At 43.3% G+C, this 576,716-nt stretch overlaps 2 protein-coding genes across 2 annotated transcripts; one reads left to right on the forward strand and one right to left on the reverse strand.

Moving 5' to 3' along the window:
* Nucleotides 1-198,080: 198,080 nt before the first annotated feature.
* Nucleotides 198,081-244,552, forward strand: BFSP1 (beaded filament structural protein 1). The gene is made up of 8 exons (XM_090031547.1): nucleotides 198,081-198,451; nucleotides 213,997-214,057; nucleotides 228,693-228,788; nucleotides 232,574-232,666; nucleotides 234,023-234,130; nucleotides 239,401-239,621; nucleotides 240,997-241,082; nucleotides 243,612-244,552. Exons 1-8 carry the CDS (start codon nucleotides 198,081-198,083, stop codon nucleotides 244,550-244,552), a joined length of 1,977 nt encoding a protein of 658 aa, XP_089887673.1.
* Nucleotides 244,553-255,826: 11,274 nt separating this feature from the next.
* Nucleotides 255,827-442,206, reverse strand: PCSK2 (proprotein convertase subtilisin/kexin type 2). The gene is made up of 12 exons (XM_090051083.1): nucleotides 441,769-442,206; nucleotides 403,732-403,836; nucleotides 353,752-353,865; nucleotides 352,162-352,270; nucleotides 349,181-349,218; nucleotides 317,940-318,016; nucleotides 311,198-311,286; nucleotides 307,788-307,963; nucleotides 282,390-282,605; nucleotides 280,591-280,691; nucleotides 274,927-275,154; nucleotides 255,827-256,685 (listed from the first exon to the last, which is right to left on the reverse strand). Exons 1-12 carry the CDS (start codon nucleotides 441,940-441,942, stop codon nucleotides 256,199-256,201), a joined length of 1,914 nt encoding a protein of 637 aa, XP_089907209.1. The 5' UTR covers nucleotides 441,943-442,206; the 3' UTR covers nucleotides 255,827-256,198.
* Between the last annotated feature and the right edge of the window lie 134,510 nt (nucleotides 442,207-576,716).

The following is a 576,716-nucleotide window of genomic DNA, read 5'->3' on the forward strand; positions in this document are numbered from 1 at the left end:
GCAACAACCACCCCTATAACTAGAGTGACCACATGTCCTAGATTGGCTGGGACAGTCCTGGATTTCATAGGCTGTCTCAGTGTCCCAGCCATTGGAGAAAACTGGAGCAAAAGTCCCAGATTGGCGTAAATCTGCCTGCACATGTCCAGCTCCTGATTGACTTTACTGGGCAAGTGACTCCAGACTTACAGCCCAGCAGAGTTGGGACCAGGGAAGAGCTACCACTGCCACCACTCAGAGACCAGGTGAGGATGGGGCTTTCCTGGGGGTGGGGGCAGCTCAGACCCCTGCCCTTAAGGGTACAGGTTTCTTTCTCCCCTGCCCATCCACCTGGCTGCTGGGGACCCCTGTTTGGGGGACAGCTCCAGGCTCTGCCCTGGGACCGTGGCTCCAGCCAGGTATCAGCAGTGGGGTGAGGAGCCATGTGGCCATGCAGTGTGGGCTTGCGGAGCCCAGGGGGTGCCACGCGGGCTGCTCCTAGCTGGGTCCAGTCTTTGCATGTGAAGAATGGAGCTCAGCCATGTGCCTCTGCACTGTCTTGCCCAACCCCACTTCTGGGTCCCGCAATGTTGGGGGTGCATGCATGAATGCATGCGCGTGTGTGTTTGTGTGTCCTGCATTGGTCTTCCTGGTCCCACTCCTGGGAGCCATGGGGTCAGGGCTGTGTTTGGGTGTGTGCCACACTGTCCTGCCTGGCCCTGCTTCTTGGAGTTATGGGGTCAGGGTATTTGCATGCGCACACATGCGCTGTCATGCCCCAGTGGCCCCAGTTCCAGATTTCCTTACCCTGTCCTGGATTTCCCTAAAATTATTATGGTCACCATACCTATAACTCAGTGTTAGTTGATTCTTCCTTGGAGATTCCCAGATCTTTTTGTTATGTGTTTCATCTTTTCTGGTGAACTCTGTGGAGCAGGTACTTCTGTCATTTTGAGCTCTGGCACAGAGGAATGCGGGTTCCTGCTGACAAGGATAAAAAGAAAGACATCCAGAGCTCGTGACTGTGCCTTTTGCTCTTTCTCCAGGCACTTCCCTTTTCGTTGTGTTTGAGGTAAAAATCTATTGCAAAGACTAAACTGTTAAGCATATTGAAACATTGCTCAAAGTAGCTTTGAAGAGCTGTGTTTCATCTCTTGGCTATGTTTATAATGCTTTGCACATTTTGGCCTCGCAGGAAGATGGCTTTCTATACTAACTGTGTTTCACTGCACCTGATCTAGAGAGACTTTCTACTAATGGCGATGGATTGGGCCCCATTGTCTAGATTGGATGATGCATGTTGAAATCAAGGGCAGTACTTATGGCATAAAGCTGCTTGACATAAATAAAGGTAAGGGAATTGGGCCACCCTTGTGTTCCATTGAGTTCCACAGTCTAAAATAGTGTGAATGGGTGTTTCTTTTTTTCAGCTTTGAAGGATTCTGCTATCTGCCGTGTGCTGGGGACCCTGTTGTTGCCATCCTTTTCTTCATTTTCCTCCAGTAGCTGAGCTGAAAAATGGAATAAAAAATGTGTACAGGTTGAACTCAATTCAACATGTTTATGAAGGGGCAGAAGGATTCCCAATTTTTTTTTAAAGGATAATATTTGCTGTGTGAGAAGCTTTAAAAATCATGAGGCAATTGTATTATCTTTATTTTTTACTCTTAGATATAAAATACTTCAACTTCATGGGCAGATTGCAGTTGAGAATTTGGCAGCTTAAACCTGTCTCTAATCCACACACAATTTAGCAGCTATTGCTTCCTGACAGTCAAGTCTCTTCTCACCACCTCGAAAATGTCACTTCTGCAGCCTGAAGCATAAGGTTTTCCAGGTACCTCAGAATCATGAGGCCTGAGGCATCAAACTCTAAATATGAGTTAACTGAGTTAACAACTGAGTTAATTTTATTGGCCTGAGCCTTTGGTGATTCATGTACAAAGTGTCCTAGCTTCTGTTCCACAGCAGAGCTAGGTTTATTTACACGCAATGGAAAATATAGACCCGCAAGTCTATCTTTTCTCTTAGATTTCCTACCCGTCCTGCCACTCACTATAGCGCCCCTTTCTATTGATCTGTCTAAGGCACCTATATGCCTGAATCTATATGGTGTATCATCTTCAAAACACTTTAGTAGGCCAATGCTGTAACTGGACAACATTTTTTTGTCTCTTTGAAGTATTGAACCTGCTCTTCAGTTTCCCTTCACTCTTCTCTGTTTCATTTCCGTAGAGCTATTCTGTACTTGTCAACTTTAAAGCAGGTTTTCTTGTAATGTAATTTTTAAGATTTTAGGAAAATCTGCCAGATGTTTTTCAATAATATATTTTATTTCAAGCTGTGTAAAAGGAAGCTGAGCAGATGTCCAGAGCAGATACCATCTGTAAGGGTATAGGAATGGAACTGTTCATGGAGTTAGAAAGTGATCAAAACTTTTAGTTTAAATGCTCTGCAGAGCATCTTCCCACCATACAACAGTTAAGTTACTGAAATAAAGAAGCTTCCTTGACAAGGATTGACCTTCTATTAAATACTTCTCTACATAGTTCTTAGCAATTGAAGGTTGTTGGTAAACTGTGAAACAGAGGTGCTTTGCTGTCTAAAAGCAATATTTTGTGTTTAAAAAGCCCATGGCAAATTTTTCTTTCCATTATAAATATGTACATGGTATTTACCTCTCACTCATTTCCAAGCACTGTGACTTTTTTCAATACAAATGTATAGTCTGAAATGGGCTATTTTTAATCTAAAATGTTTTCATCTTCAACCTGTTATGAGGTATCATTAAAATGCAGGAAACAGAAAGAGCAACCTGCAGCAATGTGTTTCAAATAAAACAATGTGGCCTTTAAATCCTGTTTTTCTGTTTAGTGCCCAAAGGTTTGTCTATTGTCTGAATGCTATTGTAAGCAGCATGGCACCACTGCAATGAGACTAAACAGTGTAATGGAAATTGCATCAATTACCACTTTCTGTACAGCAGAACAAGAGAGGTTTTTGACCACCGCTACTGAGGCTCAAGGGCAAGACAGATAATTAAAATGTGGTGGCAAAGTGCTAGTTCCTTACCTTTTGTTGGAAACAAATCAGTCCTACAGAGCCTTATTCCTTTAGCCTGTTCCTGTTGGTGCTCTAGCCATTTCTTTTCATGTGCAGGAAATGCCAATTGGTGACCTCACTGCAGAGTTGTACAAAGCAAAGATCTTTAATGGCATGTAAACTCAGCTGAATGCTGCTGGCATGACATACTCTGTGAGTATTGAGGGGTAGGATTAGGTCCTGGTACTGGATACAATGGGATCTCCTGTAATGGGTCTTAAAGTATTCTGCATTTCTCACTCCTGGTATTAATTACACTACTTGGGGTAGGGGTCTCCTGTTTACCCTGCAGGACTCTAAAGCACAACAGTGGATATATGTGACTGTCTGTTTCATGTGGCAGTGCATGCAAGAAACAGGGACACGTGCTGGTAAAGGAGTAAATGTTTTGTTCATAATAACCTGGGGATAAAAACAGCAGTGGAATACACTATTTCTGGGGGCATCAAGTCCTCAGAGCTTCCCAGGCTATTACCCTTCTTTCAGCTTGAGAAATACCCTGGGCCTAATTTTCCAATGATAAAAAGATCCCTTTATACTGTTCCAGCATCACAAATTGACCTAAATGTAAGCTTAAATTGGGTTTACCTAAACTTTTGTCCTGTCAAAGGCCCTAACAAAATAATAGGCATTTCCTATTTTTATAAATTATCCTTATGTAGCACATTAATATTAAAAAAATAAAATAAAAAAGTGTGGCCAATGTTTCCAACTCCAACTGGAAGTCAGGATAGGGCACCTTCAGAGCCTCTTAAACAATATTTCGCCTCCTGCCCAGCTGGCTTTCTCGGTGCTTTGCAGAGGCGTAGCTGGGCAGCGCTGTTTACTGGGTAGCAGCAGCTCATGGGGCGGTGGCTGTGGCTCAAGTGTGGGTGGTAATAACGACAGCAACAGTGACTTGGAAGTAGCAACAGCTGCTATTTTTGTACCCCATAAATTGACTGCAAACTCTTGCTCAGAGACTTTGAATAGCATCCAGTTGATGAGCTAATTTTGTGATTTTCTGTAGATTTTAAAGGCCAGATGTGAGTGCCCTACTACAAAACCCCCCCAAATGTATTAGTCTCCCATAATTCAGTAAATTACCTGCCTGCCCACATGCACTCGGTTATCTTCTCACCTCATAAATCCATTAGCCCGATGTCTCATTATTGGAAGGAAGCAGGTGCACTGACGGAATAGCAGTGGAGTAACACCGCAAGACCTCTATCTTAATTTTCTTATATAGATAAGGCTATGTGTCAGCTTGAATACTTCTTCAGCAATCCCTTGCAGTTGAGTATGATTGTCTTCCATGACTGCCTTATCCGTGGGCTGACAAGGCCCCTGTTCCGGAAAGGGCATTTTCATGGAAGACGCCTGTGTGTGATTTCTTTTATCCTGGAGAAGCTGCTCTTGACAGAATGGGACCTTAATCCAATGGCAAGGAGGCCAAGACAATTGGAGATCTTGTTCTGCTGCAGCCTTCATCTGCCTTTGCAGTCATTGAGATTTTAACATTTTCAGCTTGCTCTGCCATTGAGGACTTGTAGACCCAGGCCTAGGCGTTGGGCACGTTTCTTATAGCAGAGACCTGTACTCATCACATCACAGCACCATCAGAGGATATATGTGGCTTTTCAGAAGGGAAAGCATTGCTAGCTGCTTCCCCCTTACATCCTGTGGTCCTGCCATTGCCTGGTTCACAGCTAATTCATCACAGTTATTTCACAGCTAACCTTCCCTGAAGGTCATTCCTCTATCTGTCATTTGTGAATGCACTGGATAGCAGCACAGCTCTGCCGCCAGCTTGTATAGACTCCAGTCAGCTCTTCTACATGTGAATTGGCTCTGTAGAAATGACCACAATCTACATTCTTGTCAAAATTTATGAAGATAAGGTTTGAATGTTGTAGCACAAGTTTGTACAGTCACAGGGAAGCAGCTGTGCAGTTGTCCTATTGACTTTAAGTGCATGGAGAGCTTTGTGGGACAAATAGGACCCTAACCACTCTGAAGTGTACTTTTCACTGGAAAAAAAAAAGGGAGCATCTAGGGGAAATGGAAACAGCATAATAAACTTTGCAATGCTTGGTTGCACTGTCCTACTGCTGGTATCATGAAGCTTATTTATGTACTGGAAGAGATGGGTAGAAGACAAGACAGCATTTCTGGATTTTTTGTATGTGTCCCTATGCAAAATGCATCTGGCAGAAATGCAGTCAGGAAGGAAAGGGAACTGTCCTGGTGGTATCTGTCTTGTTGGGGCTCTTGAAGTTGACAGATCGTGCATTCTGTGCTGATGTATTGCGGAGCACCGACTTTCACTAGCTGTTCCAAATGAGTTGAGGCAGCTCTTTCCTGACAGTGGAATAAATAATAATTTATGCAGCTTCTGGCATTCTACTGTCATGTACAATATTCCCTTGCAATGCTTTCTGCAGAAAATTTAATTTGTTGTTGTTGCTTAGCAAAGTGTCTGAATCAGTCTGGGATGCTATCTAAATATTTGGCTCTTCTGCAGCAGCAAAACTGTGTCTTAGCTGCGAACAATACTACTTTTATTGTGGCTAAGTATGATGGACTCATGGATGGATCTAGGATGTTAAAAAAGGGGTGCCAGTAGTGTCGCACAACATCACCTGATGCAGTGCATACTTTTTAACTGAAGCTTTACTAAGATGCTAGAGGCCCAGGGATATATTATTCAGTTTAAGAACCCAGGAAAACAAATATAACTGAGGTTGAGGAAGGGCAGGGCAGGGCAGGCCAGACACCTGGTGCCAAATGGGTACAGCTGTTAGTCCTGGCTTAGCCATGGACAGAACTGCTCCCTACACCCCACATGTGGTCCCCTAGACACTCCATCAGGGCCCCAAAGTGCCCATCACTGCCATTTATGCATTGCTCCTTCTCCCTCAAATGATACCTGGCTCAACTCCATCCCCTGTTATCCCCACACCCAGTTTCATCCCACCATGCCCCAACTCCCATCAGAGTCTAGCGTGCCCCTCCATCCTCATTAAGTCCTACCCAGCTCTCTCACTGCCCCAGTGAACCCACTGCACCTGCACAGACCCATTCCCATCATGCCCCATCTTCCCCAACCCCTCACATCCCATGGAGCCACTCCTTGCCCCTCTGAGCCTTTGAATTTCAGTGCAGTCCCTCAGAGCCCCTGGGGCTCCTCATCCACAATCTGGCTGCCTATGCCTAGCAGTTTGCTTTAATTTTGAGTGAAGCAGGAATCCAAGTTGGGGAAGAGGGGGGAAGGTCAGAAACTTTATTTATAGCTTATCTTCAAACAGGGTTTTTAGTTTAATCTCCAGCTCTGAAGATACTAAGTTTTGGGAAGACTGCAGATTGTTTGACAGCATATAGACCATATCTTGTGAGAGGTCAGATCTCCAGAATAGATGAGGAGTCAGCAGCTGCAAAACACAAAGGGGGTTCATTTTCTTAATGCTTGCAGTACATTTACAGCTAAGGCCATGTCTATTGCCAAGCCAATTTGTTAATTAAAAATCTGAGTTGAATTTAGTACTTATGGCAGAAGGTGGCTGATGGCACTGGCTTGATGTTAAAATTGCGCAATTTAAAGCTTCTCCTTTTTGGTTTTGCTAGTGCAGTTCAGTCTTTGCCCGCAACACCTCTCCTATAGTCTTAGTCTCATTTGGGTGAAGCCTGTCAGTTTTGCTAAGTGGTGCTGTACTTTACAAAGCTGACAGGGCTGATGCCACCAGACTCAATTTAATTGCTGGTCTCAAGGTAGGATTTTAATGCCAATCTATATGAGCAGTGGGCACCATGTACTTTATAGAACATGCTCAGGAAAATTTAATCAACAAAAGGGAACTTATCTGGCTATTAAGAAATAAATCAGTATTGCATTTATCTACATTATACTGTTTAGAAGCTTTTGATTTTAAATGTAGTCTGCAAGCATATGCAATGTTAAGCAATTCTTTTCCCCCAGAATACCAGGTGCACTAAATCAGAATAATTATCCTTGTTTCTGATACAAGAAATGCAGTCAGGCCTCTAAGGAATGATCTGATGGGAGTTCACAAAATGTAGTATCAAGATCCTGAATCTCATTTACAGTGGATGAGAGCCAGCCTTTAACATGCTTGAAGTAGAAAAAAGAATTCACAGCACATCAGGCAAAACAGCATATTCATTATTTCTGCTGGGGTCCCATATCATCAAAGAGCTTAATGGGGAAAGTGAATATGCCAATCAAGGGAAGGAAAAGGGAAACCTGTAAATTGTGTTGCACAACTTATGTACAAAAAAGAAAGATTAAACCTGTCAGATTTTTGCTTAGTTTACAGCTTCTCAGCCTGTAGTAGTGAGCAGTAGCATCATGTAGAGGGAGTGACACAGGACAAGCAAACAGGGGAGTTTGAGTGGGTGGGGATTCACTGGGCAGTTGGCCAGACATTTTCTTTCCTCACTGTAAGCTTTCTGAGTGAAAACATGTAAAGGAGGAAGAGGGGAGAGGAAAATTTTCAGGAGTACCAGCAGAAGAGGAAGAAACTGCTAGCTAGAGAATCAACAAGATAGTTGGAAGATGAAAAACTCCTGCCACTGCCACCCCTTCCTCTGCTTGCACCTGTGTGGGTTCAGTCCAGGCATGGCCACTGACCATCAAGGCTTCTGAACCAGATCTGGCCATGCCTAGACTGAACCCACACAGGTGCAAGCAGAGGAAGGGGTGGCAGTGGCAGGAGTTTTTCATCTTCCAACTATCTTGTTGATTCTCTAGCTAGCAGTTTCTTCCTCTTCTGCTGGTACTCCTGAAAATTTTCCTCTCCCCTCTTCCTCCTTTACATGTTTTCACTCAGAAAGCTTACAGTGAGGAAAGAAAATGTCTGGCCAACTGCCCAGTGAATCCCCACCCACTCAAACTCCCCTGTTTGCTTGTCCTGTGTCACTCCCTCTACATGATGCTACTGCTCACTACTACAGGCTGAGAAGCTGTAAACTAAGCAAAAATCTGACAGGTTTAATCTTTCTTTTTTGTACATAAGTTGTGCAACACAATTTACAGGTTTCCCTTTTCCTTCCCTTGATTGGCATATTCACTTTCCCCATTAAGCTCTTTGATGATATGGGACCCCAGCAGAAATAATGAATATGCTGTTTTGCCTGACTTTGTAAAGAATCACAGAGTCATAGAAAATTAGGGTTGGGAGGGACCTCAGGAAGTCATCTAATTCAACTCCCTGTTCAAAGCAGGACCATCTCCAACTACATGGTCCCACCCACGACTTTGTTTGCTGCTTGCATGTCCCTGTCAGGAACATCCAGGTAGGGAGTATTTTCAGTGTGAGAGGTGCCTCCTGGTGGATTCTCTCAGGAATCAGGTAAGAGAGCTGCAGGAGGAGGTGGATAGGCTTAGAAGCATCCATGAGCATGAGGCCTTCATTAACTAGATGCACAAAGAGATCTCTAGCATCATGGAAAAAAGGACAGTCAGAGAAGGTACTGGAAGACACAGAATATAGGCTCCCTGGAAGATGGAAGTCAGTAGCTTGTCATCTCTGGCAATACATAGCAGTCCTTTCTGACCCTGTGACTGTCCAGCTGGAGCATAGGTATGAAGCCATATTATCAGATGAGAAGGAACCCAGCTCAGTGGCAAGAGAGGCCAAACCATGCTCTCCTGGGGGGGCGGAAATCAAGACCTTTGTTGTTAAGACCTCTGCTGCAGCAGTGGTTGATGGTTCTCTCCTATGGGGTACAGAGGCGTTCATCTGCTGGCCTAATCTATTGGCCCAGGAGGTCTGCTGCCTGCCAGGAGCCTGCATCCAAGATGTCGCATATGTCATGGAAAGGTTGTCCAGACTAATCTGGCCATCTGACTACTATCTTATGCTGCTCAACCATGTGGGCACTAATGACACTGCTAGGGTGACCTTGAGCAGATCAAAAATAACTACAAGTCTCTGGGGCAAGAGTGAAGGGGAAAGGGACTCAGGTGGTGTTTTCATTGATCCTTCCAGTCAAGGGTAAATGCCTGACTAGGGGCAGACACACCTTGGAGATCAACACTTGGCTACATAGATGGTGTGACCAGCAGGGCCTTGGCCTCTTAAATCATGGAGCAGTGTTCTAAGAAGACGGACTACTGGGAAGAGATGGAGGTCCATCTGATGAAGAGAGGGAGGAGTGTCTTCACATCCAGGCTTGCTACCCATGTGAGGAGTACTTTAAGCTAGTTCACCAGGGGATAAAGACAAAAGCCCAGAGGTAAGTAAAGAACCAGGTAAGCTGGATAAACATCTAAGTAATGAAAAGCAATAGCAAAAACCTTTGCAGTGTTCTCATGGAAAAGATAGGGCAATCAGATGAATGTAACAATCTCTGTGTTTAAATGCTAATGCAACAAGCATAGGGAATAAATAGGAAGAATTGGAAGTCCTAATACACTCACAGAATTTTGATGCAGTTGGGGTTATGGATATGTGGTATAATAGTTCACATGACTTGAATATAGTCATGAATGGATATAGATTCTTTAGGAAGGATAGACAGGGAAAAATGGAGGAGGTATTGCCCTATATATAAAGTCGATACATGTGTTTGGAGGTGCAGTATAAAGTGAAAGATAGGTCTCTTGAAAGCTTCTGGATAAAGGGGGAGAGCATCAGGGCCCATGGTGCTGTCTGCTGCAGGCTACCAATCAAGAGGAGGAGGTGGATGAAGCCTTCTTTAAATGATGGAAGCTTTCAAATCACGGGACCTGGTCTAATGGGTGACTTTTGGTTACACAGTAAGCCTTTCAATGAGTTGAAACTTAAAAAAGGAAATCTATGAATATGAAGAGTGGAAAGTTGGTCATAGAATTAGAGAACAGTGTAAGAGTATCTCATGGATGTGCAGGGAGATTTTAGGAAAGCCAAGGCATGATTTCAGATACAGCTGGCAAGGGACATAAAGACAATAGAAAGGTATGCAGCAAGGATGTCAAAACTATGAGGAAGACCAAAGAAACCATACGTCTCTTATGGAATGCAGAAGGCATTGGATATTTTTCATGCAATTTCTGTACTCTGAGTATTGAGTGTCTGGGTTTTTACATTTAAGATGGGTAAATATCATTAGTATACTGAATCCTGCCATTCTACACGCCAACATCTAACTTCAGAAAGGATACTTTTTCTAGCTATGGAATTAAAATCTTTGTTTTAAAGTGTTTTTAAGTGGTATATCAATAATGTTTGCTTGGATCTGAATATTTATTTACGAGTTTCCATTATGGTCTCTGAATGGTAAGTTTGTTTTTTAAAAATAGTATTATGATGCTGCTGCTGCTGCTGCCTTTAAGTTGCCAAACCCCAGCATTCATGTGTGCAAGTTTTGCTCTAAAGTGACATTAATCAACTTTTCTAGTTGCAAATACTCAAATAGCAACTAATATATTGTCTTTAACAGATATGAGAGCTCTGTATACTGTTGACCTAATTTTCAAATTCATGTTTAAAAATAGATTTATCTGATGTTGACAGTGGTGTTTTGAGTAGGCCTAATGCTCAGAGTACATTTACTTATAAAACAGTTTGCAGTACTTTGGGGATAACTATGGAAGTGTTGGAAGAGATGGTATTTCTGGCTCCTAGTAGTAAAAAGCTCTCTGTGCTTAGTCTGTGAAATGGTAAATGGCTTCTAAAGAAGCCACTTTTGTCCTCTAATTCCCCAATTTTACAATGAACGCTGCATGGATGGAATATGGCCTAATGTCCCAATAAGCAAGAGTGCTCTAATATTAGTCTTAACAGAGCAAGAAACAAGGAATGAGTGATTAAACTGAAAAGGTCAGCACACAAGTACTCGTGAGCATCTGCCACTGTGCTCACAGGAGTATCGCTATTGGAGTCTTTCTACAAGTGACTCCACCCTCCTGTTATGGGCCAACCACTTGCTTACTCGTCTGCCATGCCTTGATCTTAACTGATTAATTAGTTGATGTAAATAGCAGGACGCTGCCCATTTTTATGCACCCCGGTGCCAGGGGGTGCTACCTGCAGCTCCTTTTCCTCCCCTATACTGCAGCCCAAGCCTCGCAGATGGTACTGACATGGTTTGACCTGGGCCCTGTTACACCTTGGCCCTCTCCTTTACCTCCTTGGAGCTCCTTGCTGCCCCCCCTTTGTTCTGGCGCTGGGGTCAATGCACCCCAAATGCTGCGCCTTCTCTGGCACCAGGGTCCCCACGCTACCGTGGCGCTCCTATGAGGCCTCCTCCAACCCCTAACAGCCTCACCCGGTCCTCTGGTCAAAACAGTAAACACAAGAACACAAAGCCCCTGGGCTACGACATAAAAGCTAGACCATCTGGTCAAACAAGATTCAGTCCCCACCAGAGAGAGCACTCCAATGCCAGCAGCGACCAGGGGATGCTCCTACCTTCACCTGTACTAGCCAAGCTCCTCCTCCCTCGGTCACCGGAGGGGGACTGGCCTCCTGCCCTGCCCTTCCCTGTCAGCTGATTTCACTGGTTGCCCTAGCAACCAGCACCTGTGCTGCCCTAGTGACTGGCAGCTGAGCCTCCCCCTTCTCACCACTAGGGGTCTCTCCTGAGCCGTTTCTGCTTTCAGGCTCAGGGCACCTAAGTGCTCTGACAGCCACTAAAAACCTGCTACCCTTTACACTTGGCAGTTTCAGACTGTTTCTTCAATTATTGGTATGTGAATTCAAATAATACCAAGATTGTTACTGGTGATCCAAAATGGAAAAAAAATGGAAAGTAACAGGATTATACCAAAGCACAGTGTAGGAATTTCCGAAGTGTCATTTTTTTCTTTTTTTTATCATTGTCTCTTATGGGACTAGAGCCAGTCCTATGACAGATGCTTAAGATAACCTTAGTCCAAATCCTTGAGAGATCAACTTAGGAAAGGATTAATTAATGTCTAAAAAGACCACTACCAAGAAGGCAGAGATGAATTAATTGGTTAGCAACTGATTTTAGTGAATGCTGTATAATCCACATGCTTATCCTGATAGTCCTAAATTGCTAAGTCTCATGAAGATCTGGTTAGATTTAGTTATCCTCATTTAAGGTTGAGTGAGAATATAATCCCTCCCCAAAAGGAATGACATGATAAACAGTTAGGGTTCTCATAAGTCTTTTGGAAGCACAACTGGTGTGGACACTATGGTGTGCTCATCCTCTCCAAATTCACATTTGAGGTGTAACAAGCAGGGTCTTCACCTTGAGAAGAAGTGGCAGCATGGGCTGGGCTACCAGTGGTGAAGGCTGCCATTCTTCACCCCTCGAAGTGGGTGCCTCCATCACCCACAGCTCACTATGTTACTGTTCTACACCGACTTCCCCTTTACGGATGCAAAGCTATTCCGGATAGTTTTGAACTGCAATGCGATTCAAGCCAAGATGAACGGCAGAAGGTCAGTTGGGCTTGTACAGCAAGGCAGGCCTCTGTTGTGAGCCCTGTCACATCAGAATAAGTGGGTAGCTCGCAGTGACCTTCTGTGAGCTCCAAGCCTGAGCGGAACCTCGAGACTGTTAAGTTTGTACTATAGTTCTGTTCATTTGAGCTTTCTGATTACATGTTCATATTAGTTATTTGCTGTTTATAGCCTGCAGGGGGGTAAGTATTGCCTTGCCAGAAAAGCCTTTTTGGTTTGAGAACAGACATTTCTGTGCGCTCTGAAATGCACAGGCATAGTCAGCTTTTACTTTAAGAGAGCTGTCAAACCTCATAGCAGGAAGATGAAACGCTCTAGCTGACAGCAGCATCAGGGTAACAGTATCATGCTAGGTTCTCTTCACCCATTCCCTCAACAATGGAATTGGGCATGACTAGAGAAAAGCAGATCGCTGCATCTCTCATCGGTGTTTGCATGTTCAAATGGGTAGCTTAGAAAAATCCATCCAAAATTGAGAACCTAATTCTAAGGAAGGCCAGTGCCAGGGTCACATTACCTATCAAACCAGTAATTTATGTTTGGCATAATAAATAACCTCAGGAAACAAATGTCAACTGCTTCCAATAATGTGCCTATGTGTGAAAACCTATGGTTCCTCTTGAATCAATTTCACCTTGCAAAATGCTGTAATTGTTTGGGAAAAGTAATTATTAATCCAAAGGAGATGTCATATACTAGAAAAAATAGCCTGTTAAAAACAGTCTAGACAACCTTCAAATGAAGGTTTTTCCCTACTCAAGGTGTGACCCAGATTGGGGTTGGGGAGGTAGGGTTGGGATCCAGGAGTAAGGGCACAAGCCTGGGAAGTCCAAAAGCTGGGGGTCACAGTACTAAGAATTCAAGATCCAAGAGCCAAATCTAGGATGAAGATTAGGCAAGGACTCAGGTAGAAGCAAGACAGAGGTAACAGGAAGTCAAGGATCAGGAACCTGGACTAGGAGCAAGGAATTGGGAGCAGTGGGGCTAGCCAGAAAAAGAACTTCTCTTGTTGGTTGCAAGTCCACAGAGCATTGCAAGGGCTGCTGCTTAGGGCCCTGTGATGCATTCAAATTAAAGCTGGATAGAAACTAACCACTGAGTTGTTTTACATTTTCAAGTGCTAAGTTTATAGGTGGTTGGCTCTTCTTATAGCTGGATGGACATTTTTATGGTGTGATACTTACTTTGCAGTGTGTTGGTATAAATTTATTGTGCAATTAACCAGTTAATTTGTGATAATTACCTTCAACATGTGACCAGTCTTATTTTGCAAGGTCTAAATTTATTGCACAATTAACGACTTAATTGCTTAATGTAGCATGTGGCATTGGCATTATATACAACAGTCACACTCAAGTACTGTAACAGGGCCCCTCACTCAGTGTCACCTAGGCTGTCAATGCCATCTAGAGCTGCTTGTCTACTTGCTTTTCAGCCTCCTGACTTCTGAGCAAGTGATACACTATGCTCAAGGCTGGGGTAGAGTTGGTGGTACAGACTGGGGTGATTTGATCAATACATAGCCCTCCTGTCCCTCTGCTGATTTTCAACACACTCCAAAATCCATAAGCCTAGTGAGGTTATCTTGACTACAGCTGTGCTGCAAATAGAGGTCTACTTCTTGGTGCAAATTTAGAGATGTTTGTTGAAAGGGATCCTAAGGGCTCCCCCGGTAAGGATTCTCATGGTCCCACCATCTCATTAATGCACTTCATTTATAACTTCACTGAACCTGGGTTAGCTGCTGAGAGACCAGCCTTATCCACTCACTCCTGCTTTGCCCCTGCTATGCTAGGCAATCAGGCAGAGTAAATGTTGTAAAGGGGACCTGAATGCTCATTTCAGTGCTGCTGTCTCAGAATAAGTCAGGGTAGATTTACACCTTATAAATTAACCAAAGTAGTTATATATACTTTGTATATAGGTAAATACAAAGTATCTATATATATCTATATACAAAGTTTGTGGATATATGTGTGTGTGTAGCAGCTAGTATGCATCATCAGGTGCTGTCATGGTGTCTCAGAATAAACTGACTAGGGTACTGGGACACTTGCTCAGGACTCCCCGAAGCTATCTCCTTTACCTAATTTCCTGGGCTTGGTTGGTCAGAGATCTGGAGCAAGTGGGCAGGGATTGTTTCTTGGTGGCAGTTCTAGGCTTAGCAGAGAGGTGGTGTGGGCATGATCTATGCACCTTGCAATTTGGGGCTGATATGACTCCATGTAGAATCAAATAGTGCTTCAAAGTCTCAAAATCCAGTACAGTTAATCCACCAAACCCTGTTTTGGTTTGCAGAGATAATATGATCTAGTGAGATGTCCTAAGGCTGTAAGCATAGAACCTGACTCAGAAAAGATGTACACAATGCTTTGATTTTTACAACAGCAAATCACCATAAAAGGGAGTAAATTATGAGTTAAGGGGCAATAGCAAACATTTGCATAGAATGCAAGAAGATGTAAGAGGATGATTATTTAAAAGAAAGACTTCTTTCTATAAAAACCTTCTGCAGAGACTTTTTAAAATACCTTTTATACCTTTATATATTTCATACCTTTCTTCTTTTGTATTTATTTTCTCCTACAAACCTCCCCTTCTCCCAAAAACTTGAACTAAATGAACTGACATCCAATTAACCTCCTGCTAATATTCTAAATATGGTCAGATCCAGAATTTTAAAAAAGGGGATTGTGGGAGCAGCAATCAATACTGGAGGGGTTGCTGTACTTCCCCCAGTCCCAGCCGGTCTTCCAAGATGGCAGCCCATGCCACGGGTGCAGCAACTGGGAACTTTTTAAAGTCCCTGATTCAGGTAAGAATCTTCTCTGCTCCCTGATCTACTCCTGGCACCCTTTATACTCAGTAGGACCTGCTGGGACATGAAGCTGCTGGGGACAGTGGTGATGGTGGTGGGTTGGCTTCCCCTCCCTGCATTTGCATCCAAGTTGGCAGGGAACACCTGGGGGGAAGAGGGGCAGGGACCCAGCAGAGATAAGGCATTCTCAGCCCCTGGCTGATCCCAGCTTCCAATGAAGGGCAGCTAGAGCAGGACAGAAGTGACTCTCGAGCCCCCAAACCCTGATTTAGCCAGGGACAATGGCAGCAGTGGGAGGGGGAGGGAAGAGGACATGATGCCCACTTCACTGAAGAGGGCATGGAAGGGAGTAGAGGATGCTAATAGCAAAAGGGTGAATATCTCACTTGGTCTAGGGACATAAAGTCCCTGGCTGCTGCTCCTGTGGGCTGTTAAAGGAGGGTGTGACTGCATCCCCTCTGGATCCACCTCTGACTACAGGGACCAGTTTAGCTTCATTAAGTTTAGCAGCTGTATATCAGGTCACCCTCACTGAAGGCTTGGCCTATTTTAGTTAACATCATCATTCCTATCACCTTTCAATTTAGCCCAGGCAGCCAAACAAGTAACACTCTTGCAACTGGATTATCTACTTCCTCAGTCCTGAGCTGAATTGTGAATAGCATGGTCAAGGATATTCAACTGATTTAAGGATATTTTAATGTGTTTGAGGAAACCTGTCAAAAGTTATTACTTCTGTAACATTTTCCCAGTTGTCTTTATTAAATAACACCATGCCCCCACACTCCTGGTATTTTTTCTTTTTCTGTGGAGAATAAATCAGAAGTTAATACACACCTGTGGTGTTGGTCTGTTATTCCTGGATCAGCCACCAGACAGCAATATTGCATGAAGCTGTTTGTAAGTTTCTGAATATATCTGTGTGAATGTAGATTACCAATGCCAACATTATCAAGGACACTGACCTTTAAAAGATGTATGACAATAAACTTCCGTAATTTTCCAAATTACAAAAAAAATCTGTGTGTGTGAGAGAGAGAGTGAGAGAGAGCGCTTTTTTCTCCCCAGGTGTTGTGTTTTATGAGTTCTCCTATCATAGGTATGTCCAGAAATGAAAAGTAGCTGAGAGCACCTTGCCAAAACCACAAAGAAAGGTATTGGACTGGTTAGCTCATCTAAGAATATGGCCAGCTACTTCGCACAAAGCCAATAACTGTTAATCTGTGTGAGGCTCCAGGGTAAGTCTTTCATAGATTAACATTCTCAAAAAAACCTAGGTTCCTTAGTCGTTATTTGCAGTTAAGGTATTTTGGGGTCTAAGGCTCTGTCTATTCAACCTCAGAAGTGAAACTATGAGAACCCACTCTGTGTTCATGGAGACTTGCAAACTATCCAATGCAAATTGCTCAGGAGCTGGCCTGAGCAGCTGGGGGAAGCCCCTGGGTTATGAACTTGTTTGCAGTTTTCTCGTTTGAACTTCTACTCAGTCAGTACTGCAGAGGCTATGACTTCTCTGCAGTGCACTAAGTTTGCAAATGCCGATGCTAATTAAACAACTTTAAAAGGAACACATGTTCCATGGGTTTTGCTCTGTTATTCATTGCAGGGCCAATGTGGTTCAACAGGATTTTTCTCTTTCCCAGTTTTGTGGCTAGTGCAGCAAGGCAACAATTATAAGCAAACTTAATTATTGGGAATCAAGAAACCCTATTTCTTAGTGTGAGTCTGCACTAGATTTCCCCTGTGACCTTAGACAAATTGTTTAGGACACATCTCTGTCGCCTCCAACACTGCTAGGGAGCACTGCTCTGAAAACACATCCCACCCACTTGCTCCCATGTTGTACGTCAGTGTGGAAAAATGTCATTATAGCTGCCAGCAGAGCAGCACTCAGCATACATGAATAAACATACCTGAGTCTGAAAGCAGCACTGAGTATATGCTAAACAGTGCTCTCTTTTATGGCCCTTGGCACACATGGCATATGAGTGAGTGGGGCATTATTTCATGACATTGCACCCTAGCATGACCAGAACCTCTGTAGATAGTTGGAGGTGGTATAGACGTGCTTCATGTCATCATGCCTCAGCACCCTATTTGTAGACTAAAGATACAAAACTTTCTCACCTGTTTTACAATTCAGGTGGTAAGCTCTTTGAGAAAGGAATGGACTCTGTGAAATCCTGTTTCACCTTTGCAAATGTAAGAGGCAGTTGAGGCATAGCTGAATTTTATTTCTACCTACGGTAAATAGGATTGCCCTGCACACATACTTGTCATAAATAAATTGGAGGAGGAGGTGGAAGTAAAGGTCAGTCCTCCTATCTTTTGTCCCAGAAGCTTAGTGATTATGACATGTACCAGGGACTAGGAGCCCTGGTGGCCTAGCTCACCACACCAAAGTACTTTCCAGCAAAGTGCCACTAGACCACATGTGATGCTTTGCTCATGAAGCTTTTATCAGGTTTGAACCTAATTATTTTGCATTCCTTTCAAGGGAATGTGAACATTTAGCCACCACTAAATTTTCTTCTTTCTGGTATTCATCTGCGTGTGTAGCTGGAAAAGGAATACTGGAAAGAAAACTTGCAGGCACATCTATATATACACTGATAACTTAATCAAAGTAGCTGTTATGGTGATGCGGCACAATTCTCTCACTGTAAGTGGATAAAGAGGTTGCTGATGAATGCAAGCCAGTACACTCTGTCTTATCGCATTCTTCTTATGATTCTTAGCGACTTCATATCTAAGCTTCACAAAGCATTGGCAAGGCATACAGCTTGGATTTAGTTTGAATAAGCATCCCCATATTTGCAGTTTCTCCATTCCCTTACTTGACTTGACTACCTGAACAAGCAAATGTGGGCCCTCTTCCTACAGACAGACCCCATCACCAGCAAAGGAGTTCTGCTGAAGTTAAACTATGAAAGTCAATGAAATTCTTGAAGGAATAACTTGAAGCTTTTGTAGGAGTAGGTTTCTTTGTGAGATCCTTAACATGTTACACTTAACTTCCTGCTTTTGGGTGGTATTTTCAAAAGCACCGTAAGTGCAAAAAGCTTTGAAAGCACATTAGCAACATAAATCCACAGAGGGGAATGATAGCCCAGTAGTTACTGTTTTATTGTAGCACTTGAATATATGGGTTCAAATTTTATTTGAGCCAGCTCTCTCACTGCATGTGATTTTTGTGGGGATTTTCATGTAAATAAATAGCAAAAAGCTATTTGGCACACTGCTTTGGAACCCAAGGATTGGAAAAACCCGGATTTCTAGGTTCTTGGCTTTTTCTTCTCCTTGTTTTTTTCTCTCTGTCCTTTCCCTTTAAAGTACTTCAGTTTCTAAAGGTCACTTGAGTATGTAAACTATTATTGATGGTGCAGAAATTCATGCATCACTATTTGAGAAAGCAGTGTTTTAAATTCATTGTGGGTGATGATTCCACTTGGCCAATAATGTACAAAGAGTCAGGTGCTATCTGAAGCGTTCCTTATTTATTTTTCATCATATGCTGAAAGCCACCACAGCAGGCAAGCAAACTAAGTGCACATGTATGAGCTGAAATGTATTTTCACAATGTGAAAGAAATGGTGTTGTTCCAACTTCAGCATTGAGCTACTGGAATATGTGTGTGTATGTGTATATTTAATCAGGAAAGGCATCATTTCTTCTGAAATGACAACAGCTTTTACTAGCTTGCTTAAGTGACGTGGCCAGCAAGGGGAATGTGAAATTGTTCTGGTACTTTTTGCTAATGAAGGAACCATGTTATTACATGGCTAACTTGCACCCACATAATTCATTTCTGCTTATACAGTTCCCTACTTCCCCTACCCCCTCAGAATCACAAGGAGCTTTATTTCTGACCTCAGCTGAAGCACCAGTGTGGATGTACTCCTTCCAGTCCAGGTCTAGAGGTGGACAATTTCTTTGCTAAAAGATTTTCCATTGAAAAATGTTTGCTGAAATTGGAATCACCATTTTTTAAGATGCTGACTGAACAATTCTGAAAATTATGAGAGATTCTTTTCAGGACCTGATTGTAAAATGGTATACATGACCATTGTAATTAAGTGGAAACCTAAATAAGCCATTATTTAGTTAAAAAAAAAGTATTAACAGTGCATCTTTCTCAGGAAATCGGGTGTTATGAAGGCTTTTGTATGAAAGAGGTGGGGGGAAGGGACATATCTCACCAGTTCTTTGAAACATAGTTGTCTTTAACATGGTATTTCTCAACAAATTTGTTCCTCCTATGTTATTATTCACTCTTAGATGTAAGTGTTTACCAGGTTTTCTTATTAGCAGTACAGAGACTGTCATTAGGGAGAGTTATTGGACTGATAGCTCACCCTTTGAAGTATGAAGAGAACTCTATGAGTTCAGACAGTTACACAAGAGCAAATGGTGCACCCGTCTTGCTGAGGGCAGAATCTAAAGATAAAGACAGTTTGTGATTATGGGCCTAATTTCACCTGCAGAACAGGGAAAAGAAATAGGGAACAGCGAGCTTTGCTTATGAACAGGGGTCTTGGAGTTCCACCATGATCTCAGCTTGCTTTCTTCATTTTACTTTAGTCAGTCTCTATATTTTGTGGTTGTAAAGAAAACCTTAGAAAAAGCAATGGCTGAATGTAACCAAAGCAACATTGTCTGCCTGAGTCTGCAGAAAACCTAAAACAATAGCTCTTGAAGGCGTGATCTACCATATTTGTTGCAATGGAATGATAACATCAAGATCTGCTGTCAAGGGGTCTTGGACCTGACAGCGTGGTACCTGCCAATAACATCTCGGGAACTCTGTGTGGGGTAGGAGAAGAGAGTAAGTTACACCTAACTGAGCAGTTACTTCACTAATCAGACTAAAAAAATACAGTATGATCACCCTGTGGCCACCTCTGCTTTTCTGGTGGGGTCTGAGTGGAGGACAACTACTGATGCCCATACTACTTCCAAAGGGATAGGTAACTGCTGCTGCTACACTGCCTCTTAAGAAGGCTTGGTAGATCTTCTGCCATTACCACTGCAAGGGGTAGCGCAGGTTGTGGCATCCCCACTCACAATTAATTTAAAACTGCTGCCTCAAATAACAATGTATGGATTTCTGTACCATTAGTTATGGTTTATGCACCCATCTGATCTACAAGAAAATGTAGTATTTTGAAGAGAAAGGACAGAGAGAAAAATCAAGGAGAAGAAAAAGCCAAGAGTTTTGGAATCTATTTCTAATCAACCCTTTGGTTCCAAATGCAGTGTGCCAAATAACTCTTTGCTATTCATTTACACACAAATTTCCACAAAATCAGTGTAGTGAGGGAGCTGACTCAGATAAAATTTGAACCTAGATACCCAAATGTTAAGTTAAGACTGTAACCACTGGGCCATTCTTCACCTCTGGCTATTTATGTTGCTAATGTACTTTGAAAACTATTGCACTTTTGATGCTTTTGAAAATACCACCCGAAAGTAAAGTATAATGTATTAGAAATAACTCAGCCTATCTTCATCCAACACTGTAAGGAACCTGTAATAGGTTCATGCCAATGTCTCAGATTTCAGACTGGGCAGTGAAGAAACCATTCTGTTATACTCACAAACTTGAGACTGTTTGCTTTCGAGATCTCTGAAATGTCATAGCATCATAGGAAAGTAGGGCTGGTGAAGACCTCACATCATCATCTAGTCCAGCCTCCTGATCAAAGCGTGATCATCGTGAGTAAACCATCTCAGCTAAGTGTCTGTCTAACCTGCTCTTGAAAACTTCCCAAATGGAGGTTCCACATATTCTCAGCATATCCTTTTCCAATGCTTGATCACCCTTATAGGCTAGGTACAGCCATTACACTTTTACTGATATAAATGGTCAGAAACTGGTTTGTCCCCATAAATGAAGTTTGTCACACATTGGCTGGTTTAAAAATGGTGGAACCCGGTCTAAGATTTGTTCTCCCACCAAAGGGTGAATGTGTGTTTGCTACTGATCTATACTATACAGCTTAGAGGAAAACATGCAACTTAGATCAAGTCCACCTTAAACTGTTTGAATGCCTGTACTTAGCCATAGTCAGAAAGGTCTTTTTTATCTCCAGCCTAAATTTCCTCTGCTACAGCTTGAGGTGATTGCTCCTAGTCCTGTCCCCTACAGGCACAGAGAAAAGTCCATCTCCATCCTGTTTGTAATTGCCTTTCAGGTATTTGATGACTGTTATCAAATTCCTTCTATCATCTCTTCTCCACATTACATAACCTTATTTCTTTCAGCCTTTCCTCAAAAGTCACGCTTCTCAAGCCCCTAATCATGTTTGTTGCTCTGCACTGCACTCTTTCCAACCTATCCACATGCTTCTTTAAGCATGGGGCCAAAAACTGGACATGATATTCCAGGTGAGGTCTCATTAGTGCTGAAGAGAGTGGAAAAATCACTTCTTCTGATTTGCAAGAGACACTCCAGTGTATTGTTGCTTTTTTTGGAAAAAGAGCACACTTAGTTCATATTCAGCTTCTGATAAACTATGACTAGCGTGACTATATTATTTTGAATCAAATCTGGGACAGCATAAAGAAATCCAGGATGGGGGTTGCCATACACACACACGTGCACTCCCATGCACATACACACCAGTGCTGTGCAAAACAGCAGCGTTCTTTATCAACATCCATTATGACGTTTCAATGGAACAGTTTCATTTCAAGTTTTGTTTTGATTTGAAAACACTGTTTCATTTTGATTTGTTGAAATGGATTTGCTGTTTTGACGCTGTTTTGATGTTTTGATCAGGCTGGGGAAAGGAACTCTGCCCAGCTGAATTCCCCTCCCCAGCGCTAGGATCGGCTGAATTCCCTCCCCCAGCTGAATCCTAGAGTTGGGGAGGGGAACTTAGCTGGTCTGCTTCAAAACTCAAAACATTTAGGAACTTTCAAAACATTTTGACTACCCTCATTTTGTTTCGAGGTTGTTTTGAAGCCCTTTGTTTCATTTTGCTTTAGTTCTTTTGAGCTCAAAATGAGTTGAAACAGTGTCAAAACAAAACGGCCGGCAAAATTTTGCACAGCCCTAATACACACTTGCCTGCACCCTACCCCACAGTGTGGAGATCCATGGCTGGGCAGAGGCTGAATCCAGCTGGGAGTGGCCCTTCTGTGATGCCCTCCCAGGTTCTGCCAGGCTGCACTACATGGTGCCTCCCCTATATCACCTAGCAGCCTTCTGGGGCTGCCACACTTTGCCCAGACCTTGGCAGCAGCCACAGCAGCAGTGCATGAGGTGCTGGTAGCAGCTAACCATGCTGGCTTGCCTAGCACAGGTGCCCAAGCCCCAGCCCTGGCCCCCTCCCCACCCTGCCCTGGCTGATCCCCACCCCAGGCAGGAGGAGTGGTGAATAGCCCAGTCCACCCTCCCAGCCTCCAGCTGCTGTTCAAGAGGAGCCAGGCTGGACATGTGTTGTCAGGGTAATGCTGCACCACCTATCTGGGACTTTTGCTTCAATTTTTGCCCATGAACCAGGACTCAAGGATGGCCTATGAAATCCAGGACTGTCCTGACCAAATCAGGAAGTATGGTCACCCTAATTATAGCCTCCAGGGCTAGGAACAGACATTAAAAAAGCTACTAAGTTCACCTGTCCAGGCTGCACCTGTTTGTAACAGGACAAACATTCCCTCTAGACTGAGGCACTATGGGCACATGCTTGCAGTTGCTCAGGCCAGGAGCCGGGGGGTGCTGCTAGAGTGTGCCCTCAGTGGTAGGGAAGATTTGCTGGGAGGGTGTGGCCAGTCTGGGCTGAACTGGCAATGGAGGGGTTTAATTCCCCCCTCTCTGTCCCATTGGCAGGGATCCAAGCCAGGTCTGCCAGACACTTCTGTCACTGCTGCAGCAGTGGGGCACCATGGTCCCTGAAGCAGACTGGGGGAGGGAGGAGGCTTGGTTTTCCCTCTGCCTCCACTGGCAGCTGGGTCTGCCCACTGTCACTGCCTCTCAGTCCATGTAGTGGAAAAAGCCCCCTGCTGTCCCCTCCACCAGATGCCAGAGGGAGGGGGAATCACCCCCATGCCTGCCCACCCCAAGGGCCCCTGCCAGCTGGCATCTAGCCGTGCCCCCACTCCATTGCTGCAACAGGAGTGGGGAGGGTCCTTGATGGGGGCAGCAACCCTGTCATAATGTCAGGGAGTGTGAGCCCCTTCCTGGTAGGAGCACTGTGCTGCAGAGCAGGCAGAGCTTCAGCAGGCTATGCGCAGCAGCACTGGGGTTTAGAAGGTGCCAGAGCCCTCCAAGCCCCCTGCAGTGCTGCCGTGCTCCACAGCAGCTCTGCCCACTCTGCAGCATGGCCCCCTGCTGGGAAGAGGCTCGCACTTGGGGAAAGCCATGACAGGGGCTGCTGTCCCCATTATGATCACTTCCCCCTTGCTGCTACAGTGGCCGTGTAGGGGTGGTGGGTGGGACCAGAGACCACTGGCAGGGCACCTGGGGGGGTTGGGGGCAGGGACCAGGGTTATTCCCTGGGGCACTGCAGCCAGGTTTGCCCAGCTTGGCCACAGCTACCATTCGGTCTGTGCTTGGGGCTAGCCAGCCCCCTCCCAGCAGTAGGGGCCTTATTCCACTGGACCCTGCCCTGAGCACAGACAGAGTGGTGAGGGAAGGAGCAGGGCAGAGGCAGGGGCAGACACTGCACAGCTGGGCTCATCCAGGGAGCATGAATGGCTCAACCAGGCAGCATGGGGAGGCAGCTCCCACTACTATGTGCACCCTGGGAGGGCATGGGGACATGTGCCCCCAGATCTGCACATGGGATAAGGGTGGGCTGCTGCTGGGCCCTCACTCTTCCTCCCACTCCATGCCCCTTCCCCACCCCTTGCCCTTTCCCCCACAACAGACTTACCAGCCAAACGCTGCTCTCCATGCTGCCCGGTTGCATATTGGCAATTGGATTGTTACGGCTGATATGACTTGTTAAAAATCAGCCATCAGTATCAGAGCAAACAATCTCTATCAGTGCACCATAATCTTAAGGGTGCCTGACAACCAGCTCCCGAAGAAAGGACCTGTACACCCAACTCGCCAATGGTCACTGCTCTAGAGGTCGGAAAAAGCAAAGATCCAAAAGAGCACCTTAAAGGCCAACCTGAAGAAATGTGATATTAACATCATACCCAAAAGACTCGAGTACTGAATCATTTTCAATGGCACCATGAAGTACAAGAGGCATCAACTGTTTTAAGTAAACTTGCCTTGCTATGGAGGCAAATGGATGAGTGAAACAAAGGGAAAGAGCTGTGACCTGATACCACCAGGATCCTGTCCTTCCTTCTGGAATTGTATGCCATGTGCAGTTGAAAATGCAGATCTCAGATTGACCTCTTCAGTCATCTTCAAACTCTGTGTACTGCAAGACTGTCATCCTCCTACTGAAGGACTGTTAAAGACAATGATGACTGTTCAGCATGGTTTGGATGATGGGATTCAATGCACATTTAGCAAATTTGTGGATGACACCAAGTTGGTTGGATTTGCAGACATTCTGGAGGGCAGAGCTAGTATCCAGAATGAACTGGATAGACTGGAAAAATGTTCACAATAAATTGAATAAGATTAATCAAGGACAAGTGCAAAGTTCTGCACTTGGGATGGAATAATTGTATGAACAAATATGGACTGGGGAATGATTGGTTGAATGTAGTAACAGACTTAACTGTTTGGCTCAAACAGGTTTATGCAATGTCTGTCCCAGACCCCTTCCTGGTTTAACTTAAACCAGAGTCCCCCAGCATCCCAGCATGCTTTCTGGGCTGGGCTCTCTGCTCCAGCCCAGCTGGATTGGCCCCATCTCTCTGCTCCCCAGCCTGAGTCACCACAGGAAGAGGCAGGGGTTTGGCCAGGAGTGAGATGAGGCTGGGGGTAGCACTGGGCTCTTCCCAGCAGGGGGTTGGGCTGCCACCCCCTCCCCACACCCCCTTCCCCCCAGACAAGCTGCTTGTGGCTCCATCCTGCACGTTGCCCCTGTCCCAGCCCCATTCCCTCGCTCACTGCTGGGGCCTCGATCTACTAATCCCCCGTGCCCCTTCCCTCACAACAGACTTACCAGCTAGACCTGGCTGCTCCCCATTCTGCTGGGCAATGCTCCTGGCCACCTGTGTGCTGTGCTGAGGCTGCATGCATGCATAGGGCATTTATCAGCGACATTATTGGCCACATTAGGAAAAAAAAAGCTGATTACAAATTCTGTTAGTTTTCATCATATTGGTGCTGATTTGATATGGGACTGATGTATCAGTGCACCTCTACTTAAAACACATCTTATCCAATCCAGGATGGGGGATGCCATGCACACGTGTGTATGTGGACACATACACACTCCCATGAACATACACACACACATACATATGCACCCAACCCTGCAGTGTGGAGGTCTGTGGCTGGGCAGAGGCTGGATCCAGCTGAGAGTGGCCTCTTTGTGATGCCCCCCACCAGGCTCTGCCAACTTGCACTGCATGGCTGCATGGTGCCTCCCATATACTACCAGCAGCCTTCTGGGGCTGCCACATACTGCCCCGGCCTTGGCAGCAGCCACAGCAGCACTGCATGAGGCTGCTGGTAGCAGGTGCTGTATAAATATGGAGCAGGTGCGGTGCAGGAGCTACATAAAAATGGCTTCAATGCTGATGGTGATTGCTTGAACCAGAATGATAGCATTTGTTCTTCTGTCTTTCCAGTTGATATGGAAGGTTTTCCAAAGACATCACTGATGGTAACATTCCAAGGCTTTCAGGTGTTTCTGATACGTTGTCCGGATTTCACACTCATATACAAGGTAGGAATGACAACAACCTGGTAGACAAGAAGTTTGGTTTGGGTCCTGATGCCATGAATATCAAAGCACAGTTGTGGAGACCTCCAAAGGCAGCATTAGCAGATTTTATTTGGTGTTGAATATCATCTTCTATGTTAACTTTTTGGGAAAGATGACTATCTAGGTAGAGGAAATGCTCAACAATCTCCAAGGCCTGTCCTCTAATTATAATATGTGGGCTAGGTCAGTAAAGTATCCTGGTTTTTTGTCAAGTACACAGTGGGTGCAGCTACACAAGATGCTAACTGCGCAGTAGGCTAATAACACTGTGCAGTAACATGCCAGGCAAAGCCCATGCTAATATACTACTGTGCAGTAGTATTCAGCTACTGTACAGTTAGCATCCCCAAAAACCTGCATGCTGGTGCTACTGCACAGTAGTGCAAGTTACTGTGCATTGATTTAGTACTTGATTATCCAACTACTAAACTTAATGTGCAGTAATTATGGCACATTAATGAATGTGTAGATGCACCCGGTGAGTCCAAGAATTTCATATACTTCACAGAAGCAATCAAGAATGACATGGGACTCTTCAGTTGAGTAGGCACACATGACACAATTGTCAGCATACTGAATATCAGTAATGGAGGTTTTGGTTATCTTGAATTTGGAACATAACTAGTTGATGTTAAAGAGATTCCTGTCCAGGAGATATCAGATCGTGACTCCAGATAGAAGTCAGTCAGCACTGAGATGTGGAACAGCAGTGATATAGATAGAAAAAGTATCAATGGAATCAGACATCTTTGCTTGACTCCAATTTTAAATGTGAAGAGATTCATTTCTGAGTCATTGCTTAGTTTGGTTGTTATGTCATCATGAAGAAGTCTAATCATGGTAACAAATTTTTGTGGACATCCAAATCTCAGTAGGATCTTCCATGGAGTATCTCTGTGCCGGACCCAAGACATACCTCTGGGGAACCCCACTTGATACCTCCTCCTTATTATACATTGAGCTGTTGATGGCTTCTTTTGAGCACAATGATCCAGCTAGTTATGTATCCACCTTACAGTACTTTCCTGATACCCACTTCTCTCCCCACTTTCCACAGAGCCTTTATCATAGAAGAAAATCAGGTTGGTCAAGCATGGCTTGCCCTTGCTGACTCTGGGCTGGCTGTTCCTGATCACCTTGTTCTCCTCTAGTAATTCACAACAGATTCTCTGCTGACCTGCTCCATGATCTTTCCAGCTATCAAGGTGAGGCTGACTGATCTGTATTTCCCCACATCCTCTTTCTTCCCTTTCTTAAAGACAGGCACTATATTTGCTCTTTCCCAGTCAGCTGGATCTCATCCAAACTCCACAGATTTTCAATGGGGTTAGCTAATGGCTCTAAAATTACCTCAGCCAATTCTTTCAGTATCCGAGAGCACATCCCCATCTCACCCTGATGATTTGAAAGCATTTACCTTGTCTAAGGCAGACAAGGTTCTTGGGTGAATCTGGTATCTTTTATTAGATCAACTTTAATAAAAGATATCAGATTCACCCAAAAAACCTTGCCTATGTCCTTAGACCAACATGGCTACAACCTACACCCTCTATCTTGTCTAAGTAATTTTTAACCTGTGCTGCCATTACTCTAGGCTATTTGTCTCCTTTCCTATCTTTGCTGCCAACTGCACTTGTTATATGGTAGCTGCCCATGTTTGTGATCACTGAAACAAAAAAAGTCATTAAATACTTTAGCCTTCTTTGCATCTTCCATAACTAGATTGCTGTTTGCATTCCGTAAGGGACCTATGATTTCTTTGGTTTTCCTCTTACTTTTTATAAACTTGTGGCATCCCTTTCTATTGCCTTTATGTTCCTTGCCAGTTGCATCTCAAATTGTGCCTTAATTTTCCTGATTTTTCTCTCTGTATGCCCATGCAATACTCTTATACTATTCCCTAGTTCTGTGACCAAGCTTCAACTTTTTATAAGTTCCCTTTTTGAATTTCTACTTTTGGAAGAGATTTTCTGCCTACCCAGGCTAGCACTTCCATTTTTCTGTCACATCTCCAGAAGAATGGGACTCTATCTTCTGTCCCTTCTACACCTTTAAAAGGGATCCATGTAGTATACAGACAGATTCACTCCTTTTGCCTAACCTCAGACTTGCTTCCCAGGGGGGCCTGACCACACGTTCCCCAAGTTTGCTGACGTTGACATTTCCTTGACATTCTCAAGATAAACTCACTTCCCAAATCATAATCCCACTTTAAGCACTGGTCATCTTCTCTGTGGAAGAAGCTGAGTTTGTCAAACAGGCTTCTTGTAATGTTGCAGTAAATGACTACTGATTATAATTAGGTCTGTTTCAGAGTCATTTTTAGTTGATAGATTGTATTTCCGTTTTTAAAATAAGTGCTTTCCCCTTATTTATTGTAAAGATCATCTATCATTGAAATCCTATTAAACACATTGTCCCTTCTGAAAATCAAAAAGGAAGAGGGTTTATTTGGAGAACAGTTGCTGTATTAGCCTCTATTTTAGCTAATACTTGCCATAGCTTAGACTGGGAAGTGGCAGTCCTGTGTCACACAGTTTTTTGCTTCAAAAAAAATTTGTCTGGGAATGTCTTTCCTTTCTCTTCCAACTGTTTTTACTATGCTGTGCTAGCTTCTGTTGCTCAGCCCTGATGAAGAATGTCTAGTCTAACTCTTTCCTGATTTCCCTAAGAAATCTCTGCTTCTCAACGCCCCCTCCAACAATTCAATATAAAAAACCCCTGTTGAGGACGACCAAAATATTTTGTTCTGTGTATTCTAAAGCATCTTGTTTTGATTTTAACCTTCTTTTATTTTTAAGAGGTTTGATTCCAATTCATTTAAATGTCAAAACCAAAAAAGGAATTTCAGGTCAGAAAACCAGATTTTGTTTTTTGTTGAAAAGTAGCAAAATAAAACATCTTGACAATTTCAAAACTCATGTTAAAACATGTTTAGAAAAAAAGATTTTTTTTAAATTGCCTCTTTCGTGCCAATAGTTTTGGATTTGAAGGGTTTGCATTTTTTCATTAAAAATGTTTTGTGAACTTTCCACAGCAACTGTAATGCTTTACCATAAATGTGCATACTATTTTTTTACTTTCGTGCAACTGCTTACATACCAACAGCCAAGGACAAGCTCTGCAGCTTGCTTCATCATGGTCTTACTTTGTTTCAAGGCATTTCATCTGTGTGGTTTGTTCTGAACAATATGTGGCAATGAGAAAGGAGACAGTCAGAAAACAGAAACCTGGAGAAAATGTTGGAGAAATGAGGTAAAGGAACTGAGTTCTGTAGTCCTTACTGAGCGTGTCTACACATTGCCCTACAGCGAATGTTGTTACTGCACCATGCTTTAGTACTTCCTTTTGGAAATACTAAAACACAGTGCCGTAACAGCCCATACTGTGCTGTACATGCAGCAAACAGTTATTTTTAGCAGCTACTTCGTAGTAAGAGTGCGCTATAATGGGGCAGTGTGCCACTATGGCAAAATAGCTGCTGTAGACATCTGTGGATGCTACATCATCATATCGTGTTGCTACAGTGATGTAGCGTCACATGTAGATGCACTCAGTATGAAGAAAGCTCCAATTAGCTTCAATAGGACTTTGATACAAGTAAAGGTAAGAGAACTGGGCCCAAAGTAACCAGAATCAGAGTGACTGAATTCTGATTGTTTTCAATGTATCTATTGAGATTTTTATGCCCTTTGTACCTAACAACAACCTGTTTCCATAAACCATGGTATTGAGGTCACTAAGCCTACATGCTGCAGAGCACTGTACAGTGAAGGTAACATTAACCAAGTCCTTCCTGAATAAAAACTTTCTGAATAAAAACTGAATAAAAAAAAGCCTTTGAAGACTTCAGGCAGTACTCTTATTAGACATAAAGGGCATTTGTACACATGTTTGTGCCACAGCGCCGGGTGCTTTTAAAATACCCAGTGCTGCAGCGCATGCATTTGTATAAATTCGCATGCAAAATGTGAGTCAGCACTAAGAAAAGGTTGATGGTGTGCTTTTGAACTAAAACACATTGAGGGTGTTTTAGTTCCAAAGTGCATTGCTGCTATTTTCTCAGTGCTGATGTGCATTTTGTTGTTTATGCAAATGAATACGACACAGAGCTGGGCACGTCAGGTTGATCGAGTCTGCACACTGGATCTCCAGTACACTGGAGCAGACAGATGTATGTGTATAAATGCCTCAAACCTCTAAGGTGCAGTGGTGAGAGTGCTGCTGTGTTAAGCAGAGTGCACACAGCCAGATTAAGAGATGTGAGCAATATGCTTGATACCAGGTACGTCTACACATTGATTAATGTACTTTTCCTACTGAGCATTAAATTTAATACCTCTAATGTGAGGTAATTACTACATGTGCATTAGGCTTCTCTAATGTGCAGTAGTGAAAGTGCACACTTTTTTAGTGATTCTTAATGTACAGTAGCTTATTTTTAATGTGCATTAATGTATTAGTGTGGCTTTTGTTCTGCAACACTAATGTGCAGTAAAATAGGCTGCTGTGCATTAAAACGTACAAATAGATGTGCTAACTGAGTAGTTTATAAACTCTGACTGGATAAATCCCATGTAACCACAGTGTCTTAGGTCACAGATCCAGTTAAATGCTTATAAAAAGGAAATGACTGCAGCTATCAGAGTGAAACTGCACGTGGCCACACTAAATTTAACTGAGAGAAGAGCACAACAGGTCATCACATAAAAAGCAGCTTAAATTTCCAGTGCACTGTGCAAACCTGAATTATCCAATCTTATCCGATATGGTAATTTCCATTAAAAAAATACGGGCATTTCACAAGAGCTTCTGCACAGCTATTGTTGCAGTTGCTCCTTTTTTAAACTTAGAGGTATCCATTACAATTAGGCACTTTCCCCAAACATCATCCATTTATCATGAATCCAGATATAGAGTGGGATCTTCAAATGCATTTAAGTTCTGCCAACATCAAGCACTTTTGAAAATGTATCCAGCTCAATGTGAGAGACTAAGTGGGTATGCTAGCTAGACACATAAAAGGTTAGAAACTAGGAGAAAAACAGAACAGAAAGGCAAACGCAAAGAGCATTGCTAATTCTCAACATTTTGTAATAAGAGCAAAGTAAAAGGTAAGTGTCTTGACCATTTGGCTTCACAGAAAAATATAAACATTACATATTTAGTGTTTTTTGGCCAGTCATATGGTTTGTTTGGGGGGTTTTTTGGGTGGGGAATGGTAAAGAATGCATTGTAACACTACTCTTTATAAAATATTCATCAGCCTTAAAAACATAATATGGTACCTAATCTAAAGAAATCACTATGCATAACACAACTTGGCTACTATCTATGCTTTTAAATACAGTTTCGTTTATTTAAAGTTGTTTATTTTCTCACAAAACAAGAAACCTGTAGGGACACTTATTGTATTATCTAGAAATGAAGCTATACCACCAAGGCAGCTCTGATCATGTACAACACAGCAGCTTTCCTAGCCAGTCTCTACCTAAAGTACCCTATGTGCCATCTACAGAATTGCATCAACTCATATATATTCTGACACTTCGTATATAAACATTGTGAATGCAGCAATGATAAGATTTGTCATTGTTTTAACCCTTTTATTTGCATATACACAGGTATTAGACTTTTTAATGTAGGTATCTAGGTATTGTCACCTGCAGAGTATAAGTCCCATGTGCCTGTGTGTGCATGTGAATATGCAAAGTTGTATTTGCAGAAATAGAGGCTTATCAGAGGAAACTCTGAAAATTAGTCTCTTCCTCACATTTGAAGGCTCCATCACTGCATGACACAGTCTTCCCTTGGGTCCAGTTTGTAGCATAAGGAGGGTCTGTTTTGGTAGGTGTGAGGGAGCGGCAACTAGGGGCGGCCGTGAGCTCCCTAGCGCCGCCTACCGTCACGTTAGGGTGACGTAGCACCCTCAGAATCTCGCCCGCCACGACTTTGATGTTAAGATATATGATGTGGAGGCTGCCAGTTTCCCTAATGGACGGTCTTGTTAGTCGTCCCTATTCCCAGACGGGGATTCGATAAGCGTCCTGCCTTAAGGGCAATGCGTGCCTCCAAGCCTCCCCCTTAGCACGCCCCAAGCCTCGCAGCTATTCCGGGGGACGCTTGTATGGTCCCTCGCCCCTCGGGTGCCCTTGTTCGCACTCTCGGGCACCGGGGCTCTTCGCCCACCTGGCGCCTCCTTGGGTCGGGCCCCAATCTCTGGCCCGTTCCCCACGCCCTGGGCCTATCACGCTGGCGCCCAGCCACTTGCTGGCGCCTCCTGTGTCGGCTCCACCAGCGCCGCTCACTACCGGCCCCCCCTGGGCCGGGTTCTAGCCGGCGCCTGGCTAATCGCCGGCTCGGTCTGAGTCTGGAGCACTCTCGCCGCCCTAGCCTCGGCGCCCTTGGGCCGGCACGCTCCCTCTCCCGGATCTCGGCTCTATCGCCGCCCTAGCCTCGGCGCCTTCGGGCCGGCTCACTCTCGCCGCCCTAGCTTCGGCGCCTTCGGGCCGGGTTCTAGCCTTAGCTCTATCACCGCCCTAATCTCGGCGCCCTCGGGCCGGCTCTCTCTCGCCGCCCTAGTCTCGGCACTCTCGGGCCGGCTCTCTCTCGCCTGGCGCGCTTGCCTTAGCTCTATCGCCGCCCTAGCCTCGGCGCCCTTGGGCCGGCGCTATCGCCGCCCTAGTCTCGGCGCCCTCGGGTGGCTAGCTAGGCCTGGCTATTCGGCCCCTCTCTGGGGCCGCGCCCCTCAGGGCCGCTACCGCGCTCCCTGCGCGTTGCCCCTTTGGGCTTCCCCCCTCCGGGGCCGACACGCCACGCGCCCCGCGCCCTGTCTCTGCCCCGCTCTCGGGCCTTGCCCTCTCGGGCTGACTCCGCGCCCCCGGCGCCCTGTCTCTGCCCCGCTCCGGGGCCTTGCCCTCTCGGGGCTGACTTCCGCGCCTCTGGCGCCCTGTCTCTGCCCCGCTCCGGGGCCTTGCCCTCTCGGGGCTGACTTCCGCGCCTCTGGCGCCCTGGCCTTGCCCCGCTCCGGGGCTAAACACCGCCCTTATGGGCTGGGGTCTATAACCCCGCACACTGCACCTCCCTGGCGCAATGTAATGCCCAGCCGCACCGACACTAGTGCCCCTGGCACTGTGCCTCAACTGGGCATTGGGAACCCCCAAGCTGTGGGGGAGCTCCCGTGAGGCCTCCTCGCTCCCCTACAGCCTCACCCGGTCCTCCGGAAGTAAACTATAACTTAACACTCAAGCCATCTGGCTATAACATAAGCAAAGGCTCCACACGCCTAATAACTCCAAGCCCCACCAGGGCTCTCAATCCTACCTCCAGTTAGGGCGATCCTGTTCCCTGCATCATTGCAGCCGGTTAGCGCGATGAAGTAGTAGCCACTAACCCCGGCCGCTCAGCTCAGCCGCAGAGCTCCTGCTCCTGCGGCAGCCAGAAGAGAACTGTGATTCAGGCTCTGGCCTGAGCTGGTTTTAAAGGCCTGGCCCTGCCCCCTTCCGGTCATGTGACCGCCTGGTTGCCCTGGTAACCCGGCACCTGAGCTGCCTGGGTGATTGGCAGCCCTGCCAATCACCCTCACAATCACGGAGCCCTTCTGTGACTCCGTGACAGTAGGTCTTGGACTGAGATTGTTCGCAATCCATTCTACATACTGGCCAGTCAGACACTAGGAAGTACCTGTTCAGTAACTACTGACCTGTCTTATCAGTATAAAAGCTAGCAACCAAGAGGTGAATGGTTCCCTAATCACTCACCAGAACCATCTAGTCCTTTTGGTGTATCTTCACCATCTCAGGAAACAAAGCAGGGATCAGGATTTCCAGAAAATAATAAATCCTTTATCTCTGAAAGCAATCTTCTCTGCTAATTCATTGTTCCTTTCCTTTTGGCCCTGTATCCTGCAACATACTTCATATTTTTGTTTGTTGGGCTGGGAGCTAACACATTACTTAAAGGGGTTCATTTTTCCGTACTGCAGACATAGATATCATTATGTGCAGTATAGCTTTAAGCACTGTATCTAATATGAGAAAATTTCTGCTGCTTAAGCTTATTTTTTTTGTTTGATTTCTGGTTTCTGTGGTTACCAGTCAGTAATGGAAAAACTCTATAGGAATAGGAAGCATGACATAAAGTGACATTAGGAAAATCATAGACAGGGATCATATGTATTTCATGCACTGTATGTGCATGAAAATATATCAAAGTTGTACTGTTTTTCAAACACAGTAATTAATCTTAGGAAATGATAATTGGTTTGTTTCTTCTCTGCATGTAAGCACACCATAATTTGACCATCCTATTGAGTGATACAATCATAAATATGAAACATATAAGGTTTAGTTTCTGTTGCCATTCGTTAAGATGCCTGTTAATTTTGTTTGTGTTCAACTTAGCTACAGCAGTATGTAAGGAGGCCATGCAATCTTGTCACAGACCACTGGAACTGGTAAGAGACCATGATTCTCTCCCTGGATCTACCTGTGACTTCAGGTAAGTCATCTTCCTTTTATTTTGGGCCCCAGTGTCCCCATTTACAGAAGGGGAATAACAATACTGATGTCTTTTGTAAAGCACTTGGAAACCTGTCAAAGGAAAGCACTAAGTTGGAGATAGATAGCAGCATTGTTTCTGTCATAACAATATTGATGATGGATCCTCTTGTGATTAGCTTGGTTGACTTTAAGGGGAGGAGGAACAGGTGGCTGCCTACACTGTAGAGAGGTTAGCATAGCAAACGAGCAAAAGAGATTTTTTATTCCCCAGCAATTATTGTTTCTGATAAAATTGGCAAAATGTCAATCCTGAGGAACTTGCTGGTAGGCAATGGCAGAGCATGCATGCCAAGTATAGAGATGATCAGTTTGTGTCAAGAAACTAGACCCAGTTCTAAATGATAGCTGTTGTGAAAAAACAGGATGTCTAAAGCCAACATCAAAGGATAGCCTGTACTTACTGGCTGGCATTGTACCACCTAATATCAGAAGAAAGGTTGCAAGCCAAAAATAAAGACCATGGCAGATGGAAATTTAGCCTGGGGAGAGTAATTTTTCTACTGTTGGTGTTTGGTCATCATCTTTGATGTTGGCAGGCATGAATAACAAGATTAATAAATGTCAATATCTTGGTACCTGTGAAACTAATTTTGATTTTATAAATGACTTTAAATAGGTAATATAATAACTTAGAAACTTCCTTTGTTTTTTGATGAGTAATGGCCCATTGTTTGGTAGCTCTACGCCTTTAAATGCAAAACTCATCAATATTGACCACTTCTTCAGCAACTCAATAACAGTCCTGTTATCCAGTTCAACTAGTAAGTGCTGGCAGGGGCCATTCCAGATCATATGCTGGGTTAGTCTGGTAGATTATGAAGTATTACAGCTGAGACATCAGAGGGACAGGCAGATATTTCATTTAACCTGTTAAAGTTGTGGCAGGAACCTGAGGGATTGTTTGCCACTCCTAGTCCACAGAAAGAGGAGTTTGGAAGGGAGTTGGGAGATGTGGGGGCAGACTGGTTCAACTTCGAGGCAATAGCTACAGGATCTAGCTTGATGGAGAGGCAGCTAAGATAGCTAAACCAAGTACTAGAGAAATTTGCGGATGTATTCAGTGAAGTTCCAGGAAGAACAAGGGATGCAGTGCATGGAATCAAAACACCAGAAGGCGCTATCATGCAGGAAAGATGGAGAAGGATACCACACCACCATTACCAGGCAGTAAAGGATGAGGTAGGAAAAATGCTTCAACGGGAATAATTAAGCCTTCCAGAAGTCCATGGAGAAGCCCTATAGTAACCATCCCCAAAAAGGATTGGTCACTTTGCTTGTGTATAGATTTTCATAAGCTTAATGCCATCACCCAGTTTGACACATTTCCCATGCCACGGGTTGGGGAGCTGCTGGAAAGAATAGAGGAGTCTGAATTTATCTCCACCTTTGATCTAGCCAAAGGTTATTGGCAGATTCTGGTAAAACCAGAAGATCAGGCTAAAACAGCATTCAGAATGCCATGGGTACTCTATGAGTTCTGTAGAATGCCTTTTGGCTTAAATGGTACAGCTGTAACATTTCAAAGGCTGATGGACTGGTTACTAGCCCCTCATTATGAATATGCTGCTGCATATATTGATGATATAGTTGTATATACCTAGACCTGGGAGCAACATCTAACAGCTGTCCAGGCAGTTTTTTCAGGATTTAAAGTGATTGGGATTGAGGGTGAATCCTAGGAAATGTGCATTAAGACAGTGCAAAATGGATTATTTGGGTTTCTCTGTGGGGCAAGGATGGATCAAGCCATTAGTGGATAAGATTGAGGTAATTAAAAGTTATCCGGTCCCTTGAACCAAGAGACAAATGAGAGGTTCTCTCAGTTTAGCAGGATATTATCGAAGATTTATGCTAAAATTTGCGGTATTAGCAGCCCCACTTACTAACATGATCAAGGGTAAGGGGAATGGCCCCATATGGTGGACAGAGGTACAACAATAAGCCTTTAAGGTAGTTAAGCAGGCTTTATGTAAGGATGTTATACTACACACCCTGAATTTTCCACTGCCCTTCATCCTTCAGGTAGATGTGTTGGGACAGGTGTTAGAGGCTGTGCTTTTCCAAAGGATTGAGGGACAAGAAAGATCAATAGCCTACACCAGTAGGAGATTAAATGACCATGAAAGAAGGTACAATGCAGTAGAAAGGGAGAGTTTAGCGATAAAGGGGTGTGAAGTATTTTCGGTACTACCTGTTGGGGTGAGAATTCAGTTATAACAGATCATGCACCACTGAAATGGCTGAAATACACCAAGACAGACAATGCCTGTATAACAAGGTGGGTCTTGGCTTTGCAGCCGTTTCAGTTTAGAGTTGAATATCAACCAGGCAAAGACAATGTGGTGGCTAATTTCCTTTCTCATTGCCACTAAACGGACTCTCTTGAAACACAGCAAGCATCAGGAGAGTAGGTGACAGTCCAGGAAGAAAATTCCCCTTATGAACAAAGAAGAGCACCTGATAGCATCTTAAGGGGCAGGGTATGTGAAGGAGTGAGACAAAACTCACAGTATGGAGGGCCGGCAGAGCTGCAGCTGGAGACTGGAAGGGAAGAAAAATACTCACCACACTTCCAGAGCAGCATCTCACTCAGGGTTGGAGGAGAGAGGCTGCCCATAGGTATCTCTCGCCCCAGAGAGGGGTAGAGAGGTGTCACAGGGAGAGGGGAGCCACAGGGAGAGAGGAGCAGCTGAGCGTCTCAACAGGCAAGGGCTGCAGAACTTGTCTGAGAAACGCTGTGGGAGTGACCCTGAGCAGGAGGCAGGCGGAGGCCTGCACACAGGGGCTGGTGATAATCTCCAGAGTAGAGCCATAACTGAGGATGCAGAGAGAGGGAATCCACAAGGCCTGTGATGATCTCTGGAGCAGAGTTTCAACAGAGGATCTTGAGGATGGGCCTGAGCGAGACTACAGTTACAGGTAGAGCCTTCCTGCACATGGGGGAGATGCCAAGGAGACTGTGAATGTTCATAGGGGTGCAGGGAAGGCTGGCGCGTAACGAAGACTGGACTAAGGGATTTTCTTGATCGTTGTGGTTGGGATTTTGAGAATCTGATCCTGGGTAAAAGGGGACATGGACTGAGCCCGACAAGGAGGCTGAGAGCAGCCGGAGTTTTTCTTGGGGTTTTTTTGCATTTTCTTTTGAGATTTGAGCATGGATCAAGACCAGCCCTGGAAGCGTTTACCTAATCAAGACCAAAAGGTCACCCTGGGGATAGAGCGTTAAACAATACTACAACAGGCAGCACTGCAATCTGGCTGCAGAAGAATTTTGTGAGTACCATCTGGAGAGGCTAGGCTGGGGTGAAGGGGAGGTTTGGAGCCCCACAGAAGAAACAGGGATCGAGACCAGGTGGGCAGTGCCTCCTGGGCAGGGATCACCACGGGCAGTGCCTCGTGGGAATACATTTCATTGAAGTCATGGCAGGAGAGAAAACATAAGACCAACTTCCTGGCAGACCAGGTGATCCAAAGCCAAGGTCCACCCTGTCGCCATCTGTAGGCAGACAAGCTCAGAGCAGTGGTACCAAGCCCTACAACACATACAGCTGTCACACTCATACGAATGTTCATTTTCATTGTTTAGATGCAATTTCTCTCCATCTGGCAGTCTGCGTTTAGAAAATTATGGGAGTGACAAATTACGTGCTCACCTGCAACCATGAGGATTGGAGGTTAGTTCTGAGGGAATACTGGTGCACTGGTTAATCACTGTGGCAGGAGTCTCATTTTTGGAGACTCTCCGTGCGTGCAACTCCGGACTCCTGCAATGGGTCCACCACCCGCCTATTCTTGCCTGCCACGACTTGATCTTGTTTATAAGTAACGAATAATGAAACTTAGCGGGAAGCTGCCCATTTGTACGTGCCCTGATGGCAGGGGGTGCTGTCTGCGGCTCCTGTACCTCCCCTGCACTGCAGCCCAAGCCTCGCCGATGGTGCTGGAATACTCTCACTAGGGCCATGATACTAGGTCCCAGCCCTTTGTGTGTTCTCAGGGCTCCTCAGCACCCCTTCCTACTCCCGGGGTCTCTCACGGCCCCCGCACTCAGCCCCTTCTGGGCCTTGCCTGTAACCGTGCCACACCTCAGCCCATTGCCCCACTCTGGGGCCTACCGCCCACCCCTGGGCTCCCCCGTCCCTCTCGGGGCTTCTGCCATGCTCCTAGCGCCTCTCGCCCCTCTCAGGGTCTCTGCCGTGCTCTCCGCGGCTGTTGCCCCCTTCTGGGCCTACGCCGCGCTCTTCGCATGCGCTCGCCCCCCTCTCTGGGGCCTTGCCCTCCCTGGGGCCTATGCCACGCTCTCCGTGACCGTTGCCCCCCTTCTGGGCCTATACCGCGCTCCTCGCGCTTGGGGCTCAGGTGGCCGCAGCCGTGCCTGGCCCCTTGACCCTTCTCTGGGTCCTTTGCCCCACTGGGCAAAACACCGCCCTTACGGGCTGGGGTCCGAAACCCCGCACACCACGCCTCTCCAGCGCAATACCACGCCTCTCCAGCGCAAACAGTTGTGCCTCACTGGCACTGTGCCCCTGCTGGGCACCAGGAACCCCCAAGCTGCTGGGGAGCTCCCATGAGGCCTCCTCACACCCCTACAGCCTCACCCGGTCCTCCGGTTTAACTGTAACCGAAACGCAGTTTCACTTCCATCTTTGGAATGGTCTTTGAAAAGATTATGAAGGATCATATCTGTGGGAGTCCAGTGGGAAAAATAATGCAGAAGACCAACCAGCATGGATTTGTAGCAGGCAGATCATGCCTGACCAATCTGGTTTTGCTCTATGATAGGGTCACAAAATGCTTAGACATGGGAGTAGAGGTGGATGTCCTTTTCTTGGATTTTAGCAAGGCCTTTGATATGGTATCGCAGCCCATTCTGGTAAATAAATTAAGAGGCTGTGACTTAGATGATTACACAGTCCAATGGGTCAAATTGGCTTAGCAGTCACACGCAGAGAGTGGTAGTAGATGGATCAGTATTGACCTGGAAGGATGTGGGTAGTGGGGTCCCGCAGGGTTCGGTTCTTGGACCTGTACTCTTCAGTATCTTCATCAGTGACTTGGATGTGGGTGTGAAGTGTACTGTATCCAAGTTTCTGGATGATACTAAATTGGGTGGTGAAGTGTACACTCCGGAGGGTAGGGAACAATTGCAGGCAGACATGGACAGGTTAGAAAAGCGGGCAATACACAATATAATTCAGTACAAGAAGGACAAGTGCAGAGTGCTGCACCTAGGGTGTAAAAATATCCAACACACCGACTGGCTGAGAAATGACCGTCTCAGCAGCACAGAAGTGGAAAGGGATCTTAGAGTCATAGTGGACTCCAAGATGAACATGAATCATCAGTGTGATGAAATCATCAGCAAAGCTAACCACACTTTATCATGCATCAGCAGATGCATGACAGATAGACTTGAAGAAGTGATACTTCCCCTCTATGCGGCATTGGTCAGACTACAGTTGGAGTACTGTGTCCAGTTTTGGGTGTCATACTTCAAGAAGGATGTTGATAGACTAGAGAGAGTCCAGAGGAGGGCCAGTCATCCTGTAAGCCTTTAACCATACAAGCCCTATGAGGAGAAACTGAGGGACCTAGACTCTTCAGCCTCCACAGGAGAAGGCTGAGAGGTGATCTCGTGGTCACCTACAAATTCATTAGGGAGGTGCAGCAAGGGATCAGAGATGCTCTGTTCACCAGGGTGCCTATTGGGGTAACAAGGAACAATGGTCATAAACTGACAGAGAGTAATTTTAGGCTAGATATCAGGAAAAACTTCTTCATGGTAAGAGTGGCCAAAATATGGAATGGGCTTCCAAGAGAGATGCTGCTCTCCCCTATCTTGGGGGTCTTCAAGAGAAGGCTGGATAGGCATCTGACCCCAGCATTCTTTCCTGCCTAGGCAGGGGGTTGGACTCGATGATCTGTTGAGGTCTGCCATGGGATGGGGTGCCCAAGAATGGCCATGATACCTCTAGGTCTCCTTGACTGTGTGAATCCTGCCCAATGGGCACCCTCTTTCTTTCCTGCCACATCTTGGTGTAACTATAATAAATAGAGGGGCTGCCCTCAAGTTTGTTTGGACATAGTCCTGATGGACTCACACTGTGAGTTCACAGATCTCTTTTGGGTCCTGCTCCAAAATGGATGTCTCTCAGGACACCCTCAGCCTTATGGGCTGGATGTGTGGCTCCAAACCGTCCCTTTGTCATCTGGGAGGCTTGGGGTGTGGTATTCTCACAGTGTCCCTCCGAGGCCTTAACTTCACTTGGCCTCTGGTCATCACTGGGCTCTCCACAGCCCTGTCTCTCTCTCTCTGTGCCCACACTAGCACTGGGTTCTGTGCTTCCTGAATACTGGGCCCACACTGGCTCTGGGGTCTGTGCTCCCCAAATACTGTGCCCACACTGGCACTGGGGTCCCCTCACTGTAATGGGCCCCCCACAATGAGATGTCCTCCTTCCCCAATAGCTTCAGCCCAATCCACCAGAGTTATAAGACAGCAACCAAAATATGAGCTCCTGGGCTATACCATAACACAAAAAGTTCAGGGTATGCTCTGCCCCTTTAAAAGAGTCAAACTTCTTCCCTGGCACTAAGTGCCTAGTAGTCAAGGGTACCTGGTGAGCTCCTGGATCCCCATTAGCCCTAAGTGCTGCATACCAGGCAGCTGCAGCATCTCTGGGCAATTCTTCCCTGGAGGCTCCTTCCCCTTTGGCTGCTGGCAGGGAACTGACCCTCTGGTCCCAGGGCCTGGTGTTTATGTATGTCCCAAGCCCTGCCTCTTCCAGTCAGCTGACTGCCTGCAGGTGTGGGCTAATTCCCTCATTCCTGCTGCCCTGGTAACTTGCAGCTGAGGGGTTCCTGACTGATTGCTAGGGCTCTCTGGCTAGGCAGTTTCACCCCTTAAGGGAGCAGGAACCTTAGCGCCCTGTGACAAGGTCCCTTCTAACCCTAGCATCTATAAATCTATGAATCTGTGAGGGATGAGCCTCTACAAACTAGTAACAGAAGGTTTACTGAATATATTAATCCATAGATATCTCCAGGAGATTCCTCAAGCAATTGACCACTTGAAACAGTTGGTAGGTGTAATTACAGAAAATGGACATGATGAATTCTTCGTGTCAACTGCTTTTCAGGAATTGGTAGTTTTAATGTTTGAAGAATTGCTCAGTTGTGAATCAGATATGGCCAAGTATTTTCTGTCTTACATCATGGATGTTGAAATCCTCTTTCAATATTACCATTGTCTGAGGAGTGGAACGAATTTTGAAGAGTACTTATTGACCTGCCATACAATGCTTCCGCTGTTAGCAGTTTATTTAAGATACCTGTTCTTGTATTACTGGTGAGTGATTGGGAGTGAACATTGGGAGAAGATGAAAATGTGCATATGGCTACAATGTTTTCATTTTTATTGACTAGAAAGAATTACAGCAAACTACCTCCAAACCAGGTCATTGAAATGACCGTGAACAAAGAATCCAAGAACAGAAGAACTGGTGGCTGGATTAGATTTTCTGAGAATCTATCCATGGTTGCAGTCAACATACTCAGTAGCCAGTTATTATGTAGTTAAGGGAACAACTAAAACAGGTGGTTCTTTTCAAGCAGCCCTTGTATCATTATCCAGAACTGGGTCCATCAAGAATGGAGAAGGACTGCAAGGCTGTTCATGCAGTGAAGACAGCTCTGGAAAATGGGGCACAATCTCATGGGATTGAAATCAACCAACTCTTTGTTCCCTTTTCTCTGGAGAGCCATCAACAGAAGAGGTAAGGAAGAGTCTCCACACAGCCTATGGTGAGGGTAATGTCATGGTAGAAAACCATTCTAGAGTGACTTTCTTCCTGAACTCAGTCAATACATAACACTATCACCTCAAGGAAAAGCAAGACCTTTGCAAAAAAGACAACTGCAACCAAGAGCAAGCAAGAGTGTAGGAAAATGGTTGATAATACTGCAATGAAACAAGTCATTGACTTTTTAACCAGTGGAAAAGAGACTACCATGACTTTAGAAGAAATCATGCAATACAGAATTACTTCTGTGAGCCTTTCACTCTTCACAGCAGATGGGACATTCCACAAACCTGTCAAATTAAAGTTTGTAACACTGATGGATATCCAGTTGATCTCACTGCCATCACATTATCATGCATTAACAGATGCTGGAATGATATGGACTAAAGTCCCACCAAGTAAGATGTGGTCTGAATATGTCTTCAGAGTCCTCAAGTTTGTTGCTGGCCAATACCCACAAGCAATGGCATTACACTTTATTAATGATATTCATGATGAAAAACTGTTGAAAACTAGTACAAAACAGCATGAGCAGCAGCTTTGCTCAAAGTCATTCAGGTTTGTTCCTAATGTCAACCCTGCTACTGACCAGCAAATGCCTACTGGACCATTCTGGCACTTATTTCTATCAAAGCATTCTAACAAAATGAGACTATGTTTCCTCTTGAGTGAATGGCTTCCTTACTTCCACTGTGATGGCCTGTAGTTCACAATGAATCTTGTCTGCTATGTCTTAAAATATGGAGAACATGATGAGCGCTTTGTAGTATATTCTCTATGTAAGACTGACACAAGGATATTCTTCCATGCAGCTCAAATGGATAATTCCTGCACCACATTTTGATTTTGAAGATACTGATGCTTGGGTTATTGCTTCCTACATCCGTCACATGACTGATCAAGATATGTACATGTATAAGAATAAACCAGGAGACATACCATCATACTACTGCTGTTGTTCATTATTTCCATAGCATGATGTAGCATATGCTGCTCTTGGAGTTTATGGACTCACTGGGGTAGACACAGGAAGTTTCTTTTGCCATGGTAAAGTGAAGTGAATCTTACAATCAAAAGATTTGTACATGGAGACTATGCAAAAACTTGGAAAAAATGAAGAGGCTACTGAAGATCTGTTCAAAAAACTGACTTTATTCACTGTCAGAATACTTTATAATGATCCTATAAGCCAGCGTCTCTCACCTGGTGTGCTGTGGCACACTGGTGTACCGTGAGGCATATCCAGGTGTGCAGGAGCATTTTGGGCTGGAGCCACACCCCCTGCCTGCTGCTGCTGTGGACACAGACAGATGGGGAGCGTGGCTCCAGCTAGGCAGGGGGCATTGCTCCAGCCCAAAATGCCATCCAGCTGGCTGCATGCCATTCCCCCTTTCGGTGTCCAGCTGGCCACTTGCCACCCTCTCTGTCCTCCCACCCCCCTCTGCATCCGGTGTGCTGCTGTGCTTTTTTATTTAGGTAAGTGTGCTGTGGGGTGAAAAAGGTTGGGAAACATTGCTGTAAGCGACAGACAGTTTATCCACTACTCATGCACATAAATAGTGGCAAATGTCAAACTACGATGCTGCAAGTCTTCCTCTGGACTATGACTCTTTCAAATAGCACTGCCTTCAAGCACACTTGAAAGTCTATGAATGGAGAAATTCACAACATGCACAAACTCTTTATCCAACAAATTTTGGGTGGACGTCAGTGCAGGCTGTGTTGAAACTTGTCATTCATATTAAAATTGGACTGCCAGATGGAGTGAAACTGTCTCTAAACAATTAAAATTCAGATGAGCCAATTAAAGCTACTGTTCTACAGTCATCTGAAGAAGATAGTGATACAGAAGAATACCTAGATTAAGAATAACCAGTGTACGCCATGTCACAGACTTGATTTCAAATTTGAGTTGAAGCATTTTATTTTACTTAAATGTGTTCCACAATTATTTTTACCTTTGTTATTAATACTATTAAATGTGACTTGAAGAAATAAATGGTAAAACATTTCCACTTGAAAGAAATACTCTTATTGTATTGACAAAAATGGTCAGTATCGTTGTTTTTTTGCATTTAATGACTTAGAGCTACCAAACAATGGGCAATTACTGAAAAAACAAAGAAAGTTTGTAGGTTATTGCAATGTTTATTTGAAGTCATTTAGAAAATCAAAATTGGCCTTATAGGTACCGAGACATTTATTCATCTTGTTAGTCATGGCTACCATTTTAAAGATGCCAGCCCAGTACCAATATTAAAAAAGTGATCCCCAGGCCTCTAAATTTCATCCTAAGCAACTCAGAAATTATTTGAAAAATGATTTGAAGATTTTGACCTTCCAGTTTGCATATACAAACTGGAAGATCAAAAACAAACCTATGTGAAGGAGTACCTAGCTGCAGCAATGGAAACAGTCATCACTTTTGAATGATTCTGAAAAAAACATATAATTTATGAGAAGTGCACAAGAAACAGTGACAGATGATACATGGCACTTTCTGTTTGGATGTAAGTTGTTCTGAAGCTGAAAATTAGCTTGTTTATGTGCATTTATTATTAGTCTTCAGAAGTGGTGTAAATCGTCATGGCAGATCTAAAAGAGACAGTGACTGTCTTTTATGAAAATTGAATTATTTTTTGGCAGTTGAATATCATGAAAGACAAGCCAATCAGGTGAAACAAAGTAAAGGTCTTTGGAGTGATATTTTAGCCATGATGGTCTGGGGAATATGCAAGAGGAAAGGATTTTTGTGGGCGATATCTCTTATTAGACCAACTACTTGGTTGCCATAGTTGTAGACAAGCTTTCAAATTCAGGGCATCCTTTTTCAGAAAGCTTGTCTAAAACTAACCCAACCATGTAGTTTTCCAACAAAAGATATCACCCACAAATGTCTTGCTTCTTATCGAGTAGTTTCCATTTTCTGAAAACATCTATTTAGCTTCCAGTCATTGCACTGGTTTATTCTATTTACAAATGTTTGTCCAATCAATGCTTCTGAAAATAACAGGCTTAATATATTGAGTTTTGTTTCCTCTGATAGTTTTAAGAGGTCTGAGAGCAAGAAAATGTGAGGAAAATGTCATCGGTAAGAAACCTCTGTCTCTGGATATGGATATGTTTGAGCAATAAAAACTCGATGCAAGTGCACAATTACTCAAGGCATTGGGAGGTTATGTACAGAAGAGGAAATGCTAAGAACTGAGATTCTCAAAGATTCTGCCAAATAGATAACAATCAATGGGAAAGTTTGTCTTTTGCTTGTGAATTCTATGCCAGTGCAAACAAAGGTACAAGGATTTTTTTTTGGCTAAGAAGAAAATTCTCAGTGCTCCATCTTTCATGTTGTTACAAATGTAGAACATGGAAAGCAAGATTAACTTCTTTATTTTATGTCAGCAGCTCCTGTTCTGTTGCAGCATGTTTAACTCCACAGGTTTTGTTTTAACCAGGAATGGTATTTAAGAGTGAGAAAAACATATTGAATATCCTGTCAAAACACGAACAATGAACAGTTATCAAAGGCTTAAGAGTTAGCCTGAAACAAGATTATATAATAGATAAATAAAACCATCGTGAATCAATTCTCCAACAAAACATATAGCAATCTGTTTTGGAAAAGTTTTTTCATTTAACCAGGCTGCTTGAAATGGAAAACCATTACAACATGGTCACATTTAACAAATGGAGTCTGTATACCCGAAAATGCATATTTTCTTCAATTCGTGGAGTTTGTTGAGAAATGAGACCTTCTTACTGAAGAACATGTTCAATAAATTACCTCAAAGGAAGTTTATGATCATCACCTGGACAAAAATACAGATTTCCTAATTTTTTGGGAGCATGATCAAGAAGGAAACTATATCTGCCCTAAAAATTGCCAAGTATTGTTTTATTATTGTTGACACTAGCCAAGACATTATCAAACACGAATGAAGGCAATATCTGCCAGATGTATTGAAGCAGGAATTGAGGCAAGAGAACACACCATTATAATCATAAAAGATCTGCTTGGATTTTTGAATCAAACAAATTATTCTGGTGGCAAAAGCACTCTTTGGACAGTTACAAGAACTTGGAATTGTACTGGTGATTTGGGAGGTCAAGGCTACAACTAAAGGGGTCAATATGCAAACACAGTGGAGTTCAGGGCCTTAATAAGAGAGGCTTTTATTTTTTATCCCATGAAATTTGCATTCGCCCAATCTTAGAATCAGGGATGCAATATGATATTGCCCTGAAGCTGAGAGAGTTTTTGAGGCAACTCAGAATATTCATACTTTCTTTGCAGCCTCACTGCTGCCCTTGACTGTAATGCACCAACATGTGACCAGTCTGTTTCCAGAACCCTTATGTGAAATGAGGTGGGAAAGGCAAATTTGATTGATCACGTGCGTTTTTGCAGCAAGCTTCAGAAGTCTACAACGCTGTTTCTGTAACTGCCAAAGATTCAACCTTGAAGGAACCCAAAAGAAATTTTGAAGCAATATTAGATTGCTGACTCACAAATCTGCAACTCCACAAACTTGTTCTGTGTGGTACTTTGGCAAGATATATATTAAGCTGCGAGTAAAATGCTTTAGGAGTTGGAAGTGTCTATTGAACAAACTGTGCATCAGACAACCCTTTAAGGATTTCTTTGTACGCTATTATTTTGAGAAGTAATTCACAAGCATCCTGACTGATAATAAGGAACTTGCCGATGAACTGGCACTCCATGTTGTTTTTCTTATGGAAAACTCAATTTAAGTCCAACACAAAGATCACCTCCATATGTGGTGCAGCGCTGCTACTTGTCCCAGGGAACACCTGTGCTTTGGTGCATGGAAAGTTACCCTGGGTGGGGTAGGAGAGGCTGGGGCCAGCATTGGGCTGGCTCCAGCAGCATTATGTGGGGTCCTGGTGGCCTCCTGGGGATGCCACAGCAGCAATTCTGCCATGTGGAGCCTAGTTGGCAGCTGCAGCACAGCTCTGGGCAGCCCAGCTCCTTTTTGGAGCAGCATGCACTGCCTGTGCCTGCACTGCTCCACTTTTATTTTCTGCAGGTCTTTTTGACTTGGATATCCAGGGCTCAAAAAATCTCATGGAAAAAAAATGGAGCAGTGCATGCAGAGGCAGCACTCCCTTGCAGCGTGGAGAACACCTGAATGTGTGGTGTGTGGCACTGCAGATATATTTTCAGTGTCATGTACTGCATGACTGTGTTCATCTGGAGGTGGACAAAGTGTATTTTGACTATGAAGCTCAAGATGTATTGTCTATATCCATCCTCTTTATAATTACCATTCAGGTATTTAAAGATTGTGATCAAATCCCCCCTTCAATCCTTTCTTCTCCAGACTAAATAATCCTAGATCTTTCAGTGAGATTTCAGTATTCTCCTTCCTTTCCTTTGAAGATGTTTTATTGTATGTGGATAAATTAAAGACCAAAAGGGCCAAAGCCTTCTAGTGATAGTTTCACTAATAGCCCTCCACTTCTGGAGACTACCTTGACCACCAGGCAATAGGGTATTCCAGAAAGAGTCTGTCTTAGTCCTTCCTATTGAAATAGTTTTTGCCAGTAGACTAAGTGGATCTGAAGGCACAAGAATGACTCTGTAGCCTAATGCTTAAGATACACATGTAGGGCAACCAAGGGTGTTCTACTTCCTGCTTGAATAGATCTGTAAGTGTGCATGCTTAGTGTTAACCCTTTAGCAAGAGAGATGAACTGTGCAATCCTCCATGGGAAATGAGAGATCTTGGCTTAAGTTCCATAGGCAGAAAGAGGGATTAAATGTGGGTTTCCATCTTCCTGGTGAGGGATTTAAGCCCCCTTTGAGGGTAACTCCTCATCCTGGCTCTCCTTGCTCCTGCAGGATGTTCATGGATGATGATTTTGATAGCTGAAGCAACTTCCTTCTAGGCTATTGGACAAATATCAATCTGTCACTGTCATTTTTAAAATGTAGCATTAAATGTTTTTGGATTCCCATTCCTTGCCAAACATTTGAGCAGGATACAACCCAAACTAGTGAAGCCCAGTACTCTTGAATATTTCACCAGTGCAGAATTTCTGCAATTTGAGTACCCATTCAGCTTTTGTTACAGTGAGATAACTTGTCATAAGCAGAAATTTAGGAATTGATTATGATGGAAGGAAAAGGGAAACTTCTCTCCACTTGATGTGGAGCAGGGTACTGAAAGAGGCCATCAGTAGCTCAGGCAGCAGTTAGTCTTCTCTGTCCCAATGGAAAGAGATGATTTTATTCCCATAACCCATGTGGAAGGGTCAACCTTGAGGAGTGCTCCTCCTACATTTATCAACTCCATACTGCCTCATGTGCAGAGTTCTGGCTTAAATGTCCCTGTTTTGTATGCAGTAGAGCACTGTAGATACTTCCACTGTAGACACTTTTTGAAGATCATAGTTTCATATTTTCATAGTTGGTAGGGTCAAAAGGGACCCGAGCAGATCATCTAGTCCGACCCCCTGCCATGGCAGGAAAGAGTACTGGAGTCAAACAACCCCAGCAAGGTGTTCGTCTAGGCTCCTCTTAAAGACCCCCAGGGTAGCAGCCAGCACCACTTCTCTTAGAAGTTGGTTCCAGATCCTAGCCGCCCTGACAGTGAAGAAGCACCTCCTGATATCTAGCCTAAATCTACCCTCTGCCAGCTTGTGACCGTTATTTCTAGTCACTTCTGGTAGTGCTCGGGGGAACAGGGACTTCCCCAATGCCTGCTGATCCCCCCTGACTAGTTTGTAACAGGCCACCAGATCCCCCCTGTAGCAGCACACTAAGGTGCCTGCTACTCTCAGAGCAGAGGCACAGGTGTACGTTGCTAGGGCAGCCACTGCGGAGTCAGCTGACAGGAGGGGGCAGGGCCTGGCACACAAACCCCAAGACTGAGGCCAGAAGGGCAGTTCTCCACTAGCAGCCAAGGGAGAAGGAGCTGTGCCGGAGCAAGCAGAGTAGAGAAGCCAGACGGCCTGAGCAGCTTCTGTTTGCAGATACGGGGTGGAGAATTCCCTGGTAGGGATTTGAATGATGGTTAGCCAGATGGCTTAGATTTTATGTTATAGCCCAGCGGCTTGAGTTTTCTGTTTGTAGTTTTATAACACCGGAGGACTGGGTGAGGCTATTAGAGGTTGGAGGGGGCCTCATAGGGGCTCCATGGTAGCAGGGGGACCCTGGCACCAGAGAGGGTACAGCATTTTGGGGTGCACTGGCCCAAGCCCCAGAGAGAGGGGTCAGCGAGAAGCCCCAGAGCGAGGGGGCATGTGTAGATGCATGACAAGGTACAGTTGGCTTTCCTGACCACGTCCATACACTGTCGGCCCATGTTCATTTTGGCATCTGTGATGACTCCAAGATCACCAGGGTGGATGACTGTACCACCTCTGGGTGGAGCCTGTTACAAACCTTCAGCACTCAACTTGTAAAGAAGTTTTTCCTTAGAAAAAACAAATATAACAGGCCTTCATTGTGCATATGTTTCTACTGAGCAGCAGTGATTAAAGAAAGGTTGTAGAAGGGAAATTATTGATGTTTGTGTTTTGTTTATGGAAGGAAAGTGAAATAAATTCAATACTGTCTAGTCTTGAGGGCTGTTCAGACATGACACACTGAAACTCCATATTGTGTGAAAAAAGTCCCAGAGAAGCCAACAGGAGTTTTACCATGACTTCTGTGGGGTCAAGATTTCTCTCTTGAGTTTGGGTTTGGGATTTAGTGCCCTATGCATTTAAGATGCTATGGTCAGAGAATTCTAATTCCATTTATACTGGAAAATGATAAGTTATATCACTACTTATTGGGTACATCTACATGTGATGCTATATTGCTGTAGCGACACACTACATTGCCGTAGCCTCTGTGGGCAAAACCTGTGATGCCACAGCTGTGTAACTGTAGTGATGCGCTCCCCAGTTATAGCACATTACTATGGCACCAGAGTGCCTAAAAATAACCATGCGCAGTGCACATGGTGCAGTACTGGCTGTTACTGCGCTGTCTTTTAGTATTTCCAAAAGGAAGAACTAAATGATGGCACAGTAACAATGGCACCTTGCAGCACATGTAGATGTGCCCATTGTAATTTCAAAATATAATGTGCTACCGTGTCAGGGGCAAAGTTCTGTCAAAAATATGAACAGTCATACAGAGGGAACGAGAAGCTAGTATCTGAGAGATGAAAAATACAATGCATTTAAATTTCTGGGTTTTTTTTCCTTTTTCTCATTCCTAGTCCCTTGATTCTTTAGTTTCTTGTCCTTAGGAGAGAAAAATATTTATCTTTAGTATTTTTGTCACATATAATCATAACTGAATATATAGATTCTCAATTACAATTGCCTCATATATTGCCAGGAAACAGGAAGTAATGAGGTATCAATAGAGAAAGAATGTCCAGGGAGCAATTAGGCCATTTAAGATAGATACATGAGAAATAAATGAAAAGAAATGGCTGGAAGTAAAGAAGCCATTTATCAAAATCTCAAGGAACATGCCAGCAATTAATCATTTCTACACAAAGAGTCCTGGGTAAGATAAAGGAAGTGAGAGTTAATAATCCTGAGCATATTGTAGTTTCACCTTTTGGTCTCTGATGGTAAATATATATAAAATATATAATACTGTCAGGAAAGAATAAAAAGTGAAATTACATTTACTATCATTTTAAGCAAAGCTGGTATAATTTATTGAAAGCAATATTTTCAGCACCATAGAGGCTCATTTTATAATGAGATCCATCAGTTTGTGCAAGGTTGGTTATTTATCAATGCATGAGTGTGCAGAGAGGCATTTTTTTTCCTGGTAATTTAATTTATATTGATTTTCTGTTTTGTTTGTGATCATTGGTAATTAGCTCTTCCAGTAAATCGCCGCCGTAAGTCTGCTATGCAAAACAATGATCCAAAAGCATATAACAGGTTTGCCACAGTTCAGTTTGTTAGTATTCTGTCATGCCTCAAAAGTATCAAAGGCTTTGTAGGTGCCTGACATTTTGATTGCCCACCTATCTGTTTTGGGTGTTGTTTATTTTCTGTTATGATGAACAACACTTTACAACATAATTGCATCCTAATGTTGCATCAATGAATCCACAGCAGCAGCATGGTCTAGGGAGCATGCTGCTGAGCACTTTGCCAACCTGGGTTTGCTGATATACTTCAGAGCTAGAAGTTTTACAGGGAGCCTGTTTTAGCCTGGACCCAGTGGGATGAGCTCAGAGCCACCTCACTGGTGAACTTCTGGGTTTAGAGTGTATCAGTGGATTCTAATAGGCAAGGCATGGTTATGGAGTACTCTCTTCTATTGTCCCTGGGACTGGTTACCATAATAGTATAGACAAGTCTTCAGAGAGAAGATACTGAGAGACTCTTTATTCAAATCCTGCTGAAGTCAATGGTAGTCTCCTTAGTGGACACTGGAACAAGCCTTTAGTGGCCTGTTGGTCTAATTTGGCTTCTTAATTTCTATTTACCTATATAACCCTACAGAAACTATGGTGAAATCCTGGTCCTGTTGAAATCAGTGAAAGTTTTAACTGCACCATTTTTTATTTGGGAACAAGTGGAGATAAAGCAGTGTAGCCAGTCTGACTGCATGGCTTCCTGACTCAGTAAGATTCTTGATATGCCATGAGTCTATGCTTCTTTTGGGCTGAAGGAAGTCAAAACATATAGCTGTGCATCATCCCTGTTTATATGTGCATGTGAGGGCAGCTACTCCATGCATCCGTGTAAAGGCAGGGCACAATCTAATCCCTATCGTCCTCTCAAGTGAGGGTCATACTGTTTAGGCAGAGAGCCCTTCCGGGCATGGATTGTCTTGCCATGTTTATATGTTGCCCAGCAAAATGTCCTTTAGTCGCCACCGGTAATATTTTAAAATAATCTGCCCTGCAAATTGTCAAGGAGAGTCACAGTTACAGGGTTAGGGGAACCTCTAACCAAGGCCTATGAGAGAGGTGGAATGGGGGAATAGTTGTTTTAAGCCCCTTCAAATCAGATCTCTCCCCATTTCCTGTTCCCAGAATGGGAAGTGGGACCTCCCCATTTCCTGTTCCCAGAATGGGAAGTGGGACCTCCCCACCTGCTTTCCCTACCCAATCAGGATATGCTAGTTCCTGAAATTTCTCTTTGAGGCCCTGACTCTCACTCCTCCTGTCATTTCTCTTGAGTGCACCCTTCCCAAGTGAGAGGTCTCAGGCTTCACTTCTCACACAATATAGTAATTCAATTCTTCCATTCTTGAACCAAGCCTCAGGTCTTAACCTACAATACTCACAGAACTCAAGGCACTTGGGTACCTGAGGGTCCTCTCCTAGGAGCTTGTGACTAGTGGCTAATACAGATGACCCAAATACTTTCTTAAACCTAAATGTTGGTTAATTTTCGTAATAAGAACAAATTATGGAAGACAATGGTTCTAAAACAGTAAAAGGATTCACATATACTGTGGCGGGCCAGCAGGGGGTGCTCCTGTGTTGAGCCACCCTCCTCACTGTGCCCAACCACCTTCCAGGCTCCGAGTGCCTCCCTGGGGGGCGCCTCACATCTGGCCGACCCCCTTCCTGGAGCATACCCGTTAGCCTGGGGGTAACACTGCCACCACCCAGGGATGGGCTTGATTCTGGCTTTGCATACCCTGGGAAACATAGCCCTTGAGGGTACTTGATTCACTTCAAGAACTTGGGATGCTTCCCTCAGGCAGAAGCATAAGTAGTGATCTCCCTTAGTCAGCCAAAACAAAGGAACCCCAAGACATAATTTAGACTAATTGCCAATAAGTCTCCCACACTAGGTACAAAGGAGAACTTTATTGGTTACAAGGGGTAGCATTGGAATAGGGTACAGGGTAGAGCAATATCAGAGAAATCCCATGGAGCAAAATGACATGGCTGGTCATGCATCTGAGTTACTGCAAGCTATATAGCTAGTTAGATCTTAAGTAGCTTACTCACAGGTATCATCCAGAGGCTAGTGAAGATTCCCTCTGGAGGCAGGAAGTTCCTTGATCACAAGTTTTGAGACAGAGAGCAAGTTTCAGATGGTCCAGCTCTTCTCTCTCTCTGAGTCTTCCTCATGGCTGCTGCCCCCACCTCCTGGGCAGTCCTTAACTTATATAGCCCTTATGACCTCATTTACCTGGACCGATGGAGGCCAGCACCTGTTGGCTGTCAGCCAACCAATTTGAAATGCATTACTAGTTGCTGGGCAGACTAGCAGTTCCTAGCTCCCCAGGGAGCTCAAGCCCCTCACCCAGGTATGTGATGCCAATCACGTAGGCAGAGGGAGCAGGTTTCCCCCATCCCTCAGGAATGTATCCAGCTCAGGTTACCTAAAGAGATAGGGTAAGGTGTGTACCCTCTGCAGGGCCCATCTTAACCAAATTGTCACAGATCAGAGTGTGTGGGGAGAAACAGAGGTGGCCTTCTGCTACATGTGCCTTACCACCCCTTTGGAAACTTAAAAAGGCCCAACTTCAGACTCCTAGGTGGATATCCGCAGGTGTGCTCATCTGTCCCCATAGGCAGCTTCCTCACAACTGATCCTATCTCTGGACAGAATATGAGCTTTTAACCTTTTACAAACCTTTTGAACTGTTTGTTCCAAATCTAGGCAGCATAGATTATCCCAATAAACAGATTACATAAAGGATTCATGAATTATTGTAGCTCATTTCTTCATAAGGAGTAAGCCCCAGACTCCTTGACAGTGACCAGTGGGATGCAGAAGTGGCCGGAGAAAATATTATTTGAGGGGACTGATTTGCAGGGTTGGCATGCGCTGGTGCTGTAGGTGGCAGCAGAGGAGTACATGGCGGGGGCGCTGGGCATGGCGCTATGACAGAGGGACATGGCAGTGGTGCTGGAGTAGTGAGTTGCTTGGTACCAGGTGCTACTGCTGTCACCAGCCTCTGCAAAACTAGTTTGGGGGGGATAAGCCCCATTAACCCTGGCGCTCTGCTGCCTATGGTGGGATGGATCATAGCAACACAGAGACTGTGTATCCTCTAAGAGGTGTGTCACTGAGTGGTCTCCCCAGATTCAGGGCTATTAAGGCACAATCCAAAATAGTCCATGGAAATACATGAATTTGATATGATATAAATCTGATTTAAGACTCAAGTGGTTAGGGGTGGTAGGGGTCCCAGCCATAGAGTTAAAATATGGCATGAGAAGTTTCTCTTTGCTATAGTTGGGGTTGCGGTAGCTAGGATTTCCCAGTTTGGTTTAAGGATGTCATTTGGGTGCTCTTCAAACTGTTACTTATGGACTGGGTTGGGAGGTGCTGAAGCCAGAATAGGTATAGGTTGAGGAGGCAAAAGGAACTAAGGCCCAGGAGGGGCAGAAGCCAAACTAGGGGCAAAAGTCCAGGAAAAGGGAAGAGCCTTGCCAGAACCACGGGCCTGGCAGGCTGAGTAAAGTGTGTGAGGGATAGGGCCATAGGGCCCAATGAATGAAACTGAAGAAACACCTGCAAAACATGGGGTTGGCAGGAGGCTATGATTACTGCCCATAAGACAGATCATGTCCTGAGTCATGGGTAGGACCAGGACGGCCATGATATAGTGCTTGAGGGACAAGGTCGGTGCCTGCCAGGTAAAAGAAGTACTAGCTAGCTGAGGTGACCTGAAGTTCAATCTCAGACCCTGGAACAGCCTCCCTAAATCCTATAATATCCATCAAACTGTGGCAGGCAAGGTAGAACAGGGAGGGTACCTTGAGGAGCTGGAGTGGGGTAGGAGTAGCCTGGCTACTAGGGACATCACTGCCACCTTTGGGGCTGGTCCTGCTCCATTTACCATCCCTCTGGAACCTTAAAAAGCATTAGGGTTAAAGGCAGGGTTTCAGACTGTGCTTAAAGATCTCAACAGGCTTATGGTAAGTGGGGTGCATTCTGGGGCTAGGTGGAGTTAGGATGGGAGGAGGGCTCTCAGTGTGAGGGTTAAGTTCAGGGATGGTAACACCTTGTAACGGTGAAGGTTGCTGTGCTTAGGCATCTCCCAAGAACATTCAGGCAAGGCCATGGTGGGCACTCCATGTCTGCAGACTGGGACTAGGATAGAGGTTCCTGGAGCACCCCAGTTTAAGGTTAAGGTTGGATTTATGGGGCTCCTATACATGTGCAGGGAGCCTGCTCCGCTGCACTATAAATACAGCATGTTGGAACAGACTTGATTAATCAAGTCTCCTGAAGCATGGTAATTACTGTGCTCCAGCAGACTCCAGCATCACATGTATCAGCATCCCTGCACTGAAAAGATGGTTACGGGGCACTTTAAACTAAAGCTCATTTTAGTTCAAAACACCCTGCCGCCATGGTTCAGCTCAGGGATGCTGATGCATGTGATGCTCTGGGTACTTTAATTAGTGTGGCTCTCAGAGCTGCGTTAATTAAAGACCCTCCCTGCTCCCGCCTCCCAGAGCAGGTCTATAAATGCCCATGATTATGATTAGAGATTGAGCAAGGTTTTGGGATATGTTTATGTTTAGGACTGGGACATATCGCAAAGCTAAATTTAGGGCACAGATTCATAGGGCTCTGCAGATTAGTGGCAGACACAGTGGCTCCTGGGGCATATAGAATATGCACTGCAGGCAACCAAGCAAAAGCATTTATTTTTATTTTATGCAAAATGCAAATTTAATTTGAAAAAAAAGTATCTGGAAATGTGTGTGTAATGTATCAAATTCCATTGGCCAAAAAATGAGGAACAAAACTTTTGAAAAACTCTGAATAACATTAAATGGTGTTAGAAATTTTCCTGAAGTATTTTTTTATAAAGTAAAATTATCCAGAAAATTAATGTGCTCTGTGCATATGTGTATGTGTTGGGGGCGGGGGTGGAGGGGGTGGAGGGAAGAAAGGGAGTGTTTTAAGCTTTTTCATGTTATTGCACAAAGCAAAATTATCAGACTGGAAAAAATATTTCCCCCCACAATCTAGTGTTAAAACAGGGTATTTTCTAGCTTGCCCCAGCTACCCGAGCCCTGACAAGTTCCATATATTTGGAATGGCATTGACTCAGTGGTCAGTGTGCTTCAAATGGAGGAGATATTGCTAGTCTATGGCTTAGGTACATATCCCTTCCTGTAAATGAGGACTTCCTTCCACCAGGAGCCTTCTGCCTTCACTTATATCAGAGGCTGTAAAATAATTCCATGAACCTGAAATGGCTTTGAATTTTGCTGTCTATAAAAAAATAAAATATATACAAATGTGAATAAAACAGCATATATTTTTTTCCCACTGGAAAAAGAATTAAAAATGCTGTAAATATAAAATTTTAAGGAGGTTTAATTTAGTGTCCTTAATGTTGCAAATGGAGAAAGTTCTTTTAACAAATAAATGTGATAGAATTTCACATTTAGTCAAAAAGTCCCCACCAGTTTCCCTACTTGTATGCCTTTCATTTGGTATTGAAGATTGGATAGTTATAAATGAGAGCAAAATAAATTTACTTACTATCTTTGGGTCTTATTTCTACTACAAAATACATGTGTGCATTGATGCATATAATATGAAACTTACTTCTCTGTTATCAACCTTGAAAATGTTTTTTTTTACCAGAGTTTAGCATAGGAAACAGATTTGACTTTACAGGAGAAAGAAGCCCCTTTACTGATGCACAAAATAGGCACTTCACAAACATCAGTGGAGCCAGTCTTTTGCCAGTAGGTCTCAGCCCTGTTCTGCAGTCTTAAAAGTTACTACATAGATATGCCTAATACTGCATGTAAAGTTCTTGACCTTTTTGCTGTAATTGCTAGTTAAAGGTACATTTATGATGGTGACTTTTATAATCTGTCATATAGCAACTAGTCTGATTCTGGCAAATAATTCCATCCAGGATGACCTGTAGCTAGCTTTCTACCACACAAAGATGGGAAGCTCAGTAACTTGTAAGTAGTCCCCTTACATCCAAGTGTCCAGGGTTTTTTAGTCAACCTTACAATGTATGAACTGGCAAAGTACCAGTCAGATCCGAGAGTCCTATCATCGCTATTAATGGCAAGATCCAAATCCATTCTGTTAGCAAGACTTCTCATTTCCTCCAGACCCCTTTTATATGAAACTAAAAGTATCACGTGTTAACTTGCAGCACTTAAGTAGGTTTCTAACAGACCTTCTCCTCATACATACACACTGTCAAAAAAAAGTGTTGTTTGGGCAGTCACAGCACTACGGACAAAACATGAATGATCCACACAAAATGAACTTAATGACAAGGGCTCAGACTAGATTATCATAGTCTCTTATGTCCTTAAAATGTAATGTCCTGTAGCACACCCTTCTGTTGAATATTTAGAGCTACATTTTTACTGCCTTTTTGTCTCAGAATTAATGCAACAGAGCGCATGTCTACACATGCTACTAATTTGCATTAGGCTTACTGCACAGGAAAATATTGTGGAATAAGTCTTCCTGGGAGCACATCTACATTTGCATCCTATTGGGAACAGATTTGCTTCCAAAAGGCTTGGTACAGGGATTCGTCCACCCTGCAGCAGCTGTCTCCTGGCACCATGCCCATTGGGGGAGGCAGTTGCCAGTAAGGCCCCTGCTGGATGGGGCTTCTTTGCCTGGCAGTGGTTCACTGGGAGCTCTCCCAGATGTGAGGCAGCTGCCAGTAACAGTTGTGCTGGGCAGGAAGCATGGGGCTTACTGGCAGCTGCCTTGCTTGGCCCAGACCTGGCTGCTCTGGGGGAGGAGAGCCTGGGAACCCAACCCCCACCCCCACTCTAGAGCAGCTCTGCTTGGCTTCGAGCTGGCTGCTCTGCATGGTGCAGAGCCCCCACCCACTGCCCCAGTGTGCCAAACAGAGCTTTTCCAGGGGACAGGTGGGAACTGGGTTCCTAGTCCCTGCTCATGCTCTGGGGCACCCAACTGTGCTCTGGGAGCTGGGAGAGGGAGCAGAGAGCTCCCCAGTCCCAGCACTGATTGGCTTCTGACTTCTGGATCCTGGGGGGGTCTGGGAGGTGAGCAGTGCCAGGACCAGGAACAGAGAGCTGCCTGTCCCCTGTGGCCCCTTGTTGCCTAGGTTGACCAGGGGCAAATTTTCTCCCCATCGAAGTCTATACAACTGCTACTGTGCAGTAACTATTGCTGTGTTTACAGGTACTAGCTAACTGCATAGTAGCCTACATTACTGCTCAGTAAATGCTCTAATTATGTCGACAATGATACTTTACTGCAGGGTAGATTAGTCTACTGCACAGCTAAGCATTTTGTGTAGGTATGCCCAGAATGTAGCATTTTGCTCTTTCCCCGCTTGTCCCTGAAGTTATTTGAGAAAGATCCAGAGGAATTACTTATTTAATATATGCTGAAAAATGCTACCCATGGTGACCAGGGAGGGCAGTGAATGAAATTATAATAATCACCAAGGCCCCAGTTCTGCTTTAAGAGTTTTACTTGTGCCATTTGTGATATGAGATTCAAGGGGGTAACATTAATCAAGCAGAAATGCATTGTTTCCAATCTGTATCTTTAACTCCTTTATTGTTGGCATTTGCAAGTAATTACCTTTATTTTGGTGTTTGAATCGGTTACATGAATAAGACAATGTGTTTGAATTGCAGACTGTCACTATATCCTTAATAATCTATGTAGTGTATTTGCTTTTGCAGTTATGCAGTTCATTGTTACCTAACAAAACTAAGAAACAGATTTGGTACACTTTGTGCTTTTTCCTGCTTTCTTACACAGCTTCACAGTCATATCTTAAAATTAAATTGAAAAAATAGCTATCACTCAAACAGTCTTATTTCTTACACTAGCCAGATGTCACCTACTTCTGTTACATTATATAAATTGCCTCTCCCAGAATATTTCTTGACTTTCTTGAATTCACATTTTTTTGTATTAAGCTGTTAGCTTCAATAAATGACCATTCACTTCATACTTTGATTTTTTATTATATATTCCTAAATTTCAGATTTTCCAGCTGTTCCCCTCTCAATTTTCATTACTGTTGACATTCTACAATATCATGTTAGGTATTTCTTATCTGAATCTGCATAACGTTCAACATTGTCCATCAGTATAACCAATCTTGAGGTCAAGTACCTTCATTTTTCTGCTGACTGCCGCTTATCAAACGGAACTCAGCAACTTTATCATTCTAGCTTATTAATAAGTCCATCTTCAATATTTTTCCCTCAAATTCCAAGTGAGAGGACTGATTATTGTTCCAAACTTTACCCTTTTATGTGACATAAGGACATACAAGGTTCTTTCCTTCAGTCATTGCTGGACTGTTTAACTTATTCACTTATGGGTAGGGCAGGGTGGTGTGTTAGGGCCTTTTTGCATATTACGTGCCTTAGGATGTTTTAACTGCTTTTAAAATGATAGGGTACAAGTGTTCAAGCAGTAAAAACATGTGCTAAGTGCCATCACAGCAGAACAAAGTTAAGACTTTTCGGGTGAGGAGTATCTCCAGGTTTTATTGCCTAACATGTTGAGCTAACGTCTGACTGCTGCATGAAGGCAATATAATCAGAAGACTCTGGAGTCAGGAAGGGACTGGGATTCAAAAATAGCTGTTTGTTGCTTCTAGACTCCATATTGCACCAGAGCCTTGAACCAGCTCCATTGCAGTGACAGGGCTGGGACTGAAAAACATGTAGGGCTGACAGCTGTTTGACTGTTCTAGCCTCCTCACCTCAATAGGGTCTTGAACCTCCTCCCATGCAATATGAGGCCTGGGATGACACCAGAGTCTCGAACTGGTTCCCATGCAGTGCAGACTAACAAACAGCTGTGTGTCACTCCTAGCTCCCAAACTATACCAGAGCCTTAAACTGGCCAGTGTTGGGACTGGGAACAAAAAGCAGCTTTTTGTCTCTCCAAAGCTGCTGCAACACACCAGAGTCTTCAACTGCTCCTATGTTTAAGATGTGCTTTATTTAGATTGTAGTAAGCATAACCTTGCAACTGCTCAGAAAACTTTCTAACTTGTAAAGGTTACTATGATCTAAATAAAACGTGTCCTAAGTGTAATGTGTGACAAAGCCTTTGGAGACAAACTGGTTCAGAGAAGCAGGAACTTTCATGGGCAACAACCTACTTCATCAGATGCTATGTCAGGTGGAAAACTATAGAAGAGAAAGGTACAAGGTCAGAGACATAATGGGCAGGCAGGGGGAGAGGGATTACTAGTTTACTAGCTTCTCCTTGTACCTTTCCCTTATATAAAGATTTTTTTTCTGCCAGTCGATTCATAGTATCTAATGAAGTGGGTTGTTGCCCATCAAAGCTCATGCCTTTCTGAACTAGTTAGTCTCTAAGGAGGACTACAGTAGCAAATCACTGCAGGTAGTGACCTATTAATGTTTATATGTGTTAGGAGATCCTTGCCTTAACAAAACAAATTTGCAGTGCCGCAAGGGCATTTAACATGCGCTAAACTACTTGAACATGTTAGCATGTTACAAGGTGTCTGCTCACATTTTATTTGTACTTAGTAAGTGTTAAGATGAACATGTGACACCATTCTAAGGTGCCACCCAACCCTGCCTTTTGTCTGTCTTCAGATTAACATGGCTAACTACCTCTGTACTTATTTGCTTACATACTGTTGTAAATCCCTGGTGTGCCAAGTAGAGTTGCCTTAGCTACCTCATATACCAGAAATACGAGTATAGTTATATTGGAGCAGTGCCCTGCCCAGGATAATATATGCCATTCTAACATGGCTAGATTGCTTATAGTACCTGACTTGGCTAGCTCAAGTATCTCTAGATAGAATGGCATTGTGCTGTGTTGACCTGCCCAATATCACACAAGGACCATACATGGAACCTCTGGTGGAGTAGGAAGTCTAACTTGTCACTCCTGTGTTAAGGTAAATGTCTACTGCAGTGAGGGACAGCCTTTTTGGCAGGCTTGCCACACGTTAAACCCCACTCCTCCTGGACTGCCACTCTGATTCCCATGCTACAAAGACCTAACTGATAGTCTGTGTGCTGGGTACCAAAATGGAGGTGGGGGATAGGGGTCAAGCACCAGGCTGCAGCCAGCTGGAGCAGGGGCAGGATGTTGAGTGAAGAGTCAAAGCCCTAAATTTGGTGGTGACTGCAGGACCAAGGAAGAGTTAACTTACCTTTTGGTGGTGATGTATTAGGAGAAGGCTCTTGCCACAAGATCCTGCACCTGCTCTGCTCCACAGAGTGTTACACTCCCCACTTCCTTTATAGCCCCTCTCTTTACTGACTGCCCAGGAATTGTATACCACACACAGCAGTTGCCTGTGCCATAGGGTGGCCACCTCTGGATTGCAGCTTCTATAACAAGGTATCTTCCAACTGCTGAAACATGATATGCTAATTCTATATACTCTGTAGAGTTACATTTGCGCTAGTTATTCACATGACTACTTTTCTGTTAGTTCTTTTCCTTTGCCTCTCCTCCTGAGTCCTGGGATGTGTTTATCAAATGTGTTTTCGGTTAAGTGGATACAATCTAACACCACATAGCACAGTTGAAACTTCTGACTGTAGGTTTGGTCCCTGTAGTTCAAAATTAATCAAAAGAAGCCAATGATTAATATGCAGGCATCTTCTGCGGTGCAATGCTGGCAGAGTGCCAAAACCACCTCCTTCATTGTGCACATAGGGAAAGAAGTTGTGTATCAAGAGAAAGGTAGTGGAGAAAAGTTAGGGGAATGTTATGTAGGCGGTGCCAGTTAGAACTCCCTCCACCAACCCCCAGTACTTTAAGTTATATCAGTGGAACAGCTCTGACACCTCCTTAACAGCCTTGTCTCTCCACTGTACCTAAGAGGATGAAGTACACAGTACATGTACATCATGCTGCCAAAACATTTAATAGGAAATAAGTCATCATAGCCTTGCTTCCTTAGCACTAGGCATTGAACATTATACAGCAAATAATTTAAATCTCTCTCTCTGTCTGTCCAAAGCAATAACATTGCATTATGACAGAACTAAAGGAAACAGCAATTCCTGTGAATCAAAGAAATGCTAAAAGTTGTCCACACAGATCAGTTGTTATACCCAAGACAGCATTTTGGTAAAATATCTGCAATAGTTGTTAATGAGAAAACAGCCTCCTACTACTAGTAAAAGTTGAAGGCACTGTGGGAGATGTATCTGCCTGAACTCAGAAGCTCAGCCATGTCACCATTTGCAAGAGAAAATATCTTTACACTTCCACAGATGAAACAGTACTGTTTTACACAGATCTAAGAATCTAAAAATTGAACAATAACCCCCCCACACACACTTTTTAAGAGGCTGTGATCTATTCTAAATGGAATAACCTGTCTGAGTGAAGAAGGAATTACAGTGATATTGAGTGTATAGCTAACCATAGCAACAAGCTTATCTCAGCACGGACTCTCCCAGGCTGTCCAACCCTAATTACATGTTCCAGACTGCTCTGAAACACATTGAAGACTGGTGTTTCAAATATGACAGCAGCTGAATGCCCAGAAGTGTCCTCTCCAGTGCATTTCCAGATGTGAAGCACACAAATAGGAGCATGCTTTGGGGTCTCCAGGATAGGATATACTGCCACTGCAGTGGAGACATGTTCTAAGGGCGTGTCATGTAAGCATACCCATAGAATACCACATACTCTTACATGAATGATTTTCAAGGATTTATGTTTATATTGGAAGAATTCTAGTACCTTGATCTCAAATCATTTCTAAAACAAAATTAATGATAACATATTTAGAAGAGTCCTACTTCGTAGCTACGAGGAGGAATGTAGAGAAAGATTAATGTTCCTTTCTAGGATTTTATATTCTGACACCTGCCAAAGAATCTCACACAATAATTTCTACATCAAGGATGTGTGAGTGACACCTTACTGTTCTGCTAAATTAAGAGTCTGTTGTCTTACAGGTTGGCTGATCTCCTACGTGGGGCTCTAAACTAGCTTTGTCAGGGGATGGAGATGTTCATGGATGAGGCTGGGAACAAGGAACCATGAGCCAGGTCCTGGAACAATTCAGGTAAGTACCAAAGGCCCCACTAAGTGGGTAAAATAATGCTAAGGGGCAACCAGCATGGGTTCATAGCAAGCAAATCCTGCCTGACCTGGTTTCTTTTTACAACCGGGTCACAAAATGCTTGGATGAAGCAATAGAGATAGATGTTATTTACTTAGATTTTAAAAAGGCCTTTGACACAGTGTCTCACCCAATTTTTATAAATAAACTAAACAGTTGCAATATAGATTATTACACAGTCTGGTGGAGCAGCGGAGTCCCCCAAGGCTCTGTCCTGGGACCGGTACTGTTCAATATCTTCATTAGTGACTTGGACGAGGTGTAGAAAGCACTCTGTCCAAGTTAGCAGATGACACCAAAATTTCAGATGAGGTAAACAAACTAGAGGGCAGGGAGCGAACCCAGGTGGATTTGGACAGGCTGGGGAAGTGGGTGGAACAGAATTGGATGCATTTTAACAAAGATAAGTGCCATGTGTTGCACCTAGAGAAGAATCATCAACACACCTATAGCCTGGAAGGTACCACTCTAAGTAGCACAACTGTGGAAAGGGAACTTGGAGTCACAGTTGACTCGAAGTTGAACATAAGTTGCCAATGTGATGAAATAATAAGTAAAGCTAACTGCACTCTTTCTTGCCTAAGTAGGTGCATCACAAACAGGTCTAGGGAGGTGATACTTCCACTCTCTGCAGCATTGGTCAGGCCGCAGCTGGAATACTGCATCCACTTTTGGGTGCTACACTTCAGGCGGGATGTAGATAACCTGGAAAGGGTTCAGAGGAGGACTGCCTGTCTGGTGAAAGGCCTACAGGAAAAAGCTTCCAAGGACCAATTGAAGAACCTGAATCACTTCAGCCTATGCAAAAGAAGGCTGAGAGGTGATCTTGTGGCCATCTACAAACTCATCGTGGGGGACAGCAGGAAACAGGGGATACAATGTTTCCCAGGGCACCCATTGGGGTAACTAGAAACAATGGCTACAAACTGAAGGAGAGCAAATTTATATTGGACAGAATTTCAAATATATTGGAAAAAATTCTTTACTGTGAGGGTTTCCAAAATATAGAATACACTTCCAAGGGAGGTGGTGCTATCCCCTTCCTTGGAGGTTTTTAAGCGGAGATTGGATACACAACTGGCTGGGGTCATTTGACCCCGGCACTCTTTCCTGCCCAGGGCACCGGGTCGGATTTGATGATCTAATAGGTCTCTTCCGAACCTAAAATCTATGAATTTATTAATTAAAGAGCTGCCTACTATCAGCTTTCTGTTCACTATGGAGATACTTGTAGACAATATCCTTAAAGGGAAACTTTGACTGGTCTTGATATAGCAGCTGAGGGTATTGTCCCAGATAAAAACTGAATTATTTTAATTAAACTGGAGGGGCGGGGGGAGGTTAGGATTTCAATATTACTAGCTTTGTTACAGCTAGCAATGTACCTGCAGTTTCAGGGAACTTACTATCTGCTGGAAAACACATCTAAGAAGTCAATTTGGAGCCACTCCAAGCTCCATGGTTCCATGGCTATACAGGTAGGTTAAGCTAGTACAGCGATTGCACCATAGTAGCAGTCATTATAGTGGAGAGCAGGTTAAAAATAAGTTGTTTATCAAGTTAGTAATGACACACCTTCAATACCAGTAGTGGTATTCATCTACTTAATAATCAAGTTATATTTAACCTTCTCTTCAGTACTATAAATAGATTGAATTTCTCCTGTCCCACATGATAAAGACATGTTTTTGAAATGTGAATAATTTTTATAGCCCTTTTATAAAGTTCTTTCCAATTTTTGAACAACCTTGCTGTGTGGATACCAAAACTGGACATAGTTTTTCATTAAGGGTCTGATTAATTCTATATGCTTATTCATTAATCTTACTTTGTCTCCCCATTTCTGCTTCATCCCTCTCCTTATACAAAATGACTAAGGGGGGGAGCAGGCAAAGAGGGCATAGAAAAAGGGAAATGAAAGAATAAGATTTTAAAGTATTTCATAATGGATGAAAATAGCCAAACTCCAAAAAAATTCAGGTTCTATTTCTCAATGAAAAATCAAGAATCTTTTTAAGAAAGACTTAAAAAAAAATTAATGTATTAAAAAAACCCAGTTCTCCCTCAAAAAATCTTTGACATGTAGGTGGAAGGTGAAAGGCAGGTACTGGGTATGTCTTCATTAAGTCCATAAGACTCTCAGGGCTGGAAGGCTTTTCAGCCCATCTATACCCACTCATATGCACCAGTCACAGAAAAATAAAAATGATGCAGCTTCTCTCAAGAGCAGCTGTAAGGGATACCCTGGAACAGCAACATCTGTACTATTAGATTTGATGCATATGGGTGGAAGACTCGTGCTCAGGAACAGCCTTCTTGGAACATGGCAGCAGCATTGTGTAGGTATATCCATAAAGTGCCATGAAAATACTAAGTAGTTTGAAATTTCAGGTCTCGGCTGTGGCACCCCATATTAATGTTATAAATGTACAGAACAAATCAAGAGGAAATGAATTATCCTCTGGGCATTGTTAAGGATAGAAGGGAAACTGCCCAGATTGCTGGAGTCTTCTCTATTAGAGGCCCCAGAAATGCTAGGTGCTACCCCAAGAATGTAGCCAACATTTGCTGCAGCACTTCACTGAAAAGAAAGGAACACATTTAGATAAATGTAATTAAAACACTCTCTCACAATTGAATTTCTGTTGTTAATTAGTTTACTTTATTTAGCTGCCCTGGACTAAAAGTATGCTGGTCAAGGTTATACTTGCTTCAGCATTATGATTCTTCAACTGGGGCTAAGAAATTCATGTAAGGAATGGAGAATAAGACTTAGGAATTAAAAAATAATCTCTTTATCTGTCTTCCTTTGAGACACGTGCTAGTTATAAATGACATTAGAAGCAGAATAGGATGGATGCAGAATATTTGCATTTAGTCTCTAATTAATACAAAAGCAAGGCATCCATATGTGAGCCTTAAAAATGACTGTCTAAATGCACAGTCCCTTTATTTAGATAGCCAAGTCTATATATTGAATGGTGGTGACAAAGGACTCTGTTTTCTAATTAACTTTTTTTAAACTTAACCACTGACTTAACTGACTACAGTAATTAAAGCTCCATTTACTTGGGCACTGGGAAAATAAGTGTAAATAATATTTAATTTCATGATTTTCTTATGCCAAACAGCTAATGAACTACTGATATATCAACAATTACCAGGGTACCGTGGTTAAGAGATACTCTTTGGCATCTTCATTGTTCCATGTGACCTATAGATTTAAATACTGATTGTGAAACTGTTTTATGGATGATAAATTATAATAAGAAAGACATCAGGAGGGTTTGTATAATTTTTTTTGTTTGAATACTTCCCATACCATCAAATGCTGCATTGGACATATAGAAGACTATTTCAACGTAGTCTAGGTAGGGGTGGGGGAGCAGGTCACTGACCCACCTATAAGGGGCACCAGAATTGTCCCACACCCTGTTGGCTTCTTCACCCCACTAGCAATCCCATGGCATTGCTTGGCAATAGCAGCCAAGTGCACTGATACCCTGCTGTTACTGTAAGAACATCTTGGGCCTGGCAGTCTCATGCATGCTCACCACTTCCTGGCCCCTGGAAGCTCCTGCTGCTCCTCAGGATGCCCCCACCTGGGCCCAGTCAGAAGTTCTTCCCTACCTTCTGCCTGCAGGAGCCTCTGGCCTGGCCCTTGCCCCAGGTCCACAACCACCCACCTGGCCCTGGGCCCACCACTCACCCTGGCTCCATGTGGGTGCAAAGCTGGAGCAGCCTGGAGAGGCACCAGGACTTGATATAGACACTGGCTGGCCTGGACTCTGCCAGTGGGAGCTGTACCTCCTAGGTGCCCCCACTCCATGCTCCTCCGCTCTGAAACCACAAACTCTGTACATAGTTTTCAAACCGGGAAGAGGGTTTTTTATTGTTGGTGGGTGGTGAGGGTGGTGGAGGGGCTCTGTTTATTGGGGAGGTATGTGGGGGAGCCCGGTGGGGTGAGACAGCCATGGGCCAGGCAATGGTTAGTGTAGTGGGCCAGCAGGGTTGCTGAGGTGGCCACTAGGTTGGACCCTGTTCCTCACTGCCAGGGACTGGGACAGGATAGTGCAGGGAGGCACAGTGGGAACTAACACAGCTGCTGTATGCTGCCTCTGTGCATGCTGCACTGCTCCTCTGAGCATAGATGCTGGCTGCCCAGAGAGCACAGAGCGGGGCTGGGTTTTAAAGATGGCTGCCAGGTGCTGGCAACTGAGGCCGGTGCTTGGAGTTCTCTCCAGTGGCCATAGGGGTGCCTAGCAGGGCTGGAGTGACCTGGCAGCAAATTTTCTGCCAGGTTCCTGCACATGTAGACACCTAGGCTAGGGACAGAAGTTGCACATAAACCAGTTTCATAGATTTCATAGACATAAGGCCTGGAAAGGACCTCGGAAGATCATTGAGCCCAGCCCCCTGCCCAGGGGCAGGAAGTCATCTGGGGTCATAGGATCCCAGCAAGATAACATCCAGATTTCTCTTGAAGGCATTCAAAGTGGGTACTTGAACCACCTCCAATGTCAGGCTATTCCAGACCTTGGGGGCTCGGACAGTAAAGAGGTTCTTCCTTATGTCCAGCTTGAAATGGTCATGGAGGAGTTTATAACCATTCGACCTTGTCATCCCTTAGGGTGCTCTGGTGAAGAAACATTCCCACAGATCCTGGTGATCACCCCGATAAACTTATAGGTGGCCATCAGATCACCCCTGAGCCTGCACTTTTTCCAGGATGAAGAGTCCCATAGCTCTCAGCCTGTTGTCATAAGGTCTGTTTTCCTGACCTCTGATCATGTATGTGGCTCTCCTCTTCACTCTCTCAAGTTCTCCATATCCTTTTTGAATCGTGGAGCACAAAACTGGATGCAGTACTTCAGCTGTGGCCTCACTAAGTGGGAGAATGATGTCCTGGGATTTGCTTGAGAAGCATCTATGGATGCAAGCCAGCGTTTTGCTCGCTTTACTAGCAGCTGCATCACATTGAAGGCTTATGTTCATCTTGTGGTCAATGATGACCCCCAAGTCCCTTTCATCCATAGTGCTAGCCAGCGTAGCACTGCTGAGCCTCTAAGGATGTTGCAGGTTTTTCTTCCCAAGGTGGAGAACCTTGCATTTTTCGGTATTAAACACCATCGTTTTCTCATCCGCCCATTTGCTGAGCCTGTCCAGGTCAGCCTGGATCACCCGCCTGTCCTCAGGTGTGGATGCTCTACCCCAAAGTTTGGTATCATCGGCGAACTTGGCCAGTCTGTTTCTGATACCAATGTCTACATTGTTAATAAAGATGTTGAACAAAATAGGTCCAAGGACAGAGCCTTGAGGGACCCCACTAGTTACAGGGCACCATGATGATTGACACCCATCAAGCACCACCCTCTGGGTCCAGCCATGGAGCCAATTCCTCAGCCAGCAGATCATGGTGGACCCGAGGCCACAGTTAGCCGGTGTACATGGGATACGAGATGGAAGGCTTTTTTAAAGTCAAGATATATGACATCAGTCTCTTCCCTCTTGTCCAGGTGATGGGTCACCTGGTCGTAAAAGAAAATAAGATTGGTCAAGCAAGACCTACCTGCAACAAACTTGTGCTGGCTATCCCTCAGGATGTTGCCATCAGACAGTCTGTTAAGAATGGCCATTTTGATAATTTTTTCTAAAACCTTCCCCGGGATAGAGGTCAGGCTGATGGACCTGTAGTTTGCCAGATCCACGTTCCTCCCTTTCTTGAAGATAGGCACCATGCTGGCCTTCTTCCAATCTTCAGGCACTTCACCAGAGCGCCAGAAGTTCTCAAAGATCTGTCCCAGGGGATGAGCTATGATGCTAACCAGCTCCTTGAGTACCCTGGGGTGTAGACTATCAGGGCCAGCAGACTTGAAGGTGTCCAGCCTCTCAAGGTGTTCCTTCATGAGGTCAACATTGATGGAGGGCAAGGAATCTCCCTCACTTCGGTCTCCCTGTCCTATAATGGGCAGGGACCTCCCATGGGACTTGTGAAAGACCAACGCAAAGTACCCGTTTAGTAGGTTGGCTCTTTCCTGGGTGTCGGTTATCAGTTCTCCCATCTGGTTTAGCAGGGGTCCAATGTTGCCTTTGCTTTTCCTCTGGCTCCCCACATATCTAAAAAAGGACTTTTTATTTTCCTTGATACTTGTAGCTAGTTGGAGTTCCATCACAGGCTTGGCTTGCCTGGTTTGCTCCCTGCAGGTCCAGACCAGGCAGAGTATTCCTCCTTGGAGGTGGATCCAGTCCTCCATCCTTTGTAGGTCTTTCTTTTTAGATGCAAGAGGTCTTCTAGTTCCCTGGGGAGCCAAGGGGGCTGCTGTGCCCTTTTGCTGCCTTTCCTCCGAGACTTTGCTTGTGCATCCAGGATCACTCCTTTGAAGAGCAAACACTCATCCTGAACTCCCCTCCCCTTTGGGTTGTGGTCCCTTAGGGCCTCACCTACAAGCCTCCTGAGCCTGTCAAAGTCAGCTTTCCTGAAGTCAACAACTTCTGTATTGCTGATTGACTTTCATAGATTTCATAGACATCAGGGCTGGAAGGGACCTCAGGAGATCATCGAGTCCAGCCCCCTGCCCAAAGGGCAGGAAGTCAGCTGGGGTCATAGGATCCCAGCAAGATAAGCATCCAATTTACTCTTGAAGGTGTTCAATGTAGGTGCTTGAACCACCTCTGATGGCAGGCTGTTCCAGACCTTGGGGCTTAGACAGTAAAGAAATTCTTCCTTATGTCCAGCCTGAAACGGTCTTGCAGGAGTTTGTGACCGTTCGACCTAGTCATCCCTTGGGGCACTCCGGTGAACAAACATTCCCCCAGATCCTGGTGGTCACCCCTGATAAACTTATAGGTGGCCATCAGATCACCCCTGAGCCTCCTACGCTTTTCCAGGCTAAAGAATCCCATGTCTCTCAGCCTATCATTGTAAGATCTGTTTTCCTGACCTCTGATCATGCGCGTGGCTCTCCTCTGGACTCTGCCTCAATCTTCAGAGCTTGATATAAAAACCATTCAACATTGTTTTTTTTTTTCCTCTTCTCCCTGTCAGTTCAGCTTCTTTGGTGATTTTGTTTTCAGTATGTCCTGTTTTTGCACAGCTTCTTATTGCTTTACCCTTAATTTATATAGAAGTTTGTACCTGGTTGTTGTAGAATGTTCCCTTTTGCTCTCCATCTTTCAGGATCTTTTCTGAATCCTGTTTTGTAAACCTAAAATTCCGGGGTTAAGGCATCTGATTCCCCCTTTGTCATGGCAAGTGGGACATTCTTACACATTTTATCTTTCCTTTTAAAGCATAACTTGAAATTCATAAAGTTTAAAGAGTATTACCCTAAACATGACACATGTATTCCATATCCTTTCCTTTGAAACTATCCAACACTATACTCTACATGCAGTGAAACAGTTTTTGAGTTAACAGAAATGAATCCTGTCCCATCTGAAGGAATCTGGCAAATTTTGAAGGGAGATAATTTGGTCAGCAACAAAGCAGAGATAGAAAAGAAAATGAAATCTGTCACAGGCTGGCTAGGCACTGTGAGGGTATCAGCTGTGAGGATGCTGGGTTCAGGATTGAGGAGGTGAGTCGGGAGTGAAGTAAAGGCAAATTTACCTATAGCTTAGCATAGAACAGTTAACAGAAAGGTTAATGCGACAAACAGATAATGCAGTAATAAAGAGCCAACAGTGAATGATAACAACAGATAGACAGAATAACAAAGAGTTCCCACATGGGGTTGGCAACTTATTGGCAGTCCCTCTATGCCAGGTGTGCGCCAAGTTGTTCCAGCGAAGTCAGGCATCCCCAGTCAATGCTGTCTGAGGGGTCACTGGGAAGGTCCCTTGGTTAGGATCCGGTCCTTGCTCGCACTGGGAATCCAAGGTCCAGGCTTGGTACAGTGATGGTCCTTCTGTCCTGTCCTTCATGCTGGTCACCTGACATACGTGCTTCTTTAAACCTTATCTTATGCTAATCTGTTGGCTTTAGAGCCAGTCACAATCTTGCCCTATAGCTGTTACCCTATGGGATCAAAAGGTGTTAGAAATTATCATGAAAGGTTACCGCCCGAACTCAGGTTCACCCAATAAGCAAATTACACCACATTACTTTGAAGTTTGAAATTAGCATTACCCTGCCCTTAGTTTCTTATTCCTGAATTCCTTCGAATTTGCTGATTATATTAGGTGATCAGATCTTGTTATGGCTTGAACTTTAAAAAACCTGTTAAATCAGCTAATCTTGTAGCTGTTTTTGGGGCTCAGTCAGTCCCATGTTCAGTGCAAACAGTTAGATTCAACACTTTGGTTAAATTGTGATAGACAAATTCCACTTACAGGTTGCAAACTTACAAGTTTTGCATTAGCTAATCATAACTGCTTAGACCATTGCCTGAATGCCTCCAGGAGCATATATTTATTGCTCATAATAGTAACCCATCTGGTTCTGGCTACCACAGAAATCTAGAAAGTAGCAAAGACTGAGATGATCAACAAATTCAACACTTAGACAAAGATATAGCAAACATGTTCAGATTATAAGAAAATAGCCATGGTACATGGGATAAAAATCTCTGTATGTGCTCTTGATTGTGCAGTATTCATTAAGCCTTCTCTATTATCTTTGACTTTGTTGTGAGTTTTGGTTTTCTGTTTATTTTATGATTGAGCAAAATATAAAGAAAATCCACTGGCTTAATACTTCTTAAATTACATTTTTATTCACAGTCTCATTTAGTTTATGTTGAAGCATATGATCAAGGAATGAAAGTACTTGTGCACATCCCCAAACCAGTACATCTTTTCATAGAATCATAGAAAGTTAGGATTGGGAGGGACCTCAGGAGGTCATCTAGTCCAACCCCCTGCTCAAAGCAGGACTGTCCCCAACTAGATCATCTCAGTCAAAGCTCTGTGTAGCTCGGTTTTAAAAAGCATCCAACAATGGAGCTTCAACCACCACTCTGGGTAACCTGTTCCAGTGTTTTACTACCCTGCTAGTGAGAAAATTCTTCCTAATACCTAATCTAAACTTCCCTTGCTGCAACTTGAGACCATTGCTCCTTGTCCTGTCAGTATGACTGCTACCGGTAAGTTTGTGTGGAGTTTTGTTGTGGGTAGAAGAGTAGAAACAAGCTTCCTTCAGGATCCAAACAGGATTTGGTCCATGAAGTCCAAAATGTATCCTAGTTTACATCATATCCAACTTTATTCAATATATGGAGGCTATGATAGTCTCATGGGTATAATCAACATTCAACCTGGGGTAATTCTGTTGGCTTTAGTAGAGTTGTTCCAGGCTAGTATCTGTATATTTGAGAAAAGCATATCCTTCAATTTTGGAAAAAAAAATCAGTCTTAAGTGGTGGGTGGGGGGTATTTTCTTAAGTGACTTTGAACCTAGGGGTTTCTGTATGTTGCAAAAATACTTACTATTAGCTACCGTCGGCCTTAAGGAAGGAAATGGGCCAGGAATGGGGCCCTTTGTCCTGAGTTTTGGAGGCATCCAAAATCAGGCCATGAACCTTGATTAGAATGTTGTGTTTTGTGATCCATCTGCATTAGGTGCACAAATAAGGTATCTATAATATTTCCTCACATATTTTAAAAGGTTATATTCATTAGTCTCTCTCAAAATATTACTCCATGGGCACATCTACATTAGATGCTACAGCACAGTAGTAACAAGCTACTGTAGTGTAGCTCATTGCTATCATGCAGTAGAGTTGCTGGGCACTAACTGTGTGGCAACGATACTGTGTAGTAATGACCTACTATGCAGTAGCTCATGTCAGGAGCCCTGTTACTTGGAGGAACACCTGGGGGCTGTTACTGGGACACCCAGCGAGGTGGGGGATAATTCCCCACCTAACTCAAGATTGGCCAACAGATTAACTACCAGGGATAAAATCAGAGAGAGGACCCAGAGAGAATGTCTTCAGGCATGCGAAGGATGGCAGGATGGCATGGGTCTGACACTCACCCAAGGACGTAACTGCGGCGGTGAGTTCACAGGGGCCGAGGCTCCTCATCAAGATCCGGGGGAATCCGGTGATAATAAGAAGAACCCCAGCTTGGGAGAAACCAGGCTTGGCTGCAAGCAACAGCCAGGGATACTCCCATCCCTCCATGCCTGAGGAGGGAATCGAGAAGCAGGGATAACAAGCGCAGCCACGAAACCAATTAATTACTGGAAGGGAGTAGTGACGCAGGGAAAGAAGAAGAGAAAACTGGGGAAAGTCTCGGTAACACGAGGGAGGCTAAGCACAGGCTATACTGCCCTGCCCCAGCCAAATCTGGAAGGGTAACTAAGAAGAAAGGTCGCCCGGGGTTTTACACTGGTGAGAGGGTCAAGAGACAGTAACTGCACTTGCTGATAAGTGCAGCAAGAATAAGCACCACGGAACACCAGTGGGGACTTACCTTGAGATTCCTTAAGGCCAGGATCCTCTCCAGAGTGGACGAGTGGTTTGGGAAGAAAGTTGAGGGGAATGCTGCCTGCAACCCAGGCTGCTGTAAAAGAAAAAGAGAATAAAAATACATGGAGTGACTTAACATGTCATGGGAAGTTATTCTGTGAATACCAGTTAACATCATACCAATCTCTTTCCTCCACTCATAAGATCAAAGTCGTGGCAGGCGAGTACCAGAGGAAATGGGTGGTATTGCGCAATCCCAATAACAAAGTGGTGCATTGGCTGGGAACTGTCAACTCCAAAAAAAATTAAAAAATGGAAACTATGGATACACAGGTTCCTACAGACTGGCAGGAAGCCCACAACCTTATGTTGAGACTCTTCCAACACCAGCAGGCACAGTTATAAGAGATGGTATGAATGCGGACCCAAGAGGCAGAGGCTCGAATACAGTTGTTTTCTCATCAGCAGGATCTATGCAAGAAAATCGAGTCACAAAAGATGCTACTCAGGAGAGAAGGCGGAGGCACTGGGCTACCCCACATGTCCTCTGAAGATGACATAAAAGCCTATCTGAATGCTTTTGAAAGTGGTGATGGCCACTATGTGGGACCCAGGATGCTGGGCAGCTAGGTTGGGACTACGCCTTATCGGACCAGCGCAAGCTGCCTACTAAGCCCTCAGTAGGGTGGAGGCCTGGGAGTATAAGAAGGTTAAGGAAGCAATTTTTATCATTTGGAGATCTCCCTGGAGACCTATTGACACAAGTTTAGAGCTTGGAAAGGCCCCGAAGGAACATAGCCCTGATTACTAGCTCAGATGCTGCGGGATTTGGCGGAACGTTGGTTGCAGCTGGAGATGCATACCCTCCAGGAAATAATAGACCTGATCATCATAGAGCAGTTCCTGACAGACCTCAGTGGGAGCTCTCAATGATGGGTTCAGTGCCATCAGCCTAAAAACATGGAGGAAGTGCTGTGGCTAGCAGAAAATTATGCCTCGGCAGAAGGAAAAGGGGAAGTCCCTAGACAAGACTGGGCAGGAGGCCCAATTCCAAGGGCCCAGCAGACCAACCCCATCCAGTTGCAGTGGAGCAAGAATGTGCAGAGGGAGGGGTGTGTATGGAACTTTTGAGAGCTAACATACTATTGGTGTGGAGAAAAGGGGCATATGTCTCGGTTTTGCCACAGAATTAACCCCCGTGGATAATTCACATGATGAAAAGATGGACTGTGATTTTGGATGACATAAAGGACAAGGTCAAAAAGCCAAGCCTGTAGTAGGGCTGAAGATAGGCGACACAATTATACCAGCTGTCATAGACACAGGCTGCTTGCAATCGATGATATGCAAGGATCTTTCCCCTCCCCCCCCAACTTGGGGAGTCCCAAAAGCCTGTGCATGATCTGCATGCATGGCACAGCCTGTACCTATGACCAGAAAAGAGTCAAACTCTCAGTACTTGAGCATACCAAAGAAATACCCATGGGTTTAGCCAAAACACTGCCCTGTCCTATGCTGTTGGGTATATATTGGCCACATCTAGAGGAGGTTACCCGACAACTGGTCATGAAGACGAGTGACGGAGGGGAAAGGGGTCTCTGGGCCACCTGTTTTGGAGACCCAGAGGAGGACTTAGATATAGACCAACTCATAGAAAAGGGGTACTTCCAGGAGAAGCAAGAGCAGGAACCTTTATTCCAGAATATGGCAATTCCAACTTGCTAGAGAAGGAGAAGAGACTGTAGATCCCCAGAGAGCTGAACAGAACCCAGGTAAGAAAAGGTATACTTTTTTGCCCAGAGAATCAAGAAGAGAGGTGAGACCCCAGATCTTGGTCCTCTGAAAGTATTGGGAGGCCTTGTTGTGGGTGGCCCACACTTTGCCCATGGGAGGGTATCTAGGACAGGACAAGATGGAAGCAAGATTAAAACGGAGGGTCTTCTAGCTGGGCATATACAGAATGGTAGAGAAATTCTGTGTGGAGTGCCCTGAGTGTCAAAAAACCAGGGGGGTAAGGCCAGGGAAGGCCCCTTTGATACCAATGCCCCTAATTGGGCGTCCTTTTGATAGTATTGCACTAGATATAGCTGGGCCCTTTCCATGTAGCAGGGCAAGATACCAATTCATTCTAGTAATCATCGACTACACCACCCGGTTCCCCGAAGCTGTGCCTTTGAAGTTAGTGACAGCAACAGCCATAAAGTGGGGCTCTTCTGAGAAGGATTGCCTGGGTAGGCATCCCCTGTGAAATTCTGACTGACCAAGGAAAGAATTTTATGTTGAAAATTTTAAAAGAGGTCTGCCAGGTTCTGAGAATTAAACAGTCATGCACCTCCATCTACTCCCCGCAAACTGATGGTTTAGTAGTATGTTTTAACCGCACCCTGAAAGGGATGATCTGAGGATGCATTCAGGGAGACCCCTGGGAATGCCATGTTACCCCTGCTACTCTTCTCCATAAGGGAAGTCCCACAAGCTTCGACCAGATACTCCCCGTTTGAGCTGATCTGTGGTCATAGCCCATGAGGGTTGTTGGACCTGATATGTGAGGAATGGCTACAGGAAGGAATTGACCCATCACAACCACAGGTAGTAGCGGAGTTTTGGGAGCAACTACAGAAAGCCCAAGAGATAGCACAGAGAAATCTGAGCCAATGCCAAGAGAGGCAAAAGCAGCAGTATAATACTCAATCCACCAAAAGGGAGCTCAAGGTGGGAGATTGGGTAGTAGTATTACTCCCAGACAACACCCATAAGATCTTGTCCCAGTGGCAAGGACCCTTCTGAGTGACCAAACGCATGGGGCCAGTTAATTATGAGGTTTTGTGAATGACACCTACGTAAAGGAAACAAATATACCATATTAATCTACTGCAGAAGTGGCACCAGGGAAACGGGTGGTTAATGAAACCGTGAAGGAAGATGGAACAGTCATCCGAGATCTGGCAGGGACCTGGGGAATAAAAATACACGATCGCTTGTACAGCTGGGCCAAGGGCACAGCAATGACCCCTGCCAGCTCTCTCAACACCCATGGGTGGAGGGCATCACGACCCGCAGATTTGAAAACATCCAGCCCTTCCAGAAGATCCCTAACTACATCTGGGCAGACCCGAGGCCTGGCAGTGCTATCCCTAAGATTGCCCCTACCTGTGGTGGGAGAGCTGTCCTGGTCCCCATCCAAGAAAACAGAGGCAAAGAACTTGTTAACATTTTTGGCTTTCTCGTCTGGCGTAGCCACAAGATTACCATTTGAGTCTAGCAGGGGCCCTACATTACCCGGTGCCCTTTTCTTACTCCCCATGTATTTGAAGAAGAACTTTTTGTTGTCCTTAATCCTGGTCACTAGCCTGAACTCCATCCCCGCCTTGGACTTCTTAATATCCCTCCTACACTCGCAGGCCAAGGAGGAGTATTCCTCCTTGGTGATAGTTCCACCCTTCCTTTTGGCCCTCAGGCATTCTCAAATGCCTTTGCTGACTCATGGGGGTTTCAGAGCACTCTTACCCCACTTCTTTCTCTCGGGTACTGTTACACTCTGAGCCTGGAGGATCGTCCCCTTAAAGTATGGCCATCCCTCATGGACTCCAAGGGCCTGCAGCAAGACAGTAGCCCTAGACTTTAGGAGGGCCAACTTCAACAAGTTGAGGAAACTAGTGGGTGAGGCGCTGGGGTCCTTGAGGGCAGGGGAACTCAGTGTCCAGGACAAGTGGTCATTCCTTAAGGAAATGATACTCAGGGCGCAAGGGGAGTCCATCCCAACAAGATTCAAGGGGGGCAAGAGTGCCCTGGCTCACCAAGGGCGTCCGGGAATGCCTGCTTGCCAAAAAGGTGGCGTACACCCGGTGGAAGGAGGGTGCTATCTCCGAAGAGGAGTATACCTCCTCTGCTCGGGCCTGTAGGGGGGATGTTAGGAAAGCTAAGGTAGACATAGAGCTAGGACTAGTGTCCAAGATCAGGGGTAATAAAAAGTCCTTTTTCAAATACATAGGGAGGATGAAGAAGGCACCAGGTAATGTGGGGCCCCTGCAAAGTACACTGGGCAATCTGGTGGTTGTGCCAGCGGAGAAAACGGAACTCTTTAACCAATTCTTCATGTCTGTTTTCTTGTGCAGGGACCGGGACTTCCCCGCTGTGATGCCAGATGGACTCGAGGGGAATGCCTCCAGATCTCAGTACCCTACTTCTATGATCCTCTCTACCTTTTGGGCCCTCAGTGCCTCTCCCACTAATTTCCTAAGTTCATTGAAGTTGGCCCTTCTGAAATCAGGGGCTTTAGTCAGAAACCAGAACCTTACTATTCTGGTTTTATATACATACCATGTCTATTAGCTGTCTACTTAGCAGACAGCTCCATGTATATTACATACTGTGGCAGAAATACATTAAATAATAGGCTCAGTGTAAAATATTCATACAGTATCAGTGAGCACTTCCAGAGGGTATCTATTATAGACACAGGTTCTAGTTCATATTTTGTTCATATACTTAGTTTATTGCCTTGTATGGGTCCTTAGGATACAAACAGGATCTCTTCATTCAGATCTGTTTTTCCTCACTGGTGCTTCAAGTAAGCAAATTTGCCTGTTGGAATTGCTATATTAAATTACCCTGAATGATTTTTTTTTCTTTAACTATTCTATAGATGTTTTCCTGTTTCCCCCCCAAAAATTGACCTTGCACTTTAGTTATGCAGCAAAGGTTTTAAAATTAAAGCAGCAAATAGAATTATTTCAGACAAATGAGTCTTCTAGGCAATAGAGTAACTAAGAGAGGGGAAACCAAGCCAGAAACCCAAGGCTTCCACTGTGGGGGCACAATGCAAAAATAGCAGATGAGGCATTTGCTGGGCATAGAGCTGCTCTATTATGCCTTTGCTTCTGTTCGGTTAGGGGCAGGACAAAACACTCAGTAGTTGGAAATTGTGAAAAATTAGCTCCCAGGGAAAATTTTCTCCTAACACCCCACAAGAGATTAGTTTATGCCTCAAGGCAGGAGAATTTCTCTCTCTTCCTTGGGCATCCCACTAATCCCTTCTTTTTTCAGACTGTTAACTGTTTGCAGCTTACTGGCTGTCTACCACAGCTGGCCCAGACGCTGGGCATCTGCAGCAGGCAACAGGCAGGCTCTGTGCCAGCACTGACTGAAAGCACACACACCATGGGGCACAGGGCAGGGAAGAGATTAGGGCTATACAGTGCTGGCCCCTCCCCTTCACCCCCTGTCCACCCAGAGGTGCACATGTAGCTACTGCCAACCATGAAGATTGAGGCCTGTGGTGGAATGCCAAGCTAGCGGTTCCGGCACCGCTTGGGGAGCCGCGGGCTTTGCGGAGTGGGCGAGCGCGCGGCTTGTGGGGCGGGATTGGAGGTAGCTTTATAACTGTCTTCGAGGTTCACTGAGCTGGCACAAGTAGACGACTTAGAGTAAGTTGTTAGGGTTTTGTAATAAGTCTATAGGATGTCTGTTGGTTCACGGGGTTCCGGAGCCAGCCCTTGCTTTCCACCACTGGAACTAGTCCAATGATAGGTGCGGCTGCCGGCTCTTTAAGTCCCAGAACTGGTCAACAGCTCATTGAGATGGGATGTTAGTAGTAGAAGTTATTACAGAGTAGATATAAGGTGAAGTAAAAGTTTGTTTTATTCACTCACCTGGCCTCACCCTCTTACAAATAAGAGGGGAGGCCGGCTGGAATGAAGTTGCAGTAAATATAAGTATAGAGAGCGTAGATATGCTGTCTAAGCTATGAAGAGAGGCAGTCGAGAAGCGGAGTCTCCGATGGTTCTTCAGTTACACTATGTCAGATACAAAGGGGGTCTGTTGGTTCACGGGGTTCTGGAGCTAGCCCTTGCTTTCCACCACTGGAATTAGTCCAATGATAGGTGCGGCTGCCGGCTCCTTAAGTCCCAGAACTGGTCAACAGCTCACAAATGGGATGTTGAATACAAAACTGTAACACGGTGAGTCGTTGTCGATTGTCAGGTTTTCGAGGCCTTGGTTTTCGCTGGGATACGCCCAGGCGGGAAGGCTGAAAACTGGCTGCAGTGTGATCAGGCCTACAGGGTTGTCCAGTTGTCGTCTCTGCTGTTTCCTGCTTCTTTGCCTCTTTATAGATGTTGGTTGGACTGCCTCTATGACACTAACTATGATATAAGCTAAGTATACAGGGATAGGATAGTTTCTTTTACACAGTAGTTTCTTAGGCAGATTTTCTACATAAGTTTCATTTCTGCAGAAATGACACTTACAGATAAGAAATGAAATTTACAGAATGCACATGTGCAGCTTGATACAAGTGTAGAAAAGTACAAAGCTTTCATTTTGATTAACAGCCAAGACTTCAAGGTTACATAAATGTGAGAGTGCCGCGCGGCAGTTGTACAGAAATGAAATACGATTTTTACAGGGCCCTCGTGGGTCCCCCACTGTCTGCCTTTGCCACATTAAGTTGAGGCAGGGTTGGGTTGTTTTTGGCTGTTTTTGCTGACCCCTGGTTTATAAGGTGCCATGCTGCCCTGTTTTCTACCTAACTCAGACCATGGCCAACTTTCCTGAACCTAGGTAGTTAACCCAGGGACAAACACTCCCCCAGTAAAATGAAACAATGTTATTGTGAACCAGAGAGCAGTTGATGAGGCATGCTGCTAGGGCAAGATTATTATCTTACCCAAGGGTGAAAACAGTATCTAGATGTCCTACTACAAAACTGTGTATAGCAAAAGAAGCTCACATTGAGCCACCCAAAGTATTCACCACAAGACCTCCAGGCCTGAACTCAGTCCACTTAGCCTTTTGTTCCCAGAACCATATCAACATCCTACTCCCCTCAGCACAATTGCAGATATAGTTTAAGCGACCAGTTTATAACATCTATTAGGCTAGGGACAGACATTCAAAAAGCCTGAGCCTGAATTGATTCAGCCTTTGCAGGTTAGTCTAACCTGGCTAGGCTGAACTGGTTTCTAGCCATACAGACAATCCCTCTGGATTAAGGAAATTCAGGCACATGCCTGTAGTGGCTCAGACTGAAATCTGGGGGATGCTAGAGCAGCCCTCCCTTCCCTTGCAGAGCTGAGCTGAGGGGAATATGGCCAGGTCCCAGCAGGAGGCTCTGATTAGGGAGGGGTGTAAACCCCCAGCCTGCCTACAGTCCTAGGCTTTTCCCAGCTCATTGCTTAGGGGAGTGTTCCCAGCCTCCAGCTAGCACTGAGGCAAAGGGTGTGTGTCCAGTGCATGCATCTGTTGCTGATACAGAGCTTTTGAATCTCTCTCCCTGCTTCTGTATACTGTCTGCAGCAAACTGACAGGTAAGCAAGCTGGGGGTTGGGGGCTGATAACAGTGTTATCCCTGTCTCAGTGTTTATTGCCCCATCAAGAAAACAGGGACATTACCAGATACCTGTTGATTCTGCCTGTTGTTTCAGCATGGACCCAGCATGTGGCCTGCTAGCTAATACACAGATAACTTCTCTGCAAGTCAGAGGGGAGCGGGGAATTCCTGCTTAGCAGAGAGTGGTGAGGGGGTGGGTGGAGCAAACAGCTTTTCCAAGGAAGGACATTAAGCTACTTGTTGACTAGCTCTAAAAAGTCTGTCTGCCTCTGTTGTCTCCCACAGCAGGGACTGTAGCCAGCATGTGGTCTACTAGCTAATGTTGAGGTGTCTGTGGGGGATGGGGGAATGCCTGCTTAGCACAGAGTGGGGAGCAGAGAGGGGGAGCAGAAGCCAGGAAGATGCCTGCAGAGACTGCCGAGCTCCAGAGGAGAGGAGCCAGCCCTGCTGTGGAGAGAAAGCCCCGCCCAGCCATGGAGCATGCCTAGATGCTGGAGGAGTCTGATTTTTTTTAAACCAGCAAGGGGCCTGGGACAGACATTGAATAAACTAGTTTGAGCCAAATCAGTTAAATCTGATACTACATTCAGCCAGTTTTATCTCAAACTGGTTTCATGCATTTTCAAACTGGTTTATGTGGACTGAACATCTGTTCCGTTACAGGTTTAATTAGTATGCTAATTAGTATTCATCAGAGCAAAATCAATTAATCGAGTCTGCTGGAGCATGCTAATTAGCTCACTCCAGCAGCCTTCATATCATGTGTATTCAGCATGCCCCCATTTCAAAATGGTGGTGGGGGCACTTTAAAGTTCATTGAATGAGCTTTAGTTAAAGGGCCCCCTGCTGCCATTTTGAAGCATGGGACACTGAATACATGTGGTGCAGTAGAGCTGCTCTAATTAAAGCATGCCCCTCCCCCCCGCCCTCCACCCCAGAGCCCGTGTATATACTCCCTATGTGTAATTCTGTTGAAATCTAAATACTTGCAAAATCAAATACATTTTGCTACACTTTCATTTGGGAAGAAAAGCTAAGAAACAAACCTCCAAGAATGTTGCAGTGTCCCATTCTATGAAGTACTGTTATTTTTTGCTCTGAAATGACTTTGTTATATATCTTTGATTTGTCATGATATATATGGCATAAGAAAAAAATCATGAAAAATTACTGATACAAAACAGAATAAAAACATTTTAAATGTCACCACATAGCCCTCTTTCCCATTCATCCTGAATTTAACTTTGGGGAGAATGAAAAGGTTTTCAGTTATTGTTCTGCTTTGGAATAAAAACAAATTTTAAAGTCCTGCATGAAACAGAACTGCTATGTTCTGTGTAACTCTACTAAAAATAAACTTTTTTAAATCTACAAAAGGTAGGACAGTGGATCAAAAGATTAGAACAAGCAGAAAATAGCTCTTTGGGTGAGACAAACTGGCATATTCAAGAACTTTCCATGGGTCCATACTTAAGGGAAACATTCAGGGATCGTGGACTGAAAGGAAGCTCCTTCACCCACCACTGCTAACAACCAGCAGGATTTACTGTGCTATAGAATAGCAAAGAGGACAACTTCTAGAAATAAAGCTTTAAGGACTTAAATGATTAAATGTGTCCAGGAAAAGGAAACAAGATAAGGAGCTAGTTTAAATTCAGCCCAATTTGGTACTGTCACGGTGCGGGGACCCAGGAGCGGCCGTGATCTCTCCTGGCGCCCCAATCGTGCCAAGTTGCCTGTCTGGCACCCTCATTCTCGCCCGCCACGACTTTGATGGTTCTATAATATTAAAGGGAGGCTGCCTTTACTTGACCCCTTGGACCCGGTGCTCTTACCCTTCTGGTCCCTGCTCTACACAAATAGATTCTGGTGTCCCAACCCTATGGGCGTCGCGCGGCTCCTTCCACCCCAATACCACGCCCCAAGCCTCTCAGGTGTTCCGGATGTTATTGTGTCTATACCCTTCCTTAGTGACCTTCCCTGAGGCCCCTGACCATATGCTCACCCTCACCGGGCTCCTTATTCCCGTACTCGCCCTCACCGGGCTATAGTTGTACGCTCGCCCTCCCCTGGGGCCTCTCACTAAGCTCACCCCCTTATATATAGCTTTGGGTTTTCTGTCCAGTTGTTTGTGTAATACCGGAGGACCGGGTGAGGCTTTAGGGTTGGAGGCCCCTTTCTGCGGCCTCTCCCGCACAGACAGTGCCCCCACTGGGGCCTATCTCCCCACACTCTCGCCCGCACTGGGGCCTGTCTCTCCACGCTTCCCGCGCTCTCCTGCACTCATGAAATAAGCCTCCTGGCTATAACCTAAATTCTGCGCCACCCTGGCTCTCCATCATACCTCCCTGTCAGGGTTCTCTTCACCCCGTACCAACACGCAGACACTCAGGTTGCTTTGCTTTGCTTTGCTTTGCTTTGCTTTGCTCTGCTCTGCTCTGCTCTGCTCTGCTCTGCTCTGCTCAGGCTGCCAGAGGGGGACTACCTGCTGGCCTCAGCCTGACTGCTTATAAAGGCCAGGCCCTGCCCCTTTCTGGTCATCTGACCAGACTGGTTGCCCCAGCAACCCACACCTGTGCTGCCCTGAAGATTGGCAGCTGGGCCCTTATTACTATTACCAGTAGCGAGCACCCTAGTGCTCTGCTACAGGTACCATCAGAGTTATCCAATGGGTGCCTATTTCCCAGTGGATGGGTCTTCAAAGTACAATAGTCAGAAGACCAATACTTTGTTCTCAGTCTAAGGTGGCAAATGCTGAAGGAACCTGTAGACTGAAATTCTTTTATGATAAAACTGGAGGAAATGCAGAGTAATGGGGGAAGATAATATTACATATGGCTGCGTTTTCTCTACCTGCTCTCTGGCTCAGTCTCTTGGTCTGACAATCCAGCACTAAAATCCACGGAGGAATTATAAATGCATATCTTTAGCCGATTGAAGGAATTGCTTACTGACTCCATGTCATGAAATATGACTGAAAAGTCACACTCATGACTTACAGAATTGAATCTCTTAGTGCTTGAAATTCATAGTATCAGTTATACTATCTGCTTTTACCCAGAAAGTGGTAGCGATTAGTGGCCTGATTTATTGATCAGTGGAGCCCAGGAAACAAAAGAAAGTATTTTTCTCCCTCCATTTCACAGGAGTAAAATAACCTTAGAAAAACTAACAGTATCTTTTTCCAATTTCCCAGGCTTGACATAGCAGTAAGATTAAGTATGCCTGATGATATCAGCTAGTTTAACATAGCTGGAAAACATGCCACTGAGTAACAGGGCATAGCAAAGCTCAGCAAAACAACCACAACAGCTTTGAGGAGAAATAGATTTTATACCTCATATTTTTTAAAGGAAAATAAAATGTTCTTGATTATATTTCTACAGCAGAGAGCACTAGCTATTTTTTCCTTTTCTCTAGGTAAAAAAGAAAGTTCAATTGCAGGAGCCAACTCCAGTCTATAAAACGGGATAATCCTTCAAGCCATAATAGATGTATTACTATCATTTTTATTAAGGTAGCCAACAAGGCTAGGTTTTGTATATAAATATATGCATATGAAGAAACAGCCCCTGTCCTGAAGAGCTGATTATTTAAATAGGCAAGACAGATGGGGACTCAAAAATGAAATGTTATCATTGTTTTACAACTAGGGAGTTGAGGTGTAAGAGAGATTTAACAGTTAAACTTGCTGAACTCAAGGGCCAAATTTTAAAAGACAGACATGTAGGATTACATTAGCAAAGACCCATACAGATGCAAAAAAGCACTTAGTGAGAATTTCAAATGCTTCCAAGCAATTTAGGCACCTATTTCCCATTGAAATAAATAGGTGCTTTTGAAAATCACACTAGATGCATATCTGCATCCTAAACACCAAAACAATTTGGCATGAAGGCCACAATTCAAATTTGTTTCCTCAAGGACAGAACCTAGGTTGTGTTCACTTGCTGAATTTTCAAACACATATTCAAATTAGCCATGAGCCAATAGGGTCAAACAATACTCAGTGTGTAAAATCTTTAGACACCTCTATTTTGGACTGTGACATTCTGTACTTGGCCCCACTGGGTCTATTGACCAAGCTGGGGTTTCTTTTCACCTTTTGACTAATAGCCTAATGCTTAGACCACTCTGATGGATTTGGACTCACATCTTTCATGTTTTCTGTTGAAACTGGTCCACCTTTTGGAAAGGCATACAAGTTTCACAGGCTCAAGAGAACAGCAAGTCCAGTTCTGGACTCTAGCTCCCCTGGGACAGAGTGGGCACGTCCACACATGCAAGTACATGCAGTTGCAGCAGCTCAAATAGAAACGATGCAAATATGAGCCAGGGCTCTTTGCCTCAGCGCGTGTGCTCAGACACGCACTTTGGTGTGAAGCAAATTGTGCCACTTGGAGCAAAATTGGCCTGCCTGGCTCTTCCCGCATCTGCAGTCAGGGGGAGCTAGATCCCGGGGCCAGCACCTGTGCTGTCCCCAGCAGTACAAAAAGCTGCCATGTCCTGGCCTCATCAGTATTAAAAGCTGCCCTGGCAAGTAGCTCAGGGCTACTAGCTCTCAGAAGCTTCCGGGGCCCAGCCAACTGGTACCTGGGGACACTACCCCTTGTGCCAGCTGGACTGCTGAAGCAGCCCTGAGAGTTCCCTGCACCCTCTACCCACTGTAGCAGTCTGGCAGCGGGGGCTGCTGCCTGGCTGTGACCTGCTGTGCATCTGCAAGACCTGGATGGGGACTGCACAGGGATCTGTCCCTCTGGGTCAGCGGCCAGTGGACTGTGGTTGCAGGGTTGGCCTCTGTGTAGCACTACTGCCATGTGTGCCCCCTGCCTGGCCATCTGGGCAGCTATTGCCCAGAAGATGTTCTGGGTGTGGTGGCCTGCTTTGAACTGTCAGAGCATGTCCTCCTGGACCCATTTGGCCAGGAGGTCAGCCACATCCAGCTGGGTCCAAGTTGCCAGCTCTGAGCAAGCAGGGTCCTGTGCTGGCCTCCCTAGCAGGAATTCTAGTGTTCCCTATTGGAAAACTGAATAATCCCTGATAAAAAAAAATCCTAAAGTCACTCTGTAAAATACCCCCAAATCCATGTTCCTCCACAAGTAAAACAAAAGACCAATATAAAGAGACAGAGTGAGACAGAGACAATGATCAGTTGGACAATATTTTATTGATATATCTACAGTGTTAAATCAAGTCTCATCGTAATAATAAAGTGAACTCTAAATACACGTTTCATGAATTCATGAATATATATTGGGCTGCCCTCCCACAGGGGTTATGGCCCCCACAAAGGGGTTGCATAGATTCATAGTTTATAGGGTCAGAAGGGTCCTGAACAGATCATCGAGTCCGACCTCCTGCCATGGCAGGAAAGACTATTGGGGTCAAACGACCCCAACAAGGTGTTTGTCTAGCCTTGTCTTAAAGACCCCCAAGGTAGGAGCCAGCACCACTTCTCTTGGAAGTTGGTTCCAGATCCTAGCCACCCTGACAGTGAAGTAGCACCTCCTGAAGTCTAATCTGAATTTACCCTCTGCCAGCTTGTGACTGTTACTTCTAGTCACTCCTAGTAGTGCTCGGGGGAACAGGGACTCCCCCAGTGCCTGCTGGTCCCCTCTGACTAGTTTGTAACAGGCCACTAGATCCCCCCTCAGCTTTCTCTTGTGGAGGCTGAACAGGTTCAGGTCCCTGAGCCTCTCCCTATAGGGCCTGTCCTGCTGCCCTCGACCATGCGAGTGGCCCTCCTCTGGACCCTCTCCATGTCCTCCACATATCTCCTGAAGTGCAGCACCCAGAACCGGACACAGTACTCCAGCTGTGGCCTGACCAGTGCCGCATAGAGGGGGCGTATCACCTCCTCGGACCTGCTGGAGATGCATCTGTAGATGCATGACAAGGTACGGTTGGCCTTCCTGACTGCATCCCCCCACTGCTGGCCCATGTTCATCTTGGCATCAATGATGACTCCAAGATCCTTTTCTGCCTCTGCACTGTTGAGAAGGGAGTTCCCCAACCTGTAGGTATGGTGCTGGTTCTTCCTTCCCAGGTGCAACACCTTGCACTTGTCAGTGTTGAAACCCATCCTGTTCTCATCCGCCCACCCCTGTAACCTGTCTAGGTCTGATTGCAGCCCATTCCTCCCTTCTAGCATGCCCACATCCCCCCACATCTTAGTGTCATCAGCAAATTTGAACAGGTGCTTTTTACCCCCTCACCCCAGTCATTGATGAAGATATTGAATAGTGCGGACCCAAGGACGGAGCCCTGGGGGACCCCACTGCCCACATCCCTCCAGGTTGAAACGGACCTATCCACCACCACTCTCTGGGTGTGGCCCTCCAGCCAGTTAGTGACCCATCTGACAATGAAGGTGTCGACACCACAGTCCCCTAGTTTTTTAATGAGAATGGGATGAGAGACAGTGTCGAAGGCCTTCCTAAAGTCCAGAAAGACTACGTCCACTGCTACCCCTGCATCTAAGAATTCTTTGACCTGGTCGTAGAAGGCCACCAGGTTTGTCTGACAGGACCCGCCTCTGATGAACCCATGTTGGTTACCCCTAAGTATAACCTCCCCTGCTGGGCCCTCATGGACATGTGCCAGGATAATTTTCTGATAAAGCTTACCCAGGACCTAACTGGCCTATAGTTTCCTGGGTCCTCCTTCCTCCCTTTTTTGAAGATGGGAACCACGTTGGCCCTCTTCCAGTCCTCTGGCACCACACCAGAGCACCACGAGTGCTCGTAAAGCCATGCCAGGGGTCCTGCAATGACCTCAGCTAATTCCTTCAGCACTCTGGGGTAGAGATTGTCAGGACCAGCTGATTTAAATACATCCAGTCCCTCCAGAAGTTCCCTGACTAGATCCTCACTGACCCTTGGCCTAGATGTGCCTCCCCTGGGATCTGAGGGTGACCTGGTAGGTGGGCTGATCTGGTCCCTGCTCAGGAAAATGGAGGCAAAGAAGTCATTAAATAGCTTGGCTTTGTTGTCTGGTGTGAAAACCAGTTTTCCTAGCGTGTCTTGCAGGGGCTCCACATTACGCAACAGGGGGTTTGGCCCCCACACTAGGGCTACAGCCCCCAAACAGGTCTACAGCCCCCACACAAGGGGTATGGTTCCCCAACAGGGGCCAAATGGCCTCTGTAGGGGCTACCATGTCCCCTGCAAGGCCTACATGCCCCACCCCACCAGGCATCATCACTTTAAAAGGAAAAACAGAACCCCCCCAGAAAATAAATGGAACAAAAGCCTTTGCTTACCTTAGAAGCAGGGGTAGTGGGGCTCCAGGGCCTTCTGGCGGAGCCTCTCGGGTAGCATAGGGCAGTGGGGGGGTCTCAGGTTGGGCCCCAAGCAGCCAGATGGCAGCTCCAACTACTGGTAAGTGCTGGGTTTTTTTTTTAAACTATGGGGAACATTTTTTTGCTCTTGCATGTGCCTGTTGCCCCACCTCAAAAGGGTTTGAGACGGGGCAAGAGGCACATGCGTGCTCATCTGGACATGCCCAGTGGATGCATCTACACATGCCCATACTACACCATTGTTATTGGTGTGGAAGTACTAAATGACGGTTCAATAACAGCCATACTGCACCATCTGTGTGGCACATAGTTATTTTTAGTCACTAGTTTGCCATAGTGATGTGCTATACAGAGGGAGCATGTTGCTATGGTGATGTAGCTGCAGCATCACAGTTTTTGCCTGTCAACGCTGCATCACCATAGCATGTTGCTACAGCCAAGTAGCATCACATGTAGATGTGCCCAATGAGGGTATAAATCCTGGGGTCCAATCCCAGCTGCAAATCCAGCTGTATCCATTTTGTTCAATGTCTAATTAATGCACAATATATAAGCAGTTCCAGGTCTTCCCACTCCTCACTAGAATACAGAACCAGGCTGTCTCTATCTTCCTCTCATTCTGGTCTCATGAATTAGCATTTCTCTCCCCATTGTAGGCCAGCTTTGTCAGGTAGAGAATGCCATCTTACTCCAGTGTAAATCCCAGAAACTGTCATTGGAAGTGGAAGATGTGAGTTCAGATCTCCTCAGAGTGAGGAGGGACTACAACCCTGGTCTTCCATTTCCTGGGCATGTGTACCAATCTCTCAGCTACTGGGCAGAAGATGGGTTCCTTCTCCACTCTTTTGGAAGTCTAGGTTTCAGGCTTTGAATCCCAGATTCACTGAGATACCTACCTACCTGCTTTCCTGATTCACGTGACTAAGCCTGGGAAAGAAGTGGGATTCCAGACACATTGTCTTTCTTTTGTGCCTTGCATTGGCTAGAATAGGTGCCCTCCAGCTTAGCTTAGGAGCTACTTCTGCTGTCACCCTTACTGATGATTGAACTATGATTAGAGGACAAATCTCAGATGTGGATCAAATCCCTTCTTTACCTAGTTTGAAGTTGGGATTTGAACACAGATCTCTCATGGAAGTGCTGTACCAGGTGAGCTAGGGAGTCTTTTGATATGGATATCTTTCAGTCTCTCCATTTGAAGTTGTTCCACATTTTATGAAATACTGCAATTCTCACAGAGGAAGGACTGGAATTGAAGTCTCTCTGGTGGGTTTCCTAATCAGCTGGCTACAGAGTAATTCGTATTTTGTTGCTCTAGCCAGTGATTGTCACTTAGGGTATCAGTGCACCTGGGGGTGCCATCAAATCATTTGAGAGGTGCCACATGTTATGAGGAGATAAATGACAAGTAAGGAGGTAAGCAAGTAAATGCAGGCACAGGCCTGTCTCTGCTTGACCAATCCCCCATCCTCACTGCCTGACCTCTGTGCAACTGACTCTGAGCACTGGATGGCTGTATATAAGCAGAAGTAAAACCGCTGCTGCCTTAGGATTTGGGTGGACTTATGTGCATACTACATAGCAGAAATTTATGTAGTAACTTTACCTGAAGACTTTGGCAGTAGGTGGCAAACAGGGGTTTAGAGGATTGAGATGTTGAACTTAAGCAACTAACTTGACAATTCAGTGCCTAATACCCTTTGTGGATCTAGTCTTTACTGGCTGACCTGCCCAAGGTCACATAGGAAGACTGCCAGAACTCAAAACCATTGAAAGACCTCTGTGTCCAAGTTCATAGCCTAAAAAAGGGATGGACAACCTGTGGCACACAAGCGACATGCACAACCTCTATGTGTGGCATGCAACAGATCAGGGAGGTGGACAGATAGCACAACAGCAATTAGAGCAGGAAGCAGAAAGCAGAGCAGCAGATATGGTAGGGAACAGAAAGCAGAGGAGCAGACCAGACAGCAGAAAGGCATCAGAGTGACACTGATTTGTGGTGTGCCTGGCAAAAAGGTTGCCCCTCCCCCACTGACACCTTTAATTAGCAAAAATCAAAATGTTAGCCATATACAACATTGAATTTGGGAGCATTGAATGTGCAAGTTAAATGCATAATACCTAGCAGCTGATCAAAATGTTAGGACGTGCCTTCAGTACAGTACTTCGATTTGTTATCGAGGATTAACAAGCATTTGCAGTCCTCAGAGCTGTATTTTACACATAACAAAATCTGTCTGTTTTAGCTTGCTCTGATGCTACTGAGAACCATTCTAACCACGTTTTTATGTAAGGTTTCACTATTACAAAGGCCAGGTACAGACATTATACATTAACCAGTTTAAGTGATCGGAAATTGATCTAAACCTGTAATTGTACAGTTCAGTGCCCACAGGCTGATCTAAAAATCATGGACTCTGGTCTAAGATAGACCTGATTTGATGTGCACTCAAATCTAATCAATTTAGGTTAGATTGATGAATTAAACTTTTGTACCTGATCCCCTATTGATTCAAGTTAGCTTTCTGTCCTCTGGCATCCGAGTCTTCTTTGCAGTCCCCTGCAACCCCCGCTTACAGGGCGTCAAACTCCTAGCAGTCCCTACCCCTGAGCTCTCCCAGAGCCAAACCAGCACAGCTCCTCTCTTCAGCCCCATATCCTACCTCTGGCCATATGTCAACCGCAGGCAGGCAGCAGGGAAAAGGGAGGCATCTTTGTCCCCGGCATGAGCCCTGGGACATGGGCATCTGAGTCTGCAGGCCATACCCCCACACCCCATGAGGAAGTGGATACACACACCTGACACTGAGTCCAGGAGAACCCCCACACATAGGCACAGCCCCACAGAGCCTGATTCTGGCTCCTGCACATCACATCTCAGAGGCCAGAGACAGGTGCCCTGCCACCCAGACCTCAGCTTGCCTACCCACCCCCCTGAGCAGGCACCACTGTGGGTGTCTCGGTGGATCAGGCTGGCAGGGGGCAGTACATCAGGACCTGGTGTGCACTGAATCAACCCTGTGACCTCCATGGTTTGGCTACTGCTGGCAGGTGTCCAGACCGTGGGTAACCGGGGTGCTGCAAGCCTTTTTTAGCCTGCAGCTGCAGGGTCTCAGAGTACTAAGATAGGAGGATGGGAGAGGGGGGTGTTGAGACACGCTTGCCCATGCCCAGCAGCCAATCCAAGATGGCTCTGGTGCTTGGCTGCACTTGGCACTCTCCAGCAGCCCAGGAAGCCCACAGGGCATACTGGAAGGTATGCAGAAACACACCCAACTTGCAGGCCTCAGCCAGTGCGGGCACCCTGTGTGGCCCCTGCCCACACCAAACAGCAAACATGTATGCTGTTTACTATCAAACTAACCTAGGCTACTTATAAAAAACTACATAATTTACATTGATTCTGCCTCCGGCTTTTTCAACATCTGTACTTAGCCAAAGACATTGGCTATTAGCTGCAACAAAGTTTGCAGTCAAATGACTTAACTGTAAGAAAAGGGGAAAAGTAAAACTAGGATTTATTCCTTGGTCTTGCATTTCAGTATCATAGTGTCTTTCATTGTAGTTTTACTGAGCAAAACTGCCTCTAAGGATTTCGTATCTCTGGGCAAAGTAGAAAGTGCACTCACTTTAAACAGAACATTTGGCTAGCTGTTCGGTGATGCAAGGTTTTTCCACAAAGCCCCGAGGGAAGAAAAGGTTTATTTTCAAGGTTCAGCTCTGATTTCTTAGAGGATAGGTGGCTAGCTGTCAGCAGCCTGATGATGGCTGGTTCTTGCATGGATGTGTAAGGGAAGGGGAAGAAGGATCGTTCATCTCCTGTGCAGTGGGCAACTTCATCTGTAGTCTATAATATACACTTCCTTGGCCACAAGGAACTACTTCCTGTTATAACATGGGCAATTCCACCACTCAGATGAGGAAAGGCAGGAGCAGGGCTATTTTTCCTCTCCCCTAACTGTTCAGCCAGGGATCATCCAGAATTCAAAGAAAAAATAGCAGGCACAGAAGTACACTTGTCTATTTCTATTTATTATGCCAAGAGCAAGCAAATGGCCTGTTACAGTTTCTCCCTACCAGATAATAACATTCTGCCTGTTGTCAAAATGCAAGCAGGGCAATATTGTATCACAGCAACAGCATCTTATGTTGAAGCAGATGTAGAAAGTGGCTGTTTGGAACACAATGTCTTTACCACTGAAAAGGCCTTGCAGTCTGGGACACTGAGTGCCTTGTGGGATGTGCTGAATGCCCTCATCTCCCACTGCCTTTTCAACAGAATTCAAGAGCAGCCACATCTTAAGAGCAAAGGGGTTCAAGGGCCTTGAACTCCTTTGCACTAGACAAAGTAGAAGCTTATTCTTGACCTAAATCAGATGAAATGTAGCCCAAGGTTTGTTTGATAGTCACTTTTTCAGTTTCTTTTTGTGTAAACATCCAAAAGTCTGGATGCCAAATCAGAGGTGCTAAGACTGAAATGCTTGAAATGTGGTTGGAACAGATCTCCCCTACCAATACCATCACGCATCCAACAGGATTATTATTGTTTCCTTTTCTGCTCACAGCCTGAAATGCCACAAGAACAGTTTTTCTTCTAGAAATTCAAGCTCAACTAAGAAAGAGAATTGAAACGAAAAGATATTTTTGATTCTTTTTTATAACAGGTTGAGAGTTCAACTGTTTTTTTAAATGAATACTGCAAGATTGGATAAAGTTTTCTCCCTGTTTAATGAATTCCCTGTAGAATGTCTGTCTAATAACTACAAGCCAGATTCTTTAAACACTTGTATTAAATTTGTTTTGATAGTTTCATAGATGTTAGGGGCTAGAAGGGACCTTACAGATCATCAGGTCCAGCCCCCCTGTACTTGGACAGGAAAGACTGCTGAAAGAATCCTTAAATTTGCTCAAGATGCTTCGGTGGATGCATGCCAATGTTTGATTAGCTCTGCCAGCTATGGCATCGCATTGGTGGCTCATGTTTATTTTGCAGTCTGTTACAACACCCAGGTCTCATTCAGTTGTGGTGCTGGCAAGTGTAGCACTGCCAAGCCTGTAAGTGTGTTGCGGGTTATTTCTCCCCAGATGGAGCACTTTACATTTTTCTGTATTAAACATCACCAGGTTGAGGTCTGCTCACCTCACAAGCCTATCCAAGTCGGCCTGTATTGCCAGCCCGCCTTAGAGTATGACCACTCTCCCTTATATTTTAGTGTTGTCTACAAACTTCACTTTTAATACCCACATCCAAATGGTTGAGGAACGTTTCACTTGATCTTTTCACTGATTCTAAAGGGGCTGCTCGTGCAATAGTTGGTAGGGCTGTGCAAAATTTCACCCAGCATTTTGTTTTGAAGCTGTTTTCAGCTCAAAACAGTGAAATTGAAATGGAACAAAAGCCTTTGAAATAGCTTCAAAATGAAACAAGGGAACTGAAAACATTTTGAAAGTTTCAAAATGTTTTGAGTTTCAAAGCCAGGCTTCCTGGCTTCAGTGCCAGTCCCAGCTGGCACCACCTGCCTCCTGTCATCCAGCAGGCAGATCAAGGGCTCCCTGCACCCCCCAGGAGAGCTGCCAGGCCTGGACAAGATCAGCTGGTGCAGGGACCCTCCCCTGCCCCGGGATCGCTGCAGCAGGTCTCTGCATGACCTGATCTGCCCCGCCCCCTACTGAAGCCAGCCCTAGGTGGGGGTCCGGGGCAGATCAGTTGGTGTGGGGCCCCTCCTCGCCCCAGGATTGGGGCAGCAGGTCCCTGCACAAGCTGATCTGCTCCAGCCCTGTACCAGAGCTGGCTCCAGGTGGATGCTGGTCCCAGGTGGCAGCACCCAGCTTCTCTCACCTGGCAGGCAGATCGGGGGCTCACATCTCTGGGAGGACTCCAGCACAGCCCCGGCAGCCCTCCAGGGGGTGCAGGCAAGTCCCTGATCTGCCTGCCTGCTGCATTTTATGTTTCCCCATAATAACCTATGGCTGAAACATGGAAATTGCATCAAAACAGCAAAACAGTTTTGATGAAATGAAATGGAACAGTGCTTTCAAAATTAAACAAAACTCAAAATGAAACACTGTTCTGTTGAATCATTGAAATGGAAGTCGAATTGGAATGATGCTATTTTGCACAGCCCTAGTAGTTGGCCCTTGCCTAAATGCTGATATGATCAAGTTGTAAAGCTGTCATCTAAATTAGAAATGATTCAGACTAAAATGGGACATTGCCCTACCTTACAGTTATTCAGCAATATTTTTTTTTAATATTCAGAAGCAGAAATGAAACTGTTTTTTATCATATCATGTAAATGATCTACCATGATTTTTTAGTAACCAGGGAAATTTACAATAAGGATTCACTATCATAGTAAAAAAGGGTAATGTCGAAGAGGATCTCCTAAGTAAAATTATGAGATTAAAAAACTGCTATTAACCAAGACTTAGCAAATAAAGAATATCCAAATGCCCATTTAGAACATGATTAGATGTTGATCTAATTGTTGCAATGACTACTAGCTTCTCTGTCTTTTCTCCTTCCCATCATATCCCCCATCCTTTTTTTACAATCATAGATTTGAGAGATATGTCTATACATGCTGTCCTGCCAAGAAGACTGTCACTAATAAAAATAAAAAGCTCAATTAGTTTTCTTTCTTCTTAGTGCAGAGTTGGTTACATTGATTTTTAGCTAGTATATTTCGTCTCCCCAGGAAAGTTCAAATGGATAGTGTATCATAGATGCATTTGGTTTTTTTCTGTGCTAGCAAACTGGTACCATCTTTTTCTGTAAGATTAAAGTCTGAGCAAGAAAATAGGTTTTCTTTGTGACAAGCCTATTGGCTTTGATGGAGAAATAGGTTCACCTCAAAGTTTTAAGTTTGTCTGATCTAGCTTTCTGCAGGTTTATAGGAAGTTAATCTGTGTTTACGATGGCATAAACTGTGATCAAAGTTTTGACTCATGTTTTGACGCTTTCTTTCATTTACCTCATTCAGCAGAATATAAAGAGATTGTTTCATTTGGCTGTTTTCTTACTTGAAACTACTTGCCTGTGTGAGATAATATATTGGTTTATTTTCTAACAACATTCTGGTTAGGGAAATACACGGAGAATTTTTCATCCCTTTGTGTTTAATTAGAAAGTGCGATTATCAAGTTAGGCAGACAAGGTTCATTGGGTAAATGTGATATCTTTTTTAGACCAACAAAATAGTTAGAAAAATTGTTCTTTGCAAGCTTTTGGGTAAAAACACCCTTCTTCAGGCAGAGGGAGAGCATACAGTTGTATTGTGCTCTCCTAGTTAGGATAGAAGCTAGTATGCAGGAATGCAGATCACTGAAAATGCACATATGTGGCAATAAGAAACCAGAGGGGGTGAGAGACAATACGTAAGAGATAGTGGGGTGGGGAGGAGAAATGGTGACCTGGTGATGGAATGTAGCTGGTAAATTGTAGAGAGGTTACCTGCAGTTTTCTGGTATGGAGGTACCAGAATGCACACCAAAATCTATCAAAGACAAAAATACCCAGTTACCTGTGGGTGCCCACTTCTCACAAGACAACCACTCTCTCTTCAGTCTCTCAGTTCTAATCCTCAAAGGGAATTTACAAAACACCTTTTGTAGATGAGCCTACAGACTTCACTTCATCAACCTACTGGATACAAAAATCACGCACTAAATATAGAATTGGATTCCATGGCACATTATAACCTGTCTACCATCTGATAACCCCAGGTAACCACTCTACAGCTTACCAGCTATATTCTGTCACCAGGTCACCATTACCCCTCCTCACCCCAACCCATTTCTCACCCCTCTGATTCCTCACTGCCACGCATTTGCATTTTCAGAGACCTGCATTCCTGCATACTGGTTTCTATCCTAACTAGGAGATCACAATACAACTGTAGACTCCCTCTCCACCTGAAGAAGGGTGTTTGTACCCAAAAGCTTGCAAAGAAAAATTTTTCTGATTATTTAGTTGGTCTAATAAAAGATATCACATTTTCCCCAAGAATCTTGTCTGCTGATGTCCTTAGACCAACATGGCTACAACCAACACCCCTGAAATTATCAAGTAAAAAACTTTCAATAACTGTGTACTCCTTACTTCTGTTTATTATTATTACTTTTCTTTAATTATTACATTAGCCACTAATGATATACTAGTTCATTGAGAGGTTGCAAATTTATATCAGAGGTAGGAAAGGTTTTGTTTTAGCCTGTTAACAGGGAAGTTTCCAGAACCTGAGGAATAATTTCTAAGGGCCACATTCTGATATCTATACTTAGTTGAATTCATCCTGTTCCACAGATAGGTTGAATTAGTTCAGTTGACTTCATACCTATATCTGGGATAATCTGCTTTTACTCAGTGTGAATAAAAACATTGGAATCTGGTCTTGAACAGCTTCCCTAGGGCATTAATTGTTCATGAAAACGTCATAAAAACTCAAAACTTTTGAAAATACTTGAGGCTTTATTTCAATGAATCCCAAGGAACATTTAAAAAATTGAATTTGCTTCTAGCACCTCATTTTAATATGTTTTTATGGGTGCCCTTGGAAAATGAGAGGTTGCATTTATTGTACAATATTGTGATAATGAATTGCATTAATTGTTAATGCTCACTTAAGAATTGTCTTATGGAATATATTTTTAAATCCTTCTAGTAGAATCTAATCAGCTGGTGCTACACACAGGAAGGAACAAACTGCCACAGAAAAAGTGTGAGCATTTGTTTTAGACACTCATGCTAGGTACTGACATTCAAAAAGCCTGAGGCAGAATTGATCTAAATTACACTGTTTTCTGTAATGAGTATAGTTTAGATTTGTAGTGAACAGGACACACATTTGCCCTTTGCTGGGGGCTGGGAGTGAGCAAATCTTAGACTGGGTTCTGCCATTTTGAAACTAGGCTGTGGGCTTGTCTACGAGATGCTAACTGCGTGCTAGCCTAATAATACTGTACAGTAGTGTGTCATGGCACAGTGCTAATACACTATTGCACAGTATTATTAGATTCCTGTGCAGTAGCAGCACTAAAAAGGTGTTTGTTGGCACTACTGCACATTAATGATAGTTATTTCACATTTATTTATTACTTGATTTTACAAGTACTAAATGCACAATAACCACTGCGCATCAATGGACATGTAGTTACTCCCTATGCATGTCAAACTTCTGTATGGGTATAGACCAGTTTCTGATGACTTAAACTGGTTAAAGCAGGGGCAGGAAGAGGTGGCAACCTCTGAGCCCAGGCTGGCTATGTGCCAGAATTCCTGGGGTGATGGTGCTGCTGTTGGAAGGGCCAAAGGAGAGAGGAGCCTCTGCACAGCACAGATGAACCACAGACCGACTGCACATGATCCCTGACATACAGATGTGCACAGAGTGACTCTGGACTAAAGGCTGGTTCTTGGGAACACCTTTGGAGATGGGCAGGGGACCCTACATGCTGAATGTATGTACCCCAGTGGTACTGATCATTACCTGTTTACTTGCTCTCTAAGTGCATGTTGTTATACTGTAATTGCCTATTTACCTGTATTTGTTCTTTCCCATTGGCCTGTTGGCCTGTAACCCTAACCCCTAGGATACTCAATATAAAGTAAATCCCTCATTGGCTGTAGTGATTGTGCCTGACACTTCAGTGGTTTGCTATGCAAGCCATTGTTGACCACCGTGGCGCCTTCACCAACATGAGTGCTGGCTGGGTGGGCAGGGCCCATGATTCCCGCATCTTCCGCAACCCTTCCCTGCCATCCCTTGTGGAGAGGAGGTGCTTCATGCCAGGTGTGTGAGACTGCCAGCTGGGCATGGTTGTGGTCCCACCCCTCCTCAGGGACCTTGTGTACCCACTCCTCCCCTGGCTTATGCGGCCCAACATAAGTCAGCTTTTTCCCTGCCAGGCACACTTTAACTGGTGCCTGGGCTGGACCCGCATGCTGGTGGAGCATGCCTTCAACTACCTGAAGAGTTGCTGATGCACTCTCACTGCCCACCTTGAGGTCGCCAAGGCCAACATCCCCTGAGTCATCATCATAGCCTGTGTGTTGCATACCATCTGTGAGGCCCAAAGGGAGCTCTTCCATGAGACCTGGGTGGAGGAAGTACATCCCAGGACACCACCGGGAGCTGCACATCCTAGTCACCAGTGGGGATGGACTTGGGCCACTAGGCACACCTACTACAATCACACAATAAGCCCAGCATGGGGCGATGGTGGTGTCATGGCTGGGCTGGGCTGGCCTCCTGGGCATGGTTACACACCTGGGGCCAGTGGAGCAGGTTCTGGCCCATACTGCTGGTGCTGCTCAACAAGTCAAGGGGCAGGGACCACAGTGGGTTGGGTTCCTGGCTCCTCCAGGGGCCCTGCCCTGCTGATGCCTTGTTGTGCCTGCTAGGCCACAGTGGAGGCTTGGGCAGGCCACCCCGTTCTGGAGTTTACTGCACAGCTCCAGCCAGGGTCCTGGGGCACAGGCATGTAGTCCAGCTGCTGCATAAAGGGCATGGACTTGTGGGCAGCCCCTGACTGGCTGTTGTGGTTGGTGACATTGATCCACTGTGACCACAGTGGCTACAAAGGCTTTGACCTTTATATGGCACTGGCATGCTGACTGCTTGTTCCCATATTTCCTCATACACCTGCACATTGGAATGCCAGGTGCAACAGTCCAGGTGCTGCCAGGCCTGGGTAGATGCCCAGTGTAGGGATACAATGGACAACAAGCAGGCATGTGGCAATGCTGTGCCAGGTACCAGTGCCAGGGTCCATGCAAGCTGCCATAGCTGTCTGAGAGCCTCTGTTGCATGACCCAATGGCCAGAGGTTGGCTGCAGGTGGCCTGGGGCCCCAATCATCATGGTGTCCTGTGACCAGTGGAGTCCCCCAAGGCTCTGTCTTTGGACCCATATTGTTCAACATCTTCATTAATGATGTAGACATCGGAGTCAGAAGCGGACTGGCCAAGTTTGCCGATGACACCAAACTTTGGGGCAAAGCATCCACACCAGAAGACAGGAGGGCGATCCAGGCTGACCTGGACAGGCTCAGCAAATGGGCAGACGAGAACCTGATGGTGTTTAACACCGAAAAATGCAAGGTTCTCCACCTTGGGAGGAAAAACCTGCAGCACCCTTATAGGCTTGGCAGTGCTACACTGGCTAGCACTACAGAAGGAAGAGACTTGGGGGTCATCATTGACCACAAGATGAACATGAGCCTGCAATGCGATGCTGTGGCTAGTAAAGTAACCAAAACACTGGCTTGCATCCATAGATGCTTCTCAAGCAAATCCTGGGACGTCATTCTCCCTTGTACTCGGCCTTGGTAAGGCCGCAGCTGAAGTACTGCATCCAGTTTTGGGCCCCACAATTCAAAAAGGATGTGGAGAAGTTTGAGAGAGTCCAGAGAAGAGCCACACATATGATCAGGAAAACAGACCTTACGATGACTGGCTGAGAGCCATGGGGCTCTTTAGCCTAGAAAAGTGCAGGCTTAGGGGTAATCTGATAGCCACCTACAAGTTTATTGGGGTGACCACCAGGATCTGGGGGAACGTTTGTTCACCAGAGCGCCCCAAGGGATGACGAGGTTGAATGGTCATAAACTCCTGCAAGACCGTTTCAGGATGGACATAAGGAAAAATTTCTTTACTGCCTGAGCCCCCAAAGTCTGGAACAGCCTGCCATCGGAGGTGGTTCAAGCACCTACATTGAACACCTTCAAGAGTAAATTGGATGCTTATCTTGCTGGGAACCCCAGCTGACTTCCTGCCCTTTGGGCAGGGGGCTGGACTCGATGATCTCCCGAGGTCCCTTCCAGCCCTGATGTCTATGAAATCTATGAAATCCCTGAAGCCTTTTAAGAGCCTGGGACAAGAGAAGCTCCTAGCTGCGTGGGCCTGGGGCTAGCCTGAGGGTAGCCCCCGGGTGATGGGGCTTACCAGGAGCAAATTTGCTCCCTGTCAGCATCTACATATGAATTATTGTATAGTAACTACTCCACAGTTAATTTGCAAATTAACCACAGAGTAGACCAAATTACTAGGGCTGTGCAAAATTTCACTGGCAGTTTCATTCTGATGCTTTTTCGACTCGTTTCAAGCTCAAAACAGCCAAATCAAAATGAAACAGAGAGCTTCGAAATGAAAGGAGGCAAGTCGAAACATTTCAAAAATTTCAAAACGTTTAAAGTTTCAAAGCTCAAGCTGGGCTTGCCTGCAGGGAAACAGAAACTAATATAAGAAGTGGGACAGGGAAGGACTGCTCTAATATTGACTGTGTAGCTGGCCAGTGACTGTCATCCTTTCCTGAGGTCCCTTCCAATTCCAGTGCTCTGCGGCAGGGATGGGAAAACTGCGTAAAAGGCAGCATTGTTTGAACTTCCCTGCTTTCTGCCTAGGTGTCAGTTGAATGAGGGCGCATCTTAACATACACACAGTGTCACCCACCCATGTCACGAGTTTTGCCTGTCAGCAGTCAGAGGTGCAGGGCCCCAGAACCCAAAAGCCCCTGCACCTATCTCCTTGACAGCTGGCAGGCTTCATGGCCTCAGCAAGGGCTAGCAATCCTGAAGCTTTCACCCTGCTGCGCCTTAACACACACACAGTGTCACCCACGTCATGAGTTTTGCTTGTCAGCAGCTTGAGGTGCAGTTTCCCCAAAACCTCTGCATCTGCCTCCTTGAAAGCTGGCAGGCTTTATAGCCTCAGCAGGGGCTAGCATGCCTGCAGTTTTGGCCCCGCTGTGGCTTAACACATACACATGACATGAGTGTTGCTTTCAAGACTCTGAGGTGGAGTTTCCCTGAAATCCCTGCACCTATCTCCCTGGAACTTGGCAGGTTTCATGCCCTCAGAAGGGGCTACCATTCCTGCAAGTTTAATCCAGATTAGGCTAGAAATGACAAAGTTGTAGGCTGTTTCAAGCTTTCCCGTTATAGCCTATGGGCAAAATGTTGAAAAAGCAAAGCTGTTTCGACGAAACAAAATGGAACATCAGGTTTGAACTGAAATGGAGTTTGAAATGAAACACTGTTCCGTTGAAACACAAACTGAAATGGAGTAGTGCCGTTTCACACAGCCCTACAAATTACAGCTGAGTAAGCATGTCCACATGTAGATGGTGAAATTTACTGCACAGTAATTTCATCCACTGCTCAGTAAAGCATCTCTTGTAGATTGTAAAGTTGTAAATCTGATTCCAGGTTATGATTGTCTTCCCTTCAAGGAGTTCTAATATATGATAGCTTTATTGCGTCAAGGTCTGCACAGTCAACTCATCTTTGTTGTAATCTTTTCCCTTTCCTGAGAAAATCCTACCATAAGAATGTGCAATGCAACCTTGGAGCTCAAAAACAATTGTGTGAAAATAAAAAAAGTAATCATACAGATTAGGATTTGGAAGATCTAGGTTTAATTTTGAAGGTTAAATGAAATCTTTAGAAGTCGCTCCATTGTGCTGTGCCTCACCTTCCCTCTGTAAAATGCGAATAATACTTCTTACCATAGAGGTGTGCTGTGCAGCTAAATCCTTCAGTATTTCACTGATACTCAGATGGGGCTTCATCCATCTGAATGAGCAATCCTTACCCCTCTGAGTAGTTCTTTAAAGTGGTATCTCCTTTACCTTTACATGAGTGATTTTACCCTTTTAAGCTTAGCAGGGAAGTAGTACTAATGAGTTAGGAGTATGACTAAAAAAGCCCAAATAAAATTGGGTTCTAAGTCAAAATCAAACCAGCTATAAAAGACGAGATGTTGTCTTGCAGTGGTGCTGAACCACCTTAAGATATTTTAAGCAACTTTTTTAAAGCAGTGCGGGTAACTTGCCAAAAATATTTTGCCGAGCTTATAGTAAGATCCCGTTTGTACTGATCTTGAACGTATTCATTAGGTTGGCCATGAAATACAAGCCTGAGGAAAACACTAACGTGAATGTCTGAGGTTTTCAAAAGCAAGACCTCATGTGGACTGTGAACATCATCTAGAAGAATTCAGCACCATAAATCTAAGCTTAATGATTTATGAGGGGAGGGAAGCCTGTATCTCTGGGAAAGAAGAAACAGAAAAAGAAGGGAAAGGAAAGGAGCTTGCAGCTTGCAACTGACAGCATGAAGAAAGATCCATAAAAGCATCAAGCATCAAAGCCCAACATGCTAAATGCTTGCCAAGCTAATGCAAAACCCTGACTGAAGCATATTACCCTTGCCTTTACACAAATCAAGGGTAATTGGACCCCTTTAAGATTGGCAGGATGTGGTATTAATAGGTAAGGAGGAAGTATGAATGAAGATGCCCCAACAGCATTTTGCAGCTTTATTTCTAACTGGTGTGTGATAAGGAAAGAAACTGGAACAAAAATGACACATAAAGAATGGCTCAGTTCCTTCTCCTGCCTACCAGAGTGCCCTTAATCACTAGGCTACGGGGTATTTTGCGGTAGGGTTCTCTTACTACCTCCAGTAAAGCTGTTCCACATAGCATATTGACAGGAAAGGGAGGAAGACTGAATGAGTGTGCATATATGCAGGGTCATAGGACTCCATAAACTAGCGGTAGGACATGCACTGGAAAACAGGAAGGCATAAGGTACAAACCTTGGTCTGATTAATACTAAATTTTAAATAATCTTGAATCCCTTATGGAAGGGTCCTAAAGCCAGGCCTCCATCCTCTCTGGTGAGCATTCTGACCACTAAGTTGTAGAGCAGTGATTCTCAACCACTGTACTACAAGATCCTTTTAAGCGTATCGTCATGTGGTATGCAATATTAGCACTGTTAAGTGTACCAACATCTACACAAGTCCCAAGATAAACCCAGAGGGCATATCCAGATGAGTGCTCATGTGCTGTTTGCAGCACTGCAGACCACTCTGAGGCACTGCACACTGCACACACCTCACATACAGGCGTTTCCCTTGCTGCTAATTTGCAGTGCAGCAGGGTTTTTTTGACACCGGGAAATCCCAGTGTCTAAAAAACCTATGGCAGAAAAGAGTTGGGTAGTGCATGTGGTGGTAAAAGAGCTGGGCAGTGCATGTGGTGGTAGCATGTGCTGCCCAGAACTGGAGCCTGGCCAAGCTCCAGCTGCCAGCCAGGCTCTGCACACCTGGATTGCCACTGCTGGAGCCCTGGGAGGCCCCCAGGACCCCAGGGAAAGCTGTCAGGGTGGAGATTTCAAATAGGAATTTGCAGCACCAAAACTATTCTGACCTGTTGTGGTCTTTTTGAGGTCTTTGCAACAGAAGAATTACTCTAATATTTTTTCTTTATTCAAAAATTGAGTGAAAGCTAAGCACAGGTATTTTCTGAGAGGTGCCTGGAGTCTAAAGAAGTTGAGAACTGCTGGTATAGTAGAATTCATTCCTCAGTGGAGACTGAGAGCACCTACTAACAAGGTTAGAGCACTCTTGTGGAAACTGTGGGTTTAAATGTCTTCAGTAAGAGGTAAGAATTGATTCATATCCCTGATGAGTGCTCTCCCCACAAAACTTTTGGAAAAAAAGGAAAGCAGCACTATGACCAAGAGTTTTCTGGCTCTGTGTTGTGTGGGGCCAGTTTTGGAAGATTTCTTAGGGCACACCTAGTGCACATTAGCACCCCTTGCCCTCTATCCTCCCCCACTCCAAATCTGATAGAGAAATGACTACATTGTGAACCTGATAGGTCTTATATATGAGACGACCTGCTCGGCAGTACCGATACAAAGACACCTCAGAGCATGCCCAGAAGCAGACCTTTAGCCACCTAGAGAATGTAATGTTGAAAATTTGGGCACCTAGGGAATGCTGGAAACATATGTACTTGTAAACTTTAGGATAGGCAGGATCTGAATGAGGGTTTTGAAGCTCTATTTTTGGTGATAAGCACCTAAAGCAATACAAAGGCTCATAAGTCCTTATGTGTATCTGGCTCCTTAAAAACTCAAGTCACTTTATTAATCCTGAGTAAAGAATTAATTAAGATTAATGGAGGTATCTTTTCTTGGGGTAACTCTACGGTTTGGAGAGGTGTTACACAGGCTTTTGGGAATAACATGCTGTTTCTCCAGTCTGGAAAAGCAAACACAGCTTGAGTTAAATAATTAGGCTGGTTACAGTGTGCCAAGTTGCTTTGGTTCCATCAACTATCACTCTCTAAATCATGGTTTTTAGTCCACTAAGATTGTGAATTTTTGTTTCCAGGTCCATTTTCTGAAGGTGTGTTGCAGATTTCTCTTGAGTGTGAAGACTGTGGCATCATAAAGAAAGTGTTGGTTCTATGAAAAGTGTTCTCTTACCAGTGTTTGGAGTCTTGGGGATGTGTTGACTGCCACCACCGTCAGCACCCGCCCCATCAACATCAGCATCCATAGATCCTACATATCTGTTGTATCTCATCCAAAGCACCAAAAGCGCTCATGGGGGGTGACACAAAACAAAGATTATACCCTAGAATGAACTCCCACAGAAGAAAGATAAATGACAGAAATACACAGTAGTAAAACACTTTTTACAGAACAAATTTATTGATCCTGCTCTTTTATCAACTTGGTAGTGGGAAAAAATCCAGAACTGGCTCTTCACACAGGCAGTCAGCCATCCATCCAAGGAGTTCCATCTTTAACCATTTGATTATTCCTAACTTCTTTATTAATTCTTGTTGTTTTAATGGGCCAACCAGTTGCTATAGTCATTACCTGCTTCCCAAGTGTGTGTACTTGAGCCCAGACATTTAACTAAACCCTAAAGGAAAAAGAGAGGGAAACAAACAGCCTAACAAAAATCCAAGCAGCCTCCTATGGCAGTTGATTATATTGGCATTGTAATATTGGAACTGTAAAATAAGTTTAATAATTTGTACCCCTCAAAGTTCATAGTTTTTATTTTTGACTGTAGCCAATGCGACATTGATAAGCTTCTGATTAAAGAAAGCTCCAAATATAATCCAATGCAAATCGCTCTGGTTTAGATATCATCTTTATTTTATTTGGTGGGTTCACCTCCCATGAACAGATAGCGTCCAAAGCCAAACAAGTACTGCAGAATGTAATACTATGTATCCTCGTTAAGTGACAAGTATATCACTTTCTTAATTGATGCATTCTGCTTCCTAGATGGTATGTCACAGTTGAAAAGCAAGCTTGCAGAATGCCTTCTGTTTTGCAAAGAGGAGAGTGGCACCTGTCTTGAAATGCTCTAAAAGTCTTGCTCTAAGAGAATCTAGCATGTGTTACACTTTATCATAGTGTCTGTCTGCTGCTGGCATGGAAACCATGCTGCTGCTATTGCAATGGCTAGCCTGCATGCTCCTGGCTACTCAATACAAGCCCTGTGTATCCAGCCAGCACATCACAATGGGCACATATACATGTCGCCCTATGGCAACATTATTACTGTACCATACTTTACTATTTCTTTTTGGTACTGTGCAGTACATGCGCCCCACAGTTATTTTTAGCGGCTACTTTGCTGTAGCGGCACACTAAAATGGGGGAGCGTGCCATTATGGCGAAGTAGCTGCTGGTGACATGTAGACACCCATGATTGCTACGTCACTGTAGTGCATTGCTACAGCAATTTAGTGCAACATTTAGACAGGCCCATTGGCTGGAAGATCTTTCTAGAGAGTAGAGGAGAGAGAAGCAGATTTATACAAGTGGTATAAAAAGAAAGTGATGGGAAAATTCTGGCTTCAGGCTGCTGTCAAATTTGAACTTTGAGCCAGGCGATATTTTGATGCATGATTTATTTGCTGAAAAAGATGTTTTTTGGGGTGACATGAATTCAGATCAATTATAGAGAGATGATGCGATCACTACAGCAGCACTATATCATCCAGGGTCAGAGTGCTGACTGGGAACTAAACACTTCTACCAGTCAGAGCCAAAAAAAGAAATAGTGTCTGAGGTGAGGGGAGCAGTGAGGATGAGGGACTACACAGGCCAGCTATGATAGCAGGGCTCCAGAGGGTGCCACAGAGCAGACTCAGATTTCCAGGGAGCTAACAGAGTACTTTCCTAACCTAGGTATAGCTTTACAGGGCTGCTGTGACTTAAAGCCTACGGGTTCTGCGATGCCCCAACAAGCTGGAAATTAGATCAAAACCTAAACATTTTAAAGAATTAATTGACATATGAAAAGGAATCAGGTGCTGAACACAATGTCCCTTGTGCTGTTGGATGGGGTATTACATTTATTTCCTTATGGACTGTGTCTGTATTTTCAATGTGTTTTGGAATTTTGTATTGAAAATACATTGAGGCACCACGGAAGGAATATGGAGCCCTTGGATGCTAAATAGGAAAGAGAGAGAGAGAGAAAGAGAGAGAGAGAGAGGAAGCTTTCAGCACTTTGTGGGGCAGAGGCCTATGAGCTGAGGCTAATTGGAGGTTTCCATTAAATTGATTGGTATTTAGCACAGTATGAGTCCTCCACTAGGCTGCTCTTTGATTTGTTCACTTTTGAAAATAAAATTAGGCTAAATACTTTCTTTGCATATTAATGCTACTTTTTCCAGACATTCAGAAACTACAAAGGGCCTTATGCTGCTTGCATTTGCCTTATGTGACTTGGCCAGATTTAGAGGGAGATCTGGGCACCTGGGGAATGTCAACACCAGCTCTGCAGTCTGCCTGGGACCACCAAGAAGAGGCATGCCTTGTCCAGGCCCTGCTCTCATATACCAGCTCTCAGAAAGGAGGCAGCATCCCTTTACAGTGGCACTGAGGCTGTCCAAGGAGTAAGCCTGAGATGCAGAGCTTGAGAGTGGCACTGGGGCATGTGCTCAGCACCACTCTTAGCCACTGCTCAGGGTTCCTTGTGCATGCTGAATATGTGGGTAATGCTTCTTGGCTGTGGTGCCTGGCACAGCATGGAGGTGGTTTAGACACAGTGATAGTATAGATAAGCCCTCTCTTATTCAGAGCCTTTCAGCCTAGGAGGTACAAATGTCTTCTCCTGCCAAGGCCAGCATGAGAGGTCCCAGACAATATTGGTAAATAGGCACCTAGGTTTGTTTGGAAACCCCACATTTATAAATCTGGCATGTGGACACTAAGAGACCCATGGATTTCAAATAGAGAATTAGGTTGGATACTCAGCTGAGGATGATGTAAATTTCCTGAGGAATTGGCTTGTTATCAGCTAAGAAAATCAGCTATTACAAAATGAGTTTGAACATTAGACACAGTGTTAATTATGTAGATCTAGTAAACCATGTAACATTAACTACATACAGCTATATGCATTATAACCTCCAGTTAATGTGAATGTGCTGGATAGCTTGTGAAGGAGCTACTTGATAGAATCTACCAACGGGTTCTTTATTATATATAGCAAGGCTACTACTGACTATTTTGTGTATATATAATATATATTAGTGTTTCGGACAGATTGAAACACTTTCTAACTATCAAGGGGAAGGTTTTCTCCTGTCTCATCATACTGCTTTTAGTTTAATTTTTCTTATAAAATGCAGATGTTTCAATTCTCTTTAAATGCTACTAAACTTGAGTCTATAATGCTCTTTCTATTACCTTTTTAATTGCTCTGCAAGTTTTTAGTCACTTGGTTCAAAACAGCTGAGGCTATCTCTGTATGCAGCACTTTGTTTATAGTGAACATGCAATAATCAAGTCACCCTGTCAGAATATAACTGGGGTGGAATTACATTTGCCCATAAAGAATTCACAGGTCATAGAAAATTTGCATCTTGAATCTTTCAAAGCAATTCCTTGTAACTTCTCATTATTAGGAAATTTATTCTAGATGACTAAGGACTAATAATGAGGATTAATTTATATACTGTAATGATCATTCAGTTTTGAAGACATCTGGCTAGCTGAGGCTGAAGGGTACAAGTGATAAGGGTAGGACTTTTTTTACCTCTTGCTAGTATCAGTTTTTCTATGTAGGAGCTAAATACACTAGTGGACAGAAAGCTTATTCTTTTGAATTCTGTGCATGTGCAGTGCAGGGATACTGGAGACAGTGAGCCCACCACTGATGTTAGGGGCACCAGTACCACACAGCAGCAGGGAGTCTGGGTCTCTGAAGCCCTGGCTGACTGCCTTCTCATCCTTGGGGACTGGGAGCTCTCTGTGGATGAGCAGGGCAGAGGGCTTTGAGTGTCTATGCTCTGGCATCAGGCAATGGATGTCCTACCCCAGGCTCTTCTGGTCTCGCATCCTAGACAGTGATGCCCACAGCCTTGGCTGCTTGGACACCATCCCCCATTCTCCCCCAATCCCTTGACGGGCACACACCAGGATGTGGGGAAATCTGGTGCAAGGAAGAGACATGCCTCAGTTTACAAAGTTGCAGTTTCCAAATTTTCCTTGTTTTTAATAAAGAAACCCTGTTGAATGTTGCCATGTCTCAACCCGGTCCCTCTTTCCATCGATGCAAACCAGCAAACCTTTGAAGGGGGAGGAGAAGGTTTCTGAAAGGGGCAAAATAACCTGGAGGGGCAGTTAGGGTAGGGAACAGGGAAGGGGTTGGTGGAAATGCTGCAGGGTCAGAAACTTGGAGAGGAGGCACAGGGCTTTTAGACCTGGCACACTACTACCTAGACCTGGGAGTGAAGACCAGGGACTTCTTCATGTAGGAGCTGGACAGGTTGGTGATCCCAGCCCCACTGTCTGCCTGAGAAGGCTGTAGGGAGGGAGCAGGAGGTGGCTCTAGTGCCAGAGGAAGGAGGCTGTGGGGTGGGAAGCAGCAGGGGTTGTGGAGCTCCTGTGCTCCCCTTTTGCCCACCCCCAGGGCCCGATTTCCCTCTCCAAGGATTCCAACCCTGCAACCCTCAGCCACACCTGGGACCCACCACATGTCATGTGGCAAGCCCAAGCCTGTGGGCTGCACATTCCTGCCATGGCTGGGGCAGTCCCACACAGCAGGACCAGAAGAGGGGTTGCAGGGAGTAGACTAGATCCCCTGAGCCCTTCCACCTGGTGAGCGGATGAGCTAGGGCAGATGTGCTCTAATGCCAGCCACACCCAGCGACAGCCTGGCCTAGTGGTCTGTTCTCTCCCCCCATTTATGAGCACCCCTCCATTCTTGCTAGACTGTCCTGGAATTGCTTGGGGGGTCTGGGCAACCACCAGAGCTAGAAGCATCAGGGCCCAGGCACTCTGGTCCCACTCCCTTCACCCACTGCTGTTTGCCAGAGCAGTCCCCACCAGGGGCCTGCATACTTTTCTGGATTATGGGTCACTGGCTGTCTCATACCACTCCTCCCATCTTGGGTCTGCCTCCTACTCTGGTAGCTCCCAGTCAGGGCATGGTGGGGACCATTCCCCCACAAATATAAGGGTCCATCTTATAGGACTCCCCTTTCCCCCCTCGCACAGCTGGTGTTTCTGCAGTTTGACAGGGGAGACACAGAGCCTTTGAGTGAATTTACAACTTTTGCAGATAAAATGAAGTATAAGGGCAGCCATCTCAGACCCTCCCAGCGCTTGCCTGGGCACTCATGCAGAGACAGCAAAGTGGCTATGGTAAGTCCCATAGGTGATGCATAGGGGAGGGTACAGGGGGCACATGCCCCTCCCTGAGAGCACTGGTGTCCCTACTGACAGTGAGTGCTCTGGATGGTAGGAGGGCACAGAGAGCGCTTATGCCCCACACTAAAATTGACTCCACTGGTGGAACATCGACAGCAGAAGTGCTGCATGCGGAAGTGCTGGCACTTCCGCTGCTGCCATGCTGCTGGTGCACTCTGTCACCCCCCTTCCCATCTGGCTGGCACCAGTCACCCATGGTAAGTCCTCTGTCTGGATCTTTCCCCCACCTGGGGTTGGAAGCTGTGCTGCTGTTCTCCACTTGGCACAGCAGAGATCAGGGTCTCAGGCATGCCATGGGTGGACAGCTGGCCCTGCAGTTGTGCTGAGACAGGTTGCTGGGGAGGAAGGGGATTTGCACCTCTCCAAGAACTGTCACGCACCTACTCCACTCCCTCTGAGGGTCCAGGGACCTAGGGTCCTGAAGGGACTTGGACCATCCCCAGAGCAGGCAGGAACTGACCAGTCCAGGGAATGCTGGTAGAGCTCTTACACCACCAGCTATTCCCACCCTTTCCTTATGAGAGGATTTTCAGCACTGTCTCTGTGTAGGAGCAGTACTTAACTCCCAACATTTCTCTGTTGAAAGTCAGCCAGGCCCAGAGGGATGAGCTTTACTACTACTCTTGGGGAAACACCAGTCAATATGCCCTGCTTCTGTTGTAAGCCATGTTCCCCTGGGAGATGCTCAGCAGCCAGAGGGGGGTTGTCTGCTTTGAAGGTACATAGGGGAAGCATAGGTTGTCATTCAATGTGGGAATCCACCTTGCATGCTCTGATGAGCTGACACTACTGGATGAGTTTGCAATCACAACTATTAACATAGTGCTGAATCCAGGACCTGACCCAGAGAAAAGTTCCTTACACCCCAGTTCCTTAAGAAGAGTCCTGCCATATGCTGCCCTTGACTTTCCTTGGTTATTTTTCTGCTTTGAATGGAGGGGGTGAGGGTTGCTTCTTTTTCATGGATTGAAAAGGGGTGGGACGCTGTCTGGAACCAGGATGAGAGCTGCACTTGTGGGACCGGGTGTGGGGGTTGCTTGAGGGGTCAGTACAGTGACTGCCTACTCTGTGAGACTCAGGGTCTCCTGGCATCCACAGGCTTGCCCCAGGGATCAGATCAGATTGGGGGTGACATGCTAGAATGCCATTTGCAAGCCTCTCCAGATGCATGACTTAGAAGTCAAGCTGGCAGCAGGACCAAATCAGTTGAGATAATGGTTTCCATATAGGACTCCTGCCATCACATCTGTGCCTTTCTTCATCTGGAAGGAGGGAGGAAGCAGGGTTCTTTAGTAAGGGAGGATTTTTCTCATTCCTGCTGTACTGCAACTCTAGTGGTTCTCATAGGTAGCTGCATGTTATCTCCTGTTTCTGACCTTGGTCTCCTCTGCCACCTAGCCCCATGGTGCTACCAACTGGGGCAAGTTGCCAGGTACTGGAACTTGTACCTGTTTCTTACGCTTTGCTGGCAGAGCTCAATAAACTCTTTTAGTGCCTTTCCATGACAGCAAAGTATTTGGAGGTGGGCGGGATGCTGTTTCAGCACCAGTGCTTTGGGCAGGGTAGGAGGCTTAGCTTTTCCCAGTAGCTGAGTATGGCCCTGAGATAAGGCAGGGAGCTATGAATGAGGAAGATTTATATTCCCACAGAATGAAAGAAATGAGAGATGGGATGTGAACTGCTCAAAACCAGGGTGGGAGTGGAAATAGGCACTTTGGCTGTGCTCCAAGAAGGGAGAGAGGGAAGGGGAGGGAAGTGAGTGACTTCCACCCAGTGCTGAAAGTCCAAAATCTCGAGCAATTAGCAGCCTTGGACCTTGCATTTTGAGCAGTCAGGGTGGAGAGATTTATCGTCTCCCCCAACACTTGTCCAACCCCGCACTGGGCCTGTCCCAAGACTTCTCAGTCACAACAGCCTGGGACAGCGCTGTGACCAAAGGGATGGCCTGTAGTGGCTTCAGGTCCCTTGGGGACTGGGCAAGGTTGGAGGGGGAAGGCCAGTGGAGTGGCTCCAGCAACCGCCTTCTGGAGACAGGCTTGCACTAAGGGCTTCGGGCTCAGGTAGCTGGCATCATTGTGCCACTACCTGCCTGCCTCAAAGGCTGTGGGCACAACCCATCCACTCCCCTTCTCCCCCCATCTTCTCTCCCTGGTGCCTGGGTCCCCATCATGGCCACATGAAGTGAGGTAGAGCCATACCATCTCAGGCAGCACAGCATCCTCAACTCAATCAGTGACTGAGTTACTGTACTGGTTGTGGAAGCCTGGGAGGTACTCTGCATGTCTGGAAGGGAGGAAGTAAGGAGGTGTCAGGGGAGTGGGAGTGGAACACCAATGGCAACTGTGTCAGGAACAGTGTCCAGGGGACTGTGTGTTCAGCCACAGTCCATGTGGTCAAGGATCAGGGTGTGGGCTCCTGCAAGGTGGAGGGCACAGGCTGGGGCTCCAGGTCCTGGGTCTTGACTTCTGTGGTCTTGGAGCATTATTCCCACTCCTGCACACTGTGCTCCCTGCTCTCAACAATGCCCAGGAAGTTATCAAGGGAGCTTAGGTCCATCCACATCTGCATCTGTAGCTGTAACTCTGGATCTGTGCTGATTCAGGGACCAGCACCAATGGGCCAGAGTCTTTCGGGGCTGTCAGCAGACCTTGTGCCCTATGGTCCCCAGGAACCTGCTCCTGGGTACCCAGTTGTTCCATTGTCCTGGGGCCTCCCTGCTCTTTCTCCTGTGGTGGGGGTCCTGCCAGTGACTCCTGCCCCCTGCTGGTGCTATAGGTGTCCAAGGTGACAACGGCCCTCTCTGTAACAAGAAAAAAGGACAGCTCTTTGTAGAAGGGCCTGCTCTTTCTCCTGGCCCCAGACTTTTTGTTGGCATCATGCATGTACTTGTACTGGATCTTCATCCATTTTGTCTTGGCCTGGCACTACAGCCAGTCCCTGTTGTGGCCTCACACTTGCTTCTATTGGACAGTGTACTTGAATACATCTCTATTGTGATGTCCCTTGTGGAGGTGGTGTGAGGTGTCCTCTTCACCCCAGATGTCAACAAGATCTTGCATCACCAGTAGTACCAGCTGTATAACCAGGGTTAGGTAGAGGAGGAGGACAAGAAATATTCTTCCATGGTCCATAACAGTTCCTTGGGGGGGTGGGGTCTCGATGTCTGTGGCTGTATGAGAGTCCAGCTGCAGGGGGAAGGATGGATGGATGGAAGCAAGCGTGGATGGATGGAGGAAGTGGTGGGTGCACATAGGTGTGGGTCCTTGTACATTGCTCTCCCTCTCGCTGCATCTGGGTGCAACCACTTCTCCAGAGTGACCAGGAATCCACTGGCCTGACCACCTCCAAGAATCTGAATTTTCCAGGGACTTCCATGATGCTGGAAATGCCCCATGTCCCAGCCTGGAAATTTCCAGTGTCCTCTACCTGCAACCTCAGGCAGTTAGCCATGTCCCACCTGGTCCTGAAGTTTCCAGGGGAATCCAGCTGCTTGCTCCAGCTTGGATGCTCACTACCCCATCCTTCTCTCACCCTAGTATTTCAGGACCCTGTAGCTGCAGGTCAGAAAAGCCTTATAGCACCCCAAAGGTAAGCCCAGTGTAGATACCAACCCACCAACAGTTTGAGCTGACCTAGTAAAGGGGCACCTGGAGGGGTTGAATGTATTTAAGTCAACAGGTCCTGATGATCTCCATCCTAGGGTACTTAGGGAATTAGCTGGAGTCATAGTGGAGCCACTGGCATAACTGTTTGAGCACTCATGGCACTCAGGACAGGTCCCAGAGGATTGGAAAAGGGCAATTGTGGTCCCTATTTTCAAGACGGTGCGGAAGAAGGAACCAGGTAACTATAGGCCACTTAATCTCACCTCTATACTTGGCAAGACCTTTGAGAAAATTGTTAAGGATCACATTTGTGGGGGACCAGCACGTAAAATGATGCTAAGGGGCAATCAGCATGGGTTTATATCAGGCAGATCCTGCCTAACTAACCTGGTTTCATTTTATGACTGGATCACAAAATGCTTGGTTGAAGGAATAGAAGTTAATGTTATTTACTTAAATTTTAAAAAGGCCTTTGACACATTGTCACACCCAATTCTTATAAATAAACTAAACAGTTGCAATGTAGATTATTATACAGTCTGGTGGGTGGAAAATTGGCTTATGGGATGCACCCAGAGAGTGGTGGTAGATCGGTCAGTTTCTACCTGGAGAAATGTAGGCAGCAGAGTCCCCCAAGGCTCTGTCCTGGGACAGGTATTGTTCAATATCTTCATTAGTGACTTGGACAAGGGAGCAGAAAGCACTCTGTCCAAGTTTGCTGAAGACACCAAACTAAGGGGGAGGTATACAAACTAGATGGCAGGGAGTGAATCCAGGCTGATTTGGATAGGCTGGGGAAATGGGCCAAACAGAATAGGATGCATTTTAACAAGGATAAGTGTCATGTGTTGCACCTGGAGAGGAAGAATCATCAACACTCCTACAGCCTGGGAGGTACCACTCTAAGTAGCGCAACTGCAGAAAGGGATCTTGGAGTCATAGTCGACTCCAAAATGAACATGAGTCACCAGTGTGATGAGGTAATAAGTAAATCACCTTTCTTGCATAAGTAGGTCTAGGGAGGTAATACTTCCCCTCTATGCGGCATTGGTTAGGCCGCAGCTGGAGTACTGCATCCAGTTTTGTGTCCTGCACTTTGGGAGGGATGTGGATGGCCTGGAGGAGGGCCCCTCATCTGGTTAACAGCCTACAGAAAAAACCCTATGTGGACTGATTGGGAGACCTGAACCTCTTCAGCCTCCGCAAAAGGAGGCTGAGAGGTGATCTCATGGCCACCTACAAACTCATCGGGGGCGGGGGGAGCAGCAAGAAATAGGCAATACAATGTTTACAATGTTTACCAGGGCACCTGTTTGGGTAACTAGAAATAATGGCCACAAACTGGCAGAAAGCAAATTCAGATTAGACATCAGGAAAAAATTCTTTACAGTGAGGGTTGCCAAAATATGGAATAAGGTTCCAAGGGAGGTAGTGCTGTCCCCTTCCTTGGAGGTGTTTAAAAGGAGATTGGACAGACATCTGGCTGGGGTCATCTGACCCCAGCACTCATTCCTGCCCGGGGCAGGGGGTCAGACTCGATGATCTAATAGGTCCCTTCTGAACCTAACATCTATGAAACCATGAAATGTGTATGGGCCAGGTACCTGCTGGCAGTGGCCAAGCCACAAAGGTCACAGTATCATCTCTATGCAAGCCCAGTCACAATGTTCTTCCTCTGTTCTTCCCTGACCTACCAGAGGTGAGCTGCCCACACTGGCTCCTGCTCTGGACTGGGAGCAGTCTATGCTGGGCAGGATGCCTGGCTCTGGCCTATTGCTGTGATGGCCTGGCTTTCACCTCTGAGATGTGCAGGTGCCAGGGTTGTGGGAGTCTTTAGCTGGGTATGCAGGTGTCAGAGTCCATAGGGCTGTGCCCAACTGCAGTGTTAAGGTCTGTGTATACAATAGGGCAGCAGTACAGAAGTTCAGTACACTAGTCTAACCTAAATCAACCTGAATTGAGTATACCTCACACTAGGTCCATCTTAGACTGCTTGTGCCAATCTTAGACCAGTCTATGTTCACAGAACTTCTGTGAGGTTACAGGTCTAGATCAATTTCTGTTCAGTTACAACAATAAAAGTGTAATGTGTTTATGTGCTTTTGGAACACAGATGTCTGATGGTGCAGTTTACGTTTTCATAAAAAAATGAGACTTCTCGTTGTGAAATACTGAAAACCAAAACATTTTAGCCAAAATCATTCTATGCAGGGGGAGGGGAGACTGTTACCTCATAGGAATTGGTTGCCTCATGCAACCATTCTCTTTTATGGCCTTTTTTGCCAAATCACATCTCCCATAATCTGCCAGAGTCCTACATGGTAATGCATCATTGGAACCCCTGGTAACAGTGCATTATGAGACATTCAGTTTGTCTGAGGAGACAGCCTAGGGGTATAAGCCAACCAAATCCTATTCCTCTCATTTAGGGCACATCTATACAAGATGCGGTAATGTGCATTAGCCAAATTTCATCTGTATCAAGGACAGGTGTTTACACATGCCAAGGAGCCCTGGTGGCTGGGCAGACTTGGCACTGAAGTTAATGTTGAGTTGCATCTATACGTGCATTAATGTGCCTTGACTAATTGTGCCTAAATTTGATACCTGCATTTGCGATTAGCCATTTTTAAAGTGCATTAAGAGCATGCACCTCCCTGGTTGCTGCACCCATCGGCAGATCAGGGAGCCCTGGTCAGTGGCTGCCTCACCTGCTCTGCACCCTTAGCCCCCACCACAAGGAGCAGCTGGCCACCACCAGTTCCAGTCCTTCCTGGGGTGGGGGGGCTGGCTGGGCACCAGCCCACCACATACCGAAGGGAGGCCGACAGTGAGCCGCCAGCCTTGCCAGTCCCAGACATGAGGTAAGTCCCATATGGGCGGGGGGGGAAGGGGCTCTTGCAGTCCCTACCTTGCCTCTGTCACTAGTCCTTGCCCCTGGCCCTGGCCCCAACCCCTGCCTTCACTCTTGCCCCTCTTCCCTGGCCGGCCTGCCCTCCCATCCCTGGCCCTGGATTTTCCCCACCCCACCCCTCCACAGCACTCAAATAGGGGGGACACAGTTCAGAACTTTATTCAGAAGTCTGTGTCCCCACAGCTGGGTAGGCATGGGCTTCTTACATGCTGAAGAAGTTGTCAATGCTATAAGTGACGTCCTTAGCAGCGAGGGGCAGAGATATGTAGCACTGCCACAGGTAACCCTCCAGGCAGCAACAGAGGTGCGGGGAGACCAGGCTTGCCCTTTGCACCATCATAGATCAGGGTCCTGAACCAGGAGTGCAAGTATGCCTGGGGCACCAGGAGGATATGCATAGTGGCATAGTGGTTTCGGCATCCCTCCACCTTCACAAACAGCTCATTGTGCACTGCCCAGGGAACATCCAGAACGGGCATTCTCGGGATGCAGTAGTGGTGTGGTAGGGGCCAGCCCTGGGCCACCTCCCTGGAAAGAGCCCCTGTGGGGAGGGCAAGAGTGCAGGCAGCCCTTCACCCTGGCTGTCCAGGAGCCCCATGCACCCCAAGCCTGGGTGCTGTAGGCTGCACAGCAGAACAGTTGGGCTGCAGGAAGAGAGTGGGAAGTGTGGTCTGGAGCTGCAGCAGCAGGTGCTGCCAGCAGCCTGGCCTGTCATGCCCTGGGAAGGGGGAGGGGGATGCAGGCCTCCTGTGGCCAGAACCCAGCAGGCTGCCAGGCCCAGGAGATGGGGGAGTCAGAGGTAGTAGTTACCTGGGTCCAGCCCTGCCCAGCCAGCTTACCATGGTCCCTCACACCCATTCACGGCTGACCTCTGATCTGAGGCTGAGCAGTGCATGGCCCCTGGTGAGGAACATTTAATCTCTGAAATGGTGCAAACTCTCAAAAAAGCCTTCTGTCACTTCTCTCTGCAGGGCCAACATCTGGACACAGGGGAGAGCCCTCCAGCCCCAGCATTGATGCCATCTCAGGGTTACTGCCACACAGCACTGGAGTCCTTTGCATGTGCCACCTGCATTAGCAACGGATGAAGGACTGGACACTTCTGCTCCAGTGGCTGGTGGTGGTGGCATGGGAGCACACATGGGAGATGTGGGAGCAGGTGCAGGAGAGGGCCTGAAAGGTGCAGAAGCAGGCTTGGTGGGCAGAGGACATCACCTGGGCAGAGGTGTGGGACTGGGTGCTGCAGGAGCCCTGGGTGTGCATGGAGGCCCTGGAGTAGCAGTGGCTGAAGCACATCTGGCTGCAGGGGATGCCAACCACCAGGCTGTCAACACCCTCCTGGCCATGTCCATGTCTACCACTGTGGCCCTGGAGTCAACCCCCACCCACCCCTAGGAGGAGGCCCTCCAGTGCCTCTTGGCTGCTGCAGCCCCTGGCCCAGCCCCCACCCCAGGTCCCCCAGCACCTGCCTGGGCCCAGCCCTACCACTTTCCTCAAGACCATTCACCTGCCAGATGAAGAGGTGCCAGACACAGCACCACAAGGACATGCTGGCCGTGGACTGGGGAGCCACTCACCACTGAGGATTGCTGTCTGGCATTGCCAACAGATGAGCCTGCCACCCACTGTGGTCGCTGCAGCCCCCAGATCCATGGGGAACTGGACAAGGCCAGCATGCTGGGTGCCTGTGTCCGGGCCCTGCCCCTTGGGTGCCCCCACCCCATGACCCTCCATTCCAGGACTGAGATAAAAACTGTTATAAGTAGTTTTCACTTTGGTAAGAGGTTTTTTTACAGTTGGTGGGTGAGCGGTGGAGGGGCACTGTGTGTTGGGGAGGGAGGGGATAGGGATTGGGGTGGGTGTTGTGAGGGTAATAAATGTGTTTTGTTTCAACCACGTGTGTGTACTGAAAGTGGTGCTGGTGGTGGGAAGGGAGTGGGGGGGTGTGGGCAACAGGGCAGGTGTGCTGGAACAGGGGGTGCAGGAGGAGGCAATCAGCTAGTGCCTCCCACAGTCAGTGCTCTGGCCCCTGCTGGTGGGTATGTGGCTTCTGGGGGGAGGGCTTCTGGGGCCAGCAGGGCCAGAACCATGGCCAGCAGCAGCATGGGGTGCTGACCACCATTGGCAGGGACCAGGCTGGACCACCGGGGCGCTGAGCACTGCTGGCAGGGGCAGCCCTGGCACAGGGGAGTCTGGTTGGCAAGGAGGGAGCTGGCACATAGTGCCCCTGTGCTGAGCCTTCAGCTCTTGGGCAGGGAAGGGGCTTGCAAGGGATCAGAGTGTTGCATAAAGGCGGTTCGTTTGTCTGGAGGCCACAAAAATCACAGACACATACTCATTAGATGGCACAAAAGGTGTATTTGCAAATAGGGTCAGAGCAGAGTCAAGAACTCAGATTACTCTGAACCAACAAAGGAATTTTGCAGGGAATATTTATCTTCTCCCTCCTGGGCACGTGTGTAGAAACAGGAACTCTTACAGCTCACTTCCGTTTCATACAAGCATACATGTGGTTACATCACTACATACATCTCATGTATAGTATAATTAACTACTTAAGTATGCAGGGCGGAGAGGTAAATATGCATTAGTTAATTAAGCATGCTCAGAAACTACAGCAGGTTGCCAAGAGTTTAAATCCCCCCCTTTTTCAAGGACACAGTCAGTTGAATTTCAGCTTCTGTAATCTGTATGAGAAAGGCTAGGGAGAAGCTGGGGGAAAGTCTGCAATTTAGCATAAGAAAGGCTGTGGCAAGGCTGGGAAAGAAAAAAAAGTCCTTGGCAGTATTTCTTTCTTATCAGGTGCAAGATGCAAGCTGTGCATTTCTAACAATATTCCATTTCTAACAAGAGCTTCCAATATGGCTGCTGGGTCCTAGCAGCTGGGTCTGGCTCCAACATGGCTGCCAAGTGTTGACAGCCATGTGGCTGGAGGCTGGAGCTCCACCCAGTGGCTACAGGGGCACATGGCAGGGCTAGAGGGGTTTAGGACTAACTTTAGTCCCAAATCTCAGTAAACGTAGATATCTGCCAAAATCACTCCATGAGCATTTGCTTAATTAAATTAAAGCATGCTTATTTGCAGGTGTGGATGCACCCTTAGAGAAGGTTCTGAGTGGAAAATTGGGTTGGTTTTCAGCTGAAAACTTTTCAGTTTGTGTGTATTAGGTTTTCTGAAAAAAAGCCTGTATTTTCCATGAAAAGTTGGTTGGAATCCCAATTATTTGTTGAAAAACAATTTCTACAGACATCAGTAGCAAAAATTGTTGACCTCAAATTAAAACCAGTACTATCAAATGTCATTACCTGAAATGCATTACCTAAATTTGCCATTACTTGACTAGATTTTCAAAAACAATTTAAGAAGCAGACTATCTTCCAGGATTACAAGATACTCAGTAGATGGAGGAAGGGGTAAAGAAAGTCAGCAAGCAATTTTGTAAATAGTAATTACAATTCTCATTTGGGCCCAGTTCTTCAATTGGTATGAGTCCTCCTAATACCATTTAAATAACAAGATCTAAGGACCTGCCCTATAGGATTTACAAATCCTCATACTAGCATTCTTACCTATATAGCATGGTGGATTTGCAGATTGTAATATGAATCCATTTGAAAATTCAGTCAGTTGTACCTGCATGTTTCTCTCTTAATCCAACTGCAAAACAAAGCATACTGCTGAGTTCCTGGATAATTTTCTTATTGCTGTTTATTGAAATCACTCCCAACTTTCTCCTTAATAACATATTATATATACACACTAATATAAGTCTACCTTTTCTTTCTTCTGAACAAAGTATAAAAATGGTCCACTCATATGGATCATAACAATAGGCCACAGGGTCTACCTGTAATGAAACCTTCTATAGTCTCAATTTTTGTATTTGTAGTCTTTTTATGCATACAAGAAAAATACCAAGTCACAAATATTTTCAGTGAAGATTTTAGTGCAATCATTTAACTGTGTTTCATCCTTTAGCTCTTTCCCTTGCTTATTTGATTCCCCTGAAGTCAAATTACATGCAGAACAATGTGATAGGTTTCAGTTGAGCTCATGGTAATGTTTGCAGATAGCAGAGTAAGACTTTGGACTGTTACAGGAGAACCGCTACCCTGTTAAGCTAGCTATGATTTTGAAAAATACAAAGCTGGCAAGAAAGCATTTACTTCTGCTACATTCACTCATGGCCAAGTATTTTGTATGGCTTTAGTTGCAAATCCAAATAGTCTCCTGATCTTAAAGCCTACTGAGACCAAAAGGCTGAGTCCAGGAGACAAATCCATTACTCTCAACAGCAGGTATTTCTTGATCTCTTTCCCCACTTTTTAATTGGTTTCAGCAGGCTTCTGCCCCTGATTAAAGGTGGCAAGCATTATATACACTTGGCTGCAAATCCATCTTCAAATGTTTTCATGCTTTTCTCAGGAACTGCTAGCAACCTGTTACTCTACTGATTTCCCAGGATGTTGCTGTTTAGCAAAAGGTAGGCTGAAAATCACTCCTACATTACTGATAACATCTTACTGAATGACCTGCTCCTGTTAACACTCAGAGTAACAAATTCACTCTAACAGGGAAAATTGCTGAAGGATAAATTGCCTTTGGGGGTCTGTGAAGGACAATCTGAACCTTCATTTAAATCATGACTTTTCTAAACTTGTTTCCTAGCACAGACAGCCTTGACTGAGAACCAATTCAAACTATGTAACAATATAAAACAATATAAGTAAAAGATGACAGAAACAAGCTGGGCTCCATTTCTGAGGCAGGAACTTGAGGGAGTACCCTAAAGAGCCTTTTTTCCATCCCAGTTTACATAAAGTAGATTAATTAATTGTGTATTGTATCAGACAAAAATATATTTCTAGCCCTCCCTAAAAACTTTATAAGCCAGATTTGCAGAGGCATTTAGGTTTCTATAGACAGACAGTGGGATATATTAAAGCATGTATGCATGTTAGGTGTCTAATCAGGGTGGAAATCAATAGGAGATAGGAACCTGATTCACAGCAGTTTTGTAAATCCCATTGGTACCAACATATATATCCTTGGCAGTGTTAGCCATGATGGTCTAGCAATTATGTAAGAAGTAAGGATTTTTTGGGAGGTGATATGCTTTTTTTAGCTTAGCTGCACAGTTGGGTTAAAGTTAGTATAGCAGAGCACCTTTAGTGCCTGCTATCAGGTGCAGGCCAGCCCTGATGGCCAATCCTAGTCATTTTAATGCTAGGCCACAGGGCAGAGGCAGCAATCTGCTGCTGGCAGCACCTGGCTGAGCTGCTGCTTGGAACATCTTGGAGGTAAGGGCAGGATCTACGGGGATGGCAGGAAACTCCTGGTTCTGGGTATGAATGAAAACTTCACCCTGCTAAGGATGGGTGGCCTGGTGGGGCTGTTTGTGGCAGAACAGTCCACCTGAAATGCCAGGCTAGTTACCTCTGCAGTGAAAGGCAGGTAAGGGTGCCTTGTAACCCTAACCCCCCCTACTCCTCAGTGGGTAATTATGAGGTAAAGAGGCCAGGCCTGTGTATAATGGTACCTGAGCTCCATGAAGGGGGAATGTTTGACCTCAGAGGCCCCAGAGAGGGTGTGAGTGTTGCGTGAAGTGGCTTAGAGGGAGTTGTGAGTAAAAGAGGCAAGTAATTGGCCCTAATTAGGTAACCTGTGGGTTGAGTTACCCTATGAGGGGCCAGGGCAAAGTCAGCCCACTGTTTGGTGAATTGCCCAACCACCATGCAGATAAGGGTCACAGGAGAGGCCAAAAAGGCTGCACTAGGGCCAGCCAAGGAGTGAAGAGAGAAGCTTGAAGGCCTACATAGTCACTCAAGGGAGCAGGGTGGTATGAAAGAGGCATGATAGAGGGCAAGAGTATGAGAGGCCTGATGGGGGTAGGCAGAGTGGTAGAGACCCCAGTGAGGGGGGGCTGTATGTGTGAGCCCCAGAACAGGGCAGTGTGAGAGAGGCCTAATAGTGGGTCCAAGCGCTGGGGGGGCATGCTCCAGGGTCCCAGCATCCACAGCTGCAGGACTCTGGGACCTGGCAGCTTCAGGGTTCTGCTGAGTGGGCACCTGTTGAGGCTGAGTCCCCTCAGGTGTGGATCTCCTAGCCCCAGCTGCTCATGGTGCACCCCTGTGGTTGGGAGCCCCAGCTGATGGGGCTTCCAGTTGCAGGGGAGAATCTACTACATGTGCAAGTCAAGACTTGATAGCAAATGGCTATAAAGTTAGTACATTTTCAAGATCTAACCTTTATAGAATGGAGCTTTTGTACTATAGCTACTTTGCATGTGTAGCTGGTGTCAAGGTCATTCCATAAGTAATTAACCAGTTAATTGTGCGATACCTGTAACGTGTAGCAGGGCCACTGACTAGTCTACTACCATCCTCTTTATAAGTATCCTCAAAGTTAAGCAGTTGCACATGACTTAATGGAAACAGCTACTAAAATGTTTATTAGGTAGTATTTGTATTTTCATAGTGCCCAGAAGCCCAAATAGAAACCCAGGGAAAAAAAATAAAATGGTTCTTCTCCTAAAAATAGTTCTTCTTCCTGTTGTGTAAGATGAGAGATGATAGACAGGAACCACAAGGAAACCATAGATTCATATATTGTAAGGGGCTGGAAGGGACCTTGCAAGATCATCCAGTCCAGCCCCCTGCAGTAGGCAGGAAAGACAACTGGGGTCAGGTGACCTAATGAGGTGACTGTCCAATCTCCTTCTGAAAATTTCCAGGGCAGGTGATTGCACCACCTGTGGAAGGAGTTTATTCTGCATTCTGCACACCCTAACTGGGAAGAAGTTTTTGCTAGTGTTAAATCTGAAACAGTTTTCTAGGAGTTTGTGGCCATTACTCCTGGTTTTCCCCAAGGGTGCCCTGGTGAACAGTTGTTCACCAAGCCTTTGATGTATTCCTCTGATATAGTGGTAAGCTGCTACTGGGTCCCCTCTCAGTCTTCTCTTTTTTAGGTTTATGAGACCGTCCCTCAGCCTTTCCTCATATGGCTTGCCTTGCAAGGCTCTAATCATGTGGATGGCTCTTTTCTGGACTCTCTCAAGCTTTTTCACGTTCTTGTTGAAGTGCAGTGCCTGGAACTGAACACAGTACTACCGCTGCGGTCCCACCAATGCTGAGTAAAGTGGAAGAATCACTTCCTAGGTTTTGCTTGAGATGCATCAGTTGATGCATGCCAGAGTATTGTTTGCCCTGCTGGCTACAGCATCGCATTGGCAGCTAATGTTCATACTATTCATTATACTATTCAAAATTAAGTTAATGAAGAGAATACTATTACACCATTTGACTGGATTACTAAACTAGAAGTTGGAAAATATGGATATATTAGATATACTATTCATACATGGTCTATTATTACCTCTAGGTCCATTTCAGTTGTGGTGCTAGTCAGTTTGGTACCACTGAGCCTGTAATTATGTTCATCCCCAGTTGGAGCACTTTACACTTCTCAATGTTGAAATTCATCTGGTTCCGGTCTGCCCAATGTGCCAGCCTGTTTAGGTCCATCTGTATCTGCAACCTATTTTCAAGCGTAACCACACTCCCCCATAACTTGGTGTTGTCCTCAAACTTTGCCAGTGAGCTCTTCACCCCCACATCCAAATCATTGATAAAGATGTTGAGAAGCACTGGAGCAAGCACTGAGCCCTGAGGGACACCACTGGCCACTTCTTGCCAAGTTGACACAGACCCATTCGTTAGAACTCTCTGGGTCCTACCCTGCAGCCAGCTTCCTACCTACATAACTATCGAGCAGTTAAATCCACAATCCTCTAATTTTCCTGTGAGAACATCATGGAATACCAAGATCAAAGGCCTTTTGGAAGTCTAGGTATACAATGTCAACCTCCTCTCTCTTATCCAGGTGGCGAGTTACCCGATCACAGAAGGGGATGAGATTGGTAAGACAAGACCTACCCACGACAAAGCCATGCTGGCTGTCATTCAGAATGCTACTTCTGCAAGCGTATTGCACACAGACGCCTTGATGAATTTTTCCAGAATTTCTCTGGGATAGAAGTTAGGCTAATTGGCCTATAGTTGTCCAGGTCCTCTCTCCTCCCCTTCTTGAAGATGGGCATAACATTGGCCCTCTTGCAGTCTTCAGGGACCTCCCCTGAGCGCCACAAGTTTTGGAAGAGTTTTGCCAGAGGTCCCACAATGGCTTTGATGAGTTCCTTCAGTACTCTTGGAGGAAGTTCATCCAGTCCTGCTGACTTATAAATGTCTAACTTTTCTAACTGATCATACAGCAGCTCAGCATCAACAGTAGGAAGGCAGTCATTCCCACCATGCCCATTCTGAATCTTATCTAGTATGATTTTCCCCTTAGTCCAGTGAAATACTGAAGCAAAGTAGTCATGCAGGAGTTCAGTTTTCTCTTGAGTGTCAGTAGCCAGCTGTCCTGAGTTGTTAAGCAATGGCCCCATGCTTCCATTTGTTTTCCTCCTGTATCCTACATACCTAACGAAGGACTTCTTATTGTTGTTGATTTTTGTTGCTAGATTAAATTCAGACTAGCCTTTCTAGTCTGCTCCCTACATGTGCGAGCTGTTGTTGTATAGTCTTCCTTGGAGACTGTCCCAAGCTTCCATTGTTTGTTTGCCTCTTTTTCAAGAGGACTATGATATCCCTATTATGCAATGCTGCTAAATCTGGACAGATGTCATGGACCAGCACCTTGAATTTCTTTCTGAAGCATCTTGTAAATGTTACATTGTCAATCTAAAGCCATATCATTACTGATCTACTTATTCATTTGCAACAAAAATGTTAATGTCTCCTGATACGTGATTTAAAACTTTAGCTCTTTTGTGCACCTGCATATTAACACATGAAAGGCTGGACTGAGTAAGCATTCCAAAGAAACGCTTCATCCTACCATTTTTCATTCCTGGTCATTATGCTTTATGTCTGTTTTGAGCTTTAAATGCTACTGTCAGAATATTTGTAAAAAGAACAGTGATGAGAATATTTGTAAAAAGAACAGTGATGTTACCTCAATGACCACGTGGGAAATGCTTTGTAAGGGTATAGTCATTCAGAGTCTAATTGACAGGCACTTTCAACTTTTCTAAAGCTGAGTGAGATTCACTCCACAGTGACAATAATTGCGCACGTGGTATAGAACTGAAGATTTCAAAGGAAACATTCGTGACAAAGACAAACAACCCAGCAAAATAAAATCCCAGCTGGTGGTTCCTCCCTCGTGGCCAACCTTTCATTTAAATTAAAAAGGTCTTTCTATTTAGGTAGCCTGCTTATCTGCTCTAATTTGACAGTATATGAAAGTGAAACTTAAGCTGTGCAAAATCATATTTAATTGCCATGACACTTAAATCTCACTACTACCTCCTAAATCTTTTCAAGACTTTTCTACTGGCTCCGCTCTTAAACAGATACTGCACATTCCCTAAGTAAAACAAATCACTTAAATAGCTTCAGCTTCAGAAAGTGGCTACTTTTAGTAGGAACCACAAGATCAGCAATCACACTCCAAGGTGATGGAAAATGTAGCACACAAGCTACAGCTGTCTTATTTGGGGTTTGCAGTTCTTTCATGCTGCAGGTGAGTATCTCCCTCTCTGACTTGTCCATATCAAGTAAAAGATTCAGAGCAGCATTAAGGGGATCTAAAGTTCTGTATTTGCTCATGGAAGGATTTTCCTAGTAGAGACAGCCAAAGGACTAGCACCCAAAATACCCTCTCACAATTCTCAGTGTTCAAAGGGTGAGGAGCTAGAGGAAGGACTGGTGTGTAAGGGAGACCACAGTGGACAGACTCTAAGCTGCAGCCTATAGGTTAATCCTTGGCTAGTTCACAGGCAGGAATTGTCTAATGATGTCAGTGCCTTTTCAGTCCCCTAAAGAGCATATGCCCAGATGTGTGCAAAAATGTTTTGAGTCCCTTTGTGGAGCTATGGCACAGAACCTTGCGCCCAGTTTCATGCCAATATGTGGAGCAGCAAGGTGACCACCCATCCCTAACTGGGCGGGATTGTCCTGGAATGGAAACCACAAGTCCCAGTCCTGGGCTGCATGACTCTGGGACAGCATTTGTCCCAGATTTGCAGCAGCATGCAGGGATTGGGAAACTCAGGGTTTCCCCTTGCAGGCTAGCAGTGTTCCAACCTGCAAAGGACTGCTTGGGGCTGCTGTGAATGGGACGCAGGGGTGCCACATGCATGTGTGTGTTCACACAGATGTATGTGGCCAGGAATACAGCCTGGCAGCATGGAGTGCAGCTCCCTGCAGGTAAGGCGATGTGGGGGAGGGAAAGCAAGGCAGATTGAGGTTCTCACAGGGAGGGAGGGAGTGAGGCAGGGGCTGGGGGCACTGCCTCACCAGGGCAGTGCATGGGGCCAGGGCGTGAAGTGAGATGGAGCCATGGGAAGCTTGTCCAGGGGTTGTGGGGCATGGGGGGGCTTCCCACTGCTGCATGCACCCTTCCAGGTGAGGAATGGGGGACACAGCCCCCAGATTTGCATGTGGGGTTGGGGTGGATGCAGGCTGCCCACTGTGGGCTCGGGGCTCCCCACCCTGCTGTCCTTTGCCCGGAGCCCTGTGCTGCCATTGTGATGTGCCCTTTGTCCACCTAGCAGGAGTGGGGGCAGTGTGGAGTTGTATCCCCTGCTGCTGGGACTCCTGGGGGAAGGGCAGGATGGCAGGGAGCCCAGAGCATGCAGCCTACATCTGCTCATACTCTGCTTGGCTCTGCTCTGGGTGTACCACCACTGGAGGTGGGGAGGAGGAAGTGGGGAAGGCAGACATGTGTCCTGCCTTTACATTTTAAAAGATGGTCCATGTATGGAGCAGATCCTTGGCTTGTCTAATTCAGCACAACTCCATTACCATTGATGATGCTGTGTTGATTTATACAAGCTGAGGAACTGGCCTTTTATGTTCAATATGATAGATGTTGAATCAGACTGTGTCTGATACTGATTCTGGCAGGGTTTTTCCCATGAGACCATTTTCCATATCTAAATATATTGTCTGCCATCAAGCAACTGTTTTTATTTTCCCTCTATCCATTTTCTTTTTCTAATCAGCCCATATGCCTTTCATATTATATTTGCAGCTTTATTAAGGTAGTATATCAAGGGCCTGGTCCAAGGCCCTTTGAAATCAGTGATAGGCTTGCTGTTAGCTTTAATAAATTTTTGTTCAGGCCAAAAATGCTTCTTGCTGGACTCAGAATGTATTATAGCTAACACTTGTTTTCACCCTACTATTCTAATAGAGCTAAATTATCCAAAGTGCTTGGCATCCATAACTGGCACCAGATTTTCAAAAGTCCTAATCTCCCAAATAGCTGGCTGAATGATATGACAGAGATGAGCGGCTAGCTGCTCCTGTCCTCTCCATAGAACGTATTAAGTGCTGACATACTTCATGAAATTGAAACACTTTGTTTACAAGCTATTGGATGACAGTGCTTGGAAACCCCAGCCCATAATACTTAAGTTAGAAAAGAAATCAGCTTTGGCGAGGCTTTGATTAGCTGTTATACTGTCATGGACAGTATAAAGGCATGGACAGTATTGATTAGGGTATGAAATATTCTCTGAAGCTCAGAATAAAATAACTAGGAGTGTGTTACTATGAGCAATGTGGATGTGTGAGTCTAGCAGAACCTACCTCAGAGGGCAGCCACAATGCCTGCTGGTTACCAAACTGATCCTTCTCTGTCTTCCCTAGTCTCCCAAGGCTTCTACCACCTCTTTCTTTCCTGCCACATTTCTTTAGAGGTCCTGTGTAATGTGGAAAGTTGTCCCTTGGAGACTCAGTGTAAGCTCTGGGTGTCAGGAACTGATCAGGCAGGCCAAGTTGGGCTTAGTACCTCAGCAGCCACCCTGAAGTTCACCTCAGCTAATGAACTCTGCCCCAGTTTAGGAACAACAAGCATCTTGATTGGATGTTAGGAGTGCCACTTGTCCTCTGAGCCAGCCCTAGGCCTCTGCTTTCACTCAGTGGCCTAGCCACTAGGCCAGATTGCCTGAACCCCAGTCCCTTACACTGGGTGCTCCCCTCTGATTGGCATCAATCACTTATTCCTAAACCCTGTTTTTCCTATCTCAGTTGGCCTACAGGCCTTACTTGTGCCTTAGGGATATTAACTGTGGCCTCTAGCTGCACCTATAGCCATGCCCATGCCTTGCAGGAATCACTCAATCATTCTTCACTGGACCCTCTGGTCCTGTATTGACTTCAGCCCTTCTTGGACTCCCACGCATCTTTCCAGGCTTTTGCTTCTTAGCTTCTATTCCATTATTCCCTAGACCCTGGGGTCTTGTCACGGCTTCAGCCCTTCTTGGGCTTCAGCCCATCCCAGACTTTAGCCCATCTCAAGACCCCTGGCCCTGTCATGACTTCAGCCCCCGCAGGCTTCAGCCTCTCTGCCTGGGCTCCAATCTTGTTGGTTATAATCTCCCCAGAACTCCTACCCTGTTCAGGGCCTAGAGTGCTGCAGGCACCCTGCTGCCCACCTCCTAGCCACCTGTACAGCCACAACCCAAACCTCTGGTCAAATAAAACACAAACATAGACCCACTGGTCTCTAACCTAAAGTCCAATCCACCCTTGAGTGTCCATACCTCAGCTAGGCCCTCATCCCCTTAGCTGTTGCCTTCGCCAGATACTAGGGTACCGCCCCTGTTCTGCAACTTGCTTTCTCTCCCACCTTCGGCTAATGGGAACTCCATTCCTTCCTGAGGTTCAGGCTAAACTGACTGTTCCATGCTATTGTCTTACCACTGGCTTCCAAATATCTACGTTGCAGCCCCATAGCCCCTATCTTTTAGCTTCTTATTCTCCTGCAGCTATTTCTACCTCAGTTGCCTACACCAAATCACAGCTTTCTAATGCTGCCTTTCTATTGATTAAGTAGAAAGGATTGTGGGACACTGCTACAATGAGGTGTTTGTATTTATGAAATACATAAAGGGAAGGAGAGAACAGCACAGATCTGGTAATTTCCCTCACCTTTCTTATGTCTGTAGAAATGTGTACATTGAACTGAATTTAGGAAATAAAAGAAAATGGTAAGTGCAGGAGCAGAGAAGGGAGAAAGTATACTTCAAGCAGTGGGTGGAGAGTGACAGACCTAAAGCAGAAATTTCTGAAGACATACCAATAGGGGTTACTACTTCTGTCTGCATGAGTGAAAATGAAGGTCATTCAATTGATTCACAAACTATAACTTCCTATCCTCTTTGCCTTTTTTCCCCCCTCACATTTCTTAATAACCTTGGCAGGGACTGGTGTGGATGTCAGCTAAGGGTTTTTATTTTTTTCTATTCCTAATACAAGTGCATGCAAGAAGAAATTCATTTTCCAGAAGCCATAAGCTCATTACTCTCCATAGTTTTTTTTTTTTCTCTCTCTCTCTCTGGAGTGGCTTTGTTCCAGTAGCTGGTCTCTCTCCATCAGCTTCTCTCTTTCTCCTGTGCAGTAAAGGTCTAGTAGCTGATCTTCTCCACCTTGTGATGATGGGAACCCCTGCTCTGCTTCTTGGGTAGAGGTATTCCACACATCAGCTCTGTCTGTAACTGAACTGGCTAGTGAGCTGGATAAACATTTAACTTATGGTATGAACTGGCCTTTTCCCACCCAATGGGTGCATCTACATGAGATGCTTACTGCAGTTGCCTAATTAGCTCTGCAGTAAAATATCTGCATTTACATGTGCAGAGCTATTAAGCCAGAGTAAACTAATTAACTCTGGCATAGGTTGGTACTGCTCAATACAAGTATTACCCAGTGGTGTGTTTATTTACTCTGCCACAACATATGTTTGGATGGTGACTCAGGGTAACCATGGCATGAGGGTGCTACACGGAAGGGCTGCATGCTGCCTTGCCCTGTACTGTAGCACACTCGTGCCCAGCCAGTCCCTCAGCTGTTCGTTGAACCAGGACAGAGCAGCTCTGGAATGGCAGGCTGACCCCTAGGGACTGCCTTTAAGGGTGAAGTCTCAGCTTGCATCACTCCGGAGGGAGAACTGGAGGCACTTTGTTTGGCCCTGGTAAACCAGACAAAGCATATTCCTTCAAGAAGTACAGAGTGGTCTCCTTGCTATAGTCACCTACAGTGAGGAAGCAGCCCAGTTTCAGGCACAGTGTTCCACAGTAGAGTTTCTTAGTAACAGCTTGCATGATTGATGGACAGTTAGATAAGATGCCCCTTATCTCTTGATTTAGACCAAGAACTATAGGTGGTATAAGGACGCTGGCCCTTTCAGAGCCTTGTACTCTGAATCAACTGGTCAGCAACACCTGTTCTGTGCAGTCATGCCTCTTATGGAATACCTGTGTGCAAGTGAAAAAGGCCACAGATTAGTATAAAGAAGCGAGTTTGTGAATAAATCTGGGCAAATAGGGGTTTACATTGGCTGCTGAAGTAACAAAAAAAAAATTGGCTTGGGTTAAATGAAACAGAAAAGTTTCAGTTCCAACCCCTGCTCCCCTCCAAAATAAAAAAGTAAGTCATTCAGGTCAACCCTAAATATTGCATCCAGCACAAAACAAAATATTACATTTAATTTTTATTTAACTCTTACAATATCATGCAACTCTATGCACATAGAGTTGCATATAATGAGAGTTGCATATCACGGTGCTATGCATAATACCATGGAACTCTAAGCATAATATGCAACTCATCATCATCATTACTATTATTATGGCCATTGTGAAACAAGGCTTTCTGAAATAAAAATTGCAAGCGTTTCATTTTTCAAAGTCCAAACAAAACATTTCTGAAATGAAAACATGCATCTGAGAAGTGACAACATGAACTTTTTTGACATTTTAAGTGTTCTCTTAGTTCAGCAAAAAAAAAAAAAAATTTTCAGAATCTGTAAATTTTCTAGTTAGCAAAAAAGGGAAAAAATAATTTGGAATCATAGAGGAATAGAAATCCCACAGAAAAAAGTGAGACAAAATCTATATCCTGATATAAAAGCAAAATGGAAAATTCAGTTTCTGAGAAGAATCTGGCTATTGCTTCTAGCTATCCTCCACTTATAGGGTTTGCTGCAATATATTTTCTACCCTAAACTACTCTAAAATCTCTAGAAAGTCATGCCATGGTAGAGAGCATAGTAAAAAAAGTTTCCATCTGCCATTGCTACTACCACTTTTTTTACTCACTTAAAGTAAGAGAAGGGGGCAAAGAAGTTAGGATCAAGCTAAAGAAGCTGTTAGCTTTGCTATGGCAATGTATTCCTGTCACAGCCTAAATGGGGTGGGCGGATTATCTGTACACAGTTGTAGAGAGCAAATTTTTAATAATTTGATATGAGTCTCAAAGATAGAGTATAAAAAACAACTGTTAAAAACATAAGCCATTTCTGGCATGCAGCCAGCACCATCCTCCAGCAGAAAAGAGCAAAAGATAAGAAGCACACATTAGGATTCAGATGTCCAAAATCTTGTCTGTGAGTGCAAAGGCATCGATTTAAATCTGTGACTCAGAGACAGGAAAATTTTGCATGAACCAAGAGCAAATCAACCCTCAGTGCAGCTAATGTAATGGTTTACTGACTATCAGAGAAAAACATTAACACTAATGATAATCAGAGAATTGACTTCATCACACTACATGTTACCTACCTTCCACTATCTGCTAGCATGGGTATTTATGCAAGTGGGTCCATCATTAGTTACGTAAGTTAAGATGCCTATCCAATTCTCTAGATGCCCTACAAAATTATACAATTAGCACAATTAAATCTCAGCAGCATAAAATCATCAGTTCCAAAAAAAAGTAATTCAGCTAACCTGTCAGGTATCTCCTTTATCGTTTAGGATTTAAATCTCTCTCAAATCTCTCTAGAAAGCTGCTTATCCAAGGCCAGTTTAGAACAATGGATGGAGTAAATTCCAGAGTTCTGTAGCCTTCACAGAGAAAGTCTTGTCAGCTGTACTTTTTTATAACAAGGGAAATCCAGCTGGTGTGCACCTACTGATTTGTGGCAAGATAGCACAGGGAGAGATCTGATTCCTCAGGTGGACCAGTTGCAAATTATTTAGGACTTTGGGCACATCTACACCTGCAATTAATGCTATATGGGTTTACTGTGCAGTAATTTACTGTGCAGTAAACCAGTCTGGCCAGGCATCTACATGTGCAGCCATTTGGGAGCAGATTTTCTGCTTATGGAAGTAGCCTGCTCCAGGCCTACTCTGCCCCCCTGAATCAGCCAGGGGGACCTGGAAGCTGTGGTCACAGCTGCCCGGGGCACTCTTTAGAAGGCAGCCCTGCATTTCTGGCCTGGAGCAGTCTGCATCATGCTGGCAACAGCCCTCTGTGACTGTTGCCAGAGCCTGTGTCCACCATGCGACGACTGCTCCACCCCTATGCCCTGGGAGTAGCAACCCATGTCCCAGGCTTCTGCTTGCCATCTGCTTGCTGTGCTTCACCACTGTGGTGACCACCACCTGGCCCTGGGCAGTCTAAGCCTTGTCTGCCTCCCTGTGCTGTGCGGCTACATGGCCAGGCTCAATGCTGCTCTGAGACCCCCTGCCCCTGTGCTGATGGCAACCAGCCCGTGGCCCATCACCTGGACCCTGGCAGGGACTCTGATGGCATGCATGTGGACATTGCCATTGTTTCCATCCATGAGCTCCTCAGGCTCTAGCCTCATCATCTGTTGTCCCCCCCAGCCAGCCAGAACTGATGGCTGCACATTGTCCAGAGCACCTGGGTTGACAGGCAGTGGCTGGACTCATTCTAGATGACCTGGGTTACCTTTCAGGAGCTCCTGTACCAGCTCTGCCCACACCTTGAGTGGAAGGCCACCACTATGCAGCTTCCCATTCCTGTACAGTCCTGACTGGCCATCACTGTACTCAAGTTGGCCATGCCTGCCAGCCTATACTATGGCCGGCTTTGAGGTCACAGAGGCCAACAACTCCTGAGTTAACACTGCAGCCTGTTTGCTGCATAACATCTGCAAGGCCTGGTGGGAGCTCTTGCACGAGGCTTGGGTGGAGGAGACTCAGTGGGTACAGTATTCCTGGCAGCAGAAGTGCCAGCTGTGGTGGCAGCAACAGTAATACTCCTCCCCTTCCCCCCTCCCCCAAAGGCCCCAGGCAAGCAGGGGCCAGGGCACCAGGTGTGAGAGGATGACCTGCTCCTGCATGGCTGGCCAAGGACCCCAGTCCCACCTTGAACCCCCAGCACCATGCTCACTGCAAACAGGCTGAGACAGCCCCCAAATCAGGAGTTGTATGCACAGGAACTATGGCAAGTCAGCTGGGCAGGTTCTTGCACAGGTGGCCAGCAGTTGAGCCAGCCATCCCTGCTTGCTCTGCAGGGATAGGTGAACCGCTTGGTGCTTGCCAGAGGCAGCATGCCTTCCCCCACCCCTTCCCAGGCTGGAACAGGCATTGCTCCTGGAAGCACATACAGCTATGGCTCCAGACACACTCCCCCACTTCTCCTGCAGGTCAGGCTGAATTCTTCCTTACTACCAGGCCCACAGTGCCCAAGCTCAGGGGGCAAGGGGCTCCCAGATAACTGGGATGCTCACTACATTGTCCCCTTTGCCCAGAACCAAGCCTAGGAGTGCCCTGCCCCTGGTTGGCTTGTAGACTTCCTGTGCTAGATAGAGATCCTCAGTGCAGTTGAGGAAGCTTTGTGAGTGACCAGATGTTGGAGTAGTTGAAGTCATTCATGACAACCATGCTCCAGCCATTTTCCAGGCAGCTCTGGGAGGGGAATAGAAATAGCAAATCAAACCGTAGTTCTGAAAGCCATTTTTGTTATAATCAGTAGAGTTGAAATATATAAAGAATGTCTCAAACTTTGCCAGTGATTCAGTAGAACCAAACTAAAGCTGACTCTTTCTACTAATTTGAATACCATCCAAAGGAGATGATGACCTTCACAATATTTTTTTAGTAAAAATACAGTACTGCTGTTTTTAGTGGGCAAGAATCACAGCACTTAGTTAAGCATCTAAATCAAAAGACCAAAGATTCAAATGTATTCAGCCCTCAATGCCTCCCACTGAGGCTTGAAAATCTGGCTTCTATTAGGCCTGTGTGAAGCGGCTAGTATTTGTGTCAGATTTGGATTTGGCTGATTTGGGGGACAGTGATTCAATCTCTGAATCAGCCAGGCCAGACCCATCCCTTGCCCGCTGTACCAGCCCAGCAATGGTTGCTCCACCCACCTCACCTTCCAGCTCTTTGGGGGAAAAAAAGCGCCGACTCAGTGGGTGCTGCTGGGTGGGGGATGATCCCCACTGCCCCCCACTGGCCCATGCTGCATGCGCAGCTCTGCATGAGGCCCCTGACACCCCTCACTCCCCCAGCTCCCCCACGGGTGCCCCTCCTGGGCCAGCTCCAGCCCTCTGGGATTTTTTTTTAAAGGGCTGGAGCTAGCCCAGGAAGGGCACCCATGGCAGGGCTGGGGGATTGGTGGTGGGGGGGGGGGGTCAGAGACCTTGTGCATAGCCCCGTATGCAGTGTGGGCCAGTGGTGAGCAGCAGAGATCACCCCCCTGCCCGGCAGCACCTGGTGAGCACTGGGGCTTTTCTTTAAAGGTCCAGGAGCTGGGGCAGGTGGGGCACCCATGGGGGACTAGGGTAGCAGGGGGAGTTGGGGAGCTGGAAGGGATCCCCCCATGGTCCCTTCCCCCCCCCCCAGCACCCCCTCCCTCACCCCTAGTACTTACCAGCTCGGAGTGGCTGCAGCTCCCTGCTGCAGGCACCTGGGACTGCCCGAATCATCAAAGCTCTCCTAATTTTTGCTGAAGATTCAGAGTTTTGAATCAATTTGGATCTTTGAATTGGTCCCCTGATTTGATTTGGATTCAGAGGTTCAGCCACCAAATCTGGCTGAATCTCCTCCTAATCGAATTATCACCCAAAGCTTTGCACAGCCCTAGCCTCTATCATAGATGAAGTGACCTTTTGAATAAAATTCTCGTCATGCTTTATGTACCCACATATTCCTAGAAAGGAGAAGTGTGGCAGCTCTCTCTAGACCAAAGTGATAAGGTTAAGGTACTACTGTAACTTGTGTATAGACAAACAGGAGATTTTCAGAGAGACAAAAGCATGATTCAACATTGCACCAACGGAGTATTCTTACATTTTTGCAAATAATCCTAACAACCTTATGAGATGTGGGGGTGGTAGGAACCTTTATCATATCTAGAATCAGCCTAACAGAATGAAAGGTGACACCCACATTTATAGCATTTATCTAGTCTTTGTTTGCAAGCTGAGATGGTGTCACTCAATAGAAGACAGCAGAAGAAAAGGTTTTGAAAGTCTTATTCGAAGGAATTTTATTTTATCTGCACTTATGCAAAGAAAGAAGTTACCTTGCAGACATATTTTTATATCTAGCTGATGACAGGAGAGAGAGCCGTGTTGAAAGTTACTACAAACAATAACAGATCAGAATATAGTCCCTTGGAGATCCCACGCAAAGAGGAGTAGGACCAGTGCAACCAAGGAACTGAAAATCTTCTAATACAAACTGACATTTACCAAGTGAAAAAAAAAAAAGCGGTTTCTTTTTCTGCTAACCAACCTTGCCATTTGAGCATTAACTCAGCAAGATGCTATGATCTGCTGCATCAAAAAGGGCTGAAATCCAGAAGAATTAAACAAAAGAAAACAAATCAACTCAGTATCAGTAAATCATTAAAAACATGAGTAAAGTAGTATCAGTCCTTGCAATGCCTCATTAAAATTGTTCTTGTGTGAACATGATACTGCTAGGAAAATAACATTCATAAACATTAGGGGCTGGAAGGGACCTCATGAGATCATCAAGTCCAGCCCCCCTGCCATAGGCAGGAAGTCTGCTGGGGTCAAATGATCCCAGCAAGAGAAGCATTCAAATGCATTTTGAAAGAGTCCAGAGTGCTTGCACCACTGCTGGGGGGGATCTGTTCCAGACCCTGGACACTTGGACTGTAAATAAGTTTTTCCTTATGTCCAGTCTAAATCAGCCTTTCAGAAGTTTGTGGCCATTGGACCTTGTTATCCCTTGGGGAGCCCTGGTGAACAACTGTGCTCCCAGATCCTGATATACTCCCCTTATATACTTACAGGCTGCCACCAAGTCTCCCCTGAGCCTTCTATTCTCCAGGATGAAGAGTCCCACATCCCTCAGCCTCACCTTGTATGGCTTGCTCTCTTGCTCTTTGATCATGTGGGTGGCTTTCCTTTGGACTTTCTCAAGCTTATCCATGTCCCTCCTGAAGTGTGTGTGTGTGTGTGGGGGGGGCTGTGCAAAACTGGACTCAGTACTCCAACGGTGGCCTCACTAAGGCTGAGTAAAGTGGGAGGATAATGTCCTTGGTTTTGCTTGAGATGCATCAATGGATGCATGCCAGAGTTTGGTTTGTCTTGCCAGCTATGGCATCGCATTGGTGGCTCATGCTCATCTGGTGGTGAATCAAGACCCCCAAGTCTCTTTTGATCATGGTGGTGTTAGCAAGCATAGCATTGCCAAGCCTATAAGTATGCTGCTGGTTTTTCCTTCCCAAGGTGGAGCAACCTGCACTTTACTACATTGAATGCCATCAGATTTTGGTATATCCACCTTGCAAGTGTGTCCAGGTCAGCCAGTATTCCGAGCCTGTCCTCCAGTGTGACTGCCTTCCTTCAAAGCTTAGTGTCATCCACAAACATTGTCAGTCTGCATCTGACACCCAAATCCAGATGATTAATGAAGATGTTGAAGAGTACTCAGCCCTAAGGGACTCCACTGGTCACCTTGTGCCATGTTGATTTGCTCCCATCAACTAATATTATTTGGGTCTGACCCCAGAGCCAGTTCCCCAGCCATTGGACCATGAGATGATCGAGGCTACAGTTCCCCAAATTAACCATGAGGACATCAGGGGGGACCAAGTCAAAGGCTTTCTTGAAACCCAGATATATCAACCTCATCTCCCTTGTCCAGGCAATGCATCACCTTGTCATAGAAGGAGACAAAGTTGGTCAGGCAAGACCTTCCAGCCGCAAAGCCATGTTGGCTGGCATTCAGAAGGTAAAGCTTCCATTAGCCTGTTGCTGATGGATCCCTTGATGATTTTCTCCAGGATCTTTCCAGGGATGGATGTCAGACTGATTAGCCTGTAATTCCCTGGATCTTCCTTCCTTCCTTCCTTTCTTGAAGATAGGGACCATGTTGGCTCTTTCCCAGTCTTTTGGTACCTCTCCTGAATGCCACGAGTTCTCAAATATCTTTGCCATAGAGTATGCTATGGTGTCCACCCTTAGTACTCAGCTCCTTCAAGACTCTTGGGGGTATTCCATCCAGGCCTGCAGACTCATGGATGTTTAGCCTCTCGAGGTATTCCCTCACTTGATCTACATCAATTGTGGGCCCATCTCCCACTCCCTGGATTTTTTGTGTCCTGTCCAACAGGGTGACTGCCTTGGGCAGGTGGAAGATTGATGTAAAGTAATCATTTAGGAGACTGGCCTATTCTTGAGGTCAGACATCAGCTGCCCTGAAGATCTAGCAGGGATCCAGTATTGCCTTTGTTCTTTCTCTGCCTTCCTGTATATCTGAAAAAAGACTTTTTGTTATCTTTGATTCTGGTGGCTGGCCTGAGTTCGGTTTCTGCCTTGGCTTTTCTGGACCATTTTCTACAGGTGCAGATTAGAGCTATGTGATCCTCCTTGGTGATGATTCCCATTTTCCATCTTGTATAGGCTTCTCTTTTAAGTTTCATGAGGTCCAAAAGTTTCCTATTTACCCAAGAAGGTTTCCCAGCCTTCTGACTGCATTTTCTGCAGGATGGGATGGATTTTCCTTGTGCTTTGAGTATTGAACAACCATTCCTTGTGGACTCCCCTTTCTATGGGGCCATGGTCTCTTAGTGCCTGACTGATCAGTCTTCTGAGTTTCTGAAAGTCAGACTTCCCAAAGTTGAAAATTTCTGTTTTACTAGAGGATTTGCCCACCCTGCATTGAACAGAGAAAATGATCAGTTTATAGTTGCTGTCACCAAGCTTCCCCTCAATCCTCAGATCACTCACCAGATCATCCCCTTTGGCCAGAACCAGATCCAGCAGTGCCTCTCTCCTAGTTGGCCCACAGACCTCTTGCATTATGTAGAGGTATCAATGCAAGCGAGAAAGCTATGCAACTGGTCAGATTTGGGCGTGTGCTCTTCCCACAAGATGTTGGGGAGGTTGAAGTCCCCCATGATGACCATGCATCAGGAACATGCAGCCTCACCCAGTTCCCTATTGAATTCATGATCCAGCTTCTTCTTGGTTGGGAGGTGCACTTTTGGGTTTCTGCCACTTTAAGGGGTGGAGGCAGACAGCCGACAAGTTAAGGCAGCTATTTTCAAACTAAGGTAAAACAGGCAGAGGCAGCAGTTGGGTGCCAGCTGCCATGGCAGTAACATCAGCTGGCCGAGCTACTGCTCCAATAACTTGGAGGTAAGGGCAGGAGTTATGGGGATGCTTGGAGGCTCCTGGTCCTAGGCATGACCTAAAACTGCACTCTGCTGGGGAACGGGGGTCTGGCAGGACTGTCTGTGGTGGGACAGCCACCAAGAAATACCAGACTGATTACTCCCCCTGGTGAAAGGCAGGTTGGGGGTGCCTTAATCCCATCCCCTGCCATCTGGTGGGTGAGTGAGAGTGAGAAGGGTCAGGCATGCCTGGAGAGGCACCTGAGCTCTGCAGGGGTGTGAGACCCTAGAGGTCCCAGAGCAGGCAGTGGTGATATGGGGGCCTGCTCAAAGTAGGGCACAATGAGAGGTACCTGAAGGACTGAGCATGTGGGGTGCACAGTAGGGCTGCTGAGGGTGGCCTGAAGTGCTGCGCCAGGGGTGTACTGAGTAGAGCTGCAAGAGTGGGTTGAAGGGCAGTATATGGGCCAATCCCAAATGTGAGAACAGGAGCAAGATGCTCGGTGAAGGGCCAGAGGTAGAATCAGGCCAGTATCTGGCGCAACGTGACACCACGTAGAGTAGGGGAGCATGATCGAACCAAAGTTTCTGCGTGGGCTGTGCCAGAGAGTTAGTAGGCAAACCTGACAGCCAGGAGGCTGCTCAAGGGCCCAGCATCAGGTTGTGTGTGGCCCAGCAAGGGGTGGTGTGCAAGAGGCCCCTAAGAGAGTGGGGTGGACTGAGTGTGAGTGTGGAACAGGCCCAACAATGGACTGAGTCAGTCAGGCCTGCCATGAAGCCAGGAAGCAATAATAATATTCTGGATGTCATCTGCTAGGCATGGGCCATGGTATAGGGAAGGTTTAGAGCCATGGATAGTGCCTCCTGGCATTGAGGTAGTGAATGGGAAGCCTCCAACTTAATATACTATGGAACCATTCAAATCATGGCAGGCAAGATAGGGAAGAATGACCTAGACAGGTGGGTGGGCCAACATGAGACTTGGCCCTGAGACAGCCCCCTGTCACAAGAGGTCTGTAATAGACTCCTACAATTATATCCCCTTCCCCATCTTCTCCCCATATTTTAACCCAGAGGGTCTCAGGATGCCCTTGTTGGTTACTGAACTTGGTTTGAAGGGAAGTGTACTACTCCTCCACATAAATACCTGCATACAATTCACCATATATATATATAATGCTCATGCTATATCCTCATTCGGTAGAAGGGCAGTTACTCTTGCTTTTTTTCCCAAACTCCTGGCATTTGTGTATAGGCAGCTGAGCCTGCCATGGGAAGCCCTGGGCTTCCCTGTGTGCTGGGATGTGATCTTTCCTTGGGCTGTCATTGAAGTAGGTTCCCTTGGGCTACCTAACCTGTTAATAGTGTGGTTGACATGACCTGGGCTAGAACTATTAATTGACTGCCCATCCGCCAGTGATCCTAGTTTAAAGCCCTGTCAAGAAGGTCAGCCATTCTGGCCGAGAAGAGCTTCTTCCCTTTCCAGGTGAGGTGGAGGCCATCCCTTCCCAACAAACCACTGCCTCTCTCACTGAAGTGCAGGCTGTTGTCAGAGAAGCTGAACTCCTTACAATGGCGCCATCACCAGAGTCTTCGGTTAACCTCTCCAATGCACTTTTCCCTCTGAGGCCCATGACCCGTGACTGGGAGGATTGAGGAAAAATCTATTTGTACCTCCAGACCCTTGAGCCGTGTAGTCATGCATGACTCAGCCGGGATTGTTCTGAGCCATATCACTCATGCCCATATGAATGAGTAGCACAGGATGGTGGTCAGAGGGCCAGATGAGTTTGGGGATCCTCTCAGTCACATCTTGTACACAAGCCCCTGGGAGGCAGAATGGGCTAAGGGGTCAGGGTGACAGATCTCACCCTTTGTCCCCCTCGGGGGAGTCACCCACCATGATTACTCTGTGCCTTCTCCTGGGAGTGGTTGCTGGTGGTCCTCCATCCTCCAATGCTGGAGCTGGCAGCTTGGCTGGCTCTGCTCATGTAAGGGGTTTGAATAGGTTGCGCAGCTCCAAGGGGGTGGTCATCCTGGTGCAGTGCCTCCTTGGGCCAAAAACCACCTTTGTCCAGGCAGGCCATGGCTGGATTTCATGGCAGTTCCTCATTTCTGCCATGGCATTGCCAGCTGTCCTTACTCCTTCCACTTCATTCTTCTGGTAGAAAGCCTGGAAGTAGGCGTCCAGTTCCTGCTCTGCATCTCTAATAGTGTATAGCCACTGCACTGTTGCCTGGAGTTCCCTTATGTGGCACTCCAGGGCCTCCACCATTGAGCACACCCCACTGCTCCTAAACCCAACTGCCTGCATCCCTGCCAGGCAGCCTCCACAGGAAGCCAGGGGCTCTGCTGGGTGGAGGCTGGAGCCATAGGTTCTGCCCAGGTGTGGGCAGGGACCACAGGCTCTGTTTGGGTACCAGAGGAGAGGGGTCCAGTCACAGTGGGAATCTTTGGGGTGGAGCACCCCCCTGCTATTATGGTCCACATAGAAGCCCAGGCTACTACTGTGATGACTCTTCTCTTCAGGCTCACTGTCTAGAGCCTTGAGCCCCTCCTGCTCATCCTCCTGTGCAAACTCCCATACGAACTCATGCACCGGGCCTGGAAGTGTGCCTGTTTGTGTGTTCTGTTTATGCGGCTGCTGTTGCATGGCTCCCTGGGGAGCTGGGCCAAGTAGGAGCCAGCTGGGGGCATGACCCTCCTTGGCTCCTTTCAGCTGCCTCCTGCTGCTGGCTACTCCCCTCCCACTGTGGGCCCCACTTACCTCCCAGCTGTACTGGGAGTCAAGTCTGGGGTCTGCTGTATGTTATGGGGGTTGTTCTGGGCGTGCGGGGGCATGATAGGATTCCTCCTGTGCTTCTCTTGCCGTTCCCAGAGCGGCAATTTATGATAAGATTGGTCCTGGAACTGCATAAAATGTTACTGTGAAATGTATTCTTTCCATACCTGTGATAGTCACAGCAATGACTCACCATTAATCTTCCATACAGTTATAACCATATAACTTAAGGACCTTAAGGCCAAACCTTGTTCACTGAAGTCAATATGAGCCTGTTGTTATTTCTAAATTCAAGCCTATCATCCTCAAGTTGAACATCTGATGAATTTGGGCCTGATCCAAAATCCATTAAAGCTGGTGCTTTTTTATTGAGTTCAATGGGCTTTGGATTAGACTTTGGGGGCAGTTTTACATGTGTTCTGGGGGAGTCATGGGCTGCAATTTAATTAGAGCAGCTTTAAGAGCCGCTGTAATTAAAGCATTGTAGCATCTCATGTATCATGTCTGCACGCTTCAAAATGGCAGCAGGGGTGCTTGAACTAAAGCTTGTTGAATGAGCTTTGGTTCAAACATCCCCACTGCCTTTTTGAAGTGAAGGGATGCTGATACACGAGACATGGGAGACTGCTGGGGTCACCATCCTTGCAGCTTTCACCCCACTGTGCCTTAACACACACAGTGTCACCCATGTGACAAGTTTTGCTTGTCCGCAGATTGAGGTGCAGTTCCCCACAAACCCCTGCACCAATCTTCTTGAAAATTGGCAGACTTCATGCTCTCTGCAGCATAGTCTATCACCTCTGCAATTTTTTTCCAAATCAGACAAAAAACAAAGTTCTAGATATTTCATTGATTCCCCATTATACCCTATGGCTGGATCTCTGAGGCGGCTCCAAAGCTTCAGAGCCGTTTCAGCCAGATCGAAGCAGAAACCCAGTCCAGAGATTTGGATTGGATCCCTGGCATTCGAAGTGGCCAGATCCAAAGCCAGATCGGATCACTGCTGACTCACACAGGCCTATCAGGGAAGGCTAATAGCAGAATAAGGAAGTGCTGACTGCTGAGATTCTTATTAAAATGGATTATTTGTTCAATAGAGCATTATGGCACACACCAGTGGTTCTTAATTGGTTTAGACTCAACTCCTCCACCCCCCACATTAAGTTCAAAGGCCCCCTTATTAGATTTAAACTTGGAAAATGCCAGCTGTTAGCTTTCATTCATTTTTTTGACTACAGAAAAAATTATAGAGTAATTCTTCTGTTGCAAAGAACTCAGACCACAAAAGGGTATAATATTTTTGATACTCTGGATTCCTATTTGAAATCCCTCCGTTTATCTTTTGAATTGTATGTAGGTCTTTGGACACCTAGCAGTGCTAATAAGGAGTGGTACCTTGTAGCACTGTTCAAAGGATGTTGTGGCACCCCAGGGTGCTGCAGCACCTTAGTTAAACATCACTGGAATACACGATATTTTGGAAAGACATAAAGGGGCAAAGGTCAAACTTTTCAACAACTAGCACCTAAACTTGGGCTTCTGAATCTCCAGTTAAGTTTGGGTGCCTTCAGAAGTGCTGAACATTCAACAGTTCCAGCTGACTTCTATTGGAGGGGCTGGAAGTTCAGCACTTTGAACATCAGGCCATTTATGTTCAGCACTTAGACATGGATTTAGAAGCTTATTGGTGGGCAATAATCTTCTAATGTCAAAAGACCATATCAAGATGCTTTAGTCATTTCTCTTGGAAGCTCAATCTGTGTATAATCATAGGTTCAATGAGTTTTAATACTAAAGTTATGTTTGCTTGTACTGTCCTTTTTCCTTGTGCAGGCATGGATCATTAATACAATATGGATATACTCCATAAAACAATGTGGATATACTCTTGAACAATCCTTGAGTGATCCTTCCATCCAAGTTCAGTCTCAGTTCAACCATTTTTTATTCACGAGACCTCATTATGAAAAATAGCATAGCTACAGAATTCATCGTAGAGTCCCATAATGACTTAAGATAGATGAAACACTTAGTCTAATGGAGTTGTATGTTTTCATCCAAGCCAGTTATAAACTTTGCATTGGATTTGTTCAGAGAAAGAGAAATATTTTTGCAGTGATCCCTTTCAGGCTACTTATAACCTTCCATGAATACTTGCAGAAGCTTCATTCTTTTTTGAGCTATTATTACCAGTTACATTTATGATTACATTTACAAAGAATTTACAAAGATACAAATGTCCTGTGCAGAGTAGACATCTCAAAACAATTTTCCTTGCTACTTTACATCTGCATTCCTTCACTGAATAGTCAAAAAATGAGCAAGAACATCAGCCCCAGAGATGAACAGATAAGCATGGCCTAGACATTTGAAGTTAGAATTAAAATTCAAGTTAAAAATCTAGACAGTAGCATTTCTAATTTCAAAACACTCCCTTCTTAGCTTGCCTTAAAGCCAAAGTGGCCATCTAGTAGCCTATTGAATGACTGGCCTTTGAAACCTTAACCACTGGGAGGTCCACTGGTAAAGAGTGCTATATAAGAGCTAGGTATTATTAAAGATATAAAAAAAAATCTGTTATTTCCGACTGGCTCTTTTATGATGTTGATGCATGCCTACATGAGCTAATTTGAAACTATCATTTATTTTGCATTGACCTCCAAAAATAACGTGCTATTAAGTACTTTTGTCCCATGACATCCTTAAGTAAGTTGGATAAGTAGTCTAAACTGTCCCATTACTAATCATTTAAAGAGATTCACTGTTTTCCCACTCAATTAACTTTTTGATTGTGTAATATATCATAGGAAAAATGTCTCATCTGCATTTGTACAGCTGAGCATTTTTGTGAATGTAGGCATGCTACATTGTGTCCATGTTAAAAATACTGTCTAGACATTCTTATATGTTGTATTACGAGATGTTTTATTTTCATCTTGGTCTTGCATGTCAACTGATGTAATAACACCTTCAGGATCAAATATTTGTGAAAGATTGCTTTTAGTTCTTTTGAAGGACACTCTCTTTTTCAATTATCAGAAAAATCTCCATGAGGTATTTTTAAATTACAAAATAAAATATTCAACTCTCACAGAATATTACAGCAAAAATGACTTTAAAGGAACTATATACAAAAGAAGATATTCTTAAATCACTCAGTACTGGAAGCTCCTGATGCCAGGTTCCAGTAGATTAAAGACTAGGACACTGAAATTTATCTGTATATGTTATCTTCTTACTACATACATCTAACACAGGACATTTTTGATTTGTGAATACATAAAAGAAAAAGGCTGTTGCCTGAAGTCAAATATTTTTTTCATCACTGCATGCTTATATGTACACATTTATGAAGAATAAAAGCGATGTGAAGTTTCCTTTCAATCCCCAAAATGCCTCAAAATGAACTTTAGCTAGAATTTGTGGGAAGTGAAGTAGTGAATCTAAGTCTGTATGAACAAGGTAGAGTAGAAAGTTAGCTCTTACTGAAAAAGATCACTGAGCCTGGGTGTCTCAGTTTATGGGTGTTCAGCTTAACATTGCCATTGAAGACATACATGGAAGCTGTTTAACTTCTACCAGCCTTGGAATAGCTCTATCTCCCTCAGGGATTGGTAAAGAGTGTGACTGTTCTTGGACATGAACTGAGACACTGGTGAGCGAAGTGCAGGCCCTTAAGTCTTATGCAGCAGGACACTTAAGCCTGCATTTAACTTTAATTTTTTATTACTGCTTAGCAATTCCTATATTATTTGTGGCATGATCACCTATAATACTGACCACAGGTAAAATTTGATTGAAGGTTATTTTCCAATAGCGTTCAAATTGTGGCTTTGGTCACATGCAATCTCATTACTACTGCTACTAAGCTGGGGAAGGAAAGCTGGTGCAACATCTCAACTACTTCAGATTCTACAGCTGATGCTTAGTTTACAATAAAGTTTACAATGTACAAGCCAGAACAGAGTCTAAGCTTATTTTCTCATAGCTGTGTTGGCTTTGAAACATGACAAGACTAAGAGTCAAAATTTATTTAAGGCTAAGATTTTCAAGGGATGAAAAATGACTTAGGCCAGGGATTGGCAAACTGTGGGCTGGATCCATCCCACAGAGCCTTTGGTCCATGCAGCCTTTGGATCTGGCCTGTAGAGGTGTGGCTTTGGCAACATTTGGCATTGGGGAACTCTCCTTGTCCTGTGCTGTGGTTATCTGTTTGGGGCTCTGTCCATGCTGTGCTAATCCAGTAAGCAATAACAGTTGTGAGGAGATGAAGGAAGTGCATTCATTTCACGTGAGTGGTACATACATAGTTTTGCAGTTGGCAACTGTGAAGTGCTGAAGCATGCTCAGTGTAGGTCAAATCTTTGGCGTGCCTGTGCTGCCAAACGCTAACAAGTGTCTTTTGAGCATGTGTAAACTGACTCCTGAAATGCTTATAGACGTGGAATTTGAAGATACCTCTAACACCAACATGACTCCCCAGCCAATTTTCACATCCATGCTTTGAGGTGAAGTTTTCCAGAAACCCCTGCACCTATCTCCTTGAAACTTATCAGCCTTTGTGGCCTCAGCAAGATCTACCATCTCTTCAGTTTTCACCCCACTGTGGCTTAATACATACACATGACATGAGTTTTGCTTTCAAGAATTTTGGGTGCAGTTTCCCAGAAACCCCTGAACTTATCACTTTGAAACTTGGCACGTGCCATGCTCTCAGAAGAGGCTACCATCCCTACAAGTTTCATCTGAATCAGCCAAAAGACAACAAAGTTATAGATATTTAATTGATTTCCCATTGTACTCTATGGCCAAATCTCCAAATCGGCTCCAAATCTTCCGAAACAATTTGGCCAAATCAAATTGGAAAAATGATTTGGATCTCTGAATCGAATCTCTGGCATCTGAATTGGCAAAATCTGAATCTGAATTGAATAGTTCCCTATTTGCACAGGCCTACTTCAAAGCTATGGTTGTGCAGAGACTCTCAAAGAAAAGGTCACCTGAATAGAATTTTTCAACTTGGACAAAAACACCAATTTTCCCTACTCTTATGGCCAGAAAGTGCTGAGTCCCAACACTTACTATTGCAGCTCAAACGGTTAGCATTTGTCAAATGTTAAAAACAACTGAAAACAAAGTCTTACGATGGGACTTTTCAGGCAACTTAAACTATAGGCATTTCTATCTGTACCACTTATAACTGAATTTTTGTGAATCATTATGTTGAAATAGCTCACAAAGCACTCGTGTTTGGTTCACATGAGAATATCACATATGCTCACAACTGGTTGAAACTGTTAACAAAGGATAACAAATTGCTAAATACTTCATTGAGAGTTTCCAGTGGGACAGTACAGGAATTGGTATTACTCTGTTCATATTTCATCTCTCTGAGTTATCTGGAATCAGAAGTTAACAGAATGCTAATGAAATTGTTAGGGGAAGGCACAAAATATAGCCCCAAAGGAGATAAAGATGGACAGAAAGTCAAATGAGATTCAATTTGGAAACATGTAAGACAGCTGGGGGGAAAATGCTTTTACTTACAGATAAGGAGAAAGCAGGAGTGCTAGAAGGCAGTTGAGATACAAGTGTGTAGAGTTAATTATCGCTGTATAACTATGGTTCTAAAATAGTTCAAGGGACATCTAAAGCAAGAGATGGCTGTTCTTTTTTTTCTGAATATTTGTTTAAAGCAAATAAATCAATGAACATATAAAATAAAAATGCCAGGTGGGAGCAAAAAAGAAATGCAAGGCTGATGAAACAGTAGCTTTGTGTCATGGAGCAAGGACTGACAAAATCTGTATCTGTATAACTTTAATGAAGTTGTCTGTGGGATAAAGCACAAGCTTCTGGATAGGTGACTGCCAAACAGCACTAGCAAAATGGAGGATGTTCTGAGAAATAAATATATTTGGGACAATGATGGGAACTGGAAAAGACTTGTTTTTGAGGCAGGATTAAAAATAGCTTCTTTGTCACTGGTGGTGTCTACACGAGACACTACAGCACAGTAGCAGTGAGTTGCTGCACCACAGCTAATTGTTACGGAGCCGTAACATTGCTGGGCATGAAACTGGATGGCAATGCTACTGCACAGTAGTAACGAGATACTGCACAGTAGCTTCTAAAAATAACCATGCGGGAATGGGACTGCATGGTAATGCTGGTTACTGCATAGTCATTTAGTACTTGCTTAACCAACTAAATGACTGTGCTGTAACAACTACAGAGTTGGCTGCTCATGTAGACATGGTCCGTGGCTCCTGCAGCTCTGCCTTCTGCCTAACTTCAGAGTCATGTAGTTAACTGCATCTTACTACCTCTCTGGAGAACAATGGTCACCAATTGGGCAATGGAGTGATGGGTCACTGTATCTCCTGGAATTAATTACTGCCAGAATGAACTGTATAAAAGTAATTTTTAAGGGAAAAAATTCAAGGGAAAAATTGATTTTTTTTTCAACTGTCTCGCCAAAATGTTCTGTTGTAGTGAATAAACCTTTTGTACCCTCTTAAGGCCAAACTTACCCTTGTCTGTCTGTTTACAAACAGAGCCAGAGAAAAGAAGAAGGCCTGGTGAGATCTATTAGGTTGAGATGTGCTAGAAGTTACATCATCTTATTCATTTAAAATGTAGGCTTAATTTAACCAAAGGGAATGTATGCAACAGTTTGAAATGGCAGAAGAGTCAGCTGCCTCCCTCAATGTGCATTTGCCATCGGTAATGTCTCTGATTCTTTAGTAAGGTCATAGTTTCATAGTTCATAGTTGGTAGAGTTGGAAAGGACCTGAGCAGATCATCGAATCCGACCCCCTGCCATGGCAGGAAAGAGTATTGGGGTCAAACGGCCCCAGCAAGATGTTCATCCAGCCTCCTTTTAAAGACCCCCAGGGTAGGAGCCAGCACCACTTCGCTTGGAAGTTGGTTCCAGATCTAGCTGCCCTGACAGTGAAGTAGTGCCTCCTGATATTTAGTCTGAATTTACCCTCTGCCAGATTGTGACGGTTATTTCTTGTTACTCCTGGTAGTGCTCAGGAGAACAGGAACTCTCCCAAAGCCTGCTGGTCCACCCTGACTAATTTGTAAACAGCCACTAGATTCCCCCTCAGCCTTCTCTTGTGGAGGTTGAATAGGTTCAGGTCCCATAGCCTCTCCTCATAGGGCCTGCCCTGGTGCCCCCACTCATGCAGGTGGCCCTCCTCTGGACCCTCTCCATGCTGTCCACATCCCTCCTGAAGTGCGGCGCCCAGAACTGGACACAGTACTCTAGCTGCGGCCTGACCAGTGTCGCATAGAGGGGGAGGATCACCTCCTTGGACTTGCCTGAGATGCATCTGTGGAAGCATGACAAGGTGCGGTTGGCCTTCCTGACCATGTCTGCGCACTGTCAGCCCATGTTCATTTTGGCATCAATAATGACTCCAAGATCCTTTTCTGCCTCTGCACTGACGAGAAGGGAGTTCCCCAACCTGTAGGTATGGTGCTGGTTCTTCCTCCCCAGGTGCATCACCTTGCACTTGTCAGTGTTGAAACCCATCCTGTTCTCATTCGCCCACCCCTGTAACCTGTCTAGGTCTGATTGCAGCCTATTCCTCCCTTCTACCGTGCCCACATCCCCCCACATCTTAGTGTCATCAGCGAATTTGAACAAGGTGCTTTTTACACCACTGTCCAAGTCACTGATGAAAGTGTTGAACGGTGCAGGCCCAAGGACCGAGCCCTGGGGAACCCCACTGTCCACATCCCTCCAGGTTGAATAAGACTCATCTACCACCACTCTCTGGCTGCAGCCTTCTAGCCAACTAGTGACCCATTTGACTGTGTAGGTTTCAACACCACAGTCTGCTAGTTTTTTAATGAGAATGGGGTGGGAGACAGTGTTGAAGGCCTTCCTAAAGTCCAGGAAGACTACATCCATTGGTACACCTGCATCTACGGATTTTGTGATCTGGTCATAGAAGGCAACCAGGTTGGTCTGACAGGATCTGCCTCTAATGAACCCATGTTGGTTGCCCCTAAGCATAACCTCCCCTGCTGGCCCCTCGTGGACATGCGCCAGGATAATTCTCTCAAAAAGCTTACCCAAGATGAAGGTAAGACTGACTGGCCTATAGTTTCCTGGGTCCTCCTTCCTCCCTTTTTTGAAAATGGGAATGACATTGGCCCTTTTCCAGTCCTCTGTCGCCATGCCAGAGCACCATGAGTGCTCGTAAAGCTGTGCCTGGGGTCCCACAATGACCTCGCTAATTCCCTCAGCACTCTGGGGTGGAGATCATCAGGATCTGCTGATCCAGAAGTTCCCTGACTAGGTCCTCACTGACCCTAGGCCTGGGTGTGCCTCCCCTGGGTCCTATGGGGGTCCTGATGGGTGGGGGAGACCCGGTCCCTGCTCAGAAAAATTGAGGCAAAGAAATTGTTAAATAGGTTAGCTTTGCTGTCTGGTGTGACGAGCAGATTTTCTAGTGTGTCCTGCAGAGGCCTCACATTACCCGGTACCTTCTTTTTACCCACTATATATTTAAAAAAGGACTCCTTGTTGTCCTTGATCCAGGTACCTAGTCCTAGTTCCATCTCCGCCTTGGCCTTCTTGACTGCCCCCCTACAGCCCTGAGCAACCGAGGTATAGTTCTCCCTGGTGATGGCCCCTCCCTTCCATTGGGTGTACGCTTCCTTTTTAGGTAGGAGACGTTCCCGTATGCTTTTGGTGAGCCATGGCAGCTTTTGCACCCTCTTGCCCCCTTTGAACCGTGTTGGGATTACCTCCCTTTGGGCTTGGAGGATTATCTCCTTAAGGAATGACCACTCTTCTTGGACACCTGACTCCCCTCCCCTCTGGGACCTCAGTGTATCCCTGACTATTCTTCTTACCTCATTGAAATCCACCCTCCTGAAGTCCAGGGCTGCTGCCTTGCTGCAGGCCTTTACCACCTTGCTCTGGATGGTGAATTCCAGCAGGCGATGATCACTGTTGCCCAGGTGGTCAAGCACCTGCAGACCCCTCACCAGGTTGTTGCCCGTGGCAAGGACCTGATCCAACAAGGCATCTCCCCTGGTGGGGCTGTGCACCTCCTGGGTTAGATGGAGGTCCTGTATCTCGGCTAGGAACCTACATGAGTGGTCAGACCTGGCTGACTGCTCTTCCCAGCAGATGTCTGGAAAGTTCAGGTCAGCCATGATGACCATGTCCTTTGACCTAACTACCTCCGTGGGCTGACTTAAGAATTCCCAGTCTAGCTCTTCCCTTTGGTTGGGTTGTCTGTAGTAGACTGCCACTCTTAAGACCCTTTCCCCTTGACTTCATTGTATTATAACCCAGAACACTTCATTGTGCCCCTCCTCTCACCCAGTGCTACTCATTGAGCATGTGTATTTCTCCTTGACATAGAGCGCCACACCCACACCTTTCCTCCCTGTCCTATCCTTCCTGTACAGCATATAGCCCTTGATATTCACCGCCTATTTATGTGCTGGGTCCCATCACATTTCGGTGATCCCCACTATGTCTGGGTTGGTGTTGTCATGGCAGCTATGACACAAATTAATCTTATCAACTACATATGATTTTCTTGTTTTATGGTTTGAAAATAAAATGAAGTAACCATTTAAAGACCATTAAATCCCAAGTTTGACAAATAATCCCTGCATAAGTGATGGCACCCCCTTTAAATCCAACTGTCATTCTCTTCGCAGTGTTTTGTGAACCTTTTTCACAACCTGATAAATGCTTTCCTTTGGACTTCATCATCACAGACACTTTGTATTTTGTGCTTTTGAAATTACCTCCAAAGGTACAAAATAAGGTATGGTTTTATCACACAAGGGCATGTTGCAGTTTTTTCACCAAAATCAAGCATTTTTATTTCCTGTTTCAATATGACTATGAGATTAACATTTTCAACTAAATATCAAAACTTTTCTAATGCAGCAGTTCCTGCCAAGTTTTTCTATTCCGACTTATTTTTTTCCCTCATCATCTAGATTTTTGCTCTTCAGAAATGTGTTCATTAAGTGTTCTTTCAAGTTTCACATGATTAGAATGAGTAGTGTACTTTATTTGGATCTTACTTTATCATGCTCTTACAGCACCTTAGGCATAAAAAGGAATAAAACAGGTAACACTGTGAGTGTTTCAAGAGGAAAAGAACATGCCTTTTGTTGCATAATATTTAGAGTACCCGAAGAGGAATCATGTAGTGATTATTAAGCACCCATAGGGGAAAGCATTAAGTTTTCTTACCTGGGCACTTACGTACTTCAGGCCTTTTTACCTTTATTATGTGCCAGCTCTTGATGAAAGTATTAATTAGTGAGAGGCACACAGAAGCCACATTCCATGGTATCATAGTGGCCAGATCTTCCTTGAAAGGAGCTAAATAATAAGACAATTCTGGATGCCTTTAATGGGTACCAGAACTGGTTGAGCAGAGGTGCCATTGTCACATAAATGGATCAGCAGAAGCAGCCTTTTCTGCCCTGCTAGCAGCAGTCACCTTCTGCTTTCTTTGGTGCTGCTGCTAGCAGGGCAGGTTGGCTGTCAGAAGTTGGATCTGATTCTCCTCTCGACCAGTAAGAAGCAAGAACAATTGCACTTCAGCAGTTACATATGTGTAAAATCAGCATGAGTGAGTGGAAAATCAGTTTGTAAGCTTACTTTGAATTTGCTTAGAAAATAACCACCCTGTATATAGAACAGGATTACAAGCAATGCTTCTGACACATTCTTTTTTGAGGTATTCAGTGTTCCAAGTGAAATTGTTCATTCTGGGTATGTCTACACAAGACACTTTACTGTGCAGAAGACTAATTTACTGCACATTAAAGCATCACCATCTACATGTGCAGGCTCTTATTGCACAGTAAATTAATCAACTGTGCGGTTAGTTTACTACTTGCAAATTCAGGTAGTAAATTAACAATGCAGTAATTACTGCACATTAGCGGATGTGTAGGCATTAACTGGGAGAAAGTTTGCTCCCAGTTAGCCCCACCACTGGGGGCCCACCCTTGGGTTTGCCTCCAGCAGCTAGGTCTCCCTGCCCCTGCACCTCCCTTGGGTCCCCCAGCAGCCGGGCCCCCTGCATGTGCTCTCCCAAGCCTCCTGCTCACCCAAGCTCCATTAAGTCCCTGTGCAGGACCTGTCTGGACCAGGGTCAGCAATGCACATGGGCCCTGCTGGTCCATGCCCCATACTGGAGAAGGGGCAGTGAGCTCATAGTCATATTGAAACAGGAAATAAAAATGCTTGATTTTGGTGAAAAAACTGCAACATGCCCTTAAGTGATAAAACCATACCTTGTTTTGTACCTTTGGAGGTAATTTCAAAAGTACAAAATACAAAGTGTCTGTGATGATGAAGTCCAAAGGAAAGCATTTATCAGGTTGTGAAAAAGGTTCACAAAACACTGCGAAGAGAATGACAGTTGGATTTAAAGGGGGTGCCATCACTTATGCAGGGATTAAATTTGTATAATGCATGGCAGGAAGCATGACTGTGGGATCGGGCATCAGATCCCATCATGCCATATTGCTCGCACAGATGGCAAATCACCTATTTAAAATTATAGTTTCATAGTTTCTAGGGTCGGAAGGGACCTGAGTAGATCAAGTCTTAGAGTGCTTATGTAGGTAGCATGAAATGAAAATAACATGCACTACTTAGCTGGATTGCTGCTGGGTCAAGGTTAAAGATAAATTTAAAAATGGAGTCCATTTATTTATTAATTTATTCCAGCTCAGATTAGGCGCCTGCAAGGAACCTTTACTATATTGTTGTTGTGCAGTGTGACACTGAAAGTTTCCGCCTTTGCTATTGGCTGCTTTAAACTTTCATTTGTTAACATCTACCTGGGATGACATACAAAATTAATTATTGGAGAAACATATTTCCATTAATCAAATATACTTGGCATGGCTTTCACTGAAATAAACTTAGCACATGTAAGCTCTTAGAGGCCAATGTAAGTTCTTCAGTACATTCTTGTGATTTATTATCATATGCATGTAACCTATACTCAGAGGAAAACCTGACCTTATGGCACCAGGTTTACTGTTTGTGTGGCTGAGTGGGTGAGGAGAATTACGAACTAAAAATAGCAAAAAATCTTGTTTAAATTTTCCAGATGTATTCAAGTCTGGATGTACACTAAGTGGCCAAATCTACATCTGCAATTAATGATATTTGTGTTCATAGCATAGTAATTTGCTGCTCAGTAAACCAGCCCTGGGCAGGCATCTACATGTGCAGCCATTATGGAGCAGATTTGCTGCTTATGGAAGTAGCCTGTTCCAGACCTTCTCCTGCCCTGCTCCGTCCCCCTGCACCAGCCATGGGGAACTGGAGGCTCTGGCCACAGCTGTCTAGGTGACAGGGGCACTCTTTAGTTGGTAGCCCCACATGGTGCTCCATAGCCACCTGCTTTTCTGGCCTGGAACAGTCTGCAGCATGCTGGCACCACCCACTATCACACTGCATACAGAGTTTGTGCCCACCATGCGATGGCTACTGGACCTCCAGGCCCTCGCAGTGATGACCCATGCTGTGGATTATGTTTGCCACTGTGCTCATTGCACTTTATCACTGCAGTGATCACCATTTGGTCCAGGTCAGTCTCAACCCTGTCTGCCCCCTTGTCCTGTGCAGGCACATGGCCAAGCTCACTGCTTCGCCTGTGGCCCACTGCTCCCTGGCTAATGCTGGCCAGCCCCTGGGTCACCACCCAGAATCCAGCAGGGATGCTAATGACATGCACTTGGATGCATATGGACCCCATGGTGAGACCAGTGGATGGGGGTGCTCACCCAGGAGCGAGCATAGCTGTGCTCTCTCTGCACTGGCAATCTTTGTTCCTATGCCTGGGAGCCTTGTCAATATTTAGAGGGGTGTGAAGTTTTTTGCCTTTCTCTGTAGCGGTGGCTGGGGGAGGTGGTTGGGGAAGCATGTGCTGCAGAATCTGGGAGCCCTGACTGCTCATTCAATTAATGATTTAATAGTATCATTAATTGATTAAACATGTGGCCAGGTCACTACTTGAGATATAATTAATAAGTTCATCACATTTTCAGTGTAATGTGTCAGGGGTCTTAGTAACCATGAGATCTAATTGTCTAACTAGGAGAGTTTCATTTGCTTTGTTTATCTTTTGTAACAGGAATTATTTTCTGATGGGGAATATTTCCACAGGGTATCTGCAGGGTTGAATTGCCACATGGAATTAGTGCTTTATAGGACCAAATACAATGGAGAAAAATTTGAAAAATCCACTTTATTGATGAGAAGTAGGAAGCAAAGTGCCAGAGGTGTCTGCAGAATAATCAGAGTAGAGGATCAAATTTAGCCTTGGTTTAGGTTGATAAATGCATTACTCATATTGCCTCACTTACAAACAAGCAGTCCATTCTGCTTATCTCTACTAGATCAGATTACAGCTCAGAGATTTGTACATTGCTAACATGAGTTTTGATAACATTCATGGCATTCTGGAAGATATGTGGCAGTTTTATTAAAATACACATTGGTGTTTGTTACAGTTTGTTTGTAAGTTATTAATTTGATGTAACTAAATATTGTCTCAACCAAGCCTTCCTTTTAAATGTGGGCTGCCCCACCTTACCTTTAATATTCAGTGGATAGAATACCAATACCGTTGCTGCTGCCCCACTCAAGGCTGTGTGCAGAGGCACAGGCTTAAAACTAAGCCTCCTCCCACTCAGGGAAACTTTCATATCACTGCCACACTACCTCTCACCAGCTTCACTCCTGCAGGCCCTACATATCTTTCCTTCCCAGCTGACCAATGAGCCAGTTTCCAGGGGAGGCCAAGAGGGTTTTCCAGGCAACTTCTAGTGAATATAGTACTTTACTGGAAGCAGAAGATAGAGGCTCAGCCTGCCATTGGCTCTGCCGTCCTGTTCTTTTGCTCCCTAGTAAGTGACCTAGGCACTAAGTTATGTGCCTAAGATAAAAGGTGTGAAAACACTTTTTCCTATGGCATCAAATACCCACTGGTTGTGGCTTTTTGGCAACTAATCACTCGGGACTTAAACAACATTACTTGTATGTCAGAATTAATCCCTGTCTGGGGCAACTACAGAACATGCTCAGCAGGGAAGCACAGAGCAAGTTAATGGAATCCACACTGTACAAAGGGCAAAAAACTGCAGTTACACAGATACATATGTGCTAATTAATATGTACATAAAAAAGTCCAGAGGGAACAGACATACATTTTCCCCACAAGATTTTTGTGAAGATTTGCATTGTCTATTTTAAACTTACCTTTAAGTTTGCTTTAGCGTGGCCAACCCATGGCATATGTGCCACAAGTGGCACAGGCAGCCACTGCATGCATATGGCAGATTGGAGAGGGAGCAGAGAACACAGTAGTGGATGGGACAGGAGCAGAAAGCAAAGCAGTAGATTAGGCATGGAGCAGAATGTAGAGCAGCAGGTCAGACAGGAAAAAAGGCAAAAAAAATTGGCCTACACTCTTATAGTACTGTGGAATGGTGATGGAAAAAAATATCCTCTTTCTGGAGATCTGGGAGTTGTGAGCTATACTATAACTTTAAATAGGTGATTTGCCTATTTAAGGTAATATTGTAAGGCCTTTGGCTAAATAAAAACAGAAAGGGGTAGTATATTGTTTGTTCTTCATTTTGTATCCTCTGCCTCTCCTATCCCCCAGTAAAATTTGAGCATCTGAGGATATGTCTACACCATTTCTATGGCAACCTTAAATTTGTTGCCAAGAAACCCTGCCGTCTTATTCTTGGCTGGCATGTGCCACATGCTAGGGTAAGAAAAGGTGCTTCCAGCACCACTATCAAGAACATGCCAAAGACCATCAGCACAGGCAGCAATCCCATGCAGTCAAGGATCACTGTCTTCCATGATTGATACCCTAAACTAATAGCATCCCTGAGAATACTCCATAATGCAATGGTCTCCAACCTTTTTAAGTAGATCACCTTTGGCATTTAAAAGCAACCAAAGATCTACTATGCATCACTGCCATGCCCTCATCTAGCAGGTAAGTCTGTGGGGAGGGAAGGGGGTGGGGGAAGATCAAGGCAGAGGGAGAAAAAATTATTTGGGGGCACACCTCCCCAGCAGGTAAGTCTCACCCGGCCAGGGCCCCGCTCAGCCTACCCCTGCTTCTGCCTCTGTGGCACTGTCCCTCACTGTAGGGGCCTCAATCTAGCCCCTGCCCTTTCCCTCCCCTATGAACTGACCTTCTGAGCTGGGGCATGTGCATGCATGCACAAGGGCACTCAGCCCCCCACTCCAGCCTCAGACTGACTCCAAGAGGCTCCAAGATCTACTGCAAGAGGCTCTGAGAACTACTGGTGGATCGAGATCCTATGGTTGGTGACCACTGCCGTAACAGATAAATGTGACATTTTTTCAGTTATTCAGAAATAGGTAGGTAGGGCTGGTTTCTTGGCAGAAGTCTTGATATTGCTACAAAGGCAGACTCCAAATGATAATATTTACAAGTCATGACTCACCTCACGACTTGTAGATGTCTTGCCTCACCTCATCCCCATTACAGCTGATGTAGCCTAGTGTCAGATGAGTAATACCCAGGAAAGAGAGAAGATGGACTCTTATAGGAAAGAGGTGCATACATTTGGGAAGATTAGGGTGAGGTTAGAGCATGTTAAGAATGGCCATTTAGTTTGCACAGGTGCAGACATTACACTTAGATCCCTAGTTAGGTTGACCTAAGTATGAACTGCATAGAAGTTCCAGGAAGGTTAGATCAGTCTAAAATATGGTCAGCCTGATCTAAGTTAATCCTACCTCTGAGGATGTCTAATTTAGACTGGGTTGGCCATTTTTAGGCTAAACTGTCCTGAATGTCTGTACAGTTCCCAGTGCAGCCCCAGGGCTAGGAAAGCCCAGACACTGGCCCCAGCTCTAGGGCTTCACTTTTCCTACCCACCCCCATGGCATTGGCCTATTTTTGCGCCCCCCCAGCACTTTGCCACACTCCCGAATGGACAAGACCCCTACATGCACCAGCCAATCCACCCCACAGAACCAACCTGCTTCACCAACCCCCCGATCCCCCTACGTACCCCCGATCCCCCTGCAGACCCCCCCAGTCCCCCCTCCCAGGGCCTACTTACATCCCCAATCCCTACAACCCTTTCACTACCCCCCCATCCTGAATCACATTAAATTGGGTGATCATTTTTCACTCAGTCTAACCTCCCTAAATGTCTGTATGCAACCAGAGAGACTGACACAAAAGGAAAACTCAAAATACTGAAAGTGTGTGTGTGTGTTTGGGGGGGAGTATGTGTGGGGGTGTGTGGAAGGGGAGGAGGGTTTATTCATAAAGGTTCAGGAAGCCCCTTCCAATTCTGTGTTCCTAAAAAGAACCAAAAAAATTTGCCAAAATACATTTAACCCACTCCCCCACAAAAAACCTTCAGGTCACTCATACTGAAGAGGAACATAGTGGCAGAAATTAATTTATCAAAAGAAAATACAAAGAAATACAAGTCAGAATCTGCAGCAGCTGACAGAGTGGAGCTGCCATTATGGATGGCAAAGCACAGAAGGTCATTCTGCTTTTAGTTTATAGGGTCTCATACACAAACGAGATTCTCAAAGGTTTAAAATTGTAAAAAAAAAAACCAGCTTATTTTTCTCCCTAGTCACTCTTCTTCACTTTTATTTAGCAACATGCTTCCCTCTTCTTTGCCTTTGTCACCAAATGGGCCATACAAGCCTTCTAATTTATTATTTGTTTGACTTGCCTGAATTACAATGTACCTCATTCCATGTTAAAGGCAATATGTATATTCAGACCCATTTGGGCCCTCTCATTGTGAACGTTGCATGCCTCCTGAGGCTGGGGGGGCACAGTGACTGCCCACAGGCACAGGTGGTGGCAGTGGTGTCATCGGCGGAGGCATGGCAGCAGTGAGCACAGTGGCCACAGTGGTGTTGGCAGCAGAGGGGGGGGTAGTGGTGAGCAATGACCACCCACAGGCACTGCTGGCAGTGTCAGCAGTGGCCAATCTCAGGGGATGCACTGTCCATCTCAAGGGGTGCACAAGCACCCACATGCACGCCCTACGCATCGCCAGTGCCTCTCATTATTCAGTTCAGGCCATATTTCCTTTTCATGTAATTTTGGGAGTTGAACATTTATGCAAGGACTGAATTTGGCTCCATCTCTCAATGTGGATAACAGCTCCAGGCAAAGTAATTGCTAAGAACTGAAATGCAGGATAAACATGGCCTTTTAATGTATGTGCCATATGTTTCAAATATATCAGGCTGTGGACTGAGGTTTAGGGGATGTAGAAATGGGACCATAAATATCTGAAAGAAACTAGACTGTTAATTAGACTGCCATTGTGATGAATTGCATGCTGGAGATCAGGAGGCTGAGTTGATATCGGGATATAAAAATTACCAGATTAAATCAGATCACACCCCCTCTCCCCCATGCTCCTGTGGGATGCTCCATCCACCCCACCATCACAGCATTCACAAGCCATGCCTGGTACCTCGAGCTATGTAGAAAAAACATTTAAAGTTGTCTCTATGGCCGAATCGCTGATTCTCCAAATCAACACCAAATCTTCAGATTTAGATTTGGCTAAATGAAATCGAGACAGTGATCCAAATCAATTAATTGAATCACTGCCCCCCGAATCAGGCTAAATCTGAATCTGAATCGAATACGGCCTGCCTTAGACACCCCTACAGAATATGTACTGTGCATGGATATACTATCACAAATGTAATAATTGTACTGATATCACAGCTGAACCTTCATCTGATCATTTCAGGTTTTTGCCAGAACTGTTTCAACAATAGCTGGAACCAGAACTCACTTTATTTCATCTTCTGCAGATTTAATGGGCAAGACTCATGCTGTTGCAAAAAAGTTATGCGCTACAACTCCCTGCACTAGGAAGACCCTTCACAGTGAAATCAAGTGATTTCATGGGATTTCGATCCTGTGGAAATTTAGATGAAGTTTTCGGGTTTTCTGTTTAAAAAAATTGAAAAGCGAAATTTTTAATTTTCTTTGTTTACAGAGAAGCAAATTATTTAGTTACTGGATTTGTAAAAAAACCAAAGAGTTGATGAAAATTAACACTTCCCATTTCTTTGCAAATTGAAAAAAAACTTTGCCCCTTTATAAATGAGACATTTAAGGCAGCTGTGGGTGCTAATATTGCTGTACTTCCTTTATGGGTTGGGATCTCTTCTCAAGACTTCCTGACAGAAGGGTGTTCTGAAGGCCCTAATTCAGAGTTCTCTGAACTCAATGAAAAAATTACCATTGACTTCTGTAGGCTTAAGATCAACTCTTGATTCAACCTGTTCTGGTAGACTACCAGACTCTACTCCCCAGATTTCCATCCTGTGCAGCTGAGGCTGTAATTACTTTTCCTCACTGTAATATTTCCTCTTTAGAAGTCTAGATTTAAGCCTGAAGTTGATGCTGGCATTTCACTTTGTTCAATGAAATTGCCATATAATAACATTCTATCTTTGCTACCTCCTCCTTTTCTCTGTTCAAAACCGACATATTGAAAATTGAACTACAACTAACCATCTGAATATTATTTATTCATTCAGGGTGAGGTTGTATTCATTCAGGGTCAGATGACCCCACAGGGCATGAGTGCAATGAAAAATAACCTCTGGGACCCTGGTATGGCTATGGCTCAGCTGGGAGAGCAGCCCTGGGGGTTAGCTACTTCCCTTCCTGAGTAGATGGAGGGGAGTAGGCTATAAGTCTTCCCCCTACAATACGTTATAGTATCTCTGTGACTTCAGACAGAGGGAGAAATCCCCTCTGCCCATTAAGGTGCTATGGCATTTTACTTCCTCCCAAAGGCTCTCCCAGGGAGAACCAGAAATCAAACTACTCAAACATAATCACAATTCAGCTCTTGGTCTGCTTCTTCCTGCTGCCCATGACTGATGGCTACTGGTAGCATACATCTTAACTTCACCTGAGAATATAGACTGAGATAATGTACATCAAACCAAACATATATGTTCAAGCATATGGCTGCATTATAAGTTAATGTTGCATTTAGCCAGACCTAAGTTGACAGTTAAATATAGCTTTGGGCAGTTTTCCTTTTGCATGTATATATAGACATAGTCAATACTTCCTTTCATTATTTTGCTGAATGTCAAACTATGTAAATATTTTAACATTTTTTAAACAATTTAAATGAAGAAGAAAGTTAAATGGCCTCAATATGCCATTTAGAATAATTGTGATGTGTAGTCCTGTAGTGCAATTTATTAGAACAGGAAACAGTTACAGCTAAAGCCTGCATTTAATAGCTTCAAGAAACAACACAAAAATCATCACTTCATTTCCTGCTTTCAGATTCACATAGCTAACCCCAGCATAATTTTGCCTTAATTTAGTTTTAGCATTGGACACTGTACTCAAGAGCTTTGAATGGAGGGAAAAAAACCTGTCAATTAAATATGATAATACAAGTTCATTTCCTAAGATGCTTTGATGCTACTTATTTAAAAGATGATTTATGAGCAGGAATTGACCTAAAACAAGTAGCCTCCAAGTTACCTTCTTCATTCTTATATTATTAAATGATCATATTGTTCTGAAAAATGGTCCTGAATATGTTCAGTGTGGTTGGAAATTAGTAATTAGAAATGATGTGTATTGAAAACTGGTTTACATTCTTATTTTTTAATGCTATGTAAGTCATACTTCCATTTATTCATTTAAAATGTCCAAAATAATTAATTGTTACATTTTGCAAATCATAGAGAAAAATTAAAACCATTTGGTAGAACATTTAATTAACTACTCTCTTGAGCCATGTCGGAAAGTACTTTGGGTCTAAATCTCAGGGACTATTTATTCTATCCTTTCCATCTCTCACCTTAACTCTGTCTCTGTCTTCACTGAGAGCACTGACAAGAGTCCAGGAAACAGGATTTGACTCACCTATCTTGTAATATTATGTGAAAAACTGTACTTATCTCATCATGTTCTTTTAGACTCAGGGTCTTTCATAAAACAATTTTCAATAATACAAATTGTAAAACAGGAACACTGGGCAATTGTACACCTGATGAAGGGTATTTGTACACATGTCCAAACTTTGCCCAGCAACAATTGGGTGGGAGGGGGGTGAACTTCCCTTGGCCCTGTCACCTCAAGACTGCACAGCTCCCTGGGGATCCCCTGACTGATCTGAGATGACTGATGTTCAGGGAAGAATAAGACAGAACAGAGTGTGTAGGTCTAGGTCCAACTGGATCTTGACCAAAACAAAGAGCCTGGTGTGGATGCTGGGGGACCCTGACGTCATGCACCAGTTTCTTTTTGGCCCACAGGCCACCTGGCACATCTACCTTGATGTTGTCAGGAGAATGGGTGAGTGGAGGCACAACAGGACAGCAGTCCAGTGCCATGTCAAAGCAAAGATGCTGTGGACTGTTTTCCACAAGGGTGTTGCCAAAGCACAGCAGCGGGGCACCTCACTGCATGACATGGCCCATTACAGATGGGCCAGCTGCTAATAGAGATACTGGGTCACCATGAACACAAAGGGACAGAGGGCTCCAGGGCATCCTCACTTGCTAAGACATTGCCAACCACTGCTGCAATTCACGGGAGCTTCAGTGGAGAAGATAGCAGCAGGATCCCAATCCCATCACCTGCTGCTTCCTTTGAGGAGGGTAGACCATGGAGTTTGACCTCCAGCCCTGGGGACCCTTTAAGTCACCTGTTGCCTGAACTGACAGCTGCAATTAGGTTGTGGGGTAAAAGGGGGAGGGGGACAGCATAGGACAGTAGATTAAAACTCGGAGAGCTAGTGGGCAGTACAGAGATGTACAGGACAATGCACGGTAGGGAGGCACATTGGTGACCAAAGCAGAAGGGCACTTGTTTGCAGCCACTCAGGGCCTGCTTTCACCCATGGCCAGGCACCCCTTCTTAGTCATTTTGGGCTGACTGCTTCTTATCCACTTGCAAAATTCACTGAGCCTGTCTTTTTAGAGCAGCAAGCATCCTTAATTCACTCTTTTTCCTGCATTTCTTGATTTTTCAGCTCCACTTGCAACACCACCTCCAAGGTCATGCAGGCTAGTCAGGCAGATTGCTGCCACTGCATGCACAGACAGGATTGTGAATGCCCTCAGGGATTGTGAGCATTGGCTATGGGAGATGGTCAGATGGATCTGCCTGGCAGATTCATGGCTGTCCAACACAGCAGGAATTGCTCCAAGACCAGGAGGCGTTCCCAGACCCAGGCAAATAATGCCTGGGCTCCTTGCAATTTTATGCCTGTTGGTCGTCAGCCCTGCGCCTGCCTGGGAGTGGGACAGGTTGGTATGGATCCATATTCCACTATCCAACAGTTCACAGAAAAGCTCAGAAAGTCCACCTTAGAGCCCAGGTCTTTTAGTTAGAAAGTATTATTGCTTAGATGGATTTTTTTCATAACTTGTTGCGCTTAAAAGCGGGTTTTTAAACATAGTGCTTTAAGAATTGACACAACACTCAGTTAATAAATAGCAGAAAGGCTTGCTATAATAACTACCAAAAAGCTATAAAACTAAATGACAGAAAAAGGCTCTTTCCCAATATAAAATAAGCTATTACAGAAAGTCCTAGTACATATTTAGCTGCCAGAGTGCTTTCTCACCAGTGGAGGAAGCTGATCTAGTCTTGCAGCTTTTATAGAGCGTGGGTCCTTCATTTGTGGGCTAGGTACAAAATGGCTTCTTGATCTTTTCTGGACTGCACACCTTGCTGTCTTGCTTTTTATACTGTTTTAATTGTATAGCTTCAAAGCATTTTTCCTTGACGGTTGGTCAATTAAAGTCTGAACAAAACAGGGAGTAAAAGGAGGACCATTACATTGCAATTGTTAAACTGCCTGGCTTCTGTTTATGGATTTGTCCAGGTGTGAAGACATGTGTTTCCTACAGCCACTGACTAGCTCAGCAATTACATGTAATGGGTTTTGAGAGGATGCCTAGAGGCATTGGTTACCAGACCTGTCTTTGGGTATTTGTTTAACAATGAGGTAACTTTGCAATAGCTTGTACTGGTGATGGTTTATTTACAAAACTCCAGACAGACAATGAATGATTGAGACATTTGTAACACCTTATAGTTTGGATGCCTGGTTTGAGAAACATGAGGATGTGTAGAAGGGTGCGGGGAGGGAATTTGTTGGTTTTTAGGGTGAGGGGCTTGCATGACCTACTGATGGGCACTCCTGTCTTTCAATAGTGGCAGCTAGCAGTTAGTCAAGCCTACCTGCCTAGTTTTGAATTTGCTTTGTTCTCCTCCACTATCAATCACCACCTGAACTCCTGATCCCTGAGAAGCTGCATGCGCTCAGAGGAAATATTATGGGAACTGTGCAGCACTCCTGATTACTGCTCACCACTATACCACATAGTACCCACATTCCGGGCAAACATCTACTCCGCCTCAGGGCAGAAGTGTGTGTGTCCTCATTCATTAGAGCCATGTGTCTGAAACAAGCCTGGTTTTCTTTGGTTAGGCTTACCTCCCCCCAGAAATCACACCTCTACCGCCCTTCCCATTACAGCAGACAGACACGGATGAAAATTCATTTTAATTTTGCCAAAGTATTTGTTTTATTGTTAGTAACTGAAACAGAACTGAAAAAGTGCAGGAACACAATGCCCATTAGGGGTGTGAAAAACAGGCCATATTCAATTCAGATTAGGATTTGGTATGAATTGGGGACAGTGATTTGATTCATTGATTCGGATCACTGTCCCTGATTTGATTTGGCCGAATCCCAATCTGAAGATTTGATGCTGATTCAGAGAATCAACGATTCTGCCACAGACACAGCTTTAAATGTTTTTTTACGTACCTCGAGGTACCAGGCATGGCTCATGAACACTCCAGTGGTGGGGTGGACAAAGTGTCCTACAGGAGCACGGGGGGTGGGGGGAAGTGTTTGGTGGCAAACCCGGAAGTGGACCAGAACTACTTCTGGTCCACTTCCGGGTTTGCCGCCAAGCACACTGACCCCCCCCCCCCCCCCCAGCACCCTCTTGGCTTAGTAATTGGCTCTGGGGAGATCCTGAGTACCCCCAGACCCAGGAGGCACCAGTTGCTGAGCTGGGAAGGCACAGGGTGCTCCCCGACAGAATTGGAAGTGGACTGGAAATAATTCTGGTCCACTTCTGGGTCTGCTGCCAAGCATGCCGGGGACCTCCCCATGCCCCTGTGGGGTGCTCCATCTGCCCCACATTCTCGTGTTCATGAGCTGCCTGGTACCTTGAGGTATGTAGAAAAAACGTTTAAAGCTGTGTCTATGTCTGAATCATCAAATGTTTCCAAATTTCTCTGAATTGATTCAGAGGGTTCCAATTTGATTTGGATAGATTAAAGGGTCTTCTGATTTGATTCAGATTCAGAGATTCAGCCACTGAATCAGGCCAAATCTCCATTGAACTGAATCAACGACTGAAGCTTCACACAGCCCTAATGCCCACTCTCCAATTTCCTACAGAAGCAACAGCACTAATGACAAAAAACCCATCACCTGTTATAGGTTCTTCTTCCCCCCTCAGTTTCCCCTGTCTCACACTCCCCTTCATACCTAAAGCATAGTGACACTCTCATTGGCCTGCTAGATTAGGGGCACCCTTCACTTGCAGGCACAGTGGCTGTCACTGAGGATGTCACTATGGGGAGCAAAGCATGGATGGGTTCTCTATGAGGGTCAAGTCACAGATAGAGGCAAGCACAGTGGATGTCACAGGGGTGATTGGGTGGTGCTGGGGTGGGGTGGAATGCAGCTCATGAATGGGGCTGAGGTCATGCATATAAAGAGATCCTCTCTAAACATGCCCTCCATTTGCCAGCTCTCCACAATATCCTGATGGCACTGCCTGGCCAGGTCAAGGAATTCCTTTGTGCTGGCCATGATGTCCTGGTGAGCTGCTGTCTCTCACTCTTCAACTTTTCTATATGCCTGCCAGAATTCATCCCACCATTCATTCATGGACCATACTCACGATTCCGAGGCTGCCACCAAAGCCTATATTATGCTTTCTCTTGACCATTGCTGCCTATGGCAGTGTTCACACATTTGCTCAGCTCTGGTTCATGCTGGTGTCCATGCTTCAGGTACATGTCCCCACCTTCCAGTGGATGCAGTAGCTGGTAACAGGAATGGCAGGGTGGGGAGGGTGGGAAATGATGTTCATGGTCAAAGATCTCATCCCTAGTTCCTGTAGCATCCCTGCTACTTCATGAATTAATGCAGCCACCTGCAAAGAATGATTATGCAGGAACCCAGATGTCTCCCCAGTAAACTAAGGAATTCATTGTATGTCTCTCAGCAGCACAAATTCCTGCTGCTAAATGAATTCATGCTTCTCCCCACAATCAACTTAAAAAAGGCGCAACATGTCCACCCCCATATAAGTGAAATATTGCATGACTGCAAGCAGCGAATATATTTGCTGTATAAAGTTAACACCTTGCTGTGCTTGGCCTTGGTGCACAAGTGGAGCTAGTTCCATGTAAACCCTAGTCACCCAATTTGATCTGATTCCCCTTCCCTGTAATTGACCAGTCCCCAGGCATGGATTCTCAGGCATCTCCAGCACTTACACTTTGAGTCTCTGGAATTTCTGGTGTATCTCACAATTCTGGAGACAGTACCATCAGGGAATCCAGTGTGTCCTTCTCCTCTGGATTATGTGGGCAAGGCATCAAGGATAGTGGGGTCATGGTCAAGACAACTTTGTCTCAGCTGTCCTCCAGCTACTGTGAACACTCGCCCCCTGCCTCTGATTGCTTGCCTGAAGGCTGTACAATGCATATCTCACTGCCTGATGCAGTGGCAGGACAGTCTGTGGACTCTTGTGGCCTAGGAGATGCTGTGGCCTCCTGCATCTCCATTGTCCCAAAGGATCGGAGGCAAGCTTTGCCTATATCCTTCACGATAATGCAGGACAACTGCTCATAGAATGGGGCTATTGTGTGTCCTGCCCCTGAACAAGAATTCTGGTCCTTGGCCCAATGGAAAGTATATTTCATAGCCTTCATCTTGCTGTGGCACTTTGCCCAGTCCTGGTTCTGGCCATACATCTTCATTTCCTGGGCAATGGCTTCATAGACTGGCTTATTTCCTCAATTTTCCAGCTTCTCCAGAACCCTTTTACCCCCCCAAACATCAATCAAATCTGCTAATTGTTCCTAGGCCCAGTTGGGACCATGGCTTAGGGATGTATCCAATCCAGCTCCTGCTTCAAGCCCAGCAGACATGGCTTGTTCTTCGCCACCTCCAGTGAGTATATTTTCAGGGCCCAAATGAGTCACTGAGAGAGGGGTTGCTATGTCCTGACCAGAGTCACAAGATGCATTCTGCCCCCAGCTGACAGCAGTTATATAGGCAGGTGTAGGGAACGTTTTTGTGCAGGTCTGAGTTTCCACATATGCATAACTATGCAGGTGTGAACTGTGTCTCAGTACTGGCACTCATGGAAACCTGCTCATGTGATTTTTCCTAATGGAATACCTGTGATATCCATAGCCTACCCCAAATTGTCCCCCATATCCCCCATTGTCCAGAAGGATAGTTATTAATGGCTTGCCACTGCACACATGGAGAATTTAAGCACCCTGTTCAGAGAGGGGCCAGGTGATAATGAAGAGGCTCTCTCTTTCTGTCTTTGGGGGTAGAGGGGTGGTTGTTATGGCCAGTCAGAAGGCCAGGGTCTCTTGTCAGCCTGTGGGGGGGAGGTTGGATGGTTGGTCTGTGGATTTGAATTTGGTGGGTGGAGCATGTGGGGCAGCTCAAGGAAACCAGGACTTGGGGGGCTATGGGAACAGAGACCTGAACAAAGATGTGGCATGCAGTGTCTGGAGATGGAAGGGAAACATTGAACAAAACAGTGACCCCCAACAGTGCAGGAATGTGAATGCAGGAACGCGGGTTCAGTAAGCGGGGTTTCAGGCATCTTCCAGCATTGGGACCCCTTGTGGGACAATGCAGGGAGCTCATTATCAGAGTTCCAATTAGCGTAACATAAGACTCAAATATGCACACGAAGATATAGCTAAGAAATTCACAGGGTGCAGACTTGTGCGCATATTATAAGTACTCAGAGAATTCCAGGACCCTGTTTATAGGGGTGGTTGTTTAAGTTAAATAAAAAAGTGGATTTACACACAAAATAAAGTTTCCTTGATGACATAGAAATAGGAAAATAAGAAATAAGACTAAAAATAAAGGTAGAAATCAAAATAATAAGAATAAAATAAGAATATAAAAATTAAAATATATTGGTGTAAAAAAGTTCAAAAAATTAAGAAATATGAGTAAAAATAGGTGTAAAATTAATTCAATTAATTAAATGACAATTAAATGAATTAAATTAATGGAAATTGAACCACTTTTGGTCATCTATACATACCAGCGAGCTGCAAGCTATAGACATCACCAGTGTGTAGTGGGGATTAGCAGTGTGCGGAGCCCCCTGCTGTAATTCAGTACGAAGAGATCAGCAGGGTGGATTGTTATGCAATTTCCCCTGCAATAACTTGCTGTGAATAGCACACTAAGCATTTCATGAGATTTAAGACGGGTGAGTGATGGAAAAAATAAAACCCACTGTTTCAATTTAGGGGGCATAGAATTCAACCCTGAAGGACTAAACCCACATCACATATACAAGGGCTTGGTTGTCCAGTTCAGGTGAGACCCATTAGCTTTTGGATCAGTGCAAGTTTTAGTCAAGGCAGGCAAGAAATTAATTAAATTTAGCACTGGGAGAAGAGCTACCTGGCATGTTATCCTGAGCTGTTAACAATAAAATCAGTAAAATATAACAACTACCTCTGTTGCAATTTAAAGGCCACAGTCTTACATAGATGACTTACCGTAGGAGAAAGATTGTGAAAAGATGGGAACATTTGCTACCCAACATATGGCTGCAAACATGGAGTTCTAATCCTGATTTGACAACTGACCTGCTGAGTAGCCTTGGTGTAGAAACTGATATATAGTATCTTAGTTCTCCCATCTGTAAAATGGAGACAATATTTTCTTTATCTCAACAGACAGTTGTAAGGGTACTTTGGCAAGCTCAGTGAAGACAATATACTTCTATGTGTGTTGCCATGATGAAAATGGGAAAGCAATGGGGTTACATATCTTTAACCATGAGTATACTTTTGTTCTAGAGACTCTTTTACTGTGAGGAAGATACATGAGAAGAAACAGCTCATCCTTGCTTCTGGGGCCCAGGCTGAGTTTGCACAGCTGACAGGTAGACCGTAAGAAGCAAAATACTGAATCAGATAACATGTCCATCTAGTCCAATTCCCTATATATCACAGTGGCTGAGAGAGGATACTAAGGAGAATAATATTAATACAGGGCCTGTCCAAACTAATTTGTCTCCTGTCCTTTGTTCCTACCCGCTTCCAGCATTCAAAGACCTTTGAATTCCTTGTTTGAAGTACTAATTTTAAATTGTTATGTTAGTGTCTGATGAGGAGGACTGCCAAGGCACTTGCAAACTATCAAAATTCCCAAGGGAATCCTGACTTGGGTACTTGCATATATGGACCCTGCTCCTTCCACTAAATTTAAGGGCCTACTCCCTTCTAAATTTCATATCCCTGTGCTAGAACTTCTTAGCTAAACATAAGGATTTTTTAACTTGGAAAAAATAATTAATATTTTCTAACCTTATTCTGGTTAGAAAACCTTATTCTGGTAATAGTTAACCATGAGTTAAAGCCACTTTTGCTAAAAAATTTCCAAAAACAGACACTGAGCACAGGAAGTTTCATCTTAAATAGACAAAGTTTGGCAAAATTATAAGTGATTGAACATAAGGTCTCCTCCTGGAAAATTTTAGGCAACCTTAACTGGAGGTGCTTCTCCCCTTTTATAAATCAAAGGCAATAATTTAACTGTGTTTATTTCCAGCAGGTAGGCATAAGGGTCTTAATAAAATTAAGATAGTATGTAACTTTTTGTTGAAACTGAGAGGTACAGAGCTTAATACCCCTTTATGTTCTATGAGGAGCCAAAGAAATGGAGTCTGAGATAAGACTGAGTGGCTGTCCATTTATTTCTCTGGAGGGGTGTGGAAGCAGAAGTGGGAAAGGGTAAAAATGCACAGTACAGGAAACTGAGTTCAACACTTGTTGCCTGTAGCAGACCTGCAAAGGGCATTGTCAAATGGAAGACTCTATGCTAATATCGCAGAATACAGGGCAGAAATATATAGATGTATCTTGGCCTTTCATGTTGTATTGTGTTAGTCAATGCAGTTATTTACACTAGTTGTGTGTGAAGCAGGCCATATTCAATTCAGATTCAGATATGGCCTGATTCAGGTGACAGTGATTTGATTCTCCTATTCGATTCAGCTGAATCCGAATCTGAAGATTCAGTGCTAATTTGGAGAATCACTGATTCGGCCATAGATACAGCTTTAAATGTTTTTTCTACATACCTGAAGATATCAGGCATGGCTCGTGAATACTGAGATGGTGGGGCAGATGGAGCATTCCACAGGAGCCACTTGCTTGGCGGTGGATCCCCCCTGCACTCCTCTGGCTTGTTGATTGACCACGGGGGGACTCTGGATGCCCTCCCAGACCCAGGAGGCACCAGTCAGTCACCGAGCCAGGGGGTGGGGTCACCCGCATGCATTGTGGTGGACCTGGAAGTGGACCAGAAGTGTTACTGGTCCACTTCTGGATTTACTGCTGAGCATGCTGGGGACGTCCTCACACCCCGGTGGGACACTCCATCTTCCCCACCATCTCAGCATTCATGAGCCACCTGGTACCTTGAGGTATGTAGAAAAAACATTTAAAGCTGTGTCTATGTCTGGCACTTTACCATCTGGAATCTCTATTAACTGGCATCTGTCATAGACTGTTCAGGACGAAGCTGACTGGTGTCGCTAGCAGCAGTCTCATCCACCATCTGCCATTGTGATCACGTTGTGATCGGATTGAGCTCGTGCCTGTGCTTTTGATCATATTGTGATCGCATCAATCTTGCGCTTGTGCTTTTAATCACATTGTGATCATGCTGAGCTTGTGCCTGTGCTTTTGCTGTGACTTTGCTGAATATTGCTGAATATCTCACCCATCCTGCAGCTATGGCTACCAATACTCCATCAACAAGCAGGGAACAGAAGCAAAAGTGTGTTGTTTTGATGATTATGCAGAAATTGGACATAATTAAGCTCCTGGAAAAAGGAGAAAACAGGAACAGTTCGATGCAGGAATTCAATGGCTCAGCTACAATCTATGACATCAAGGCACAGAGGGCAGAGTTACTCCAGTTTGTGACAAATTCTGAGACAAGTAAAGCAACTGAGCAATGCCGTATTCTGCACAAACCAAAAGTGGAACAATTAGACAAGATGTTGTCTGAATGCTTTGCCTTAAAACATTCAGAGAGCGCTCCAATTTTTGGCTCAATGCTGATTGAAAAAGCAAAGGACTTTTATCAACAAATGAGAATGACCGAGGCCTGTGTTTTTTCAGATGGATGGTTCTCTTGCTTCAAACTTTGCCATAGTATGAGATGCTTTGATGTATCTGGAGAAAAAAAATCTTCTGGTCATGAGGCTGCTGAAAAATATTGTGGATTTTTCCAGAAATTGGTTGTGGGGCATGGCATAACCCCAGAGCAGATCTACAATGCTGATGAAACTGGCCTTTTTTGTCATTGTTTGCCAACTTCTGCCCTGGCTGGTGCAGGTGAGGTTGCTGCAGCTGGTTTTAAGTAGAGCAAGGACTGCTTGACTGTATGTACATGTGCAAATGCAGCGGGAGCACAGAATCAAATTGCTAGTGGTGGGAAAATTCAGGCAACCAAGAGCATTCAAGGGTGTCATTCATCTACCTGTTGAGTACAAGGCACAACCTAATGCATGGATGGTCAAGGAAATATTTTTGTACTTATTTCACCATGTCTTTGTACCACCATGTCTTTGTACCCACAGTTAAAGAGCATCTGAAGAAACCTGGAAAAACAGAAGACACAAAAGTTATTCTGAGTTTAGATAACTGTTGAGCTCACACTCCTGAAGCAGAGTTAGTGTCTGGAAATATTTTTAGCATCTTCCTGCCTGCAAATGTCACCTCACTCATACAGCCTATGGATCAGGGAATTATCAAAAACCTAAAATCCATCTACAGAAGGGATTTTATGAGAAAGTTACTCAACACTGAAGGCAGTCTCCAAGAATTTCAGTTGCAGTCTACCATTAAGGATGCAATTTTCAATGTGGCATGTACCTGGTGTGCTGTGAGCAGTACAACTTTAAGGAAGACTTGAAGAAAATTGTGCGCAGCAGTGATGTTTGCAGAGGGATCTTCTAATGAAGGAGAATTTTCAGGTTTCAATGTGAGACATAAAAAAGAATCATTAAAAGAGATTCTTGATGTCCTTCAAAATGCTGACCCCACTAACCCACTCACTAAACTCAAAGATATTGAACTTGATGGGTGGGTGAACATTGATCAAGACCTTGCTGTTGCACAAACCCTTAATGATGCTGAAATTATAGAAAAGGTTGTGCTTCCTGACAGATCACTGTGCCTGAACAAGACTCAGAAGAAGACCACAGTGAAGAAAGTAAAGTGGCTCAGGCTACTGCTGCACAATGTCTGGAAACATTCTTGAAATTTGCTGAGCAGCAGTCATCTTATTCTGCTCAGGAAGTGATGCAACTTCATGTTGTTCACAACAATTTCCTGAAAAAAAGGCAACTGACTTGCAGGCAGGCAGACATCTGCAGGTTGCTTCATAGATCTTCTACAAAGATCTTCTTGTGTCAAGGATCAGATATTGATGTTGATGATCCTCAAGAAGAGGCACACTCCAAAGCAGAGACACGTTCTGAGGCAACCTCTGATCTCAAGGTGCCTTCAGAAGCAGTTGAGAGGCAGTAATAGTACAGTATACTATTTACTTTATTATTCCTTATATCATAGTCAAAATATTTAAAGTAAAAGTAGTTAAAATATTAAAAGTTATTATATCACAGTTAAAATGAAGGCTTAGTTTCTTTCTTGAAAAAAACCGTAAGTATAACTCTCAGGTAACCAGCATATTTGATTAACTGTCCCCCCTATTCCCTATGGGTGCCAGTTAACAGAGCTTTTACTGTATGTAGAAAAAACATTTAAAGCTGTGTCTATATCTGAATCATCGAATCTTTCCATAATGATTCAGAGGGTTCCGATTCGATTCAGAGAGATTAAAGGCTCTCCTGATTTCATTCAGATTTGGAGATTTGGCTGCCGAATCGAGCTGAATCTCTGCCAAAGCAAATCAGTGACTGAAACTTTACACAGCCCTAATTTACACCTAGCATGCCATTGTGGCACCTTCATGTTACACTTGCTATATAAAAAGCAAGGGCTACAATAGTGATTAGGGTGAAAAGAAAAGAATAATTCTGGAAATATACAATCTATAAATAGGATTAGCAAATGATGACATTACCAAATTGAGATGGGCAGATTGTAGATTGTTAAAAACAAAAGTTGGTCAAAAAACAGGATGAATTTTTCACATTTTTATGAAAACAATATCCACAGCTTCCCAATTTCAGTTTCCACCTCAACTCAAAACAGTGCACAGGTTAATACATTCAACCTTGAATGGCTTCAAAATGGTAAGACAGACTCAAGTAAGCACAGAAACAACAAGAAAAATCTCATGTACACAGAATTAGGAAAACTTTTTGTAAAGCTCCAACCCAATAGTTAAGTCCTGAATTGTAGAAATATCTTATGTTTTGCTAACTTTATAAATGCAGATAATAAGCAATGTTTATTATTTGTTTATGTGTTCAGCTTGGATTATTTGTTATGACAAGAATAGCTTGCGTTGTAACATTATGGACATATTTTTGCATTTTTTAAGACTTTGAGCTTCATGTAGCTATACAGCAGCTTTGTCTGTAATTCTGTTTGTCTAATTAGAAAGGGTATATGTAATTATTTTACTCAGCAAGAAAAGCTGCTTGGATGTATTTTTTTACTGCTACTATGACACACTCTATATAGGCAAGCCTAATTAGGTAGTCAAGTATTATTAAGTGTCTGACATCAGAGGAAAGGGCAGACCTATTTTTTTATCACTTAAAGTAAAAATATTAAAGGCTCTTCCTCCTTTGGGCCTATTAACTAGATACACAATTTAATAAAAAGGGAGAAGCCAGTGCAGAATTATAATTAAACAGCAACCCATCTCAACTCTCAGCATGCCCACTCTCTGCACTAATCACTACTGCTCACGTCAACGTTGGAGAAGAGGTATGATAAGATGGCTGTCCAACAGTGCTCAACATCTGGCCTGAGGCCAGAGCATTTTGCCTGTGGAGCTTCTCACAGGTTGGGAAATATGGGGGTGGGATAACAGTGGCCATTTATAAGGCCACCCTCCCCCAGCCAAATTCCCAAATCCCAAGTCCTGTGCAGCTGGTTGGAGCTAGGCCATGCCCCTCACCCCATGTCTGGATCAGGGCCAGCCCATACCCCCTCCCCCACAAGGCTATGTCGGGGCTAAGTCATGCCCCCTTCCACTTCCTCTCCACACCCCTCTGCACAGCAGGATGGTGCCTGCCATGCCCATCCTGGATGCTGGATTGGTGCCACTGGTGGGATCCAGGCTACAGAAGAACAAGGTACTGCCCTTCCAGTCCCCAGGGAAAAAAGGTTGAGCACCACTGCAGCAGATCAACGCATAATTTTTTGTTAGATATGCAAAACAATTTTATTTCTGGTGGTGATAAGAATAGGCTGAGTTGATAAATTAGTAACTACTTTGCATCCCTGTGCTTTGTTTTCAAGAGTCCAGCAACTTACAGGATCAAGATATAAAAGGGCTCTAATAATCTTCCTAACACTTCCTTTTATAATGTCCCCAGAAACATATAAAGTAAGATCTACTTTTTTAATTGAGGGACTATATCTTATGAGACATATCCTCAGTGAATAGACAAAGTAGAAAATCTTCAAGATCAGATGGGAAAGGATTATGTTGGCATGTAAAGCAAATAACTCTGTAATGGGTAGGCCTGCAGAGGCCTCCACATGAGTGTCAGTATGCTGGGAGCAGGTCTGGGGTCAGGAAAGGAGTCCTTGTAATGGTATGGCCACAAGGTTTCTGAATCTTGAAACAGAATACAAATAAAGGGGTCCCTTTTCCTTTTCCTCTTGCTTGAAACAAAAAAAACAGAACGTTATAGTGTATGTTAAAGTTAATCAATAAGGGTCGTACTAAAGAGTCTAGAAAAAAATCTGGTGCTGACAGAAAATCTGAGGATTAGGGAAATTTGGTAAAGGTGTTGATGTTTGTTTTGTAAATGCCTAACAAAAACAGAACTGTTCACTTCCTGTGTAAGAAAGAGCCTGGACATATTTGAAACTTGTCCTAGGTTCTCTCTATTTAATTCTGCTTGTTCTTTGCTACAGTTTGTTCCCTCTGGATTTTGTATCTCCTTCTGCTGCTCCAATCTCAGGCTCCCCAAAGTAAGTTTAGAGGTGTAAGTTGTAATCAAAATTAAGCAAAAATAAGTTCACCCACACTTACATGGCCAATCGTGTTAGGGGACTTTAAACAATAAAACAATATGTGCTTGCAAATTACCAAGAATGCATGCAGAATGTGAAGCTGACCTTGCAAGCAAAGGAGCTCAGCTCTGCTCTTCACTTTCTACAGAAAAATTGCTAGATTTTGGAACTCTTTAGGAGTCAGCAGGACTTGGTCCATTATTTGTCACTTTTTCACTTCCAACTTCAAAAAAACCTTTCCATTTGTCATAACAGCTATAGATTGAATGTGGAGAGAAAGCATTTATTTGGATTTACCCGTAATCAAAGCAGGGTATATTGATTCTGTGCGGTATCATGAACTGCTAGTAAATATCCTCAGTGCTCTTTCCTCATTATTGCTTCATGGCATCTGATAAAGTAAATCAGTCTCTTGGCTTGATGAGAAATGATTAGGTTTGTATAGATTGTTACATGATGCTTCAAGTTTCTCATGATGGTTAATTGCCTTTACCTCTACATAAAACACTTCAATCTTCTAATCCCTTTTCCATTTATTCTTGGAAAATTAAATGACACTCTGTCCAAAGTAACCCACCAACTTCCAGTTCCCACATATGCATGTCCAACTGCATCTTGCTTTCAGATTACAAACCAGAGATATTGCTGTTTTATTTTTCCATAGGAAATTTTCCATTTTTAACAATTCATTGTTTCATAAAAAGCATTAGTAACAATGAATGGATGTTGATACAATATTAAGCAAGCACTTTCAAAGGTTTGGCAGTTTCAAAGTTGTAATTAATGTGAGAGAGTACATATATGTTTTGTTGATTTGTAAACGGGAGGGTAAATACACTCATATAATAATCCAAACTGAAAAACAAGTTAGGAATTCACCTAATTGGCTGTGCAGGTTAAATCAAAACTGAAGCTAAAATTCTTATTTAATCTCAGGCTGAAAGTGAAAACAAAACCAAAATTAAAATTGTGATTAATTTTTGTTTCACTTTCAGTTCAGCAAACACACAGAGCAGTGTCTCATTTCTGTTCTTGAGTTGGGGAAATTAGGAAGTGTTTGCATAAGATCTGTTATTTTTTTAGTGATTTTGGTTTGAAGCAGTCCTCATAATGCCTAATTAGAAAAAAACTAGTGTGTGGCATCATTATAGTGAAGATCAAGCCACTAAAAGAAGGAAGAAAATTGGTAGATATAAATATTGCAGGCAGGAATATGCTAACAACATAACAAGAATGAAGAAGCATTTAATAACATGTAGAAACTGTCCTGAAAGAGTACAAGCCATATACAGAAAGCTAATACAAGCAAGTGGTGGAACAACATCATCTGAGAAAAGTCTACTTCAGGAATCCTATGTAAGTAACCAAATTAATATGTTAAACAAAAGTTGTTAATGTAACTCTGGACTATCTTTCTTTTCTGCTTGCACTAAGCACCTAAAGTGGCTTAGGCTTAACAATATATATTTTTTAAATTCCATAATAGATAAATAGTTAACTATTTCAACCCAGTAGAGGCCAGACTATACTTCCCTTTGGCTCTGCAGTCCCAGGGCAACTGAGCAGCAAGTTGAGCAGCAGAGCAGTCTTTCTGGCAGGGAGCGGGGTAGCAAGCTCTCTGCCACTTGTCCTTCTCCTTCTGATGGATGAGACTAGTATAGGCTAAAATAAAAATCATTTCCTCCTTTTCTTGCAGGAACTCGGTAGCTCAAGTGAAATAGCAGCTTTGCAAAAAATGGAAAATGAAAATGTTGAGCTGCCAGTAGGATCCTCACTTTCAAGATCACTGTCACCAGACATGTGATTCACCATGAGTAGTTGTTCAAGACAGTCACACTTTTTATCAGGCTTTGTGGACAAAATGTCAAAAGAAGATAAAGAAAAAGCAGATGAGACATTAACTCAAGCTATATTTGCAAGTGGTACACCTGTTTCCATAACTGAAAACCAATACTGGAGAAAACATTACAAACTAATTTGCCCATCATATAAATTATCGTCACATTATCATTTATCACATTCTCTCTTAGAGCATAGAGTTCAAACAATGGTTATTCAAAGGATAGGTCAAGCAGAATCACTGACTGATGTCAGATGGATGGACTGATATACAAGGAAATCCTTTATTGCACATTATTTTAGCAACATCTGAACCAATATTCCTGAACTGCTACCAAATCTTTGTGTCATACAGATGGATACATAGCCAAATTACTGAGTGAACAGATTGGAAGTGCAGGTCCCTCCAGGGTACAAGCCCTTGTAACTGATAATGTGAGTAACATAAAAACTGCATGGTAAATATTAAAGGCAGAGTATGCTCATTTAGTAGTATTTGGCTGTCTTGCTCATGGGTTGAATCTTCTGGCAAAGGACACTGTAAGTGTAACTACAATGAAGACAGTATTGGCAAACTGCAAAGCGACTGTGAAGGTATTCAACAATCACCATGTTGCTAATCAGACTTTGAAGAAACTACAGAAAGAGAAACGGGGAAGGAAAGTGCATTTTTATTGCCAGGAGAAACTAGATGGAGCTCGACTACAAAGTGTTTACATAGTTTGCTGCACACAAAGAACTGTTTGCAGCACGCTTCAGTGGATGACATAGTATTCCAGATTATTCCCATCAACATTCAGAAGCAGATTCTTGACAACGATGTGTTCTCGGTTCGAGTTCAAGGAGTGTTCAATTTGCTACTACGAGTTTCAGTGGCAATCAAGAAACTTGAAGGATATACACCAAGCATTTCAAATATTCCTGAGATATTCAGACAACAATGAAAATCTAACTGAGCTTTTGCCTCCTTCACCGCTATCCAAAAAAGAAGAAGTAAAACAAATGTGTACTAAGAGATCTGAGTTTTGCTCCCATCCAGTTCATCTGGCAGCAAACCTTTTGGATCCTCAACACAGAGACCAAGAACGTCCCCAACACTGATGAAATAGCCATGATGACAGACATTGCTGAGTACCACACAAAAGAAAAACTTTGGAGCAAAGACATCATTTGGCAGGCAGCTGAAAATATGTCTCCTCCTACATGGTGGACCGGACGCTGCAACACCAGACTGTTGTCCAGGATTGCTTTAAGGATCCTAAGCATGCCACCAACAGCAGCTTCTTGTGAATGGACCTGGAAGGCTTTCAGCTCAATCAAGACAAAAAAGAGGAATAGACTAACAAATGAATGCTCCACTAAGCTTGTTTCTATTTCTCCATATAGCTTAGCAAATATAGCTTGTTTCTGGAGAATCAGTAAGAAGCACAATTAGTGAAGAAGATGCAGTGTGATGATAAGTTGCCCTTGCCCATATACTCATTGGTAAAACCATCCTTTAGTGAAAGACAGTGTGGTCCAGGTAGTTCTGAATCAGATTTGCCTCAATCTGGTTGAAGGTGCACTAAAATTAGTGTGTCAGCAGTTTTCAGTGCCCTCGTTTTCTTCTTAAATTTAAACAAACAATGTAAGGGAAGTAAATGCTATTGTGTATTGTCTTTACATTTTTACAAGTATTCCAATAAAAATAATTTCTTTCCACATTAAAGTTTTGAGTTTGTTTGAATATAACATTTAAACCATATTAAGTGTACTGTATTTATTTTTTTTTCCTGATAAAATATTTCATTTCAAATATTTGTGGCTATTGGGACATAAAATTAACATGGGGGTACTTTTAAAATTTAGTTTACTAAATATAAGTCAAATAAAAATGCTAAATCAGATTACGCTCTATTTATGGCATTAGAAAACTTTCTGGAAATTTTCCAATTCAAAATTATCTGGAAAACCCACATCTCTGTTACAAACTGTTTAGGAATAGAGTTTTATTTTGTACTTTCTGTTCAACACTGTGAAGAACATTTTTGGCATTTTAAAGTCTGAATTGACTAAATTCAACATATTTCCAATGGCACAAAGTTTTATCAAAACAGGTGCATCTTGGCAATTTTTATGGGTGCATTAAACAGTTTTGGACACCTCCCCACATGTGGGGGCATGCATTTGCCACAGCAAAAACAACAGCAGCACAAATTTGTGCTGCTGCTTTTTGCCACTGAGCATACCCCTGCATATGGGGTTTTGTGCAGGGCAAAATGCCCCACTTTGAGGAAATGGCTGTTTCTCCACTCCTCCCACCTCCCAGCATGCTGGAGGAGCCAGGGGATACCCAAAGCAGTGGAGACACTCTGGCCTTCAGCCAGAGCATCTTCCTGGAGGACCCAGCTTCCACTTACCCCAACAGTTGCACATAGACTGCATGCAGTTTATGGTGCCTCAGACAGGTCTATGGTGCTGCACACTGCACATGAACACTCATCTGGATGTGCCCAAAGGGCGCGCACATGCCTCTTGCCCCGTCTCAAACCCCTTTGAGATGGGGCAAGAGGCACGCACAGGAAGAAAAAAATGTTCCCCATGCTGCAAGTTTGCAGCATGGGGAGAAAATTGGACTGGATATCCAGGGGTCTAAAAAAACTGAAGTTTAAAAAAGCATGGCAGGCAACCAGAGCCAACCAGAGGCTGGGTCCTCCATGGAGATGCTGTGGCTGCCAGAGCATCTCTATGGTTGGCCCCTCCCCCTTGTGCTGAACCATGTGGCCTGTCAGACAGTGCAGCACCAGGGCTCCAAAGCCGTAAATAAGGGGTCGGTGGGGTTGAAGGAAGGGGGAGAGGACTATGCAGGGGACCCCCGCTGCCTCTGCCCACTCCCTCAGACCCCCCAGCCCTGCTCTGCCTGGCCCCACCCCCTGTCTGCCCCCCAAGTCCCCCTGACCCCTGCTCTTCCTGGCCCTACCACCTAGTCCCCCAAGCCCCCCTGATCCCTGCCTCCCCACCCCAGCATCCCCATACCAAGAAAACCCATCCTCTCTCTGGCACTTACCAGCAGTTCAGCTGCCGTCTTTATAGCTAGGGCTCCGCACACACAACACGGGCAGAGGGACAGCCCCATCAGCCCCAGCTGGGGCCCTCCTGCTCCCCGCTGCCTTGTGCTGCCTGGGGGACTCTCCCCCAACCCCTGCTTCTAGTAGAAGTTTGTTTTTTTTCCCATTTCTTTTCTTTTCTTTTAAAGTGATGGTCCCTGGGATTGAGTCAGGCAGCCATGGGAACCTGGGGGGTGCAAGTGGGGGCTGGGGCTGGACAGGGCAGCCATTGGGGGGAGCTGCAGCAGCTGGTGGGGGATGGGGCCAGATGGGGCAGCAATCGGGGGGCTGAGGTGGGGCATGTTGGGCTTGCAGGGGGGGTAGCTCCTGTGGGGGGCCATTTGGCCCCTGTTGAGGGACTGTAATCCCTGTTGGGGGTCTGTAACCCCTACTGGGGGGCCCTAGCCCTTGTGTGGGGGCTGTAGACTAATAGTGCACATCTTGCTGTGCAGCTAGTGGTGCATGCCTGGATCATTGTGCCTAAAGGGCCCTGGGGTGGCCAACAGCCAATGTGGACCAGTGCATGTGGGTATGCCATACTTATGAGAAGTGAGTGGCAGGGAATCAATGGCTGGTTGAGCTGTGTGGGTGGATCCACACATGCAGTCATGTGCACTTGCAGCAGCTTAAATAGAAGCAGTGCAAATTTGAGACAGGGCTTTTTGCCTCAGTGCACATGCTTGGATATTCACTTTGTTGTGGAGCAAATTATGCCAAATGGGGCAAAATAACCCTGCCTGGCTCCGCCAGATCTTCAGCCGGGGGAGCTAGAGTGAGTATGTGGTCGGTAAGGATGCACCAATGTGAGGATGTGGTCAGTAAGGCCAACTGCAACTTGTCATGTATCCACAGATGCATCACAACACCTTGTCATGCATCCACAGATGCATCACAAGGAGGGCCAAGGAGGTGATACTCCCCCTCTATACGACACTGGTCAGGCCACAGCTGGAGTACTATGTTCAGTTCTGGGTGCCACACTTTAGGAGGGATGTGGCCAGCATCAAAAGGGTCCAGAGGAGAGCCACTCATATGATCTGGGGACAGCAGGGCAGACCCTATGAGGAGGGGCTACCGGACCTGAACCTGTTCAGCCTCCACAAGAGAAGGCTGAGGGGGGACCTAGTGGCTGTCTATAAACTTACCAGGGGGGACCAGCGGGGAATGGGAGAAACCGTGTTCGCCCAAGCACCTCCCACAGTAACAAGGAATAACAGCCATAAGTTGTTTGAGAGTAGGTTCAGGCTGGACATTAGAAGACACTACTTCACAGTCAGGCTGTCTAGGATCTGGAACCAACTTCCAAGGGAAGTGGTGCCGGCTCCTACCTTGGGGGTCTTTAGTAGGAGACTTGAAAGTTACCTAGCTGGGGTCATATGAGCCCAGTATTCTCTCCTGCCCAGGGGGCAGGGGGAGAGACTTGAAGATCTACTTAGGTGCCTTCCAACCCTACATCTATGAATCTATAATTTATTGTGATTTAGCAATAAAAAAATCTGGCAATCGAAAATCTGTGAAGCAAAATTTGTGAATCAAAACTATCTATACAATACCCACACAACTGTACAATACCTATATACCCATACAATAACTATACATTATTAATATCTATTGATATTGATACAATATCTATTGTATAGAAAGGCACTACACTTCTCATTTCTTTGGCAGGTTCAGGATCCACTTTCTTTCCTTCATTGCTAATTTCTTTATCTTTGTCCTGTTTTAGATTAAAAAAAGGAGCTGTTCTGCATTTTATTTCATGGTGCAGTGCTTGTTTTGTTTGGCAGAGTAAGAGCTACACTCCTGGCCTTGTTTCTCCAAGACACTGATACCTTCATGCTTTGTGATAGCAAAGCAACCTCAGCAGGTTAAGTGTTTGAAAACATACCAACAGACATACATACGTACATACATTCATACATACATGCATGCACACATACTCACACTACATTCATGCTTGACCACTTGATTACCAATGGCAGTCAGCACATGTCTCAGCAAATGAACGAGCCCTCCACATTGTAAGATTTGCTCCAATGCATGAAAAAACGGATCCTGGCTTCCCCACTCACTGCATGGTTGGCCTTCCAACCCTCCCTAATGAGAGTTCAATCTATTGTTATTTTCCAATAAAAATAACTGGCACCAACCTTTCATTTCAATCTATTGTGATTTTCCTATGAAAATAGCATTTGAGTTTATTGTGACACCAAGGACTTGGTGCTTGGTGTCAGAGCCAGGGCCTGGGCCTGCCTTCTTATTAGAGTTCAGGTGAGGGAGGTCCCACCTTTTCTCATATACATACATGCATGAATAGCATTCTAATTTATTGTGATTCACCAATCAAAAAAATCTGTCAGGGCCTGGCCCTGAATGAATAACATTTCAAATTATGGTGATTTACCAATGGAAAGAGCATTGCAATTTATTGTGATTCACCAATCTGAATAGCATTTCAATTGATTTCAACTATTTTTGCTGCATTTGCAAAAGTATTCACTGGATACGGTCATTTAATGAAAATTTTATTGACTTGTTCATATTCCCTTCCCCCAGTGTGCCCATGCCCAGGGCAGATGCACTCCACCCTGCTTTATTCTTTGTCTCTGCCTTGCAGAGGTGGGTGGGTGTCTTGGTTCTCACTGTGAATACTCTGAAATGCACTGTGAATGGACTGTGAATTTTCACACTAGCTCCTGGTTTTACTAATGAAAAGGAAAATAAATGGGTCAGTGAAAACATTAAAGGATTGTATGTAAAAGAGAATGAATCATCTCACTCACTTCTGTCTTTAGTGAAACTATTAGCAAAGCTTGAGCAAGGAGGAGCTTTTTGCAGAGTGGCACCAGCATTGTTGTCTCTGTGGTGCTGACATGGAATAATATTAATTGTGTACTGGGGATCCCACCCAGTGGGGACTCCGAGGGCACTGTTCCACCTACACTGCATGTTAGCATTGGGGACCCCCATGTTGTGGGGGAGGGCGTTTTGGACATAATGCAAAAACAAAAGCCAAACATTACATAGAAACAGTTGCTAATTGTCCTCATCCAAGGCCTTAAGGAAGGCTCTCCCATGCCTGGCCTAATATTACCACGTGTTGCTTTTTCTTCTGGTCTGTCGGGTTCTGGGGTAGATGGCTGTACATTGGAATTGGGCTAAAAAAAGCACTGGACCTCCCATAACAGTCTACACTCAACTCTTTCCAGTACTGCCATTACTCCATAAATGCCCCCAAGCAAAGGATCCCCATGCTGAGGTGGGAGGCAGGAGGTGGGGGCGCAGTCATCACATTGTCTCCCAACCCACCCACCCACAAACCACATGGACTGGCATGTATGCCAATGTGCCTATGAAAGAAAGTGTGCCACACATATAGGTGCAATTTCAAATGTTTATTGCAAAAATGTGGTGCACTTAAATGATGTTTTTAATTAAAAAGGAATAAATAAAAAAAAGATTTAAATAATAAAGAAATAAAATTTTAAAATGGGAAAATAGACAAAAAGTAAAATAAATTGGGATTTTCCTCTGCAGTGACTATACAGCATTGTTTATTTAAAATACCTAGGGCTGTGCAAAGCTTCGGATCATAGTTTCACAGTTTCTAGGGTTGGAAGGGACCTGAGCAGATCATCTAGTCTGACCCCCTGCCATGGCAGAAAATAATACTGGGGTCACATGACCCCAGCAAGATGTTCATCCAACCTCCTCTTAAAAACTCCCGGGGTAGGAGCCTGCACCACTTCTCTTGGAAGCTGGTTCCAGACCCTAGCCGCCCTGACCGTGAAGTAGAGCTTCCTGATATCTAGCCTAAACCTGCCCTCTGCCTGCTTGTGACCGTTATTCCTGGTCACTTCTGGCAGTGCACGGGGGAATAGTGACTCCCCCAATGCCTGCTGATCCCCCCTGACTAGCTTATAACAGGCGACTAGATCCCCCCTCAGCCTTCTCTTGTAGAGGCTGAACAGGTTCAGGTCCCGTAGCCTCTCCTCATAGGGCCTGCCCTGCTGTCCCTTGATCAGGCGAGTGCCCCTCCTCTGGACCCTCTCCATGCTGTCCACATCCCTCTTGAAGTGCGGCGCCCAGAACTGGACGCAGTACTCCAACTGTGGCCTGACCAGTGCCGCATAGAGGGGGAGGATCACCTCCTTGGACCTGCTGGAGATGCATCTGTGGATGCATGACAAGGTACGGTTGGCCTTCCTGACTGCCTCCCCACACTGCCGGCCCATGTTCATCTTGGAGTCAATTATGACTCCAACATCCTTTTCTACCTCTGTGCTGACAAGAGGGGAGTCCCCCAATCTGTAGGTATGGTGCCGGTTTTTCCTCCCCAGGTGCATCACCTTGCACTTGTCTGTGTTGAATCCCATCCTATTCACATCCGCCCACCCTTGTAGCCTGTCTAGGACTGATTGTAGCCTGATGCTTCCTTCCAGTGTGCCCACGTCCCCCCACATCTTAGTGTCTTCAGCAAATTTGAACAGGGTGCTTTTTACTCCCTCATCCAAATCGCTGATGAAGATGTTGAACAGTGCAGGCCTGAGGACCGAGCCCTGTGGAGCCCCACTGCCCACGTCCTTCCAGGCTGAGAAGGTCCCATCCACTACCACTCTCTGGGTGCGGCCCTCCAGCCAGTTGGCGACCCAATTGACTGTGTGGGCATCGACACCACAGTCCCCCAGTTTCTTAATGAGAACGGGGTGAGAGACAGTGTCGAATGCCTTCCTGAAGTCCAGGAAGACTATGTCCACTGCTACCCCCGCATCTAATGATCTGGTAATCTGATTGTAGAAGGCCACCAGGTTGGTCTGACAGGACCTGCCACTGATGAACCTGTGTTGGTTGCCCCTAAGCATGCAGTCCCCTGCTGGCCCCTCATGGATGTGTGCCAGCATAATTTTCTCAAACAGCTTGCCTAGGATCGAGGTAAGGCTAACTGGCCTATAGTTTCCTGGGTCCTCCTTCCTCCCCTTTTTGAAGATGGGAACCACATTGGCCCTCTTCCAGTCCTCTGGCACCACACCAGAGCACCACGAGTGCTCGTAAAGCCGTGCCAGGGGTCCTGCAATGACCTTGGCCAGTTCCTTTAGAACTCTAGGGTGGAGATTGTCCGGGCCGGCTGACTTGAATACATCCAGCCCCTCCATGATTCGGATTCGGAGATGATTCAGATGATTTGGAGGCTGAATCTACAAATCCAAATCGAATTGATGGAATGTTTAGGCTTTCTTGATTCAGAGCTTCCAAACTGCTTTGGAAAAGATTCGAAGCCAACTCACTGATTCGGCTATAGAGTATAATGGGGAATCAATGACATATCTATAACTTTGTTGTCTTTTGGCTGATTTGGATGACACTTGCAGGGCTGGTAGCCCCTGCTGAGAGCATGATCTGTGCCAAGCTTCAAGGTGATATGTGCAGGGGTTTGTGGGAAACTACACCTTAAAATTCTGAAAACAGAACTCATGACACGTCTAAGTGTTAAGATACAGTGGGGTGAAAACTGCAGGCATGGTAGTGCCTGGTGAGACCACAAAGCCTGCCAAGTTCCAAGGAGATAGGTGCAGGGGTTTGGGGAAAAATTTTCCCAAAGTTTTGAAAGCAAAACTAATGTCACATGTATATTTTAAGCCACAGAGGGGTAAAAACTGCAGGGGTCATAGCTCCTACAGAGGCCACAAAGCTTGCCAAGTTTCAAGAATATAGGAGGAGGGGTTTAGGGGAAATTGCACCTTAAGCTGCAGACAAGCAAAACTCATGACATGGATCACACTGTGTGTGTTAAGGTGCAGCAAGTTGAAAGCTGGAGGGATGCTAGCCCCTGCTGAGGCCACAAAGCCTACCAGCTCTCAAGGAGATCAGTGCAGGGCTTCTGGGTTCTGGGGCCCTGCACCCCTAGCTGCTGACAGGCAAAACTTGTGACATGGGTCCTTGTGTAACTGTGTCTGTCTTGGGGCATGGGGGGAGGGGGCGGGGCTGGGACTACTACAGGCCTGGCGGCTAAGCTACTGTGTTACCAGTTACCAATCAATCATGATTCACTCAAGGACCATCTCAATACACAATAGCTAGCTAATGTAACGAGTTAATTAGCAAGGATTAACACCTACAAAACCACAGACTAAGCAGAGGAAATAATCAATACAATCAACTGCCCCAAGACAGACACAGTTAGTTGTACAAGTACCCTTGTCATGAGTTTTGTCTGTCAGCAGCTAGTGGTACAGGGCCCCAGAACCCCCCAGCACCTATCTCCTTGACAGCTGGCAGGCTTTGTGGCCTCAGCAGGGGCTAGCAGGCCTGCAGTTTTCACCCCACTGTGCGTTAACACACACAGTGTCACCCATGTCACGAGTTTTGCTTGTTAGCAGCCAGAGGTACAGGGCCCCAGAAGCCAGAATCTCCCTACACATATCACCTTGAAACTTGGCAGACTTTGTGGCCTCAGCAAAGGTGACTACCCCTGCAGTTTTCACCCCGCTGTGGTATAACACACACAGGATCATCTGTCACAAGTTTTGCTTGTCAGCAGCTTGAAGTGCCATTTCCCTGAACCTCCATACCTATCCACACCTATTTCCTTGAAACTTGGCAGGCTTTGTGACTTCACAAGGGGCTACCATCCCTGCAGTTTTTACCACCCCCGCCCCGATGTAACACATATACATGGTATGAGTTTTGCTTTCAAGAATTTGGAGTGCAATTTCCCCCAAACCACTGTACCTATCTCCTTAAAGCTTGGCAGACTGTATGCTCTCAGCAGAGGCTATCATCCCTGAAAGGTTCATCCAAATCAGACAAAAAACAACAAAGTTATAGATATTTAATTGATATACCTTATGGCCGGATCTCTGAAACTTCAGAGCTGATTTGGCCAAATCGAAGCAGGAAACTGATTCAGAGCTCTGAATTGGATCACTGGCATCCGAATCAGCCAGATCTGAAGCCGAATCAAATAGCTACCAATTTGTACAGGCCTACAATACATCTATACAATACCTATACACTATCTATACAATACCTATACACCTATACAATACCTATATACCTATACTACCAATAGCAGAGGGTAGTAAATGGTTGCTCCTCCATTTCTTTCTCATACAATATCTAAGCACTATTTAACAAACTTGCTTCTACTGGTGGGTAGGTGGATTCTGGATGCTTTTTTCCTTACTGATCCTTCTTGATTTCCGATCTGGAAAGTCTTCTACAGGGAGAGGAAGAAAGAAGAAGAGGACAGGGTTTGGGACCAAAGCCCCCCCAAACCCCCATTCAGTGAGATATTTCGATATTACTTATATCACCCAGGATACTGCATATCCAGGAGGATGGGTCTGGTATGCAGCATCCACTTGCACTATTGCTCATGTTTCTGGAATGAATGGAGATAGTCAATTATAAGAAATATTGAAGTATTAAGAAAAGTTGCCACACTCCAAACACAAATCCAAGAAGTTGCAAACTTGCCAAGCTGTGGTGGGTGCAGCAGGTGGGGGGCGCAGGTGGTGGTGGAGTGCAGGGAAAGGGGAGCACATACGGACTATTGCTGGGAGTGGTGTTGGTACCAATAGCAGAGGGTAGTAAACAACTGGGAATGGTTGCTCCTCCATTTCTTTCTCTTTATTGTCTTTATTCTCTTACCTGAGTAACTTTACTATGGATGCTCCTCGGAACTTGCCCTCTGGCTGCCTGCAGCCAGCAAATAACAAATAACAGCAGAGTGGCACCTACTGACTGGACTACAGAAATAGCACAGTGCCACCTGGTGATGAAAGAAAGTAATTACAAGTCTTTGAGTCAGTGTTTACATGCCAGAAATCCATAGATAGGGTGACGTAAGCGGAGGCACTGCAAAATAAAACATGCCCAAGGAGTTTTACTTTAACGCACTGAAAAGACTTTTAAAGTGGTGGGAAATCCCACTCATGCAAATACAAATGAAGTTGCAGTGGCAAAAATGGGAAATCTTGTGGCATGTACAAATGCCCTTAGGAAACAAACAAAAAAACAAAAAATCATGGCAGTTACCACAGCCTGCTTCTTACACTGCCAGTTTTGCTTTTTGCCAGACATACCCAGCAAGGGCTGGGGATACTTACTCCACAGAGTTGGAAGAAGGCAAAGAAAGTTTCAGTGGAAGCCCGTAGTTCTTCAGAGCTTGATAGCAGTTTTCGTCCTGAAGAACAAAAGAAACAGTTCTTCATACTGTGAGCATCTCAGTATAATTTTTTTTTTCTGGCACAGATTTTTAAAGCAGAAAATCCCAGCTGTGCAGTCAATTGACTGAGTGGCTTACTGAACAACATACAGTTAAGGTTTAGATCTCAACACAGCATGGTCAATGAAGCTAGCAAATAGCAGCTTACTGAATGCAGGATTTTGGAAATTGTTCATGTTTTATCTTCCTCTTCCAAGCTTTGCTTTAAAATAATTCCTCATGGAACCTTCTGCAATGATCAAAAATATATGGTGCCATCTGTGAACTAAATTGATTGTAGAGTGGCCTGCAATGACAGGAAACCATATGCTGCTATCAGTGGGCCAAATTTAAATCAAGTTAATGCAGCTGCGTGGGTAAAAATGGGCATATAACCTACTTTTCTTCTTGCATAGAGTATCTAGTCCTTAAATCTCCTCAGATATAATTGGGTAGAAGAAACATGGTAGCCCCCACACTCGCAGATTGACGGTAGAACTGGAAAGGGGTCACACTATGCTAATTAGAGAAGCCATGCCAGCTCAAGATGCTATGGACTGAAGGACCTGGCACCGAGAGGAATTGCCCAGTACAAGGGACTCATGGCAAAGCCACAATGTAGTCCTACAGTACAAGCACTGAATTGTGCTATTCTTATGTGATTTAGGCTACAGTTCTGGAAGATGCTGAGGGCTTCCTCCAAGGTATAATGGATGTTGTCAGTTTAATGCAGGCATTGGAGGCAGCCCTCTGTTTAATCTTTTATACTGCTGGTGTAGGTTAGCTTTCAATTCATATCCCCAAACAAATTTTTGCTTGTGCAGTTGTATCCATCATAGCAAATTAGGGTTGAAGGGACCTCAGGAGATCATCTAGTCCTACCCCCTGCTCGAAGCAGGGCCATCCCCAACTACATCATACTAGTCACGGCTTTGTCTAGCTGGGTCTTCAAAACCTCCAAGGGTGGAGATTCCACAACCTCTCTGGATCACCTGTTCCAATGTTTTACTACCCTCCTAGTGAGAATGTTTTCCCTAATATCTAACCTAAACTTCCCTTGTTGCAACTCAAGACCATTGCTCCTTGTTCTGTCATCTGCCACCACTGAGAACAATCTAGCTCCATTGTCTTTGGAACCTCCCTTCAGGTAACTGAAGCTTGCTGCTAAATCTCCTCTCAGTCTTCTTTTCTTTCGACTAAATAATTAGTCTACAGAAATAATTAATCTAGACCACTAAATAATTAGTCTAGACCACCCATGCATAACCATCACATAAACAAATTCCTGCTATAAAGAGGGTAGTCCTTGTCCAGTCCTTGTCCTTCTGATCAGGAAATGTAGGTCAGCTTTACCACACCGGTCTCAGTTGACACTAGGTGATGATCTGTACAGAGTATTCAATAATCTTCTCCCCTACCCATCTTTGGATATGCAAAACCATAGTGACATTCACTTAATTTGGTCCTAGATAAAACATGCTGGAGGTGACCCTGCTATTAACGCTGTTATGCCCTATATGGAAAATTCATATCTCTGTATCTCTCCTCTGTTGAGCTTTATAAAATTACTTCAGAGTCAGGTGAGTTATGCCCCCCAGGCATTATAAATATGAAGGAATGTACCTGGTTTATTTACAAAGCAAATATATATTCTGTGAGATTTAGTGATAACATGTAAATATCTCTACTTTACATCATGATGATGACAGGGTAGGGGTCCTTCTTCTCCAACTGGTGTAAGTCAGGAGCAACTCCACTGCATCAGTGGGGTTGTGCATATGCCTGGTGTAGGTGAAAGCCCTCTAATTCTTAGTCTTTAACAACATTTTAGCAAAATCTTACTATAGTACTACAGCCCTCTGGTGGTATTTAGATAACATGTTTTGCTAATAGCTATACATCAGTACAACTATAACCAGTGCACTGGGAGATACAGCTGCTGTGCTTGGGACATGTGGCTCTCCGCTTGGTGCCTGAGTGGGATGGGTGCTTAACCACCCGTTTGTTCTTCTCTCCCTGGTGCAGGCTACACAAAGTCCAAAACCACTGAGCTATCCCCCGCTGCACTCCCCCAGAAGCCAGTCTCTGCAGCCTAAATGCAGAACAGTCCTTTCCTGGCCCAATCTTTGATAGTATCTTCTGTTAACTGATACACAGGGCCCAATTCTGTGCTGATTAGATTTGCTTGATTCCACTGAGAATGCAGAGGATATAAATCATGTTACAGTTTGTCCTGCTGTATTTTGTAGCATAGCAAAAACCCAGTTCACTTGAGGCTCCTTGTGGAAAATTTCCAATGCACTCTAAAGCAGATGCAGTATAAATTGCTCAAAGGATGAAATATGGTTTGACTGTGGCTTTGTCATGAGCCTCAGTGCTGAAGAAAATACAAATCTTGAGAACTGGATGGGACAGCTTGCACCAGCAAGATTTTGTAACAGAAACTAAATTAAAAGTAATTGTTTCATTAAGCACAAGAAATTGTGTTGGCTTTACTGAGTGAGAAGGCCTGCAGGCGGATAGATGTTTCTGTAAAGAAAATGCTAATGTAGAGTTAAAGGCAATGGCAGTGTCAGAGTTCAAGAGAACTCTAACCATCCAGCAAAAATCAAACATTACTTACAGGTTCAAAAGGTATTTATTGGAATGGACAGCGCTTGTTATGCACTTGTTTTGGGGCCACTATAATGAGCTCATGTAGCATTTTACATTATAAAGCACTTCTCTTACAGCCTTCTTTAAGAGACTCAGAATGAATAATTTGGGGACAAAGGAACGATACAAGTAGCTCGGCTTTAGAATTCTTCCCTGTAGAATTCTACAGGTGGTTGATCAAAAAAGATAGAGGTGTAATGCATTACTACCCAGCAGAGTCAGGATTTATGAGGTGGCTACTTGTCACATGTTTTATTCAGGAGCACGTATACAATGACCTTTCAGAGTTTTAGAGTCTTCTATAAAAAAGAAGAGCAGGGTGGATGATTGCCTTTGTTAGGGACCAACAAGAAGTACTGTTAAAAACAAGGCATCACATGAAGTGCTGACTAATTCTCCATGGCCTTTGTGATGCTACCTGTTTTAAATAGAGGGAATTCTAGAACTGTAGCAACATGAAATACTGTAACAGAGAGAGAGGCAGATCCTCAGTTTGTGTATATTGCATACATTGCTCCATTACCTATTCTAGGGTTATACCAATTTATATGTGAAATGATCACGCTCTGCCCTTTGCACCCCATTTCTTATGTGCTTACTTTTGTACCTGTATGTCTCTAGACAGCTAAGTGTCCCTTTATTATAAAGCAGAATGGAGTCACTTATGTAAGTGAAGATTGAATCCACAGAGGCAGGTCCTTGATCATGTAAACTGGCTTTTAGTTTAATCTGGAAGCTTTGTGAAATTCAAACAGCACAGAACTGTCCTTTTAAGTCTGGTCTACACTACGTCCTTTGTATCAGGAAATTTTTTTGAAAATCAATCAATTAAATTAACTTACACACGCAAAGATAAAATCTGATATCTGTAGTTAAATATGTTTTAGAGGTTTATACCACAAAAATTGCTTTGAACAATCAGTACTGCAATGGTACCTCCTGGAGATAGCCCTCTTTCTGGAATAAATAGATTCAGTTGAAAAATTCACCTCTATCAGATGTGTCTATGACATCCAAAAATACCCTAGCGATCTCTTTTCTTTGTATTAACATGACGGGCAGATAACTCCTCTTTGGTACAGAATCAGCACTCCTTCTAAAGGCACATTTTAGTGAATTCTCTGCCCACGGAGCCAGTGGGCATGTCGTACTGAACATTTGCTGTTATTGCTGTTGAAACAAAATAAAATAAAAGGGCCATCCACCCTCAGTCTAATGCTACTACAACAACCCCCTACTATAAAGTTACAACAGCAAAATTATATAGTCCACAAAACACCAAACTCCACTTGTCGTGATCTCTCCCAAAGATCCACCTCCACAGTAGCTTGGGGTATACCTAACAGATCATCTAGAAATCCTTGTCCAGCTCAAATTAATGTATATAAAAGACACCTGCAGCATGCTGGCACTGCAGAGAAATCAATGCTTGGTGCTATGCATTAACAAATGAGCCCAGTGTTTAAAGATGCCAACAACTGACTGCTCCCTTTGTTTGGCCTTTCTGAAAATCATGGCCTGTGTAATTGTTTACATAATATCAATAGCAGTCATGGGAAAAGTTTATGAAAAATGTAACTAGTTAAAGTTAGCAGCCTTTAAAATTAATTTGAAGTTAAAAGTTAAATATTTCCACATTCAACTACTTAAAAGATAAGTTTAAAAGACAGTAACTAGTTAAAAGTTCAGTTGATTCCTGGGAAATGTGTGAAACACAGTGAATTGCCTCTTAGCATCATTTTTCATTTTCAAATGTAATGAGTGGGCTTCTTTTTCATAAGCCCACAGAAACACATTAATTTACTCAGAACTCACCCTGCTTTACCTGAGAACAATATTATACTTGTCATACAGCTTTCAGGATAACAATTTACCAATACCTATGTAATGTTAGATCCCTCTCACCCTCTCCATGTGAAGTAGTTTGTAAAAGTCAGTGCATCATATAGGTATACCAGAATAACAGAAAGAAGATATTCATAGCCAGGTGACAAATGAAAGCTGTTTTCACAAAAAACCTCCATTGCTACAATTTTTATTGCTCAAAAGGTAACAAAAGGGTATGAGATACATTTGAATTAGAAATAATGAAAGTGTCTGAAAATCAAAACTAGACTGAAATGAGAAAATCAGTTTAAATAAGAAAAAGAAAGATCAGTTGCACAGCAGAAACGATTTAAACATGCTTATTGAACTTCAGCAAAACCTGCATTTCACTACTGAACAATCGCTCTACATGGACAGATGAGGGAATGCTTGTGTTATAACAGATTAATAGGCTTTTCATAGTAGGTGACATTTCAGGTAAGTTTCTCACAGATGAGAAGTAATGCTCAATTTCTTGGGCCCTGGGCTGCTGGTTCTGATCTTCATTAGAATTAAAAAAGTCATCATCTGCTTCACCCTCACTACTTGCTCCCACTCGTACTGGGATCAATGTCTCTGCTTGCTTGTGCTTGTTCCCTCTCCTGCAACCAACTGGCTGCCCTGTTGACTTCTGTAAATGCACAGAAAAATGCCAGCATGAACTAAGGAACTCTGAGACTTGTAGTACTTAAGAAACCATATCTCATAGGAAGGCACACTACTCTCTGTCTATCAAACAAGAAGCCCTAGAGAAATATCATTCCATCTAAGTCCTAGAGAGTGGCTGTGTCAGGAAAATCTCTGGGAAAGCCAGATTTCAATTTTTTAAAACTTTTAACTCATACTTAAAAAAAAATTAAGTTGATCCTTTTTTTTAACTAGTTAAAGTTAAAAGTTGACAGCTGGAAAATTTAACTAAAGTTAAAAGTTAGCCATTTCTTTAACTTTTTAACTAGTTAATTAACTAGTTAATTCCCATGCCTGATTAATAGTGTGTATGGTGCTGTACAATATGTGTGCTGCAGCAATCAGAGAGCACACCCTTTCTGCAAGGTGCTTACAAACTAAGGAGCACATTTTCAGAAGTGATCAGCTTCTGCTTGGACATAAGAATAACCTGGCCAGCTGTCCTGGAAAACTCAGCACCCCAGCTGCATTTTGGCTTCAAAGCAGTTGTGAAAATCTCTCTCTGATTTAGGTGTTCCATGTGGGGCATGGGTCCAGCCAATGCTACATCTAGAATGCCTGTCAAGAATGACAGGCGAGGCGGATGGGATGGAGCGCTGCCCCCCACCACCCTGTACAGCTGCCACCTCCCAGGAGTGGGGAGGCAGAGGGGAAGCTTGCACACGGCAGATGCTGTTGCCACCCACTGCCCTGTGCTGCCGCTGCTCCTCATCCAGCTGCATGCAAGCTCCCCCTTCCCCCACTCCTGGGAGGTGGCGGTGACACAGAGCAGGGGCAGTGCAGGGCTGGACATGGAGCAATGGTGAGGGGTGGTACAGGGCTGGATGCAGAGCAGGAGGGGTGGCACAGGACTGGACATGGAGTGGTGGCAGCACGGGGCAGTGGGTGGCAGTGGCAGCAGCTCCCCTCCCATCATTCTTGACAGGCAATTTGCTAGTGTGTGTTAGTGTGTGTGTGTGTGTGTGCGCGCATGAGAGAGAGAGAGAGAGAGAGATCATAGACATTAGGGCTGAAAGCAATGTTCCCTCTAAGGTGTAGCAATCCATGAGCACTTCGCTTCAGTCCATGAGAGCGCCGCTTTAGTCTGTGAGCGTGCTGCTTCGGTCCATTCCTGAATTGGTCCTGCTTCCCCCTTTAATGTTTAATATTACAATGTGTACCAGATGCATTCTTTAATATTCGTCTCAGTCTATATATTATCTTGTTAGATGTTTTTCTTTAAAGGCCCAATTCTGCTTTTAATTTGCATTGTTGTAAATAATAGAAGAAACTAACTGTAATACCCACATGCTACCTTGTAATCATGTCGATGTGACCAGGACTTAATTAATACTTAAATATGGGCAAGCATTTGAGTTCTCTCTCTTCAGTTACCAAAGAGCTGACTTTGTCTCCAGTACCTTTGTTACATGAAGTGTGTGTACCTCCCTTTCATGTCTCTTGGACCCACATGCAGGCTGCGCTCTGCCTACTCCCCACCTCCGTGCCTCACTGCAGCCTTTGAAAGCAGCGTGGTGCCATGTGCGTCCTGCCACTGGGCAGATCAGGCAATGAGCCACATGACATCACTTTCAAAGGCTGCAGCGAGGCACGGAGGTGGGGACCAGGCAGAGCCTGGAAGACCCATGGGGCTGCTGGGCTTTGGCGTGGGAACTGTGGGGCTTGTGGCACGGGGATAAAAGCTACGCTTAGGGTGAAGCCAGCGGGACTTGGGGCAAAGCTTGCCTGAAGGGGCTGGGGACTGGAACAGTTCCCTGGAGCCAGTGGAGCCTGTGCCGTACCTGGCTTGGCCTCTGCCCCTGCCTTGCAGGCATGGAGGAGGAAGGGGTGAGGGCAATGATTGCCCACTGATCAGCGGCTCAGCCCCTCACAGGCTGCTCCGGCCAGGGCTGTGCTCTCCCTCCCCACGGGAATGCTGGTGAGGAGCAAAGCGGAGCGGGGCAGCCCCTGCGCAGCCGACCAGTAAGTGTCCCATGCCGGCTCTGGTGCATGGCATTAAAAAGTTACTGCGTGGCAACATTTTTGATTGTGTGTGCATGTGCTCAGCTTAGAGGGAACCTTGGCTGGAAGGGATCTCGTGAGATCCTCAGGTCCAGTCCCTGACCAAGGGACAGGAAGTCAGCTGGGGTCAGATCACCCCAGCAAAATAAGTATCCAAGTGTTTCTTAAAGGTATCCAGAATAGGTGCTTGCACCACTTCTGGGGGGAGTTTATTCCAGACTCTGGAGACTCAGCTGATAAAGTTTTTCCTTATGTCCAGTCTAAAATGGTCTTTCAGCAGTTTGTGACCATTAGATTTTGTCTTCCCTTGGGGTGCCCTGGTGAACAGATATTCTCCAGTTCTTGATGCACACTTTTATAAGAGAGAGGGAGCTCTGTCCCACTGTTGTGTTCTGGGATTCGCATGAGCTCATTTGGTATGCAGGCTGACAAGTTTGGGAGCCTGTTTGTGCCCCTACACGGATTTAACAGATTAAATGTAAGGGGCCAGCACGCTTTGTATCACTAGGCTTCTCTCCACTTCTTTTTAATTTGGAACGCTGCAGAAGACAGTTGCGTGGGGGACGGAAAGGTCTGTGCCACTTGTGGGGAAACAGAAAGGATGGCAATGGGAGAAGCAAGGCTCTGAGGGGCAGGTAAGGTGTGTGAGAGGGAAAGCTTCATGGCTATGATTGAGGAGCCCAGGGAGAGTCCAGTGTCTTCCTTTGAGGACATTCGCACTGAGGCTAGTAGAATCATCACCAGTAAAAGACAGACCCATAGTTGAAATCCAAGAGGGGGCATGCCCAGCAACAACCTCAAGTGGTGAAGCTGTGACAACCAATACTGAGTGATGACTCCAATCAACAATGCAGCCCTAGGGAGCACTCCCTGGAGTAGCAGCAGAAGTGCTTCCTTGGGTGGGGGTGATGAAGCAATGGCACATCAATCCCCAATCAGCTACAGCAGACAATCCCAACAGGCAGCAAGCAGCCAGTAATGATCCCATTACTGGCAATCCAGATGGAGACTCACATCTTCCCCCACCCCCTCAACCAGGCTGGGTAAGGTAAAACTCCCAGGGTGGGAAGCACTCAGATATAAACTAAACTCTAGAGAACCAGAGGTTTGCTGGTTGGGGTAGGTTTGCTATTTGGGGTGTTATTCGATATCTTGCAGGATTCAGTATTTGGGGTATTTGATATTTTGGGCTATTTAGTAGCTGGGATGTTCAATAGTTAAGGGAGCAGGTTGGATAAAGCTTAATTACTTGTATTTACTTTTAATAAACGTGTGTGTGTGTGTATATATAAATATTACAAAATGTGTGTGTGTGTGTGTGTGTGTGTATTACAAAATTGCTTGTGCATGTGGAACTTATTCTTTTAGGACACCCAGTAAGGTAATTATTTGCCAGGTATCTGGGTGGGGGCTTGAGCCTAAACTTAGCCATGGATACAGTTATTAGGATACCATATTGTTGATTACAGACCTCATGTGTGTGGTCTGAGTATCTAAAGTAGATTTTCCCACATACGAAAGAGTGGCTTCCATCTGAAGTGTTACTGACAGTTCTGCTGTATCAGAAGCCTTTGTTGTAGTATCAAGAGTGTTTCTGGAAGCCCAGAGTCCTTTTCAACAGGAAAGAGAGAAAAGAACTGGGATAAATCTATCCATCCCTCATGAATGGACAACCAGTTGATAGGTGGCTTTCTTCCTCTACCATGTCATACATACCTACATGCTCATTCATGAACAATGACAGGAAAAAAATTAAAACAGGCAAAAATACTCTTTCTCATCCTCTCATGTCAAAACCCTGAGCTGGCAAAAGGATTCCGTGTACTGTTAATAGCCAACAAAAAAAAATAAACCCCCCCTATTAAAAGCTTTGAGCTCATCCTTGAAAACTGCAAAGCATTTGTTTTGTTCTCTTTGCATAATGTTTTAATCTGCTGAGCAAAAGCTGGATATTGCTCTCTTTTATTCTGGACACACAGAATCACAATGCGCAGAATGAAAGAAAGCAAACCCCCAAACTGCTGACAGTCTCTGGAAAGAGGGCAGGGTGAGGCGGGGCTATATGATTTTATTTAGTTTGCTGCAGTTGGGTAGCAGGCAGTTCCACAAGCCTCCACAGACATAAGTCATAATAATTTGTGCAGGGGGGATTATCTTCTGTTTCTCTTCCTCGAATCCCCCAAACATATTCCAGATCCAAACTGAAGACACAAAGACATATACAAGTGGGGACCTTGGAACTGAAGAGCATCCCCAAAACCATGTATAGGAGCAGCTACCTGCGTGAAGTGCGGAAGGAGAAGTATGAACGATCAGATGCCTATGATGAACTACCAGGCTCCTCAGAGTTTGACAGCCTGGCTCAGGCCCAAGGCCTGGAAAATCTACAGGATCTCAATGAGAGATTTGCTAACTATATCAATCGGGCCCGGGTGCTTGAACAGCGCAATTCCATGTTACGCAAGCAGCTGGAGACCTTTCAACGCATAGACGAGCTAGCGGGCTTGGAGGAGGCATTTGCTGGACAGATCGAGTTCAATCGCCAGCGCATTCGTGAGCTGTCAACTGACCGTACCAAACTGGAGCGTGAGGAGAAGGACGCACAGCGCATGCTCGATGAGTTCCGCTACAAGTAAGCCAGCCAGAGCCATGGGGTGTTTGTCCACTGCAGTATAAGAGTCTGTTGGGGACACACATCACCTCTGGTAACAAAGAGAGGCAACAACTTAATTCCCTTATGTGTTAACTTCCCCAAGTCCCAGCTCTAAAATCCTGTTAGCTGGTTGATTTTTTTTTATGGAGAGTGGGCAAGTTCCATTTCTTTTCTCAAACCTCCACAGATCCTGCTTTCAAATGCTGGCAGGTCAGTGATGGGATTGCTGTCTTCTGTAGGAAAGCCCCACTGACAGCCATATGCTCTTAGTAGCTGTTAGGTGAGAGGACAGCAAGATGAAGCCCAGAGGGTCAAGATCTGTCTGGGATGCTTATGCAGGGTTTCTCTATTCATGGCAACATACTAGGACTTTACATCAGTGGATGCCCTGTGTTGGCAGCTGAGTAAAGAACGTGGCCCTGAATTGATATAGGGATATACATATTCATAGCCAGAAAGCTACAGCGGTACAAACTGCTTTTATTTCCTCTTACACTATAGAATATACCTGACTGTCTCCCTTATGGCAGATTCACAGATTCATAGATGCTAGGGTGTTAGGGTTGGAAGGAACCTCAGTAGGTCATCAAGTCTGACCCCCTGCCCTGGGCAGGAAAGAGCACTAGGGTCAGATGACCCTAGCTAGGTGCTTGTCCAGTCTTCTCTTGAAGACCGCCAAGATAGGGGAGAGCACCATCACCCTTGGGAGCCCATTCCAGATTCTGGCAACCCTTACTGTGAAGTTCTTTCTAATGTCTAACCTAAATCTGCTCTCCATCCATTTGTGGCCTTTGTTACTCCAGGGGGTGCCCTGGTAAATAGAGCATCTCCTATTCCCTGCTGCCTTCCCCTGATGAATTTATGGGCAGCCACAAAAATCACCTCTCAGCCTTCTCTTGTAGTGGCTGAAGAGATCCAGGTCCTTCAGTATGTCCTTGTAGGGCCTTGCCTGCAGGTCTCTGCCCATATGAGTAGCCTCCTCTGAGCCCTCTCAAGATTTACTGCATCTTAAAGTGTGACACACAAAACTGGATGCAGTACTCCAACTGCAGCCTGACTAGTGCCACATAGAGGGGAAGCATCACCTCTCTGGAGTGTTTGTCATGCATCTGCTAATGCATGATAAAGTGCAGTTAGCTTGTTGATCACTTTGTCACATTGATGACTGATGTTCAGCTCGGAGTCAGCTATGACTCCAAGATGTTTTTTCACTGCAGTGCTGCTGAGACAGTTATCCTCCCACCCATAAGTGTGTTGGTGGTTCTTTTTGCCCAGATGCAGCACTTTGTACTTATCTTTGTTGAACTGCATCCTATTTCATTCTCCCCATTTTTCCAACCTGTCCAGATTTGTCTGGATCTGTTCCCTACCCTCTGGTGTGTTAACTTTGCCCCATAATTTGGTATCATCTGCAAACTTGGACAGGGTGCTCTCCACACCCTCGCCCAAGTCACTGATGAAGACATTGAATAGCAGAGTGGGCATTACAATAGAGCCTGGCTGAGAACAGGAGCATCTCCTGGGCTGAACTGGAGCAGCCCTGCAGGCAGCTTGCATTCATTGTTCTCACTTGCTTGGGCTTTCACAGCAGTAAGCCCGACAGCAGTGGTTTCCAAGCTTTGCTCTGCAGAATCCCAGAGTTCCACAACCGGTCATCAGGCGTTTGGCAAAGAGATTACAGGTAATGCTTGAGTGTGCCGGGAGGAAGTACACCTCCATTGCCAGGCCAGGTCACTTGGTTCTGAATCTGTTCACATGGCCTGCAAAGCCAGGGATACAGGGGTCTATGACAGAAGTGATACAAAAGAGTTCTGTGATTTTTGGAAATTTGGAAACCACTGCCCTAAGGCACCTTCCCCTACTGTCACTGGTATATTTGCTCTGTCAAGGCATGCAGTGAAGGGTCCATGGAGAACTTCTGGGATAAGACTCAAGGCTCCTCTCCACTTCTCCTTCATTGTCTGCCCCTGGACAGACAAGTGGGCTAGAATAAGGATAGTCTCATCCTGTTTCTACATGTGCTACAAGAATGGTCTTGAGGTTCACTCAGACTTGTTGAAGGGTATGAAACCCAACACTTATCCCTATTTGCAACTATAAATAGCTCTCATTCTTAATTATTACACATTCTATCATATTTTTCAGGAACAGTATCATCAGGTTGTAATCCAGAATTGCTCAGGTCACTCAAGTCAGTCACAACAAAAAGGCTTTGCAAGTATTGGTATAGTTAAAGGACTGGGGGTTTTGCTGGTGTAAATTGAGTTTGCATGGCCAGGGGGAGGTTCTCCCTAGCAGAGATAATGTCAGTTAGGATGTGATTTTTTCATAACCTTTTAAAAATGCAGTGACTCTTGGGTGATCTTTGTTGTTCTCATCTAAAACACAGTTACTTTAGAATTTCAGAAAGGGCTCCATGTGAAGAATTGACTTATGGCCAAAATATCCGGCTGGGAATCAGAAAACTCTGGTACAACTTCTGGCTTTACAAGAGGCTACCTGAGTGACATGGAGCAAATCACATGAATTCCTGGGTCTTCCTCCACTGCCTTTCCCCTTTTGCAGCTGTGGTTGTAAAATACTGCCTAGAGACAGCATATACAACCGCTTTGCACATCTGGAAATGGCCAAATAAGGTGCAAAGTAGTGAAGTCTAAAGACATATGCAACTTAGTTTCTCATTTGCAAACAGGAATAGCAGTTTCCACACTGAAATGTGAAAAAAAATTGATGAATTAATGTTTGTGAGGAGTTCAAATAACATACCCTCGGGCGGTGCTTGTGTATCTTGGTAAACAGCTTTGCAGTTTGCAGTCTAATAATTTTGAGCATTAAAAATATGGACTAATATAATGATATAAATATTTACTATGGTGTGTGCTCAGTACATTTTACCATGCATGATCATAAAAATTAACTGCACAGAGCAATTATCTTAAATACCAATCATAAATTAGATCAGAATGCTTTCAAAGCATATTCCTTGTCTGTAAAATCAAAGGAAGATCTTTCAAACTAACCTAATTATTATGTACCTGGGTAAATGTGTGCTGGCTTAATCTGAACAATTTAGAAAACAGATCCAAGGAAATGAAATGCAGAAATCTCTCCCTAAATCCCATTTTAAAATTATCCTGAAACTGACAGGAGCCATGTCCATGTGAGTAGTTTCTGGATGAATTATGCCTGTACTTTCTCATTAAAGGGATAAATACTCAGAAATTGATTTAACTTAATGAAAAGTAGGGGAACTTATACAAGCTGTGAACAATTGAGTACAAATCAGGATATAGATAAGACTAGGTGGGAGAACTGACGTGAAAAAGCATAAAGCGATGCTAAGTTTTAAAGATATAGACTGCCTTTCAGTAGTAATAGAATTGCAGAAGCAAAAAGGGATTGGGACCACCCTTTAAAGATGTGCTGCCAGAGTCCAAAGCTTTCTTCAGCTATAAAAATTGTGGTAATGCGCACTATGGAATACAGCTATCATTGGAATTAAAAAAAACACAGATGCTTAATAATTGCTTTAGCTCATTCAGCATACAATTACTTTGTTAATATTGTTATTTCTATAAACTCCTCAACAAGCAAGATCATTGAGAACAGAACTGCCACAAATCACTGATTATCATTCTAGTTGTATGCGGTATATTATTAAGCAGCAGCAGTGAATGAAAGTAGCAATACATATGTCTGGCAGCCATCTCCAAGCCAACAAAGGTAACCAATATTAAAAATGAAATGATGATTAAAGATACATTTGGCCATTACTATGGAATGTTGGTATCTGCGCTCTCTCTCTCTCTTTCTATATATATATATAGTGTGTGTATACATAAGTTAGGAAGAATGAATCTGGGCAGACAAGTATCGGATCTGTTTTTAAGGAAGTGAGATAAATTGTTTTTGAAGTGCACGTCATTCAAACGACTCGGTCTGAGATTTTGACTTTTAATTAATAAGGCCCTATCTTTCAAGCTCATAACCAAGTTGGTGGTTATTGTTACAACTTCTAATCTACACAAACCATGGGTGATTGGTGCCTCCTGAGTCAGAGGGGGCACTTGCCCCCCTCAGTGGCCAGTCAGCAACAGGGTGGGAGGGAGTCCCCCTGCAGCTGGTCACATGCGCCAACCCAGAAATAGTGTTCCCTCTAAGCTGGCTCTAAGAAGGAATGCTGCCTGGAAGTGCCAGTGGCATGCCCAGAAGGGTCAGGGATGTGTCTGGAAGTACCAGCAGCACTTTTCCTGGTGCCCCCACCACCCCGGCTAGAACTCGCAGAGGGAGTACAGTACTTCTACCTGCCCCCACCACCTGCCACCTAAGCAGGGGATACTGGCTGTGAGGGGTGTACCAGCGCTCTCAGGGTGCACCCCCATGCACCCCCTATGTATCGCCACTGACACAAACCCATCAGTTAGGTATATAAAAGTTGTGAATAGTACTTAATGACTAGTTAGGCCATGATCACACAGCCATTCACATCCCAAAGTAACTTTATGCACCATTAAAATCCTTTAAATGGGATTCAAGGGACAGATTTTGCCTTTGACCTCCTGTATAAGAGTGATCTTTGCCCATTGAGGAAGACAGCAGATTTTAGCAGGCAAAAGGCTGATTGTATACTATTTGGTTAGGCAAGAACAGTCTTCCACTCAGCAGGTTCCTTTGAGTTTAGAGTTGTAAAATTTTGCAGATGTATTTATTAGGCTGCAGTGATTGCCTCTCTTGGCAGTGACAACAGGGATTGCTTTTTCTCCTGTTGTTTCAGTTCCTTTCAATTTAGCCTCAATTTTTCCTCCCACCATGACCTGCCAGGAACAGCAAGTCAATCCTCCAGTATAAAATCAGAGTACACATGGGGAAAATTAGTGTCCATCATGTCCTCTATTTGCATCAATTCTTTCTGGAAGGAACTTTGGCCAAAGAAGCAGAGACAACCCCCAGCAACAAAGGATGGCAAAATCTAATCAGAATATTTCTATGGTTTATAGAAAGAACTCTAACCCAGGTATCTGACAATAGACCCAAAAAAGTATCATTAGAAAAAGCAGGAGCTCTTGAAGAAACCATTAAAAACTACTATCTCTTCCATTATAATCCAGAATCAAAACAGGAAAACTTTCAGAAACTCACACACGTCTAGTAAACCACATAGCTAAATAAGAGATCAGATTGGATAGTAAAACCCAAACCTGAACATATTCAAAGAGACCTTTCTCTATTAAATAACCTCATCCTCCAATATGGATACTAGCGGGAATAACTACACGATACACAATTGAAATACCTTTAAGCCAAAGAGGTATCTTTGCACTAGCAACACTGGCAAACTTTGTGGCATCTTCAACCAAAGACTTATGTGGTATCTGATAAATCACAGTATGGTCCATGAAAGCTAAATTTTCTTCTAGAGCAGTGGTCTCCAACATTCTTAGGTCAGAGATCACTTTTGGAATTTAAGAGGAATCAAAGACCTACCTGCCACCCACGCCACCCCGCAGGTAAGTCTGTGGTGAGGGGAAGATTGAGGCCCCAGTCCTACCCCACTCCCTTCTTCACCACTGGGGCCTTGATGACTGCCCCCCCCAGTGGTGGTGTGGGAGGGGCAAGCCAAGCACAGATGGGACAGGGCAGGGGACAGAGCCATGAGTGGCTCATCTGGAGGGTGCAGGAAGGGGATGTGTGCCTCCACATCTGCACATGGGGGAGGCTGAGACTGGGGCAGTGCTGGGCTTTTCCCAGCTTGGCTGCACATAGGCTGGGTGGCTCTGGGAGCAGAGCCACAGGGAGGGAGGTGTCTCTGCTCCCAGTGCCACCACCATCTATGCTGAGGCCAGCACAGGCCAGGCCCAGTGGGAAAAGCCCAGATCAGCCTGCAGCTACAGTTTACCCTCACCCACACCCACCAGCCCCCATGTCCTTGAGGGGTGGGAAATGTTGCATTGGGCTTTTCCCATTGCACTTGGCAGCGGTGCTGGGAGTGAGGGTTGGAGGGGCTACACCCCCCCACATGGTCTTGCCCCCACTGCAGCTGCCTGGCCTGAGTGCAGCCTGGCCAGGATGAGCCCAGCGCTGCCTCAGCCCCAGCCTGCCTTGCCCCGTGTGCAGATCTGGGGGCACATGCCCCCCATGCCCTCCTGGGCTATGTGCCCCCTCTTCCAACACCCCCAAGATGAGCCACTTGCATCCCTGTACCCCACCCCACCCTGGCTGTGCAGGGCTTGCCCCCGCACCCTACCCTGCCAGCACTGTCCCACATTTGGAGGGGCATGTGCCCCCCCCAACTGTGCACAGCAGAGACAGCTGTGGCTGTTGACTGGGCTTTGCACCCCAAGCCCTGCTGCATGTGTCCCCTGGGTCTCCTCCCCATCTCTCCCCCACCAACTGACTTGCTGGGCTGGGGAGGGCAGACACATGTGTATACATGTGCTCAGTCCTCACCCAGCCCAGGATCAAGCTGAAAAGGCTCCAGGATCCACCAGTCGATCACAATCAACTGGTTGGTGACCACTGTTCTAGAGCAATGAACCAAGGCCACATCTTGATTCTACATTTTCTAATATGCCTATAAATATGTAAGATATTTGCCTATATTATATTTGTTTTTAGGGGCTTTTTGAGGGTTTTGAATTTAGTCTGGCTTTTAGCATAGAGTGCTAATTGGAACAAACTGAAACTGTTAAGAAAATGTGATTTTAATAAATGCCTATACCAAAAAGAAAATGCCTTTTGGTAAATATGCCAAAAGGGGCCTTTAATTAACAGATAGCTATACACAGTTGTAGACCTAGAGCAAACCTCAACAAAAAACCACAATTACCTACCATCTTTACTGTGACAGTTCCTAAAGCCAATATTTTTACAAAGGGACCCTAATAAAATTATTGGTGTTTTCTGTTATGCCTAATCATACTACTATCTATGCAAGTTGGTCTCTAGAGAAACCATATAGGAATTCAGTATGTCATATAGGTCCAAGAGGTCAATCAGGGGAAAGCAAAAGCCAAGATATGTCCTGAAATAATCTAAGTAATAGTGTCTTGGTGACATGGAGATTAATCATACTCAAAATATTACCTGGTTGAGCATTATCATAAACAACTCACCACAGAAATTCGGACTGGGTTCCATATCAGACAAAGGCTCTGCAAGATATTGTTTATGATATTGCAAATGTGCATTCTAGTAAACAAGTGAAGAAAGGCTTCAGGATTTAAATCAATATCTAAAGCACCAGGACACAAAACACCGGGAAGAACAAATCAAAGCTAACAAAGAGCCATATTGCCATGGATCCCTGCACAGAAAAAAATCTTATGTTGCCTTCTAGGCATGAGGTAAAACAGTCTTACCAAATGTTAAACCAGTGACCACAAACTAGGTGATGAAATCAGAAGGTACAAATCTAGGGAGAAGCAACTGTTTAGCCATTGAGGCAGAGGAGAAATTGTGCTTTTTGCTTCAGCATGCAAAGTGTAACAGTATGCCAGGAAGAGATTACATCACATTATCAGAAAAGTGCCCTAAAATTTTGCAGGGAACAATACAAAAAAACTAAATCTAGCACTCTGAAAATGGAGCACAGCCATAGATACAACAATGTGCTATGCTACACAGCTATCCACTGACTGATTAGCAAGGGACATGGCTGACATCACTGCTGGGCATCCAGCCTGCACAGCCTGATCTTGAATGAATTCTGTCTACCTCTGACAGATATTTAGGAGGTCTGTCTAGTTTTCCTTCTAGGCAAAAGCATGTAAAACAAGGGCATTATCAACACCCTGTGCCTCTGCAGTAGCAGGGAATTTGTTAAGTACAGTGTGTATTTACAAGGGTGTACTTGGTAGCTGTGTTGGTCTGAGACAAAAAGGCATCCAAAAAACTAAAACTCCTGGTTCCAAAATGATACTTTTTATTAAACCAACTGGACCAATTAGTCCAGTTGTTAGTCCAGTTGGTCTAATAAAGAGACCAACTTGCATAGACAGTGGTATGATTAGGCGTAATAGAAAACACCAATAATTTTATTAGAGTCCCTTTGTAAAAACATTGGGTTTAGGAACTGTCACAGTAAAGATAGTAGGGAATTGTAGGGAATTGATATCCCTAGTGTCACACCCAGGTAGATGGGTTCTGCTTAAAAGTTAACTAAATTGCCTTAACTTTGACACTGAAGTAAGCAGGGCTAAATTTGGGACCAAGAGTTCTAGTTTTTTGTATGCATGTATTTATATAGCACCCAGGCCTGCCTCTAACACACAAATCATTTAGCCTTACACTCCATTTCTTCATATAAATACATATCCAATTGATTTGTATCTTTAAATGGACCCCAGATACTTTTGAGGTTACATTTTAAATGCCAAAGTACTATGACACTATTTGCAGAAGTAAAGTTCTATGAAACAGTTCAAATCAGATTTTATGTTCAAATTTATTTTTCAGTCCTTTTTAGCCAGCTTCACAGCTCTTCACATTAGCATGAATAACTTAGACTCTTTATCAATGGATAATGCTTTCTTTCTCTAAAACTCACAGAAAACATTCCTGGGGAGTCTCTGCACATAATGTAATTACGTTAATTGCACTGAGCATTGTTATCATAGCACTATTATATTTGGCTGCAGGGAACCTCAAAATCAAGCATTTATTTCTCTCTTTCCATGATATCCCAAAAGTTAGTACAAATCAGTTGAATGCCACCAATTGAGCAAAAGTAATTAATGTTAAAATTATGAGAATTACTCAGTAATGTATTCTTTTATCTAATGTCCAAAGATAAAATGCAGCATATAATTGCTAAATAATAAAGCTAGGTATGAAGCTAGGCAATATGCATAACTCTGGTTATGGTAAAAACCAAATTATATTGTTCCCAATCTGGAATATTTTGTTTAGCAGTAGTGGCTATATCAGGTAGTGAGTACAGATGCAGTAGAACAGCTGGAATACATAAGGTAGGAGGGACTCCATACCAATAGCCATCTGCAAAGCCACCTGATATACCCCATCTGTTAGAGCAATGCTTTTTACTACTATCTGAGAGTGCAACACCAGCAGGTCAGAACACATGTCCTGGATCCAGTATTTTTCCTGGCATGTTACTTTTGGCTTCCTGGATGTCACCACGTACAGAAGTAGGTCATTAAAATAAGAGCATCAAATGGTAGACAGCACTGAGCCCATGCTAGGGGCTGGATAAAGGTTTTGTATGCAGCCAGTATTAAGCAGAGTTACCCAGGAGTCAGTTCTGGGGCCAGTTTTGTTCAATATCTCCACCAATGATCTGAAAGATGGGATGGAATTCACCCCCAACAAGTTTTTGGATGAAATTAGGTAGGGGCAATAGTAGATACACTAGAGGTTAGGGCTAGGATTCAGAGAGACCTTGACAAATTGGAGGATTGGACCAAAAGAAATCTCATGAAGTACAACCGAACAAGTGTAATGAAATAAATATGGATTCAATTAAATTTTAAAACTTATGGCATTATGTTGCTTTCTCCCAAAGCAAGTGAGAGATCTGGGAGCAATGTGAGGGAATAGATGGATGTATTATTTGTAATACAGTACCTTTTGATAGTGGTAGAAGCTATTACAACTGGAATATCCGCATGATTCTGCAGTGATAGAAGTGTAGCAAAATCATTACAAATTTAGCCCTGTTTACTTCAGGGTCAAAGTTAGGGCAATTTAGTTAACTTTTAAGGAGAACCCATCTACCTGGGTGTGACACTAGGGCTATGGGCAAAGGGCTATTATGAACACTTGAAAAAGACAGTAATGAAAATTAAGACATGCAACAACCACCTTAAGCTGGCTGGGTCATCATGGAGTGCAAGAGCCTCAACCCTAAGGATGTCAGCTCTTGCCATTTCATACTCTGCAGCAGAATACTACACACCTGTCTGGAATCGGTCATCACACACCAAAATCATTGATGTGCAGCTATATTCAATGATACGCATCATCGCAAGAACTCTTTGACCAACCGCTCTACCATGGCTCCCAGTCCTGAACAACACTGTTCCACCCGTATCCGATGGGAAGTTGCAACTAGCAAGCTACTGGAAAATATCTATGCCAAACCATGCCTGCCACGATATGACGATCTCTTAAATCCACCACCTGCATGTCTACCATCATGATACCCACTGTGGTCCAAACCGCCACATCGGGGCCACACAGAAGAGACTCTCTGGTGTGAAGAATGGAGGTCAACATCACCACCAAACAAGTTCCTTATCACAGATCCTACAGTCTTCCCACCTGGCTTCAACCTGCAATACCATCAGCCTTGCTGAATAGGTTCCAGACAAGACAAGATCTGTGCGTGGCCAACCTCTACAGCTGGGGACTTCACAGCAACCCAGACTGTACATGTGGTAAAACACATACCAGGTCGCATATTGTCGATGACTGCCCACTGACTAAGTTCAGTGGTGGACTACAGGAACTGCACATGGCCACTGAGGACGCTATCATATGGCTCAGCAAATACATACACCCTGAATGACTGAAAATAGGCTCATGCAGTTGTCACATATAGATCATGGTAGCCTGTTCACATTCCCAAATAAGACCTCCTTGTCCTCTTACAAGCAGCTAAAATGTATGTTTGTCTATACCCTGAAACAATTGTGCATGTCCCCTGCTTTATTCATGGCTAAGCTTACTATTGGCTTTGAAGAGGAATTATTTTTTCACACAACAGGTACCTCAGAACCATTAATAACCCTGGAATTAATTTCTGGATCAGGACAGAGACAAAGTATTAACTTTAGTAAAAAGAAGGTGCATCTACACAACACTCTATGGTGACATAGCAGCATACTACGTCACCATATGGTGTGCTACGGTGACATAATGATCACGCGAGGCTACATTTGATCACCAGGTACATCACCATAGCAGCATGCTCCCTGGATATAGCGTGCTGCTATGGCAACATAGCTAGGAAATCTAAATGTGTGCCAGCCACATGGCACAGTAATTGCCTGCACTGTGCCATGCTTTAGTATTTCCAAAATGAAGTACTAAAGCATGGCACTGTGCCAACATCACAGTACGGCGATGTGTAGACGCTCCCAAAATGAACTTTCTTTTCAATCTTAAATTGCAGTGGAATCTGGGTCATTCTTTTCAGAGTAATCTGCAAGCCACTTATTTTGCAGCAGGCTACCAAACTACATGACAAGCTTTTCAGCTCTTTGCTACAGCTCTGTATACCCCCTGAAACTTCACAAACACTCATTTTTGCAGGGCAGTAAGGAACCTAACCCTGCAACGTCTTCAGGTTTGATTATATTTCCTTTTGTGCAAATCTCAGGTAGTATGGAAAAATCTTCATTACCATTGCCCAAGCTATACTTACTCTGTAATGAAAAATATAGTAGAGAGAGGGCAGCTGCTGCCAGGTTTTTCTGCCCATTACCTAACAGATTTAAGTGGATGGGGAGAGGATAGCAATTCTATATACTTCTGTATTAGAAAGGGAAAGCAATAGACAATCAGACAACATCATCCTGCTCTTCAGCCAACATCAGCTGCCTGGCTTGGATGAGCCATTAGTTCAGTATTTGATGATCAAATCTTGTTGCTCAGTGCTGTAATACATTTATCGTTCTTTTTTTTAATTACACTGTCTAATTAAATTATGTCTCCTATTAAGCAAGATCATTGACAGTCTTCTTTGTACTCTTCAGCAGGTTTCTTTTGTGTCACCTCCAAAGAACAGGGCAGAATCAATAAAGCCGACTTTTATGAGATGTTTTTCCCTTGCTTTCCAGAGGAAAAAAAATTCTGTAGACAGAATGACGCACACATTTCAATATAAAACTAAAATCCTTATGATTAGCATTTTATGCCACACCACTGTTATTTGTTATTATTGTTGATGTACTCACTTTATTTCATTTATTTATTTATTCTTTCAGCCCAGTTTTTGTTCCAGTAAACTTTATGTGCACATTACTTATTTAACGTTTCCTAATCAAGTAGACAAGATGTTTTACAAGTAATTATATATAGATAAATAGTTTCATAGTTTCATAGTTTCTAGGGTCGGAAAGGACCTGAGCAGATCATCTAGTCCGACCCCCTGCCATGGCAGGAAAGAATACTGGAGTCAAACGAGCCCAGCAAGATGTTCATCTAACCTCCTCTTAAACACCTCCAGGGTAGGAGCCTGCACCACTTCTCCTGGAAGCTAGTTCCAGACCCTAGCCGCCCTGACAGTGAAGTAGCGCCTCCTGATATCTAACCTAAACCTGCCCTCTGCCAGCTTGTGACTGTTATTCCTGGTCACTCCTGGCGGTGCTCGGGGGAACAGTGACTCCCCCAATGCCTGCTGATCCCCCCTGACTAGTTTATAACAGGCCACAAGATCCCCCACTCACCCTTCTCTTTTGGAGGCTGAACAGGTTCAGGTCCCGTAGCCTCTCCTCATAGGGCCTGCCCTGCTGTCCCCTGATCATACGAATGGCCTCCTCTGGACCCTCCCCATGCTGTCCACATCCCTCTTGAAGTGTGGCGCCCAGAACTGGACGCAGTACTCCAACTGTGGCCTGACCAGTGCCGCATAGAGGGGGAGGATTACCTCTTTGGACCTGCTCGAGATGCATCTGTGAATGCATGACAAGGTACGGTTGGCCTTCCTGACTGCCTCCCCACACTGCTGGCCCATGTTCATCTTGGAGTCAGTGATGACCCCAAGATCCTTTTCTGCCTCCATGCTGACAAGAGGGGAGTTCCCCAACCTGTAGGTATGGTGCCGGTTGTTCTTCCCGAGGTGCATCACCTTGCACTTGTCTGTGTTGAAACCCATCCTATTCTCATCCGCCCACCCTTGTAGCCTGTCTAGGTCTGATTGTAGCCTGTTGCATCCTTCCAGTGTGCCCACATCCCCCCACATCTTAGTGCTGTCAGCAAATTTGAACAGGGTGCTTTTTACCCCCTTGTCCAAATCACCGATGAAGATGTTGAACAGTGCGGGCCCGAGGGCCGAGCCCTGCGGGACACCACTGCCCACGTCCTTCCAGGTTGAGAAGGACCCATCTACTACCACCCTCTGGGTGCGGCCCTCCAGCCAGTTGGCAACCCATTTGACTGTGTGGGTGTCTACACCACAGCCTGCCAGTTTCTTAATGAGAACGGGGTGAGAGACAGTGTCAAAAGCCTTCCGGAAGTCCAGGAAGACTATATCCACTGCTACCCCTGCATCTAATGATCTGGTGATCTGATCGTAAAAGGCCACCAGGTTGGTCTGGCAGGACCTGCCACTGATGAACCCGTGTTGGTTGCCCCTAAGCATGCAGTCCCCTGCTGGCCCCTCATGGATGTGTGCCAGCATAATTTTCTCAAACAGCTTGCCTAGGATCGAGGTAAGACTAACCGGCCTATAGTTTCCCGGGTCCTCCTTCCTCCCTTTTTTGAAGATGGGGACCACGTTGGCCCTCTTCCAGTCCTCCGGTACCTCACCAGAGCACCACGAGTGCTTGTAAAGCCATCCCAGGGGACTTGCAATGACCTCGGCCAGTCCCTTTAGAACTCTAGGGTGGAGATCATCCGGACTGGCTGACTTGAATACGTCCACCCCCTCCAGAAGCTCCCTAACTAAATCCTCGCTAACCCGTGGCCCAGGTGTGCCTCCCCCGGGGCCTGAGGGGGGCCCAGCAGGGAGGTGGCTGTTCTGGTCCCTACTTAGGAAGACGGAGGCAAAGAAATCATTAATCATGTTAGCTTTGCCGTCTGGTGTGACGACCAAGTTTCCCAACGTGTCCTGCAAGGGCCCCACATTACCCGGGACCTTCTTTTTCCCCCCTACGTATTTAAAAAAGGACTTCTTATTGACCTTAATCTGGGAAGCTAGTCCCAGTTCCATCTCTGCCTTGGCCTTCCTAACTACCCTCCTACATCCCCGAGCAACTACAGAATAGTCCTCCCTGGTGATGACCCCTTCTTTCCATTGGGTGTAAGCCTCCTTTTTAGCAAGGAGACATTCCCTGATGCTTTTGGTGAGCCACGGAGGCTTGTGTGCTCTCCTGCTCCCTTTGATCCTCATTGGGATTACCTTCCTTTGGGCTTGGAGGATCGTCTCCTTAAGGAGCGACCACTCTCCTTGGACGCCTGGCTCCCCTCCCCTCCGGGACCTCAGAGCTTCTCCAACTATCCTCCTTAGCTCGTTGAAGTCTGCCCTCCTAAAATCTAAGGCCGCTGCCTTACTGCATGCCTTGCGCTGGATGATGAATTCCAGCAGGCGATGATCGCTGTTGCCCAGGTGGTCGAGCACCCGCAGCCCCCTCACCAGGTCATCACTCATGGCCAGCACTAGGTCCAACAAGGCTTCTCCCCTGGTGGGGCTGTGCACCTCCTGGGTTAGATGGAGGTCCTGCACTCTGGCCAAGAACCTACGTGAGCGGTCAGACCTGGCTGACTGTTCTTCCCAGCAGATGTCTGGGAAGTTCAGGTCCCCCATGACTACCACATCCTTAGCCTTCACTACCTCTGTGAGCTGACCCAAGAATTCCTGGTCAAGCTCTTCTCCCTGGTTGGGAGGTATGTAGTAGACCCCCACCGTTAAGTCTCTTTCCCCTCGACTGCCTTGTACTCTAACCCAAAGCACTTCAGAGTGCCCCTCCCCTGACTCCTTGCTAATTGACGAGGATGTGTATTCCTCCTTAATATAGAGTGCCATGCCCCCACCTCTCTTTCCTATCCTGTCCCTCCTGTACAGCCTATAGCCCTTGACATTCACCGCCCAATCATACGTTGCGTCCCACCACGTTTCCGTAATCCCCACTATGTCCAGGCTGGTGTCAGCCAGCAGGAGGGTGAGTTCCTCCTGCTTGTTACCCATACTATGAGTGTTTGTGTAGAGCCATTTGAGGCCTCCTGTGGATGTGTGTACTGACCCCTTAGTCCCAGCGTTACCCTGGCCCCTATCATAACCTAACATGGTGAGAAAAAGGACTCAAAACTTATAAAATAATAATTAAAAAGCCCTGATTCCATACATAGATGAAATATCCTTTGAAAAAACAGCCATTACAAGTTTTAACATTTACCAGTGGTTACTTTAGTACATCTTCTTCATCTTGGGGTTAACTATAATTGTGTACGTACAGTGAAATACAAATACGTCAAATATCAGTGAGGTAACTATAAAAATGGTAACTTTTAAATTGCTGGCACTTTAGTCTAATATAGTTTTGTGCCATGACAAAACTATATCACTGACATTTTACTGTAAATGATCTACCCTTGGACTTTGGAGAAATCATAACACGTGCCTACCTATCTCATTATGAATTGCAAGAAGGAGAATATAGGGAACTAATACAATAAAGAATTGATCTCACTATCTGAAGCAGAGCAACTAATATAAATATGAACAAACCTGATAGTCTCTGTCAAAGTTCATACTCTATATAAGATGTGAAGCTTATATCCTGCATATTAGAGATGAAAATGTAGTCTGTAAAAAGATAACCAATTCAACTTCTCCCTATCTGCAGGTACAGAAATGAATGTGAATTTCAGCAGAAGCTAAAAGAGACTCTTGAACGCCTGAATAAGGTGAGCCAATTACAATGACAAGTATGCAATCTGCATAATTTATTAGGCAAATTCACTTTGAGGCCATTTCCATTTGATGCCAAATCCACTTTAAGTATTTCTCTCCCTTCTGATGCAGTTTATCTTGGTAATACAATATAATTTTCTCCTCCTCCTTTACGTTTATTGGAATTCCCATCCCTAAACTAATGAAAGAACCATTCCATCCTACCTTTTTTTTTCTGGTTATAAATTATTAGTACACATATCTAATGCAATCTGAGTCTCAGCTACATTCAGAAATCAGAATCAAATTTGAGAATTTGGAACCTTTTCTTGTTTTTCCAATCATGGGCATTTTCATGTAAATTCTGGGTAGACTGCTAATAGACCAATCAGTGTGTAATCATCTAGTGGATAACAGGGTCATAAGGAACAGTTAGCATGAATCTGTCAAGATCAAATGCTTCCTATAATGAAGTAATGGGCCTTGTGAAGGAGGGAGGAGAGTAGAGCTGATAAACCTGGACCTTAAAAAGCTCTCAACATTCTCATTAATAAACCAAAGAAATATGGCCTAGATCAGGGGTTCCCAAATGGAGGTGGGGGGTGGTACGTGGGAGAAATTGTGTAATTGCAGATTTAATTTTCATTATAATAATAATTAGCATTTACAGGGTTAAAATATAAAATGTATGCTAGTAGGGGTATGCAGGGAGCTGGTAAATCTAGAAGGGGGTACGCAATAAGAAAAGGTTTGGGAACATGTGGTCTAGATTAAACTGCATAAAGGTGTGTTCATGACAGCTTGAACTCTCCTGTTGGATGCTCATGTTCAAAGGTAGTTCTTAATAGCTCAAATTTTATCTGTATAGAAATATCAAAGAGGGGGTTTCCAGAGGCTGTCCTGGACTGGTACTGTTCAATATCTTTATTAATGACTTGAAGGACACAATTGTGTGTAGCTCGACAACAGCTGCAGATGAAAACAAGTCAGATAACAGTTTTTCAAATCTAAATCTCAACCTCCAAAGTGACCCTGATCAATCTGCAAAATGGTCTGAAGTAAACAGAGTGATATTAAAGCTAAGATCCATCAAATGCACAATTACAAAATGGCACATGGCTGGATATGCTGTAGCACTGCAGAAAAAGGATCTGAGAATTATAGTGGACCACAAGCTAAATTTTAGTCAAGAGAGTAATATTGCTGGAAAAAGCAAAATGCATACTAGGATATGTTAGCAAGAGTGGCATATGCAGGTCCCGGGAAATGACTGCTCCACTCTTGTCAGCACTGTGGAGGCTACCCCTGGAGTACTATATCCAGTTCTGGGCATCGCACTTCAAGAAAGATGTAAACACACTGAAAAAAGTCCAGAAAAAAACAACAAAAAATATCAGAGGTTTGGAAGACATGGCACATGAGGAAAGACTGAAAGAACTGGAATTATTCAGTCTAGAGAAGTCTGAGTGCTGATTTAGTCATAGTCTTTGGATGCAAAAGGGAGTTTAAAAAAGAGGTGTGAGATCATTTATCCTCTGTGCCTGTAAGGACAGAGCAAGAAGTAATGGACTTAAATTGTAGCAAGGGAGATTTAGAAATTTTTTCTAATATCTAACCTATGAGTATAGTTAAGCAACCAGGGATGTATTTGGTAGCCATATTGATCTGAGACAAAAAGAAATGCAAAAACTCAATACCTCTTGGTTCAGAGATGATACCTTTTATTAGACCAACTAAGAAATTGCACCCCCAAAAAAATCTTTTTCTGCAAGCTTTCAGGCTCAGGGAAAATTAAAAATGGTAAAAAAGTCCCCACAGGTAGGAAATAAACTTAATTTTTGCACAGAGGAAGATGAAGGTGGTAGTCTGTTCCTTTAGGTTCATGAGAGTGTCTTTGTGAATTGCTCCTTCTTGTGCAGATCTGGCTAGATTCCTTCCCTGGTGGTGTCAGATGGCAAAAAGGCATGGATGTATAGAAAAGTTTCTTGTTGTTCAACAATGAAGTTTAAATCCAAAATCAGTAACCAGAAGAGTTACTTAGAGAAAGTGTAGAATCTTCATTATTGGAAGCTTTTTAAAATCAGATTACCTAAACACTTGTCAGGTTTGGTTTAGACAGGGATGATCTTGCCTTGATCGGGGGTTGGACTAAAGTCAGATGAAATAAACGTTGGCTTGGACTGCTAAAGAAAACCCTAATTGATTGGGTCAGGTTAAAATATTAATGAAATATAACTTCAGAATGTTACTTTCTGAAATCTTACTATAAAAGGAGCGTATATTTCAGGGCAAATAGTTGAACCCCTGAAAACAGACATTTCCCATTTCTGAAGCATCAAAGTGGGTGACTGACTACTCCAAACCTTTTCAAAGTGGGAAACTGTCAAAGCCAGTTTGACAGTTTTCCTTCCAATTTGGCTTCTGTTTGAAGAGTCTTTTTTCTGATTTTAAAAAATGTCAAAAGAAATTTCAAGCAGCCCTATTAAGGATTGAAGATTTTATCCTATCCTGCAGGGCATGTGCTGCCTTGTGGGATCGGTATTATTAACACCAAAATGTTGGCTTAGAAAAGGAATAGAAACATACATCAAACACTTCCTTCCCACAGACCAGAAATAATTTTGAAGGGCTTGAACTCATGCAAACATGGATTTTACTATAGGCCGAGCACTTAATCACATGCTTAGCCCCACCCTTAGGCTATTCCCAATTCTAACATGTTTTTTTTTCTAGAGTGCAGGGGTGTCAATATTTCAGAAGTCTGAAATAATTTCCTAGCCTGGCTCCATACCAGTGTCTTCTTGTTTCCATGGCAAAGAATTGCAAGATCATATGAGCCTCAAACTGTGCTAGGAAAAACATGATCTATGCAGGATACAGATGTGCTGTGGCTATTTCATCAGTAGTATACTTTAGCCAAATGACAAAAAAAAAATGGAGTTTTGAGGAAAAGCACAGGCTATACAGAAGACTTAGTGCAAAGAGCTCCATTAATTAGGAACAGTTTTGCTTGTTAGGGCAGTCTTAACAGTCCTGACAGTCTTTGCTGTTCCACTGAAAAAAGGAATGAGTGACTATTTGCTTTGTCTCCAAGCTTGGCCCTTAATATGGTTAACATAATTAAGTGGGTATTTGTTCACAGGGAACATCAAGCTTGTTTGGTTGCTAATGCTGATCCAGTGGTTAATGAATGCTTAAGAAAACTGCTGTGTTGTTAGCTGTACTGTAGCTTCAATCCCATGTCTTTTGGAGATGGTCCAGTCTGACCTTATTTGTGACAGCAGTGTTAGTATTGCTAAACAGACTAAGCTTAAGAGACAATTAAATAGCAGACACATCAGTTTTGATGTGTGTGATATTCAGACCTTGGACCTACCCACTACGTATGTATTACCTTGAAAATGTAAGCTCTTTAATCACGTACAAGTGCATTGTATAAATCCGTGGTGTTTAAGACCAGAAAAGCCATTATACCATGTAGTCTCACTACCTTTCTCAAGGGCCATACAAGGCAAGATGGTCTTTTAAACCATACTAAGGGGCAGCATACTGCAGCACAGCATGCCTGCTAAACCCAGGCAGAGATGGGAGTGGAGGCAGCTTACAGCAGCACTGAGCAAGCATTAACAATGTACCCAGTCAGAAGAGTCATTGGCATATGCCTAATGACACTTTACATTGGGTTTAGCAATGCTACCTAGCACAGTCTGGTCTCCCTAGTGTAGAAGTTCCCTAGGATTCACCCTGTCACTTGTCCATGAACCAAATTGTACTTGGCTGAAGCCTGTTTTTCAGAAAAGCACCTCGCTCTTATTTGAAGGAATCCAGAGATAGGAAATCCATGCTTCCTTTGCTGTGATTAAATACCCTCACTGCCTTATTCTGACTAAATCTGGTTTCAACTTCTAGCCATTGATTCTTGTTATGCCTTTCTATGCTGTACTAGAACCTCTAGTATTTAGTTTCTTCTCCACTGTAAGTCACTTTGGGCATCTTTACACATGCTTTGGGGGTGGGGGGCAGGGGTGTTCTAATAAGAATGGCTCTGAAAGCCGCTCTCATTAAAGTGCCCTCAGCATCTCATGTATTCAGCACCCAGTGCTTCAAAATGGTGGTGGGGAAGCTTTAGTTCAATTAATTTTAGTTGAAGCACCCCTGCTGTTATTTTGAAGTGCAGGGATTTTGAATACATGAGACACAAAGGCTGCTGGAGCATGCTGATTAGCACGCTCCAGCAGATTTCGTTAATCAGGTCTGCTCCAATGCACTATAATTACTGTGTGTCAGAGTAGTGTCCCCATACATCTACAGGCACCCCATGTACTCTTCGTTGAGAAGTTCAGATGGAACTCATTAAGCACTCCCATCATCCTTCACATTTTTGGGTATTTCTGATATCTTGTAGACACTTTGATACCACAACTTTCCAAAATACTTCTACATCTGTCTCAGCAATGCTGTTTGTATGGGTTTAAAATGACTGCTGCCCTCCCACCAACACACACACACACACACACACACACCTCTGAACCCCTACTATGATATAAACAAGAATCTCATTAGTCCTTTTGCCACAGCATTGCCCCAACACCTCATGAAAAACTGTTGCAAAAGGATGCTATGTGACCATTTGTCACCTGGCATCAGCATTGAGTACAGGGTGGATAGGAACCTTTTCAAACTGTCCCGCCTCTGTGCCAAAACCAAAGTTATATCAGCCTTGATTGTGGAACTTCAGTTAACTGTGCTGTTGTTGCACATACTGAGCAGGACCTATAAATGACCCTTAGCGGCTTTTCTCAAATATACCAGTACCTGGGATTTACCCTTAACAGTGGAAAAACAATAGTGCTTCACTATCCTGCTTCAAGCCAATTAACTCCCCCAGCAAAGATCACTTTGCATACCACATCAACCAACATTGATGAGGAGATCAAGTATAGGATTCAATATGCCACCTCTGCCTTTAAAAGACTGTATCATCACGTGTTCAATGATCACAACATCAGGAATCAAACACAGCTTCTATTACATAAGGCTGTGGTAATCCCACCGCTTCTCTATGGCTGTGAAGCTTGGGTGACCTACAGGAACCACCTAAAAAGTCTGTAACACCTTCAACAGCACTACCTCCAAAAATCCTTGGCGTAAAGTAGGAGAATCATGGCACAAATGCCAGTCTCCTTACCAAAGCTAACACCACCAGCATAGAAGCATTGCTTATTCAACATCAGCTGCAGTGGAAAGGATACTGTGCAGATGCCTGATGTATGTTCACCAAAACAGCTGCTATGCTCCCAACTCAAGCTGGCTCCATGTTACCCAGGATTTAATATTCCCATCGTGCAAGCTCTCCCATCAGGTTTAAGTAGTGCTAATTATACCAAACTTCTCAATGGAGAATTCTCCAGCCCTCTAGAAGGTTATCTAGGCCCTTAGTATTCTATAGGCAAGTATATACTAATACTATATACTTCATATTTAATTTCATTGAATGAATTTCATTCATGAGATACCATGTTTGAGCTTCTACATCTTTAAAGTATCCTATTCAGTCCTAGTGAGTTTGAAAGAGATACAGCAGATTATGTAGGATAACAGAGATATTTCCCATCTCCCTCTTTACATACATGCACACACACCTGTTCAAGCCATGGAGGAACACCAGCAATTTTACATGAATTATACAACATGCCAGCTTACAGAAGCCAAACTCCCATGTTGATGGCAAAGGTATATATTATGGATTTATCTCAGAAATGGAACCTAATTAGGCTGACTAGAATATCTGTTAGCAAGTCCGACCTGGCAATGTTTGCTGGTAGTGTAAAGATCATTCCACTTAAAATATGAATTATGAAAATATGAAATATAGACATACAGCATTGTAATGGAAGGGTTACTGTTTGAATCACCATCAAGGAGAGATGAAAGTCTCCTTGTACTCTGTACTGAGTATAAGTGGCCCACATTAGCTGAGCAATATGGAGAATGTTGCACAGCAGATGCCTGGTATGACAATAAATGGAGTGATTAAATCTGCAGTACTGTCCCATCTGCTCCTGTATTTAAACCCTTTCCATGAATCTTCTTAACAAACTGTTCAAGTTTGTTAGCTCCTTTTTATTGTTTTCCAGTGCAGAAAGGCTATAAAGTGAGAGAATGGGACCAGCTGTGAGTGCCTTGGTCAGGGGTATTCTCATGAGATGCAGGAGTGAAAGCAGAATCTCTAGATCACACCCCACTGCAACCCACCGCACTGGCAAAAAAAAGTGGTGATACATATATTTCAACATGGCCTTTAAGAGATGTGACAATGAGACATGTGGTAGACAATAGTGCTTTTCTAAGCATTCTTCACATACTTTCTCCCATATATATTTAATTTGTCTGCTATTAGTGAATGTTTGTTCTATATATCCACCAGCTATATCACCTAGAGCAGCAGTTGTCAACCTTTTTGCAATGGCAGGCTGGACTGACCTGGCTTGGGTCCAAGGTGGGCCTGAGCTAGAACCTGGACACTGCTAATGCTGCTTCTTCTCCTTGCTGCCTGGCCATGGCACAGGCAAAGCTACTCACTCTGATATGGGGTCCTGCCATTCAGTGCTGACATCAGAACAATGACAAAATTGTGGGCTGGGTCCTATGGCTCTCCAGGCTGGATCTGACTCATGGGCAATAAGTTTTAACCCATAACCTAGAGATAAAAAATGGGAATAGTGAAGGATCAGAAGTAACAAAGATCAAATAGTCTCTTCCTGAGTTCTCCCTACTTTGAGCAAAAGGGATCATCTGTTCATTATGCGGTGGTGCATATACTTCCCCCTCTCTGATGCCCATGAAATTGGCTGGATTCTGTCACCTGCATGTACGACTTCCTTTCTCTGAAGGTTCTCATTAATGTCAGTGCCATTACTCAGAGTAAAGTCACAGGCCAGCTCCTCAGCCAATATATTCAAAAAAATTAAGACCAGGAGAACCTATGATTACCTACTCTGTTCTTCAGCAAAATACATCTGTAGATTTAACCATCAATTTCTGCATCAAGCCTTTCGACCTCTAGCTGAACTGGAGTGTCATCTTCAAAGTCAATGTATCTCTGCCAATTTATACCAGCTGAGGATGTGTGTCCCAACATGGTTAGTTGCTTATAGTACCTTTAATACTCCATTCTATGCCCAGGACTGGAGTTCTTCTGACTGCTTGAATACTATGTAGAAATAGTCAGTGAAAGTCCATCAACATGCTCATTACTCCCTCAGGTTAATATCAAACATCCAAATGTTCCTAGAAGGTGAAAGGAAAAGTATGCTGTTGCACTGGAAGATTTTTTTAGCAGCATCAAGGTCTCAATCCTATAAAATGCCAAGAACCTTCAAAACTTGTGAACTCTCCTGGGAAGCAAGAGTACTCCGCCCCTCACAGGATTCATTCCTAACTATAAGTCTAGTTTCTCAGACAAGGGAAATTGGGTTCTTTGAAACAGTTTCTATGCTCCTCTCAATATAAACTTTACAAAATTAAGCCAGTAGCATAAGGAGAGAGGGTCCTTCCTTTTCTGTGTGCTTGTGACAAGGCATTTAGCAGAATTTATAGATTCATTAGAATTTAGCAGGGCTGTTCTGTGAACACTTTTGCTATGGCCTTGAACTTGCAACCTCTGAGCTATTAACCATGCAGCAAAGTGCCCAGCCCCAGGATTATTGCTTTAATAAAAGGATTTAATAATCCCTGGGCATCTTTAAAAACTATTCAAGACTGGCTTTTAAAAATATAGTAATAAATCTGAATTACCCGCCTTTGTTATTTGCTTTATTTTGTGAAAAGCTAGATAACTCATCTCTCCCCAGCTCTAGTTTCCACTGCTAGTCCTTCAGCTTTTGGGCTTATAACCTATTAAAGTTAAACAATCTTTATTTTCCTCTGCCAAAAGCAGAAGTTATTCTGCTGGGTCGAGGTTATTTGTACTATTCATATTTTTCTTTCTGTTTTCATGTTTAGCACATCCCTTTCAAGATATTTCAGGATGATAATTGTACATATTTGCCAATGTACTAGAGCTCATGTTGAACAAGTTTTACTGTTGCTGAAGAGCTCACATAATGCAGAAGCTAATCCAGCCCCATCTCCAGAGGAAGGGAAGACTGGTGTCAAAACCAGTATGGTTCCATCATACAAGGAGTGCAGCTGAATTTTGGAAGTTGGTGCATCTCATGCTCTGTTATGGGACCTTAGCTTCACAGCCCTACCTGCATGAACAAAGGGTTGGATGGAGGCTTGAGGCCTTGGAGCATTGTTCCTTCCCTTGCAGGCAGGCACACTTTATGACCAAACATACATTAGCTACCGGATAGAGACAGCCTCTTCAGAGGAGCTCTAAAACTCCTGGATATTAATGAAGTGTACAGGCATCTATCAACCCCCAGCTTCTTTCCCAGTTAGACCCACTGGGCAGTTTGTGTTAAAGGTCCCACTCTGAAGTAGTTTATCAGATACCCAGCTACTGAACTTTAGTTCCAGAGCTCAAAAACGTCCCTTGTCTTTAAAAACACCATGACAACTACCAGCTAGAATATAATCTACTGTGGGCTTTAGGTGTTCATTGAAAACTTCCTCTGATAGAGTAAACGTCAGTGAGTGTGTCTATACAAGATGCTAACTGCGCAGTAGCCTAATAACACTGAGCAGTAGTGTGCCAGGCAAAGCCCACTCTAATACGCTACTGCACAGTAGTATTAGGCTGCTGCTCAGTTAGCATCCAAAAAAAACCCATGCGCCAGCATTACCACACAGTAGCATAAGTTACTGCACATTGATTTAGTATTTGGTTATCCAAATACTAAACTTAATGTGCACTAACTACAGTGCATTAATGAATATGTAGATGCACCCAGTGTATATTATAACTTCTACCTTTTGTGTTAGATCCAGAGGGGGATGCAAGCCTGTGTTTGGTCTTCTAGCTAAGGCTTTTAGCTCTGGACATCTCTGATTTAGTCCTTGAGGCACTGGCCAAAGTGACAACCACCATGTAGCCCAGTGTTTAGACCATCTGGGTTATGAACTACTGTGGGCTTCAGGTGCTCATGGAAAACTTCCTTTGATAGTTTAAACGTCAGTAGGTGCATCTACACAAGACGCTAACTGCGCAGTATCCTAATGACACTGTGCAGTAGCATATTGGGGGAAAATGCTGCTAATATGCTACTGCACAGTAATGTTAGCCTACTGTGCAATAAGCATCACTAAAAACCTGTGCATTGGCGCTACTGTACAATAGGACAAGTTACTGCACATAAACTTAATGAGAAGCAACTATGGCACATTAGTGAATGTATAGACACACCTAAATTGGGTAATTCACCCAGAAAGCAGAACAAGTTCACACACCATGTAACCAACAGCAGCTCAAACAGAAAGTTGTGATTCTTAAGCCAGTGAAATGCTCAGCACAACCTCTTGTTTTAACAAGCCAGGATTATTTTTTTTAAGCAGATTATTCACTGATCTATGTGCATAATGGGCAAATTTATAACTACCAGTTTGCAGACCATATTCAGAGAAAAAAGAAAGAGAAGCTTCAGTAAGTAACTTTGGTTACAATCTTTTTACCGTTTCTATAATTACAATAGAGGTGGGGGGTGCTTTTGCATAATCCTGAAGGCATTTGACAAAACTTCACACTAATAGTTATACTTCCCATTATTTCAAACGACTTGGTGAAGTTTGTACATCTTAGTCAGCCTGGCTCTTGGCCATGATATTCTTTTTTCTAGGGAGGCAGCAACTATGAGATCATATTATGGTGACTGCAAAGTTCCGGCAATTGTCACATATTAATTAGGAGGTATATTTCATAGATCCTTACACTTATACATCAGTTGATATTTGTTTGCATTCAAGCCAAACTAAGACTACAGGAATGCAGTGACTGTTACATAGAAGGCTAAGGTCATTCTACTTTGCAATTACTGGATCTTTCCAGGAAATAGCCATGGGGTAGTCTCATGTATAACTTTGTGTTGATTTATTCCTCCTTTTTAATCTGAGCATTAGGGAGTCTTTTTGACAGCACAAACCCATTGAAGCAGAGGTAGATAGTGAGTGTGTCATCTGAAATTCACTGTAAACACCAGACAGATAGTGGGATCTACTTGCCAAATTGGACCTTGTTGGTATCTGACGGAATCAAGTTAGAACTGGCTAATACTGTAATGAGGGCTGAAATGCCTGTTTTGAGAAATGCATTTTAAACCCCACTTAGCTAGACAAATGACATAGAATAATAAAGTTGAAACTTCCAATACAGGTTTCCTCTTTGTTGTAATTAATAACTACTGGGAGAATCTGTACATGCTATAGCGTGCAGCAATAAGTTCTGGTGCATACTGTGCTGGAATTTATTGCTCCTGATTGCACTGCTTAAACGCATGCCTAGGACCACAGGCCACTGAGCTGGGTTGGAACAGCCCTGGTTGACAGGGGGCTGCAGAAGTCAGCCTGTTAGCCCAGGGCTACTCCAACCTGGCTCAATATACAGTGGAAGGGCTGGCTGTGGTGGGGGCTAGTTGTCAGGCAGGCTGGACACTCAAGTACCTTTGTAACCCAGCCAGCCCCATCAGCATCTACATGTGTGATGCTGTGGGGTAAAAAACTCTGCAACAAGGCGGTACTTGTATTGACAAGTACTACCCTGCTGCAGAGTTTATTAGTTTCCTTTGGCCTAATAGGGCTAGACATGTAGATGCCAAGGTATTTACTGCAGAGCTAATTAGGCAACTCCTCAGTAGATGTCTCATGTAGATGTTTCCATTTGGTCAGTCACTATGTACAAATTCTACAGTACTGGATCTGGCAGATTCCTTTCTCACTGTTATTGAATGAAAATCCAATTTAATTCACTTAGATCACTGCTGGAGTTTTATATGAAGCTGAAGATAAAAAAAAATTGGACACAGTGATTTGTGTAATTTGTATAAAGTGATCATTCAAATTTTTGAAGAAAAACAGTTGTGCTCTGTGTTTTGATGCATGATTTATCAAGTCAGAGCTAAAACCAGCTTATATGGAAGGAAAAAACTGCAAATGCATATTCTCTATCTAACACACATTTAAACGGCTGAAAACTAGCTTTGTCCATTACGTACAAAAACATTTGGTAATAGGTAATGTCAGCCTTCCTTCCACAAGCCTAATAACATTTTCATTGTTATATTGATCTTTCTATCAATAGGAAATTATAAAGACTGCAGAAAAGTGATATATATTCTTGATGACTGGTTTAGAATATTCTGTATGTGGTCTATTTTAATTAGCTGCGTTTGCTGTTGAGCTGGTTAACAATGAGTCTGCTGTTGTTTTATTGGAGGACCAGCATACTTGGCTGAGAAAAATCAATAGCATAATAGAAAGAGCTAGCATCTACACATTTCTGAATAGCATGGCACTGCTTGTGACTAATTTTCTGTGCATGTAGAAAAAAGGAAAATTCTCTCACCAGTCATATGTTCTGCCTGTAGCTGGAAGCATTTACTTTGCAGCACATGACTGTACCAATGTGAGGGATATTTACAGCTGCTAATTGAAAGTGTTGAGTTTTTAAAAAGGCATCAGACATTTAAAAGTTATTTTTAGCCTCTTGTAACAAGAAACATCTAGGGTTGCTCTGACTAAAGGAAACTAAGAGGGAAAGAATATCTTGTGTCTGTTTGCTTGTTGTGTGCTTGGAGAATACATGCCAGACTGGAGCCCTCCTCTTCCTGGAGAGACCTGGATACTACCATCTCTCCAATTTAGCTTCTTTCTCAGGGGCTCTAGAGGTCTGAGTGACAGGTCCCAGATTAACAGTCATATAGTCCAAATACGCAAACACCCTAACAAATCCTTAGCCTCATCAAACTGATAACCCTTATGTGAAGGAGTAAAAAAATCCCTCTCCTGATTCCATATGTCAGCAGTTACCTTTGGCCCTTGACATCCCCAATCTGTTGTAGAAGGAGTGCAGGGAGTCTACTAGAGTTCCCCATTTTGTGCTCTGTTCACAAGCCTAGCCCTCCAGTGAAGTATAGCAGTAACTCCTCCTTCTCAGACTAGCACCCAATACTAACACCCAACAGGTTCTTTCAAATGCTTGTCAACTCCCTTCCCTAGAGGGGTCAGCAGAGGAATTCAGTCCCGTTCACTCTTCTTAGTTCCAGAATAGGACAGCTATAGACAGCTTTTCAGAGAAGGCTGAGGCTGTTGTCAAGGCATGCCTACAGCCTGAGGCTGTCAGTGTGCTTAAAGGGCTAAGTGATGCTTTCATCAGCCAGTCCAGTCAGAGAGTACTGGGACAATCACATTAGCCAGGGATCAAGTCAGGCATGGCAGTTCAAGAGCTCAGCTCAGCTGTGCCTTACTGGCCAGAGGCCATGACAGCAATGTTAACCCTATTACATGTCCAAACATAATTCACTAGGTGAATGCAGGGATTTGACTGAGGTCCCCTCTACACATTGCAGGTACTGCATAATTAATTGATTAGTTGTGCAATTACCGTGAGAACACTTACACGTGCAAGTCGCTTTCACACAATAAACAGCTCTAACTAGCTAAAAAGTTAGAGCTTGAAAATGTGTACTAACTTTATAGCTGGTTGCTATCAAGCCTTGTGCATAATGTGCATGTGTAGCAAGGTGTCCCCTGAGGCTGGGAGCCCTGTCAAGTGACAGGGCTCCTAGCTGCAGGGGTGTACCTTGCCCAGCCCAGACTGATGGGGACTCTCAGTCCCAGCAACTGCAGATTCTGGGTCCTGGCAGCACCCTGCAACTGTGGGGATGCAAAGTCCCACAGTTGTGGATGCTGGGTCCCCACAGTGTGCCTACCGGCAAACCACCAGGGTGAGAGGATTGGGATTTCCTGGACCTGGGGGTGTGAGAAACCCCTACAGTAGGAGGATCACTGCAAGGGAGATCCCCCCACCCTGTGGGTGCAGGATCCTCCAGCCCTGGTGTTTTCCCATACCAAGTATGGGAGTTGGTGTAGGGGGGTGGTACATGGGACTCCCAGGTACAGAAGATTACTTCTTGCTGGTTCAGGGGGACCCCGGGATTGGGCTCCTGCCTGCACCAGCAATAAGGTGTGATGGTATCTAATGTACAATACCTCAATTGCACCTCCTGCTGTGCACATGTGGCATGGCAGGAGGTGCAACTGTGTGAATTGCGCATTAGATCCAATCGTGCCTTTATTTGCAAGTGTAGAGGGAGCCATAGGAATCCACAGTGTCAAAAAACTTCTGATCTGTTATGGCTTTTTGGGGGTCTTTACAACAGAAGAAGTACTGTATTATTATTCTGCAGTCAAAAAAGTGAAAGCAAAACAAAAAGATGGCATTTTCCAGGGGGGTGGAGGTCAGACTGGGTCTAAAACTCACTTTAGAACTCATTATTTTGTACTGTATGTTGTTAAATTTACTGGAAATTACTTTCTATCAAAGCTGTTAGACACATGGCCCATGGGCTGCTCCTGGCCCATGGATCTGCTCCATCTGGCCTGTCACAGTACCAATGGGCTAGGAAATTTGTGGGAGTGGCTAGAAGTGGTGCTGGCCTGCTGTAGACTTGGTATTCTGGTGGACATGGCTATAAGTCACAGGTGGCAAATGAGGGCATTGCCAATAGACCCCAATTTGCCTCATGGCCACTTGGCCTGCTGCCATTTTCACTGCTTCCATCATGACAAGTAGCTGCCTGGCCTGCAACTGCTTGCCCCATTGTCATGGTGGCCATAGTTATCCCCACCATCATTACTATTGCTGTTGCTGCTGCTTCTGTGGATCTGGCCTGCAAGAAACCCTCTGGTCTGGATTCAGCCTGGGCCACAGGATAAGTTTGACACCTCATTTTGTATTTTTTAAAATTATATAATACAATAACAATTGGGGTCAGATTGGGCCATATCCTAATCTCAGCTACGCATATGTAATTCTCAGTAATTATTTCTTTTTCTTTTAGATTAAATTGACTTGGGAATTATCTTCCTCCTGTACAATATATTATTACAGGTTTTCCCCCAAACTTTCCCCAAATTTTAAGTGTTTCTATACTAACACATTAATACTTTTTAGGGCTAGAATTGTTTAAAAAAAAAACATGAAAAAGAAAAAACAAATTTGCAATGGTATAACCCTACAAAGTGATGAGAAATAGCTTGACACAGAATTACAGTGCATATTTTGCCAGGGATATTAAAGAAGTGTTTCAAATAATGTCATAAATAGTAGAGAAATCAATACTTCGTTCTTTTGATTCCCCCTGTGTAGAATTCAAGCATAACTGTAAGTGTTTAGGATCAAAGTAAGTGTCCGTTCCTTGGCTGCCAGCCACCTTTCAGCATATGGTGAAGAAATTTGACAATGCCACAGTGCTGAAATATATACATTGCTTTTCTTCAGAAATTATCTCCACAGCATGCACCATAGAAGACAAAAAATTAAAGGGCATATTGTGTGCTGGTTTCATAACACCCTTATTTCTTCCAATAATCTTTAAATCTCAGAACAGGTGGATACAAACGTGAAATGATTCATCTTTTGGACAACTGGCTCCTTTGTTCTTACTGATTTAGAAGCAAATACTAACAGCATCATGTTTATCTGTATTATAGGAAGCAGATGAAGCATTATTGTGCAATCTGGAACTTCAAATTGAATCACAGTTCCTGCAGGATGACATTAATTCCACAAAGGAGAGGCACAAGAAGGTAATTGCAAGGAACTCCCCACCCCTTTTAGAGCATCCCCTAGGGAGGAGTTTGTTAGACTAGGGACAGACATAACACATAAACAGGTTTAAGTGATCATAAACTGGTTTAAACTTGTAACAGAACAGACATTTAGTGCAGTTTCAAAATGGCTGAAACCAGTTTGAGATAAACCTGGTTGAATGTAGTATCAGACTTAACTGATTTGTATCAAACCAGTTTATGCAATGTCTGTCTTAGACCCCTTGTTGGTTTAAGTTAAATCAGATTCCCCCAGCATCCCAGCATGATCTGTGGGCTTGGCAGAGCTCTCTGCTCCGCAACAGGGCTGGCCTCTCTCCTCTGCTCCCTGGCTAGAGCTCAAGCAGAGACTTGCAGTCACAGCAGGATCTGCTGGTTTCTCCATACCACGCTTCTCTCTCCCACTCACCACTGTGGCATGCTAGCTAAAGCCATGTAAGGCAGATAGGACAGTGCCCACTTAGGGCTTTTGGAGCTAATAGCTCAGTGGTAATGTCTCTGCATTCCTTCCTTTGGAAAAAGCTGTTTAAGAAGAGCTTGAATTAATGAGTGAGGATTTGTTTTCTGATGGGGTGCTAAATGCTGGTAACAGAACTGATAAATGCTCTGTTATCAAAGGGTGGGGGGATCCCTAATCACAATGTCTTGCCAGGGCCTGGCTATACCCCACCTCAGTTCAGCCCTGTGGAAAGGAAGGAAGGCTGCTTTAGTGCCCCCCTGACTTCTAGCCTGAACCACTGCAGGCATGTGCCAGCAGTTATTCAGTCCAGAGGGGATGTATGTACAGTTACAAACTGGTTTAGCCTAGCCAGGTTAGACTAACCTGCAAAGATTGAATCAGTTCAGGCTCAGGTCTTTTGAGTGTGTGTCCCTAGATTCAATGTTTAAAAGAATTAATCTATCCTTGATCTGTTTCAGTGGCCAGGTCAAACAAATACAAGATGTAAGCTTAGGTGGAGGGGGTTGATTTTATATACTATATGCATTTTTAGGTGTTACAGGCATTTTGAAATGGTTCAAATAAACAACATGACTCCAGATAAGCCTGGACCATTTAGTGAACAAAATACATTCAGTTCATTATCCATGACCAACAGATAGACTCTTGTCCAAATTAATTCATATGAAGTCATCAGGCCAGAGTCACTAACATGATTATTTGTATCTTCATGGATCTTTTATTATCGTTTAACTTACAAAATGGTCTTAGGATTGTGGTGGACCAGTAGGGGGTGCTTCTGCACTGAGCCACCCACCTCACTGTGCCTGACCACCTTCCAGGCTCTGAGTACCTCCCTGGGGGCACCTCACATCTGGCTGACCCCCTTCCTGGAGCACACCCGCTAGCCTGGGGGTACAGCTGCCACCACCCAGGGACAGGCTTGATCCTGGCACTATGCCCCCTAGAAAACACAGGCCTAGTAGCCCTCAAGGGTACTTCACTGACTTCAAGAACTTGGGGTCCTTCCCTCAATAGGATGCACAAGTAGTGGTCTCCCTTAGTCAGCTGAATCAAGGGGACCCCAAGGCATAATCTAGACCCACTCCCAATAAGTCTCCCACACTAGGTACAAAGGAGAACTTTATTGATTGTAAGGGGTAGGGTTGGAATAGAATACAGAGTTGAGTAGTATCAGAGAAATCCCATAGAGAAAACAGGGTGGCTGGAGTGGCCTTTGATCATGCATCTGAGTTACTGCATGCTATATATATCTAGTTAGTTCTCAGGTAGTTTACTCACAAGTATCATCCAGAGGCAGGTGGAGATTCCCTCTGGAGACAGCCAGTTCCTTGATCATGAGTTTTGAGACAGAAAGCAAGTTTCAGATGGTCTAGCTCTATAAAGTGTTTCTAGATTCTATTTCTGTAAATAGAATAACTAGAAGATTGCAGGATGAGGATTCCACAGGCAGACTAAGGATCCCAGTGGTAAAAAAGTTAAGCCTTCTCAGTCTATTGCCAGAGATATGAGTTTGATCCATGCTGAATTCATGCTGAAAGTTGCATCTACCTGGTCCCTCTTTTAATGGGTTTCTGGTCATACAGGCTGAGAAGTCAAAGCTTGCTGAATGTGGTGATAGCCACCTGATTACACCATAGCCTTATAGGTCACTAGGCACAAGAGGAATTTGACTAGGCCTGTGCAAAGTGTCTAGTATTTGCTCTGGATTCAGCCAATTCGGGGGGACAGTGATTCAATTTGGTAATTCAAATCACGGCCCTAAATTGATTTGGTCAAATCTCTGAATCAGCCAGGCCCATCCCCCTCAGCCTGGCAATGGCTGCCCCACCTGCCCCAGCTCCCAGCACTTTGAAAATAAAAGCCTCAGCTCACTGGCTGCTGCTGGGTGGGGACGTGATCCCCATTGCCTCCCACTGCACCACACTGTGTGGGGGGCTCTTCATGAGTCCCCCAGCCCCCCATGGCTAGCCCGCCAGCTATGGTTATGGAAAAAAAGAAAAAGAAGAAAAACCCTGACTCACTGCTCATACCAGTGGGGGGTGATCCCCACTGCCCCACACCATGTGAGGGACTCTGTATGAGCCCTGCAAGCCCCGTGGTTTCTGCAGGATCAGCGAGTCCAGGGCTTTTCTGTTTTTTTTTTCTTAAAGGGCTAGAACCACAGCCCTATGGGGGGGTGGGGGGGGGAGTCAGGGGGTTCATGCAGAGCACCCCATGCAGCGTGGGGCAGTGGTGGGCAGTGGGTATCACCCCCCACTCAGCAGTACCTGGTGAGCAGCAGGGCTTTTCTTTAAAGGGCCAGGAGCTGGGACAGGTGGGGCAGCCATGGGTTGGGGGGCTGGGGAGTGGGAAGGGGTTAGGTAGGGGCAAGGGAGCAGGGAGAGGATGGGGGCTGTCATGGGTCTCCCCGTGGTTCCCTCCCTCCTCCCCCAGGCCCCCCTCTCCTGCCACCCCTTACCTGCTTGCAATCCTGGAGCTGTCTAGTGCAGCAGGCAGGGAATCATCAAAGCTGAATCATCATCACTGTTTGAATTGATTCAGACCTTTTAATTGGTCCCCTGATTCTATTCAGATTCAGAGATTCAGCCACCAAATCCAGCCGAATCTCCTCCAAATTGGATCACCACCCAAAGCTTTCCATAGACCTAACTTTGACCTTTTTTTTTTCTTGTCCTTAAGTGTTGTATTTACTCCATGGGGATGGGTTTGGTAAAAAGAAACTAACACTTTCCATAGTTTTACAGACATGTTCCAGTGATATCCATGAGATCTGGGTTAGCTCTGTAGGAATGAAAAGCAAAATAACACTGGAGATTCAAATCCAGTGCTGAAGCTGAATGGAACTATTCTGAGTTTCTTCACAAAATATCAGCTGGAATGAGTCCAAGTCCAAGACTTTGGCCACACAAATAAGCTTTTTGTACAGGTCTTCATTTTACCAGTACCTTCTCCTTCTGTCTCAGTGCACAATCAGATGGTATTCCCATTTGCTTCTAGAAGAACACAAGTAACATAACCTTTCATAAAAAGTGTCTTATGTGTCATCAGTACTACCACATCTATAGCAAAGAAATATCTGATTATGCTGATTTAGTAATTCAACCGCATACTGGTTGAATTCAGAGGGGGTCAAGTCCACTAAAGGCAGGTATGCATCTACTTATCAGCAGTTCTGTAAGCTGCATTTTTACAAGGTGAAAGAAGTTATCAGAAAGAAAGAAATCTTCACAGAAGTGCAGGGCTTTGAACTGAAAAGCATGCAATTCCAATTTCTAATGACAATCATTTTATCCCACCACAGAATCTTATGGAAGTACAAACCTATGTCAACATTTTACAGCAGATCATCCAAAAAACCCCTCGTGTGTCCTCTGTAACAGCTGGTGTAAGTGAGGTAAGTATTGCAAATAGTCAAAAAAACTTTATATTATGAGCACTCAATGAACAGTCCATATTGGCCCAAAGAGTCTGAGATATGCATGCTAGTTCTGTAGTATTGGAAAGAAGGTGATGTTTCTGAATAAATGTTGAATCCTAAATGACAATGGAAGAAAATTCAACTATAGGTTTGAAAGAAGGTATCATCCTTAAGTGATTGAGTCATAAAAACCTCGATCAGAGATTTTCTTTATCCAAGTACATTCTGAAATGTGCAGCAGATGCCATATTAGAAGACAAGTCTAGCAGAAGTAGGTATGCTTCCCACCTCATGAAAAAGAGGACTGGAAATTTGAAGCTTCAAAGATCTTCTCTTCCCTAGGGAAAGAAGGTGGGGGCAAGAACAAGAAAGGTTAACCCGTATGCATCACAGAGATTGGTGTTGACTAGATAAAACCACGCAAGACAAAAAGGGGGTGGGAGGAGACAAGATGGGTTCACTTTCATACCACCAGAAACTCTTGTTTGTGTGCAGACTACAAGAGCAGGTATTTCACATTTCAAAATAAGTAAAATATTTTCAATGATAATTGTTGCTTTTACACTGTCTCCATTGGAGTATTCTGATTGTTGACACTGGATGTACAGAACCCAGCCCTTAAACCTTTGTTCTAGGAGAGCACAACCCTCAGACAACAACACCTGTCAGCTGATTTATTGATACAGAGTAAGAACAGAAAAGCAACAATACAAACAATCAAACAAACAATTCTATATCTACCTATCCTAGGGCTGTCATCAGAGTCAAAGTACATCTGGTGAGGATGCAGGCTCCACTCTGAGGCTCTCTCTCGTAGGTGTCAGCAGTCTGGAGTTGGGATACCGAGGCCTACAGCCTCGCCTCCAGTGGGGTGCAGGAGACAGGCTGCTAGTATGCCCTTGGTCCATGAGGGACTCAGGGACCCTTCCCGGGACACCTCTCAGGGAGGAGAAGGGGAAGGGACAGCAAGGAGGGACAGGGTGGGATGGTGCAAAGGGAGAGATGGATGAAACAAAGGGAAGGTCCTTTGTTAATCTCAAGTCTCTGCTTTTGTATTTTCCTTCCCCGTTGATGACTCCTAATGACTCTTCATCCATGGCTGTCTCTAGTTGGTTGTCTCTGTGTGGTCACACATCTACATAGCCTTCTGGGCCTTCTCCTAATTTTGGTCTGTTAGGTCCCCCTGCTCTTTGAGCCCTTGTTGCTGGTGTCACTTATCTTGTGTTATGGGACAGTATGGTTGTGTTTGGTTCCCAGGCTGTGTATCCTTGTCATAGACAACTTGTGGTGACACATTTACACAATCAAATGCTTTTTCTGGTTTTCTTTCAGGAGAAACAGCTAGCAGAGAGGCGAATTCCTATCCTGCAGGGTCAGCTGGAGGAGTACAAAAGCATTCTTTGTCAGCTACAGGCTCAGAAATCAAAATTTCAGAATGAGGTACTATATGGCTAACCAGAAACTCTACAGTCGGCATGTCTACTTGTGATACTATGTTGTCATAGCAATAAGCTATGGCGATGCAGCATCCTTGGGTAAAACCCATTATGCCACAGCTATGTTGGTGCACTCCCCTGTTATAGCCTAAAAATAACCATGTAACTGCACCATCTTTCAGTACTTCCACAAGGAGGTACTAAATGATGGCACAGTAACAACAACTCCATAGTGGCATGTGTAGACGTGCCCAGTGAATCTTATTGATTCAACCTAATGCAACTTGAATGTCTCAAAACCTCTCATTAAAAAACTCAGTCATGGCTGGTATTTAATGGAGACATAAAGTATGTACTATGGAGGCTGGGAAAGTAGTGGTGTTTGTGTTTGTTTAAAGTTCAGGTTTTATCTCTAGCTACTTCAATGTCCCTGCTTCTAAGAAGCCTTATATCATGAAATACAGATCAAAGTAGTTACTTTTAGCTGGTCAGTCATAATTATGGTGGCTGCTTAGTAAAAGGAGTTGTTTGCCTAAGCAGGCAAGAAACTCATATTACAGTTGGAAGTGGAGTCTAAGCAGGCAGATGCATGGCAACTGACCCTTACCAACTTGGATCAAGTATGAAACTTATTCCATTATTCAGAAGCCTGAATCATGGAATGAGAAACCAGAGATCTTCCATTAGAAGAGAATCCAGCATTTTACACAATCATTAAACCTGCTTCACAAGTTATTGGACTACTGTGGGTATTATTGCTTGTGTTAATCAGGGAGATTGAACTAGGCAATTGAAATAAACCTCATGAACATCCATCAAAAATACATATGAAGCTGATCACAGCAGCGTGTGTGCATCTCTATTACTAATAATCAATGAATTAGCCTTTCCAAAGGTACACAGAGAACATATTTACATGAAACACTAAAAAGATATGCCTTGATGCTACTGTGCAGTAACCCCAATTACTGCACATTGATTATTCAAGTACGAAACTTAATGCGCAGTAACTACAATTCATTAATGAATGTGTAGATGCACTTAGAATCTACTAGCAACCAAGATATATGCATTTATATAGCACTGATTCAAAGGGTATGAATTACCAAGACTCATCCTGCAGCTCCTACGTGGTTCCCAGCCAAGAAATGATGTCATCCAACACTTCCAAATGCAGCTTGTGCTTTCTGACAGGCTCAAACTTAACAGCAATTGTTTCATTTGCAAGCACAACTACAATGATAGCCATGAATGTAAGGACCTCAGGCCACCTATATGAGGACCCTACTGGTAGTGGATAGGATGAAAAATTATTATCTTAACCTGGCAAGAAAAGACTCCTTTGCCTCTTGAGTGCTTGAACCATTCTGAGGGTGGTGTGCTGGAACATAACTTCTTCTGGAGATCTTCAGCAGCTTAGCTATTAGACCACCATAATAGGAGGTCTTATCCACCCTCTTGAGTCTGAGCATCTTTTGGCTAGTTCATCTTTTAGCTAGTGCTTAGTGGAGTTGGGTGAAAGCCAGTCACTTAGTAGCCTGGCTATTAGAGATATCTTAAAAGAGACATATCTTATAAGAGAGATCTTATACTCTTAAGAAAATCAGGAACTATTATAGTTCTGGTCATAATTGCAGAATCTGCCTTCATCTGGTTCCTCCAAGAAGGCAAAGGTATAATATGGTGAATTTCAAGATAAAAGCTTAAATTTCAAGGTCATGTTTTATATTAAAATTCAAGTTATAATGGGTCAATAAAAACCAATAGAACTTGATCAGTTTAAGAAAGGGATATATCATGTGGCTTTCTGCAAGAACCATGTACTGTAATCAATGGCCCAGCTACTCCCTTATTGTCCTATGTTCCTAGGTATTATGGAGCCAGTAGGTAGCCATAATCCATTATTTTAAGTAACCTACTGATCTGCCAGACTTTAAGAGTGGGATTTTTCCCAAAGAAATGGCAATGTGACTTGTGTTCCTGAATTACCAATGCTCATTCCTTTGTGAGTATTTTTCCCTGTTAACACTGTAGAAGAATTGACTTCATAGGTATTTATTAAAACAATCTATTATAGATCCTTATAGCCTGTTTATGAGGGCAATTTTTAATCAAGTGTGAATGTTTCTAAAAGACTAAAAGAAACTTTGGATGGTAAAGATACTATATCATCAACTAGCCAAAGAAAAGCAGAAGGGAGCAGAAGTATGTGCTCTACAGCCTTTCTTTTCCAAGAGCTTGGTGCCATCTTGTGGTCAGTTTTATTTCCAGTTGTATTTAATGAAATTTCATTTGTATACTAGGAGTTGCTGCACAGGACATGAAGCTACTTACAGGCTGCTTGGATATTAACTTCTAAAAGGAACAGTCACTAGGGCTGTGCGAAATTTCAATGAGTATTTAATTTTAAAGCTGTTTTGTTGTCGAAAAAGCAAAATCAAAATGAAATAAAAGGCTTCAAAACAACGTCAAAATGAAATGAGGGCACTCAAAATGTTGCAAAAGTTTCAAAACGTTTCACATTTCAAAGCAGCCCCATGGCAAGAAGTGGGGGACACACTCAGAACAAGGCCAGGGTCAGGTGCATTGCACAGTCCAACCAGCCTGCTGGCCAAATATGCCCTGGCAAACACAGCCCAGCAGCTGAAGGCTCTGTAGCCCCCACAGAGCTGAGCCTGGTGGCAGGAGGTGGGGGAAAGCCACTGGTCAGGGCTACACTCAGAGCCAGGGCTGCACTCTGAGAAGCTCCACCACTGGCTCTCCTGCCATCTCCCACCACCAGGCTCAGCTCCATGGGTGAGGTGTGCTCACCAGAGCTGCACTCTGAGTGGCTCCTCCAGCCTCATGGAGCTCAGCCTGGTGGCGGGAGGCAGAGGGAGAGCCAGTAGCAGAGCCACTCAGGGTGCACCTCTGGCTCTGAGCATAGCCCTGGCCAGTGGCTCTCCCCTACCTCCTGCCACCAGGCTCAGCTGCATGGGGCTGGCAGAGCCACTCGGAGTGCATCCCAGTGGCAGGAGCTGGGGCAGATCTAGGGCTTTGCTCTGAGCAGCTCCACCAGCTCCACAAAGCTCATCCTGGTGGTGGGAGGCAGCAGGACAGCCAGTGGTGGAGCCACTCAGAGTGCAGCCCTGGCTGGTGGCTCCCTCTGCCTCATGCTGCCAGGCTCAGCTCTGTGGGGCTGCAAAGCCTCCCACCACTGGGCTGTGCTCACCAGGGCTGCACTCCAGGTGGCTCTGCCACTGGCTCTTCTGCCTCCTCCTGCTGCCGGGCTGAGCTCCATGGGGCTGGCAGAGCTCCTCTGAGTGCTCAGGTGGGGAGAGCCAGAGCTGCACTCCGAGCAGCTCCACCAACCCCATGGAGCTCAACCTGCTCCCCCAGCACTGCTGGACTCCTCCTATGGGGTACAGGCCCCCAAATCTGTGCATGGGATGACAGGAGGCTGCTGCTGCTGCCTAGAGCCAGTGGCAGCTCCAGTCTTTCCGGTGGTGGGCTGTGCCCAGCACCGGACCTAGGCATCAGCGGCATCCTCCTGTTATCCTGAGCACAGATCCAGTGGCTCACACCACAAGAGGAGTCTGGTACAGCCCACAGCCCTCCCAGGGGTGCGGGCAGGATGACAGAAGGCTGCCACTACCAGCAAGTGACACAAGTTTTGCTTTTAACAGTTTGAGGTACAGTTTCCCAGAAACCCCAGCACCTATCTCTGTGAAACCTGGCAGGCTTCATGCCCTCATAAATGGCTACCATCCCTGCAATTTTCACTGCAACCAAGCAAGAAATTACAAAATTATAGGCATTTTCATAATTCCCCATTATAGCCTATGGGCAAAACGTTGAAACACCGAAACAGTTTTGATGAAACAAAATGGAACTTTGCATCAAAACAAAATGAAATAAAAATACAAAATGAAACACTGTCCCTTCAAAATGGAGAAACAGAAGTCGAAACTAAATGTCACTGGTTCGCACAGCCCTAACAGTCACAATGACATTTGTGGGCTTGAATCAGCACCATGGACAGGGAATAAATTGGTTTTTTGCCCCATACAACTTCCTAGTTAACTCTTGTATGAGTAGAGGCTTATCTTTTTCCATGTGACGTCCCCTGAGTATATGAGTGTATCAAGGGCAAGATAAAAACTGTAATGATCCTTCTGAGTGTTACTCAGGCATGGCTGTAACTTGGTCTGCTGAAATTTACTCTGGATTTCTGTAGCACTGGCCTTACCAGCCATCTCTTAGTAAAATGATTGTATTAGTAGCAGCGTTAAAAATAATAGTTTTAGGACTTTTGGATTTTTAACACTTTTCTATCTGAGGAGAGCATCACATTAATGAAACAAGATAAGTACCTAGTATTGTCCCTAACCAGCCAATAGGAAGACTGAGGTTGAGAGAGATTCAAAGCCAGACTTTGGCCACCTTTAGCTGGGCATGCAAGCAAAGAAGAAGAGTTCACACCACTTTCACTTTGAAATTCCATGAAATCACCAGCTATTGTCCACGTTTTGCTGCTGTTTGAACACAAAAAGCCAAAGGTGCTAGTATTTTCACTAGTGCTGTATAACCTAGTGGGTATTGGGTAGGTGGATTGTAAATTGGTTAAGGTTACACCTCATCTGATAAACAGATGGTACAAGGACAGCATGTGCTGAATCTCTGAAAAGGAGAAGTGGGAAGCAATTTTGTCCCTGAAAATGCAGCAGCAGCATTGCTGCTATGTCAGTAACAGAGCTTGGAGTGACTACCCAGTGGCCAGCAGCAGAACCAGCAGCTGAACCCAGATCTTCTGACTATGCCTCAAGGCCATCCTTATTTTCCTCCTTTTAGTACACTGAACCTAGATTTTTTTCAGCCTTTTGGGCCCATTACAAAGCTCAGCTTCTTACTATTTTTAGTAGAACTAGCAAGTGGGGAGCAGACACAGGTGAACATATTTATGAGATTTCTTGACCCATGTTTCTGTTGTAACTTTTTAATTTATGGTGTAGGTATCCAGAGTCTTGGATAAGAATACCTAGATATATTTTTAATTGAAGAAATAAATAAACAAACAAACATAATTAAAATGCCCATTAGCTTCAGTAGCAAAGCATTAGATGGACAGTGAATATAGGACTCTTTGGAGCTGTTCAGTTGAGGCCCACTCTGGGGTTTTTTTCAGGTTTCCTGTGACAGATAGCTTCATAGCCTGTCACCTTTTACCATTGTCCTCTTCCATTGCAATTAGGTTACTGTACAGAATTGTTCTCAACTTTCATCCTTGCTTAACAGACAACCATGCTGGAACAAGCTATTAAGAACACCCAGGTGAGTTATGATGATGAGATTCAGCTGTACAACGAGCAAATTGAAAACCTGAGGAAGGAGATAGAAGAGGCTGAGAAGACCTTAGAGAAGTACACCAATGACTGCCGCCAGCTGGTGATCTACCAGCAGTCCTTAGAGAATGAGTTGGAGAGGTACAAACGTATTATTGAGACTGAAGACAACCGGTAAGGCCTGTTCTGTATTCTGATGGGTTATTGTTATAGTATTCAAAAATGGGTGTTTTATCCAGAAAAAACTCATGTGAATCCACTGGGATCCAAGGAAAGGAACTGAAGGATAATGAGCTTAGATCAAAGCCCACTGAAATCAACAGCAGAACTCCATTTGCCGTGGAATCACGTAAGAAGTTTGCAGGAGAGCTAGGAGTAGAAGAACCCAGATTTCCTACCTATTGTAGCCACAGTTTTAAAACATGCTTCCTCCTTCCTCTGCCAGAACCCAGACTTGGGGTTTATGTGTATGTAAGCCACCATTTTTAGCCACCATTTGACTGCCTTCTTTTTATTTCCATGCCCAATGACAGGTACAAATGGAAGAGAATGGACTGTCCTCTCCAATGCTATAATACCCATTCAGTCAGTCAAACTGAGTTAGCTTATCATCAGTTGGGTGAATACCTGTGTCCTTTAAGGATGTTTAGCACAACATAAGGCCATTGCATAAACTAGTACCCCTTATGGCATCCAATTTCTTAGCACTTTAAAGTTTTGGATCTAATTTTAAAGGCTTTGGGGTCCAATTACAGTAGCTAATTTGTAAACAGAGCTGGGATTCAGCTATTCTGACCTTACACACTGTACCACTGGGAAAACTTTTAGGAGTGGAACTTGAAAAGTGCGCTGTTCGTAATGTTTCTGGACCTGATGGTAGTCACCTTTACCCTCTACTTTAAATGAGGTTTTATTCTTACTTGGCTTCATGTGCAATTAATCTCTCTGGGGCATCTTTTTAAGCTTCATTGAAGGTAAATTGAGCCAGATTGGCAAGGTGCCTGGGAACACCTATGCCCTTTGATCTAAGTAAAAAACAAGAGACCATATCAGTAGTGTAACTAGGGTTGGGCAAGCAGAACACAACCCATAGGTGTTAACCTGGATGGGGCACCAGAATGGGAGTTCTTGGGGAGCCTATGCTGTTGTTACCACCTCAGCAGCAGCTTGAGTTTGGAAAGTTTGCACCAGAGCAACAGCAGCCTCTGTGCAAGGAGGTAAGCTCCCAGCACCACTTTCCTCCTACTGCAGCCCAGGATGCCCAGAATGATAGTTCCACCTCTGTATGAGAGCCCCTTTTGGTGTAAGCCAGAATAACCCCCCGACAATAATGCAGCTCTGCTGGTTTTCACCAACAAAGGAGCTGACCTATGACACTGATGCACTGTACTAGATACAGTAAAATAGTCATTGCATAAATCAAATATTTTGAACTGCTCTCCATTTTGATTTGAAGCAATGTAGACACATTAGTAATGAGGTCTTTTAAATGACTTTGCTTCTTCAAGATATTCTGAGAAATATGACTTGTGCTGCTCTTCCCTGCCAGGTTAAATTCTGCCATTGCTGGAACCCCAGTTACACTCTTAATGCAAAGCTACAGACCCGCCCAATCTTCAGTTTCAAGGGGAAGAGGTAAGCTTCTATTCTTTGCCCATTTAAGTAACGGTGTTTGCATTTGTTCTTACTGGAACCAATTATGTATTGGGCCTGATCCAAAGGCTATCCAAGTCAATGGGAGACTTTCAGTCTAATCCAGTTGGCTTTGGATCAAGAACTTGAGATCCCACTCACATAACAAAACTGTTTCCTTCCTGTACCAGTGGCATAGCAAAAGTAACTGATAGTGAATAATTAAACTCCACAAAGATGATGGAAATAAAAGAAAGCTTTTTTGATGCAAAAAGTTTCATAGTATCAATGGATGTCTTTAATGACTGTCTCAAGTCTGAAAATGCTGCTCAAATCAAGAACTGCATATGTTTTCTCATTAAACTTAGCCCCAATAATAGGCACAAGGAATACTTGTCTTGTTTAAGTGCTGTGATCCAGTTTGCCATGAATGGGGTGGTTTATAGCACTTCTCAGTACTGCATAAGTAGTACATTTCAAACTTGTCAGAACAGTGACTGGCGTAGGTAACTGGCAGGGGCTAAAATAACAAGGGTTTTGTTAACAAAGGGGATGCATGATGGATATGTTACACACAAAGCTAATAGACATCTGAGAAGCATCATAAATTCATGGGTAATTGGACATTAGGTTGAAAAGACAGGATTAAAAATGAAGATATATTTTCCTGGCTCCAACTTAAGTTATTTTTTCATAGTCCAAATGGGATGTTTCCCTAGTGTTTTGTGAAAAAATGATTGGCATATAACAAATGGAGCCAGATCCTAGTTGATGCAAATAGGTGGAGTTTCTCTGAAATCAGTGGAACTAGACTATGTACCAGCTGAGGATCTGCCCCATGGTATTAAAGTGTACCTTTGATTGTACCTGCAGGGCTATCTGGTTTTTCACGAAATATATTTTCACTTTTGTGACACTGGACAAGGTATACCTCCTGGAAGATATATCTGTATATAACTTTCCCTTTGTTCCTGTGGTTTCTAGTGTCAAGCTGTGCATTCTACCTTTGCAATAAACAGCTAGGTCACTAACTTCCTCCTAAGCTTTGTTGCAGTCCAAAATTCAAGTGAAGAAGAGCCAGAGGTCTATCTGAGAACCTAGAGAGTCCTGATGTGGTATGCAGGATAACCACCAACATCACTGAGTCCAGTGTAAAACACACCAGCCAGTCACTTACATTCAAAACACATCTGCAAGAGGAAGTGATGACCTTTCACGTAGGTTCCCAGTGGTGAGAGCATTCCCAGGAAGTGAGACATAGGAGGATCTCTAACTCCTAAAACATTCTATAAAAGGAGGGATGTGGCTCTTTCTACAGCAGTTCTTCCAAAGGAAGAAGCCCTGTCACCTTGAATCCACCTCTTGAGAGAGTGCCCTAATTATGGGCTACTGACAGAGGTGTTTCTTCCCCTCATATGAGTGCCATTTAACTCTGAATGGAATAATGAAACATTCATTAGAGGTCTGGAAGGGAAGCATGTGCAAATGCAGAAGGGAAGCAAATACACATACATGACACTGTAGCCTCATTACTTATTCAGTAGTCATAACTTCAAATTCTTAAGTCCTTTTGTGGCTCTAGTCCATTATCACTAGTGCGTTCTGAAGGATGGGGTCCATCCTCACAGGCAGTCTCCTGCTTTTGAGGGAAGGAAGGGCTTCACAGAAGCATATTTCCCCATGATCATCATATAGCAAATTTCCATATTCTCTGATCTCTGCTTCAGAGGGCTGGGAACAGCTTGCTGTCTAGGGGCTTGCTAGTCTCCTGTCAGAATTCATGATGGCAGCTGAGTGGTGTGTTGTTTAGTAGCTTGATCAGGAAATCAGAGCCAGAGTCCAGTTTGTTGACAGTAACAGTAAACAAGAGCCTTCTACTAGGTCAAGCAGCTACATATGCTGTGAGGGCTCTGACTCTCCTTTAAGTACCTTCTAGAAAAGACACAAGTAACAACAGCTGTCTGCAAATGTGTCATCTGTGATTCCTCCCCAAGGAAAGGGGCAAAGGGAATGTTTTGAGGTACCCATGTATAGTCCCCATCATATTTGGGAGAAGCTTCTGTGACTGGCACATCTAGGAGTCCCATGTAACGATCATAAAAGCTATTTCAAATTGGCCAGGGTTAATCTCTTCAGGGATAAGTGACTTTAGTTTGTACAAAATAGTGGTGCAGTGCTGTAATGCACTACAATGGTGAGACCTAAATGTGCCCACAGAGGATTAGGACAGTCTTTAGAGACGGTGATTTGGTGTTCCTGGTTTCTACCTATAAAGTGACCCTGTCTCCATTTTGCTTATGAACGTGTCTGTATATACAAAATGGATTCACAGCCAAAGTCATACAGTCATAACCACTATTTTTATGCACAGAGCAGGACATGTGGCAACTTCTGCAGCTCTAGTTAACTCTGCATGAAATATTAGACTCCAGGACAGGACATTGTGGCCCTTGGTGGTCAATACACTGCTTTATCATTTTGGGCAACTGCATTCAATATTGTTTGTTGTTGCTTTGTTTTGGTTTTCTGTAGATATCACACGTGTTATTCAAGACATTGCAAGTGTCAAGCCAAGACAAAAAGGTCCACCAAAGAAAATTTCAAGGAAAAAGATCATGCCTAAAGAAATAGCAGAAAATCTTGCAACAGAAAAAATGCCTGAAAGAACTCAGGAAGGCTTTGATCAGGAGGAATTAGAATTTGAACGTCAAAGTTCAGTAATATGTGAAGCTGAACAGGAAGGATTAGAGATAGTTGAGCAAGAACCTGCCCCAGAGGATGTGCCTGATGGAGCTCAACTAAGTAAAGCTTTTGATAAATTGCGTAACATTGTAAAACAAAAAATAAGAGGCTACCAGAAACCAGAGCCTAAAAGTGATTTCTACACCAAAGGGCGCTATGTACTTGTTTCAGGGGAAGGCAGCTATGAAGACCCTTGTTTCCATTCTTCCTCCATCCCTGCTGGGGGTGGGATCACAGTTTCTACTGGTAGTGAACAAACACCAAGTGTCAGTGAGGTGGAACCAATACCAGAGTTGCCTGAGTCCCCTGAACCATCAGAAGAAGAAAAGAGAGGGGAGGAAGTGCAGATTGTGTCTGAGCCTGAAGACAACTTAAGAGAGAAAGAGAAAGAAGAAATGTCAGAAGAGGAAAGAAAGTCAGAAGGAGAAGACGAAGAACCCACAAAGCATCCAGATTTCACTGAGCCTGAGGCTTTACCTCCCCCAAGTCCTACTGAACTACCTGAGTCAGGAGACGCAAAAAAACTACAGCATGATGAAGATAGACGCAGTGGCCTTCCTTTTGGAGAAGCGAGCTTGCCTGGGTCCATGAGCTATGAGAAGGTGGAAGTGGTAGAATCCATTGAGAAATTTTCTGATGACAGGATTCAGACTTATGAAGAGACAGCTATGATTGTGGAGACAACAATTGAGAAGACAAGCAAAAAGAAGCTGGGAGACAAAGGCTCTTAAATTTCATGATACTTTTTATAGTTGATTTGTCTGGCACAGTTATTCAATGACATCTTTCTTTTTTTCCCTGAGCAAATGATAAAATAGTGAGATTTTTGCTGTTTGATATGAAATTGATTGAAACATGCATGACAATTCTGTCTGATGTAGGTTCACCTTTCACGCAATGATCGACTTCTGCGAGAAACTAGCACTAGGCTCATTTTATGCAGCGTTATTGAGGATTGGATCAAGTTAAAAGTAATTGTTATTAAGTTGCCTGACTAGGCCAGAAGTAGGTCATATGTGCCCAGTACAAGTTAGCTACTTAAAATTTATATTCCTCTAATGATGCTTCTACAAGTTTCCCTGTTTCTCCATCAGCTGCAATGTTAACTTATAACATCTGGTTCCTTTAATAAAGCTTTGACTTCTAAAAACAACTGTCATAGTGAATGTGTATTACATTTAACAGGCCATGGTAATGCTAATAAATGCTAGTAAAGAGAGTTTCATGATTGTCCTGTGTGCATTTCAAGATGAGACACTTTAGTAGTAGCTTATTTCAAATATTCCTTGTTCATAACCTGTACATAAAGAAAAGTGTTTAACAACAAAAAAAAGTTTTAGATTACTTGCCAAAAGAAACTTGACTGTTTTTCTACTTAAGCACTTATTTTTAATTTCCCAAGCTGCCAAGAAAAAAGACAAAAACAAGCTGTACAAAAAAAAGAAAAACAGGAGACAACATTTTTTTTAAAAGTTAAGAATGAGTCTCTACTGAAGACAATGGAAAATCTTCCATTGATTTTAATGGGGCCAGGACTTCACTTTTTGTTTCATTGCATTTATTTTTCATAAAATTATAGCTCTTTTTTTTTCTTAAGCATCATGTTTATTTGTGGTCAAAAAACAAAACAAAACAACCCCTCTCCCCCTTGCAAAAAAACTAACTTTATAGGTTAAAATGTGGCCTGGAAAGACCCTGGTTAGTGAGATAGATGGCTTTAGAGCAGGCTGGTATGGATTTCAGCTATGTGTAAGATTGTCATTTTGGGTATTTTGTATGCAGATTTTATCATTTTGGCCCCTAAAACTTAACCTAGAAATCACATACTTAAGCCTGAAAAAGCTTACCTGTGCAAATGGTCCTATAAACACTCAGTACCCATATGAGTAAAGGTTTGCAGCATCAGACAACATATCTTGTTTTTTTGGCATGCAAGATAAAAGATTATTATTGTATTGCCCACTGACAGGAATAACTACTGGCAGTCCAAGATGTGAATTTCTATCCTGTAGACCAGGGGTCAGCAACCCCTGGCATGCGTGCCAAGCATTGCATGCAAGGCCATTTTGCTTGGCACACCACCCTCAGCTCAGTCTCTAAGCAGCTGTTGCCAGCCACGGAGCCTAGACTGCTCCTAGCAGGAAGCTGGGAGGCTGCAAGCCCTGCTGTGAGTAGACTGGGCTCCAGGGGCTGGCTGCAGCTGGGAGGCTGCAAACAGCTGCTCTGGGGTCTGGCATGTCAGCATTTCAACACCTTCCAAGGTAGACATTGTGGGTTTTTTGGTACTGCAGCCAAAAAACATTGCCTACCCCTGCTGTAGACAGTTGGTCTCAACTGAAATCAGGCCAAAAAGTTAAATTATGGAGATTTTTCTTCAGCCCCATTGAAACATTTTATTTCGGGTCAGATCAACACTGACTATCAACTGTTTGAGCAGTGACAGTGCCTCAAGGGACCTGTAGTTCAAGTGCTATCTTATGGCTGGGCTTTCCATTGATTGACTCAATAGCCAGACTACACTTCTCATGATGTACTTGAGACACAGAATTCCTATGGGGTGCAGCAGAAGCATCAAATTCACCTTGTGTCCTGGGTTGGATTGGGACTGCGGAGCTCCTTGAGAACTAGATATATCCGGGAATGGGGTGGCTCTGGCCTGGGGCATGGAGCAGTAGCTCTGGCCCAGGGCACACAGCCGCAGCCCTGACTGGTTCAGGATATGTGGCAGTGACTGCCTTGAGCTCAGGGCACATAGCAGCTCTGGCTTCAGCTGCAGCTCTAGCTCCGGCATGTGGCATCACCAGGGCTGATGGTGGAGAAAGTGAAGCATGGCAGTGGCAATGGTGCAAGTGGCCACAAAGTGACCGTATCAGTGCTCTTTCAACCTGCTGCCACTAAGTGCTATGACCACCAAATGCCTCAGATTCTGTGGTAAGCCACTATCCCCCTAGCCACATCCCCAAACTTCCAGTTTCCCATCAGTGGTCCAGCAAGCCAGATAGAGGGGCTCCAAATGCTGGATTTGGCTTGTGGGCTATATGTTTGCCAAACCCTCCTGTGCGCAGCAATAAGTCAATAAATGTGGGTGGGGGGAGGAAGGAGGGGCGTTACACTGTACTTGGAAAAGGTAGTGCAGTCATGGATCCAAAACCTATACAGGAAAATCACTTAATGAGCCATTTGGATTCTAATCCTCATGAACTACTGGAGCCATCAGGTGGACAGCTATGTACTCTGACCTGATCTGAAACAACATTTTGGAGGGAAAATTGGAGGAAGAAAAAGTGAAATAGGAACATAGGAACATGAGACAACTTAATTTCCTTGTTGGATGATACTACCATCTTCATATTGCTTCCCTAATGTTTGCTTTCACATACATTTTTGTGAACACACACAAACACGCACACACATGCCAACTCCTTTCCATGTGAGTATTTTCAGTGCCCTCACCCAGAAAGACTTTATGGTCATTTAGATCTATTTAGATCTATAAAGATGTTTATATAATGGTATTTTATTTAAAGGCAAAAGCTTGAATGCAGCAAAGTACTTCACCAGGTACAAACTCTCTTTGCCTGAAGAAGGGTGCTTTTACCTGAAAGCTTGCAAAAAACAATGTTTGCAACTATTTACTTGGTCTAATAAAAGATATCACATTTACCCAAGAACCATGTCTGCCCTTAACCAGGTGCATATATTTAAGCATGTGGACAATCCCATTACAATTAAATGTGTATTTAATTCCTTAGATAAGGACCTAAATTCTATGAGTCTTGTTTCAGTTTTTATTCAAGCAAGTCATCCATTAAAATGGCTAAATAAAGACTGAGTAAGTAATCTCCATAATTTAGGAAGTTACTTAAGGATATGGACAACCTCTAACAAAGCTGCTACTACAGTTCTTCAGGCTTGTCTGTCTTAGGTTGAGCGTAATCCTACTCCCACTGCAGGGTTGTGCAGTGGCAAAGAGTCCTTTCAGGTTCAATGGCCTCGTCTACATGAGATGCTGACTGCGCAGTCGTTACAGCATAGTCATTTAGTACCTGCATACACAAGTATTAAACGACTTTTGGTAACTGGAGTTACTGTGCAGTAGCATTGCCAAATGGCTTTTTAGCTCATTACTACTGTGTAGTAGCACCACGCTTCATGCCTCACAATGCTACTGTGCAGTAGTAATGAGCTACTATACAGTCAGTGTCTTGTGTAGACTCAGCCAATGTGAACATAATCAGGTGCCTAATCATCTGCTCGTCATTCCATTCTGTTGGTCAAGAAGAATCATATATAGAAAAGAAATATGATTTTTCTTGGCCAACAGAATGGAATGAGAAATTATCTTTGAAGCTTTTGATGCATTTTATTATCTGATCTGAATTCAGACTCTGATTGGTACATTATAGAAAGTGGTATACTGTTCACTTAAACAGAGATAGGTAACCCACACGTTCATATCTAGAGATCTTAATTAATTAATTAATTAATTAATTAACAGATGGAATATGAAAAATATTTCTCGACTCAGAGGCCAAGTAAACTAGTCAAGCATTATTATAAGCAATGTTACAGAACTAGAACTGCTTCCTTAGGTAGTACTGCTGGATTATGACTAGGATATTTTTGGTGCCATATACATATTTACAAGGCAAGTTATACTAAAGGAATGTATCTTGTGTTACTGAAATGCTATAGAACTAAATGTTATAAACTCCTTTTCCATTGTGTTTCATTGTTTTTCATCTCTTTATATGAACACTGAAGTAATTGTAGGCAAGGAATATTTAATTGCATATATTCAGCTAGATCCTAGTTTTCTAAAAATTTCTAGTTCTCTAGGTGTTGAGGGGAATGGGTGAAAATATTTCTTCTATGTAGTTCTGTGCACAAAGTCTATCACTTACTTCAGTCTCATTTAACTGGAGTTAATGTCCACTTAGAAAGTGGGCAGATGTAAACCTGATGACATTCAATACCGACAAATACAAGGAAAAAAAATCCCGCAGCATGCTTATAAGTTTGGCAGTGCTACGCTCATTAGTATCATGGCCAAAAGGGACTTGGGGGTCATGATTAACCACAAGATGAACAAGAGCCACCCATGTGATGTCGCAACTGGTAAAGCAAACAAAACTCTGGCTCACATCCATAGATGCAAGCACCTACTCTGGACTCTTTTAAAATACATTTGGATGTTTATCTTGCTGACATCCTTTGACCCTAGCTGACTTCCTGCCCCTGGGGCAGGGCTGGACTCGATGATCTTCCGAGGTCCCCTTCCAGCCCTTTATAGCTATGAAATCTATGAAATATCACTTACATTTAAGTAATGTCCTCAGAACTTAGGCTGCCTATACACATACTTATTTGGTGTTCTAATTAGACTGATTAGCTGAATATACTCTGTGATCTAATTAGAACACTGAAGCATCATTGCAGTGTCACGTGTATTAAGCCCCCACACATTTAAAAATGGCCACAGGGCGCTTTAACTACACTTTATAAAATAAAGGTTAAATAAAGCATCCAGTGGCCATTTTTAAATGTGTAGTGGCTTAATACATGTGACACTGCAATGTTCTGATTAGAGTAGCTGCCCAGGAAGTGCTTTAATTAAAACACCTCCCCCCACCCACCACACACACCTCTAAGCAGATATATAAGCAGCCCTTATGCCCCAATCCAGCAAAGGATTTAAGCATACAAGTGTAATGGAACATTAGTGCCTAAATATATTCATGTGCTTAAGTGCTTTGCTGAATTTGAGCTTTTGCCTTCAAGTAAAATACCATTTAGGTAAACATGTAAACCCTTAGGGCTTAAGTGGATCAAAGTTGTTGCAAATATTGGGTCACCAGGCACAGGAGTCAATATCTTCCCTCCTTACTATGATTACAATAGGTTTCATTAGGTAGCTTTGCTGGATCATCAATATACCTAATGAAATAAGTATGCATTAGAAATTACAGGGCAAGCAGTATACTATACTTTCACAGTAGGGATGTGCAAAACAGCACTGTTTCATTTTGGCTTTCATTTTGCCATTTCAAAGGGACAGTATTTCATTTAATCATTTTGTTCCATTTCAAAGCACTATTCCATTTAGTTTTGTCAAAACTGTTCAGCTGTTTCAACATTTTGCCCATAGGCTATAATGGGGAATCATGAAAATGCCTATAACTTTGTCATTTCTTGCCTCTCCAGATAAAAATTGCAGGGATGGTAGCCCCTTCCAAGAGCATGAAGCCTGCCAAGTTTCAAGTAGATAACTGCAGGGGTTTTTGTGAAACTGCACCTCAAACAATTGAAAGCAAAACTCATACCACTTGCCAGGAGTGGCAGTCTGCTGTCATCCCATGCACAGATATGGGGGCCTGCACACCCCAGGTGGGCTGTGCTGGACTCCTTCCAGGGGTGTGAGGCACCAGATCTGTGTGCAGGATGACAGGAGGCTGCTGACTGGGACTGGTGCTGGGCACAGCCCATGCCCAGTGCAGGGAAGACTGCTGCTTCCACTGGCCTTAGGCAGCAGTAGGAACCTCCTGTCATCCTGCATGCAGCTCTGGGGGCCCGTGTCCCCTGGGAGGCCTGTGCTCAGTGGCAGCACTGGGGTGGGCTACAGAGAATTTTTGGGTGGCAGCAGCCTCTCTTCAATCACTGCAGTCTGCCCTGATTGCTGGGGACAGCCCAATGCCACCCCTGCTGCAGCCCTGGAAGCAGCAGACACTGCCGGCTTGCAGCCACTGGGCTGTGCCACACCAGGGGGTTCAGGGCACCATGCAGTTCAGTGGCTGCAGGCAGATGGTGTCCACCACTCCTGGGGCTTCATTGCGGAAAACACTGGGCTCTTCCCAGTGCTCAGTGGCAATGCTGGGAGGGCAGGTTATGCTCCATGGGCCTGGCGGAGCCACTCAGAGCACAGCCCTGGCTCTTCCCACCTCCCGCCACCGGGCTGCATGCCAAATGGCTCTATCAGCCCTACAGAGCTGAGCCTGGTGGTGGGAGGTCTGGGAGAGCCAGGGCTATGCTTGGAGCCAGGGCTGTGCTCCAAGCAGCTCCACCAACCCCATGGAGCTCAGCCCAGCAGCAGAAGGCAGCGGAAGAGCCAGTGGCAGAGCTGCTTGGAGGGCAGCCCTGATGAGCACAGCCCAGCAGCGGGAGGCTCCACAGTCCCACAGAGATGAGCCTGGTGGCATGAGGTGGGGAAGAGCACTGGCTGGGGCTGGGCTTGGAGCCAGGACTGCACTCAGAGGAGCTCTGTCACTTCATCTCCCACTGCTTCCCACCACTGGGCTGAGCTCTGTGTGGCTGGTGGAGCTGCTCGGAGCACAGCCCTGGCTCTTCCCCACCTCCTGTCACTGGGCTGCACTCTGGGTGGCTCCACCAGCCCCACAGAACTGACCCTGGTGGCAGGAGATGGCAGAAGGCAGAGGCAAGCCACTGGCTAAGGCTGTGCTTGCAGCCAAGGCTGTGCTCTGAGCAGTTCCACCACTGGCTGTCCTGCCCCCAGGCTGAGCTCTGTAGGGAAGACCATGGCACAGCTTCCCAGCCCACAGCCCTCCCATTGCAGCTCGTGCTGGTGGCCCCCATTAAGAGCTGGAGAAAGCAATCAGAGAGCTGGGGGAAAGATCGGGGAGCTGGAGAATCCAACCAGGAGCTGGGGGAATGTTCAGCAGGCTGCTACTGAAGTTTCAGTGGCAGCTTGCTGAAACCCCATGTGCAGATTGGGGGCCTGCACCCCCCAGGAAGAGCCAGGGATATGATCAGAGAGTTGGGAAGCGATCAGATAGCTAGGGAATCAAACAGGGAGCTAGATGTCAATATCAGAGAGCAGTCCTTCCCCCATCTTCCGCCTCCCTCTTCTTAGTTTCTGTTTAGCTGCAGCAAGCCCATCTTCAAAACTCAAAATGTTTCAAAACTTTTGAAATGTTTCAAGTACCCTCATTTCATTTCAAAGTCTTTTGTTTTATTTCGAGTTTGCTGATTCCAGCTCAAAATGCATCGAAACAACTTCAAAATGAAACACCCATCAAAATTTTGCACAGCCCAATTTCACGGTAAGCACCGCACTTTGGCATTTGCTAAAGCCACAAACTTGTGTGGTGCTGAGAGCCTCTAACAAGCTTCCAAGTTCCTACAAATCCTACGGACATAAGTAGAATCTGAGGACACACCAGACCTTTCAGAACTGGGTGCTAAGTTCCCTTCCTGAGTTGTGGCACATGCTCCAGGAATAAGAAAATCAGACAACAAAGTAGCAACTTGGGATGGACAGAGTCAGACTACTTATGTTGTAGGCAGTGAAGCAGTATAGAATGAAAAGTGCTGTAACTGGTAAATATATACCCAGACCCATATTTGTCCAATACATGGGTATATTGGATATCCAATGGATAGCTAACTGATTATCCAATAGGCTATCCAATATGTATATCCATATAATATCCAATATTATATCCAGTATTTATTGTATTCTGAAATGGGTATTAAATCAAATGCTTTGGGAATTAACCCTTTTTCTTTGCCCGAAATCCTTAGATGTCATTATACATGAACTCCAAGGGACTGATACATCTTTGAAAAAGTGGGTTAATATGGAGATTAAGATGTGATTTCTATATTACTATAAAATATCTTGTCTTTATACTGGCCCCCTCACTAATAAGAATGAGGCAATTAGGTTTCTCAGCATCATTTATAATTGCAGACATGTTGGTTGGAAGGTTACAAGGCCAGCTATCTAACATGAGATTCCTGTACCATGGAAATAAAAGGGTACTAAATTACATGAAGGATCCAAATAGGTGTTTGAGGGAAGAGAGAAAAAAATATTTTTCAAAGAAAATTCCCATGTATTTCATCTTCAGTGCTACATGCAGAAGTGCTGGACAGCACTTCCATTTTCTGTGATGCTGAAACTGTGAATACACTACTTACCAGACACGGTACACAATGATCTTTTGTTCCATGGCATTTGTTCCATTGATCATTCAAGTTCTGCCTTAGGAAAGCACTTAAGCCCTTAACCTCAGGCATTTGCTTAACCTCCTTTGAAAGCAATGGGATTCCAGCACATTGTCAAATACTCATTTGTACTAAGAACTTTTCTGATTTTGAGTGGAATGCCCCATCATACCACACACAAGTAAAAGAAGCTAATCACTTAACAGTTAACAGCTTTAAGTTTATATTTTTTATGATGGTATTAACAATTTTGCAGGGGCATGATTACTTCCTCTGTATCAAACTTATATAGAATATGATCTACCCTATAAGACTCTAAAAAAACAGACTCTTGAAGAGGTTTCACTGAATCCATATCAACGTCCACATAACTTGTGAAAGGCAATGATTATAGGACCTGCCAGTTTACGACATCTCTTTATTTTACTCAGATTATAAAACATCATCACAGGGCTTTATATTAACAACATTTACCTGCTTTAAATCATGAAATCTGTTACTTCTTTGTTATAAATGCTAATAGATTAACTTTATTTTGCATCAGCAATACCATAAAAACATATTCTAACTGGACATTTTAAAGTGCTTGCTCTGAAGCAAAAACTCTGGAAATATTGATGTCTATATCTACATATAGTATATTCACACTTATATATAATCATATTAAAACTCACCAGTTCTGCTAATACCTCCTTATAGTCATCTTTCAGTTAATAAATTAAGTCAACATTATGAAAATATGAACAAGCATTTAGTTATTTTGCTGCTATAGAAGATATTTAATGTTTAAACAGAGAATTGCAAAATTACATGAATGCAATAAGAATTAATATACACTTTCATTTAAAAATTTCACAAGGATGCTTTGTAATTCAAGCACTTTTCCCATATTTTAGAAGGTCCCTTTTATATGTTTGAATGATTATTATTTTTGGTAAATACATACACACAAACATTGTGCATGTGCATGTATATTACATAAGTCATGCTATATATATATATATACACATACATACACACACACACTCACATTATGTATACATATATATATTGCATAAAGTATATGTAATATACATAGCAATACATATATGCATGCATATGTTATATCCTGTATGCATATCTATTTATCACAAGTGTGTGGTTGTGTGTATTCAGACACACATATACATGTAACAGAGGATAATTCTTCCCTCACATGTATGTGAAGAGCCCATCTGTTAAAGGGAGTCATAGGCCCAATGCACAACCCACTGAAGCCAATGGGTGTCTTCCATATTTCAAAGACGCTCCCTTACTGGAATGAGCTTTGGCTTATGCCCTATATGTGTGTATTAGTGGGCCCACAGTATCCTTTGGTTTATAAAAAGCCCACTTAATTAGAAGTATCAGATACTTTCCTCTATTAGACTAAATAAACAACAGTCTGACTTTAAAAGTTACCAGTCTAGCTGATATATATTTTTAATTTTTTTAAACACCCACATCAAACAAACCCAAGGGTCTGGTTCTCATCTCACTAAAACCTGTTTTACCCAGGTGTGATTCCATAGTCCCCAGTGAAGCAACTCCCATTTGACACTGGTGTAAGGCAATGAAGATCTTATGAACACTTACAGTCTGATTTACACATAAAGTCAATCATTTATTTTAAATTTGTAAGGAAAAGGAAAGGTTTGTCATGGACTCTTAAAATATAAATTTATACTTGCGACAACAAGATAAGTAATACATTCTTAAGTGAAAAATACATCATTTATAAACTTCTGGGTTATATTTTTAATATCCCAGGTAAATATCTATTTGTTTTTATTTTTTTCATTTCACTTTGCACCTGATTGACCAGACTAGCTCTTTTTAAAATATATTTGAAATACATACTCTTCTTATTAAAAGTGCATGAATAAAGTCTAAAACTACTTACTGTTTTCATTGTAGGTCCCAGCCTTGTGAACATTTATTAGACCATTTCACTGTAAGCATTTGAGCATATTCACTGGGGCCAGTGCATGTACTTTAAGTTAAGCAAGAACTAGATCAAGACCATTTAATAGTTATCATTAAAAGTTTACCATTAGAGATCTCACTGTTGCAAACACTACTGGGTGCAATGTTTGTTATGATTTCCGTTGAAGTTGCTGGTAATAGCTAGATCAGGGTCTGAGATGTTTTGGATTTTTAAGGCCTTATCCTATACATATACTCACACATGTAACAGACTGTAAGACTGGGTCCTTTAAACAGTAAAGATCAGTGTTTACAGGCTTGTGTGTTTTGTCAAAACCCTAATTCTGCATTGTACATAAATAACTTAAACATTTTTCTTAAATATACTTCTACAACACAAAAATAACCAATCTCTATGTTAAGAAGGAACTTGGAATTAAAAATTGCTTCTGGACTGAAACTTCACATCAAGTTTCTCTGATAACAAAATTACCATCAGCCAACTCATGAACCCCAGAAAATAGGGGTCTGTAGTAGATATGCTGACACAACCTTATCTTACATTGCTATAGTACTTTTCAGTACAAAGGTAAGCAGGTGCACCTTGCAAAAGGGTAGCCAGACATAGTAATTTACAATCCCAATGTGCTGATTTTGGTGTAATATGGGACATTTTATTTGAATTACCAAAATTTAAAAAATACTTGTGCTTGCAAAATGTCTTAACCCTGTTTCACAATGTACTTCCTATATTAGACATTTTAAGATTATTTGGTTTTATTGCCTACAATTCAACCAACTTTTCATCAAAAATAACTTTCCCTGTGTGTGTGTCTCAACACATGTGTCTATGTCTGTGTTTTAAAGGAAACTGAACAAGACAATTATTTCTGTAAGGATTATTGTTTTTTGATCTCTGGATATTTTTGTCTCTTGGGGCATATTCCTAATCCAATCATCGCCAATGGAAAAACTCCCATTAAAGTTAATGATGCAGAATTGGGCTGTAGTCAACCAAAGGCATCAGAAACTAATATATTACTGCTATTACCTCTCTCAAGATAGCTGAAAAAAAATAGTCTCATTCTCACCAAGGGCCAATTTTATAATTCTTTACCTTTTTTTTAAAGTACAAACAACGTTTACCACAAAAATATGTAGGGAAAAGCTATTATGGTTTTGTTTGCAAGTTATTACTTATTTGTATGACACAAAAGATAATTTATTGTCACAAACTGTACATAATAGTTGGTAAGGAACAACAGATTTGTCATTTAGAGTAAAAAACAAGGATTGCTTCAGTTGTAATTAAAATAATCATCAACAAGATATAAGACTTTAAAATCAAGAAAGTATGATAATTTGGCTACAGAGACAACCATTGTAATATGCCTAACACAGAAGATTGGATAGTAGAAAGGTGAGAAGAGAGGACTGGGAAAGGAAAGAGACAAACATGCAGACCAATGCTAGTTTTTGCTCAGTATACTCTTCAGACTTCTCTCTACTGCTTCATCTAATTCTTCTTCCAGCTCTTCCTTCTTGGACATGGCCAGTTTGGACTGGTAATCTCTTACTATTTGGTCTATATATGGTGCGCTTTGTGTCCCATGTAGCATTAATGTCCATTCCTTCAGTACTCCCCTCTGTGGCACGCTACCAACAAACCCAATCTCCAGGACCCAAGTGCCCCTGGGGTCTTCTCCCCAAGTATGTGTTGTCATGAAAGGCCATTTATCAAACCCCACCTTGGAGTCATCATCCCTTGGACGTCGGCTCAGTAAAATGGATTTAGTCCCCATAGGCGATGTCATGTTGATGTTGAGGTCTCCTCGCCTAGTAGAGTTCACAGTTATGACTGCTTGTACGTGTTCAAGGTAGCGGACAAAGTTTTCTTTCCCTTCACAAGCTTCAGTTGTAAGGGTCAGTACTAATTTGCCAGTTGATGATATTTTTCTGAGGGTTAAATAAAAACAGAATAGAGTAAAGCAACATTTACACTGAATAATACACCTATCAATGTAAACATCAACTTATCAACTAAACATCAGTGTGTGCTCATATGAATGACCACAAAATATATTGCATTGTAATTTTCAGGCTACAAGACAGGAAGTCTTCGTTAACAGCTAGGAACTGGAGGCTTTTCCACATAACATACATCTTGCAAAATCCAAGTTATGATAGCCTCAAAGGCTGTGTGTAGATGAGCATAGCTATGTGGTATGTGGCGCCACAGACCCATCTACAGTGCCACACGCTGCCCATTCAGGTGTTTCCATGCTACTTCGCAGTGCAGGGGGCAGTTGACTCCAGGAGATCCTAGGGTCAAAAAGCCCATGCAGAAAGAAAAGAAGGGTGGTGCATGTGGAGACAGCATGCACCGTCCAAAACGAGTCTGGCCAGCCAGAATCACACTCCACCTGCTGTCCAGGCTCCCAGCTTCAGGAGTAACATGGCTGCAGCCTTCCTGGCCCCCAGGACCCTAGGTAAGGCTGTTAGGTCCAGGCATAGTTGTTGGCCCCAGCCTCCCCTTTCCCACCCAGGGTAACCTGCCATGTGCCAGAGGGCATGTAGTATTCCAGTGCATTCTCTGGAGACAACTAGCAAAAACACAAGGTGTGCCAATGCTAGTTGTCCATGGGGAACGAAACACCCACACTTGTCTGGATACAACAAAAGGGTGTTAAATCCTGAGGTCATTCATTCCTTGGTTGTAACCCAGTCCTTGGCTAGTGACCTCCAGAAAATTTCCTTCAACTAAGACAATGTGAAAAGACAGGACTGGTACACTAAGGGGATGTGGGCACAGTGCTGCGATACTTAAATTTCAGATGTCTCACTGCTGAGTGGAATTCACAATCCTGAGTTAGGTGTCTAACCACCCTTATATGGAGAAAGCAAGGCATTTAAGAATGGGCCCACAAAAGCCAGTGCATGGGGCAGGAGGCTGCCTAAGTTAGCCAGACACTCCCCATACCCACAAAAGAAGAGGAGGTGTTTCCCTTTATACCTAATTAGTCAGAGCACTCACTGAGGATATACAGAGCACTGGTCCAAGTCCTTGCTCTGACTGATTGAAATTAGGTCCCCCAACAAGGTCCCCTAACCAGGGGCTGTGTATTTGTTGGTGGGATATTTCTCAATCTCTTCTGTTGGAACTTTCCTTTTTCTTGCTTAAAATACTTAAATGTTTATAGGAAGAAGAACTTGACTCTTACTTTCCCACCTTCCAGGGTCTGCCTTAACCATTGGGCTCTGGAACCAATCCCCCTTCCCATGACCCAATTAATATTTTACAGTTGCAGCTTAAGTCAATGGAGGCCACCATTGGGCCCACTATTATACACCTTATGTAAGCACAACACTTGCCCCCCATTAGTGGCCTTCAGATGTTTCCAAACCCTGGCAGGCAGGAGGCTAAGCCATATTACCACTACCTCAGATGCTGGCAAATGGAAAGCAGTAGCAAGGAGTTCACTCCCTCTGTGTGCCTGGAAACTCTTAGAAACATCATATTTGGGGAGCTTGTCTCAATGAAGAAGTTGTTGCACAGTAAGCTACAGGTTAAATTTATAGGGTATCTTAGAAGTGGACAAATCTATTTCACTCTCCTCAAGTAAATCTAGCCATGCAATTGGCATGGATGAATAAACTGGAGTTTATTGCTCCTGGGCACAGCATTTACATATGCACCCAGGACTGTAGCACATTGAACTGGGGCAGAGCAGTCACATTGGGCAGAGGCCTGGGGGGTCAGCCTGCCAGTCCAGAGCTGCTCTGCCATAGCTCAATGTGCTGTGGAGGGTCTGCGTGGTGCACGAGGGTGCTACAGTATGGGGATAACTGACAGGCAGGCCCCGCACCGTGTCATCCCCATGTCTGACCTGTAGATGTAGAAAACGGTAGTGTCCCCTGGCCTGGTTAGTAAATTATTTGTGCTATAGTTTTGTTTGAGTATGGTCAATGAAGTGCACCTTCTAGAAGGCCTGAACTTTTCAAACCTGACCTACATAGCTGGTCCTGAGTATGTGTAGTTGAGTAGCCCACACCGGCAAGAAAGTGGTGAAAAGTGAGTATGTTATTTGAGTGCCAGCTGAGTGCTGTGTGCATGAGACAGTACCATGTGAAAGAGCATGAGTATCATGTGCACAAACATCTGATTGGATGTATGGATCCAGGTGCAAGTGAGGAATGTGTATAAAAGGGAGAAGGTCTGAGGGATCTGTGTTCTCTGCATGTAGGTCTTGTTTCCTGAGGTTTGCTGAGAGTGAGTGAGAGTCCTGGGAGACTAATACTGCACATCTTGTTGTGCAACTGGTGGGCGCATGCCTGGATCATTGTGCCTGAAGGACCCAGGGGTGGCCAACAGCCAACATGGACCAGTGCATGTGTGTATCCTGTACTCATGGTGAGTGAGTGGCAAGAAATCAACGGCTGGTTGAGCTGTGTGGGTGAATCCACACATGCAGTCATGTGTGCTTGCAGCAGCTCAAATAGAAGCAGTGCAAATTTGAGCCGGGGCTTTCTGCCTCAGTGCATGTTCCCAGACATGCACTTTGGTGTGGTGCAAGTTGTACCACTCAGGGCAAAATAACCCTGCCTGGCTCCTCCCAGATCTGCAGCCAGGGGGAGCTAAAGCCTGGGGCCAGAACTTGTGCTTGCCCCAGCAGTGTAAAAAGCTGCCCTGTCCTGGCCCCATCAGTACAAAGAGCTGTCCAGGCAAGTAGCTCAGGGCTTCTCATTCTCAGGAGCTTCTGGGACCCACCCAGTTGGTACCTGGGGACACTACCCTGTGTGCCAACTGGACTGCTGAAGCAGCCCTGAGGGTTCCCTGCACCCTCTACCCACTACAACAGTCTGACAGTGGGGGCTGCTGCCTGGCTGTGACCTGCTGTGCACTTGCCAGACCCAGATGGGGACTGCACAGCCAATAGAGGCATCTGTTCCTCTGAGTCAGCTGCCAATGGACTGTGACTGCAGAGCTGGCCTCTGTGTGGCACTACTGCCACGTGTGCTCCTGCCCAGCCATCTGGGCAGCTATCACCCAGAAGATGTTCCCAGTGTGGTGGCCTGCTTTGAACTACCAAAGCATGTCCTCCTAGCCCCAATTGGCCAGGAGGTCAGCCACCTCCAGCTGGGTCCAAGGTACCAGCTCTGAGCAGGCTCCTCTGCCTGGATCCTGCCACTTGCCTCCCTAGCAGGAATTCGGATGTTCCCTATCTGAAAGCTGAAAGATCTCTGATAAAAAAAATCCCAAAGTTGCCCTGTAAAATACCCCCAAATCCATGTTCCTCCACAATTAAAACAAAAGACCACTCATAATAAAATGATTTCTAAATACCTATATGTTTTGCTGTTTGCCTTTGGTTTTCTTACCATAGAGCAGTTGGAGCTCCCTCTGACCCCTTCACTAACCAGGTTGGGGATCAGCTGCCCCCGCAGACACAGCTCCTGACAGCAGGTCTCATCCTGTCTGGCAGCTGGGCATGTAAGATGTGTGCTGGGGAAATATGGAGTTTGCAGAAGGAGGGGTGGAAGAGGGGTAGGGGGGATTTGGGTGGTTGTGGAGGGATGTGGGGGGCTGTGGGGTGTGTGGGTAGGTGTGGGTGGATCATGGAGGGGCTGCTCAGGAGGGGTGGGTCCCCTGCTGCCCACAGGGCACAGCCTCCCCCCCCATACAGCTCACAGACCGCTTCCCCACAGGGATACAACACTTCAACAGGGGCCACATGGCCCACACAGGGGCTACACCCCCCCCCCACAGGGCCTACATGCTCTAATCCTGTTTGTTTCCCCATCCCCCTGGATTCCTGCCCCGCCTGGCCCCACTCCTCACTTGCACCTCCAGACCTCCCCGATGACTGCCTCACCCAGCCCCATCCACTCCTTGCACCCCCAGACCTCCATGGCTGTCCCACCCATGCCCATCCCCTGCTTGCTCTCTACAACTGGTATTAATTGGTTATTGTAGTTTGTTGTTTAATACACTTTGTTGTTACCCCTTTATTCATGTGTTTGTGTTGTTCATTTGTTACCAATTACTTAAATTCGCTAACTAGAGCCAGGCTGTAATTTTAGGTGAGCTAGAGACATTAGGATGACTACCCCTTTCATTGTAACAGATTCTTAGAGGATTAACACACCTTGTTAGGATAATGAATAATCTGTCCTGAACACACCTAGCCCTGGTCACCTTCTATGTGTATTGCAGTGAAGTAAATAACTCCACCATAGGACAATATTTGTGTTGGGCAGTACTAACCTATGGCAAACTTATTTAGTTTACTTCAGCCTAATATCACCGCCTGTATAGATGATGATCCTTTACTGTGGATCTGATTAGTCAACTCCCCAGTACAGCACACATGTAGCTGACACCTGTGTGTACTAAGACCCCTATCACACATTACACTTAAAGCATTATTAACCAGTTAGTCATGTATTAAATTGTAATCTGGCCACACATTAAAGCAGTTAATGGCTTCATAAAACCAGGAATAAGCCATAGAGTTATTCCATAAAAACATGTAGTAACTGTGTTGCTGCGTTGCTGGTTCCTATAAGGTCATTAATTGAACATGTGACCAGGTACACGCCTGTGGCTGGAAGCCCCATCAGGTGTTTTATTTCTGATCACCTGATAGGGATTTCATCCATGGTCACGCATCACCAAAACTAGGAGCCCACAGCTGATGGGGCTCCCAGCATCATGTGCTCTCACAGTTAGGAACCCAGTCAGCTGACGGGGCTTTCAGTTGGGGGAGCTTGCTATTTGCCAGTGCAGGAGAGGCCCAGGATCTTGATCCCAGGGTCCTCCTATACCAGCAAAGAAGATGTGATGGGAACTGATGTGGGATTGTGTGGATTGTACATCAGATCCCAAGGCACCTTTACCTGCACATCTGGAGAGGCCCTAAGAAAATCCATGGAGGGAGTTAACACAGAGTAAATAGTGGGCGGTGAAATCACATCCTACCTTATTGAGAGGTAACTTCCCCTCAATACTTCCCTTAGAGACATAACGCTAACACAGCTTATTCTGAAGCCACGATTGCACATTGCTACCAGAACATGCTAATTCATGCCTAACAGGCATGACTACAACCAAAAAATGTTACCTCAGGAATTGACTCATAAGTAATATTCACTACACGGGTGGGAAATGCCCTTCCCAGTAACATGCTGTGAACAGAGTAAAATGTTCCCTCTGAATGAAGCAGTTGAAAGTTGTAAGACCTACCACAGTCACTGAAAACAATAAATAAAATAACAAGCTATGTTTATTTTTTAACTTCCCAAAACATTCAGTCTGTCTTACCCATCTATATGTTCTGTGGTGTTGGCTGTGCAATTGTTCCTAAGTACATAACATTGGATGTATCATGCTTTCAAAAGTGTGTCATTAGCCATTTGGGAAGGAAGAAATACCAATTTCCTTTCAAAAGGAAAGTGTATGCTACATAAAAACATAAAAGTTGACATTTTATAAACTGCTACATTTACAGAGTAGGACTGGATTGCAGCTTTTATGAGTGTTATTTTTAAATGTCCCTACAAATGCTTTTCAAAATACACAACAGGGTGCAGATTAGGGAGAAATGCCACTTTCTTGGAGCACTTCATGAGGACAGCAGCACTTTACCTGGCGTTTGAAATACTTTACTTTCTAAACTGGGTTAGCTGTGTAAATGTCACCAATCATACTTTTGCTCTTGGCAGCAAATGTATTCCCAATTATAAAATCTTGAAGATGGCTCTCTCTCTGCTAAACAAGTTTGCATTTTTAGCCATTACCAAACTACATGACATAATAGTTATATGGACATCTGGGTTAATTTACTGCATTACACCATAAAGATAAAAAAGTCAAAATAATTAATTTGCTCAGCGTCTATACATCCTGCAGTTTAGGTGAGAACCTCTGAATATATACTGTTCTCAGTTATGATTTTTTTCCAGCTTTTAAGTTAATCAGGGTTGGCCTTGATCAATGCTTGGTTGAGAAAACTTTTGTAAGTTGTTACTTGTGGCTTAGCATTTGGCCACCTTATTGCTGAATCAACATTTTCTGGCACGATGTTAAAGGCACTAAAATATTTAGAACTAGACATTAAAACTAAGCTCTAGACAATTTGGAATGATTAAAATCACCAGAACATTTTTATACACCGAGGCAAATTGTTTTAATATTATAGTGGGTTTGTAATATATCCTGGGATATATCTTGGGATATGATCAGTCATAGATAACAATTCTTTTTGTACATGTCCAACAATGCCTTTAATCCTAATAAAAGTCCCTGTTGGACATGTACAACAAGAATCGTTATTCACTACTAATAATAAACAAAATTAATTTGAATTAGGAATGTTGCAGCCTGGTGCGGTAGTAAATATAGTTGGGCTTCTGGCCTACTTGACTAGAAAAACAGACAGAGACCAGAAGTGCTGATACTGCTTATTTCAGTTAAATGTTCTGAGATAAGGAATCCTGCATGCCTTGTTTTTGTCTTGATATATTACCCTGTGTACAAAAGTTAAGTTTATTTTTTCTCTCTGAGAAACCAGAAACTGATAACTATTTCTATAAGCACAAAGTTTCATTCTTCTTTAAGTAAACAGCCTGTATGTCTGTGTGTGTGTTAGATCAGTGATTTATTGTCCAAGGTCGTATTTTTTTTCTCTTTCTCTGTCTTAAGTATAAATATGCTTGTAAACTTAGAGAGTCCAAGAAATCCTTTGAAACAGACAAGTGAGTGATTCCCCTTGCTGTATGGAATACTCCCTGTGATCACAGTATGGCCTTAATTAAAGAAAAGTTGGCTCTGTCATTTCTGATTCAACCACAATGCAAAGTTTGATTTCTTCCACACTGGAAAACAACTTCATTTACAATCTATGGTAGGACCATTGTGCACTTCCCAGGTAAGAAGTAGGTTTTGTTAAAACATTGTGAAAAAAGGTGACCTTTTCTTTACTTCAGTCATTTACAATGAAGTTTATTAAAGCAGCTTGAAATGCAGAACTGCATCCAAATGCATTTCTTGAAGAGAAATACATTTTCCTCCAGCCAGGGTTTTTTAAAAAATATTTATTACCACAGCATGGTCACAGTGTTTACTCACGTCTTGTAGACTTTTATAGCCAACCATCTAACCCTTTTGCAATAATAATGCAATAGCACAAATCTTAAAAGAGCAGAAAAGTAAGTACATCTAGAAGCCATTATTCCCTCTACAAGTGGCAATGGTGATCAGGAAACAAAACTTGAGTATTTTATATCAGAGGCAAAGTTCTTTCTCAGCATAGTGGCCCATTGATCTAGCTTCATTAAGGCACACTAATTTCTGTAGTTGGGGTTGTCCAACTTCTGACCAGCTGAGAGGGCACATCTACCAATGGCAGTACAAGCCGGGCCCCATGTTGTACAGGCTGCACTGTCATCAGCCATTGCCCCCTCTGAGCTGAATGTCATGCAGGTGCCTGCCTGTTGTACTGTGCACATGGATGCTCCTCTACAGCACCGTGCCCACAGGTGCCCCAGCCCCCACCCTCAAATTCCCAGCCACAACTTCCTCCAATATACTCTGCCACATATGGAGCACTGACTGGGTGGGAGCTTATGGGCTGCAATTTAACCCCACAGGCCAGCAGTTGGACAACTCTGCTGGACAACCCACAAACCACCAGTTGCACAACCCTAGGTCTTGCATACACAGCAAAAGCACCCAAACTTTTCCTTCCAACAACCATTTGAAACCATGAGAAAACCCATAGCCCACCAGTTGGACAGCCCTAGGTTTTGTGCACATAGCAAAACCACCCAGACTTTTCAAGTCAACAAACATGAGAAAATCCTTTGCCTCCCCACCCACGACCCCAAGCGGAGTTTTGTGAACCCAATCATGAGCCTAAAGGAGCGGGACCATGAGAAAAGGGGACAGCCTCAGGAGCACCCTGAAGTGAGGGTCCTCCCTTTCCCCCACCTCCCCACCCCCTGTCACCACAAAGCAAAGGCAAACCTTTTCAGTTGTGTCTGGCTTCCCACCCCCTCCTGCCCCATCACTGCAGACCTGAGGGCTGGCTCCTGCCCTCCCCCCTGCCACAAAGCAAAGGAAAATCTTTAGAATTCAGCCACCTCCAGGTTCCCCCCCACACCCATCACCACAGCCTGACCCCACCCCCCGCACTAGAGACAAAGTACTTATGAGACAGACAGAAGTGTTGCAACACATTTTAAAATGTTATTTATAGAATCACTCAATGGTAACTGCTAACTCCTGATTTGTTTAGGCATCCAGCTCTGATTGATCAGTGGCCAACAGAGCATCCTCTCCGCCTGCAGCAGATAGAATGTGTGCAGCCAGACGCTGCACAATACCTCCTCAACCACCATTTTTTCACTGATCTAAGGGGCACCGTGCCCTGCCTGCCCACGTCTGTGTTTGGCCAATACCTCCCTCACTTCCTGCACTTCCTCAGGTCATAAGTTGTTGAAAACCTCCCCCTGGTCTGCCAAATATTGTGAAGCACACAGGATGCCACACTGAAAGCGGTAATGTTTTCTGGCTCTGCTTTGAGCCTGTAGTTCAATGACCTCCACCTTGTTTTCAGATGGACAAAAGCACATTCAACGATCATACAGCATTTGCTGAGGTGGTAGTTGAATGTGGACTTTTGCTGGTCAGTAACTTGTCCTCCATATGGCTTCATGAGCCAGGGCAGGAGGGGGTAAGCCGCATCTGCTATGATAAACGGAGGCACAACAACACTGTGGATCACTGTATCAGGGACCCTGGGCACATATAGTTCTTTTTCCATCATGCCAGGCAGAGTTGAGTTTCAAGACACATGAATCATGAGCACTTCTTGCCTGGCCTATATAAGTGTTAGTGAAGCATCCTCAGTGATCAGCTACAGCTTGGAGGATCACGGAGGCAAATCCCTTTCTGTTGATGAATGACTGTCTCTCCTGGGATGGGGACAGGACCTGAATGCATGTGCAGTCCAATGCACCCACAAAGTTAGAGAACCCCATGGTCTGAAAGCCTTCAACAACTTCCTACGGGTTTTGGAGGGAGATAAAATTGCTTGCCACAACAGCTGGCATATCTCATGTACCACCACCCAAGCTGTTCAGGGAGCCATGCCAAACTGGTTTCCAGTGAAGCAGAGGCTGGTGGGGGTGGCCAGTTTCATCATGGCCATGGCCACGCTCTTTTACAATGCATTCACACCAGTCAGAGCTGCTCATCTGTGCCCAGACCTTGTGATCATTGCTCTGTAGGTTGATCCACTGAACCCTGTCAGTCTTGAGCTCAGTTCTCTAATTGCAGCTGATGGGACATTGCCTCATATAGAATCATAGAATCATAGAATCAGGGTCTGAAGGGACCTTGTAGATCTTCAAGTCCAACCCTTTGCCTGGGCAGGGGAAAAAACTGGGCTCAAATGATCCCAGCCAGGTAGGAATCAAGCCTCCTCTTAAAGACCCCCAGGGTAGGAGCCAGCACCACTTCCTTTGGAAGTTGGTTTCAGCTCCTAGCCGCCCTGACTGTCAAGTAGTTCTTACAGATGTCTAATCTAAACCTACTCTCTAACAAGTTATGGCCGTTATTCCTTGTTATGCCAGGGGGCACTAGGGGAAACAAGGTCTCTCCCAAACCCTTGTGGTCCCCCCTAGTGAGTTTATAGACGGTCACCAGGTCCCCCCTCAGCCTTCTCTTGTGAAGGCTGAACAGGTTCAGGTCCCGCAGTCTCTCATTGTAGGGTCTGCCCTCTTGTCCCCAGCTCATTCGGGTGGCCCTCCTCTGGACCCTCTCAATGTTGTCCACATCCCTCCTGAAGTGGGGCGCACAGAACTAGGCACAGTACTCCAGCTGTGGCCTGACCAGTGTTGCATAGAGGGGGAGGATCACCTCCTTGTCCCTGCTAGAGATGCACCTGTGGATGCATGACAAGGTGCGGTTAGCCCTTCCAACTGTGACCTCGCATTGTCGGCCATGGTCATCTTGGAGTCAATAATGACTCCGAGATCCATTTCTGTCTCCATGCTCTCAAGAAGGGCATTTCCCATCTTATAAGTGTGCCACTGGTTACTACTGCCCAAGTGCAGCATCCTACACTTGTAAATATTGAAGCGCATCCTGTTTTTGGTAGCCCACCCCTGTAACCTATCCAAGTCCTGCTGCAGTCTTTCCCTCCCTACTAACATGCTCACCTCACCCCAAATTTTGATATTATTAGTGAATTTAAACAGGTTGCTTTTCACCCTGTCGTCCAAATCGCTGATAAAGAGATTGAACAGCGCAGGCCCAAGGACTGAGCCCTGGGGGACTCCGCTGCCCACTTCTCCCCAGGTTGAATATGACCCATCCACCACCACCCTCTGAGTGCGACCCTTCAGCCAATCTGCAATCCATCTAACTGCGTAGGCATCAATGCCACAGTCGCCCAATTTTTTAATGTAGATGGGATGGGAGACGGTGTCAAAGGCCTTGCTGAAGTCCAGAAAGACTACATCCATGGCAACACCTGCATCCAAGGCTTTTGTGACCTGATCATAAAAGGCAATCAGGTTGGTCTGACATGACTTGCCCCAAATGAAACCATGCTGGTTGCCCTTAAGCATCATCTCTGAGGCTGGCCCATCACAAATGTGTTCCATGATGATCTTCTCAAAGAGTTTCCCTAGGATTGAGGTAAGACTGATGGGCCTATAGTTGCCCGGGTCCTCCCGCCTCCCTTTTTTAAAGATGGGGACCACGTTGGCTATCTTCCAACCATCCAGCACCTGGCGCGAGCACCACGAGCGCTCGTAAAGCCATGCCAAGGGCCCTGCAATAACCCCTGCTAGCTCCCTCAACACCCTGGGGCAAAGAGCATCTGGACCCACTGATTTGAACATGTCCAGCCCCTCCAGAAGCTCTCTAACCCAGTCCTCCCCAACCTGAGGTCTGGAAGCATTCCCCTTGAGTCCGTCTTGCATTACAGTAGGGAAGTCCCAGTCCCCGCCCAAGAAAACAGAGGTGAAGAATTGGTTAAAGAGGTCTGCTTTCTCCTCTGGTGCAACCACCAGATTGCCCAGAGGATCTTGCAGGGGCCCCACATTTCCCGGTGCTTTCTTCATCCTTCCTATATATTTGAAAAAGGACTTTTTGTTATCTTTGATTTTGGATGCAAGTCCTAGCTCTATGTCCGCCTTAGCAGACATAGCAAACCAAGTGAAGCATGTTATAGCAAAGCATGTGAAGCTGCTTCCCTGCACTGGTGCCTCTGTACAAGGGCCATCACAGCACAGGTTGCATTCAGTAGCTGCACGCAAGCCCCTGATCTGCCTTCCAGATGACAGGAGGCTGGTGCTGCCAGCTGTGACCAGTGCTGAGTGCAACCCATGCCAGGAAGACTGGCGCTGCTGCTGGCCCCAGCCACCAGCACCAGCCTCCTGTCATCCAGCAGGCAGATCAGGGGCTTGCATGCAGCTACTGAATGCAACCTGTGCTGTGATGGCCCACTAGGAGGGCTGCAGGGGCTGTGCTGGGCTCCTCCCAGGGGTGCAGGCCCCCAATCTGCCTGTCAGATCACAGGAGGCTGGTGCTGCGGCTGGGGCCAACAGCAGCACTGATCTTCTCAGCACTGGCTGCAGAATAGCCTATGGGTAAAACATGGAAACAGCAAAACAGTTTTGATTAAATGAAATAGAACTATGCTTTCAAAATGAAACAAAACTTGAAACGAAACACTATTCCATTAAAACTTTGAAATTGAAGTTGAAGTGGAATGGTGCTGTTTCGTACAGCCCTACTTTTAACCCCTCAGATACTAATAGAGCATATTATAAATAGCTTCAGGCCAGATTCTATTCTCCCCTTATGCATATGTTTGTGTTTTCCTGTAACTTTTTAAGAAGAAAGTTATATACACAGATCCACATACTCAACATTTCTTAAGCACCTACATGGCAGAGTAAGCTTTGAGTCTGAGTGTGCCTAGCAGTAGAATATAGTCCATTGTAAATATACATAATACTAATAAAAGATTTGAAAAGTAAGGGCATAGGGCTTGGAAGGTTTATTTTATATTTAATCTCATATTAACCATACAAAATGCACTTCACAGAATGTAGATGCAGATGTTGGGGTCACTATCTCAAAGTATTTTAAAGTCAACTAGAAGTTAAAAGTGCTCCAAAGGAACATTACTATGTTGGTAAAAATGTAAAATGCTTCTTCAGATAGTTAACAATTCAGATTAACAATACAAATTAAGCACATCTACATGTGCAATTACAGTGCTTGAATAAACTGCGGAGTTTATCACTCCAGAGTTTATCGCTTCTGGGCACACCACTTGAGTATGCACCCAGGAGCAATTAACTCCAGAGCAATAAGTTCCACAAGTGACATGTGAGGCTGCCAGAGGAGTGATGTGTGAGGATTTCCAGCACATCAGAGCAGGCTCCTCATGTGTGTAAATGCCCCCAGTGACTAAGCCATTCTTCAGCAATGCAGCTGATGTCCTTATTTGTGGGCGATACAAATTGGAGTGACTTAATTACATTTGTATTTACTCTGGGTTAATTGAAAATCGTAGACCAGTTTGCCTCTTCTTTCCACCTAACCAACAAAAACCATTGTGCAAGGTATACTGCTACTAACATATGTTTACTCAAGTCACTTGGAAACGCTACCTTTTAAATATTGATGCCTTTTCATCATGCCACATGCCCCAGGCTGTAGATTCTTTCCTAGCCTGTTTCTGCTAATTGACAATGTTACTATGGCACGCTACAGTATATCAGCCTCTCACCAACCTAAATATAGAACACCTTGCTACAGTAATGTCCAACTGGAAAAATAAAACAATTATCAGTGGCTCAAGCAAAATGTCAAATACAATTATTATTTCTATAGAAGTTCTGGAGAGAGATTGGATCCTGATATTGGTTTTCTTTTTCTTATGATATAAAAAATATAAAGGCATTGAAAATCATGAACGTTATTAGCCACGTGAGAGACATTTTCACTGTGTAGCAATGATAGTATAATATTAGAATGCAATACAATCAAATATTTTCAGGTGCATATTGGGCTCGCCTACACGTGAATTTGATCCAAGATCAGTTTACTTGTAAGTAAACTAGCTGCGAGTAAATGCTCCCGGGCAAGTGTTTATACATGCAGGGAATTGGCAGCAGATTTGCTGGTCTTAGCATCAAACTGGTGCCACCTCCTACATGGGTACCTCAATTTGCAGGTAGCAAATTTACCCATGAGTAGCATCATTTACTGTGCAGTAACCATGCGCATATGTAGATGTGCGTACTTACTGAACAGTAAACTATGCTATTGCGCAGTACAGCATCTTGTGTAGATGCACCTATTGAATATAAAATAGATGCTTTTTGAAACTACAACATGGTAATATCAAACTCATCAAACCTACAGACCAGCCCCTTATGATGGATCCAGCATATGGGGCTGGTTTGGCAGCTTGCTGCAGGTAGCATGTTCCCTGGACTGGCCCCAGAGCAGCAGCAGTGCGTGCCCCAGATCAGTTTGAAGCTCAAAGGCTGCATGAGCTCTGGACAGGTCCTGAGCACAGCTGGCAGTGTGCATCCCAGACTAGGCCCAAACACATCCCCCAACATACACCAGACAGGCCTCAAACTCCCTTGGCAGAGCATGGAGCCTGTTTGGCCCATGCCACACTAGTGAGTACATCCAGTCTGAGATCCATGGGCAGCAGCAGGGGCCTGATGATAGGGCTCTGTAGCCTGCAGGCAATATCTTTGATAGTCCTGCTAAAACAGATTTAAGGGACACAATTACCAATTAGTTGCCTGATTACCACTTAAATGATGTAACTGCTATTTCAGTCATTTAAATCTCCTCCTTAGAAATCCATATCCTAGAATTTGCCCAAGTTATGCTGGATGGAGCCCAGGAAAGGAATAAAAGTATGGCTTCCAGCCACCATTCTTCAGTACTAGGTGGCAAATGGAGATCCCACAAAGCATTTCCTATAGTTGCGAATACCTGAAGATCTGGATCATTTTAGTCCTTCTCCTTTTCCCTGCAAATTTCTACCAGAGCAAAACAACTCTCTTAAAAGATTCTTTATGTGACAGAATGACATTTTTCCTTTAATTCAGTCTCCAGCTGGGGGTCCTTGTTGAACTGGCCCAGTCCAAAGCTGGAAGCTTCAGCCTGTGAAAAAAAAACTATGATCTAATTGACATCAAAGTGTCCTAGTCAGATAGCTCTTATGGCTGGACTTTCAGCATTGAGGATTACACTTTGTTTCAGAAGGACAGGCTTGAGAGAAAAGATATTGGTGTCTCCTTGAATGTCAAAAACACATACACTTCTTCCCTGGTTGAGGAGGAAGTACTTAGCAGATCAGAATTCATTTGGGCACAGATAAAAGGTGAAAGATGCAACACTGATATAATGGTAGGGATTTATCATAGGCCATCAAATCAGGAAGAGGAGGTAGATGAGGCACTCTTTAAGGAGGCAACAAAATTATTCAAGAGCTATGAGATGGTACTAATTGAAGACTTTAATTTTCTGGACATCTGCTGGAAGACAATACAACCAAACATAAAATGTTGAGCCAACCTGTGTGGGGACAGCTTTCTGTTCCAGAAGGCTGAGGATGTAACTAGAGGATCATCCATCTTGGATCCTGTCTTGCCCAGTAGAGAAGAATTGATGGAGAATGTGAAGGATGAGAGGAAGAGATCATGATATAACAAAATTCCAGATCCTGAGACAGGAAAAGAATGAGCATCAACAAAACTAGGATTCTAGAGTTCAGAAAGGCACATGTCAGCTGACTCAAGGAGTTACTAGGCATAATAGGGAAGACAGACTAAAAGATAAAGGCACCAAGAGGGCTGGGATTTTCTAAAAGGCATAGTATTGGAAACCCAATAAAAACTGTTCTAACACAATGAAAGCAAAGAAAGAATGGCAAGAAACAAATGTGGCTGCACAAAGAGCTTCTAGGATGCCTCAAATGACAAACTAAAGCTTATAGCAAGGTCACCAAGAAAGCTTACCAGGAAAGAGCAAGACCCTGCAGGAACAAAATCAGAAAGGTAGAGATAAACAATAAACTGTAGCAGGCAAGGGAGGTTCAAGACAACAAGAAGAGTTTCTATAAATATGCTGGCAAGAAAAGAAAGACCAAGGAAGCTGTGGGCCCACTGTTAAACAGCCACAGAGAACTTTCAACAGGAGATGCAAAGATAGATCTACTCAACAGGTACTTTGCCCCAGTCTTCATAAAAAATTAAGCTTCAACTAGACACCTAATAAAGATTATTTGGATAGGGAAGGGATGGAATAACAAAAGAGACAATCAGAGGGCTTTTAATGAGTCTGAATGAATTCAAGCCATCAAGGTCTGATGAACTTCATCCCAGAATACTGAAGGACTCGGCAGGGGAAATCTTACAGCCTACCAGATTCTTGATTTGACATGCTGTTTCTGCTGCTCTCAATTTTCCATCTCCTGTTGTCACTGTGAGGTTTCAAAGGACTGACATCCTTGCAACAGACTCTTCCTTCATTTACTGCAGTCCTGGGAGATAGTCCTCCACAAGTTGGTGTTGATGCATTTTTTTAAGTTGGCTTTGAGGAGATCTGAGAAGCACTTTCTCTGCCCTACTCTTGAGTGTATGCCTTGACTGAACTGGAAGAATAAAACTTGCTTTGAGAGTCTGGAGTCAGATGTTTGGATGACATGGCAAAGTTGATGTTGGATGATCATCACCTCAATGCTCTTGGTGTTTGCTTGTGAAAGGAAGTTAACATTGGTGCATCTCTATGTTTGTCTTCCTACAGAGTACTGTGTGCAGTTCTAGGCTCCACATTTGGAAAAGTTAGAGATGGTCCAGAAGCAGGCAACAAAAAATGATAAAAGGCTTGGAAGGCAAGTCATAGGATAAGTTGAAGGAAATAGGCATGTTCAGCTTGTGGAAAAAGTACTTAGGAGGAGGCATGATAGCAATCTTAAATACTTGAAGGACTGCCATAAAGAAGAGCCAAAACACCTTTTCTCCCTAGTAGCAGAGAATAGGACATGGACCAATGGTTTGAAATTGCAGAAAAGTAGGTTTAGATTAGATTAGATTTGTTTTAGTAAATTCCATTATTGTACACTGTTTCAGGGAATGAATGGGAAACAAATAAAAATGTCCTCACTTCTGTCCCTATATATCAGCCACACAATGCTGTAAGAACGAAGTTTGGCACCCAGGGCCAAGCCCGCAGCAGCTGCCCACACTTGATCTGTGCACAGATCCAGGGAGCACCACCCCCATGCTTGCCTAGGATTGCACGCAGCAGCAGGACCTGCCCTTCCCCCATCCCTGCGCACCTCCAAACAAGCCACTCACAGCTCCTCCCCACACTTTGCCCCAGCTGGGTAGCGCCTGTTGGTGCCCCTTCACTTTGGCACCCAGGGCAGTTGCCCTGTTCACCCTTCCCTTGGTATGGTACTGCAGCCATATAAATTTGAATGCATATCCCAGTCACCATCTGGCTTTAGTTCTCAAATGCAAAACACAGGCCTACCTCCTCTCTTTGCATTGTGGTGCATTGCTTTGATTTTCTTTTCCTATAAAATAATACCTTTAAATAATGGCACTGAAAGCCAAATTGCAGATCTTAGAGGCATAAATTGACCATCATTAGGTTAGTATTTCAAATAATTAAATTGAACTTTAGCTGTTGTAGTCAATTAGTATTAATTCATTCACTTGTTGACTCATTCTGTTTAGCACATAAAGGTAATCAGAAAATAATTTGACTACCTAGTCTTCAATTAGAGATGTGGAGAACATAAAACAAACTCAATTAAATGTTGTAATGTTCATACTGAATCTTTGATACCTGTAGGTGACTTAATTTTTCAGGGGTAAAACTGCTTAAATGTATCACAAATATATTACACATGGCTGCATATGCCTTATATAAATTGTCTGGGTCCAGGTACTGCAAATCATTATGCATACCTGCAATTTTTATTCATGTAAATAATGTTATTAACATAAATGGGACCATTGATGGGGATAAGCCCTACTCAGGTTGGGACGCAAGTTATAATCAAGTGATATTCTTATAGACATGCAGTAAAAATCAACACAGCAAAATGAAAATATGATATGAAAATGAAGCAAGTTGGGTTTTAGCTTGCACTATCCCTGCACAGTTTGTGTTCTGGCTATAGCACATGGTAAAGCCATTACTCACTAAATTAACCCAGCACAAGTATGTTCCTACATGCTACAATTGCTCTTTTATTTTGCTACGTAGACATATCTATGAACTCTTTTTACTGAATTTCTTTCCCCAAATGTTCCAATATCACACCGTCAGACTACTTTCGGCCAATGTTGAGAAAGGAGAGAGAAATAATAAGGCCATGTAGATATAGCTTTCTAGCAAAACATTCAGGTACACACAAGTAATAATGGGTGCCTACAGTCATTCACTGCACCCAGTCTACATTCGCATAGCTTACTTTAAGCCACATAAAAATAAACTGGGAGTGGTATGTACAGCCCTAAGCTGCTCTGAGGAGCCATGAGGGGAAACCAGTGTAAGGACATACCAGTGGTATGGTGGGGGGAAGGGTGGGCAGGATTGTGGGGTAGGGGGTTAGTGGATCTTCGGGAGGGGTTGGCAGGTGTGGGGGTTCTGGTGGGATTTGGTGCACCTGGTGGGCCCCTCCTGACCCTGCTGAAACACAGTCTCAATCTAATTTAATGTACCTCCTGAGGTGAATTAATGTTGATTGGGCACCTCATTTTTGGGGTGATTTAAGTTCTCCAAACGCCTGCATGATTAGGTATTTAGCTTGATCTAACTCTAGTTAGGTCAATCTAAATGTAACACTTGTACATTTAGAGATTCCTGGGGGCTTGTATTAATACTACTCCCATTAAGGATGGACTCTATGGATTAGGTATAACACATAATCTTTAGCATTTTCTTCCAAAAATTAAAAGACTGAAATTTTATCAGCTTGCTTTGTACAAAGTAAGCTTTAAGACTACATTTCTTTAGAACTGGTATAGGAAGTTTCTAGGACTCTTTTCACAATATTTGGGTGTTTCTGGTCACTTAAGAGTGTAAAATAAAACAAACTTCAAAGTTAAAAAAGAGAGTGATGTCGTCACTTACTCTGGTTCTTGTATTGATCCCCCAACACAGTGGAATCTCTCTGGAACAGTTTTCCAGTCTTTTGCCATTTTAACCATTGCTCCAGCATCAAGGACTCCATAGCCAAACAAATGGTTGAACTCCAGACCAACACCATTTCTACGCCACTGATGAACCTCATCATGCAGTTGGTTCCTTTTGGAGGTGAGCACAGTCAGATGCTGCATGTCTCTCCATGTCAGATCCAGGCTATGGAAGAAGCAGAGAAACTGGGTTTGGTTGTCAAAAAAACAGATTTTAAAGAAAGGCAGTGTGGTTTGAACAGTCTTTTTGGTAAAGTTTGATGTTGCATGTTCCATAGAATATGTACTGACATGCCCATACAATAAGCTAGCTCTTGTTCCCAGTACCAAACCATCTGCTCATGTCAATGGGAGCACGATAAGGCTCTCACTTAAGGAAATGTCACACGTTCCCTAAATTTACAAGATCAAACTTTGTGTACTTTTCTGTTCTTACAAAATGAGATTACAAATTTTATAATATTGCTATAACTGGGATTGTCCAATGGCTAGCAGTTATCGGTTTATTATTATTTCTCCCTGGTATTAGCAGGGGCAGGCAATTATTTCGGGTGGAGGGCCACTTACTGAGTTTTGGCAAGTCATTGAGGGCTGCATGACAGGCAGCCAGGGGCAGATAAGTATTAATTTTCTAAATTTTTTAGGGGTCCCTGGGCTGAATAGAATGGCTGGTGGGCCGCATTTTGCCCACCCCTGCTTTAAAGGGCTATAAAGAATACCTTCAACCTTCCCTTTGATTTCCTTCTGTCCTCCAGGGACATTCTAATTCACCAAACTGACAGACCGAGTAAATGTCATGACAGGGCTGCTCACTGGGTTACAAAACAAGTCCACTGGATTGTGAATAACTGGATCTATAACTGAAAGATTGTACTGGAAGGTCAGGTACAAAACAGCCATATGAGAAACATTGTACCAGATGAATAAGAAAGACAGGATTTGCATGTTTCAAATAATATATTTTCATAATTAATTAGGGCATTTGAATCCCCTTAATTAAAACTTATTAATACTGTTCTCCAAGGCTTTTTAGAATTCTGAAAATAACTCTGAATAGGGAAATATATTTCAGCCATTTGATGGCTGGGCTCTTACTGCAGTACAGCGGGATTAGCTGTAAGCATAAAAGAAGTTCATTTTTAGCTTTGTATCCTGAACATAAGCATATATCCTATGTTGAGTAGGGAAAACAGTTTTTTCCACTTTCTCAGGGTGATATCTTACAAAGATGTTTCAGAAACCAACGGCAACATGGCTGTCCACATTGTATGCCTGTGACAAAATGGGAAACTACACAGCAGCAAGGAACACTGATGGAAGCACTGTCAAACATTGCCATCCTGTATAACTATGTAGAAAAGTGAGGTGGTCTAGTAATAAATGATCATTGCACACAAAACGGTTTTATTTTTAAATTGCTGTTAGTTTCTGAAGCACCCTTGTATATGGTATTATCTGCATTACAATTCACCAAATGCCTTAGTAACACACATTTGTGTGCACACTTCCTTCACTACTCATTATTTTGCAAGTGTGTCATATTGCACATATTTGATAAGCCAACTGGTATGTTAAGACCATAACATGCTCCATACTGGATCAGACCCTTGGTTCATCTAGCCCAGTATCCTGTCTTTGACAGTAGCAGAAGTGGATGTTTTACAGGGATAGCACCAAACTGGATCTCTCTGGGCCATGCACATGAGACATTTACTGTGAAGTTTCCTAATGAATTGCACAGTAAATGTCTCAGGATCTACATGTGCATATTAGGGCACACAAAACTGCTAAACTCTACAGTAGGTTAGGACTTGTAAATACAAGTACTATCCTGCACCAGAGCTTTTTTGTACACAGCAGCACACACGTAGATGCTGACCTGACCGGCTGAGGCACACCGTTGTTTCAGTGCAGAGGCTGGCTGCCAGGTAGCCACGCACTGAAGCACACTTGTGCACCTGTCACTGCCTCCACAGCACACTGAGCCAGGTCAGAGCAGCCCCGGGCTGGCAGGCTGACTCCCTGGGGCCTCCTGGGCAGCTGGGACTGTTGCAACCTAGCTCAATGTGCTGTGGCTCAAGTACACATACAGACAGGTGTCTAGCAGCAGTAAGCTTCAGAGTGTGGGCACTAAGGCAAGTGGTTGACAGCCCAGAGATTGCCAGTTTAAGGCCACAGAAGGAGCACTCTTGGTGCAGTTTGTCAGACTCCAACAAATCTTCAAATTCTGCTCAATATCTTGTAAAAAGGACATGAAAAGGGAAAGGATTAAAATAGATACCTGCTTTATTTAGATTCCTAAATTTGCACGTGAAAGTTTAAAAATTTTAACTCCATGTTCATGAAAAGTCACTATTTAATAAACGGGGAAAGAAACACTTCGTGTATCAGTCACATTTTTGACAAGTGATTATACGGTTGAATGGTTTCATTTAAGTCTTTACCCACAGCACTAATGAAAATGAAAGATGTGTCTTCTAGGGACACTCAGCATTCAGACCAGACTGATAGCACAACATGTTCAGGAAATACATGAATCACTTTTTATTTTTATGACTTGACAGATTTAATATTTAGATTATTTTATGGTTTGAGAGCTTGATACAAAGTTGATAACAACTGGATTGTTCATCCAAAGGGTGGTATTTGTCATGGTTTTCTTAAAACCATAAAACCCAAGATATAAACTTTGCCCTTATTCACATTCCTGCTCAGTATACTAATAATTATTATTCTACTGCAGAAATAGATTTCAGCGCCAAATGCCATAGTCTATTGTATTCATTCTTCATGCTTCTGCCATGACAAGGGGAAAAGCTACTCTCTCACACACTCTTGACAGAATAGTTGCCCAACATTTAATGCTGTATAAGTTGAGGTAAACTTGCTACATGGCAAATTAAAGCAATGTAAAAGAAAAGGCACGGTAAAAATTACCACAAAAGGAAGTATGTCTAATCAATAGAAAACAAATGAGATATTCCCTGTGGGAAAGGGAATTAAATTGATGAATAGATAAATCCCTCCATGCAACAGTTTAGAGCTTATCAGATCCTTGCCCCCCATAGGGCACATCCAGGCAACCATGGAGGCTTGTTTTCCCTGGGACAAGTAGTAGTGGTAGACCTTGTGCCACTGCTACTTGTCTCCAGGGAATGCCTGTGTCACATGCTCTCTGGCATGCACAAGGTTACCCCTGGTGGAGTAGGGGAAGCTGGGGTCAGCCACCGTGCTGGCCTCAGCAGCCTTACCTGGGGTCCTGGGGGCCTCCCAGGGCTGTAGCCATGGCAGAAATCCTAACCGACAGCCAGAGCATGATTCTAGCCAGCCAGGCTCTGGTTTCAGGCTTCTACCATGTGTGCTGTCCCGCTTTTTTGGCATGGGTTTTCTTGACCCTGGGACATCCCAGGGTCAACCCCCTCCCCCCCCATGCACTACAAGATAGCAGTGCAGGGAACACCTTCACATGTGGTGCTGCAGATGGGTCTGTTGTACCATATACTGCACGCTTGCACTTGTCTGGATGTGGCCAAAAATGTCATATAATGACTGGACCAACACTGACAGGGATGGCAAAGACTTACTTGTATTCAAAGTAACATTTTCCAAACAAGTTGGATTCAGAGACTAAACAGGCTATTTAGGAAATGGGAAGGACAAGTATGAAATGATGTGAAGCAGAAAAAGAATACATTTATAGGGCTGTTTTATGAAAGATTTAAATGTGTATGTCAAAATTCTTGATGAGACTGGCTTGACATTCATGAAATTTTAAAAAATAATGAATTTAATGTTCTTCTCATTTGCCTTCAGGCCATATGAGCCTTTTGAGTTTAATTTTCAATGTTTTCCACTTTCCTCTCACCACAGGCACGAGGGCCAGAAGCCTTTTCTTCATCTTCTTCTTTTAACTAAATCTCAGATAAACATGTATGCATAACTCTAACCTTTGAGGATTTTAAAAGGCCATGGGGCTTGAGACTTTTTATAATAAAATTGCATGAATTAACAACAGTACCTAGTCCAATAACGTTTTTGTTACATGTTGCAGATGGCCTCCTGAATGCAACTCCTAACAGCAGACCACAGCCTGCAAAATCTTGTATTGAACACCGCTGGTTCTCACTAATTCATCACAAATATTGCAATATTCTGTAACTCCCTAAGAGCCCCAGCTCCAGGATTTATATGCTTCCATGAGGCTCACTTTTCAGTTTTATAAAAGTTTCTGTGCTTTGTAGTTGCATATTAAAAATATATTGCACAATGTTTCTGATTATCTTCTGATTTCCAGAGTTTGATTTACATGCTTTGTACACCTCCCTTGTCAGTAATGCATTTCTCAGGGTGGACAGCAGCAGTGGCTAAAGTTAGTGTATAGTCCACGTTGATTGAAATACACCTTTTTGTAAAGGCACCAATGGAAGGCTCATCCACGAAACCCAATCCAATAACACTCTACATTTTGGACATTAAGTTGTGTCTCTATAGTTATATTCTTCCAGAACTTTTCTAGGATCCCCAGGATATCTATATCTCTAGGATATAGAAACCTAGAACCCTCAAGAGCATAGACCCAACTCATAAGATATGGCTAAAGTTCAGGGCAATATGATAGAGAAAATTATTCTATGTGCTTAATCACTTTCACCATATCTCTACAGCTTAAGGAATGGATTGGGAACCTTGCTGTTGATCCTGTAGTGAGGCAGGCAAACTTACATGAGAAGGGATCTGGGGGAGGAGCTAGACCAAAGGGGAGACATGATACATGGAATATGGAGATGGCTGAAACAATGCTTGTCTCACTTTGGTGGAGACAGGCAGTAATAGGAGTTAGAGGGGAAGCTAACTAGAAACAGAGGCTTGGGAACAACTTAAAAAAACGAGACAGACAGAAGAGGGAGATGGATGAGGAAAACTATGTAAGAGAAGAGGATTTGTGCAAACTGAGAGAATGCTTCACTAGCATAAAGTCATCCGGGGTCCATCTACACATGTGATTAATGCACTTGAATAAACTCTGGTGCTTATTGCTCCAGAGTTTTTCGCTCCCAAAAGCACTGTTTGAACATATCCCCAGGAGCAAAAAGCTCTGGAGTATATTGTTCTGGAGTTTATGCACAGCACAGTGGGCCCAGCCAGAACAGCCCAGGCTGACAGGGGACCCCAGTGATCAATGTGCCAGCTCAGGACTCCACGTGCCGCAGAGGCTAGGTGGGGCACAAGAACTGCCGCACACAGTCTACACATGAACTCCTGCACACTTGCATTTATAAGTCCTACCTTCTGTACAGTTTATTAGTTTTGTGTGCCCTAAAAGGGTCACATGTGCAGACACCAAGACATTTACTGTACTGTTAATTAATCAACTGTACCATAAATATCTTGTTTAGACACTCTCCCAGAGTCCTTTACTTAGGGCTTAATTCCAACCCCAGTCAAGTCAGTATGAGTTTTCATTCATTTCGGTGCACCATATATCAGGATCCCACAGCTTAACTTTAGTGTAACATGGAAATAATTTAAAAAACAAACAGCAGCAGCAGTCAACACCCCTGTTTCCCTCAAGCCCATATTAGAGATTTTAAAAGAAACATACTTAGCCTCCAGGGCTAGTGCAAACACTCCAGCTGCCTCTGGTGCAGCTGCAGATGTTCCAGAATGACGCAGAGTACAGTTGCCATATAAATCTGTAGTAGCCTGTAACAATATAAGCAAATTAATAACACTATTTCATTCTCCTTAGGGCTGTAGATGTGGAGACCATGGAAGGCAATGTTTGTTAAATAAAATCCTTGGAGTAATTTTTTTACTTGTCACTATGATCAAAGTAATTATTTTCTTCTGATAACATATCACCTATAAAAATACACTGAATATATGCATATGGAAGGGGGAGAAAGATGATTTAATAATGGTAAGAAACAAATATCCATTAATATATAAAACCCAGGCAGATGATTCTTGTATAAACATATGTGTACTGAGATCCCCTTCTTGGTTATTAGAAGGATTTGAACCCTTTTGCACATCAGCAGACCTCTAATACTGGAGTTACAGGAACATGCCAATACCTGAGAGTAGTAACAGGCTGCTATCTTCTATTTGGACTGGCCACTCACAGGACACATGATTCACACTCTGCAAGCAAACTACATAGTGATAATAATGAAAGTAATGTAGGTCACCTCAATGCACACAGCTGACAGGAGTTACCAGAAAATGTATATGTGACATTTTGAGAGAATTCTGTGACACGTGAGAAAGTATATGGGATGCTATAATGTAAACCTACAGTTAGATAACTCTGGAAAACATCTCTTGGCAACTGCTGATATTTAAGTATGACACCCTAAGAACTGGATCCATGGTGGATGATCTCAAGGCTACTAGTGTAATGGAAGACAACCCTCATTACACATCAACATACTAAAATATATTCGTTCTATACAGGCGGTATATTCCCACTGTAATACTGAAACTCTTGTTCTAGGAACCATGCCCCTCCAGTATGAAATTGTGTTTTCCCCTCAACACAGATTTGAACATGTTTGGTACCAGTCTCACCCCAGTGCTTCATCTTTGGTTCAGGGACTGTTCTGTGTTTCTGCAATATGTAACACAAAGGAGTCCTAAACCTAAAGGGAGCTTCAGTGCTACCATAGTACTATAACACCTCCTCCTCTGAGATAACTGTCCAATTAACTATGGGAATGTGTCATCAGCAGCAAAATGTTAAGATTCTATATTGAGATTTTTTCCAAACATTTATTAAAAAGGACCCCTCTGAGATGGTTCTTAAATAATCAACCACTTCTGTAACCACACTCTTAGATCAAGCTCAGAAAAACAGTTTAGCAAAGAGTAAGGATTTGCAGAGATGGCCCAATAAGCTTGATAGTATTCAACATTTTTTTGCCTTCAATATGTTTTTCATCATCCTTATCCTTATACACATAAGTATAGATAAAGTATATACACATAAGTATAGACAAATTAGCAATGGCTACATTAAACTGGTAACATGCTCAAATACAATATGATATGTTACTTTGGGTGTTTCAACTCTTCATTATCATCCAATTATACAGAGAAAGTCAGCTCAGGGATTAAAAATTCTGAGGACATGTATATGAATAAATGGACCTCAGCTTCACTTTCCACATTGGGTTCTGATAAATAGGGAACACCACCTACATGAAGCTATAAAGCATGGAGGCTTATTGCTGCTTTCAGTATTAACAGTCTATCTCATCTGACAGTTTTGGCACCATCAGGTATCGTGCATTGGAAATATTAGTTCAACAAAAGAACATCTGCTGCTCCTGAGCAGAAAATGATACGGACAAATGTCGGTGAGTTCAAGGAGAGGAACTACACAATAATATCTGCACTCACCACACCAGCTTCAGGGTTCCTCTTCCTTCCATTGCTGAATGTGGAGGCCAAGGTTGAAGAGCAGCTTTCATCGTACAGAGCAGTCCGGCCATCATTAATAGCAGAATTGATGGAGATCGTCCACATACTTGATGCATAGCCATCACAGTTACAATCATCATAGCTGCCCCCATCCCCAGAGGCCCAGACATAAATGCTTCCCTTGCCACCACGGCCCTGTGGAAAAAGGGAGTTGAATATGTCAGGTTAAATTATAGTTTAAACTATGGAACCAGGCACCCATCTGTCTGGAATAAACCTGGTACTAGGTAAACATACATCAGTCTCAATACGAAATTGCCAGGAGTACTACAGACTTTTGAACTTAGTAGTTTACTGTTAACAGCAACCAATCCTGCAGTCTTTCATGCGTGGAGGGTTCCTACCTGTCTCCTTGACTGCCCAGTACACCAACGGCTTCTCTGCCACATACTAAGATATTTTATGGATTCATTAGAGGCTGGAATTTGTGTCAGGAAACATGGGAAAGTCATCGTCTTAAAATGGACACAGCTCACTAAATGTATTGGGATTGAAAGAAACATTTTAGGGCCAATGGCTAAAAAAACCCTATACAAGTGCCACCTTCTTTTCTCTGTAGATTTGCACTCTGGGCATCATAGCAACCTATCTGTTTGCTTTACTCTTTACTAATAAACCAGCCTATACAACTGTAAACACAGTAGAACTAATACCATAACAAGAGCAATAAGCAATGCACCTGTTAAACAATAATGCTTATAGGATGTAAGACCATAACATGATTCTCAAGTTATAGGCAAAGTGCTGAGGGATAGAAAAAAAATATCTTCTGACCTGTTAATGAGCAGATATATGAAAGATATGGAGCATCTATGTAAAGTACACCTCAATGTCATTTTAACAGGGTGCTTTTCTAGCTCTTATTTATCCCAAATCCTCATTCACAACAATGCCTCATTTTTTCTCACATTTTATTGAACAGGCACAACCTTACTTTTTAATCATGCTAGCACGTAGTATTATACCATGGTGAATCTCACAGCAGGTTGGCTGCCACTAGGCTGTGTATCTTTTTAGGATCAAGACTTTCATAATGATGATGATGGCTATAAAGAGCTGATTTAAATCAATATAAGGGTGCTCAGACTGCCATTTAGTTAGTCATTTCAGATTTAGGGCATGGGGTAATTTTTTGTAAGAATGCATATGGTATTAACAAAAGCCTAAGGAACATGGGGTTTATGTCAGTCCAACAAATTAAGGTTTAGAACATAAATGGCTGTTTCTGTGTAGCATTAATGTAGCAGTAGGCATTGAGAAAAGAGGAAGAGGAGTTGCAGTGCCCTGGCAAACCCCTCTCATCTTTATTTATGGGACTGCCCTTATAAGTGGGTAAGAGTGGCTGGTATTCTGACCAAACCACTTCCCACTTGCTCTTATGAAGGTAGTTAGTGAGGCCTAGGCCATGAACAGAAGATGGCACAGTACTGCTTTCCCCTTCTGTGTTCTATGACGTTGCCTGGCAGAATTTATTTTGTTTTTGAAGTTGGGAGAGTTAACATGGGACTGTTCTACCATGAAGCTATTGGATAAAAGGGGAGATGACACTATCCCCCTTTTTTTGTGTGTCATTAGCAGCAATAGCATTGTTTTCCATTGTACTGAAAAAAAAAATTTCATTATTTTTTTAAATACAGGCTGTAGGCCCAAATTCTAAGTGCAGGCTCAAGGCTACACATTCCAAGGATAGGAAACCTCTCTCTTCCTCTTGGAGTAAGGTATCCAAATCATGGAGAGGACTGGGATTTAAAGCTGACCCCTTGCCTTGGCATTTCCTATTGGCTACAGTCCTCAGGCTACATATTACTGGTTGGGACAGGCTCTTTTAAAACAACTGAGTAATATAAAGTAAGAACTGCTCTTGGTTACCATCTTCATTCAAACTAAATCACCAATGGCTAGGGTTAAAAAAATGTTTAACCCCTTCCCATCACTAATTCCCAATATTCTCCATTTCCCAAAATTCACTTCTCCGTTCTAACCAGAGAGGGAAAAGAATTGCTTAATCACTGTGGAAAAATGTAAGAAATGGCCTGAGAAAGCCTGTTTTGTTGAGACTTCACTCCAGGCTGCAGTGGTTTGAGTAATTTACGTTGATTACCTGGAACCTTCAGGTAATCCATCCCTCTGTTTCAGCTCAGAGAGAGGGATTCATGAGTTCAGAAAACTCCAGGTGATTTCAGAAACAACATGAAACTCAGGTGTTTGCAGAAGCCAGCACAACCTCTGCAGCATCAACTGAGTGTTGTATACAGAGGAGGTTAGCTGTGTTAGTCTGAAGCCAGGCAGAAGGTAGAGGAACTTGTGGGGGGCCTGTAGATGTGCTGGGAGGCTGCTCCAACATGCTGTAATTTCAGCACATTAGAGCAGACCCACATCAGCAGCCTCCTGTGTCTCTTGTATTAGTGTCTGCACACTTCAAAATGGTGGCAGGGGCACTCAAACTAAAGCTCATCAAACAAGCTTTAGTTCAAGTGCCTCCACTGCTGTTTTGAAATGTGGGGATGCTGATACATGTGACACTGTGGCATTTAAATAAGACAGGAACTTCCCCAGGCCCCCTCCCCCCCCCCTCCCCCAGCATGTGTAAAAGTGCCCTTAAAGACCAGCTGGTTCAAAGAGGCAGAAGGTTGCATAGCAACAATCTATTTTGTCAGATTTTTGGAAGTGGAAGGGAGAAAGAAAAAAAAACATATATGGTAGAGAAAGGGACAAAAGGAGAGGAGGCTACTAAGAGAGGTAATCAGTGGCATTACTTGGTGGTGCGCAACTCATCCTACAGACCAAATAACTGGCACAGGGTCTGTCTGGAGGCAATTCTCACTGCTATAATTCCCTCATTGACAAATTCCCAGACCCACTGGGGGCTCCACAGGTCATATGTTAGTCACCCATGGTATAGACTAATTAAGATGAACAGGACAGTTAATTCCTGGGAGGACACTGGGATAAAAACATCATAGCCTCTGCTGACACCAAAGTTAATGATGGCCAGTGGTCTCAGTACATAGGCTGTCAATCTGTGAAGTATTTTTTTTAGGGACAGTGACAAAAGAGCATTAAGAAGGGACTTAAAGGAGAAATGCCAGATGGTGTTGAAATGTTTATGGAGTGCTTCTGCCATTCCTCCTCGCAGCATGGGAGAAAGTGCAAAAGGCTTCTTTGAAAAACTGTTAGAAATGTATGCCATTTCTGCCATAAGTCCAAAACACACAGCACCAGGGGAGCTTCTGTCTCTTTTGGCATTATCTATTATAGTTCGTTATATAGATTTTTTTCTTTCTCTCCCTTGAGAAATAAAAAAATGTTTCAGAATTGCCTGTTTAATTTAATAACAATGAATGTCCCTGCTATGGAGTTAGAGCTCATTAAAAAAAGCAGAGAAAAATTCCATAGCTTTTAGTTTTTACAGTCTTTACTCTGAACCCTCCCAACCTCTTGCTGGAATCCAATTGGTTTCATTTCTGTTAAATCCTATAATATATTCCCCATAAGAGAAAATTCATTTCCTTCTCTTCTAGTGTTACAATTAATTCTTTCATATTCAATTATCTGAAAAATGTAAATGCTCATAATTACTAAATTAATCTTTCAATAGAAATTATAAATGACATTAAACAGGTGTGGACTGTTGTGAAGGAGATGGTGTGGCTGGAATATATTGCCTGGAGCCATTTCACCAGATTGGCCAGTGCAGGTGACAAATAAGGCATCTTCCTGTCATTCCTCAAATAAACATTGAAATCCATCAGCCTTGTCTGCCATGTGCAATCTAGATGTCTGCATCTTTTCAGAACAGCTACATAGCTATCAGTTCATATTTGAACTCTGGGTAGTCAAATGTCCTTGGTTACTAAATCTCTGTTACTGTGGTACTTAGCTTTAATTCCATGGCCTGGACATACAACATATTAACAGCTGTATAATTTATATCAGTGTACATTACATACGGACCCAGAGTGGACAGATAACCAGTTACCCTGGGCTAAACACTCTAATAGCCCACATGGTGCAGAACAGACAGTAGCCTTTTTCCTTTGAGCAAAAGGCTATTCTAGAAAAAACTACAAACAGGGTGCAGCTATATATCACCCCGCGTTGCCATAGCAATGCACTATATCACCATACAGTGTGCTATGGCAACACAGCAATTGCATGGGTCTACATGTGATGAGCAGCTATGTCTCTGTAGTGGCACACTCTCCCATTTTAGCATGCCTCGGAGGCAATGTAGTGGGGTAATCTAACTGTGCGCCATGTGCACGGCGCAGGACAGACAGTTCCCTGTGCCATGCTTTAGTATTTCCAAAAGGAAGTATTAGAGCATGGTGCTGTAGCAATGTTACCATACAGCAACATGTAGACAGACCCACAAACAATTAAACTGGCACATATTAAACTACGGTTGTTTTAACTGTAGTTTTGTTTTTTTCTGGGAGTAACTGAATTCTAGTGTTTTGACACATGCCACATTTAAACTGGTGTAACCAGACTTTCTGTAGTGTAAACAAGGAGCTGGCACATAAACATGTTTAGCCCTACATCTAGAATTTTACTTGGAAAGAAGTCAAAGAAGTCAGGGGTAAAAGTACACTAGTGTAAGTTATGTTGATGTAAGCATCATGTGCCCATGGCTATCTTAGGATAGCTGTTTGATAAAAGCAAGAAGACTACTACCAATTCTCCTGCCAGGTCATGTTGTGATACATTACAGCATGACCTGGGAGAATTAACCTGGGTTTGTTCTCTGGATGGAAAAAAACTTACCCAAAGGCATCTGAACAGACATTTGAACGCTGAAACCCTGAAGAGAAAAGCTTGTAGTGTTGATGTTGCACAACCAGGGGGCCCCTCTGCACATGTCTCAGCATGCTCTAGTCAGTCTGCTTTGTGACAAATGGCAGCAGTGCATAGGGAAGCCTGAATGGCTGACCCAGACTGATCAGAGTCATCCTGTTTCCCTGCAGCATAATGTGGGACTGTGAAGGGGGAACATTGTACTCCCTGTTCAGCTGCAGTAGTAGAGCCCAGCCCAAGTAACACCCTGTGCACATCTACATGAGATGCTTAATGCATAGTAGACTGATTGACTGTGCCTTACAGAATCACGGCAAAAACTGTGGTATTAGGCTAGCATGCAGTAGTATTAGTTGACTGTATATTAACCATTATGAAAAAGCATGCGATTATGCTAATGCGTGGTAGAGAAGCCTACTGCACATTTATTATTACCTTTTGCCAGTACTAAATTTAATGTGCAGTAGGCACTGTGCATTAATGAACATGTAGATACATCCACTGTTACTGGAGGTAGGGAGCAAATCACCCCCACATGTTAGAGGACTGTGCTGTGGCTTCTCTCAGAATAATAAGTTGTATAGGCATTCACTCTCCCAGGAGAAACTTCACAAGAGTGATTTAACCCTGGTTGGTCTTGGATTATTTTTCTCTTGGGGGGTCTATTCATGCTGTTGGAGAAAATTCCACAACAGCTGTACACCAATGGTTTCTCCTGAGAGAGCAGTGACTCTCCCAGGAGAAACTGAATGCCTGTACGTAGCCACTGACTGAGAGCAGCTACAGACAAATTGTTCATCTGCCTGCTCAGACTTGTAATGTAATTTACACTGATGTACAAAACTGATGTAAATGACATAGCTATAAATGGACTGTGTATCCAGGCCTCCAGTAAATTATCCTAGCATAGAGCTGTTCTTTATGTATTTAAATCATAACAAGTGACTTCCTATAATTTGCAGTCCTTTCTTGGAACTGCACTTGCATGTTCCATTTACCTTTAATTATTACTTTGCTGTAATATAATTAATGATCAAGCAATGCTATATTTAAAAGGTATGTTTACTATTTAAAATAGTAAATTCAGCAAAAATGTTACTTTGGGAAGACCAAAAATATTTGCAAATGTGGGTCAAATTGAGTGAACAATTTTGGCTGTAAAGTGGGTAGGGGCTTGACATAAATTGAAACGAGTCAAAATGTTTGTTTTAATCGAGTCAAAATGTTTGATTTCAACATGTGCAAAATAAAATTTTACCCTTTCATGCTGATGTGATGTTTACATTTCAAATCTGACCTTTTTACATAAATAACTTGAAGATTAATAACCTAAACCACTTTGAGTTCCAATTAACTATTTTTGGTAAACCTGGAATTTTTATTTTATTTTATTTTTAAGGTTTTGAGTTCAGACACTGAACTAAATAATCCAATCTGGATACAATCCTAATTTACAGAGATCAAAAGAAATTACAGTTTAATTCAGATATACAGAAACAAGCCATACGTTTTTCCTCAGTTGTTTTACAATCAGGGAGGGTCATGTGCAATACAAAGATGAGTGAAATAGTTTGAATGAACCACGACTAGAACTAAACTTTAGTTCAAAGACTGAACCAAGATTCTGAGGTTCAAAAAGGTTCAATAATGTTTGCTCACAGCAGTTACTCATCCTCATGGGCCAGTGCACCTGTCTGCTAATGAAAACTGGTAGAGTTCCACTGACCCTTACTTGCATTGCATAGCTCAGTGATTTTCAGCCTGTGGTCCATGGACCCCTGGGGTTCTGCAAACTGTGTTTAAGCTGGGGACTGTGAAAGATGACTGTGATCAATCAAAACTGTGTGAATACCCACATTTATAATTCCAGGGGGTCTTCACCTTCATTCAAAATATCCAAAAGGATCCGCACCTCCATTCAAAATTATTTAGGGGTTTGCAAATAAAAAAAGGTTGAAATCCATTGGCATAGCTTCTTATGGGGGTCATGACTGACCACAAGATGAACATGAGCCTGCAATGTGATCCTGCCGCTAGTAAAACAAGCAAAACGCTGGCTTGCATCCATAGATGCTTCTCAAGCAAATCCCGGGATGTCCTTCTCCCCTTGTACTTGGCCTTGGTGAGGCCGCAGCTGGAGTACTGCGTCCAGTTTTGGGTTCCACCATTCAAAAAGGATGTGGAGAAGCTTGAGAGGGTGCAGAGGAGAGCCACGCGCATGATCACAGGTCAGGAAAACAGACCTTACTACAATAGGCTGAGAGCCATGGGACTCTTTAGCCTGGAAGAGCGCAGGCTCAGGGGTGATCTGAATGGCACCTATACATTTATAAGGGGTACTCAACAGGATCTGGGGGAACATTTGTTCACCAGAGCACCCCAAGTGATGACAAGGTTGAATGATTATAAACCCCTGCAAGACCATTTCAGGCTGGACAGAAGGAAGAATTTCTTTACTGTCTGAGCCCCTAAGGTCTGGAACAATCTGCCATCGGAGGTGGTTCAAGCACCTACATTGAACACCTTCAAGAGAAATTTGGATGTTTATCTTGCTGGGATCCTATGATCCCAGCTGACTTCTGGCCCCTGGGGCAGGGGGCTGGACTCGATGATCTTTCAAGGTCCCTTCCAGCCATAATGTCTGTGAAATCTATGAAATCATTCCCTTTTACTTCAATGAGGCCTCCAAAGGAATAAAGAGGTGTTTAACATGAGCACAGTTATTTGAATCTGACCCTACTTTTTATCAGATAATTTGCATTGCTCTAATATTAGTTAAGTTTATCATATCCACTTGACATTTTCATAGATTTCATAGATTTCATAGATTTTCATAGACATTAGGGCTGGAAGGGACCTCGGGAGATCATCGAGTCCAGCCCCCTGCCCAAAGGGCAGGAAGTCAGCTGGGGTCATAGGATCCCAGCAAGATAAGCATCCAATTTACTCTTGAAGGTGTTCAATGTAGGTGCTTGAACCACCTCCGCTGGCAGACTGTTCCAGACCTTGGGGGCTCGGACAGTAAAGAAATTCTTCCTTATGTCCAGCCTGAAACGGTCTTGCAGGAGTTTGTGACTGTTCGACGTCGTCATCCCATGGGGGCTCTGGTGAACAGATGTTCCCCCAGATTCTGGTGGTCACCCCTCATAAACTTGTAGGTGGCCATCAGATCACCCCTGAGCCTGCGCTTTTCCAGGCTAAAGAGTCCCATGGCTCTCAGCCTCTCATCATAAGATCTGTTTTCCTGACCTCTGATCATGCGCGTGGCTCTCCTCTGGACTCTCTCAAGCTTCTCCGCATCCTTTTTGAATTGTGGAGCCCAAAACTGGACTCAGTACTCCAGCTGCGGCCTCACTAAGGCCGAGTATAAGGGGAGAATGACGTCCCGGGATTTGCTCGAGAAGCATCTATGGATGCACGCCAGCATTTTGGTCGCTTTACTAGCCGCAGCATCGCATTGGAGGCTCATGTTCATCTTGTGGTCAATGATGACCCCCAAGTCTTTTTCTTCTGTAGTGCTAACCAACGTAGCACTGCCGAGCCTATAAGGGTGCTGCAGGTTTTTCCTCCCAAGGTGGAGAACCTTGCATTTTTCGGTGTTAAACACCATGAGGTTCTCGTCTACCCATTTGCTGAGCTTGTCCAGGTCAGCCTGGATCACCCACCTATCTTCTGGCGTGGATGGTTTGCCCCAAAGTTTGGTGTCATTGGCGAACTTCGCCAGTCCACTCCTGACTCCAATGTCCACATCATTAATGAAGACGTTGAACAGGATGGGAAAGAGCCTTGAGGGACCCCACTGGTCACAGGGCACCATGATGAGTGACTGCCATCAATCACAACCCTCTGGGTCCGACCACGAAGCCAATTTCCCAGCCAGCGGATCGTGGTGGAGCCAAAGCCACAACCAGCCAGTTTGGCCAAGAGGTGATCATGGGATACCAGATCAAAAGCTTTTTTGAAGTCAAGATATATGACATCAATCTCTTCTCCCTTGTCCAGGTGACAGGTCGCCTGGTCATAGAAGGAAATGAGATCGGTCAAACAAGACCTACCCGCAACAAACCCATGCTGGCTGTCCCTTAGAATGTTAGCCTGGGCCAGTCCCTCAAGGATGGCCTCCTTAATAAACTTTTCTAAGATCTTCCCCAGGATAGAAGTCAGGCTAATGGGCCTGTAGTTAGCCGGATCCACTCTCCTCCCTTTCTTGAAGATCAGCACCACATTGGCCTTCTTCCAGTCTTCGGGCACTACACCAGAGCGCCAGGAGTTTTCAAAGATCCGTGCCAGAGGCTGGGCTATGACGCTCGCCAGCTCCTTGAGTACCCTGGGGTGCAGGTTGTCAGGGCCAGCTGACTTGAAGGTATCCAGCTTCTCAAGGTGTTCCTTCACGAGGTCAGCATTGATGGAGGGTAGGGGATCCCCCTCACCCAGATTTCCCTGTCCCATAGCAGGCATGGGCATCCCGTGTGACTGATGAAAGACTGATGCAAAGTACCTATTTAATAGGTTGGCTTTTTCCTGGGCGTCAGTTGTCAGTTGCCCCATCTGGTTTAGCAGGGGTCCAACATTGCCCTTGCTTTTCCTCCGGCTCCCCACATATCTGAAAAAGGACTTTTTGATGTCCTTGATGCCTGAAGCTAGTTGGAGTTTTGATGAGATACATTTCATATTTAAACAATAAATCCTGTCTTCGTATTCCATATTTAGATTATTAAAAGCAAAAGGATTTTAAACATCTAATTTACTTTTCACTGTTCACAATGCTAGTTTACTTTTTACATTGTATTCTAATTGTATAGTGAATATAGGCCTGTCAGTTTAATTTTCTGGTTTCCATGAACTACAGTGCTATTCTGAGTTTCCAGGACTGTTACCTTCACTCCAATGTTTGCACTTAAAAAAGACAAAACAAACCTGCAAGGAATTAACTCTTTCCGTATTAGGTTTTGGGAAACTCTCAAAGAAGCAATTATATACCTACATCTTGAGTTTAAACTGAGTTGTCTCTGTTTCTTTAAAAACAATCATTTAAAACTGACCAAGTAAAAAATTTCAAGCAAGGACTTATTAATATTACAGAACATATGTGGGGAAAATGCAATGTAATATGGTTGAATTCTATCCTTGTTATACAAGTAGACTGGTCTTGCTTTTAGGGAAAAGAACAGTTAGAACCCTTGTTACAGCCTTAGGCTATGAATAATTTTAAAAGTGCCCAAATTCTTGTGCCAGTTACATCGCTGTTTATTCAGAGAAACTCCACTGAGGTAAATATAGTATCTTCCCATTTACAAGGGTGTCACTGAGAGGAGATGACTTCAAGGATGCAGCATAGTTTTATAAAGTTAAAATAAACTATGAGGACAGGTTCAAAATACTACTTGATTTTCCGACTGTGCTTTTGAAACAATCCAGGAGGTTTAAATTGGTCTGAAGTGGCTTGCACATCTAGACTCTTGGGGAATTTATACACATGCCTGACATCTACTGCAACACATGCTAATTAGCACTTTGAGCAGACTTGATTGAATGTGCTGGAGCAGGCTAATTAGCATTATCCAGCTGCCCTGGTATCACATGTATTCAGCATCCCTGCACTTCAATATGGTGGTGAGGGCACTTTAACTAAAGCTTATTAAATCAGCTTTAGTTAAAACACCCCCACAGCCATTTTGAAGCACAGGCTGAATACATGAGATGCTGTGGGTGCTTTAATTAGAGTGGTTCCTAAGACCTGCTCTAATTAAAGCATCCCTTCCCTCAACCCAGAGCATGTGTACAAATGCCCTTGGGGTTTAAATTATATTTAGCATTCTAAACTCTATGCCAGTTTGCACCCCTTAGGCTTCAGGTTCCAACAACAAAAGTGCCATTTCTACAGCATTCATTGGAGGATAATACCTTTCATCTATATCAACCTCATTGCTTTCTTTCCCTGGAGAACCCAATTACAAAGCCATGATTAGATTATAAATTCTTAATATTTCTCCCCTGGTGCTTTCTATTTGCACAGTATTTTCTTAGGTAAAACCATATTACAGGAGCAATATAATATTCACCAGTGGTGCGGGCAGGCAGAGATTACATTTTGTGCATTCTGATGATGCTGGCCAAGGCTAAATAAATTAATTAGATCCATGAATACGCATTAAAACCCACCCATATAAAATGCCTGCATCATAAAAATGCTATAAAGAGATGCCAGCTAATTCAATTTTTTTTTGGTCTAGTTTCTTAAATTCAAACAGCTGAAGTTAGAAAGATGGAAGGATGAAGAACTAAAACAGCAAGGAAGACAGCTTACTAGATATACCCTTAAAACGGGGATATATTATAATATGGCTAGGTTTAAACTACAGAATATGTCAGGTTACACACAGCCCCACTAAGACAGCTTCTGGTACAACTTTAGGCAGGGATTTGTTATACAACACAGTCCTAGCTGACTCGCTGCCAAGCAGTGAAGCCTTAAGCATGGAAAATACTGGCTGTGAAGAGATTCTTAGCTTGAAAAATACCTAGTCAAACAGCACCTCTTGTACTTATCTATGATATTTATAGGTACTGCAAGTTACTTACAACCCAAGGGACAGTAAACTGCAGTGCACCCCCACCAGCTAGGATTCTGCTAATTAGTATGACTATTAGCAAGTAGGGGCATGCACTATAAGGCAGAAGACCTTTGGAGCCTGAAGAGAACAGATATAGTAACCTCTGCTCAAGAAAATGCAGGAGCTTTTGCTCCTGTCAAGTGTGTTTGGAGAAAGAAAGCTCCCCCAACCCAAGGCACTGAGTTTGACATAGGAACATCAGAATGACTATACAGCAAGGGTGTCAAGAGTCTGGCCTACAGGTCAGATCTGGCCCATGGGGCCATGTTATTGGATATACAGTATTCCTGGAGAGACTGGGATTTTGGTAGCTGGTCAAAGTGGGGTGGCAATAATCGCTGCGTTTTCCTGAGCTGACACAGCCGCATAGATTAACACTGCCACTGCTTTCCACCATTGCTTGCCCTGCCATCAAAATCCCAGGTATGGATCCCCACTGGGGACTTGTTTCTGAGATGCTGTTGCTCACACAGCTGGTGGAATCCCGGGTATGGGTCCCACTGGAGTTTTTCCTTACCACTGGAGGTGGGTCCAGATCCAGCCCCAAGGCTAAATGAGTTTGATGCCCTGATAATTTGGACTGGGGCTGAAGTCTAACTTGTCTCTGAGAGCAGCCAGCACCAGATGATTTAAAGGCAGATATAAGAATCCATCAGCAGACGAAGTTGGGCTATACGTTCCTCACAGAGGCTTCATTTTGCTTCCAAAGTCTTTCTATACATGTGCTGGTGAGCTGTTTTAATTAAAGTGACTGTCGGGGAATTGCTGTAATTAAAATGGCCCCTCCCCACCCTCAAGAACATGTATAGGCACCCTAAGACTCTAAGACAGCCTTTATACCTTAAGCCCCTTTTCTCTCCAGTCATGCTGTGCCTGCTTCAGAGAGTGCTCTAGACTGTGATTTAGGGCCTTGTTATATGGTAACTTTGAGTGGCTTCTAGACACCTGGTTTGTCTGCACATTAACACCTGAAACTAGTTTTAAGCACTCATTATATGGTTAAAGTTACACCACTCCAGGGCAGAATTATCTCTGATTTGTGTTGCCCAGCTCAAATAACACTTAGTGCACTCCAGGCTACACCTTAGTGTAAACACCCCAGCTATCCCCCACTTCTCCTGCTGCCTGGGTTGGACCCCCCCACACACACCCTCCCCAGCACCTCAGATCCCTGCTCACAGCCCCTCCCCCCCGCCATCCCCTTATTTACTTAACTGTCCATGCGATTTATCCTGGGAGAGCAGGCAGGGATGGGTTAACCTGCCTGCGCTGCCGCTGCTGCTCCTGTTCTCTGGGCCAGGCTCATCCTGGAGAAGAGGAGCAGCCTGGCAGTGGCAAGAGAGGGACAATCAGGTTAACCCTTCCCTGCCTGCTCGCCTGGGACAAACAGCAGGGGCAGCCACAAGTAAGCAGGTGCAAGCTACAGGGGAGGTGCAGGGGGGACCCCAAGGGATAGGGGGGAGCCCCTAGGATGGAGGGGAACCAGGGGAGCCCCAGGAGGCAGAGGGAAAGCTCAGAATCGGGGGGTAGGGGGAAGGGATTCTTACTTTTCAGTCCTCCAAACCCCTGGTAACCTGAACATGTGACTGCTCCCAACTCAAGCTAGCTCTAACACCAGTCAACATTTGTGTGACTCACAGTGTAACAAGCCCCACACATGACACTCTACCTTCTCGTCTATTTATTTGCATGAAATTAGAACTTTGAAAAGTCATACAATTTGTTTCTGTTTAAATGCATTTAACTATACCAAATGGATGTCTGGCCAAGTCATCCATTAGTATCATTATCATTATACAATATGTTTGTGCTGAAACTAATAAGGATAGTTGATCTCATCTTACAGTCACCTACTGATTTCAAGTAAGTGTCTTCAAGTACTGCAGAGAGAAGCAAAGAATAGGGAGGTCACACCTTCATATTATAGAGCAACTCTAGCCCATTTAAATCAGTGCTGGTTTTATTATTACATTCTGTAACACCTAAGAATCCCACTCAAGAGTGAAGAACTGACTGGCCTAGATATTGTGCAACCATACGAACAGCAGAATGCATAGATTCAGTTAAAAGGACAGACTGTGCTACCTTGGTTTATGCTGTATATTCCCTTACTTGAGTTGCAATGAGCCACTTAATGGGAATAAAGCTACCAAAATGGGGCCTTTTTTTGAGACAGGATGCAAAAATTCATAAAATAAATAACAGGAGGAAGGTAGAATGAAGGTTGCAATAAGAATGTGAGTTAATTTTGACCAACTAAGAGCACAATTATGTGGGTTTGAGTCATGGGCTGCATCCAGATGAGCAGGGGCATATGCTTGCAGTGGCACAAATAGTGGCATAAATTCTTTGTGTTGCAGCGCATTCCCCTGCATGTGTGCTTTGTTGTAGGCTGTGCTCAGATCCTCTCAGCTTCCAGCTGGGCTCCGTGTGCTACAAGAGGGGCCGGCTGGGCAACAGGGTGCCTCAGCACAGGGATAGCTAGTTGGCAGCCCCTGTGCTATGGCAACTTGACCCTCATTCAGCTCAGGACTGGCACATGGAGATGAGGGAGCAGGCAGCCTTGGGCTGGTACTCCCTTCTCTTCATGTTACCCAATGTGAGGGCTCCACAGTGGAGCCCCCAAGTTGAGCCACACAGAGTGGCTGTTGGGAGTGCAATATGTTTCAGCACAGGGTTTCCACATTTGTCCCAGTGCATGCTATTTTTGTGTCCTTTGCACCACTTTTTTCAGGAGCGGGGCATTGCCACAACTTAGTAGTCCCATGCATGGTTTAACATGCAATGCATGCAGTTTGTAGCACCACAAATCACACGTCTGGACGCCCATCAGTTTTAAAGATCAAATAGAACTAATACATTGTAAGAGATGTATCTAAAACATTCCAACCATTGTCTCTACCTAACAATTATCAGGTGACAATTTACTGCAGATGCCAGCACAGGAGTAGGTTTGGACGACAAACTTTAAGGAAGACATGAAAGTGCATGTCAGGGGAATTCTCAGAAATGCCTTTCCCCTTGAATTGATTTCCAAGTTGCAGCAACAACAAGGTGAATGTTACTTGTGCTTGTCAGTTCATTTAATTGCATATGTTACATAAAACCTTCACACTCCATATCCCTCCCAATTATTTATTTTTAGTTTATTGCATTAGACACATGCATATTAAACTTGCTGTGTGCAAAGGCTTTATTATTTAGGACATTTGAAAGTATCGCTTTCAGAATAACACATTTAAATTCTCAACGTGTTTCCTTCTCCCTGCCAATATTTCAGCTCTCATCATTTATTCATGAATAGTCACCCTGGTGTATGAGAATCAAGCCCTGGACTGAGAAGTCCACATGTTTATTCATCTTTGCGCTTATAAAAGATACATGACTTTTCTTTTTAATAAGTATTTTGCTAGTCTTAAAATAGTCATAAATTAGATGCACATTTATGTATTCAGTGTACACTGCAAGCTGCAGGTTACAAAGGAAAATGAATAGATTCAGGACTAGATTTTCAAAGTAGTTTAGGTACTAAGAAATGCAGAGAAGCATGGAGTGGGATTTTCAAAAACATCTCAGTGAGCTAAGCATCTAGCAGATGCTGTTATCATCTAACGATGACTGAATATCTTTGCAAATCTGATTCTCAATGGGAAAAAAAAGCAAAAGCAAAACCAAACAAAAATAATCCTAAAATGATGAAATGTTGCAACCAAGAATTGGAAGGAACTTAAGTCAGGATATGGGAAATAATGGTGCTCAATCGCAACACAAGGCCTGATCCTTAGATGTACTGAACAACTCAGGAATGTGTGAATAAGTAGTTTTAAACTGCTATTATGGTCCACTGACCACGGTGCTGGATGTGCACCCATATATTCAGCTTATGTCAGCCTCCAAAGGTCCCTAGAGACCAGGATAGTAACCACAGGCCACTGGCAGGAAGGGAAGTGCCATCTGTGCCCCTCTCCCCTCATCTCAATCCATTACACTGATGAACACCTTACACTGGTGGGGGGGTCCAGGCACAGGCATTGGGGGCTGCTTTGTTCAGGAATCCAGTGCTAAGTGATCTGACTGCAACTGAGCACCAGAAAAGTAATTTTCTCCTGTGTGAATGAATGTCTTTACCCATGGTACTGAAATTACACCTACAGAAACAGGAGCTTTATATTTTCTCATTCTGGGGGCTTTGCCTGCCTATAGCAAATTGTTGGCTTAATAAAACTTTTTGCAATGCACACTTTGATCACAGATTAAACACATAGGAAAAGCTTCCAGGAGCAATGCACCAGAGGGCATTTAAATAGCCTTCATGCAGTGAGCAAATACTTAGTATCTGCTTTTAAACCAAATTTCTCTGATCCTGATCTAAAGACTACTGATTCCCTCAGGAGAACTCCCAACAGAGCATCCCAGTGTGCCACAAGCTTTAGCGACTTTATTCCCAAATCACCTCTACAAAGTTGGGAAGTGCTATTATATTATGTACAGAGAGCTGAAGTATAGCAATGCTAAGGGCCACAACTGGAAAGGAATGCAGACATCCACCATTACAGCTATGCCCCTGGTTCCCATGTGATTTCATCGTCTTAAAGGCCTCTTGAGTAGCTGGGCCCACCAGACTTTGAGCAGGAAGTCTGTGGCAAAGCAGGGAATGCAAGGTAGGTATACCAATTCCAGTCTAGTCCCAATTCCTTAACCTCTGAACAATCCTCCTCATTCTTCAGGGGTCCCTGGATAGAAAAGGCCCTACATGCAAAAGAAGCTTCAAAGAATTCGTGAGCTTTGAAATTCACTGGCAGAATGCCCAGCAAACAGGCCAAGAGTATTCTAATCCTGGGCCCATTCTAGTTTTACATGAACCCAAGAATTCAATCTCCTGCTATGTTCAAGCAGAGTTTAGCAATTTTCTTTCAATATAAAGCAAATTTGCCAAGAGATGAGGGTTCATAAGGAAAGAACCAGTCATGAATTGAGATCCAAACTAGCAATTTTTTTAGGTTGAAAAAATAAGGGGACATTTTTTAAAAAGGTTGAGATATTTCACAGTGACCTTTTTGGAAAGCCATATTTCATTTTGAAAATTCCTAAGTGTTTTGTTTCAAGCTTTTCTAAATGCAGATTTTCAATTTCCATTTTTATGCCACATTTCTTGTTTCGAACTTTGCTTCAATTAAAATAAAAAGGTAAACAAAAGGGCTATATTATCTAAAAATGAAACATAACTTTTTTTTCCCCACAAAACAATCCAGCTACTGAACCAAAAAAAAGAATCTATCATTTGCCCATCTTTTATCAAAGTAACACTGTGTAAGCAAGAGAACATAAATTTAATGGATGGAAAAATCCAGCCCTCCACCTCTTGTTTCTCTAAGGGCCTGGTCCCCTTGTACTTACTTACCCTTTGAGCATAAATTCTTCATGCCTATTTTGAAGTCAGTGATTATATTTTTTGGCAATGGTAAATCCTGCTCATCTGTTTCTGAGTTCTTAGGCTACAAACAAAACTAAATTAAACCAGTGTGGAAAAAAATGTCTTTTACTCAGAAGAGCCAGAGTTTTACACAATTAACTAAAGATCTAATTTAGTTGTACTAAACTAACTAAAGATTATTTCACCTTGGGAAACAAATAGGAGATTTCAAAGCACAGAACATTTTTGCCCTCCTAAAAGGAATGAGCCCAGAAAAGGTCTATAATGAAAACAATTTCTTAACTCTTATCATTTCACTACCAAAGAACTATAACAGCTCCTTTCCTTAGAGATTAGCTGTAAAGCTGTTCCAGTATAGTTACTGCACCGTTCTTTGCCCAACACTTGAGGATACTAATATTAACAGTGAAGCAGCAAAGAGCCTTTCAGCTCTCTTGCAAGTGTGACTGCATCACTGTGAGAGACTAACATGGTAATCTTTGAAGCTCCAGTAATAACACAAGAAAAGGTGACTGCAGTCCAACTCTGCATATTTATTGCAGCCACACTTAAATGTCATGTCAGTGTACAACACAAGACTGGTTAATATTGAATGTTTACCCCCAAGCACTAGCAACTTAAGTATCCATTGACAGCATAACATCTGCTGCCTTAATTTCTTTGGGTGCTTCTACACGTGATGACAATTGCCCATTTTTGCAATGTTTGCTTTACACTTTACATGTATGGGGTTGGGGTTTTTTTGCTTTTTGCAATTTCAATGAGTCTATGTTGCAAACTAAACCACATCTCCATGTAGTTTCATTTGCAATATAACTAGTTGTAATGTTGCAGCCTTTAATCTGACAGCTCACCCCCTGGCTGCAGGAGAGGTGGGTTGAAGGTAGAAGCAGTGAGGGGCCTGATCCTATCTTTTTTTTCCCCAAGTCTGCCTGCAGCTGCAGGGTAAGCTGCCAGTGGGCGGTGGGCCCTGAGCTGCAGAGGCTGCTGGTCTTTCCATTTGCAGTGGCAGGGCCCCCGGGGCCCACTAGTAGCTCACTAGTAGCCTGCCTAGGCAGCCTTGGGGGGCCACTATTGCTGTGGAAGGAAGGACAGGGGCACCCTGCAGCTCAGGGGCCACTTACCCTGCCAGCAGCTCACCTCCACTCTGGCTGCAGGAGAGGTGGGCAGGCTCTGCAAAAAAAAGGATCGGGCCCTTCACTGCAACAGTGACAGAAGCCTCTAAACTAGAATAGTGGGTTTTTAACTGTCACAATCAAAAACCCACCATTTCAATTTAGGGGACTATACTCCCATCACATCTACAAGTACCTTTGGCCATTGCAGAAAAAAGAGCAAGAGATTACACTGCATGAAGTAGCTTTACTAGAGAAACTCAAAGTTGTGTTCCTCACTTTTTCTCTGAGTCTACTCCAAAACAGCAGAGGAAAACAAACAAAACTGAAGGTTAGTCAGGTTCAACCTCATTAAAATAGTCCCCTTCCTTGGACATTTAGTGTCATAAAAAAAACATTCTCACAAGGCCTTATAATAATAATAATAATTATTATTATTATTATTTGTTATGTCTACATAATCATAATATGAAATATTACATATTATATATTTCTGATAGAAGCCACGGTGTGCTTCTCACCAGAGAAGAAGGCACAGTCACTGTTCTAAAGAGCTGTCAATTGAAATTCAAACAGAAGCATCAAGCAGAGGTAGGAGGAAAGGTAACAATATAAAGTGGCAAAGATTGTGCATGGCTTGGGAACATTCTGTTCTGTATGCACCAAAACATTCTTCTTACTCTAAATAATGTACCAATAACTTTAATAAATAATTCCCAAGTCCTCCTCAGATTTGTCATTTAGGAGTTAAGTAATTTATTTGTAGACATGACAGAATGTATGAGTCTCAAGCAAGGATCTGAATGCAGATTCTGTAGTATTTAGGTAGACAAACTCCTGAAGCACATTCCAGGGACAATGGAAATAAGAGAAAGGCAGGTAAGGCAGAAACAGGGCATGAAAGGTGAAGCATGACAAGCAACTGATAAATCTCCTGAGATGGAGGTGAGGAAGCCAGTAAAGGGATTCAATACAACCATATCAGTTTTTTTAATACTGCAGTACTGCTATTGTACTAGACAGGGGTGGATCCAGGACTGGGCAAAGTGGGGTGAAGGAGCAGCCACCCATACTACAGGGGTGGCTGCACCCCACTCCCAGCCTCCTCCCGTCCACCCCTTGCACCCACCCGTTTGGGCAGACTGCACTCCGGGAGCATCTGGCAACTTTTTTTAAGTCCTCAAAGTACAGAAGAATCCCCTCCCCATCCACTCTGACATATCTACTCCTCCTCCCCACTTTCCCGCCTGCTTCTGCTGCTTTCCTGCACGCTTCAGAGCTGCTCCTGCCCATCCCAGACAGTCTACATGGAGGCTGAAATCATCTGGGAACAGTGTTGGCTTTCCCCTGCCTGCCCCTGCAAGACTGGGTGGAGTGGGAGAACTGACCATTCTGTCCATCCCTGCTACTGCCACTGGTCATGTCTACATGTGTATTTACATGCACCAAAACTTAATGCACCTTTGCTTAAGGTACTTTAAGGCAATTTAGGCATGAATCTACACATGGATGCACTAATGCATATTAAGTCGCATTAAATTTAGGCATAAATAGCTAAGTCAAAGTAATGCATGTGCAGATGTGCTAACGTGCATTAACATGGCTTGTGTCCATTGACACACATCACGTTAATGCACATTAGCGCATATGCATGTGTGCTAATGTGACTTAGCCATTTGCACCTAAATTTCATACTTGCTTTATGCAGGTATCAAATTTAGGCTCACATAGCCTTAAATCACCATTTTTAAGGCACAATAAGGGTGTGTACATGTAGACATGCACCATTAATGCACCTTCAAAATGGTAATTTTAGCCTAAAACTGCTTAAAAGAGGCACGTGTAGATGTGCCCACTGTTGCTGTTCCCAGCTGAGCCCATTCCCCACACTGTTCAAAAGAGGGGGTGCATCTGTACCGCTGCACTCCCTCTGGACCCACCCCAGGTACTTGACACAATCAAACTTAGGCCAAAAAAATGTGTTCCCTGCCCCAACAAGCTTATAATTTAGGTTGAGAGGCAGCAGGTGGCTACAGATTGGATAGCACAAGAAAACAATAAGATGCTACTATTGTGTACAACATAATCCACTACAACCACTGCAGTCTCAACTGCCAAATTGTTGACTGCAATAGGATGGTAGTCTGCACTGAAAAGCTTAAGTGTTTTACTGAATAGAGGCCTCAAAGCAAGAAGCAATGGGATAGGAATGGCAAGTAAGGAGGATAAAAGCAGTAGCATTTTTTATGGAAGGGTCCAAAGAGGACCAATAAGGATATCTACCCTAATATACTCAGGTCAGCACATCACACTTATGAGTAGGCTTGGTGTTAACTGGTAAACATCAATAAATGTCAATTTCACCTCACACTCGCAGACTGAGGAAAATATTTCCAACATTAATAATTGAAATGTATGGAAAGGAAATGTAAGAAAAATTATGTCTGATGGAGCATGTGACAACAGTTGGAACAAAACCATACTGACTGTAGTTTCAACTGCACCTCCCAGAAATCCCAGGGAACTAAAAACAAAGGAAGGGAAAGTGACAACATGGATGACAGAGCTATGAGGAAGTGGTGCTGGGACTGATGGCAGCCCTACCACTCAGCTGGCAGTAGCCCTGCACTGCTTATTTCGTGCAATTCTGAAAATTTAAATCAAAATAAATATTTACAAATAAACATTGATATTATACGTCAACATTATAAACAAAAAAAAAATCAAAATCTGCTAAGCCTACCTATGAGTATTTGGTAATATATTAGCTGTTGAATTTGGCAACTGAATTTGCTTTGAAAGTGACACATTTAGCTTCACTTATTAACCAATTAAACAGTCTAATAGCATATGTCATACAAGTAGATATATCCTGTTCTTTTTTTTCCTCAAGTAAGAGTGGTTAGAAACATGCCTACTGATTCCAGACTGTAAGATCCCTGGAGTTGCATGTACATACAATGCAGAGAATATATGAGGTGTTATTCTTATATAATACTAATGTTAAGCAACAACAGAGCTTCTATATAGTACCCCACTTTATTCTTTATTTTCTGTAATTCTATGGGCATCTAGACAGATATATACTTTCTTACTGCATGAATGCCTGTGGATCTTTTTATTTCAGCATAAATCTCAAAAGGTAAGCTATTCAAAAGTGGCAGTACACCTTTCCTTTCCCTTCATTAGCAAGTTTATGAAAAAAACTATTTGATGTGGTTCCTTGTGATTTCAGGAGATTGGACACAGTGACCCAGGAAGAATCCCCCAGTCTAGGCTGCTAATTAAATTTTAAATGGAGCTGTAGCCCTGCCTCAGAGGGAAACCTATTATACAAGAATCAAATATGACCCATGTTCTTATGCTTCAAATGCACTGAGATACAGCCAGAAGAGAAAAATCTGCTCACATAAAGTAAAGAGTCATAAAGCAGGTGTAATGCTAGTATGATTCCATAGAACAAACTAAGGCATATTGTGATATAACAAGTTAATTAAGATCATGATTGCACAAACTGAGAGTACAAATTGCAAACCATATCCCATGAGACAATAAAATATTTCTGTTTAGACTAGCTCATGTCATCCTGCCAGGATTAGTAGAACCTATTTGGTCACTTTTAGGCTGGCTCTACATCTAAACAAAACGATGGAAAACATTCAGTACCATCATTGTCTAGTGAGGGTCTGCTGAAGGATCAGGGTGACTGACTTTAAGATATTACTGCATTATTCAAATATCAGGTTTTTTAAAATTGTTAAATGATGTAACACACACAAACAGTCTTATCCCCCAAAAAGTAGGATTGTGAGGGATTAGTAACATTTTGGGAAAAACTGGCCAGCTATTCTTAAGGTGAAGGAACAACCACTATAGTACAACAACAGAGTATAAGTGGAGTTCATCACTTGCACATTGACATTTATTTCTTGTGCTGTGTATATTACTTTCATATTTATTTTCTAAAATATTAATAGATAGAAATGAAAAAGGATGAAAAAAAGCAAGATGCCGGACTGGCAATAGCCTGCCTTCATAGACACTGGGAACTTCTACACATACTATTAACATGTTGTAAGCTTAATGCACAGTAAAACACTGTACAGAAAGCTTTCCCAGGTGGGGCATCTTCACATGCACCTGTCAGAAGCACATTTGCTCCAGACAGGAGCAAATTTGCTCCTGAGAGAAATACAGTTCAGTGCAGGACCAGAGGGAGCTCCAGGCTCCTGCAGGTTTCAGTCTTGGGCTAGCAAGGAGCACTGGAGTCAGGCCCTGGTCTCTGGAGAGGTAAGGGAAGCTGTCCCACTTCCAGGGGAGCTGCCTCCAAGCCTCGTGCTCTAATCTGTGGATCAGAGCATGGGATTGGGAAAATGTCCCCTCTGCTGGGCTGCTGCTTCCCAGCCCCATTCCTTCATCTGCCAATCTGCCACTTGGGGCTAGAAAACAGCACCTGAGGGAGTGGGCATTTTCCCAGCCCCATGCTCCAATCTGCTGATCAGGGGGGCATGGGGCTGAGAAGCAGCTGACTGGGAACAGAGACAGTTTTCCTGTCCCCTGCTGTCTGGGCTGACCAGGAGCAATTTGCTCCCCAGCAGCAGTCTACATGTGAGCCACTGTGTACTATTTACTGTGCAGTTAATCTATTACTTGTATTCAAAGGTAGTAGGCAACCACATAGTAGACTAATCTATTGCACAGTAAATGCTCAGCCCGTGTAGACAGTGACACTTTACTGCACAATGGATCAGTATACCGCACAGTAAAGCATCTCATTTAGACACGCCCACTGTGAATATAATAGCATCCTCTGATCTATCTATACATATCACTATATGTATATTACATATAAATTATACATAATAATGTGTGCTTGTACATACATACATGGATATCATAAATACATTAAAAAGCAATAAAAATGCAGGATGTAGTACAAATTGACTGCAACAGAGCTCACACCAGGTCAGGATCAGGCCAACAGAGTTCTGTAATATTTATAATGTATACAGAAAGGACACACAGGAAATCCCTGGCAAGCTTTCCTGGATTACCTAAGCATGCTCCTAAATTTACAGACAAGAGTGAGATGGTGCCTACAATTCATTTACTATGGGCCAACATTTAAAGCTAAGGATCCCAGAAAGCTTTAGAGACTTTACCACCTACAACAGTAGATTTAATTATCATGTCACAAAACAGGGTAAACTGAATGTACTGTTCACGAGGAGGTGGTGGTACAGAGGGGGAGGAATTGGCAAAAAGAAGAACAGGAAATCGTTCAGGTGGAAAATCAGTAATTGCAGAGCTCCCACACAAAAGCGTCCAAGATGTATTGGAGAATTTCAGAGTTTTATTAGAAAAATACAGTGTACAATCAATACAACAGAGAGGAGTCACTCCGTACAGCACTGAGAGTAAGTGTTTTCATCCTGACTGGTCTACACTGAGGAGATGAAGGCAATATATTTCACTCTCTGCTCTTCCAGAACAAAGACATGTGGAACCCTACAGAACGACCCTCTCTCTCTTCCATTGTGTTCTGATCTCTTACCAGCTTTTCTAGCTTTCCTTTCCTCTACCTTGTGACCATTTTTTCCTTCTCTTCCACCTTGGCCCCTTCCCACCCACAGCAATTTATCTGAAGGGGAAAAAAAGCCTACAGCCCATTCCTACTACTCTCTGCCCAGCTTTCTTTAGCCACCAGTTCCTCTCCCTTCCGCATCTACCTCTGTGCTTCACCTCCGGCTTGTTCCCAGCAGTAGTGTAACTGGGAGTGTGGGGAAGGGGAAGCACCTGGGGCAGCTTTCCCAGGCACTGTCTTTTTGGCAGGGATGCAAAAATAGCTACTGCTATACCAGGTGTACATGTACAGACACATGGAAATTGTTCGAGATGAACAGAGAGAAAGAGAGATATGGAGACAATTCAGCAGTTCAGTGTAGAGAACTACATTGGGGTCAGATAGCAGGTGCCTAAATGGGATCCAGGTACAATTTAGACCCATAAGTGACAAAAAACAATCCAGCTAGACCAAGCTCCGGCACCTCTTTAGGCACCTTAATTTATTAGGTACCTTCATTTTGCCTTGAGAGATCCCTGCACCTGGACTTTTGGGCATATTCAGAAGTGATTTTGCTAGAACAGCTAATTACCTAATTTTTCCCTCAGCTTCACTGGGGGCACATCTACATGTGACACTACTGTGCCATAGCAACATGCTATAGTGACACAGCATCTGTGGGCATGTACATGTGTCTAGCAGTTACACTGCCATAGTGTATACTCCCCCTGTACAGCATGCCACTAAGGTGAAGTAGCTGCTAAAAATAATTGTGTGCCACGTGTATGGTGCAGCACGGGCTGTTACTGTGCCGTGATTCAGTACTTCCCAAAGGAAGTACTAAATCACAGAGCAGTAATAACATTACCATGGTGGCACATGTAGATGTGGTCATCAATCCAGGTCAGAGGTAGGGGGTCTTCTTAAGTCTTCAACCTATTAGGCACACACAGAGCATACAACTCACAAGGACTGTACCAAACACAGCAGACATCATACCATTGCTCCTGTTCTTTTCCCACCCTCTATCTTTTCCTGGATATAATCCACAGATCTGCTATTCACTTTCTCTTGGACCACCATGGAAATGTATATATTCTTGACATACCTCACAACATCTTCTTTGTTTCATACCTATCCTTCCAGGACTAGCTATACTCCTTAAAGCAAATCAAGTCATAATTTTCCATACACACTCTGACTTTCAGTTCATTCTGCTTGCTACACAGGAATCAAAGGTATTTTGCAGACTGGCCTGCTAATTTTCCTACAATACCTTCCCATTCCACCTCCAGAATTCTGCTCCTTATCCTGGTCCTTATCCCTTGATCCTAACTGTGTGTGCATTGGGTTTCTGTCACTCATTCCCACAAGACCTAATTTAAAGTCCTCCTCACTGGGTTTGACAGACAATGTCAGACATACTCTTGCATCTAGCATTTCCAACTGGCTCACCTCCCAATTCACGTCCCAGGGGATCTGGACATTGACCATGTAAGATCCAAAGTGCTTAACCCCATTGATTTGGATCACATGCCTGGGTTAAGACACCTGGTTTCTTCAATGCCTAAGTGAAGAAGCCTACAAGAACTACACTGCAATGCAAGATGTCATGGTCAGAATTTGTAGGTAGTCTTGGGTAATTCCATCAATAACTGGGATAGACTGATATAATCCTACCATGTTTGGCAGTGCTTATAGCTGTTTTGTGGAATTTGGGCATGCATCAAATCAGTGCAAGTTGCATAAGATTTATGATGTCCCAATGACCAGATGCTTTAATAGAAATATTACCTTGTTAACACCATCTGCCATTGCTTGCAAAGTTAGTTCTCTGGGTCCATCCACAGTCTTCCCATTATCAGTTGGACCCCAGCTGGCACTATATATATCTATGACTTGAGGCATGTGACTGATGGAGGAAGCCTCAATAATGTCTGTCATAAATGGCTGGTCCAGCATTCGGATACCTGTGGGTTTAATCAAAACAAATATGGATTACAGATCACCAAAGACAAAGCAAAACCTCAATAACTGATTAATACTTGCAGTTTTAGGCATTTCCAGTCTACTTATGGTTTCAATTCTACAATAATTTTGGACTAAAACTTCACATTCTGGTAAGCGTTTGTATAGCACAATAGAACTGTTTCAATATAAAACAGCATTGGGCTAACACATAAAGGAGCACTTTATTACATATTCTGAACTTTGTAAGTACACATCTCCTTTCATGGAAAATTTGAATACACTATTAGAGCAATTATGCTACATAAAACCCTGTAAATAAATCATTGCACTTGTTTTATTGATGTGGGAGCTGAAAGACAGGGAGGCTGTGTAATTTTACCAAGGTCATGTAGAGAGTTGTTTGAAAAAATAGAAGACTAAAATAAAAGCTACCAAGCAAACTACAAATCTTAATAACTCACAACTAATACATTTCATTTGTTTCCCAGCGTGTCTGTTTCTCTCGCTGTTGTCTTCCATGATAAATAATCAGAAAGAAGGAAAATGACAAATGACTTATCTGGGACTAATGATATACAGTATACTGGTAGGCATGTAAAATAGAGAGGCATGCCTGTTGTTTGGGAAAACATTCCCTTCAAAATATAATACAATATACATGACATTAAAATATTAACAGTAAACAGTCAATATATACTGATTTAATTTGGTCTCTGAACTCCAGCCCTGAGCCAGTCAAAAAGGGTGACATTTAGAGCAGTGCCAGCATTCTGTGGGTAAACACTTCATTATGCCCAAAACGTAGGTCAGCTTTGCTGACAGCCAGGACTTTTAAGGTGAAGATTCCAGAGATCAGAGTTTCAAAGGATGATTTTCAAGCAAACTGACTCCATTTATTACTCAGAGCTGAAATGTCAATTTTTGCAGGGTAAAGATGTGCTGAAATTGAAACCATGGGTTTGAACCTTGTAAAATCTGGAGAATTTAGAGACCAGTTCCTAATCCAAACACAAAGAAATGTGGCAAGCCTCCAAATTAGGATATGAATTACGCAGCTCAGACCAAATACTATTTTAAAAAGAAAACAGTAGGATTGGGTGTCTCAGATTTTCAAATTCAAGCTAGGAAGTCAGAGTGAGACTTGGGGAATGAGACGTTCCTGCACAAGGTAAAAAATGTAAAGGACAAATGTCTCTGAACTGAAAGTGCTGAATCTCCCTGACACTGGCACTAGACCCTTCAGGCAGAGCCAGAACTCTGAACTGGGCCATCACATTTTACCTTAGTTCAGAAAAGTGGGATTAAAGGGGAAATTATTAGGGGATAGATTCTGAGCTGGTTTCTTTCAAGGCCACTTTACATCATGTGAGTATGTGGCTCAGAGACATGTTATAAACAGACAGAGTTTGTTTGATGGATTCAGGCACTGGCCAGGTGGTGGTGCTATAGGCCTCAGTAATAAACCTTTGCTTTTCTCAGTCCAGAGGGAATGAAATGCTGTTTCCATTCAAATAAATTTACTTCGACAGAGAAATTTCTTAGGAAATGCGCAAGCATGATCCCTCGCTTCAAGTACTTTCTAAATAACTGACTGGCATAATACATATGAGCCTGAACCAAAATCCCATATCTGAATACCTGCAAATCCAATTGTTCCAGATATGGAACCAGATTTTGTAAATCATGCAGACCGCTGATCTGTGTGTACTAGTAATGAACCATGGTGACTTGCATTAAGTTTCTCAGGCAACTATGTTTTTGGATGTTATATCTCATGGATTGTAGAAACTGAAAAGTTGCTTTCAATCCATTCTTCCCTTCATATTTTCTAGGGAAGATGCATCCTGCACTACGAAGAATAACCATCAGCCATAAGAGCTTGCATGCTTTAAAGAAATGGTCCTGAAAGGAAGAAGGGAGTGGTGGATATCTCATGAGGAAGACTGTTCTTACAAAGTTCCCAACCCAATGTGTACAGATGCAAGAAGCCAAGTTCATGTTGTCCTTACATGCATACATGTACCTCTTGGATCTGACCAGTCTCAACCTCCAAACATGTACCAACAAATGCCTTTTATACTTTTGGAACAAATAACAGAGTTTAAAACAGTATTGCTGGCCACAACTGATAGTGCTAATTTGCTTATGTGGAGGAAATCTTCCTTTACCACAGGAACGAAACACTTGTCAGTCAGGATCAGGCCAGCTCTCCAGCTGTCTTTTCATTAATAGAACTTGATACTACTTGGTAAAAGACAGATGCAAGAAATCTTGTCAGCCTAATAATAATTAAGGTAATTTAACCACAGATGGATTCTGCTTAATTCCCATTAATTAGAAACTGGCTCAGTTTTTTAAATGGTTCACAAAACTTGATTTGTTCTATTTTTCTGCTTGTTTACTTTTATTCATTATTAATGTAACTCTGATCAATAATGATTTAGATATTAGTGAAGTTTGCCCTTCCAAAGCTTAGTGGAAAACATTTATTTGCCTTTCCTTAGTTTTCCTCATAGGCACAGTTTGGGGTGATGGCTGGTGTCAGTTTAAATCAGTTAGAAAGTGCTAAAAGTGTCTCAGTGTTAATCACCAGATAGAAGTTGCTTCTGAGTCTGGATCTGATTTGGGAAGTTATTATAGCCATGGTGGTATTTCAGATACAACAATCAAAAGGCAGATGAGCCAAGTTGTCAAAATAAAATTCACTATGCTGCATACATTCCAAGAACCAGACCTTCAGCTGCTGTCAACAGCTATCCATGACAACAGCTCCACATAGATTAACACCAGCTGAGGACCTTGCCCCTCCTAAACCTAGAGAATAAATGCTAGGAGGTTACTTTTTCAGAAGCTATTTTTGCAAAATGCTAAGAACAGTTACATTTGCATTTCTTCTGCTGCAAGCTTAGATGTACTTAAAATGAGTTCTGAAATGGTATAGATAAGGAGAAACAGACTGGCTTACAGGGAAACAATATGTAAACTGCAAGTGATAGGGGAAGGAGCTAGAAGGAATGCTTTTCCCTGCCTTAAATATATACATATACACTTATGTATATGTGAACACAAAAAGGGAGTACTAAAACATCTGTGATTAAAGTATACAGTCTAGACCAAATCCTTCCACTCTTATTCAGTCAAGGCTTCCATTGTCTATGGGACAAGGCTTGTCTAAGGAAAACACTTGAGAAAGGAGTACAGGATTTGGTGCTGTAACTGTAATGGGACCATACCTGCCACCTTTGAGTTGTATGCCACACCCACTCCACAGATGTTATTGTTTGCTGCAGCTGACACTTCGCCTGCACATCTGGTTCCATGGCTGCAAAGATAAAAGACAGACTTTTCATACCAACACAAGCTTCTATGCCAACTTTAGTGCACAGCATCGTGTGCCCTTAAAAATATGCTTCATCATATCATATTCGTTCATCATTGTCTTTGCTCAGAGAAAAAATGAAAATTCTAACTCTACTACACTGTATTGTGCCGCATTTAGGCAAAAGGATTCCTTCTTGAGAGCGTTTACCATCTGCAGGTTGAATAGCTAGTAGTAGCATACGTGGCTATGCTCTATTGGTTGCCAAGTTATTCAGTCCTTGGTAAAATCTGGACTTTCAAATAGGTTTTGTCTTTGATGGGCAATAGAAATTTAACGCGCCACAATAGAGTGGTCTAAATGATAACGTTTACATAATGCGATGACACATCTATCATTAGATTCTATTTGTTTTATGGTAGCACCCAAGGGCTCCATGGGTCAAAGCTCCATTGTGCTAATGCTGCACAAACACATAAGTGAAACAAGGCCGCCTATTCCTCAAAGAAGTTGCCATTTAAAAAGACAGCAGTAGATGCAGCAAAGACAGAGGAAGAAAAAATGAAACACAAGGCAAAATGGATCAGCATTTTCAGTAGCAGCTCTGACACACCAGCTGCATGACCATTGATATGCTTCATCCTCCTTCAGTGACAAGTCTACAGAAGAGACTGGCTCAACCCAATGGCCAGTTCATGAACTTACTTCCTTCAGATCAAGTGGTGAAGGTCTGTGCAGTGGCACTGCAGGTCCAGGTTCAACCCAGCTCCTGCTGCTTCAGTAATGCCTAGTGTTTTACAACTGTTAAGAAATTAATTCCTCCTGAAAATGCCATAAAAGCTAAGCTTGAAGGCCTGGGTTGGAGCATCTGGTTCTTTTCCACACTTTCTAGTAAATATATGTATTTAATGTTGAGAAAGTTGCTTTAAGAATACTATATTTTAGCATTTCTTATAACTAGATTATATTACTTATAGTGTATATGTATAGGAAAGATCTATAATACCCAGAAGATTATCTAGCTACCTATATATACACATAGATAGATAGATAAATCTTCTCTATGAATTTATATTGTGCTCAGTACTACAGTATGTTGGCACCTCAAAAAATTAGCAATACTGTCCTATAAAAGCCAAATATAATCTCAGATGCTGCATCCTTTAAAAATTACTGGATTTTTAAAATTCATCCTCCATAGTATTCCTCCATCTTCCACCTAGCAGGAGTAACATTAACAGAGGGAGAGAAGTAACATTCTTTTTTTCTGTAATATTTTCCATCTTTAAAAATAGAGCCATTGTACAAAAATGCCTGGGTTCAGGTTTCTTCCACACAAAAGAATAACATCTCATAAGGTTCAAGATACCTTTTATAAAGGGGGAAGAAACAAGACTGATATAGGTTTTTGTATATCTTTCTTTCAATAACTCAGCAGGTTTTCCTTGATGTCCTCATTCAAAGAACTGTGTAAAAATTATAGCGTTGCTAGGCATTCATTATCTAGTCACTTGTAGACCAGCTATAAGCTCACATGTAAGATGAAGGAAAACTGTTTTGTTTAAAGATTTTCTCAACTGATGCTGCAGTTTGAACATCACTGACATTATCACATGAGCTGTTCATCTGATATGAGAGACTTCTGTGCAAAGAGTATAGAGGTGAATTGGTTTTACATATGTAAAGATATATGTGCATGGACACTGGTTTCAAAGCCCATTTATGCCAGTGGCAGTTCATAGATTCCATAGACTTTAGGGCTGGAAGGGACCTCGTCAGATCAGGAGCAGGAAGTCAGCTGGGGTCAGATCACCCCAGCAAGATAAGCATCCAAGCATTTCTTAAAGGTATCCAGAGTAGGTGCTTGCACCACTTCTGGGAGGAGTCTGTGTTGGTTACCTGGAGGGAGTCTATTCCAGACTCTGGAGACTCAGACAGTAAAGAAGGTTTTCCTTATATCTAGCCTAAAACAGTCTTCCAGCAGTTTGTGACCATTAAACCTTGTCTTCCCTTGGGGTGGCCTGGTGAACAGATGTTCTTCCAGTTCCTGATGCACACCCCTTATATACTTATAGGCTGCCACCAAGTCCCAGCTTAGCCTTTACTTCTCCAGGCTAAACAGTCCAATATCTCTCAGCCTCTCCTCATAAGGTCTGTTCTCCTGACCTATAATCATGCACATGGCTCTCCTCTGGACTCTGTCAGGCTTCTCCACATCCTTTCTAAAGTGTGGAGCCCAGAATTGGATACAATACTCCAGCTGCGGCCTGACCAAGGCTGAGAAAAGTGGAAGGATGACTTTCTGGGTCTTGCTTGAGATGGATTAGTAGATGCAAACCAGAGTTTTATTTGCTTTGCCAGCTGCAGCATTGCATTGGTAACTCAAGTTCATCTTGTGGTCAATCATGACCCCCAAGTCTCTTTTGGTCATGGTGCTAGTGAGTGTAACACTGCTAAGCTTATACGTATGATGTGGGTGTTCTCCCCCAAGGTGGAGCACCTTGCATTTCTCCATGTTGAATGTCATCAGGTTTTTATCTGCCCACCTTGTGAGCCTGTCCAGGTTAGCCTGAATCACCAGCCTATCCCCTAGAGTGACCTCACTTCCCCATAATTTAGTGTCGTCCATGAACTTAGCCAGTCCACTTCTGATACCCAAATCCAGATAATTTATGAATATTTTAAAGAGCGCTGGTCTGAGTACTAAGACCTGGGGGACACCACTGGTCACCATGCGCCATGTTGACTTGGTTCCATTGACTATCACTCTCTGGGTCTGACCACAGAGACAGTTCCCAAGCCATTGGACCGTAAGGTTGTGACATGCTACTCTACTCTGTGGCCATACTACAGAGTATGGCTTTGAGCAGTACTATAGAACCTTTGGCAGTGCTAATATGCCCACAGGGTCTGCTTACAGGTCAAAGCAGGCAGAAGCTAAGAAAGGATACATGAAGGTAAAGTATCTTTCTCAGCAAACAGCAGCAAGCAGGGGCAGAGCTAATGGTAGAACCCAAATGTCTTGATTCCCAGTTCAGTGCCCTAGCTAAATAACATGCTTAATTTATCCAACAACATACTTCCTTTGATACAGAAACCGGTGCTTTTGGAAAGCACAGAGACAAAGAGATTCTGAGTCTTCAGTAACACAAATTGCAAAGGGTGATCTCCATTTATGGGCAATGAAGCTGTGATTCATATCATACACTGAGCATACAAACCTCTCTCAGATTCTTTAAAAAATCTAATGCAGCTGTCTGCTCACAGAAGCCTCCTGGTTCTTCTTTTCTTGCTCATGTAGAAATATTTCCTTTATGTACAAGTGATATTTCACTTTGCATCTGATCCTGCATGTATTAAAGTCAATGGGAGTTTTATGACTGCAGTTGGGCTCTGTTTGATAACACAGTCTTTGAAAAGTTAGTGTTGCATAATTCTTTTATATCCGGGTGCATGCACCAGGCAACACACATACATATGAATGGACATGTTACTATAGCAAGGAAGCTACCATCTCGAAGCAATAATATTTTATACAGAAGCAATTATGAAAATACAAAGTAAGTTGTAAGACCACTCAATATATTAATAACTGAACACAGAAAAATATATTTGTATATATATTCTTTGAACAGTCTTTTACAGGAATTTTTCTTAGCTTGGCACACACATGAAATCCTGGATCTATAAAGCTCATCTGATTCCTCAGGCAGGAAGTGTATTCTTTACTGACACATAATATTATTCAATAGTATTCATCTTGCAGGGCAGAAAAAACACTTGCAGCATAGGAGGAGCCTTGGGTTGTAGCAGAGATCTTGTGCTCTCAAGAAATCACCATTTTTCTGAAAAGCTGGAGGATGCTGTGGAGAATTCTGAATCTAGAAGAACAATTTCTAGGGAAGACCTGTCCTCATGATATGCCATTCCTTTTCTCATTAGGGTGAAAAAAGGAGAGTGATGTCATAGAAGATCATGGGTTCTCTTTTGTGCAATACTATTAGAGCTTCTCTAAGTCTAGTATTGCAGGAAGACAATGTTGTATGGTCAAAGAGACAGTGCCTCAAAGGCAACCCTTATGAAAAAGGACATTGGTATAAACTGAATCCCACTATGAAATGTTTTACAGAACATGAGAACACAATCAGTTTAAAAAACATTTGGCTAGGCATGCTTGGCATTATGATTTTCCCTACTGAAAAGGATGTAACCTGGCATTAGTAATGAAAAGTTACTAATCTGTATTACTACAGACCTAATTGGTGTTTCTGCTAGAATGGACTTTTGCATAAATAAGGCAAGAAAGGCCAGAGACATTCACAACTGAAAACCCTAGGCTTTCTCTGACTTTTTATTCACGTACTAGTGAATTGCCCATCAAGAATGATGCAGGGGGAGCAGAGAGAGGGGGGGAAGCTTGCTAACCCTAATCCTAACATTGCCCCGCCACTGCCACCACCACCACCACCACCACCATCTCCCCCACAGCGTGGTGGGGAGCTTGCCCCGCTAGCTTCTCCATCCTTCTCCGCCAGCACCCTGCACCATCTCCAAGGTCTGGGGTGGGGCAGGGGAGGGCAAGACCAGCAGTGCTGGCCTCACCCGCTGTTCCATCCCCTCTGTCCCTGCCATCACGGCAGCGCTCTACCACCTCCAGGGAGCGGGGTTGGGGGAGGGGGCAGGGTAGGGGTTGTTGCACTGCCACCGCCTCCTGTCCATAATGCTCTTGAAGCACTCTGATTGGTTGTTTTAGTAACCAATCAAAATGCTCCAAGAGCATTACAGACAGACAGACTGACTAAGCCCTTTATTATATTCAAATTAGATTCATGCTAGTTTTAAAATAACGTCAAGATGTCCTTTCATACTAAGAAAGGGCAATGTGTTTTGCATCTTCCTGTAATTGAAACATGGCAGGACTACAAATGAGGATTTAGAACCCATAAATCATTTCGATCCATGTCAAAAGGCCCATGTTTAAGGGCAGAAGGCAGTTGCTATGTACCTTTGCAATCAAAGCCTTCAAAACTAAAGAGCATTTAAAAAAAAAAATCACACCTGACAAAATGTCAGTTAGATGAGTACTGAGTTAGAAACAATGAGCATCTATGCTATTTCTGAAATACTGGTAAGGAGCAGCTTATCAGAGCCCAGGACACTTCCTAAATGTTCAGATTCTTAGTGTCATTCCTGTTTAAGTGCTAGTGACAGAATCTTACCTATAATTTAATGTAAATCTTCCTTGAAAACATCTCAAGGTCACTAAGCTGTCACCAAATCCAAGGCAGGTTTCCAGTAGAAACTTTCTTAGGTTTCTGCCCCAGAGCCAGAGGATACTGGCAGCCACTGGATTTTCATCCAGGGACAGTGCCTTAAGAGAGCTGTGAAATGATAGGTGTGACATTGGCAAGAATGCCATTTTTACTGAGAAGCTGCTAGGTTTGGGGATCTTCTAATTCTCAAGATTTTTTTGTGGAGGGAGAATTATTTTCAATCCAGTTCAAACCAAAACTGAATTTTGGAAAAATTAGCTGCAAATTGGAAACCCTGCTTCACAGCCACTGACATTTACACTATGCCTTAAGGGCCAGATCTCTAGCTGAAGTAAATTGGCATAGCTCCAACTATGTGAAATGCTAGTATCTATAAGGACCACAGGCTATAACAAACTTTAAACAATGCACATTCCTAGTCTTGTCCAGGTTTAGCACGTGACCCACAGATTTCCAGCTAGCAAAAACTGACTTCAGTGGTGCAGTGACAATGTATACCAGTAGAAGACCTGCCCCAAAATGTTACTCATGAGCTCTTAAATCAAGGTGAAAACAAGAAAAGCTCAACTGTGAGCCAAATCGATGGTCTAACCATTGACTTTTCAAAACAGGATGAAAATATTTTGCAAAATGTGTTTTGGGCCTTCAGGGTCTCAAGGAAAATCAAATGACCTTTCTGGTCCCTTTACATGTATTTTCATTTATTTTTGTAATTTTCTTCCTGCCAGATGCCCCATGGTAGTACACTCCCAAGATGCTCCCTTTAGAATGAGCAGAATATTGTACTAAATGAAAAATTATGTTAGAAGAAGAAAGAATAGTACAACTTTCTCTGAAATGTAAATTTGGCTGGGTTTTTTTGGATGAGCAGATAGAATTGTTATATGCCATCATCACCAGCTCAAACACTTCACTTTTATGGAGTAGCAAACCATACTGCTGCTGCTGCTGCCGCTTCTCCTCCTCTTGTATACTTCATTTCTCCCTCTACGTATCATTAATGTGGCAAAGCTTTATTGTTGGCGTTTGCCAGATCCTCATCCTGGGTGCATGGGTCTGCTGCACACATGAGGTCAGCAGTCTGTGGTGCATCACCACAGATGCATATTGGGCTGTCCTTGTAGCCAGTCTTATAGAGTGTGGTATTAAAGCATCCAGCTCCAAAGTGAATCCTGACTCAACTGATCAAAGTGAACTAGCATGTTTCTAACAGAATACTAAGTGAAAACTAAAAGCAGTAACCTCTAATCTTCAGACAATAGCATGACAGTAGCTTCTGTGTTGAAAACCATATAATTTCATGGGGAGACAGATACAAGTATCAACAGAGCCTTCTAATTTCCCAGCTGAAGTGAACAGCTGGCTGACTCAGCCTGGTATTACCTGTTAAACCAGTCATCTGTATAACGGGGATATGGGTAGGGATCATTGCTGCTGAAATCATAGCTGGCTTTGGCATTCTGGAAAACACAAATAGTACAGAAAGTCAACAGAAAAGCAAGTACACAAAGCAAAACAGAACGAGGTGGTCTTTTAAATGTTAATAAACATCCTATTTTATCCATGTGAGAGTAATCTGCTATACCTGCCAGGCTTGATAAAACATGTTTCCTTTGTTGTTTCACTTGCAAGGGATATTGCTTGCTTAGGCAAGGATGTTTTGGCAGAATGCCAACAATTCCAAGGAGGTATCCCAGTGCCACAGCTGGTAAGGTGTTCAGGAGCATTACTCCCAGTGGAGAAATGCCGATTGGCTGCAGTCAGCTCCTCAGGGGCTCAGGTCATTTACAGGCAAATTGCAGGAAGAATTTTATTTCAAGATACAGATAGGAACCCTGTGGGTTTTTCCGAGTTAATTCAGGATGATTAGGAGTTCAGCACCTAACTGCTTTTGAGAAGCGCAGCTATTCATGAGCAAGTCTGGGGGTCTTATATCCCACTGACTTCCAATTAAATTTTGAAAATCCCACCAGGTACCCATCTGCCTCTGTGGATGTCTAAATGCAAAGTTTTCGAACGGGCAAGTACCCTACTCCCTTTCTGCCAGCCAAAAATAAAGGGTGACCAGGAACCAAGCTTTTATCTAAGCTCTCTTCCTGGTGTATGTTCACCGAGCCTAGTTTAATAAACCCCTTACTAAAGGAATGAAATTATGTTAGTTCTTAATTAATATGTATTTGTATTTTTTTAATATCTGGCTGATTATACTACTGAGGATAATTTGAGGCTTGCATATGAATAGCTGTGCTCATCAACATTCCCTATCAGCAAATTCCTACTTCATAGACTAAGGAAACAGGAAGTCTATCAGTATAACTGAAGTCTCAAAACTGCCAGATCTAAAACTTTCAGGCTCCCTGGAACACTGCACCAATATAAAATATAAAACAGAGATGACAACCCTTCAGCCTTCTGTGGTAATTAAACTAAATACCATGCAATTCCTGCTTCAAGGATTGTTTGGGTGAGAATTGCAGAAAGAAAGGTCCTATCTAACCTGTATGGACAATAAAGATCTTGATACTTTTAACTGAGTTCAGGTTTTCAGTGTGTTGCCTGTCTATCTTGTGGTTGTCTACTATTCTCCAGCATAAAGGTCACGGAATAGCAAGAGATGGTCCCTGCCTTACAGACCTGACACTCTAAAAAGACAGGGCACGTAAGAGTGGAAACAGAAACACAAGCTGTAAAGGTGAACTTATGCACCCAAGGCCACAATGAATTTCAATGGCAGTGTCAGGAACTGCCCACAATCAATGTTTTCTTTCAAGGGGAGAGGTTGATTCAGGTTAAAAACCTAGTCCCATTTTTAATTGGCAGAAACTCTTCACTATTGTGAATTTCAGAAGGAAATGCCAACAACCTTGCAAACTGTCTGATTTCAAATAGCAGGTAGCAGATGTGTTGCATAAGATTTTTTTTAAGTCAAAAAGCAACGGCATCTGTTACCTAGCACAAACACTGTCTCTAAGTAAAATCCTGGTGCTATAAAGTCAATGACTTCAGAAAGCCCAAGATTTCACCCTCACCCTATTACATAGTGTAAGGCACTGAAGAAAAGTGAATGAATCAACAGAAGATAAAGGCCTTTCATTTATTAACATGTAGTGTCCACTTATAGCAATACAAGCTGGACGACAACGTGGTAAAGTCAAAGTGGAAATCATGTTGACTGTGCCTACTGGTAATTGAATTAGGAAATAAAGTACATTCTGTCCCAATTCCTAGGTTTGTTTACTCCAAAGATAAATGCATTTTAATAAAGAATTAAAGTGTCTAATACCATTGCCATGGATTATGCAGGCATTGATGTTAAGCAGACTGGAGGAAAGTAAACTAGTTATAATTTATTCAGATCTCATCTCTTAACTAGTTACGTGAGCATGCTCACACTCAAAGCCAAATGTGATGTGTTTTGGGCTGTTTGCTGGTGTCTCACTGGTGCAGAATTTCTGGTATTCTTCCTATAATATTTGAATGCTAGTGGAATGTTTTTCTCCCAATTTAAATCCAGAAAAGGAACAGACTCAGTCCGTTTCTCACCTGGAGGAAATGCAGCAGTGTTCAAACCACTAATAGGCCACTAAAACCAAAGCAAGATAGATGTGGCAATTTTTGTAGGAAGGAAGCAGACATGCAGATACCTAATTTAAGCTCATCCCCTCTGGTCCCATGTACCAGAGTAGGGATGGGCAAATGGATACAGAAAGCAATACAACCCACCTTGCCATAAGTAGGCTGTACCCTACTCTGCATTCAAGCAAATCAAATATCTGCTTCTCAAAAATTCCCTCCAAGAAAACTGCACATCTCATTTATCTATCTGAGTTTGGTAGATACTAGAGTACTGAATGCAGAGAAACTGCTAGTTGTCTAAGATACACTCAGAAGAGTCACTAGAAAGACCAACCCATATAGAAAGAAAATCACTGATTTCAATATTAATTTTCTTCAGGCCCTCCCCTGAACACAACAAGCCAGCTTCAGCTTTAAGAAAGTCCTTCTCACCCTAACCAAGCTACTTCATATTAAACCTAGTCATAAAATGGGATGAGACATAATCATGAAATATTTGAACTTCCTAATACAAAAAGTAGCAAACAAAATATTTCTGTCATAAAACCAAAATAATTTTGTCCAAAAACCCATGGACAATTATTTTTTTTCCATTACAAAAAGGGATGCTCAAATATGGAATAGTTTCATTTTTGGTGGTAGAGCCTGGATTAGTTCGTCCCTTGGGGTAGAGACAGAAATTACACATAAACCAGTATAAGTGATTGGAAACTGCTCTAAACTTGTACCAGAAGAGAAGTCCAGTCCTCAAAATGGCAGAACCTGGTTTAAGATGACTTGGATCAATACACTATCAGATTTAATCAGTTTAGGTTAGACTGGTCTATCGAACTTCTGTTCTAGAACCCCACCTGACTCAGTTTAGTTCACAGTCCCCCAGTATGCCAGGAGCCTTTGCACCCCACTCTCTAGCCTCCACTCGTAGGGCTGGCAGGCGAGCCACTGCCAGTGCTCCTCTGCTTTGGCCAAGGTGGTCTGGTCTTGCCCCTGAGTTGGCAAAGAATTGAGGCTGCAAAGCCTCTGCTCCCAGCCTGAGTCCTGTCTGTACCTGTGAGCCTGGTGGAGCAGGAGTGAGAGGTGGGGAAGCAGGGCAACAGAGCCACTCCCCAAAGCTCTGCCCCCCTCAAGCTGCAGCCTGCCCAGATGGGGGAACCCCAAGCAGCAGGGGGTTTTCCCAGCTCTGTTCAGGGCTCCTGTTTAGTTGGCATCTTCCCACCTGAGTTGCCCCCACCCCAGCCTGGCTGCACAACCCCACCCCCTGTGATTCACTGGCTCTGCCCACAAAGGGGGGGCGGAGCCCCCTGCCCTGGTCCCAGCCCCCCAAGCTGGGGTCTGTCTAGCTGGGAGCCCCAGGGGGAACCCCATGCTCTGGTCCTGGTCTGCCCCTAAGCCAGGGTCTTGGGAGAACCCAGGGCCAGCGTGGGGAAAAGTTTCTGCTGTGTGGGGCTCCCCACAGCTGGGCAGACCCCAGCACAGAGGAGCCCAGACTGTGGCAGGGGGCTTGTTCTCCCTCCCACTCTGCAGATCAAAAGCAGAGACTTGCAGGGGGTGAGGCTGAATAGCTGGCCCAGCCAAACAAGGGAAAATCCCCCATGATGCGTGGCTCCCCATAGTTAGGCTCAGGTGTGGGGGCACTGGGAGAGGGATGAGAAGCTCCTTCCCCTCTGCCAACTGTGGGTCAGAGACAGAGACTCACAGGGGGTGGGGTTAAGCAGCCAGCCTGGCCATGTGGGCGGGGCGGGGGGAGTAGTGAAACCACCATGGTGCAGGGCTCCCCCCATGTGGGCAGACCCAAGCTTGAGGGGGTTGGGACCAGGGTGGGGGGCTCCATTCCCCCCTGCAGTGGGACAGCAAAGGATTGGACGCATGTGCCAAGCAGCCACTCAGTAATGGTCCCAGGTCAGCTGGGCTCAGCAATAGTCAGGAGCATCCACTGCCTTTTGCCTAGGCCAGGACAGGCATCTGCCTGCCCTCCTCAACTGAAGAATGAACATTATTGGTCCCATCTACACAGCTTAGAGAAACCTGCAAAGACTGAATCAATTCTGCCTTGGGCTTTTTGACTGTCTGTACTTAGCCCTAGAGTTCTGAGCTTTTTAAAAAAAAAAGGACTATATAAATGTAGCATCCAGTTGTGCAGAAGCAGCCTCCTACGTATTTGTGCTTACTAACGTACATTTTTCTCCCTTAATTTCTTTACTGATCAAAAGTCAAGAAGAAAACACAGGCCCAAATTATAACATGTAATTTCTTTGAGAAATTGAGCTTGAGCACTGCTCAAAGTCAGACAGGGGAAATAAATAATTTGGTTGTTTCATGTGAAATATTGAGGAGAGGGAATAAACTCGTATTTGAGTTTTAAAAGGAAACAACATAACCTTTGCCACTGGGGATACCATCGGAGTTCAAGGAAACATTAATAGTAACTACACAGGTGCTATCACTTAGACAAAAGTGACATAAGTAAGGTTCACGCTATTTGTCACCTAAAGTGTGTAGTCTATTTGCCCTGTGCTGTTCTTTAGGTTTGTTCAAAAATTCCACAGATACGCGGCAGCAGTTCTAACTTTAAATTTCTCTATGCAGCACCTTTTCATTTGTGTTTTTAAAAGCATTTACAAGAAGGTGCACGGTAACCTGGCTAATTAAAGGTTCACATCACTGGACATGTGCATGTACCTGAAGAGTTAGAAATATCTTGCTGTGTGCCTGCCCTCTTTGGCATGGGGCTGATCTTCATATGGCAGAAAGTGATATAGTTCCATTAGTTTACAATATGGCTCAGTGTATTAACTAGAGGAATAGTTAAAATTCTGGTTCTGACTTTATATGAACTAATCAATCAATTGCTGATATGATTTCAGGCCTGAAAGAACTTTCTTGAGTGATTCACATCTCCTTTTTTCCACCCACTTATTGTTCCACTACAGGCAAAGTCTGGCATTCATGACATCATGGTTAGCTGAGAAAGAGACTTCTTTTTTTTTTTCTCCCTTCCTCTCTCAACACTTTGCAAAACCTCATTTTTAACCTCAGTGTTAGTTTGACTGCAGCACAGAATGACAAAGGATGGTGATCTCAGAGAAATACCAAGAACAGTCCATGAATAAATACATTGTAAAAAGAGAATCCAGAATTTAGTAAACAAGGTATTTTTTTAAATGGTCTGCCTGAAGTCTCTGGCCACATCTGCATGTGCACTTTCATGTGATTTAGCCTATTTTAATGCACATTAAAGCATCACTGTAGTGAAGCAGAGGGTTCCCCAACTAGCCACAGTGCTAGTTGCCCCACTTGCCTTTGGGCACGCCCCCCGCCTGACTTTCCTGCCATGCCTTGTTATTAATTAATCGATCTTAATTAGGTGGGAGGATGCCCATTTACTGCCCCAATGCCAGGGGTGCTATCTGTGGCTCCGTACCTCCCCTACACCGCAGCCCATGCCTCGCAGATGGCATCCAGATGTTATCGTGCTCCCAGCCTACCACTGGAGCAAGCTTAGGCCGCACTGGGGCCATGGGGGCTTCCCTTCCCAGTGGGTTCAGGTGGCCACATCCATGCCTGGCCCCAACGACCTTTTCTCAGGGTCTTGCACCCCTCACAGAGCTCAGGTGACCACAGCCATGCCTGGCCCCCACTCTCTCTCCTCGGGGTCTTGCACCCCACAGGGCTCAGGTGGCCACAGCCATGCCTATTGATTCCAAGATGAACGTGAGCCACCAATGTGGGGACACAGTCAGGAAGGTTAACCACAACTTAGTCATGCATCCATAGATGCATCATAAGCAAGTGCAAGGAGGTGATTCTCCCTCTCTATGCAACATTGGTCAGGCCCCAGTTGGAGTACTGCATCCAGCTCTGGGCACCGCACTTCAGGAGGAATGTGGATAGCATAGAGAGGGTCCAGAGGTGGGCCACTCGCATGATCAGGGGGCAGCAGGGTAGGCCCTATGAGGAGAGACTACAAGACCTGAACCTGTTCAGCCTACACAAAAGAAGGCTGAGAGGGGATCTGGTGGCCACCTACAAACTTGCCAAGGGGGACCATCAGGCAGTGGGAGAGTCCCTGTTTCCCCAAGCATTACTGGGAGTTACAGGGAATAACGCCCATAAGCTAACTGAGAGTAGGTTCAGGCTAGACATCAGGAGGCACTACTTCACAGTCAGGGTGGCTCAGAGCTGGAACCAACTTCCTAGGGAAGTGGTGCTCACCCTGACCCTGGGGATCTTCAAAAGGAGGCTAGACAATCACCTAGCCAGGGTCATTTGACCCCAGCATTCTTTCCTGCCCATGGCAGGGGGTCGGACTTGACCTGCTTAGGTCCCTTCCAACCCTACCAACTATGAAACTATGAAACTGTGGCCCCAACTGCCTCCAGTGTTACGTAAACCCACCTGAAGGTGAGGGCTAGCATTAAGGTGCCCCTACCTGCCTTTCACTGGGGCGATAACTGGCCTAGCATTCCTGGGGGCTCCCGCACCACTGGGAGCCCCACCAGGCCACCCACTCCCAGCAGGGTGCAGTTTCAGGTCATGCCCAGGACCAGGAGCCTCCTAACCATCCCCTACAGCTCCTGCCCTTACCTCCAGGTTGTTATGGAGCCTCATAGCCAGGGAATGCTGCTGCCTTCCCAGCCAGCAGGGAACTGAGATCTTTATAAAGGCAGCCAAAGATCTAAAATGGCTGCCTTAATCAAGCACTTGATGGCTGCTTAGCTCTGGCCTTAAAGTGTCAGGCACCCACAGTGCCCTGCCACAATCACAAAAAAGTGCTCTTTAGTTAATATGCATTCAAATAGACTAACATGCATTTTTCTAGTACCTCACAATGGAGGTACTAGAGCTTTAATGCGCCTCACCTAATGTGCATTAATGAACATATAAACATGCCCTCTTGTGGTCTATGTAAAATAGGTTGTGGATCTCAGTCCCAGGTCAGTATATCAGTAACTGGCACCCTTCCTAGTAGTCTCAAACAAATAAAGACTGAGGAGGTCCTACAAGTAAATTATCCTCTCCTCACTAAGAGTATTCCCTTCAACAAATGGGGAGGCATGACATGGGATCTTCATGGCTATTGCTGCTACTGTACTACTCTCTGGCCAGTATGAAGACTTTGCACTTTAGCACAATCTGGCTCCTTCCTGAAAACAACATGCACTACCCTTACATTTACAAAGAGAGGGAGTATGCCTAATATTGATATCATAAATCAAAAGGGACAGAGGAAATATAATGCTCTTTGGTGGCAGAGAAAACTTACCCAATCATTATGATGATTTGATTCAGACCTCAAAGTATTGAAGACCCCTTATGGTGACAGGCACTTACTTTCACAGATGTCAAAACCAAAAGGACCCATTAGATTGTTGAACCTGACCTTCTGGATATCACAGACCCTGGAATTTCACTCAGTTACCATTGAACCCAATGATTTGCAGAGGCAATCCCCTTATGCTTTATATGAGCTCTACTAGTACTTCTCCAGCATGCCAAGTAGTGAGCAAAACCACATCTGCAGTATGCGCTATACCCTCATTTAGGCTAAGCAGGAATGTAATTGTGATAGCTTATGGTTGGAATATGATATCTGGAAATAGATGATATCTTGAAATTACTGACACCCTGAACATGTCCATGAGGTGGCAAGTCATCTTCAAAATCTCTTTGAAATGTGAACTGCCTACTTATTGTAAATATAATAGGCTTTTTTTTTAGGAATATTAGAAGTCTTTGTATTCAATATTTAAGGGTCCATCATGAAAAGGGAAAAAGCTCAGCCAGACAAAAGTACTCTGACCTTTAATAATGAGATGGCAACACAATTTCTACAGTCTATCTTTTTTGGAAAATGAACCAGGCCATAATAGATCAGAAAGTTATTCAAAAGTTAATGCAATACTGTATTATAGCTCACGGGCTTGTAAGTTTCTCTAAAATGCTTATTCAATTCTTCATTTATACTTTAGGACTAAGGACATATGTTCAAAAAGCCAGAGCCTGCATTGATTCAAGGTCAGTCTAACCTGCCTATGTTGAATCAATTTACAGGTGCACAGAAATTCCCTCTGGACTGAAGAAATGCAGGCACCTGCCTGCAGTCATTCAGGCTAGGATCCAGGGGGTGCTAGAGCATGCCTGCAGCTGCAGGGAAGCTGTGCTGGGGTGGGGGCGCATGGCCAGCCTGGGAAGTAGCAGTTCCCAGCTAGCTTCAGGCTGGGCAGGAAAATCCCCACATAGCCTGGAGCTTGCTGGGAGCAAGTGGGCCAGGAGACAGCTGCCACTGCAGCTGGAAGAGTTGTCCTGGCCCCATGCACAAGGGGACCAGCACAGTGCTCCCTGGCAGCCTCCAGGCTAACACCCAGGGAGGAGCCTAGAGCTTCCCCTGGCTGCCGCAGTGGGCCAGAGCAAAGTAGGAGCAGCCCTGTGCCAGGCTGATCCCACTGGGAGTAGATTTGCTCCCCTGTGAAGGCATATTGCACAGTAAAATACTGCATCTTTATAGCATTAATTGCACATGTAGATGCACCCTGTGAAAACCAAGGAATCCTGGGCACATAAAAATGGAAATATCCAGAAATTTACGAAATTAGGAGTCTATATTTCCACTGTGATGAAAAATAAATTGACAGAGTACTGTAATTCCAACATCCAAAAGTTTGTTATAAGTGGGCTGGATAATACATCATCTTGCATAGAGACTCAGAGTATGTAGTGCTTTACTCCTTAAACAAAGGTAAAAGAATCCAGCCTAATACATAAAATAAATAACAAGATGTTACAGTAGATATAGTTAGATAATGCTTTTACTCCTAGACTTCAAACCAAGATCCCTCTCTTGGCATGTGAAAAAATGTCCAGTCTTGGGAAAATATACTGGGAAGTTCTTAGTTTAGCTTTATTCATTCTTCAGGTAACAGAAAGTTGGGTGAGCAACAGAAGGTTTTGTTCTCTTCCAGGTCTCCAATTAGCACCCTTTCTTGAGGCATAAGGATCTCCAGGCATAAGTGATGGGCCAAGAATGCTGAAAGAAGAGATTGCCATGCATACCATTTGCCTTTCTGTTCCAAGACCAGGTGTTTGTTTGTTTGTTACATTTAGTATGGACCCAGGCATTACATTACTGATTATTTCACCACTAAGAAACTGCCTTGCAAGGCTAAGGTATTTGCTGCTATTTGGTGAGGGAGAAAAAATTCAGTGTTGGAATACACACTGTTGTCAGGACAGTGGCACCACAAGAGATGCTTTCTAAGTTTGTAAAAAGGCAATAATAGTAATAAATAACTTTGGGACAGTTTATGAAACATGCAGGCAAAGCTGGCCAAGTTTGTAATCTCCTTGTACTATAACTAATTGGCCTACAGATTTTCAGACACTGAAAAAGCCACCAAAAGGTTTTAAGTCCTCAAGGAATTTGGGGATATTCAAATATAAAGTTGACCAACTAGCTCCAAAATGAACCATAACAAATAAAACACTTTTAAAGATTTCTAGATCAAGATATTTTACAGCTGGTTTTTGCAACAGCAGCAACAACAAAATGAGAAGAATTTTAAAAAAGTGAAAGCTTACCTATTTTTATAAGTCCCTTAAATCAAAAAATAGCCTACCTAATTATGCTCTGGCTTCCCTTCCCACAAATATTCATTTGGCTTGGGCAAGAAACGTAAAAGAATTTAACACAAACGGACTTTAAAAAAGCACAATCATTTTGGAATGGGAAAGTAACAGTAGTGGGTTTCTAACAGAGATTACCTAACAATGTACCCTGTGATGTTCTTGTCACGGCTCCATAATTTCCAGTGTGATACGTGGGAAATCAGCAGTACAACTCCTGTTGTTAACAGGATATGAATACCTAATTACTTAACTGGTTGAACATTTTGATGGCAAAAGAAAGCTAAATTACAGAAGCTTTTAAATATGCATGTACTTAGCCAGCTACCCCTTAATTTTTGAAGTAGTTCATAAGTCTTTGAGGTGTGCCTACCGTAAGGTAAAGGGAATTGAATGGCTATAGAGCTACACATGGTTTTGAAAATTAAAGGGTTTATTGTTATCACCTTCATAGCAAGCAGCACATTTCAAGATTCTAAATCCAGAACGTGCTCTTTGTGGATTTTTCAAGGTTGAAAGAAAAAAACATCAGGAGCTGGCTATTTACAGGCATAAAGTTCATAGTTTTTATAGTGATAGGCTGTATTTTATTAGCAAGAAGAGATGCTAGTGAATTTCTCTGTGAAACATTAGGTGCTTATACAACAACTTAGCATTAAAAAATCCTCATTTTAAATAAGAAATGGGGCCTGAGCTTCTCCTATGTCACATGGATATTCCACCAGTGTAACCCCATCAAAGGCAAGGGAGCAACACAGATAATGAAAATGAAGTAAAAAACACTACAGTTCAAGTCCATTATTCTTAATTGTATTCCTAGAGTCAGAATAGGAAATAGTTGTGATATCACAGATATTGAGCTGTGGTCGCTGCTGGGTTTTAATGGATGAATTAACCATTATATAATGTAAATGGACACATTTGGAGGAAAAGAGAGACCAGTCCATTATCCACTATATATTTATTGTCAATAGGCCTAATCCAAAACCCATTGACTTGAGTAGGTTTTGGATCAAGTCCAAGGACATTTTTTTTTCTTAAATGTCAAACTGAGATAGTGTAGAACTGATATTGTAGCCATGATATTCCAGCAAAAATGCAAGAGCAATGGATTTTTTAGGGTGGTATATTTTATTGAAACAACAACATAGTTGAGAGTGATTTTAGACACACTTTGTGGGCGCAAGGAACCTTTCCTCAGGTCTTGAGGTTAAGTCCAAAAGCTTGTCTAAAATATCTCCCAAATATGCATTTTGTCCAATAAAATATATCACTTCCAAAAAATCTGTAACTTTTGCAAACTGGAATTGAGATACTTTTTTGTTCATCAGTAGTAGAAAATCCTCAAAATTGAGGTCATATATTACAAACGTAATTATAGTCAGAGTTATCACAATGACTTAAATGTTGCATGCACAGATAATACAGAAACCAGACAGGCTCAGAGAGGTGAATGCTTAACTGGGAACTTGAATTGAGATAGATAAGTTCTAGGGAATGATTGTGAGAGACACATTTTGGGTTTGGTGCTGTTCTTAATGAACTCAAAAGGCAAAAAAAGTCATCCTGTTTTCCAAAGATGCTAGATAAAGTTGAATATCAATCAAAAGACTATCTGGGGGGAAAGACAAAGAAAGCCTGTAAGGATAATCCTCTTAATTTGTGAAGTATAAACCAAAGCAAGTCACTCTGGCATGAGTTAAGGTATTGGTGTGAAACAAAACAGGAAATGTAGTCATCATTCATAGCTCTGTCAGCTATCAGAGAGTTTAGAGAGAAGTCCATGGGCTACAGCAAATGCAGATATAATATTTATTTTGGTTAGGCAAAACTAACACATTGATCAGATTACTGCAATAAAAACTAAATTATGAACCTATACATTTATACAAGAAAACATGATTCAGGCTATTGGAAGTATTAGTTACAGAAGTTAGACTTGCTCTATATTATGTTGTTTCATTTTGTTTTAATTAGGACAAAGGATAATACAGAAAACCTGAAAAGTGGAGAATAGACCAAAAGCAAGAAACTTTTTAAGTTAGTTATTTTTCTAAAAGCTTTATAGAATGAAATGGAATAAACAGGTAGTCTACAGGGAGTATAACCAGTGCTTCCCTTAAACTGTATAGAAGTAGAGCAAGATGAAAGGACAATATTACAAACCAATCAAGAGGAGCTACACATTTTGAATGAAGAAGTTTAAAAATGCTACAAAATGCTGCCCATATTTCTTTTGCCTTGAAGAGATGCATATTAATTTGCATAGGTTAGAGGTATAAATTCTTGAGAAGCTATTCAATGCTATTCTATTCCATTCTATTCTGTTCTATATAGGTTCTTATAACATAATTATTAGTCTAGTATCTGAGCTCTTTCCAGTAAAACATTAAGTGACACAACTCATAATTGTCATTTCTTCTCAAGACATGCTGTATACTCAAGACCTTTGTTCTGATTTATTCATATTTTCTTTAACAAAAATTATTCTTTACTGTTTTTTCTCTATGAAAGACTATGAAACCACCAAAAAAAATCAAGGATTACCAGAAATAAGGTTTGTGATCTTTGAAACAGAGATTTGTATAAAAGAGCTACTCATAGAACTTTTTTCAATTGCATATGTTCTTATGAAGAGCACATCATCATTTATATTTTATCAATAGGCAAGTCTCTGCATGATTAATAGATTTTTACCACAGCCAACATTTTAGCTGTATACATTAAAGAGTTGTCCTAGATGCCATTTCTTGACTGAGCAAGAGCTTCAAAATTGCATTAATCAGACTTGATATTACTGTTGACCAATTTGGCAACGGATTCAAGTGCCAATGAGCTTAAAGTAAGCCTGGAAAGGACCTTGAGAGGTCATCTAGTCCAACCCCCTGCCTGAAGCAGGATCATCCCTATCCAAACCATTGCAGATGACACAAAATTATGGGGTAAAGTTAACAAACAGAGTGGGAAGGGATCAAATTCAGGCAGACCTGGACAGGTTGGAAAAGTGGGCAGAAAAGAATAAGATGCAGTTCAACAAAGACAAGTGCAAAGTGCTACATCTTCAGAGAAGGAATCACCAACACACCTATAGGCTAGGGGTTAACCGTCTCAGCAGCACAGCAGCAGAAAGAGATCTCAGACTCACAGTTGACTCCAAGATGAATAAGAGCCATCAATGTGACAAAGTGATCAGTAAAGCTAATTGTTCTCTATCATGCATTAACAGGGACATCATAAACAGGTCCAGGAAGGTGATACTTCTCCTCTATGTGGCATTGGTCAGGCCATAGCTGGAGTACTGCATCCAGCTCTGGGCGCTGCACTTCAAGAGGGCTGTGGATAACCTTGAGAGGATCCAGAGGAGAGCCACTCATATGGTTAGGGGCCTGCAGGTAAGGCCCTATCAGGAGAGACTGAGGGACCTGGATTTCTTCAGCCTCCACAAGAGAAGGCTGAGAAGGGTTCTTGTGGCCATTTACAAATTCATCAGGGGTGGAGCAGCAAGAAACTGGAGATGCTGTGTTTACCAGGGCACCCCTCGGAATAACCCGGAACAACAGCCACAAACTGACAGAGAGCAGATTGAGGTTGGACATCAGAAAGAACTTCTTTATGGTAAGGGTGCCAGAATCTGGAACGGGCTTCCAAGGGAGGCGGTGCTCTCCCCCACCCTGGGGTCTTCAAGAGGAAACTGGACAAGCACCTGGCTGGGGCATCTGACCCCAGCACTCTTTCCTGCACAGGGCAGAGGGTCAAACTCAATGATCTATTGAGGTCCCTTACAACCCTAACAACTAGGAACCTATGAAACTATACAAATCCATTGTCTAACCTATTACCAAAACTACACAGTCAACCTTGATCCGACACAAAACACAACACCCTCAACTGCCACAGGTGAAGCAGGAGGGCCATAGGGCATCTTTTTACATGTCTGGGGTGGAGAGGGGGAAGTGCTTTAATTACAGTGGCTCTCAGGAGCCTCTCTAATTAAAGCGCCCGCAGCGTCTTGTGTATTCAGTTTCCCATGTTTCAAAATGGCAGTGGAAGCACTTTAAAGTTCATTCAACAAGCTTTAGATAAAGTGCCTCTGCCTCCATTTTGAAGAATGTAACGCTGAATACACATAATGCTGAGGCAGCTAAAGCATGCTAATTAACCGAGTCTGCTCCAACGTGTGCTAATTAGCACGTCAGAGAATGTGTCAGGCGTATATAGATGCCCAGTGGCCAACAGCCTGCTGCTGTAAAGGTTGTTAAAATATTCTTGATAAATTCCAGGAAGATGGCCATTCCCCCCACTACAAAACAAGGCAAAACCCCCCATACTCCATACAAATGGGGTGAAATTCCTTCCTAACCCCAAACATGGTGATGATCAGCCAGAGCCTAAGCAAAGGGGCAAGACATCTAACCAGCAGCCTCCAGGTTTAAGTCCTACCAGGAGTATTGGCACATCCCAGCCAAAACCCTCAGCCTTAGTGGCACCCAACATCTAGTCCCTTCTAGGGAAGGCTTTTTAAAAAACAAAAACCACAAAAAAACCCCAAACCCTGATACGTATAGTAGCAAGATCGGGGAAAATTCCCTCCTGAGCCCATAAGGCAATTAGCAAAGTTCAGACACATAGGAATGCCCATAGTAAAACATAGGAATAGCTACTCTTAGATCATCCCTATCCAATGCCTGTCTGACTACTTCTTGAGCACCTCCAATGATAGAAAGTCCACAGCTTTACTAGCAATCTATTCCACTGCCTCACTGCTCTAACATTGAAGAAGTTTTAGTTTTTCCTGATATCCAATCTAAACCTACTTTGCTGCAATTTCAAGCTGTTGGTCCATGTCCTATTCTCTGCTGCAAGGGAGAAAAAGTGTTTTGGCTCCTCTTTATGTCAGCCCTTCAGGGATTTGAAGACTGCTATCATGTCTCCTCCTAAGCACTTTTTCTAGAAGCTGAACACACCTAACTTTCTTCAACCTCTCCCCCTATGACTTGCCTTCTAAGCCTTTTATCATTTTTGTTGCCCACTTCTGGACTGTCTCTAACTTCTCCACTTCCTTTTTAAAATTTGGAGCCCAAAACTACACACAGTACTCCAGATGAGGCATAACTGGTGACAAGCAGAGATGCACTGTCACCTCAACTTCTGTATCTTGCTTCTACAGATGCATCCCAAAACTGCATTCACTTTTTGTGCAGCTGTATCACACTGCAGACTCATATTGAGTCTGTGATTGAGCAAGACTCACAGATTCTTTTTCTGTAGTGCTGCCACCCAGGCAGGTGTCACCTATTTCATTGGTGACATGTAGGGAGTGCACATGGGTGCACATGCACCCCCTGAGCTTGGCATTGCACCCCCTGAAAAAAGCACTGCTGACCTTCCCAGCAGTGCCTGCAGGCAGTTGTCACTCACCACCCACTCCCCCTTCACCACCAACACCACTTGCTGACACCACCACCACCGCCTGCAGGCAGTCACCATGCCCCCCCAGCCTCTGGGGGCATGCAGCATTCATGACCCATTTTGTTTTTTTATTTGTATTTGTGACTTCTTCCTGAGGTGTTGCACCTTGCATCGGTCAGTGCTGAATTTCATCCTGTTAGCTCTAGTCCAACCTTCCAATCTGCCAAGATCCTTCTGAACTGTGTTCCCCCATGTTTGCAGTCCTTCTCAGTTTTGTGCCATCTGCAAACTTGCTCAAGAATCTTTCTATGCCAGCATCCAAATCATTAAGGCCCATGCTACACATTACAACTGGTTAATTGTTTAATAAATTTAGACCAGCCACATGTGAAAAGTAAGACCAGCCACACATGCAAAGTAACTGTCATATGCTTAACTGATTATTAATTGTACAATAGGTTTAGATCAACCACACATGCAAAGTAATTATTACATAGTAAAATAATAATAATAATAATAAAAATCCAGCTACAGAAAAGGCCACCTGCTATAAAGTTAGTTCGTGAAAATGTGTAACAACTCTACAGCTGGTTTTTATCCAGCTTTAATCTGAACATGTAGCAGGTCCCTAAGATACACACTGAACAACACTGGGCTCAGGACAGACCCTTGTGGGGTTCCATTCAAAGCCTCCTGCCACTGTTATATGGATCCATGGATTTATAATTACCCTTCGCTTGTGGCTATTGTGCCAGATATCTACCCATCTTATACTAGTTTTGTCCAGTCCACATTTCTCTGATTTTGAGATAGTTATGTGTCAGAAGCCTTGCTGAAGCCAGACATATTATGCCCACAGCCTTCCCTCCATCCAGTCAAGTAGTTACTTTGTCAAAGAAGGAGATCAAGTTTGTTTTACATGATTTATTCTTAACCATGCTGGGTGCTTGTGATCAGCCTTTCCTCCTCCAAATAGTTAGTAAGGAAACTGAAAATATTTGGAAACAAAACAGCAAAAAGTAAGATTTTTTTTTCTGGGGGGGGTAACTTTTATTGGACCAACTGGCTTGTTAGAAAGCTTTAAGGCACAAAGTGCCTTTTTGTGCCATTCTTCTGGCAGATATGAAGAAGGGCACTTTGTGCCTAAAAGCTTGTCTAAAATCTCTCCCAACTATACAGTTGGACCAATAAAAGATGCCACCAAAAATAATCTTACATACAGTATTTTCTGCACCATTGCAGCTACAATGCAACAACCTTCCAACCCTACTATGGAAAGATCAGATTTTTCTCCTGAAAACTGTGATTTAGCAGAGATAGAATTTGCTAGCAGAATATTATTGGAATGTAAAACTCCAGATAAGTGCTATCAAAGACTGAATTAAAATTAGTCAGCAGAGATAGATACAAACTGGAAACAACACCCCCCCCTCCAGTGCTATGTCTCCCTTTAGATATGGTAAAGATCAAGTTTGAGCATCTCTCCTTTATTATTTTTGAAGTCATATTGAAAATCAAGGTATTCTGCAAAAATAGAGTCTAATAAAAACTCACCCAACAAAGTGTTTGCCCAGAGATGAAGCAATAATACCCTTATCTGCACTTTTTCACACATGCACTTCTCATTATAACAATCTATAGTTAACCTGTGCTCCATGGGAGAAGCCTCCAGTGAAAATGAATAACACTGGGTAATGATTAAAAGGGCAAGCAACCTTGTGTTTCCTCAGCCTGCAGTTGATTAATGAAGTACATGGATTATTGGGGAAAAAATGAACAAGACACAATGAACAAGACACACACATTCTGTGGCCTTTAGCTTACAAAATTAGCATTCTTTGTGCTGAGCTACATTTCTTCTTTTTCTTTTAAAACACACATTTAATTTCAATCTTCTTATCATATGGATGCAATAGGGAAGAGGGATGAAAACATTTTGTGTGCACCAATGTTTTCAGGATATTTGTTAACAGCAGTGGTGATATCTAGGTACCTGCCTGATCCTGAGTGGTTTACATTGTATATTGAAAATATTTTATGGCAAATCTTATGCTGGTATGAATCATTAGAGCTCCATTAGAAATGTTACAATCAATGGAACAATGCTAATGAACACCAGCTGAATATCTGGTCTATCGCTCCAACTCCTGAAAGAGCCAAGTGATTCGGGAACAGTCTCTCTCAGATTGTGCTAACATCTATATTTCACCGATGCAGTTAGAACTCTAGTTTTTGCTGAAAGAAATAATTTTGGTTTCAGCTGCAAGCACAGCTGTGTATTCCTGGGAAAATATACCATTTGAGACAATCCCATCCTCCTTGTAAGTAGCAGGTTTTTATGTTGGGCCAGCTTTGTTTTATGCTTCCAGACACATGAAGTAGGATTGATAAAGACTAGACTCCTACTGTTATGCAGAAGACATAAAAGACAGTCCTCTGCCATTTCTAACTATTCATTTTTTTAATGGATTTAAAGCTAAAAAGTTCTGAGAGCATTTATGATTAAAATGTAACTTCATAGCCACCTTCATAGTGTCACAACTTCCATTTTCTATCTCATTAGTTGCGCACATATTAAGTTGCTAATGAGACAGAAAAGAAGAACTTCATAGTTGTCATAACCATGACACAATACACAATAACTGACACCTGCAAAAACAGGTGTCCTGGAGAAAACACTTCTGTTTACTGGGACAACAGATGTGTTTTTCCAGGATGAGGAACATTTTCCATTATAAGATATGCTCAGAGACACTCTAGCAAACAAAGTCTTCATGCTCCAAAAGAGGCAGAGACTTCTATGTAGCTGGCCAGCCTTACCTGAGGAGAAATGTTATTTTCTATTCTTCCTTGCCCCTGTTCAGGACAAGGTGGAATAGAGAAAACAGACTCTCTTGAAGGAATGAACCTTGGAAACAAATCTTGAACAATGTAAAATGCACTTCATTTTTTGCTTAATCCAATACAAAAGGTTTGATTCTCTTTACAGCTTCCTCAATTTTACCTGGGTGAAATTTCCATTTCTTCAACATACTGAAATCAGGAATGAGTCTGAATTATTGAAATAATTAGCTTATCACTAGAATACCAAGGGCAGTTTCCCCATTACTAGGCACAGAGGATGTTGTCTGTTCCTACTATTAAGGTATTGATCAACCTGGTATTTCAACCCTGATCCATCTATCTACCTGGATGAAGGGGAATTTAGCCAGTTTGTCCCACATCAGCTTCTTGAAGAAAAGGTCTTTTCATTGCTGGGATTTCTGGCAGCCTAGCAGAGACCCTGTCAGAAACATACCAAATACTCCAATCATGAGATCTTAAAACACATTTTACGCCTCGCCTACAGTGGAGTTTGCAGAATGGTGCAGGACTGAATAGTTTTTCTTTAAAAAGGACACATACTATATACAGCATTTAGTGTAAATTCCAGTAAGTTCACAACATTTTGCCATACTTCAGTATACAGCTGTGTGCCAACTAAATTGGTGATCTGTAGTCTCCCAGAGCCACAGACCAGACTAAATAGGCAAAAATACATACCCCCTGAGTGCCTATTTAAAAGAGTTCTTGTATTGAAGATGTACAGGCAATTCCTCTTAATATTTCTGTTGATGATGGTGTTTAATTGCTATACCAGTATTTATTTGAGAAAACCTATTACTAGAGGACAAAACAAAAACAAAAACCCAAGAGAAACCAAACAATCTAAAATCCAATTAGTAATGCTTCAAGCCATCCAAAACAGTTTCACCCTATACTTTATTTTCTGATTATGGAAATGTTATTTCATCATTGAAAGCAAGAGTTAGCTAGTGAGTAGTGATTCTAATGACCAGCATGTAGAATTTCCCATTAAAAATATATTTAAACTTATTACCCTTCAGTGATATGGCTAAAGTATTCTAATGAGACCAAGGTAAATGAGGTGTCCAAAACCCTTAAAGTTTCAATGGGAAATGGACACCTGCTTCCCTCAGGGTGAGCTGAAAATCCCACCAAAGCAATCTGTTCCTCCAGAAGTAAATGGAAATTTAGTCATTGACTTCACTCAGATGGTGCAGGATTCAACCCTTAGGTGGTTCTTTTGTAAACTGTCTTTGACTGTACTCATGATCCAATGTGGAAAATGCTTCAATGAGCTGGGAATTGTGCAAGGGTTTCATGGGGTTTCCAACTGATTGCTTACTCAGGAGTAGGATTTTCTCACCATAAAATAATTGTGGGATTCTCATCAAACACCAGAAATATTGAGGATCCAACAGAATCCAAATGGCCCTGCAACCATGCTGGAGGGCACAGGAGAAGGCAGCCCATTTGACAACATGGAGTGATTCCATAATAAAATTAAGCAGAAAGAAAAGTATCTAAATATTGCTCAGACTGCTATATGCCAGCTATAGTATTACCTTCCTACAGGGACAAACAAATGACATTCTATTACCTTAACACAAAAAGACTTGTTCTTTTACCTAAAAATAGTGCACCGGAAGGCTTTTGGTTTACTGTATGGACAAAATCAGGCTGTGTTTAGCTTTATGGTGGATAATTCAAAGGAGTTTTTATTTAAACTACTGAATGATTGGCTTGTGGTGTTGGATAATTATATAGCTTGATAGTGATTACACCTAAGCTTACACTTTCATTGCACCAAATCCTCAGTTTTAGTCACTTCAGGGAAGCTATGCTAGTATCTGGCACAGTGTCTTAAATATACTCAGTCTTGATTTATATTGGTATATCAGCAGAGTTATGTCCATGGTTGGCTACAGAAAAGGTAGGTTTAGACATACTAAAGGGTTTATCATGGAGAAAGAAACAAAAAAAGTGTTATTCAAGATCTCTTTTCTCCTCTTGCCCAGTCTCATTTAATATATTATTGTATATAATTTATTGCTCATAATGCCATCCTTACTCAAATCCAAGATAACTTCAGATTTAAGACAACCTCCCTTCCCAGTTATCAGATTTTATACATGGAGATTTATAAATGTGTTATATTTTCCATGTAAAATATCTAATTAGTGGAAGGTCATATTAAATTCATCTGTCCTGTTCCCACTCCTCTCTACCCCCACCCCCAACACTGCTGTGGCAGGGAAAGCAGCAACAGAGGGCAAGAGACCATACCCCAACCTGCTCCTCACCCAGGGTTGAAGCCAGAGCTAAGCCGCCACCTGCTCTGGGCCAGTAATCAGATCTATGCTGAGCCTTTCTTTCCCCATGCTAACTGGGGGAGGGGGGGGAAACCTCATGATGGATTCGAGTAAATATGATATTCTTTACATCTTTCATGAGTTAAAAATATACTCAGTGGCAAGTTTATTCCAATAGCAAGCAATGGAAATTGCAAATCAGAGCAGTGGTAGAATATTCCCTGCTTCACTGCTTATAATTACTCCAACACTATAGTCATGCTTGCCTCCCAGTGAGGGACTTTGTATTATGTGAGCTGGTAGTAAAGAACTAAAGGTTGAGAGAGACACTTACTTGACTGCCTTGTGTTTGGGGCCATGGCCTACTAGAGCAAGAAAAACGCAGAAATTGACATGCCCTGCACATTCAAATGAGAAATGTTGGATCACTGAAAACTTCGACACAGGACTACATCCTTAGAACCCTGCCTCATTCTTAACACAGTCAAATACCCAGTCAGGGGGAGTGTTCCTAAATGTAATAAAATTAAAGCTGTCAAGATATTTCCTATGGGTCTATATCACAAAAAAATAGTATGGAAGGATCATGTTAAAAAAACAAAGTTCAAGTTAGTGCTGAGAGAGAGAGAAACCATGCTCACCTATACTGACTTCAGTTGTGTTGTGGGTTTTTTGCACACAGGTGTAAGTAAAATTAGTATAAGGTGGTAAATTTGGGGGAAAGAAGAGAAGGGGTAAATATGGCCATAACCAGTCACCCCAGCTTTTTTTCCTGCCATGTGATTTGGCTTTTTTTAATGTGCATTCAGGTTCACACAGTTCTAGACAAAACAGGTCTCTCAGACACCTGGGCTAGCAGTCAGCTTCACATTTGCATTCTCTAATCATATCTTTTTTTTTTAACTAGTGATCTGATTTTTTTTTCTGTTTTGAGTCTAATTACCTTCTACCAAACCAGAACCAGACCAGATTCTCATCACATTTTTGCTGCTATGAATTGGTAAGTGGGTCAGAGCCTGAACTAGTTTAGTTGTCCATTGTCCCAGGTGTATTACATGCTGCTGAGGAACTGGCTCAATGCAGGTGTACTAGAACCATAACCATTGTGAGGTAAGAATGAATTTATCTCCTTCTTTCTGTCCTCTTGTCAACCAAACCTCCCATCCCCCATTCTCTCACGCAGGCTTTTCCTCAAGCAATTTACTGAAAATTATGAATACAAAGCCTGCAGCTGCTGTTCTCTTCTTTTAACAACCATCTCCTATATGTTGTATTATATACCTCGCTTCTCTTTCTCACAGATCATCTGTCTTGGAGAAGTTTCCCCTGAAAATCACTGGCTCTGGATGTATAGTCTGAACTGAAAGCAAACCAGAGAGAACATTAGGCTTCGTATTTTAATTATCACTACTTAATTAAAAGTTCTCATTATGGGGGAAAAAATAATAATTTCCTGATGGCTCAGCCTCTACAGGGTTTCCAAGGATTGGAAGAAAACACTGATCCTATATCAAAGAGTGTCTCTGCGTTCATTTTGCAGGATGGAAAATTCCAGCTTTGTCATAGCTCCCTGACTTTTGGAAAGCAAGTAACTATACCCATTATACCCAGCTGTACAGGAAAGGCCAGCTGTTCAGTGCATGAACAGAAAATTAATCTTTGTGCATATGGAAAGGCTTTGAGAAACTAATACAGGAAGCTGTTGCAGTTGATCAGCCTTAAAGGAAAGCACAGTTTTGCAATTCTTCTCTCATAAATGCTTGTTCCTGAAGGAGAAGCAGCCTTTTCCCCAGGGAAGGTACTTAAGTAACATACAGAGACTCAGTATATTCGTTAACTTGTTGTTTAATCATTTTCTACAATAGCTATTTAAAAGCATTACGTATTTGAAAGAAAAGGATGTGACATACTGCCTCATTCAGAATCCTTCTCAGTCCCACAAGTCAAAACAGTTGTCCACACCCTGATCATTTCTATTCTGAACTGTGGCTCATGTGTCAAATCATGGATTCCTGCTTCTCTTTCTTTTTAGTTAGTAAAAATGCAGCTGAAAAAGTAATGCCCTTAGTCTCTGCTCTGACTGTGGCTGTTTTTCCCCCTCACACAGCAAGTTTCAGTGCTTTTAAGGTCCTGTACCGCTTAACCCTTACCCATCTCTCTGCTCTCATATTCCTTTTCCTCATACCCCCTGAATTCTCTGTCTCTCTCTTACCCTTGGCTTTATGTACCTCTGCCTTTATCTAGACTGGAGCTGGTCAAGACCATTCTCCTGGAAATATTTCAAGAAGGCAAAGCAGTCCAGCAAATTCCTGAAGTGTGTTGGGGATAACTTTTTTGTGTAGATGGTAGGGGCCAACTAGGCGGTGAGTTCATCTTGACTTATGGCTCACAAACAGGAAAGAATTGATTGAGAATGTGAAGGTGGAAAGTAACTTGGTGACAATGAAAAATGAAAGAGTTCAGGATCCTAAGGGGCAGAAGGAAAGAGTGCAGACAAATAAGGACAATGGATTTCAGAAAAGCAGAATTTAACAAACTCAGAAAACTGGTGGGGTGGGGATTTGAAGGGAAAATAAGTTGTCTATATTTTAATGAGACCCTTTTAAGGATGCAGGAGCAAATGATCCTGAGTTTCCTTTGATCCTAAGCCCAATGCAATTCCCACAAAATTAAAGTCTCCCCCAGGGAAAATAAAATATGACAAGTTTGATTTTTATTTTGAGAAATTTGAAAAAGAAATTGAACTTCAGGTCAATTTGACCCAAATCAAACTTAAGCATATCCAGTGCTTAGATTAAGTGCTTTTGCTACATTTCTATTGTTCCTCATTTCTCTTGCAGCTCTTGATGTCAGCATCCATTTTTTAAGGTATGCCCTCAACATGTCCTTGTAGCATTTCCTCTGACCACCACAAAACCTCAGACCACTACTAAGCTGGGAATAGAACACTTGTTTTGGGAGTCAAGTGTTGGACATCTGAACACAACGTCTGGTTCAGAGAAGTTGGTGCTTGAAGATCACCAACTTAATGCTTTAGCAAGGATCCTGGTGTTTGTGTGGTGTTCTCTCCATTTGATGTAAAGGACTTTCTGAGGACACAGTGGGAGATGCCTCTCCCAGCTCTAGGGAAGACAGTGGTAGGTCACCCACATTTCACATCTGTAGAGGGGAGTGGGGGGTAACACTGTAGACCTGGATCTTGTTGTCTTTCTGAAGATCGTGATGAATACATACATGCTAAAGCAATTTCCCAAAGGAAGCACATGCACAATGGATCCTGTGCAAGATCTCTTCATCAGTGTTCACTCTCTAAGAGAGGTAGCTAGTGTGGTAGGGGAAGTGCTTTACAATCCCCAGGGTCGTTCTCTTGATAGTAACCTGGTGAGGGGGGTCATATTCATGGACTGATAGAGCACTTCAGTCTTCTAGAAGTTCAGAGAGGGGACAAAGGTTTGGTGGGCTTCTCTGAAGAAATCCAGTGCAGACTGAGGGTTTTCTTCAGTGTGAGCAAGGATGGCACAGTCATCCATGTATTGAAAGTCAATGAAGGTTGTTTTGAGTATTTCGGTACTCAAAGTACAAATACACATAACAACGAGAGTGTAACAAACGCTGCCTTTTGAAAGGTTCCCTTCGGAAAAAGCTCCAAATACGTGTGTCCCCATATCCAAAAGATAAACCAAGTCAAAGGCAGTTGAAATAGACAAACCTAGTTATGCAAAAGACTAATGCCATCATTACCTGCAAAGTACAAAGGGTCAGCAGAGGTCTGTGTTCAGTATAGCTATGAATTTTTGTTCATTAAAAATTAATGACTAAATACCAATGATTTTATAGTTCATTACAATCTTTCTGCTCTCATTGTTAACCTCTTTATATTGTACATATATTCCCTGGAACATCATAACTGTAGCAATACCATGACCCTACTACAGCAATCTAGTGTATCTTTGACTTTAAAAACTGAACTCGGCGCGACCTGATCCTATCCCTTCCTACGCATGAAGCTAACCTGAAATGGAAAGCATAAAAATGACATGGAGATTCCAGCTAAGAAATGATTGAAGAATGCAGATATGAAGAAATCAATGTGAAGAAATATTTATTGTGAATTTTGTTTCTGCAGAGTGCTATTACTGGCAAACAGCATTTGAAGTTAAGCAACAGAAGCACAAACTTGCTTCTTTCGTAGGAGAGAATTTCCACAGCAGGTTGTTGTCTGCAGTTTTTCGCCCACAGGGAATATGGTTTATACCTACATTTAGCCTTGAGACAGTTGAAATAATTTCTTCCATTCTCACTTAAAAATGGTGCAATCACTTTTATGAAATGATGAAAGCAGAAAGTATCACTGGGGACACACCTGTAACTATTCCTTTTAATGTCAAGATAAACAGTAAGGGTTTAGTTAAAGGTAAAAAAAGATACTATGGAGAATAGAAATAATGATGATTCAAACCAAAATTTCACATACAATATTCATGCTCCAAGTGAAATATTAATGACTTGAAAGCCATACAAGTAGTAGAGATACATTTGTTATATTGTGTGGCTGTCTAATTACGATATCCATACCAGTAGCATTTTTACTGTCATAAGCATACAATTCTGAATTTCATTGCACCAGTCTGTTCCTTCTTTGATGACTTTTTCCTTCTTCCCTTTGCCAACCTGTTATCCAAGGTCCCTTATGTCACTAGGGCTTGCATTCAACCCTACCTTGCTCTAGGCCTTGGCCCAAAAGTGCAGGTCTTGCATAACCTTAACAAAAATCATACGGAGTAGGGAGTGAAAGCATTTCTCTGACAGTGCCAACAAAGTAGAAATAATGTCAAAATATGATTAAATGATTTGTTGCTTCTGGGGGAGTTATCATGTGAATGCTTAATTGTGAAAAACATATTCCCACTGTCTCCATCACAATCACTGAAGCACACTATGCAGCCTTTGACTAATTACCCCCTCTTCCTCATTTATAAACACATACTCAGCTGGTATAAACTGGCATGACTCCACTGATATTAAGGGAAATGATACAAAGCCAATGTTTACAAGGTAAGGGGTAGCCCCATCATTTAGGGTATGAGCAGGGTTCTTTTTTTGAACCCTGTCTTATGAGTTAGTTTAGCAACTCACTTGGGTGACATGACTTTTCCTTCTTGCTCAACACTGTTTTGTGTGGACATGTATTGGGGGTGGGCAATTACCAAAGGATTTTTTTACATCCTTAAGAGATCAGAGAATGCCAGGGCCTGACCATACTTAGGAAATGATGCAAAACCTTTCTCTCTAAAAAGATCTTTCCCCTTAAGAATAACCTTCCTTGATTTTATATGGCAGGCTAAAATGTTCTGTATTTCTCCCAGGGATATACATCTCACCATGACCAAGAGCTACCTTACTGTGCAAATGATATACTGTCACATGAAACTCTGTGAGCTAGCTTGTAAGAACTCACAAGATTAACAAACAAGTGACTATTGGTGCTGTGTAGGCCCAATAGAGTGAGTGATCTGATCCTGCCAGAGTGATTTAATCCTGTTTTTTAGATGTATATGTGGTCTTAAATTCATAGAATCTTAGAGAAGTAGAGTTGAAGGGACCTTGAGAGGTCATCCAGACCAACCCCCTGTCTGAGGCAGGATCTTCCCTAACCAAACTATCTGCTACAAATCTATTGTCTAACCTATCAGCAAAACTATATAGGCAACACTGACCCAACACAAGACACAACACTCTAACCTGTCACAGGTAAAGCATGGGACCACAGCAGCCAAAGTCCTGCTGATGGAAACGTTGTTAATGTACACTCAACAGATCCCAAGAAGATTGCCATGCCTCCTGCTATGGAGGAAGTCAACATACCCACAGTCCATACCAACATGACCATGGGATAAAATTCCTTCCAGCCCCTAAATATGGGGATTGGGCTGACCCTGACTAGAGGGTTTAAATCCCACCAGGAGCATGGGCACACTCCAGTCAAAATCCCCCAGCCTTGGCAGCAGCCAACACCCAATACATCTGAAGAAACTTTAAGAACACATGTAGCAGCATGGCGGGGCAAGGGGGGAAGGGAAGGGCTGCATGGAAAATGAATTCCCCCCTGGCCCCCTGCAACAAACAGCAAAGCCTAGAAGCAATCAGAAAAAGCCATACTAGAACATAGGAACAGCTACGCCTAGATCATCCTGACCAATGCCTGTTCAACCTCTTCTCGAGGAGGTCCAACACTTCCAACAAAGAGTCCACAACTATCCAAGGCAGCCTATTCTACTGCCTTCCCCGCCCCCAACTCCTCCCCCCCCATTTTGACAATGACAGAGTTTTTCCTGATATTCAATCTAAACCTACTTTGTGGCAACTTCAAGCCATTAGTCCATGTTCTACTCTCTGCTGCAAGAGAATAAAGGTGCTTCTCTCTTCTTTATGGAAGCCTGTCAAATATTTGAAGATTGCTGTCATATCCCCTCTTAAATGCTTTTTCCCCAACTGAACATTCTTCAACCTCTCCTCCTATAATTTGCCTTCCAAGCCCTGTATCATTTTTGTCACTTGCCTCTGGACCCGTTCTAACTTCATGCCTTTTTTGAAATGTGGAGCCCAAAACTGCATGCTGTACTTCAGATGAGGCTTAACCAGTGTTGGGTAGAGAGGTACTATTATCTCCCATGTCTTACACTTAATGCTTTTATTGACGCATCCCCAAAAGCACATTTGCCTTTTGTGCAACTGCATCACACTGCAGACTTGTATTGCATCTGTGATCTACCAAGACTCCCAGGTCCTTCTCCACAGTGTGGCCATCTAGCCATATGTCACACATTTTTTATTTGTATCATTCTTCCTCACATGTAGCACCTTGCATTTGTCAGTACTGAATTTCATCTTGTTAGCTCCAACCCAGCTTTCCAATCTGTCAAGATCCTTCTGAATTATGCCCCCATCCTCCAATGTGTTCACAATCTTTCTTTTAAACTCATCTTAAATCAAATAATCTTCTTTGTTATGTGCTTATTGTTTCCACCCACTCAGTGAAAAAATAAACCGAATTTTCAGATAAAGCATGTTTTGCTCCAGATGATAGCATTTACATTTACTTTTATGTTACTTGCCTTAAATACAATTATTAGTGTGAACTGGAATATTACTGTGCTGTGTAGTACAGATTGCAATTAAAGTAAATTTTAGATCCATGGATTAGCAATATAGATGCCACCTGATTTGATTATGTTGCTATTGGAAGCAGAGCAATACCTCTGAAACAAAATGGTTTATTTCCATTTACCCTTCATATTCTTAGATTCTTGTTTTAAACTGGGCTAAGCTTCCTTCAACTTATTAGAGTGCAGTTTTATCAGACAAGGACTGTGCCTTTTTTCATTTTTGTCTTTCCTATCAGACTTCTTGTTCTCTTCTCCATCACTGCTGACAAATCCTCTCTTCTCTGTTACCCAAACTCATCATCTCTATCCTTTTTTCATCTCATCTCTCTCTTCTGTCCGCTCTCAAATTTGGCACATAACCCTGCTTGTTCCCCTTCCATAGCATCTCTATAATCCTTTCCCCCCCATCTCACTCTGATAAAATCCTTTATCTTGAATTGTCCTACAACATCTTCCCTTCTCTGATTTCTTAGTTTGTTCTCCTACAGTCTATGCAAAATATCATGCTTGAAATTATCTTATTTTAGCCTGTGCTTGGACAGTGTTGCTCTTCTGTTGACTATATTTGGCTCTTCACATTGAAATCAGTCATCTGAAAGGCTTTGTACCTCTCTCCACATCTGTCAACCAATAAGGCCCTAACCAATCTGCCCACAACTTCTCATATTCTCTTTGTGGTCCATACCAATCCTACCTAACTCTCTCACTTCTTCCCCCCTCACATTATGGTGTATGTGACTGCTTCCATGTTACTCCTTACTCTTACAAATACCTCCTAAATATTTTCTCTCTATATTCAAATATCACTTTTCAACACATTTCTTCTAAGCCTGACAGTGTTAATCCATCAGAGAAAGAACTGTAATACTACTGCCCATATGAAAGAAAACACAGCATCACTGATACACATTAACCTTTAGGTCCAGAATACATTGCAGACCTGATTCAAGGTCCACAGATGTCAAAAGAATTATTCCTATTTGACTTCAGAACACACTGTATGTATGTGGAGTCAATTCAGAACTTACGTTTTCAGAGCCAGGTTTTTCTTTGAACCTTTTATCCAGAAATGATTATGCCACTAGTTTAATCAGCAACAAAAACAACCATATACTAATCACCTAGTTCTAGATACAGCTTGCCCATCCAAAATAAAGATTGCCTTTGTGTAAATTATTTCAGTTTAAATAAATATCCTACCAAGTCATTCCTCTGAAATGTGAATATTGTAGTTAAAGAACAGGATTTAATTACTTGTAATCAAGTCATTGAGTAGATGAATAAAGTGTGAAAATGACCGTCTTCTTTGTTAACCTATTTTCTAAGTACTTGTATATGTGTATCTCCTAGTTTTCTGTATTTGGAATGAAATCCTGGTTCTGTCACGGCCTGTGGAAGCTTTGCTATTGATTCAGTGATAACAAGATTTTAACTTCTACGTGTGCCTAATATTCTACAAAGTGTGATGGATTTTGAAACTCTTTTAAAAGGGGGAAGGACAAGACTCCTCTGCAAGAGTAAATGTACAATTCTCCTTTCTGTGTCTTATTAAGCCAGTGCATCTGAGCAGTGTATTGTAGTTTTCTTTGTTGCTTTTTTGCATTTAATTACACTTATAAATCAAGTTTGTTTCACTTTTGCTGTCAGGATCCTTAAATTCATAAAATTTGAAGCCACAGCTTATAGTGTTACAAAAAGCAGCAAGAAAGACCTCGTTGTAATAGAAGTAATTCCAACAAGAAGCACAGCACTAGTTTTTGTCTAATGGAAAAAGAGGATGCCAAGCACTTCTTGAAGTTGCTCAGCAAAGCTACAATATGTTGGGTAATTTTGGGTATGCTGGGTAATTCTCCAACACAGCATTTTTCTACTGGGGAACAGCGATTGATCAAAAATGGATGCCATCTTGCTGGCATCATTTAACCCCAGCTGACTGACTGCCCTTTGGGCAAGGGGCTGGACCCCTAATGTCTATGAAAACTATGCAAATTAAAATCTGTGTTCCAGCTGAACATATGATTTCCTTTGCCTGGTCTCCTCCCATGGCTGGCTCCATAGCAATCCACCTTGTAGCCTACTGTTGGTCATCAGCTTCCATAGCTGCAACCAAAACAGTTTGATTTCTATAGAAATCATACTTACTACTTATAAACTACAGAAGCACCATCAGTTTCAGCTCTCTGCACCCCACTGTACCATAAATAACCTGTTACCACAGGAATCATTTCACATGGAAAACATAAAACCTAGGTAGTGGCAGCTGAGGGTGTCAGCAGATGCAAATAAACAGTTAAAAATAAGAGGATAATGGGAATAGAGATGAAAATAAAGCAAAGGCAAATCAAAGCTACATTTGAAGAAACAATCATTTGACACCGTACAGTGTCTCACTGTTCAGGTCTGTGTATGCTCTTAATTAAAGCACCTGTTGTAAATGAAGCATGCAGTGTCTGCACATTGCAAGTAGGACTGCATGACATTTCGATGGGTGCTTTGTTTCAAAGCTGTTATGATGTATTTCAAGCTCAAAACAGTGAAATCAAAACAAAACAAAAGGCTTTGAAACAGTTTTGAAAGTTTTGAAACATTTCGAGTTTTGAAGCCAGGCTTCCTTGCAGCTAAAGAGAAACTAAGGCATGGGAAAGAGACAAGGGGGGAAGGACTGTTCTGATATTGACTGTGCAGCTGACCAATGACTGTGATCCTTCCCTGAGGCCCCTTCCAATCCCAGTGCTTGTGTGGGGGAAGAGGGGCAGAAAAACAGCATAAAAAGCATTGTTTGAAATGGACTTTCTCTATGCCTTCACACTTACAAGTGACATGAGTTTTGCTCTGAACAGTTTGACATCCAGTTTCCCAGAAACCCCTGCATCTGTCTCCTTGAAACTTGACAGGCTTCTTGGCCTCAGCAGGGGCTACCTGCAGTTTTCAGTCCTGTGTGCCTTCACACTTACTAGTGACATGAGTTTTGCTCTGAACAGTTGGACATGAAGTTTCCCAAAAACCCCTCCACCTATCTCCTTGAAACTCTACAGGCTTTGTATCTTCAGCAGGGGCTATCTTTTCTGCTGTTTTTATTTGAATCAGGCAAGAAATGATAAAGTTATATGCATTTTCATGATTCCCCATTATAGCCTATGAGTGAAACATCAAAACACATTGACACAGCATTGAAACAGCGAAGCAATTTTGACGAAATGAAACAGAATAGTGCTTTGAAACAGCAAAACAAAACACTGTCCCTTCAAAATGGCAAAACAGAAGTCAAAACAAAACAGTGCTGTTTCATACAGCCCTAATTGCAAGGTCTAACACATGGTCCAGCTGTTGTAAGCAAACAACAGACCAGTCTCCTCAGCCTGCAGCACTGCTATTCTCCACATGACAGATGGAACTTTATATTTTAACAGCAAGATTTAGAGCCAATTCCCAGGTTGCTCATTTCTGCTTTAAATCTAATATTGCCAACTGCAGCCTTTTTAAAGCAAGGCAACCACCATTCCTCTGTCTTGTCACTAGTTCATCCCCTGCACCAAAAGATCCTGGCCAGCAATTTGCAAGGTCCCACTTTATCACCTGCAAGATCAGTAGCTCAATCATGCTAATATTTCAAATCTTGCATAATTATTTTGTAAGAAAAATAAAACAAAACCAATAGGGACTTCACATTTTCCAGAAAAGGTCAGTGTATACTTACATAATTTGAGGCAAGATCAGGATGAAGATAATCAATTCCTGTAATAAGACAATGAAACATACAACCCAAAGGTTAAGAGTTTCAAAAAAATGTTCATAATGATCACCAAACACAAAAATTTTCAACTGCTACTATAGGAAATGACAGTGAGGAATAATGCTGATCTCAAGGCTTGTCTGAATAAAACATCAATTTTCAAAAGTAGGCTTTTAAATTAGGGTATCATTTCTGCTGCAGACCAATTCAGGAGGTCTTAATAGAATATGTCAAAGTGGCAATTTGAATAACCAGAAGTAGAACTGAGCCACAAAATTTAAGAGCCTAGTTTGTAAATGGGATCATATATATTGAGAAGCAGAAGCTGTAGTAACATTTTACATCCACATAATAACTTTCATCTGAAAGGCTCCCCAAAACATCACTATACCTATTTTGATTCTATAGTTAGGTTGATCTAAAAGCAACTTCTGTACATACCCTAATAGTGTAAAATGGTACTATACAACAGTGTCGGGTATAAGAAAAGAATATCATTGCAAATGGAAACTGCAAAGGCAAATTAAGAAGGCAGAAAATCACCTATATTAGAAATGAGGAAATTACTGGGGCAAGCAGGTCTATTCCTGTGAATGTCCATTCTGGGAAGTTTTTAATGATAGATCAGACTGGTTACAAAATCTCAGAGCATTCTCGGAAGACTGAACAATTAGCCTCCTGAGTATATCATGGTACTTGCTGAGGTTAACACTAGATTTGTGTGTAACACTTGCAAAAATACCAAAATATGATATATGAAATTCATCTGTTTGCTTTTAAATCTGTTCACAAGCCAGCAATCCCCTACAAATCAAAGAAAGATCATGGATATTTTTTAATGTGACCTGGACGTAACACTACAAGAGTGAAAAATATGTGGTTGCTCTGCACACACTGTTGATCTTATGTGTTACTTCTTCTATTTAGTGTTTTGGGTCCTGTGATTCCTGTGGATAGCTGTGTGTAGGGGGACCTCTGCACCTCCAGCTTTATAATCCCAATAAGAAGCCACCTGGATACAGGGTCTCCCAATACTAGGAGCACTGTGCAGATTCAAAATCAATTCAAAGAGAGATTCACTGAGTAGCTCAAGAGTTACTAGAAATAACGACGAGCAAAACAAATAATTCATTAGAAATAATTTGCTCAATAGCATTCATCTATATTTCAACAGTAGACAGCTCCCTGAGCATTTGAGAATATTCTATTATGTATTCACCTAGGAAATTATTTACCAGACAATGTGAACAATTCTTGGTTTTCAAACAGTTTATTCTGACTACTGGAATTTGACTTGTGTTCAATTAGCCTTTACTGGATATGGAAGTCAAACAGAACATTTCTGTTTTTCAACTGGATAAGCCCAGGAACAGTTTTTCCTGTTTATGAGTTCAGAACTGACTTTATGTAACATTTGCTTCACATATGTAAAGTAGGTGAAAATGTCTGCAAGGGGTATGTTGGTATAGTCACAGGGCATGTCTACACATTACATTAATGCAAAGCAATAAACTCTGGCGCATAGCACACCATAGTTTATTCCTCCTGGGTATTAGATTTACAACTGCATCTGGGACCCCAGCATGTTGAGCCAGGTCAGAGCAGCCCCAGCTGGCAGGAGGCCAGGGGGGTTACCCTGCCAGCCCAGGGCTGCTCCAACCTGGCTCAACATGCTGCAGAGGAGCTGGCTGGGGCACAAGGATGCTTCACTGCAGAACTAGCTAGCAGGCAGCCCCCATCCTGAAGCATGTTCTTACCCCAGTCAGTCCCAGCAGCATCTACACTTATATTGCTTTTGTGCTAAGGAACCATACCACAGGCTAGTACTTGTACTTACAAGTGAATTCGCTTACTGTGGCCTAATAGGACTGCACATGTAAATATGGACACTTTACTGTGGAGCTAAATAGGCAGCTCTGCAGTAAATGTCTTGTGTAGACATGCCCACAGAGCACTAGTCAATGTACAGAGCCAACTCTCCTGCCACACTCCACTCTAAATGCTTCATCCAATGAACCAGTTCCCCCCTACCTCCCAGCCTAATTTGGCCTGAACTTCAATCACCTCATTGTCATCCTAGTAAATATTGTGCCTAGTCACTGAAGGTGTAATTTCTGCCATGTTGGACTAACTAAAATGAGACACTAGGTTTAAAACAATTCACATACTGTCTCATTCACGTACCACAAGGCAGCCTGGTTAACTATTTACCCAGCAACCTCATTTCAATTTTTAACAGGAGGGTGACAGACTAGAACAAGGACAGATCTCAATAGATTCCTGAAAATTACAGCTGGCTTCATTTTTTTATTATTTTTAGCACTATTCAGTCACTATGGAAAGCATACTACAAAATTTAGGTAGCAAAAAACTGAAGAAAGAATTCTATGGACTTCTTGTACTTGGAAAATCTAACAAATCCGCGCAAAGCACAGCTGTGTTTTCAACCATGGATTGTATCTTCTGTATCCCTTACACCTAGCCCTAAACTATTAATTTATATAATATGCAGTTCCCTATGGGCATTCACCAGGGAAGTGTTAAATTATTTCAGCCCCGTGTACACTTTGAAAATACATTAACCAGGAAAAATGCTCTCATATCTATTCTCTGCGAGGCAATAAACTTCCAAGCCAATTCCCACTGAAGCTGATGACAGCAAGTCCTATTGGTTTAATGGCCTTTGGATTGATTCCTACAAAAAACTGTGTGTGACAATTAGGGGTTACTTTTATAGGTACAGGCATTGGCACTTCAGTGGCTATTGTGCAATACTACACTTAAAACATCTTTCCTTGTAGAATGAAAGGACTTTAAAGAGGCTGGTAAACATTATTGCCATGGTCATCAATCTGACATACTTTATTATTATTATTCATTAGAATACATGAAGAAAACTATTTTAGTTATCAGATTATTTTATACACCTTGGAATCTTCACTTACCATCATCCATAATTCCTATAGTAACTCCTTTCCCTGTATATCCCAGCTCCCAGGCTTCAGCTACATTAAGATCAAGTCCAGGAGTCCCATCTGCTTGACCAGTGTTGATCTAATACATCAAGTGGAAAGTAGAAAATCCTTATTTATCCTATGCATAGTCAAATTTCTACAGTCACTGAACTTCTACACTTCTACCGAGTGTGTATATACACTAGCGAAATATATCTCACATTAGTATAAAATGGAAAATAGAACAATAAACTCAGAAGCAGGAGAATTCACAACAGTGGAAGAATTAAGAACAAGCATAAAGTATAATCCTTACTTAGGACCTGATCTTACAAGCATGGGCAGAATTTTCACTGAAATCAGGACTAGGCTTAGGTTCCATTCCAAAAATGCACTTATCTACAAGTCTAAATGAAATGCACTTATCTACAAGTCCAAATGAAGCACTCCTAACCTTAAAAATAAACATGTTTAATTCCTTTGTTGGATCAGGGACCTCAGATAAGGAGCTTAGATATCACCTTGTTGGTCTGATGATGGAGTAAACAGGCTTATCTTAAATATATTCTCAGATATATTCAAATTCAAATACATTCTCACAGGCTGCATCTACATGAGATACTGACTGCGCAGTAGCTCATTACTAGCGTGCAGTAGCGTTGTGTGGCACAAAGCATGATGTGACACTACTGCACAGTAGTAATGAGCTACTGTGCATTAGCATCACCTAAAAGCTGTTGGGCAATGCTACTGCACTGTAACTCCAATTATTCCATAGTCATTTAGTAACTGTGTATACATATGTGCATACAAGTACTAAATGACTGTGCAGTAACAGTTACACCATCAGTGTCTCATGTAGATGTGGCCACAATACCAAAAAGAATGTAAGAGTGAGGGATATGATTGCAGGAGAGCTGGGTAGCCCAACAAGTCATCTTCTTAAACCAACATTAAAGGTGGCAGATGTACCATTTAAAATGTTTCTGGCTGTAAAACATTTCAAAAGGACAACACTTCAGCCAAAGGATATGCATGCAGACCCTGTGGCATCTCCAAAATCACCTTGGCTACATGCCAAAATTGACTTTTTTGTTTTACTTTTACAGTTTGGGCCAAAATGTAGCTTTTTTGAAACCCAAAATGAATTTTTTTTGCAAGAGTGTGTCCCTTCTCCCTGCAGAATTTTTCAAATGAGTTCAGCATAACACAGTACTATGATTCCATAGTGAGATATTTGTCCTATTCTATATGACAGGAAGCTCCTTAAGACACAACATGGAGATTTGATGGGTACGTACATAAGCAGCTTTAGTAATCATGTCTGCACTGCACAAGTTCTCACATGACACCAAGTTATAACTTTGTTTCATAGCCCATCAAGTCCTTCTTTTGATTTCACTGGGCCAAAGTCAAGTCCCAGAATTTATTAGGAGTCTCTTGGAATAATTTCGAAGTTCTAATGAGAAATCTGGAGGACATGCTCACAGAACAATGAAACAAGAAGGAATAACATGGAAGTAAATTGGTTATTTATTATTATCCAAGATATCACTTAAGAACTAAAATTGAATTGCTTACCAGGTACCACTGTTTTGTAAATAAAGGATCGTTCATGTTAATGTTGATTTCATTGATATCTCTATAGCCTCGCTTTTTTCTGTTAAAGCCTTCTTGCTGCACAGCCTTCTTAACCTGGAATAGCAATTTTGACAATATTAACACAACATTTTTAATATCAGAGAGTTTTGTTTCTGCTATATTGTTTTTTCTTAGCAAAAAAATTAAGTCCTTTTCATAGTTCTTCATAGTTTAGCCCTCCTAACATAAGGTTACAAGCAGTGGGTCTTGACCTTTCTAGAATCAATGCACCCCTCGTAAAATGCCAGTTCTTAGTTTTCTCTTGGTTTTTGACAACAGAAAATACTAAAGCAATTCTTCTGTAGTAAAGATATTACAGGGCACATCCAGACGAGTGCAACCATATAGTATGTGGTGCTGCAAACACATCTGCAGCACCACATACCACACACTCAGGTGTCCTCCACATTGAAATGGTATGCTGCCCATATGTAGAGCTGCTGGGTTTTTTTTCTGGATAGCCAGGGGTCAAAAAAACCCATGAAAAGAAAAAGGAGAGAAGCACACTCATGGGCAAGTGCATGCCACTGAAAAGTGGTGTGGAGCCACCTGGAGCCACACTGCAGCGGCCAGCCAGGCTCTGCTCAGCAGGATTACCACTGCTGCAGGCCCGGGAGGTCCCAGGACAGACCCCAGGTAAGGCTGCTGGGGTCAGCACAGTTCTAGCCCCAGTCTCCCCTACTGCCCCGGGGGTTATTTGCCGTGCACCAAAGCATGCACGGCACGTGCATTCTCTGAGGACAAGTAGCTGCAGTGCAAAGTGCACCGCTTCCACTTGTCCCCAGGGAACCAAATGCCCATGCTCATCTGGATGCAGCCACAACTACCAAAGCAGTTCAAGCTGTTTTTAACAGTATGAATTATATTTGAAATTTCTGGGTTTATCTTTTGACTCATGCTTGCATACTTAGCAGTGCTAACAATGTTTGGCAATGTGGCACCTTTAAAAGGACCTTAAGGGACCCCAGGGTGCCGCAGCACCCTGACTGAGGATCAGTAGGTCATGGATTATACGATTTTGGATTACATGGGGGTGAACTAACCTTATCTTTCATTTTTTTAGACTTTTAAACAATACATTTCCAAAGTCAGTCCCTGTTTTCTGCATTGAATGAGACACACAGTTTGTAACAGCTTTCTTCCAAAAGACATTGTTACCAAATAAATATTACATGATTTATGGGCCACCATCTGTATAGTTGAAGTTCTCATTGTTTTATTAGTAAGGAATCAATCGTTATGAACTTTGTTATAGTAAATATCTTGTAGTAAAATGCATATAATGCCAAGAAAGATTAGCTGTAAGAAGCAGCTAAAATTGTCATTGAGGTTGGAATATATGAAAATATTATGTTTAAATAGAACAGATCAAGTCACAAACATGAAAGAGATAAATAATTTTTTGAAGTATACAACTAGACATTAAGGCCCAGATCCATAAAGGTGTTTAGTCACTGAGTTCCCATTTAAATCAATGGGCATTTGGTGCACATGTACCTTTGGGGATCTGGTATTAATGTCAAGTCATAATGAACTTCTGTGCAGCAATATGTGGTGGGAGACTCCTGTTCTCATGATGGCAGAACCAGCATCAGATACTCAACTAGTGTAAATTACTGCAGATGGTGTGGCCCCAGGAAAATATTCCAGAGCAAGAACTGGCTCTCCCTTCCCTATTTCAGTGACTATTCCTTCTGTGTGTCAATGAAAACACACAATACCCCAAATGATGAGTCAAAGAGGAAGGCTGTATTGGAACAGAATGAGACCATTATACAACAGTCTAGAAATGGAGTGCTCCACTCATCCCCCATTAGACCAGGAAGGATAAGCATTAAAACCTGGGTTGCACTTTTAAGCTACTAAAAGGAAATATCTTACACCATACATAATTAACTTGAGGAACTGTCTGCTAGGTGAAACTGCTGAAGCAGAATGCTTAAGAAGTTTCTAAAAAAGGATGTAAGAGAGAAAATTCAATATTGGATCTGAAATTTCTTTTGTTTAGTATACAGCAACATTGAGTATTTGTTTTTATCATGATTTTTGGTATATTTCTTAAAGGCCCATCTTAAAAGATTTAAAACTTTATGAGGATAACAGTTTTCATTAAAAAAATCCTAAGGATCTAGGCTTTCTTATGCTTTCTAGGTTTCCCATGCTTACAAGGAAAAGCTTAAAAATTATGAGCACCAGAAAGGCGTAGAAAAAACTGGCAAAGAACAAGAACCTATAACCTATAGTTCTTACAAAAAAAAGTTTACGAATTATTATTAACTCATTTGCAAGACTTTTGGCTCCAATACATGCTTCTTAAATGTGTGAGGCTATCAGAAGGTATAAGAAAATAGGAAAGAGCACATGAACCCTGTTGCGTTTAACAGACCAGCCACTAATTTACAAGAATTAAAAAGCTATTTCCCCTATAAGCTACTTCACCTTTACTTATAATGACAGTACTCTGAAACACCTAGTACTACCCTGCATCAGAGACAGGATACTAAAAGGTATGGACTAGTGGTGTTTTTTAGTATGACCATTTTGATAGTCCTAAAAACCAATTGCACTGAGTCTACTACTTTGGCTAAAAGTAGAAGAGAAATGTTCCCTTCATAAGTATGTTATTTGCTTGTTTTTATTTGTGAAGTTTCATTGAAAGTGAAGAAAAGAAACAATACTAAAATGAAAAAGAGGATAGGGATTAAGTAGGAACCACATTGTGGACATATCTACGGATTAGTTAATGCACCTTTGCTACTGTGCATTAAGTTTAGTACCTCTGTTATGAAGTACTAGATAAAGAAGCAGTAGTTGTGCTAATGTGCAATAACAAAGGTGAACTTTTTATTTGTAACATTTAATGCGCAGTAGACTAATTCTACTGCGCATTAGCATGGTTTTTGCCATGAAATGCTAATGCACAGTAGAACAGACCACTGAACATTAAGGTCTCTCATGTAGATGCACCCTGTGAATACTTACTTATCTCAGATATTTTTACTGAGGGAGAGAGACTGGGGCACATCTACCTGAGACATTACATCACGGTAGCTATGAGCTACGGCAATGTAGCTCTTCGCTACAGCGACATAGCATTAGTAGGCACTAGCCATGCTGCTGCTACTGTGGAGTTAAAAATGATCTATGCACCACCAGAACTGCACACTGGCGGGTACTGCACAACCATTTAGTACTTGCTAAAGCTAAAAGAAGTACTAAATAACTGTGCAGTACTAACTGCGCAGTCAGGGCATGTGCAGATGCACCCAGGGCTGAGCAGATTGTTTGATGTCTCTAAAATACGTGTTGGTGATGTCATGGAGACAACAGAAAGGTCTCCTATGATTACGCCTTTGTCAGCTACCACCTCTGCCTGTACTCTTGCTATTCCAACCAGCAAGCTGTCATCACATAAAATAATTAAACAACCAAAATCAACCTTTACTTCAGAAGACTGCCAGTGAAAAAGAACTCAAGCGTTTGTACTCCCACACAAGCCTGCTGTCTCTATAGGACCTATTGCATTAAGGATCCAGTGTAACAGGAGCTCTAGTCATTAAACAGCAATGATTTGCTTCTGTATGTTTTTTTTTTTAAATGGCTTGGAAAAAAGATGATACAGGACACATCAGAATTGGTCCCAACTGCTTTGATTATCCAGCATCATCCAGTTCACCTAGTTTTGAATTATTAGTCATTATACTCTGAAAAGATATCACAAAAATGGAGATATATTCCTTTAATAAAGACCATTATACAGGAAGCTTTCTGAATGTTGTACATACATAAGATGCATGCAATGCTGTGAAAACCAAATATGTGATAAGTGTGTTCTCACCTCATGCTGCTGTAATTATTAGCACATAAAATCCTAGGGAAGGTAGGCCATGTGTAGTTGTAGCCTGGACTAGGTGTTAACTCCAACCTCCTTTAAAGTGTTAACTGACTTGTTCCTCTCAAGCAATACAATCAATCTGCACTTTACCTCTTTTAGCAGTGTCTCCTTTCTTTACCCCTTTCCCTTCTGCATAAATCCCTTTCTTTCTGCTAGTCCCTTCATAACATCTGACCAAGTAGATTGTTGCCTAGGAAAGCTCATGCCTCTCTGAACCAGTTCATGCCATTATGCCCTACCTTCTACCTATTCTTTAGTGAAGTGATAACCAAAACATGTACTAATCTCAGGTTCAAATGGTATCTTCTCTTTCAAAAATTTCCTAGAAAATATTTAATATGTTATGTAAAATAAAACAGGTTTTAAAATCCTTGGATAGATGGGTGTGGGGTGACCTAGGGTTCCCTGATGAGCTATCATATTAAAACAGAGCCAGCTGTCCCATCTACATTATGATTTTAAGCAGTTAAACTATAACATTTTAGCTAAAAACATTTTCTTTTTCTCATGGAGGATCTTGAAGTTTCAACTCTTTTCATGATAGAGAATGTAAAAAGACTTTTGGGGCATATGCTGATCTCCTTTTTGCCAGCTGTGAAGACAAAGAAACTCCATTAATTTCATGGATTGGGCTTTAATCCTGCAAACAGGTGCACATGTGGCCTTATTAGCCTGCAAACATGTCTTCAAAATAATGTAAGTAGGACAGCATTTGCAATGTCAGGGCCTTAAACTGTTGAAAATAGCATCTTTATAGGGTTAGTTTTGTGAAGCATGACAGTTATTAGTAATTAATCGAGGAACAAGATTTTCTTTCTAAGAGGGCATGTTATTTTCCTCTTCTCATTGCCTGGATCATTTGTCCACAGTAATGGCCTTTTGTTTCTTTTTTCTTATACTCTTTTGGTAAGCACCCAGTTTAAATGATGAACAAATTTGGAACATTTCAGTTTTTATTAGCATGTGACTAAGTCATTTACAAGTTCCTAGCTGTGTTCTAATTAGAGAAAAGGGTCATATATCAGAGAAGGTAGACCATGGATGATAAAATAGCTACAAGGAAGAAAAGGATCAAGCATTGATTTTTAATATACTTCCACTTATGCATGGTGCATAAAGTTAGTGGATGATAATAAACCAGCAGGAGACTGATGCAGAACAAATTAACAAAAACTCAATTGACTGCAGCACTGCTCCAGGAGGGCCAAAAACCACAGCACTGTGACCTTGCTCTGGAAAATGCCAAGGAAATCAGGTCCTCATTTTGAAAGAATGAGGTTAATTGCACTGTCGAGTTCCCGCAGTTAAATGACTATGTGTTATATTGAGCATAAATGACAAATTTACTAAAATTATTCCAGCGGGTGAAGAGAAGCCGAACAGCACATGCAACCCTGGCTTCAGGAATCAGGAGTGGTCTTTGCATGTGAAAAAAAAGAGAGTCCAAGTTGTATTCCAAGAAAAAGAAACTTTCTGCTACTGAGACTAATGAGGTACCTTTTTTAAACATCAGAACAAACTACCATCAACAGAAATGGCAAATTATCCATCTCTTCAAATCAAGGCTCAGTACAGGTATAACTGGGTGAAAGTCAATGGCCTTTGTTATAAAGAGGTCAGATGAAATGATTCCTTCTGGTCTTAAAATCTACTAATTATACAGCGGAATAGTTTACCAAGAAAAAATGACTGAATCTTATGGAACTATAGAGAACTGTCCGGACAAAATTTCTGTTGTTGGGGAAATCCCTCCCCCTTCCGCCCCCCCCAGATTTGGTGAGAGGTGGTTCTGATTCTTACTATTGCTAAAGTTATTTCATACTTCCCAATAGCATGATGTGGGAAATTCATATGTCTGTTGATTTTTTTCAGAGCAATCTAAGAGATCTGAACATTCAATTCCCATTAACTTTAATGGGAATAAGGTAAAAAATCTCCCAATGTGCTTTCAAAATCTCAGCCAGAGAAGACTGTCCTAAATTGTAGACAGTGTACATGATGATCTGATGCATGTTTTCCATCTTCAAATTTTGTTAACTTCTGAGTCATCACAGGCACAAACATTTACTTCATTTGACCATGTCCTTTGCGTAAAAGAACAGAAAGATCTTTTGTAAGGAAAGCTAAACCCACTCACACTTCACAGATTGGCTATTTTCCAGTGCACATCAGTGGAATTGCAGAAGCGCTCTCTGCTGTTAAAGTGCTAGAAAAGGTTGAAGATGAACGCTAGTCTCAGATGACTTGCTATTTTTTTGAAAGCCCTAACTTTCACTAATCATGTTCTGTGAGAATTTCAACTTTCATTTATAATAAAAAGTAAGTTTCCATCCCCATTCTTTACAAAGAAAACCTGATCTGCACGTTGAGTGAACAGCTCAAATTCAGGAAGCTAACAAACAGAACAAGACATGGATGTATAAGTTCTAATTTCACTATTTTTAAGCCACATTTTTTGATCCTGGGATGCCAATTCATGATTTAGGAGCACTTAGGCTGGCAGTGCGTCATTTGAGCCCTTGGTCTTTTGTCAGGGGCAAAGATCCTGACAGATAAAGAACATTTAAAAAGATCCTGGCAGCTAAGAAGGAAGAGGGAAGAGGCAGAAAGCTTGCAGTTGTGTCTGCTTCAGCTGACTCTTCTAACGTTTTGCCTGGGGTAGGATCACGTCAGATTCAAGCCTGTAACTCCTACTGTGATAATTAAGCACTGAGCAGTTAAATCAATTTCAGCATAGCCAACACTCCTTCTGGAGTGGTACAACTAAAGATGGTTACCAGTATATGGGAGCATAACCAATGCACAAATCAACCCAAAGGTTGGATTTTTTATCAAAGGCTTGGCATCTGCAAATGGGACCAGGTTTGCAAAAGAGTTATTCTTATTGCACCTATTGCTTTGTGTCAGTTTTGATAGAGCCGTGGCAAGTGTACTGAACTCGTTTCAATACTGGGTCCTGAACTGTGCTAAAAATGTGACTCTAACTGATTAAAGAATGATACAGAGGCTTTAGAAATAGGGCTGTATGGAGCTTTGCTCCCTGATTCAATTTGGTGGAGACCCTTTAATCAAATCAGGAGACCCCTTAATCTTCCCAAATCGAATCAGAACCCTCCAAATTGATTTGGAGAGATTCAGAAAGATTTGGTGATTTGGACATAGACACACGTTTGTCCTTTGGTGGGCTAGGGGTACTTCTTAGCCTGGATTTCTGAACTTCTGTTCTGTTTTGTACCAGTTTCTGATCACTTATAGTGGTAAAGTGTAATGTCTGTACTTGGCCTATGTTTCTTTTAATGGCCTTAAAGAAGGAAGATGTAAGTTGGCTATTTCTAAGAATGTTCTAACTAGGAGGATGATTAATCTCTGGAACAGATTACCTAGAGAGGTTATGCAGAAGGTAGAGTAGGGCAGCACCTTAGAGAGTAACTTGTTCAGAAAGGCATGAGCTATCATAGGCAACAGCCTACTTCATCAGATGCTATAAAAACCTAGAGGTTGTGAAGCCCTGACATTGGAAGATAATTGCATGTTAGACAAATATTTGTCTGGGATGACTTAGACAAGAAAAAACCTTCCTTGAGTAAGAAGTTGAACTAGAAGTTGGGTAAGGTCCCTTCCAGCCTTATATTTCTATCATTCTCTGAAATTAAGAAATATCGGTCATTTTCTGATAATGTTCTCTAATCCCTGGTAATGTCAATTTAAGTAAACTATTCATTTTAAAAGAAATTACTGAATTGGCCAGAGTCAAGACCTTTCTCCTTCATTTAAAGATAGGATATACTTTTTATGAGGGATTAGAGCTGTGGCATGAGCTTCTCTGCCCTCTGCTTGAAGATTTGATCAGGGATTCTGTCAGGTCCAGATGCTTTGTCATTCTTTATGTGCTCGATGGCTTTCTTCACCTCATCAAAGTTTGGAGAGATTCCAAGATCGCATTTGACTGGGTATTGCAAGATGGAGTTGAAAGGATTCTCATCAACAATAGCGTCTCAATAGAGAAGATCTTCAAAGTGCTCCTTCCAATGATCATTGATGGCTCTTCTTTCCTTGATCAGGTCTCTTCCATCCTTAGGTCTCAAGGGGGGTTGTCTAAAACATAGATTGTTCTAAAAACTGTTGAGACTCACATGCAAGCATTTTACTATTTCATTTTTTAAGTTCACTATAGCCTTTTTATCTTACTAAGAAAAGACTGAAGCCAATAAAAATATTACTGAATGCTCTTATCTCTGCTGGAAAAGAATTTGAACATGTTTTAAAAATTCAAACATCTTCCAGAAACTAGTCACATAGAACCTATGTTGAGGAATAAATACCCAGCTCTAGTTTTATGTAATGAATATGTTATATATGTACAGATTTGCATTAGGAAATACAAAATGTTCTATTAAAAATATTAAATACTTCCTTTAATGCAAACTTCTGTCTAATCAAATGAATCCCATAGGAGAGGTGAGGAATCTTCAGCCACTGATTAGATAAAAACTCTCAGCAGTAATGTAAATGTGCTGTCAGACTGCAAAAATTAAGTCTTCTTACAGAAAGGTATGTTGGAGAGGGGATATTGGACAGTCTGGCTATCAGGCTAATTCAAATTGGCAACTGATAAGTCCAGCTGACAATGCTGTCTATTATCTGTGACTTATCATGTTTAAAATGACTCTCAGACCACAGGTGGGACTGCTTGGGATACCCTCCCCCCACACCCAGTATAGTAGAGCTCTAAGCACATGCATAAGGCATACTGGTAACATCTGGAAGGATTTGTGCTGCTGAATGTTCTTGATAATAGCTATTTTCTAACATCAAAGCTACTATTTCCCAGCTCTGTTCCTTACAACCACTGAATAATGGGGTTCCCAATAAAACTGATGGGCTTCTACCAAAGATTTTGTGGCACTGTTTCAAGAGAAGACAGGAAGATGTTCCCTCATTTTCAGCTGCATGCCAGCTGTTCACTCAGACTTTTTCAGCCTGATTCAAAGCCCCTACTGAAGGCCACAGAAGGACTCATAAGGACTTCATTGGGCTTTCAGTCATGCCTAATGACTGAAAATGTACCTATCTCAATATAAATATTCTTCTAGCACTCACAATTTTAGTTGAGTTAATAAGTTTCAAGGAGTCTAATCAATCTTTCCATATATACCAATGAGTTCCCACTGTTAAGGGCATGTCTCTGGTGTCTTATTCCTGCTACAGAAGCTGCAAGTGCTTCACTCAAGCTGTGTTCATTTATCAATGGGGAACCTATTGTAATAATGTTCTCTTCTTGAGCTAACCAGCTCTTCCTAAATATATAAAATCATTTCCTCTGCAGAAATTCTAAAGCAATAATGAAACGTTCTTGGATGCACAGAGCCTATGAAACAAAGTGTATCAAGCTGTATCTTTTATAAGGGGATGTGAGCTGCTGTACTCCCAGTAGAAAACAATGTGCAAATGTTTAAGCTTTCCCCCCTGGAACAAAAATGGCTGCTCCATGAGGAAAATAACTTGGGAACAAACATTGGTTGAAAAGCTCCTAGGAAGTTTCTCCCAGGTGACTAAATGTCTGCCTACTTTCTCCTGGCTCAGCTGAAGTTCCCAGTGTGAGAAGCAGGTAAAGGCTTTTCTACATCACTCCCTGTACTCATCTCCCAGGCACGAGGAGTCAAGTTCAGGGAGCACTTTCACCTGCCTGCTTCCCTTTGCCATCAGCTGAGTGGTGGTTGCAGGGAGCCAGGTTTGCAAACCTAGCTCTTGGCTCATCTAACTCCCCCCCCCCCCGCTACTCAGCTAAGGGGTGGGAGTAGGCAATTGAAAAGGGAGAGGGACTGGAGCCTACCAGTTGGAGACTTTCCCCAAGCCCAGCTCCAAGCCCCTTGCTGGGCTGGTGGCCCAGAGCAGAGCAGAGTGAGGCAGGTTGCTGTATCACAGCGGCAAGATGCCCAAGTCTGGCTTCCATGATGATATGCCCCCACCTCAGCCCACAATGCTCTGGTACAGTATGGACGCAGATGGAATTACGGTACAATTTTCGCTTTGATCAGACCCTAATAAAATACCAAAAGGTGCCTGATCTGAGCTTGTGTTTCCACCAAGAATGTTAATTGTGTGATTTAATGAGCTCAACATTTAACCAGCTTTAGATTAAAAGTTTAACTACTGACTTGCCTCTATCTCACTTTGTGACCTTTCATTTGCCTGATATTCGCTCAGTGCCTGGTACAGGAGAAGCTTTCAAAAATAAAAAAGGGGAAAGAAATCAATATTTTTGTCCATTTAGCAGGCCTCTCAGTTCAGCAACATTCAGGCAGTGTTGAGTAAAGAGACAAGGAATCAATGTGGATGAGGAGGCTGTGGATCATATTCAACTAGTTCAGCTAGGCAATCAATAGTGCTCTGCTAGATTATACTTTGAAATTCGAATGAATTGGTTATGTCATACCAACAGGATGAATGCAGAGTAGACCTGTTTGGGGATTGTTCAGTTAAAAAAATACCAATTTCTTGAAACTGAAACTGTTCACAAGAGCCTACTAGTTTTAACAAGAGTCCCTCTGCTCCAGGATGGAAAGAGAGAGAAAGCCTTGAATATCTTGGTAACTAGGGCACTTGCCCAGGCTGTGCCCAGGCTCATTTGGAGCAGGGATCTGAACTTGCATTCCCAATATTAAAATTGAGCATGTTGGCCATCAGGCTATCAACTATTTTGGGGTCTGTATCCTTCATATGCTGCCTCTCTGTTTTTTCTTCCATGAAACAATTCAAAATTCATTGCAGGGGCATTCCTGATTCTGGAAAAGTCTCAGAGAAAACAAAAACCATTTTCCACGCAGTTCTAATAAAGAATTTTACTCTATATTTTCACACATAATCATAGGTGTCTTAGAGCAATTGGTACTTTCAACAATGTTCCTTTGCAAGACAAAGATTAGTAGTTTCCTTCAGAGGGAATATAATTTTTTGGAGATAGGAGATAACTAAATACACTGGTTGCATCAGAGTTTGGGACAGGAGTAAACAAGGACATGTTGAGAACAGACAAATGATATCTCCCCTGCACTGTTTCTTCTCTTCTGTCAGACCATTGAAATAATGAATTTTTGCTTCCGATCAGAACTGTAGTTTTTACAAGCACTCGGCCCAGATGACCTCAGTCACTGTGGGACAACAAAAAAAATCAGCCCAATATTTGTAGATTTTTCCATGATTCACAGGACTTCGCTGCTTACCAGAGGTGTAACTGGACAGTACTGTGCCCTATGTGGTAATGGTACTTTGTCCAGTTCCCTCACCTGTTTGCCTCATACTGGGCCATTTGCACTAAAGCAACCTTGCCCTGCTTTGGCAGTGTAAGGCACTTTTACTTTGTCTAAGTGACGTAAACCATTTTGAGTGTAAACAGGGGACCTTCCTGAGGAGTCCTTCAATTACATGCTGATCCTCTTTGAAGCTGCTATGACTCTATCATTATTTCTATTACCATAACACCTGAATGTTGAAGCCTGGTCTCTTCATTCACAGAGAAACCTTTATGCAACATTTTATGCAACATTTGAAAAACAGCAGATTTTATTTACTGGGTTTTGCTGCTAAACTAAAATCTCCAGAGCACCTGTTCAAGCTGGCAGAGACAAAATGTTTTCCTCGTAATGCAATGGGCATTCAATGGTCTGTCACATCTGAAATTACTCCTGCGTTCTCTGTCCAGTTCTTAGAGCTTGGACACATGACACATTTACATCAATGTTATCAGACTTTACATCAGTACAAACAAGGGACAGACATGAGATATAAGGCCCTACATAGTTGTATTTTTCTTTATGCCAGTGCGGAAAAATCCTGGCAAAATCAAAAAGTGAAACAAAGCTAGTTTAAGTTGTACCACTGTAAGGACTGTGTGTCTGCAACTATCTCAGGGTAGTGACTCAAACAAGGAAGACTATTACCCAATCCCATGAGACCTAATGCTGAAACACTGTAACAGTGCCTACTGTAGCAGCTACACCAGGAGGACTGTTCATGTCTGCTCCAGGTAAGGGTTGGTATACAAAACCACACCTGTATTAATGGGGCTGGGGTGGTGCAGGCACTAAGGTGTGTGGCTGACAGCTCAGAGATGACAAGTTTGAGGTCACAGCAGAAGCGCTCATGCACATCCTATCAGATTCCAACAAATCTGAGAATTCTGCTAAATACCTTCTCACTATGACTCAAAATGGAAGGAAAGATCTGCAAAAATATGTTGTATATCCAGGCCCTTAATAGATAAGCAATACATTGAAAATTCTGATAGTACAGTGCAGTAATGGGAATACTTGTAGAATAGAACAGGCGTACAAAAAAAAGACTGAAATTTTCCAAAGTTGTTATTTTCTTGATCTGCACTAACTCTTCACCTGCAACCCTTTTCCTGTAAGTCAGCCACATATTTCTCCAAGCACAGATTGCACAGAAAATTATTTTTATGTACTGTGTTACGCTAATGGACCGTGGTACCATAATGAATACCGGGGTTCATGATTGCTGGGGCAAGGGACCTGGTTCCATATTATTAGCTATACAGTACCTAAATTATAGTTGGTGTTTGACAAGTGAAATCCAAGATATAGGCCAGGTTCTGAACTGTGCCCAAGGAGTGCTCAGAAATACTCAAAGACACGCTGGGAGTAAAGGTAGCTTAATATTAACTTTCTGCTTTTTTGCCCATAGCTTGTGTTCTCCCAGTCAGTTCACTTAATCTGAGTAAGACACGTGATTTCACATGTCCTGAGGTCTAATGTGCCAAAAGTCCCAAGGCACTATTACCTCAGCAGTGCAGGAACAGGCAGTTGGGATCTTAGGGGGCGTATACAGTGCATGGGTGTACTAGGAAACAGCATTTCCAAAATGTCAGAAGTACAACATGGCATTTCCATTTCCCCTTGGTAAACAGTTATCTCATGACCCAGTTCTAAAGGATTTATTACATCCATTTTCACTCATGTAATGGTTGCAAGGATGGCACTAAGACATTGAATTTCTTGCATTTTCTATCTAAGGATAGCCAAAGACTTTACCAACAAGAGTGCAGAAGGCCTCTGAGAGTAGCTTCACAGCACTCATTTGTGAACAAGTATTATTTGGGAAATGTAGGCATGTGGGGAATGTGTTCTAAAAGGGAATCTGTAGTAAACGCAGAAAACAAGCTCAAACATTTTCCGAGTCTGGTACTTTCAGTCTGGCTTCTAGTCATTATGATGGCTCTCAGTATTTCCACTTAGCTCTGTACATAATTCTTCCCACTTTGCTATCATTTAACAGCCCATCATTCACCTTGAATCATATTCTTGGAAAAATAGATGTACTTTATCCATGAAGTCCTTAACATGGTTTACCCTCTTCCCCGCCAGAACAGCAATCTGAAAGAAGCATAGGACCCTGCTGTATTACCTCATTCATTTAATAACTGCACATTAGCCCTTCTTTTATGAGGTCTTATGCCATGCATAAGGCTTCCCATTAAGAGAGACAAATGTAGCTTTGTATAGCTACCTGAAGAAATAACAATAGCATTAAATCATTTGGAGGGGGCATATTGTTGACAGTAAAAGCTTATGCTGAATGCTGACATTTTTAACTTTGCCAAGCAGATGCTGTCTGCTGGGTCAGAGGTCCTATGGCAGTGAAAAATTATCAAGCACAGATGGGTTCAGACTCATATTTTCTAGAATATCAGCTTGCAAATGCTTCAGAAAATAAAAGCAGCACTCAAAAAGAGGTCGGCCACGCAGGCTCCACTTGCCCACTCACCCAGAGTGGAGCCATTGTCTCATTAGATAAAGAGTATGAGCTAAACTAAAATGGCAGTAATCGTTCAAATGAAATATACATAATTGCATCAAAATGTAAATTAAGATAGTAGTTTAGGACCATATGCAACTCTAATTGCAATCAACATGCGAGTGTCTGTGTGACTTCTGTAAAAGTTGAATCAGCCCCTTAATGCTGAACAATGATGTCCATCAACCAGTATTTACCCTAAGAATCATGAATGACCTAAAAAGGTCACACCTGCCTATTTTCTTTTGTACGTTTGGGTTTATGGTTTGGGGTTTTTTTTGTTTTTTGGGTTTGTTTGGTTGTTGGTTTGTTTTGGTGGCGGGGAGGTAGAGAGAGAGGATTATCCTGAAACCCTCTTCTGTTCTAATTTGGAATCATGGTATGGGAAACACTTACGAAGCAATGGTCAAAACTTCTTGTTTTCTTGGAAAATGGGAAATGACAGACCCAAACACACCCAAAAGTAGATTTAAAATACAGGGCCATATAGCTAATCTTGTACTCCCACCAGTGACCTGTGAGCCACATGAAAAGAGTCCCTAAAGTAGAAAAGAAGTCAGTATCTAGCTGCTTGTCAGTGGACGTGTGGAGTCTACCCTTTGGCTCAATCTAAGTTAGAACATCTGTATCTTTATCGGCTCTCCTACCTAGATAGCAGGTAAAATGACTTGCCTCTTTTTTTTCTGTGTTATAAGCACAAAAACCCCAAGACAAACAAACAGCTTGCCTTACAGATTTGGATGTAGATCTAAAAGCCAAACTATTAAAAAATTCTATCAGCTTTTTCTGGGAGAAGGTGAGAAAGTATGGGGATGACTGCAACTCATCTGCAGAAAGTTAGGAAACCTGAACAAAGCATTACTTTTGTTTCTCATTGGGGATTTAGGGAAACCCCACATATAGAGAATCATGTGTTGTCATTTGATGTGAAACAGGCCAGCTTCCAAGTTGGGGGAGCAAGCCTCCCAACATAGCTACTTTTTCCTCCATCTCCTGGCACCTCCAGCAGGTGGTGTGCAGGTTCAGCTCTCCTCTGAACCATGCAAGCATTTAGCTGCAATAAGATATTGATTAATTTTACTGCTGTGAACAACTCTTTCAAGCCAGATGGTTTTGTTTTTCCTTTTTCTCACAGAGGTCTCCCATGTGATTTAATTAATTAAAATTAATCCTTATTTTTACTAAAACTGCCTGCTTCAGTGTTAATATGGTAACATCTGCTAGCATATTATTTTTATTTTTAAAAAGCCTAAAGCTTCTTTTACTATTTAAAATCATATCTCCCTTCATGTTTCATATCAGAAATAGTGAACATGGCAAAGCTGGATTTTGAATACTTTCAGAACTTTGTTGCGATTTGCAAATGAAATGTGGAATCTCAACATGATGGTCTTTGTAAAGTATGATCTCTTAGGTGTTCATTGGGCTTGACAATGTTTTCTTCTCAGGAAGCTTCATAAGGAGAAGTCAGTAACAAATCCAAAGCTGATCTTGTGATAAAGGGAAAACACAATGCACTGCCACTTACATTACAATCTCTGCTCATTCATCAGTCTCATCATTCTTTCCAGACTCATGGCACTCCAAAGAGGTCCCTGAGGACTGGAAGAGGGCCAATGCTGTGCCCATTTCAAGAATGGGAAGAGAGATGACCCGGGTAGCTATAGACCAATTAGCTTAACTTCTATCCCAGGGAAAATCCTGGAAAAATTCATGAAGAAGTTTATATGTGATAGGCTTGCAGAAAGTAGGATTCTGAACGACAGCCAGGATGGCTTCATCGCGGGCAGATCTTGCCTTACCAACCTCATCTCCTTTTACTATTAGGTAACTTGCCACCATGTAGTCAGCTTCATACCCACCTAACTGTCTTGCAGTTCAGCCTACAATCCTCCAATTTCGTCACAAGAACATCATGGGATACCAAATCAAAGACTTTCTGAAAGTCAAGGTACACAATGTCAGCCTGGGTCATCAAATCTAATCCCTGAATTCACAGCCAGTCCTTTACTCAAAGGATCACCTGAATTACCACTTCAAACCCTGACATATAACCCAAAGGCAAAATAGCCAAAATACTAAGAATATCCTAAAAAATGCCATAAGTAAAATAGAGAGGGACAAGAACACTGCCAATGCCCTGCCACTGAAAAGACAGGAAAATAATTGGTTAATAAGTGCTCAGAAGATGCTAGGAAAAAGAAACATGCCCCACACTACTACAGAAGGCAAAACCCTGCATGTTCATGCCAGTTTGATGCAAGAGAAATCTTCCTTCCAGAATTCAAATTGTGCAATTATTATCACCCACAGCAGAAGAGTTCCTTTAGTATTACCCAGAGTAGAAGAGTTCTGAGTTTTCTAAGTACTGGCAGAGCATCAGTGTACCCCAGTCAGACCCCTAAGCCTTTCTTGTGATCAACATATCAATGCTTCTGAGGAAGTCAAACACCCATCTTTAAGCTAGAAACAGGCATTGCCAAATGAAGTAGATCAGCTTTTCCAGGATATGACTTGGCACAGGTAATCCGCTTGGCCATTTGTAATGCCCATTTATGCTGTAGGACAATGGGAGGTGTGTGCTCCTGAGGCTTGAAGGGCCTGGTTCAGAACATGCCTGGAATTCCTGTGCAGGGTTGGGCCTCCCAAGGCCTGGGAGTGCCTGCCCGGCTTTCCCCACTTACAAAGAAACTGCTTAACCCTTTGGAGGGGAATCAGGGCCCTTTTGCTCTGTAGCCTTTACCCCTAATTAAAACCTTTATCAAAGATGAGCTCTCCATTTTGCTGCTTGGAGCCTGGGGCATATTCCTTTCCCCCTTGACCAGGGAGTTGAGCTAGAAGGTAGTTCACTGAGGCAAGGTAAAGATAGTCGGGGAGGGTCAGGGACTGAAAGGCCATGGTCTCAGAGGCTGAAGAACCCAGAGCTATCTCCTACTCTAGAAGCCATGCCTGGGTTGGCTTCAGGGGGTACTCAGAAAGACCAGACAAAGCCAGGGCACCTCAAGAAAATGTTCCATTGGGGGAATCCATGACATCTGCCTACCATTGGTCTTTTTCATACCTGTATTACAATGGAAGATGATGATCATTCTCCAATTGTCCAATACACCCAGCTCCTTCTCTTCCTCAAATGTTTCTCAGCCATATTCAATGTATGGGACCTCATCTCATAGCTAGTGATTCATAATTTGTTATCTGACAAGGTAGACAGCAGAATACTTGAAACTTAAAGAAAACAGCTGACCCAACAATGAGGTAGCATGTATGAAACTTAACATTGGCAGGTGACACGTTGGGAGTCACAAAGAAGGAAGGGGTAGTATAGATAAAGGCATGGAGAGGTGTTGGGGTCATCACCAGGGAAGGAAGAATAATTATACTGGGCAGAGAGCAGATTTTGGAAGAAGGCAAGTCTCCAAAGAGAAGGAAGTGAAACGTAAAACCTCTGTAAGTTCAGGTAAGTATTAACATTTGAAGAATTTTAACCAAACCTTTCCTTATTTCATTCACTACTACTGAGCCAGTGTCACAGAAAGCAAAATTCAGATTGTATGTTTGCTATAGTTCGGGTTTCTTGACAAAATCATTTCCAGTTAGGTCTTTCTTTATAGTTGGTCATGTTCTTTGGTATTTTGTCCAGCCTGCTCCTGAACAAGTCTTCTTCACTTTTAATAATCCTGCACCTCTCTAGTCATCCATGGAAGAATGTTGTGGATATATAAATTGTTGCTATGAAAGTTGATTATAAGAAAAAGTTGTAGTTGTCTGTGGATAAGGTAACTGGGAGTAGACCCTGCACTATGACCTAGGAATGGTCAATGCAGCACCCAAGAGGCAGTGGACAAGTGTTTCTGAACAGTTTTGTATTCTCTTGATCCTGGACAATCTCTGATACAATTAGAGCACCTAACTGCCAGAAACTGCACTCCGTGACAACGTTCTGTAGTAAGAAATCTAGCCATCAGAGATCCTGGTTCATAAGAAGTCTTGTATGAACTTGTACGTCCCCAGCCACATGTGTATGCCACCAGCCAGGAGGGAGGTTGGTATAAAAAACACATTTTCTTTCTATGCCACTGAATGGCCTTTCTACCCAAAAGACATTTTTCAGGGTCCAGGACCTGTAAATATACAGATGCATTTTTCTGGTAGAAATACATGAAACAACTGGAACACAGTCAAGGCCAACAATACCAAACCCTATACAACTAACTGAGCTTTGCAGAAAATAGGCACACTCCTACGTGGGCATCTTTGGTATTGCTCTACACAAATACAAGTGCAAAAACCTGGCCCACTGAGGTCAACAGGATTTTAGTCTTTGACCTAAATGAAACTTAACTGGGACAGATGTATGCACACATGCATCAAGAAGATACACTCCCAAAATTACCATATAATTTGATGATGCAGGTGTCCCTTGTCTTCTTTCAGTAGTGTGAGCCACTTTTAACTTAAATAAGATGCCTAAATGGTCATTGTGCCAGTGGCTCTTTGAAGTTCTTATTATGATATTTTTCACCTAGAGTATTGGAATACATTTTCTGCTCAGCTATTATTGTAAAATAATATTCACAAGCCTTAAAAGGAGAAAAGTGCCTTGAGGCGGTGAGACTCAATTGTAAATGGACTTTTGCTCTTTGTTGAAGACTCTCATAAACCCTGTAATCTTTCTTACCTATCATACACTTCTTGCCTTTCATAGAATATTTCAAATGAGAGAAAGTTTAAGATGTCATGCACTGAAGTCATGCATGCTTAGGTTTCATATAGTATATGACAAAAAAATATTCATCAGAATGTTGTGAAGAGTTAATGTCACTTCTTATGACTAGGATTTCAGATCTTCTATGTACTGGAGGCAAAGTTTATTCCTCTAATGATTCCCTACAGAAGGAAAATGTAGAGGAAACATTTCTTCCATGAAATAACACCTTCTCTTATGAAAAAACTGATAATTTTGTGGTCAATAGAAACACTTCTGCTGCTACGTTTCTTTTTATGCAAGCTAATGTCATATAGTACATTTTCATTTGTGCCAACACGTTACCTGGCATAGCTGCTTTCTTCCATGCTGAACTAGTTGGTGTAATGGAGGTCTCAGAATAAGCTGTCCATTCCTCTTCCACCTGAGCAGCTGTTTTACTGTCACTGCCTAATTCCTTTCAATTCAAGCAGCTTGCACACAAATAGAAGGTAGGGCACCTCCTTACACAAGAAGTAGAGGAAAAGTATACCCTTTTACTTCTCTACATAGCAGCCCATGGCCTGGCAAAGAACAAAGAAATGGCACTGATTCATGGAACAAATCTATGATATACTTTAAGCACTGCTGAAAAAATAAGTACTCAGGAACAGGGGGGCCTGTGCCCACATGAAATCTTGAATTGCCCTTTCTATCATTTCTTGTAACTAGAGTTCTGATGTTTGTGCTCAGAGACCATCAGGCATTATTCTCTTGATAGCAGGGAGAGAGAATCATAATAATCATAGCATCTGATGAAGTAAACTCGTGCTCACAAAAGCTTATGCAGCTCTGACTTAGTTAGTCGATAAGGTGTAACCCTACCCTGATTTCTCATGATAATACATGGGTTCTCTATACATGGCTGAAGACTGAGGTGTCTATAGCTACATAAACTAAAAGGCTGTGTGCATGAAGAGAGTGTCACAAAAATTTTGCAAATATTTTTTGTATATTTAGACAAGCAAGAAAGCAGAGACAGAGTCCTGGAAATGTTCTGCAAATACCTGCAAAGCATGTGATTTCAGTTGATGATTATCTGAGCCTTTTACATGGAAAACATGGTTAAAAAATAAACAGTATATTTTTTGTTTTTGCCTAAGTCTACAATGCAAAAAAAAGGGTCTCTATTTTCCATCAAAATAGCTAGTTGTCATAAACCCTTTAGTCCCCACTTCATTATAAAGAGGTAAAAGCTACCTGCACTTTTTTTCCTCTACAGGTAAAAACAGATTTTGGGTTTATCCTGGGTCTGATTATCCTATGCTTTGACTCGCATCAAAATAGTTACAGGACAGTCATTTACACACTCAGCTTGAACAGCAATCAACTCAAAGGTATGGATAGATGTAACACTTAAAAAAATCGCATTATACTTTAAGCAGGACTACTTGCTGGTATTAAAAAAAACACACTTACTCCCCCACCCCTAAAAAACCAAACCAAAACCAAAACAAAAAACTCCTACGCTTTACTGGAAGAAGCAGCACCTTACTTCAGCTGAGATCCACAGTGTCTATATTGATCAGGGGCTTCAGTGGGGCTGATTCAATCAACCATTAGATAAAAGTACCAAACTAAACATCCAATCTATACAGACAATAGGTGAGCCAGGTTCAACTAACACAATGCCTGGGCACGTAGTGGGCTCAGCAAGAGTGCACTGAGTTTAAAGTGCTGCTTTGTTGGGTTTTTTTAAACATCTGCAGGAAGCCCAGAAGTCTAAATGTACATGCTACTTTCGACTGGTTTAAACTTCCCGGAATGTTTCAAAAGCACACCAGGAAAATCAAGTACTATTTTGTGACAGTCTTCTTTGAACCAGTTCAGTGTTTTGTGCAAAACAGTCGTGCCTAGTATCTGCTCAGTCTTCCAGGCATCCCAAACTACACTGTTCCTCAACCCCACCAAACCCATGCAGAATAATGGGGCTGCTCTGGGATACAACCGGGACTCTACAGCCTGACAATCTATTGCCTATGGAGACCACAGTCCACAGGGGAAAGCAGCCTTAGCACTTCCCTACTAAGGACACTGGGCTTGGGTCCCAGGTTCATTTGGGGAGGAGAGAGGGCAGCCAGGATCAGAGGTAGGGGACTTTGTGGTCCCCTCCCTGTGGTGTGTAGGTGATTGTGCAAACACCTGACAATTGCTAGATGGTAGCGCAAGGTGGGGACAACAGAGACAATGCACAATGGGCACTTAATAGAACAGAATGGCTGTCAATTCCATGTTCAATGTGAAGTGAATCAACCCATTAACAGTAAAGTATTCCTCAGCCTGGGTCCTGCCCTCCTACATTCAGCCCTGCCCTGCAGGCTCCACCCTGAACACATGGGTTGGAAAAGCTGGGAAGTTCTTGTGGGATGGGGGGTAGGAATCAGAGTACCCAGCCCTCTGGGAACCACCAGCAGTAAGCAATTCCTGCCCAGCCCCACTGTACTTCAACACCACCCCCCAGGTCCTCCTCTCCTTCTGAGGGAATCTTGGGAAAAACTCCAGGCACTGATCTCCAAAAGACACAATTGTCTGGGTACTCTTCCACCTCCTTGCCATGTTTTAGCAGCATGGAATCCCTAAAAGGTGAGGGTTCTACTTAAAACCTTCAGTAGCGTACGTGTGGACACTTCTTTCCGGGCACATTTGTGAACCAGTTCTCAATCAGTGAAATTCCTGGAATGGTTCAAGTGTTATGTCTGTACACACCCTGGTTGCCCTAAGGAAAATAGTTAATATCTCAATACTTCACAGATTCTTAAAGTGACGCAATGACCTGGTACATCTGCAGGATCCCAGAATAAAAGGCTTTGTCCCAAGAGAAATTTGACATCTGTTTTTAGCCTAGGATTTTCCATTAAATACCTATGTCAAGTTAATTATCTCCATGTAATCACACAACTTTTTGTAGCACAGATACAGCCTATGAATGCAAATCATCCTTATGCTGAGGGCCATGTTACTCAAGTCCAGCTGCAATTCACAAAATAAGCAGGATAAGCTGCATGGGGTAAATTTGATCCTTTGTCCTTCAGTATTTAACAAAGGTTATCTGAGCTGAGGTAGCTCAGGATTTTGTTTGTAAAGTCTTCAGACAATTATGAATAGAAATGCTCTCCTAGATTGACATCTATTTAAGGTGGAACCAAAGTTCCCCATTCAAATGTCATTGCCTAACAAATTATTAGTAGAAAATGATTTGCCAGTACCAAGTCTCTTTTGTTTCAAATTCTTAGATAAAGTTCATGGGCACAGAGAACAACATAAGCTACTAAGGCTAATATGCAATATAACTTACCAATTTTTAAGGCTGCATGCAAAACTAGCTCTAGTAGTAGTCTAATAGTTCAGAAATATAATCTAAATAAACCATTAGGTTCCTGTTTCTAGGATTCCTACTAGCCAATGCATGATTCCCATGCTACACCATCTAATTGTGTGTGACTATGGTTATTATGATTTATCAACTTTTATTAAAGACATAAAGCAATAAAGAAGCAGCATTAGTTTTTATGGGTGATATCTTTTATTGGCCCAATTGGATGGCTGGGATAGATTTAGACAAACTTTCAGGTATCAAAGTACCCTCTCCTGTTGGGCTACCTGATAATTTCTCTTATATCCTGTTTTTATTTACATATGGAGTTTCATATAACTCCATATGTTCCATCTGCTATTTAGCACGGCTGTGCCTTATTTTCTCCCAGACACCCAAGGAAGGGTACTATGATACCCAAATACTTGTCTAAATCTAATCTTAACCATGCAGTTGGCCCAATAAAAAGTATCACCCATAAAAGCTCTTACCTCTCACATATTGCCTGGACCAGGACTACCATAGTAACAAAGGGTTTGTCTATGCTATAATCAGAGTTGCAACTGAAGCTCAAGTCTACATAGCTGAGCTCACTTTAATCTTGCTACATTAAATAATTTCAATAATGAAAGTACAGTGACATGAGTTTCAGTTATCAAGTACATACCAGGGTCCCAGGAGGGTTATTTCCCAGCCTGTGCTGAAGATCATGCTGATGTACATACACAGCTACTGGCATGTGAGCTCACTTGATTAAGGCTAGTTCAGGTACGCTTGCCTCTGGAACAATTATCTGGGTGCATTTACACATGATGCTACATTGTAGCAACATGCTACCGCGATGTAGTATTCGCAGGCAAAAACTGTGACACCGCTGCTATGTTGCCATAGCAACATGCTTCCTTGGTACAGTGTGTTGGTAGGGTGACACAGCAGCTAAAAATAATCATGTGCAGTTTGGGCTGTTACTATGCCGTCATTTAGTACTTCCAAAAGGAAGTACTAAGTGATGGCATAATAACAACAGCACCATAGAGACATATGTAGATGTATCCCCTCTTACCTGTAGTCCAAGAATAATCATTTCTATGTTCAATAAATTGAATATATTGAATCACAATTGAAATGAACACTAGCCGCTTTGCATAGGCCTAGTCTTTAGTTAATGCACATGAAAATAGGCTAACGTGCATTTTTCTAGTACCATACAATGGAGGTACTAGTTTTAATGCACATTACCTAAAATGCATTAATGAATGTGTAGACACCCCCAATCTCTTCAGATTTTCTACATAAAAAGGTTTAGCTTGTTCTCAGATTCTGCAAAACATCAGTATATAACAAAAATTGAACTGGAGGCTCTTAGGACTCAGCAGATGGATTCTAAATCCTTTTAATCTGGTTTAGAATATAAGGGGAAAGGCTAACTACCCCTTTATCATGCATTAGCACATGTATCACAAACAGGTGCAGGAAGGTGATACTTCCCCTCTATGCGGCATTGGTGAGACCGCAGCTGGAGTACTTCATTCAGTACTTCATCCAGTTTTGGGTGCTTCATTTCAAAAGTGATGTGTACAACCTTGAGAGAGTTCAGAGGAAGGCCACTCATATGGTTAGGGGCCTGCAGGCAACACCCTTTGAGGAGAGATTGAGGGACCAGGATCTCTTCAGCCTTTGCAAGAGAAGGCTGACAGGTGGTCTTGTGGCCGCTTACAAATTCATCAGGGGGGAGGAGGGGCAGAAAGGAATAGGAGATGCTGTGTTTACCAGGGCACCCCTTGGAGTAACTAGGAACAATGGCCACAAACTGACAGAGAACAGATTTAGGTTAGACATCAGGAAGAACTTCTTTACAGTAAGGGTTGCCAGAATCTGGAATGGGCTTCCAAAGGAGGTGGTGCTTGCCCCTACCTTGAGGGTCTTTAAGAGGAGTCTACAAATACACCTAGCTAGGGTCATCTGACCCCAGCACTTTCCTGCCCAGGGCAGGAGGTTCCTTCTGACCCAAACATCTATGAATCTATGAAACGTTAGGTGCTTATGCCTTCTCTCTCCCATCAGCTACCCATTCTTTTGCACTAGCAATACCTTTGAGATTAGCATGAAGAATAGAGATTTAAAATGAAAAATGCTTGAAAAATTGAATTTACCTTTGGCGGGAAATACTGGCACTGAAATTATTTCCTATTCCAAAAGTTTTCAAAATGTTTCAAACTGGAAATGTTGAAACAGAAAATGGACATATTTGCTGCAATGAAATTAGTTTAATTATGAACTGACATTTTCAAATTTAAATTTTATTTTGTTTTCATATTATTTCTATTTTTTAAACAGTTTGAATAAAAAATAAAATGATAGTCACACTTGGTATTTGCCTAGGAAAAATGTGGTTTTATTAAACTCAGAATTATTCTTCAGGAAAAATGTTATCCTTGACTTTTCTACTTTAAATTTCTTGTTGAAAAATTTAAAATCAACTCATCTTAAGGTATATCATCCCAAAGGGGAAAAAAGAACCATAGAGATGACATAAGGAATTAACATGAACAAATCTGAAATCTAGAGGCTTAAGGAATGGGAGTCATCACCGAGTACTTTTTGTCCAAAAGATGGGTAAACCAAAGACAAAAGGCATTTTATAGTAGTGAAATGAGAATATTTCCAGTAAAAGCTCTTGTTCAAAAAGAAATGGAATTGATTCTAATACATGTTTTCCCGAAAAAAGAGCTATTGCTCAGAAATGAAAAGGCTGTGTTCAATTATGTTATCTTCTCTTAGTTAGGTGAAACAGAGCTCTTGTCCAAACTCCTGACAGAGACTGTTTGGTCCTGCTCTATTAAGGCAGCTTTTAAAAGAAGTTAAAGGGTAGTGTCTTCTTGCTCTGTGCTACAACAATAATAATAGTACATAGATGTTTTCCAGCTTCAAGTCATTTTGCAGATATTGACTCAGAAATTGTGTTTGGATTTGCTGAAAGGTTTCGTGTGCAGGCATGATGAATATGAGGTAGAGGCAATGGTGATACACAATTTCCTCAAGACAAATTCATCCTGTGTATAACATGATTTACTTCAGTGGAACTACGCAAAGGGTGAATTTAGTCCAAAGAACCAGATCCACAGCTGGTGGTGAAAACTGACATAACTTCATTGAAATCAATGGAGTAATGTAAAATAAAATGAAGAAATGGCCTATTATATCTAAATCTGGTCATAGCTGAATGGTGAAGTCCATATGGATAGGTACTACATTTAATAAATCACTGAACCCCAGTTCTGAACCAAATGCATGACACTTTTTGAATGCAAAGGCTTGATTTAGTTCTCAACTTATTGAGGGGAGTATACCCAACTGTCTGAGCTTTCTACAAATAAAGCTTGAAAAACTGGGATGGTGGAGAGGGAAGAAAGAGCACCAATTATTAATATTCAGAAGAGCATTGCAGTGTTACATAAGCTACAGTCAAGCAGTAATCAGCTTAGTGACTTTACTGTAAGACCTGTCGTATAAAAGGCGTAATTAGATCTGGCAATGGTTTATTCTGTGGGGATTTCAGGTTTGCAACAGCTCGTAGATACACTCTAACATATTCTTCATTACTAAGGAATAGTACTCAGAATAAATGGAGGCAGGCTGAACAGAAGAAGCCTATATCAATTAAATATTCAGCCTGCACCTATAAGATTATATGTGCATATAAAAATATTTCTTTAGAGCATTCCGTAAGTAGTTGGGAGCAAACATAAAGCATGAAGCAATTACTTAATAGAAATGTGCCTATTCTGCTACCACTTCATGCAAGCAGATAAAGCTATATTAGGATCTATTTTATGATGGCATGGAGCTGAAATGCACTCTTAATTAGAATAAATCTATTCCCACAGAGATTTTAAGTTATCCATTAGAGAATCACTCTCCAATATTTTCATGAACAATTCAGATTCTCTCAACAATATAAAACTTCATGAAATAAGAGGCATTTGTCAAGTCAGATAACCTGCGAAATATATATGTATTCACCTTTCATTATTAGCAGCCATTCTGAACTTAACATTGAAGACAGCCATTTTGCTGAAAAGTAATATTATATATTGAGCAGAGCAATTACTACTGAAGAGCACTACATTTTTTCACACACCATATGCCCCACAATGAGAGACACCTTGTTTTTAGAAGGCAGAATGCAGCAAAGAGACTTTTCAGAGTCATGGCTGACTGTGATACAGAGTAAGTTCTCCTGGAAACACAGAGGGCACATACCCACATAACTGTGCCACTGCTAGTTGTCGCTGGGGAACACCCACATATGCATGCTTTGGTGAGCAGCAAGTTGCTTTGGGGTGGGGTAGAAGAAGCTGAGGCCAGCACCTGGGCTGGTCCCAGCAGCTTTCCCTGGGAACCTGGGAGCCTCCCGGGGCTCCAGCAATAACAATCCAAGTGCACTCTGGTTTAGGGTGGCACATGCTGCTGGCATGGGGTTTTTTTCCACTGGGCTCTTTTGGTGTAAAAAAACAACCCACTTTACTGCAAATTAGCAGCACTGTGAATGCCTGCATGTGTGACATGTGCAGTTTGCAGCACCACAGACAGTCTGAGGTGCCACAAACCCTACGCCCGGATGCACCTAGAGTGTTCAGGAAGTGTGGCATCCTAGGAGACAGTCTGGATGAGGCACTAGGAACTTCTTGGTATGGTAGAACAGCAATAAGGCTTGACACCAGACTCTTGCCAGGCCAATAAGAAGACTATTACTTCTTTATTACTCTAAGACTATTATTTCCTTAGCGCATGATCAGAGGGCAGGAGAACAGGCCTTACGAAAACAGGCTGAGAGCCATGGGACTCTTCAGCCTGGAAAAGCACAGGCTCAGGGGGGACCTGGTGGCAGCCTGTAAGTATATAAGAGGTATGCATCAGGATCTGGGGGAACAGCTGTTCACCAGAGTGTCCCAAGGGATGACAAGGTCTAACAGTCACAAACTCCTCCAAGACCATTTTAAGCTGGACATAAGGAAAAACTTTACTGTCTGAGCCCCCAAGGCCTGGAATAGACTCCCTCCATAGGTGGTGCAAGCACCTACTCTGGACTCTTTTAAGAAACATCTGGACTCTTATCTTACTGGGATCCTTTGACCCTAGCTGACTTCCTGCTCCTGGGGCAGGGGGCTGGACTCGATGATCTTCCAAGATTCCCTTCCAGTACATTTATTGTACAAAGTTCTTGATATAAGTTCCAATAAAAAATGAAGTATGGTTTCTGCACCACAAGCCTTATCAAAATAGAATAGATTGCACCCAAAAGCTTACTTGTCGCTTCAGGCACAAACCATAATGCTCAGTGGGTGTGTCTACATGTGCGCATTTACTGCATTGTACCAAAAATTACTGCACAGTACGAGCACATGTCTATATAACTGACATCCTGTTACACTTTTAGCTTCTTTCATTCCTTGGAGTCTCAAACCACTAGAGGCTCCCTATACCTGATGAAGAGTGACTGTGCCCAAAAGCTTGCTAAGAATTTCTTCCCTACTACTCACTTCGTCTAATAAAATATATCACATCTACCCAAAGAACCTTGCCTGCCTATGTCTTTAGACCACCATAGCCCCACCATGGCTACAACCAAAAACTCAGTAAAAAAGTGCTAAATATTTTGTGCACTTGTTATATAATGAATGTGTTATTTCAATATATGTCAATTTGTTCACAGTGAGCAGTTCCTCTGACCTTGTGTACTTCTATGTAGCAGTTTTCTTTTAACATCGTGGCTTAATTTAAGTCCAGGTATAACTCAATTTGGTATCCCACAGAGTTACAGGAAGAACCTGGATCTTTTGTCTTAAGGTAGGCACATATGGCACATTTATACTGGTGTCACTTACATTGCTTATATTTACCACTATGAATTACACTTGGGTTCCAAACACACATATGTGCAGCTACTGCATATGGTGTGTGGCTCTTGTAGCACCTTGCCAGAGGTGGCAAGAGAACAGGTTTAACTGTTCCCATAAAGCAGTGGTGCTCAAGCATTTGTCTGCATGCTAGACAAGTGGTATGGGGCCAGGTCATAGATCAGGTTGAGCCCTGTGTACCAGGATTGAGTCCTACAGTGATTCTATCCATTCTCACATGCCTAGATAGGGCCCTGCATGTCCTCAGCTGGCCCCCGCACCAGCCCTGCGTGCCAGGATTGAAACCTTGGGCCCTGAGCTGTCCCTTCCTGGCTCTGTGCACTGGGATTGGGGCCTGGCAGCTTGCAGTGCTCTTGTTAAGTCCAACTCTCTGGAATTAGGCCCTGAGGCCCAGTGCCACCCCATCCTGGCCCAGCATGCCAGTGTGGGATCAGGCTCAACAGTGCCCATGGCCTGGGATTGAGCCCATGACACCCCTGAACAACCTCAGATACCAGGATTGGGGCCTGTGGAGTGGAACTGAGTCCCGGGGCTAGTACTGCCCCTACCATCCCCACACTCTGGGTTTAGGCCCCATGTCACCCTTCATACCCAATCAATGCCATAGGAAGGAAGTTTGGCACCCTGGGAAAGCCCACAGCAGCAGCCCACACTCATCCTGCGCACACCTCTGGGGGACACCCCCCCATGCTTATCCGGGAGTGCACACAGTGGTGGGAGCTGCCCTCCCCCCATTCCAGTGCCCCTTCCCAGATGAATGGCTTGTGGCTCTGTCCTGCACACCACACAGTGCCTGTTAGTGCCCCTTTGCTTTGATGCCCAGGGCAGTCACCCCAGCTGTGCCCCTCCCCCCCACCCAGCTATGGCACTGTACCCAATCAAGCAAGGTGGGAGGGGGGGTTAATGCTTCCCACAGGTCTGGTAATTCTGCAGCAGGGGAACAGTGCCCACTATGCCAGGGGTACCCCAGCATAAAGTAAATGGCTACCTCAGGATAAGCTGTAGACACACAAACACACCAGTGCAATTTATACCAGCATAGTTGTACCTTTGAGTTTCTCCAGGGTAATTCTATGCTAGATTTTAATAAGATACACAGGTGTAAGAATTTGTATGTGCCTGTTCCATTTTTAGACCAGCATAAAAGCCTGTACAGGTATAAATGAGATGTGTGTCCAAGACATCACTTCTTTTATTCTAGACCAGAGGTTCCCAGTTTTTCTTATTGTGTACTCTCTTCCAGATTTACAAGCTGCTTGTGTATCCCTACCAGCATACGTTTTATATTTTATTGTCAATAAAACCCCTTAAATGTCAATTATTATTATAATGAAAATTAAATCCGCCATTACACAATTTTCCCCATGCACCCCCCAGAGAAGTCTCACATACCCCCAGGGGTACATGTACCACAGTTTGGGAACCTCTGCTCTGGATAAATTGTGCAGCCCAGCTGTGTTCCCTCTTCTTTATTGTCAGGCATCAATGTGTTCTTTTTGGTCTGATAATTGCTGGCAAATTTTGGATCAAACTAAACATGAAATAAATTATACACTTCACCACTGTTTCAGCTGCTGGAATAGGAATATGTTGATATAAATCCATTATGCTGCAATCTAGTACACACAGGACAACAATCCAATCATTTCAATGTTTTCCATACTGCTATAAGTGTGGTGTACCTATAATGCATTTTGTTTGATACATTAGTAATCTTTTAAAAGGGACTAATTTCACTACAGTTATACGGTTCTTTGCTATACCAGATTGTTACAGTTAGAGATTTGCCAAAACTCAAATACTAAACCTTGTCAAACTGACAGACATTCTCTTTCTCTAAAGCTCTGTAATACAGTTTCCAATGTACTAGAGTTTAATATTTTAATAGATAGAGACAAACGGAGGTAACACAACCCATGCATAAACTTGGTGTAAGATAAAACTCTAAACGGGCAATGAGGACTTAGAAAAATCTTCTGCTGTACAAAAGTAATGGAGAGCAATTAGAACATGTGAGTAAAGTTCAGCGAGAACATTCACTTGAATATGAATCATTATGGATTCTCCAGTCAGGATGTATAAGTGCTCTCAGAACATACATGAAAAAGTACTTTGAGTCAATGTCAGCAGCGAGAACAGCACATCATGGAGCTTCAGTAATTGGTGAGGAAAGTATGTATGACAAGGATGACCACAGTAGAGTGGGGCTGAGGAATGTGTTATACTGCAATCTAGGCAGTGCAAATACAGGGAGCCACACTTAGGACTTCCAGTTACTCTGATCTCCAGTAGCGATAGTACGTAACTTGAAAAAGTAGCAATAAAAGACACATTAGTACTAGCATCCACAAACATAGAAATATCTCCTCAGGCTCCCAAGACCTAATTCAAAACCTACTGGAATCATTTTCTTCAGTTGGCTTCAGCTCAGGCCTTTGGCAAACAGCGGGTACATTTATATGTGCAATTAGGACAGAGCAATGAACTCCAGCACAGTCCTGGATACAGCATTTGCACGTGCGCCTAGGACCACAGCATGTTGAACCGGGGCAGAGCAGCCATAGCTTGCAGGGGTCCCAGGGAATCAGCCCCAGGAACCTTGGCGGCGTCATAGTTCAATAATATGGAAGTTAAGTACATGATTTAAATTACATGAATAAAGCATTATTTGCACATTGAGCCTTTTTGCAGGGTAGGGGTTGAATTTAGTTAAAATTAATCATTTTCCTAGTTTTATCCCGTAGTTTAAATGCCAACTTTTCAAGTATAGATCACAACAGCATAAAGTGATTCTAGCTTGTTCTGTAGCATTAGTTTTAATTAATGCTATCAATACACTTATTAATTTACACTGAATGCTTGAGGTTATACTTATATGCTTGAGATTAATATACATCATATTCCTGAGAATAGAAATTATATACATTTCAATTTGTCTAGTAAAATATGGGTACAGCATTTGCATTAATTGTTATCCTCACTTTTTTGGATAATTCTATCATACAGAGAGCCCAATATTAAGTGCTATTTTTGTTTTCTATAGTAAATTTCTATATTTCTGTCTTCTGTGTCTCTATAGTCAATTTCTCTATTTTAGCATAGCTTTGAGTATACAGGATGGAATTGCAGCAATTGTTTAAATTATTTACGTTCTATATTCAGTAGTGACATCATACTCTGTACTAGGGCACTTTTGTATATCACGAACGCAATCTAAACAAGCATTCAATGCAAACATTAGGAGTTTTACTTCACTCAGTCCTGGGGAGTCAAGCTGTTTCAGGAAAGTATTTAAGCATCTGCTTAGCATTAAGCCAGTCAGGTGCCTAAAGCTAGGCATGGATTTAAATGTTTTGGCCTCATTCTTATTTAAAATTGTATCATTGTGAATACTTAATGTCAAAATTGGCATCTGTACATTACGATCCACATCTAATTTTTTTTAATAGGTGTTTTCTTATGGGTGTCAGCGTTAGTCCTATGAAAAAAATGTAACTTGAACAGTAATTTTTGTAAGAAGTTAATTTTCAGTGGCCCTCTATTTACATGTACAATATCTGCAAATGACATGGGAAACTAAAACAGTGACATACACATGTTTTCAGCACATATGAGCAGAGTATCTACACATGTTTTCAGCACATATGAGCAGTATATCTACATATGCAAAGTTAGTCAAAGCCTGTGTACATTTGGAAGAAAATACTGATACTCTTTTCCAGAAGTAAACATATATTAGTCCATCTGCAGTTTCCTTTTTTTACAGATTATGAGAAAATGCCCTTCCTTCAGCAAGAAGGGGTCAGAATATGTGCTAGCTGGACAAGTAGCAGAACAAGTAGACAGCTGGAAAATGGTCAGCACGGAGCCGCATTAGGGACCTACTGAATCCAACAGGAGCAATCAGGCTTTAGGATTAGGATTTAGCTGCTTGGCACTGCCAGACCTGAAGGGCCTGACTTAAAAAGCTGGAATAGATACCAAACACATGACAACGCTAGAGCAGGAGAATGTAGCCTGTGCAGTGTCAAAGAAAGGTGCTGCTGTGCAGCATACACTCCCCCATATGCCTCTGTACCTTCATTATTTTGGATTCTTAAACATCTACTGCAGGGGTTTTCAACTTTTTAAAAGAAGTGTACCCCTTCTGGTGGTAGCAACTGGACACGGAGTGTGCAAGAGGGGTGGCTTGCACGTGGTGGCCACCGCCGCCCACCACCACCCCGCGCTGCCACCACATCCCACTTTCCCAAAGCCAGTCACACATGCGGCTCCGTGGGCTGCTAACAGGCTTCATGCCCAACCAATTGGGCGCTGCCTGTCAGCAGCCTACAGAGCCACATGTGTGACTGGCCATGAGAAAATGGCACATGGAGGTGGCTCAAGGTGCTGCGTGGCGGCAGCCACTGCTGTGTACTTGCTCTCGTCCTCCCATCATTCCCCTGCATCCAGCCAGCCAGGTAACACCTATGCAGCCCGCAGAGGGGTGCAGCTGCCCTCACCTCTCCCCAACCCCTGCCCTGCTCCTGGGAGGTGGCAGCGCAAGGAGGTGGGTGGCAGTGCTCCATCCCTGCCCGCCCATGCGTACCCACTAGCACCTTTCCAAGTACCCCTAGGAGTACACATATCCCCAGTTGACAACCCCTGATCTACTTGATGTTTCTCCATTATCCACTCCTCCCCGCCCCCCACCCCGTTCAGCCCTTTCTTTCACTGTGATTCAAGTCAAGCACAACCCCATGGGTTCAGTTTCTGATCTATCTTGTCATAATGTTTCTGCTCCTCTTATCACTGAAAGCACTATAAAAGTGGCAGAGACAACTTTTTAAAGGCATGATAGAACGCTTTTCATTCTTCAGCACCTAAAGCTTCTCCATTCTGCCTTGTTTATTTTCCTCCACTTCATTTCCCTTATGTGGAATGACATGTATCAGATGACTCAAGCAGAGGTACTGCTTGATACTTTCTCATTTTTGTCCTAACATCCGTGACCTTTTTTCCCTCCTTATTTAAGGTGAAGATTACATTTTGTCTTTTCACATGGTGATTCTGACTAGTTCACACTCTTTTAACTCTTCAGTCAAATCTGTGAGTGTTGCTTTTTTATCCTCTCAGGTGAAACAAATTCTAAACCTGTATACTGAAGTATTAGTCACGCTTATAACCACACCAATATTAAGTAATATAATGAAAGCAAAATGCTTTAGATAAAACTTTGACATGCTTCTCTCCTCCCATTGAAAAATGATCTGTTCATTTCTAACTTGGTCAGGTATGTAGGGCTGACAAGTTTATTTTCGAAAAAATCTTTCTTCCTGCAATGCTGGCTGACTGACAAGATTAAGCACCAGAGGGGGGAAAAAACACTGGAAGGAAACTCTGAACTGAGCTACAGTTGAAAATGTGATATTCCATATGAAATAAATCTATAAATACAATAATCAGGTCTTGTGCCATATTCTGGGACAAACTCCTAAAAAATATTTCTTAGGGTGAAAAAGAGATGTATTTAGCAGCCATGTTAGTCTGAGACAAAAATAAATGCAAAATTCTAGGACTCTTGGTTCAGAGATAATACCTTTTATTAGACCAACTAAGAAATTCCAAAAAATTATCTTTCTCTGAAAGCTTTCAAGCACATGCACCCTTCTTCAGGCTGAGGACAAATCCAAGACAAACCCAGAGGAACAGACTTCCAGTCTCAAAGTTGCCCTGTGTAAAATGAAGTTTATTTTCTATCTAAAAGGATTTTTAACATCTTGGATTTGTTCTCAGCCTGAAGAATGGTGCATGTACCCAAAAGCTTAAAAAGATTTTTTTTTTTTTGGTGATTTCTTAGGTGGTCTAATAAAAGGTATCATCTCTGAACCAAGAGTTCTAGAGTTTTGCATTGCTTAAGGTGAAAAAACTATTCATCCCAAAAAGACACTATGATAAAACAGGGTTTTGTTACAATCAATGAATTGCTTGCATGCTGCAGAATACACTACGTTTTGTAAAAGCAAATAACGAGAAAAAAATTACTGTTCTTGTCTGATGAACAAGCCAAACATAAATTTTATCGTGGCATGGGTTTTCGCTTCTCAATATAGGAAAAGACAAACAGCCACTAATGAGTTTGCCTTGCTTGTTCATTATTTATTACAACTACTTAAACAAACAAAGTCCTTTATTACTTAACATTTCATTTCCTTTTAAAAGGAGTAAGCTTGCCTTCTCTCCTTGGTATCATACAGTGCAAGAAAACTTACGAGAGCTTGCATATGCATGATCCTATCAGTCTGTCACCACAATTAAATTGTTCTTCACACCCTACACTAAACAGTCTTAATTAGGGAAGTTTGTCACCTTTACAACCCAGAACATGAATTTTCTTCATAATTAAATAAAAGATCAAAAAATAGGGAGGGCCTTTTGCCCTGAGTTTTGCTAATACCAGGACAGTAAAGTCCCTGCCTTTGGACAAGTACCTAGTAATTAGCTGGCAAATTATTGCTCCAAAGACTCAGGAATGAAAGACTGTCAATCTTGGGTCTGAATTCATTTCAAATAAAGCTCCCAATAGACACTGAATGGTAGACACTGAATAATTTACTAGAATCTGAATAAACATCACATTTCATTGTAAGTGAATTCTCTTCTGTGCAGAAAAGCCAGCCCCAGGACTGTGCCTACTGAACATCCCAAGGCTTTAGCAACATGCATTTGCTCAGTGCTGGGCCTTTGCAGAGGAATGAATTTCACTGTGGGCACCAGTTTCCTTGTCAGACAGAAGCACCTTGGAACATCTTTAAGCTCTACTCTGAATAAGCAGCAAGCATGTCCAGAGTAAAGTATTTTGCACAATTTTTCTTTTGCACATTGCACAGCAAACAATGAGCAGCAGAAGAACAGTTCAGCACAATCTGACCCCAGATGGGCATGGCCCCTGGACTACTGTAGCAATCTCCTTTCCTGACATTTCACCCTCCTGGCTCCAGTCCTAGAGATGGACTGCAGTGATTAATGAAATACCTCATCTTGTTCACTACCACAAGGCCACTCATGAAGTCATGGAAAATGCTACGTATCTGCAAAAAATATTAGTGTCACAGAAAGTAAAATAAATTGACATTTTCACAGTGGCTTTATAAAAGTCTATTATTGCTTACGAAAACTGACTAAAACTATTTGCCACCTATCTGTTCCCAGGTATTGAACCCGTAGACTACCTTTTACACAATTTATGTAATATATTTACATAAGGAATTTAAATTTACAGAGGAATTTAAATGAAATTAAAAGCTCCTTTGCCCCTCTGAGGTTCCAAACGAGGCTCTCCCTCTCTTTAGGCGCCATTCAGCATAGAAGAACCGTGAGCTTCTGGGTGACAACTTCTTCTGTCCATGTGTTCCGCTAAGGAAGAATCTAGGATATTTGCCATGCCTCAATGGACCTTTTAAGAACTTTGGTTTAAAATGTAACATGGACTTTTAGATGTATCGGGTCACAATAATAGATTTTAATTTTCTGGGGAAAGCTGTTAATACTAGTGTCTCCCAAAAGAAAAATCAGTCTCTATCACAGACCAAAAAAAAAAATTATACAGCCATATGGCTTCATTGGACAGCTGTGCCTTGACCAGGCTGCAGTTGGAACTGGGTTAAGGGCAACAGAATATAAAGTATAACAGATTAGAGCATACAGATGCAGATGTACATGCACATCCCAAAACCCATTTTTGGTTGGAAAACCATCATGCATTTAAAAAATCAACATTTAATAGAGAAAAGACATTTCAGTGAATTTCAAAATGAAAATAAATTGAGATCTTTTAAATTTGTAATGAAGTATTTTGAAACTTCTGAAATGAAAAACTCCTATTTCTAGTTCAAAATAACATTTTGTTTAAAAATGTTATATAGTTAAAGTCCTGTTTTTAAACAAAAGTTCAAAATCCAAACAAAACATTTCAAAATTATTATAATGAAGCACTTTAATTGACTTGAGCCCATTTTATTTCAGACTTTTGGTTTTATTTCAGATATTGTTTAACATTTCAACTTAATATCATGATTTGGAATGGAAAGGATTCTTCAAAACCTTAAAAAATGTTTGCAGGATGGGAAAAACATTTTATGCCTAGCTCTGTTTGTAAGATGTGTACATTGTTCCTGACTTCTAACACATGTCTGGGATGGAATCTCCAGAACAGAAATGCAAATGCAAAACAGCCATTTTACTGATCCAAAGCTAATATTATATAGTCCATTAAGTTTATTTAGTTTTAGATTCCAATTACATGCTTATGAAAATGTGCTGAGCATGCCAGATTTTTAGGAGCCAAGACCCTGTCAGTTATATCCTGATTTTTGCAAACTTGGGGATGGCTCAGATCTGGACTGCAGTCTGGAGAAGTGTGAAAAAAGGTTCTATTAAACCACTTCCACTTTTTCATTATGGAGAGAGGGCTTGGTTGCTGCGGGTGCTCAGGCACACAGCTCACACCCCAGAGGTTGCAACGTTGAGGCCATAGCAGAAGTGCTCACAGCATGACCTGTCAGATTTCAATGAATCTGCAAATTCTGCTAAAATACCTTGTCACAAGGACATAAAAAGAGAAAAAAAATATGAAGAAAAGGACTGCAGAATAGATTTCAATTGTGTTGGCAGTCAGACTACATTAACGTTATATTGCAGCTAGCTTTGCAATAGAAAGCCTCCTAAAAGGAACAATATACTTCATATGTTGTAATCAAGTTATTCATTTACAAAGGCACTGTCAGTTATAGGGGATTTTATGACTATTTGCTTTCTTAATTAAGAGAGAGAGACTGGCAGATTTTTCATATATGGATATGCAGGCTATAGTCCACCTTTGACCTCTTTCAATGTATTCACACAGATTATTTCAAACCATTTGGAATTTAAACACACAAAGTTTCTAAATGATCTATCCCATACTAGGCCCACTATCAACATGTGGGTTCAGTGAAAAGAGACAATTCAAAGAATGTTAGATCTAAATAAGCTTCTCACACCTAGATGCATCAAATTCAACTGAACAATGCTTGGTACTTCTGGATATCAAGCCATACATTAGCAGGTACCTAAACACTAGGCAGCCAAGTTTGATCATTTGTAACTAAATTTGCATTTTCTACTGTAGCGGTTTTCAAACTTTTTGGCCACATGTTCCTTTGCCTGCAAAATATTACTGCTTGTATTCCCTGTGTTAAAATGTACGGCAATGCCATTACTCACCATACATTGACCAATCAAAAGCTCATTTCTATTATTAATATTTAGGCATATACAACACGGCAGAGCTGCATAATTCCGGGGTACATGTACCCCAGTTTGAAAGCCACTGCTGTACTGTTTCTTTTCTCTGAAAACATATTAAGTGATTATTTCCCACTATCATTCCAGCATTTATCACTTTGCAATCAAAGTGAATCTGAAATAGGAAAAAAAAAACAGAAAAGACTTTCTCAAGCTGTCTTTTCACCTTTGAAATGTGCTAGGCAGAATTATTTAAATATTCTTGCCTTGGGATATAAACAGGTGGGTTGATTATTATCTCTTAGGGTTATGGTAGACATTATTTGTGTCATACTTTATCTTTGGTTTCAGCAGAACAAAAAGCTTAGAGCCACAGTCAAGCTTTTGGTCCTATTCAAAAAAAAAAAAAAAAAAAAAGGCGGCGGCTGATCCAGCCCCAAAATGGTGAATTTAATATTGCAACTACTTTGCCATGTACTTTGTACATGTGCTCCGGGGTAGGGGGGAAGGGGTGCTTTAATTACACTGGCTCTCAGGAGCCGCTCTAATTAAAACACCCACAACGTCTGGTGTATTCAGCACCCTGCATTTCAAAACGGCAACAGAGGCACTTTAACTAAAGCTTCTTTGGCAGAAGCTTGTTCGACCCCTGCCACCATTTTTAAATGTGTCTTATTAGAATGCTCCAGCAGACTTGATTAATCAAGCCTGCTCCGACATGTTCTAATCAGAATGCATCAGAGCACATGTAAAATTGCCCAAACCTGCCATCCTCAGCTTCTCTCCACTTCTCTTGCAGCCCTCATGTAAGATATTTGTAGCAACAAATGATTCTCCTGCTCCTAAGCAGTGGTGAAAATGGGGAAGGACAACTACAGCCCAGTATCGAGCACCAAATGAATTAATATAGTTTTTATTGACAGAAAACATGATAAGAACAAATGGTGATGATTTTACTGGCACATAGCACAAGGCAGCCTCTGGGAAGGCAGGGAAACCGGTTATTATTGCACCCAGGCAGGGATCTACCATACTGGGCAGGGAATCATTGAGTGAACTTACTGTAGTATTAGGGGCTAGTTTTTAAGTATAGAAGTATGTTCAACAGAGGTTATCTTGAGGGCTCAGGTCAGATTCTCTACATTTAAGGCTCTCTCATTTGCCAGCTGAGCCTCAACCCTGGCTTTTAGAAAAACTTGAGGGATGCTGTAAATCAGGCCCAAAATCTGTACATCCCCCAAGAGACTATGTATGCATGAAGTTCTCTGCCTACCCTCCATTTTCCTCCACATCTTTACCAGTTGAAGTCTCCCCTTTAAACTATTAGAGAAGGCATTACAATAACCACTACTGTGTGATTACTGATCTGGTTGTTTACTGCTAAAGCATTCAGCATCTAGGTACCACATTCATAACTGAATGTCACCTTTATACACGTCAGAAAATGGACCCAATTCCCTTCTCTATGTTAAAGCCTCCTTCTTGAGTGGTATTAATCTTGGCAGCTGTCTGACAGGAGAGACTGTGTGGGAGGAAAACGGTTTCATCTGAAACTTGAGAGAAAGCAAAATAATCTTTAAGAGAATAAATTGAGTATCAACTCCTGGTCCTTAAATTAAAGGCTCTATTTACCACCATCAAAAGCAACAACAATAAAAAACCGCCACTAAACCAAAAAATGCATGCATCTAAGAAATGGAATAAGAGCCAGGTATGTTTCAAATTTCTGTTCACTTTTAAAACATTTATTAACAAAACAGTAAGGTTATTCAGTGGCAGGCTGAATTTAAGCTTTCTTTTTATCTTAAAATAAAGGAAATTCCATTGTTTTCTTGTCGCAATTAGGTAGATGGCAACATCTGTGTTTTCATCATTGTGTGACTGCCAAGTACCTTACATATTAAGGGACAGGCACTTAAGCAAACAAAACAATTAAAACAAATCTAAGGAGTAACACAGGCTGAGAGGAAAGATGGGTTTTCTTTCACCACTATGGTTTTGTTTGCTGTGTTTGCACACTAAAAGCCACATAATTCTTCTCCTGCCCATATCATGGTATTATCTAATAGACAGGTTTGATATGAGAGTGTGCTAATCTTTCACCGGTAGGTTGATGTACCTTTGAAGGGTCTGCCTGCTCCCACAAACAGTCTTGTTTCCAGTCACCCTACATCTGTCCTATGATCCTGGCCTTTGCAGCTCTAGGGGAGGGCTAGATGTTGCCAGAGGTAGAGATCCGTGACTTCTTCATCCAACAGACATCATTGTGGACAGCAGTAAGGAAGCCATCTAGACCTGTTGAGAACTGTTGATACACGCACTCAATGATACCAGAAGCAGAGGATTTGAGCCATGTGACTGGCTGGATTTTTGGAAGGCAACTCATCAACTTGCTGTTAGCATAATAATAGATTTTTGGCCTGGAAAATATAGTGAGTTATTAATGCATCTCCTCTAACATAGGCTGCCTTTTGCACAAACCATGCTCTCCAGCTATCTGGATGCATCATACTATGATCAGTGAAAGACAGACCCAAATGGCTTTACCTTGCTTAATTATTTATGATCTTTTGTAGAGGACTGTATGTCTGCAGCATAATAAGGCCATCCCAAGATAGCCTGCTCCTCTCCAGAAAAATCCTCCATAAGAAAAAGCAAGAGGTAGAGCAGGATAATAAGGGAAAGACTTCCCTTTAAAAGAAAGAAAGGAGAGCAAGAAATATCACAGAGGGAGGGAGCAAGGCAATCAGGATTGTTGCTTTCCTGTAAGTATATCAGGAAAACAATAGTTTGGAAGCAAAATAGCCACACTCTTGCCAAGAAACTTCTGTGGAAGCATGTTTCTCTAGGTATAACTGACTATTTTCTCTCAGTTCTCCAACAACAGCAAAACCCAGGAAACTCTAGCTAATATTTAGCTCTTTGTTTAAAAATGAGGGCTTTCAGTATTTCAAAATATTGATGCAGGCAAAATATTAAAAGCACCATTAAGTCACTGCTCCTGGTTTGCCCTACTACTAAAGGAACATAGTTATGTGAAACCTTTCCTTTGCTTTCCCATCCCCGCCCACTCCCTTCAGCCTCAGCATTCTTTTCATGAAGGTACTGCATGCTACTTAATCCTCACATCTTCCATACTGTAAATGCAAAGGGTTTTTTGATGTGCTACCTTTTATTAGAACAACTCAGTAGTTGGAAAAAAGTTCTTTGCAAGCTTTCAGGAGCAATCACCCTGCTTCAGGCACAGGGAGTCTGCTGTTCAGATACTCCAAGGAATGAAAGAAGCTAGTGCGACAGGATGTCAAGGGTTTTTTGAAACACATAAGAAACCAAGTCAGACTTTCACCTGATAAAAGGATTAGTAAGCATTTTATAGCAGAAAAGCATTTTGGGCAAAAATAATTTGTTTCCAGGTCATGAAATGCATCTCTGATTTACCCACTTCAATTGCAGTCTCGTTAATTATTTTGGGGTAAAAGGCAAATGGTCACTCAGTTTTTAACATAATTCATTGAGGACCTAATTCTGCACAGCATAAAGCATGCATTACAAATGTTACTCCCATTTTAGTCTTACTCATAATTAAAGTGCAATTTTTTAATTGTGGAGATAACGTCAGAGAAAGCATCCTGTATTTTTATCAAAAGCAAAAGCTACAATACAGAAACATTTACACTGAAACATCAAACACTCAAAGAGAGGAGAGGTCAGAAAAGTTAATAAATGGGCAAATTTATTTTGGCATTTTTTACTTGGCATTGTATATATTTAATATATATTATACACACATGTGCACACTTTTCTAAATCTCTAAAAGTGAAAACTGGAGAAACAGAATTTAATTATGTGGAGCAACACTGACTGTCACCTGGTTCATTGGTAAAGCAGAGATCATGAAAAGAACCATTTGTCTACTCTCAGTTCCAGTATACTTTAGTAGGAGGGGAGAGTGTTTCTCCTGAATTTTTATAGCCCTCTCCCATTCCCCAGAGCCTGAGGAAGACACTTGGCACGGAAAGTTTCAGCCCAGACAGTGAAATTCTAAGTACCTGAAACCAGCTATTGATAATACAAAATGCTAGCCCACCTTAACTATAGGTGTTGCTACCTGCAAAATCTGGAATATAATGACACACACACTGCTATTGCTATATTGAAAGGTGAACAGCTAATTTAAAAAAAAATCAGTGTGGCAAAATGCGGGTCCCTGACTAGCCACAGAGCTAGTTTCTCACTTGCCTCTGGGCACGCCACCCACCTGTCTCACCTGCCATGCCTGGTTGTAATTAATTATGTTGCTAATTAAAGGCAGGAGGCTGCCCATTTTACACCCTAATATTCGGGGGGGGGGTGCTATCCACAGCTTTGTTTCACCCCTACACCACAGCCCAAGCTTCACAGATGGCATCTTAGGCAGCTGAGCCCTTCAGTTGGGTTTATGTCTCCTGCCTGCACTTAGGGATCTAGGTCCCCCATACCCAGCTCAGGTGCCTCTGGAAGCATGCCTGGCCCTGTGGGGTCACTCCCCCAGCAGGCTTAGGCACCTCCTGAAGCTTACCTGGCCTACCCTGCTCTTATGGTATATGGCCCACCCAAAGATGAGGGCTGGGGTTGAGGCACCCCTATCTGTCTTTCACTGGGGTGGTAACTGGCTTGGCATTTCCTGGAGGCTCTCACACCACTGGGAGCCCCACCAGGCCACTCCTGGAAGGGTGCAGTTTTAGGTCATGCCCAGAACCAGGAGCCTCAAAACCATCCCCTACAGCTCTTGCCCTTACCTCCAAGATGTTGTATTACTGCCTGGCCTGCCAGCAATGAACTGCCCTGTTTAAATAGGCAGCCATGGATCTAAAATGGATGCCACAATCAATCATCTGCTGACTGCTTGGCTGGGCCCTTAAAGTGGTAGGCACCAACAGTGCCCTGCCACACACAGGAAGACAAGACATTCAAGAACTAAGTAAGGCTTTCTAAGCAAAGTTTACTCATCTGCATTTCACGTATGCTAACATTAAGGAAGTATACATTCCTTCCTGCCAACTGTCTCTCTTGGAGCAGCCCAGAAGCAGTGACCCCTTCAGTTCTGGCAAAGGCAATGCACTGGGGGTATCTTAACTTCAGCAGACTTTAAATAAGCACGATTAAAAGTCATGCTTCAATTGCCTATAATGTCTAAAGTTAACTCACAAAGCCAAGGCACTAGGCCAAAATGTGGATTCCAGTCATGTAATACAAGATTTTTTTTCTCTTGGATACATGGAAAAGGGTTGAATGGACTTGTTTACAAATCCCTCTTGATCCAAAGCTGCATTTGGGCAGGAATCAAGTTTCCTGGTCCCAAAGGGAGATTGATGGAAATTTAAATCATGTCAAGATAGTGGATCATAAGAAGAATCTTCCTGAAATCTTTATTATTCTCTAGGAAATAGTATTTTCTCTCTAAGAAACAGTATTTGAACATTTACCATTGGAAACTACCATTACCATTCAACACATGAAACCACACCATTACCGTCACATTTATTGTGGCACTTATTATTCTAAGAACAAGGAATATTGAAAATATCATGATGAAGGTAAATGCTTTGGGGACCCATGTGTATACTTTTATCTTTATTTGTCTGCTGCTGTAACACATTATTTGACAATGCTAGATGTATTGCCAGTTGCTGGTGAAGCTACTGCTTCAAAGTTGCTCAATACTGATATAACTAATGCCAAATTAATGCCATTGAGTTTGTTGTTTAAAACAGAGATTCAATTTGTACTGGAACTCTGTGAAAGCATCCTAGTACACATCTGATCTTCACTGACTTGTCAGCAGGGACTGCTCTCATTTAAACATTGACTATATTCAGCATCTTTCAAAATTATTGTGTGCCAAACATACAGCTCATTTCACACAACAGATCTTTTCCAAGTGGTTTAAAGACATGTTGCGTGCAGGATATGGAGATTATGGAGTAACCTGTTTCCAGTAGCATACTGCTGCCTGTCTCCAAGGACTCCTGAAAAACTAACATAGTTTCTCAAGGGACCTTCTCCATTAAAGAATGTTAATTAATTGAATGAGCATCTGCACTGCTTTTCAACTAATAATTAAAATTAGTTAGGAATTGTAATCTCTTTAAATTGATAAATATACCTAATGCTGCTGCAGCTCAGACTGAGAGACTCTTTGTTACAAAATTTAGGTAAGAAGACAAACAATTATAGAATTAATCAGAATGGCTCATCGGAGATTCAGCGGACCTAGGGCATTTGAGATGCAGTTGGTTTGCTTTCTGGCTACGCTGACAACATTAGCATTTTATTTTTGGTTTCATGTGTTGAATTTATTAACTGTGACAACACTGACATTTGTGCCAAAGTAAAAGTGAGGGTGAATGGCCTATGAAGGCACCATTACATTTAGGTATATTATCTGCTGCAGAAATGACTGTTGAAGTTCAAACGTAAAGTGCTATTCACATTTGCTCTTAGACATGAGAATGGCTCAAATCTTAATGTTCTCCTGACCCTGATATAAAAGCATGCTCGTTTTATTTGCATTCAAAATGTGTAATAAAAAGTGACTAACTTATATAGCTGTTTTGCAATGTTGGAAAAGCTGGGAGATTAGCCCAGATAAAAGAAAAAACATAGCTAGGAGGGCCAGCAGGGGAAATGTCAAAGACTCTATCAAACATGATTAAGAGATGGGAAAGAATTAGACATAGCAAAATAATGTCAGAATGCATTTCAGTTTTGGAAATGAAAGAAAATCAAGAATTCTAAAAAGGTCAGGCCTTATTGATAGCCCTGCATTACTACAATTCAGTGGGAGTAGAGCAAGCTAGCTGTTTGTACAGTTGTCGTCATTATGCTCCATAGACTGTGCCAGGAATGACTGCAGTCAGCAGGCAATGGAAGTCAAAAAATGCTCAGGAAAGGTCCCACACTGAGAACCCTAAAGATTTTGTACACAAAGGAGCAGCTCAGAGATGTAGCTTAAATCTGATTCAACTATCCCTACTGACCTGTAGTCACATTACAAAGTCTAACAGTTTAAAGGTAGTCAGTACAATAAGTATAAAGCTGTTGTTTCTACCTTTGTGACACTAAGGGCAGTAGCATCAACTTGGGAGGAACAGAGATTTAAACAAATGCTTAAAGAAATATAAGTATCGAGTATAGAGCTACACAGCCATTGTCTTGCCTATTAACAGATTAATTCTATATATTATATCTTTATTTTTAATGCATGTGCATATAAATAGTGGAGTGGACAGTTTAGATACAAATTGAGTATTTTTCTTTCCATTAGTCTTAGGAATGGGAGGTGGGGGGTGAAAGTTGTTGCTGTCTGATGGCTGTTCAGTAGGTTATATGAAATTAGTTGTGGAATCTCAGTTAACTGCGGAGTGGAGAGGTAACTCACAAAGTGGGCAGACAGCATGTTGGGTCACAAATATCCAAATTCTAACATGTGTCCGAGGTGATAGTCTTAGAAAAGCAGTCCAGGAGCAAATGGACATGATGCTTGAATCCTAAGAGATCCCCAGAATATCAGGAACCTTTAGACAGGAAAGTAATGGCATTGCTGATCATGTATGCAGATTTTAGTTCCTATACCCCAGGCACATCCTACACCACAGTAGTGGTGCTATTAGAGTAGACTAATTAGCTCTGCATGTGCAGGGCTATTAAGTCACAGGAAACGAATTAACTCCGCAGAAGGGCAGTACTTGCAAATACAAATGTAGTATTATCCTGCTGTGGAGATTTTTACTCCACAGCACCACATATGTAGACGCTGACACAGCTGGCTGGGGCATAAGGGTGCCGTAGGGCATGCAGGGGCTACTTGCTGGCTAGCCCCACACTGGAGCAACCTTGTGCTCCAGCCCCTCTGCATCGTGATGAGTGGGGAAGCACTGAGGTCCCGGAAGGGAGGGGAGCCAGGTATCCAAAAAGAGTGGTCGCTCCTTAAGGAGACGATCCTCCAAGCCCAAAGGGAGGTAATCCCAACATGGATCAAAGGGAACAGGAGGGTGCAAAAGCCCCCATGGCTCACCAAAAGCATCCGGGAATGTCTCCTAGCTAAAAGGGAGGCATACACCCAGTGGAAGGGAGGGGCCATCACCAGGGAGATTATACTGTGGTTGCTTGGGGATGCAGGGGGCAGTCAGGAAGGCCAAGGCGGAGATGGAACTGGGACTAGCTTCCTGGAGCAAGAACAACAAGAAGTCCTTTTTTAAATACATAGGGGGCAAAAAGAAGGTTGCAGGTAATGTAGGGCCTCTGCGAGACACGCTAGGAAATTTGGTCATCACACCAGATGACAAAGCCAACATATTTAATGATTTCTTTGCTTCCATTTTCCTAAGCAGGGACCGGAACAGCCACCCCCCCTCTGGGCCCCCCTTAGACCCCAGGGGAGGTGCACCTAGGCCAAGGGTTAGTGAGGAACTAGTTAGAGAACTTCTGGAGGGACTGGATGAATTCAGTCCAGACGATCTCCACCCCAGAGTGCTGAGGGAATTAGCTGAGGTCATTGTGGGACCCCTGGCATGGCTTTATGAGCACTTGTGGTGCTCTGGTATGGTGCCAGAGGACTGGAAGAGGGCCAATGTGGTTCCCATCTTCAAAAAGGGGAGGAAGGAGGATGCGGGAAACTATAGGCCAGTTAGTCTTACCTCCATCCTGGGCAAGCTTTTTGAGAGAATTATTCTGGCACATGTCCATGAGGGGCCAGCAGGGGAGATTATGCTTAGGGGCAACCAACACAGGTTCATTCGAGGCAGGTCCTGTCAAACCAACTTGGTGGCCTTCTACAACCAGGTCACCAAATCCTTAGATGCAGGGGTAGCAGTGGACATAGTCTTTCTGGACTTTCAGAAGGCCTTCGACACTGTCTCTCACCCCATTTTCATTAAGAAACTGGAGGACTGTGGTGTCGACACATACATAGTCAAATGGGTCGCCAACTGGCTGGACGTCCGCACCCAGAGAGTGGTGGTGGATGCGTCATTTTTGACCTGGAGGGATGTGGGCAGTGGGGTTCCCCAGGGCTCGGTCCTCGGGCCCGCACTATTCAATATCTTCATCAGTGACTTGGACGAGGGGGTAAAAAGCACCCTGTTCAAATTTGCTGATGACACTAAGATGTAGGGGGAAGTGGGCACACTAGAAGGGAGGAATAGGCTGCAATCAGACCTAGACAGGTTACAGGGGTGGGCGGATGAGAACAGGATGGGATTCAACACTGACAAGTGCAAGGTGCTGCACCTGGGGAGGAAGAACCAGCAACATACCTACAGGCTGGGGAACTCCCTTCTCATCAGTGCAGAGGCAGAAAAGGATCTCAGAGTCATCATCGATGCCAAGATGAACATGGGCCGGCAGTGTGGGGATGCAGTCAGGAAGGCCAACCTTACCTTGTCATGCATCCACAGATGCATCTCAAGCAGATCCAAAAAGGTGATCCTCCCCCTGTACACGGCACTGGTCAGGCCGCAGCTGGAGTACTGCATCCAGTTCTGGGCGCCGCACTTCAAGAGGGATGTGGACAACATGGAGAGGGTCCAGAGGAGGGCCACTCCCATGATCAGGGGGCAGCAAGGCAGGCCCTACAAGGAGAGGCTGAACCTATTCAGCCTCCACAAGAGAAGGCTGAGGGGGGATCTAGTTGTCTGTTACAAACTAGTCAGAGGGGACCAGTAGGCACTGGGGGAGTCCCTGTTTCCACAAGCACTACCAGGAGTGACTAGGAATAACGGTCACAAGCTGGCAGAGGGTAGATTCAAGCTAGACATCAGGAGGCGCTACTTCACTGTCAGGGCGGCTAGGATCTGGAACCAACTTCCAAGAGAAGTGGTGCTGGCTTCTACCCTGGGGGTCTTTAAGATTAGCCTAGATGAATACCTTGCTGGGGTCGTTTGACCCCAGTACTCTTTCCTGCCAAGGCAGGGGGTCAGATCTGATGATTTGCTCAGGTTCCTTCTGACCCTAGAAACTGTGAAACTATGAAACTGAGTGGAGCTGGAGCAGCCCTGGGATGGCAGGCTGGCCTCCAGGCCCCTGCCAGCTGGGGCTGCTCTGACCCAGCTCAAAGTGCAATATGCACCAGAGTTTACTGCATTCTATTAATAGGCACATGTAAACATGCCCCCTCTGTCTCCCAAAGGTGCATGATGTAAGGAGAAAGAAGGATGAAGATGAGAGCCCTTTCACCTTTTGGTTCTCTCATCACCCACAAGTGTTTTGAACTTGCATCTCCCTACTTCCCAAAAAACTACTCTAATCACTAGGCAGTACAAAGAGAATTCTCCACCCTTCTGCTTACTGGGTAGCCAAGAGGGAAGGCATGTGGAACCAGAAAATGAACAGACCAGAGGGAATGTGGCTCAGTGACATAAGTATTGCCCTGGAAGGGAAAGTATCCTGGGTTCTGGTCCCTGTTCCTCTTCTTTTCTGGAAAGTGGGAGATGTAGATTCAAACCCCACACTGGGCAGAGGGAGTGGAGCTAGGACTTGGGTCTCCCATTGCCTGGGCAAGTTCCCTAATTACCAAGTTATTGTGCTAGAAGGTGGGGCACGGGAGAAGGAGATGCAGTACTGGATGTAGTACTCCAGCTGCGGTCTCACCAGTGCCGAGAAGAGCATGATCCCACTCTTTCTCCTGGAGGCAACAGTGTGTGCAGGTTGCAGGGTTGCTGCAGAGAATTTCCTTCATAGAAAATTAGGGTGGGAAGGGAGCTCAGGAGGTCACATCTTGTCCAACCCCTTGCTCCAAGCAGGACCATCCCCAACTCCATCATCTCGGCCAACATTTTGTCTATCCAGGTCTTAAACACCTGCAAGGGTGGAGAGTTAACCCCCGCTCTGGTCCTGGGCTTTTCTGTCTCCTTTCCTCTCCCTGACACCCTGGGGAGTGGGGCTGACCCGGTGGGAGCACAGATGGTCTTCAGTAATCATTTTTTTAGTACAACTAACATTTCAGACTTAGGAGGAAATGATGCACCTACCCAGATGGAACAAGATCTTACCAGAGCAAGAGTGGCCAGAACAGACTGATCTGAGCATGCTGAGGAGGACAGTATGCTCTGCAGGGAGGACTGCTCTCTTCACAAGTGCCATTCACCCATCTAAATTTGGGCCATGCTGCACAGCTGACTGATGCTGCAAGAGAGCTCCCATTCACAGGGAGCAGAGTTAAGAGTGGCAAGATTTTAGCAAAAGTGGTGCATGTCGCACACCCTGCCAGCTGTCAGAGGCTGGCTACATTTTGAAGGAGTGCCAAGTTTTTGGTTTATCTGAACTACAGATCACTTTCAAAAACTCTCCTGGAGATGTGAATAATAAGCTGAGAATCCTCTAACCTTGCTTCTCACTTCAGCAGCAGGAGCAGGCAGATTCTGCTTCATTTAATTTATCCCCCACTCCACCCCCACATCCCGTTCACTTCAAATGTTCATAGGTGCTCTATTGCTAGTGCTGAACAAGACAATAGAAATAACCAGGGGGAAATTAACTGTCTACTTCTCTTTCCCACACCCATGGGGATGGTTTGCAGCACATAAGGGAATACAGTTCTCATTGATTTGCTTTCTTAAGATGATTGCTGAGAGGTGCTATTTTCTTTGGACGGCAGAGATTTTTCTGTACTATCTGTTTCTGCTCTAGGCTGGCAATAATTTTGTTTTAGACGTTACTCACCCAGCTTCCTTCTCAAACTTGGCCCCATAGAAACAAAAACAAACCAAACAACAGACAGATAAACCAACCCTGCAGTCTGTCCTTAGGCCCTGAGAGAGCAATCGAAGTTCTGTACTTCTCCCTCAACACAACCTCCCCTTTCCTCCCTTTGCTCTCTGGTTATGGAGCTTTAAGCCTCTTTGTGACTCCATCCTAATTCACTCACCAGTTGCAGCTGCTGCCAGCCTTTCAGCTGGGCTACCTGAAGCTGGGTCTCAGGTACTCTTCCTTTACACAGAGGATAAACTGTGAAGAGGAATTAAGGAAGAAGCTGCTGCTGCCGCCACCTTATGGAAAGGATATTTTCATTTCACCCATGACATGAATAGAAAGGGGGGCTGCTCCTTAAAAATGAATCTTTCATTTGCAAATGGACCAGATTTTCTCAGAAAAAGGTAAAATAGGCTGAGGGTGCACCTACCCTTGTTCGTGCTGGAAATGTGATATTTGGAGCTTACCATCTGCACTGAGACAGCTAATGGAATAAAGTATTCCTCGGTGGGCACATCGACACATGATATTAATGCACCTAATTAAACTCCAACACAGTTCACACTGGAGTCAGCTGCTCCCAGGCACAGTGTCTTCACACATGTCCAGGACCGCAGCAATTCAAACCAGGGAAGTCCTAGGTGCATATGATCATGTTGTGACCAGGAGCACCTGGCCCAGAGCAGGAGGCCCAGAGGGGGTCAGCCCCAGGCTCTGGGTGATGGCATTGGTGGGGCAGAGAGGTTGGCTAGGGTATGAGGGTGCTATGGTATAGGGCTACCCTCATGCCCCAGCCATCCCTGGTCACAGTCAACACGTGCATTTGAGCATACATAAGTGCTTCACCATAGAATAGTACTTGTGTCAGGCAGTACTATCCTACAGCAGAGTTAATTAGTTTACTACACTCTAATAGGGATGTACATGTAGACTGATGCTTTACTGCAAAGCTAATTAGTCAACTCTGCATTAAAGGGCATGTGTAGATGTACCCAGTGTAAGTAAAAGGTGATACAATCAGGCTTGGGAAGATTAACTGAGTTTCTTGGAATTAGATTAAAATCAAGACTAAGTTTGTTTTAATTTTTGTAAGGCAATCACAGAGCTGTGATTTAGTGGCAGGGACTTGAGTTAGATGTGGAATTAATTTTGTTTAGACTTCTCAGTGATCTGATCCCATACAGCAAAATTTGCTGATATGAAAATTATGCTGGAGAGTAAATAATTGGGAAAGGCTTACCCTAATGTCCTTTTCCAAAAGTAGCTTGTGCTGAAGACTGCGTCTTCTCCTGGCCTTCGCGATTCCATTATGATAAAAATAGTACCCATCATCTAAAAAGGGGAGCTGGGGAAAGGAAAGAGCAAATGTAAAAAAAAAAGGCATTTAGGTGTTATTGAATAGTACAGTTTTCAAACAAGTTACTTTACATGGTTTAGGAGCCATTAAATGCTTTTTGACACTGGAATTCAACAGTCTTTTCTGCCCAAGTGCAGGGGAGGCTGGACCCCATGATTTGTAAGGTCCCTTCCAGCCCCTAACATCTATGAAACAATGTAAGTATGAATTTAAGAAATTAGTCACTTATGCTAAGTGTGGCTATCTAGGGAGGTTAGAGAGAGGTTAGATCAGATTTAAAATAGCCACCTGATCTAACTTAGTTCACCCAGATGTGGACCATACACTCAGACCTGGTCTCAGTAATCAGAAATCAATCTACACCCATAACTGTAAGGAAGTTTGGTGCACATAAACTGACCTAAATATGGCGGAACCCAGTCTAAGACAGACCTGGATCAATGTACACTCAGACATAATCAATCTAGGTTAGACCAGTGCATCGAACTTCAGTACAGTTACCTGCAAAGCCCCAGGGCTGGGAAAGCCCAGCCACTGGCCCCACCCCAAGGCTGTGCTTTTCCTACTCCCTTGGCACTGAGATATTTTTAGCCCTCCATCCCTGCCTCCCCATGTAGGCCAGCCACGCTCCCCACAACCCCTCCATTCTGCAAGCCTCTCCAGGTTCCAGTATTCTCAGTGTTCACCTCTGCCAGGAGCCAAAAAAATAAGTATTGATGGGGAGAATGGTGGGAGGGATGGTGCATAATGTTGGCCAGGAGGAAGGGTCAGGGGGCTAAAAATGGCCCCTGGTTCTTCCCAAGCCCCCAACCCCCCCACAGACCCTGCAAGTCTCCTTGTTTCCACCAAACCCTCCTGGACCCCAGCAACCCCTGTGGACACCATCGGATGCCCCGATCCCTCCTGTGGACACCACCAGCCCCCACAATTGCTTTTGTGAATCCTGCCTGTCCCCCTCCCTCTGATTCCCCTCACAGACCCCTGACCCCCCTCAAGCTTGCTTGCCCCCCCTATTCTCCTCAGTAAGCCCCCCATCCCAACTTATCTTGGATCAGGTTGATCTTTTTAATGCTCTCTAACCTCTTGACCCCATCCCTGAATGTCTACACTTAGCCTTAGAGGGCTGAAAATGTCACTCCAGCACAAACGTTAGTTGCCACGAGTATAAAATACATCACTTCACTTGTATATGATATTAAGTCCCCCTGCATTCCTAGCAAACATTACCAGCTCTCCTGAAGGATTTACCAACTTACTTCAGGATTATTTCCCACATGCTGAAACATCCAAAATGAAAAGACAGAATGAGCTGCCAATAAGTTAAAATTGCCACATACTGTAATAGGAGGGATATAATGCACCTAAGATGATGTTACGAGAATGAAGGCAGAAAAAAGACCAATTTTCATTGCCTGAGATGCAATGTCTGGAAGGTCTACTGAATACCATGGAATTCATTTTATAAGGAAAAATAAGGAAAACAGATAGTTCCATATACTTACTGTGTATTATTAACATGGTATAACATTTCTACCATTCAGTCAAAAAACTTTCATTTGTGTCTCAATTTCTAAAAACTTCTGGTAATTTTAACTTCACAGGCAAATTCCAGTCAATAATTTACATAAAATCAAGCAAATATTTTTCACTTGAAATTCTCTTGTAAAAGCTGAACATTGGTACCTCTCAAAATATGTTGTATTTTTTAGTTGCAGGGACTTAATCTGGCAGTATTTTTAAACAAATTGTAAGGGGACAAGTGACAAAACAAAGTGAATTCTTTTTTTTTAAATACTTCATATAAAAGGAAATTAAAGATTTCTTTTCAAGTAAAGTCTCCTGTACTTAATGAAAATTTAAGCATGGACATTTGTAACATTGATCAATCTGACTGGTAATTGAGAGCAAAGGCCTGATTTCAATAGATCTGCTTATAGAGAAAAACTATTGCTTAGCACAAGGGAACTGAATTTTACTCTTCATGAATATAATATTCTATGTAAACTGAGAATTCACATTATTATACCCAGATATCTATCCATTTCCTTTTAAGAAATTAGTTCTTATTCATATTAGTGATCTTGCCTGCTATTATATTTTCAAGCATTTTCTGGTATAAGTGTAGAACTGTCCAAGAACTAAAATTTGCTTAATAAAAGTGTGGTTTTGTTCCAAATAGGAATAAAAGAACTTTAAAGCTTCTTGCAAATTACATTTTTGAAAAAATACCATTTTAAGTTAATTGATTTTTTTCATTTCAAGAATAGCAAACCATTTCATTTTGACATTTCAAAAGTTGTATGTTTTATTTTGTAATACAACTTCAAATACATTTTAAAACAATGTATTTTTTAAAACAAACATTCCCCAAAAGTTCAAAAAGTTTTGTGCAAATTTAGTGAAATAATTCAATTACACCAAATTTTGTCAAAATCAATGTCACCATAGATTTTTTCTTTTTTGATAAACTGAAGTATTGTAAAGAAAAAATACTTTGTCAGAATATGTACTACCAATTCCATAATATGTTAAATATATATAAGTATATAGGTATAAATGATATTGGGAAAAGATAGAGATCTAGTATGTGGATGTCTACTCTACTTACAGGCAACATCAAAACAGCAGCTTTCAAGACCCACATACTGTTTGTCTTCTGACAAACTAGTTTCATAGTAAAGTAGAAAGCAGCCTAAATGCATCACTTTGCAAAACAGACAGTCAGTTCACATAGTAAGATCAAGCAGCCAGAGAACAGGCATGCGTCTGAAACCTTGAGACAACACTTTGATCTAACCACATAAGCTAGGAGCAGACATTCAAAAAGCCTGAGCCTGAATTGATTCAATCTTTGCAGGTTAGTCTAACCAGGCTAGGCTAAATCACTTTGTAACTGCACGGACATCCCCTCTGGACTGAAAAAATTCAGGCACATGCCAGCAATGGCTAAGGCTAGAAGCCAGGGGGTGCTAGAGCAGCCCTCCCTTCACTTCCACAGTACTGAGCTGAGGGGGTGTGGCCAAGCCCTGGCAGGACACTCTGATTATTTCCCCACCCGTCCTCCTAATCAGCTCAGCAGGGAAAGTTTATCACCTAACTCAGTGTTTATCAACCCATTAAGAAAACAAAGCCTCTCTCCATTAACTAATGGGGCTTTTCTTAAACAGCTCATCCAAGGAAGGACATTAGCTCCAAAAAGTCTGCCTGCCTTTGTCGTCTCCCACAGCACAGACTGGATCCAGCATATGGCCTGCTAACTAATGCTGAGGTGTCTGCGTAAGGCAGAGGGGTAGGAGGAAGAATTCCTGCTTAGCAGGGAGAAGTCAGGCAGATGCTCTGTGCCTGCAAGTCTCTACCGAAACTCTGGCCAGGGAGCAGAGGGGAGGGGCCAGCCCTGCTGTACAGCAGAGAGCCCCACCCAGCCTAGAAAGTATGCCAGGATGCTGGGGGAATCTGATTTATCTTAAAACAACAAGAGGTCTGGGACAGACATTGCATTAATGGGTTTGACCCAAATCAATTAAGTCTGATACTACATTCAACCTGGTTTATCTCAAACCGGTTTCAGCCATTTTCAAACTGGTTTATGTGCACTGAACATCTGTTCTGTTACAGGTTTAAACCAGTTTCTGATCACTTAAACCAGTTTACGTGTAATGTCTGTCCCTAGCCATAAAGGGCACACCTACATGAGATGCTTCAAGTGCAGTAGACTTAATTCTACTGCACATTAGCATGGTGGGCAAAACCCCTGCCATGTGCTAATGCACAGTACAGTTAGTCTACTGCACATTAGCATCACCAAAAAGAATGTGCTGGTGCTAATGCACAGTAGCATTATGGTACATTAAGGTAGTTCCTGTAATTATAGGTACTAAACTTAATGTGCCGTAATTACGGTGCTTTAATGAATGTGTAGACAAGAGTATATTTGTGTATGCCTCAAAGATGTACAGAGGAAAACTAAAAGGTTGAAACAAGTCTAGCTAATATTGCAGTTCCTTTAGTGTGAGTTTGCAGTCAGCTTCTGCCTGGTCCAGTTACTCCTGAACTATATGTGCAAGGGTGAAGACAGACAAGATTCAAGGAATGTTTTCTCCTAGTACAAACTCTTTAAGTGCACTTGATTACACTCCCTCTATGTTACCCTACATATGCCCCTGTTGGGGCACAGCAACCCACAAGGTACAGGGAAGAAGTGGGTTTTTGGATTTTTTCTCTCCTCTGAATAAACCACCTGAATAGGACTGACAAGGAAGAAGAGGTGATACCCCATAAAGGATGTAACAGCAGTTCCCTTTCCCCAGCAGACGTCGAGCCCAGAGAGGAAATCTTCCTCCTCCATGTGGATTTCACTCAATTATCCCTCTAAAATAAAGTGGTTCCGCACTATTGCTAGTACAGTGCTGTGGCTGAGAGATGAAACTATATGTATGGACAATATATTCCAAAAGAGAGCAGCAGTAGACAGAACTATTTCCTCAAGTGACAAGATCACTGTGAAGGAGGGGAATGGTGTTACAGTACTAAAGGTAATAAATAAATCTAAGAGTAACAAACTAAGTACATCAGGCCTCCCTGGTGGATAAGGGCTCGCTACCGCTGCTAGATAACAGAGTTGCTTCTTTAGCTTAAAGAATAACAACCTGTGGCAAAGGTTTTGTGGCAAAGGTTCTGTTGACACCCCAGAGAGGAGAAATTGTTGTCTTGACCATACACACATCTCTTCAATTATTAGAAGGATTATCCCATCCACTGTAGACCTGTGATCCAGCTCCCCCCCTCTCCCTTACTTTCCCCCAGGGAAGTCAGGTTACTTCTGTTCCTTTTGCTTTACTATGAAGCATCTAAATGAATGCAATCAGGAACTGACTTGTATAGTCTCTCATATAGCCTCTTATAGTCTCTTACTAAGAGATCCATAGAACCTTTTAGCAATTGTTGACATATCTAGAAAGAAAGAATAGGTATTTTTATGGGTGGATACAGAATTTTGAAAAGGGGGGTACAGATGGTGAGATGTACCATCATGTATAAAACCCCCCCACATATTTTTCTCTAGTTAAAAATAAACTAGAAGCTTTACTAATATGCTAAGGACCTAGGGCTGCACTATTCAGTTTAATATTGACGCAAAAAATATATAACTTCATTTGAATGAGTTAAAAACAATCTGTAAGGCTGTGAAATAGGAGCTTCATTACCAGGAACAGTCAATGGGCAACAGAATTGCAGAACAAAGGATACCTTGATTGGTGGAACATCAAGACCATTCAAAGGAAGAGAGGGACATTAGCACCTATGGAAGAGTTTAGAAGGGATCAGGCAGATTATAATGAAGCATGAAGTCAAGCAACTTTTTCAGTGCTGCCTGACTAGAAATGCTGCTGCCTTTGCCAGGCAGTTGGTGTTAAACTTTGGATTGACCAAAGTGCCAAAGTAGGTTACAAGTGTACCAGTGCACTGTGTGGATCTGCCTTTGTGTATTTGTAGCTCATTTTCTGAGTGCACTCTTTCTTTAGCATCATTTGGACTGACTTTAAGCAAAAGCAGCTAGGTTCAAGAACAGGAGCAAGCTACCTAAAGCTGACTCATTATAGTTCATGCAAAGATACCACACATTCCTCAGGAAATTCATGGAATTATCAGTTTTGATGATGATATTTGTGAATATCACAAGTTTTGAGAATGTGGTTTGGAAATATTCATTGTTTTTGATCATTTCATATTCTCTTAATGAAAAGCTTCAGCTATCCAATCACTGTGTGTGGAAAAAATGCCAGATGACCAGTCTAAGAATTGTAGGGAAGTAATAGTGGAAACAGAAACAATTTGCAAGAATTTAGACAGACTCTTCAGTGAATGCTTACAAATTACAAACAAACTGGGGGAAGAACATGCACCACAAAAGGGTCTAAAATGTCCAGTTTTTTAAAAGCTACTGCTTAATCCACTGTACAGCCATGAGAAGCAATCCCATGGGCTGCTTTGCCTCTAGAAAGCTATCCAATAGCTCAGTAGTGATTCAGCAACTCTTTCCCATAATGGTGTAATCTTGTGATTTGTGATTTACTCTTGTCTGTAGCTCTGCTAATTTAAATATGCAGACATGTACCTAAGTAATATTTATTCTATAGCCCAAAGGCGGTAGTGGTAGAGAGGCCTGGACTCTACCTAAACTCAGTCCCTGGTTTAGCCACAAACTTCACACTTGAACTTGGACAAATCTCTTACTCAAAAAGCATAGCTGAAAAGCATAGGGTTCAAAACTATCCTTCCTCACAGATGAGTTACTGATTAAGATAATTAATTATTATGAGGTAGTGAAAATTATGGTAACGAGGATCATAAAAGTACTGAGACAAGAACAGAAATTGGTCTATTCTTTCCTTAATATGCAAATATAGAGTAGCAACCCTGAGTGCTTCCTATATATATTCAAATGGGTGGGTAACTCTTTAATGGCTTTAGGAACATTTTATGTTAATTATTTTCAAAACTTCCTTGCAATACATATTTTATGTAGCTAGTATATAATACAATGATGAAGCAAAAAAAAAAATAAAGTCAGATCTAAGGAAGACTACTATATCTGTCTTTCACTGATCCCTAAAGAAGAATATATCTCCCTTTCACTTATCCTTACTCTTTGTAAGACAACACTTCTTCAAAATCTCTCTCTTCCTTTCTTTATTACTGCTACTGATGCTGCTATGTGCAAAATCTTGTTTCATATTTTTTTACTGGAAAGCAGTAGACCAGAAAATAAAATTTTAAAAAACCTCCATAAGAAAGGAGGAAAGGAAGACAATCGAAATGGCACAGGAATTGCAAATGGTAGGAATGCCTAGAACATATTATTATCTATAGAAGCAAATTGCATTTTAGGGCAGTGAGAATTTTTAAACCAAGAACTGCTTCTGCATGTGTGTGACTCTGAGATATCTTTTGTTTCTTCTCAGGCTTCTGTTCCAACTATGAAGGCAGAGAACAATTATTTAATTACATTCTGCGTAGGAGGAAAGTACATAAGTTACACCTGTCTCTCGTTTTCACTGCCCGCCCCTCCTCTATCCAGACTCTCAGAGAAAATGATCTTTGATTCAAACTACTTTTTTAATTTGCTGGCAAACTTTGTACCTGCCCTGCAATTCCATCTTCACTAGATGGGGAAAATGGAGAGAGGAATTTACTGCAAGAGCCCAGTTGAAAAGAGCCTACAGCAAATGACTGAGCTGCCACAGAAGCATCCCATGAAAAGGATTCTAAATAGGCAGCTACAAGTCCCTGTCTGCTCCTACACTGCTCCTGGAAGGTAATTTGCAATACCAGTTGCAAATGATTACCCCTATCTGTAGCCTTGATGTTGCCTCAGCTGTTCCACTGTGAGAAGCAGACAGGACTAATGGAGCCAGCCACAACCCATTCCTTAATCACTCAATGCCTACCGGCTCCGAGGAACAAGGAAATGGGTGTATGCATGCACTTACTCACTTGTGTTTGGATTCAAGATATGAGGGAGGAAGAGGGGGTGCTATTCTTCCATGTTCGCTTACTGTATGTGGTGTCCAAGTTAAGATCTAGCCTTTCATTCTGATTTTCTCTTTACTTGAATGAAACAACCTTTGATATCACAGAGTTTTTCAAAAATGCCTAAAGACATCATGATCTCGTAGATCTCAATACAGCTGCTAAAGAAGGGGTATTCAAACTGTAGACCCATTATAGCAGATTTTGTGAGGTATGCCAGGATGAGATGGTATATGAGACATTCTCTTGGTAGTTTTTGTATTCCAGCACTTGGCCTTAACCTTGAACATTAATGAAAACAACTACAGAAGAAAATTCATTGTAATCAGAATGGAAAAATGTGTATACATAGTATATTAAGGCAAAACAGTAAATGTACCTAAGCAGCTGAAAGGAGCTCAGAGTAGGATCAGTATTATTTGTGGCTCAGCAAAAGATACAACATTAAAAATCTGTCACCAGTTTTAAGAAGTGACAAAAATAATGCTATTAAAAAACAAAATGGGGGTTGGGCTTCAAGCTTATCTTTATTATTGAATTGTAATGGTTCACCCCCATGCTTTATCCATCACACAAAAATTTCTGTATAAATTATAGAGTACACAAAAAGCCAGGAACATATTAAATCAACCTTTCCCATATCTGCTGTTTTAATTCATGTCTACTTTCTCCATAATTTAACATTTCCGTTCTCCTACTATATCATATAACACCATGTCCCCATTTCATGTTGCTGCTTCTCTCCCACCATTTTTAGCCATTCTGTTTTTCACTCCTTGATAGTTCATCAGCCTTAAATGGGGCTGCCTGAACTTAGTGCAATGGTGCCTCTCGTAGGCCACCAATGGAGACCTAACAAAGCAACTACTTGTCTTCAAAACAAAACAATTATAAAATAAAAATGAAGAAATGGAGATATGTCAGCTAGGCATACTATTAGGTGTTTACATAATCAGCTGAATACCTACAAGCAAAGGGTAACTGTAAATGATCTATGTCATGACAGGAAATTTCAAGTGGAGTTCCACAGAAGTCCCTTCTGACATTTTTATTAATGACTTGGATAGATGCAGAAATAGAGAGCTTCCTAGTCAAGTCTGCAGATGAGGAAAGGCTGAAAGAGGTTGGGGTATTTAGTCTGGGGAAGAGAAGACTGAGGGTTCAAGGACCTGAAGGGCAAGTGTAGAAAGGATGAAGATGGGCTTTTCTCAATGGCTGTAGGGGACAAGACTAGGAGCAATGGACTTAAGCTGCAGCACAGGAATTTTAGGTTGGAGATTAGGAGAAACTTTCTAACTATGAAGATGGTCAAGAATTGGAACAGGTTACCTGGAGAGTGGTGGAATCTCCATCTCTGCAAATTTTCAAGAGTAGGTTAGACAGACACTTGCCTGGGCCAGTTTAGTCAGAAATGATCCTGCCTTCAGTGGGGTGGCTGAACTAGATGATCTTGTTAGGCCCCTTCCAGCCCTGCTCTCCTATGACACAAAAGTGGAGGACTTGCAAACACTTGTGGTGTAGTGTTAGAATTCAAAAGAATATAAGGTGCTATGCCTAAGGAGGTAAAACCAAATCAAGAAACACAGCATCACTCTGCAATATTTTTGTGCAAAATTCAGATCTCCTCAACAGTATAAAACTTCATGGGACAAGAAGTATTTGTGAACCTAGATAACCTGTGAAATATATACATTATCACCTTTAATTACTAGCAGCCATTCTGAGCTTAATATTGGAGATAGCCATTTTGCAAAAAAGTAAGATATGTTGAGCTGAGCAATTACCACAGAAGAATACCATATTTTCTCAAATACCACATACCCCAAAATAAGACACTTTATTTCTCACAGGAAGAATGTAGAGAAAAGATTTTTCCAGACAGTCATGGCCGAATGTAACACAGAGTATTGGGTTCTTGTACATTTGATAGGTTTGTAGTCCTTAGGGTTGCATTCTATGCCCCCTAAATTGAAACAGTGAGTTTTTAATTGAGTGGGTTTTATTTTTCCATCACTGTATATATATTATTGTCCTAGTGGCTGCAGGTGCCTGATTCTTTTTTTTTTGTTGTTTTTTGGGCAGAGCCTGCCTGCCTCTCTAGAAGGCAGGGGGCCATTAATCTGTGGTAGTACTCCGTCAGCTGATCCCCCGGCCATAGGAGAGCCAAGCAGGCTCCACAGAAAAAAAGGATCAGGTGCCTCACCACTTCTTCTCAGCAGGGTCCTGCAGCTGGCAGAATGCCTGGGGCTGCCCAGGATGGGGTTGGTTTGCCCCTGGGGCAGTGCAGGGAGATGGCAGGAGTGTGGCTGCGTGTGCTGGTGGCCGGAGAAGGTGGCAGGGATGGTGCACAGGATGCTGGAAGCCTGTGCAGACTCAGAAGCTAGCAGCCTGCCTGGGCAGCCCCATGCCCCCTATACCATCCCCACCATCTTCTCTAGACACCAGCACACCCAGCCACCCTCCTGCTGCCACCCCACACTGCCCCAGGGGCAAGCCAGACCATTCCCAGGCAGCCCCAGGTGTCTCGCTGGCCACAGGAGCCTGCTGAAGGCAGAGGCAGCAAGGGGCCTTTTTTTTCTGCAGAGCTTGCCCACCTCTCCCATGGCTGCGGGGAAGCTGACTAATGGCTGCAGTGTTCCAAGTCGCAACGTTGCAAACTAAACTATATTGGGATGTGGTTTAGTTTGCAATGATGCAAACTCATTTAAAAACCCCCAAACTTGTGTACATGTCATTTGTGATGCCATTAAGCCACAGAAAGGGAAATTTTCATCATGTGTACATTGTGACATTGTCACATGTACAGGCACCCAGTAAGTCTGCTTGAAAACAGAGAGTGTCCAGGAAGTGTGGCATCCCGAGACAGTCTGGATGAGGTGTCAGGAACTTCCTGGTGTGGCAAGCATAGGTCCCAAGCCCTTACAAGTGCAGTAGCAAAGTTCTTCCTGCTTTATTGTACATAGCTCTTGATAGAAGTTCTTGTAAATAATGAAGTATTGTTTCCACACCCGAACCTTCATCAAGATAGAATAGACCACATGAAGCAGCTTATTTGCCCAAACCAGCTCCACTGCTGCTTCACAAGCTATGGTGCTCCAGCAAAAGCTACTTAGCAATTATAAGAGATTTAACAGTAGACTCTCCGCTGCTGTTTGCTGGACCAGAGAGAAGCGGGAGACATTTTAACAGCCATTAAAACATGCCATCTCCAAGCTTCTAATCCTCTATGTGTTTAGGGTGCGTCTACACATCACCGTACAATGACATTGCTATTGCACCATATTTTAGTATTTCCTTTTGGAAGTACTAAAGCATGGTGCAATATGGGTGATTACTGCACTGTGCATGTGGAGCACAGTTAAATTTCACCATTACGTTGCCTTAGTGGAGTGCTATACCTGAGGAGCACACTGCTATGATGACATAGCTGGCAATCATGTGTAGACATATATGATTGCTGTGTCACCATTGTGTGCCATATGGAGACAAAGTGCATTGCTATGTTGTTTTAGTTAAACAAATAAAAATCTGCTTTGCCTGTTAAGACACACACACATAAAAGCTGTTACAGTATTCAATTAAATGGACAGGCAACTATATTTCTGAGAAACATCTGGAGGTCATGGTGGATCACAAACTCGGCGTGAGTCAACCATGTGATGCAGCTGCATTAACAAAAGTAGCAGCAGAAGAATGCCACTCTATTAGTCAAGCTTCACCTGGGATATGGTGATCAGCTCCATGTTCCACATTTTCTGAAGGATGTAAAGGAACTGGGGAGGATTCAGAGGCAAGCAACAAAGATGATAAAGGGATTGGAATGTAAGATACATGAGGAAAGGTTGAATGATCTAGATATGTTTAGTTTGAAGGGAAAAAAATAAGGGGGGATTTGATAACAGTTTTCAAATATTTGAAAGGCTGTCACAAAATGGATGAAAGACACCTAATCTCCCTTGCCACAGAGGGTAGGGTATGAAGCAATGATTGTAAATTCCACCAATGCTGATTTTATATTAAATCTCAGAAAAGTTTCTTACTCTCCAAACTGTAAGAAAAAGCTGCATAGGGAAGTTGCAGAAATCCCTTCACTTCTAATTTTTGTGGTTTTCTTGTTCATTCTTCTGTTTTATAAGTTATTCTGTTCTCTTACTGCTGTAAGCTGACCTGAGCCTTTGTTAGGAAGAGTGGTGTATAAACTAACTAAATAATAAATTGGAGGTTTTCAAGAACAGACTGGCAGGCATTGAAATTGCATTTGAGCAAAGGGTTGGACCAGACAACCCTTAAGATCTCTTCTAACTCAGTGATCCTACAGTTCACCCCAGCATTTTACTAATGTTATGCTGATGCTTCTCCACTGAATCTATGGAAATGCATCAGTGACAAAAGAGGCACACAAGATGCCCCAGTTGAGCAGATCACTTAAAAGCTGAATGGGAGCTTCATTTAAACTACCTGCAGGACTGACTTCAAGGATATATTTAAATGCTTTGCTAAATTGGGACCCCAATAAACAAATGTACTATGCAAACATCCATGTGTGAAAGGAAAGCACAGATAACATGTAGCAGCCCAAATGTTCTCAGATGTTCCATAAATCTCCAATCCATAATTTAGGGGACCCTAAATCTTTCACCCCTTACTTGGTCAATATTTACATCTGAGAAATCAAAAAAACTATGCCTTCTAATAGTAAGTGTATTCAAAACCTGCATGTGCCCCCACTGGCCTGACTTGCTCTGTTGCTGTTACAGTCTGAGAACCAAACGTTGCCTTGCAGCAGAAATTAGCAACCTTTTCATCCCAGTTTCACTGAGTTGCACTGAGGATGCTTATAAATATTCATTGTGCATTTTAAAATTCTCTCTCACCTCAATTAGCATAAGAAATCACTTTATGTTTTAAATCCACAGATGGAAGCCAAGTCTGAAGTCAAAGGCACTCAATCACTATAGTGATGAGGGACATGTAAGTGTGAAGATGGCGAGAAAGGAAAGGCAGCTTAAGATACAGAAATCACATAGAACAAAGCTAACCTAAGAAAGAACTAGGGAAAAAAATGTTCTTGGAAAAAATGGGAAATGCTAATTAGGGCTGAGGCTGTACCATAGGGTTGCTTGGAACCTACCTGAAATCTCCTTTGGTATCTGCCCAAGGCACCAAGTTAGGACCTTATTTTTATACTTTATTCAAAGCGGAGCACTCCTGAATACCCAACGTTTCCCAGCACCACACTTTCCCCCTGGTGCATTATTGGCTGAGAGGGAAAAGAATCTTAAATTCTCTGATATACCCCTAGGTTCAGATTCAAATCTTCTTGAACCCTGGTAGTGGTCAGATCCAGATCTAAGCTTTTTTTACTCAATTTCTGCAATCTGTTCTTTGGCAACCCCAGTTCATGTATTAATGAGGGTGGACCTTGCTTATCTAACACGTTAAAGTGCTAGGCTGAGGCTTCAACAGCTTTAAGATTTCAGCCGCATACGAGGTGCCTATACATGTGCAGTGAGGCTGCTAGGACACATTGTAATTACAGTGTGTTGGAGCAGACTCAATTGATCTAGAGGTTTATCGAGTCTGCTGGAGCCTGATAATTACCATGCTCCAGCAGGCTTCAGCATCTCATGTATCAGTGTCCCCACACTGAAAAATGGTGGCAAGGAACTTTAACTAAAACTTGTTGAATGAGCTTTAGTTAAAGTGCTGCCAGTGCCATTTTTCAGCATAGGGATACACTACACACTCCAGGCACTTTAATTACAGTGGCTCTCAGAGCTTTCCCCTTGCCCCACACCCAAAGCAAGGGTATAAATGAAGCCTCAAACCTATTACTGAGATTCCGTAACAGAAGGTAGTTCTTGTACAATGCTTTCAACTGCACTAATACATTTTAAAATATTAAGCTCTCAGAATAATTCATAGGTCTCTGCATTGGTTGCTCATCTGCATATTCAGCCTTATTTCATACGCATTAACTAACCATGTTCTATTAAATGAAATGATTTCAAACAGAAATGTAAGAGGATGACAACCCAGTTATTTAGACCTAAGAGAGTCTGTTCTTCTCTTCTTACATTTAGACCTAAGAGAGCTGTTCTTCTATTCTTTTTACATAATAACTCAATGGAAATTTTGTAATATATCCCATAATGACAACCTTGGATGTTATTATTGAGGGTAATGATTATCCCTGTAAAACACTGGTGGCCTGGCTTGATGCACTTTGGGTCCATCAAAAGCCAACTGTAGTCGATAGAAATATTGCCACTGACCTCAATAGGCTTTGAATGATTCTATCCTCACAATAAAATTGCATCTCCAAAGAAAAGGCTAATGGATACTTTTGGATATGAAAACCTGGATGGGCCAGAATCTTTACCTGTGGATTTTTAAATAGTCACACCTCTGCCACCATCCCTCGCTGTATTTACTATGCTAGATAAGATTAAATGCCTGGACTGGTCATTGGACATAACTTTAATAAATGTAGGGCCAGGGAAGGAAATAAAACCATGAAAGGTTTATCTACATAGTATACAGCATCTATATACTAGATACTTTCGATAGATAGTTAAGACCTAACTCTATTGTGCTCTGTAATTTGTGTAACCATTTATACTAGTGCAAAGTTCCTGTAAAACACTGCCAGAATTAATTTGTTTCTGAATTAAAATTGTTAGAATTTAAATTTCACTATCATGAATCACATGGGTCTAGTTTTTAAAAAAAGATTCTGACACTGAGGGTGTTGGCAGATGTGCAGCTCCCCCACTGTAACTCATTGCACTTCACAGAAAGTACCATGAGTTACAGCAATCCCTCTCCGCTCCCACCTCCAACCCAACAGACATTCTCTGTTGGCTCCAGGGTGGTGGTGGATTGAGCTCCACTTTGGAGCTGGCTGCATGTCTGCAGTTTCTTTCCCCTAGCTCCCCCCTGCCCCCTGCTCTGGTGCTGTCTTCAGGATGGGGGTGGGGAAGGGAGAGGAGGGAGCTTGGTCTGGGGTTTGTTGCAGGATTGGGCACTTCTAAAATGCCCTGCAGCTGTGCACTTCTGTCAGGGCATGGCTGTAGAGCACTTTCAGGGGGCCAATTATGTGACAAAGCATCACTTCTGTCAGCACCCTATGGGCTCCTATTTGAAATCTCTTGGTTTATCTTGTAAATCATACGTAGGTGCTCGCATACCTAGGATTATGCAGCACCCCATGACACCTTTAAAAGAATCTCAAGTTCCTTTTAATTGTTCCTACACAGGGATTGAGGAAGTTTCCCCTATCTTTGTACTGCATAAAGCACCATTATCATGCAACTGAGAACCTGACCAATGGTTACTTCTCTGGGCATTAGTGCCAACAATGCTACAGGAAAAAGAATGCTGCATCCATGCTGAGAAACAAAAGAATCATGGAACATCGGAAAAAAGTATACTTATTGTGAATTTCTGTCAGCAGCTTCTTCCTTTCTTTACTGCTAGATATGGCCACTAAGAAAATGAAATGCAGCCTCACAAAATTATTCAGCTAAATGGTTCTGTGACAACCACACACAGATAAACATGATATATTATTTAAAGAAAGAAAGAAAATAGGAATTCACAAGAAACTGAAATCCAAGCAGTTTTCTTCAACAGAGAGTGCAAGGGATGCAAAATTGAGACTGACAGTTTTGGTGAATGTCACTCAGCCTTCAAACTTTAAAAGACAGTTAAATAAAATCAGTCTCTAGCTAACAAGGTCATGATTCTTATAGCATTTACCCTGATGAAGGTTTCAGGGGGGTAGTGTAAATGACACCAGAATGTGACATCTGCATACTTCTCTCAGACTACCACTACTCTTTTGCAATTTTTTTGTTTTTAAGGTTACCCAAAACTAACTAGATTTCTTCTTCCTCTGCCTGCACAATCCCTGTAATCAGTCCCGTTTGTTCCTTCTTCCTATTTCTGGATTTTTTGTTCAAGACTTTGACCTGGTGAATGCTAGTGCTGAGCCCCTATAATGAAACATCTTTCAGTACAAGCTCATCATTCAGAGACCAGTAATGATCTCAATAACTTGAGTGTTATTCTGAACATAAGAACCAATACTCCAGGAACAGTTCAATATGATTATTGCTTTCTCTGAGCAAAGTCTGTCAATTCCTCTCAAATGTGAAGCTCATGATATATATATCTCAAATCTGAGAGAAAAAATTCATGTTCTCCAGGGCAAGATTTATGGGGGGATATACTGGTATCCTTGCATCCCCCTTCAATTTCTGGTCTATCCAAAGTTTAAAACCAACTGCCTGGAAGTGGCAGCAAAATTTCTAGTCGGGAAGTGCTGAGGGAGTCACTTGACCTCATGGTTCATAGTAATCTACCAGATCCCTTCTAAACTCTTCATTCCCCTCTCTACCCCTCTCTTCTTTTGAATGGTCTTTATATCCACCAATCAAGCTATCCATTATTCTGCCATTCTGCTGTCTATTTGCTGCTCCTGGTAATGAATCTCCTCTTTAACAGTCCTACAGATTGGTTTAACTCATTTCAATGAAGTTAAATTTTTTTGCTTCGATCTTAAACTGAATAATATAGCTCTAGTCCCCCAGCATATTAGTTGAGCTTCTAGTTTATTTTAATTGGAGAAATATGTATTGTTTTTATATGTGGTGATACAGTGCATCATCAGCACTCCCTTTTCAAAATTCTAAATATGCCCATGAGGTTCTTTCTTTGTTAGACACTCTCTAACTTTAATGCAGAAATAAATGAAGCATGTTGTTGTTCACATCTTTCCTGCTTAGGAGAGTAACTATATTTTCTGAGTGCCAAAAAGAGACAACCTCCAGAACCCCCTCCTTCTGCTCTCCAGCACACTCAGCTGCCTCTGAGCATCAGTATCAATTGAACATACCATAGAGCAGGAGTGGGTAGGGGTGGAACTGGCCTTACTGGCAAAAACAGGTGAAACTGAGTTCTGTCCATTTTATGCAATGCTTAGTGGCTGCCAGTAAGCATAATATCTCTCAAATAGCACTAAGCATAGAATAGATTTATTTTTTCAGTTTGGCAGTTGAATGGACAAAAAAAAAAGCACTGTAGTGATCCAAAAATTGATTTTCTCACCATATGAAAAATAATTAGAAATTTAATTTCAGATTGAACAGAGTTTGTATTAATCAATATGGAGCATTTGGGTTTTGTATAATCATAATGAATGCCAGGAAAATCAAAGTTCTGGATTTGCTAGACTGCTGTAGTGACTACAGGCAGTCCTCAGACTTATGACACAATTGGTTCCTGAAAACTGCGTCTTAAGTCAAAATGTTGTAATTCAGAACCAATTTTCTCATAGGAAACAATGTTATAAATGGGCGATTTGCTCCTGAACCAAGGCCCAATATCTTATTTTCACCAAAAATACGCCAGAATTCTGTACTGGATCAATTATAGATGAGTAATATAACATTAATATATATATATTGTAAATAGCAATCATATTGATTTGGAAGGACTTCTTTGAGGTGACTTTGATGGACTTTTTGAAGGGTTCTTGGCTGGAGTCTTCTCAGGAGAGAAGTTGGCTGCAAGTTTATCTGGAGTCTTGCCTGCTTTCTTAAAGAAAGTGTCCAAGGAAGCTTGGACAGATGTTCTCCAGGTAGATAAGCAACATAGCAAAGTTGTTCGCTGTCATGGCTTGCATCAGATCAAGCATTGTAAGTTGAAACTAGCATTGTAAAATTGAAACAGGGTGTCAATTTATACATGTTGTAAGTACGAAATGTTGTAACTTGAAACATTGTAAGTCGAAGACTGCCTGTACTCTAAATCAGAAGAAGATTGGATTGCTAACAAGGGAAATCTATCTCAAAACCATGCCCTGAAGTCAGGTAAAAGACAGGAAGCATGGCAACTTAGGGTACATGCAGACATTATACTTAGATCACATTTAAATCAAGTTAGCTAGGGTTAGGTCAATCTAAGTACATACATTCAGGGAGTTTAGATGTCCAAAACACTGGACTAAAGAATCTCTCACTCTTACTCTCACTCTCTCTCTGGCTCAAAAAGTCTACTTAAGGAGAACAAGTTCAACAGAGGAAACAGCCAACATCCCATTCTAGAATACACAGCTTCCTAATAGGCACCCCTGTGGGAGAAGGGATGAGAGCCCTGTAGGCAAAGGAGAAAATAACATGGATCTCCAACATGACTGGTGAGTGCTGTAACAACTGAACAACTTGGAAAGAGAGGAACCACCTCCTTCTTCCTTAATAGTTTTGTCACTCTGACTCTTTGTTTCATTGGTGTTTATTACAAGTGCTTGAAACACAGAAGGCAGGGCAGGTTAGCACCTAACTTGTTCAGAGAGGCATCAGCTTTTGTAGGTGACAGCCTACTTAATCAGATGCTATGAAAAGAACTGCAGAAACCAGAGGGTCTCTATACATGTGCTCCGATGCATTCTAATTCAAATGCATCAGACCAGACTCAGTTAAGCAAGTCCTCACCATCGCGTGGATTCAACATCCCACATTTCAAAATGCCAGCAGGGGCATTTTAACTAAAACTCATCAAACAAGCTTTAGTCAAAGTACCCCCACAGCCATTTGGAAACATGGGACACTGAATATACATAACACTGTGACAATTTAATTAGAGCAGCTGTCAGAGAGCCACTCTAATTAAAACACCCATCCCCATCCCAGAGCACATGTACAGAGACCCAGAGGTTCTAAATGGCTCCGCTAATAGCTCCCGAACAACTACAGAAACAGATAAACGTACTACATTATTTGAATTAATAAAGTAAATAGAAATTCATTAGAAGCTGAAATCCATACAGTTCTTAAACAGAGATCAAGGGTGCGAAATCAAGACACACATCATTTAGATTCTAAATATTTCAAACCCCTATCTGCAAATCCACTGACAAAGTAAGTTGTCAGCACAAAAGCTGATGCATCTCTGAACTAGTTAGTCTGTAAGGGCATGTGCACACATTTGCAGCACCTTGTCTATGATCACATGGCTTGCTTTAAGCCATGTGCTCCTAGATCAGGTCCCCACTTGTGCACATATTCACTGGGCCCGGTAGCTGCGTTGAGAATGAGCTCTAAGAAAGCTGGGCTCAGGAGAGGGGTAGATAAGATCAAGGAGAGCTAGCAGGTCCATGGGAGGGGAGGGGGCTTGGTGGGTCCAAGAGGGTTTTCATGGGACCTTGTGGGGAGGTTGGTGGGTCTGCAGGAAGGGGGTTGGTTGGTCCATGGGTAGAGTTATCTGTCTGGGGGTGGGAGGGTCATAAAACTAAAAATAGCTTTAACATTAGTCTTTCCTGAACAGAGCAATGGATTGGGAGCTGGAAGCTATAGCTCTGATCCTTATCTGCAGTTTGGGCGAGGCCAAGGTACTTACTTGATTTTTCACACCAATTGAAAAAAAAAGCAGTTTTTATCTTGCTGGGATCCTATGACCCCTGTTGACTTCCTGACCCTGAGGCAGGGGGCTGGACTCGATGATCTTTTGAGGTCCCTTCCAGCCCAAATGTCTATGAAATGTATTAAATAAATCTATGAAACTCTGCTCCATTTTAACAGGCAGTGCAAGTGCTTAGAGTACATCACCTTTGTGTTTCACTTGTTTAACCACCTTGTATTTCATTGGGATTCATTAATTAATGTTTATACAGTGTTGTGAAAATATAAACTGCTCAATGTAATTATTATATATTTATATAGGGGGGTGCCTGTCTGACACTCAATATATGGTAGAAATTTCCTCTTCATATCAGTATATCTGCCTAAAGGAAAAACCATGTTACTAAGACTGAAAAATACCCCTATACATTTATCACCTCAGAATTTAAGGAAAAGAGTATAATTTTTAACTAAACAGAACAAGTATTTCTGAAAACAACTGTTGCTACTAATAGAGCCAGTGTAATGAGATTTTGGCCTTTCCTCCCTTCTTTTTGTTGCTACAAGAAACAAAATTGAGTGTTTTCTCAGCAAAGAGAATGCTGCAATGTGGGGCACTTTAGCTCAAAACTTCAGGTAGAAGTCACTTGAGTATCTTGAAACATAAGGCAGAGCCCCCAATGCTGGCACCAACAGGCAGAAAGTTAGCTCCCTGGTGAAGACTCTTACTAAGCTCTGATGAGGTAGAAAAGTCTGAGCTGACAAGACATGGTTATTGAATCTTCAGTTCACAAAGCACTCAAGAATGATTTAATTCCATCTCTGTTCAGCAAATCATGTGCTTAAAGTGCCCTCAGCCTCAATGTCTCATTAACATGCACTTAAATGCTGTATTGATTTGGAACATAGAAGTTCAATCACAAGTTTAAGGTCTAAATCAGGGAGCTCTATAAATAAAAAGAGTTGAGATAGAATAAAATTGTTGGTTACATCAACACAAATATCCCAGAAAGCAGATAATAGGTACAAGCAGATAACCATGTACAAGTGCTAAATCTGGGTTTATCAATATCTGTGCAAATATTTTGACTCTTTTTGTGACAAAAACTTATGCTTTTTTCCAAACCTCCATAACAGCTTTCCTAGTAATAAGCACTTGGGAAAAAACTCTCCACACAGATAGATGTCTCTGCTATTGAACCACAGTGAATGTGTTTTCCAGTTCACAGGTGCACATGCGATAATTGTAAAAGAGAAGAGGTTTTAAGATTTTTGAGGCAACCAGAGACAAAAACGAACCCTTTAGGCACGTCAAGATAAGTGCACATGTGCAATTTGCAGCACTTCAAAGCTGTAATCTTGAGGTGCTGCAAACTGCATGTGACACACATGCACCTGTTTGCCACGCTGCTAATTTGCAGCGCAGCACCAAAATTCAACACTTGGTGGTCTGGGTGTAAAAAAAATCCACCACTACAAAAAGCATTGTGGCACATACAGCTATTACATGAGCCACCAGAAATGGAGTCTGGCTTGATAGGGTCACACTCTGGCTGTAGGCCAGGCTCCTAACAGCCAGATAGATGCTTCTGCTGCCCCAGAAGTCCCCCAGGACTCCAGGTAAAGCTCTTTGCTGGCCCCAGCCTTGCCTATCCTACCCAGGTCAATTTGCCACATGCCAGAGCATGTGGCAAGGGTGTGCCCTGGGACAAAAAGCAGTTGCACAAATATATACAACTGCTTTTTATGCCACAGGAAACATGCACCCTGGCATGTGCATGCTTATCTGGGTATGTCCTTTGTATGTTTTATTTTTAACAAATCAGCATTTGGAATCTAGGACAAAGGTGGGGTGGAGGTGTACTGTAAAATACAGAACAGAAAAAGGAGAGAGGAAAATGACAGAAATATCAAGGATAGCACAGTTTTCCTCATTCCCCTTAAGTTCTTTCTTTAGTGGTTGACAAAACACTCTTGTTAGGAGTTTTGACATTGTCACATGACCATTTCTGGGTCAAATTCAGCTCTCCTTTATGAGGCTGTTAGTCTAAAGTAATCCAGCAGAACCCTAGGGAATATTCTATGTTCATGCCAGCATGAGACAGCAGCTGGTCTAATGCCATGGATAACTGAGTTCCTGATACAAGGGGACAGAGAAGATGAAACCAACCATCACATGAGTGGCAGTGCTGAAAGTGGGGGAGGAAATCAATAGGCTATCACCCAAAGCCCAAGCTCACTGAACTTTTAGGCAGCTTCAAAATAAAGCTCTTTGTGGTTGTTAATACCAATTAATAAATGCCAGCAATTTATTGCCGGCATAAATTGAGGTTAAACTACTGCGTGCTGATATGTTATCTTTCTTTTATTACATCAATCAAGCAAGGCAAGTGTACATTTTGAATTAGTTGCTCAGTGTTTACCTTCCTTTATATCCTGGCATACTGGCTTGTTTACTGATATGCCATATATTTTGGATGCATTGGGAAAGGGAAAAATGACAGAGACTGGATACTATGTGGGGGAAAATAAAAGAAAGAATAAAAGAAAGATCTGAATATTTTTGGCTTGGTTATTTTAATCTTTTCCTGAGCTGTAGCCCCAAAGGATCTGTAATTGTATGAAAGTGCTTGAATGGATACATGTGTGAGAGAGAAGAAGCACAATTGTTTTAAGCCTGGATTATAATGGAAAATGTAGAACTGAATTTCAGACATGTCATATTTCAGATGTTAGGATCTGGTTCCATAGTCCCAGGCATTTTAACATGAGGGGCCTTTGAAAAACAGAATCTAATGCTGGGTTCTGATGTTCAATATACCCTGACCACATGCACACAAGCATCTCAAGGTTGTTCAGATGCGGTGAGGGACTAGTTCAACCCTATTAGGTGATCAATGAAAGAGTGAAGTATCCATGGTATAGAAATTTACAATTAATTGTCTGGATTGTGGTTATGCTCAAAGCCCCAACCAAGGATTGCTATTGTGCCAGACAAATAATTAAGACAAAAACCAGTCTCTGCTCTAGAGAGCTCATGGCCTAGGAATCACAACCATGAAGAGGTTTGTTAATTTCACTCATTCGCTTCCACAAACACTTCAGGGAAAAATACAACTATGCCTGAGAAGACAGAGAGTAGGGTTTTAAGGCATCCTATGTGTTTTCTTAGTTACCAGAAAAATCATGTAGCTGTTGTTTGATATTCAAATAGCCCTATTTCTCTTCATACTGAAAAACATTTACACACACACAAAAACATATATATAAACATTATTTTTCAGGTTTTTATGTTTTTATATGCTAGCAATCGGGGAATGGTGCTCTAGCAAAATTATCTGCCCATAAGGAACTGATGAGTAACTACACCAGGCCAGTCATGGGTAGCTGGAACACACAATTGCTGACTGGGTTCTATGCAAATATTGAGGTCATTCTTTCCATTTCTTTTATGTACACTGGGAGCATCTACACCAGATGCAACATCACCATAGTAATGTGCTACAGTGATGTAGCTCGCTACAGTAACGTAACTTCAGCAGGCACTAAGCATTACACCATGGCTACTGTGCAGTAACAATGACCTACTGCACATTAGTTTGTTGCTACTGCACAATAGGGTTGAAAACAACCCAAGAGACACTGGAACTGCACAGTACTGGTGGTTACTGCATAGTCATTTAGTACAAGTTGTTTTTAGCAATGCTTTTAGTATTGAAGCATTAGGGGCATGCTTTTAGTACTAAAACAGGGACATGTGCAGATGTGCCCAGAGAGAACTAAGTTAGGACTGTGACATCTGCATTGAAGATTTAATTGGAAAGGTAGATAATAGCTGACATCGCTAGTTGCGTCCTTTTTTTCACTTGGGTGCATGAGATACATCATTATCCATTTTATGCACACAAAATCCAAATGCACCCAAAATGAAAAATAATAATGATGGGCCATACCCAGATTTCCTTATCCAGTGTGATTAGTAAGTCCCTCAGCAGTCACTGACTAAGAATGAAGTTCATGTGAATTAGAACCTCAGGATCTGGCTTCATAATAATGGAAGCCAAGTAGTTATCCAATTGCTGCTCTATGACATGTGATGGCCATGGGAGATTTTCAAACAGCACCAAAGAAAAAATTGTGATTCTCTTGTTCCCCAAAACAGACCCTCACCATTTAGGTTATCATAAAATCTACATTAATTTTAGCAGCATAGGGTCAGATTTTTCAACATGTGTTTCACATTGACTTGCAATAAGCACACCAAATTCTCTTGGGCAACTTTAAAAGAGCTGTGGCAGACATACTCACTAGGGCTGTGCATAGCTCTGGCCCCTGATTCGATTCAGTGGAGATTCAGCCTGATTCAGTGGCCAAATCTCCAAATCCAAATCGAATCAGAGGACCCTTGAATCTCTGCAAATTGAATTGGAACCCTCTGAATTGATTCGGAAAGATTCAGAAAGATTTGGCGATTTGGACATAGACATAGATTTCATAGATTTCATAGACATTAGGGCTGGAAGGGACCTCGGGAGATCATCGAGTCCAGCCCCCTGCCCAAAGGGCAGGAAGTCAGCTGGGGTCATAGGATCCCAGCAAGATAAGCATCCAGTTTACTCTTGAAGGTGTTCAATGTAGGTGCTTGAACCACCTCCGCTGGCAGACTGTTCCAGACCTTGGGGGCTCGGACAGTAAAGAAATTCTTCCTTATGTCCAGCCTGAAAAGGTCTTGCAGGAGTTTGTGACCGTTCGACCTCGTCATCCCTTGGGGCGCTCTGGTGAACAAACGTTCCCCCAGATCCTGGTGGTCACCCTTCATAAATTTATAGGTGGCCATCAGATCACCCCTGAGCCTACGCTTTTCCAGGCTAAAGAGTCCCATGGCTCTCAGCCTGTCATCGTAAGATCTGTTTTCCTGACCTCTGATCATGCACGTGGCTCTCCTCTGGACTCTCTCAAGCTTCTCCACATCCTTTTTGAATTGTGGAGCCCAAAACTGGACGCAGTACTCCAGCTGCGGCCTCACCAAGGCCGAGTACAAGGGGAGAATGACGTCCCGGGATTTGCTCGAGAAGCGTCTATGGATGCAAGCCAGCGTTTTGGTCACTTTACTAGCCGCAGCATCGCATTGCAGGCTCATGTTCATCTTGTGGTCAATGATGGCCCCCAAGTCTCTTTCTTCTGTAGTGCTAACCAATGTAGCGCTGCCGAGCCTATAAGGATGCTGCAGGTTTTTCCTCCCAAGGTGGAGAACCTTGCATTTTTCGGTGTTAAACACCATGAGGTTCTCGTCTGCCCATTTGCTGAGTTTGTCCAGGTCATCCTGGATCACCCGCCTGTCCTCTGGCGCGGATGCTTTGCCCCAAAGTTTGGTGTCATCGGTGAACTTGGCCAGTCCACTCCTGACTCCAATGTCCACATCGTTAATGAAGATGTTGAACAGGATGGGTCCCAGGACAGAGCCTTGAGGGACCCCACTGGTCACAGGGCACCACGATGAGTGACTGCCATCAATCACAACCCTCTGGGTCCGACCACGGAGCCAATTTCCCAGCCAGTGGATCGTGGTGGAGCCAAGGCCACAACCGGCCAGTTTGGCCAAGAGGTGATCATGGGATACCAGATCAAAAGCTTTTTTGAAGTCAAGATATATAGGTTTAAATGGGTTTTTTTACATACTTCTAGGTAGCAGGTGGCTCATGAATGCAATACTGGGGTGCATGGACTGTCCCACAGGAGTGCAGGGAGCTCCCCAGTGTGCTTGGCAGCAGACCCAGAAATGGACCAGAAGTACTTCTGTTCCTCTTCAGTGTCTGCCAGGGAGTGTGCTGGGAGGCCCCCCTGTGCCCCACCCCAGCAGAAAAAAAGGAAGAAGAAAAGCCCTACATTCACCATTTCTATGGCGGGGTGGTGATCCTCACTGCCCCACACTGCCCTGCGCTATGTGGGGGCTCTGCACAAGCCCTCAAAATCCCAAGGCTATGGTAGGAGCCAGTGAGTCCCCGGGCTTTTCTCTGTTTTTTTTTTTTCTTAAAGGGTCAGAGCTGGGGCAGGCAGGGCAGCCATGGCAGAGCTGGAGGAGTAGGGCGGAATCAGGGGGCTCATGCAGAGCTCCCCGTGCAGTGTGCGGCAGTGGGGGATAGCAGGGATTGCCCCCCCCCACCTGGCAACATCCAGTGAGCACCGGGGCAAGGGTTGGGGTGATGGGGGAAGTGGGGAGGGGCCAGGGGGAGCTGGCAGGGGTCCCCCTGTGGTCCCCTTCCCTGCCCAGTACTTACCAGTTCTGAGTCCGGCTCCAGCAACCTGCTGCAGCCGCCGGGGACTTCCTGAATCATCAAAGCTCTCCAAATCTTTTCTGAAGAGAGCTTTGAATTGATTTGGCCCTTTAAATTGGTCCCCTGATTCGATTTGGATTCAGAGATTCGGCCACCAAATCTCCTCCAAATTGTGTCACCACCTGAAGCTTTGCATAGCCCTAATGAACTTGTATATATATATATATAAAATGAACTGTACCTACACACCTAACACAATACACACACGCACCTAACACACACATATATATACATATATGTATATATATATGTATGTCAGCGTGTCTGCCCATTAATGTACCTTAGATACTGAGCATTTAGTTTAGTACTTTCTTAAGTACTAATTAAATATGTAATACTTAGAGTAACTGCACAGTAGCACCGGTGAATGGTTATTTAGTGACGCTTACTGTGCATTAGCCTAAAAAACTGTGTAGTAGGCTATTAGTATGATTTTTGCCATGGCACGATACTGCACAGTGTTATTAGCCTAATGTGCAGTTAGCATCTCATGTAGACACAGCCAGCATATACTTAACACAATATATACACGCATGTGTGTATATATATATATATATATATATATATATATGAATATACAGATACATATATGTACACACACACAAATGTATGTATATACATACACACACATGCACACAAATTAATATGATCTGCCTATCACAAGGATAACAGTGTATGAAAAAAGATAAATATTATATCCATAAGATCCTGTACTTTATTTTGCAATTGAAATTCTTTCAAGAATTAGCCAAATATTTTACAAATAGAAACCGCACAAGTGGGGTTTTTTTATGTATGATATTTTTAATTAGAGCTGAGTGAATGAGCTGAGTGAATCATAACTAATCATTTATTTTATTCATTTAGCTTCTTTTCTCAGTTCACAAAATTGTCAGTGAACTTTCAATTTTCTCAGGATTTGATACTTGAAATGATTCCCCAAATAATTTCTATCCATAATCCAACAACTCCTTGACAACTATTTTGTTGGAAGTAGGTTTGTTTACCAGAATTATCTCTGGGTGCCTGAACAAAAAAGGACAGAAGTATGGAACAGAAATATGTTGTATTCAAACATAATTTGCACTTAAAATTTTTTAACTGTGTTAATTACTAATTTTTAAAATTTTTAACTATGTTAATTACAGTTTTGTTTTGTTTTTTTACTTAGGCAATTATACTGGTAAAAGCCCAAGGATAAATGCAGTCATATTTTATTTTGCTTTGCTGAACTGTACTACGCTAGGCACGTTAGCACTTTCATACCAATTCAACTGCACCTACACTAAGAAATTTTCTCACTTTAATAATTATGCCTCACAGTTACAGCAATAAGATTTTCAGGTGTATGTAAGAACTTTTACCTTAGAATTTATGGAGCAAGGAGAAAATGTATAGGATAACAGTGTTATCTTCTGAATTTTCAAAAGAGTTGGTTCCCCTAAAAAGTGATGGACTGGCAGCTCTAGATAATGAACAGGTACAACAAAAATTCAAGTATCCCCACAATTTACCTCAGTCCAATTCTGAAAGGATTGAGACTAATGGCACAATATCCACTCCCTAAATCCATTAAAGCTTTGCTGAGGGTGTCTACATGTGCTTATTAAGGTGGCACAAACTCTGGGCTTGTTACATTGGAGTTTATTGCTCCCAAGCATCACATCTACATTGCATCTGCCTTGCATCTACTGCAACACATTGAGCCAGAGCAGAGTAGCCCCAACTGGCAGACTATCTGAGGGGTCAGCCTGACAGCCCAAAGCTCCTCCAACCTGTCTCAACATGCTGACTGGGGCACAAGGCTGCTCCAGTGCAGGGCTAGCCAGCTGACTGCCCCCGCACTGTGCCCCCAGCCAGCTGCACATGTGCTACTGTGAAGTGAAAAACTCTGCAGCAGAATAGTACTTGTAAATACAATTAAGGTCTGGTCTTTGCCAGTAGACCCAGTGAAAGTTAAAGATCCCATCACTATGAAAAAAAATGCAGAATAACAGAACTGGTTCATTCAGGATATTGCAGGGCCTTTCATTTCTAGGTCAGGAGCTCCTTCTGCGAGGGGCATTTGTAAATACTTGTATTTACAAGTACTATTCTGCTGCAGAGTTAATTAGTTTATTCCAGCTTACTAGAGCCACACATGTAAATACAAAATGGTTACTTTGGAGCTAATTAGTCTATGCCATAGTAAACGTCTCATGTAGATGTGCCTGCTGTTAACAAATTAATCACCCAAATAATTCTGTTCTGAAATTAAGACACATACTTAGGAACTGGGCTGTTGACCAAGACTAGACTTGAACTCCTGTCAACATTGCATCACCTCTCCTTGCTCTGTGCTTCTCAGCCCACCATGTCCTTGCAGGAGCTTATTTAAGTGTCTCACAAATGCCCCTAGCAGAAGGAGCTCCTGACCTAGAAATGAAAGGCCCTAGCTCACTTGCAATATCCTGAATGAGCCAGTTCTGTTATTCTGCACTTTTTTTCATAGTGTGATGGGATATTTAACTTTCACTGGGTCTACTGTCAAAGACCAGACCTTAATTCATAGCACTAGTGCTGCTTCAGTCCTCATGTAATTTCATAGTTTCATAGTAGTTAGGGGTCAGAAGGGACCTGAATAATCAGCTAGTCAACCCCTGCCACTGGCTGGATCATACAACCCCCTGCCACTGCTAGGATCATACAACCCCAGACAGGTGTTCATCTAACCTCTTTCTGAATTTACCCAACGTAGGAGCGAGGACCACTTCCCTAGGAAGTTGGTTCCAGATCCTAGCCACCTTGACTGTGAAACAGTGCCTCCTAATCTCTAACCTGAACCTATTCTCCAGCAGCTTCTGGCCATTATTCCTCATCACCCCAGGTGCTGCTGGGGGGAATAGGGCCCTTCCTATTTGCTGCTGATCTCCCCTAACGAGTTTGTAAAGAGCCACCAAGTCCCCCCTCAGCCTCCGCTTGCTGACGCTGAACAGGTTCAGGTCCCTCAGCCTCTCCTCATAGGGCCTGCCCTGTTGCCCTCCAATCAAGTGGGTGCCCTCCTCTGAATGCTCTCAAGGCAGGCCACATCCTTCTTCAAGTGCGGTGCCCAGTACTGGATGCGCTACTCCAAACTGAGGCCGGACCAATGTCGCGTAGAGGGGGAGTATCACCTCTCTGGACCAACTTGAGATGCATCTTTGGATGCATGACAAGGTGTGGTTGGCTTTGCTGGCTGCGGTCTGGCATTGACAGCTCATGTTCATGTTCATTATGTAACCGCACTGATGTCAAACTGTCTATCTGCTTCTCATGTTGAAATCTTGATCTTCAAGCCAACAGCGCAGATTGAGATAAAATTAAAAAGTAAAGGAAACAGAGACTGTGAGAGAGGAAGAGAGTTATTTCATACTCTGCCACCTCAGTAGCAAATCCTGATGCAATTCAGCTCATTCATGAGAGCACAGAACAGTTCTGGTTCTGTCACATGAAGAGGAGGGGAAGGATCTGGGAAGGCTAGGCAGAGACTCAGCTCAGTGCATGCAGTAGATCAAACCTCTGAAGAGGCTCCAGCTAACATGAATCTGTGATGGGAAGTGTGGTGGGTAGGACATGCAAGAGATGAATGGGCCATGTGCCAGATAATGTTGAAAGTGCCCTTAAAACAAGTTCATTAACTAATCAGCCTCTGCTGGCAACACATGTAACATTCCCTAGTTAAGATTTCCTTCCTGATGTTGCCTTATCCCAAAGAAATCCATAAATAAGGTCTCACTCTTGCTTTCCCTCCCACACAAAAAATCCCACAGTTACTCTTCCTCACAACCTACTTTCTCCATGTTGTCTTTGCCCCATTCCCGTTAGTATGTCAATCTTTCATCTCGTCTCCTTGCTCTGTGCTTCTCAGCCCACCATCTCCTCACAGGAGCTTATTTAAGTGTCTCACAAATGCCCCTCACAGCAACAGCTCTAGGGGGTAAGCAGTGTGACCTCTACTGGAGAGTGACAGACATCTAGAGGCCTGTGGTGCTGGGGTGGTTGGTCAGGTGGAAAGTTAGTCCTTTCTGCTGGTGGGATGTGGTGGTGGTTGGGGCTCTGGATGCTTTTCAGGCTATGATGACCAGCTGTCCCCTAGGTGCTGGTGATCTCCCATTACTTATGTGAAGGGGCAGGCAGAATAATGAATATATTTCAGTAGCTGGGTAGGGTAAACCAAGGATTCATCCTCCTTCCCAGCTCTGGCTCTTCATCCTTTCAGCCTAGATTAAGCAGACAGTCATGGTTGGGGAAAAGATTGGCTACAGTGCACACTTCAGCAGCAGCTCGGTCTTTCCTCTCTTCTTTCTGTTGGGCTTCTGTAATTTCAATGCAGGAGGGGGAAAGGGTTGCAAGGACTATGTGATGAGTCCTTGGTATACTCTTTGTAGCACCAATAAAAGATGGAGGAAGAAATAGTACTCTCTTTCTAGATGGCAACAGCCACTGTGGTGACAGAATAAACAACTTGCAGCTTGGCAGATCTGTATGAGTAGCCTCTGACAGATGTTCACTTTAAGACGTAATAGGAACTGATCCCTGGTTCCAACAATTGCATCTACTGCCATGCCACACATGCATGGCAAGAGGCACAATTTTGGGATCAGGGATTAAATATAAATCAAGCCTTACTTGCTGGTGCAGGAGGAGCTCAGACTCATGAGCCTGGGCTCCCCCTGCACCAGCAAAATGAAACCAATCAGCTGATTGTCACTTGGGGCCAGAAACCAAGCACAAGGCTTATACAGTGCCCCGCACATGAGGAGGCTGGCACTGAACTGTGGCAATCCTAAATATCTTTACTACTGTTGCAGGAAGTGTACCAGCTGGGTGTTACACAAGCTATTGAGAGGTCCTGGCCACATGTTCCATTTAAAGTGTGAAACAAATGAGCCACAAAGTTACTATACATTATATGTGGAATAATTCTATGGCTCATCTACTGTATTACCATGCCTTAAGTTAACTTGCATGTGTGGCTGGGTTACTATTTATGGCACAATTACCTGTTAATCTCATCTTAAAAGTAATGCATGTCAGAGGCCTCAGGCGAAGCCCCAGTGAGAGCTGGAAATTTAAACAAGCAGAGCTAGCCTTTGCATTTTGGAGTAGGTGGCAAAGACCCTTGTTTGTAAACAGTTATAACTAACTCCTGTACACCAAGGGTGAATCACTACACATGAGACCAGCTGAAGGACTGTGGGGAGCATTGCTCAACTGATCTTTAGGATACAGTCCAGATTTACCTGGCCTGTTTTGCGTTAGGCTACAGGGTCCTGCCTGCATACTCTCTTCCCAAAAGCTTCCACAGTGGGTCCATATCACTGACATTTTCAAGACCCTCTTCATAAGGGAAAGGGAAAGTACTGCTTTTAGAAAATACTCCTTTGAAACAGGAAAAAGCACCTCTAAAATAAGGGGCTCTTCTGATCTCCCTTCAACTCGTCAGTGGGAGCTGTTCTAATAGATCCACTTCCATAAGGATCAATCAACCCATTAGCCCATGTGCAGAGGTAGCAGAGCCTCAGTTCTGAGCAGATCAGCCTCTTTGGAAGAATTCCTAACTCTCAGAGCAGTGCCTAGTTGCTGAACTGGCCTGTACCCTCAAGGAAGTCTCTGGTCCTTGAGAAGTACTGCTGCATACCATATTTTTAGGAAACCAGGGTACCATGACACTTCATGCTGCTTCAAGATTCTTTTAAGAGTGCCATGCAATATTAGCACTGTTAAGTGTTCAAACACCTACACGGTATTCACAAGTTAAAATCGAAATATTTCAAATAGCAATAATAACGTCAAAGACATTCTGACCTGTTGTGATCTTTCTTTGCAACAGAAGAATTCCTTTATTATTTTTCCATAGCAAAGAAATGAGTGAAATGAAGAGCTGGCATTTTCTGAAGAGTACCTTGAACCTAACAAGGGGTGCCCTGAGTCTAAAGAAGTTGAGAGCCACTGTTTTAGGCAATCATTACTAGAGAAGTTCCTTGCCTAGTATGAATGGAACTAAATCAATATATACTAATTGCAAATCTGGTTTATTGCTTTCCAGCCCTCTGTTTCTTGGAAAAGTTGTTTGCATGTCTCTGTTTCTTTCCTTGAAATATTCTGTTTGCCACTGAGATAATTAAACCCATTTTTAAACAAAAAATATATAATTCTACATTTCCAGTCATGTTTGTAAGATCTAAAACACAACTTAAAAAGAAAGAAGCTTTCCTGGGTCTCTACATCTGCTCAGTTTTCCTATATTTTGAAAGTGCTATTATAAATGAGGCAATACCAAGAGTTTGGGTAATGTGCAGTAAATAAAAGTATAATTGTAGGCAACTTTATACAGAATCAGAATATTGTATCTACATAATTCCTACAAATTACACAAATGATAACCAAGTCTGATGGACTTATTTCTAAAAGCAACATTTGAATGTATGTGTTTAGCAACAAAATAGAAATTCATCAAGCTTCTAAATAGTAATACAGCAATTATGGTAGGGAATAGCACCAGGAAACTCTGAACTTCTCATTTGACATTCTACGCTATTAAGTAACAAATTATCTGAAAAGCTACAGATGAATAGATAATTATTTCAGATATAACTACAAAGTTCATTGCCAGTAAATGCCGCAGCACTCAGGTCTCTACCAAATAAGAGCTGTTGAATACTTGATTCATAGATGTTCCTTATCTCATGTCATAGATTCATCTTCCTGATTATGTTTTTATGCCTTCTGCAAGTGCGCGTGTTTAAGTGGGTTGTGTTTCTTCATCGCTGAATAGCAGTTTAAGGTGTTTCCTACTATACCAGGACAATATCTTCATTTTTTTGGCAGCATGCAAAAGGAAATGGAAGGAAATGACAATACAAGGCTCCTTTCACATTTCTCCAGCCACTCACTATTTTTAATTTTCTTTTCTTAGCCACCCCAGTGTAATTCTGCAGTAAGCCCACTAATATTAACATAAATAAGAGCAAATAACCCTCTATGGTCCACATCTAGGCTCCACCAATGCAATAGTTGGATCCCACCTACTAAGAATGGCCTTTCTAACTAGCATGTATCCTTCAAAATCCAGATAGCTCTGACTCCAGTCTTTCAGGCTTTTGCGAAATGGGGAGCCAGTCATCAGCAGGGATCTTGGTTTTCTGTGATTTAAAAAAAATCCCCACTTTTCAGATTAAAAAAAATAAGCCCAAATCCACATTTTCCTGTTATTAAAATGAAACATGATATATATCTATATATTAGCAGCATTTCATTTTAATCACAGAAAACACATCAAAGCCCAGCCGTACACAGCTTTAGGAGCCAGATCAACATTTTCTACTACTTAATTGCATAGCTTAGGCCCTCATCAATATACATGTACCATGCCCTTATGTGCCTAAGACAGTCAACAAACTCTAGCTGCTTCAACAATTAATATGTAAGGAATGTAGGTTTTCTTGCTTTAGTATCACATATAGCATTAAAAGTCTGTTCTATATACTAACCTTTTATTTTACCAGTAAATGAAAGCATTAATATATATTACATTTCTAAAAAGGTTCTTTTAGTGTCAGAATGAAGGAATACTTTGTGTGAATGAATGTCCTTATCTTCTAAGATTACATAAACAGATGGGTAATTAATTATTGAACATGCATTAGTGTGCAGAAGCACTTTCATTTGAGGCCTCAGCTTGATCCTGTTGACTTCAGTGGGAGCATAAATTGATCCTATCTTTTAAAAAAATACAGACCTAAATTATACATACAAAGACCTCCTCCTTTTTTCTTTTTTTACATTTCCACCTGCACTTGAGGATGCAATGATCTGTTTATGCACCAGAGAAAATCTGTTATCTATATACACTCTTTGCTTGTAGCCAAAGCCAGCACTTGCATTCATGCTACACTAAAAAATGCATATAGATTTTGCAAAGATGTTCCTGGGCGCAAAATACAGACACAGGTATGTTCATAGAAGCCAGTTAAAAACCGCCCCCCAAAACTGCCCCTGAACCTCTGAGTAGAAATTAAAGGATGTTAAGAGTCAACACCTCCATCCATTACTCATTCCAGATACTCCCTGACATCCCACTCATTTAGGTCCATAAAAATGTAGGGCTGCATTTTAAATATCAGCACATTTTAAAATGGCTTTCTGTTAAGATTTAGAGACTTATATTATGTCTAAACACTGTAGAAGAGTGACTTGAGAGCATTTTGGTAGGGTATAAAGAGCCTCCATAATTACAGACACATCAGTTTGTCTTCCATACTGACTTCCATACCATGTAAATTCCTCTGTGCTCCCCAAGTTTCCACCATGGTCTGTAACAAAGAAAAAGGTATCGGCTGCAAGTAGTGCAAAGTATTATTGAAAAGGCCTGCTTGCATTCTCTTCAGGAGCCCAAATTCCAGCGTGCAGAATAAATAAAATATATGAATAAATAAAAATGTCAGAACCAGGTAGGAAAGTTGTACAAACCCATCAACATTTCTGAATTATTTTTTCTCCATCCTGAATAGCAACCAAAGTCAAGATCTTGAAAATGTTATAGAATCACGATGCAGGAAAAAAGTTTCATGTCATGTTTCACTGAAATTGTTTTTAAATGTACTTATATACCACCAGCTCCCACAAAAAACAGCTCTCCAAAATTGCCTTTACTTAAGAGAGGAACTGATTTTTCTGTGTTGGAATAGAAGCATGGAGATGCTGTATTATAATGGCTGACAGCCTCTTTCAGGCAGCAAGTATAAACTGAGGATGCCAAACTCAGTATGTAGAATTTAAGAATTGCTTTTGCAGTCTGTACCAAGAAAAATGCTTCATTCAAATTTGTGAATAGTACTTCATGTAATAAATTCAAGGTTTTTTTGAAAACAAAGTAAATTGGACAGAACACTATGAAATGCATAATACAGAATTATCTTCAACAGGCATATAGACTAGGACTCAGAGACACAAAGATAGTTAGCAAACTCATCCATTTCAGCATGACCTGAGAATGTTTAGAAGGATCAAAAGCCAAAAAGCAAATAAGCCTGATTTATAAGATCATCCATTTAAATGAAGTCTATACTGAATTGTTTTAAGGAGGCACACATAACTTGGAAAACTTCAAACAAAAACTCTAAAACTTACAAATCAAAGCATGGAAAGTACAGTGAAAGAAAGAACTTATGTTCAAGTTTATATGCAATAAAAAAATGGAAGAATCGGAAATCAATCAGATGCATTTTTAAGCATCTGACTGTTAAATGAGAAGCAGCTCCTGCTTAAATCCCATAGTTACAATCAAATTACTTATTTATGCAGAAATATTTAGTGTGACTTTAAGTACCCACTTTTTTTTTAATCGTGGGCTCAGAGTCATGCTATGGCCCTTTTAATTAAGTTTGCTGAGCAGTTAACTCAGCTGCAGAGTTGTATACACTGCAGTGTGACTAAAGGAGTCTGGCTGTTAAGAGAACAAGCTGGATGCATGTGGACCATTTCCTAACAGTAGTGTTCAAAACAAATGTTTTCATTCTATTTCTCTTGAAATCTGCTGTTGAACCACCCCATGCTATACAGACTCATAATATCTCATTGCTAGTAATGAAACCCCTCAACACCAAAAATATGCTTTAAAAGTCTTTTAAAAAAACTGAGTCTCTTAAATAGTAAATGGTGTTGTCTAAGTTATATAAAGAGTTATATAAAGAGCCCTCTTCTATATGAAACCTATACTTTCACGCAAGTAAAATGCCTGTACCTGTGAAGAAGAGGCCACTCAAATAGAATACATTACAAAATAAAACTTGGATCTGCCTACTTTATTCAGGTTGCATAGAATTTGCATGACAGGATGCCACAGTTTAATATTATGATTATTTTCACAATAAGGTATTATTCAGGTTTAATAAGGGTGGAAGAATTTGACTTAAATCAATAATCTGCTGGATTGTCAAGAGAATATTTGTATTTAAAGAATGCAAACAAGCATCACTGCTCCTTGTGGCACGCCTGCATTTTTTGATTTTTTCTGTTTTTCATTATACAACACAGATCTCAAGGTTAAAAGCATGTGTTTAACAAAAAAATAGCTCCAGTTATTATTTGTACAGCATGTATTCACAGCTAAGGGTACCATTAAAACCCAGATTCTGCATACATTTGTGCCCATGTTTAACTTTCTTGCACTGTTACTAATCTCACTGAAGGTGACTGTAGGGTTATAATAAAGCAACTAGATCAGGGAACACAAGACAAATAGAAGTCTTCTTGGTTCTGCAATATTTAAAAGGCACCAGAGTATCTGGCACATGCTTTTACTAATGCAAAGAGAAAGCAGTGATGAGAGCCATCAAACTCTGAGCCAGACGTGGTGCAGATTTCCTCTTCAAAGTACAAGCTATCTGTCTCCTTTGCGTTATCCTCTGGTACAACCCATGAAAATTTTTTGTAAACCCTGCACTTGACATTTCCTCTCTGGTGAAATGACCACCCCAACGAAGGCATTTGATAGTGTGCGTGGAGGGACAGGAGGCAAAACAGCTTGGCTGTGAATGACATCATGTAACCTAGAAATCTCTCCGTGTAGCACAAGCGGGTACCCAAACCAGAGCAGAGCAATATGTCAATGTGATTCTGGTGTATGCTATGGGCTAGTCTGGGGGCTGGGTTATCTTTTTTTAGTTTTGCTCCCAAAAAGCACTCCACAAAGCACAGTTCTCTCTGCATAAAAATATGGAAAGCAAGTGGTCCCTTGATGGACACAAGGGAAAAAAGAGGTTTCTCTCAATGCTGCATTTTGATAAGATATGAGATTAGGGACAAACTGTCTCTTGAGGTGAACTAATGTGTCTGGGACCATTTTTAATGTGTGGGGTGGCAAAGGAATGGCATGATTCCCTTCCCCAGGGCACCTGGATAGTAGCACTTCTCCAGCCTCAGCCCCTACTCTCTCCTCTCATCTCTGGCTTTTTCCTCTACCCAAAACAGTCTTATGAAACTTTATGCCAATTTAAAAATCAAAGGTGAAAAGAAATAAACACTTTGCAGAACATCCCTTCCAGACTCACTGGTCACAACCAATGGTCCCAGAGCACAAAGGTGTCCTGAATAGAAGGGAGATGGATAGAGGTGAGATGGCCAAACAGCCACATCCAGGGAGCTTTAAATACCCAAACCCATCTTTATACAGATGTCCCCCCAACAAGATACTTCCATCAGGGCACCAGCAATACGAGCCTGTTACTACCAAAGCAAGGATTTCAGCAGAATCAAACAGCACACATTCAGTCAGGAGTGGAATGAAGCCAAAGCAGTAATTTATTTTGCCTTCATTTCTCTAATAAAACCCCAGTGGAGTTGAGCCAGTGCAGTCCAGAGGCAGCAGCTGTTCTGGAGCCAGCTATTGTTTTGTGTCAAACATTTCAAGGACTCAATCCAACTCTCACTGAAGTTAACATGACTCCCACTCACTTTAATGGGGCATGGATCAGGCACCCCATTGCATAACCACAGAAAACAACTAGCAGTGCTTATACAGGGCAATCTTCCTCAGCCCATCCTCAGTTGATCATTGGCCCTGTTCCTAGAGCAATCTGTGAGCAAAGTATATTGGCCATCAATATTCTACTAGGCCTGCTCATCCCTTTTATCTACCCTGGATTTTTATTGTACCCTGTACTAACTGAGCCCTACCTAGGATGAATTGCTATTTGAATTGGACACCTTACCCAATCTAGGTAAGACTGCCTGAGTTTCCTGGAAACCAGCCTCAAAACCTGCTTCAAGTTCTCCTGGTCAAGGAGCTGTTAATAGTCAATAGATCACATTTTATCAAGCAGCTTCTCTTCCCTGAAACTCTCATACTACTCTCGGGGATTATCATGACTACAGAGGTAGCTATCTGCCTGCCACTTCATGTTGAAACAAATGTGAAATCTTAACATTTTAAGTTATGTTTAAAGCTCCCTCAGCTCTGGATCTGGAACACGCTTTTTTGTGTGTCAGCAATTTCAATTCCTTCCTGATCTACCACAGAAAGGTTTTCGGAAGCCAGTGGGTGTACACCTAGCCTTCTATTGTTCAGAAACTGCTTCCTAATATTTCAGGACGGAAGTTAAATGGGAGGATGTTTACCCAGCAATTGCTAAGTACTCAGCTAAGCATGTGGGGAAACTCCTTGTTTTTTATCCAAGAAGCACTGATCTGAATCCCGGGGAGAGGGCTGCTGTAGTGGATCTTTGCACAGGCTCTGAGTAAATATGCTGCATCTCACGACTTGGGGGATAATTTGCAAACAGCAAGGAAATGGGTCCCGTCACCCCATTCCTTTGCATTTGCTTGCTAGTTGGGCAAGCAGAGGTGTCTGTTTAAACAGCTGATTTCTCATTCTTTCTAAAGCCATCAACTTAACCAGGGACAGACACACACAGACACACACCAGGCTCAAGCATGACCTTAATAGAAGCTGAAGGGCATCCTAATTCCACAGTGCATAATGAGGGGAAGGGGGAAGGAGGGGGCTCTGCCTTCACTTGTGCCCTGCTTTCGTTACGAAATGCAGGCACGGATCCCAAGAACTTGCAGAGCCTGCCATCAAAAACAAGGCACCCGGGCGCGGCAAATGCAATGAAAAACGGAGAGGATCTTACCTTCCGGACCCCACTAAAGCCATATTCTGCAGCAAGTTGCTTGGCTTCTGCCTCTCCCCCGTGATGCAACTCAACCCAGAACTGATTCGTGTACATGGCCCTATCGGCAGAGGCAAACAGAAGGACCCCCAGCAAGAAGAGGAGCCCGGCGGTCTTCCACTGGGCGGTCTTCATGGCTCCGTGGCGGCGAGAAGGGGCTGGGGGCTGAGGGGCCACCCCGAGGGGGATCCAGCAGGAGGGCAGGCAGGGAGCGGAGGGAAGGGCTGAGCGCGATCTGCCCTGCCTGCGGGCTGGGCTGCCCCGGAGCCGATCCTGGGGCGTGTGTGCGCGTGTGTGAGTATGCGTGTGTGTGCACGCGTGTGTGTGTGTGTGCTGCCTGCCAGATCTGCATGCTCAGCTCCTCCTCATCTATCGCTCAGCGGCGGCTGAAGGCGAGCCCAGCCGGGCGGGGCCAATGGGCGGCGAGGAGGAGGTGCGAGCCCCCCGCCGCCCGCGCCGGCTCCACCCGCCCGCCCGATTCAGCACCCTGGACAGCTCCCGCGCGCCCGCCCCGCCGAGTCCAGGCACCCGGGCCCGGGGCAGCCCTGCGGCCTTGGGCGCGGGGCAGCGCCTGTGAGCCAGCCCGAGGGCATCCCCTGCTCGGCCCCAGGCGTCCTAACAGGGCGCACTCACACGCCTGGCAAGCACACTCACACCAGCACAGCCACACATTCTTTGACAAGCACATGCACACACCTGACAAGCACACTCTTACACACATTTCTTGACAAACACACACACTTGACATGCGCACTCAGACACACACACAAGCGTGGACACACACATTTGACAGGCACACTCACACATGCATACCCTTGACAAGCAGAGACACACATACACACACTACTTGACAGGTGCGCGCACACACATTTCTTGACACAACTAAACAGTTGACAAGCACACTACTTGTCAGGCACACACACACACACACACCTCTAGCCCACTGAGAGCAAGAGAGACAAACAGTAAACAGTTGGCTCTTGTCCATTGCTTTTCAACATTAGAGCCCAAAGGGCCTTACAAAGGAAGTTTAGGATCAGCATCATGCTTGCTTTTACAACTGAACCACAGAGCGGGCAATTGCTTTGCCTAATGTTACCCTTGGGTTCTGTAGAAGAACAAGGAACAGAAATAACCCAGATATGTTCAGTCCCATTTACATTGTGAAGCAACAGCACATGCAACTCAACTGAGCAGGTAAACACAGGCAGTCAGGCTTTTTCTGGTATTCATAGATGAGGTTGTAAGCATTGCAGGGGATGGTTTTGATAGAAGTGATTTTGCTTCAGGCTACAGGCTGGATTAGATGACCTCTGGGCATCCCTTCCAGCCCTGCTTCTCTATGACTTTGCTTTATGGTCTTATTTCACTAAGTCAAGGACAGGAGCAGTGGGTGAGGGACACACACACAATGCATTAATAGGGTTTCACATCTGGGATAAGCATTTGAAGGGGCAGAAGCACAGTTTTTAGGAAACAAGCCTCACCATCATTTTTCCAAACTTTAACAGGAATAAATAGCACAGCAGAATTGATCCTATGATAGTATCCTTAGATTTCAGACTTTTGGGCAGATTTTTTTAATGAGTCACTCAAAAAGTCTATAATTGTCCTCCAATATTTTAGTGGAGAAGAAAGACACATGAGGCTGAAGAATAACACATACATGTCATTTGACAATTTTTTTAGCATAATGCATATAAACCAGTTAGTAACTTTGAAATAAACAGAATGGCAAATTTACAGTAATCCATTCTACAAATAGTCATAGTGGAGTACAAAGGTTAAAGCAGATGTGTGTAAATACAAAGGATAACAATAAAGGTTATAGATATATAGGCTGTTTATTTTCATTGCCCTAAAATACTCTAAAAAGCAGAAAGGAATAGATAACCACTCTGACAACACAAGAAGCCAAATAGGACTTGATTTGTCATGACATGTTTTATTTCCTTCTTCTAGATTAAACCCCCCCTCTATTTCAAGCAAGAAAAATTGAGACCCAGGGCCTGATCCAAAGTCTGTTTAAATCACTAAAAAGGCTTCCAAATTCATTACTCATACTGAAAGAAATACAAACACAATATTATAGATAGGATATCAGGCAGCAAAGAAATCTCCACAGGCTATTTAAAAGATTATGTCAATGAAATAAAGTTTTTCAATGCCTTCTTAAAGAGCAGGTAGTTACTGAAAATAATGTTATGTGTTATTTTTAAAAAGCACCCATCTTTATTTTCATGAATCCTGTGACACCCTCATTATAAACCTCTTTTTCTGTTGATGCATTTGACACATTCCTGGGGAATTTTGTGCCTGTGAAATTTTAGGATGAATAGTGGTGGCTTGAGTCTGCCAGACATTTGAAAAAGAGTATGATGCCTTCCAAGCACAGGGGCATCTCAGGATCAGAAGGCAATATTTCTGGGATCTCTCTTTCCTACAGGACTCTATGAGAATTCTTGTAAGATCCCATTCCTCTAATCATGCATATGCAACTAAATCCCTTCCTATAACTGAAACTCACTGGGTGTATCGACATGTGCACATCTGCTGCGCAGTAACTGAAATAACTGCATAGTACAGGTGCACATCTACACATGCACATCTGTACTATGCAGTAAATATGGTGATTTATGCTGACTTGAGCATAAATTTAATACCTGCATCATGCAGGTATCAAATTTATGCCCAATTAGTTACTGAGTCATAACACATGTGTAGACACCTTACTGCGCAGTAACACTGTGTGTGTGGACTGACGCGGGACTAGCTTTAGTCCCAAGTCAGTCCACACACAGTGTTAATGCACTTTAGCATCTGCATATGTAGACACCAGCCTATTCCCACAAAATTTAAGCCAGCATAAATGCACTTAGACATGCCCACTCTTTCCTAAGCATGTAGGAAGTGGAGCATTAATTACAATTGCAAAGAGGTAGGGATGCATTTGCCTCCATTAGACTAGCACAATGAGCTTCCAATATATGCTCAGAAGCAAGGAAATATGGCTTCCTACTATAATTCAATTCCTCTAAAGAGTTTGTTTGAATTGGGGAGGACCAGAGAGAGAGGAGAGAGAGAATGATGACAGAGAGAAAGGGAGGAATGGCAGAAAGAGCTTCAGGAAGAGGGCCCAAAGACAGTATAGCTTTGTGATTAAGGCACAGGCCTTGGGGTATGGGCAATCAATCAAATAAAATGAATTGACGGTGTGTGGGGATTTATCACGGAACAGCTAGCCAACAATAACTGTTCACATGCCTGCAGTCACCTATAGTAAATGAAAACTAAACTAGAGCAAAATCCCTGAATGAAATGATACTAAATTAACTTCATTAATTGCCAATCTTTCCATCATCTACTTTAACAGCAATGATTTTGGTTTTTTTAACTAAGGCCATAGATAAAACTGTTTCAAGTGAAGGAAACACAGAATCTTGATGAGGATTCATTTCCCTTTGAAATTAGATTTTGAGCTTTATTGGGTGCATCTACACATGCACTATAATGCACATTATCCCATTTTAACGTACATTAAGCATCACTTTAAAAATGCTCTTTAATTAATAGACATTAAAATAGGCTAATGTGCATTATGTGTCAGTTAAAAACTATGGGCATTTTTACATGTGCTCTGGAGCGTTTCACGTATCAGCATCCCCATGCTTCTAAATGGTGATGGGGGGTGCTTTATCTAAAGCTCATTAAATGAGCTTTAAATAAAATGCCCCCACCACCATTTTGAAACACAGGGATGCTGATGCATGAGACATGGAGACTGGCTGGAGTACAGTATTTACCATGCTACAGCAGACTCAATTAATCGAGTCTGCTCTGACACTATAATTACAGCACATTGGAGCAGCCTTGCAGCTCATATACAGGCATCCCATGTTCTTTAGTTAACATGCATTAAGATGGGCTAATGCATATTTTCGTAGTTCCTCACCATAGAGGGTTCCTGTAGATGTGCTGCGAGGCTGCAGCAATGTGTGATAATAAGCACACTCCAGCCAGTCTCTGTGTCTCATGTACTCGTGTTCCTGTGCTTCAAAATGGTGGTGGAGGCACTTGAATTAAAGTTCAAGTGTGGGGATGCTAATACATGAGGCATTGCAGTGCTTTAATTAGAGTCAAAGATGTCATGTGGCAAAAAGTCAAATGCCTTATGGAAGCCTATTAATCAACACTGTTAGTATTAGCAGCTTGTAACATCATCAGAAGATGGTACTAGTGGTTTGACAAGATGTCGGTTCAATTCCCAAAGGATTGGCATCTAGCTCCAAAACCAACATTATTGTTTTGCAAGAACTTATTTGAAATTAGAATGCCATCAAACATGTATCTCAGGTTCTCTGTGGGAGCTGAATTTGATGGTGCCTTTCCAAAAAAAGTCCCAGTACGTCAAAGAGAACTTCAGGTGCTTTTCTGTAAATAGAAGCTACTGGAGTTCCAAGAACAAGATTTAAATTGCTTAAATGTTTAATAGTTCTAGTAAGCATGTGAGTAGTGGCATTCTGAAGAGCTGGAAACAGAGCATTACAATAATCAGATTTCATGGTTATGAAAGAATGAATCATCATACAAGCATCCTTTTGAACAAGACTGGGTTTCCCTTTTTTTCTGAAGTTGCCAAATGAGAAAATAACAGTATTTTTCACTGGAATCTGAAGCAGATTCAAAGATAATACCTATATTTGGAGCAACAAAACCAGATATAAAAGGTCATATGGGGAAATTTAAAGGAAGAAAGCTAGATCATTTTAGCAGTTAGCTGCATGTTGTTTAACGTTAGAGAGCTGAGCTTAATACTGTCATGATGATAGTGCTAGCACAACATAGCCCATCTCATTTAAAGCTAACATGGATATTTCTACCAGAGGTGCCCTGACTGCAGGAAGGCCACATCCCTACCTTTTCAAAGAATGGCCTCTCTGTGAGTCTGTACCTCAAACTTACTATGCTGTCTCCCTAACCAGAAGCAGCGTAGCCATGTTTGTGTGTTGCTGCACCCAAACTAATTAGAACTGCTGAGTGAGGGTGCTAATTAGCCCACCTACAACAGCACCCTTAAGCAGCTAATTGCTACCAGGTCAGGAGGTAGCCCACACAAACTAGTGAGGTGTATTTCAGAGCACTGCTGCCTGGCACAATAATTAAGTATTGTGGATGTGCTCTTAGGTTCTTGCCAATAATAGTCTTTACACAGAGGATATGTTTGTTAGACAATTACATATATTTTTCCCATCTTACTCCTTCATGCTTATCTCATTAAAGGAAAGAAAAAAAAGAAGTCCATCTCAGAAACAACCTTAAGATTTATGAATTCCCTTGCAAGCTGTTTCAATGCTGTGTTCCTAGAATCATATAAAATTAGGATTGCAAAGGATCTCAAGATGTCATCAAGTCCAACCCCCTGCTCAAAGCAGGACCAGCCCCAGCTAGATCATCCCAGCCAAGGCTTTGTTTAGCTGGGTCTGTTTATGATTTACTAACCATAAAATGATATGGATCTGATTCACTGTAATATTAAACATTAATATTGTAGTAGTGCCTACCAGCCTGAAAAAGCCAGGATCTCAATGTGCTAGATGCTGTGCTAATTCAAAAGAGGCCAGTGCAATTCCTATTAAAGGTCACCTGTAAAATCTTCCATACTTTGTTTTACATAACTAAATAATGAAACCAGGGTACCTGTAGTACTAATACAGGAAAAATCTAGAAAATACTATGAAGCCTGCAGTAACACTACTCAGCAAAGGCTTAAAGCTGGTAATGATTTTTGCTTATAATGAAACAATGGGGGGTGAGTTTCCACTATGTGTACAGCCAGACTCCACTTTGGCATGGGAAAAAATGCTTACTTGTATACTTGCACCTGCAGCACACTTGCACAGGTTTGCAGGCACTCATTAAATGGTCAAAGATCTGTACAAGTGTTCAGTTTCACTGAGGTGAATGAATCTTGCAGGGATGCACTGTAAACACTTCTTTGCATGCCAGAGCAGGATGCCTATTTGGACTGGCCTGTACTCAGGTGTCTGCATCAAGGGGCAGGCATTTGTTTGACTGTACAATTTAGGCCTACAGAAAGGAAACTTGCCTTTGAAACCTGACAATGAAATAGTCCTGTTTTTCAAAAACCATGTGGGACACTCAGTCACAAGAATAGAGAGAATAATCATCAGAGCAATTGGATCAAATTGATCAATCAAGTCCTAAGATTTTCTGTGGGTCAAGGACAGTAGATCAGTTCTGTATACACATACTCTGTATGATTTCAAGCCTGGCCTCCAGTGTTTGAAAAAGCAGTTTGGAACAGCTGATGGTGTAACACTTTGTATAGACTCCATTGTTTTATGTAATTGGGTTTTTTACCTACAGATGTATTAGTGGATGCAGCATGGTATAAAGGCACTGATTTCTCATAGTTTATGTGACTTTTCTTAAACTAAGCAGCAACTGTACTGTTTATGGAGAAAGAGAGCTAAAGTTGGCACTGCTTTGCATTTAAGTTGTATGAATTTAAGAGGAGTTGACCCTTGGCTGGTTCCAAAATTACAATAAAATAGTAAGGTTTTATAAGATTGTTGTACAGGACTGAATAATTCTTTGTAGCTTAGAAGAACAACAGCTTCCAACAATTTTCCAATCCATTTTTTAGCTTTCTTATTGCAGACTTCTTCAGAGTATCAATCACTTACAAGTACATACAGCATACAGGTGCCATGGTGTCAGTTATCTGAGTAAGCACAGAATTAAAAGTATCAACACAATGACATGGCAAAGTACATAGTGGAAAATGATTAATGTAATCAGTGAAAGCAGTTTCCCATTCTTACTATATTTACTTATGCATGCACATAATCAAGACATTTGAAAGATGGTTTTAAAAATATGTATCCAAGTAGTCCTAAGAGGATACAGAAACATGATTTACATTCTTAAATTACAGGTTCATGAAATAAACTCAGACGGGAGCTCTGTATTAACATCCTGATTCAGCAAAGCACTTCTACCCAGGGTTAAACCCATATTTAAGTCTGTCTGATTTCACTGGGACTTAAGCATATGCTTAATAGGAATGTGTGTGTTGAAGTGCAGTGCTGAATCTGGCCCCTAGCTACTGTTTAATGTCCCCATAGCTCAATGCTTCAACTTAATCAACCAGTACAGAGAGTTACTTAAAAATAGGGAATTTAAATGAAAAGAAAATATGGCTCCTTTATAGTATAAGATAAACTTGCTAGATTCAGCAGGCTTGTAGGATTTTTTTTTCTTCTGTGTATGGGTGGAGGCAAAGAGAGAATCTATCTGGAGGGGAAATTTCTATGAGCGATTTTAGAGACCTAAAATTGCTCAGAGAAATCAGCAAGGCATGGAGCAGATGGCATCTCAATGACATTTTAGAAGATAGCAATGGATGAAAAGGCAACTCATAAATGGAACTGGAAAGGCTGTGGAAATGGTCAGAAACAACTCGGCAGAAAAACAACAGGAGAAAAAGAAAAGGGAAAAAGAAAGCTCTTGGTCACAATGGACACAGCTGGGTCAGGGGAAAATTGGAGAATATACAGAACAAGATCACAGTTGAAAAAGGTCACACACTAGAAAGATTTCAAGGCCATTCAATGTGTACCTCAGCAAGGGGAATCAGAGAGGCCCAGAAAGCTGGCCTTCTGGAAAATCCGACTATCAGAGGGCAAAACATTCAAGAGTTACTTAATGTTCAAGCCACTTTGGGAAAGGAATATGAGTGACAGAACTGGGAGGGATGGGGGCAGGAACACGAGGCATAACAGTACCATTCTGTTCCCTGGACAGCAGTGACATGGCCAGCCACTATGCTGCAGTAGCAGTTATTTTTGCATTCTCCCAAAGAGGGTGTCCAGGACTGCTGCCCCAGCCACTCCTCTTCTTAATCCCTCCCCGCACCAGTTTAGTTACTACAAGAATAGTAACATGTTGCAGTTTTCTTAATCTTCAGAATTAGAGAAGCTAGATGCTTTCAAGTTAGCACAACTGGATCAGATACACCTAGGGTACTGAAGGAATTGGCTGAGGTCACTTCAGAGCCATTAACGATCCTCTTTAAGAATTCATAGAGGTCTAGTGAAGTCCTGGATGATTGGAAGAGGACAAATATAGTGTCCATCTTTAAGAAAGGGAAGAAGGAGGATCTGGGGTATTACAGACCAGTCAGCCTGACCTTGATACCTGGAAAGATCATAAAGCAGGTCCTCAAGGAGGCACCTAGAGGAGAACCAGGTGATCAGAAAGAAGCCAGCATGGATTTTCCAAAAGCAAGTTATGCCTAACCAACCTGATTTCCTTTTATGATAAGGTGACAGGCTTTATAGATGGGAGGAGCAGCAGACGTGATGTACCTTGACTTTAGCAAGGTTTTTGACAGGGTCTCCCATGACATTCTTATTAACAAGCTAGGGAAATACAGACTAGATGAAAGTACTATAAGGTGTATACATAGCTGGTTGGACCACTGTATTCAATAAGTAATCATCAGTGGCTCAACATATTATTGGGAGGAGGTAGGAAGAGCAGCCCCCCAGAGTTTGGTCTGGGGTCTGATATAGTTTATTATCTTCAATAATTATTTGGATGATGAGCTTGAACACACATTTAGCAGATTTGTGGATAATACCAACTTGGGTAGCGTTGCCTCTGGATGGGAAGACTAGGACTCAGAACGACCTGGATATACTGGGAAAAAGGTGTGTACTCAATCAGATGAGATACCACAAGGACAAGTGCAAAATCCTGCATTTGGAACAGAATAATTGTATACACAAATACAGACTTGGGAGTAACTGGAGAGGCTACAAGACTGCACAGAAAAATCAGGGGATTACAGTAGACCATAAGATAAATATGAGCCAACAGTGTGCACTTGTTGCAGAAAAGGCCAACAGTATACTGGATTGTCTTAATATAGACGTATGACTGCACTGACCTTTTGGTGACCCTGCAGCCTGCAGATAGTGAAAAATAGTGGGTTGTGTGGGAATGTAGCAGGCTGCATGAAGAAAATAGAGTCGTGCAAAAAACCAGAGTGCCATGTGCAATCAAGATATAAAAGGATCCTTCACCTCACTCTGTGTGTGTGTGTGTGTGTGTGTGTGTGTGTGTGTGTGTGTGTGTTTGAGAGAGAGCGAGAGTCACAGTGTGTGCTTGAGCTTGTGTGTGTGCCTGTGAGGTAGTAAAAGGGAGTGTTCCTGAAGGGTAGTTTATTGTGAGCCTAACGTTGCCTGATGCTGTTAGAAGCTCGACTGACCTACTGCATCCTAGAAGACCTCATCATAGACATGCTGTGCCAGGAGATGGCTGGAGCTTAGTCCTGAATTGTCCTTCCTTGTCCTCAGTTGAATTAACTCACAGTAAATATAACTCCTCCTTCCCTTTCATTGTTATACATTTGTAAGTCTTGTATGTACCTTTATATTACAGTGTAAATAATAGGAATTGGGGAACTGTTATAGCATAGTAAGTTGCTTGTATAGTATAATAGATTTCATAGATTTTTCCAGTTGTTGTCATTGTTGTGCTTAATAAATCACCATTGTTCATTCCAGTTTCAATTCATGTTTGAGAAGTTTTGTTATCTAATTACACTGGTTTCCTTGCAGAATGTTCCACTCCAACATTGACAGGAGTGTCACTTTCAAGACAAGTATTTTTTCCACTATATTCAGCACTGGTGAGGCCTCATCTGGATTACTGTGTCTATTTTTGAGCCCAACACTTCAAGAAGGATGCGCACATGTTGGAAAGCATCCAAAGGAGAGCAACCAAAATAATTAGAAATCTAGGAAGCATGCTTTATGAGGAAGGATGGAAAGAACTAGGGTCATTTAGTCAGGAGAATATAAGCTTAAACGAAGATCTGATAACAGTCTTCAAATACCTGAAGAACAATTTTAGAAAGGATGGAGATGGGCTTTTCTCCAAAACTGTAGGGGCCAGGACTAGGAGAAATTGACTATGGGGGCGGTAAGGCACTGGAATGGGCTACCTAGAGAAGCTGTAAAATTTACAGCTCCCAAAATTTTCAAAAGCAAGTTGAACAGACACCTGGCTGGGATGGTTTGTCAGGGATGGTCTTGCCTGGCTGTTTAGAAGCCATTGTTTGAGATAGCTGGCACATCTGGTTATGGCTGGGAAACACTGTTCTAAGTTCATCTGGGGGATAATGGACTTGTGATAATGGATCTGTGAGAGGCAAACATTTGACAGGTTGTACTGCACTTTTCTTCCCGGGTCCCAAACCTGGCCCCATCCCAGCCAAGCCTGGACTGGAGCCAGGATCTGCAGCCTGCATGCCCCTGCAACAGGCACCTGTTCTGTGGGCCCTCCCTCAGGCCCCAGCCTGAACCATCCCTGCAGCTACAGCACACCACACTCTCCTTGTCTCTCAATTCCCCTCCTGCACTTCCTGGCAATGACAGCACAACCTGATACACAACATCCAGGCCCCTTCCACAGCTTACACCAGCTCCCGCCCTGCAAGCCAGAAGCAGCACTGGGCAGGCACCAGCATCAGCTGTGGGTACTGCCGGCAAGTTCCTAGTGGCTTTGGGTTGTCTTCCTGGGACTGCAGTTGATGTGCTGATGCAGCAGCATGAGCTGCAAACCCGGGCAAACACCCCAATCCTCACCTGTAACCTGCTGGCCATGTCCATAGCAGATGCTGGCCCCTGCCCAGTGCTGCTTCTAGTGCACAGGGTGGAAACTGAAAGTGGCAGGAGAGGCCAGGACATGCCCGGCATGATCCAGCAGCCAGAGCCACGAGCTCTCCATGGGCTGGATCCCATGACTTGGCAAATGCCTGTTTGCAGGCCAGATACGATCAGTTGGCAGGCCAGATCCAGCCCACAAGCCATATTTTGCCTACCCCTGCTCTAACACTAAGTGGATATGCTTCCCCTTCCCCTCCAGAAATATCCATTTAACCATTAGTACAACACCCAGTAGTTACTATATGCTGCTTATTTCAACATACAGTATACACTGATCCCAGGTGTAAACTGGATCAAACAACAGCTGAGTTTGAGAGAACTTCTTGAATACTTCATTAAGTTTCTGCATGCTCAGTTATAGTGTTGTCAGCTTAAACAATAGGGATAAGAATCTGTGTGCACCTCCTAGAGAAGTGGCTTTAAACCACAATTTCATCTTCCACATTCAAGGTTGCTCTAGGGACCTGAGATGTTCCCAGCATAATTTGGGCAATGTTTGGGACTTGTGGATCAAGAACCATAGCCTTGCTGAGAATCTGCACAGAGCTCTATTGTGGCCCTCTCTGACCAACCTCAGTATGCTCCCTGTGCCAAAGACTACAAGTGAGTTCTGATAAGGCAGCCTCATTAATGTCTTTCATAGCATCTGTGCTAAGGGAATCCTCACCCTGCTAAATACAGGGAATTTAGAGTCTCTTTTCCATAGTCCAGCCTTTTTAAATGACTATAAAGATTTCAGGGCAAGCAGGGAAAGGAGGATGTTTTACCCAGAATATATTTTTTGCATGTAAAATTTCTCAGCCTAGATCATAAAAGTTCAGCTGAGTCCTAGTGTTTGAGACACGCATGAACTAAACCTGTTGGCAAACTAATACTATACGCTGCACATTTCTGATACTTTAACCTACTAGTTATACTGGAACATGCAAAACCAGTTATACGGGAGTATACTGGAGGAAAATGGACTGCAGTCCATTGTTACAGATTTCACGGAGAAAAAAGATTTATTGGAAAATGATGAGCCAGGGCAATCAGAGGAAAGCAGGTATTCTTGCTGCCTATACACATGCTCATTGGCATTTTAATTCAACTGTATTGGAGCAGATTTGATTAATCAAGTCTGCCCCTCATTCTAATGAGAATGCTGAGGAGTCATTGCAGCGTGATATGTATTACACCTCTGCACATGTAAAAATGGCCACTGGGTGCTTTAACTAAACCTTGTTGAATCAGGTTTAGACAAAGCATCCCACAGTCATTCTTAAATGTGCAGGGGCTAAATACACCTGACTCTGCAGTGTTTTAATTAGATCGCTGCCCAGGAACCATTCAAATTAAACCCCACTCCCACCACCACCTCCAAGTACATGTGTAGGCAAGTCTTCATGTTTAAGGGGTCTGTAGCCATTTGATATGGCTTCTTGACTAAGAGCTAGAAAGAACTACTGAACAAATAATTAACTACCTACAGAACAGACAGAAGTGGAACTGAAGCAGGGAAGATGGGAGCCTGGGAGCAATAAGAGGGCAAAATTCAGTTTGCATGAATTACATGCATTCACCATGTAATTTCAGGTTTTTTTCAAGTTTATCCTGAACTAGAACTTCCTAACATTCAAATCCATGAGGTAAAGTGTTCCAATGCCACCTTTTACTATAAATGTTGATAGTAAAAGGAGCAACTAAGATTTTAAAATGCTTTTTCACATGAATATCATTTTAACAGAAACAATCCTTGAAGCACAATTTTTTCTACTTTGAATACAAGTTCTGCAGCCCCCAAAAGGCAAAGGTCAGTGGAGGGAAAATGTTTTCTTCATCTCTACTAGGCTTCCTTAATTATTTCTGTTCCTATGATTCAGCTTTCAGGGACTATCTGAAAGCTCTATACAGGATTAAGAAACCTTAAGATGGGCTGCTGCACAACTTAGGTGAGTCTGTGGGTATTCTTTCTTGTACCAATTTCACACAGTTCCAGCATAGTTTTGCAAATTCTTCTTGCCCTTCTGTTGTCAGGCAATATAGCAGAGAACTGGAGGGCAATCAGAGGTATGAGTGTTACCTAGCAGCCACCAAGGCAGAAGAGAAAAATGACAAAGTCAAACTTCTTGCATATCATGAGTGACAAAGCCACCACGTTACTGTTTGTAACACAAGGTCAACCTATGAAATTGTCGTACTGGTTGTATTCGAGAACTTTTTTATATAGCTATCACTGAATCAAGCAAAAACAATGAAGGGGACTGGATTTTGCCATTGAAAGTGCAAGGAGCAACAGTTTAATTTAAAGCAGACACCATAGAACAGGTTAATATTTCGCCAGATCATGAATATAGAAAATTAAAAGTGATTCCAAGTAACATCAAAATAACTGGCTATTCAGAAAGATACCAGTGAAAGAGAAATATTGCCAGCATCCAATTAAAACTAAAGTATACAAACTCACATTCATTGTGATACCTTGGGAGGTGACACCAATTTTAGGTCTGCCAGCTCATGAAAAACTAAGTCTAGTAAGTGTATGCTTCCTGTACAAGAAGACACAACATTCAGGCCTCCTGATGATCTTCTTGGCCATCACAGTACAAATCTGGAAGTCATTTTAGGAAGAAACCTATTGTTTCAGAATACAAGAAGCAACCATGTCCTTATGGAAGGAAACATACCTACAGATACAAATATGAATACTATCTTGAAGAACAAAAAGTCAGCTTCTGTCAGTGGGTTGTAGCTAATGAACAGTTGACAAAAAGTGCAAGTCAACTGGATCCCAGGACAAAGACCCAAGTCTATTAAGACTTGGAGGAAAAGCTTCCAACCAGAAATGAATCAGAAAATGGATCTGATACTTTTTCAGTCTGAGAAGAAAGTGAAACCTCCTGAAATGCTCATAGACATGTTAAATGAGCTGCAGAAAAAGGGCATAGAAAAGTGAATGGTAAAGAGTGACAGAGTGGTAACCTCTCCCATGTAGATAGCCATTAAGAGTAAACTGGATGCTTATCTTGCTGGGATCCTATGACCCCAGCTGACTTCCTGCCCTTTGGGCAGGGGGCTGGACTCGATGATCTCCCGAGGTCCCTTCCAGCCCTAATGTCTATGAAATCTATGAAATTAATAGATTTTTGTATTAATTGGTTTTGTAGTTATTGCTAAGGGGGAAGATGTAGTGATAGAGGTTATAATTTAGAGACACTCTCACTTATACTACAGAAGTCAGAAATTTGCAGATGGTGCCTCAGTTAAGCTACCTAGTTAGAACCAGAGAAAGGGTCGGTAGAGGTTACCTATTGCTCCACAATAGCTGAATTCTTCTCATTCACATATGTTTGTGTTCATTGAACCCAGTGATCAATATGCCCTGTGCAGCTGTCTTCAGCATTTATAGCATTCTGCTCAGCAATTCCATCCTCCCTTTTAATTGATCAGCATTTCAAATAGTCTGTTTAGGGACTCCTCAGTTAGGAACATGAGTGTGTGAGAGAGTGAGAGGCAGAGTTTGGTAAATGCTGTAAAAGTTTTTCTGCAAATACAAGATCAAATCTGTAAGGTTTAGATTGGGACTTGGCTTATGACAACCACACAGATTATTGTCACACATTCAGTCTCTGAGTCCTGTGGCCCTTATAGAGTAGACTCTGCAAGCTAAAGTCTCCCCCAGGAAGACAGTAATTGAAGAGGAAAAGGTACACCCATATGCATCAGGCAGAAGATCTGTTTATGGGGACTGCATAAAGTAACTACTAAATTATGTAAATACACATATCTGTAACAGGTCTGTCTTCCTCCCTGTCTGCCTGTTTATTTTCTAGTTTAGCATTCTCTGTCCTGGTGTTATTTATCTGGACAGTGCTAGTAGGGCTGTGCAAAACAGCACCACTTTGTTTTGACTTCCATTTTGCCATTTCAAAGGGACAGTGTTTTTTTTGATGTTTCGATTAGTTTCAAAGCACTGTTCCATTTTGTTTTGTCAAAGCTGTTTCGACATTTCGCCCATAGGCTATAATGGGGAATCACAAAACTGCCTATACCTTCATCATTTATTGCTTTATTTGAATGAAAACAGCAGAGATGGTAGCTTCTGTGGAGGGCACAAAGCCTATCAAGTTTCAAGGAGATCGATGCAAGGGTTTCTGGGAAACTACACCTGAAATTCGTGAAGGCACAGGGTGGGTGAAAATAGCAGGAGTGGTGGTGCCTTCTGAGGCCATGGAGCCTGCCAGGTTTCAAGGAGATAGGTGCAGGGGTTCTGGGGAAACTGCACCTCAAGCTGCTGACAAGCAAAACTCATGACAGGTTTGACTTTGTGTGTGTGTGTTAAGGTGTGCCCTCACCGGCGCTGGGGCCTCTACATGACACGGTAGTGTGCCCCAGTGAGGTCTCTTCCTCTCCTACAGCCTCAGTCCGGTCCACCACTTTAAATAAAAACAGGTAAGAAAGTAGCACAGTCGTATCAGCAGCGTCTCAGGCTGCCAAACTGTGACAGAGCCTTTCTTTCCTTTCCTGCAGGAGCTTCTTCTCCAGCAGCTGCCAGAGAACTCTCCCAGATCAGTCAGTGGCCAGCTACAGTCAATATCAGAGCAGTCCTTCCCCCCTCTTCCCCCTCCCTCTTCTTACTTTCTGTTCGCCTGCAAGTAAGCCCAGCTCAAAACTCCAAACTTTTTGAAACTTTTGAAACCATTTGACTGACCTCATTTCATTCTGAGGCTGTTTTGAAACATTTCATTTCATTTCAGTTTCACTGTTTTGAGCTCAAAATGGGTTGAAATAGTGTTGAAACGAAACACCCGGCAAAATTTCACACAGCTCTAGTGTCAAGTGCAATGATGCTCTAATTCCTGTTTGGGGTTCATCAGTAGAAACAGGAAGAACAATTAAACAGCCCCTTGAAAAAAGATATTCAACCCTACTGAAAATCAATGGGGAGTTGGATAGAAAATCCTATATTTGGCTTTGAAAATCCTCCCCCAAAGCCATACTTTCATCTGGAATATTTAAAATCTCAAACATCTCAAAAACTGTTGAAGCAGGCCTAACTTGTATAGTCAGTACCATTCATTAAAAATAATTCCATTGCAGGTGTTTCCCCATATCAGGGCATTCTTGATATAAAACTAGCAGCCAAGTCAGAAGCAAGAAAAACAGATAAAAGGATTCTTCAAAAAAACCTTGTGGTGACAAAGTCTTAGATTTTTCTACAACTTACTATCTAATTAGATTTCCAAGGAGCTGGAAGCTTTAGCCATGTTCTCATGGAGGGCTGGTCTAGAGGGCATCCTTCAAGAGCCTTCAGAATAATTTCTCAGACCTTTGTCATTTAAAGGGTCATAATAACCATCTCCATTGCACTCAGTGTTAAGTGAGAACAAAGTTACATACTATTCAGCACTAGCATATTCAAAGGTAGCCAGGCAGTTCTCTGGTTATACTGTAATTTGGGGAGCTCAGAATAGGACCAGGAAAAGGAAAGAAGAAGCCTGACTGTGTATTCCAACCCTCCTCCCCCTGCAACACCTGCAAGCTTAAAGCAGCATGATTTAAAGGAAAGAATGCTTCGAGAAAGAGAACCAGATTTCTTTTCCCTGTTCTGCCATTGACTTGCCCTGTGACTTCTGTTTCCCTTCCTACTGTTTGTTTCTCTTGTCATTTTTCATTGTAAACGCTGCCCCTCCATGCATATGTGCAGTATCTAGCACAGGGGTGGCTAACCTGCAGCATAGGTACCACAAGTGGCATGGCTGGCCTGTGTGTGTGGTACAGGGCATAATGGGGGGGAGACAGGCAGCACAGTGGCAGATAGGGCAGGAAGCAGAAAGCAGTGTCAGAGCCAGCAAGATGCACAGGACAGGAAGCAGAAAAAAGAGCAAGCACAGGACAGGGAACATAAAGCAGAGCAGCAGATTGGGAAGGGGAAAGCAATCCAAGTGACACTCAGGGAGGGTGCAGAACATATTTGTATTATGTCTGCCAGAAAAGTTCGTCTCCGCTGACCTAAAGGACCAGTCTTGGTTGAAGCAATTGAGTTGTGTTGCAAATTGCAGTAAATAATAATAACAAATAAGACATTGTTGTTAACTTAAATAGTGGTCCGGTAGGATTGTTTTGGTTGGTCCTTATGGCCAAATCCTCCTCACCTAACTCACTAGAGTGATCCCTTTGAAATCACTGTCATTATTCCTGTGATAAGGTGAGCAAAACCTAGCTAAAATGTATTCAGGATTTCTAGTGGGCTCTGCACAGCCTCCACTACAACATTACATGCAGAGAGCCTCAGAAGCTGAGAAGTTACTAAATATGAAAATTATCACTTCAAGTGATAATCACAGTGCACAATATAGAGTAGCTCAAATACTTTTAGGTAAAAAAGGTTATTGTAATACATGATAGGCATTGTTAAACCACCTGCATTTCAAGTAAACAAAAAAATTCATGAAAAATAGAAGACAAATGCACCTGGAAAAAAAAATGCAGCATACTGCAGCACTGTGCTTCAGGTACAACAATCACACCTCTTATAAAAAACATGCATTTGTATTACTGTATGATCCTCCACAGGATTACTGTTGAAATATAAGACAAAGTGCATCCTTAACAAAGGATTTTTTTTTTAAAATAAGGAACAGATGGGCACCTAATTCAAGCATCTGTTAAGAAAAAAATGATTCACCATCAGACATTCAGTGCTAACAAGGGCCAAATTCAGAGCTGCCACCTCATACTGAGAAGTGGAATGATAAGACAGGAGGGAGAAAGGGAAACCTGGAAATCTCCAAGATAGCTTCTGCTTACTCAGTTCTGTTGGGTATGAGTCTTACCCACTGCTATAAATTGGCTTTGAACAAACACTTACCTGCCTCCCCACAGTTACTTATCCAGAGCTAGTACTTGTAAGTAGGATCACCTTTAAAAATAAGAAAAGAAAATCAGGATTTTATAGTTTTTGACACAGGTGAATGCTAATGTACAGGATAATGTTTTGTCACAAGGTGGTGCTGTTCAAAGTGTCTCAATACACCTCAATACTACCCTTGGACATACTCTAATAACCAGTAAAATATGCACCTTTCTCTGTTCTGTAGTCAACCATTTTGCCTCAAAAAGCTGCACAAAATTGAATTGAAACTTCACTAGCGATAACGTTTACATTATTCTTTCAAATGTTACTATGTACAGAAAGAGCTGTCACCCCAGCTTATTTTACAGTTACAGAGTAAAAAACAAATAGCTGAACATTCACTTAACCCTATTTGTTAAGCACAACAGTCATTTGTAGAAGCCTGTCTGCATCAAACACCTTCCCAAAGCATCTCCTTCCTCCGTCCCCACTCCCCACAAGTAAGGCATTACTCATGAACCAGAAAAAGAAAAAGAATAGTGTAGCCCACATTCAAATGTTGCCCAGCAGTATATTAAATACTGTTTTCCCTGATTCACTGCACAGCTCTTTCTATTGAATTACTGGTCCATGACAGTTGAAGAAAAGTGATGTTAACAAATTCATTTTTCAAATTTCCTCTTGAAATGCTGCACCATGTTAAATCTGTTGACTTTAAATCTGATAGCATGAAAAGATGAGGTGGAAAGGCAGAAACTTTTTGTGTTATCTCTAATTATAGGCAGAATATTCAGCAGCACATCAGTGATACAGGAGCCCAACCCCCATTTTGAAAAGTGATTGCAGCAAGACTTACACATCTGAACCTCTTCTGGAGATTGTATCCTTATGAGCCACTATTAAATGTGCCTTAGGAACAAAGCCACAAAGGGACCCAGTCTGGCAAAGTTCACAGTAGCTACTTAGCAACTTTTAGAGTACATCTATAATGTTTAGAGCTGACCCTTAGATTATTCTCAACCAGCTTCAACTAAATAACATACCCTTGCTCATCGACATCATAAATAATAGCCTGCACCAAAGACACCCACTTTGTGCTGCTTCTCCCTTTTTTTCAAGGACAGAAATAACATGTAATTAATGTTCTATTATGGATCTCATGTGAGAACTGGTCTATGAACTATTTGTTTCTACAAGCAACATAACTGTGATGTAAGACTGTCACAAGAGACACCTATGCAATGAGCACCTTTATACAGAGCACAGCTGAATAATCTTTCCTCCCACACTGAATCTTTGAGAAGCAGCTTCTTGTGTTATATTTAAGTACCAGGCATGTGGATCCACTCAGCTCATTGAATTGACTGACAATATGAAGAGCCTTCACATCCAGACCCAGCCTCCACTTCAACAATGAAGATTTTCACCAAGACAGACAAATGCCAGCCCTCAGAATATCTGTTTGAGTGACTGGCCTCATATTCAGCAACTTTTGTCTAAAAAAATAAGCAAAAAACCCTGTCCTTTTGTATGCTCTTCTGGCTGTTCCAGATGCTTTTAATCTACTTTGTCATTTCAAAGTTAAAATGGGAGCTTTTCAATTAAACAAACAAAGTAATGGAAAAGAGTTTCTGTTTAAATCTCCAAACTAGCTTGGGATACTTTTCAAAAGGAAAGGATACTGTAGGTTCTGGTTAAATAACTCCTTTGCTTCTCTTGTTCTTCCTATTAAAATAACCTCTCAGCATTTCAGGGGTCCCCAGTATGTAATTTAGGTGAGTGAGAAACAGTAGGAGAATTGCCTAAATTTACTGAGGAAGTTTAAAGCTGATCTCTGTGCCCTTAGAGCCTGGGTTTCATTCGCCAGGCCACAGTGCCTCTTGTGAAAATTGTTTCTCCTCTTTGTAATTGGATAACTGCAATTGTACAATCTGGCTGATGATACCTCCTCATCTCTGCAAAGTACTCAAGCTCTATGGATGAAAAAAGGCTCTTTGTAAGTATAAAGCATTGCCTTTAGCCAATTAAAGCCTTTAAGTTACACAGAGGTTTTATGAAATTCATGAAATTGATTTAGAAACAGATATAGATAAATCAGTGCAACTCTCTTACATGGATACTCTTAAACTGATTTAAGTATATTCTATACCATGTAGGGAAATCACAAATTACCAATGTATTGAAGGCCCACAACACAGGGAAATCCACTGGCTTCTGACAAAATGGAAGGGGGAGATCTGACTTCCCTCTTTTCCTCCCATCCTGAACAAGTCCCCGGACAATGATCTTCACCTACGCAATCTATTTCCCTCCAAGAGATGATACATACAGGGAACAGAGCCCCCTGTCTCAGGTGACATTTCAAGTGGAATATAACTTCTTTTCTAGCTTGTGGATAGAGCTCTAATAAAGTTAATCTCTTTTCCTCATCCTTGTTTCCAGACCAGCAATTCTACCTCCCTCTTCCCTTGGTATATACCAAACTCTGATAAATTGTGCACAACTAATTTAAAATGATTTAACCTTAAGTATCACCAACAAATTTTTCAGTTCAATCTTAAGTACCACCAGGAAATTTTTGTCATATAAAGTAATTATAATAAATCTGTTAATGTGTACCTCTGGCAGGTTGTCTACGTATCACTGGTGATATTCATACCACAGATTGGGAACTGCTGGTGTATACCATCCCCACTTAACGTGTCCAGCATGGGTTGTTCAACCTCCATCATCATAGATACTGAAAGCCACGGTTAAGAACAAACACAGTTAAAAGAGGTTTTCAATGTTTTGTGACTATCAAAGTCTGGTGCTATTACATATGTGAGGATTGAGTGTGCATGTATCATTATTAAGGAATAATGCTAGTAATCTGCTAATAGCCTTAAAACTGACAGTGACTGATATCAGAATATCATTAAAATTACTCAACTATACATTACAGACAATTACTGTGACTATGGGGTTTATCAAAAAGACCAGTGTGACAATATTTGCCCGATCAGGAGCAAAAAGAAGCATTCTCCAGAGTAATGATTCTCAGTGTTTTTAGACGTATGGCACCCCTGGATAGAACAGTTTTTTTCTGACTATGGAAAAGTAATAGAGCGAGTTTGCCTATAGTAAAGAACTCAGAAGAACCATTGCTATAGATTTCTATTTGAAATCTCTAGATTTTTCTTGTGACTTATGTTTGCAACCCTAATAGTGCTATCATTGTGTGGCACCCTTAAAAAGATCTCGAGATACCCTGATTAAGAATCACTGTTCTAGAAGCAAAGTGGATGAATCAAAAGATCTGAATGCTGTACCTGATCTGCTACTGACTGCTCTCATTTTTGGCAAGGTGCACAGACCAACAGAATAAGGATTCTTGTATGGAAGTGAGTCATCTAGCTGTTCTTTCCAGAGTTTATTAACTAAATCTGGGTGTTCAACCTCTGGCCTATGAGCCAAATGTAGCCTGCAGAGCCATCACCTTTATTACAGTGAAAGGCAGCCATTCTGAAATATCATCTATTCCAGCCAGATACTTCTCCATCCAATGAATGAATCCCCTACTCCCTTCATTTTATATAGCACCTTTCATGAGATTTTCAATACCATGAATGGGCATAAATGATTTGCACAAGCTCACAGAAGTCAATGTAATAGTTATAAGTGGGTCCATTTTTCTCCAGTGGCTTTGAGACTAAAAGCAGGAGCTAGATTCTGTGCTGCCTACTGTAAAGTTCCCTTCCTTGAATGCAGGATTATCATCTAACATAGGCAAGGTATAGGGGGAGCACAGGGGGCACGTGCCCCCTCCACCCCCGGGATTGGGTCTCTCTGGCCAGGCAGTAGGGAGCGCTGGCTGGTGCCCCCCGAGAAGCACCAGCGGCACTTCTGGTTTTGCCAGTGGCACTTCCAGGGTCGACATCATTAGATGCAGGGGTAGCAGTGGACATAGTCTTCCTGGAATTCTGGAAGGGTTTCGACACCGTCTCTCACCCCATTCTCATCAAGAAGATGGGGGACTGTGGTCTCGACACCCACACAGTCAAATGGGTCGCCAACTGGCTGGAGGGCCGCACCCAGAGGGTGGTAGTGGATGGGTCCTTCTCAACCTGGAAGGATGTGGGCAGTGGGGCTCCGCAGAGCTCGGTCCTCGGGCCCACACTGTTCAACATCTTCATCAGTGACTTGGACGAGGGGGTGAAAAGCACCTTGTTCAAATTTGCTGATGACACTAAGATGTGGGAGGATGTGGGCACGTTAGAAGGAAGCAACAGACTACAATCGGACCTAGACAGGTTACAGGGGTGGGCGGACAAGAATAGGATGGGATTCAACACTGACAAGCGCAAGGTGATGCACCTGGGGAGGAACAACCAGCACCGTACCTACAGGTTGGGGAACTCCCTTCTTGTCAGTACAGAGGCGGAAAAGGATCTTGGGGTCATCATTGACTCCAAGATGAACATGGGCCGGCAGTGTGGGGGGGCAGTCAGGAAGGCCAACCGCACCTTGGCATGCATCCACAGATGCATCTCAAGCAGGTCCAAGGAGGTGATCCTCCCCCTCTATGCGGCACTGGTCAGGCCACAGCTGGAGAACTGTGTCCAGTTCTGGGCGCTGCACTTCAAGAGGGATGTGGACAGCATGGAGAGGGTCCAGAGGAGGGCCACTCGCATGATCAGGGGACGGCAGGGCAGGCCCTATGAAGAGAGGCTGAGGGACCTGAACCTGTTCAGCCTCCACAAGAGAAGGCTGAGGGGGGATCTAGTGGCCTGTTATAAACTAGTCAGAGGGGATCAGCAGGCATTGGGGAAGTCACTGTTTCCCCAAGCACCGCCAGGAGTGACCAGGAATAACGGTCACAAGCTGGCAGAGGGTAGGTTTAGGTTAGATATCAGGAGGCGCTACTTCATGGTCAGGGCGGCTAGGATCTGGAACCAACTTCCAAGAGAAGTGGTGCAGGCCCTGGGGGTTTTTAAGAGGAGGCTGGATGAACACCTTGCTGGTGTCGTTTGACCCCAACGCTCTTTCCTGCCATGGCAGGGGGTCAGACTAGATGATCTACTCAGGTCCCTTCCGACCCTAGAAACTATGAAAGTATGACATCCCCCTCCCCCAGTCAGCAGTTGACCGCTGGTGCCCCCCCAGAGTCAGGAGGCACCAGTCACCCATGTAATCTAGTATGTGGTATACACAGGATTTGGCCATTTAAATGCAACACCAAATTTATGGAAACTGAATCAAATATTGGAAAGAAAGATGTATGTACAGGAAAGAAAATATAATTATTAATGTCAAGGAAAACACCTAGCCATATCTAAAGATTGAATTTACATCTTGTACTCAATATTTGCTCCTGTAGTTAAAGAAAGGCAGAAAGCCAGAATTCTGAATTTCATAGCAGCTAGCCAACTGGCTACTATATTGCCTTGGGTAAATCATTGAGCATCTCCTCAGTGAGCCCTCTGAAAGTTTAGGATAAAAGTAGAACCTAATTCTACATTGTGTTTGATGCAATATTTTTTTAACAATGAATTGAAGAGAACAATTGACTTAATTTGAATAACAGTATTCAAATTTGTGGCCATCCATGTCTGGAAAAAAAATCATCCAACTGAGTTAAGTGCAGAGAAGAGCTGCAAGGATGAACCTGTGAATGGAGAGTGTAACTGGAGACCCTTGCCATTACTATGAGAAGGCTATGGAGTCAGTAGGAGCAGCAATGGCTGTCTAAGAGCAGGGGTTTTGTGGCTCAAAAGCATGAGCACTTAAGCAGAGAAGAGACAGCTACAAGTACCTCTAGGGAGAACCCCCAGGTGGCAAGCAGTGACAGGAGGAAGAAACAAGCTTGTCACCAGTAACCCTGCCCCAGGAGGTGCAGTAATGGAAGCCCTGCAGTGTAAGGGTGAAGGATTTTATTATTCTTTCAAGCAGACCCAGAAGGAGAAAATCTAACTTTAGATTCCAAGTGCCGGAGGGGAAATATTTTTGTTGGGTTTAAGCTAGTAAGACCCAGGGGACCAGGAACAGCTGTGAGGGGAGTTTTGGAGCCAGTGTTGCAGGTGCCTTCAAGTAGTGTTTCTCAGTCTGTGGGTCATGACCCAAAAGCCGGTCACAAGAATATATGAAAAAGTCATGAACAAACTTCAAAAATGGATTTTCCTTTAAAGGAGAAAAACATGGGAAACCATGTGTTTTCCCTTACAGGCTGGCAGATTTCCAGCCTGCCAGGGGTTGCTTGCTACTCTCCCCCCGCCACATAAGCACACACACTGGGGGGCTGGGGCCTTTGAGTGGGGGGCAGGAGGTTGGGAGTAAGGGATACTGCATCAGGAATGGCCATTGATGTCTACAAATGGGTCCAAAAAAGATTGAGAACCACTGACTTAAAGCACCCTATGAATTTTAACTCACTGTAAGGGCCTGAGGGCCAAGGAAAGAGAGAGAGAGGAGTGTTGTGAAGGTTGAGAAGGCCCCAAGATAGGAGAGCATTTAACTCCTTAGGCCAGGGGGTCCAAGACCTAGACTGTGGAATTTAAAGCACAAGATGTGCAGCTGCTGCCAAGAAACCAAGGCCAGAAGAAGGGACCTAGGGCTGAAGATAGTAGTCAAAATAAGAAAGCCAAAACCAAGAGGGTCATCCTAGACCAGTGGTTTTCAACTTGTGGTCCACAGATGCCCGAGGGTCTGCAGACTATGTCTAAGGGGGCCACAAAAGATGACTATGATCAATCAAAAGTATGTGAATAATCCAATTACAATTCAAGGGGGTCCACTCCTCCATTCAACATTTTAGGGGTCCACAAATGGAAAAAGTTTGAAAACCACTGACCTAGGCAAATAAAAAGGATAAAGCAAAGATAGTCCCAAAGAAATATTACTCCAAGACTCAGGGCACCTTTCACAGAAGTAATTATTCCAGCAAGGTATGGTAGGCAAGACATCAAGCACCAGAACAAAACAGCTGGTGTGGGGCAGGCTAGCTGGAATGGGTGGTGTTGATACTGCCTGGCAGGGCTAGTCCTGCCACAAGAGCTTAATATACAAGAGGGCACATGAGAAGACCTTGGCTTGTCCTAGCAAAAGGAAAACTGAAAGAGAATATGGTATCAGCCAATAAACATAGCTTTTTGCGGATAAAAAGCAAGGAGGCAGAGGAGGTCTCTAGGCTTAGGGATAATGTTGGCATAAAAATAAATGGGTATAAACTGCTCATGACCAAATTTAAGTTGAAAAGAAGGTTTCTAAGCATAGTTCTGGAGTGGTTGGGGCAAAAGGCCTCACTAGTTTTAAACTGAAGTTTGATAAATTTATTAAAGGGATTAGATTACATGGTCTCCTGCCTCTATGATCTACAACATCCTTGCCAGTTCTACATCCTTATAAGCTGAGTTTTCTTCAGTGAATAATTTGTGAATGAAACATTTGACATAAGAACACGTGGAGTGATGGATACTTTATTTCTCTTTAAATATGTAGATCAAGTAAAGTGTTTACAAGGAAGATTTAATTTGGCAAATACCAGAACAGTTTGTCAAATGACATTTTTATTTATTTATGCTATTAACACGCCAGCATTTGCTATAGCTTTGCAGTGGATAAAAGCAGAGATTTCAGAGTAAGCATTTTATCAAAAACTGACATTTTTCTGAAAAGGCAGTCAGGAAGGCATGACAGCTAGCAGGTAAATTATAGCACCCAAACCCCTGCTGGGCAATAACTAAGTTTTGTGGGTTGAGTAAATACCAGAGTTGGCAACAGATATTTTAGAATCCCAGAATCCTCCCAAATGTGAATGGCTTCTGTAACAATCTCCTTTAGTATCCCCCTTTTCTGTGCCACTGCTCCCAATCTTGTTATGTGGCATTCAGATCCCTGGCAGGACATCGTGCTCATTATGTGTGATAAGACTTACCTATCACTTTTGACAAAGTTAGAATGAAGATGGTGTGAAAACATCCACTGGGTGAGAAAGTTCTGATTTGTTTTAATAAACCGTACAAGAGCTGAAGGATTCATTTGTTATTGCAGTGGTACTGCTGAATTTGGCACAGATGTTGTACAGTGTGTTGGGGGATCAATCGGTCCGACACAGCTCCCAGTGCTATCATGGCCTTGCTTTTTGAGGAGACAGCTAACAAGGCTTTTAGACAAAGAAAACTTGCCCAGGTTTTTGTAGGGAATTGTACAGTCCAACATCAGCCACTACAGGATTTAAGGAAGGAGGAACTGTGCCCCATTCCTGGCCTTCATAGTTTCATAGTTTCTAGGGTCAGAAAGGACCTGAGCAGATCATCAAGTCCAACCCCCTGCCATGGCAGGAAAGAGTATTGGGGTCAAACGACCCCAGCAAGGTGTTCATCCAGCATCCTTTTAAAGCCCCCAGGGTAGGAGCCAGCACCACTTCTCTTGGAAGCTGGTTCCAGACCCTAGCCGCCCTGACAGTGAAGTAGCGCCTCCTGATATCTAACCTAAACCTACCCTCTGCCAGCTTGTGACCGTTATTCCTGGTCTCTCCTGGTACTGCTCGGGGGAACAGGGACTCCCCCAATGCCTGCTGGTCCCCTCTGTCTAGTTTGTAACAGGCCACTAGATCCCCCCTCAGCCTTCTCTTGTGGAGGCTGAACAGGTTCAGGTCCCGTAGCCTCTCCTTGTAGGGCCTGCCCAGCTGTCCCCTGATCATGCAAGTGGCCCTCCTCTGGACCCTCTCCATGTTGTCCACATCCCTCCTGAAGCGCAGCACCCAGAACTGGACGCAGTATTCCAGCTGCGGCCTGACCAGTGTCGCATAGAGGGGGAGGATCACCTCCTTGGACCTGCCTGAGATGCATTTGTGGGTGCATGACAAGGTACAGTTGGCCTTCCTGACTGCAACCCCACACTGTCGGCCCATGTTCATTTTGACATTAATAATGACTCCAAGATCCTTTTCTTCCTGGACAAAAAGAGGACTAAGAAAGACTGGAGCCTGGCAGACCTGGGCATCTATCCGTCAGGACAAAGGGGGGACAGGAGAAAGAGCGAGTGGGGAAAAGCCCTATGCAGTCCTGCCAGGCTCAGGACTGCCGACAGGATAGGGAGACAAAGTGCCTACAACATAGTGTAGGTTCCTTAAAGACAGCTTCTTGAAAAACATTTCAATTGACACCAAGATAAGGCAAGTGAGAGAGAGAAAGAAAAAAGAGGGCAGACAAGGGGACCAAAGTAGGTAGACAGTGCCACCCCACCACAAGGAGGTGGCACCATTGTCTCCCTATTACAGATAGGGGAAGAAAAAAGAAAACAAGGTGGAGATGGAGATAGCAGAGGCATAACAGGTGTAACCTGGGTGGTACTCCAAGTTGTATCCTCTCTCCAACTGAAAGGATCAGAGCAGGTGCACAAGCACTGTGAGAGGTGTAGGGACCCTCCTTCCCCTATAAAGCAGAGCCAGACCACCAATGGGGACTTAACCATCTATCTTTTAATGAGAAAACAGTAGTGGGAACATAAAAGGTATAAACCAGGGGGTATAGGGGACACTACAATGCCCCGAGGGGGCAGGATTCAATAAAGGCTAGGCACTTATAATCTTACACATATTCATCCAGTTGACAAAAGACAGGTTTAACAAAATATAAAACCCAAACAGCAGAACAAACAATACTGGTTGGCGAAATATAAAATGCACAAAATACAAAATGTCAAATAACAAGGAATATAGGGCCTAGGTACCTGGATAGGGGAAAGAGGGAAAACACAATGACCCCTTTCCACTGCAACAACAATCTCTCCTTATCCCTTCATTCACCCGAGCTAGGATTTGAACACAGATCTCCCACACAGTAGGCAGAAACTCTACTATAGAGCTGCCAGTGCTAGTATTATACCAAGCTGCTAGGGGTTTTGACCTTCCAGTAGACCCTGTCTCACATTGAGCTTCCTAGCCTCTTGCTGGAAGCGCTGGAAACCTCTCAGGTCACTGGTCAGATCCTTCCTGGAGCTGGGGAGCCTCTCCTGCTGGCTGCAGCCTCTCGTAGGAGATCCTGGAGCCCAGTGCAGGGCCTCTCCTGCCGGCCACGCGATGTGCTGCTGAGGGTCCTACTGCTGCCTGCAGGTCCCACTCCTTCAGGTGCTTCTGGGGCAACTGCTTCTGCCCCACTGGCCCAGCTCTTTGAAACTCCTTCCTCATGGTCCCTTGCTGGTCTCCCCTGAGTCAGCTGTACTGTCTCTTTTATCCCCCTCCAGATGACCCAAGGGGCCAATCAGGGGACATGGAGGGTGAGTCTCTGGGCCTAATTGGTGAGGAAAGGGAATTCCAAGCACTCCAATCATCTTTTTCACTTTCAAAACCCCTGGGCCAAATTATTACCAGCTAGCTCATCACATCAGCCAGAAAAGCATCAGGGCTTTCCCCCATCCACCTCCCTCTGTATCTTTTTGCAGGGCTCCAGCTCCTGAGACTTTCATAGAATCATAGAAAATAAGGGTTGGAAGAGACCTCAGGATCTCATCTACCTCAGCCTCCTACTCATAGCATGATCAGCCCCAATTAGATCATTCCAGCTAGGGATTTCCTGACCCAGGCATTAAAAACCTCCAAGGATGGAGATTCCACCACCTCTCCAGGTAACATGCTCCCATGCTTCACCACCGTTAGTGAGAACATTTTTCCTAATATCCAACCTAAACTCCCCTTGCTGCAACCTGAGACCATTGCTCCTTGTTCTGTCATCAGCCAGCACTGAGAACTGTCTAGCTCCATCCTCTTTGGAACCATCCTTCAGTTAAAGGCTGCTATCAAATCCCCCTTCAAGTCTCCTATTCTCCAGACTAAATAAGCCCACTTCCCTCAGGCTCTCCTCAGAAGTCATGTGCCCCAGCCCCCTAACAATTTTCGTTGCCCTCTGCTGAACTCTCTCAAACTTGTGCATTTCCTTTCTGCAGCAAGAAACCCAAAACTGGACACAGTCCTCCAGATGTGGCCTCACGAGTGCCAAATAGAAGAGAATAATTACTTCCCTTGATCTTCTGGCGATGCTCCTACTAATGCAGCCCAGTATGCCATTAGCCTTCTTGGTAACAAGGACACACTGTTGGCTCATATTCAGCTTATTATCCACTGTAACCCCCAGTGCAGTGCAGAGCTGCTGCTTAGTCAGTTGATCCCAAGCCTGTACTGGTGCATGGGATTGTTCCATCCTAAGTGCAGGACTTTGCACTTGTCCTTGCTGAACCTCATGACATTTCATAGATTCACAGAAGTAGGGTTGGAAAGGACCTTGTAGATCTTCTAGTCTGACCCCCTGCCATGGGCAGGAGAGAAAACTGGGTTCAAATGACCCCAGCCAGGTAAATGTCGAGCTTCCTCTTAAAGACCCCCAAGGTAGGAACCAGCACCACTTCCCTTGGAAGTTGATTCCAGATCCTAGTTGCCCTGACTGTAACATAGTGCCTCCTAAACCTACTCTCTAGCAGCTTATGGCCGTTATTCCTTATTACTCTGGGAGGCGCTCAAGGGAACAAGGTCTCTCCCAAATGCCGCTGCTCCACCCTAGTAAGTTTATAGGCAGCCCCCAGGACCCCCTCAGCCTTCCCTTGTGAAGGCTGAACAGGTTCAGGTCCCGTAGCCTCTTCTCATAGGGTCTGCCCTGTTGTCCCCGGATCATGTGGGTGGCCCTCCTTCGGACCCTTTCAATGCTGTCCACATCCCTCCTGAAGTGCGGCGCCCAGAACTGGACACAGTATTCCAGCTGCGGCCTGACCGGTGCCACATAGAGGGGGAAGATCACCTCCTTGGCCCTGCTTGTGGTGCATCTGTGGATGCAGGACAAGTTATGGTTAGCCCTACTGACCGTGTTCTCGCGTTGTTGGCCCATGTTCATCTTGGAGTCAATAATGACTCCAACATCTCTTTCTGCCACCATGGTTTCAAGGAGGGAGTTCCCCAGCCTATAGGTATGCTGTTGGTTCCTACTGCCCAAGTGCAGCACCCTGCACTTGTCAGTATTGAATCCCATCCTATTTTCATTTGCCCACCCCTGTAACCTGTCCAGGTCCTGCTGTAATCTGTCCTTCCCTTCTAGCATGCCCACCTCACCCCAAATCTTGGTGTCATCTGCAAATTTAAACAGGCTGCTCTTCACCCCATTGTCCAAGCTGCTAATAAAGAAATTGAACAGTGTGAGCCCAAGGACTGAGCCCTGGGGGACTCCACTGCCCACTTCCCTCCAGGTCAAAATTTCTTTTGGCCTAATCCTCCAATTTTTCTGTGTCACTCTGAATCCTAGCCCTACCCTCTAGCGTATGTGTTCTTCTTCCCTTTCTTGAAGATGGGTACTATATTTGCCTTTTCCAATCATCCAGGACCTGCTCCAATCACCATGAGTTTTCAAAAATAATGGAAAGCAGCTTTGCAGTTACATCAGCCAACTCCCTCAACATCCTTGGATGCATCATGTCTGGCCCCATGGATTTGTACATATCCAGTTTCTCTAGAGTCCTAACCTGTTCTTTCACCACTGAGGGCTGTTCACCTTCACTTCAGACTGTGCTGCCTGGTGCGGTAGTCTGCGAGCTAACCTCGCCTGTGAAGGCAGAGTAAAAAAAGGCATCAATTCCTCTTCATTTGTTGCCTCCCCCATTCAGTCAGGGGCCCATACTTTCCCATATGTTCCTCTGGTTGCTAACATATTTGTAGAAATCCTTGTTACCCTTCTCTTCCCTTGCTAGCTGCAACTCCAATCATGTTTTGGCCTTCCTAATTTCATCTCTACATGCTTAAGCAATATTATTATACTCCTCCCTAGTCATCTGTCCAAGCTCCCACTTCTCATAAGCTTCCTTTTCATGTTTAAGCTCACCAAAGCATTCTCTACTAAGCCAAGCTGGTTGTTTGACATATTTGCAATTCTTTCTGCACACTGGGATGGTTTGTTCCTGCACCCACAGTAACATTTATTTAAAATACAACCAGCTCTTCTGGACTCTTTTCCCCCACAAACCGGCCTCCCAGGGGATCCTGCCCATAAGTTCCCTGAGGGAGTCAAAGTCTGCTTTTCTGAAGTCCAGGGTCCTTTGCTGCTCTCCTTTCTTCCTTTGGCAGTGTGCAGTGTGCAGAAGCCACTGCTGCTGACAGAAGGCATCACCTCATTTTTTTGTTGCAGATACCCATGTCAAATGCCTTAAAAAATACCTGTTTTCAGCATCAAACAATGGGGTAAATCTCCCCTCAGCACTGGTGTGGCAGGAATAGATCCTGAGCCTGGCTGTGGCACCCCTCAGTGGCCACCCTGATCCTGCTCCCACTCCAGCTGCTTAGTGTACCCCCTCGTTATATTTTCTGCCATGCCTTGATATATATAAGGCTGCCCTGCAGTGCTCCCGGATACCCCCAACTGACTCAGCTGGATGCTTGTTTCTGTTCCTCTCTCTCTGGACCCACACTCCAATACCACCACTGCTAGCTCCTGTCCTGCCCTCTAGGTAATGCTTACAGCCCTAATGACCCTATCCATGCCTTAGGGCAGTAACTTGCCTAACCATAGCCTCCAACCACCCCCACAGCCAAACCTGTGCCTTGCTGATTTCACTAGGGCCTTCTTCATTAGATCCTGTGGTCCTGTATTCATTTCCAGTCGCTCAGGCCCCTGACCCTGCTCAGTCAGCTTCAGCTCACTCAAACTCTCTGGGCTTGCCTCATTACACTGAGACCCTGGCCTTGCCTCTCTGGCTCTGGGTGCCCTGGCTCTCCTTGGAGAGTGGTTCACTCACATCCCTTTCACAGCTTTGCTCTGGACTATGTAACACACAGGTCTCAGATCCCAGCAAGATCTCAGCCTCTGATAGTGGGGAGTGCCTCCCAGGCATCCCACCCATCGTCTTATATCTCCCCTGAAGCCACAATCCGGTCCTTCAGCATTGAAGACAAAACCCTGACAGTTCTCAGTCTCTGCTGGGTGCCTCACTCCAGGCTGTCCCAGAATCCTATCCTGCTAGGCTGTTTTTCCCCCAGCTCAGGCCCTCCGGGGCCTACTCATGGTTCCCACCACCTCACAGCTCAGTGCCAGGAGCTCTTTCTCCTAGCACAGTCTGAGCCAAAATCCCTGCTGTAGCTCCCTGGCCTGGGTGATATCTCTCTGGGCCACACACCTTCTCGTCCCATGCCCCAGGTATGGCCCATCTGCTGAAGGAGTGACCTGCTCTCCTCAATTGCATCTGGCTCAGCTGAGCAGCAGCCTGTCCTCCCTGCCTGGAGCTCCCAAGTTTCATAGTTGGTAGGGTTGGATGGGACCTGAGCAGATCATCTAGTCTGACCCCCTGCCATGGCAGAAAAGGATGCTGGGGTCAAACGACCCCAGCAAAGTGTTCATCCAATCTCCTCTTAAAGCCCCCCAGGGTAGGAGCCAGCACCACTTCACTTGGAAGTTGTTTCCAGATCCTAGCTGCCCTGACCATGAAGTAGCGCCTCCTGATATCTAGCCTAAATCTACCCTCTGCCAGCTTGTGACCATTATTCCTGGTCACTCCTGGCAGTGCTTGGGGGAACAGGGACTCCCCAGTGCCTGCTGATCCCCCCTGACTAGTCTGTAACAGGCCAGTAGATCCCCCCTCAGCCTTCTCTTTTGAAGACTGAACAGGTTCAGGTCCCGTAGCCTCTCCTCATAGGGCCTGTCCTGCTGCCCCCTGATCATGCGAGTGGCCCCCCTCTGGACCCTCTCCATGTTGTCCACATCCCTCCTGAAGTGCGGCACCCAGAACTGGACGCAGTACTCCAGCTGTGGCCTGACCAGTGTTGCATAGAGGGGGAGGATCACCTCCTTGGCCCTGCTCAAGATGCACCTGTGGATGCATGACAAGGTAAGGTTGGCCTTCCTGACTGCGCTCCCACACTGCCGGCCCATGTTCATCTTGGCATCAATGTTGACTCCAAGATCCTTTTCTGCCTCTGCACTGATGAGAAGGGAGTTCCCCAGCCTGTAGGTACGGTGCTGGTTGTTCCTCCCCAGGTGCAGCCCCTTGCAACTGTCAGTGTTGAAACCCATCCTGTTCTCATCTGCCCACCCCTGTAACCTGTCTAGGTCTGATTGCAGCCTATTCCTCCCTTCTAGGGTGCCCACTTCCCCCTACATCTTAGATGACAATCTGTGAATTTGAACAGGGTGCTTTTTATACCCCCATCCAAGATGCTGATGAAGATGTTGAACAGTGCAGGCCCAAGGACCAACCCCTTATAGGCAGTTATAGGCAGCACCATTACCCTTCTCTGGGCTTTCTTTTAGTTGCTTACTCCATGCAGCTGGCCTTTGCTTAGCTGTCTCCAGCAAAACATAGCTCTAGCCTGCTGCTTTTCCTGCTTAAAGTAACAGTGGCAGTAAACTCCAGCACTGCTCCAGAACTGTTTCCCAGACTGCCTTTCACTGCATTAGTTCTCCTCTTAGAGCTGAAACCAAAAGGGGGACAGAAGGGTAAGGTGCCCCCTGCTCCATTCTGGCCCTTCCTCCTTGCCAGCACCTGGGGCTTGTGCCTCACTGGTCCACCCATCCTGTACTGCTGGCAGGTAGATCAAGGAATGCACATGAGATAGAAAGGGTAAAGAAATAAGAAAGGGGGAAGTCATACTTCTAGTTTAAATAATGGGATGAGTTACTAAACTGGAGACATGTAATAACCCTAAATAACACTGACTGAAAAATAACACAAAATTCAAGAAAGTCTGAATTGGAAACTACCACCTTTCTAATGAATAAAGAATGCAAAGGAAAAAGAGCCAACACATTCAACTTCACTCCCTGCTAAAGTCAGGGGATTTGACCAATTTGTCTTTCCCATTTTATGTAGACACATGTTTAGGTATTTGCTTTGGTTTTCTAAACTGCTCAGCCTATATAATACATTTTTAAAAACAATGTTAAAATAAATCAAGACATACTTAAAAGTACCAGGAAAAGAAACAGAAGGAAAGAAATTTTGCAAAGGCTATCTGGAGTCAGGGAGGAAAATTAACATTTTTAGTACTGCCAAGACAAAGGTTAGCGGGAAGGCGTCGAACAGGAAATTGTAAAAGAAAAGCAGGGTTTTTTTTCTCCATTCCCAATTTCAATGGAGCCTAGAAGTCTCTGGCAAAACTCCCAATGACCTCACTGGGGCCAGGATTTCCATTCTAATGCTGCTTTGCTTGATTTTACACTGCTAGCATAGCCGCATAGTAATTTGTCTAGACTAAATATTGCTAGTCCCATATTTCCAATATTCAGCACAATTATATTTCTTTGTAATGTGTTGCACAAGAAATGAGAAACAGCTTTAACAGTGACCAACAGTGATGTCACTCTTTGTCTACAGTTACCTCTGCAAGGCTAAAAGCTGAAAACTGGAAAGGGGCAGTTTTCAGCTTTTTAAGCAAGTCTAGCGTGTAGATATACTGATTGATTTATTGTGCAATTCTTTGCAGCCAAATGGAGGAAAAATGTTTCTATTATATTCACCACATGGATTGAGGAGAAGTAGCTTGAATTACATTTAATCTTTGCTGCAATACGTAACTGTTGAAGTTCAGAATACTTCCATCCCAGGGATCAATTCTGTCCTAGACACAGCTGCTATTGAAGACAATAGAAATTACACTGATGTAACAGGTCGCTGCAATGTAAGTGCACACGGGAGCAAACACTTCCTGAGAAACTGCAGTTTAGATTCTGCTATTAGAGGCTGCTGATGTCCCTGGCAAGACTATATTTGTGAACAAAACATGGAACTGTTATAGTCATAAAGGAGCCAACTTACTTCTGAACTGATGTTATTATTACCCAAGCAACCACACCAATTCTATTTTGTGTCCAAATGCTGTTCACAAATGGAAAGAAAAAATAGTCACTAGTTTGGAATGGAAGAACCAAGGCTCAGTAGCTTCCTTACATCATGAGTCATTTGGATACAATGGTGGTAAATGTGCATATACTTTTTTTCTGACAAACATCCTTTAGTGTAGGAAGCTCACCTGAAGCAAACTTCAGGGTAGATACACTCAGTTCTCCATTAAGAATGGCAGTACTGGGGATGAGATAGCCTTGTTTTATGCTTCTATAGTCTTGAGCAGTGGCTGCCAACCTTCTTAAGTAGGAGATCATCTTTGATATTTAAAAGCAACAGAAGGTAAGTCTGTGGGGAGGAAAGGTAGGGGAGGCAAATCAAGGCAGAGGCAGAAAAAATTATTTGGGGGTGCACCTCCCAATCAGGTAAGTCCCACCCAGCTGGGGCCCCACTCAACTTACCCCTGCTCCTGCCTCTGCAGCACTGTCCCTCACCGCAGGGACCTTGATTTAGCCCCCATCCCTTCTCTCCCCCATGGACTGACCTGCTGGGCTGGGGCATGCACGTACATACAAGCAGGCACTCAGCCCCCACCCCATCCTTGGATTGACTCCAAGAGGCTCCGAGATCTACCATTGGATTGAGAGCCACTGGTTGGTGATCACTGGTCTTGAGCTTTTAATCACGCTTAGTTTTTTATGGTCTCAGACCAAAAGATCAATTTGCCTTTTGATTCAGCTCTTGGAATCCCAATTTTGATCTCCCAATTGACATTACATATGCATGCCTCCTACATTACAAAGCCAAACAAGGCTGACCCACATTTTTCAAAAGCAGCACCCTGAATAAGGAAGCATTTTGATTAAGCTTCTAAGGCAGTGCTTCCCAAACTTTTGTTCAGCATGACCCCATTTCCTCAGCATGACTCCATTTCCTATGTGTCCCCTCTCTCCCAACTCACAGCCCACCACCCTAGCAACTCCACCTGCTGATGTTGTGACCCCATCTGATGATGTTGTGACCAACTTTGGGACCATGACTCACAGTTTGGGAACTGCTGTTCTAGGGTGGTCAAGAGACATGGGTTCTGTGCAAGACACTAAGACTATCTGGGATTACAGTGAAGAGTGCAAGAGAGTATTATTGCCCTACAGTTCTCCTTGTGGCTTTATCATTGTCCAAGCCATTAACCTACTACCTTCTTAAATGAAGGCAGTGAATATGCAAGTATTTAAAACTATAAAGAATAGCAAAGAAAGAAAGGGAAAAAAGCATTAGAAGGAGGAAAGACAAACAATTTAGATAGGCTTTAATTCCTGACACTATACTTCAAGTTCTGTCACACAACAGGAGGTATTTGACATTTGCGTCTTCAGAGATTATCACTTACAGGTATTGATTTAAACTAGGATTAATACCATGACTGTCCCTTTTATGAAGGGCACAATAAGAGAGATTAGCAGGAAACTGCCAGCTGTACCATCCTTAATCAATTACAAACTGCTTTCATTTGAAATTTGCAGCTCCGTAATGAAAAAAGAAACATACATGCACCAAAGCAAAGTAACAGGAAATGAACACTCTGTTCAACAGAGACTTAAAATAGTTCCCTTGAAAGTATACACTTGAAAGCTTGGTTTGCTGTTGGTTTAACCACAGAACGAGTTCATAATTCAATCTGCCATTTTTTAAACTATATTACTTAGTCAGGATTATAACTCTTTTTGTAAAGCTAATACAGGCCTCATTACCATGTATGCCATAATGAACACATCATAGATGTTTTAAGAAACATGAAAGACACAGTCATACTCACATTACCTATGCCCATTCATGTATATAAAAACACATAAGCAATATGTAGATTAAACTAGTTAAACTGGTCACTGGTCATGACAACCATGACAAACTGTAGCAGAAGAAATTTAAGCTGAAGATTTGGAAGAACTTCCAACTGTGAGGATGGTCAAGCATTGAAACAGGTTACTGAAGAGGGAAGTAGTGGAATATGCATCCCTGGAAATTTTCAAGAGCAAGTTAGGCAAACAGTTGGCTGAGATCGTTTTGTCAGGGATGATCCTGCCCTGAGCAGTGAACCAGACTAAATGACCTCTTGGGGTCATTTCCAGCCTGACCTTCCTATGATCCTGCTGAAGTGTCACAGGATCACTACTGACTTTACTAAACCAATATGCTGAAGCCATGGAAGAAAAAATACACACACTAAAAACACACCTTGGCTTCTGAAGGAGCTTTACCAAAGCAAGGAATGCATTCTTATAGTGCTGTTCCTTTCAAATGGCGGGTAGGCCTCCAGTTGTTGGTATGCTTCCCAAATATCCATTCACCACTCTCTTGAAGCCATTACTGGATATACCTTTATACATGTTAAGAAATTGCCCCAAGTGAAAAGCCAGGTTTTAAGCATTGAGGACTAGAAATAGCTGCCTTACGGGATTTGTTCCTCAAATGAGGCAATGTCCATGCCTGTTTTTCCTTTCTAGAAAGTAAAACAGAACTGACAGAGTTAAGTTAATGCTGTTCTACATAAATATAATAGGATGGTATAATGCAGCAATGAATTACCCCAAAGGAGTTAAATAGAGAATGATTATTTCTATTGGTCTTTTTAACCAATCTTTCTAATTATATCCTATTAATAAAATTCTATAATAATACTCCATAGAATGGTTAAAACACCTCTAAAAAGTATCATTTGCTATAAACTGCTAAAAGATGTTTCCAAGGAGGTCTGAATTCCTGAAAGCTTCATTTTAGCTACCAACCAGTGACATGGTGAGGTACACGGCATGATGAGTCAGTTGTCCTTAAATAAACCTGTGCAACACCATGATGGAAAACAGGCAATGAATGTTAAATGTATCCAGATCATGTAAGGGAAGATCCTAAAAGGGGGTTAGGTGATGAATGTTGAGTCTTTCAGGCTCCTGGGACTCCAGAGTGGAAAGCAGAACTGTGAGTTATGCACTGAGGCTCTATATACAAGTTCAAGAAGTAGATATCTCAGAACAGAATTAAAAGCAACCCGCACATTGAACAAGGAACTGCCTGAAGTCAGTACAATCAGCCTGGACCCTGGAGCCAACTAGCAGTAGCAAACAGGAAACCTTGAGGAAAGGGTCTTTAGGCCCTTATACAAGTGCTCCGGGAGTGGGGAGGAGAGGGCACACTTAAATTAGAGTGGCTGCAAAAACCACTCTAATTAGAGCGCCTAGAGCATCATGTGCATCAGCATCTCAAAAATGGCAGTGGGGGCGCTTTAACTAAAACTTGTTTGATCTTTAAAGCGCCTCCACCACCACTTTTCAGCATGGGGGACACTTATATACGTGACATTGGAGTCTGCTGGAGCACAGCAATTACCACACTTCAGCAGACTCAGTTAATCAAGTCTGCTCTAATGTGCTGTAATTATAGCACATCGGAGCAGCTTTGCTGCACTTCTATAGGCACTAGGGTTGTGTGAAATTTCACTAGGTGTTTTATTTCGAAGCTGTTTCAATGCATTTCGAGCTTGAAACAGCAAAATCAAAATGAAACAAAAGTCTTCGAAACAGCTTTGAAACAAAACAAAGGCACTCAAAACGTTTTGAAAGTTTCGAAACATTTTGAGTTTTGAAGCTGGGCTTGGCTTTAGCACTGGTTTCAGCTGTTAGCAGCAGCCTCCTGTCATCCTGTGCAAAAATGGGGGCTATGCCCCCCAGAAGGATTCTGGCACAGCCCCCAGCCCTCCCGGGGGGCGCTGACCCCCAGATCTGTATGCTGGATGACAGCATGGTGTTGCTACCGGCTGAGGCCAGTGGCAGCACCAATCTTCCTGACGCTGGGTGTGGGCTCCGCCCAGCACCAGTCCCAGCCAGCAGTAGCAGCCTCCTGTGATCCAGCAAGTAAACTGGGGGCCTGCACCTCCAAGCCCCGCCCTCCCCGGGTGCAGGCCCCCAATATGCTTGCTGGATCACAGAAGGATGCTCTTGCCACCTGGGACTGGTGCTGGATGCACCCTGCACCAGAAAGATTGGTGCTGCCACTGGCCTGAGGCAGCAGCAGCAGCCTCCTGTCATCCAGCATGCAGATCTGGGGGCTGCACCCCCAGGAGAAGTCCAGTACAGCCCTGCAGCCCTCCTAAGAGTGCAGGCTCCCAGATCTGCCTGCCGGATCACAAGACGCTGCCAGCAAGTGACAGTTTTGCTTGTCAGCAGCTTGAGGTGTGGTTTCAGGTACAGAGGTTTATGGACCTATCTCCTTCAAACTTGTCAGGCTTCATGCCCTCAGAAGGGGCCAGCATCCCTGCAAGTTTCATCTGGATCAGGATAAAAATGACAAAGTTATAGGCAGTTTTGTGCTTCCCCATTATAGCCTATGAGCAAAATGTCAAAACAGCAAAACAGTTTCAATGAAACAAAATGGAACAGTACTTTTGAAATTAAATAAAACTCAAAACAAAACACTGTTTTGTTGAAATGCTGAAATGGAAGTTGAAGTGGAACAGTGCTGTTTCGCACAGCCCTAATAGGCACCTAGATCCTGCTCTTCTGTGTGCTTATACAAGGGGGCAGAAATAGAAACGTACCAACTCAGGCTTCAAAGCCCAGAACCCACTCCTGAAGATGTAGGGCTAGTCTGGGTGGGGGCACTCTCCAGTCCTCCTGCTGAAGTTGTCACTGTGCAACATTCAAGATTAATTGGACCACAAAGAGAGGAACAAACAGGATAACTCTGTGGCAAGTGGTTCTCTTGCTCCCCTGGAAAAAGAGAGTCCAGGAGTCCAGTGTCTGATCCTAAGATGGTTTATTTTTCCCACTGGTTATAGAATTCAGATCTCCTACCCTGGTCAATGCTACAACCACTATGCTATTATATGAGGCAAACCTACAGCCAACAAAATGCTTCTGAAAAGGTATTTAATTAAGAAAAAATGCACAGTGAGAGAGGTGCCTAAGGTGCTAAAGATGGGCAAGATTTAAGATGTACCACCATGTTCAGCATTTTCTGTTAGCTTGGTCTAGGCAGCTCCTTGCATTTCAGCTGGCTGGAGGTGGTGCCATGCTCAGTATGCTACCTGGTTTCAATACCATTCTGGAGCACCGAACTCCTCCATGCTAAATGGACAGCCCAGGCAACCACTGCCATGATTTACATCTGGCTGCATTTACATCTGGCTGTTAGGCCCCTAGAAGTTCAGTATTGGCCCACTTTCCTTTTACTTATCTTTACTGCATCTAGCCCTAAGGGAAGTATTCCATATACTTCAACCCCCAATCCCTACCCAGACACACAGAAGGATTTGATTTAAAACTACAATACCTAGAGAGAAAGAAAAATGCAATATTTTGAGAAGATGCCCAAGTGTGAGAATCTCACTGAAGATTTTCTGTGGCACACCTCTTAACTTTCTAGAGAGTTAGGCTATTAAATTGTCCTTTCTGCATCTGCAAATCTTTCCTACTGACCATCAGTGGGCATGTCTAAATGTGCATTAATGCACTTTTGCTACTGCGTGTTAAGTTTAGTATTTCTAATACGAGGTACTACATAAATGTGCATTAGGCCGCCCTAATGCACAGTATTAAAATTGCACACCTTTTTAGTGATGCCTAATGTACAGTAGCTTATGCTAATACTCTAATGCACAGCAGAAACTGTTTTTGATGTGACGCTTTAATGCACAGTGAATAGGCTACTGCACATTAAAGCACAAATGTAGAGCTGCCCAGTGAGTCCTGTCTTCCTAAATCATGTAGGTGCTTTTGCAACCATTTGTATGGCATGTTTAGCAATTATAGAAACATCTGGAACAGGCCTGTGTACTTGAATTCATGGAGGTAAAAATTCTGATATAAAATATTAGATTTTTCTGGCTTTTCTTCTGGTTACTCAACCTCTAAATTAAAACCAATAAAAGAAGTGCCACTTTCATTGCTAGAGTCTGCTTGAAAAATTGGTTTCCTGTTTGATCCTGCATCATGGAATCTGAATTATTTTATTCTAAAAGATACAAAACACAGTAGATTCCTTTCCCTGTCTGAAATGGATTAGACTTTATAAGAATTATGTCCTTCTTGAGAAGCTTTAAGTCTGCACAGCCCCTTATCAAACCACATTACCCAGATGTGACAGAGTTGTTTCTCTTAGGTTATGTTCAAGCAACAAAGGTGCCATAACTTTTATTCAATTTGTGTCCAACTAAGCTTAGACAAAACAGTGCAGGTTTCGGTGAGATGTAATTAATTTTATGAACAGTCAAAAACTTTGACAGCCTCTCAGTTGTGTTTATAACTGATGAAACTTATTTCATTGGCGTGATAAGAGAGAAAATTGTTGAAATTGCTGCAATGTTTCCTTTTAAGATTGTATTATTGATCCAATAAGTGATAAAAGTACATTGGCTATGAAAGTAAACAAGGTGTGGCTGGAACAGTGGTTTTGTAACAAAAATCTTCCATTTGAACACCGAGCCCTGGATCCAACAAAGCACTTAGGCAGAAGCTTTTCTTCAAGGGCATGACCTACTCTACACACTTCAGCAGGTGTACCAGCATGCTTCATATTAAACACATGCTTCTGTTATCCATTGGATTGGTACCTTGTTTTCTGCGAAGCTGAAGTAAAACCATCATATGCCAGAAATGATAAATGAGGGGTTTTTTTACCCTTTTGAGAACACAATCTCAAAATGGTGATTCTGGTACACAGACTGAGCTATATTGAGTTGTGGTGATATGCTGTAGCTCCAATGACTTCAGTGACTGTATGCCAACTTACATAATATATATGTATGTACATAAAGTAAATTTAAAGCTTTTCTCTCTGTAAAGAATAAATGGCATCATTCAAAACGCCTTCTCTTCTCATTTCTCTGCTGCTCCCTATTCACAACAAAAGTTTACCAAGGTGGGGTTCTATATTATAATACGATTGTGCCTGGAGCTTCCTATAACACTATTCTAACTTACTTTTAAAACCAAGCCATGGGATGGCAGCATATTAATTCTCTGACAAAACCAAGGTAGTTAGTTTCTAAAGGTTAGTTGGGTCTCTTTTTAGCTGTTCAGTACACCATCCAGAGGGCATGCTCACCAATGCCATGTTAAACATGGTATCCAGTAAATATGGACTCTCTCAACTTATCGAGAAGATGTATTGTTAGCAAAACATCCAACAGCACAATGAGAATGTACTCTCACTCTATCAGAGGCCTTCCATCTTTAATCATGGGAAACTTGGCACCTGTTTAATGACACGCAACATAACTCAGCACAACCATTTAAGAAAGGAAATAGAAAAATATGATCACATCTTATTGAAACCAGTTGGTTTGGGGAGGGAAGGTTGGGCTTTATTTCTTTGTTTATTTGGGTTTTGGCTAACTCTTAACTTTTGGCATTTAGCTTCTCAAACTGGACATTGGCAACAATGTGACTAGCACCTTCTACAAAAGGCATTATTTGACCTAGAGACACCCTAAAGCTTCATTTTGTCTATACAGTGACAGCTTGTTCCTAACACCACAATGAATATTCTTTCAGGCCAGTTCACAGCTTAGTGGTCATTGGGTTCAGTAAATACAGGCATACAATGAATGGAAAGAACGAAATAACTTTAATTGTGGAGCACTGCATAACCCCTGAAGACTGTTTCTCTCTAACTCATTAACTATCTGCTCCCTACCCTCAGGGACTATCTCCTAATTCCCAACTTCCTCACCTCTCCTGTTACGTAACATCTCTAAATTATCATTTCAATCACTGTACCCACCATATCACAAAACTTCCTCCTACTGCACATTAAATATTTTCTTAAAGATATCATCCTAGTACTTGGAATACCCAAGTCTACTTTGTTTATGGGATCTAATACAGTCTTAATCCTAGGAATTAATACCTATAGACAAAGTTTTCCAAGGTACAAAATCAGACAGTTATAATTGAGGGATCAATTAAAAAAACAACCAAAACAAGTGATCACAAAAGGCCTTGATACACATGCAAGTTACTTATCTAAATGTAGCTTCCAATTTAAATGCACCCACTGCATCCAATTTAAATGCACCCACTGTCTGCAGGGGTGGTACACATTCATTCAGTCGTGTGTGTTATGCACCTTGCAGTGTCACTGGATGGCGCTTACATACCACAATGTTTTTTCCAGATTCATGTAGTTCAAATTTTTATGCTTTGGGTGGCGCTGTTCTAGGCAGAAAATATACCTCTTAAACTTTAAGTTAGCTTTAATGACTTAGCTTTAGTTTAAATACTCTGAAAGCTTAAATATTTAACCTGAAATAAATTAATATTAAAGATTGAAATAGCTTTAATCTCTTAGCTTTAATTTAGCTGTAATTAATAATATATATGTATGTATATAAAGTAAATTAAAGCTTTTCTCTCTGTAAATTTACTTAAAGAATAAAATTTATTTACTTACTATTCTGAGTCTGGTTTCTTCTTTTGGGTGGGGGGAGGAGGAGTGGCCATCCCACCATTGTCTGTAGTGAAGGGGCTACTTGACTTCAGCAGGGTAGCTATTACCAAGTTGATTTCTCACTAATTGCTCCTACCAGTTAGCCTTCCAGTTTCTATCCATTTGCTCCTGAAACTTTATTGTTGTGGACTGAAAAGGGAATCTCAGAAAGGTCTGACTTAGTTTATCTTCACATATCTTCCACCACAAGTTCTCCAACATGGATGAGTAGATAAAACTTCAGTAAAAACAAGCCCCAATAATGTGTCAATAGGAGACAGCAATGCAGAACTGTTTTAGAAAAGTTCTGAATGGGGAAAGAGGGTTGTAGTCTTGTTGGTCTAAGGGCATAGGCAGACAAAATTCTTGAGGTGTTATCTTTTATTAGGCTAACTAATTGGTTGCATGAAATGTTTTTTCTTTGCAGACTTTCAGGCTCAGATGCCCTGTATCAGACAAAAGTGAAATCAAAGATGTTAAGAGTCCTCCCAGGTAGAAAGGAAACTTTATGATCTTGCAGAGGAGAGACCAGAGATGTTAGGGTTTCTTCTGAGTGGAAAGGTCAATTTGTGTAAATTAGGAGGAAATAATGGCTGAAGCAGTTTGGTTATCTGAAAATGTCAGATGTCAGGCAGGGTGTCGAGCAGTACGTGAGTATGCAAGTGAAATAGTATGCATGAACATGCACAAGTAGAGAAGCAAAAGAGCAACATGAAAGCAGAAACACGTACAGCAATAACTGACATGTTTCCACCTGAATCTGGAGGACAACTTCTACCTACTGAGCTGGAACAGTGGTAGAGCAAGCCCCTTTTAAGATCATGGACAAAGCTAATGCATGTCAGGGAATCTCCAAGGAATGGGAGACACAGGGGTTATGACAGTGTGTGTGGGGGGGGGGGGGGAGGGGGGAGTTGTGGGTGAGTATGGGTATGGGAGTATATGGGGTTAGTGGGGGAGTGTGGGCCTCCCTGCCACATCCTCCCCCTGTGCACAGTCCCTGCCACATGCCCCCCCTCCCCCAGGTGCACAGCCACCCCAGTGTACCTCCGCACAACAAGGAAGCATGGAGATAAGAAAGTACAGGCCCTAGAGCTATACCCGGTAGACAAACAACACAGCTCTCAGTGATGACAGACCCTAAATCACATTTGTGTGATAGATGTTACGAAAACCAGATGCAGAACCTGGTTCAACTGCATCTGGTTCAGGTAAACTACATCCATCCAGCTTTAGTTATCACGTGATGATTGGGCCCCTAAACAAAATTTAACTCCTTGCATGTCTGTCATATTACAGGTTGTAACACATTAAAGTATATCTATCCTGGCCTAGATATTTTACTCCCAGAAATGATACATCATTTTTAGAGCTGGCTGAGAAACGGGTTGTCAAACATAGACAGTAAGAGTGACTGAAACTAAACATTTTTGCATTTCCCTTGAAGTGGAAATTCCAAGAACAGTTCCTTTAGGGAAGATCAAAACACAGACTTTCCAGAATGAAATATTCCCTTAGATTCTGCAGCAGTTCAGGAAGATGGACCTTCTTTGTCATAGCAGTCATGGTCAATTCATTGGGATCCTAGGGCTCATGGCTGTAGCTAGTCAGAGCTCTCAGGATCCTGGTTTTTCAGAAGGCCGAGTGAAAGGCCTTACATGCCTGACTGACTCAGGAGCAGGGAACCTGGAAGCCCCTAGTGCCTGCCACAGAGATGGAGCACCATAAGCCCTGGGGTATCATGGGAATGCGACCACAGATTCAGCAACAAACACATGTTTCAGAGAAAAAGCGTCAGGCTTAATAATGCAGCAATTTTCCAGGGCCACTTTTCCCAGTCAAAGCTCTTTTGCTTGGTTTTTTACCTGCAAGACCAGAATCTGACCTAAAATGTTCTTGGTTTTTAGGCAAAGACAATATAAAGGTTTGTTTGGCTAATCACTTAGCTCCCAAAGATGGGATGACAACATCTCAGCATTTAGGTTTCAATTAGGTGAGCTTCCAGAGCTCTGACAAACACTGCAAGGCTCTCAGCTGTTCCACAAAAATGTACTTTTTTTTCTTCAGGCTTGCACAACAGCTTTTAGTCAATACGCCCCCATAACAGAAAATTCATAAATGAAATTAATATTAATTTGTTATGCTGCTTGAATTACAGTTCCTAGCTAGGTGAATCGAAAAGGGTCTTCTGCCACAAAAGTGTTTCTGTTGCACTTAATTGCCTGTTTCCTTCTGTTTAGGAGCCATCAAAACATTTAAGGTTCCTGTGCAACTTCAAAAATATCCAATTCCAGTCTCTCAGAAACTGGCACAAGCAAACTAAAGCAGGATTGTGGGCACCGTCCCACCCACCCACCTATCTCTGGAGGGAAAACAGTGGTAAGAAAATTCCCAGCATCAACGTCTTTGGCTTTGATGTATTTTTGAGCAAATGTGAATAAACCTAGGAAGATTCTGAAATTCTGAGTGCTTCTGAATCTTATGTACCCTTTGAAAAGTTTTCCCTGAATAGGAGAGGAGCTAATTAATTGTATCCGTTGTTTCCTAACCAAGCCTACAGAGAGAGAGAGAGAGAGAGAGAGAGAGAGAAGAGTTTGGACTAAAAATGGCAGAGTAGACCTTCGCATGCCATAAACTGGCATCTGTGACAGGGTGCAGGGGCTTCCCTGTCCCTTTAGAAGAGAAGCTGCCTGAGAGGCATCTTATAGGTATAGAAGGGTGGCTGATTAAGGGCTTACTTGATGGGAATGGGGTGGGCTTGAGCCTTATGAGCCCAGAGCCTGAGCAGGTCAGGCAGTCCAGCCCAAAGAGCCATGAAGATAGGAGTTCCTGGCAGCAAAGCAGCTGGGCCTACTCAGAGAGCCAGTAGCCCAAGAGGCAGTGCAGGGCCACTTCCAGACTCTGAGTCCAGGGGGACAAGTTGGGCCAGAGAGCCTAGAGGTCTCAGCTGGCCTGAGAGTGGGGCCACAGCCCAGGAGAGGCAGAAACCACAACCAGGGATTTCCAGAGTCAGAGAGCCTGTAGATCTTGACTGGCCCAGATGTAGGGCCAGGGTCCATAGCACAGGACACTGGAACTGAAAAATCAACTAGTGTTTTATTAGATTTGTATCTTTATCTCCCTTTAAACTTGTCATCAGAGTTTTTCCATTTATATAGATAAGAATAAGCATAGCTTTGTTATACAAGATCAGAAGGGGTAGATATTGTTATTCATACCATACTGTTTATATTATACAGTTACTTAAACTTACAGCATCATTTACCACCTACACTTTTCATTCAAGTATACCGAGAATGATGTTTACATAAAAAAACAAAGAATTATATTTGTAATGATGTGTGTTAATCATGGGAGCATCTCTGTGCTTAAATGCATCATCAAAGCAATTCTGCTTTGCAGACATATTAGCCAAGGTACATGTTTTGGTGATGGAGTGCAGAAAATAATGAAAGGCTTAGACTTTTCCCACCTCCAGTCATTTGTAAAGTGTTTGTGTGTAAGAAATAAAAAAAAAGAGATGGAAACTTTAGCTTTAATGAATAAAAAAATCAATTTGCAGAGGAGTCAGAGAGTTGTCTTTCTGCCTCTTTCTTTTGTCACCATGCTTTCATTAACAAGCTCTTCCTATGCTTGGAATATCCTTCTCCATCTGGTACACTAGGGTTTTACTACCTCCATACTCCCATTCTCCTTCTAAACATACATCCTCTGTAATGCCCTTAAATTGTAATTATTTCTGCCAACAAACAAAGGTGTGGGCATTAGACAATCTCTCTATAGCAGATCCACAGTACACTTGTACTGTGTTTGTTTGATTACTGTGCGAGTTTCTTTTCTGTTCTGTACAGGACAGAACAGATTATTGTAATTCAAGGAAGACTTGTGACAGTTTATGAATGCAAGCAGGGATTAATCCCCAGACAACAACACCCAGCTTTTATCTAGCTCTAGCTACAACTCTATCTAGCTTCACCAGTAGGAACCATTTTTACAATGGAGAGTGGTCACATCATCCCACTTTACAGATAGGCAAACTGAGGTTTAACATAAGGCTCATGTAATAGACCTCAGAGAAAAACAGACTTAAGATCTTTCTTTCCTAGTCTGTATCCCTAGGCCAGTGTTACTCAACCCATGGGTCGCAATCCAAAAATGGCTCGCAAGAATATATGAAAAGGTTACAAAAAAACCTTTTAAAATGGATTCTTCTTTAAAGGAGAAAAATGTGGGAAACCATGGCTTTTATCTTGCGGGCTGGCAGAGTTCCAGCCTGTGAGGGGCTGGTTGGGGCGCCCCTTTGCTCCACAGACTGTAGGGCTGGGGCCTGTGGGCAGTGGTTTGGGAGTGAAGGGCACTGGGTCGGGACTGGCCATAGATGTGTAGGAATGAGTCCTGGTACAGAAAAGGTTGAGGCCACACCCCGTTCTTCATGCACAGCTGTCTCCTATAGACACTTTAATTATTATGACACAATCTATTGTTTTATGCAAAGCAGCATATCTTAAGCCCAATGCCTCATCACTCCCACTTTTTTGGTTATAATGCATAGGTGTATCTACGCTGGAATACCAATTAAATAATTGCCATAGTTCACACGAAAGCCTGATTATATTCAGGCCCTGTACAAGTACACATAGGGAATGGGCATGTATAGCACAGGAATCTTCCAGCTCCTGTGAGGGTGCAGGCTTCAGATGGAGCCCTCAGTTGAGGACAACTACAGCAACTGTCCTTGGATGCATCCCACTTGTCTCACCACAGAGTACAAGGATCAGGGAAGGACTTTCTCTTTTCAGGCAACCTCTTGCAGGGTGGGACTGCTACGGCAGCATGTGCTTCAGAGGTGTGACACTTCCACGTGAGATTGTGTCCCTTCCACTGGCTCCAGTGCAAGGCTGTGCCTTAAGTTAGACCAGAGCTGTCCAACTTATGGTCCACAGGCCAGTCAGCTTGCAAGGGAGGGGGGGAATTTGCTTCTGGGAGCAGGAGCAGCCTGGCATACAGGACCCACAGGACCCACAACACTGCAGGGGAGGTGGGTGCTAATAGCATGGTGGAGAGCTGGCACAACCTCCAGCCTCTCCAAAGTTGGACAGCACTGAGTTAAGCCATAAGGAGAGGGACACAATTCAGACCTGTCATAGGATCACTTGCTAGTCGGGAAAGGGGAAAGAAGACAGAGTCTTCCATGAACACAGGATTGGAAGGGGCTTCCTGGGCCACTGAGTCCAATCCCCTGAGTCCCCTTCTACTCCCCCCATCATTCAATCCCTTCTTACTCCAATCCTAGACTGGATAACTCAGTCTTTCCCCCAGTCTCTGCACACAGCACGTTCTAAACTCCCAGTGGCCCCTGGCCCTGTCTTACTTGGCCACTGTGAGTTATCTGCTCTTGACTTCTGATCCAGCCTGTCTCCCCACTTCTTCTATTCTTTTTCCCAGTTGCATATACCCTTCCTTCATATCTGGTATCAAGGTCAGGATCCAGGAGCCATACCAAAATCAGAAGCCAAGGCTCCAAACTTGACCCACAGGCCAGTAGAGCTGTGCAAAGCTTCGGTAACTGATTCAGTTTGGAGGAGATTCGGCCTGATTTGGGGGCCAAATCTGTGAATCCAAATCAAACTGGGAGACCAATTAAAAGCTCTGAATCAATTTGAGTGCTCAGAGGCCCCAGTTGCTGTTGCTGCAGCTGGTGAGTGCAGGGCTTTTTTTTTAATATTTAAGTGCTGGGACTAGGCTGGAGCTGGGTGGGGGATGGGGCTTGGCAAAGCAGCCATGCTGGGGAGAGGCAGGCACAACTGGAGGAGCTGCAGAAGAACCTGCAGCTGCCCATCTCTTCCTGCCTCTCCCTGGCCTATCTGAATCACCAAATCTCTCCAAATTAGCACCGAATTGTCCAAAGCTGATTCAGCCAAATTGATTCGGAACAGTGATCTGAATCAAATCACTGTCCTTCAATTCAGATTCAGCCAATTCGAATACTTCCCTATTTGCACAGGCCTACAAGCCAGGTCAGGAGCAGACAGATCAGGAATCAGAGGTTCAAAGTAAGGTCAGAACCAGACAGGGATTTAGGCTGGCCCTACGAAGGGAAGGGCCTTTGTTGTGGAGTAGCAACCTAACAATGAATGGGCTGACACTTACCTGCAGTCAGCCATCACCATGCAAGCAACAGGGACTATCTGGAAATAAGCAGTGGGCACCCAGGCCCTCTCAGCTGCCTCAACTCCTACCAGTCCCCTGATTCCAGTCCCCCTTGCCTATTTAGTCCTATTTTCTCCCTCCAACACTCAGTTCTCACTCATTCCCTCCAATACTACTCTTGGCTCTTCTGCATTTGGAACAGGTCATTCCCTCTTTGGCTAGATTTACACTACATTTTCACAGGGATATCAGTAGAAACATCCTTAACACAAAGGCCAGCCCCCACAAAACAGAAGTTCTTAGTACTAAGTGTGGGAATAAGAGAACATGTCCATTTTTCTTTTTAATTATAGGTAAAACATATTTTGCTGCAGACTCATTTCTGAAAACCAACCAAGCCTGAATTATTACAGCTTGACAAAGTTTGGATCTCTCTTTACCAGCTGATGGAGTTATATAAAAATGGCATTTAGACATTACTGCTAAATTACAAACTGAGTGCCCTCCAGCATAGCCCAACTTTAGGCAATACCATTAAATGAATCCATGGTCCCAGTGCCTCTGTAAAATGTTGCCTGAGGTTGCTTTTGGATCTTTTTGTTAACTTGTGTGTGTCATAAAGCATCTAGCAGTGTAGAGTAACCAAGGCTATGAACTTCTGTCCTTTTAATTTCACAGGAATTTTAGAAATATAAAAAACCCCCAGGGTAGGAAATTCTGAAATATCCTTCTGGCACAGTTGGCTTTCATGCAGCAACTGCCTGCTATGCTGCACTGTGGTCACCTAGGTGCTCTGAATCTGAGCAGCCCATTAGACAGTCACTTACTAACCATCTGTCCACTACAAAAGCATCAAACTAGGCATATACTAGCTTTGGGTGTGGGAAATTAGAAATGATTTAAATAAAATCTACAACTGGATTTTTAAATATGGATACTTTCACGCAGGCACCTTTATCCATATTTAAGCACCTAAATGTGGCTTGATTTTCAAGTGTGTCAACACCCGAATCCCCCAACTCAAGTATAAAACCTTTCTGATCTACCATCACTAATGCTTCTGCATTGCACTTGGCTTCAATACTTAATATAAAACCCAGTTGGTTCAATGGGAAAACTCCAATTAAGGGATAAACTGCACAGAGGAACTGGGTCCATATCTACAAAAAAAAAGACAGTTCAGACTGTCAAATTCAGCAGTTCCGTAATGACAAGGATGAAACAGATATCATGGGTACAAATCCTTGGCTTATGTAAATGTGCATAGCTCCATGAATTTCCCCACCTGACAATGTGGCCTACAGCATTGCAGTCGGACAGCGTGCAATTGCAGACTGTAATTCTGTCAGTAATGGAGTACTTTTCACTACTAAGACATGTTTCAGAGCAGGATACATTTTAAATCCACTGTAAACACCGGGCTGACTTCTCAATGAAAGATATTTTCTATCCAGAGTTAACCTGCTGCTAGTTACTAAATAAATGTGTTTACTTCTCTTCTGTTCAGCTGGGTAATTCTGAACAATATTAACAAAGATCACTGAGCTGTGTCTTGAAGCTTTGCATGGGATTTTAAATATTTTGAAAAAGCAGGTGTGTAGATATCCTGGCAGACAGCTTAGGTCAAAGGACAAAATGTTAAAGTGGGAATCATAAGACCTAGCTTCTTCCCTTCCAGCTCTGCATTTTCAGTTTTGGAAAATGAAACATTTTCAGTTCTGGAAAATCACCTCTCTGTACTCTGTTTGCTTATTTATAAGTTGAAGGATAATGATTCCTTTCTGCTTCAGTGAATTACTTTATCTTCCAATTGTTTAAATCCATTGCTATTACGCAATTAAAGTACAACAATTATTTTGTAGTTGGATATCCTTCACTACATTTAACATCTCCTGAAGCCTCCGTATAGATGCAGACCGCTTCTGTGCCAAAATTGCCAAAAAGCATAGATGACCTTTTCACAATTCATTTTCCATCATTCACACACATGTGTGTAACCTAACACTTTCCCCTGAGAACTGAGAGGGCCTATTGCTGAAAGGTTACTTAATAACCATGCCTTTAATCATGCTTTTCAATGAAAGCTTTCTCTGTAAGCTGTTGGTTTGCTACAATGCATTACCTACTTCTCTGGCTAAAAATGAAATGGCAAGCTATCTATTCCTTTGATGTAATTCAGTCAGGTTTGCTGTGGGAGTACATTCCCCTCAGCACACAGAGTTCACTGAAGCATTCACAAAGCTTTGTATTGCCAATGACCTATTAGACTGACCAGCTAAGCCCCCTGTGTTTATGTGCACCTTATTTCTTACAAATAAATGTGAGCAGTGGTGTCTTCACCCTTATTTCTATGTTCCAGACTAAAATTCTATACAATCGTGTGGCTTTTCTATGTGACTGGAGTGACATAAAGGGCTGTAGCAGAGAACCAGACTTTCATCTTTTGCCTTACTGAGTTGAATAAAGAGATTTTTGACTCTTCACCTTGAAAGTTTCCCGGTTTCAATCCCAGATGTGGTCTTTTTAGGAAACGTAAGCATATCAGCCTCTAGATGGGGTAGCTCTTGTGTATCTAATCATTTCCAATGTCTCCAATACCTAGTTTTCACAGGTGGCACACAACCCACAATTCCATGTTAAGCCAAAGGGAACTGTGGGTTTGCCACGCTGAAAATGGAGTGCCACCTGTCTCCTGTTGGTCTGCTACAAATGCAGGTGATTTGATATTCAAAAATATTATGATCTCAAGTATACCTAGTCATAGAGTGAGTGGTGTTTTAGCAGTATCCAGCCAGGGCTGGTTTCTGTAAGAGGTGATGAAATAACCTAAATTACCCCTTGAGTTTGGTGAAGGAGTTTTAACCAGAAGTCTCTGGGCACTTTTACGTGTCCTCTGACACATTCTGTGTCAGAGCAGACTAGATTAATTGGAGTGCTCCAGCATGCTGCAGTGTCTCGCCTCATGTATTCAGTGTCCCTGCATTTCAAAATAGCAGCAGGGGCGCTTTAACTAAAGCTCATTTGATGAGCTTTAGTAAAAGTGCCTCCACTGCCATTTTGAAACACAGCATGCTGAATGTGTAAGATGCTGCAGGCACATCAATTAGAGTGGCTCCCAAGAGCCCTCCCCCATGATTAAAATGCCCCCCCCCCCATGTGTATAGGTGACTAGCAGTCCAAGTTCCCAAAACAATTCATCCTGAAAGGAATTATAATAAATTTAAGTACTGAAATTTCAAAATCACAAGGAAAATATGCATCATGTTTTTAATATCTTGATTTTTTCAATCACCTAGAGCTAGGCTACCAACACAATCAGACTTGTCTCTAAGGCTATAAACAGACATTACATTTACTCCAAGATAAACAATTTTATCATGGGACAAAGTGCAATTATTTAGACATCCATGTCCATTGTCCTGGGATAACTCCTCAAAAGTTTTACAGGATGCATCTTGGAACATCACAAAATACGGTTGAACACTTATACTGGGATTGCATGACTGAACTGATGGCAGAAAAGTGGCAGTGCTCTCAGCTGCACACTAAACCCCAGTTAGATGGGTCTATACACCAGTCCTGGGATGATATTTCTGTTCTGCGACAAAGACACAACTCATCCATGGAGAAATGCAGTGTCTGTTGCTAACCTAATCGCGAGTAGCAGAAGAGGCAAAATTTGTGACATAACACAACAGAAAGCTGCCCATGGTGGGAAACAAATCTGCTTTTCAACCAGATCTAATTATTAGCAGCTCTTAAGGAAAGGCTCAGAGCAAAACTCCTTTGCACAAGTTGGCGGTCTGTGCATGATAAAAACCCAGACTCAGATGACACAGGGATTCTCAGATGAGTTATTTCCTCAAACTCAAAACAGAGTTTAGTTACAACCTAACACTAGGGTGGTAGGGGTGAGATCACCAAAGAGAGACAGCACTGTCTGGGAAGCCTCAGCATGACTTTAACAGGTCCTCACTGCTAAGTGACTTCAGCTTCCCTGGGCTGCCCAAAGTCCCCCTAAAAATAATGCACTACTGTTTGCTGCACTTCTGTCCCTAGCACTTCTCTCCCCTCCCTTCCTACTCCCATCATAGCATGTCCCTGTGCCAGCTTTCAAAATGGTTCTCAGAAGGTATTCTGCAGTGCTTATGCCAGGAAAAGCACCCTTCTAGACACATTTTAGAAGCATCTGACTTACATATTTCACCTGATGTATAAAAGTAGCCAGAACCCGGAAACTCTCAAAGGCCATCAAGGCAGCTTTATTAAATGTCAAGTACTTTTTAAAAAATAATATATTAAATTTCACACATAGAAAATGCATTTGTATGCAAACACCTATAGGCAGTTGCAGATACATCCATAAATTAGACACTAGGAAAATGCAAAGTTTTCATATGTATCTGCATGTCTTCTGAGCAAGATGTAGGCATTTTTTTAAATGTAGCCCTTACAGAGATAATTTCAGTCCTGCAATTTAATAGCATGAATATTCATAGATTTCACAGACAATAGGGCTGGAAGGGACCTTGGAAGATCATCGAGTCCAGCCCCCCACCTGAAGGGCAGGAAGTCAGCTGGGGTCATAGGATCCCAGCAAGATAAGCATCCAATTTACTCTTGAAGGTGTTCAATATGCGTGCTTGAACCACCTCTGATGGCAGGCTGTTCCAGACCTTGTGGGCTCAGACAGTAAAGAAATTCTTCCTTATGTCAAGCCTGAAATGGTCTTGCAGTAGTTTATAACTGTTCCACCTCATCATCCATTGGGGTGCTCTGGTGAACAAACGTTCCCCCAGATCCTGGTGGTCACCCCTGATAAATTTATAGGTGGCCATCAGATCACCCCTGAGCCTGTGGTCTTCCAGGCTAAAGAGTCCCATGGCTCTCAGCCTATCATCATAAGGTCTGTTTTCCTGACCTCTGATCATGCGCGTGGCTCTCCTCTGGACTCTCTCAAGCTTCTCCACATCCTTTTTGAATTGTGGGGCCCAAAACTGGATGCAGTACTCCAGCTGCAGCCTCACCAAGGCCGAGTACAAGGGGAGAATGACGTCCCGGGACTTGCTTGAGAAGCATCTATGGATGCAAGCAAGCGTTTTGGTCACTTTACTAGCTGCAGCATTGCACTGCAGGCTCATGTTCATCTTGTGGTCAATGATGACCCCCACGTCTCTTTCTTCTGTAGTGCTAGCCAGCGTAGCACTGCCGAGCCTATAAGGGTGCTGCAGGTTTTTCCTCCCAAGGTGGAGAACCTTGCATTCTTCGGTGTTAAACACCATCAGGTTCTCATCCACCTATTTGCTGAGCCTGTCCAGGTCAGCCTGGATCACCTGTCTGTCTTCTGGCATGGATGCTTTGCCCCAAAGTTTGGTGTCATCGGCGAACTTGGCCAGTCCGCTTCTGACTCTAATGTCCGCATCATTAATGAAGATGTTGAACAGTATGGGCCCAAGGACAGAGCCTTGGGGGACTCCACTAGTCACAGGACACCATAATGATTGACTTTCATCAATTATTACCCTCTGGGTCCAACCAGGGAGCCAATTTCCCAGCCAGTGGATCATGGTGGACCCAAGGCCACAATTGGCCAGTTTCACCAAGAGGTGATCATGGGATACCAGATCGAAGGCTTTTTTGAAGTCAAGATATATGACATCAATCTCTTCTCCCTTGTACAGGTGATAGAAGGAAATGAGATTGGTCAAGCAAGACCTACCCGCAACAAACCCATGCTGGCTATCCCTCAGGATGTTGGCGTCAACCAGTCCATTAAGGATGGCGTCTTTAATAAAATTTTCTAAGATCTTCCCGGGATAGAAGTCAGGCTGATGGGCTTATAGTTTGCCAGATCCCCTTTTCTCCCTTTCTTGAAGATAGGCACCACATTGGCCTTCTTCCAGTCTTTGGGCACTACACCAGAGTGCCAGGAGTTCTCAAAGATCCATGCCAGGGGTGGGCTATGATGCTTGCCAGCTCCTTGAGTACCCTGGGGTGTAGATTGTCAGGTGACTTGAAGGTATCCAGCCTCTCAAGGTGTTCCTTTATGAGGTAAGCATTGAGGGAGTGCAGGGGATTTCCCTCACCCAGACCTCCTTGTCCCATAGTGGTCATGGGCATCCCATTGAACTGAGGAAAGTCTGACACAAAGTACCCATTTAATAGGTTGGTTTTTTCTTGGGTGTCAGTTGTCAGTTGCCCCATCTGGTTCAGCAGGGGTCCAATGTTGCCCTTGCTTTTTCTCCGGCTCCCCACATATTTGAAAAAGGACTTTTTATTGTCCTTGATGTTTGAAGCTAGTTGGAGTTCAGTTGCAGCCTTGGCTTTTCTGGTTTCCTCCCTGCAGGACAGGACCAGTGCAGAATAATCCTCCTTAGAGGTGAATCCTATCCTCCATCCTTTGTAGGCCTTTCTTTTTAGCCTCAGGAGTTCTGCTAGGTCCCTGGAGAGCCAGGGGGGCTGCTGTGCCTTCTTGCTGCCTTTCCTCTGAGATGGAATAGAATTAGCTTGTGCACTGAGGATCACTCCCTTGAGGAGCAACCACTCTTCTTGAATTCCCATCTCCCTGGGTTCATAGTCCCTTAGGGCCTCACTGACAAGCCTCCTGAGCTTGTCAAAGTCTGCTTTCCTGAAGTCAGAGACTTCAGTGTTGCTGACTGACTTGCCAGCTTTATGGCGGATCATGAAGGTGATCAGCTCATGGTCAGTCACCCAGTTTTCCATCGATCACTAGGTCGCCAATTAGGTCATCCCCAGTAGCCTGTACCAGGTCGAGCAGTGCTTTACCTCTCATTGGCCCCTTAGACTTCTTGAGTCGGGTAGAGATCATCCACGCATGATAGGAAGCTTTGCGACTGCTCAGATTTTGCTGAGTGATCCTCCTATGAGATGTCTGGGTAATTGAAGTCACCCATGACAACCATGGTCCTGGAGCATGTGGCCTCAGCCAGTTGCTGGGCAAACTCCTGGTCAAGCTCTTGACTTTGGGTGGAGGTCTGTAGTAGACTCCCACCTTTGGGTCCCCTGTGCCATGTTCCCCATGGATTTTAACCCAGAGGGTCTCCGGTCGTCCACCCTGGCTGCCAACATCAGCTTGCAGGGATGCATAGCTTTCCTTACATAGAGAGCTACACCCCCGCCCCTTTTATCTACTTGATCTCTCCTGTACAAGGTATAGCCATCTATACCCGTGGTCCAGTCATGGGTGGAGTCCCACCAGGTCTCCATTATCCCTGTGATGTTGTAATTATTTGTGTTTCTCCAGCTTATTCCCCAAGCTCCTGGCATTTGTGTACAGGCAGGCAAGTGCCCCCACAGACTGTACCAGGGGTGGAGCAGGGGTGGGCTCCCTTAAGTCCTTTGGCTGCTGGCTTTGCAAGGATTGCTCAGCGGGCCAGCAGCGGCAGTAGTCCTCCCATCCCCCAGCAGGGGAGAGAGGTAGAGGCCATCTCTTCCCAGCAGCTCATTGCCTCCCTTGCCAATCTCATCTTGCCAAAAAAACATAAAATCTAAAAAAAAAAGTGGTGGGAGAACCTCAGGAGGTAAGTAAGCGATCACTTGGGGGAATTAAAAGTACATAGCAATAAACTTGGCTCTGTTTCGCTCACTGGCCAGTGAACATCTATTGCTAATCAACATTCCTATTTAATTCTAGTAATATATGTATATTCAAAGAAATGTTCATTTGGCACCATACTAAACCCATCAAGCAAAGATTCCATGAAATTAGGCACTTTCATTTGTACTTTTCTCTCTCTGCTAACTGAACCATCAGTAATTTCCCCTGTAAGATTTTAGCTATTATTCTAAGAAAATGAATTTGGGACAAAAATAGAAAGAGCCATTAAAAGATAGTGCTATTGGATAATTCTTGCTTCCAGTTCTGTCTATTTATATGAGTCTAAGATCTCCATGATACTCCAATCAAGCTGAATTAAAATGCTTTCCAAGTATAATTTTGTGATACACAAAATCATCTATTTAAAGATATAAAAAAAATTAAGTTAACATAGTACTCCCGTCTGAGATCCAGGAAGACAATTACAGCCACATTCTCCTTTTTATTTTTTGCAAAAAGGAAGAATATGCTAAGTAGAAATTGGTGCATTTTCTTTGGCCTTTCCAAAACAAAATGTGCATGAAATAATGAGCAGCAGTGGTAGAAGTATCTTATGAGGTATGAATCTCCAGAATACAGCAGTATTGAAAGAAATTTAAAATGTCAGCGATCTAGCATCTGTCAGTTCCTTTTTGCCTAGTGATAGTTCTCCATTAGGTCTGTTTTGACAACAGCACTTAAAATGTGATAAATAAGGACACTGCTCAGATATTTTTCTTCTTACATTGTTTCTCTTTCTCTCATTCTCCACCCCGCTTGCCCCCACCCTCCAGCTCAGAATGAAGCCTTGTTTATGAAAGCCTCAGTAATCTGAAAAAAAATAGATCTATGGGTCCCCATTTCACAAAATTTAGTGGACCCAGCTATTATTAAGTATCCCATTACTCTGAGGCCTCTCTATGTTGCTTTAGCAGCACAGTGGGACCAGAAGCAAGTTTGGGAACATCCTTTTGGGAATACTTGTTGTCACAGGAGGCTCAGGACCACTGCAACTTTATCTGTTCCCCAAGAGTCCCCTGAAGCCAAACCAGGTGTGGCTTCTACAGCAAGCCGGGGGGGGGGGGGGGGGGGGGGGGGTTCCTACCTTCTTTTCTGAGACCCCAGCCTTTCAGTCCCTCACCCTCCCTGGTTCTCCATGTCCTTGACTCAAGGATCTAGCTTCCAGCTCTGCTCCTGACGGAGGGGCTTCACTTCCTGTTGGGAAGACCTAGGGCAACCCAACATTTCAAGCAAGAAAACAGAAAGTCTCTTTAGTAAAGACATTTTCTGGGACAAAGTTCACCCAGCCAGAGGTTGTCTGTCCCACTTCAAACCGGCTAAGCAATTCCTGTCCCCAATCCAGCCTGCCCTGCCCTGAGCACCCCCAAAGACACTCATCTGTTCAATTTTAGTCTTTCCAGGCCCCTCAAACCCCAAAGCTCCTTCCCTGTTTCTCTCTCTCTCAAATCCTCTCTCCCAGGCACTCTCCTCCTCTAGCCTGCTCTTCCCATTGCTGTATTTATCTCAGTCTACTTCCCAGGTGGTTGCTGTCTTGCCTGTGTTGATTTGTCAACAAAGGTAGTCTGGTTCTCTGTGGATGTTAGAGGTTTATGACATCTTCTCTCGTGCTAGGCAGATCTCTTGCTTCACCGTCTCTCTAATCCTTTCCTCCCCCATGTACCAGCTTTAAGGGGAAACTCAGCGGGTGGATAGAAAGCTGCCTGGATCATCAGGCTCAACAGGTAGTGTTAGGAGACATTGTTAAGCAGGGACTGTTATTCACAGTTTAACTGCCTATTTTTGATGGGCCCCAATTCATTTCCCCCTTCACTGCATTCTCTCTTTACACAAGGAGTTTGCCTCTTAGCTATGCAATCGTAATCTGTGAGCACACAGCAGGAATGTGCACAACTCTAGAAAGGCCAACGCTAGATGAACTGTTATAGGCTAAATATTACAGCAAAGTCACGTTGGACCCATTAAGCCAAAAAATTGCTACATTTGTCCTAACCACCTGACTATGGTGTCAAGGTGGCAGTTTCAGTGTCTGTCCCCCACTACATATTACATATATAGTTAACTGGTTCATCACCCAATAAATTTAGACCTGTCACACATGCAAAGTAAGACTATCTGCAAGTGCAAAGTCATTATCACATCAGAAAAAATTACTATTGAACTATAAAAAGAGTCAACTAGCTACAAAGTTAGTGCTTGAAAATGTGTAACAACTCTGTACCTGGTTTCTAACCAGCTTTAATTTGAACATGTAGCAGGGCCCAATGTGATCTGGGACAAGTCAGAGACACCCTGAACAGAGGCAGTATTGCCAGCTGTCATGATTTTTGGCATTGTTTTTAAAGTTGACGCTTTGGGAATGTGAAAAATGTAGCTCTTTCATATGAGCTGGCAATACTACAGAGAACTCATGGTATAGTCCATTTCCCCCTTTACCTCCTCCTTGTTCTTTTCATGGCAGGCAGGTTGGACAGCAGCTGTAAGATAATTTCTTTGCTGAAAAAAATGGCCATGACTGGGGCAGGCAGTAATTTGGCACAGCTGCTGATTTCCTGGGTGTTCCTACATGCTTAAGCCCTCCCCACTCATTCAAGTTCCTGCTAGCTGCAGCTTGCTCATGTTATATGAGGATATTATGTTTCACAGCCTGGCTGTGCCAGTTCCCTAGCCCTTGGCTGCTGCTTCTCCTGCTGGCTTAAATGGAGTGACAAGCAGCAGAAACAATGCCAGGTCAGCAATGTGAACAAAACCACCTGCTCTTTGTCATGCCACTGAATCCAAGTCCCCTTCTAAGTTGCCTGGGTCTGAGATGGTCATGTTTTTCTCCCCAGCAATAACTCTTTAGCACTCTGTGCATTGTCAATTTGCTGCTTTGTTGTTTTTTTTTAGGCAGCTACAGTTAATGGAAACAGGCTTTAAAATCTTGCTATCGCATTTCAGTAATTAATTTCTCCTGGGGGGACAATACATGCAGCAAGAATTATTCAAAGAAATGGGGCTAGGTCATTAGCTGCTGTATATCCTGGTACCCTACTGACTACAGTGGAGTTACTGCCTTTCCACCAGTGAAGAGTCTGAGGGAACCAGGGGCACAACAGGACAGCTCCTCACCCTAGGCATCTCAAAGAGGGTGCTCAGAGCTGCTGCCTGTCACCTGTCCTCTGTAATGGGAGCCACTGATTCATGGCTCATAACTCATGTCTCAATTGATGCCAGTTTACACCAGTTGAGGATGTGTCATGATGCTGAGTCCACACTGACTATCTGGAATTGGTTGGCTGCAGAGGCAGAGGTTGTTGCATCTTCCTTTGGAGCAACACTCCTCCGTATATTGCGTAGGAGAGATCCCCACAGTGCTGCTCTGCAGTACCTCATGCCCTGAGCTTTGCCCTAATGGTTCATCAGGGCCCAGAATCTGTACAATTAAAATGTGAACTGTTTTCTAATGATTCAACAATAAAAATGCAGAAAATGTAATTGTCTGATAATCTGGCTTCTCATTTCTCACAGAAGACGGAGCACTTGTTCCACTCATTACTTTCAGCACAGAAAATTCATCATTTACATTTTACCTAGCTTTCAATTTTCTTCCCATTTAAACAAAAAATATCTCCAAATGAACCTTCCCTTCTCTGGTTCCTACCTGCAATGCAGCTCCCCTGGCTGGGCACATGACCTTCTTCTGCCCCCTGGAACTGAATAAAGGTTTTTGGTTTTTGTTTCCAAGACAACCTTATTTGGTAACTATACAAAGTAAAGCACTTCAGAATAAGCCTGCTAAAGCTACAGAATCCTACAATAGTACTGCACAGGAACACAGGAGTTTCTTTTTCTATAGAATCAAATACTCGGAGCCAACCCCAATGGTTGTAAATTGTTGGAGCTCCACTGAAGTCAGCATAGCTGGCTCTATGCCTTTTCAGCCAGTAGCAGTTTGCATAATCCTGGGCACACTAATAAGGATGGAGAGTGTCTTTTGCTAGGTCTATGAAGTTCTTCATTCAAGGACAAGGTGAAGACCAGATGCAGTTCAGTACAGTAGTTCAATATCCTTCCCTCAGAGGGCCAATTCAGCATCTTAATTCTTATTAGCCATAGCCAGCCCAGCAAGTAACTGTAAATCCCAATGTGAATGGTATTACTCAGGTAAGTAAGTAGTGTGTGTGGGTGGGGGTGGGCGCGTATGTAAGGATCCAGTCCTGGAAAGCTGTCAGACAATTGTGAATCACTAAGGGGAGAGGACCTGTAAAGCTAGACATGCTTGCATTCTCTCCCTATGGCTGAAGGAGGGTGTTTGTGCCCAAAAGCTTGCAAAGAACAATTTTTTCCAACTATTTAGCTGGTCTAATAAAATATATTACATTTACCCAAAGAAACTTGTCTGCCTTTAGACAAATTCAGTGATCACTTGACAAACGTCAGGTTGCAATGCACAACTACAGAGATATTGATAGGATAGGGTTACTGGCCACGTTGCAAAGACAACTACAGTGTTCTTACTTAAATTCTCCTGTAATTCTGGATTCAACATTGCCAACCTTTTTTGTGTTTTTTTAAACATAATACTGGTGAGCTGCATGAAAAAGTCATACATATATTTCAGAGAGAGAGAGAGATTTCAGTAGTGAACCAAGCAACGCACACACATATAAACACACTTTGTACAATCAGTAACATTTGCCATGAAAATGCATTTGCATAAAGTGCTGGGAAATTCACTGCCATAGGATAATCAGGATTTCATATTTCTATTACAGCAGCACCTTAAAGCTCTCCCCAACCCCTCCCTCCCTTTCTTCCCCAAACCTGGATGAACCAATGGGCTAAGTACTATGCAAAGGCAAAATAAAGAGAGGGTGCCCAAATTATGAAGATTATGATTAAACTTGAACGAATCAGTGAACACCAGCCCCCCTCATAAAATCCTCATCTTATTGAGGTCAGTGACAAAACCTCCATTGACACCAACAGGACTAAGATTTAACAAAGCTCTTTAGTCATTGACTCAGCCAGTCCCATTGAATTTTTCTTGAATAAGGACAGCAAAAGATGTTGAAGGGGGTTTGCAAAAAGAGCTACCAAGTAATGCTAGTGGTAGAGTGATATTATAGTGACAGAGGTCCAACAATTATGTGAGAGGGAAGGATTTTTTGGGGGTAGTATCTTTTAGTGGACCAAGTGTATAACTGAGATAAAGTTAGACAAGCTTTTGAATGCCAAGCATTCATCTTCAGGTCTGAGAAGGAAAGCAAGCACAGAGATTTTTAAGAACGGGGGAGAGCAGTGAAACTGCAGGGAGGAGAAATACTCAGGGGTAGCAGACAAACAAGTAGCAGAAGAAAAAAGGCTTGATTACTGGAAGACAGTAGATATGCCCCATGAGATAGGAAGATGGATATTTAAAGTCCTTTCCTCTGTGACAGCTTTTACTAATCCAGTCTTTAAATTATTAATGAAAGAAAACTAAAGCAAACACAAACAAATTGTATTGAAATGAATGGGTGTCAGAATGCACAAACTCTATGGGTACATCTACACATCACTGTGCTTTAGTACTTCCTTTTCAAAGTACTAAAGCACAGCACATTATGGCTGGTTACTGCACTGTTCATGCGGTGCACAGTTAGATTTCGCTGCTACATTGCCATAGCAGTGCGCTACAATGGGGGAGCGTGCCGCTAGGGCAACGTAGCACATCACGACATCACCATAGGGCAATGTGCAGATGTGTCTAATAAGGGGGAAAACTCATTGTGAAAAGAAATCCCAATATGATAAAAGCAGGTCTCAAACAACACAAAACTTGCTTTGCTTTCAATCTAGCTTCTGCCTTTACAATCTATGAAAGTGCAGACATTAAATAATTCCCTATGAGTTAATGGATCATTTAAAAGAAAATGTTATTCTCCCCCCACACACACACACATAGTTAAACTCCTTATTTCCTGAGTCGTAGTATATGCACAGTACCGGAGATAGCAATCCTGAATGTAACAGTTGATTCTACCACAGTGCAGGTAATAAAATATTTTAAATTGAGCTGATTACACATGCATTCTTCAACAGCTGAAGTGATAGTGTTAATCTCCCACCTCATTATACACAATGCACCTTTATCATTATTATAGGTCAGGCTGGTAGCACTGCCTCTTGTTTACTAAAGCTGCTTGACATTTCCCATTACAAAACCCCTTGCTTTCAGTTGCTTATAACACTTTCCCCAACTGCTAATTATTTGGAGCCAAATTTTTCATTGTTAAACATCTGCCTGAGGCTGATTTTTTTTTCCATTGGAAATTTCCAGTCAAAATGATTCATTCATTTCCAGGCTAAGGGAAAATAGGTTGTTTTCCCCACACTGAAACATTGACAGAATACTCTCTTTTGAACGCTGTCCCTGTTCTTTGTTAGGAATTTCCCTTTCACTTCCCTTTTGATAACTCACCTACATTTGGCCAAAGCTACAAGCTTTTGAGAAATCACTTTGCATATGCTCACTAAAGACTCTTACCACTTTAGCAGCTAGGTTCCCTGGGAAATGTCCATCCATACCAGCCGTGTTGCAGTCTGGGGCAGAGCAGCACTCCCCCTGAAATTGCACATATGGGCTGCTCAGGGGTGGATCCAGGATTTGGCAATGAGGGCGGGGGGCTTGGGAGCAGCTACCTGGAGTACAGGGGTGGTTGCACCCTGCTCCTCTCCTCCTCCCCTGCCCTGCCCACCCGCCTCTTCTCCTCTGTACTCAAAGGCACTCCTCTCCCCTATCCACTCTTCCACCTGCTGCTGCTGCTTCCCCTGCTGTCCCAGAGGGAAGCCTCAGAACCTCTCCTGCCTGCCAAAGAGAGGCTGTATGGGGGCTGAGCTCAACTGGGAACAGTGATGAGGTAGAAATGATGAATGAGGGTGTTCCTCCTTCCCACTCCTGTTCCAGGGGGACTGAGCAGAGTGGGGGAACCTGCTCCCCTGCCCATCCCAGCTGCTGCTGCTGTAACTGTTCCCAGCTGAGCCTAGCCCCAGTACAGTCCAAAAGAGGGGTGCAGTTACACCACTGCACCCCCTCTGCATCCGCCCCTAGGGCTGCTGCAGGCTGGGCTGGAATCCAACATTTGAACTCACAGCATGAAGGCAGCTTGTCACACTCCCAATGATCCCCTACTGCATCTAGCCAGTGTAGAGAAAGAGCCCAATTCAAATATGGAGGGCAAAAAGAGCCAGACCTGCTAAAGGACAGTAGGTTGTGACAAGGAGACTGGCGGGAGTGGGGCAAAAACTAGGACTAAGTGTTGGCAGGGAATGAGAAGGGGAAGGCTGAGACTGTATCAAGAGGAGAGACAAGAACTTGCTAGTCTTGGAGCCTGTAGCTGGAGAAATGCTATGCTCAAATGACAGAACTGGGGAACACTAGAACTAGCTAGGCAAGAAGACTGGAGAAGGCTGAAGAGGAGAGAGATGCATCAAGAGTTCATGGGGTGGGAGGGTGCAGGGGAATGCAACCAGCTGAACTGAGAGATGTAGTTTCAATGGAAGGGACACTGAGGCTGGACAAGGAGCCCAGGGTGGGGAAATTGGGACTGTGAGCTATTAAAGACAGGGAGCCTGGATGGAGGTGGACCTAGTAGCCAACTGGAGGTGAGGATTGCCTGAAGAAGGAGGGGAAAGGAAACCAGGACCAGGGGCATGAGACTAGAATTTGGATAGGAAGCCTCCTGGGACAAGCAGCCAGGAGTGGGGAAGACAAGACCTAGACAAGGGCAGATTAGAGGAGATGGGGTAAAAGAACCCTAATCCACAGAAGCATATTTTCCACCAAGCAATGACTGGCCTTATTAAGTACAGCTAGTGCAGAGAATCATTGAAATTTAGAAACAACATCAAAAGGTGTTAACAACAGTGCCTCACTGTTAGATAGCATTTTTCATCAGTAGACCTAAAAGAACTTTTCACAGAGAGGACACTAACTTTATTGCAGCTTAAAGAAAATTTAAGCACAGAACAATAAAAAGTAACTTGTCAGCATCCCTCAAGAGACTATTGGAAGAATCAGGAATAACATGTAGGACTTTTGGAGTTGAAATGCATTGCTTTATCAACTAAATTGCAATAATTGATTGTATATAAGATTACAACAGATGAAACCGTGTGTTGGGAGGGCACAGATACTGCATTAGAAATGGAACTGAAGCACTCATCTTAGGTACCAAAATACCACTGCAATTTTGAAGAAGTTTGGAAAATAACAGTTGTGAGGTTGTGTTTTTATCCATTGCCATTAGCACATCACAGTCAGGCACTCCAAAATTCTCCTTTTAGATTTAAAGCTTTTTTTTTTTGGCAGCTTGTGCACAGCTTCAATAAAATTGTATTAATGTTCTTTTTCTTTATAATGTCTGCAGTGAAAGTTACTACGCACTTTACACTGGTATCACAAGACATAAAAGGTAAAAATAATTTAAGTGCCCCACCTTTCATAGCATATCTTTCTTGTTCTAATATATTCAACAGAGCCAAAACACTAAGAAAAAAACAGAGCATTCCAGGAAAAAAGAAGTCTGTTATGAGTGCAATATGCTATGAGGATTTCCATGAAAAGGTGAGAAAGCTGTGTTTATATATTTGCAGTCATCTACTAGCAGAAGTACAAATGTACCTCAGCAGTCCTTCCATGTATGGCATGTGTCAGGTACACTGACTATTTGCTGCAACAAGGCAGCATCACTTTACTCATGTTCTGTTTGTTAAACAATAACAAATTGCAAACAGATAATCCATTAAGGTTCACACATAGATTACTTCATGGATCACAAGACTTCCCCAACTCTAAAGTCTGCTATGAGAGGCTGTAGGTTCAGCACTTTGTAGTTTACTGCTCACTATGCCCAGTCTTACACCAATTAATGTCAATGACAAAACTATTACAGGTGGATGCTAAACTTATGGGAATCTACCTAGCTCCACTGAAATCAATGGTATTCTATTACTGCATTTACTTGAATCTAAGACAAGGCTTTTTCCCTCAATCAGCATGGGAGGGAAAAGCCCCGTGTCTTAGATTCATGTACAAAGCAGAAACCAGGATGCAGGAAAGAGGCTGCTGTAGCTCAGGCTTTGGTCCTAGGCCTGGGTTAGGGCCAGAGTCAGACCACAGCAGCTTTCTGCCCCCTGCTTCCACTTGCCCTCAGCAGCTTCTGCCCCACACTGCCCTCTTCCTTACCATCGGAGGCAGCTCAGCTCCAGCTGGGGCTTGATTCCTTCCCAGACACAGAACACACATAAGCTTTATCCCCTGCCCATCTAAGCAGCTGAGTCACCACCACTGCATGGCTGTGCTTCCACATGCTGTGGTCCAGGAGGGAACAGCCCAAGCAGCATCTGACAGTGATGTGGGGGGTGGGGGAGGTAATCAGAGATTGTTGGAAGTAGGGGGGAAGGGACAGAGGTTGTAGGGAAAGGCAAAGGCTGGTGGGGTGGGGGGGGGCTGGAAGGCTACAGGAGGAAGAAGGGGAGGCAGAAGGCAAGGGAGTGACCTGGCCTCCCCCACCCCCACCCCCAGCCACTTCTTTCCCTGCTGGAGCAGTGGGAAAGGGGTGAATTTAAAACAACCCTCTGAAAATTGGATTCTATACCTGGAAAACACTACTAGAACCGTGGTGTCTATGCTGGCTTGGCGATCTCTGTAGGATGGAAAATGGGTGCATCCTGATGGATATCCTGTATGGTCAAATTGCTGGTGGGGAGAGAAGAATAGGGCGCCCAAAACTGCACTTCAAAGACATCTTCAAGCAGGATATGAAGGCTTTTAGAATCAACCCAAACCTCTGGAAGGCCTTAGCAGGAGACAGGACAAAGTGGTGCTCCCTTCTCAGTCATGGAGACCAACATCACAACAAGAAATGGTCACTAGAAATACAACAGAAACATGACTAAAGTGTTACCATACATCCAGGTTTTCCCAGACATGTCCTCTTTTTTGGACCCCTGTGCTGCATCTGGGCGGGTTTTTAAAATAAGCAAATGTCCAGGTTTTCTGCTCTCCCAGGCTGGCTGCTTTGGGCTGGGAGCAGTGGGCTAGGTGATTGGCTGTCAGGGGTTACAAGCTCCCTGTGCGGGCTCTGGCAAGCTAGGCAGAGAGAGGCAAAGCAAGAGAGAAAGAGACTGTGCAGGGCTGGGGGTGGAGGCAGGGGTCTGTGGGTCAGGAATGAGGAGTGCCAGCAGGGCTGGGGGGCAGAGCCTGTAGGTGCAGAGTGCAGGACACAGGCAGCGCTGGGTGGACAGGGTACTGCTGTTTGGGAGTGAGGGGAACTGGCAGGGCAGGGGTCAGTGGGTCCAGAGTGAGGGGCAGCAGCAGGGCTGGGGGGGAGGGGAGTGTAGCTTGTCAGTGAGCGGCCACAGAATGGGCAGGGGCAGGGCACTGGCATGTCGCTGCCCCCCACTACCATCATATTCTCTCTGCCCCCCCAATCATCATATTCCCCCTGCCCCTCCCTGCCCCCAAAGTCCTCTTTTCTGAACCTGGAAATATGGTAACCCTACTGAAGGAAACAGCCTATCAGTACAGTAGCCCCATGTACACCTGTGACCACTGTGACAAGACCTGCAAATTGAGAGCCACAAGAGAAATGCACCACCAGTCAGAGAATGGCTGCAATATCCACCATCACTCAGTAATGAATGGATGCCATATACCTGGAAAATTATAATAAATTTATAAATTGTCCATATGTAGAATCTAAGTAACGGGGGATCATCTTAAATTCGAGGTCCATTTCGATTTGAGTATATGTGGTAATTTACACACCAGCTGTGTGGCTTGCTACAGAAAGACAGAAGCTCAGGTGTTCTCTGCTATTCATAAAATGATAAAATAGAAGCCATTGAAAGGAAGTTGCAGGAGAATGTATAAAGAAAACTCTTTTTAGGAAACCCGTAGGAATACTTGCTGTCAGCTGTAGATTATGAAATTCGCCCTCAAATGCCAAAGAAGCCCACTTTGGGCAGTGAATGCTGCATATACCAGAGGTAGGGAATTCACTCACTGCCCACATCTGTGTGTATAGCCGAAATGTAACCCTTTTTTGCAGCAGTCACTAGTTCAAAAAGGCAAGGAGGGAGGAAAACTTAATCACTGATTCCCTAAGCGGGGAGCCTTCCTCCATGTTGACTATTTTTGGGCTGTTGTGGGGTCATGTGCTGCAGAGTTCCACATAGAGCTGGGCCACTCCACCATGCTAGGGTTACTGCAGGCAGAAGGGGAGATATGAAGAGCCTGCCCATGTTCCTCAGGATACAGTACATTTCTCCTTGTAAGGATATAGCAATGCCTAGAACAACTTGGGAAATCCTTTCTTACTGATCCCGACCCCACCCACACACACACTCAAAAATCTTCATTTCTATAGAAAACATTTCCACAAAACATTTTAGGTTTTCTTCCAATAAACTATTTTCTCCAGTCTTTGGCAACAAAAGACTTTTTTTTTTAAATGTGTGTTAAATTACAGATGCTAGGGAATACAGGTGGAGAAAACTGTTTTTATTGAAGGCAGGTTGGGAAGTAGGGGTGGAGGGGAAAAAGGATGTTTTACATGGTTCAAGGCAGCAAGGCAAGGAGCAGGAGCAGATGGGGTTGTCTGGTTTGCTTTTGAATCTGGGTTTTTTTTATTCTGGACAACTGGGGAAGGAGTTTGTTCTTATTTTAATATTTAATTGTGTTTCTATGGCTAGGGACAGAAGTTACACACAAACCAGTTTAAGTGACCAGAAACTGGTTTTAAACCTGTAACAGAACAGAAGCTCAGTGCACATAAACCAATTTCAAAATGGCTGAAACTGGTTTAAGATAAACCTGGTTTTATCAGACTTAACTGATTTAGGTCACACCAGTCTGTGAAACTTCTGTCCCAGAGCCCTTCCTGGTTCAAGTTAAATCACAGTCCCCCAGCCTGCTTTGCAGCCCTGGGCTGTGCTATGCTGTCTGTTGCAGAGAGCAGGGCTGGCCCTGTCTCTCTGTTCCCTACCTGAAGCAGTGAGAGCAAGCTGACAAGGGGGACAGAGGGCAAGCCCATCTAGGGATGAAGCCCAGTCTACAGCCCGGGGGAGCTGTCCCCATCCCCAGGTAATCCCGGCTGGAGTCTGGGACCAGGGAAGGAAGTAATCACCCCTTCTCCTGTGTACCCGCCTGGCTTTGAACATCTGGTCACACGCTACGCATCCCTGGATGTTTGGGGTTGTCTGCCTGTCCATTCCTGTGGTCTCTCCTAGTCGGTGTCTTTGACCCAGATAGTCTCTCCCCAATCTCGCCTGCCACAACTTTGATCTTATCCCAGTGGTGGGGTTTAACTATCGGCGTCTCTCATGCATAGGACTGCTGGATGATGATCTTCTGTGAGGCTCCACCTGCCCTCTACCTCGCCCTTACACCCCACCTTGTTGAATCCTGATGATCTTCGGCCAAGCCCCTCAGATAGTTGAGGCTTTACGCCCTTTTCCTAGTAGGCTATAGGAAAGTCAAGCTAAAGGCCCACTTTGCCCCCTTCCTCCTCACAGTCAACTGGCCCTGCCCATGGTTGTACACTACCTGGGCTCCTCACCTAGCAACCCCTCCAAAAGTGGGCAGCAAAAAAAGAAAACAGAAAAAGAATATCACCAGTAAAGAAATACCAGTTACCAAGGGATGGCCTTCACCCCCTTTTGCCTGCTCCTACAGACTGCCCTACTCCAACCTGCTGCAGCCCCTAAGACACTTGACAAGCCTAGACTGGGTCTGGTTCAACCTGTTGTCCTCCACGTCCTCCCCTTCATTCTTTATCGAGCCTGAGGGTTTACTGTATCCCCAATGTCCCCCCTCAGCGCATCTCCCCCACGTCTTCTAGTGAGGCAGCTCTATGTAACTACTGCCCGTCTTCCGTAGCCCTTCCCACTGACTGTGCCCTTCATCCTCCACCTGGGGTACCTCCTTGAGGCTGTCTGAGCCCTCTACAGTCCCACCTGATCTGGTGTTCTGGCTTCTGCTGACTTTTCTGACCCTAAGTGGGCAATTCTGGGTCTCAAACCTCTCCTGCTCTCTTCTGTCTCCGGGTCTCTGCTCAGCACTCTCACCTCCTGTGTCATTGCCGGTGGCATTCTCCTCATAAAGGGTCTCACTCTCTCCTCCTGTGCTACAGGATACAAACCCCCACGCTCCTCCCCTTCGCTGGGACTCCAGGGAAGATTCCCCCTCTGGTGCTCCAACTGGGCTCTCTCTTTCTTCCTTGTCCGCAGCTCCTTTTATCTCTCCCAGCTGGCTCCTGCAGCTGATGTTATCAGCTGGCCACAGCTGTATAAAAACGTGGCTAACGAGCTGCTCAGGTCCCGCCACCATTTCCGGCTTTGCAGCGGTTCTGGCTAGAGGTAAGAGTTTTTCTGTTTGCTTCTTCCTTTTTTCTTTTCCTTCCCTGACCAGCTCCTGCTCCCAGGGTTCCCCCCGGGCTCCTCAGGGTTTTTCCCCTTGTTTCTCCCCATGACACCCTGCTCAAACTTACTGCTGGCTGTGATTGTGGGCTACAAATCCCAGAAGCACCTGGAAGCAGGAAAAGAAAGTGATGAAAAACCCTGCAGAGTCCTGCTGCTGTAATTCTGGATGGCAAATCCCAGCGACTGCGGGGGGGGGGGAAGAGGAAGAGGCAGCAGGAAGAGGAAGTGAACACACAGCCATGTTCTAACACTCCCTGGCTTCTGGCCTGAGCCACTACAGGCATGCGGCTGCATTTCTTGAATCAAAGTAAATGACTATTCACTTCTGTTTCAATTTAATCTGTACAGCTTAGACTAACCTACAAAGACTGAATCAATTCAGTCTCAGGCTTTTTGACTGTCTGTACTTAGCCCATAAGTCTTTTCCTATTTTCTTGCAAGCTGCCTTGAGCCTTTTTGGGAAGGCCAGCATATAAATCTAAGGAATATTTACATATACTTTAAACAAAATACTGTCATTTTCACACACAAAAAATGTGTTTTTAATTTAAACCACTTTTTATTTTCCTGAGAGAATAATAAAGTAATTATGCTGAAGAAAGGCTAAAAGGCCTATATTTCCCTAGAACTGATTGAGTAACACTTGTTTGTCTCTCTTCTCTTGCCAGATATGTATTTTCAGACTCAGCAAATGGGCAGATGGGACAGCCACAGGAGAGCAACAAAGAGGGAATATGAAAAAAAACACTGAAACATCAGAAATGTAAATGTCAGGTATAGGACTGGTAAATAATACAAATGGCAAATTGAAGAAGTAATGGCAAAGATAGCAAATACCAACTCAGTTTAAGCTGGAACTGGAAGAATAAAGCAAATATTAAGCATGTGCTGTAATTCCTAATGGAAATTACAGTCTATACTCAAATATAAGATGCCCCCCACAGTAATTACATTGTATATAATACAATGGGGCCGCTCAACAGGAAAGACCTGGGGCAGAGCTCAAGGAGCCAGAGTTGGTTGGAGATGCATGGTAGGGAGACAAGGATGGTCCCCACAGTTGCGAGCAAAAGTCAAGCCCTACAGGAGCAACCAGGAACCCTGGCAGAGAGGGGTGGCAAGTGACACCAAGGTTTGATGGTCATCTGGGCAAAGAAAGAGGGGCAGGCGGCAACTGATCCAGCACCCGGTGAAGAAGGGGTGACTGCCATGGGTTAGTGGGATCAAGAGTGATCAGTTCCTAGAATTGGCGGGCCCTCCCCCCACCTTTTTTTCTCTCTCTTGAAAAGAGTGACTAGAGGGATCAACACTGAGTCCTCCCTGTTCCTCAGGGAGGCAGAAGGGTCCAGGGAGCCTAAGTCCCCTGTATTGGGATGAGAGATGACTAGTGCTTTCACAGGGTGTGAAGGTCCTTTTTGAGTTACTGTTACCCCAGGCTGGGGCATGTTAACTGGTGTGTGGGTTGGCCTAAAGAGTAAGGACCAGCCCTCTGGAGATTTAAGCCCAGACACCTTACCCCACCTGGGGCAGGCTCCAGGATGAGGAGAGATCACCCTGAGGAATGGTCCAAGGAAGGATGGACTCTCCGAAGTTGTGGATGCAGTAAGAATGGGGTAAGGGTGAGGTTTGGAGCCCCATGAATAAAGACCCACGGCAGTGACCCCGCTGGGCCTACCGACTAGGAACTGCCTCCTCATCTATTTAACATCAAAGTCATGGCAGGCGAGTAGGGGCAGTGCCCAGGAACATCTAGGTGGCCCTAGGGAGTGGTCTCACCCTGACATCATTGGGAAGGAAAGCGCTGACCAAGAAAGGGCTTAAACCATACAATACCTACCAGCGACAGCAGTACACACCCCTTAGGTGCCACTCTACCCTATTTTCTGCCTGACTTCAGACTAACATAGCTAACCACCTATTGAGTTTCATGTAACAGTTCTAATCAACTGAGTTACTACTGCCTGTGTATCAATTAAAAAGCATGCAGCAACAGCTCAGTGACTGGAGAATTCATTTAGGATGGAAAATACCTGCATACAATTTCCTGCATTGAGTCATACAGAGCAGGTCCTTGAACCTGAGGCTCATCAGCTGACATAAACATGAGGAGCTTCCCCACCACACTTGTTCTGGGATGGATCATTCTTGGTATTACTTTCCAGTTTTGATCAGAAATTATACCCTTACCTAGGAAACTTTCCTGCTAAAAGTTCCATCTAAACTTACATATAGTCACCAAAAGTTTGTCTTATCAAGTCAAAATCTTCTGACAAAAGCAAAAAAGTTTTAGCTGAAAAATTCCCAGCCAGCGAGACCTTAGTATATTCTACAGTGCAGATTTCCAGATGTCCCCAAAATATCTAGTGTCTGTTGATTCACCTCTATAAGCATGTGGGTCTATCTAGCTTGAGCTGATAGTATCAGTCTAGTTTCCAAATATATAGTTGCCCTAATCACAAAAATACTCCAAGACAATATGGAAGCTAAATGGCAATTTAGGTGACATTCAAAGAAAGACCAAGGAATGAATAGGCATTAAAAACAAAATCATTACTTGCATTATATAAAATATGGCTGATGCCCTTACTTCTATTTTTATGCCCATTTTTTAATTGGCAAGCAAATGTATTGCTTATATAAAGTGTCAGGCTGACATCCCTTTAGATTCAGATCCTCAGTATGGGCACAGCAAAGGAAATGCACTGTAGGTTTGCCAGCTAGAAGAATGTGCACTCAGTGCTCTTCTCTAAGTAGTTATCTGGGAATATTTTGCATGTTAATGCTCAAACACAATAAGGTTTGGCAGCTTCACTTAGAATGACTTCAATGGTAAAAAAGGGATCTAAAATTAGAAAAAAGCAAATGTCCAACTACATTCCACTAAATGTAAAACAATACTATTCAAGCCAATGATACATGGCTTTTAATACAGCCATGCAGTTGTATTTACAACACAGCTGTAAGCAAAACTGGGCTTCTACTTTCAAAAATGTTTTCCTATGTCTCTGGTGGAAAAAAATCTGTGATTGTAGACAAAATAAAAAAAGGAAGCCATAGCCTGTCACTTGATTAACCAATGTCTGCTCCACCATCCTAATATAACCCTTTATTTAGTCTCTTAGACTACGCTGGCCTCAAGATAAATTGCAATACAATGAACCATCATTGACAGCTTAAGGCCCCTTAGCTTCACCTGTGAAATTTTATTGGAGATACTTGTGTGCAACTGAGGGCAGGGTTTCCTTCTCTGAAATACAGCTAGAGGCAACATAAAAAAGCAAAGGCAAGTGGAAACAGAGACAATAAATAGCAAAGAAAGGTAAATGAAATTAAAATTGCCCAATTCTTTCAGAAAAAAAAACTGCATCTAACTGGAAAATAATACTATTAAAGCCAATTTAATGAAGATATATGCATTTTGATCAACTTATAACAGATGCACATATTTGGATTAATTTAAATAGTAATCAAGCAGATTTCCAGTGGAATGGGGATTAAATGGTTTAATGCTGGGAGTGATTCGTCTAGGAGGAGACTGATAAAAGAGCCAAAAGATTTGAAAATTAAATGCAAACAACCAGCTGAGTTCTGCAGTCAGAAAAAGACTCTCAGAAGGTTCAGGTGAGGCCACCAGAGAAAAATACCCAAGATAGAATGAGGGAAGTGAGAAAAAATATGAAACTAATTCCAGCTTTTTGTTATCAAACAAAGGTGAGAAATATTGTGAGTTCCAAGTGTCAGAGAAGCGCTATGTGTATGTCAGACTCAGGAGTGTGCTATCATTGCTGAGGAAATTAGCAGTGTCTTGTTTCAGCAGCACAGCTTACACTTTCTCTTTGGAAATGTGTCAGCTCTGAAACGATGGCATCGTCACTCAAAGACATTTTAAGTCAAGCAAGAAAAAAAAAGTCTCATTTTCTTCCTCTAATATCACAGTAAATTCTCTTGTTTCTTTATATGCGATGGCCAGTTAATCATATCAGTTCCACTTTGCTGGAGGAAATAGAAAGGAAATGACACAAGCTGTCACATGATGGTTCCAGTAAAGTTTAAAGAAAGAAAAGAAAGTTAGAAAGAGTTTATAGGAAGCAGCTGAGGGCTGAGAAAATAACATGATTATATAAGTAACATGCAATGGATGGGAGAAAATAATACTAAAAACCTAAACTGAAACCTCTTGCATATTTCTTAATATCAAGGGAGCCATCCTTAAATGTTTTTGGCTGTAGTGACAGGTTACCTTTTTTTTTTTTTTTTTTTTTTTTTACAGAGAGGAAAGAGAAATCCTCTTTTATCTTATGTGTCTGTCTGCTGGAAGACTTGCTTAGAAGACAGCACATCAACATCTAAGGCAGCAGCCTTTAACAACATCAAGAGGATTGTCCAATGCAAACTCAGAAAGATGCAAAGCTCATGAGCAACAAGGTAGATGAGATTCAGTCCTACTCAGACAGGAATGATATCAAGAACTTCTATGATCCTCTGAGGACAATACATGAGCCACGTTCATCAGGAACATCTCCAATACTGAGTGCTGATGGCACCCTGCTCATTGACAAAGGAAAGATACTGCAAAGATGGGCAGAACACGTCAACAAATCTTCAATCAACAATCATCTATTAGTATCATAGCAAGATTCAGTTGGCCGGCGAAATTCATTGCAATGGTTTGACAATTCCATGATGGCATGCTCACATTGTGAATGATGGTGAGTCATCTGAACCATTCCTAGTCACCAATGGAGTCAAGCAGGGCTGTGTGTTGGCCCAACCCTCTTCAGTATGATGTTCTCTGCCATGCTTACAGATGCCTTTCATGACTGTGACACTGGGATTGACATCAGTTACCTGGACTGATGGCAAACTCTTCAATTTGAGTAGACTACAGGCAAAGACAAAATTACAGGAAGTGACTGTTCATGATCTTCTGTTTGCTGATGACTGTTCCCTGAATGCCAAATCTGAGTCTGACATGCAGCAGAGTATGGACCATTTCTCTTCAGCTTGTGACAACTTTGGTCTCACAATCAACACTAAAAGACAGAAGTGATGCACCAGCCTACACCAGGAAAGCCTTACATAGAGCCTACCATCACAGTAAATGGCCAAACCCTCCAGGCAGTGGACAAGTTCACCTACCTCCACAGTACACTGTCACATGCAGTTCATATTGATGATGAAACCAATGCCAGAATTGCTAAAGCAAGTGTGGCCTTCAGCAGACTACATGCAAATGTGTGGGAGTGCAGAGGCATCAGTCAACAAACAAAACTGAAGGTCTACAAAGCCATTGTGTTGCCAGTCCTGATGTATGCATGTGAAACCTGGATAGTATACAGATGCCATGCTATGAAGCTGAACCACTTTCACATGGGCTGTCTGAGGAAACTGATGAGGATAAGATGGCAAGACAAGGTCCCAGACACTGAGGTGTCTTACATGCAGGCAGGCATTCCAAGCATCCACACTCTGTCGATGAAATCACAGATGAGATGGGCAGGCCATGTCACCAGGATGTCAGATGAGTGAATGGACCAAAGAAGATCTTTTATGGTGAGCTAAGGAGGGAAAGTGCTTTCAGGGAGGCCAGAAGAAATGTTTCAAGAACTCCCTCAAGTCATCCTTGAAATATTTCACATTGACCTGAAGTCTTGGGAAGATCTTGCTCATGATCATTCCACCTGGTGAAGCCTCATCCATACTGGAGCTACAGTCTATGAGCAGAGAAGAACTGCTGAGAGCAGAGCAGAAGTGCAAACAGCATAAATCTCACAACAGCAGCAACACATGGCTGTTGATCAAGCAACCCAAAGTGGCATCTCTTGCTCAGTGTGCCATAGACAGTTGGCCTGATCAGCTATTCATATGTTCACAGAAACCAAACCAACCAGTGATGTCATGGTCATTTTTTGGCCCCAATTCAAAGGACAACTTTGTGTTCGGTGTGGTAGGAAGGAGTCAAGAAAACATACCTACTCAGCCTTAGTGAGGAGACATGATCTGGTGAATTTTGTTCTGTAATCACTCAGAGTCAAGGCATCTGACAGGGGTCTATTGCATTCAGTGTCTTGAGTTGTAATGAGCAGCACTGTGTAGCATGAGCATCTGAATAACATAACCCATTCCAACTTCCCCTTTAAAAAGTACAGTTCAACACATCTTCCTTTCATATCCAAGCATAATAGGTTTTTAATGTTTTTTAACTTTCCAGTCCTGTGTTCCCATAACTTTTAGTCACTGTGTAGAGTCCCATGGTGTCAACTTATCTCTTTCACAGACAGGTTGCCAAAACAAGACATGTTTAGGGAGCCTATTCCAAAGCCATCAACAAGGTAAACCTCCATACCTGTACTATTTGTCCAGCTTCTGGTACTGTGCCTTTTCCATGATCTCAGCATTATTTTTTTCCATGTAACCATTTCACTCTGAATATCCAGCACAATTGTCCACAATGAAAGTTGTTTAACATCCTTTGGGTAAACTGGTTGCTTTCCCAGATACTTATATTTTCAAATCAGTTACAACCCATCCATTAAGTGCACTGGATTAGCAATGTTCAGTTAAGTCCCTGAGGTGCCCTGTGCTGTTGCATGAACTAACTTTGCTCCCAATCAGCAATCTTACTCTGCTACTTCATGCAGACCAGCTTTACTACACTTGCCATTACCCCTCTCTATGGTCATCTCAGTTTGGAGTAGGATTTGGATTACATTGTTCTTTATGGTTTAGAATCCATCCTCTTGTTTTCCAAGTAAAAATACAGATCTATCCCCCTCTATGCAACACTGGTCAGGCCACAGTTGAAGTACTGCATCCAGTTCTGTGCGCCCCACTTCAGGAGGGATGTGGACAACATGGATAGGGTCCAGAGGAAGGCCACCCGCATGACAACAGGACAGACCCTACAAAGAGAGACTGAGGGACCTGAACCTATTCAGCCTTCACAAGAGGAGGCTGAGGGGTGACCTGGTGACCATGTATAAACTCACTAAGGGGGACCAGAAGGGTTTGGGGGAGACCTTGTTTCCCCTAGCTCCCCCTGGCATAACAAGGAATAATGGCCACAAGTTGTTGGAGAGTAGGTTTAGATTAGACATCCATAAGAACTACTTCACAGTTAGGGCGGCTAGGATCTGGAACTAACTTCCAAGGGAAGTGGTGCTGGCTCCTACCCTGGGGGTCTTTAAGAAGAGGCTTGATGCCTACCTGGCTGGGATCATTTGAGCCCAGTTTTTTCTCCTGCCCAGGCGGGGGGTTGGACTTGAAGATCTACAAGTTCCCTTCTGACCCGACTTCTATGATTCTATTAAAACTGCACTGGAAAGAGAGATTAAGACTTCCCTGGGGTAATTTCCAGCACTCTGAGGTTCTGCTTTGTGTGTAAAAGCTTATTAGCATGTCAAATAAAACATAGCACCTCCTAATAATTATCAGGGCTTTTGAGCAAAAGCATAATCTTTGCTCTTTTTTAAATCATATTCCAGTGTGGTTTTGCTAAATGTCTGTGGCTTTGATGCAGCAGCAAATGGATATGAATTGTTCTGTATCTTACAAATAAATGTTATTCATGAGTTTATTTATATTTAAATGAAGGGTGTTAGACTGTATACAGTAGCTTGGTAATATGTTGAAAGAGATAGCCTTTCTTCAACTTGGCTCATGAAAAGCTCAGTTAATTACTTGATGGGCTGTTTTGAACAAAAAGTCAACCTAGTAAAAAGAGTAATACTGGACAAAGAGATGTCTCTTGTAGAGGATGTTGGGTGTGCTTCTTTGATCTTGAAACAATACTGCCCTCCAGCAGTGATTCATTACAAGCTAATATGAAAAGTCCTGTGAAGTTGGCAAGTCCAATTTGCTACATTGAAGAGAGAGAGAGAGAGAGAAAAATCAATAACCACAAGGCAAAAGTCATGTTGTGAAAACTTCGCAAAATGATTCCAACCCGGGTAAATCACTGATTTAAACTGAATCCCACAAGTTTCTGAAGTTGTACCAAATGTGCAAGAAACAGGGGTTTTTTGGTGATATTTTTAATTGAGCCAGCTGTAAAGTTAGGATACATGCAAGGCAAGCTTTCAGGCATATGTATCCTTCTTACCAAGTAGTCTTTAAATAGGGCTTAAACCCAAAGTTTTTATAAGCAGACAAGTTTTGAAGATGTAAAACACTGAAGACGCTTCAAGAAGTATGGATTCTAGCCTCTGGAAAAGGTCATAAACTTCCTTAACTCCTACATCATTGCAACATTTTAATAGGTTTCTATGTCATTTTTATGTGGGCATCATATATGTCGATAATGCTTTCATTCCTGGTCTAAGCCAAAAATCAGGAAGTACTCAGATAATAAAAGAAGAAAATATTCTGTACTTAAATGGTAGTTTCAGTGACTATAGTCTTGGGGGAAAAGGCCAAAGTGAACAGCTGCATCGTTTCATAAATCCATGGACCTACAGAAAACTATAGAATAGAAGTAAAAAATAACAAGGATATTATATTTTGACCTTTACAAGGGACCTTCCTAATATCCTCCACCTCAACATGACAACACCAGGCTGAGATATCGTATAAGAGGTTTCTGTTTTATGTTGATATTCCAGTTGCCTGTTAAGTTGTCTTGTTCCTTCTCCTGTTTCATAAACTATTTTGTTCTCTTATTGTAAACCTTCCTCAACTTTTGTTGGGAAGGGCAGCATATAAATCAAACAAATGAACAAACAAAGAAACAAATTCTAAACCTCCAGGTGACTTTTTTTGCTGAGAGTGAGATTTTTTTAAATCAGCCATTTCCTTACAAAAAAGAATTTATAACCAACACTGAAGGGGACAATTATGGAACAATCTTACCAAAGAAGAAATTGCGCCTTGGAGACTAACTGGTTCAAAGAAGCATACATTTTTGTAGGCATCAAGCTACAAGCTACTTTGTCAAACTAAATTGCCTTTTCATATAAATAAATAACAATAAAAAAGAAGAGGAATAAGACTTTGACTTTTGACTTTTAAGAGACGTTTATTCTGGGAAGGGTGACAAATGGTGGGCAGTAGTAATTATGAAGTTTGGTCCGAGGATCTGGGCCTCGAGGACAAGGCCTGGGCTTATGGCCTGCAAGGCCTGCCCACACACTTTAGACAAAACAAAAACTCAAAGAACAAAAGATGTATTTACATATATACAGTTCTTGCCAGTGGGGACACCCGGGGGGCCTCAGGACATCAGGGGTCAGCCCACCTGGACAAAGCCCAAGGTCTCAGCTTGCTGGGTGTGCCTCTGCACCTTGAGAAGCTGCTGGCATCACAGGGCAAGGAACCGGCGTCCTGCCTTGACTTGGCACAGTGCCCCCTTGATGGCCCAGTGTTCCTCAAAGGTGGATACCATCTGCTGGAGGACTGTATGCTCAAATTCAAGAGAGAGGTGGGCCCACACCAGCAGATGGAAAAGTTGCAGGGAATCGTGCATCCTGGTCATGGTGAGCCAGTTTCACTGGCTCTTCAGGGTGGCCATCTTGGCTTGGCCCACCAGGAAGTTGGCCAGGCTGACTGCGGCCTGCTCAGCTGCCCAGTACAAGAAGGAGTAGATGTAGGTGTCCTCTGAGAAGTCCCGGCCCAGTGCCCGAAACAGCGCCCAGAGGGTGGCAAAGAGTGGCTGCAGCCGGGGGCAGTCAAGGAAGGCATGGAAAATGTCCTCTTCTAGCACCCCTGGGCAGAAGGGGCAGGCCGCCGAGGCCGCTGGGTCCAGGTGGCTCACAAAGGTGCCAGTGGCCAGGATATCATGCACCAATCTCCACTGGAGGTCACCGTCTTCTTGGCGGTGGGTGCCTTGTACAGAGTGCGCCATGCTGGGGTCCCAGACCACGCCAGGCACCGCCACCACATGGTGTCGGGGCAGCCTGCCACCACCTGGGCATGTTGAGTGTGCACCACTCATGTGTAGAGTCCCTTCCAGGGTAGTGTGCCAAAGGGACAGCCTATATTGCTGCTGGGGGGCACAGGGAGGCTGAGCAGTGTGTTGGGCTGGTCAGCCAGCTCACTGGCCACCACTGGGATGACTGGCAGTGGTGGGAAGGTGTCACCTGCAGCATCTGCAGTGGGGAGGGCCTGGTGAGCCTAGAGGTAGCCTTGTAGGGTGGTTGCTACTTCCGTTGGGAGGGCGGCCATAACGGGAGGTGGCCCTTGGCATACAGGAGCCACTGGAGGGCTTGCAGGCAGTAGGTGGCCACCCTGCTGGCCAGGTTGATCAGGCCCTGGCCCCCCTCGGTGGTGGGCAGGTAAAGGGCAGCTTGCGGGAGCCAGTGGCGTCCATCCCAGAGGAAGTCCACTAGGAGCCGTTGCAGTCTTTCAAGTAAAAGAAAGAAAGAAAAGTATTGTTTATCCCAAGTCATTTTAGAATATGAATCAGAATCAGATCCCAATTGTCATATCAACTCATTGATCCTATACAGCAATGCAGGAGATTCGTTAAAGCAAATTGCATCAGTATATTGCTCTCATAATTATTGATAGCTAAATATTATTTGAACATTTATACTTGAATTTGGTAAAAGATATAATAGGTCAACATGGAGAATGAAGAACTAACTGGTAAGAAACAGAGATTTGATAGTGATCTTTCAAGTCGTTCACCTAGTTATGCCCATTTACACATTCAGCGAATAGGTTCTGATATGCATCATTTCATAGTTTCATAGTTAGTAGGGTCGGAAGGGACCTGAGCAAATCATCAAGTCCAGCCCCCTGCCATGGTAGGAAAGAGTGCTGGGGTCAAACGACCCCAGCAAGGTGATTGTCAAGCCTGATGTCTAATCTGAATTTACCCTCTGCCAGCTTGTCACTTATTTCTAGTCACTCCTGGTAGTCCTTGGGTGAACAGGGACTCCCCCAATGCCTGCTGGTCCCCTCTGACTAGTTTGTAACAGGCCACTAGATCCCTCCTCAGCCTTCTCTTGTGGAGGCTGAACAGGTTCAGGTCCCTCAGCCTCTCCCCGTAGGGCCTGCCCTGCTGCCCCCGCTCATGTGAGTGGCCCTCCTCTGGACCCTCTCCATGTTGTCCATATCCCTCCTTGAAGTGCAGCACTCAGAACTGGATGCAGTACTCCAGCTGCGGCCTGACCAGTGTCGCATAGAGGGGGAGGATCACCTCCTTGGACCTGCTTGAGATGCATCTGTGGATGCACGACAAGGTGCGGTTGGCCTTCCTGACTGCATTCCTACACTGACGGCCCATGTTCATCTTGGCATTAATGATGACTCCAAGATCTTTTTCTGCCTCTGCACTGATGAGAAGGGAGTTCCCCAGCCTGTAGGTACAGTGCTGGTTCTTCCTCCCCAGGTGCATCACCTTGCACTTGTCAGGGTTGAATCCCATCCTATTCTCATCCGCCCACCCCTGTAACCTGTCTAGGTCTGATTGTAGCCTATTCCTTCCTTCTAACATGCCCACATCCCCCCACATCTTAGTGTCATCAGCAAATTTGAACAAGGTGCTTTTTCAATTACCCTTTTTTTCTTTTAAAGAAAGTTGATGCCAAAGTGCTGTTTGTAATTTGTTTCAGTACCAAGATGTACGCCCTCAGATATTGTTGATTATACTATGTTCAGAAGTTTCCTTTACAAGGGTGAATTAGTGAATCTTTTGGCTGTTTAAAAATTAGTCCAATTCATTAAAAAAATCCTTTACTACACAAAGTATAATTAAGTACATTCCACAATCCTGTGCATGAAAGGGCATGCTCTAGGATGGAGTAGCTGACACAGATTAATCAAGAAGTCAGCACTAAGCACGTGGAACGTGCCCCTAGTGATTGTAAGTGCCTGAAGGCAAGTCACGCAACTTCTTTTCTTATATAGAAAACCTTCTTTCTTCAAGAAAAAGAAATAACCTTCCTCTTAGGAAAATGGTCTGCAGAAGTATGACATTAAAACAAAAACAGGATTTGTTTTCCTGATTTAAGTGGCAGGCATTTTCAATAGGGACCTTGACAACCTAAGGCCACTAGTGGTCACAAGTGATAATTGTACATTCTCTATATTTAGCTGATACTCAAGGGTTCCCTACTTCTAATGGGGTGAGAGGGACTTGTTCTGTTTTGTATTTAGTCCCTTGGAATAGGATAATGTGTGTAATTGATTTTGCAGGTCAGCTGTCAAACCAAAAATGAAATATTTTTGTTCAAATCAAGCCAGGTTTTTTGTGGTTTTTTAACCAAAATGAAAAGCCAAAAAAATTAATTTAATTTAAATACAAAAATGTACCATTTGACCTGAAATAAAACATGACAAATTGGTACTAGTAAGGTAAGCAAGGGAAAGGAAAAGTGTGACTCAAAAATGAGAAGATGAGTTTGGGTCTCTCTGTTATCCAATAGGTGAGACTTTAGGGCAATTACTCAGGATGTGGAACACCTGAAAGGGAAGATCCAGAGGGGATGCAGTGATGCAGATAACCCTCCTATTGGATTGGACCACACTGTAGGAGCTTCTGGGGACTTTTCTTAAAGTTTACAAAGCACCTAAATCCTCTCCCCTTTCTTCCCTGCCCCCTCCACTCCATTCTGCCTGGTCCCCTGAGATCAGGAGGCAGGAAGAGAAATCCCCACTCATTGCTGCTGCCACTGTCATTGTTCCCAGCTGAGCCCAGCCCTGCACAGTCTGGCTGGAGCATATGGAAGTGGCGTAGGAGCTTCTCCATCCCCTGGGACAGCAAGGGAAGCAGCAGCAAAGATGAGCAGAGAGAGAAGGGATAGGAAGGGGGTGTGTATAGAGAGGAAGTGGGGAATTCTTATGTGCTTTAAGGACTAAAAAAAGTCTCCAGGGGCTTCCACCACCCAGTCTGCCTGCACCTGTGGGTGGGGGGAAAGAGGCTGGGAGTACAAGTGCAGCCACCCCTGCAGCACAGTTGACTGCTCCTCCATGCCCCTTTGCCAAGTCCTGGATCTGCCCCTGAACACCTGGTTTCAATTTTTTGCCAGAAGGGATTTGAATTTACGCATTATCTCTTTTGCCATCTCTCTCAGTGACTATTTGTGTTATACAATAGTAGAACAGTGGCAAAAGCCAAAAGTATCCTACCAGCCTGCCAAGTGCTCTGTGGTCTGGTTGTTAAGACATTCTTCTGGTGGGTAGGACATGTAGTTTGGTTCCATCCCCTCAGGTAGCAAGAAAAATTAAACCCTGATCTCCCTCATACAGTGCAAGCACCCTAACTACTGACAACCCCAGCATAACAAACCTAGCCCTGCCTGAGAACATTTTTCCAGCCAACTATGTTGTGGGTGATCCCTTTTATTGAATTAACTGTACAGTTGGGAGGGTTACAAACAGCCATTTCAATATGAAGTACCACCCTTCCTCAGGTCTCCACCATTCAGCAAATTCGGTCTTACTTTTCAAAGAGTTTGGGATGATAGAAACTGTATTTTTAGTGAATTTACTATTTGCCCAAAAAAAGTCCCAACTCTACACAAACAAAGCAGCACACTTTTAGCCAAATGAATGAACACCTCTGTTTATTAACAGAACAAGAAAAAACGTTGGCACTGCAAAACTTCCTCCATTCTTTCCTTCCTTCTACCTTACCCTGCTGGGTTGTGAGTAGAAATCTGCAAGGCCACTTCAAAGGGTGAGAAGGTGGCCTAAATCCAAAGCTCATTCAGCCCTTGACTTCTCTGCAGATTGGAAAAAACAATCTGAATTATTTGCAAAAAATGATGAGTTCTACATTAAATACAGCCATTCACAAAGACGTGGCTCATAGGCATCAATGAGGACAATTCAATCAAAACATCTTTTCAATCTGAAGAGGCACACAATAAAACAAATCCAGCGTCCACCTGCATTATAATGGAGAAAGAATAATAAATATGTTCAAATATTGTAGTTGGGTTTTTTTAATGATACTAAGCCATCACCGTGATGGCTGGGGCAGTTTGGGATACTCATCTGAAGAAATAAATCATAAATATTCAGAAGAGGACACAAAAAATAATTAAAGCTATGCAAAGACCTTATGTGGATATGAGGAGAGATGTAAAAGATTAGGGCTGTTTGATCTGGAAAGGAAATGACTCAGATTTGAGAGGAGGAGCATATAATAATGAATTTTCAATCAGGCACTTCAATTTATCCCTTCTCATAATGCAAATATAAAAGGTCACTTTTTCCATAAAAAGGAAAATTAAAAAAAGGAACTGTATTAAAAACAGCTAGTAAAAGATATATACTTTACATATTTCTTAATTTGCCTATGAGACGTGGTTCCCTAAGCTATTTCTTAGCCAAGAACCTTACATGATTCAAAAAAGGATTAAACATTTGCATGTAAGAATAAATAGGAATGAATAGTAAGAAAAGAACATCTACTTTTACACAGCCTGGGATAGAAATGTGTAAGTCAATTTAACTATCCAAAGTTTAGAAAGGTCCTTCCTCATGAAGGTGTAATTGTATAACTGTGCATTATACCATCTACCTGAAGCATCAAGTACGGGCTAGGGTCAATGATGACTAGATGGATATTTGGCTTGATATGGTATGGCAGTTCCTATCTTCACAAGAGTGATTCTAATAGGAGGAAATAAGCAAAAATTTAAAAAACCAACAACAAAAAAACCTAAACACATTCTCAATACAGACTGCAGTAACCAAGAATAATTGCATCCATGATTTTTTCTCTATTTTTCTCTCTCAAGCCTTTGCCAATAAGTTTTAGGAGAACAGAGGGCCCAAAAGCCATTACTAAAAATACTCACCAATTGCCCATCAAGAATGACAGAGGGGGAGGCAGGGAAAGAGCACCGGCACCCACCACCCCGTGCCACTGCTGACTCCCAGGAATAAGGGGGGCAGGGAGGGGCGGGGAAACTTGCACACAGTGGCCACCACTTTTTTTGAATGAAGGTCAGAAAAAGGACATTAAACACCAAGTGTGAGCCAGTTTTCTTCAGGAACAAATATTTGTCTATTTGACACTTTTTAGCCAAGTGACTCTTCATGTTGTCTGATTACCATAGTATCCAAGACTATAGCAGGGACTCAGAAAGCAGTTGTAAAGGACAACAGATGAAGAATATAAGGAAGAATATAAGGAAGCTGTTTCATAAACCAGAAAGCAAAGAACAATCCAGAACATCAGAAGATGAGGTTGGAGGTTTACAACCTATGTAACCAGCAAACAGATATTTGCCAGGTGGCAGAACACGCCCCCCCCCCCAAAAAAAACCCAAAAAAACCCCCCAAAAAAACCAAAAAAAACTTGGAGTAAGTCAAAGATGGAAAGTTGCCCAAGCTATGACAAAGGAGAAAACAACAACAAAGAGCCCCAGGAAAAGAAATCAGAGGCTGGTGACTCTATATAGAAAACTTGCTCCCACATAGATCCCAACTGCCTCCACTCCCATAATAGTTCCTAGTGAAGAAGAATACTTGGTCCAGGAGATTTTAGACTCCGAATGGAGGCAAAGAAAATTATATTACTTAGTGCACTGGGAGGGTTATAGGCTGGAGGAACTTTCTTGGGAACCAGCAAGAAACTTCCATGCCCTGATCTATTAAAGAGATTCAAAGATGGCCTTCCAGAAAAGATTGGACCACCACCCTCCAAGGGCTGCTATTAAGTGGGGAGAGGGATGAGTAGGAGTGATGTGTATGTCAGGACTAGCCCTGCTGGATGGCAGCAGTGCCCAGCAGTCAGCAGCCCTTTCCAACCAGCTGGTGTCTCACTTGGCTGGGCTTTAAGCCTCCACAGTCCTGGTTTAAGTCCTGGCTTTAAGCCCCCTGTCCAGGTAGCCTCAAATGAGTTAAACTACTCCCCTTCTTCCTGGGTCTTCTCAGCCCACAGTGTCCACCTCTTTCTCTCTCTGGTACTCAGGTCTAAAGGGGGATAAAACTTGCAGAGCAATGTAAGGCAATGCAGCCTTTAAACGTCCCCTCACCACTGCTCTTGGTCCTCTGGTTCACTTCTTAATAGCCTGATCCCAATGAAAGCACCACCCCTCTGGGCACTCAACCCAAAACAACAGGAACTTAAATTTTCCTTCTTCTGGGTCTGCTCAGATGAAAAAAAGAAAAAAACTTTCCCAACACTTTTACACAGCAGAGTTCCCCATACTCTGTACCTCTGCACACTGCTATGGCCTGCCTGGGAGCTCTGCCTCCTTCCCAGCCAGAGTTAGAGTACCTTCATTAGCCTAAGGGCAAGATTTTTATTCCCTCTCCTTCTGCCCAGCTGGGCTTATTGCAGCCCTGACAACTGCTTACCCTCTATCTGCAATCGCTTTTCAATTCAGTCCACCTGGGGCAGGGCTACTAGCAATTGTAGGCATCTGATCTCTTCTCCCTTTCACTGCTTGCCACCGGGGGGCTTCGGCAGTTGGGGAAAAAGAGGTGGTGGCACTGTTTTTCATGTAAAACAGACACATACTTGTTCTGAGGTTCAGTATGAAGTGGGAAGTAGGCTGTTGAAAATCTCTGGATCAAAGTAAAGAGAACAGCAAAGGACAGCGTGGTAGGGGTATTCTATAGGCTACCAAGCCAATGAAAGCAGCTGAACAAGGACCTGATAGTCACAAGGGACTTCAGTCACCATCATGTCTGGTGGAAGGGTAACACAAACAGTAAACAATCAGTCCAGCAAGTATCTGGAGTTTCAGGGATAACTTTTTGGTACAGGTGGTAAAGAGGTCAACTACAAACAAATGGTTTTGATTTACTGCTCACAAATAGGGAGTAATTGGTCAAGGATATGAAGGTGGAAGGTAACTTAGATGACAGTGCCCATGAAATGAAATAGTTCAATATCCTAAGAAAAGGAAGAAAAAGCAGTGGCTTAAAAACACCAGACTTAAAAAAAATGCAAATTTTAACAAACTGGAGAAACAGTCAGACTGCTTCTCATAGAGGAAAGCTTTAACAAAAAAGGAGTCTAGGAAAAATGGTTATATATTCAGAAGATGATATTAAGAGCACAAGAGCAGGCTACCCCATTATGTAAAAAGTATAAGAAGTATAGCAAGAGGCTGGCATCTTCAGCAAACTGAAACTCAAAAAAAAAAAATCTGACAAAAAGTGAGAACTTGGCCATACAGGGGTAAGTATAAAAGTACTGCACAAGCACGCAGGGAGGGACTTGGGAAGACCAAGGCATAAAATGAGATGCAGGCAGCAAGTGACATAAAAGGCAACAGAAAATCATTCTGCAAGTATGTCAGAAGTAAGAAGGCAACTGAAGAGAGTGTAGGTACCTTACTGAACATGGAGGGCAACTGAATAATGGATTATACAAAAAATGCTGAAATATTTACTTCATATTATATTTACTATTTATTTTATATATATTTTATTTATTTTATATACTATATTATATTTACTATTTATTTTTACTTCAGTCTTTGCAAATAAGGGGAGCTATCAGATGATGAGTGCAGTTGGAAGTACAGTTAAGAGAGAAAAATGAGCTTATCAGTCAGGGTAGGGAAAGAGCAGAATTACTTACAGCATCCAGATGTTTTCAGTCAGTAAGGCAGGATGGACATCCTCAAGTACTCAAGAAATTGGCTGTGGTAATTGCAGCATCTTTGAGAATCTGAGTGTTGGATGAGGCCCTAGACAATGGGGAAAAGGGCAAACAAAGTGCCCATCTTTAAGAAAGGGAAGGAGGAGGATCCAGGGAGTTACAGACCAGTCACCTCAAAACATGCCCAAAACCATTATGAACCACAATGTCAAGGAATCTATTTTTAGCATACAGAGGAGAACAAGGGGATCAGGAACAGCCAACATGGATTCATCAGGAGCAAATCATGCTTTACCAAACTGATTTCCTTCTATGAAAAGGTGACAGGCTTTGTGGATAGGGAGTATAGTAGATGTGATGCATGTCAACTGTTGCAAGGCTTTCAATACCATCTCCCATGACATTCTTATTAGTTAGTGAAATACAGTATAGATAAAAAGTACTGTAAGACGGAAACTTGGCATTATTACTAGGGATGAATATAAGAGTATTTCATAAGTACTGCATGCTCAAAGAATTAGTCATCAATGACACAAATGCCCAATGGGGAAGAGGATTGAGAAGAGCTCCCCAGGGGGTTTGTTCTTGGCCCTGCTCGGTATCTTCACTAATGATTTGGAGGATGAGATTTAGTACACAGTTAGCAAGTATGTGGATGATAGCAAGCTGGTTAGAGGTGTAGACAGTCTAGAGCAGACTGTCTAGACAGATCACTAAGGAGCCATGTGATCTAGACCATGGAGCTCCCCAAAGGTACAGAAATTTGGCAGCAGGGAAGCAGTGGCTATTAACACTGCCACCACTCCTCCACCACCATATTTCCAAGGTCCAGGGACTGAATAACACGGAGTGTTGAGGCCTGATTCATAGTGCCGTAGGCTGGGGCAATGGGCCTAATCCCACATGGAGCCATGGCCACCACATGGTGTGCAGGACCAGGGCCCAACCAAACAGACCCACCTTGCACCAGTCGTTCAGCCTGTGGAGCAAAAAGATCAGGCACCACTAGCCCAGCAGTCAGGACTGGGACTCAGAGGGCATGTCTACATGTGCATTTACACCGGCTTAAATATACTACGCAGTAAATTACTGCACAGTAAGCAGGAATAGGCCAACGTCTACATTTGCAGGCATTAAAGTGCATTAACATTAGGCGCAGACTGACTTGGGACTAAAGTTAGTTAGTCCCAAGTCAGTCCACACACACACAGTGTTATTGCACTGCAAGGCATCTACATTGGGCATAAATATGATACCTGCATGATGCATGTCGATGCGTAATTTTGATTACTGCGCAGTAAATGCGCACATGTAGTCGTGCCCAGAATTACCTTGATAACTAGGGAAACACAGTCCAAAATGAATCCAATAAAGTTTAATAAGGGAAAATGCAAACTCCATGGAAGTTTAAGAGCATGTTACTCAAACATGATCTGGAATGGTTTAGGCAAGGATGACCCTGCTTCCTGAGGTCCTATTATTTTATTACTTTAAGGCAGAGGTCAGCCACCTTCACCCATGCCACAGCCAAGAGGCAGTGGGAAATGGTGGTGGCAGTGGCTAGATCCTAGCTCCAGCCCACCTCAAACCCAAATTGGGTCATTCACGCCCTCCACTCAAAAATGTCATTGACTGCTGTTCTATGGGCATTGGATAGCTCCTCTCACAGAAGTTTGATATCTTTCCCAATGAAAGATATTACCTCACATCACAAATCTTGTGCTAAGCATATTAAGTTTTGGGCTCAAAGAGTACAGCAGTGCAAGAGTAATGTATTTCAGAAAAACAAGTAAAAAGCATTGGCAAAATGCCTAAATCTAACGCTCTAGGAGAAGACTGAGAATTCTGCATGGGATACCACAGTTAAGGAACACAAAGCTTATAATCACCCAAAGGAAAGGCAAAAAACAAATGGCAATGAATGAGTTTCCATGAGGGACTGTTCACAGATTAAAGATCAGCAGTTACAAGGCTGGTTTGCAATTAGGAACAGAGGCAGGCAGAGCCTGCAAGAAACTATGGTGGCCAAGGGAAATAAACAATTCATTTATAGAAATTCGGTAGAGAAATTAGGATTACAGATTAAGTAGGTCCTTTAATAAAGGGCTTTAATAACCAGAAGATTAAAGCACTCCTGCCTGCTTTTTCAATCCATCTTTAACAACAAAGACAGAGAGATTTCGACAATTACAGTAGAATATCATTTTGCAAAAGATCTATTGATAAAAACCAGGTAAGGAAATTCTTTGAAATTTTTAGTATATGAATTCAGCTTTCTTGTATGAAATTCACTCTAGAATATTAAGGATATTGAAGTATTTCATATTTCTACTTCTGTTTCAGACCAAAAAAGCAGAGAATGACTGTCATCTATCTAGACAAAGTTGTTCTTTTTTTCCTCAGAATGAGATGAGTTTTCTTGTGATACTGTATTTTGAGGAAATTGCTCTTTGCTTGTTTTCTCAAGCTTGATGCAAAACGGAAATTAAAGACATTTTGATCCATCCAACTAACATGAAAATACATCTGCAGCCCAGAGGCTTTATCAGGGTAAGTGTCCCTGCCATACAAATTAAATAAAACAAGGTTATGTTGGAAAGGAGAAATGATAAAGATTGCTTCTTACCCACAAGGCAGAATCTCAGCTGGTAGAATCAGCACAGCTCCACTGGCTTCAGTGTGGCTATGAAAAGCTATCCCTGCAGAGAATCAAACCCCTGTGTAAACACTAAACATGTGCTTAAACACTTGGTTAAAGGACTAAGCCAAGGTGCTCTGCATCAGGCAGGACTGAACCCATGGAACTTTCCAATTTTTCCATCTAGCAATGCCATTTACATATTCCACCCAAGCACTACTATGCTTTATAATCTTTATTGCATAATTTTTATAGTGAGGTGAGATTGTGTAGTTTTACAGATGGGAAACTGAGGCAGAGAGAGACCAGCCCCAGTCACCAACACAAGGGGGGTGCCAGAATTATCCCCCACCCCTACAGAGTCTGTGTCCTAGTAGCAAAAGCAGCCATTCTGTGTTGTAACAGCAGCTGAGGACCTGGGCACTGTGTTGCTGCTGCTGGAAAAGCAACAGCTGGGGTGGGAAGACCATGCAACTGAAGGAACAGGCTGTTTGAGAGTCCCTAACATAGGTTAGATTCCTGCATGCCCCCTCTCCTGCTGTAAGAATTCATGCCCTTCTGATGCCCTCCCTCCCCTGCTCTCCCTTACGGTTTACTTAGCAGGCCAACCCTGCCCGTTATGTCTCTGTGTACATCCTTTAGATGCTAAATACCTTCTAAAATCTGGCCCTAAGTAAATTGTCTGAAGTCACCTAGGGTGCAGACAGAAGTGACAAAGTTTGCCCTATCTGGCCACAGAAAGCAGCTTATAACTATGACCAAACAAATTCATAGCTACAGACAGCTTAAAAATGGCCAATTGGGTAAAAATCTGAGTCCTCATTGCTTGAGGGTTCAGATTAAAACATTTCAAAATAGGATATCTTCTGTAACTTCTGTCTTCACTGTCTGCCAACCTCGAGCCGTTTTCAAAACGGAAGCATGGAAAGGGAGCAGAAGGAGTATGGTCTGGGGTTTTCCAGCCCCTGCTGGAGGGTGAGGTGGGTGTATTGGAGCCCACCTGAGGTGGGGGACCTCCAATTTACTGACTCCACCCTCCAGAGCCAGCTGGGGAACCCCTAGAATGAGGTTCCTCTGCTCCCTTTCCCCACTCCCGTTCTAAAACAGGAACAGGCTGGGAGAGAAGATACAGGAAACCGGCTGCAGGCTGCAACCAACAGCTAGATTCCCCTTCCCCTTGGAACCAACAGTGAACTTGTGTTTGGTCTGGGGGGTCATTGTGACTGAGAATGCTTCCTGTAAAGCCTTCTCAGTTACAGCAGAGACCTGCACTTCTGTCTGCACCCCCAAGGTCTCTGTGGTGGAGTAGGGAATTGAATCCCAGGTGCATGAAGTCTCTGGTTAGCCCTCTATCCACTGAACAAGCCTCTTTCTTGTAAAAGCAATGAAGACCTGATTGCCAGATACAGCCATACAAGTCATTGTTCTCAGGCCTCTCAAAAAGGGTCTAAGATACAAACCTTATCAATCATGACCTTCACACAGGCTTGCAAAATAAAAGAGACTTTCACATTTATTCATCAGTTAGAGAATAGGAAACATTGCTGGAAATCAGAGGAGAGAAGAAGCTTTGTTTATAATCTTCCTCCACATTTATATTAGCATAGAAAATGTTATATTAGATTACGGAACTGCTAATAAAGCATTTAATCCAATATCTGACCCCCAACTATTTGATTGCCAGACCACTGGGAAAGACATACAACTATAGAAGGATTAGGAAAAGTCACTATATATATAAGGATATATAAATAGGGGAAATTTCTTGCTAGCCCTTGTCAGGTAAACCCTAAAAAGCAGGACGATTTATTTTGCTTGACTATTGCTTGAAGCCTGCAACTCTATTTAAATAAAACCCATTTATTGTTACAGCTGTAACTGTGGATAATTTCATCATCCACATAAGTCTAATCCTTTTAAAAAATCCAGCTGAACTCGGACACAATAATAGCTTTTTGTTATTGAGTTCTAAGAGATAATAATTCTTTGCGTTTAAAAAGAACTTCCTTTTATCAGCTGTGTCTTGGCTATTAATTCACTTGTTTTATGATAGCAAAAACAGGAGATAAAATGACCTTTACAAATTATTAATTATTTTAGGATCCTGGAAATTACCATATTACTCAGACTTAAAGTCCATGTGGTGTAGCAAATAGGTGACAGTGGCCAGCACCAAAGGGTGCCTTATACACAAGCAGTGAGGTTGCTTTGACACACTATAATTACAGTGCATTAGACTAGACTCAATGAATCAAGTCTACTGGAGCATGGCAATTGCTGTGCTCCAGCAGACTCCAGCATCTTGTGTATCAGCATCCCCATGCTTAAAAATGGCAGCAGGAGTGCTTTAACTAAAACACGTTCAATGAGCTGTAGTTAAAGTGACTCTCACTGCCATTTTTAAGCATGGGGATGCTGATACATGAGACACTCCAGGCACTTTAATTAGGTCAACTCTCAGAACCACTCTAATTATAGCACTCCCCTCTCACCCCATGTGTATAAACCCCCAAAGATTTCAAGGGGAACATACAAGAACTCTGAATTTGGCAGATGAGAAGTCCTGTCCCCTACCTGACTAAGCTGCACTTGGATCTTATTCTTCATTGCCAGTGGCAATTCTTTGATACAAGGATGATCTCTACCATGGCTCATCGATGGGCCCAAAAGTGACTTAAGAAACCAATCTTTGAGCCACAGATCTGTCCCCAGAAGTTGCAGACCTTTCCACAGGAGAGAGTAGACCAAAGGTCAGGATTTCTCTCCACTCCTTCCTCTGTGTTCTCTTCTCTGTTTGACAGCAAGAGGCTTTACCTCAAAAGCTACTGTTTGGTTGAAGTTGCAGTGCCATTCAAGTGAGTTAGCAGCTAGTTCCTCCTAACTTTTGATGTTTCTCTCCACTGTCTTGAGGTATGCCTTAGAATAGTTTCATAGTTTCATACTTGGTAAGGTCGGAAAAGACCTGAGCAGATCATCGAGTCTGACTCCCTGCCATGGCAGGAAAAAGTACCGCAGCAAGGTATTCGTCTAGCTTCCTCTTAAAGACCCCCAGAGTAGGAGCCAGCACCACTTCTCTTGGAAGTTGGTTCCAGATCCTAGCCACCTTGACAGTGAAGTAGCGCCTCCTGATGTCTAGTCTGAATCTTCCCTCTACCAGCTTGTGACTGTTATTCCTGGTCACTACTGGCAGTGCTCGGGTGAACAGGGACTCCCCAATCCCTGCTGGTCCCCCCTGACTAGTTTGTAACAGGCCACTAGATCCACCCTCAGCCTTCTCTTGTGGAGGCTAAACAGGTTCAGGTCCTGTAGCCTCTTCTCATAGGGACTGCCCTGCTCCCCCCTGATCATACGAGCGGCCCTCCTCTGGACCCTCTCCATGTTGTCCACATCCCTCCTGAAGTGCAGCGTCCAGAACTGGACACAGTACTCCAGCTGCGGCCTGACCAGTGACTCACAGAGGGGGAAGATCACATCCTTGGACCTCCTTGAGATGCATCTGTGGATGCATGACAAGGTACGGTTGGCCTTCCTAACTGCATCCCCACACTGCCAGCCCATGTTCATCTTGGCATTAATGATGACTCCAAGATCCTTTTCTGCCTCTGCACTGATGAGAAGGGAGTTCCCCAGCCTGTAGGTATGGTGCTGGTTCTTCCTCCCCAGGTGCAGCCCCTTGCACTTGTCAGTGTTGAAATCCATCCTGTTCTCATCTGCCCACCCCTGCAACCTGTCTAGGTCCGATTGCAGCCTTTCCTCCTGTCTAGCATGCCCACATCCCCCCACATCTTAGTGTCATCAGCAAATTTGAACAGGGTGCTTTTTACCCCCTCATCCAAGTCACTGCTGAAGATGTTGAACAGTGCAGGATTTAAATACATCCAGTCCTTCCAGAAGTTTCCTGAATTGATCCTTACTGAACCTTGGCCTGGGTGCGCCTCTCCTGGGGCCTGAGGGGGTCCCAGTGGGGCGGGGGCTGATCCGGTCCCTACTTAGGAAAATAGAGGCAAAGAAGTTGCTAAATAGGTTAGCTTTGTTGTCTGGTGTGACGACCAGATTTCCTAGCGTGTCTTGCAGGGGCCCCATGTTACCTGGTACCTTCTTTTTGCCCCCTATGTATTTAAAAAAGGACTTCTTGTTGTCCTTGGTCCGGAAAGTTAGTCCTAGTTCCATCTCTGCCTTGGCCTTCCTGACCGCCCCACTGCAGCCACAAGCAACCACAGTACAGTCTTCCCTGGTGATGGCCCCTCCCTTCCATTGGGTGTATGCCTCCCTTTTAGCTAGGAGATGTTCCCAAATGCCTTTGGTGAGCCATGGGGCCTTTTGCGCCCTCCTGCCCCCTTTTATCCGTGTTGGGATTACCTTCCTTTGCACTTGGAGGACTGTCTCCTTAAGAAGCGACCATTATTCTTGGACACCCGACTCCCCTCCCCTCTGGGACCTCAGTGGCTCTCCAACTATTCTCCTTAGCTCATGGAAGTCTGCTCTCCTGAAGTCTAGGGCTGCTGTCTTGCTGCAGGCCTTTGCCACCTTGCACTGGATGGTGAATTCCAGCAGGTGATGATCGCTGTTGCCCAGGTGGTCGAGCACCCGCAGCCCCCTCACAAGGTCATCACCTGTGGCCAGCACCAGGTCCAACAAGGCATCTCCCCTGGTGGGGCTGTGCACCTCCTGGGTTAGATGTAGGTCCTGCATTTTGACTAGGAACCTATGTGAGCGATCAGACCTGGCTGACTGCTCTTCCCAGCATATGTCTGGAAAGTTTAGGTCACCCATGATGACCACATCTTTTGACCTAACTATCACCATGAGCTGACTTAAGAATTCCCAGTCTACCTTGGTTGGGTGGTCTGTAGTAGACCCCCCACCATTAAGTCCCTTTCTCTTCAACTGCCTTGTATTCTAACCCATAGAATCATAGAACCAAAGAAAAATAGGATTGGAAGGGACCTTAGTGCTAGGGTTAGATATTACACATAAACCAAGTTAAATGATCAGAAACTGGTTTAAACTGTAACAGAATAGATGTTCAGTGCACTGTAACCAGCTTAAGATAAACCTGATTGAATGTAGTATCAGACTTAACTAATTTTGGTCAAACTGGTTTATGCAATGTCTGTCCCAGACCCCTTACTGGTTTAAGATAAACTAGACTCCTCCAGCATCCTAGCATGCTCTCTGGGCTGGGGTCAGCTCTCTGCTTCACAGCAGAGCTGCCCCCACCACACACACACACAGTCCCTGGTTGCAGCTCAGCAGAGACTGCTCTCTCCCTCCCCCTCACCACTCCATGCTAAGTAGGAATTCCTCCCTCCCCTCTGCCTTGATGAGAGGTGTCTGTGTATTAGCTAACATACCACATGCTGGCTCTGGTCTGTGCTGTGGCAGACTCAACACATAGCTAGTAATGTTCCACTGTTGTTTTCTTAATGGGGTGATAAACACTGTTATCAAGTCCCTGCTGGGCTCAGAACATCCTGCTGGTGTCTGGCCACCCCCCCCCCCCCCCCCCAGCTCAGCACTGTAGAAAGGAAGTGAGAGCTGCTCCAGTGCCCCCCAGCTTCTAGCTGGAGCCACTGCAGGCATGTGCCTGCACGTTCTCAGTCCAGAGAGAATGTCTGTGCATGTGCAAACCAGTTGAGCCTAGCCAGGTTAGACTAACCTGCAAAGATTGAATGAATTCCATCTCAGGCTTTTTGAATATCCGTCCCTACTCTAGAAGGTCATCTAGTCCAATGACCTGCTCAAAGCAGGACCAGCCCCAAATAGATCATCCTACCTAAGGCTTTGTCTAGCTGGATCTTAAAAACCTCCACAGATGGAGATTCCACAACCTCTCTAGGTAGCCTGTTCCAGAGTTTTTCTACCCTGCTAGTGAGAAAGTTTCTCCTAATATCTAACCTAAACTTCCCTTGTTGCAACATAAAACCATTGTTCCTTATTCTGTTATCTGCCACCACTGAGAAAAGTCCAGTTCCATCCTCTTTGGAACCACCTTTCATGTAGTTAAAGGCTGTTATTAAATCCCCACTCTCAGTCTTCTCTTCTCCAAAATAAATAAGCCCAGTTCCCTCAGCCTCTCCTCAGAAGTCATGTGCCCCAGCCCCCTAACCATTTTTGTTGCCCTCCACTGGGCTCTCTCCAATTTATCCACATCCTTTCTGCAGTGGGGGGCCCAAAACTGGGCATAGTGCTCAAGATGTGGCTTCACCAGTACCAAATAAAGGGAAAGAATCACTTGCCTTGATCTGCTGGCAATACTCCTACCAATGCAGCCCAGTTAGCATTCTTTGCAAAAAAGGCACACTGTCGGCTCATATTCAGCTTACAGTCTACTATAACCCCCAGGTGCTTCTCTGAAGAGTTGATGGTCAGGTAATCCAAGCCTGTACCAGTGTATGGGATTGTTCCATCTTAAGTGCAGGACTTTGCACTTGTACTTGTTGAACCTCATGAACTTTCTTTTTGGTCCAGTCCTCCAATTTGTCAAGGTCTCTCCAAATCCTAGCCTCACCCTCCTGCCTATCTAATAAGCCCCACCACTCAGTGTCAGACTACAGGGCAAGTCTACAGACTGGCTGCAGGTGCACTCTCTCTCTCAAATTCAAGGTCATTGGTGAGGATACAGAACAAAACTAGCCCCAGACCAACTTCTGGGGCACTCCACTTAATACCAGCTGCCAACTAAAAATAGGGCCATTGACTACTACCCTCTCAACCCAATGATCCAGCCAGTTTTCTGTCTACCTTACAGTTCATTCTTCCAACCTGGACTTCCTAAACTTGCTTGTAAGAATGTTGTAGGAGACTATATCAAAAGCCTTGCTGAAGTCAAGGTATATCACATCCATTGGTCTCCCCACATCCACAGTGTTAGTCATCTCATCACAGAAGTCCTTCAATGTATGCTCCAACTTTTATCTAAGCCTAATTTGCAAAAAATGAAAAATGAACTTTTCTAGCCAGAAGATCTTACACCACTCTCCTGTGAAATGTGAATTTTCATTTCTACCTGGGAGAAATTCTATAATCTTTGCATTCTCCTATGCCTGAGGAAGGGCACATGTGCCCAAAAACTTACAAATAAAGAGATTTTTTTTGTAACTGTCTAGTCTAGTTGGTCTAATAAAAAATATTGCCTCTTGCACACTGACTGACTGTATTGCTCTCTGTCCAGAAAGTGATAGCACTATAATATCTTTCAGAATTATTCATTATTGTTCATTTGCTTGGCCTTGTCTGTATCTTGGATTATTTTAATTGTTTTTGACTGATCTGTCCACACACGGATTATTTGGATTTTTTCTCCTAATTTAGAGTCTATCAACATTTCTGAGTATGTCCTTTATACTTGTTTTCCACTTCAGTCTAACGTTCAAAAAGGGATTGGACAAATTCAGGAAAAGAGGTCTATCAGGGAGTGTTAAACATAAGTAGTTGAGAGGCCAACCTCAAAATGAGGACTTTCTAGAGCTTTGAATACAGGAAGATGCAGAGCAGAGAGAAGCAGGGCATGGATCATTCTGGGTTTCCTTAACTGAACAGTCTTCCTCTTAGTATCCATGTTTTGCCACTAAGAAAAACAGGATACTGGACTAAGTGGACTGGTGATGTGACTCAGTATATACCATGTCTCATATTTCTGTGCTCCCTGGGCAACTGGGGTTCTCCCCACTTGATAGACTTAAGTCAGACAACAAGACCAAGATCTGCAAAGCAGCTCTCCTATTTGATGCCTAATTCACATTGATTGCATTGATTGATCCCTCATGGGTTAGGTGCCTAAATACTTCTGATAATCTTAGCCCAATTTACCCAAAGACAATAGAACATACCAAATGATGAATTATAAAAATATTGTTTTCTGGAGAAGAACTACATTTGTCTAAAGTTAAAAAATATACACATGTAAGAAATATGAGTGGATATACACTGTTTTAGTGGCCTGTGTCTTCTTCACAGGAGAGGACCTCAGTGGGAATAGATTGATGTTTAATGCATGCTAAAGGAGACTCCATACTGCTGTCTCCTATTATAAGCACAGCTCAGGCCCTGGAGTCGCTGAGCACCTTAATATAAATTTAATGAGAAATGAAGAGCTTGACATTACCAAAGATTAGGAGCAAAACTCCTTATAAAGAAATTTTACTTCCCATCCATAAAATTCCTGAATGTTGGTAGAGGGTCAGGTAAGGGATTGAGGAGCAAAAGGGAATCTAATGGATAAACAAGTTGTGTTTATTCTTAAAATGTTAATAAAAAACAGTCTTCCTGTGTATAAAGCTTCTTGACTGACCCCATGTTTCAGAGACCAACAGAAAACTAGAATGAACACGATGGAAGGATTCCTCAGTTATCATGTGCCACATCTTTAATTTTTCAGGGGTAGATTGTTAATGTCCTAATTAACAAAAGGTTAGGTAACACCTCCCAGCTGCTCAGAATGATGTCTGAGGGTGCTTTAAAGGACATGGAGGTATGCTTGCTGTTCTGCTCCAAAAACCCCCTCTGCATGGTGACAACATCTTGCAAACTGGTTGCTAGGTGCTTTGCTCCTTGACATTTGCATGCTTGAGCAAAACACATCTGCTGTTTAGTGCAACATCATCATAAATGTCATTTTTAAATGTTTGTCTGCTGCAGTTCTGATTAGCCTGTAAATGACACGGAATCAACATTTCAGTTCTTAGAGGGAACTCCTAGGTGATACAACTGATGCAAACAGACTTTCAAGAAGGTACAGTGGTGGCAGTAGCATTCCCTAAACAGCTGATTACCTGCAAATCTTCATTTCAGTTGACTTATATCAAAAGCTTCCTGGTTTATGTCAATACCTTTCTTTACAGCCTGTCACAGAACATGCTTTCATTTGAATACAACTGCATTTTGCTAGCATGAGGTCTCTGCAATAATGTAGGGTATGCCAAAAAAAGAGTGCAAGAACTGGGCTGAAAGGTTCAAAGAATCAATTGCAGCTGTAAGGAAGGGTGGTTTTGTATTTAAAGTACCGGATTGGGGAACACAGCTGGACACCTTGGACAAGTCACTTGCTCTCTAATCTTCATTTCTCCATCTGTCTAATATACAAACTAACATTATCTTTGTTCATTATGTTATAGCCTTTTACAACATAGAATGTCACTTATTCTGAGGATATGGGGTATATGATTTGAAAGAATTTTGAATCTGTATGCATATTAATACATGAGGTGTTAGTAGATGGCCGTGATGAATGTAAATTATCTCCTGGTTTACACAGACCAAGAGCACTTTTTACTGAGTGCTGGAAACTGCTGGTTTCCTCTCTTCAATGCTTTACATTAGCATGGAGAACTGTATATCCCATGGGTTGCCAACCTGTGGCTCCACAGCCACATGCAGCTCTTCAGAAGTTAACGTGCGTCTCGTTGAATCTTTGCACGAGGCACTGGTCACTGTGCACTTGTCCAAAGATTCAAGGATATGCATATGAACTTCTGAAATGCTGCATGTGGCTCCAGAGCCGCAGGTTGGCCACTGCTGGTATACACCTTTCACCTTCAACTTCAAATCCAGGCCAGGTAGTAGCCAGTCATTATTTTGCTGGCTAGCCAGTGGCCTTATGGGAGTAAAATTAATTGGTAGTTTCAGACAGGTTCCCAGAGGGCATGTGTCAGCTTCACAAAAGTTACTGGTCAGTGCCCTTCCAGACCAGAAAGTAAGCACTGAATGAAGAGTATGCACTGGAAGAAGAGTATTGCCATGATCTGTGCTGAACCTGGTTTGAGCATAGGGAAAATAGTTCTGAAGTAGTACTGTAGGGACTAAAACAACATTACTACATTTTAGAAATAAAATGGTTTGGTCCCCTTCCTTCCTGCCCAAGTTATTTCTTTAAATGATGTGGTGGCCATATAAGGAATGAAAGTCTTACATCCAAATTTCTGGGTGAGCCTTCTCCACACACTCAGCTGTTCGTGCAATACACTGTTTCCCTCTCCCTGCCTCTGAGAAGGAAGCTAGCTGACACAAATGAGACCCTCTAGTCCAGCCCACTGTATGGGCTTCTACATTTGTCTACCAGGAAAACCTGCATTCAGACCACTGTTTCTCATTCACCCTGTATCTCGAAGAAGGCAAGCCAACTGGACCACTACAACAATGAAGTCTGTCAGCCAGAGGCTCCATCCAGCAGCCAGGAAGAAAAAAGGCTGAACTTTAGTGCTCAGACATTTCTTCTCAGAGCTGGCATCCCCTCCTGTTCCCTGATGGATGTCCTGCCTTCATGTAAAACTGACCCTTCTGCTCTGAACTTCTACGTTCCTCTGAATTCGTATCCCCCCCCACAGCCCAGCAAAGCCCTAGTTTCCCCCACACAAAACATCTTGAGAGACATCCGACTGACTTTCGTTCAACCTCTAGTTCCCCCCACCCCAAGATCTTCAAAGTGAGAGCCTATTTGGAATCTAGAGGAGAAAGTATTCACGAGTCAGATTTATAAAGGTCTTCAGAGACCTAAAGATGCAAATACTCTGCTAGAGATTTGGAAGTCCCTCCAGGAACACATCTCCCTCTACATACTTTTCAAATGTGTAAATAATGCTAAATAAAGCCAGAAAATTCAAAAAGAACAAAAGGAACTGGTGATCTCTTAAAAGAATGACACATTTGAGAATGAAGATCTGAATTATTAAAGACCCAAAACACTGAAAGGGAGAGATGGCCAGAGCTAATGTAATATTTACAAGTTATCTTGCTTTGAAAATGGCCAGCAAGAAGTGAAAATGTACCAGCATTTAGAGAGAGCCAGCAAGTGTTACAAACCTGAACACTAGAAAGTGTTTTCAGGAAACGCAGCTTCCCTGCATCTTACATCTATGCATATTTGGGGGGCTATTTTCAAGAAGCTGAAGGTAGAATAAGATTGTTCCCAGAACATTCAGGTATATTGTTTCACACAAAGCATAAGTGATTAGTGCAGAGAGTAATTTGTGTGGAGGAGGAAGTGGAGGTGTTTATCACCTTTGTGACAGTTTTTACTACAATTTTTCTATTAATACAGCAGCTAGATTTACATGCTGACACTCAAAAGCTTGTAGCACTGGCTAAGTAGATAGGTGCTGTAAACAAAGACTGGTTTGAAGTGGTTCACACTGGTTGCATTCTACGCATGCCATAAATCTGCTCTCACTGTGACAGGGTGGTTTTTCTAACTTCTCTTGGGAAAAGCAATTTATTCAGGCCTGCAATGCTAAGGCAAGTTTAATTAAGGGCAGTGAAAATACACTAAATGAAATGCAAGCAATTTATGGCTAAGTTCTTAGTCCACAAAAATAGGAAAACTGGAATTCTGAATATCCCCTCATCTTTGCAACAACTCTAATTTCTGCCTTTCTAAACCTCTTAGCATTTTACAAAAAACATAATTCAGGTAGATGGCTACACTGAAGATAGATGGTCTATTTACTGTGCTGGCCTAAGGCTCAATTGGCTATAGTTTGACTACGGACTCTTTGTGTGACCTCAGACTTTTTCGTGCTGAGCTTCTTTCAAGAGGTAAATCCCTTTTTCCTCCCATTTCAAGGCTGGATAGTTAAACTGAAATTATTTGGAGGATATGCACTTATGAGTGTGTGCAATGCTGAGCATATTGGGACTCAGATCTTCCTCTTAGCATTCCTGGAACACAAAGGCCAGAATCCTGGCCTTGCTGTGCCTAAGGGGAGCTTTGTGATTGACTCTAACTGACCCAGGGCTCTATTCTGAAAGATATGATGTTAGATAGTATTTGGTAGTTGCGTTAGTCTGACAAAAAGAAATGTAAAACTCTTGGTTCAGACCTGATTGCAATCTAAGGGGACTTTTACCATCTTTAACTTTTCCTCAGCCTGAAGAAGAGTGCCTGAAAGCTTACAAAGAAAGATCACCTTTTTTTTGCGATTTCTTAGTTGGTCTAATAAAAGGCATCAACTCTGAACCAAGATGCGAAAGGGGAAGCAGGAGCCCCCCTCCACAGCGTGGGCCAGACCCTGATCAGTGCACCCCGACAATTACCACATAAACAGAGACGGGCAGCAGCTGGAAAGAGACCTGAATGCTGACACAAATGCAGGCTCGGCAGTTTCACAGCTGCTTGAGCCTGTGTATCAGTGAGAGCTGGGGGCATGCCCCCAGAGCAGCACGGGCTGATCAAAAGGCAGCCAGGGATCCAGTGGAGGTGGCACGGTGGAACAGAACACCAGCTGGGAGACACCGGCTGCAGAGCTGGTAGGCTTCAACTCCAGCCGTCCCAAGAAGGAGCCGGGTACCTGCCAGAGGACCCAGACGGGTGAGGCAGAGGGCAGCCTTGGGGGCCGAAGTGGGTAAGAGAGACCCACTGAGAGGCAGCCACCTCAAGGGATGCCACTGGAAAGCAGAGGGGCTCCGACCAGGAGCTCAGACTCTAGGCTGGGGATAGCTCCTCAGGCCTGCAGGCATTCCCAGACATCCCTACAGCAGGCAGAGCATGGGGAATCATGAGCCCCCAGGTGGGGGAAGTGATGGCGCCAGCTGGAGGGACCAGGACAATGGGACCACAGGTCAGCTGGGCCCCAGGGGGGTGACACCAGAAGAGCCGGCAAAGGCTAGACACAGGGCAGTTGCCTGTACACACATCTAATTAAGATAAAGGGGACAGACAAGTCTTCCCCGAGGAACTGAGGGCCCAGAGAGAGAGATTCTCAGGAGCCCACTGGCAGAAGCCAGTCATTTTCAGTTGAGTTTCTTCAGTTACAGTTTGACCCCAGATGGGGCAGGTGTAGTTTCTCAGGAGAGGGGAAGCCAACCCAGAGACGAGGGACAGATCCCTAAAGATTGACGGCCAGGAAGACCTGACCCTGTCAAGGTGGGCAGTGTGGAAAGACCTGCAGGAAGCAGCATCTACCCAGGCCAAGGACATGGTGAGGGTGGGGAAAAGGGAAGGTTTGGAGCTCCACGAAGACAACCACTGAGTCAAGACCCCTCCGGGTCCCCCGACAGGAACTGCCTCCCCAACAATAACACCAAAGGCATGGCAGGTGAGAAAAAGGGCAGTGCCCAGACCATCTAGGGGGCACCGGAATAGAGCTTCCCCCTGAAGTTGCTTGGGGGCAGGGCACCAATGAAGAGGTCCCCAAAGCCGTACAACACCTACCAGTGACACAACAGTTTTAGAGTTTACTGGTTTCTGCTACCTACACATTATATCATAGCCAAAAATGTGAAGAACCATGTTGGTGCAGACTCGGTGATCAACATATTTAAATATCAGGAAACTTAAAACACATGACCTATTTGAGAAAAGAAAGATAGGTGCATGCATTCTTTATGGGAGACAGGGAATGTACCTCAGCCTGTAAGAGATACAAAAAAAGAAGTTTTAAGTTATATATCAGCCCTCCAGCCAACCATAAATAAAAGTTCACTTGAGCACTCTTCATTACACTTAATGATAAACATATTAACTACATCAAAGTGTCTTAACTCATTGAAAATATTATAATAATTGATCTGCTAGAGTTGTGTCAAAATATCTCATTCAGAAGAGCCTGTTAAAGATAACTATATATATATATAAATACAAAGGAAGTTAGCATTTGGATTGTTCCATATGATAAACTACAAGAAATTTTACTTAGCTCGTTAAAGTACAGCTTCACCATCACAAGTGCCAGGATTCTGTAGTGCCAGCCTATCTGAACTGCTGGTCTAGTAAACATGATTCTTCAGACTTTTCTTCAATACAAATACTACCTTCACTTTTGAATGCTTTACAAGTACAAAACAGCACCAAAGTCAACAATAACTAATGGTGCTGGGCATGGAATTGTAGCAATTGGGTTTCAGTATGCAAAAGAGTTGTAGAAGAAAAGCTAGCATTTTTGTAATATTTCTAGAAAGGTTTTGCAGACCCACACATTTTTCAATGCCTTAAATTTGTTTTCAGACTTTAGGGTGCATATTTAAAACGTAAAGCCTTCATTCCTGTTGCTCTTGTAAACTATACATTTTAATTCTTGGCAATGAATGCACACATGTGCGCACACACACACACACACACACACACACCTGATTTAATGTGATATGTGATACCCCCATTTTGTAAGCAATCTGTGTGTAATTGTCTTCTCTACCTGCATAAAGATGCACTGAAGTCATTAGTTCTCTTTGTGGGCAAATTGGCTTATCAGAACAGAGCTGATTATAGGACTGGAACTTCAAATTTCACATATTTATAAAAATACATAGTGACAAGTTTCTTCTTATAGTTCCCTGTGGCATTGTTTTAAATGAGAAAAGATTTTAGCCCAACATATTCTTTTCATTTACACTATGAAAGAACATTCTGGATTGGAAGACTTGTTGGGTTATAGTTTTTTTCTTATTGCTATTATAATTATTAATTCACTTTCATTTGAAAATTTTAATTAGAGTGTTCTATTGAAAGTGATTTAAAAATCAGCAAGCCTACCATCATTAATAAACCAGGGGACATGGGTAATTTCATTTTTGAGTATACACATTTAAAAACAATATTGGAAAAACATGTTTTGCTCTCACAGGATTTTTTTTTAAATTCACTAAATGAAAATAGAGAATGGTTCAAATGTTGAAAACCCAGTTTCAAGTGTAGAGATCACAGTGAGTAATCTTGCTTAATGAACCTGTAATCGACGGCTAAGCATGCAACTCTGTCATTAGTAAAATATTATTTATTTGTTCAAAACTCTTTAACAAAATAGTCTTTAAAAGCATAATTTACATATGCCAAACTATATTACTTACAGACATAGCATGAAACCTATTTTTAAATTGAAGTAGCTCCTATATAACACATTCAGTAGAGAACTAGGAAGGTCAGGGCATACTTGAGATCCTAAAATCTATGCCAGTGTGTCAAAGATTATATGATTTTTTTGCCCTTTAAAAACAAATGCTGCTAAATTGGAGAGAATAAATTGCAAACCTAGGGTAATTATAAGAAGCTGTTATACCAGTAACATGGCTTCATTTCACATTCATTATGAGATTTCATGGTAATGGTAATATCTTTACTTGAGTAAGATATTATTCGCAAAAATACTTGGACCATCATGGCTGAAATGTAAAAGATAAATCAACTGACCAACCAAACCGTTTAGAGATATTCAACATTAAGTAATTATGGGCATTAATTTGTAGGGCTCTAAAGTAGACTTGGAGGAGGGGAGGGATGCTGTATGGGAGTTACACATAGCACTATAAAACACAACCCCAATTGAGAAGTCCCTCTTTGAAAGAGGTAATATTTCATAGTACTTTTGCCCCCCTTAATGGTGCTACAAACTAGAGCTGTGCAAAATAGCACTGTTTTGTTTCAACTTCCATTTCACCGTTTCGAAGGGACAGTGTTTCATTTCATTTTGAAGCACTGTTCCTGCAGCTACAGCAGGGGCTGCACCAGGCTCTTCTCGGTGCTCGGTGACAGCACTGGAAGGGCAGGCTGAGCTCTGTGGGGTTGGTGGAGCTGCTCAGAGTGCAGCCCTGGCTCTCCCCACCTCCCGCCTATGGACTGCACTCCCAGTGGCTCTGCCACCCCCATGGAGCTCAGCCTGGTGGCAGGAAAGCCACTAGCAGAGCCACTCAGAGCACAGCCCAGCAGTGAGAGTCTACACAGCCTCACAGAGCTAAGCCTGGCAGCGGCAGGTGGGGGAAAGCCACTGGGCAGTGCTCCACTCGGAGCCAGGGCTGCACTCTGAGTGGCTCCGCCATTGGCTCTCTGCCACCTCCCACCACCAAGCTCAGCTCTGTGGGGCTGCGGAGCCTCCAGCCACTGGGGTATGCTCACCAGAGCTGTGCTCCAAAAAGCTCTGCCAACCCCATGGGGCTCAGCCTAGTGGTGGGAGAGCCAGTGGCACAGCCCTGGCAAGCACAGACCAGTGGCAGGAGGCTCTGCAGCCCCATGGAGCTGAGCCTGGCGGCGGGAGGCAGCAGAGAGCCATTGGCCAGGGCTGAGCTTGGAGCCAGGGCTGCGCTCAGAGCGGCTCCATCCCTGCCTCTCCTGCTACCAGGCTCAGCTCCATGGGGCTGGCGAAGCTGGTCAGAGCCCAGCCCTGGCTCTCCCACGCTTACCACCACCAGGCTGCTTCGAAACTCTAAACGTTTCGAAACTGTTTCAAGTGCCCTCGTTTTATTCTGAAGCTGTTTTGAAGCCTTTTGTTTCATTTCGATTTCACTTTTTCAAGCTTGAAATAAGTTGAAACAGCTTCAAAGTGAAACATCTGTTGACATTTTGCACAGCCCTACTACTAACTGCTTGAATAGCCATTTACTCACTTTTTGTAGTGCTACAGGGCACAGGTAGCACTACAAATATAATGCTTGACTTGCCAAAGCATGGCAAAATTGTTAGAACTGAAAACAGTGTTTCGTCACAGAAAATATTAGGGTGGTCACCATGCCCCCTGTAGCATGCTTTTAATATTGATTTAGCTTTTTACCTTAGTTCTTGCATAGCTGATCTGCTAAAAGGCAGAAGGTGGCAATATAAGACGTTTACATGGGGTGCTAATACTTATTTTGTCAACAGATGAATGCCTGGGATGCTAGAATCCAATGTATTCATTGAACTAATAAAAATAGACGATCCCCAGATTTATTGCCAGCTGCTCTTTATTTACAGGGAAGGAAATGTTATTCCAAAATTAACTGTAATTTTTTATAAGAACTAAATTTATTCAGTACCTCCTTTTCCAAGAACTTACTACATACACATCCAGGAGCCTTGAAGCATCTCCAGATCACTCACTGGAAACAAAGGCCTCCAAATATAAAACGCACAAAACAATAGAGCAAAAAGTAACCATTCTACTCTAAAATACCAAAGAAAGTTATCTCAGACTTACTAGGTTATTGAGGAAAGAAATAAAACTTTAAAAACCATCTCCATCAACTTGGAATATGCAGCCATAAAGACACAATAAATTCTCTATTTGTAAATCAAATGCTTTATTAAAGAACATGTTCATATTTTGAATTTGTCTTTACACCTAGATGCAAACCATTAAAAAACAGGAAAATATTGCAGACTGATCAAGATTAAAAAATAAACAAAACCTCCTCCTACATATTCTGACATTATGATGGGAAAAGTAATTTTAAAATCTGAAATAATTGGTTAACCTTCAGCACAAACAATAACATTTGTTTTATAAGAGTCATAGTAGACTGAGTTAAACACATGAAAACCAATACTTTTACCCTTAAAGAAAATGGTAGATCACTACTGCATAAAAATTAAAATTCATTTTAGTTACATTTAAAGAACTGAGATTTGAGTCAGTACAATCTCTCCAAACCCCAGGAGATTCATATTATTGAGGTTACCACCACTCTGTCTTGTAAGGAAGCGACTCCTCAACTGTCACATACCCATAAGCATCAATATGTACCAATCAGTGTGCTCTCGGCACCATCATATTTAACTTGTTTTGACTTTTAATCTTCTATGACCATGAGCAACACTAAAGGCAACATGTTATCTATGTGTCTGAGTTAGAGATGATACCCTGAGATCTGCATTCATTTGCTAAAAATAAGCCTTACAGAAAAGTGACCTCATGAATTTTGCACCAGACCGTAAGCTAGTGTTAATCATGGTAGCAAAATACAAAATATTCTGGGCTCAGGTCTGCTGCTTTATGCTGGATGGTGGAGCTCTGAAGCCTCTACCATGAAGAACTGCTGAGGCTACTCTCAAACCCTGGCTTAGGGAGCATGCCAGTGGTAGGAAGGATGTGCTAGAGGAGGGAAATCACAGCACAGCCACATTGCTGAAGGTGACTAAGGACAGGCTGTTTTAATTTAAGTAGGCCTCAAGGACCATGTTAAACTATGCTGGAATCTGCTCCAAGCCTCCAGTGCAGCCCAGATCAGGACAATGCACAGACTTAAAGAATTTTTATGGAGGCATAAAAGGCCAAGCAAATAGATATCCATGGTCCTTTTCGCACCAGAAGTGCCCCCAAATGTGTGGCTCTGATGGACATGGTACCAATTTCTGGTGCTATTTAGCAATGGACGCCTATTTGTTTTAAGGCACAAGAGCACAGGCAGCTCCAGCCACCCCAGGCAGGCACCCACAGGGATCATGGGGCCCAATCCTGTGCACCCTGGGAATTCTTGTTCAGGGTTGAGCCCTTCAAGCCCTGGGAGTGTCTTCCTAGCTTTCCCCTCTTACCAAAATGCACCCTGGGGAATCTCTGCAGAGCATATCTGTAAGTGAGGAACACATCACCCATTGGTCCACCAGATCAGCAGAAGAGACAAGGTACTATGTCAGGGGTCCAAAAAAGAGGACATGTCTAAGAAAACCCAGACGTATGGTAACCCTAATATCTATTCACAAAGGAACAGTCACAGAGAGTGAAGTAAATTGAAATGACTTTATTATCGGTGTTTTACTTTTCTTGTTCCTTGCTCCCCCTCCCCCCCGCTTCTCTGCAATTTGATGACAGCTGTAGGGGTAGAAAGAGAAGATGGGGGAGGAGGAAGAAAGGTAGACTCCAATTATTTAGAAGAAAGCTTAAAAAAAATGAAATGCTAGATCTACTTCACACCTGTGGCTTCAGATGGAATCAAATTCCTGTAAGTTAATGAAATAATGATATAGTTAAACTCATTTAAAAGTAATTTGGTTCCATAGTTTGTACCCATCAATGATGGTAATACTGGGTCCTCCAAACTCAAGAGTCAGATGGTGCATTGGGAAGGCAGATAATTCTTTTCAAATCCTATTATCTTAAAAGAAGACGTGAAACTGATGTTGTGGTGAGTAAGCGCCCTCTTAAGGGCATTTTGCACACAAAAAAAAGTTTTTAAACACTATTCATGTGGCTTCTATTCTTTAGTTATAGACTGATCATTACCTATAGCTAACCAACACCTTTTAACAGGGTAAAATTTTGTGTAGTATGTCAGAGGTGTTCTAAGATAGCCTGAAATACAAGGTAACATTACCACTAAATCACACTGGGGAATGGGTTGGCACTATGTGAAGATACCTAGGTCTACTACTTTGAAAGGAAAAATTAGGATGTTATCTTCAGCTAACAGGAGAAAAATGTTCTGTTCTTATTCTCTTGAAGATCCTCATGAACAAAAGGTACAAATAAGCATTTTTATAAGTTCCTGTGCTGCAAATATCGTTAAACTTTTCAAATGTGAGCATATTCTAGCAAAGAGACATTAAGAACTGGGGTCTTGTCTTGTTTCAGAAGCCTAAGTCAATTATTTTGATTATTATGCAAATACATTAAATACATATTTACCTTTGAATGTTATACTACTATGTACTCTGTATACCTAATATATGCCTACTGATCCATCCTTGCACCTTCCTTTGATGCACCTGGTATATTTTTTTTTAGAAAGCAACCATGACAATAGGAGTGGGAGGGTGTGGGGGTGTCTCTTTGAGAACACTGATGCCAAAAACCATTCCCACTTGACCCAGATGGAAGCAGGTCATGCTGGCTGGGAGCCAAAGGCAGCCAGATGTGATACCTAACACATCAGTCGTTTCCCATGAGTGACTGGTGCCTTCTGAATCTGGGGGGCAACCAGCAGAAGCTGCCAATGGCAATGGCCCTGTTGGGGGCCACCAGCCCTACCAACAGCATCAGTGTTGGCCATTGGGGGAGCACTGGCCCCTTCAGGGGGGACACATGCACCCCCAGGTACCCTCTACCAGTCACCTAGGTTCCTTCTGTGTTGTTGGCTACAGAAAGTGGTGTGCCTTTAACCATCTAGTCTACAAGTAGACAATTTTTTCCAACTTTGGACTGGAATGACCCACTGTGGGTCAGACACAGGCAGGTGGGCAGGTGCTAGGACAGCACTGCAGCCCCGACTCGTCTCCTTTCCAATGTGGGGAGAGCACCCATTGAGGGTGTCCTTTACCATTAAATACCACCCATGCCTCACACATACAGGCCAGATCCAAAGGTTCCATTGGCCAGATCCGACCTTCAGCCATAGGTTGCTAACCCCTGATCTAGATATTAGGCTTGGGTGGACCCTGACTTAAATGCCAGAGAGCGAGCAGGCATTTGCCTTGTTTTGGCTTGGCTTGACCTGTTCAAGCCCTTTTTTCATCACAAGTTTCTGGTGTGCCTTACAGAAGGTCATTTAACCTCTGTAGGCTTTGGTCCTCATTCTGTGTAATGAAAATTCAGGGAGCAACTCTTCCCAACTCCCTGCACAGTTGCAGACTGAAAGTCAGAAACATCTATCTGCATTCCATCTCTTTCCACCAGACAGACCAGCATAGACTGAAAAGACAATGTTCCCTATGCAGAGACAGACTAGAAACTCTTCAGGACAGAGATTGGCTGATACCATGTTTGTACTTCACACAATAGAGCCCCAGAAAGAACCACAGAACTGCCATATGTTGGATCAGACCTAAGGTCCATCTACCCCAGTCAGTTATCTGACAGCAGCACAGGCAGGCTCCTTACATAGGTGTTCTGTGCTTGGTGTTCTCCCCCAGAAACCTGCACTCCCAATCCTATTTTTGTTTGATTCTTGTCCCCAGCATTCCATTTTCATACAATTAGTAGGATCCCGCTAACCACTGAAGGAGACTTGTAGTTTTTTGATAGGCCAAGGCCCACCATGCTTGTGTAAACAGGCCTTTCTGACAGCAACCAGAACCAGGTATTTCAAAAGAAAGTGCAAGATTGGATCAGCAGTATCTGTGGAATGACCAGCCCGCCACATCTGGTCTCCTCTTGAAATCCAGGAAAAGGAGATTAGTTTAAAACTGAAGCATGAGGCTTAATGACCTTGCCGAAATTTTATCATAATTATTTAAATTTCCTAAAATTATTATAAACAGAGAAGAGCTCCCTTGGGGTTAAAGGAATAACAAACAGGTTATAATCACTGGTGCCTTGAGGTATTTCTTTTTCTTCAAATGGTGTAATCTGGCCCTTAATAATTCCTTTAAATAAAAAGTAAGTAATTCATCTTACCAAGTATGAAGTGCTACATATTTTAAACACTTAGTATTTGAATTAAGTACTATCAATTATCCATGACATGAACAAATTCTTTTTCCAATCTTTCAGAATTTAAATAACTAGTTTTCATTATCACACTTCATTCCTTTACAAAATCTGGACACACAGAACATGGCTACAGAATAGTTTTTTAATGTCACAATCAGCATGTATGATTTAAAAAAAATGGGTACCTGAATCTCTAAGAAAATTATGTAAGGATAAATAGATAGTTAAGACATCATGATGCCACTTTTCCTTTCCTTATAATATTCCCCCCATCTTATAATTATAAACGTACTCAGCAGTTGTAGGATCTGGAGATAATCCATTTCCTGGAAGACTGGTCTACAAATGTTCACATTAAACATTTACAAAACTCTAACTGAAAGCCAAAACTCTAGTCCCAATATGTCCTTGGTCTTACTAGAATGTAGATAGATATTTTGGAAATGGTTTCCATTTCTGTTGTTATGTATTTATTTAAAACTTCTTGTTTCATGCTAGGCATCCAAAACCTGAGTCATCCTTAGTTAGTGGATTAATTTGAAAGTTTTGAAATGTTTCTTTCATTCTTTCATGAGAAAAAGGTCTTACGCTGAAAGCATTGGCCGGAAAAATCAGTAATATTAGTAAAAAAACAAGTCAGCAATACCCAATTTTCCCATGTGCCCTCATATGACCTTACAGTTACAGGTTTCTGCCTCAGTTCCTGCTCTATAGGATGGAAACAAAGTTCACTTTGTTGGGATACTGTAAAACTTAATTCCTTAATCTCTGTGAGATACCAATAGCTTCAGGCAAAGGATTACATAGGTAATCAGTAACTTTGTAAAACAAAACAAAAACCCTTCATTTGCATCAGTTTTAAATTGGTCACTACCATTTAATTAAATGTTTCCCTTTGTGTTTGTACTATACAAAGGATAAAAAGGAGTGCCAGGTATCTCCTCTATACTGCATACAATTATGTGCCTACAATGACCCCTAAATCCTTTTCAGCATCACTGCTTTCCAGGATCAAGCTCTCCTTTCTTGTCCCTAGATGTATACCTTTTCCTCCAGCTGCAGGCAGTAGTTGATGTTTGAATGGACTCAAGTTACCAAACAACCCAGATTATTCTGTGCAAGTCCCCTGCCCTCCTTGTTGTTTTTGCCATCCTGTCAATGTGTGCGCTATTTTTATTCAGCTCTCCACAATTATAGCAACACCTTCTTTTCCTAGGCCACTGAGGTTCAATTACAGCATACACGAGAAGTTCAAGCATGGCTGGATCTAGAATTTTGAAAAGGAGAATGCAGGTGGTGTGGTGCACCATAACACAGTATGAAGTGCTACATATTTTCTCACTTAAACTAAATAGAAACTAGGGCCTTTACTAATATTTACGGGGCTAGGGCTAGATGGTTAAGTTTAAAGTCCAAGCAAAACCAAAAAACGGTCAACTCCTGGCTAGAGCCAGTTGTTACCTCCACCACCACCACCATCACAGCCTGGCCATAGACAGAATTGCTCCCTGCATTCCCACAGATACTCCGCCATTGCCCCAAAGTACCCCTCATTGTTCTTATGAATTGTCCTTTCCCCTCAAATGCTCCAGGCTCCAGTCTGTTCCCTGTTATCCCACATATCCCTCCCCATGGTCAGCATCACCCCATTATGCACCAAGCCTCGTTAGATCCCACCATCTCTAACATCCCCCTGGGCCTTCTCTTTCCCTAGTGAGCACCCACGTCTCACTGCAGTCCCTCATATCCCTTTGGAGCCCCTCATCCACAATCCCTCCAGTCCCTCACAACCCCTGGGATTCTCTTTCCACTCAGAACTTCTCTCAAACAGCTCCCTCCACTCCTCATGATCCTCAACCATGAGGCATGTGGGGGCAGGCCTGTAACTGCCCCCCATTCCTCCACTTCCTCCCCTCCTCACAGCACACCCATAACTAGACTCCACTGCTCTCCACCCTCCTCATACAGAAACAAGCATCTGGGGCCAAGGGAGGACTCACTTCATCTGCTTGTAGCACCCCTACCCGCATAGGTGGATTAACGCGTGAGCCAGCAGGACCCATGTCCAGGGACCCCTGCCAATTAGGGGCCCCAGATGTCTGGATTTCTATGGGAAAAGGTGGGTTTCCCCTTGCAGGCAGGCAGTAATCCAACCTACAAGGGGTCCTGCTTGGGAGACACAGGGGTGATGCCAGCCTCTTTCCACTGGGGAGCTGGGCCAGTGCTGGACTCGGCCAGGCCAGAAGCACCACGCCTCTGCAGGTGGGAGCAGGCTGGGTGGGTGGCAGAGCTAAGAGGGGTGGCTACGGGGGGGCTGAGATGAAGTTTGGGGTGACTATAGCCTCCCCAAGCCCTCCTTTAGCACTACCTCTGTGCATGTGCATGGCTGCATATGGAAAGAATACTTTGATTAATGGAAAATTAATATTGTTAACATCTACGGAATGAAGAGATTAGAGGAATCATGTAGATAATAATGAGCAATGAAGTCAATTGACTCTATTAGCTCTGCCTAAATATACATATGGCTTTGCCTGTTGTTTAAAATTTTAAATGAAGGAGGAATCAAAGTGAGGATGACAGCAACCCCCCTACCACAGATCCACCCACAAGTTCAAGTAATTCTTTCCAATGTGTACGCCCTATATTTGACAACATTGATTGCATCTCTCATTTTTCCACTCATTCGCCTAGCTTAGTCAAATCCACTTGAAGCTCCTTACAGTCTGTTCTGTACTTACTTAAATAATTTGCAAATGATGTCATGCCTGGTATTTCATCCTTGGGTCTGAAAGCTCTGTTAGAAGTGGCTGAGCCCAAGGCTGAGCTGGAAGAGGCTTTATGCATGTGTGTCATGGGATACACTGTATGCTTCTCTATACAAGAGGAGGTGTTCTGCAGGTGCTTCTTCTTTCTGAACATTTGTTGGCTGTGTTAACAAGCCAGAATGTCATTGCCTGGCATGCTATCCACTGAACAGTAGCACATTCTGAAGCACAGAGCACCAAAGTTAGATTCAATCATTACTGTCTAATTTGTAGAACAAGACATTGTTTCCTACCACTGTAAAAATGTATAATGATTATGCATAAGTACTGTACTTAGTATTTTCATAGAGGAGCTTTCTTATAGCATAATCTTACTCTTTTTTGGATAATATGAGTGAGAAACATACCATGGGGGAAATGGAAGATAAGGAAAGGTTTTTGTTTGCTTGTTCATTTGATTTCTTTATGGAAATTGGACACCTACATCACCCTGACCATCAATAGGAGTCTGGAGATCAACTATACTTTGGAAAATCTCCACCTGTGAAACTTCTTGCTAAAATGAATTCAGTACAAACGTGTAGGCAGCTTATGAGTGCTGCTCCAGGGTACCCACCTCTAGATGTCTACTAGTGCCTACACCAGGAATAGGCCACCCCCGGCATGTGCCAGAGCCTGACATGCAGAGGCATGTTGCTTGGGACTTCCACCTTGGGGAAGGGGCTGGGGCTGTGCTGCCACAAGGTTCAGGCCCCTTGTGGCTCCCCCACCATCTGCCCCTGGCATGCCAGCATCTCACAAGTTGAGGTTGTGGGTGTTTTTGGTACCCTGCCCCAAAATGTTGCTCTGGTCTCTCCCCTTTTCAGTAGCTTTGCCCCGTCATACCTTGATGTTGAAATTCGCAGGGGAGGCTATAGTGAAGGCAAGGCACACTTTTAGAAAAGACGATCCCTCCCTGGTTTGAGTGTGGGAAAAGCGGGGGGGCTGAAAACCGTTTGCTTTTACGAGAACTCAGGAAGCATCTACATGGAGCTTGTTTCCCGCTCTGTTGTGCAAACATGCAAACCGCAGACTTGCAGTTGGAAAGTCCTTAGCTTCGTAACTACGCTAGTTTGAAATGTGATTGCGCTAATGGAATTTTCCCAATACCTTGTAATCAAGTATATAAGTAATGGAGAATAGGCACTTGGGGTCAGCTTTGATCTGAGTCTCATGACTCCAGGCCGACCCGCTTGCAAGCAATAAAGGCTTTGTCTCTGTGGCTTGTGGTGTGACTCACTTCTGGGGACCAAATTGGAACTTAGCCTCCAGGAGTTCGAACGGCCCCTTGTGCAACATGAGGATACCCCCTCAACCTCATCCCAATTCTACTCTCACTGATTCCTCTATCCTGGGGCCCACTGTTCAAAGCTCCAAGCTCCTAGCTCAGCTCTGGTCACTCCCCATGACCTCCAGCACCTGCAACATCCAGTATGTGGGCAGCAAGGGAACCCCTGCCCCCCTTGCTAAGTAAAAGTCTCACACATCAATCAAGTTCAGCCTCCTGTAGCCACAGAATACACTCTCATCATACTTTGTGAACTCAAGTTTGTCACTGCATCATTTCAAGTTTGGGCTGCCTCCATTGGTCTCCCCCTGTCTGTGGCCTCTCTAGCCCCTACAGCCACAACCCAGCCCTCCAAAATGCAAGCAGCAGTCCTAGTTCAAAGGAATGTCCCACACAGGGCTCACCACACCCCTTAGTTGGAAAGCTCCAAGTAAAAAAAGAAAGCAAAATTGAAAGTGCCTGGGGTATTTAGCTTGCTTCCTATGCAGGCTCCCAGCCTCTCTTTACTTAGGGCTGCCTCTGGAGTCCTCTCTCCAGAGTCGGGGCTCCAGTACTCACACCTCTCAGAGAGGGCCAGACTCACTGCCCTGGCCTGAGGCTTGGGCTTATACAAGGATCCCTGGGTCACATGGTCATACTTCCCCCTCCCTGGGTCATCATGCTCTGCCTGCACTCACACCTGGTGGCCATCTTCCTTCAGGTTCTCCTGCTTGTGAGTTTGCTTCTGGGGTACCACCAGAGCACAGGCAGAAGGGAATCCAAAGTGAAGTGGAAAGTAGTAAGAGGGAAGGGAGGATCAGAATCAGATAACCAGGAAACCAGAGGGAAGGAATCTCTACTAGGGACAGGACGTACAGGCAAACACACAAACAGTAAGAAAGAAAAAGGTGGGGGGAGGAAATGAAGGAGGAAAAAAGGGCCAGGTATCCCTGGATTCCCCTCTCATTCTAGCAACAGCATAGGGGCCCTATACAGAGAGACAAAACTATTAATTCTGACTACACCTTCTCCCTCACATTTCATGGGTAGCTTGGACCAACCATTAATGCAGAAGAGAATTATTAGTATAGGCCATGTGTAGACAAAAAGAGAGGCATGTGTGCATGACACTTTAAAGCAGACTAAATGCTTTTGCACTGCTTTAATGCCTTTGGTTTTTCCATGCCTCTGTGGCATATTGCGCATTAATTCCAGCTGCTGTAGGAAATTCAGCATTGTAATGCACCTTAAATGACTTGGGGTGCAGCAAACTAAAACTTTGAGGAGTTTTAGTTTGCTGCCCTTTCAGCCATGGAGTGAAGCACCAAGCTCTGTGCAGCTCCACAGCTCTGTAGGAAGCCCTGCAGGCAACCTGACAACAGCCTGGGAAGGCAGCTCCGCCCAAGAAAAGTGGCAAGCCTAATTCTTCACCCCCACCCCCCACCCCAAGCCTGCCTGCCTGCCTGAGCTGTGTTGGGGCCCAGTGCTTCCTTCTGTGGTTGCGGTGCCCCCCTGGGGCTGCCCAAGCTGGGTACCTATGGGTGGGTGCCACTTGGGGGGGGCCACAGCTGCTGCAGAGGAAAACACCAGCCTCCCCCCGCAGTCCAGGGACTGCTCCACCCACCAGCAGCTCTCCCTCCCCTCCCCACCAGACAGGCAGATAAGTCAGCAGGATGTGTGCACGACATGGGGGTTTAAATCAGCCCTAAATTGAAGCGGTGTTTTTTAAAACCCACTGCTTCAATTTATGGCCCCCATTTCATCTACACACACCCATAGAAATCAAACACACAAATCTGTCTTTTTTCTAATCAAATAACACTCTCAAAGATATTCTAGGCCTGATTTTGCTGTCAGTTACATTGGTATAAATCTGTGTCCAGTCACAGTCATAACCAGACCCCTTTTTTGTGCTTTGGGTACAATAACACTGCTTATCTACAATTCATTCTCAGGGGTCTCACAAGGCTCTCACACTGAACTATATATTGCTTCACAACCTTTCCCATTTACACATGCATGCAACCACAATGAAGGTCAACATGGAGAGATATGCAGCTCATATTAAAGTCAATGGAAAAGCTGGTATTGATCACTTAGGTGCTTCTTCTGAGGCCTTTAAGTCATCTGTTTTCTTTAACTTAGAAGTTACAAAGACAAAAACAGCACTAATATTTTAAAACCCATTTTATAGTCTTTTTGGAACCCTTAGTCTATACACCTGAAAGTTGGTTAATGAAAGAATTGTTGGGGAGGGGACAGGAATAAAAACTTCTCTTTTCAGAATCCAAAAACCTGTGTCCTTATCTTAGCTTTGAAAAGCTTAATTTTAATCAGGAAATGAAAAATTGTGTTCCATTTTTTAACAAGTGTTCCATTTTTTAACAAATGGCATATAAACCATGACTTGGAATCATTTCTTTTGGCCCCAGGAAGTGCTGGGTTATTCATTTTTAATAAGATCTCCATAAAAGATTTTGTAGCAACTGAAATAAAATGCTACAGATCTGAAATGTCTAGTCCAGAACCTACTATATAACAAACAGGTTCTTTATAGTATTAGCAAGTAAGGATAAGTTTACCAGAAGATAATTTGCATATGAATAATTCAGCTTGTTTCAAATGTATAGCCCATTCACAGAAAATTAGTTTAATTTGCAATGCAGACAAATCAAGTCAGAGGAAGAGCTGGGCACTGGTAATGACTAGACAGCATTTAGATGGTGAAATATACAACAGTATTTTAAAAGGTGGCAACAGCTTATAGTATTCAGTAATGATTTGTGAATTTCACATTATTAGTAAAGAAAAATTGAGAGAAAAGCAGAGTAACATTATGTCCTTTGTATTTCTTCTTCTAAAAACAACCATTTTCTCAACTAAAAGTCAGTAGACAGGATGAAAAGAACGTGGCATAAGAGCTGAGTGATCTTGTTTGAGATGCTTAGTTTCAATTTGTATTAATTTTGACCTGGATGGAATTTTTCAAGATGAAATTTCTGTACTGGCAAACATTACAAGAAAGCCCAAGGATAACTAGAGAAAAAGCAATGATGATGAAGCAACATTTTTCTTTGCTTTTTCCTCAATCTGCCCTCATCCCACGCACATTCTTCTTTCTCCAGTGTCTGCCTTATGCATCTGAGAGCACTTTATCAATTTTTTGCCTCTGGTATGTACTAGAGCATAGGCGGCAGACAGCGAGTAAGACTAGCAGCTGAGGCACCCTGACAGAAATGGGAAGAGGGAAGGTGAAAGAAAACACCACAAACAGAAGACAGAAAAAAATTAAACATCCAGGACAGACAAGTATGGGCACCTATACATGTGACAGACCTGTGCTCCAATACATGATAATTAGCGTGTCAAAGCAGAATCAATTAATTGAAGCAGCCTCCATGTCACATGTATTCAGCATCCCCATGTTTCAAAATGGCAGCAGGGCACTTTAACTAAAGCTGAAACAAGCTTTAATTAACCCCCCCCCCCACCATTTGGAAGTATGGGATGATGAATACACATGAAGCTGCGGGCACTTTAATTAGAGCAGCTTTCACAGAGCATGTGTATAGATGTCATATGGTGCTATCCATTTACTAAGAATAAAGGCACAGTGGCTTAAAAATCCAGCAGCAAGTTCAAGTATCTGGGCCTCACAGACATCTCTGACATCCAAAAGTTTCTGTGCAACTCTCGCTTTCTCCTTATTTGTTTTTTCTGTATCCCTGTCAGAACACTGCACAATAGCAGATCACCTGGAATCGAAAAATTGAATTTCATTAGTGGCATAACTAGGGAGGAAGTGATGTGATAGGGGCAATAGGCACCCTGCATGATGACTTGTGGGGGGAGGAGGGGAGGAATGAAAAAAGTGGGAGCTACCATCAACCATGTGTTTATGTTTGAGATCACAGAAACAACCAGAAGTTCCCATTTCCAATTTGCCCCTGGCACCTAGCTGTGCCCCTACACAACTGTGTCTCAGTTGCAGATCAGGACTATGGAGAAGAGCATGATCAGCACTTCTCTCTCCAATCAGCTGGCTGGGTTTTTTTGGGGTTTTTTTGGTTTGACTAACTGGCTGTGCTGAACAAGCAACCCTTTTTAAAAAATACATATTTTTAATACAAAACAAAAATCAGAAAAAAAATATCAACCATATATAAAACCAGTATGTCACAAAAAATAAGCTATATCAGGGAAAATTTTAAAAAAAGGAGGGATGACGGAGGGACAGAAGAAGAAAAGAGAAAAGTGTGCAATGAGCAACAATCTGGGCATGTCTACACGTGTGCATTTACTCCACAGTAATCGAAATTACTGTGCACTACAGGTGCATATCTACACGTGCATGCCCATATTGCACAGTAAATACTGTGACTTATGCCAACTTGAGTATAAATTTGCTTCCTGCATCATGCAGGTATCAAATTTACACCCAATTAGTTACTGCACAGTGTAGATGCCTTACCTCACAGTTACAGTGGATATGTGGACTGATTTGGGACTAAGTTTAGCACCAAATCAGCCCACACACAGCATTAATACGTTTTAATGTCTGCATGTGTAGACGCTGGCCTATTCCTGCTTACTGTGCAGCAACTTACTGCACAGTAAATTTAAGTCGGCATAAATGCACATGTAGACACACCCTTTAGTTATCAAATAGTGCCAAAATTCCTTCAGAATTGCACTAACTTCTTTACCATCTGAGTCTTCAGAGTCTGGAATAGACTCCCCGCTGAGAAGTAGTGCAAACAACTATTCTGGCCACATTCAAGTTGTGTTTGTGCATTTGGATGCTTATCTTGCTGAGGTCATCTGACCCCAGCTGACATCCTACCTTTGCGTAGGGGGCTGGACCCGATAATCTTGTGAGGTCCTTCCAGCCCTCAAGTCTATGAAATTTATAATTTTTTTGAACTAGTTAAGCTTGCTAAGCATGACTTTCTCCATAGATGCCATCTGCACCATCTCATGGTAACCAGATGTCAACCTTCGGAGATGTCCTACTTTTCCAATGCAGCAATACCCATTACTAACAAGGCCGACTATAAGAGTGCAATTTAGGAATGATTCAGTTTGAATTCCCTGGGAGTATACCCAAGAACACACATACCCAAAAATATAAGTGCTGTATTGAAACCAAATTAACTCTAGTTATAATTATTTTCCAAAAGAATTAATAATAGGGCATAATCAAAACTCAGAATCATAGAAAAATCAGGGTTGCAAAGGACCTTAAGTCATCTAGTCTAACTCGCTGGTCAAAGCAAAAAATAAACATGTGATCATGCATTTCCTGCAATGCATCTCATCTCCAACATGTAACTGCTGGCATTATATTTAATTTTTTTAAGTTTAAAAGGAGCCCAGTATAGACAAAAATGCTCTTTTTGCCACCCATATGATCAGAGATTTCCATGGTAAGCCATACGAGGAAAGGCTGAGGGACCTGGGACTCTTCAGCCTGAAAAAAAGAAGGTTGAGAGGGGACTTGCTAGAGGCTTACCATTACGTCAGGGTCTCAGTGAACAACTGTTCACCAGGGCACCCTTGGATATCTAGCCTAAATCTGCTTTCTGTTAGTTTGTGACCACTGTTCCTTGTTAACACAAGAGGCACCCTGGTGAACAGAGTACCTCTGATTCCTTGCTGCATCCCACTAATGAATTTGTAAGCAGCCACAAGATTACCTCTCAGCCTTCTCTTGCAGAGGCTGAAGGGGTTCAGGTCATCAGTCTCTCCTCATAGGGCTTGTCCTGTAAGTCCCTAACCATTTAAGTGGCCCTCCTTTGGACCCTCTCAAGTCGATCAAACATCCTTCTTGAAGTACAGCAACCAAAACTGGATGCAGTACTCCAACTGCAGTCTGACCAATGCCACATAGAGGGGAAGTATCACCTCCTTGGATCTATGTCATGCATCTGCTGATGTGTGATAAAACATGGTTAGCTTTGCTGATGATTTCATCACACTGATGACCATGTTCACCTTGGAGTCCACTACAACTCCAAGATCCCTTTTCACTTCTGTGCTGCTGAAAGGGTCACTTCCCAGCCAGTAGGTGTGCTGGATATTTTTGTGCCCTACGTGCAGCACTTTGCACTTGTCCTTGTTGTACTGCATCCTATTGTGTACTGCCCACTTTTCTAACCTGTCCAGGCCTACCTGCAATCGTTCCCTACCCTTCAGAGTGTATGCTTCACCCCACAATTTTGTATTGTCTGCAAACTTGGACAGAGTACACTTCACACACATATCCAAATCACTGATGAAGATATTGAAGAGTACAGGGTCAAGGACCAAACCTTGCAGGACCCCACTACCCACATCCTTCCAGGTCAATACCGACCCATCTACTACCATGCTCTGGGTGCACCTGCTAAGCCAATTTGCCACCCACCCAACCATATAAACATCTATATTGCAGCCTCTTAATTTATTTATGAGACTAGGATGAGATACTGTATCAGTTTGTGGGACCCAGACTTCAAAAAGGGATTGCCCCAAATAAAGGTCTTCCAATGTAAGGAGGGATGAAACTCCTGTAGATTTTCCCAATTTTTTCCAAGTTTCTTGGGTGCAAAAATTGTAGGGATTAGAGAGTTAGAAAGCCAGTTACAAATACAGCTTATGATGGTTGATAATAAAGGGAAAACATAAGTGCCTGTTCCATTTCCGCTCATACAGGAGAGTTATCAATTATATCTACAATCTAGTATATAGCCTGACTTATTAAGAGGTCACTGTGATATTGTTGAAGGTTTGGAAGATGAAAGACACACATTACAATTGGTAGTTGCATCTTTTTGATGAAAGGCAAGTCCTTTTATCCTCTCCCCATGAAAATCTGTTGAATAGTCAGTTGATTTTAACAAAATAGGATTGGAGGATGACAGTGGGTAAGGTTATATAATAGGTAAATTAGGGGATGAATAACATTATTTTTTAATATTAACACACCCCCACAAGAATACTGCCGAACTGCTCCATTTCAGAACCTGTAATACATCATGGAGATGTTTCTGAAAGTTTTTGGCAGAAAATAAAGTTAATATTCTTGGACATTTTAATGCCCTAATAAGTTTTATGTTCTGACTGCCTGTCATGCCAAGTAACTCAGATTTAGTTCAATTAATTTTATAACCAGTTAGAAGGAAAGGGCAGGAATTGATCTCTTAAACTGTGACAGAAATATAAGTTTGTCCTCTGCATACTACCAGATCTTGTATTCACTGGGTGCATCTACATATGCATTTTGTTGCAGAGTAGACTAATTAGCTCCACAGTAAAGCGTTACAGTCTACACATGGGCCCATATTAAGGAGCAGTAAATTAAATAACTCTGCCATAGTATAGTACTCTCCAGGACTATCCTGTGGCAGAGTAATTTATGCTGCTGCAATGAATGTGTAGACAGTGACCAGGGCTGGCTGGGGCATAAGGGTGCTACAGTGAGGTGGCTGCCTGCCAGCTAGCCCTCACACTGTAACACCCTCATGTCCTCACCAGCTCCTCTGCCACCTGATGCCCCAAAACGTGGGGCTCACCCCTCTCCATCCCCAAAGACCCCTGCCAGCATAAGGCTGCACTGCCCTGGCTCAGTGCTGAGGTCCCAGGCACACATGTAAACACTTCTCCTGGGAGCAGTTGACTCCAGCACAAGCTGCAATGGAGTTTATTGCATCATATGAATTTCTCGTGTAGGTGCATCCACAAACTCCTACCTTAACGCCTTTTATATCACCTTTACTCCTTCTAGCTATAACCAATAATTCCAATGCTAAATCAAATATAGGGGGGGAGGGAGGGAAAATGGGAAACTGTTAAGTGCACTCCTTGCAAGTAAAATGGATCAGATAGCATATTATTAGCCACAACTCTTGAATTTGAATTTGTATAAAGCAACTTTCTTTTATTATACACTAAAAAGATACCATGAAGAAATATAATCTAAGACTCTTTCTGCATGAAGTGCTAAAAGAGCCTGAGGTACCGTGGAACTTTGTACTGCTGCTGCTATAATCAATAACATGACATACATTATTTAAAACATGCCTTTTTTCATAAAACCCACTTGATTTTTGTGAATTAACTTAGGGAGGACCTGTTCCAATTTCTGTGATAAAACTTTAGCTAGGATTCTGGTGTTCACATTAATTTAAAAAGCTGGTCTGTAGTTAGAACAATCCACAGAATCTTTGCTGGGTTTTGGAATCACAGAAATAATAGCTTCACATAAAATAGGTGGCAATGTACCTTTGTTTTTACTATATTAAATACAGTCAATAATTAAGATAACATTATATCTTTAATTTTTTTTATAAAACTCAACAGGAAATCCATCACTGTCCATGGTTTTGTTATTGTTTATGTCTTTTCAATCCAAAGTTTCTTCTTCTTTCTTCTATGAAAATTACTGCATTTATAAAGTCCAGAAAACTCTATTTCCTCACTAGTCATATTCAGATTCTCAGTGTAAAAGTAGAATAGAATTGACTGAACTGTTGGTTGATTTGTCTCTTGTCATATGCATATCCCCAAGAGAATCGCTTATAGCTGATATTATATTATGGTTGGATTTACTTATTAGTATATATGGCTGCTTGCAGATGTTATAAAAACAAAACAAAATGCCACTTTAAACTTGGCATATTCCCACACCAAACCCTGTGCATGCCCAGAAGAGGCAGTGCCTTAGTTGGACCCAGTTCACCCAACATTTCCAAAGATAGGGTGCTTTAGTGGGGCTTTTTTGGTGCTTTTATCTAAAATAGCTGATTGAATCAGCATTAGCTAAAAATGCCAAAAAACCCACTGAAGTGCTCAATCTATACAAATACTGCAAAATGGGGTCAAAGTAACACATTGCTTCTTCTGGTAAAATACATTTTTGTTTTTTGACGTCTGCAAGCAGCCTGTGTTAGTAATCTTCCTGCATGTTCCCTCCATTGCCAATAATCTTGACATAATCTCTATAAAGCATACTCTGCCTTCTTGGACAGTAATTTATTCAATTTGTATCTCATATTGGTAATAATGTAAAGTTTATCAGGCAATGGATTCGTGACATAATCCTCATCTGAAGACTTAATTTTTCTTATTAAAGTATCTATTTCTGTATCCCATTTTTTCTTTTTTTTTTTTGCAGAAGCATATATGATGTTATACATCTGCATAAGGTGGCTCTAATAGTTTCCAATAATATCTATGTGGAAGAAGCATTAGGTTGATTAAGCTCCATAACATTTTTTAACTCCTCCAGAATGAATTCTTCCAATTTATAATAATTCAAAAGGAAGGTGTTGAGTTGCTAGTAATTATTCAGTTTGTTTGTGAGTAAAACCTGAAGCTCTGCCTCAGCATGGTTCAAGACAGCTATAGAGACTATAGAAGCATTGACCACAGTGTCAGTTATGCTTTGAGAAATTAAAAAGTAGTCCGTTCTAGAATATACTAAAAGAGGCATTGAAAAAAATTAAAATCCCTCATTCCTGGCATATTTACTAACCATAGATCTTCATAGTTTGTAGAGTCGGAAGGAACCTGAGCAGATCATCATGTCTGACCCCCTGCCATGGCAGGAAAAAGTACTGGGGTCAAACGACCCCAGCAAGGTGTTCATCCAGCCTCCTCTTAAACACCCCCAGGGTAGGAGCCAGCACCACTTCTCTTGGAAATTGGTTCCAGATCCAAGCCGCCCTGACAATGAAGTAGTGACTCCTGATGTCTAGCCTAAATCTACCCTCTGCCAGGTTGTGACCATTATTTCTAGTCACTCCTGGTAGTACTCAGGGGAACAGGGACTCCCCCAGTGCCTGCCGGTCCCCTCTGACTAGTTTGTAAACGGCCACTAGATCCCCCCTCAGCCTTCTCTTGTGGAGGCTGAACAGGTTCAGGTCTCTGAGCCTCTCCTCATAGGGCCTGCCCTGCTGCCTCCTGATTGTGCGAGTGGCCCTCCTCTGGACCCTCTCCATGTTGTCCACATCCCTCCTGAAGAGCAACACCCAGAACTGGACACAGTACTCCAGCTGTGGCCTGACCAGTGTTGCATAGAGGGGGAGGATCACCTCCTTGGACCTGCTTGAGATGCATCTGTGGATGCATGACAAGGTAAGGTTGGCCTTCCTGACTGCGTCCCCACACTGCCGGCCCATGTTCATCTTGGCATCAATGATGACTCCAAGATCCTTTTCTGCCTCTGCACTTGACGAGAAGGGAGTTCCCCAGCCTGTAGGTATGCTGCTGGTCCTTCCTCTCCAGGTGCAACACCTTGCACTTGTCAGTGTTGAAACTCATCCTGTTCTTATCTGCCCACCCATGTAACCTGTCTAGGTCTGATTGTAGCCTATTCCTTCCTTCTAACGTGCCCACATCCCCCCACATCTTAGTGTCATCAGCAAATTTGAACAGGGTGCTTTTTATCCCCTTATCCAAATTGCTGATGAAGATGTTGAACAGTGCATGCCCGCGGACTGAGCATGACCCCACTGCCCACATCCCTCCAGGTCAAAAATGGCCCATCCACCACCACTCTCTGGGTGTGGCCCTCCAGCCAGTTAATGATCCATTTGACTGTGTAGGTGTTGACACCATAGTCCCCCATTTTTTTAATGAGAATGGGGTGAAAGACAGTGTCAAAGGCCTTCCTTATGTGCACTGCTACCCCTGCATCTAAGGATTTGATGACCTGGTCATAGAAGGCCACCAGATTGGTCTGACAGGACCTGCCTCTAATGAACCCATGTTGGTTGCCCCTAAGCATAACCTCCCCTGCTGTCCCCTCTTAGACATGCACCAGGATAATTCTCTCAAAAAGCTTACCCAAGATCAAGGTAAGACTAACTGGACTATAGTTTCCTAAGTCCTCCTTCTTCCCTTTTTTGAAGATGGGAACCACGTTGGCCCTCTTCCAGTCCTCTGGCACCTCACCAGAGCACCACAAGTGCTCGTAAAGTCATGCCAGTGGTCCCGCAATGACCTCAGCTAATTCCCTCAGCACTCTGGGGTGGAGATCATCTGGACCAGCTGATTTAAATACATCCAGTCTCTCCAGAAGTTCCCTAACTAGATCCTCAATGACCCTTGGCCTAGGTGTGCCTGCCCTGGGGCCCAAAGGGGTCCCAGTGGGGGGGCTAATCCGGTCCCTGCTCAGGAAAATGGAGGCAAAGAAATTGTTAAATAGGTTAGCTTTGTCATCTGGTGTGACAACCAGATTTCATAGCGTGTCTTGCAGGGGCCCCATGTTACCCGGTACCTTCTTTTTGCCCCCTATGTATTTAAAAAAAAAAGGACTTCTTGTTGTCCTTGATCTGAGAAGCTAGTCCCAGTTCCATCTCTGCCTTGGCCTTCCTGATCACCCCCTGCAGCCCCGAGCAACCACAGTATAGTCCTCCCTGGTGATGGCCCCTCCCTTCCATTGGGTGTATGCCTCCCTTTTAGTTAGGAGACATTCCCAGATGCTTTTGGGCCATGGGAGCTTTTGCATCATCCTGCCCCCTTTGATCCATGTTGAGATTACCTCTGTTTGGGCTTGGAGGATCGTCTCCTTAAGGAGCATCCCCTCTGCTTGGATACCTGACTCTCCTCCCCTCTGGGACCTCAGTGAATCCTCGACTGTTCTCCTTAGCTCATTGAAGTCCTCCCTCCTGAAATCTACAGTTACTGCTTTGCTGCAAGCCTTTGCCACCTTGCACTGGATGGTGAATTCCAGCAGGCAATGAACACTGTTGCCCAGGTGGTCGAGCACCCGCAGCCCCCTCACCAGGTCGTCACCCATGGCCAGCACCAGGTTCAACAGGGCATCTCCCCTGGTGGGGCTGTGTACCTCCTGGGTTAGATGGGCGTCATGCATTTCAGCTAGGGACCTATGTGAGTGGTCAGACCTGGCTGACTGCTCTTCCCTGCAGATGTCTGGAAAGTTCAGGTCACCCATGATGACCACGTCTTTTGACCTAACTGAGCTGCCTTAAGAATTCCTGATCTAGCTCTTCCCCTTGGTTGGGTGGTCAGTAGTAGACCCCCACTGTTAAGCCCCTTTCTCCTCGACTGCCTTGTATTCTAACCCAGAGCACTTCAGTGTGCCCCTCCTCTGACCTACTTGATGAGGATGTGTATTCTTCCTTAATGTAGAATGCCACACCCACACCTTTCCTCCCTGTTCTGTCCCTCCTGTACAGCCTATAGCCCTTAATATTCACTGCCCAGTCATGTGTTGGGTCCCACCACGTTTCTGTGATCCCCACTATGTCTGGGTTGGTGTCAGCTAGCAGGAAGGTAAGTTCCTCCTGCTTGTTTCCCATACTACGAGCATTTGTGTAGAGGCATTTGAGGCCTCCTGAAGATGTGTGCACTGGCCCCCTAATCTCAGCATTGCCCTGGCCCCTGTTGCTTACCTGGGTATTTGTTTTGCTTGTTGGTCTAGGCTGGGTTGTACTTGTGGGTGCCGCTCAGTTTAGTGGTCCAAGGCTTCCTCCGCCCTCATCTTCCCCTTCCCCCAATGAGCCTGTCATATAGTTTTTAATAACGTCCCTAGAAATAGATTCTGAGGATACAGGGGCACAAGACCTATCAATTACAGGATCCAGATATTCATTCCAGTCCCATCCCCACCCCCCACACACAATATAAGGGTATTTTCCAAATTCAGAGAGCTTTAGAAAAAAAAAAAAAGAATGATCAAATGAAACATGTCTGCTCTGGAAAAATAGACACATTTCAAAGTAAAAATGAAATCCATAGTTTTAAAATTTGCAAGAACAAATCTACCCTCTGGATCATCAACTGTGTCAGTTAAATGGGGTTTTATGTGCTAAAATAGGAACTTCATGTGATTGGTACCTACACTAGAGATAACTAACCCAACCATGCTCAAATTTTTGAGATACCTCTAACAACAGATGAGTTTCTTAGAGCATCAATATCAACCCTCTCTCTTCTAAGAAAAGATTTTAAAAAATCCTTTTAATTGGTCTGTTAGGGACTTTATTTCCTATTTCAACTTTGTACATAGCAGCAGGCTTAAATCAAATGTACTTCATGCATCTGTATACTGCCATAGTTAGTAATATATATATATATATATATATATATATAAAATAACAGGTTTGTTGCGGGTAGGTCTTGTTTGACCAATCTCATTTCCTTCTATGACCAGGTGACCTATCACCTAGACAAGGGAGAAGAAATTGATGTCATATATCTTGACTTCAAAAAAGCTTTTGATCTGGTATCCCATGATCACCTCTTGGCCAAACTGGCCAGTTGTGGCTTTGGCTCCACCACGATCCGCTGGCTGGGAAACTGGGTTTGTGGTCGGACCCAGAGGGTTGTAATCGATGGCAGTCACTAATCGTGGTGCCCTGTGACCAGTGGGGTCCCTCAAGGCTCTGTCCTTGGAACCATATTGTTCAACATCTTCATTAATGATGTGGACATTGGAGTCAGGAGTGGACTGGCCAAGTTGGCTGATGACACCAAACTTTGGGGCAAAGCATCCATGCCAGAAGATAGGCGGGTGATCCAGGCTGACCTGGACAAGCTCAGCAAATGGGCAGACAAGAACCTGATGGTGTTTAACACTGAAAAATGCAAGGTTCTCCACCTTGGGAGGAAAAACCTGCAGCATCCTTATAGGCTCGGCAGTGCTACGTTGGTTAGCACTACAGAAGAAAAAAAAGACTTGGGGGTCATCATTGACCACAAGATGAACATGAGCCTCCAATGCGATGCTGCAGCTAGTAAAGCGACCAAAATGCTGGCGTGCATCCATAGATGCTTCTCGAGCAAATCCCGGGACGTCATTCTCCCCTTGTACTCGGCCTTGGTGAGGCCGCAGCTGGAATACTGCGTCCAGTTTTGGGCTCCACAATTCAAAAAGGATGTGGAGAAGCTTGAGAGAGTGCAGAGGAGAGCCACGCGCATGATCAGAGGTCAGGAAAACAGATCTTACGATGACAGGCTGAGAGCCATGGGACTCTTTAGCCTGGAAAAGCGCAGGCTCAGGGGTGATCTGATGGCCACCTATAAGTTTATCAGGGGTGACCACCAGGATCTGGGGGAACGTTTGTTCACCAGAGCGCCCCAAGGGATGACTAGGTCAAACGGTCACAAACTCCTGCAAGACCGTTTCAGGCTGGACATAAGGAAGAATTTCTTTACTGTCCGAGCCCCCAAGGTCTGGAACAGTCTGCCAGCAGAGGTGGTTCAAGCACCTACACTGAACACCTTCAAGAGTAAATTGGATGCTTATCTTGCTGGGATCCTATGACCCCAGCTGATTTCCTGCCCTTTGGGCAGGGGGCTGGACTCGATGATCTCCCGAGGTCCCTTCCAGCCCTGATGTCTATGAAATCTATGAAATTTAGAACTTATAACAGCATACACATACAAGCACACTTTTGAAAAGATCATGAGGGAGAAAAGAAAAAGGGAAATGGTAAAATAAAATAAATATCAAGTACAATACTAACAGTAACATTTAATATATGACATATTATGTCTGCCAGGAAGTTTTGGGCAGATGGGACTCAAAGTTCTTTGCCACTCTAGAATAATGAAGACAAAGTCATTAAAAAAAAAAAAAAAAAAAAAAAAAAAAAAAAAAAAACTTAGGACTGCCACTCAATAATCAGTGTTTAACAATACGAACAAACCCTCATTTTTTCCCTTTGTTTTCTGTTTTAGAGGGGGTTTTTTGTTTTTTTTTTTATACAACTGACATTACTCTATAAATCTGCTCTCTCCAGATGGTCTTGATATAATAAAGGTTTCTGCTTCCTTGGGGCCAGAGAAAGTGTAGGTTTTCCATTCAGGATGGCAGATACATCATAAAGTATCTCAGCTGTTTGGTCTTCAGATTTGCTGTTTTAAAAATAGCCACTTCATAGGGAAGATCAGTAAACAGCATTATACAAACACCAGGCTCACCTGCTTTAGCTTTGAGTTCCTTGGCACATCTGAGCACTCTCTGCGGTGGAAAATGACAGGAACTTGATTATAAAGGCCCTAGGCTTTTCTCCCTGCTCAGGTTTCCTCCAGTGAGACCTGTGGGCCCTCACTAGTTCCAAATCAGTGTCTGCAGAGAGTTTTAAAATGCTGACAAGGAGCTTTGTTACAAACTTGGTGGGATTGCCTTTTTCAGACCCCTCAAACATTGCAACAACGTGGATACTGTATCTTCTATTTTCCCCTTCAAGTCCAGCACTTTCAAAACTGTGAGATGCCATCTTCCTGGCCACTTCTAAGGCCCAAAGTCTGTCCTCCACTCCCTGATCCTGCTTCACCAGAGCATCCAATGAAGCCTAAACATTCATTACAAATTACTGAGTCTTGTTCAATGTAATTTTAATGCTCAATATCTCTCTAGATATGCCCTGAACAGGTTCATAGATGCTAGGATTGGAAGGGACCTCAAAAGATCATCGAGTCAGACCCCCTGCCTAGGCAGGTCAGAGAGCTGGGGTCAAATGACCCCAGCCAGATGCTTATACAGCCTTCTCTTAAAGACCCCCAGGGTAGGGGAGAGCACCACCTCCCTTGGAAGCCCAATCCAAATTTTGGCCACCCTTCCCGTGAAGACGTTTTTCCTGATATCCAGTCTAAGTCTGCTCTCTGACAGTTTGTGACCATTATTCCTTGTTACCCCAAGAGGCATCCTGGTGAACAGAGGATCTCCAATCCCTTGCTGTGCCCCGCTAATGAATTTGTTGGTGGCCACAAGATCACCTCTCAGCCTACTCTTGCAGAGGCTGAAGAGGTTCAGGTCCGTCAGTCTGTCCTCATAGGGCTTGTCCTGTAAGCTCCAAACCGTATGAGTGGCCTCCTGTGGACCCTCTCAAGTCTGTCAACATCCTTCTTGAAGTATGGCAGCAAAAACTGGGCACAGTACTCCAACTGTGGTCTGACCAATGCCTCATAGAGGGGAAGTATCACCTCCTTGGATCTATGTCATGCATCTGCTGATGCATGATAAGGTGTGGTTAGCTTTGCTGATGATTTCATCACACTGATGACTCATGTTCATCTTGGAGTCCACTATGATTCTGAGATCCCTTTCCACTTCCGTCCTGCTGAAAAGGTCACTTTCCAATCAGTAGGTGTGCTGGGTATTTTTGTGCCCTACATGCAGCACTCCACAATTGTCCTTGTTGTACTGCATCCTATTGCCCACTTCTCTAACCTGTCCAGGTCTGCCTGCAATCATTCCCTACCCTCCAGAGTGTGCACTTCACCTCACAATTTAGTGTCATCTGCAAACTTGGACAGAGTACACTTCACACCCACATCCAAGTCACTGATCAGGGGTCAGGCTAGATCTGTTCAGGTCCCTCCTGACCCTAGCTACTATGAAACTACTATATTGAAGAGTACAGGTCCAAGAACTAAACCCTGTGGGACCCCACTACTCACATCCTTTCAGGTCGATACTGACCCATCTCCTACCATTCTCTGGGTGTGACCACTAAGCCAATTTGCCACCCACCGGACCATGTAAACATCTATGTCACAGCCCCTTAATTTATTTATGAGAATAGGATGAGATACTATATTGAAGGCCTTGCTAAAATTCAAGACAATGACATCTACCTCTACTCTTGCATCTAAGCATTTTGTGACCTGGTCATAAAATGAAACCAGGTTGGTCAGGCAAGCCAGGTCCTCTATCTTCTCAGATCTCATCTCAGAGACCTCTAAAGGGGCTTCTTGATCTTTGCAGTTTTTTGATGGCTCCCAACAACAGAGGAGAGTTGAGAGCGTTTTCCCCAAAGAAGAATATATGGTAGACCCTATTATAATTTCTGTACGGGTTTGACAAATTTTAACAACTGAAAGTAGCCAAAATGGGTGCAAAATAGTAGAAGCCTGTTATTTAAACAGCCGTTTCAATCCACAGTGCCCTTTGTCTTTCCCTGGGCAAGCAATCCTGAAGTGGCTTAAAAAAGGATGTCAGTAAGTTCTTTATAAGGTCAAAAGGGAAAGCAATACTGTGTTACTTTTAAAAATTACTCTTGCAGGTTAACAATGCATTTAAAGGTCAATGCTGCCAGTTACTTAGAGTGTAATATAAACATCAGCCTGCTATTTACTTTAATAAACAGGCAAACAAAGAATTCATAGTTTTGTAGTTTGGTAGGGTAGGAAGGGACCTGAGCAGATTATCAAGTCCGACCCCCTGCCATGGCAGGAAAGAGTACTGGGGTCAAACGACCCCAGCAAGGTTTTTGTCTACCCTCCTCTTAAAGACCCCCAGGTTAGGAGCCAGCACCACTTCTCTTGGAAGTTGGTTCCAGATCCTAGGCACCCTGACAGTGAAGTAGCGCTTCCTGATGTCTGGGCTGAATCTACCCTCTGCCAGCTTGTGATGATTATTCTTTGTCACTCCTGCTAGCGCTCAGGGGAACAGAGACTCCCTCATTCCCTGCTGGTCCCCCCTGACTAGTTTGTAAATGGCCACTAGGTCCTCCCTCAACCTTCTCTTGTGAAGGCTGAACAGGTTCAGGTCCCTTAGCCTCTCCTCATAGGGCCTGCCGTGCTGACCCCCAATCATGTGAGTGGCCCTCCTCTGGACCCTCTCCATGTTGTCCACATCCCTCCTGAAGTGCGGCACCCAGAACTGGATGCAGTACTCCAGCTGTGGCCTGACCAGTGTCGCATGGGGGGGAGGATCACTTCCCTGGACCTGCTTGAGATGCATCTGTGGATGCATGACAAGGTATGATTGGCCTTTCTGACTGCATCCCCACACCAATATCAATGTTCAGTTTCAGGACAGTAGTCCTGCTGGGTTATTTGTTGCATAATAATATGTACCAAAATATTTAACACAATTAATATTAATAAGAATGAGCTGTGAAGGTTATCAACACCTGCCAATGATTTATGTTATGTTTATGCCCAAATTGTTTGTCAGTTAATCTTCCAGGGAGGAAGTAAAGTCTCAGTTAGATTAGAAGTAACAGTAATTTAGTAGCCACAACGTAATTAGAAAAACAGCATCCAAGTATAATATGCAGTCTAATAATAAAACTGTGTAGGCTGACAGAGGTGGTTTCCTCAGCTTCCCATAGAGTCTTATCTACATGTTATGTACTAGAACAAACTTTCATTTACTGATGAAATTCTCAAAGCTTCCTTTTCTGTTCTGCCTTTATAGGGTTTAGAATTCCATAGTCTTTCCCTTCACCCTCATTCAGGACACCTGATAAACTTTATATGCTGCCAGGCCATAGCCTCAAACCTGACCAGCCCAGCACAGCCTCTACCCTACTGCTGACCACCCAGACTGGGCAAGGCTGGCCTGAAGCCTCCCTAATAGTCTAGCCTTCCACCCATTCCTTGTCACCAGAGTGGCCAGTTCAGTTCCCCAATATAAGCTCCTGAGCAGGAACAGGAAATGTCCAAGCAATAGGGCTCCAGTAGGACTTTACCTGTGATAGCTAGTCCCAACTGCTACGGGTCAGTGTCAGTGGGAAAAAAAAGAAGCTGCCCAAATCAAATACAGATCAATAAGCAATGAAGGTACAGAAGAAGGAAGACATGCAGAATGGGAAAGCTAAGGCAGAAGGAGAAGGGAGCAGATGTTGTTGAAGGTGAATAGAAGCTGGATCATAGCGAGGACTGGAAATGCTGAGTTAAAAGGGAGGAGAGTAGGAGGGCCAAGAAGATGGATGAATGTATAGCTTTAATATCTTTTCAGTAGGTGCATCTACATGTGATGCTACATCGTTGTAGCCATGCACTAGGAAGCACTAAATGGAAGTACGATGGGATTACAAAAGGAAGTACTAAATGACAGTGCAGTAACAACAGCGCTATACATGTAGATGTGCCCACTGAGGTATTTCAATTAACCTCTAATAAGATGGGATATATTTTCTATATACAGAACAAGTCTCTGTGGGTGTGTCTACATATTCATTAATGCGCTGTCATTATGGTACATTGTTTAGTACTTGGATAACCAACTACTAAAATCAATCAATGGCTTTGTAGGTGACACTAACTGTGCAGTAGTTTAATACTGCCGCAGAGTAGCTATTAGCACAGGTTTTGCCCTGCATGCTACTCTACAATAAAATTAGGCTAATGTGCAGTTAGTATCTCATGTAGAAGCACTCCGTATTACTGGTTTGTGTCATTTGTTAGCTAAAGTGTAGTTGTCGAAATGTAGCTGGACAATTAAAAAAAATGTCCATTTATATAAGAGATTCAATCTCTCTCATGAGAGCACTCTGAAAATTCAGAAAAGTACACCCAAACCATGGAGTCCAGAGTTTGAGCCCATAGCTCACTTAAGGTAAGAAATCAATGCTACTCAAGTCATTCTTCATTTTTGCTTCCAATTCACTATCATCACTGTGAGGGAGCGGCAACTAGGGGCGGCCGTGAACCCCCTAGCGCCGCCTACCGTCACTTTAGGGTGACGTAGCACCCTCAGAACCTCACCCGCCACGACTTTGATGGCAAGATATATAATGTGGAGGCTGCCAGTTTCCCTAATGGACGGTCTAGTTGTTCGTCCCTATTCCAGGCGGGTATTTGATAAGCGTCCTGCCTTAAGGGCAA

The sequence above is a fragment of the Crocodylus siamensis genome, chromosome 1 (genome assembly GCF_052110815.1).
Source record: "Crocodylus siamensis isolate JL-2025a chromosome 1, ASM5211081v1, whole genome shotgun sequence".
Taxonomy (NCBI): Eukaryota; Metazoa; Chordata; order Crocodylia; family Crocodylidae; genus Crocodylus; species Crocodylus siamensis.

Coding starts and splice junctions, on each gene's coding strand:
- BFSP1 (XM_090031547.1), top strand. CDS start 198,081: ATGTATAGGAGCAGCTACCTGCGTGAAGTGCGGAAGGAGAAGTATGAA. Junction 234,131..239,400: donor AATCAAAATTTCAGAATGAG/GTACTATATGGC, acceptor CTTGCTTAACAG/ACAACCATGCTGGAACAAGC. Junction 241,083..243,611: donor TTCAGTTTCAAGGGGAAGAG/GTAAGCTTCTAT, acceptor GGTTTTCTGTAG/ATATCACACGTGTTATTCAA.
- PCSK2 (XM_090051083.1), bottom strand. CDS start 441,942: ATGAAGACCGCCCAGTGGAAGACCGCCGGGCTCCTCTTCTTGCTGGGG. Junction 352,271..353,751: donor TTACAAAACAGTGGTACCTG/GTAAGCAATTCA, acceptor TTGATGTATTAG/ATCAACACTGGTCAAGCAGA. Junction 349,219..352,161: donor TATAGGAATTATGGATGATG/GTAAGTGAAGAT, acceptor GTCTTATTACAG/GAATTGATTATCTTCATCCT.